The 573,692-nt window shown below is 44.2% G+C and overlaps 40 protein-coding genes, 3 non-coding genes and 15 pseudogenes across 57 annotated transcripts; 32 read left to right on the forward strand and 26 right to left on the reverse strand.

Annotated features, from left to right (window-relative positions):
* Positions 1-11,658: 11,658 nt before the first annotated feature.
* Positions 11,659-15,973, forward strand: Hpdl (4-hydroxyphenylpyruvate dioxygenase like). Its single transcript, XM_041651075.1, has one exon. It carries the CDS (start codon positions 14,573-14,575, stop codon positions 15,686-15,688), a length of 1,116 nt encoding a protein of 371 aa, XP_041507009.1. The 5' UTR covers positions 11,659-14,572; the 3' UTR covers positions 15,689-15,973.
* Positions 15,974-16,396: 423 nt separating this feature from the next.
* Positions 16,397-24,987, reverse strand: Mutyh (mutY DNA glycosylase). 9 transcript variants are annotated; one of them, XM_041653106.1, is made up of 17 exons: positions 24,719-24,737; positions 22,692-22,854; positions 21,138-21,255; positions 19,747-19,895; positions 19,627-19,666; positions 19,429-19,502; positions 19,264-19,305; positions 19,112-19,183; positions 18,923-19,036; positions 18,742-18,839; positions 18,519-18,663; positions 18,387-18,441; positions 18,039-18,230; positions 17,808-17,944; positions 17,573-17,725; positions 17,345-17,386; positions 16,397-16,567 (listed from the first exon to the last, which is right to left on the reverse strand). In XM_041653106.1, the coding sequence occupies exons 3-17, from the start codon at positions 21,247-21,249 to the stop codon at positions 16,442-16,444; spliced, it is 1,551 nt and encodes a 516-aa protein (XP_041509040.1). In that variant the 5' UTR covers positions 21,250-21,255; positions 22,692-22,854; positions 24,719-24,737; the 3' UTR covers positions 16,397-16,441. The 9 variants fall into 9 exon arrangements, with proteins under 9 accessions (XP_041509040.1, XP_041509038.1, XP_041509042.1 ...); XM_041653104.1 differs by lacking the exon at positions 24,719-24,737 and adding an exon at positions 23,648-23,681 and having other exon boundaries at positions 22,692-22,859; XM_041653108.1 differs by lacking the exon at positions 24,719-24,737 and adding an exon at positions 23,648-23,681 and having other exon boundaries at positions 22,670-22,859.
* Positions 24,879-28,853, forward strand: Toe1 (target of EGR1, exonuclease). Its single transcript, XM_041653099.1, has 8 exons — positions 24,879-25,020; positions 25,731-25,873; positions 25,960-26,000; positions 26,319-26,415; positions 26,532-26,690; positions 26,945-27,204; positions 27,401-27,563; positions 27,643-28,853. Exons 1-8 carry the CDS (start codon positions 24,969-24,971, stop codon positions 28,420-28,422), a joined length of 1,695 nt encoding a protein of 564 aa, XP_041509033.1. The 5' UTR covers positions 24,879-24,968; the 3' UTR covers positions 28,423-28,853.
* Tesk2 (testis associated actin remodelling kinase 2) lies at positions 28,752-137,843 on the reverse strand. 3 transcript variants are annotated; one of them, XM_041653096.1, is made up of 11 exons: positions 137,541-137,843; positions 103,154-103,458; positions 85,505-85,626; positions 66,209-66,257; positions 39,601-39,747; positions 32,368-32,450; positions 31,731-31,815; positions 31,437-31,520; positions 31,142-31,228; positions 30,609-30,726; positions 28,752-30,370 (listed from the first exon to the last, which is right to left on the reverse strand). In XM_041653096.1, exons 2-11 carry the CDS (start codon positions 103,373-103,375, stop codon positions 29,658-29,660), a joined length of 1,710 nt encoding a protein of 569 aa, XP_041509030.1. In that variant the 5' UTR covers positions 103,376-103,458; positions 137,541-137,843; the 3' UTR covers positions 28,752-29,657. The 3 variants fall into 3 exon arrangements, with proteins under 3 accessions (XP_041509030.1, XP_041509032.1, XP_041509031.1); XM_041653098.1 differs by lacking the exon at positions 39,601-39,747; XM_041653097.1 differs by lacking the exon at positions 31,142-31,228.
* On the forward strand, positions 71,430-71,851 carry LOC121448884 (small nuclear ribonucleoprotein G). Its single transcript, XM_041653141.1, has one exon. It carries the CDS (start codon positions 71,487-71,489, stop codon positions 71,715-71,717), a length of 231 nt encoding a protein of 76 aa, XP_041509075.1. The 5' UTR covers positions 71,430-71,486; the 3' UTR covers positions 71,718-71,851.
* LOC121447841 (BUD13 homolog) lies at positions 112,652-113,763 on the reverse strand. Its single transcript, XM_041651123.1, is given in 3 exon segments — positions 112,652-113,314; positions 113,389-113,721; positions 113,723-113,763. Coding segments are annotated over 3 exon segments (903 nt in total). The 3' UTR covers positions 112,652-112,785.
* Positions 113,762-129,904, forward strand: LOC121447842 (annotated as a pseudogene).
* Positions 137,844-144,401: 6,558 nt separating the features above from the next.
* Ccdc163 (coiled-coil domain containing 163) lies at positions 144,402-149,758 on the reverse strand. 5 transcript variants are annotated; one of them, XM_041653115.1, is made up of 10 exons: positions 149,330-149,758; positions 149,167-149,197; positions 148,814-149,001; positions 148,629-148,710; positions 147,987-148,170; positions 147,371-147,438; positions 146,543-146,610; positions 146,142-146,245; positions 145,326-145,459; positions 144,402-144,654 (listed from the first exon to the last, which is right to left on the reverse strand). In XM_041653115.1, the coding sequence occupies exons 1-10, from the start codon at positions 149,405-149,407 to the stop codon at positions 144,539-144,541; spliced, it is 1,053 nt and encodes a 350-aa protein (XP_041509049.1). In that variant the 5' UTR covers positions 149,408-149,758; the 3' UTR covers positions 144,402-144,538. The 5 variants fall into 5 exon arrangements, with proteins under 5 accessions (XP_041509049.1, XP_041509050.1, XP_041509048.1 ...); XM_041653116.1 differs by having other exon boundaries at positions 145,326-145,387; positions 149,167-149,200; XM_041653114.1 differs by having other exon boundaries at positions 149,167-149,200.
* Positions 149,759-150,049: 291 nt separating this feature from the next.
* Positions 150,050-156,974, forward strand: Mmachc (metabolism of cobalamin associated C). The gene is made up of 4 exons (XM_041653123.1): positions 150,050-150,185; positions 152,552-152,746; positions 153,510-153,662; positions 155,904-156,974. Exons 1-4 carry the CDS (start codon positions 150,105-150,107, stop codon positions 156,270-156,272), a joined length of 798 nt encoding a protein of 265 aa, XP_041509057.1. The 5' UTR covers positions 150,050-150,104; the 3' UTR covers positions 156,273-156,974.
* Positions 156,975-163,153: 6,179 nt separating this feature from the next.
* On the forward strand, positions 163,154-164,179 carry LOC121448859 (transcription initiation factor TFIID subunit 7-like). The gene has a single exon (XM_041653122.1). The coding sequence runs from the start codon at positions 163,154-163,156 to the stop codon at positions 164,177-164,179; it is 1,026 nt and encodes a 341-aa protein (XP_041509056.1).
* A 1,291-nt stretch (positions 164,180-165,470) lies between these two features.
* On the forward strand, positions 165,471-165,812 carry LOC121448881 (elongin-B-like). Its single transcript, XM_041653139.1, has one exon. The coding sequence runs from the start codon at positions 165,471-165,473 to the stop codon at positions 165,810-165,812; it is 342 nt and encodes a 113-aa protein (XP_041509073.1).
* Positions 165,813-170,357: 4,545 nt separating this feature from the next.
* Positions 170,358-178,584, reverse strand: LOC121447843 (annotated as a pseudogene).
* A 30-nt stretch (positions 178,585-178,614) lies between these two features.
* Positions 178,615-179,850, reverse strand: LOC121448865 (eukaryotic initiation factor 4A-III-like). The gene has a single exon (XM_041653127.1). The coding sequence runs from the start codon at positions 179,830-179,832 to the stop codon at positions 178,615-178,617; it is 1,218 nt and encodes a 405-aa protein (XP_041509061.1). The 5' UTR covers positions 179,833-179,850.
* Positions 179,851-184,471: 4,621 nt separating this feature from the next.
* LOC121448850 (parafibromin-like) lies at positions 184,472-186,170 on the forward strand. Its single transcript, XM_041653101.1, has one exon. The coding sequence runs from the start codon at positions 184,472-184,474 to the stop codon at positions 186,068-186,070; it is 1,599 nt and encodes a 532-aa protein (XP_041509035.1). The 3' UTR covers positions 186,071-186,170.
* A 270-nt stretch (positions 186,171-186,440) lies between these two features.
* Positions 186,441-188,316, forward strand: LOC121448845 (annotated as a pseudogene).
* On the forward strand, positions 188,246-189,743 carry LOC121447844 (speckle-type POZ protein-like). The gene is made up of 2 exons (XM_041651124.1): positions 188,246-188,281; positions 189,069-189,743. Exons 1-2 carry the CDS (start codon positions 188,246-188,248, stop codon positions 189,741-189,743), a joined length of 711 nt encoding a protein of 236 aa, XP_041507058.1.
* A 14,532-nt stretch (positions 189,744-204,275) lies between these two features.
* LOC121447846 lies at positions 204,276-228,719 on the reverse strand (annotated as a pseudogene).
* LOC121448873 (elongin-B-like) lies at positions 208,671-209,012 on the reverse strand. The gene has a single exon (XM_041653132.1). The coding sequence runs from the start codon at positions 209,010-209,012 to the stop codon at positions 208,671-208,673; it is 342 nt and encodes a 113-aa protein (XP_041509066.1).
* Positions 217,756-218,781, forward strand: LOC121448857 (transcription initiation factor TFIID subunit 7-like). Its single transcript, XM_041653120.1, has one exon. The coding sequence runs from the start codon at positions 217,756-217,758 to the stop codon at positions 218,779-218,781; it is 1,026 nt and encodes a 341-aa protein (XP_041509054.1).
* Positions 220,252-220,584, forward strand: LOC121448883 (elongin-B-like). The gene has a single exon (XM_041653140.1). It carries the CDS (start codon positions 220,252-220,254, stop codon positions 220,582-220,584), a length of 333 nt encoding a protein of 110 aa, XP_041509074.1.
* A 4,365-nt stretch (positions 228,720-233,084) lies between the features above and the next one.
* On the reverse strand, positions 233,085-234,314 carry LOC121448870 (eukaryotic initiation factor 4A-III-like). The gene has a single exon (XM_041653129.1). The coding sequence runs from the start codon at positions 234,300-234,302 to the stop codon at positions 233,085-233,087; it is 1,218 nt and encodes a 405-aa protein (XP_041509063.1). The 5' UTR covers positions 234,303-234,314.
* A 4,616-nt stretch (positions 234,315-238,930) lies between these two features.
* LOC121448852 (parafibromin-like) lies at positions 238,931-240,529 on the forward strand. The gene has a single exon (XM_041653103.1). The coding sequence runs from the start codon at positions 238,931-238,933 to the stop codon at positions 240,527-240,529; it is 1,599 nt and encodes a 532-aa protein (XP_041509037.1).
* Positions 240,530-240,899: 370 nt separating this feature from the next.
* LOC121448843 lies at positions 240,900-242,839 on the forward strand (annotated as a pseudogene).
* Positions 242,782-244,279, forward strand: LOC121447847 (annotated as a pseudogene).
* An 18,920-nt stretch (positions 244,280-263,199) lies between these two features.
* Positions 263,200-263,541, reverse strand: LOC121448875 (elongin-B-like). The gene has a single exon (XM_041653133.1). It carries the CDS (start codon positions 263,539-263,541, stop codon positions 263,200-263,202), a length of 342 nt encoding a protein of 113 aa, XP_041509067.1.
* An 8,756-nt stretch (positions 263,542-272,297) lies between these two features.
* LOC121448858 (transcription initiation factor TFIID subunit 7-like) lies at positions 272,298-273,323 on the forward strand. The gene has a single exon (XM_041653121.1). The coding sequence runs from the start codon at positions 272,298-272,300 to the stop codon at positions 273,321-273,323; it is 1,026 nt and encodes a 341-aa protein (XP_041509055.1).
* Positions 273,324-274,612: 1,289 nt separating this feature from the next.
* On the forward strand, positions 274,613-274,954 carry LOC121448876 (elongin-B-like). Its single transcript, XM_041653134.1, has one exon. It carries the CDS (start codon positions 274,613-274,615, stop codon positions 274,952-274,954), a length of 342 nt encoding a protein of 113 aa, XP_041509068.1.
* Positions 274,955-313,053: 38,099 nt separating this feature from the next.
* Positions 313,054-313,127, forward strand: Trnan-guu. The gene has a single exon. It is a non-coding gene; the product is annotated as a tRNA-Asn (tRNA).
* Positions 313,128-313,984: 857 nt separating this feature from the next.
* Positions 313,985-314,362, reverse strand: LOC121448872 (40S ribosomal protein S25-like). Its single transcript, XM_041653131.1, has one exon. It carries the CDS (start codon positions 314,360-314,362, stop codon positions 313,985-313,987), a length of 378 nt encoding a protein of 125 aa, XP_041509065.1.
* Positions 314,363-325,690: 11,328 nt separating this feature from the next.
* LOC121447849 lies at positions 325,691-332,500 on the reverse strand (annotated as a pseudogene).
* Positions 327,820-328,745, reverse strand: LOC121448864 (annotated as a pseudogene).
* Positions 332,501-335,511: 3,011 nt separating the features above from the next.
* LOC121448867 lies at positions 335,512-336,741 on the reverse strand (annotated as a pseudogene).
* A 4,616-nt stretch (positions 336,742-341,357) lies between these two features.
* On the forward strand, positions 341,358-342,956 carry LOC121448849 (parafibromin-like). Its single transcript, XM_041653100.1, has one exon. It carries the CDS (start codon positions 341,358-341,360, stop codon positions 342,954-342,956), a length of 1,599 nt encoding a protein of 532 aa, XP_041509034.1.
* Positions 342,957-343,327: 371 nt separating this feature from the next.
* Positions 343,328-345,358, forward strand: LOC121448844 (annotated as a pseudogene).
* Positions 345,288-346,785, forward strand: LOC121447850 (annotated as a pseudogene).
* Positions 346,786-365,672: 18,887 nt separating this feature from the next.
* LOC121448877 (elongin-B-like) lies at positions 365,673-366,014 on the reverse strand. The gene has a single exon (XM_041653135.1). The coding sequence runs from the start codon at positions 366,012-366,014 to the stop codon at positions 365,673-365,675; it is 342 nt and encodes a 113-aa protein (XP_041509069.1).
* Positions 366,015-374,681: 8,667 nt separating this feature from the next.
* Positions 374,682-375,707, forward strand: LOC121448856 (transcription initiation factor TFIID subunit 7-like). The gene has a single exon (XM_041653119.1). The coding sequence runs from the start codon at positions 374,682-374,684 to the stop codon at positions 375,705-375,707; it is 1,026 nt and encodes a 341-aa protein (XP_041509053.1).
* Positions 375,708-376,983: 1,276 nt separating this feature from the next.
* Positions 376,984-377,325, forward strand: LOC121448879 (elongin-B-like). The gene has a single exon (XM_041653137.1). The coding sequence runs from the start codon at positions 376,984-376,986 to the stop codon at positions 377,323-377,325; it is 342 nt and encodes a 113-aa protein (XP_041509071.1).
* Positions 377,326-415,411: 38,086 nt separating this feature from the next.
* Trnan-guu lies at positions 415,412-415,485 on the forward strand. The gene has a single exon. It is a non-coding gene; the product is annotated as a tRNA-Asn (tRNA).
* A 670-nt stretch (positions 415,486-416,155) lies between these two features.
* LOC121447851 (40S ribosomal protein S25-like) lies at positions 416,156-416,533 on the reverse strand. The gene has a single exon (XM_041651131.1). The coding sequence runs from the start codon at positions 416,531-416,533 to the stop codon at positions 416,156-416,158; it is 378 nt and encodes a 125-aa protein (XP_041507065.1).
* Positions 416,534-427,867: 11,334 nt separating this feature from the next.
* Positions 427,868-434,648, reverse strand: LOC121447852 (annotated as a pseudogene).
* LOC121448862 (26S proteasome non-ATPase regulatory subunit 10-like) lies at positions 430,102-430,914 on the reverse strand. The gene has a single exon (XM_041653125.1). The coding sequence runs from the start codon at positions 430,899-430,901 to the stop codon at positions 430,221-430,223; it is 681 nt and encodes a 226-aa protein (XP_041509059.1). The 5' UTR covers positions 430,902-430,914; the 3' UTR covers positions 430,102-430,220.
* Positions 434,649-437,851: 3,203 nt separating the features above from the next.
* On the reverse strand, positions 437,852-439,079 carry LOC121448868 (annotated as a pseudogene).
* A 4,630-nt stretch (positions 439,080-443,709) lies between these two features.
* On the forward strand, positions 443,710-445,308 carry LOC121448851 (parafibromin-like). The gene has a single exon (XM_041653102.1). The coding sequence runs from the start codon at positions 443,710-443,712 to the stop codon at positions 445,306-445,308; it is 1,599 nt and encodes a 532-aa protein (XP_041509036.1).
* A 368-nt stretch (positions 445,309-445,676) lies between these two features.
* On the forward strand, positions 445,677-447,629 carry LOC121448842 (BUD13 homolog). The gene is given in 3 exon segments (XM_041653095.1): positions 445,677-445,740; positions 445,743-446,663; positions 446,666-447,629. Coding segments are annotated over 3 exon segments (1,815 nt in total). The 3' UTR covers positions 447,496-447,629.
* On the forward strand, positions 447,559-449,997 carry LOC121447853 (annotated as a pseudogene).
* An 8,896-nt stretch (positions 449,998-458,893) lies between these two features.
* On the forward strand, positions 458,894-459,725 carry LOC121448861 (endogenous retrovirus group K member 7 Pro protein-like). Its single transcript, XM_041653124.1, has one exon. The coding sequence runs from the start codon at positions 458,894-458,896 to the stop codon at positions 459,641-459,643; it is 750 nt and encodes a 249-aa protein (XP_041509058.1). The 3' UTR covers positions 459,644-459,725.
* Positions 459,726-468,899: 9,174 nt separating this feature from the next.
* On the reverse strand, positions 468,900-469,241 carry LOC121448878 (elongin-B-like). The gene has a single exon (XM_041653136.1). It carries the CDS (start codon positions 469,239-469,241, stop codon positions 468,900-468,902), a length of 342 nt encoding a protein of 113 aa, XP_041509070.1.
* Positions 469,242-478,002: 8,761 nt separating this feature from the next.
* LOC121448871 (transcription initiation factor TFIID subunit 7-like) lies at positions 478,003-479,034 on the forward strand. Its single transcript, XM_041653130.1, has one exon. The coding sequence runs from the start codon at positions 478,009-478,011 to the stop codon at positions 479,032-479,034; it is 1,026 nt and encodes a 341-aa protein (XP_041509064.1). The 5' UTR covers positions 478,003-478,008.
* A 1,291-nt stretch (positions 479,035-480,325) lies between these two features.
* LOC121448880 (elongin-B-like) lies at positions 480,326-480,667 on the forward strand. The gene has a single exon (XM_041653138.1). It carries the CDS (start codon positions 480,326-480,328, stop codon positions 480,665-480,667), a length of 342 nt encoding a protein of 113 aa, XP_041509072.1.
* A 45,912-nt stretch (positions 480,668-526,579) lies between these two features.
* On the forward strand, positions 526,580-526,653 carry Trnan-guu. The gene has a single exon. It is a non-coding gene; the product is annotated as a tRNA-Asn (tRNA).
* Positions 526,654-527,319: 666 nt separating this feature from the next.
* On the reverse strand, positions 527,320-527,697 carry LOC121447854 (40S ribosomal protein S25-like). Its single transcript, XM_041651132.1, has one exon. The coding sequence runs from the start codon at positions 527,695-527,697 to the stop codon at positions 527,320-527,322; it is 378 nt and encodes a 125-aa protein (XP_041507066.1).
* An 11,332-nt stretch (positions 527,698-539,029) lies between these two features.
* LOC121447855 lies at positions 539,030-545,829 on the reverse strand (annotated as a pseudogene).
* On the reverse strand, positions 541,151-542,088 carry LOC121448863 (26S proteasome non-ATPase regulatory subunit 10-like). The gene has a single exon (XM_041653126.1). It carries the CDS (start codon positions 542,073-542,075, stop codon positions 541,395-541,397), a length of 681 nt encoding a protein of 226 aa, XP_041509060.1. The 5' UTR covers positions 542,076-542,088; the 3' UTR covers positions 541,151-541,394.
* Positions 545,830-548,869: 3,040 nt separating the features above from the next.
* Positions 548,870-550,099, reverse strand: LOC121448869 (eukaryotic initiation factor 4A-III-like). Its single transcript, XM_041653128.1, has one exon. It carries the CDS (start codon positions 550,085-550,087, stop codon positions 548,870-548,872), a length of 1,218 nt encoding a protein of 405 aa, XP_041509062.1. The 5' UTR covers positions 550,088-550,099.
* Positions 550,100-554,547: 4,448 nt separating this feature from the next.
* LOC121448854 (microfibrillar-associated protein 1-like) lies at positions 554,548-555,864 on the forward strand. The gene has a single exon (XM_041653113.1). The coding sequence runs from the start codon at positions 554,548-554,550 to the stop codon at positions 555,862-555,864; it is 1,317 nt and encodes a 438-aa protein (XP_041509047.1).
* A 7,049-nt stretch (positions 555,865-562,913) lies between these two features.
* Positions 562,914-563,784, reverse strand: LOC121447856 (BUD13 homolog). The gene is made up of 2 exons (XM_041651133.1): positions 563,408-563,784; positions 562,914-563,334 (listed from the first exon to the last, which is right to left on the reverse strand). Exons 1-2 carry the CDS (start codon positions 563,782-563,784, stop codon positions 562,914-562,916), a joined length of 798 nt encoding a protein of 265 aa, XP_041507067.1.
* A 4,354-nt stretch (positions 563,785-568,138) lies between these two features.
* On the reverse strand, positions 568,139-569,503 carry LOC121447858 (pleiotropic regulator 1-like). The gene has a single exon (XM_041651134.1). The coding sequence runs from the start codon at positions 569,501-569,503 to the stop codon at positions 568,139-568,141; it is 1,365 nt and encodes a 454-aa protein (XP_041507068.1).
* Between the last annotated feature and the right edge of the window lie 4,189 nt (positions 569,504-573,692).

A 573,692-nucleotide genomic window follows, 5' to 3' on the forward strand; every position in this document is an offset into this window, starting at 1 on the left:
AACGGGTGCAGTGATAAATCCTGTTGTCAATTGTATAGTAACTTCCAGATTCTTTGGTTAGGATTCAGTGGCAGAGAAAATAACTTACCGCCTTGCACAGAAAGGAGCTAACAGTGTCTAAAATGACTCCCAGTGTCCCTAGATGGGCTGAAGACCAGAGACTGGTCTTAATAACTCTCCCTGCCACACCATAGCTGGGCTTTTGAGGAAGCTGCTGCTCCTACTATAGAGATGACTACCAGCTGCATGAACCAGACAGGGACCACTAGAGCCACTGTAAGTTCTTTGGGTATGGTTTGAAAACTTAGAGCAAAAGGTTTGCAATTAAAACCTGTACACAGGAGATGCTAATTTGCTACAAACATGCTATGTATGTGACTCAACTTTGGTTTAGAATCTACCATATATGTAACTTGGATTAACTCTTGTTTAAATTAGATATTTTTTATTACAAGCGTTTTACTATAAGTTTTAAGCCAAATTTTGTTACAGATTTTTATAGATTTTCTTTTCTTTTTTTGTTTGTTTGTTTTTCGAGACAGGGTTTCTCTGTAGCTTTGGAGCCTGTCCTGGAACTAGCTCTTGTAGACCAGACTGGTCTCGAACTCCCAGAGATCCACTTGCCTCTGTCTCCTGAGTGCTAGGATTAAAGGCATGCGCCACCACCACCCAGCTTTTATAAATTTTAAACCATACTCAATGAACTTACAAATCTTGAGATAGAGTTTACAATATAGTCGTAAGAGATTTTTTGAGACTAGAATGCAGAAAAATCATGGAGATAAAATATTTTGAAGAGTGGAAAGTTTGAGACTTAGGCATTAGCTCTGGAACCATGCTCCTCTGTCACATTAGGAAGCCACCTGCCAAGTGAAGATGTTCATTTTCAGGCCCAGAGTAATTGCATTTGCTTAAAGGAAACTAAGTTTCACTCAGAACACCAGCAGCAAAGAAGCCTGGGAAGTGAAGCTTCAGACTTTTCTGCCTGCCTCTGGGAAGATGCATGATAGTGGGACCAGAAGAGATAGCTAGGGAGTCACTCCATGGAAAAAGCCCATAATTGGCCACTCAGTTGTAAACCAGCCAGGCAGTGGTGCTCACGCCTCCCAGCACCAGGGAGGCAGAGGCAGGCGGATCTCTGAGTTTGAGGCCAGCCTGCAGAGTGAGTTCCAGGACAGCCAGGGCTAAGCAGAGAAACCCTATCTAGAAAAACAACAACAAGCCGGGCGGTGGTGGCGCACGCCTTTAATCCCAGCACTCGGGAGGCAGAGGCAGGCGGATCTCTGTGAGTTCGAGACCAGCCTGGTCTACAAGAGCTAGTGCCAGGACAGGCTCCAAAGCCACAGAGAAACCCTGTCTCAAAAAAACCAAAAAAAAAAAAAAAAAAACAACAACAACAACAACAAAACCTCACACAGCTGTGAACCAAATTTCATTTTTTGTGAAGAAACTGTGAACACGAACAAACAGTAGCAGCAGATCACCGGACTCACTGAACTGATGCTACCTAGCTCAGACTGTCCCTCTGCCAAACAGCTGCTATACACTCCCAGCTACTTAAGCAACTGGAATTCCAGTTAACATCTCAAGGGGTCGATGAGTAGAGAGCGTTCACTCCCTCGTTTACCTAACAAAGCCTTGCGGGCACCTGCTCTGCGTGTGTGCCAAGCGTTCCTTCTGTGCAGGGACTCAATGAGGAGTCACAGATGTTGCTTCTTATAAGGTCAAAACGCCTCATGAAAATCCTCTCTCTTCCTCGGAGGCGGAGAAAGATAATCCTCAGGTAGCTTGTGTCACCTCAGAAGGTTCAAATATTTGGTTAAAATACGTTTAACAACTTTAAAGGCTGGTCAGAAATACATGCTTGGATCTGTAAATGGAGCCAAACTCTTTGGCCGAAGTTTCACCGTGACTAGGTGAGCCTGGGAGAGTTTTGTGTTATGGGCCAACAAATCCTGGCAATGTGCAGTAGAAAAGCAAATGTAATTAATCGTTTGTCAATGTAAAAAGCACAGCTCTGACCTCAAAGGGAATAAGAGATAGTTTACTCTAGTTAACTAGTGTCAAGTTTGAGGGACCATGGTCTGGGAACACAGATTTAGGGAACTCCAAATTCCATGCCCCAACATGGAAGCATTTTGATGACATTTTTATAATGACAGAATGTCTTAGTTAGGTTTCTATTGCTGTAAAGAGACACCATGACCACGGCAACTCTTATAAAGGAAAACATTTAATTGAGATGGCAACTTACAGTTCAGAGGTTCAGTCCATTTTCATCATGTCGGGGAATATGGCAGCATGTAGGCAGACACGGTGTTGGAGAACTAGCTGAGAGTTCTACATCTTGCAGGCAACAGGAAGTGGTCTGTGACATTGGTGGAAATATCAGAGAAGCTGTTACAGTCATGGGAGGAGCTCTCCTAGAGGCCTCAGATGCTATCCAAAGACCTTAGTTTGGGGCTGATAGAAGCTAATAGTTAAGTTAATAGATTCCAAAGTCCATTTAGTCCATCAGTCACAGGATGTTTGTTTTGACACAAAAGTGGGCCAGGAATGGCTGTTTGGGGGTGCTAAAGACAGCCCAAATAAAGTGATTAGTTAGTTTCAGGTCCTGCAACGTTCCAGCCTCTCCACGTCACTTCCATAGGAACAAACACCTTCTTCTGGGGCCTCCAGAGACACTGCAAGTACATGTGCAGACATACATGCAGGAAAAACACCCATATATACACACACACACCTATACATTTAACAACTCATACGTATTATATACCTCAAGCAGAAGAATCAGCACCGGCTTTTACCCAATGTAAAAATGGCTTGCAGTAGGCTGATGCTCCTCATTGGCCAGGAGACACTGTGGACACTTGCACAAGGAGTGGCATGCCCAACAGCAAGCACTATAGCCTGGCATGATGCTCAAGTCACTGCCACTGTTCCACGAGGCTTCACGGACTTGCTAGCACACAGAAGAATGAGAGTCCTCGTGCCTGCTTGAGAATGATGCCTCTAAATTGTCAAAGCTAAGAGTTCCCCAAACAGGAAGCAAAAGGCTGTAACGTGGGGCTGAGGATATAGCTCAGTTGGCAGAATTTGCCTTATACACTTGAAGCCATAGTTTGATCCCCAGTATTCTATCTTGGAACTATGGGGTTGGAGGGAAGGGTGCCAGTCCCACTACACCCAAAGTCTCTGGTCACAGGGAAGAAAGCACCTTACAGTTGTCTCTGATTGGTTGGCATTTTGTGATTTGCTTCTTTCAATAAGCATAGTGTTGTTTGCCTACCCCTGCTAGGCAGGTCCGCTGCCATGAATAACACACCAGTCTTGAGCTTAGTGGAGGCTGTTTGTCTTGGCTTGTTTTTTTATATGGTGGTTCACTACTTTGCCAGGTCTGGTCTTGACCTTGTAATGCTCCTGACTCTGCTGTAGGAATTCCTACCGCCAGTAGCCTTTAAATAAACCCATTGGGCGTGGCCTCTTATACTATATATGGCAATGTAAAGTGCGCGGCCGGGGTATTCGGTTGCTGTTCCCTGTTCCAGCAGAGGACTGAGATCTGTGAAGCTACCCCTAAATAAATAACCCTCTATTATACTCAATTCTGAGCCAGTGTGGGATTTCTTTTAAGTGTCCCTCTTCATGACTCAATCCCCAGGATATCTGGGATTATAGACGTGAACCACCACCGTTTTGAGGGGTTTTGTTTAGTTTTAGAAACAGGAATTAGTCTCTAAATTGCAAGTCTCAAGTGACCCTCATATCTTAGCCACTTGCACCTGGCTCTGAGGAATTTAAAGGCGTGTCTGAACTGTAGTATGTGCCGGTTCTTCTTTCTTGTGACTACATTACACTAATATTCCAAATATTGGCTTTCCTTCATCAGCTGATGTACTTTTGCACTTATCCTTGCTAACTCCAGCTGTCAACTTGACATAGCCCAGAGTCACCTGAGGGTGGGTATCTTAACTGAGGAACTGTCTAGACCAGATTGGTCCTGTGATCATGTCTAAAAGACTGTCCTGATTGATGATTGCTAGGAGATATTAACTGGCTATGACCCACACAATTGGATTAACGATTCAAGAGCTAATTAAGAGACAATTGTAATGTGCTTTCATAAGTCCTCTTTTTACATTCATGTGCACGGTGGCAGGCATACATGCAGGCCCATGTACAGGTATATATATAAACAATAAACAGTACTGTAATAACGTGTTTGTTTTTATTTTGGGAGATGACGAGCCACCTCAGTGGTACAGTGTACACCTGGCATGAGTATAATGTCCCGTGTTCGAAAGAACACCACCAAAGAAACTTTAATGTAGGAAGGGGCCCACAAAAATCACAATGCTGCCCTGGCCTAATTACCCAGGGTGCTTTCTATACAATAACAGAAAATGTGACTGCAATTGCTCCAGCAATAACCATGTTTGATTTCCTGAGCTTTCCTGAGGAAGCTCAGCATTAAACATGGCCTCCGAGGTTAGAAGGCAGGGTGCTATTAAGGCCAAGATTCCTGGTTCTCCATAATGTCATCTTTGTTGTTGATGAGAACCTCAGTAATTAGCAGAATTTTCATTTCCAGGCCTTTCCAGGTTTGACATAATTCCTGAGGAAAAGAGACTGTTACCTCCAATAGCTTCATCCTAGGAGTAAGGAAACCTATCCCAAGAGTCACCCCACTCCTACCCCCACCCCCAAACTCAGCAAAACTCTTTATGATGGACTAAATGTTCCTGTTGTGGTTTGAATGTGAAATATCCTTCATGGACTCATGTATTTGAATACTTGTCTCTAGATAGTAGTGCTGTTTTGGAAGGCTGTGGAACCCTCAGGAGGTGGAGTTTTACTGGAGGAAGGTCACTGGAAGCAAGCCTTGAGGTTTTATAGCCTGGCTCAGTTTCCTAACCTGACTACAGATACCATGTGACCAGCTGCCTCACCCTCCAGCCACCAGGCCCCTTCTCAGACTCAAAGGACTGTGTCCCCTCAAACTGTGAGCCAAAACAAACCCCTCCTCCCTTAAGTTGCTTTTTTTTTCATGTATTTGGTCACACAAGAAAAGTAACTAATACAGTATCCCTAAATCTATATGCTGAAATCCTAACCACCAAGGTAAAAAGGTCAGGAGATGAGGCCTTGCAGAGGGGGGAGCAATAAAGGTAAAACTCTCATCAACAGAATTACTGCCTTTACAAAAAGGACCAGACAGCTCTCCAGCCCTCTTTATACATACAAAATCCTATCAAGAAGATTGCCATCAGAAGCATGACATCACCAGACACTGAACCTTCAAGTGCCTCATCTCAGACTCCCCATGTCCCAGAACTGAAAGAAAAATATGTTTAAGTTATCCAGTCTATAATATTCTGCTAAAGCAATTGAATGTGCCTGAAGACAATTCTGTCAATTTCACTTGGAAAGACCACAGCATATCCTCATTCCCAAACCTGGTAATTACCAGCAAGAAGAATGAGGGAAAAAGGAAAGGCTCATACTCATCACTGAGCTAGAAAAGATAGGGAGACAGCTACATGCCTGCTCCAGGATGTGGGGCTAAAAGTGTACATGTTCATGTCCAGGACGCTAAACACGTTTAGAGGGAGAAACACAGAGGATCCTGTAGTTGCAGCAGACTAAGCCAGTCCCGGTTCCTGCTGGAGGGGACATAGTGTTACACTCAGCTCCAGAGGCAGCAGTTTAGAGTTGGGCGAGACTGCAAGGGCAGGCTAGGTCGGAGGCCTTAGATAGAAGTAACTGTGACTTTAGGCAGGCTCCTTTAGCTAGTTCTCTCTCTTTCTCTCTCTCTTTGGGATTTTTTTGAGACAAGTCTCTCTATGTAGCCCGGGCTGTTCTCGTCCTGGAACTCAGCACATAGACCAGGCTGGCCTTGAACTCACAGAGATCTACCTGCCCCTGCCTCCTGAGTGCTGGGATTAAAGTGTGACACACATCCAGTTTTCTTTTTTGGTTTTGTTTTTGGGTTTTTTTTGGGGGGGGGGGTTGTTGTTGTTGTTTTTTGTTTTGTTTTGGTTTGGTTTTAGTTTTTTGAGACAGGGTTTCTCTGTAGTTTTTTGAAACCTGACTTGAAACTAGCTGTTGTAGACCAGGCTGGCCTTGAACTCACAGAGATCCACCTGCCTCTGTCTTCTGAGTGCTGGGATTAAAGGTGTGCACCATCACCATCTGGCTATGTCCAGCTTTCCTAAACTGTCTTAAAGCACTCTATACACATTACTATCCATATTGCAATCAGACTGAAGTGGGAAGAACACATTTCAAGGGATGCAAGCAGGAGAATGTGTCTTGGTTCCACGACTTAGGCAGTCTATGTTCTGTTCTGATCTGGGGTACCTCTTCATTAAGTCGCTATGAGCAAACCTCTCCCTCTCACTGAGTTTTCCTGCTGTTTCCATGACTGAGCCGCACCAGACTCTCCAGGCCCCAACAGCATCTTCACAAAAATCTCTGCTGGTTTTAGCTGTATTCCTGTGCCTTGAAATCAGGATGAATTACTGTCTCTTGTTTCACCCTTGTCCTCTTGCATGGCTGCTGCTCAAAGAAATTAATCAAGTTTATTAAGCATGACCTCACTTGTGAGCCCTGCTTTGGTCTGCTGGTCTGTACCTGCCTCCTGCTCAAAAAACGCCTCAGTCTTGGGTAGTGCTCTGGTGGGGGCAGGGAAGCCAGCCGGGTGGCCACGTCTTTTGTTGTTTGCAGAGACCGATGCACCGGGCTGGATCGGACAAAGGCAGGGAGCTCTGCTATAGAGAGTACAGGGCCCTTTGTTGCCATGGCTGTGGAAAAAAATAGGAACAAAAAGGATAAATGTTGCATCCAAATACACTAATAATTAACACTTAGCACCATGGATATAAAAAGCACTTAAGGCTAAATTACAATGAGCATAATAGCTATTCATTATTCAGCCCTGCTCCATATGGCACCCTGGCTTAGTAGGCTGGCGCTTGGGAACTAACTGGGGCCTAACTGCCCAGGTCTAAAACCCCATCCCAAGCATTTAGCAGCGCTGAGACTGTGGACAAGTTACTAAAGCTCTCTAGTCTCAGCCTTTGCATCCTCAGAGCACAGACAATGAAAGCGGCACACCACGCACAGGGTCATGTGCACTCACACAATGCTTACAAAGCAACTTAACCGTGGTCGGCCACACAATGGCTCAGCAAACGTTTATGGCTTTACATACATTGCTCAGCCAATCTGGACCTCAGAACAAACTTCTAACATAAACATTAGCTCCATCAACTTGAAAAAAATTAATATTTTGAGGCTAAATTAATTCCTCAAGGTCACTCTCTTAGGCTTTCTATTGCTGTGATAAAGCACCATGACAAGAAGTATCCCAGGGAGGAAAGGGTTTATTCGGCTTACACTTCCACACCGTAGTCTGTCATCAAAGAAGCCAGGGCAATGTTGGGCATGGAAGCACACACCTTTAATCCCAGCACTTGGGAAGCAGAGGGAGGCAGATCTCTATGAGTTCAAAATCAGCCTGGTCTATACAATGAGTTTCAGGACAGCCAGGGCTACATAGACAGACCCTGCCTCAAAAGCCAAAACAGAAATAAGATGTTGAGGGGTGTTTGAACTTTGTTTAACATGAAGAAATCCAGAATTGGACTTATTATACCTCCTGTGGAGTGGATTCCTGGCTCTGAGCATGGTCCATTTAAGTCAGAACTCAATCTAGACACAACCAAGTCTTGTTTAGTACTCAGAGAGCTCAATTTGACACCAAAATGAACCTCAACTTAACAAGCCATCCAGATGGCTCAGTCGGTGAAAGTGTTGCCGTGTAAGGCAGAAGACCTGAGTTTAACCCACAGAGCCCATGGTGAGAGTAGAGAAGTCACCCCTAAAGGTTTTCCTCTAACCTCTACACACACACACACACACACACACACACACACACACACTAATAATCATAATAAAAGAAATAACTTTATTTATTTATTTATTTATTTTGATCTTTTCGATACAGGGTTTTTTGTGTAACAGTCCTAGCTGTCCTGGAACTCACTTTGTAGACCAGGCTGGCCTCTGTCTCCTGAGTGCTGGGATTAAAGGAGTGTACCACCACCTCCCAGCTAAATAAAAATTTGAAATGAATAAATCAATTTTACGATATCTCTGGGAAGAAGAAGAGTCTGGCCATGCTCATGCTGCAGCCATTTGATGAAATCAAACTCTGGGTAAGGTGTTGTCATGACCATTTCTTCACATTTATGTTAGATTGTCTGTTTTGAGACCGGCTTTCACTAAATAGCCCTGGCTAACTATAACTCACTATGTAGACCAGACTGCTCTCAAACTCACAGAAATCCACCTGCCTCTGCCTCCGCAGTGCTGAGATTAAAGATCATGGCCTGGCATGGTGACACATGCCTGTAATCCTAACAACTCAGGAGGGATTGGTGCTGTGAGTTCTGGGCCAGCCTCCTGGGTTTCGGGCTACCCTGAGTGAGTGCAGCCATTGTGAGACTGAGATCCTGCCTCCTTAAGACAAAAACCAACAAAAAACCAAAACCACCCGGGAGGTGGTGCAAGCACTCCACAGGCACAGGCAGGTGGATGAGTTCAAGGCCAGCCTGGTCTACAGAGTGAGTTCCAGAACAGGCTCCAGAGAAACCCTGTCTTGAAAAACCAAAAAAAAAAAAAAAAAAAGGGTTGGGATCGCCCTCTGGGTTTAGCACTCAGTGTTCCTTGAAGTGTCTAAACTTCAGTCCTGGAGAATCTAGGATGGTTGGTCACCACCCTATCAGGGCAGCTTTTCCAAGGCTAATGGAGATTTCAAACCTAGAAGAATCTGGGCTACTCATCTCCTGGCCCAGCTTGTTGGGTAGATTGGCCAGGAGGGTCCGGTTGGCCTCTCCTGAACACCAGGGCAAGAGCTGGTTAAAATGAAACCAATGGTGACACCTAGCGGTAATTTGAAGAACTGCAGCATTGGAAGACCTATTTGGTTTCCAATGCTTAGTTGGTTCATTCATAAATATTTACTGCCAAGACTTAGGCTAGACACTATGCAAAAGTCTAAAGGACCTGAGAAGGCATTCCATGCAGGAAAAAACAGCAAAAACAAGATCTTGGGGTGGAAAGAGCATAAAGTTCCCGGGAATTAATTACATTATGAAGAAAAAGGATATTAATAACAAAAACCAAGATGGAGTGGGCTGGTAAGAGCAGGCTCAGCAGGTAAGGGGGCCTGCCACCAAGTCTGAGGAGCTGAGTTTGAAGCCCAGACTCACATGGTGAAGGAGAGAACAAACTCCCCTAGATATTCCGTTGACCTCCACACATGCAACGTGAGATGAACAGACTCAAAAGTACACAGATACTTCATACACAAAGTAAATAAATCTAATTTAAAGGTTGATGAAGCTGGCTTTTTATAACGACTCAAGGGGGATCTATTTAAAAAAAAAAAAGGCAGGAGAGTTTGTCAGGCCCTAATCTGCCACAGGGAATATTTCTTTTCTTTTTTTAAAAAAGATATTTATTATGTATACAGGGTTCTTCTTGCATGTATCCTGCAGTACAGAAGAGGACACCAGATCTTATTACAGATGGTTGTGAGCCACCATGTGGTTGCTGGGAATTGAACCCAGGACCTCTGGAAGAGCAGCCAGTGCTCTTAACCTCTGAGCCACCTTTCCAGCCCCACAAGGAATATTTCTGTCTTGAGCCTAAGAACAGTCAGAAATCCCTGGAGACTTTTAATCGGGACAGTAAATTAACTAGACCTCATTCGCTTCTCAGTTCTTGCTCAGGGACAAACTCAAGTTCAGGAAGGCAATTAAAGGTTATTGTGTTGTCCAGATTATTCCAAATAGTGGAGATGGAAGAGAAAAGGAAAGATTGTAGGACTTCAGAGGAGTTACAGAAACAGAATGGGCAGGGATAAGGGACACGGAGGTGGGGACTGAGGTATTAGGAGGGGATCCGGAACCCTGCAGGTCTCTGGCTAGGACAGCTACCAAGAAGACGGAGAACAGTGTTGGGTCTGGAGGATTTGAGGGACCTGTGGGACATTCATGCCAGGGAAGCAAATAAGCAGTTGAATAATGTGAGGAAGGAGACATCATCTGGGGACACAGCTTGGATTTTTAAGAGCAGGCAAAGGGACTAAGCATGCTGTACACCCGTGATCTCAGCACGGTGCAGAGGCAGGAGGAGCAGGAGTTCAGGTTACTCAGATACACAGCTCAAGACCAACCAGAGCTGCGCGAGACCCTGTATCTGTGACTAGTGTTGGGAGGCTGAGGTCAGCCTGGGCTCTAGAGTGAGACCCTGTTTCAAAGACTCAACAGATACTGTTCAAGCATGACCAGCACTACCACCCCAGCTGAAACTTTGTACTCCTAACATCCCAACTCCCCATCACCACCTCAGTTCTGGAGGCCACCATTTCTGTGAAAGGAAAAAGAATCAGTTCAGAACCCCCAAGACCAAGTTCTCAGCACATGGATTTGTTCGCCCTAGAGGGACAGAGAGCAGGGGTTAAGATACAAGGACAGAAGATAAAGGCTGAGGAAGAAGGGGAGGGGAACAAAGGAAAGGGAACAGGGGTATTTGTGGCAGGACAAAGGATGCCTCTAGATAGAAAGGAGACAGACGTGGCACATAGGAAAATGGCTGTATATAAAGGAAAAAGGGGAAGCCGGCGATGGTGGTGCACGCCTTTAACCCCAGCACTTGGGAGGCAGATAAAGGCAGATCTCTGTGAGTTAGAGGCCAGCCTTGTCTACAGAGAGAGAATTCCAGGACAGGCTCCAAAGCTACAGAGAAACCCTGTCTCAAAAAAAAAAAAAAAAAAAAAAAAAAGGAGGAGGAGGAGAAGGACGAGAAGGAGGAGGAGGAGGAGGAGGAGAAGGAAAAGGAAAGAAAGAAAAGGGAGAAGCCCTGTGTTAGGATGAGGGGTTTAATTTTAATTGAACATGTTAATTGGGTGAGACAAAGGGGGGGGTCTTCACTACTTCACTACTACTATGCCAGGGATGCCCTTTATCTTGGAGATATCCCCACCCCCACTACCAGGTCCCTGCCTGCCTTTTTCTCTTTCCTCCCTCCCTCCTGCCCTCCCAACTAGCTCCTTTCACTTAGGGGCCTGTCCTGCAGCCTCTCCCCTGGCTTGAAGTGAATGTGCTTGCTACACAGAGCTCTGTACTTTAAAAGTTAAGCTGGGAGCTGGGGATGTAGCTCAGTTGGTGGCATGCCTGCCTAGCACGTATCAAGTCCTAGGTTCCATCCCTAGCATTTCATAACCAGGCCGGGTGCACACCTATAATCCCCGCACTCTGGAGGCAGGGGGATCTTCAGTTTAAAGTCATCTCAGTTATAAAACGTGTTAGAGGCCAGCCTGGGCTACCAGGAGACCGTACGTTTTGTTATTGTTGTTGTTTTAATTTGTTAGTAAATATGTATATTCTACAACTCGAAAAAAATTAAGGTCACCTTCTCTGTGAGGTTTTTCTGGGCCAACCCAAAGCAGTCAAGTGAGGAGAAACGGAGGCGGATCCAAACATGAGGGAGCTTTCGGAGCAGCTTCCGGCGGAAGGGAATGGTAAAAGAGCACAGAGCAGGACCAGGAAAGACTTGACTGCGGCGGATCCTTAAAGAAGTGAGCTGCTGGGTGGCCCAGGGGGCAAAGCGGGGCGGATCCGGGGAGGGGTGAGAGGCCATTCGAGGCCGTTGGTCTGTCCGGAACCAGGAACCGGGTAGGACGAGCCAGGAGAGCTAGGATTTCCTAGCCCGCCGAGTGAGCTAGCGCTGTTTGGAGTCGACACCTGCCGGAGGGGCGCTGTTCTACGACTTGGACACCTCAACTTTCCACAGCCCAAGATCACCCCTACCTCACCTGCCGACACAAGGCGGGAGTGGCAGGAAGCTACCGCTGTGCCATGACCTTGCTCTCCTGCCTGCGGGCTCCCTTTCCTGTGGGTTCCTCCGTTTCGCTTCCGTCTTGCAGACTCTAGCACACCCAGCACAGGTAGCCACGCAGGAGGGCAGTCGTCAAGCTGAGAAGCAAGCTCCGGAACCCTGAGTGGATGATGTTCTGGACACCGACATCACAGGGGACCAACACTGCAGCCACCTCTACCTTCACCCCTCTGAAAACCCAGTTCATTACAGTGTCGATGCTTTTCCCTGAAAAGGAGGGAACTGCAAGGCTTATGGAAACTAAGTGATTTTGCTGAACTGTGGTGTACTCGCGGTGTACCCTTGAAAGCAAACTTGTGGGACTGGGTCGAAGACTTGGAGGGTATGGATTGTAAAGCCCTGACTTTAAACACACTCAGGGCAGCCTGTTTTTGCTCTAGCATTCAGAGAGCCGTATTTCCAGGTCTCCTCCCTCACATTCCACCGAAACCAGGGCTTTCCTGAGTGCTCTAGGAGTGGTTCTAATCTGTGTTGCCTTGGAGGCTACAGTCTTTTTGTGACCCTCTTGTCTTGGTTGTGCAGTCTGACCTAAATCCACTACTAGCCAGGACAAAGCCACCTCAGTCCAGGCCCTACACAGTCAGGGGTTAAAGCCCAGGCCTCTTGCTAGGTTCCTCAGCTGCACAGGCCTGAGAAAGCCAGCCCAATCTAGGATCTAGTAATAAGGACATTTCCTTTCTGGTGGGAGAGCAGGTGAGGCCTCTAGTGTTCCACTGGCTAGTCTTCCATCTACTGCTGTGGTTTAGGCAGCACGAGTCAGGTAACTGGCATCCTGCTCAGTGTAAAGGATTGTGGGAAAACAAATCTAAGGTGGAAAGACTGGGCCTTAATTAAGGGCACACTTAGCCGTAACTACACACTTTTTCCAAGGCAGTCCTTACACTTTCCACAGTGCTTCAAGCTTAGAAATCTTAGGGAATGAAGCTGAGGTCCAAGGGGATATGAGAGAAGAAAGGATAGGGGCTAGGATGTAGCTCAATGATAAGAATATTTGCCTAGCATTTACAAGGCCCTGAGTTCAATCCCTAATATGGGGGTGTTGGGGGGAGTCATCATGAATTAATTCTACAAGACTCCCCGAAGGGAGTCACAGCTTGTTCTGGGTCATTATCAGAGCTCCTTGACTTACCTTTGACCCAAGCTAGTACAGTCTCTGCCCACCCCCACCTCTCCAAAGAGGTCACACAATACCGTCTTGGGAGGTACCACTTGACACTGTGTCATGAGAATAAAACAAAGCTACAGCCACAGCTACAATTGATTGAACACACACACTGTCTCCTTTAACCACAGCCATCTGAGTGAGCGTTCTTGCCTAGTATTGTGAGACCATGAGTATTGATCCTCAGCAACAGGACAGGGGAATCCCATTTTTGCAGATAAGGAAGAGACAAAGTAAGCAACATGACCAAAGTCATGACTATTAGAGCTAGATTTCTAAGCCAGGTCTCCTTAACTCTGGAATCCATGTTCTCCTGATCACTGGTCAGCAAAAGAGGTCCTGCCCTGCCCTCCTACTTGCAACCCTGAAAACCCAGCCACGCCTGCTAGTCTAAGTCAGGTCCCCTCAGAAGCCTTCTGACTCACAACGGAGTTTCCGGCCAGGCCAATGGAGCGTCTTCTCTAAGGTTTTCTTCTTGCAGTCGGCCCTTTCGTGTCCTTCTCTAACCTTAGCTCAAGGCCCTTCTGGCTGAAACCCCACAGGCTTCTTCATCCTAGTGACTTCACTCATCTTGGGGGCCCTGGCTCAGATCCTTAGGAAGGCCTGAGTTGTGGCTGGAGTTCTGTTAAGGTGGTGAGCAGTAGTTCCTCACAGGAACAACAATCAAACAAACAAAAAGGATTTCCTTTTTCCTACCTCCAAGTCTCAATTAGTTGCAGAAATAGACTTGAAGAGGCAGTAGAAATTGCCTGGATGGTTGGAAAGATATGTAAATGTTTTCTCTTTTACCTATTTCTCCGCTCCGTTTTGGAGATTGAAAAAATATATATCTTTAAGTAGTTTAATATTAAGAAAATAAGACATGAATGGAGCACTAGGACTTGAAGACAGACTCCTGAGTAAAGAAAAAGCACCAGACTAAGAAATCCCGTGCTTGTGGAGGGAGGATTCAGGCTCCTCCCCCACCCCCACTTCTGAGGTCGTGAGAAGACTGCGCCTGGCACTGAGTGAAGGTGGCTATTGTGACTTCCCGAGCCCGGGAAGGGGTGGCTCAGTGCCAAGGGTGTGACCTGGTCCAAAGCCCTGGGATGGAACTGCCCTTCGTCCGGGCAGTACCCGAGGAGACCCGTTCTGGGTGAGAGGGCGTGTCAAAGGCGGAGTCTCCAGCCCGATCTCCCGCCCCGCTCAGCGTCCGCGTGGTTCTCAAACATTTTACCCCCAGAGCCTGAGGTCCTTAGCCGGCTTCTGGTTGAGGTTGCGCTGCAGAGAGGATCAATCCCCCAAGGTCTGACTGTGACCTCTGCCCAGAAAAGACCAAGGAACGCGCTCTTCGGGCAGACCTGGGCTCCACCAGCTTCCAACAACTAGTCTGGGACCAAGAGTTTTGGGGTTCGAAACAAGTGAGCCTCCCCAGAAGGACAGAGCCGGGGTATTGGACTCGCCATGGCTGCGCACGCCCGCCGTCTGTGCCATGTCGCTTTCCATGTGCCAGCTGGACAGCCCCTAGCGAAGGATCTACACCGCCTCTTCGGCTTCCAGCCCCTGGCGGTGCGGGAAGCTGGCGGCTGGAGACAGCTGGCCCTGCGCAGCGGAGACGCAGTCTTTCTAGTGAACGAGGGCTCGGGGCCGGGGAAGCCACTGTACGGCCTGGATCCGCACCACTCGATGCCCAGCGCCACGAACCTGTGCTTCGACGTGGAAGATGTGGGCGCCGCCGCCCGGACGCTGGCGGCACGGGGCTGCGTGGTGCCGGTACCACCCACTAGCGTGAGGGATGCACAGGGCACAGCCATCTACACAGTGGTCAGCTCTCCGGCTGGTAACCTTAGCTTTACGTTGCTGCAACGTGCTGGCTATCGCGGATCCTTCCTGCCTGGATTCACACCGCTGCCTTGCACGTCTGGCCCTGGCTGGGTCAGCCACGTGGACCACTTGACCTTGGCCTGCACCTCTGGCAGCTCCCCTACTCTTAGGCGGTGGTTCCACGACTGCCTAGGGTTTCGTCACTTGCCGCTGAGCCCAGGTGAGGATCCGGAGCAGGGCCTCAAGGTGGCTGCAGGGTCTGGGCGAGGGGGACTAAGGCTTACTGCCCTGCAGATCCCGCCTGACAGCACGGTTCCCACCCTCGTGCTGGCGGAGTCCCTACCGGGACTCCCCAACAAACAGGACCAGGTAGAGCAATTTCTAGCCCGGCACGGGGGGCCAGGCCTGCAGCATGTAGGACTGTACACTCCCAACATCATGGAAGCTTCTGAGGGGATGGCGAAGGCAGGAGGCCGGTTCCTAACCCCTCCTGAAACTTACTATCAGCAGCCTGGCAAAGAGGAACAAATCATAGCTGCAGGGCACAAGCCTAGCCTTCTAGGACGGCAGGGAATTCTGCTAGATGGCGCTAAAGACACATTTTTGCTTCAGGTCTTTACCAAGTCCCTCTTCGCTGAGGACACCTTCTTTCTGGAGCTGATTCAGAGACAGGGGGCCACAGGCTTTGGCCAGAACAACATCCGGGCACTATGGCAGTCGGTGCAAGAGGAAGCTGCGAGGGCTCAGGGAGCCTAACGCCCGCTAGATCTGGGAGTCGCCACCTGTCCTAGGTGCTCTGAGGAAGGAGTCCAGCATAGGCCTGCTGGAGCTGACGCGCCTCACAGGACCACACCCCAGATAAAGCCCATCCTTCCCTTCAGGGCCAGGTGCAGGTCTTCATTCCAACCAGTACCCGCCAATTCTAGTCTCTCAACAGACTCCAAAGAGTTGGGACTTAAAATGTCTGACACCTCTAGGTAATAAAGTAATGAGGTCGTGAGACACAAGACTCTGAACTGCCTTTGTGTCGTCTCTGCATTTCTTCCCCATCCCCTGAAGGTCTTGGGATTATTAACCCATGTGCTTTCTGAAGTTTCATTACTTGTGAAATGGGCCCTGAATAAATGATTTTGAAGAAGAATTTAATACAAACCCTCCTCTGTGCCGACCTCCCCAGGGAGAGAAACAGCTGCAGGTGCAGACTAGGTCAGGATTAGCCCAACCACCTGCTCTAAGATGACGCTCCAATCAGAGCTTACCTGAGACCCAGAATGGAAGCATTAGATGTCAGCTACGGACAGGTGCTCCCTGCAGCTGCCCTGACTCTGCCAGGGAAGAATACTCAGATCAGAATGCATCCAGAGGAAGTCAGAACCAAGCTGACTTGACCATTTTCTGAGCCTCGCAAAAGTAAGTGAAGGGACTAGAGAAAGTGTAGAACGTTCTCCAAAAGGACTACGGAAATAAGCATTTTATTAGACTGGATTTGGGGTGGGCCTCCCAGAGGTATCACTGGGTCGTACTGTTGGGTGTGTCTGTGGGAATATGAGGCTGAAAGAAACTATCCAGGATTTGCTGCCCCCCGCTGGGTTTTTTCCGGCTTGATGGAGTAGACACGTGGGACCTTTTAGAACCCTGTAGAAAATCCAAGGTGGGAAGTAATAAGTACACGTCAGGGAATCTTCTGCCTGCCCTATACTAATCTAGCCTATAATGCTGTAGGATTTTCCACCTCCCCAAAAGGTGCCAAAAAAATCTTGCTAGATGCAAAGCTGGGGCTGGGGACATGGCTCAGTTGATAGAAGGATTGTCTAACGTGCACAAAGCCCTTAGGTTTGTGTCCCAGTGCTGGATAGGTGCATGCCTATAATCCCTTGCACAGTGTGGTGAAGCCAACCTACACTAAATGAAACTGTCTGGGGGCAAGGGGTGGAGGCATCGCTCAGTGGTTAAGAGTACTGCCCTTGCAGAGGACCTGAGTCAGGAACCCAGTATTTATGTTACATGGTTCACAAGCACCTATAACATCAAATCCAGGGGATCTAATGCCCTCTTCTGGCCTCTATGGGTACTACACTCAGTGTACATATACCTACACATAGATACATACACATAGTTAAAAATAATAAAAACAAATCTTTTTCGAGGACCCAAATTAGCAATTATTTTCAGTAAGCAGCTTTTTGTGATCCTTGTCTCACAGATGGCTCCCTACCTCAGATCCCACGGAACCCAGAGCAAATACTATACATCCCCATGACACCAGAGACCACATCAATTTGTTCTTGTCCTCCTACCCTGTGGTCTCACTGTACCATCAGTCCCTAGTTCACAATGGACGTCAATACATGACTTCTAAGAGCCCCAGAGGCAGGCCTGGGGAAGATAAGAGGATGAGCCTCTGAGACTCACCTTGCAGGTGCCTCGCCGATGGTCTTCATACATGCGGAATACCTAGCCAAGAAGGAGGTGGGGGGGGGGGGGAATAAAACAGGACTGGCACCTTCTCCAAAAGAACCAATAGCCTGAGTTCCACTCCGGCCTATGGAGAGCCCCAGCAATTTTATTTAAAATATACATTTCTTTTTTCATTTATACAGCAATAAGTTCATGTAAGAGACAAACAAGACACAAAAGTACCTTTTTCATGGCAGTGGAAACAGCTGCATTGTGGAATTCCTCCCAAGTCAACCATCGAGCACCAGGGGGTGCAGGGGTCGCTGGGGTCTGTCCGTCTAGGGACAGACTATATACTTGATATGTCAGTTTGATGTGAGAGAAGACGTGGATCACCTGGGGAGGGAAGAGATGGAGCCGGGTCTGTGAATGTTAACATGGATGGAAGTGCTCAATCCTGGCACCTCTGCTAACCTACCTCTCCCAGGTGCTGGGGACGAGTGGCGGGGAGGGGTCCGGACCAGCTCTGCACTTCCTGCAGAAGGGGTTTGTACTGATGCTGGCCTGAGGGCTCCAGGGTGACAGATGGAAACTCCCAGAGTCCAGCCAGCAGACCTGATGGCAGCCAGATAAGGGGTCAGCGTCTTGCACTGCCCCTTTGTTCCTCGGCTGCTTGTGACACTGACCTCCAGCCCCCACAGTCAGGCACCTGAGTGAGGCCTCTGCACCAGCAGAATGAGGGGACTCCCGCTGGTCCTGGGCTGTTCCACAACACAAGTGGCAGAGTGCTCCTCCCTGGGAGGCTTGCGGCTGGCCTTGCGAGGAAAGTTGGCCACTCCCAGAGAGGGGTCCCAGGGTTTTGTGGGAGGCAGGCAAAGCTGGCACTGGCTAGTCTTGAGAGCTGCACACAAAGATTCCAAACTCTGCTCAGGCCAAGTGGCCTTAGTGTCAAGCCCAGGGGGAGGCTTAACCCCACTGCAGAATCTTACTCAGACTTGAAAAGGCAGCTCCCTAACAGGGCCAGGAGAGGCAAGCTGGGGTTAGGGCTGGCGCTTACCACACTCCTCTACGTCAGGACTGCCTGGCAAGGCAGAGAGCTTTTCCCGCTCCACCTGAGAGACATAGAGGAGGGTGTCATAGGGCAAAGGTCATTCACTAGGTCACCCTAATTCGTCCTTACAAGGCTTACCCTCTGGTACGCCTGGCATAGGCTCTGCACAGGGCACTGGCTGCAGAGAGGGTGCTGTGGGGTACACACTGTGGCCCCCAGCTCCATGGCTGCTTGATTGAAGTCCCCAGGCCGGGCTGGATCCACGAGTTGATGGGCTAGGCTCCTAAAAGTAAGGCACACTACTGCAAGCAAAAACGCTCTGGCCAGACCCTTCCTGGTTTCCATCATCCCAGCTTCTTACCAGAGATGACCAGAGACAACGGAGCTACTGGGATCAGCACCAATGGCGCGGACTCGGCACAGCACCCGTAAGACATTCCCATCCACCACACCAGTTACCTGGCACAGAGGAGCCTGGGAGTCAGACTGGACTTGGAGGAAGGAGGGTGTACACACTGAATATGGGTGGCATATAGGTTTACCTGGCCAAAGGCAATGGAAGCAATGGCTCCAGCTGTGTAGCGCCCCACACCAGGAAGGAGCTGCTGCAGGGTCTCTGCTGTCCGTGGCACATGACCGCCTAGCTCCTCTACCACCTGGTTGGAGTAGGAAGGTTCAGTGTGAAGACACCTGAGGCTGCTGGCCTCCTAGTCAGTGCACCACCCATTTACCTTCCTAGCTCCCTCCTGCAGCCGACGGCCTCGAGAATAGTAGCCCAGGCCAGACCAGAGCTGGTTCACCTCCTGTAGGTGGAGGTCAGAGGTCAAAGATTGGTGGTTGGTCCCTCAGTTGTTTTCATTCTCCCTACCCAAGGGTGGCTCACCTCCAGGGAAGCACTGGCCAGGTCCTGAAGGGTTGGCCACTTCTGTAGACCCAAAACGGGCAAGAGGAAATAAGGTCAAGGTCGAGGGTGTGAGAAGAAGCCTTTTCCGGAGTCTAGGGGTCTAGCCGACTCTCCCCTCCCTCCCTGGCGTCTCCCTGGCGTCACCTGCATCCATCGTGTATAATAGTCGATCACCGTGGCAACCTGGGTCTGCTGCAGCATAACCTCTGACACCCATACTGGGGAAGGGGGTTAACATGAGGTACCGCTAACTCACCCTGACTCCTAGCCCCTAGTCCCCAAACCTAAACATAGTCCCTAAACTAAGGACTTGCAGGCACAGAAGCCCAGTTTTGTACTGACCAGCATAGGCCCGCCTGTCCAGGTTGGCTTCCTCCTCTACCTGTGAAGGAAACCACAGGTGAAGACTTAGAATTGAAAGGCTGAGCCAGCTGCCCGGCGCACTGTCCCTGTCTCACTTACCCATCTTCTCCAAGGCAGGTCCCGCTTCTCTTGGTCATACCAGCTGAGCAAGTTCCTTTGGAATGTCGTGACATCAGTCATGTCTCTGAACAGATGGTATGGGCAGACAGAGGTCTGCAGGAACTCTTCATCCTTCTGCTTGGCCTGGCCTGCAGGACGACCAAGACACTCCAGATTACCCTTCCCCCCCAGACCTCTCATTTTTCCTTTTTTTTAAAAAATTAATTAATTAATTAATTAAAGATTTCTGCCTCCTCCCCGCCACTGCCTCCCATTTCTCATTTTTCCTTTTAAGAATTATTTTTAAGTGCGCATATATCCGAGGTATCCGACTCCCTAGAGCTGGAGTTCTGGGCAGCTGTAAACTGCCTGGCAGCTAAGATGTCACTCCAGCAGCAGGGTCTCAACAAGATCTCACAGTCCAGGCTGGCCTCAAACTTGCTGTGTAGCCAAGGCTAGCTTTAAACTCCTAATCCTCCTGTTCCAACTCCCCAAGCACTGGGGTTACAAGGGTGATCACTACCTCTGGCTCTTCCCTATTAAACATTTTATTCTTTTTTTTTTTTTTTTTTTTTTGGTTTTTCGAGACAGGGTTTCTCTGTGGTTTTGGAGCCTGTCCTGGAACTAGCTCTTGTAGACCAGGCTGGTCTCGAACTCACAGAGATCCGCCTGCCTCTGCCTCCCAAGTGCTGGGATTAAAGGCGTGCGCCACCACCGCCCGGCTAAACATTTTATTCTTATTGTGTATGGATGACGTGAATGTGTAGGTCAGAGGGCAGCATTCAGAGTCGGTTCTCCCCTCCCACCTTTCCGTGGGTCCTGAAGATCAAGCTCAGGTAATCAGGCTTGTGTGACAAAAGCTTCTTCCCACTGAGCCATCCTGCTGTCTTTTTTTGGGATCATTTTTGCACATGCCCATCAAGGATTCAGGGCATAGCAACCTGTAGTAGCCTGTTCGCACTTGGGGCTTCTCCTACCCACATCCCTCACGCAGTTTTTAGAGCTACAATCGGAGTTCTAGTTCTGTGTAGCTTTGGCCAAATTTCTGGTCTTAGTTTTGCCAGTGTCTTTGCTCTTTCTGGGCTACAAATGAAAACTCAATAGTTTTAGTTAGGCAGAATAGGTACCCATGCAGGGTGTTTCCCTATTTTCAAAACTCATTCAGGTTTATAAACTCATTTCATGCCATGAAAGTTGCACGACAGTGATGTGTAGATGAAACTGTTCCATTCTACTGTTAAGAAAACACCCAGAGCGCTTGGTCCAAAGTTACACAGCAGCAGTCAGAATTAGCTTCTTAATCCCTCGGTACACAGCAAGCTTGAATCTGTCCTCTTGTACAGCCAGTGAAACCAGTCCCTTGACACTCTGGCAAGGGCCGAGCTCCTTACCATCAGGGGCAGAAAGCTTGGCCTGGCTGCTGCTAAGGGCACATTTTCCCCTTTTCTTGGGGTTGGCTGGTTGCTTTCTGTGACTCCTGACAGATGCTCGTAGCTTCTTCATGATGACCTGGAAGAGACAGATACAGCCAATGGGGTCAGCCACAATGAGGCTGAATCTGAAGTCCTGAAGGAATTAGAGCCACCTCTCCCCAGATCACTCAGAATGTCCAGCTTGGCTTTTTCTTTTCTTTTTGGTTTTTTGAGACAGGGTTTCTCTGTAGCTTTGGAGCCTGTCCTGGAACTTGCTCTGTAGACCAGGCTGGCCTCAAACTCATAAAGATCCATCTGCCTCTGCCTCCTGAGTGCTGGGATTAAAGGCATGTGCCACTACTGCCCAGCTTTTCTTTTCTGTCTTTTGTCTGCATGCGTGCATGTACCACGTGCTACCCTCAGAGGCTAGGTGTCAGATTCTCTGGAACTGTAGTTACAGCTGTGAGCTGTCATATGCATTCTGGGAACTGAATTCTGCTCTAAGAACAGCAAGTGCTATCCAATGCTGAGCCATTTCTCCAGGCCCCTGTGTCTTTTGAAACGGTCTCACTACGTATTCAAGGCTGACTTCACACCCTGGTCCTCTGTGATGCCTAATCTTGGTTGTCAACTTGACTATGTCTGGAATCAACTAAATCCTGAGAATTTGGGCATGTCTATGAAGAATTTCCTTTTTCTTTTTCCAAGATAGGGTCTCTCTGTGTAGCCTTGGCTGTCTTCTGTAGAGCAGGCTGGCCTCAAACTCACAGAGATCCACCTGCCTCTGCCTCACAAAAATGAGAAAACAAGAATTAAAGAGAGAAAAAGATATGCCTGAGAGCAGATGGCAAATCAATGAGAAGAGACATGGGTTAGTAAATCCTAACTGGCCGGCCGTTAGTAAATACAGCTGGCTGGCTGTTGCTAGGCTGCTTTCTGGCTATCTTTTCTCTAACTGCAAAAACATTACTAATAGGAAACAGCAAGATGGCTGAACAGATAAAGGTCCCTACTACCAAGCCTGATTATCACAGCATGTATGGGCTCACATACACACAAAACACACCATAAATAAATAAATAAAAAGAAAAGGAAGGAAAAAGGCTTTAACAAAGTATCTAACACTTCAGAGTGGGAGCTCACTGTCTGCTCAACCCCAGGCGGTGCTTTGCTCAACCCCATGGCTCCAGGAGGCAGGAACTGTTACTTCCATTTCAGCTCAGAAAGCAGAGGCGAAGTAAGCAACTTGATCCCATCTTTGGCTGTGCCGCAATCCTACCAAACCTGTTTGAATCTCTTCCTAACAGTACTTGGAATTCACCACGCCATTTTCATCAAATGACCCTGCTTTTGCTTTTTTTTTGGGGGGGGGGGGATATACAAACTATTGGCTCTGCCTTCTTTCCACTTCTTCCCACCTCTCTGTGATGGCCCCTCCTTTTTCCTAGGCCCCTACGCCTACAATACTCCAATACTCTGAACAGGACATTCTCCTCCCCTTCATCACCAACCTCCTTTGCCAAACTTGCTCACTTTCACAATTTCTCCTACGGCCTGTTCTCCGAAGAAAGCAATCGTTCCAAGACATGACCATTGCTTCCACAATGTAATCCCATGTTTGCACCTGTAATCCTAGTGTTTAGGAGGTGGAGTTCAAAGTCAAGGTCATCTTCAGCTAAATAGTTTGAGATCTCTCCTAGCCTATATGAAACCACAAAAGGAAACAGAAGTGATCATGTTTTTTTTTTTTCATTTCCATATATGAACTGTTCAACAGCTTACCATCAATCCCTTAACAAATGTTTTTAGAATTGCCTATTGTGTGCCAAACAGTTTACCTCACTGTGGGTACGACAGAGGTCCTTGTGATCACAGATGAGCAATAGGGGAACCAGGAATGGTAGACACACAAGGTTGTCTCTTCAGAGTGAGAGATGGATTACCTATTTCCCACCTAGAAGGCCGATGACCTCTGCTCTACCTGACAACTCTCCTCCCCCAGACCTTTACTGTGAGCTTGTCAATCTATAGAACCCATTGTCATAGAAGATCTCACAGGTACTTTACAAAGGGTTTTGATGTAGTCACATCTTAAGTTCTATTGTGCACACAGGGTTAAGTCATCTATCACCAGGAAATCTTTCACCGAACTGTGTTGTGCTTAAATATGTCTAAAATAAACTATTTGGGGTGAGACTCCAGAAGTTAAAGCCAGCACTGGCTACTTAGTTGTGTTGAACCTGACTGCCTTCTTGCCTCCCGAAGATGATACTCTGCTGGCTGTGGTGGCTGCAGAGACCCTCAAACCTCAGCAAACACAGGATTCTTCCAGAGGAGAGCTTATAATCTAACAGAGAACAACACACATAATGAATTACATAAGATATTTCAAAGAAGAAACCCTTGGCATAACGAGGAAAGATCACACAAGTGAAGGGTATGAAGTTAGGAAAGAGCACAAACGTTTCAGTTTTCTAAAAATGACTCACTCTGGCACGCACACCTTTAATCCCAGCACTAGGGTGGCAGGCAGGCGGGGCTGGGTGAGTTCAAGGACAGTCTGGTCAATGGAGCAGGGTGAGGAGTTCCAGAACAAGCTCCGAAGCTACAGAGAAACCCTGTCTCGAAAAACAAAAACCAAAACCAAACAAAACATTGAACAAAACAAGGGTGGTGTTAAGCACGAGTAACCCAGCACTCCAGATGTGGAGATTGAGGACTTTTGTTGTCCTTGTTTTAAAGGAGTTCAAGGCCAGTCCGTACTACTAGAGACCCTTTTCTTTCCTTCTCTCTCTCTCTCTCTCTCTCTCTCTCTTTCTTTGCTGCTGTTGTTTTTTCGAGGCTTCGCAGGTGCGCCGCCACCACCGCCAGACTCCAGTTTAAAAAAAAAACAAAAAACCCAAACCCTCCACAAACTTATGAGAGGTCTCTATTATTTTTTTAGAGCCTGTGCCAAATATATTTACCATACACAATACATACTTGTTAAATGAATTAATGGGATGGGGGAAGATTCAAAGGAGCTTCCTTTTTCAGTGAGGTGAGGTAATGCTGCAAACTGATAAAAAGACACTCCCTCCAGAGAAGGGAAATCCAGGCCGGTAGGAGGAGGATGTGAACGCGCCCTGCGGAGGCACTGGTTTCCGACAGCGTTACTACCTCTCTTATGCCAGGGGTCAAATTCGGACAAGTTGGCTTTTCCTTGATATCCTACTATCAATGCCTTAACCCAAGTGCACATTATCACTGTGTGAATTATTTTAAAAGCGTTCCTGCTGATTGGTCGCTTTACCACCTATCTACCCGCGTCAGGTAAAACGCCTCCCGCCTCTACCTTCCTCCAACTTTCTGGGGTGGCGTCCACGCTCAGACCCTTTACAAAGTGAGGCGAGCCCATCTCTCCCGAGCTCCTAGGCATGGTTTAGCTCAGCATAGGAGGTGTGCTCTCCTCCACCCCCGGGAATCCTGCGCTGCCCACGCCAGCCCTGGGCAATTAGATGAAAAGATTTGTATCTTAAAAGTTCCAAGTTCCCGCCAGAGCGTGCGGAAAAATAAATTACCTCCCGCGCTGTCTCCAGCCCAGAGCCCCGGAGAACCCGCCAAGGGGCGTGGCTTCGCCCAGTCCGGACGCACAGCCAATAGGCACTCGGCGCGCGCAAGGTCCGCGCTCCGTCCGGCCACTCTGAACGGAAGTTGACCCCACGAGACCTAGACGGCGAGACCCGCCCCATCCTGCGCCGGAGTCTCTCCGGGAGACGAAGCGGAAGTCTCGGCGTACCTCCAGAAGGCTGGCGCTGGGCGCGCGGCATCATGGCCGCCGACAGTGACGACGGTGTGCCTTCGGTTCCAGCGACCTCTGACGGTGAGCGACTTCTCAGGGGGTAGCTACAGAAGCCTCCGGGGTCCTGTGGAGGGATAAGCCTCGGGCCGGTAGTCCTAGGATCAGGCCTGTAGCTTCTGCTAGCGCCCGCTGTCCTAGGAGACTACAAGTCCCAGTGTGCAGCGCGTGCAACTTTAAAGCCCGTGAAGTTAGATTGTAGAGCAGTGAGGGCGTGTGGGAAGGTGCTGTTTGGCTCGAGCCGGTGGTTGTCAATCGGTAACACCAGGGAAGTGGGGAGTCGTCCACGGTAAGTGGAGCTTAGGTCTAACTTTGAAGCACTCTTCTATCTGTTGAGGCACCATGAGTATGGAGCCTTATGGGCTCTGTGTTTGAGACAGGATCTTGCTCTATAGCACAGACTGGCTTCAAACTCAAGGCCCTTCAGTTTTATGCTCCTTGTCCTGAGATTACAGGCTCGGAGGAGAAAGAATACTCAAAGGTTGTCTACACTTGTCTCCTGAGTATGTTGCAAAAAAGGAAATGATTTCCCAATCCCACATAAAAGCCACTGCAATACCCAGATGCTCTCTTTCCAAGTTTAGGGCACTGTCCAAAGCGTGTGTATAGAGTTGGAGGTTGCAGAATCTCTAGGGAGAAACTTGTCAATGGGCAACCCCTCTCCAACATCTAGCTTGGTGTCTGATCCACTGAGACCTTGTGGAAACATGACAATTCATTTCCCTTATCCCTAGGTGATGTCAACAAAAACACAAAATCTGCAGAGGAGTTTGTGGTACAGGTTCCTGTGGTGGATGTACAGAGTGACAACTTCAAGGAGATATGGCCGTCGCTCTTGCTGGCCCTTAATACGGCGAGCTTTGTGGCTGTGGACACGGTGAGGTCTGGGAAACAGGGAGGACAGGTGGCTGTGAAGGGTTTGACGGGTGTGGGAGATAATCACAGTCCTTTACCCATCCATAGGAGCTGAGTGGGCTTGGGGACCGGAAGAGTTTGCTGAATCAGTAAGTATGAGCCTTTTCTTGTTCATTTTTTGGTTTTTCGAGACAGGGTTTCTCTGTGTCTTTGGAGCCTATCCTGGAACTAGTTCTTGTAGACCAGGCTCACCTCGAACTCACAGAGATCCGCCTCTGCCTCCCAAGTGCTGGGATTAAAGGCGTGCGCCACCACCGCCCTGCATAAGCCTTTTCTTTAACCCCAGGTTTAACACCCTTAACAAGTGTGTAGATCTCAATCCAGGGTTAGGGCATCCCAGCTCTCAGTGGTTTGGGTCCTTTGTGAAACTAACTCAGCCACAGCCATGCCCAAACCCAACTCTTAAGGTGCATCGAGGAACGTTACAAGGCCGTGTGTCATGCTGCCAGGACCCGTTCTGTTCTGTCCCTGGGCCTCGCCTGCTTCAAGCAGCAGCCAGATAAGGTATGAGCTTCCCTCACCCCAGATGTGAGGCATGGGGCAGAAGAGCAGAGGTGCTGGAGAAGGCTGGGAGGTTTTCTTCCTAATTTTTGACAGAACAGATCCTCCTTGTTTTTCAGGGTGAAAATTCTTACTTGACCCAAGTGTTCAATCTCACCTTACTGTGCATGGAGGAGTATGTCATAGAACCAAAGTCTGTGCAGTTCCTGGTACAGCACGGCTTCAATTTCAACCGGCAGTATGCTCAGGGTATCCCCTACCATAAGGGCAACGACAAGGTAGGGGTCCAGCTTCTGTTGCCTTGAGTCTGTGTTCTCTGTGGCTTATTTCTCGCTACCATGGACTGACTGCCTAGGGGGCATCTGCTTGTAAATATGGAGAGTCACTAGTGACAAGGCTGGGAACACATGAGACGTACGAGGGAGGGTAGCATTGGGTTGGAAAATGAGGGAGTACTTCCCAGGTGTGCCGCACGAGAGCCTGACTGGGCGGGCATTCTGTTCTTCCCACTGACCCCTTCCCTTCCACCTAGGGAGACGAAAGCCAGAGCCAGTCAGTACGGACCCTGTTCCTTGAACTGATTCGGGCCCGTCGGCCCCTGGTGCTACATAATGGCCTTATAGACCTGGTGTTCCTGTACCAGAACTTCTACGCACACTTGCCTGAGAACTTGGGAACCTTCACTGCTGACCTGTGTGAGATGTTCCCAGCAGGCATTTATGACACCAAATATGCTGCAGAGTTTCATGCCCGCTTTGTAGCTTCCTACTTAGAATATGCTTTCCGGAAATGGTGAGGACACGGTTGAGGGAAAGGGGTGGGGCCTGGTATGAACCTATTTCATTCACTTAAGATTATTTATCAAGTACCTACCATATGCCAGGCACTGTTTTTAGGTGCTGAGGATTCAGCAGTGAACAAAACACAAACCCCCTTGTTCTCGTGGAGCTTATATGCTAGTGGAGCAAACCCTCTTGCGCTGTTGCAGTGAGCGGGAAAATGGGAAGCGGCGGGCAGCTGGCAGCCCACACCTTGCCCTGGAGTTCTGCAGCTATCCAACTAGCATGAGAGGCCACATTGACTACCGCTGCTGTGCGTCTCCTGTGACCTCCCGCCTTTCTCACACCACCGGCATCTGCACCAAGTTCTCGGTGAGAACATCCATCTGTTTCTTGGGGAAGGGAGGTTCTGATGTATGGAACCCCTTCTAAGCCTCTTTCCAACCCCTAGGCCTATGGCTGGTGCCCTCTAGGACCTCAGTGTCCTCAGTCACATGATATTGACCTTATCATTGACACTGATGAGGCTGTGGCAGAGGACAAACGGCGACGGCGGCGACGTAAGGACAGACGGAAAAGGGCTTTGCTGAGCCAGCTAGGGACAGAGACCTTTGAGGAAGCTGAAGATGGTCCTCCCATTAAGCAGGTCTGTGAAGATAGCCTCAAGACAGAAATTGAGCAAAAAGTGACAGAGGGTGAATCTAGGGATCAAGCTGAAGATGGTCCTCCCATAAAGACAGAAATTGAGCAAAAAGTGACAGAGGGTGAATCTAGGGATCAAACTGAAGATGGTCCTCCCACAAAGCAGGTCTGTGAAGATAGCCTCAAGACAGAAATTGAACAAAAAGTGACAGAGGGTGAATCTAGGGATCAGCTTGGCTCCAAGCAAGATCACAACAGTGACTTAGAGGTGGAGCATAAGGCAACAAGTTCTGAAATAGCTGATGTGGCTGCCTCAGAACTGCCAGTGAGTCAAGCCAGTCCTCATCCTGTGCCTGGGGATGGATTGCATCGGGCTGGTTTTGATGCCTTTATGACAGGCTATGTGATGGCCTATGTGGGACTGAGGCACGGACCTCAACTCTGCAGTTCTGGACCTTGGCTTCCTGAATGTCACAATAAGGTATATCTAAGCGGCAAAACTGTACCACTCACAGTGGCTAAGAGCCAGTTTTCTCGTTCTTCCAAAGCCCACAACCAGAAAATGAAGCTGGCTTGGGGCAGCAGCTGACTCAAACATCTGCCTGGCGCTAGACCTAGGGAGAGAAGCTAAGAGTAGGAAAGAGATGTTTGGCTCTGTGTAGTGGCTCATGTCTGCATCCCAGTACCCTGAAGGCTGAGGCAGGAAGACTGCTACAGTTCATGACCTACTCAAATCAGCCAGAGCTGTATGGAAAAACCCTGTTTCAAAAAAGAAAAAGTTATTTGAGTTGTTAGCCTGTGTATGTTGCGTTTAAGTACTACGGAGTTGTTGTGCAGGTCCTGGCAGAGACAATGAGCGCCTCACTGTTTTCTTTTGTACAGAGGCCTGACCCTGGGGTACAAAATAAGACTAACTAGCACCTGGAACATCAACTTTATTTTTTAATCTGAAAGTGTCTTGGGAAAAGTTTTACAAAAAAAAAAAATCAACAGAAATGAATTATGAAAATATTTAACCAACTTCATTCTTTGGTTATTTCTTATTGCGGCTCTGTAAGGACAGACTGTTCCCAAAGCTTCAGCTATAGCAGGGAGAAAATCAGTCCAAGTATAATACATTAACCTCTGTTTGTATCACCTGTTGACACATACATAGAGCAGGCCCTGGGGCCTACAAATCAGCCCCACTCCCAACACCAAGGTTGAAAGTCTTGAGGCAAAACATTAAGACTCCTTTATAAATATGAAAATAGATTAATCAACTGGAAAAGTCTTGAATAGGTTAGCTAAAATATCCTTGACCACCACATTGCCTTGTCCCCCCTTGCATAGAGATGTAGTGATGTGGTCTGACCATACAGTACGTGCAAACAGCAATTATTCAAGTGTCTTAGACATACTGGCAAGAAGCATCCCAGTCTTCAGTCAGGTCTGAGAAACAGCCATGCCCTTTTCAGCCTCCTAGTTAACTCCAGTGTCCATCCTGCAGCATATATGCCCCAGAATGGGCACAAGAGACCTAGGGTGGAAAAGGAACTGGATAATAGCTGCATAGCTGCCTGCCAGCTCAGCCTGGAACTAGAGTCCTTTGGTCCTATCTAGGACGTGACTGTCAGTGGGAGCCAGAGCTCCTTGCTGGATTTCAGAGGCTTAGAATTAGGTTGGCCCTAACTACATTGAGCACTAAAAGCCCATTTTTTAAGCCAGACTTTTCTCAGCCTGCCTGGGGCTCCAGAGAAGAGCCTGGCTGTGCACCAAGGGGATCCAGCAGTTTCAGGTAAAGGTCCATCCCTAAGGTGAGGTAGGGACTAGTCCTCCCCCCATTTACCCATCCTGCTCTCCCTGGGTTTGAAAGTTTATTCCAGAGATGGAGAAGAGGACAGGAGCCATTTGTGGCCTTTCTTCCACCTCCATCTCCTCAGAGGCAGTGTCAACACATGGGCTGGTCCCCTTGGGCTTGGGTCCAAAACCGTTTTCTTCTTGGGGGTTGGAGCAATCCATGGCCTCATGGACTGAAGCAGCCGGTAGGGCGGATGCCCGGAATGGTGGGATCTCTCTTACTCCATACTTGAGACTACTGAGTCGTGGTGGAGGCACATCAGATAGTGATTCCTCACAGCCCACAAATGGGCAAGCATGACGCAAGAACTCGGGTGAACCAGGCAAAGAACGCCACCGTCTGGAAGACGTGGCCAGTGGCTCCTGACAATCAGCCAGAGGCGTAGTTCCAGGCCCTGGTGCGTCCAGGTCGAATACGAGGGAAATGACAGATTTGCTGGGCAGGTCAAAGAATTTGATCTTGCCACCCTTGAGGTCCTGGCGTGCGCTGAAAGGATTAACTTTTGGGGTATGTGTAGCACCATCTCGTGGCCGATAGTAGGGGTCCAAGACGCTGACTGTACGTGGAGGCTTATGAGAGAAAATGTCTGACTGGCTTCGAGACAGCCCAGTAGTACGTCTTGGCCGTGGAGACTTATGGGGAATCTTGTCGTCCAGTGAGCTCAGTCGCTTTCCTCCATGCACTTTGTCCACCGGTCCTGATGAACAGTAAGCTGTGTTACTCTCAGTGTAAGCAGACTGTGTTACACTTTTCTTGAGGAAAGTGAGATATGTAGTTGCCCCATTTTATCAATGAGAAAAGAGGGAAGCTATGTGCCAAGTCACAGCTCTAAGATTGCGTACTACTTGACTGTCCATGCCCACTCCCCTCCCACTTCTGGACCTAGGATCTTTCCCCTGGGGGAATGTCTCACATCTCAGGGTCTGATCTCTTACCTTTAACCGGGGGCTGCAGCTTACTGTCCCTTTCCAACTCTTCTTCCCGTAGGCGGCTCATAATTTCCTCAAGGGTCTTTCCAATCTCTTCAAAGGATGGGCGCAGTTTGGGGTCCATCTGTATACATCCGTACCAGCCATGAGCCCTGCACTGTGCTTCCCACCCCAAAGATGAAATCTGAATCTATTCCTGGCATCTTTTAAGATTCAGGTTGGGTAACTAAAGTTTTCTCTTGCATTAGTGGCTGTTGCTATAGTTCAACAAATAAAACCTGACAAAGCTTGGTCAGCACTCAGGGCACAGCCAAGGGTCTACCCTGCAAGCTGAGTACTGAAAAATAAATACAAAGCAGTTTCTTCTTTCTTTGGTCCAGGGTGCTCAGGAGGCCAAGGTAGGAAAGATGGTTGGTGCTACGCATCTAGGCATGAAGCCATGCTCCTTATGAGATTAATTTGTAGCTTTTCCCTTTAAGTCCTAACCAAATGAAAAGGGCTCAGCACCTGACCAAAGCCAGGTGAAGAAGGACACTCACATTACAGCAGTTGAAGGTGAGCTGTAAAAACTCTGGGGGACAGTCTCCCACCATGTGCTGGAAAGCATCATAATCCAGCCCGAAATTCTGTGGATGAGTAAAGTGGAGAAGTGTACAAGGGACATTAATAGATAAGTCATTAATCACACCCACTAATCCTGGCCCACTCAGAAGAGGCTAGGAACTGCCTCAGAAGTAGCTACAGAGTAGTTCCAGCAACTCCACCCCAAGGATAAAACCTTCATAAGCAAACCAACCCCATCCCTGTGGTGCTGGTCACATGCCAGTAGCTCACCTCTGTGCGAGGAAGATAGTCTGGATCAGCTTGGATGCGGGCGATGATCTCGCAGAGGATGATACCGTAAGAGAACACATCTGCCTGGTAGGTGGTCAGACCTCAGTTTTTCAGTCGAGTAAGGAGTGGGATATCTTCCTACCCCACTCCCCCACCTCTTAACAGCCTAGTCTGGGCTACATTACCCGTATTCCATTAACAACAACGAGATGCTAGGCCTATATTTAGTAGGCAGGATACTGATCCTTTTCTGGGCCACAAAGGATAATCAGGCCTTGAAATCTTCAGACTTACCTTCTCATTATAAGGTTCATCTCGGAGAACCTCAGGTGCCATCCAGAAAGGTGAGCCCACCACAGCCAGCTTCTCACTCCCTAAACTGTGAAGTAAAGAAGAAAGCTTGCCAGTGACTGGCACAATGGGAAGTAACAAAACAAAACAACAACAACAACAAAAAAAAACAAGGTTTCACATAGCTTGAATTGTATGTAATGGGAGATGACTTCCAGCTATTGATCGTCCAGGATTTCAGGCATGCACCACCATGCTTGGTTTGTGTGGTGGTGGGATTTTCTCAAAGCTTTGTGCTTTTGAGGCAAACAAGCACTATACTAACTGGACTACGGTAATCCCAGCCCTTGAGTCTTTACTGTTTGTTGAAACAGAGGCTTATAAAGTCTTTACTGAACTCAAACTTGCAGTGATCCCCCTGCCTCTGCCTTGAAAGTACTGGGATTACAGGTGTGTACCACTATGCTTCACTAGACAACCAGATCTTCTGACTGGGTTTTGTTGCTCCCAAGGCTGGATATAGACCTGGATGAGTCCAGTCAAGGAATGAACTTGGGCTGTGGCTAGGTTCTGGCCTTTGGGAAAGAAGCTGGACTTACATTAGTTGTGACCACTGCCTATGCCCTGTAGGGTTACTCACCTAGCATCAGGAATCTTCTCAGCCAGGCCAAAGTCAGCTACCACTGCAGAGTAGCCATTTTCATCTCTCTTTATCAGGCAGTTCTAGGGTTCCCAAAGAAGAGAAGAGAAGGTGGCTTAGAGTAGGGAGGGATTAGCCAGCCATATAGTTACTACTGTGTCTCCTTGTCCTGTTTCCTGGTGAACCACACACTTAGCCTGATCCCAGGGCCAAAACTGGGGCTTTAATACAGCCAATGAGGTTGGTGTGATGGCACAGCTTTCAATCTCAACCCTGGAAAGGCAGTGAGTTCCAGGCTAGCCAGGGAATATAATGAGACCCTGTGTGATGACTATTCTTGATTGTCAACTTGACTACATCTGGAATTAACTAAAACCCAAGTGTCTGGGCACACCTGTGAGAGATCTTAAATCATTTCAAATGGGAAGATACACCTTTTAATCTGGGTCACACCCTCTGCTGGCAGTTATAAAGGATGTGGAAGAAGGAAGCTTGCCCTCATTCTCACTGACATGCTCACACCTTCACTGGCATTAGAACCTATTTCTTTTGAGAACTGGTACATGCTGAAGACCAGCTGAGACATAGAGCCTTGTGGACTGAACACCTACTGGATTCTTGGACCTTCTGTTGGTAGACAGCCATTACTAGTCTAGCTGGACAACAGCCTGTAAGCCATTCTAAAAAACCTATTCATTCTGTAATGAATGTTCTATTCCTCTAGAGCAGTGGTTCTCAACCTTCCTAATGCTGTGACCTTTTAATACAGTTCCTCATGCTGTGGTATAATTTTTTTTTGTTGCTACTGTTATGAATGTAAGTATTTTGGGAGACAAAGGTTTGTCAAAGGGCTCACGGCCTTTAACAATGGTTGAGAACTATTTCTCTAGAGGTCCCTAACTAATACACCCTGTCTGGAAAAAAAAAAAAGTCAGACGAGTTAATCCTGGATCTTGAAATGATTTGTTTATTTTCATTTTGTGCAATGATCTTTTTTCGATGCACTGGTTTTCATTTTGTACACTGTACATTGATGCCTGCATTTATGTCTGTGTGAGGGTCTCAGATCCCTTAGAACTGGAGTTACAGTTTTGAGCTGCCATGTGAGTGCTGGAAATTGAACCTGGGTCCTCTGAAAGAGCAGGCAGTGCTCTTAACCACTGAGTTATTTCTCCAGCCCTGTTTTTTTTTTGTTTTTTTTTTTCACCTAAATATTAATTTAAGCCACCTCCCACAAGTAAAGGGATGGAATCAGTATATAATGGACTTCATTTGATCCATGGAAATGTGTGCTTGGGGGTCCATACAGTTTTCTAAGTAATAGTAGAAAATCTCTTTACTCGCCGGGCGGTGGTGGCGCACGCCTGTAATCCCAGCACTCGGGAGGCAGAGGCAGGCGGATCTCTGTGAGTTCGAGACCAGCCTGGTCTACAGAGCTAGTTCCAGGACAGGCTCCAAAACCACAGAGAAACCTTGCCTCGAAAAAACCATCCATTTTATACTTTTAGCTCCTTTATCGAAAATCAGGTGTTCATAGGTTTGTGGGATAAAATTCGGGTCTTCTATACGATTCCATTGGTCGACTTCTCTGTTTTTATGCCAGTACCACACTGTTTTCATTACTGTAGCTCTGTAATAGAGTTTGAAGTCAGGGATGGTAATGCCTCCAGAAGATCCTTTATTGTATAGGATTGTTTTGGCTATCCTGGGTTTTTTGTTTTTCCATATAAAGTTGATTATTGTCCTCTCCAGATCTGTGAAGAATTTTGATGGGATCTTGATGGGGATTGCATTGAATCTATAAATAGCCTTTGGTAGAATTGCCATTTTTACTATGTTGATCCTCCCAATCCAAGAGCAAGGGAGGTCCATCCATTTTTTGGTATCCTCTTCAATTTCTTTCTTCAATGCCTTAAAGTTCTTGTCAAATAGATCTTTCACTTCCTTGGTTAGATGTACCCCAAGATATTTTATGCTGTTTTTGGCTATTGTGAATGGTGAAGCTTCTCTGATTTCCCTCTCTGCTTCCATATCCTTTGTGTATAAGAGGGCGACTGATTTTTTGGAGTTGATCTTGTATCCTGCCACATTACTAAAGCTGTTTATCAGCTGTAGGAGTTCTTTGGTGGAGTTTTTGGGGTCGCTTATGTACACTATCATATCATCTGCAAATAACGAAAGTTTAACTTCTTCCTTTCCAATTCGAATCCCCTTGATTCCATTATGTTGTCTTATTGCTATTGCTAGAACTTCAAGCACTATATTGAAGAGGTATGGGGAGAGTGGACAGCCTTGTCGTGTTCCTGAGTTAAGTGGGATGGCTTTGAGTTTCTCTCCGTTTAATTTGATGTTAGCTGTCGGCTTGCTGTATATAGCTTTTATTATATTTAGGTATGACCCTTGTATCCCTAATCTCTCCAAGACTTTTAACATAAATGGATGTTGAATTTTGTCAAATGCTTTTTCAGCATCTAATGAAATGATCATATGGTTTTTTTCTTTCAGTTTATTTATATGCTGGATTACCTGAAATGACCCTATCCGAGAGCAATACTGACGAATATCTTGCATATCATCATAGAACCTTCATCTGGTGATGGATGGAGACAGAGACAGAGACCCACACTGGAGCACTGGACTGAGCTCCCAAGGTCCCAATGAGGAGCAGAAGGAGGGAGAACATGAGCAAAGAAGTCGGGACCACGAGGCGTGCACCCACCCACTGAGACAGTGGAGCTGATCTACTGGGAGCTCACCAAGGCCAGCTGGACTGTGACTGAAAAAGCATGGGATAAAGCCAGACTCTCTGAACATGGCGAACAATGAGGGCTGATGAGACGCCAAGGACAATGGCACGGGGTTTTGATCCTACTTAATGTGCTGGCTTTGTGGAAGCCTAGCCAGTTTGGATGTTCACCTTCCTAGATATGGACGGAGGGGGGAGGACCTAGGACTTGCCACAGGGCAGGGAACCTGGACTGCTCTGTGGACTGGAGAGGGAGGGGGAGAGGAGTGGGGGGAGGGGTAGAAGGGTGGGAGGAGGGGGAGAAGGGTGGGAGGAGGGGGAGGGAGATGGGAGGCTGGGAGGAGGTGGAAACTTGTTTTTTGTTTATGTTTTTTTTCTTCTTTTCTTAATAAAAAAATTATTAAAAAAAAAAAAATCTCTTTACTCATTTTCGTAGCATGTCAGAAGCAAGTTCATGGGACAGTAATGGAAGACAGGATAGCATCTCCCCAGGGGAAAATCTGGTCCTGATACAGAACTGGAGGGAGGTGATGAGTTCTGACCAGTCATAGTCATGCGGGGGGAGGGTCCAAGACAGGGTTCCTTTTTTTATATATATAATTTTTAAATTTATTTTTCGAGACAGGGTTCTCTGTAGCTTTGGAGCCTGTCCTTTTTTTTTGGGGGGGGGGTTCGAGACAGGGTTTCTCTGTGGTTTTGGAGCCTGTCCTGGAACTAGCTCTTGTAGACCAGGCTGGTCTCGAACTCACAGAGATCCGCCTGCCTCTGCCTCCCAAGTGCTGGGATTAAAGGCATGCGCCACCACCGCCCGGCTGAAGCCTGTCCTAAAACTAGTTCTTGTAGACCAGGTTGGCCTCGAACTTACAAAGATCCACCTGCCTCTGCCTCCCGAGTGCTGGGATTAAAGGCGTGCTCCAGCCAAGACGGTTTCTTTAGTAGCCTGGCTGTCCTAGAACTAGCTCTGTAGACCTGACTGGCCTCGAACTCACAGAGATTCGCTGCCTCTGCTTCCTGAGTGCTGGGATCAAAGACATGTGCCACCACCCGGCTACACAAAGAATTCTTTTTTTTTTTTTTTGGATTTTCGAGACAGGGTTTCTCTGTAGCTTTTTGGTTTCTGTCCTGGAACTAACTCTTGTAGACCAGGCTGGCCTCGAACTCACAGAGATCTGCCTGTCCCTGCCTCCCGAGTGCTGGGATTAAAGGCGTGCGCCACCACCGCCCGGCCTACACAAAGAATTCTTATTCCCAGTGTGACAAAGTAGATGAGGAACTCCACATTCCTCACAGTGGGCACCAATCAAATTGGGGAGGACTACCCTAGTAGCTGAGAAACCCAGGACTCAGACATGGCCACTACTTTTTAATTGCGTGTTTTTTGAGACAGAATCTCAGTATGTAGCCTTGGCTAGCCCAGAACTTGAAGTGAAGAACAGGCTGGCCTCCAACTCACAGAGATCCGCCTGTCTCTTCCTCTGAAGCACTGGGTTAAAGATATGTGCCTCCATGCCCAATCAAAACCACTATTTTGAACCTGGGCTGTATTATTATTATTATTATTTTATATTGATTTGTTGGTTGATTTTTCAGGACAGTGTGTCTGTGTAATAGCTCTGGCTGAACAGATGCTGCCATCTCTAGAGAGAGGGTGAACCCAAGTGATCTATAAATAACCCAAAGCTGCAACTAGCTCTCCCCAAATAGCTTCAATGAAAATAGCTCAAGAAGCCCTGCACTCCACCCACTCTTCTAGAAGCAGCAGTGAGCGGGGATTCTTAGCTTAGAAAAATATTTGTGGGGCCAGCAAGGCCCAGTCTGATCCAACCCAGTCCCCCCTCCCTCTGTTGCCAGTCTGGCCAAGTCACCTCTGGCGTTCTGTGCACCAGGTACGCATTAATGCTTCTTCTGACCTTGATGTGCATACACTATTCTTCCCTGAGCTAAAGGAAACCATTATTCCATCATAATCAACCTTGGATGCTAGAGATAGGAACCAGGTGGCCTCCAAGGACTGTCCTGTGCTCGACCTGACTCGCTCCTCCCTAAGTCCTGCTGGGTCAGCACCCCAGATCTCTATGAAAAGATGGGCCCTATGACAGCTGACTAGCTAAAGCTCTAGGTGAGGTCACTAAGCCTGTGACTTACAGTTTTTAGAGACTCTGATGAATTGTGGTGGTGCACACCTTTAATCTCAGTGCTTGGAGTCAGAGGCAAGTAGATCTCTGTAAGTACAAGGCCAGCCTGGTCTACAAAGAGTTGTCTCAAAAGCAAAGCAAAACAACAACCAAAAGAATGATTTCGAACTGAAGAGATGTCTTGGTGCTTAAGATGCCTTGCAGACCGGAGAGATGGCTCAACAGTTAAAAGCGCAGGCTGTTCTTCGAAAGGACCTGGGTTTAATTCCCAGCATCCACATGGTAGCTCACAACTGTCTGTAACTCCAGTTCCAGGTGATCTGACACCCTCACACAGACATACATGTAGGCAAAACACCGACACATACACAAAAAATAAATAAATAAATAAATAAGATGAAAAACAATTAAGCAAAGGAAAGGAAAGGAAAGACGTTGCTTTGCAGAGGACAGTACCCACATGGTGGTTAACAAGCATCTAACTCCCATCTGTAACTCCAGTTCCAAGGAATCTGATTCATTCTGATTTCTCCCAGCATCAAGTGGTGTACATATATATGTGCAGGAAAAATGCTCATACACATAAATAAAATTTAAATATATCTTAAACTGGGTATGGTAGCTAATGCTTTTAGTCCCAGCACTCAGGAGGCAGGGGCTGGCAGATCTCTGAATTTGAGGCCAGTCTGTTCCAGAATAGCCTAAATAAACCCTGTCTCAAAGGATAGAAAGAAAAATATATGTGAGGTGGGTGGTGGTGGGTGCATGTCTTTATTCCAGCACTTGAAAAGCAGAGGCAGGTGGATCTCTGAGAATTTGAGGCCAGTGTGGTCTACAGAAACCCTGTCTCAAAAAGCCAAAACAAAACAAATTACTGTGTTTGTATGTCTGTGTGATCTTAACAAATTTCGTCTACTTTAGAAGAAACAATGCCTTTAATAGAAAGCCAAAGAAGATGCATGTATGTGTGTGTGCATGTATAGAGGCAGGGGATAAACTGACTCCTGTCCTTAGGTATGTATGAAGCTCCTGTACTCTGGGCTGGAGAGCAGCTCAGCAGGAGAACACTGCTGTTCTTGCAAAGGACCCAGGTTTGTTTCCCAGCACCCACATTGCCAGCTTATAACAGATAAGAACTCCAGTTCTGCCGGTCAGTGGTGGCACATGCCTTTCTTTAATTCTAGCACTTGAGAGGCAGAGGCAGGAGGATATCTCTGAGTTCGAAGCCAGCCTGATCTACAGAGTGAGTACCAGGACACCCAAGGCTACAGTGCATAAAACAAAAAAAGAGAACTCCATTTCCAGGGGATCTGATACCCTCTTCTGAACTCTGTACCCCAGGCATGCACATGGTGTATATACGTAATATTCATTCAAATAAAATGAAAATAAACCTTCAAACCCTCTGACAAACCTTAGAAGACTTTAATTTGGCTCTTGGGCAGATGTCATACTAAATACCTAGGTGGCCTTCCAGTTCCTCCATTAGTACAAATAATATTATTTAAAAGACTGTCATAGAGCAGGAGGTGGTGGCACACACCTTTAATCCCAGCATTTAGGAAGCAGAGGCAGGTGGATTTCTCAGTTTGAGGACAGCCTGATTTATAGATCAAGTTCCAGGACAGCCAGGGCTACACAGAGAAACCCTGTCTTGAAAAAAAAAAAAACAACAAAAAAAGCCTTGTCATGGAAGTATCCTGGGACATTCAGCCCTCAAATTCCTGCTCTGTAACAAGGCCAACTTTCTCTGAAAGAAACTCTTTTCTAACCTGGTCACACAGCAATCTGGACAACAAAACAATACTACAGAGACCAGCTAACATCAAAGAAGAGCTGGCAGGATGACAGAAACTCAATCACACAATGGAAACAGGTCAGCACGTGGTGGCCCACTGAGTACTCCAAATGTGCATTCACCAGACTCTGCTCTTAGTTGAGAGCTACCTCCTGGAGGAGGCAGAAGGGAAAACTGACAGGGCTCCACAGCACTCCTAACTCTCCGTGTGCTTCTGCAGCACACACTCAGAGCCTGCTCTGAGTGCACAGACACTAGTTTGTTTGTTTGTGTGTTTTTGTTTTGTTTTTTAGGATCTCTAGCCTGGCCTTGAGCTTTCTGTGTAGTTGAGAATAATCTTGAATTTCTGATCCTCCTGCTTCTATCCAGTGCTGGATATCAAATCTTTGTGCATGCAAAACAAGCATCCTGCAAACTAAGCTACATCCTTACCAAGATAGAAGCTACCTAAGGATTAACTATATCAAATACTGGATTATGTTTTGAAGAATACCCATATTTCTAGATTCTTTAACCTTGGTTTTTCAAGAGTTATGAAAGTAAAGTCATCATACCTTTGACGTGAGGTCCCGATGGAAAACACCTTTGAGGTGAAGGTAGCTGAGGCCCACTGCTATGTCATAGGCCAGTTTCACTCTCGCGGTCCAGGGCAAATACAGATTACTGGCTAGCAGCTGTTCCAGGTTCCCAGAGTTGATATACTGCAAAGCAGAAGGAAAGCCCGGCTATTCTTTATCAGAAATGTTTAGGCCGGCATGCAAAAAGCTGGCAAAAGCATGGAAGAGCGAACACCTAGAAACCACATTTTTCTTTTTTAAGGATTTACTTCATGACTTTTCTGCCTTCTTGCTAAGATCAAATGTAAAGATTTATTTTTATATGTATGAATGTTTGCAAGCATGTGAATATGTGTATCACCTGCATGCCTGATGCTCACAGAAGCCAAAAAAGGGTGTCAGATCCGGAGGTAGAGATGGCTGTAAGCCACCACTGGGTGCTTGGAACTTAGATCCTCTGCTGAGTGAGTGCTCAAACACTGAGCAAACACCAGCCATTTATTGTCTTGAGGTAGTGTGTTGGGATAATCTTTTTGTACACTATGTGAAGATGTGTCTCTGTCCTTCCTCACCTGCATAAGGTGCCTTCTGATTGGTTTAATAAAAAGCTGAGCAGCCAATAACTAGGCAGGAGAGGATAGGTGGGACTTCTGGATAGGATCTGGGAAGGAATCTGAGGGGTGGGGGATTCACCAGCAAGAAATGGAGGAAGTCAGATGCACTGTACTGAGGAAAAGTAACAAGCCACACGGCAGATAACATGTTAATGATGAAAATAATAAGAATTTGATAAGATACAAGCCTTAGAATTTAAGCTGATTTTTGGTTTTTCAAGACAGGGTTTCTCTGTATAGCAGCTCTGGTTGTCCTAGAACTTGCTCTGAAGAGCAGGCTGGCTTCAAACTCACAGAGATCCACCTACCTCTGCCTCCTAAGTGCTGGGATTAAAGGTGTACAGCATCTCCACCTGGCCCGGCCTAGAACTTAAGTTTTAAGAGCTAGTTGGGAACAAGACTAAGCTAAGGCTAAGCTCTCATAATTAATAAGTCTCGGTGTCATTATTTGGATGTTCAAAGAAAGACCTGTTATAGTAGTGTTTGATGTAATACAGGCTGATCTCAAATTCACTGTATAGCCAGGAATGACTTTAAATTCTTCCTCCTTGTCTCCACCTCCCAAGTGCTGTTATTACAGGCATTTACCAACATGCCTAGATCTTTTCTACATTTTTTTAAAAAATTTGTTTGTTTGAGACTATATAGTCCTGGAACTCAGTTTGTAGACCAGGCTGTCTCTGAACTCATAGAGATCCATCTGCCTCTGCTTCCTGGGTGCTAGGATAAAAAGTGTGTACCACCATGGGCAAGATTCATTTTTATTATACTTATGTGTATGTATGTCAGTCTGAGTCTAATGCGGGATGTGTCAGTCACTTGAGGAATCCAGAAAAAAGTGTCAGATCGCTTGGGGTTGGAGCTGCCTCACAGTGGTACCTGGAACTGAACTTGTTCAGTGCTCTTAACTGCTGAGCCATCTCTCCAGCCCCCAGTCCCATCAAACACCTTTTAAAAAAGTCATTTTATGACCGGGCATGGTGACATATACCTTCAGTCCTTGCATTTGGGAGGCAGAGGTAGGTGGATCTCTGTTCGAGGCTAGCCTGGTCTACAGATCAAGTTCCAGGGCGGCCAGGGCTACACAGAGAAACCCTGTCTCAAGAAGAAAAAAAAAGAAAGAAAGAAAGAAAGAAAGAAAGAAAAAAAAAGTCATTTTACACCAGGCATGGTCCCTCATGACTGTAACCCCAGCATCCACAAGGCAGCAGGAAGACTACCATGAGTTTAAGGTCAGCCTGGCCTACATAATGAGTTCTAAAGCTACTATAAAGTGAGACCTTGTCTTAGAAAAAAGAAAAAATAAGAGGAACTAAATCTAGCAGGAGACTAAAATTTAGGAAGTAAAAACCTTGAGCTGGAGTGATTACTGACTTCAAGTAACAGAGGAAATAGCCTGGGGATAACACACAGGTGAGAAACTGGAACCTTAGGAAAGAAAGGTAAAGTTTAAAGGAAAAAGACAGAAAGATAAATTGAAGAAGAAAGCATGTCATAATTCCACCGTCTAGGAAGGATATGGGAGGATCAAGAATTTGAGTCTAACCTCTCTAACACACACACACACACACACACACACAGAGTTGGTTTGGTGGCACATGCCTTTAATGCCACCACTCAGAGGCAGGTGGATCTTCTGGTCTACATAATGAGTTCCAGGCCAGTCAAGTCTACATAGTGAAACCCTGTCTCAGAACATACAAAACAAAACCCCCAAACAAACAAACAAACAAAAAATACGAGAATCTCACCATAGAAACTAAAAGAAGAAAATAGCCAGAAAGGACATGACCAACAGCATCAGAGTGCTGTACACACCACATAAGATGTGCTTGAAGAAAGTCCATTTCCCACTGGGACATGGGGTGTCACTGGCAGCCATGTCAGAGCAGTCAGTGAGTAAGACCAGAGTTAGACCAAAGTGAACGGAATAGGAGGACACAGGGCTAGGGAAGAACTGAAGAACGTACTCTTCCAAGAATCTGCTCTTCTTCATTATTCCCACAAATCCTTGAAGCACTGCTTTGTGAGGTTTTTGCTATTTTGTTTGTTTAGAACTGGTCTCACTGGGTAACCCAGGCTGGTCTTGAACTCAGGATCCTCTTTCCCCAACTTCCCAAACGCCACCACACCCAGCTCTGTGATTAGTATTTTTTTTTTTTTTTTGCTTTTTCGAGACAGGGTTTCTCTGTGGTTTTGGAGCCTGGCCTGGAACTAGCTCTTGTAGACCAGGCTCACAGAGATCCACCTGCCTCTGCCTCTCAAGTGCTGGGATTAAAGGCATGCGCCACCACAGCCCGGCTGTGATTAGTTTATAATGAAAAAAAAAAACGATTCACGTGGGGGGGGGGTTACACCTTTAATCCCAGCAGAAGGGAGGCAGAGGCAGGTGGATCTCTGTGAGTTCAAGGCCAGCCCGGTCTACAAAGTGAGTGCCAGGACAGCCAAAGCTAAACAGTGAAACCCTGTCTTGAAAAACAAAAACAAACAAAAAGATTCATGTGTACGGATGTTTTGCCTGTATGTAAGTGTGTGTACCACCTGTGTGCCTGGTGCCCTTTGAGATCACAAGAGGATGCTGAAGCTCCTAAAACTGGAGTTATGGGTGGCTGTGAGCCACCATAGAAGTAGTGGGGAACGAACCTGGGCTCTCTGCAAGAACAAGTGCTTTTCAGAACTAACTCTCCAGTCCCCTGTGATAAGTTTGTTGTTTATTTTTCAAGACAGGGTTTCTCTATGTAGCCCTGGCTATTCTGAAACTCAGTTTGTAGACCAGGCTGGCCTCGAACTTAACAGAGATCCACCTGACTCTGCCTCCTGCGGTGTGCACCACCTCCGCATGGCTCCCGATTTTTTTTTTTTCAAAATAAGACTGAAGAAGTGGCTGGGTGTGGTAGGTAGTGCATGCCTTTCATCCCACCACTCAGGAGGCAGATCACTGAGTTTGAGGCCAGAAAGTGCTACATAGTGAGACCCTGTCTAAAGAAAAAGAGAGAGATATAAAATATCAAAAAAAAAAAGCCGGGCGGTAGTGGCGCACGCCTGTAATCCCAGCACTCGGGGGGCAGAGGCAGGCGGATCTCTGTGAGTTCGAGACCAGCCTGGTCTACAGAGCTAGTTCCAGGACAGGCTCCAAAACCACAGAGAAACCTTGTCTCGAAAAAACCAATAAATAAATAAATAAATAAATAAATAAATAAATAAATAAAATAAAAAAGTATGTTTATATATAGATCACAATAACAGTAATTATTTTTTCAATGAATATTTATATAGTGCTTGTACTACACCAAACACTTCTAAAAATTGTGTATTCATAATCTTACTTAATCTATACAACAGCCCAACAAGGTAAGTGAGCTATAGGATGAGTATCCCTTGTCTAAAATGTTTAAGACCAAAGGTATTTCCAATTTCAGAGTTTTTCTAATTTTGGAACATGTACAATACCATCTGTATTACTTTCATATGACAAAAGACATTTAAAGGTTAAGCAAGGTTATTCAATTATTAAGGGAAAAATCAGGCAGACAATATAGTCTGGTTCCAGTACATCTTTTTACAAATATATTCATTATACAAGGAGTTAGAGGTCACAGCATTTGACTGAGATAGCTCCATGCAGAACAGGAACTAAAAAGGGAATTTACTCAACCCTTTAAAGATACATCATCTCCCTCCTCTTTCCAAGAGAGAAAAAGGAATAAATCATACAAGTAAAATGAGTATACTTTTTTAGAACATGATATTGAACTTACAAGGACTAGAGGAGCTAAATGGTATAATGAGCAAGAGATCTGGCTGAATTCTAGTCAATTATTCCTCCTATGAACCATTTAATTTTGAAAAAAAAAATCAATAAGGTTAGCTGTCCTTCAATCTTCGCATCTATCAAGTAGGCATACCTGATCCACCTAACTCACAATCTTTTGTTTGATGTTGTTTCAAATGATGTGCTCAGAAAAGAACATGGTAATAGAATAAAAGCATCAGAAGACACCAGTTGGGGGCAGCACCATGCAGCAGATCAGATCTCTGTATGAAGCAGAGCAGGTTTGGTAACACAGAATAGCTAAAAACACACCTCCTAATTCTCAAAAGGAAAGCCTGTGTGCTTTCTTAATCCCGCTTTGTAATTCATCTTGGGCATCTTACAACAGTGTATAATGGAAGCATTAGCACAACGACTTCTCACTCTAGGGGAATCTGCCCAAGTACACAACAGACATGTCCACTGCTGAAAAGAAATCAAATTTGTAAGCTCCAAACTATAGGGAGCAATGTGGCTAACATCTGACCATATAGCAAACTTCCTTAGTTTTGAGAATCAAAATATCTAAAGAAATAGAGTTTGCTTCTTTGACATGGTGGCAGCCTGACATGGAAGGCTTGTCTTCAGGAACCACTCGGCTTACAGGGCTGAACGTCAGGCAGAAGAAACGAAGACTGCATTTTTGAAGGCCTGGTGATGCTAGGACCCTTGGTTTTGGTTCAGATAAACATATATGTATTTACAAATATGTATCAAAGCCCAAGAAAGCCAGGGTGTGGTGGCTCACATCTATATTTGTAATACCTGGGATATTAAGGTAAGGTTCAAGGCCAGCCTGGACTACACAGTGAGTTCAGATCAGACCAGGCTTCCCAGAAGGATCCAGTGTAAATGGAAAGGGAGGATAAAAGGAGAACTACATCTGTAGACCAGCTAGACAGTGGGCAGCAAAGAAAAGCTGAGAGAAACCAAACAGAATTATTATTATTTACAACCCATTTTGTCTTGCTTGATGCTGGAGAATATATTGGTGGGGCTGATAAGCCTCTGGGCCCTCAAAAACCACAACTTCTCTTTGTCTCAAGACCATGCATGCATGTATGAAGAAAGAAAGTTTGAGATCTGCCAACAAGGAAGATTTCGAGGTTGCTAAACACTGTGTGCCCCATTAGTGGGAACATTCACTTCCCCATAGTCAACTCTCGGTGCAGACTCAGCTGTGCAGCTTCTGAACAAAATCCCTCTGCAGGAAAGCCTAGACGAGAACAGCTGTATTAGCATGTTCAGCTTTGCTGGGGGGGAATCATGGATGTGTGCTGTTTTGTTTTTTTTTTACAGACTATCCCCTTGGGTTGTCCTACAGAACAAGCCAACACTGCAGCATAGAACTCACAGAAGTTTTAGCATTTCAATTTTAATTTTTTTTTTTTGAGTCAGGGTCTCTCCATTCTAGGATGGCCTCAAACTCACCAAGTAGCTGAGGATGAATTTTTGTTTTGTTTTTCAAGATCTGTCTCTACCTCTGAGTGCTGGGATTAAAGGCATGCACCACTACCGCCTGGTCAATTCTGAACTCTTGATCTTCCTGCCTTACCTCTTAAGTGTGAGTTATAGGTACTTTTAGTACCAGTTATTATCAATTTTACCTATACCAAAAAATGCTTCATCTCACAGTTTAATGAAATATTATAATAGCTTCATTTTACTAAAAGAAAGTAGACACATACATGTTGGTAAATATTCACATGGAGACACAATGTAATTTGTGAGCCAATACATAGAGAAAGGAATAAAAAAAAGCTGGAATTCTATATGCAGGGGTCTAACACTCTCTAGTTAATTCCTTTTTCCTTTCTTTTCTTTTATGAGTCAGTGTCTCACGTAGCCCAGGCTAGCTGTAAAGCTACTATGTAGTAAGGCTATCCTTGAACTCCTGATTGTCCTGCTTATACCTCAGGAATGCTATGATTACAGGCATGTACCACCATGCCCAGGTTTTTCACTTAATTTGTGTTTAATATTTGATTTCACTGTAAATACCTTTCCCTAAGGGATGTGTTATATGTTATATGATACATATGAACTAAGAAATATAATGTAAATAAGCCTTTATTACTAAAGAAAACATATACTAACATTCTTAAAAATTCACTACAAATGTACACATGTACAAGGAGAGAATAGACTGCACAGTGTTCTCTGATTTACACACATTTGCAAATGCCTCCCCAAAGCACATATCATACATGTAACACAATAATAACAAAAATTAAAATTGAAAATCACAACCCACACATGTAAGTGGATAATCAGCTTGCCATTTAAGATTAATTCTCCTGGGCATGATTATATCCACTGGTAATCCCAGTATTTGGGACGCAGAGACAGGTGGATCTCTGGGAATCCAAGACCAGCCTGGTCTACATAGTGAGTTCCAGGACAGCCAGAGCTACATAGTGAGACCCTGTCTATAAAAATAAGTAAAAAAAAACAACCAAGCCGGGCGGTGGTGGCACACGCCTTTAATCCCAGCACTCGGGAGGCAGAGGCAGGTGGATCTCTGTGAGTTCGAGACCAGCCTGGTCTACAAGAGCTAGTTCCAGGACAGGCTCCAAAACCACAGAGAAACCCTGTCTCGGGAAAAAAAAACAAAACAACAAAACAAAAAAACAAAAAAAAAAAACCAACCAAACAAACAAAAAACTAATACCCAATGTGATACTATTAAGGGAATTGTCTTTAGTGGTGCTTGAGTAATAAGGGTGGACTCCAATAAGTTCAAAGCCAGCCTAGTCTACAAATTCCAGACCAGCCAAAAGCTACATAGTAAAACCCTGTCTCAAAAACAAACAAACAAACAAACAAAAACCCAACTGTGTCTGTCTGTCTGTCTGTCTTTCTAGCTATCCCTCACCACTCTGGAGACTGAGCTTGGAAAATCATTTTAGCCTATGAATTCAAAACCATCCTTAGCATTATAGCAATACCCTTTCTCAAAAGAATGAAACAAAGAAGGCAGAGGCAGGCGGTCTCTGTGAGTTCCAGGCCAGCTACATACTGAACTACATATGGAGACCCTAATAATCTGACTTTATTTTTCTTGGCTTGTTTTGTTTTTTGTTTTTAATTATTTGTATGCATATGTATCCTTTTTTGTGAAGATGCAGGTGTCCATGAAGGCCACAAGAAGGCAACACCACCACTGCTGGCCTCTTTCAGACTCTGGAACAGTTAGTTTCTACTTTTCAACAAAAATGCTCATCTAGCTGGAACCCGAAGCACTTACTTAAGGGAGGTAAATAGTGCCAACTGTGTGGCAGAGGTCACTTCTGTATTTTAAAAGGAGCAGGACTGTGCTGAGAAAGCCCATACATTCTGTCCACCCATACAAATGCTAAAACTCATTTTAGAGAAAAGACAGGTAGCCAAGTCTCTTCCCTTAGCTCACATCTAATAGCGATGGGAGCCTAGGCTACCCTTGAACAAACATTCAGTCTTCATGTTCCTGCCTGCCAAGCACTGGAGCTACAGCGCAAGCCTCACTGAGATACTCTTCCTGAAATGCCAGTCAAGGCCACTCCACATTAAATTATTCAATGATCTTCTATTACTCTTGAACTAAAACTCAAAATCCCCCAGCAGATGGGAAGTAGAGAGAAGGCTCAGCATTAGGAACACTGATTGTTCTTCCTGAGGACCCAGGCTTAAATCCCAGCAGAGTAGCCTAATCTGGCTGTAGCTCCAGGTCTAAGGGATCTGACACTCTGATCTGGCCTCTGCAGGCATCAGGAAAGCACATGGTACACATATATACGTGCACACAAAACACACATACATATTTAAAAACAGCTCTTGGGAGGCAGGGGGATCTGGAATTCAAGACCAGCCTTGGCTACATTATCAAGATCGAAGCTACATAAGACCCTGTTCTCAAAACAGATAAGCAAAAACCCACACAACTCACAAGTCTGAGAACAGTCTACAAAGCCTTTCACTCTTGTTTATTAACTAATTAACCTGCATATTTACCCACTCTTTACATGAAATACGCTTCCCTGCCCCACACCCGTCTAAACACTCACTAATTGTTGAGGGTTTAGTTCCATTTTGTGATATCCCATAAGTAGAGTTGGGAATAAGAAAGACATCCAATGCAAAAGGACCACAAAGTAACAAAGAAACTAGACGAGAATTTTTTGTTCTTTATGAGTGGGGAAGAGATGAAACTAGAGTTAAGATAAAACTAAGAGCTAAATTTAGTATAGCAAGAAAGCCCACATATACTACACAGTTGGACAGCCTAAAATTGAATTGTAGTTTATGTATGGGTGCTCTGTCTCCACATATGGATGTGCACCACATGTGAGCAATGCCTTCAGAAGCCAGAGGACAGCATCAGATCCCCTGGAACTTGGGTGACAGATAGTTCTGAGCCACCATATGGGTGCTGGGAATCAAATCTAGGTCTTCTAGAAGCACAGCCAGTGCTCTTAACCACTGAGCCATCTCTCCAGCCCCTCACTGCATTTCTATAACTGACTGTGTCATCCTCAGTGAATTAAAATTGTTTGGAAGATTCAAGGACATACATACAATGTGAAAGTTCCTAATAGATCAGTTGTTCTTGGTTTATTTGTTTAGTTTTATGGTCCAGGATATGAGTCCAGGGCTCTGCTCATGGCAAGTACTCTACGACTGAGCCACATCCCCAATCCTGTTGTTACTAATTATTCATAGAGAAGTTCTGATATCTAAGATGAAGTATTTTGGGCAAGAAATGTAGGTCAGATGGTAGAGTGCTTGCTTGATTGGCATGCTTGAATCCCTTGGGTTTGATACTTAAGACAGCATTAAAAAGACTTGGTACAGCCGGGCGATGGTGGCGCACGCCTTTAATCCCAGCACTCGGGAGGCAGAGGGAGGCGGATCTCTGTGAGTTCGAGACCAGCCTGGTCTAGAGAGCTAGTTCCAGGACAGGCTCCAAAGCCACAGAGAAACCCTGTCTCGAAAAACCAAAAAAAAAAAAAAAAAAAAAAAAAAAAAGACTTGGTACACGCATTTATTCCTAGCACTTGGGAAGCAGAGGCAGGCAGATTTCTGAGTTTGAGGCCAGTCTGGTCTACAAAGTGAGTTACAGAACAGCTAGAACTGTCACACAGGTCACACAGAGAAACTATCTCAAAAACAAACAAACAAATAAGCCTAGAATGGTGATGCATGTCTATGACCCAAGCTCTCTTGAGGTGGAAGCGGGAAGATCAGAAGTTCAAGATCATTCTCAGCTACTTAGTATGAAGTCAATCTGGGATATATACATAAGAACTGTTCTCTAGCCAGGCGGTGGTGGCGCACGCCTTTAATCCCAGTGAGGCAGGAGGATCTTTGTGAGTGCAAGGCCAGCCTGGTCTACAAGAGCTAGTTCCAGGAGGCTCCCAAAGCTACAGAGAAACCCTGTCTTGACCCCCCCCCAAAAAAAACCCAAAACAAACAAACAAACAAACAAACAAAAAACTGGTCTCTAAATAAATAAATAAATAAATAAATAAAGCTACTACAGTTACTTTACCAGACTATGGGAACCACTAAAAGTTTGTAGGTAATGGTATAATGTGATCTGATAGAAACTGAATCATGTTCCCTAACAGTTTAAAGGCTAGCAAGATGTCCCCAGTAGGTAAAAAGTACTTGTTATACAAGACCGATGACTGAGTTTTATCACTAGAACCTGTGGTGGAGGGAGATTCTAGTGCAGGCAATCCCAAAAGTTATCTTCTGATCTATATACATTAGACAAAGCTTTCTCAGACATATAATAAAATAAAAATTTAAAACGTAAGTTGAAATCCTAAACCCCAGCACTTACTCCTCATAACCTTACTTAGAAATAGAGTCTTTGCATATGTAATCAAGGTAAAATGAGGGTGAACAAAGGTGAACCCTCACATCAGTGTTGCTACACTTGAAAAGACAGAGACAATGTTACATGGTATTAAAGGCATAAGTTGGGGCAACATATCTACAAGTCAAAGAATACTGAGGACTGCCAACAACCACTAGAATGAAGAAGAAACAAAGAAGAACTTCTCAACAACCTTGAAAGGGAAAAAAATTACCCTGCCAGCAGGTTGATTTGGCCCTCTACCCCTTGCTCACATTATAGTGTTTGCTAGGGCAGTCCTAGAACACTAATACATGATCCAGATCCAGGCCTGTAACCCCAGCACTACGGGGGTTGAGACAGGAGTGTGTGAATTCAAGCCCATCAGCAGGGTTTTACTTGTCACCTAGCCTGAAGACTTAAGTTTGATCCCTGGGACCCACATACTGGAAAGAAAACTGACTTCCACGAGCTATTCCAGCACCTCTGGACTCATGCTTCGGTATTTGTGTGTGCTTACACACACACACACACACACACACACACACACACACACACACAGTAAATAAAAGAGCTGGAAAGATGACACAGAGGTTAAGAGCACTGGCTGCTCTTCCAGTGGTCCTGAATTCAATTCCCAGCAACCACATGGTGGTTCACAACCATCCACAATAAGATCTGGTGTCCTCTTCTGGTCAGGCATGCAGACAGAACAATCTTTAAAAAAATAAATGAATGAATATATTTTTTTTTTCGAGACAGGGTTTCTCTGTGGTTTTGGAGCCTGTCCTGGAACTAGCTCTTGTAGACCAGGCTGGCCTCGAACTCACAGAGATCCGCCTGCCTCTGCCTACTAAGTGCTGGGATTAAAGGCATGCACCACCACTGCCCGGCCAATGAATGAATATTTTTAAAATGCTTTTAAGAATATCTATAACTGGACAGTAGTGGCTCACACCTTTAATCCCAGCATTTAGGAGATAGAGGTAAGAGAATCTCTTTGAGTTCGAGGCCAGCCTGCTCTACAGGACCTGGTCTTCCAGGACAGCCAGGACTACACAGAGAAACCTGTCTTTAAAAAGCAAAACAAGCCCATCAAAATTACAGCAAAATTCTTCAAAGACCTTGAAAGAACGGTCCTCAACTTCATTTGAAAAAGCAAAAAACCCAGGATAGCCAAAACAATCCTGGACAATAAAAGAACTTCTGGAGGCATCACAATCCTGACTTCAAACTCTACTACAGAGCTACAGTACTGAAAACAGCCTGGTATTGGCATAAGGACAGGAGGACCAATGGAACCGAATAGAAGACCCGGATATCAATCAACACATCTTCGAACACCTGATCTTTGATAAAGAAGCAAAAAATATCAAATGGAAAAAAGAAAGCATATTTAACAAGTGGTGCTGGCATAACTGGATATTAACATGTAGAAGAATGAAAATAGACCTATATCTATCACCATGCACAAAATTCAAGTCCAAACAGATCCAAGACCTCAACATAAAGCCAGCCACACTGAACCTTACAGAAGAAAAGTGGGAAGTACACCTGAATGCATTGGCACAGGGAACCACTTCCTAAATAGAACCCCAGCAGCACAGACTGAGAGAAACAATTAATAAATGGGACCTCCTGAAACTGAAAAGCTTCTGTAAAGCAAAGGACATGGTCAACAAGACAAAATGACAGCCTACAGAATGGGAAAAGACCTTCACTAACCACACATCAGATAGAGGTCTGATCTCCAAAATATACAAAGAACTCAAGAAATTGGACACCAAAAGATCACATAATCCAATAAAAAAGAAATGGAGGACACACCTAAACAGAGAAATCTCAACAGAGGAATCTAAAATGGCTGAAAGACACTTAAGGAAGTGTTCAAACTCCTTAGTCATCAGAGAAATGCAAATCAAAACAACTCTGAGATTCCATCTAATATTTGTAAGAATGGCCAAGATCCAAAACACTGATGACAACTTATGCTGGAGAGGTTGTGGGGAAAAGGGAACACTTCTGCATTGCTGGTGGGAATGCAAGCTGGTATAACACCTTTGGATGTCAGTGTGGCGATTTCTTAGACAATTAGGAAACAACCTTCCTCAAGACCCAGTAATACCACTTTTGGGTATATATCCAAAGGATGCTCAATTGTGCCACAAGGACATGTGTTCAACTATGTTCATGGCAGCTTTGTTTGTCATAGCCAAAACCTGGAAACAACCTAAATGCCTCTCAGTTGAAGAATGGATAAAAAAATGTGGTACATTTACACAATGGAGAACTACACAGCAGAAAAAAAAACAATGACAGCTTGAGTTTGCAGGAAAATGGATGGAACTAGAAAACATTATTTTGAGTGAGGTAACCCAGACACAGAAAGACAGTTATCACATGTACTTACTCATAGGTGGTTTTTAAATGTAAAGCAAAGAAAGCTAGCCTACAAACCACAATCCCAGAGAACTTAGACAACAATGCAGACACTAAGAGAGACTTACATAGATATAATCTACATGGGAAGTAGAAAGTATAAAAAGACAAGATCTTCTGAGTAAATTGGGAGCATGGGGACCTTGAGGGAGGATTGAAGGGGGAGGGGAGAGGCAGGGAGGGGAGCAGAGAAAAATGTAGAGCTCAATAAAGATTAATAAAATAAAATAAAGCAAAACAAAACAAAATTCTATCAGAATAACAACTGCTGTGAAAATTGCCAACACAGTGATAATGTTCCTTTTATCTAGGGACAGTTTCAAATGAGACTGTTAATTGGCAATGCACCATGCTAAAGGGCCCGAGGATATATAATCCTGTGTATGTTTCCTAGGTAATTTCTAGGGATCTCACAATGAAGCCATTACCTTTGGCTTGCAATGAAAATGTTAATACCAAAGTTGGGAAGAGAAAGACCACCAACCCAAATCATCATAGCCAAATTAATTAAAGCAAGCAATTAATTAAAGCAAACTTTTTAAATTCTCATACTAAGACTACTTCTCCTTAAGGCGGAGTTCAAGAAGTCAGCATTGGATGTGAGGAATGTTATGGTTTTCCTCTCTTTAAGAGACAAGCCACGCCCACTCCCAGAGACCCCTGCCCTCCTCCTGCCATCTTAGATTCTGTCTGTCCCCTCTTGGTGTGTGCGCGGCTCTCTTCTCTCTCAGGCCCTTCTCTGTCTCTCTCTTTTCTCTTCTCCTTCTTTCCCCACACTCTCCTCTCTCTCTCTCCCCCCCTCCCCAGCCGCCTGCTCACACCAGCGGGACCATCCACACTCAGGATCCAGGATCCCGGCTGCTCTGTGGGGGATCTTTCAGCATTTTTAAAAGGAAGACAAGGTTTTTATAGCTCAGGGGTGGGTGTTTCTAAATAGGGGATTTGGTGAACAAAATAGGGATAGGGGAGCAGAACATAGCATGACAAGTTAGTCATAATGACCTGAAACAAAGGCATGATTGCAAGGTGGTTGTAACAAGGTAGTCTTAACAACAGGTGGTCATAACAACCTTGTGAAACAAAAGTTGGGTTGCAAGATAGCTATAATAACTTTTTGAAACAAAGACATGGTTTTCATTTCCTGGAACAGGCAGTACAGACCATTTGTAGTGAAGGTTACAAGTGGGCACAGTCCAGTCCTTGAAAAACAGAGGTTTAATCATAAACAGGAATGAACATTTTTTTTTTTTTTTTTTTTTTTTTGGTTTTTCGAGACAGGGTTTCTCTGTGGTTTTGGAGCCTGTCCTGGAACTAGCTCTTGTAGACCAGGCTGGTCTCGAACTCACAGAGATCTGCCTGCCTCTGCCTACCAAGTGCTGGGATTAAAGGCGTGCACCACCACCGCCTGGCTAGAATGAACCTTTTTGTGCTTATAATAAGATAGCTTTTAAGCCTAAAATGGAGGCAGCTTGATTCTTCAAAAACATCCTACATTCCTAAGCAACCACTATGATCTCTTCAACTGAAATCTTATCCAATGCACCTCAAGATTCACTCTATGATGGAATTTCAGTTCCTTGGTTACTCTTTGAGGATATAACTTAAGAGCCCACCAAAACGACATATAAAAACAATGAAGTGCGAGTCTCTAAGACTTTCTTCTCCTGATCTCTTTTATTAACCCCCATGCTTAAAGTCTATACTATAAATCTTTTAATAAACTTCAGTTTTGATTAAATTCTTCCTGTAGTGAAGTCAAGAATCCTGAGTGGACATCTCTGGAAAAGAAGCCAGGATGCTACAGTGTATGGTGTGGAGCTGCATCTCCAGTCTGCATGCATACCACTACTGCCACTACTGCTAACAGTAGACATGTAGAACCAAGAAAAAAGAGTCAAAGGCAACTCAGAAATTTCCAAATTAAGATGTTCGGAGCAGCAATGGGAAGAGATCCCAGGATCTTATCTAACTCACTGTGTCATCAGTAAGTCAGAAACCGGTATCAATGTCAAATAGCCAAATCCTGGCCTGCTAGACTCCTGCTCTTTGGATGGGCCTTCTGAGGAGAGGGGCCCGGTGCCGGCCTACTTTTCACTGTAGTCTAACAATGCTTTTATGCTAGCCACTGGATGCTTGCTGGTCTGCTCTAAGCACAAAGGCTAGCAGACATCCCATCCCGCTGGCTTGCTTCAAAGAAGAAAAGAAAGCTTTGTTGCTGGCCTGGGTAATTCCAGGACAGGCGCCCCAGGAGCGCCCTGTGGGAGGCTTATGCTCCATAAGAGCCTCCTGTTCTCAGCTAGAGGATCCACATCTGCACATCCGCTGAGGCCTGTTACCACTGTATAACCTCCCTCCAGGAAAGTCACAGAGCCTGCTCGGGAGGAATCAAGAAAGAGGGGACATTAGTTCTGGCTACAAAGAACTTTTACTAACCACAATACGTTCAGAATATTTAAATGTTTCATTTTCTCTGCTTTCTCATATGCCTGTATTCACCCTTTACTTTGGGAAGCATTTCCTGCCACTCCATCTCACACCTGGTGCCACTTCTGTATCTTGTACATATTTCCACTCCTAATTACACTGAAAATCTGATGGTAGGGACCAAGTGTTGATGAACTTTCTAAGCCTGGTATCCTAGGAAATTAACAATAATTTTTTTTAAAATTTGCTTTATAAACAGGGTTTTGCTCTTCATCCCTGGGCTCATTTGGAATGCACTGTACACCTAGGTTTGGCTATGGCGATCCTGTTATCAAAGTTGTTAGGGTCAGTGCCTAGGCCCCAATAGCTCTAACAACCTAGGATTGGCCACCAGTCCTCAATAGGCCAATAAAACAGTGAAAACCCTAGAAAAGGAGACTTCTTCAAAGTGGCCATGCTGGGGAGAGGAGCAAAGAGACTCCAGGACACCTACGCTTCTCTCCTCCCTCCACCCCACTCCAGCTCCTGAAGACCATCTTCTGGTCCTGAGCAGTCCAGGTCCAGGCATGGTTGCACCCATCACTGACAGCCCCAGTCCCGTTGCAGTGTGGTTAACAAGTTGTCAGAACTGTGTAAACTCTTAAGCACTAGCACTGGGTTTCTGCATTTCCTGCTCACAGCATGAAATTCCTAGGGGCCCATTGCCTCAATAGTCTTAAAGCCACAGGGAAGGGGCATGAGTGTCTCTCATTAGAATATCTTTGCTAACAGGACAGTGACAATCTTTTAGCCTCAGGTTCCCAAGAACTAAGATTACAGGTTTGAGCTTCCTTGCCTGTACAGATTCAACAATAAACTGTCGAATGAAAAAAAAAAAATAATGAAAGTCACTTAAATAAATGGAAGCAGGGACTGGAGAGATTACTCAGTTGCTTTTGCTTTTTTTTTTTTTTAAGATTTATTTATTTATTTATTATGTACACAGTGTTCTGCCTGTATGCATGCCTGCAGGCCAAAAAGGAACACCAGATCTCATTATAGATGGTTGTGAGGCACCATGTCATTGCTGGGAATTGAACTCAGGACCCATGCGGGAGCTCTTAACCTGTCAGTGCTCTTAACCTCTGAGTCATCTCTCCAGTCCGGCTAACTGCTCAGTTCTTAAGAACATTAATTCCATCTGGGTGATGGCGCACAACTTTAATCCCAGCACTCTGGATGCCGAGGCAGATGGATCTCTGTGAGTTCAAGGCCAGCCTGACCTACAAGAACTAGTTCCAGGACAGGCTCCAAGCTATAGAGGAAACCCTGACTCAAAACAAAACAAAACAAAAACACTAATTGCTCTCTTCCAGAGGACCCATTTGGTTCCCAGTGCCAATGTCAGGTGAGTCACAACTGCCAATAGCTCAAACTCCACAGATCCAAAGCCTTCTTCTCGGTTCTGGGCACCCTAACACACAGGGCATAGATAAATATGGGCACATGAATAACAATTTAGAAATAAACAAATGGGTTGTCACTATCTATAACACCACTACCACCCCCAAGACTCAGGGACCACCAGTGAAGGGCCAGAAATCCACAAGGACTAGAGGAAAATCGTGTCTTTTGGACATGACAGGAATGCTGTGCTCATGAATTCACAGAAACTGTGGTTACCTGCAAGACCTGTCACAGATCAAGCCAGTTAACATTTTAACATGGAGGGAGGAGGAGCTTGTGAGTCCACTCCCCTGATTGGAGGAGCTATTACTGGAGGTTAAAGGCTTCTAGGGGGAGGAACAGGCAGTTTCTTTTGAAGGGTATGGCCCCTGTGCTTAAGGAATGGCTCAACACCTAGGATTATATGGTTATTACAAATTATTGAAAATTGTACACATTACCCAAGAATTATGCAGCAAGCCTACTCTGATTAGGGTGTTTTTTCCCCCCAGAGGTGCCCTTGCGCCTTGATTAAAAACCTCTATTACCATTTGGAATCAGAGAAACCATTCCACATATGCCTTTGAATTCCTGCCATCTTTCCAGTCTTCCCACTGACAGAAAGCCCTTCCACCCAAGTAAGTGAATAGCACTTCCTCTATGGCTTCTATGGCTGCATATCTGGACCTTACTGTTAGGAATATTCTTAAAAAATGAGCTTCTCTGCCAATGCAAATAATCCCTATTAGACCAAATTAAGAGATATCCAGGTTTAATTGGATGCCTGCACTCTCGGGTGGCCCAAGGTGGGAAACGGAAAGCCAACACAAGCACCAAAGAAGAAGAGGGAAGCAGTTTAAATAGCCTGTGGGAGTGGTCCTGACCTTTTCTAGGGAGGGGCCAAGGTTTGGCGGGCTCAGGGGAGAGGTCTTCCAAAAATGGAAGCTGGAGACTGGAATTACAATTACACCCCATGCCCCCCTCCGTGGCCAGAGTATCTGCATGTGGTAATTGTTTCTTTCTCAGTTGACATTTCTTTAATAATATTCTAGAGAGGGGGCTGGAGAGATGGCTCAGCGGTTAAGAGCATTGCCTGCTCTTCCAAAGGTCCTGAGTTCAATTCCCAGCAACCACATGGTGGCTACAACCATCTGAAATGAGGTCTGGTGCCCTCTTCTGGCCTTCAGGCATACACGCAGAAAGAATATTGTATACATAGTAAATAAATAAATATTTTAAAAAATTAATATTCTAGAGACTACAGAGCTTGTCAGATTCAATATAAACTAAAAGTTTATTTGTCTTTTAATAATGCAGATTTTGTCAAAGCCAATAAAGATGAATGGATGGTCAAAAAAAAAGGACATGAGGTTGGGAGGGGTAAGGAGCTAGGTGTAGGAATGAGATGTAACTATGAACCAAATACATTGTATGAGATCTTCAAAGAATAAAAAATAAACTGAAACAGATTTAAAGTTTCTTCTCTTATTGGATTCCCCCTCCCAATTCAGTGATTAAATGCAGTTAAAGAACTGGAGAAGGGGGTTGGAGCTCAGCAGTATAGTTTTGCTTACTATGTTCTCAGTTCAGTCCTCAACGCTGCTGAATAGAATTACCAGGAATTTAAGATAAAAATGGACCAATGGATGGTTTAGGAGGTAAAAGTATTTGCTACCAAGGTGGATGACTTGAGTTTGATCCTCAGGGAAAACATGGTAGAAGAAGGGAACACTGGCCCTGACACATGTTCACACACAAATAACCTCGTGAATGAAACTCCTGAAAGGAGTCTGTGCTGCAGAGACCGTTTGGCTGGTGAGAATTTCAGTACTCTGACACTGGACAGTGAATGGTGGTGCAGGCCTTTAATCCCAGGATTTGGGAGGCAGAGGCAGGTGGAGCTTCATGTTCAAGGCCAGCCTGGGTGACAGCCAGAACTACACAGAGAAACCCTGGGGGAGGGGGGGAGCTAGAAGCAGCAGAAGCGCCCTGTCTTTACTAGAGTACAGGTCTTTACTCCTCAGCTGCTATCAGTTAACAGCACGGCACGCTCGATCTCAGGCCTGTGGCCCAATGCATTGACATTCAGACTGAACTCAAGGTACCATGCATGACTGGCAAGGCCTCTATCATTGATCTACACACCATCCTCAAGACATGAGCTACCTCTGAACAGACTAGACAGCCTTATCCAGTCTGATTTTCTATCTCCAAATCTTGAGCAACTTTATCAGAAACATAGCTTATTTTGGACCATGCTCAAGAGCATTGTTCCTTCAGCTTGATGTGGAGTACAATAGTCCTGTACACTCCTCTGGATTCATGCATGATTCTTTTAAAAATTTATTTATTTATTTACTTACTTATTTTTAATGTATGTGTGCTCTATCTACATGTATGGCCTGCTGACCAGAAGAGGACATCAGATCCCATTATAGAGGTTGCTGTGAACTCACAACCTCTGTAAGAGCAGCCAGTACTCTTAATTGCTGAGCCATCTCTCCAGCCCCCATGAACCATATTTTTTTTAAATTACATTAAGTATATATGTGTGTGCACACATGCATGATGTGGGAGGGTCTTCTGTTTTGTGTTGATTTCATTGGTTAAAAAAGAAACTGCCTTGGCCATTTGATAGGCCAGCCCTTAGGTGGGTGGAGTAGACAGAACAGAATGCGGGGAGGAAGAGGAAAGTGAGGCAATCGCCATGCCTCTCCTCTCTGGGACAGACTCAATGGAGCCAGCCACCAGGTCAGACATGCTGAATCTTTCCCGGTAAACCACCACTTTGTGGTACTACACATATTATTAGAAATGGGTTAATCAAGATGTGAGAGTTAGCCAAGAAGAGGCTGGAACTAATGGGCCAGGCAGTGTTTAAATGAATACAGTTTGTGTGTTGTTATTTTGGGGCATAAGCTAGCCAGGTGGCCGGGTGCCAGGCGGCAGGAACACAGCCCGCTGCTCCTTCTACACATGCACAAGCAACTCACCACAAACACATGTGGACAACCTGTAGGAGCTGGCTATCTCTTCCCATCATGTGAGTCCTAGGTATTACTCTCAGGTGGTTAGGCTTGGTAGCATGTGCCTTTACCTGCTGAGCCAACTAGATGGCCACAATCTTGGGTTTTGTGTTGTTTTTAGATTTATTTATTCATTTATTTGAGAAAGGGTTTCTCTGTGTAGCCCTAGCTATCCTGGAATTCAATCTATAGACCAGGCTGGTCTCAAACTCATAGATCCCCTTCTCTCTGTCTCATGAATGCTGGGATTAAAGTTGTAAACTGCCATGACTAGTCTTAGATTTACTATTTTTCCTTAAGTGTAATTGTGTGTACACATGTGAGTATATAAACTGTATTTGTGTAAGAGCCCACAGAGGACAGAGGGCATCAGATCCCCTGGCACTGGAGTTGTTAGTGACTGTGAACAGCTGAGATGGGTGCTGGAACTGAACCTGGGTCCTCTGGAAGGGCAAAATACACTCAGCCATAGAACCATCTCTTCAGCCCCATACAATCCTCCTCTTTGAGACAGGCTCTTTCATTGGGACTTGGGGCTTCTGGAGATTAGCTGAGATTGGCTGTCCAGTGAACCCCCATCCCAGTACTAGAATTACAAGCTTCCACCACCACATCTGGCCTTCAACATGTATGCAAGGATCAACTGAACTGCGCCTCAGTTCACTGGCTTTTGTCCCTTGCTTGTTTATTTGTTTCTTGAGAAAGGATCTCAAGTATTCCAGGCTAGCCTTAAACTTACTATGTATTCAAGGGTTACCTGGGACCTCTGATTCTTCTACCTCTACCTCCTAGATGCTAATTAAACATGTCTTCCACCAAGTCTGATTTATTCAGAGTTGGGCACATGAACCCAGGGCTTCAAGCATGCTTGGAAAGCATTCCACCAACTCAGTTACATCCCAAGTCCCCAAACTGACTCCTTTAATTTTCTACTTTGTACCTTCTCTTGTCTTCCCCATTGTCATTCACTACAGCTGTGTTTCATGTATCTGGAACAGAAATTTCAGAGTTACCTGTGACTTCTTTAACACCCCACACACAGGGTGTTAGGAAAACTTTTCCTTCCTTCCTTCCTTCCTTCCTTCCTTCCTTCTTTTTCTTTTTTAATGGTTTTTTGAGACAGGATTTTTCTGTAGCTTTGGAGCCTGTCCTGGAATTAGCTCTTGTAGACCAAGCTAGCCTCGAACACACAAAGATCCGCCTGTCTCTGCCTCCTGAGTGCTGGGATTAAAGGCATGCACCACTGCCTGGCGGAAAACTTGTTTTCTACTTGCAAAATGAATCTAGAATCACCAGCTGTACTACTACCATTCAGGTCCAAGTATCATCATCTCTCATCTTTTTCTCGTGGTCTTTTTATTGCATATCATTCTTTTGTGCAGTAGAGCTGATATCTGGTTCTACCACTGAGCTATATCCCCAGTTCAATTTCTTTTTCAGAGCTGGATATCAGACCTAGGCCCTTACAAACACAAGGCAAGCACTCTATCTCTGAGTTGCACCCTATGCCTCCATTGTAGATTTCACTGCACAAGCCTCTTAGCTGCTTCTCCTGCTTTTGTTCTTACCCTTTTTCAGTTACTCACCACCCAGAAGCTAGGATGAGTCTGTTAAAATACAATGCCTATAAATCAGGGTTTATAGAAGACAGCAAAAACACCCACCTAACTAAAGGAGGGATCATACTCTGAAACGATTACACATGGTCTAGAATGCTAAACAAATTTCAAACAGAAGCATTTAATGATCAGTTATGAGACATGAAGATAATTTGGGTAGCCCAAAATGAAGTCAAGAAAAAAATAGAAAGCCACCATGTGGTTGCTGGGAATTGAACTCAGGACCTTTGGAAGAGCAGGCAATGCTCTTAACTGCTGAGCCAAGATCCACCTGCCTCTGCTTTTTTAGAACTGGGATTAAAGGTGTGAGTTAGGCAACTCTGACCCTAGGGCCTCTACCCTTGAGCTATATCCCAGCCCTCTCCTTATAGGTTGTCATTTGTGCTCACCATAGCTAGTCCTTTAGGGATCTCTGAATTGAAGAGGATTTTTATTTTATTTTGTTTTTTTGTTTTTCAAAACAGGGTTTCTTTGTGTAACATTCTGGTTGTCCTGGATTAGGCTGGCCTCAAACTCACAGAGATCCACCTGCCTCTGCCTCCCAAGTGCTAGGACTAAAGGTGTGCCCCAGCACCAGGCCTCAAAGAGACCATTCTAATGGGTATTCTTAGTAGTCTCCTTTACCACGGTCACAAGAGCCTCCCCAGAACCGCCCCACACTTCAGACACTCAAGCTTCTGCTGCCAAAGTTAACCTAACACAGGACAACCTGGCAGCCTGACATCCAACTCAAGGCAAATTAGGACAGAATACTTTGTACTAGGCCATACAAAACAAGGTAAGTAAGAGACAACTGGCACACAGCACACCAAGACACTGGAATCAGGATCTAGCTGCTCGTTTTATAAATAATGCATGAGTTAGGTCACTGAAGCCATAGAGTTTCCTTTCACCTTAAGCTCAAAAATTATAGAAGGCTTCTTATAAGTTTGACAAAGCCAGCTCAGAAACTACACACACCAATCCATACAAACAAAAATTTCCCAAGTTAACTACCCTAACAGACTAACTCTTATCCCTTGTTTCCACCTCCCACATGCTAGCCACCATGCCCAGCTAACCTTTAAAGAATGTGTAGGTTCACTTCTCAGAACAGAAATATATAGAAAATCTTTCTAGATCTGGGGTGTAAATTATGAGCATATTCATTTGGAAAAATTTAGTGAGCAATACTTTTCATATATGTGTATCTTCTGTTACATTATAATTCAATGAAAAGCTCTTCAAATTTTAACATTAATGGAAACATTAAAAAAAATGACAAACCGGAATTCAAAGGAAAGACTTGTCACTGTGAGAAATATGAGTTTCAACAATTAGCATGCAGCAATTATTATACGCAAGGCACTGTGCTAAATGAGCATTTTCTATTTTTATCCTAGTTAGGTCATCCACGTTATCAGCAACATGTCACATTTAATTACTCCCTCCTCCTTGAAACTCCTTTTCCATTCTCGACCAATAGTTTTGCTTCCTCTTTCCCCATATGCTCCCGAGTCTATCCTCCCTGCTATTAAAGCTAAAATACTCCAGACCTTGGTTCCTTTACTCTCTTCTATGCTCCTTGCAGCAGAAACTCTTAGTATTTCCATTTAAGACAGGAAAACATGGAGGCTCAACAGACTCAAACCTAGGCAATCAAAATGTCAAAATTTGCATTTTTGACTTCCTCCACATTCTTTCCATCCTTCTGGCCACATAAGAGGCAAAACATTCTGGGTGGGGATGGTGCACACCCTTTATCCCAGCATTCAGGGGGCAGAGGCAGGCAGATCTTTGTGTTTGAGGCTAGCCTGATCTACAAAGTGAGTTCCAGGACAGCCAAGGCTATACAGTGAAACCCTGTCTCAAAAAAAAAAAAAAATTACAAAAAAGAAAGAAAAGAGCCGGGCAGTGGTGGCACACGCCTTTAATCCCAGCACTCGGGAGGCAGGGGCAGGCGGATCTCTCTGAGTTCGAGGCCAGCCTGGTCTACAAGAGCTAGTTCCAGGACAGGAACCAAAAAGCTACGGAGAAACCCTGTCACGAGAAATCAAAAAAAAAAAAAAAAAAGAAAGAAAGAAAGAAAGAAAGAAAGAAAAGAGGCAAAACATTCTATATTCTTTTTCTTTTGAGATAGGGTCTCACTATGTAGTCTTGGCTAGCCTAGAACTCACTATATAGATCAGGCCTGTCTCTGTCTCCTGAGCGCTGGGATTGGCCTGACCTAGTACATTCTAGCCTTCAGTAACTGAGATAAGAACATGCCTGCGGCACATGGAACTTATTTTCTTTTTTTATGATTTATTTATGGTATTTTGCCTGCATGTATACCGTGCAAGGGAGTCAGATCCTTGGAGGTAGAGTTACAGGCAATTGTAAGCTGCCATATGGGTGCTGGAAATTGAACCCAGATCCTCTGGAAGAACAGCCAGTGCTCTTAACTGCTGAGCCATCTCTCCAGCCCTGGAACTTTCTTTCTTAAGGTATTAAGAACAAATATCAGGCTGGACAGTGGTGGCACACACCTTTAATCCCAGCACTCGGGGGCAGAGGCAGGCAGATCTCTGCGAGTTCGAGACCAGCCTGGTCTACAAGAGCTAGTTCCAGGACAGGCTCCAAAGCTACAGAGAAACTCAGTCTCGAAAAACCAAACCCAAAACAAAACAAAACAAAAAAGAACAATTATCAAACACCAAGTCAACAGGAAACCATTACTCTTGCAAATTCCATTTACAAGTTTCCTTCCTAAGTTTCTTCACTTTAAGCTTTGGTAATTCTTGATGAGGAATGTGAAAATATTCTAGAATAATGACTGTCAAACCTAGATGCTTAGGAGCCTCTTTTTCTCCCTTCCTTCCTTTTTGTTTTTTTTTCTTTACTTTTTAAAAAATATTTATTTATTTATTTATTAATTATGTATACAGCATTCCTTCCATGTATGCCTGCAGGCCAGAAGAGGGCACCAGACCTCATTACAGATGGCTGTGAGCCACCATGTGGTTGCTGGGAATTGAACTCAGGACCTTTGGAAGAGCAGGCAATGCTCTTACCATTTGAACCATCTCTCCAGCCCCTACTTTTTTTTTTTTTTGAGACAGAATATCTCTAGGTAGCCCTGACTATCCTGGAACTCCATATGTAGACCAAGCTATCCCTGAACTCACAGAGATCCACCTGGGTGCCTCTGCCTTCAAGTGCTGAGATTAAAGGTATGCCTAGTGTCAGAAGCCATTTGTGAGAAGCTTTGTGGGCCCTGATGCAATTACAGCTTATAGCAAATCGATAATTCAGATGTCAACCCACCAGACAAATGGTTCTCTGTTGGAGGAGCCCTGCCAGGCGGGGCCTGAGGGCCACTGACTCTGAAAACCGTTGCTTTCATCTGTAATTTCACTTGTGCAATAACAGCTATGATATCCCCCATTACCACACATTTTCATAATGTGTACATGTAATCTCATGATTACATCCACACATATATTTGTGGATGGTTAGGAAGATGACTTCCCGCTATAATATTGCAGGGGTCTGCCCTTGTTATGTCATATAACATATCTGTCCTTGTTATATGTCTTCAAAAGGTCAATAGCACCTATGTTGCCCTAAGCTTCCTTCACCAGCACTTCCCTACTCTGACTCAAAATAGCAATTAACACTCTGTATCTGTTTGTTTTTTTGTTTTTCTTCAAGGTAGAGTTTCTCTGTAGCTTTGGAGCTTGTCCTGGAACTAGCTCTTGTAGACCAGGTTGGCCTTGAATGCACAGAAATCCCCCTGCCTCTGCCTCCCAAGTGCTGGGATTAAAGGTGTGTGCCACCATCGCCCGGCTCTGTATCAGTTTTTGATGCAAGAGTTTAGATTTAGTAGACTGCTTTTGTCTAGGTCCTGAGATTTGGGTGATAGAAAAGGCTGTTAACTGACTATGTCCAGATATTATTAATCACATCTAAGAAATATAAAACAGTACACATATTCTTTTCCTCTTCCTTAGATTTCTCATTGGTTTAGTTTCTTCCCTTTGTAACCTTTGTAGCTGTCCCTTTAAGAGATAAGCCAAACTTTGACAACCTATAGCTTTTGTCAGTCACCAAGTAAGTCGACCAAGTCTTTGCCTTGTAGTTTTTTTATTACTAATGAGCTGCTAATGAATGGAGATATACACACATACACACACTAAATAAAAATAAAAAAGATTAGGCCAGTGAGATAGCTCAGTGGTTAAGGGTACTTGTCACCTTGTCCAACAATCTGAGATGGATTACCCAAATCCACACAGTATAAGGAGGGAACCAACCCCTGAAAGTTGTTCTCTAAATTCCACCTGAAGTTGTGACCCACATGTGGCTACACATACACACAAATAATAAAATATAAAAATTAAGATACTGGAAAAGAGCCAGGTTGTGGTGGCACACACCTTTAATCCCAGTACTAGGGACGCAGGATCTAGTTCAAGGCCAGCCTGGTCTATAGTGAGAGTTCCAGGACAGCCAGAGTTGTTACACCAAGAAACCCTGTATTGGGCGGGGGAAGCTTGTTTTGGGACTAGAGATGGCTCAGTGGTTTAGGGCAGTGACTGTTCTTGCAGAAGTCCTGAGTTCAATTCCCAGTACTCACATGGCAGCTCACAACTGTCTATGATGGGATCAGATGGCCTCTTCTGGTTACATGCAGACAAAGCATCCATATACATAAACTACATAAATATATCTTTAAAAGAATACAGGAAAGAAAAATACAGATGTGGGGCCTGGTGTGGTGGTATGGGGCTGCACGTTCGGGAAACTGAGGCAAGGGAAATTTCAGTTCAAGACCTGCTGAAGCTACATAGCAAGACCTTGTCTTAACAAAACAAAGAACATAAATGGGACCAATCCAGACAGATTCAACCTAGACTCCAGAAATCTTCTGCCAAGAAGGACTCAAGCATTTTCTGCAGCTACTAACATAGCACCTGATTTCAAGAAGCCTTCATTTGAGAGAGATGCTCTGGTCTTCCAAGATGATCATATCACAATGCTCACATTCATCTGAATTGCTGACTCCAATAAGTATTGAGAAGGACCAGAAAACCAGAGCAGTTGATTCCAGAACACAACACTACTTTCCGGTGGTCTGGGAATTTGTTACCAAGAAAGGGCTTGCAGTCAAGCAATAACATCTTTTCACCTGGAAGGGAGAAATCCAGGAAACAAGAACCAAATTTTATACTGGAACACTCCTGTTCTCAGGCTGCTCACAAACTAGTACGAGGGAACATAAGAGCACAGGAGCTAAGGCTATTGTCCCAGGGCAACACACAAACACACTGCCATGTTGGTGTAAATATAATTGCATATTCATCTTACCTACATACATAAGTAGAATAGATCACAGATGCTGAAACAAAGGTAAAGAAATTACTTCAGCACACTTATGAAAGTCATACCTCTGTAAGTGCATGCAACTGTCCTTGATGTACACACACACCCATGAACCTGAAAAACAAAACAGATTTTTTTCAAACAAAATGAACAAGAATAAAAATCCATATGGAAAAACTAGTTGAGTTACCCAGACATAGGAAACATGAAGTATCTGTGAAGTCCTTGTACCACCTCAGTCTTAAATACAATGCTAAATTGAGGCCAGCAAGATGGCTCAGCCTGTAAAGGCACTTGCCACCAAGCCCAATGACCTAAATTCGACCCCTACGGTCCACATGATGTTAGGAGAGAACAAATTCCTGCAGGGTATCTGATGGAGGAAGGTCATTGGCTAATAAAGACACTGCCCTGGCCCATTTTATTGGTTAGAGGATAGGTGGGAGGAGTAGGCAGAACAGGATGCTGGGAGGAAGAGGAAGTGAGCTCAGTCTAGACAGCTTTCCTCTCAGGAGCAGACGCCTGAGAGAGACGCCATGCCCCGCTCCCGGCATGAAGCTCCGACCCAGGATGGACTAGGCTAGAATCTTCCCGGTAAGACCGGTTCTCACAGATTATTAGAGATGGGTTGATCGGGATGTGAGAATTAGCCTGTAAGTGCTAGAGCTAAAGGGCCAAGCAGTGCTTAAAAGAATACAGTATCTGTGTAATTATTTTGGGGCATAAGCTAGCCGAGCAGGCGGCCGGGGTGCTGGGAACGCAGCCCCGCCGCTGCCCTTATTACTTCAGGTATCTGTGCTGGTTTTTGTCTTATGTCAACTTGGAACAAGCTAGAGATATCTGAAAGGAGAGAACCTTAATTAAGAAAATCCCCCTATAAGATCTGGCTGTAGGGCATTTTTCTTAATTAGTGATTGATGCGGAGGGCCAGTCCACTGTTGATTGTGCCATCCATGGGCTGATGGTCCTGGGCTCTATAAGAAAGCAAGCTGAGCAAGCTCCATGGCCTCTAAATCAGCTCCTCTCGAGTTCCTGTTCTAGCTCCCATCAATGAGGGACTACAGTACAGACGTGTAAGCCAACTAAACCCCTTCCTCCCCAACCTCCTCTTTGGTCATGGTGCTTCCTAACAGCAACAGAAACCCTAACTAGAGAGTATCTTCTGATCTCCATACGCCACAGCATATGTACACTATCTGTCTCATAAATGTAATTTATGTAATAAAAGTTTTAAAGATGTCAAACTGATGAATTTCATTAACTGTCTGGTGCAGCATACCTAGAAGTAAAAGGCAATGGTACAATGGAGGAGAGGGGAGATAACAAGCCTTTAAAACAGCTTGGGAAGGCTGGGCCTGTAGCTCAGTGGTATAGCACTCAGCTAGATTCACTTTCGCAGAATTGCCAAATAAGGCAAAGTAAGGTAAACAAAATAATAATAAAATAGGAAACCTTCACTTGAGATTGTATTGACAATTCTTCTGTTTCTGTCCCCCAACTGTAATGAGTGATGTAATGAAGAATGTATTGGAGCCTGTCCTGGAACTAGCTCTTGTAGACCAGGCTGGCCTTGAACTCACAGAGATAGGCCTGCCTCTGCCTCCTGATTGCTGGGATTAAAGGTGTGTACCACCACCACCTGGCTATTTATTTTTTATGTGCATTGGTATTTTGTCTGTGTGTATACCTGTGTAAGGGCACTCGGTCCCTTGGAATTGTAGTTACAGACTGTTGTGAGTCACCATGCAGGTGCTGGGAATTGAACTTAGGTCCTCTGGAAGATCAGTCAGTGCTCTTAACCACTGAGCCATCTCTCCAGCCTCTGTAATCCAAGATTTAATAACTAGCATGAATGGCTTTTATGACCTAGTAATTTATTAATAGTTGAAGTGCCCTCCTTGAGTTGAATGTATGTACTTGTAGCAGTTTGAGTAAGAATAGCCTCAAAAGCTCGTATATTTGTTTTTGTTTTGTTTTGTTTTTTTCAAGACAGGGTTTCTCTGTAGTTTTGGAGCATGTCCTAGAACTAGTTCTTCTAGACCAGGTTGGTCTAGAACTCACAGAGATCTGCCTGCCTCTGTCTCCTGAGTGCTGGGATTAAAGACATGTGCCACCACCGCCTGGCTAGGCTTGTATATCTGAATGTTTAGTCATGGGGAGTGGTACTGTTAGTATTCAGGCGTCTGTACAGGCCTGCCCTTGGGGTCCTGACAGGATGCGTCCTTAGCTGCAGCCACCAAGAGCACCTCCTGTGCACATTCACTGCGGCCTCTTTTAAAGGGGCCCTGTCCACCTTCCATATCTCTTTCTCTCTCTCTCTCTGATCCTTTTTCTCTCTCTGCCTGTCTCTCTGTCTCCCCCATCCCTTTCTCTTCTCAGCTGCTCCTGTTCCCAGAGGGCAGTCTCCCTACTCTTCCCCTAATAAAAAAATCCCTACACGTGAGCTCTGTCGCATGGCTTCTTTCTCTTGCCTGCCACTTTTTAAATTACAACAGGTACTATTTGAGAAGAACTAAAAGGTCTGCCCTTGTTGGAGGAAGTTTGTCACTGGGAGTGGGTTTCAAAAGTTCATGCCAGGCCCAGTCTCTCTCCCTCCCTCTTTTTGCCTGCAGATCTCAACTACTTCTTCAGCACCACGTCTGTCTACACACTGCCATGTCTCACCATGATGATAATGGACTGAACCTCTGAAACTGTAATCAAGTCATCCCAATTAAATGTTTTCCTTTAAGAGTTGCCATGGTCATGGTATCTCTTCATAGCAACAGAAACCCTAACTAAGACAATGACTAACACAGTACTGAAAATCACCCTTCCAAGATCAGCTAAAATTTCATCTTCCCCATAAAGGATCCCATGACTTAGGTGATTAACATCATAGTTCTTCCTTCTCCTTTCCACAGTACTGCCAGCACTTTCCCCCCTTCTTTGAATAACTGCTGGTTAGCATTACGTGAAGTCATCTGAGTCTGAAGCCAGACTACTACTGGCTCCATCACATACTCAAGATCTCTGCTTTAAAACTTGCTTATCTATCTATCTATCTATCTATCTATCTATCTATCTATCATCATCATCATCACTGTGTGTATGTTCTATTCACACTCAAAACAGGAATATTACTATTGCCGAATTCCTACAGACACGCTGAAGCAGAAACGATCATGGTACTCACTAGAAAGTATAGTTTTGTTGTTGTTATTGTTAATAACTCTAGCTGTCTGGAACTACCTCTGTAGACCAGGTTGGCCTCAAACGCACAGAGATCCATCTGCCTCTGCCTTCCAAGTGCTGGGATTAAAGGCGTGCAGCATCACCGCCCAGTTTAGTATAGTTAATCTTTAACATCACTGATTCCCCTACTTGGAATATAAGTAAGCTTTTAAAAGACCAGAGTTTGAACTAGTGAGATTACTCAGTGGGTAAAAGCACTTGCCACTAAGCTTAACAGCCTGAGTTCTATCTCCAAGACCAATGTGGTGGAAAGAAAGAACAGACTACTGCAAAATGTCCTCTGACTTCTACATGAATATCAAGAAAGAAAGAAAGAAGAAAGGAAGGAAGGGAAAGAAAGAGAGGGAGGGAGGGAGGGAGGGAAAACCAAACAAGCGTGCAGATCTTGGGCTGGTAAGATGACTCAACAGATAGAACACTTGCTTTAAAAGCCTGATGACCTGAATTTCATCCTTGGAACCCATTAAAGGTGGAAGGAGAGAACCTATTTGTCCTCTGGCTTCCACATATGCACATAGTTACATACACAATACTCATAACAATTATCTCCTTAAGAGAATACAGATCCCAATTAATTTGTTTCCATGTACAGTCCTGAACACATAAAGTGTTCTATATAAGCATTTACTAACTGGAAAGTAATAATCACCAAATTAGTAATGTTTCATAAAAAAGAACTTTTTGTTTGCTTGTTTGTTTTCAAGACAGGGTTTCTCTGTATAACTCTAGATGTTCTGGAACTCACTTTGTAAACCAGGTTGGTCTTGAACTCAGATCCACCTGCCTCTGCCTCCTGAGTGTTGGGATTAAAACTGTGTGCCTCCACTGCCCAGCAAGAAAGAACACTTTACCAGCGTTATACAGTGAGACTTCATCTCAAAAAGGCACACAGAAAAAGACAGACTATTTTGAGGCAGGTACTAGGCCGGAAAGCCACAATGACCTTGATTTATAAAGTCAGGCACTAAAGTTCTACATTCTCAGAGGTGCACAGCATGTTCAGATGGGCGTAGGCCATGTAACAATCTCCTTTGTGCTTCCTTTCTCACCCCACTTGGGCATCACTACATCTCAGTTGTGCCACACTGTTTTGCTTTTCTGCCTGAGCTTTCCCGCCTCATTCCTTACACAGATGACTAACACTACCACAATGAAAATGGTGTCATAGGGCTGAGAACGTGGCTTGGTTGGCACACACACACACAATTTTGAGTCCAGCCTGTGCTATGAGAGCATCTCAAAACAAACAAACAAACAAACAAACAAACAAACAGTCAATACAGGTTCGTTTCCACATTGAAGCTTGAAAAGCATTGGGTACAGCAGCAGGGGTCTGCAGCTCCAGCACCTTTTGGCTGAGGCAGTAGGACTTCAGTCTGAGGGCAGTCTCACCTGGAGGCACTCAAAATTATACTCTGCCTGGTTTGTTCTTCCCCTCTTTACCCCTCTTTCTCTTTGTTTTAGGGTTCTGCTCCATTTTGTTTTTTTGTTTGTTTTGAGAAAAGGTCTTATGTAGCCCAGGGTGACCTTGAACTTGCAATGTAGCTGAGGATGAGCTCAAATTCACGCTCCTCCTGTACCACCATACCTAGCTTCCGAATGATTTCCTACTCCCACCTCAATCATTCCAGCTAGCATTACTAACTTGACTCAGAATGGAAGTGTGTTCTTTTCTTTGAGACAGAGTCTCACTATGTAGCCTGACTGTCCTTGTTCTCACTATGTAGACAGGCTGGCTCGATCTCTGTAGATCACCGAGATCTGCCAGCTTCGGCCTCCCAAGTGCGGGGATTAAAGGCCTGGGATTCCTGGCCTTGGGGGTATGTTCTTAGGTAAGTGCTTAAAATTTTACTGATGGCTCAATTTCCCTATTTTTAGTTTTATATTACATATTGACTAATATTGATAAGAGAATTAGTATCTTATTTTATATTTATTGTGTGTGTGTGTGTGTGTGTGTGTGTGTGTGTACAGAGGTCAGAGACCAACATTAGGTCTCTCTCCTATCAGTCTCTACCTTATTTCTTTTAAAAGACTTTTTACGGCCGCGCGTGCGTCTGTAAGGCCGTCCGCTCCTTTCCGTCGTGCCGAGCCCGCTGAAGAGCCGCCATGAGCAAGGCCCACCCTCCTGAACTGAAGAAATTTATGGACAAGAAATTATCATTGAAGTTAAATGGTGGCAGACATGTACAAGGCATACTTCGGGGCTTTGATCCCTTTATGAATCTTGTCATTGATGAGTGTGTGGAGATGGCAACTAGTGGGCAACAGAATAACATCGGCATGGTGGTCATACGAGGAAACAGCATCATCATGTTAGAAGCCTTGGAAAGAGTCTAAACAATGGCTGTTCAGCAGAGGAGTCCACATACTTCCCTGAAGGACTGTTTGACTTGGGTGTAGAATTGAGTCATGTACATTTTCATAAAAAAAAAAAAAAAAACCTTTTTGCTAAATAAACTTTTGTGATACTCAGAAAAAAAAAAAAAGACTTTTTACTGGGGTTGATGATCTATCTAGTGGTTAAGACCAGTGGTTGCTCCTCCAGAAGACCCAGGTTCAGTTCCCAGCATCATAATCATCTATAACCACATTAATAAGGGAATCTAACACCCTCTTCTGACCTCTGTGGACACTGCATACATGTGACACATTTACATGTAAGCAGGCAAAACACACTCATACTCATAAAAAATAAAAAATAGTAAGGGGCTAGAGTTATAAATAACTGGGCTCAGCAGTTAAGCAAGCTGGCTGTTCTTCCAAAGGACCTGGGCTCAAGTTCCAACACCCACACAGCTGCTCACAGCCATCTGTAACTTCAGTATCAGAGATCCAATGCCCTCTTCTGGAATGGACACATGGACATACACACGTGTGTGCGGTCGCACACACATACGCACAGGCAAAACACCCACACACATAAAACTAGAAATTAAAGAGCTGGAGAGTTGGCTCAATAGTTAAGAGCACCTGTTACTCTTTCAGAGGGCCTGGGTTTTGTTCCCAGCATCCACATGGTGGCTTACAACCATCTGTAACTCCAGTTCTGGGAGATCTAACACCTTATATCCTCTCTGAGAACCAGGCATACGTGTGGTACACACACATACACACTCACACATGCTGGCAAAACACATAACATATAAAATAAATAAAAACTAAATAAAATAAGAAATTAAATAAATTCAAAGATTTAGGGATGAAAAAACCCAGCCCCTTTTCTTACTGAACTTCTGGTTACTGGAAGCCTTATGACCCCTGATTACAGTCCAAATTCCTCAGCATGCTACTCAAAGGTCTGAAAGAGCTGGGCATGGTGGCACGGTCCATGGGAGTGGACTTGGAGGACAACAGCTCAAGGTTATTCTCAGAGCCGCTGGAAGCTCAAGGCCAGCCATGAGACTCTGTCTCCCAAGACCCAAAACAAAAACTAGTAAACAAAAAAGCATAGAAGGTCTGAATATTCTGGCTCGGCCTCTTATCTCCTACTGCATCCACCTGCACACTCTTTATTGTGGTTATATAATTGCCACTCCCACACATGTTCAGAGTTCTCATACTTTACACTATCACTTGAATGAGTATGTCTAAAACCTGCTTGTCAAAAATTCTACCAATCCTTAAAAACATCTATAAATAAGTCAGGAGCAGTTGCACATTCACTCAGGAGGTGGAGGCAGGGGAATCTCTTTGAGTGGTGTGCTACAGCGTGACCACATGTTCTATCATCAAATTCCTTAAATTGGTTGAACCTTCTGGCACCGACCTGAAATCCCTGGCTACTCAGAAAGCTGAGGCAGGAAGACTGTAAATTCAATGAACAGAATTATTTTAAGGACACCCTAGACAATTTACTGAGATTAGGTCTCAAATAAAAATAAGAGAGAAAGCCAGGCGGTGGTGGCGCACGCCTTTAATCCCAGCACTCGGAGGCAGAGGCAGGCAGACCTCTGCGAGTTCGAGGCCAGCCTGGTCTACAAGAGCTAGTTCCAGGACAAGCTCCAAAGCTACAGAGCTCCAAAGCTACCCTGCCTCGAAAAACCAAAAAATAAAAAAATAAAAAATAAGGGAGAAGTGTTGGGGCTACGGAGATGCTCAGCATGTAAGAGCATGAGCTGCTTCTCCAGAGGATCTAGGGTTCACATTCCAAGTTACGACCGTCCATAACTCCAGAAACACCCATACACAAAAATCTTTAAAAAGAGGGCTGGGGATGCAGGCTGCTTGCTTACTGTATTCAAGGTCCTAGTTTCAATCCTCAGTGCTCCCCGCCACGCTTGGTCATTACCATGGTATGTGGGCAGTTTGTGCCATACCTAGACCAGAACACCTCGACGTCATTCTCTAAGCTTTCTCCATCCATCAGCAGATGCAGAAGATCCAGTGGAGGAATTTGAGGTTTTGTCCTAGCAGAAAAGGAGTACTTCTACCTAACCTCACCACACCACACCAGGATAGGAATAAGAAACTAACCTTTAAGGATAGGAGATCTTCTTTAATATAATAATTAACCCCACTTAGACTGGTAGCCTTGTTTATTGTTAGTGTTCAGTAAATTATTTAAATTTAATTAAAATTTAAAATTCTTATTCCAAAACAAGACCTGACCTTGGCCCTGTAAGCCTCCAACAGGGGAAGGGACCAAGATCATCTGTTAGAGTTATAGGAGGGAAATTATAAGTTTTATGTAAAAAGAGAATTCAGATTTACTAGTATTTTGAAAATTATTTTATGGCTGGGGAGTGGTGGCACATGTCTTTAATCCCAGCACTTGGGAGGCAGAGGCAGGTGGATCTCCAGCCTGGTCTACAAGAGCTCGTTTTCTGAACAGACTCCAAAACTACAGAGAAACCCTGTCTCGAAAAATTAAAAAAAAATTTATATGTGTGTGTGCTTACATGTTATATGTGTGGACCATATGTATGCAGGAGACTATGGGGGTCAAAAGAGGGTGTCAGATCTCTAGAACTGAAGTTAGGGACAACTGTGAACTTCCAATGTGAGCTTACTAAAGCCAAGTCTTCCACAAGAGTAACAAGCACTCTTAACCACTGAGTCACCTCACCCAGTCACCAGGCCAAGCTCTACTAATATTTAATTATGAGTTAATAGTAGTACAGGGGAACTTGCTCAAAAATGTTTTCCTAATGAGATACTGTGGTAGATGACTAATAGCCCCCAAGAGATACCAAACTCTAATCCCCAGAAACTACAAATGCTGTAAAGCAAGAGGAGCGAATGAAAGTTACAGACAGAATTAAACTTTGTGCTAGGCACGGTGGTACTCGCCTATAATCTCAATATACAAAAGACAAAAGCAGCAGGATTATGATATTCAAGACCAGCCTGGACTAAACTTGAGAAAATTCTTTATTCTAGAAAAAAGTTGGAATTGGGGAATGTGGTGTGGTTAACATTACCAGTGAATTTACTTTACAACAGAAATGGACTGAGAATGTGTGCTCAATAGTAGAGCTGGCTCTAGGTTCAATACCCAGCTAAAGAAACAGGTGGAGGAGATGAGGAGGGTTACCCTAATTTATGAGGTGGATCCTTCTAAATACACAGTTCTCAAAGAAGGAAAAATATAAGCACAAGACTCATTATCAGAATGATACAATATGGGGGGATGAATATTATCAAAATATAATACACATGTATGAAATTGTCAAGTACTAAGTAAGCTATTTAAAACAGAGCAAAAAAAAAAGAATGACAACATGAAAAGTATTCAACCTGACATGCTATTTTTTAATTTTAAAAAGTTTAAATTTTTTATGCTGTGAATATGGGTGTTTTGCCTTCATCTATGTCTGTGCACCACATGAAAGCCTGATGCCCACAGAAGCCAGAAGAGGGCATCAGATACCCTGGAACTGGAGTTACAATTGCAAGCCTTCATGATGGGAATTGGACCCTGGTCTTCTGCAAGAGCAGCAAGTGCTCTTAATTGCTGAGCTATCTCTCCAGGCCCTGCTTCTAATTACAGCAGAACAGGCGGATCTCTGAGTTCAAGACCTGTCTGGTCCACAAAAAGAAGCCAAAGGCAGAGGTAGGCGGATCTCTGTGAGTTCGAGACCAGCCTGGTCTACAGAGCTAGTTCCAGGACAGGCTCCAAAACCACAGAGAAACCCTGTCTCGAAAAACCAAAAAAAAAAAAAAAAAAAAAAAAAAAAGAAGCCAGGGCTAAATGGAAACCCTGTCTCAAAAAACAAAACAGAAAAAAAGAAGAAAGCGGGGAGGAGGCAGAAATTTTTTTCAACAAAAAAAAAAAAAGTAAAAAAAAGAAGAAGAGGAGGAGGTAGAAGAGAGTAATGACACAGATTTCAAGTCTCCAAAGAAACTATGACTCTAGCCCTATAAAAAGGCAGTAATTCCCTTGGGTAAAGCTTTACTACACAGTTCAAATGTGCACTGGATATATTACATCATGGAGAACTGGTTATGCAAGGTCCCAGATATGAGTATTCATAAGGAAAACTCGGGTGAACCTCACACAGGACACAACAGAGCTGGCTCAGTCTTGCGTCTTTCCTGTTCATCACCATGGGGGTGGTGTGCACACAGACTGAACTCAAACTCACCATCTCCCTCTCTTCACATCTCAAACACTGGGATTACAGATGTCTGCCACTACCTTCAACCCTCTCTGGCCAGGATTTACCTGTACATGCATATATGGGTGGGTATACTTGTGTATATATGAGCATATGTGTGTTTGGATACCGGTGTATGCAAGTGCACATTGAGGCCAGAGGATAACCCTAGAAGTCAGCCACAGAAATGCTATCCATTCCTTTGAGACAGAGTCATTCATTAGAAGACAATGCCTCAAAAAAAATAAACAAATAAATAAAATATCACAAAAATACAGGTGCCAAAATAGGAAATTATATTAAAAAACAAAACAAAGCAAAACAAAACAACACTTCAAGCTAGCCTGCTTGTATCATGTAACTTTTTTGTCGTACTGGGGATCAAATCACTAAGCTATTGAGTAGTGCCCCCAGAGCCAGACGAAGGGAACAAAAGAGCTACAGAAATAGTAGACTTGATGACCCTTTCTTCAAGGAATTCAGACAAGAACAATGTTGATACAGAACATTTGCTGAATACAAGGATATGTCAAACACAAACAAAGCATGGGGGTCCGTGCCTGTTACCCTAGTAACCAGGAGGTGGAGGAAGAAAGGGTTTCAACTTTGTGATGATTTGAAAGAAAATGACCCAAAAAGGATTGACACTATTAGGAGGTGTGGTCTTGTGGAGTAGGTATGGTCTTGTTGGAGGAAGTGTGTCACTATGGAGATGGGCTTTGAGGTCTCATATATGCTCAAAGTCCAGTGCCTCAGACCACTTCCTGTTGCCTGCAAAGATGTAGAACTCTCAGCTCCTTCTCCAGTACCATGTCTGCCTGTACACTGCCATGTCCCACCATGATGATAATGTACTGAACCTCTGAACTGTAAGTGAGTCACCTCAATTAAATGTTCTCTTTTATAATAGTTGCTGTGGTCATGGTGTCTCCTTATAGCAATAGAAATCCTAACTAAGAAAGAAGTTGGAACCAGAGACTAGAGTATTACTGTGATAGGCCACACCGTATTTTTAATTGGAGAAATATGGACTTTGGAAGTTCAGGTTAGGAAAGCAGGGGACTGCTTTAAGCTCTGCTTAATTAGTCACACTAGTAGGAACATGGAAGACAGTGGTGTAAAGAACGATTTGAACTGTGGGGCGCTGGCTCAAGAGAGCTCAGAAAAGAGAAAATTAATATGTGACCTAGAGATCATTCTTGTGATATTTTGGTTAAGAATGTGACTGCTTTTTGCCCTTGTCTGAAAAGTCTATCTGAAGCTAAAGAGTATTGGATTAATTCTGTTAGAAGAGGAAATCTCAAAACAGCCTAGTTTAGCCACTGTCATGTGGTTATTAGTGGTAACGCTGATGAAGATTTATAATGAAAAGGAGCAAGCTGAGCAAATAAAGATACAAAATGTAGCCGGCGGTGGTGGCGTTGTCTTTCATCCCAGCAGTCAGTAGGCAGAGACAGGTGGATCTCTGTGAGTTCAAGGCGAGCCTAGTCTACAAGTTGAGTTCTGGGACAGCCAGCCAGAGCTCTTACACAGAGAAACCCTGTCTCAAAAAAAGGACAGATTGAGAAAAGAGATACCAGGAAGTGGAATAGAACTAAATCCTGTGTTCAAGGACATAAGTGGATAGCAGATTAAGAAATGGAATAAAGGGAGTGGTGACCTAATGGCAAGATCCCACCCAGCTAAATTTCCAATTTGTGAAAAGGAATCAAAGAAAAGTTTAGAGCTGGGTGTTAGTAGTGCACACCTTTAATCCCAGCAATCGGAAGGCAGAGGCTGGCAGATCTGAGTTTGAGGCCAGCCTAATCTAACCATCAAGAACAAGAAAGTTGGGCTGGAGAGATGGCTCAGGGGAAGAGACTGCTCTTCCAGAGGTCTGAGTTCAATTCCTAGCAACCACATGGTGGCTCACAATGATCTATAATGAGATCTGGTGCCCTTTTCTGAATACTAAATAAATAAATATAACAAAACAAAAAAGTTGGTGAAGATATAAATGAAGGAGAGGGCCATGTTCTAGTCTCAGCAATCAGCAGAACTTGGCAGCTTTGGCCACGTGGTTTTAGAGTTATGGACAGGAGAAAGGGGCTATGAAAATTTGCCCTCACGACTAAGGGAAGCCACTGAGGCCAGATATGTGTCAGGGTCCCTGCATAGAGGCCTACAGAGGCCATTTTGTGAAGCTGTAAAGTTGGAGATCCCAAGATATCGAAGATGCCAGAGCTAGCTGGTTTTTGGTCTTGCTTTGATTCAGTATTTCCTCACTATGCTCCTTTCACTACATTTTGGAATGGTAATGTATATCCTGTGCTATTATATGTTGGAAGTATTATGTGATCTACTTTTTGATTTTGGATTTTACAGGGAATTACAGTTAAAAGATTGCATGAATCTCAAAAGAGATTTTGAACTTTAGACTTTTTTTTTGAGTTTGAGACTGTTATAGACTATGGGAACTTTTGAAGTTGGAACAAATACAATTTTGCATTATGATATAGCTACAAGTCTTTGGGGGCCAAGGAGTGGAATCTGGTGGTTTGAAAGAAAATGGGAACCTCAAAGGGAGTGGCACTATTAGGGGGTGTGGCCTTGTTGGAAAAAGTGTGGTTTTGTTGGAGGAAGTGTGTTACTGTGGAGGTGGACTTTGAGGCCCACCTACATTGAATACTATTCCACAGATGGAATTACAACATGGTTTTTCAGCTATTTCTTCTTTTATTCATATTTGGGTGTGGGGAGGGTAAGGGTAGATCTTACTAGTACCTGGGCTGGTCTCAAACTGGAGAGCCAACTGTCTCAGCCTCCTGAGTATACAGATTACAGGCATGAGCAAACACAGCTGGCCTTTACTCATCTCTTTGTTTTGTTTTTCGAGACAGGGTTTCTCTGTAGCTTTTGGAGCCTGTTCTGGAACTAGCTCTTGTAGACCAGGCTGCTCTCAAACTTACAAAGATCCGCCTGCCACTGCCTCCCAAGTGCTGGGATTAAAGGCGTGCGCTGCACCACCCGGCTCCTTTACTCATCTCTTATTTACTTTTATGAACCTGACATATACTGCAACTGCTAATCTTTACTTTTAATATTTTAGATCTACTTATTTTATTTTATGTGTATGACATTTTGCCTGCACTTATGCATGTGCATCATGTGTGTATGGTGTCTGCAGAGGTCAGAAGAAGGCATCAGGTCCCCAGAAATCAGAGTTATGAATATCCGTGAGCTGCTATGTAGGTGCTGGGGACCAAATCATAGTTCTCTGCAAGAACAGCAACTGCTGAGCCATCTCTCCAGCCCCAGACATTGCTGATCTTATCAACAAACTTCAAAGAGGAAAAGCTGAGGCTATGGCACTCAAACTACTTCCTTTATACTAATATTGAGAGGGGGAAATATGAAACTCAGCATTTATACTACAATTGATTATAGTCATTATTAGACTAGCCACTGAAATGCAATTACATTTCATTTCTTCTATAATTTTTTGCCTTTCAAAATTTTTACTTATTTTATGTCCACCACCAGTTTTCCTCAAAGTCACCAACAGAATCATGAACTCTTTTGAATATGGTTTCTCGAACCTTGCCAAAAACATCAAGAAATGTGTATTATATTCCTCACATTCTGAAGTTCAGTACCTCTTCTGAAACTCATAACCCTTATATTCATTAGACAACTTGGTCTTTGTTGTACAGAAGTCATCTTGGGACTTCTAACTACTTTAACCCTCCTCATTTTGTTCTTTGTTTGGTTGATTTGTGACAGCATCTCACTCTGTAGTTCAGGCTGTAATGGAACTCACTATGTAGTTAAGGATGGCTTTGAATTCCTAATCTCCCCACCTCTGTTTCCCAAATGCAGTTTTTACAGGACTGTACCATGATGTATGGCTTGTCCTCTGAGACAGGGTCCTATTACGTGGTCCAATCTGGTCTTCAACTTGCAGTGAGCCTCCTTCCCAACCTCCCGAGTGCTGTGATTACAGATGTTCCTGACCATGCCCAGTCTCTTCATAACACATTCAAGAGGCTGAGAGTGGGAGAGAACCCATTCCCAAAAGTTTTCTGGGAGGCAGAGGCAGGTGAATCTCTGTGAGTTTGAAACCAGCCTGATCTATAGAGTGAGTTCCAGGACAGCAAGAGATATACAGAGAAACCCTGTCTCAACAAACAAAACAAAAAAAGTTCTCAGTTGTTTGTCTCTCTGTCTCTCTCATGACCACACACATGCATGCATGTATGCGCACACACACTGGACTAGCTGGTTTTGGTAAACTTGACACAAACCTTGACTTATCTGGAAAGAGGAAATTTTAATTGAGAAAATACCTCCTTAACATTGGCCTATAAGATATTTTCCTGATTAATGGTTGATGAGGGAGGGCTCAGTCCACTGAGGATGGTGCCACCCCAGGCAGATGGTCCTGGATGTTGTAAGAAAGCAGTCTGAGCAAACTATGAGGAACAAGACAGTAAGCAGCAACTGCCATGGCCACTGCTTCAGTTCCTGCTTCCAGGCTTCTGTCCTGGAATTCCCTCAATGATGTATTATGATATGAAAATTGTAAGATGAAATAAACTTTTTTCTTTCCATGTTGCTTTTGGTCATGATGTTTTAGTACAGCAATAGAAACTCTAGCACACATACATACAAATAATGAATAATAAAAAATATAATAAAAAATTTTAAGTCAGATATAGCAGTGCATACCTGAAATCCCAACATTTGGAAGGGTGAGGCAGGAGGACTGCTATGAGTTACAGGTCAGCCTGAGCCACCAGGCCCAGCTGCAGATGATGCTTTAAGAGCTCTCATCTCTGAAGTCTCTTTCACCCAGATACTAGGATTACAATGATAAAATCTGAGAGCTCTCCTTTAACCTACCCTGGAACACATGCACAGACATGTGCATCTATGCACACACTCTAATATAATACATTTGCAGACCTCATCATTTAAGAGTCAGCATTTAATTTGATATGACTTAATACTACTGATGTGTTCCCAATCCTTCCTTTGAGAATGAAACCAAAGCCCAGAGATCAGATAATAATATGCCCTAGATAACACTTGGGACATTTGAGCTGTGTTAAATATATTAGAGAGAAAGAATAAATATAGGAAGACATTTGTCTAAGGGATTTCTGATTCATGTCTAAAAATCAATATTGAGCCATCAAAAACTTTTTTTTTTTTTTTGGTTTTTCGAGACAGGGTTTCTCTGTGGCTTTGGAGCCTGTCCTGGAACTAGCTCTGTAGACCAGGCTGGTCTCGAACTCACAGAGATCCGCCTACCTCTGCCTCCCGAGTGCTGGGATTAAAGGCGTGCGCCACCATCGCCCGGCTCATCAAAAACTTTTGAAGGAATAAACCACAGTAACTGGAAATATAACAAGAGGCTCTACATTCCACACCCAGCACAGAAAGCTTGGGGAAGACTATTCAGTTAGGAGCTACACATCAGGAGGAATGAAAACAAGAAGACAAAGAGAGAAATAATGTTTTCTCCAGATAAGAGTAAAGAAGGCTGAAGTACAACAAAAGGAACAGATTCACAGGTCTTCAAGGTTCAGGATCAAGCCCAGGAACAAAGGAACACTGAAGATGACGAGCATTTTTCAGGCTGGCTAACTGGAAAGATGGCTGTTTTCACAAGGACCCTCAGGGCACTAGCTGATACTAATCTTTCCTGCTCTTTCCCCGACCCTTTCCTCTTCCTTCTCCTCTGTGCTAGTGATTAAACCCACAGCACATTTGATCTTCGAGCTACACTCCAGCCACATCTATTTCTTTTCCTTTTGTTGTCTTTGTTCTTTTGATTTTTTTTTTTTTTTTGAGACAGGTTTCTCTGTGTGTAGACCTAGCCATCCTGGAACTCGCTCTGTAGACCAGGCTGGCCTTGAAGTCTGATTCTCCTGCCTTTGCCCCCTGAGTGCTGGGATTAAATGTGTGCACCACTACTGCTGCTCCCATTAATTTCTTACATGCATAGTTTGCTACCTAAAGGGACTGGAAGAAAATGGGTCCCCGTTTCCTTTGTACTCAACGCTAGATAATCTGTCCCACAGCTCACCTAGATAGTAAATACTTGGTAAGCAGAAATCACATTCTCTATGATAACAAATGCAATTTTATTTTGCTGCAAAGCTGAACTTGTACTCTTGGTCATTCTGCCTCTATACTGAACACAGGCATATACCACCATGCCCAGCTTGAGCTAAAGAAACTTTGAACAAACACTAGTAGTTAGGGAGTGGGGACATAATACTTCAGTGAGACCCTACTTTCAATTAACAAACAGTACCAAAAAGCTAGTAGTAGGCCCGTCTGAGGATGGTGAGATCTGTAATTGAAGAATTTGGTGGAAGGTTGAAGCAGGATGATGCAAATTTGAGGCTTGCCTGGCTTCATATCAAGACCCTGTCTCAGACACAGAGATGGGGTGCAGCAAGACAGCTGAGCAGGGAGGGTGCTTGCAACAAAAACTGACAACACGACACCAATCACTGCAGCCTTCACAGTGAGAGGGGAGAGCCACCTCCTGCAAGTTGTCCCGTGACCTCCATACATGTGCATGTAACATGGGCACACACACATATGCATCCATACATAATTAATAAATGCAATTTTTTTAAAGGAAGAGGGATGGGATATAGATTACTTGACAGAGCACACAGCATGCATAAAACCCAGGATTCTATGCCCAGGACTGCATAAAACTGGGAATGATGGTACATGCCTATAATCTCAGCACTTGGGAGGTAGAGGCAGAAGGATCAGATGTGCAAGGATACCTTCTACTACACAGTTAGTTCCCAAACTAGGCTACATAATACCTATCTTTAAAAAAAATAAAAAATACACAGGCAAGCGAGATGGCCCAATGAGTAAAGGGACTTACTGCAAAATCCTGATGACCTGAGTTCAATCTCTGGAACCCATGTAAACATCGAAGAAGAAAACTGTTTCTACAAAGTTGTCCTCTGATCCCCAACAAGCACCCACCACATACATATATCATATAAAGACACACTAGAATCAAAATTTAATAAAAAGGAAAAGGTGAGTGGTATAGCCGGGCGGTGGTGGCGCATGATTTTGATCCCAGCCTTTGGGAGGCAGAAGCAGGTGGATCCCTGAGTTTGAAGCTGGTCTACAGAGTGAGTTCCAGGACTACCAGGCTTACACAGAGAAACTCTATCTCCAAAAAAAAAAAAAAAAAACCAAAAATAAAAATAAAAAATTAAGTGGTAAAACGTGTATGAGGATTCTAAAAGGAATATTAAATTCCTCATAGCATGAAGAATAACAAAGAGACATGAGAACAAATCCTGGCCAGGTCTTTAGGAAGGCCACTGGGAAATGGAAATTAGCAGGATGTGGAATTGGGTTACAGATCCTGAGCACAAGACTTCCTGGCATAAACAACTCTATTCACAAGAAGTCCAAACTATCAATTCCTCCAAGCTCAACAAAGTACTTCATTGTTTATGTAACGGATGACTTAGAACTGATATTAAAACCCACCAATCTTAACTATACCTATGTATGAAAATATACGTACAAACATGAGCTATCTACCCTCAACACCAGTGCCTTGCCCAGTCCACTCATTTTCATTCATCTATTTATTTACCCACCCATTGCTGGGATTATAAGTATGTGCCTCCACATCCTGCTATTCTTTTCCTTCTAAATGGAAATCTAAGTAGCGAAGATGATAGAAGAAAAAACTGTAGTAAGGAGGTTAGGGTCAAGAAAAGGAGGGAAAAAAGCTCCAACAACTCAGCTGGCCTCTCCTGCTGGGCATGCAGCAGCTCTGGCAGCAGAGGAACACGGTATGCCAGAGGATCAGATGCCTGCCCTCCAGTAGGCCTCCCACAGCCTTCTTTCTCCACACAGACTTTCAAAATCACTAACTCAGTCATTTTCTTCCTTCCTTCCCTTCTTTCATAGGAAGTTTCTCTTTGTTTGTTTAATTTTGTTTTGTTCTTGAAGTCAAGGTTTCACTATGCAGTCCTGGCTGTCCTGGAACTGCGTAGACCACCTGCCTCTGACTCTGCTGGGGTTAAAGGTGTGCACCACTATGCCCGGCTCAGGACAACGTTTCTTTAAAACCCTTATAAGCTCGGGGCTAAAGAGATGGCTTGGCTACTTCTGAAGAGAATCTGGGTTCAATTCTAAGCTTATGCTGTAACTCCAGTCCCACAAGTGCTGGCTTACACTGGCACTGCCATACCTGTAGGCAAAAGACTCAAACTCATCCAGGTGTGGTGGTCCATGCCTGCCATTCTAGCACTTGGATGGTAAAGCAGGAAGAGCAGGAGTTCAATGTCAGTTTCAGCTACGCAATGAGTTCAAGGCCAGCCAACTCTACAAAGACCAATGGGGGGAGATTTCTTACAAAAACTATTTATGGTGACACACACTTGTAACTTCAAGTCTTGAGGCCAGCTTGAGCACTTCTGATATTACAAACATCTTATACAAATATCCTACTTAAATACATATTAAATTATATTGCCTTGTGCAATTTCATTTGGAAGCATGCTTACCTCACTAATATATGAAGTTAATTAAAGTGAGAAATATTAATATATTGATTACTAAGAAAGATATTCAACCTTTTAAAAAAGATTCTATTTATTTTTATTTCAGGTATATAAGTATTTTGTCTGTGTATATGCATTTGCACAACATATATGCCTGGTTCCCACAGACAACCAGAAGAGGGTGTTAGATCCTCTGGAACTGGAGTTTACTAACAGCTGTGGCTGGGAATGGAACCCCTATCCTCTGCAAGAGCAGCCAGTACTCTTAATTGCTGAGCTACCTCCAGCCAGTAAAATATAATATTAAAAAATTTTTAATTAAATTTATTTCATGCATGCATATGTTTATGTGTGTGTGGAGAGGGAGAGGAAAGAGAGAGACAGATACTGCATCTTAAGCATAAAAAGAGGTCAATGAAAGTCTAGCTAAAAGTAGAGCCAATATTATATTTTCTTCCTCTGCCATATGGGACCCAGGGGCCAAACTTAGGTCATCAGGCTTGGGTCAGGCACATTTACCCTCTGTGTCATCTTACTGCCCAAGCCTTTTAAATGTAAAAACAATTCTCAACAGCAAACTCTATCTCCTAAATGAGTACTCATGGTTTAGGGTGGAAAGTTTTATGCCATAATTTTGCTGTTATTTTTATTTGCTGACTTAATTACAATTCTTCAAAAAGGCAATTAAGTTAAATAACCACATAGAGACCAGTCTTTTATCTCTGACAAATTACTAATCACAGTAGGAAACAATTATTATAATGAGCTAGTACTAACATTCTGGTGAGAATAAAGCAACTTGAGACGGGAAGTTGCCTTATTAAATACTTGTTAATTATAGGAAATTAAGTTGTAATAGAGAGAAAAAGACCAAGAGCCTAGCTAAACCCCGGTAAGACGGACTGCAAGATAAAGTACTCCTGTAGCAAGCCTCCAATAATGTCTCTTACCGATCCTGGGGAGACTGAAAATCCATTACCTGAGGATGTTGGGATGGGAGAGTCTATTCATGAGCTGCATCTCTTTCAGCAGGTTTGCTCGGTTACTGTTCAGCGTGTTCATCTTGAGAGCCATCACCTGACCAGAAGCTCTGTGTCGCACCTAGGAAGTAAGAGTAAGAATGTTAAGGGCGGCAGCTATATATGACATCAGAGTCTCTACATGTAGAGCATACCAGGATGTTTTAGTGCCAGCTTAGGTAAAATAAATAAATGCGAACACATGGCCAGCTTGGGCTACATAGTGAGATATTGTCTTAACAAAAAATTACATTTGTCCAACTCCACTAATCAAGATAAATTTTTTTCATTCAAAACCAAAATTGTTCTATACCTAGCTGGCTAGAAATGTAATATTAATCATATCTTGCTTGTTTTTGCTTTAATGGTTTTTTGGGGGAGAGGTATGGGACACAGGCCCAGATTGGCCCCAAACTTCCCATATATCTGAGGATGAACTGAATACCTTATCCTCCAGGTTGGATTACAAGCGCCTGACATCACATGCAGCAAGGATGTGATTAGGTTATGTATCTCTGAATGGCCGGGAACTCAACTCTGTTGCTTGCCTGACTACAGCATCATGCAACCTCCTGACTCAGCCTCCAAGTGCTAGAATTATAGGCAGGAACCACCACACCTATGAGGACTTTTTTAGGCTACTTCCTTAAGGCCAACATTGGTGACTTTAGGACACTAGAAGGAAACAGTCCCTTCTGTCGATTTTTATGTGCGGGGGAGGGAAGAAATGAGTAAGCCTTATGTAACAGTGAGCTATAAACTGTCTTTATAAGACACTTTCTAAGGCACGAGAATGACACACTTTCAACTTACACTGGGCGCCATAAAAATGTATCTCTAAGAGAACAAAAACAGGGCTGAACATGGCTTAAGGGTAGAGTATTGTACGCACCATGCACAAAGTCCTGTGTTTAACCCTAGTGCGCTAGACACATGAGCATGCACAATGCGTGCACTCACAGACAAGGTGGGGGTCAGGGAGAGAAGTTACACATAGAAGGAGGTCAGTGACTCTTTTAGAGCATATACTGTAGTAGCACAACCCAGAACACTTGATAATAATATAAATTCTATAAAGTTGGATACCATAAACATGGATCATACCACTTACAGTATTATCCATAAACACAATGGAAAGTCTATTTCTAGAAGCAGATGCCCACTACAGAATTCACTTCATTTTATTGATGGAAATTATATTCTTCATATACTTCATAGGTTTTATTTAAAAAAAAAAAAACAACTGTCATATTAGGCCAGGAGTGGTGGTGCCCGCCTTTAGTACCAGCACTAGGAAGGCAGAGGCAGAGTTCAGTCCCCAGGCTCTGGGTTGGGTGGCTCACAACCAACAGGAGGATCTGATGCCTCTGGCCTCCATGAGCGCCTTCACGCATATGTGCATACCCATACACAGACACAGATGCACATAAGTGAAAACAAAATCTTTTAAAAAAGAATAAATTCTGGGTCAGTGTGGTGACTCAGTGGGTAAAGATGCTTAATGCCAAACTTGGTGATCTGAATTCAATCTCAAGGACCCACACAGAGGAATGAAAGCACACATTCCCACAAGTTGTACACACACACACACACACACACATACACACAGTATCAATAAACCTAAGTTTTTAAATCTAATTTCAGAACTGATACAATAGGGGCTTGCAAAACAAAGCTATTGCCATTCTGTGAACTTCAGGAGTATTTCTTTACATCCACTTAGTCTTCACCCTCTAAAGGCGCAGTGGAATAACAGTAACACTAACAGTTTCATGTATCTGTTAACACAGGACATGGCACAGCTTATCTTGTACTTAAAGCATCAATGGTTTGCGGTGGCCACAGCAGAAGAGAAGAGCTGGAAAGCTACAGAAGCCACAGAAGGCCAAAGGCAAAGGCTGGCAGACTTTCCCCTCATCTAGATCCTCCTAGAGATCTGGAAGCCAACTCCCTTCTCAGCGCATCACTGATACTGTTGTCGTGTACCCCGTGATTGATGAAAGAGAAGTGGCTTTCCTTTCTAGATTCTGCGTGGATAAGTTAAAGGAGATCTTTATATACAAAGATCTCAACGGCAGTATTTTTCCAGCACTCTTCACAAAAAACATCCATGTTTTAGTGGGGTTCTCCTCTACTGTCACTTTCACCCTCCCATCTGAAGACTGTTACTCTTGAGATTCTTGCTATCATTTTTGAAACTGAGTCTTGAGTGGACTGGGACTCATCACAGAACACAGGATGGTCTCCGACTTGCAGGGAGTACTGGACTACAAGCAGGTGCCACCATATCTTGGTTAACTCTGAATTTTCTTTTCCTAGTTTCCAGGCTGCCCTCCACCGCCCAGCACACTCTGATCTAAGAATATTTACACAGCACTTGGGAGACAAAAGCAGGTGAATCTCTAAGTCTGAGCCCAGCCCGGTCTACAAAGCGAGTTTCAGGACAGTCAGGGCTCCACAGAGAAACCCTGTCTCGGAAAACAAAACAAAACAAAACAAACAAAAAAGGATATTGGATAATAAAACAAGTAACATTCAGGGATAAGCAATTTGTCTTCTCTCCCCCTCCTCCCCCCCCCCCGTGCCCTCTGCCTTTATTTGCTTTTGTTTTAAAGACAGGGTTTCACTACACAGCTCTAGACCAACATAACCTTAAATTTACAGATAAGCCAGCCCCTGCCTCCCAAGTGCTGGAGTTAAAGATGAACTGCTACTTGCTTTCTTGCTTGTTTGCTCTTTCTTTAAGGTTTATTTTGGTTAGGTAGTATATACCTTTAATCCAACTGCTCAAAAAGCAGAGGCAGGTGGATCTCTGTGGGCAGCCTGGTCTACATATCCAGGACAGCCAGAGTCACATAATAGAGTTTCTCTCAAAAAAACATTTTAGGCCGGGTGATGGTGGCACATGCCTTTAATCCCAGCACTCGAGAGGCAGAGGCAGGCGGATCTCTGTGAGTTCGAGACCAGCCTGGTCTACAGAGCTAGTTCCAGGACAACCTCCAAAAGCCGCAGAGAAACCCTGTTTCAAACAAACAAAAAAAAAAAAAAATCAAAAAAACATTTTAAAGGTATATTTATTTTCTTGTATGAGTGTTTTACTTGCATGAATATATCATGTGCATAGCTAGTGTTTGAAGAGTTCAGAAGAGATCTCAGATCTCCTGAAACTGGAGTTAGGAATTGACCCCAGTCTCTACAAGGATAACGAGCACTCTTAACCACTTATGCCAACCCCCACTTTTTAAAGACAGTTTAACTATGTAGCTCTGGCTATCCTCAAACTCAATATGTTATCACGCCTGGCTTTCACTGATTTTAAATTTCTTTATTTAGTGTATGCATGGGGGGGAGGCAACAGACGCGCACATGTGGAAGCCAGAAGCCAGCTTTCAGAGGCCAGTTCTCTCCTTTCACCATGTGGGGTGCTGTTATCTGATGAGCCATCTCCTCAGGCCTATTTACCTTTTTATTTATTCATTTTCTTACAGTGCCAGGAAGCAAAAAACTAGGACTTTTCACATGTATCCTACCATTAAACTATACTTGCAGCCTCAATGGCAACAAGTGATACTGGTCAATACTAATCCATATGATTGGCTGACTTCTTTTAGACATGGTCTATTTAGCCCTTGTTGGTCTGAAACACCCTATGAAGACTAGTCAGGCCTCAGACTCACAGAGATTCTTCTGCCTCTGTCTCCCAAGTGCTGGGATTATAGGCAAATGCCACAAGGATCTTGTGTTCTTTCTACTTTCTCTCTTTATATATATTCTCATTGATTTCAGCAGCAAGTAGGTAGTGATTGCTTGGGTCTGTGGGGAAAGAGGAAGCACAGGGCATGGAGACTATTTAAATTAATCCAATTAGGGGGCAAGGCTAGGAGGAGAGGAGGGAGGGGAAACTGTGGCCAGGACGTAAAATAATTTTTTTAATTAAAAAATAAAAATGAAATAATCTAAAGTTAAATACTGGTGGTGACTACACAAAAACTGAATATTGTCAAAATCTCTCTCTCTCTCTCTTTCTCTCTCTCTCTCGTTCTTTTGAAGCAGCATTTTTCTGTGTAACAGCTCTGGCTGTCCAGGAACTCACTTTGTAGAGCAGGTTGGCCTAGAACTCACTGAGAAGCAAATAAAGTGACAGTTAAGTCTGCTGAGATGGCTCTGCAGGTGAAGGCACTCACCACCAAACTGATATCTGAGCTTGTTCCTTTGGACCCTCAGGGTGGAAGGAGAGAAATGACTTTCTGGAATTGTCCTCTCACTTCCACATGTGTACCATGTACAGACAGAGTGCATACCCACACACAAACAAATAAATAATTGTAAAAAGCAGGGATAGTTAATAGAGGAGAAACTTTAGTTCAATTACAATATTCGTGAATATCATTCACGTATATTGACATTTTAACCATATTTAAAAACAAAGTACAAAGAAAACTACTCAAGTTTGGAGCTAGGAGTATCACTCAGTGGTACAGTTGCACACTAAGCAAGCTCAGGCCTTGAGTTTAATCCCCAGTTCATGGGCATAAGAGACAACAAAGCGGAAGGGGCAATATTCAACTGTGAACAGCATATGAAAAATTATCTTATATTTAAATTAACATTTATTAGCGGTTGATTACACACACAAAAGGTATTTTCTGGAAATGATTAATTTGAAGACAGACATAGTTGTTCACACCTTTAATCCCAGCACTTGGGTTGCAGAGGCAGGATGATCTCTGGGAGTTCAAGGTCATATTGGTCTACAGAGCAAGTTCCAGAACAGCAAGGGCTACGTATGGAGACTCTGTCTCAGAAAATCAAAATAAATAGGCTGTTTGTATTTCTAGTCAAGAAGTCACAATGAGTGTACAATAAATATACAGAAAGTTGGTATAGAAACATTAATATCAAACAAAATACAGTTCAAAGCAGTTATTTTCCAGAGATGATAAGAACTCATTTGGGAGGTTGCTCAAGGTTTTCAGGAGAGTCTTCTGGTTATAAGAATGACCAGGGCTGAGGAGTGCTGCTGGCCAGAGATGCTTGACCAAAGTCATCTTACAAGGTACAGGATGGTCCTGCATAAACACCATCCATATGCTCTCTAAAACTCAAGTAACTTGCCAGTTATTCATACAGATGAAAAAATAAGACAGAGCTGTTTGATCTGACTCTATTATGTTAAAAAAAATAAATCTACCTTGAATGGTTTTAACACATACTCATTTCTTTTCAGAGCTGGAAACTGAACTTAGGGCCTCATACTTGCCAGACACTCTACCGCTCAGCTATATTCCCAGCCCCAAATTCTGGTTATTTCAGAGCATGCTTCTAAGCTGGTGACCAATTCAGAGCATCTGGCCACAACAGGCAGTTGAGCCCAAGGTAGCACACCTGTGTCAGACTCCATGGGTAGCTTTTATATCCAGGGTAATTTATTTAGTCTTTCCTATCAGAGCATCAGATACAAGTGCAAAGTGTATTTTTGGCTTAAGGGGAGGCAGCTCGTGTACACAAAAAAGCTTGCTTTAATTAATTGCTTGTTATAATTAATTTGACCATGATGATTTTGGTTGGTGGTCTTGGGATTAACATTAACTTCAAACTTGTTATGTAGTTGAGACTGGCAATGAACTCCTGACCTCTTGCCTCCCGTTCACAAGTGCAAGTAATAGAATTACAACAGGTTTGTGTGATGTTGAGACTTAAACCCAGAGTCTTCTGCATACTAGGTAAGTACTGAACTATATCTCAAGACTGTTTGGGTTGTTGTTTGTTTTTTCTTAAATCCAAACTGTCTAGCATTCTTGAGGTTCTGGATTCAATCCCAGAATCACACTAAGAAAACAAACCAAAAATGAAGGGCCAGCAGTGGCTCAGTCAGTAAGACTTGCTGCACAAGCACTGAGGACCTGTAATCCAAGAGCAGAGGAGAATGAGACAGGAGGACTTCTGAGGCTTGTCAATCAGGCAATTACTCCAAGTTCAGTGAGAGAGAGAGAGAGATGCTGTCTCAAACAATAAGGCACAGAGTAACTGAAGACACCTAACATGACCTTTGCCCTCTATACACAAGTACACATACAGGAACACACACAGTATGGCAGTGGGCAGTGCATGCCCATAATCCTGGACTAAGGAAGAAGGAGCAGGAAGAGAAGAACTTCCAGGATTTTGAGGCTAGTCTGGGCTATATGAAACCCTATATCAAAAAGAACAACAAAATGAGTTAAAGGTCACCTTCAAACACTAAGAAAATACAGAATAATCCCAAATAAGTATAAAGACAAAGGCAGAATTATGAAGCAGGAAATAAACCACTCACAGAGTACTATAAAACTATTCAACAAGCCAAAAACTAATTTTAGGAGAGAATTATTAGATCTAAAACCAGACAAGCAAAAAAAAAATTTAAGTAGGGGCTGGAGAGATGGCTCAGAGGTTAAGAGCACTGGCGCTGCTCTTTCAGAGGTCCTGAGTTCAAGTCCCAGGAACTACATGGTGGCTCAAAATCATCTGTAATGAGATCTGGTGCCCTCTTCTGGCCTGCATTCAAACATATAGGCAGAATACTGTATACACAATAAATAAACAAGTCATTTTTAAAAATTCATCCAGACTTTAAATTTTTCAAGTAAAATATTTATTACCTCTGATTGCTGTCTACCCTTCCACAGTGGTTTGAAAGAGAATAAATACTGCCCATAGACTCAAGTATTTCAACACTTGATCTACAGACTATAGTGCTGTTTGGGCAAGATTAGGAGACACACCACAGTTGAGAGTTTAAAGCCTCCTGCCATTCGAGGTTTGCCCTCTCTGCTTCATGCTTGTGGTTGACAAAGTAAGCACTTAGCTTTCTGATCCTGCCACCATGCTTGCTGCTTGCTCCCATGTCTCCCAACCATGATAGACTCAAGAACTATTAAGCGAAAATCAATTCTTTTTTGCTGTGATAAAGACCATGTCCAAAAGCAACTTGGGGGGGTATCTTAATCAGTGCTCTGTTGCTGTGAAGAGACACCATAACCAAGGCAACTCTTATAAAACAAAGCATTGAACTGAGGCTTGCTTAGTCCATGACCATGGGGCACAAAGCAGACAGGCACAGTGCTGGGGCAGTAGCTGAGAGCTCTGCTTTACAACTGACCAGCAGGGAGGGAGGGAGGCAGAGAGACAGACAGACTGGGCCTGGCCCACACCTCAACAAGGCCACACTTCCTAACACTTCCCAGTTTTACTAACTGGTAACAATGCATTTAAATATCTGAGCCTATGAAGGCCATTGTGGCTCAACACCCCCCCCCCCCCCCCCGAATAAGGCTTATTTTAGCTACAGTTGGAGTTCAGCATGAAAGGAAGTCAGGGCAGGTGCTGAAGCAGAAACCTGGAAGCAGGAACTGACGTAGAGGTCATGGAGGAATACTGCTTGCTTATTGGCTTACTCCTCCTGGCCCACTCAGTTTGCTTTCTTACACAACTCAGGACCGCCTGCCTACGGGTGGCATCCCCTGTGGGCTGGGCCCTCCCACATCAGTCATTAATCAAAAAAAAAAAAAAATGCCCCACAGACTTCCCTAAAAACCAATCTGATGGAGCATTTTCTCAATTGAGGTTCCTTCTTTCCAGATGACTCTAGCTTGGGTCAAGTTGACAAAAACTAGCCAGTATAGAACAAGACCATTTCTAAGGTTTGAAACCCTAAAAAATGGCTGGGCAGTGGTAGCACATACCTTTAATCCTGGCACTCGGGTGGCACAGACAGGTGGATCTCTGTGAGTTCAAGTCAGTCTGGTCTACAAGAGCTAGTTCCAGGACAGGCTCCAAAGTTTCAGAGAAACCCTATCTCAGAAAACTAAAAAAAAAAAAAAGTAAAAGCAGACCCTAAAAAGCATTACATTGTTACCATCTTATTCCTCTCTGGCTTTTCAATGGTTAACTCATTTGTGTGTGATGGGGTTGTACGGTGTAGCATATGTACATTTTCATGAGTACATACATACACATGTGGAGGCAAGAGGTTTCTTCTTCGGTCTACCTTATATTTTAAGATAGGATTTGCCCTTGAGCCTGAAGCCAATGGCTAGGCTTGCTAGCCAGAAAGATTCCATGGATCAGTACACTTCCACCTTCCAAGTGCTAAAATTAGAGACATGTGCAGCTACACCAACTTTTCACACTGATGCTGGAGATCCAGACTCAGGTCCTCAGGACTGCAGGGCAGGCACTTTACTAACGAAGCCATCTTCCCATAACCATCCTTTTTACAGACGTGGACTAATGCAGTTGAGGATGGGACTTCAATTTGCTACATTGGGGAACATGGCATTGAACCTTGATCCTTCTGCTTCTGCCTACCATGTGCTGGGATTGCAGGCATAAGCGACTAAGTGATAAGGTACAAACAAGGTATGTTCTTTTTTGTTTGTTTGTTTTTTTGTTTTGTTTTGTTTTGTTTTTCGAGACAGGGTTTCTCTGTAGCTTTGGAGCCTGTCCTGGCACTAGCTCTTGTAGACCAGGCTGGCCTCGAACTCACAGAGATCCACCTGCCTCTGCCTCCCGAGTGCTGGGATTAAAGGCGTGCGCCACCGCCGCCCGGCACAAGGTAGGTTCTTTTTCCTCTTCATTTTCTCTTTTGAAAACCCCTGCAATGTATCTTCAGTCCTATATTAGTTATTCACCTTATACCTAACAAGACCAAATACCTAACAAGAAGCAATTTTGGGAGGAAGAATTTATTTTGTTCGAGAGTATAGTCCATCATGAAGGCAACATCACGTGTGAGCATGCAGCCAGTCCGTGGCATCTGCAGTCAGGAGGGAGAGATGCAGGGAGGGATGCTCTGGCTGAGCTCACTTTACTCTTTTTATTCAGCCCACGGGATGGTATTGCCCACATTTCAAAGTGAACTTTTCCTCCTCATCTAAATCACACAGGAAAAACCTCACAGACACTCAGAGGTTTGTATTTTCAAGCTGATTCTAAATCTTCTCAAGTTGACCATAAAGACTGACCATCACAGGCCAGGCACGTCTGTCAAGTCTGACCACTTGAATTTGATCCCTGAAACTCATACAGAACCAACTCTTGAAAGTTATTTTCTGACCTCTAATTGTGTGCCACGGCATGTGTGCGTGCACACGCACGCGCACACACCACACACACACACACACACACACACACACAGACACTCATTTTTAAAAAGAAATTTTTTTAAAGGTTGGTTTGTTTGTTTATTTGTTTATTTGTTTATTTATTTATTTATACAATATCCTGCCTGTAGGCCAGAAGAGGGCACCAGACTTCATTACAGATGGTTATGAGCCACCATGTGGTTGCTGGGAATTGAACTCAGGATCTTTGGAAGAGCAGTCAGTGCTCTTAACCGCTGAGCCATCTCTCCAGCCCCAAGAAAAAAAAATTTTTTTAAATACCGCAAGCTCACTGAAATTTATGGTAGACCTGGCAACTTCCCAAAGAATACAGAACTTATTTCTGATTTCTACTTGTATGTCGTGCTACTTCATTTTTCTTTTTGTTTTTAAATCTTTGTGTGGCCAAGTGTGGTGGCACACACATTTAAACCTAGTACATGAAAGGCAGAGGCAGGTGGCTCTCTATGAGTTTGAGGTCAAACTGGTCTACATAGTGAGTTCCAAGCCAGTCATGACTATATAGTGAGACCCAGTCTCACAAAACACATATATACAAAACAAAAACAAATCTTTATGTGTATGCATCAGGCTAGCTGGCCCAACAGCTGGGGGGATTTCCTCTCACCTCCTCCCATCTCATTGCAGAAGCACTGTGATTACGCACTAACATCTGGTTTTCTGTGGCTTCTGGGAATCCAAACTCAGTTTTCACACTCTCTTGGCAAGCACTTTACCCACTGGGCCATCTGCCCAGCCCTCTCTTGCAAATTTCTTTTCCTTCTTCTCCCAAATAAAGGAACTTCTGAAGGTTCAATCCTGTTGCTTCAGTTCTCTTGTCCATACTCTTAGTTCGAATATGAACTGTTTCTCCCCAGTGGTCCGTGTGTGAGGGCTTGCTCCTAAGCTGGTGTTATTGTGAGAAGGTTCTAGAAATCTCAGGAGGTGGATCTAGCTGGAGGAACTAGGTGGCTAAGGTTGGTTCCTCAGCGGCACCTTGTCCCTGGCCCCTTCCTGCCTTTCTTCTGTAGGTTACAAGATAAAGAAGCTTCCCCGACACACACCTATCCCTTGAGGTTCTGTCTTACCACAAGCCCAGATCAGTACAGCATAGACAATAGTCCTAATGTTCAGAAACTATTAGGGAAATAAGGCCTTCCTCTCTTAGGTTGCTTCCACCTGGTGTTTGGTCACAGCAAGGATAGATTGAACAACCTTAATGCTCTTCCTCAACTGTTTCTCACGCTCAAAACATTTTCACTTCCACAGGTAACTGATAAACACCACTGCTTTACTGCAGAATAACAGTACGGTTTTCTACACTTGTTCTTCCTGGATTTTGAGGGTTACTTATTCTCTGGCTACTTGAGGCAGTTCAATTCTGAGGTGCTTGGTTGGATATGAGGAGGCAGACAAGCTAAGACACATACTAGTATTGCTCAAGGAGATTCTGGGATTTGGAGATGTCTCTGGCCACGCTTCGCTTGGTTCCTCAAAGAGCCCTGGTATGCCCTCCTTGTCATGCACATCACAAAAAACTTCAGAGAGTGGTCTGTCTGAAATGTCTAATAGGTGAAACTTTCTAAACAGGACTCTGATGGAGGAAGGCCATTGGTTAATTAATAAAGAAACTGCTTGGCCTGATAGGTTAGAACATAGGTGGGTGGAGTAAACAGAACAGAATGCTGGGAGGAAGAGGAAGTGAGCTCAGACGCCATAGCTCTGCTCTCTGAGGCAGACGCGATGAAGCTCGGACCCAGGATGGACGTAGGCTAGAATCTTCCTGGTAAGCGCACCTCGTGGTGCTACACACATTAATAGAAATGGGCCAAGCAGTGTTTATATGAATACAGTTTGTGTGTTGTTATTTCAGGGCATAAGCTAGCCAGGCGGCCAGGAGCTGGGTGGCAGGTACGCAGCCCGCAGCTCCCTTCTACAGGACTCCACTCCAGAAATAAGACCAGCAATAGACAGATGGGACCATGAGAAATTTACAGATGCTCTACAGCAAAGGAAATGGCTAACTGAGTGAAAATATTCGTTAGATATACATCTGATGGATGGTTAATATCTAGAGTACACAAAGAACTCAAAAAAGTAAAGACATTTTTTTTTAAATTTTTAAAAAAGTAATCAGTTGGGCACTCAGGAGGCAGAGGCAGGAGTATCTCTGTGATTTCCAGGCCAGCCTGGTCTACACAGTGAGTTCAAGGGCAGCCAGGGCTCCTTGAAAAACCCTGTTTTAAAAAACTTAAAAAAAAAAAAAAGCCCAGTAGCCCGGACTAGCTTCAAACATATTATATAGCAAAGAATGACCTTGACTTTCTAATCCTCCTGCCTTTACCTCCCAAGTGCTAGGATTATAGGTATGCACTATACCCCTTTATGGGTGTTTGGGTTGGAACCTTATGAATGGTAGGCAAGCATGTTACCAACCTACATCTTAGGTCCAGTACCAGCGTTTTAAAACCTGGTATCTAAATTATGAGACAAAGCTACCATCGAATATAAAAACTTATCCTCCGGCTAAGGGTGTATCTCCAGTGGTATGCACAAAGCCCTCACACCTTCAAATAAAACTACCTTCCTAACCACAAAAAAAATCATAGAAGAATATTTGTGTGCTAAAATGTTTCCTTGCTTTCTTTAAACCACAACTGTTGAGAATGCTACAGAGGTTGCATGACAAGCTATAAGTGTTAAATAATAAATGCATAACCAGAAACATGAATAAATCAGTATTTCAGGACCAGATGGCAAGCACTGGGTTCTTTTAGCTTGTAAGTTTACTGCTCCTTTCAAGTTGGCATTTGTATTGCCAGTCTAGAAAAATACTAACAGAAAAAAATCAGAATTCTTTCTTAATATCAAGGTGCAGAGAGACTGTGTGTGTGTGTGTGTGTGTGTGTGTGTGTGTGTGTGTGTGTGTGTGCATGCTCGTGTTATGCAGATATATGCACATGGAGGTCAGAATTCCAATGGTTTCTCTATTTATTTTGTTTTAAGATTTATTTTATGTGTGTGAATGTTTGTCTTACACGTATATATGTGCACTGTGTGCATGCCTAGTGCCTGTGGAGGCCAAAAGATGATACTGGATCCTCTGGAACTGGAGTTACAGATGGCTGTAAACCACCATGTAGGTGCTGGGAATCAAACCCAGGTATTCTGCAAAAGGAGTAAGTGCTCTTAACCACTGAGACATCTCTCCAGCTCTTCCATCTTATTTCTTTCCTTTTTTTTGGGGGGGGGGTGTTGTTATTGTGGGATATTGTTTGTTTGTTTTTCAAGACAGAATTTCTCTGTGTAGCCCTGACTGACCTGCACTCACTTTGTAGAGCAGGTTGGCCTCAAACTCATAGAGATCTGCCTGCCTCTGCTTCCCAAGTGCTGGGATTAAAGGCATGTGCCACCACCACCAGGCTCCACCTGATTTCTTAAGACAGGGACTGCCGCTGAACCTGAAGCTTGTCTTTTGGGGTAGATTGGTTAACCAACAAGCCCCGCCCCCCCCAGGATCCTCCTGTTTCTACCCCTAAGAGTTGGAGAAACAAGTGTGGCCACCACGTCCAGCTTTTCACGTGGGTTCTGGTGATCCAAACTCAGATCGTCATGTTGGCACACCAAGTATTTTCCCACTGAGCATCTTCCCACTCCCAGGGATTCAAACTCTAGTTTCAGCAAGTACCTGACAAGATAGTAAACATCTTTGAACCTCAGTTTCTTCATTAAAAATGGAAGTGTGGGGGCTGGAGATATGGCTCAGTGGCTAAACAAGTTTGATTCCAACATCCATGTCAGGTCGTTTACAACTAACTGCCTATAACTCCAGCTCCAGGGGATCTGACACACTCTCCTGTCCTCCTTATGGTATCCACACGTGTGGTACACACTTACACTTACACACACATATACACATAAAATTTTTTTTAAAAAAATGCAAGTATAATACTTACACGATTTTTGTTAATATTAAACAAGATAATGTATAAAAGTTAACTTGGTATCTAGCACGAAGAACTGAATAGCTCTTAGGTAACAAGCGACTCTTAAATAGGCTGTTATAGACAGACATTATTATAAGTCCTTTACATATCTTACCTTAGCATATCTTCAACTCCATAAGATAAGTATTAGTTCTTTTGCTTTTTAATTTTTTTAATTACATTTATGTATTTACTGGAGGGGCAGCCACAGCCCATGTGTGCATATTAGAGGACAATTTTCAGGAGCTGATTTTCTCCTTTCATCATGGAAATCCCAGAGGTAAAACTCAGGCTGCCAGAATCGGAGGCAAGCATCTTTGCTGGCTGAGCCATCTGACGTAAGTACTATTTCAAATTTCCACTTTTACAGATAAAGAAATGGAAGCAGAGTCAAATTATTTGACCAATGTTAAAACATTTATAGTGGCAGATGAAATCCAAATCCAGACAGTGAATCTCTGGATTCTCTATTGTGTCAATGTACACACACACACACAAACAAACAAATGAATACATAAACTTCTTCTCTCATGTAACAAATACCTAATGGGTTTTCTCTAGGTGACAGAGCTGTGCTAGATACTGATGAGACAGAAACAAACACGGGGAAGCAGAGAAGGTATAAGTCCACAGTCTGAGCTATTCAGTACTTTTGGAGAGCCAGTTACTTCTGTAGAGCAGACTTCAGAGCTAAACAAAGGACAGTCTAACCTAAGCAGATGACATAACTAAGGAAGGCCTATTGTTAAGGATGTCTGCAGGATCTTAAATTCTAAAAGTGAATTGTTTTAGAAGAACACACATAAGTCTACACTCTTCAGGATCCACCTGCCTCTGCCTCCTGAGTGCTGGGTGGAGATGAAGGCACGTGACAGCAGAGCTGGCCACCGTTTGCCCTCCCTTTTTCCTGTTCCTTCTCCCTAGGGCAACTGAAGGTCATTAAGTTGCCTGTGTAGCTTCTATCTGAAGTCAAATACTTCTTTTCCTGATCACTGATGTTTCATTTACCCTGACCTTTAAGGTTCTATACTCATTAGTACTTTATAATCAAAACTAAACTCTAAGTTCCACTCAGCCACACACAACAGCTATCAGATATGCGTTGGCAAGCTTTCTGTTTGGGATCAGACAGCAATTATAACAATAGGGCTCCGAGGCCTTGTGGTCTCCAGTAGTTGCTCAGCTTGGCCACTGTAGCACAAAGCAGTCATCAAAAATAAATTAACACTGCACGCAACGTCATCACTGTGGTCTTTGGGTATTCACCACACTCCTACTTGACCAACCATGCTGTAACATCCACGCTTGCTGATCACACTGATGAATTCCCAGGGGTCAGCAACTACCTGAAAGATGTTTCAGTTTAGTGTCTATTAAGAACTGATGGTCCTCTAGCCTATCTACTGCTGACATCCCCTCAAGTTGTTAGCTCTTCAACACTCAGGCACAGAAAATGAGAAATTAGGGAACTAAAAAAAAAAAAAAAACAAAAAAACTAAGACAGACTAAAAATAACAGACTTGGGTTTTCATAACCCAACACTGGTTTGTTTCTTCGTGAAATGAGCTAAATTGTTTTGATAATAAAAACATGAGTTAAAACCATCTCTGTTATTATAGCACAGCTGCATATAAATTTAGTGTTTATTATATTTCATGTGTAACCCAGCTGTGTTTTGATTCATAAATATTTTAGATCCTCTTTTCATAATCTTGTTAACAGAGAACAGAAAACACTGTATACAATACTTCTTTCAAGTATACATAAATAATGAATAAATGCCTCATAAATGATTGCATATAAAAAAAATGAGCCAGGTTTGGCGGCTCAATTTTGTAATCCCACCCCCGGGGAAGTAAAGGCAAGAGGATCAAGAGTTCAAACTCATCCATGGCTACATAGCAAGAATGAGGCCAGCCTGAGCGACGAAAATCAGGAGCTGGAGCCTAAGTATGAAGTCCTTGGTTCCCTGGAGACATACCCTCCCAGGATTCCATCCCCCAGTAGTTACCTCCTCCAGAGTAAACAAACATATACAAGAAACCAGGACACAGAAAACTAAGAAGCAAGGTAAAAATAAACGATGAGAATTTTCATGATTTGAGCCCCTATGGGTCCTTACTCTGTGTTTCTTGCTTAAAATAATGTTTTTCACCAAACAGCTATAGGCTCAAAGCCTGGAAGAGCTCCATTTTCATCTCCAGTCCAAAGCCAGGAAAAGACATATATCTCAGCTCATCACTCAGGCAAGAACTTCTCTCTTGCCAAAGGGTTGAGGCTTGATTGGTTGAAGGCTATCCATATTAAGAGGGCTACTCTACCTAACTCGGTCCATTAATTCAATTTAAAATACACTCTAACACATCCAGAGTAATATCTGACCAACTATCTGATAGCTCATGACCCAGGTGATGGGTTGATAGGGCATAAAATTAATTACTACACCCCAGACTCTGAAAAGGCAGTTGGAAAAATTCCAATATTCATTTGATTTTTTGCTGAGTGCTGGAAATCAAAGCCAAGACCTTGTGCATACTAAACAAGCACTCTATCACTGAGATGCATCCCCAGCTCCAACATCCATCCTTGCTTTTTTACACCCTCTGTCAATGCCTACATACTCAGTGATGGGTTTCATTTTTATACTTTCAAACATTTTATTTCAATATTCTTTGTTCTTATCCACCAATCCTTTCTTAATAAAAAGCATTCTTAGGGCTAGAGAGAAGGCTCAGCAGTTAAGAGCATAGCCTACTCTTCCAAAGGTCCTGAGTTCAATTCCCAGCAACCACATGGTGGCTCACAGCTGTCTGTAATGAAGTCTGGTGCCCTCTTCTGGTCTGCAGGCATACATGCAGACAAAATATTGTACACAAAATAAAAGGCACACGCCTTTAATCCTAGCACTCGGGAGGCAGAGGCAGGCGGATCTCTGTGAGTTCGAGGCCAGCCTGGTCTACAAGAGCTAGTGCCAGGACAGGCTCCAAAGCTACAGAGAAACCCTGTCTCGAAAAACTAAAAATAATAATAATAATAATAAAAATGTTTGGGGCTGGAGAGATGGCTCAGTGGTTAAGAGCACTGGCTGCTCTTCCAGAGGTCATGAGTTCAATTCCCAGCACCCACATGGTGTCTCACAACCATCTGTAATGAGATCTGGCGCCCTCTTCTGGTATGTGGGCTTACATGGAGGCAGAATGTTGTATACATAATAAATAAATAATCTTAAAAAAAAGCATTCTTAACAAAACAGGAATTTTTGGGTTTTTTATTGTTTGTTTGTTTGTTTCTGAGACATGGTTTCTCTGTGTAACCTTGGTTGTCCTAGAACTGTTAGACCAGGGTGGCCTGGAACTCACAGAGATTCACCTGCCTCTGCCCCCTTGGATCCACATCCAGGAAGATTTCTGTGAGTTTGAGGCCACCCTGCCCTACAAATTGAGTTCCAGGACAAACAGAGCTATAACACAGAGAAATCCTGTCCTGAAAAAACAAAAAATAACAAAAAGGACCGTGTTCATGCCCCAGACTCTTCCACAAAGAAAAGAAAGAAATACCGTAAACACCACAGATGAAGTAACACTTTACAATGGATTTGATTAAACTTTATCAAACATTTTGGGAGGCACAAACCATATTCAAACCAAAGTACATATGAACCCAACTTTTAAAAACTAAGTTTATGGCTAGAAAGATGGCCCAGCAGTTAAGAGCACCTGCTATTCTTCCAGGAGTCAGATTTGATTCCCAGCAGTCACACGGCAGCTCACAGCTGTCTGTAACCCAGGCAATCTGATGCAAGCAAAATAGCCATATGCATAAAATTAAATGAAAGATAAATATATTTAATTATATTGAAATTAAATGCTCAATGAAAGACAAAAATAATATTTTAAGACATGAGACTGTCATATATGGTAGTGCAGTCCTGTAACCACAGCACTTAGTAAACAGATTTGAGTCAATGTAAGTTCAAAGCCAGCCCTGTCTATACAGTAAGTGTGAGGCTAGCCAGAACACGCATGCTTGCACACTTATGTACATATACACACATGCACCCCACAGGGAAGGGGGACTATAGGTGGTTCAGAGGCAGAATGTTTGCCCAGCATGGACAAGACCCTGGATTTCATTGCCAACATTGTAACAATAAAAAAAAAAAAACAAGTAGAAGTTACATGAATGAGGTCTCTCAAAATAACTTAAATCATACCTGATAGTTCACAGTTTATGAAATCCCAGCACACAGAAGGTTGAACAGGAGAATCAGTGAAAGTGTGGTGCTAACACCTGTAATCAACACTCAGAAGTGGGGGCAGGTGGATCTCTAGGAGTTCAAGGCCAGTCAGGGTTACATGGAGAACCCCTATCTTAAAAAAGCAGGAAGAACCAGAGAACACACCATAAACAACTATTAACTCTGCAGTGGTTCTGACCATCAGGAAAGTCCTAGGAAAGAAGATGAGACATCACCACTCACCTTGAACACTTCAGAGAAGAACCCAGATCCTATTTTTTCTCGGGTGAAGTCATCCAAACTCGTCAGTCTGGAAAAGGCACTAATAATTGCACGATATGAAGATGAAGAAACTCTTCCCACTTGGATAGTGTTCCCATCCCCTCCACCAACTCCTTCAAACTCTTCCAGACGCTCCACACGTGGGGGAAATCCTGCAATTGAGTTCCGCTTGCTCCGATCCATAATCTCAAGACTACTTCTTCTTTTAAAGAGGAACTCCACTCATAGTTTTTTTTGTTCAGTTTTACTTCTTTTCCAGTGTGACACTACAGAAAAAATACAAAACTTATTTTACTAAAATCATTGATGACTATATGAAAACTAACAAAAACTCAATGCAAAAAAATGTTTACTTCCTTTTGCATTCTACCTCTGATTTTCAAATCTAAATAATGCTTCTATGTCTTCTCTTTCAAAACATACACAAAGGCAAGCTGTACGTAAAGATCATAGACTACATCCTTTAAAAAAAATATTTTTAAGCCAGGCTGTGTTGGCACACATCTCTAAGCCCAGCACTCTGGGAAGGAGAGGCAGGTGGATTTCTGAGTTTGAGTAGGCTCCAGGACAGCTAGGGCTACACAGAGAAACCCTATCTCACCTTGCCCAGATAGGCATTTGGAGTTTTATTTGGTTTTTCTTTTTCCTTCCTTCCTTCCCCCCCCCCCCCCCCAAGACAGGGTTTCTCTGTAGCTTTGGAGCCTGTCCTGGAACTAGCTATTGTAGACCAGGCTTGCCTTGAACTCATAGAGATCCACCTGCCTTTGCCTCCCAAGTGCTGGGATTAAAGGCATGCATCACCACTGCCTGGCCAAGAAAACCTGTCTCAAAAAAAATTATTTTCAATATTTATCTATTTTATTCTATGTATATGAGTGTTTGCCTGCATGTATGTATGTGTATGATGTGCCTATCTGGTACCCACAATGGTCAGAAAAGGGCTTTAGAGCCCCTGAAACTGGAGTTATGATGGTTGTTCATGTACGTATGTGTATGATGTGCCTGTCTGGTACCCACAATGGTCAGAAAAGGGCTTTAGAGCCCCTGAAACTGGAGTTATGATGGTTGTTGTCCTAGCTAAGTTGTTGTTTTGGTTTTTTTGGGGGGAGGTTTAAATCTTGTTTTGTTTTTGTATTTTGAGACAAGGTTTCTCCTTATAGCTGCTCTGGTTGTTCTGGAACTCACAGAGATCTGCTTGCCTCTGCCTCCTGAGTGCTGGGATTAAAGGTGTGTACCACCACCAGGCTAGCTTGTCCTGGCTAGTTTTATATCAATTTGATACATGCTAGACTCACTTGAAAAGGGGTACTCTCGACTGAGAAAACGCCTCCATAAAAATGTACCGGTTGGCAAGTCTGTAGGGTATTTTCTTAATTACTGACTACGTGGGAGGGCCCAGCCTATTGTGGGTGGTCCCATCCCTGGGCAGGTGGTCCTGGGTTCTATAAAAAACATACTGAAAGTCATGGAGAACAAGCCAATAAGCAGCACCCCTCCACGGCCTCTGTATCAGCTCCTGCCTCAGGTTCCTGCCCTCATTGAGATCCTGTCCTGGCTTTCTTAAGTGATAGACTATGATGTAGGACTGTAAACTGAAACAAACCCTTTCCTGCCCAGGTCGTTTTTGGTCAGTAAAAACCTAAGACAACTAGGACCCACCATCTGAGTACCGGGAACCAAACTCAGATCATGTGCAAGCACAACACATGCTGTACCCATTGAGTCATCCCTCCAGCCCCATAGACTACAATCTAAAGAACACAACAGCAATCCATCGCTCTTCAGCCACCCATCCCTTTTGCAGAAAACCAACTGCAAAGGCATGAGCTGGGGCAGAGATTACACTAAGTCTGAGAGCTTTATCTATTGCATGCCATTTGATTCTCAAATCATTCATCATAAGGATTATTATCATTTCACAGAGATCAGGTAACCATACTGTCACTGAGTGACAGAGAAAATTAAAGTGCAAGACTGGTTCAAAAGCCTGTGATCCTGCCAGTGTCCCTCATGGCCTCACATATTGTTATTAATTAAGAAATTATCCATCGCCGGGCAGTGGTGGCGCATGCCTTTAATCCCAGCACTCGGGAGGCAGAGGCAGGCGGATCTCTGTGAGTTCGAGGCCAGCCTGGTCTACAAGAGCTAGTGCCAGGACAGGCTCCAAAGCTACAGAGAAACCCTGTCTCGAAAAACTATAAAAAAAAAAAAGAAATTATCCAAAGATAGTGCAGGGCATGAGACAGTCTTTAATTTCAAGGCCAGTACAGATTGCACAGTGAAACCCTGTCTCTAACACACACATACATACATACATACACATACACACACATGCAGTCTAAAAATTATCAAGCTGCATTGTAGCTCAGTAGTAGAGCACTTACCTAGCTTATGTGAAGCCCTGGGTTTAAATCTCAGCACCATTAAAAAAAAAAAAAGGTGCTTTATAAATGAGCTAAAAATTCACTGCTGATTAAAATTGACCACTCAAGACTCTAAAGGGGCTGGAGAAATGGCTGCATGGTTAAAAGAATTTGTTATTTTTGCAGAGGATACAAGTTTACAAGTTCAGTTCCCAGAACCCACCTGATGATTCACAACCATCTACAGAACTCCAATTCCAGGGGATCTGATGCCTTCTTCTGACTGTAAATCTTGGTCTCTGGCTTCCATCTTTGGGAGCCCCGCCTCTGTACCCCTTGCACCTTGACACCTCCCTGAGGAGGGTCAAGGGGTCAAAGTAGCCCTCCAAACCTTGACCCCTCCCCAGAAGAGGTCAGAACCACTCCTCCAGTCTATTTAAACGACTCCCCAAAAGGTCAACAGGCAATGTCCCATCCAGTCCCGTCCCTAACTTTTAATTCAGCTTGACAGAGATTTTTGCGTCGACAGGGAGCTCATGTTAGAAAATATTTCTAGCCGGGCGGTGGTGGCGCACGCCTTTAATCCCAGCACTCGGGAGGCAGAGGCAGGCGGATCTCTGTGAGTTCGAGGCCAGCCTGGTCTAGAAGAGCTAGTTCCAGGACGGGAGCCAAAAAAAAAGCTACAGAGAAACCCTGTCTCAAAAAAAAAAAAATAAATAAATAAATAAAAGAAAAGAAAATATTTCTAACACTGACCTCCAAGGGTACCCATGATCACATACATGTGGCAAATAATCCTTTTTTTTAAAAAAAAAAAGTCTTAAAAAAAAGACTGCAGGCTATTGGTTAGTATATGCATAATTAAGAATAAAAGCACGCTGGGCAGTGGTGGTACACTCACTGAGACAGGTGGAGCTCAGTGAGTTCAAGGCCAGCCTGGTATACAAAGCAAGTCCCAGGGCAGCCAGGACTGTTGCACAGAGAAACCCTGTCAAAAAGAAAAGAAAGGGAGGGAGGGAGAGAGGAAGAGAGGGAGGAAAGGAAGGAAGGAAGGAAGGAAGGAAGGAAGGAAGGAAGGAAGGAGGCAGGCAGGCAAGCAAGCAAGCAAGCACAAGATCTCTGGGCAGTGGTGGTGCACACCTTTAATCCCAACACTTGGGAAGCAGAGGTGGGCAGACGCCTTTGAGTTCGAGGCCAGCCTGGTAGACAGAGCTCTAGGACAGCCAACGCTACACAGAGAAACTCTGCCTGAGGGTGGTGTGGGGGAGGTGGCGGGATGGGATAATGATTCAGGATCACTTTTTCTGAGAACTTATTATAAGGATTCTATTCAAGATAAACCATTTTTTAATGTGTACAATTGGGTGGGATCCATTTGTCTTTTTCAGTATTGTTGCTTTTCACTTGAAACATGTAACATTTGTGAGATGCTTTCGCAAGCATGATGAACCCACCACTCACCCCGTGTCTACCTCCACCCATGGAGAATACTAGAAGCACCCACAGAAGCACCCTACACACAAAGCTGCCTCTTACCACAATCAAAAGACAGAACTTTACCCAATATGCTACTCATGGCTGCTTTCCCAGGAATGTAGAATTGGATTAATTTCACCCTACCTCCATACTAGTGCTTTCTACAATAGAATCTGTGTAAATCAGGAACAGTTGACCGAAGCCATTTTTTACATTCATATTGGAAAGCAAGAGGAAAAAAGTTACAAGCCTGGAGGAATTCGGTAGGGAGGGCGAGGAACCGACTCAGCTTCTCCATGGTGCTGTGCTCTCTAATCACTGGGGCCTAACGCATTCTGGAGGTTTTATAAAAGATCCTTTCTTCTTCAAAATGAAGTTATTGGCCTGGTGGTGGTGTTGCATTTGGGAAGCAGAGGCAGGAGGATCTCTCTGAGTTCGAGGCCAGCCTAGTCTACAGAGCAAACAAACTCCAGGACAGTCAGAGCTACACAGAGAAACCCTGTCTCAAAATTTTTTTTTTTGTTTATGCTAGTTCTACCAGAGTCTCCAGAGGAAAAAATAACCCGAATTCCCAAAAAAACAAAAACATCTATGTACCTTTATTGAACATCTCCTAAGAAGTGGCATCAGGGGGCTAAAGAGATGGTTCAGTGGGTAACAGCAATGGATGCTTTTCCAGAGGACCCAGGTTCGATTCCAAGCACCCACATGTCAATCACAAATGTCCGTAACACCTGTTCCATGGGATTGGACACCCTCACACTGACATACATGCAGGTCAAACACCAATGTACATAAATACTTTAAAAAAAAAAGTGGCATCGAAATCCTGTCTTAAAAAAAAAAGTACCATACCAAAAATTTAAGGTTACAAAAACGAAATATTAAATTTTACAACCTGAAGTGTTCGCCAAGTAATCATCCATTTTAAATCTAGAGAAACATAGACAAAAAAAGTGAAAATACAAGAAGTAAATGAATAAACCGGGCAGTGGTGGCACACTCAGAAGGCAGAGGCAGGTGGATCTCTATGAGTTTGAGTACAGCGTAGTCTACAGAGTGAGTTCCAGGACAGCCAGAGCTACATAGTAAGATCCTGTCTCAAAAAAAAAAAAAAAAAAAAAAAAAGCAAAGTAAATAAATGGGTTTTGTTTTGCTTTCTTAATTTGTGTTCTGTGATATTTATTTTTCAGTTTTCGGAGAAGCTATTTTGTTCGACACATTCTTATTTATTGGGCTGGGGGCAGACACTGGAGCCACAGTGCACATGTGGAGGTCAGAAGAATCTGGGCCTCGGTCCTCTCACTCTGCCATGTGGGTCCCAGAAATCAAACCCAGGTTTCTGGGCTTGACCACACGTGCCTTTACCTCTGAAGCAGCTCACCTGCCCAGTAAAAGCTATTTATTAACCAAGTGTGACATGGAGCCCACAAAGTGAGGGAGAGTATTTTGTCTGTTATTTTAATAAAAATCAGCTAGAGAGTCACAGAGGAAAACAAAGCCTGATATCTCAGGGTTGGAGACAGGTAGACAGTCACAAATTCCAGGTTAGCCTGGTCTATACAGTGAATTACTGCCATCCAGGTCTACACCTGTCTCAGACACAAATAAACAAAAACACAAAAACAAAGAATTACCCGAGAAGGCCAGGCATGGTGGTGTACACATGTAAACCCAGCATTTGGGATGTTAAGCAAGAAAAAGCCTTATAGCAGAAGCCAGTCTATAAGCTACACAGAGAGAGCCTGTACCTCAAAAATAAAACCAGAGATGTCTAAAACCCATAGTTCTCATCTTCTACTTGACCTGGAGCATCAGAATCTCTTTGGAGGAGGCCTGGAGATTTTAACAGGCTCCACAGTGATTCTTATTTATTCCAAAAGCAAACAGTCCTCAACAGGAGGAAAAGTAGAACTGTCTTGTTTCAGGATGTTTTCTTTACATGTTTGAGTGTTTCGCTTGGATGTATGTCTGTGCATTACTTGCACGTCTGGTGTCTGTGAAGTCTAGAAGAAGGCTTTGGATCCCCTAACTGGAGTTAATGGTGGTGTGAGGACCTGACTTTGCAGACTCCATTTTAAAGAGGGGGCATCATCTTAAGCCATATAATGAGGGGGGATCTCAGCTCAGATATGTGCTGCGATAGCACAGTTTGGATGGATACCCTGAAAATAGCCAATTAAGGAGCTAGGGAGCAGGGACATAAACCTTAACGAGGATCAGATGTTCCTAGGAGGCAGCCTGCCCTTGAAGATACCTTGTCAGTTATTAATGGCTCTTTGTTAGGGTTTTCGTGCCCAAAACCTGACCAATGGTTTCAGAGACTACCTTGCCCTATGCCCTCCTTACCCAATCCCAGGATGACAGGACATGAATGCCCCTTACTATGGCATTTCCCCTTTAAGAGTTCCCCCCTTCCCGGGTTCAGGCTGCACTTCCCTCACCCACTGCATTGGTGTGGTAGAGGTATAGTTCAAACTCAAGTTTGAATATTAAAAAACCCTCTTGTGCTTTACATCAGAATCTGTCAGAATCCAGTTTCCTTTCGGGGATAATAAACTTGGGCATAACAGTGGCTGTAAGCGGTCATATGCACGCTGGGAACTGAAGCTGGGTCCTCTGTAGAATAAGCTCACTTCACTGCTGAACCATCAGAGACAATGGAAATAACTCTTTTTAAGCACTGCACTAGAGGGAACACTGTCCACCATCACAGGAAGGCTTGGTGCCCAGTGGTTCCACGGTGGCGGGAATGCGAGGATGCTCGTTCACATGTCAGTACCGCCTATATTCAGGGCCAGTCAGTGTTCCTACCCACCAGTTAATCTGCTCTGGAAGATTTACACACACCCAAAAGTGTGCTCCTGTGGTTCTCTGGGCAATTTATAACCCATTCGAGTTTGGTAATTAAAATCAAGCATCACAGTGTCTTTCTGACTCTTGATTCTAGACATTCACTATAAACACTATAAAAAATAGGCAATTGTTGTGACAAGAATGGAATGTTTAATGTTTGTCTAATCAATAATCATATGACTTAAGTTAACTAATGGCTATATGCTATGTGTATAGTAAATATAACCACCATTTTTGTTTCTACTTTACAGAGGACTGGAGATGAAACAAGGTTAAATATATTTTGGTGCATATAACTACAAGATAGGGAGCAAGGATTTGAACTTGAATTCTTTGAAGACCATAAGACTTATTATTATGTTAAATATAGAATATACTGTGTATATTTCCTTTTTTACCCCCTTAAAACATCTTCTCCTGTACTACTGGACTGGCATCAAACATGCTCTGGCACTGGCCTTGAAATTCTGAACCTCCTGCCTCTACCTCCTAAGAGTTTAGATTACAAGCATGCATGCAAAACACACCTGGCTCTTTTTTATTTTATTAATTTTGAAGACAGATCTCACGTGGCCCATGCCTGCCCAAGTGACGGAGGCCTTCTTTTGTTTGTCTGTTTGAGACATGCTTGCTATGTAGCTCAGGCTAACCTTGAATACATGGCCCACATTTTCTTAACCTCTTTAGTGCTGGGATTATGAATAGTGCCCCTATAACTGGCTAATTGTGTGTACTGGCTAGTCGTATATCAACCTGATACACCCAACCACAGTTATCTGAAAGGAGGGAACCTTAACTGAGAAGAAACCCCCATAAGATCCAGCTGTAAGGCATTTTCTTAACTAGTTATTGATGGGGGTGGGTCCAGCCCATTGTGGGTGGCTCCATCCATGGGCTGGTGGTCCTGGGTTTTATAAGAAAGGAGGTTGGGTAAGCCATAAGGAGCAAACCAGTATGCAGCACTCCTTCATGGCCTCTTCCTCAGCTTCTACATCCAGGTTCCTGACCTGCTAGAGTTCCTTCCCGTCCTGGCTTCTTTTCATGCCGAACAAAGCAATGTGGAAACATAAGCTGAAAACCCTTTCCTCCCCAACTTGGTGTTTGCTCCTGGCATTTCGCTGAAAGCAATGGAAACCCTAAGACATTGTGTTACTGAAAACAAACCCCAAAACTTTTCTATTCCCTCTTGAAAAATGTTTGAGCTTGGTGTGGTGGAACACAGATATTATTTCAGCACTCCAGAGGCTGAGGCAGGAAAATCTGAAGTCTGAGATCAGCCTGGGTTTCTTTCATTCTCTTTCTCTCTCTCTCTCTCTCTCTCTTTTTTTTTTTGTTTTGTTTTTCGAGACAGGGTTTCTCTGTGGTTTTGGAGCCTGTCCTGGAACTAGCTCTTGTAGACCAGGCTGGTCTCGAACTCACAGAGATCCACCTGCCTCTGCCTCCCAAGTGCTGGGATTAAAGGCGTGCGCCACCACCGCCCGGCTTCATTCTCTTTCTCTATTCTCTCCTCTCTCTTTTCTTTCTCTCTCTCTCTCTCTCTCTCTCTCCTCTGTCTTCTCTCTTTCTTCTCTTTGTCTCTCTTTGTCTTCCTCCTCCCTTCCTCTCTGTGAGGATTCAGAGAGAAGGACTGTGCTGAAAATTGAGCTAGAGGCCATTCACATTCTATTTTGGCAAAGAATCTAGTTCTTGCTTTTGATCATATCCTGAAAGCTGAAGTGAGACTGAATTTAAAAATCAATGGGCTAATGGTGAGTAGTGGTGGTGCATGCCTTTAATCCCAGCCCTTGGAAGGCAGAGGCAGGAGGATCTTTGTGAGTTTGAGGCCAGTCTGGTCTATAAGTGAGTTCCAGGACATCCAGGACTACACTAAGAAACCCTGTTTCAAGGGGGAAAAAAGGCGGCGGCAGCGGGGGGGGGGGGGGCTAAGTTCAAGGAGGAAATTTCAAGACAATACAAAAAAGTAGCCATGCCATGGTTATTGCTTACAGTATTTACCCAGAGAGAGCAAGAGAGAGAGCGAGAGAGCGAGAGAGAGAGAAAGAGAGAGCGAGAGAGAGAGAGAGAGAGAGAGAGAGAAAGGGAAAAGATGAGAAAAATGTACATATTAGCAAAAGAACAAAACAAAACAAAAAAGGGTGTGAACCCTGTCAAAGTTATGGACAGACTGTGCATCTTAGTAAGGAAAGGAACCTGAACCCAGTTCACATGAGAATGGGCAGGTGGAGACAAAGTAGCTGTAAGTTAAAGGCTAGCACCATTATGGAGACACTTCAGACTTTGAACTAGCACAACAGGAAACAAGACACCACCCACTGAGAGCGCCAAGGTATAACAGAGCAAATTCCATATGAGAGTATCTGAGAACACAGCCATCGGGGTACCCTGCTGGAAAACGGCTGAATGAGAAGCTCTTTTCTCACGTTCACCCACAAAGGATACACACAGATCCTCTGCAAAGATAGTCTCTAGGGGGCCTGGGTTTCTCTGCATAGTCTTGGCTGTCCTGGAATTGAAATTATAGACCAGGCTGGCCTCGAACTCACAGAGATACACCTGCCTCTGCCTCCTCAGTGCTGGGATTAAAGGTGTGCACTACCATGCACATCTTAGACATACAAGTTTTATTTAGTTATTATTTTATTTTATTTTTACAAAAAATAAATATGTGTTTATTTTTAAAATAAGAAAGAAAGCACTGGCAAAGAACAAGCCCTGGGATAGAGAAGTCCCTGTCAGTCAGTCAACAGACAACATGGACACAGACAAGGGTAGGTGCCTAGTCCAAAGGGCAGAACTGACCGCGAGTTGCTGGTCTGTGTCTAGCAAGACAAGCATTAGAGCTGGATGTCGGGCTGTCCTGGGCCACCACCACCACAGCACCGCACAGCCTCGGAGAAGCTACATGTCCTTCACACTCCACTTGTAGGCAAGCTCCTCCACAGCCTTCTTGCTGGCGAGCCTGGCAAAGCGCTTCTGTTCGAAGCCATTGGATCTGTCCACTCCATTCCAGCGGTAGCCAGGCCAGATACTGAATCTATTGGGAGGAGGTGCAGGGCTATTACAGCGAGGCCTCGCTTTCTTGTGCTTGTTCTCCTCAGGCTTATTCTTCTTAATGAAGTCGGCCATCGGGTCCCCCTCTCTTTCTTGTTCTCTCAGCATCTGATCCAGATCTTCATCACCGATACAGCGGGCCAGAGGCTTCTGCATCTCCTTCATGGCATCCTCTACATTCTGCGGCTGTTGCCGGCTCTGAGCAAGCCCTTTGCCCCACTGGGCATAGAGCTCATCTCTGTCTGAGTCCTTCTCTGCTTTTCTCCTCTGCTCCAGGCGTTCCAGCTTCAAATTCCTCTTCCGATCAGACTTGTCTCGAAATACAGTCTTCTTTCTGGAATGGGTATTCCTTTCAGGAGGAGAGAGATGAGCCCTCCTGGGAGGAGATGGATCTGGGGTATTATGATCGGTACTCCTGGAAGGAGACGGATTTGGGGTGTCATGACGGGCCCTCCTAGGAGAAGTTGGATCTGGTTCATCATGATGGTATGTCCATCTCCACTGTGGTCTCCCAGGAGCTTCCATTTGGCACTGGAGCGGAAGGCCTCCATCTGCTTTACCTCTTCTGGACGCTCATCCACAAACTCAGCCACCACAGGCAAATCTCCATCCTCTTCCTCCTCCTTTTCCGGCTTAGCAGTAGAGATAACTGCCCAGCCCACATCATCATCAACAATCTGCAATCCCTTGCCAGCGGTGCCTCCCGGCTTCGGTCCTTTTTTGTAGCTCTTCCGAAGGGACTCAGAACCTCCTTCCTGGCCGGCATGTGCCCCAGACAAGTAACTTCAGATACTCAGCTTTGGAGAGTGGGGGAACTGCCTCCATGGCTTTGGTAAGGGCGGGTCCAACATACATATTTTTAAAAGTTCAATATAGTGCAATACAAATAATACAAGACCCTTTTATTCTCAAAAAAGAATAAATTTAATTTTAAAATAAAATCATTATTTATAATGAGACTCTCAGGGTCCCTTGGTATCTGACAAATACTTTTCCTTAGTATTGTATATTCCTACACTCTAAATTTGTTTTGTTTTTCATTATTTGAGACAGGGTGTCTCTATGTAGACCAGGATGCCCTCCAACTCACAGAGATACCCCTGTCTTTGCCTCCTAAATATCGGGATTAAAAGTATTCACCTCTCAAGCCCTGGATTAAAACTTTTTAAAAAATAAAAGTTTTCAATCTTTTTCCTTTTTCTTAAGTCTATTGCTAACATAAGAGTTATTTGGCAAAAAAAAGAAAGTTATTTGGCATGTGTGGGCCAAGAAAACACAAGGCTCTCCAGCGAATAAACAGCAAACCAATACATAAGCCAAGCCCGCAGATTCTCACACTATTCTGCTGTTCCACTCCCGATTTCGGTCCAAAGAATATTTCTCTCCCACACTAACGTCACAAAAGCACTATGGGAACTTTTAAAAGAGTTTAACTTACACAGGTCATAGGTTTAAAGTAGAAAAGAATGTATAGGAAACACATTTAGTTTTGAGACCCTCTTATATGCTAAAGTATCATTAATCACCAGGCAGCTAAGATGAATGGGAAAACATACAGTCCCCTCCAGCCCAACCTGTGGCTTCTGTCCTCATGGCCAGCCACTAAATAACTACATTTTAATTGTTATTATATAAATGTGCATGACATGTATGTACATTTGTGAGGGGTGTAGGAGTGTACATGTCCATTGTGAAGTTATATGTACACATGTGTCTGTGCTTGTGAGTGTAGGCATGAATTCCCCTGGAGCCAGAGTTACAGGCAGTTGTGTGCTGCAATCCCTGGGTGCTGTGAGTCAAGGTCGGGTCCTCTGTAAGAGCAGTAAGTGTTCTAACTACTGACCCTTCTCTTCAGTTCCTCCATCTCTTACTGTTGTTTTGGTTTGGTTTGGTTCTTGTTTTTTCAGAAAAGGGTTTCTCTATGTAGCTCTGGCTGTCCTGGAACTTGCTCCATACACCAGGCTGGCCTTGAACTCAGAAACCAGTCTCTGCCTCCCAAGTGCTGGGATTAAAGGCATGCACCACCACACCTGGCTTTCTGACAAATTTTTACTATCTATAAAAGTCAGGAACAGGGGCTGGAGAGATGGCTCAGAGGTTAAGAGCATTGCCTGCTCTTCCAAAGGTCCTGAGTTCAATTCCCAGCAACCACATGGTGGCTCACAACCATCCGTAATGCCCTCTTCTGGCCATACACACAGACAGAATATTGTATACATAATAGATAAATAAAATAAAAAAAAAAGTCAGGAACAGCATGAAGTAGCACACAATCCTACCTAACACAAAGGCCGGTGACAGGCTCAGCAGAGAGAATAATGGCACCTGCTGACAACCTGAATTCCATCTCTTGTGACTCACGAGGTGGTAGGAGAGAACCAACTCCTGCAAGCTTTTCTCTGACCTCTACCTTAGAGCAGCCTTGAGACATACGCTACCACACACATAGATGCACACAAATTAATAAATGAAATACTCAAAGTTGCCAGGCACAGTCGCATGTATCTTTAATCCATCACTCAAGAGACAGAGGCAGGAAGAGATCCACTTGCATTTGAGACCAGCCTGATCTACATTGTGAGTTCCAAGACAGCCAAGAAGACATAGTGAGATCCTGATTTTAAAAAATTAAATTAAATAAAACTACACGCTGGGTTTGGGTGGAAGGTTGTTTTGTTTTAAAATACGTATTTATTAATTAGGAGAAGCAGGTATTTGAGCCATAGTGAGCTTGTGGAGGTCAAGGGACAACTTGGAGTCCAATCCTTCCAAACACTGAGATGTTTTTGTTAGTTTTTTGCTTGTTTTTGTTTTTTTCAAGACAGGGTTTCTCCGTTTAACAGTCATGATTGTCCTGGAACTCAGTTTGTAGATGTAATGGTCTGTCCTGTCCTTTCAAGAGACAAGCCCCCCACTTCCTCCCAAATCCCCCTGCAAAGCTCTTCCTTTCCTCTCTCCCTAAGGAGTAGCTTTCCTCTTCTTCCCCATACCTCTGTTTTTCTTTCTCTCTCTCTGCCTCTCTCTCCTCATTCCCCTTCTCCTACCCTCTCCCCTTCCCCTTCCCTTCCATAACCAACCTCTCTGCATGGAGTGACTATCCATCTTTGTCTCTCACCTGCCATAGCTCCTTATGGGACCTGCTGACCTGCCAAAGTGTCTCACCCGCTGTGTGGCTCCCTGCCTGGGAGCCGCTGTCTGCTGCCACCCCTCGGGGAACTGTGCAGCGTTTTATTTTTACAATTACAGTAGACCAGGTTGATCTTGAACTCACAGAAATCTGACCGTGTCTGTGTCTAGACATGTGCCACCATGCCCAGCTGCCACTCTTGAGGTTTTAAATCTGAAAATGATTTATTTTAAAATGACAATATATACTATTTGAAATGTGTGAGACTAAAATGTTTTCTGTCTCTCGATTACTCGTCTTGGTCTCATTTATGGAATATCATCTTTTTAAAAGTGTGCATTTATTTTTAATTCATGAGTCATTTGCCTACATGAGTGCCTGGTGCCATCAGAGGCCAGAAGAAGCATCGTATCCCATGGAACTAGAAGCAGATGGTTGTGAACTGTCATGCAGGTGCTGGGAATTGAACCCAGGTCTTCTACAAGAGCAATCAGTGCTCTTAACGACTGAACCATCTACCAGCCCTGGAATATTACCTTTCGATAATTATAGTACCCCTCAAATTTTAAGTTTTTAGAGGATCAGACCACTAAAATAACTTACATTTACCAAAAGATACAATAGAAAAATAAACATTTTGGCCAGGCAGTGGTGGCACACGCCTTTAATCCCAGCACTCAGGAGGCATTCGCCAGCCTAGTCTACAAGAGCTAGTTCCAGGACAGCTAGGACTGTTGTTACACAGAGAAACCCTGTCCCGAAATACAAACAAAAACAACCATGCATTTTAGGGCCTGGTTATGGCCCAGTTAGTAGTGCTTACATAGTACGTACAAAGTCCTAGGTTCAACCTTTGACACCATCTGATGTGGTGGCACACAACCTGTAATCCCAGAACCCGGGAAGTGGAGGCAGAGGGATCACAAATTCAAAGAATCCTTGGTTACATAGTGAATTTGAGGGCATCCTGAGTTACATGAGACCTTATATAAGAATAGAAGGAGGGCCGGGTGGTGGTGGTGGTGCACGCCTTTAATTCCAGTACTCGGGAGGCAGAGGCAGGAAGATCTCTGTGAATTTGATGCCAGCCTGGCCTACAAAGTGAGTTCCAGGACAGCCAGGGCTACACAGAAAACTCTGTTTCTAAAAATCAAAAATAAATAAATAAAAAAGGAAGAAAAACATGAATTTTAGCACTATGTAGAAACCTTTTTCAATGGATAAGTATGAGTAATTTTATATTTGTAACAACTTGGATTTTATTTTTATTGCTAGGGATGGAACCTAGAGCCTTTGTGTTTTGGTTTTTTCAAGACAGGGTTCTTCTGTAGCTTTGGAGCCTGTCCTGGAACTAGCTCTTGTAGACCAGGCTGGCCTTGAGGAACTTAGAGTCTTGTACATGCTAGAAAAGCATTCTTCACTGAGCAAATGCTCACACAAAACATGAAAATTGGTAATGCTTGACCTGCTTCATACAAATACTACTACAGGTAGAGTCTCACTGTTTTCTCAGAGAGGCATGTGAAAATCTCTGCCTGTGGGAGGCTGGGCATCTTGTCAAGGAAGGGTTTTTATGACAATGTTGGGGGTGTGGGGTAGGCAATACTGGTATTTTAGTGGGCAGGAGTCAGGGAAACTAAATGTCCTGCAGTGCACAAGAAAGAATTGTCCTGTCTGAAATGCCAGCAGCACCCAGCTGAGAAACCCTGTGCTGGAAAAGCTTCATCATTTTTGTCCTTCAACAGAAAATGGTCTTCAGTGGTCTTTCAAAAATGCCAAAATTATGTGACTTCCAAGCAAACAAGCACATTTTTTGTTTGTTTTTAAGACAGGGTCTCATTATGTAGCCCTGAATGGCCTAGACACACAGACCTGGCTGGCCACAAACTGAGATCCGCCTGCCTCCGCCTCCCAAGGGCTGGGATTAAAGGCGTGCGCGTGGTCAAACACAACGTTTTAGTGCCTGTGCTACAACTTGAAGACTTTATAGACAGAAGAGAGGAAAGGAGAGGAGAGTGACGGGGAAGGAAAGGGGGGAGAAGAGGATGGAGGAAGGGGAAGAGAGGGAAAATGGAGGAACAAGAGAGGAAAGGGGAGAGGAAGGGAGAGGAGATTCCTTTTTTACAGTTAATTTTATTTATATTGAGACTGAGTTGTCATAAAGTAAGCACAGGGCTGGAGAGATGGCTCTGCAGTGCTAAGTCCCAGCGCACCACTGCAGTGCACCACCTTCTGTATGTAACACCAGTTCCAGGGACGATGACGCCCTCTTTGGATGTCCTCAGACACTACACGGCACAGACACACATATAGGCAGAACATCCATTCACAAACTTTTTAAAAATTCTAAACTTTTTAAAAGAAAGAAAATAGATACAATTAAAAGTTATCAGTGGACTGGAGAGATGGCTCAGAGGTCCTTTAGAGAGCACTGCCTGTTCTTCCAGAGGTCCTGAGTTCAATTCCCAGCAACTACAAGGTGGCTCACAGCATCTGTAGTGAGGTCTGATGCCTCTTCTGCAGACAGACCACATGTGTAAGCATACATGCAGTGCAGAACACTGTATACATACATAGTAAATAAATAAAATCTTAAGTTAAAAAAAAGTTGTGGGGCTGGAGAAATGGCTCAGAGGTTAAGAGCACTGGCTCCACTTCCAAAGGTCCAGAGTTCAATTCCCAGCAACCACATGGTGGCTCACAACCATCTGTAATGAGATACAGTATCCTCTTCTGGCCTGCAGGGACATATGCAGGCAGACTACTGTATACTTAATAAGTAATTTTTAAAAAAAAAAAAAGTTGTTAATCGGGCTGGTGAGACAGCTCAGTGGGCAAAGGTGTCTGCCACCAGGCCAAATGACCTGAGTTCCATCCCCAAGACCCACATGGTAGAAGGAGAAAACTGACTCCAGAAAAGCTGTCCAAGTCCTTCACCTGAACTAGGTATTTATGGATACATGCAGTAAATAAGTAAAGAAATAATAAGTAAAAATTTAAATGTGATCTTTTAAAATTTATGATTGGAAAAAATTTTAAAAAGACAGTGAACAGCTGGGTGGTGGTGGCGCACGCCTTTAATTCCAGCACTTGGGAGACAGAAACAGGCAGATCTCTGTGAGTTCTTGCCCTGGAACAAGAGCTAGTTCCAGGACAGGCTCCAAAGCTACAGAAAAACCCTGGAGGAGGAGGAGGAGGAGAAGAAGGAGGAGTGGACTAAATATATTATACTCAATATTATATGTTTTATTTTTCCAAAGAAACTTTAAAATTCTCAGGTTGCCCTCATATCTGAGATGCTCCTTTAGAGAGCTGCAGACACCAATTTTGTTTTGTTTCTTATTTTTATTTTACGTGTATTGGTGTTTTGCCTCACGTATGCCTGTGTGAAAGTGTCAGATCCCCTGAAAGTCATGAAGTGCTGTGTGGATACTGGGAAATAAACCTGGGTTCTCTGGAAGAGCAGCCAGTGCTCTTAACCACTAAGCCACCTCTCCAGACCCAATCAATTATTCTATGTATGTTTAATCTCATGACATCTCTACAAACTACACATTATCCCATATAAGGGGGGGGGGCACTGTGTGTGGCAGCACACACCCTAATCCAGGCAATGGGAGATAGAGGTGGGTGGAACTGATCTAAAAAGCAATTCCCCTTCTCCTTGTCCCAAATAAAAAGAGGAAGGGAGTAACACTGTCAAATTAGCCGAGCAGTGGTGGCACAACCCTTTAATACCAGCACGTGGGAGGCAGAGACAGTTGGATATCTATGTTCAAGACCAGCCTGGTCTACAGGAGTTCCAGGATAGCCAGGGCTATCTCAGAGAAACACTGACTCAAAAAACTTAAAACAACAACAAAAAAGACTGTCAGATTAAGACTTGTTGGAAGTTAATTAATGACAGACTTGGGGTTCAAAAGCTAAGTTTCCAAAGCTAAGCACTTAGCACTATAAAGTGTCTCCCTCCACAGACATAGCTACATTGCTGTTCATTACAGCAAGTCTCTACCCTCCTCGAACAAGAGACTAAAATGGAGACAGATGTTGTCTCTCCAGCAACTGAAAGCCTGGAGTCATTTAATGACCATACAGTAAAAACCACCAATGGTTCTAGCAGACTTCTTGTTGCTGTTGTACTGCTGTTTGTTTGTTCTGGGGTTTTGTTCATTTGTTTTATTGTTGTTATGCCCTCCCCACCAAACAGATTTCCTAAGGAATGGATGAAAAACTAGCAGGAAAAATATGCCAATCCCCTACCATTCCTTCTTTGCTATTCTAATAGTACAGTATTTGTTTCTTTTTCTTTCTGAAACAGGGTCTCCTGGAAGGCCAGGCTGACCTCAAAGTCCCTCAGTAGCCGAGGATGACCCTGAACCCCTGACCTTTCTGGTGCTAGGATCACAGATGTGAGTGGACACTCCCAGTTTTATGCCCTGCTGCGGATCAACCTGGAGCTTTGTGCTTACTAAGCAAGCACTCTACCAACTGTGCTATATTCCCCAAGCCACAGATTTGTTTTTATACATTAATATCACAAAGACAAGCCATACGACATTTCACAATAGTGAAGGCACAAATAAAATTCTACAATATACTAAAGCACTATCAATTAACAGATAACAGAATAGAATATCGTCAGCTGACACTGAAAATCTTCAATGTCCATCCAATTATGAATGAAGTTGGTGATAAAGACTCAGAGTGAAGGAAATAGCAAGTTTTACAACCTATATATAAGAATAGAAAAAGAATGCAAATAGAAGATGCTGATATCCTACTAATTTTTTCATATTATGATAAAAATTAAACTGACCTAAAAATAAGTTTGTTATGTGTGATATGTAAATTGGTCATTCATTTTCCAGGACAGGAGCACTGACAAGCATATTAGTTGTGTTTCAAGACCAAACACACGGCAAATCTACAAGACAAGTCAGCTCTATGGACCAACACAGCATATAGACAAATTTCAGGATGGCTGCACAATTAAAACTAAAAGCAAGCCAGGCGGTGGTGGCGCATGCCTTTAATCCCAGCACTCGGGAGGCAGAGGCAGGTGGATCTCTGTGAGTTCGAGGCCAGCCTGGTCTAGTTCCAGCTAGTTCCAGGACAGGAATCAAAAGCTACAGAGAAATCCTGTCTTGAAAATCAAAAAAAAAAAAAAAAAAAAAAGAAAAAAAAACTAAAAGCAATATTGCTGGGCTTAACACCTTGCTATGAAGTAATAAGTTGTAATGCCATTCAACCCAAAGGCATTCTAGCATAAAAACTGGCATCCCCTACTTAGTTAGCTGCAGATATAGGCAACGGCACCTACTAGCACCAGACAAATAGTTCTTAAACATGTATTAGATCTTTTGGGTATCTATGAAACTAGATCTACCAGGCTCAGGCCAGGCACTGGACCACAACATAAAATAAAAACTTAGGCTGAGAGTTATAAAGGCACTTGAAGGTAAATTACTTCAATTCTCTTAACCATTACAGGAATCCCTGTAGTTTTTGTTCGGTTTGTTAGTTTGTTGTTTTATTGAAACAGAGTTTCACGCTGTAGTCCAGGCTGGCTAGAACATACTTTGCAACCCAGCTTCACCTTGAATTCGCACCAACCCCTTCGCCTCCTGCCTCATCCTCCTGAGTCCTGGAACTATTTTGTATAAACCACCAAATCTGGCTAGGAATACCTTCTATTAACTGACCAAACTGTGAGGCCAGCAAGACAGATGGCTCAGCAGGTAAGAACACCTTTGGAGCAGATCTCACAACCTGAGTTCAATCCTTGCTTCCATGGGAAGCAAAGACTCCCTCCTGAAAGTTGTCCTGACACTCCCATGTGTGCAATAACCCCTCCACATACAGAATAAATAAAGAAGTAAAATTTTAAAAATTAAAACTACATAACCAAGGATGACAATGAACTTCTGATCCTCCTGCTCCTACCTCCCAAGTGATAGGATTACTGGCATGCACCACCATGCACACTAGGCAAGCACTCCAGCAACTGAGCTACATCTCCTGCCCAGATGTTTAGACGCTTACAAAGTCTCTCCTTCCAATTAAAGAAAAACATAGGCTTTGTAGCATATATTACTTTATTCAAATACTTAATATGAGGCTAACAGTTAAAACAACAGCCAGTAAATAAATACCAAACATATTTCTATTTAATAATATCCCCACTATTTCACAGGCATGAAAGATGTCAACATTTCAGACTAGGTAGAAGGAACCTATGACAGTTCTCATATGACACACTTGACAGTTGGAAGGGACAACTGACAAGGGAAGTTCAACCCTTTATTCCAGCACCGAGGAGACTGAGGGTGGATGGCTATCAGTTTGAGTCCGGCCTGAACTACAACATGAGATCCTGTCTCAACAAAAGAGGTCTAAAATGTTCAGTGATATCTGCTACTTATAAAGCTGTTTAGCCTGGCTTTCAAGAACTATGTTCCAAGTTGGACGGTGGTGGTACACACTTTTAATCCCAGTTCTCAGAAGGCAGAGGCAGGTGCATCTCTGTGTATTCGAGACCAGCCTGGTCTACAGAGTGAGTTCCAGGACAGGCTCCAAAGCTTCACAGAGAGACCTTGTCTCGAGAGGCAGGGATTGAGAGAGAAATAGAGTTAGCCTAATCTGGGAGTGTGGATGGAATGAAACAGTGAAACAGAAAAGTAAATAGCCCGATCCTCCTCCCGAGTTGTGCTACCTTTTTAACGTCATTTCTTCCATCCAGCTTAAGTGATAGTCCTCATCCCAGCTATCACAGCACTTTCTGATGATCAACATCATTCCAACTCTCTGTTTTCACATACATATATTGTGTTTATGTGAATGTATGCTATGTTATGTGCGGGTACCCAGAGTCCAGAAGAAGACATCAAATCAGATGGAGCTGGAATCACATGTAGTTGTGAGCTGCCTCTTGTGGATGCTGGAAACTGAACTCTGGTCCTTTGAAAGAGCAATAAGCACTCTTATCTGCTAAGCCATCTGCTGTGAGATAATGCTCTTGTACAATGTAAAGATTTGTCACTCATTTTATTTTAATGAAATGCTGATTGGCCAGTAGCCAGGAAAGAGGTATATGTGGGACAACCAGACTAGGAGAATTCTGGGAAGAGGAAAATCAGAGACACAGAGGAAGCAAAATGAGAATGCCTTACTGAGAAAAGATACATAGCTAAACATAGATAAAAATTATGGGTTAATTTAAGTTGTAAGAACTAGTCAGTAGTAGTAGTAAGCCTGAGCAATAGGTCAAACAGTTTATAATTAACATAAGCCTCTGTGTGTTTATTTGGAACTGCATAGCTGTGGGACTAGATGGGACAGAAACTTCCATCTACAAATGGTGCCCAACGTGGGGCAACTACATCCACATAAAACCTGAGAGAGCTTGGGAAGGGATTCTAGATTAAAAACAACAACAACAACAACAACAAAAAACCGAGTCAAGCATAGCTTCTTGGCAACAACATTTTCTCAGGTGGGATATGTTTACTAAAGGCAAGCAGAGACACAGCTCCTTTGAGTGGCTTTCTGACTAGGCATCAGTGGCCAAAAAAAAAAAAAAAAAAAAAAAAAAGGGTTCTTTTAAGAGGCCCTGCTACCAAACTCTTAAATAGTGTTTATGAGCAGCCAGTGGCATGTTTCTTGCTGGTGGCATGACCTAGAAACTCTGCAGAGTTGTGGCAACAAACATGGCTCTTGCCAGTACCTCTGCCATAAAGCTTGACTCTCAGTAAGCTAAGGAATGGGGCGGAGACAGCTGCCAGTGCTGCAGCTTTAATCCTAGCCATGCCACTTTGCAGATTAAAGACTTGCGTGGTCTGAAAAAGAGATATACAGTAAAGATAGATTTAAACTGAAAAAAAAAAGCTCTAAATGATTTACAGTGTATTTAAAAATATATGTAGGCTTAGAAGAGAAAAAGGATAAAGTCCTTAAAAAAGAAATAGAGTAATTAAAAAAAACACATAAAGATGAAAAATATATAGAGTCTAGATACTGCATATTGTTGTGTTGTCTTTAAATTGTTTGACTGCTGAGGAAGGAGCAACAGCTTGTAAAAGACATTTAATTATAAATGCTGCCAGATTAAACCAACCTTTATGTTTTAAAAAATATCTTGACTTCAAAATTTAAATTAAAAAAGTGTTACTTTGGGGAAAACGTTCTGCTTTTATTTCCACAGGAAATGAGAAGCTGTGTATTCATTCTGGGTTAAGAAAAATCAGATTTGATCGAGGAAGACCCCCCCCCAAAAAAAAAACCTGATAGGAGCCGATGGTCCAGATGGTCCAACATTTCAGAGCACCTCTGTTGCAGTTTCCTCTGAGTTCTACATCCAGAACAGCTTCAAGGTGACTGGTTGAGGTGATTCAGCCACACAGAATACTCCAGTCAGGATTTGACCATAATCTTAAATTTTCTCAGGGTCTCTCAAAGATTACCAGTGCCCCCAATCAGTAGGTAGTAACCTAGAAAACTACGCCCATGTTTCTAAAAAATGGATTATGGCTGTTTATCATAGTTTAGAGTGTTGGTTACAAGTTGTTATGGGTAATGATCAGAGAAAAAAAGCTAAACAAAAAAGATTAAATTCAGCATTCTTGTTTTGAGAAGAAATAAAGGAAATGCTGTGGGATAATGTTCTTGTACACTATAAAGATTTGTCACTTATATTGGTTTAATAAAACGCTGATTGGGCAGTAACCAGGCAGGAAGTATATGCGGGGCAACCAAACTAGGAGAATTCTGGGAAGAGGAAAGACAGAGACAGAAAAAAAAAAAAAAAAAAAAAAAACACCCCAGAGACACAGTCACCAGTCAGACACAGAAGAAGCAAGATGAGAAAGCCTTACAGAGAAAAGACACATGGCTTAAACATAGATATGAATTATGGGCTAATTTAAGTTGTAAGCACTAATTAGTAATAAGCCTGAGCAATAGGCTATACAGTTTATAATTAATAGAAGCCTCTGTGTATGTATGTGGGACTAAATGGCTGCAGGACCTGGTGGGACAGAAACTTCCATCTACAGCTATCTTTCCAGTCCCTCATTCTTACTCTTAGTGACTGGTATTTAGCAAATGTCTTTTGAGTATTCCATACTCCTAAGTCACATACCTTACAATCTATTATCCATGGTGGGTAAATTTTTTTTAAATGTTTTATATATAACAACACTCTTCCTTATTTAATCCCTACTGCTATCTTTTTCTTATTTCTTTAAAAAATATTTTGGCCAGGCGGTGGTGGCGCATGCCTTTAAATCCTCAGGAGGCAGAGGCAGGCAGATTTCTATGAATTTGATGCCAGCCTGGTCTACAGAGCAAGTTCCAGGGTGGCCAGGGTTTCAAAAGGATACCCTGTCTCAAAAAAAAAAACAAAAACAAAAACAAAAACGAATAAATAAAATGGAAAAACATTTTATTTATGTAAAACACAAAACATGGGTGTTTTGTTCACCTGTATGCTGTCTGTACATCACGTGCATGCAGAGGCTGCAAAGGTCAGAAGAGTATCAGATCCTCTGGAACTGGAGTTAACAGTCATTTGACACCATGTGGGTATTAAACGTGGGTCCTCTGGAAGAGCGGTCATACTCGTAACTGCTGAGCCATCATCCGGCCCTCCTATCCATAGTCCATAGATATAGTCAACGGATGATGGTTAGTGTTAACTGTCAACTTGACAAAATTGAGAATCACCTGAGTCACCTCTCCTGGGCACGCCTATGAGGATCATCATGATTGCATTAATTCAGGTGAAAAGACCCACACATTGTGAACAGCACCACTCCTGGCTTCAGTCCTGGACTACATCAATGTTATCAATGGAGAAAGGGAACTGAGCAGTTGTAGCAAGATAACTCATTCTCTCTCTGCTGTCTGATTATAAATGAGACATTACCAGCTGCTTCAAGTACCTGCCACCTTGACTTCACCACGAAGGACTGCACCCTTGAATTGTGAGCCAGAACAAATCCCTTGTTCCTTAAGCTACTCATTTGTAGATTCCTGCTCACACTGCAGTGCCCATGCATGTAGCACTCTTTCTCTCTAGTGTGTTCTTATTGGTTTCTTCCACACGGTTCTCAGGAATCCACTAACATGAAGTGTTCTCTGACCTTTCAATCTCCTGTCCTGAACAAATCCTATTACAGCTATCTTACTGTACATTGACTGTTGCTTATCTGCTTTCTTCACTGGACTATGAGCTCCATAATGTCTTAGAATTGAACTTGCTCACCTTCAAATGAACTATGGTATATAAATTTTAATATTGCATATAAGTCAATATACAGTTGAGGGGGAAAGTAAGATTTTGATATTCAGATTCAAACTCTGTTTTGGATTTGGTTTGACCTTTTGTTGAGATTCAAATTTTGTGTGTTTGAGGGTATGTTCTGGTGCATGTGCACACGTGTGCATATGGAGGACAGAGGTCAGACTATGGTGCTATTCCTCAGGAGCTGTCCACTTTGTTTTTAAGACAGTCTGCGACAGGATCTTGCTGATTATGCTAGACTGGTTGGCCAGGGAACCCCACAGGCTCGCTCGCTCTCTCTCTCTCTCTCTCTCTCTATCTCTTCTCTCTCTCTCTCTCTCTCTCTCTCTCTCACACACACACACACACACATTGAGATTATAGGTATCATTAATATCATTATATCCCAGATTTCTATCTGAATCTGGAAATTGGACTTGGGTCAAATCCTCATGTTTGTATAGCAAACACACTTTACTAACTGAGCTATCTTACTTTACCAAGATTCAAACTCTAAGTAAAAAAATATATTTATTCTTTCATTCACTTAGTCAACAAATACTTTATTTAGTACCTTCTAGAGGCCAGAAACCATGCTATTACCTTGAGAGCTTACCAATATAGACTGCACAGAGAAAGAGGATATATGCATATTCAAAATGATAAGTGTTCAAAATAGCTATTAACTAGTGAATCTTGTGCTGTGTGGTGGTTTGAATAAGAATGGCCAAATGAGCCGGGCGGTGGTGGTGCACGCCTTTAATCCCAGCACTCAGGAGGCAGAGGCAGGCGGATCTCTGTGAGTACGAGACCAGCCTGGTCTACAAGAGCTAGTACCAGGACAGGAACCAAAAGTTACGGAGAAACCCTGTCTCGAAAATTAAAAAAAAAAAAAAAGAATGGCCAAATGTCCCTTCTAGGCCCATATATTTGAAAGATTGGTCACCAGGAAGTAGCACTTTATGGAAGGATTAGAAGGATAAGGAGGTGTGGTCTTCTTGGAGGAAGTGTGTCACTGGAGGTGGGCTCTGAGGTTTCAAAAGCCTGTACCAGGCCCATCTGCTCTCTCCCTCTGCCTACTGCTCTAGCACTCGCCTGCATGCCACCATGCTCCTTGCCATGATAATGGACTAAACCCCTGAAACTCTAAGCAAGGCCCCAGTTAAATGCTTTCTTGCCTGATGGTTGGTGGCACACACTTTTAATCCCAGCACTTGGGAGGCAGAGGAAGGCAGATAGATCTCTTTGAGTTCAAGACCAATCTGGTCTATAAGTTCCAGGACAGCCAGGGATACACAGAGAAACACTATCTTGAAAGAAAAGGGGGGGGGGGGGACAAGGAGGAGAGGAAGAGAGGAAAAGAGAAAAGGGAAGAAAAAGGAAAATGCTTTCTAAGAGTTGCCTTGGTCATGGTATATTTTTGCCACAGTAGAACACTAAGATGGGTAGATGATGAGAAGCTTACATCTTGTGAAATCTTCTCTACTTGCCAACTCTTTCTTCATCCCTAGTTTTGTGAAAGAGCCTTGCTATGTAGTCTAGGCTATGTTCAAACTTCAGATCCTCCCGTCTCAGCCTTCTGAGTACCAAGATGACAGGCACATACCACTGCACTAGCTTCATGGTTTCCTTTTCTTCTGTTTTTGTTATTTTCCAATTCTTCACTAGTAATATGCTTTTTTGTTTTTTGTTTTTTCTTTGTGTAGCCTTGGCTGGCCTAGAACTCACTCTGTAGACAAGGCTGGCCTCAAACTCACAGAGATTCACCTGTCCCTGCCTCCAGAGTGCTGGGAATTAAGGTGTGAGCCACCATTGCCTGGCAATATGCATTACTTTGATAATCACAATTCTTCTGAGTTTCCCAAAGTTATAAATCCATGCCAATCAACAAGAATTATACTAAGAAAAAAACAGCATGAACATTTGTGAATTGTAGGTAATGCAAGAGTAAAAACAATTTAAAAGTTCTGGTCAGATTCTAATACAAGAAACAAACCAAAATATGCAACAACAACAAAAAAGCCAGACAGCTGGAAAGTGTGATTGGAAATGATCTCAGTGCAAGGACTACTGCTGGAAGGGACAGTCTAAAATGATGTCAGTTAGCAAGATGAATAAAGATAAGGGGCAGGAGAGATGGCTGAGTAGTTGACAGCACTGCTGCTCTTACAGAGGACCCGGGCTAAGTTTCCAGCACCCACATGGCAGCTCTGTATCTGTAGCTCCAGTTCCAGGGGATCCGGCACTGTCACACAGACACACACGTGATGTGGTGGAATTTACTTTACACTCTGTGAAGATTGCCACTGTGACTGGTTTAATACAAAGCTAAATACTTAATAGGGACTTCTGGACAGAGAGAGCTCTAGGAAGAAGAAAGGTGGAATCACCAACAGACACAGAAGAAACAGACATGCAGGAGGACAGGTAAAAGCCACAAGTCATGTGGCAACACAGATGAACAAAAATAGTTTAACTTAAGTTATAGAGCTAGTGGTACTGGTACAAGCATAAGCCATAGGACGAGCTTTATAATCAACAATAAGCCTCAGTGTCGCTTCTTGTGAGCTGGCAGCCCAAAGGAAAGTCCAACTGCACACATGTAAGCAAAACACCAATGCTCATTAAAAAAAAAAGCTGCACAGATAAGAGCATCTACTAGCCAAATATTAATAAAAACAGCAGACAGAAAACACTGTGAATAATTTCAGAAGCACTAGAGAAAGTGCAGAAATAATGAGTCCTTGATGCTCTTCCAGAGAACCCTGAGTTCAGAACTTATAACCCATGGCAGGTGGCTCACAGTCGCCGACAATTCCAACTCCAGGGGATCTAACACCTCCTTCTGGTCTCCTTGGGCACCTGAACACATGTGGCATAAACACACATACACACACTCACAGAGGGTTTTTTCATTTTTATTTTGTGTGTACTGGTGGTGTTTTGCCTGAACATTTTGTCTGCATGTGTGTGTACAGTGCTCACAAAAGCCAGAAGAAAGCATCAGATTCCCTGGGACTGGGGTTATAGATGGCTGTGAGCCTGAAGGTGAGTATCGAATCCAGGTTCTCTGCAAGAACAGCCAGTCATCTTTCTGTTGTTATTGCTTGAGACAGGGTTTCTCTGTGTACAGTTCTGGTTGTCCTTGAACTCTTTGTAGACCAGGCTGGCCTTGAACTCACAGAGATCCACTTGTGTGGGTACACGCACCACCACACCTGGCTCATAGTCAGTGATCTTAACCACAGGGTCATCTTTCCAGTCCCCCCACAATTTTCTTTTAAATGTCTTTTTTTAAAAGAGTTGCTCAGAAATAAATTAATTGGATGTGACTGGACAGACCAAGGGAAGGCACACAGTAAAGTCTTAAAGAGAAAGAACCAGAACGCTTTATTGCTAATGACCTAGTGGCTGAAATCACTCCAAAAGAAAGAGTCCCAGGACTTGACAGTTAAGAAGGAGCTCCTAAAAAGAGTAAGAACACCCTTGCTCAGCATGCCAGTCTGAGGTGGAGTCTTAAGGTGAAGTTAGAATGTGCTGTTCTGCTTACAGGTTTCTGAAAGTAGAACTTTCCTTCAGTTAGAAACTAACTCCTAAAGTCAAGTCCTTTTTGGTATGATGTTATACAGTTTTCAGTAATGATGTCTATACTGTATTGCCTTTTCTCCTTCAGTGTGTTATTTCCATAAATATCTGATGAATGAAAAAATGTATTATATTAAAAATAAAATATGCAAATTTATCAAGATTACCACAGTGAATTCATTGTGGAAACCAATTTGAAAAAAAGAGCCCATGTAAACTGTCCTAGGAAAACATTAGCAGTAGGACCAATACCATCCAAATTTCCTTTTCTTTTTTCTTTCTTCCTTTTTTTTTTTTTCTTTTTGAGACAGGTTCTCTCTGTAGAGCCCTGGCTATTTGGACTGGAACTAACTATGACACCAGGCTGGCCTTGAATTCAGAGAGAGCCACCTGCCTTTGTCTCCCAAATACTAGGATTAAAGGAGTGACCACCAGGCCCGGCTTCTAATTTTCTATATTATACAAATAAAATTATATTATTCTATTCTAATACAAAGGAAAACATGACAGCCTCTGTACAACTTGTTCAGAAGATAAATTAATAAATAACATTATATTTCATCTGTCTAATGATTTACAGTTCACAAAGCACTTTGACCCTTACAAGCAATTCTGTAACCTTGCTCCAACTGGACAGATTCGAAAAGCAAGGACTAAGATTCGGAAAGCCTTTCTTCCTATATTTCAAAATCCAAAAGCCATAAAAGAAGATTGAAAAGTTTATGAGCATAAAAATCTAGAACTTCTATAGGGGAATAAAACAAAAGACATCGGAAAAGTAAATATCAAAACAGGGCTGACTCTTGGTGTTAGATATGAGGCCCTGTGTTCAACACCTTGCATCCAAGAAGAAAAAGAGAAAAATACTTGTAAAGCATATCACATTGAATTTCTTATAAAGTCTTAGAGATCAGAAAGAAAGAGATCCTTGACTCAACAGAAAAGTTAAGCTGGGTAGTTCAGAGAACAGGAAATGAGGATGACTCAAACATAAAAGACACTTCGTCTCAGCATGATTAAAACAACTAAAACCATTCTGAGTTATCACTTCTATCTATCACACTGGCAAAAATCCAAGACTGATAACAGCAGGGCATAATATTAACAATGCTGACCCTCCAGTCAGAATGCTTACTGAATTTCTGCAGTTTGGAGGCCATGAACTTGGGCACTTCAACCATTCCTTAATGCATTTGTCTGAAAAATAGTATCAGTGCCCACTGCAGAGGGATTTTGCTAAGAATGAATGAGGTAAATGTGTATAAACCATCCAAAACAGTATTCACAGTACAAAGTAAACACTGTTTAAGCATTAGCTATGACACAGGCAATGTTAGTTGAGTAAACAGGCAATGTAGATGGGGAAAATGCCGAAGGAAGGAACATAAGCAATTAATGGTGATCAACTTTAACTTAGAAATTCTGCTTTTGTAAATTTATCCTGCAAATCCTCTTGCACATGACATGTTCAAAGTCTTCATTACAGCACTGCTTAGGATATTAAAAAGCTAAAGGAATGTACATAACAGGAAACAAGTCACCATACACATATTCAACAGCTTCTCGGTGTTTCTTTAAAACTTTTTTCTATTACGTTTCATTTATCTGTGTGTTTAGAGGCCAGAGAACAACCTGTGAGAATTGGTTCACTCCTTCCACCACATGGGCCCCAGGGATTAAGTTGTGGCAAGAGCATTTACCCATGAGCCATGTCATCAACTAATTTTTTTTGTTGTTTCGTTTTTTTTTTTTTTGAAACAAGATTTCACGTAGTCTACATTGGCCTCAAATTTGCTGTGTTCGTAGCCTCCGCCAAGTGCTGTAATTACAATCATGTTTGTTTTGTTTTGGTTGGTTGGGTGGTTGTTGTCCTGTTATTTTAGACACCTGGTCAGATTTTATTTCTACAGATAGGAAGGCCACAAAGGTAGAAAGGTGGCCTCCCATTTTCCTTAGAGCACTGAGGTTTGAACTAAGAGCCTCTCAGAGGCTCACATGCTATATACCCCACACACACACACACACACACACACACACACACACACACCAGCCTATGGAAAATCTTTTTAAATTCTGAATAGTCCTAGTGCCAAGTACAGAGCAGCCTTGTGGGACTAGTTCAGCAGGAAACAGGACTGATATTTAAAGAGACCTGTCTGTACTCCACCAAGAAACATCAATCCTTTCCTGCTCCTGAATTCAGGCTCCTCCATTCAAAGTCTGGTCTCAGCCACTAGCAAACTTAAAGAGGTGACTAGATGTCTTCAGATTTCCCTGGAGGCCCAGACGTGATCCCCTTGTTTTTCAACCTCCACTCTGTACCACTTGACCCAGCCAACCATCTATAAAATATGGTCCTAAGACAGGGTGACATAATACAAAGACAAACCCCAAAGCTCTAAGAAGGCATATCAGGACCAAAAGCACTTGGTGAGGAGGGGAGGGGCAATGGGAATGTTTGTTTTGTTTTTGAATAAGAGTCTCTTTATGTAATCCTGGCTGTCCTGGAGCTCACTATGCAGACCAGACAGGCTTTGAACTCACAGAGATCCTGCTGCTCTGCCTCCAGAGTACTGTGACTGCCAGTACGCACTGCCACACCCAGCTACATTCAAAAGAATTCCATGGAATACAACGTAGGTGTTTAAAAACAATGAGGAAGCTCTCAAAGTACTAATCTGGAAAGCTCTCAAAGATATACTGAAATGAAAGACAAGCCTACTGAGATGGAGGGCAGAACTGTGAGAAACCATCAGCTTTTTCATGAAAAATAGAAAATTAGGCCAGACAGTGGCAGTGAACGCCTTTAATCCCAGCACTTCAGAGACAGAGGCAGGCAGGTTTCTTGTGAGTCTGAGGCCATCCTGGTCTACAGATCAAGTTCCAGGACAACCAGTGCTACACAGAGAAACCTTGTCTTGAAAAAACAAACAAAACAAAACAAAACAAAAATACCCTGGGGTCCTCTTCAGCAACAAGCCCCCATAGAGTTTTAAAAACTGGTTGGGAGAAAGGAATGAACCCTGAAGCTGGGTACACAGAAGAGTAATGAGACTGAAACTGTTTATATAAAATCCTATGTTATGCAATGTAATGCAAACAATTTTGTATTTCACCACTTGAATATATTATTTTTCAGACACTATATACATATATATGTATATATATATAACTTATTTAGGACTCTTTGCATGTTTTACTTTACGTGTATTTTGCTTTGTTGTTGTTTTTCAGCAGAGCAAACATGCATTAAGGGAAAGTGATGAGAGTTCCCAAGAGGAGGACAAATTCCAAGAGAGGAGTACACGATTTGGGTATTTTTGGAACAGGATCTGACTACGTAGACCAGGATGCGCTCTCTTGCTTCAGCCTTCTAAATGCTAAGAGAGGAGGCCCACAGCACCCAGCTACACACATCAAACTGAAAACAAAACACCAAGGCTTACAGAAGGTAAATCCCTATAACCACACAGCTAATAACACAATCTCAGTTTTGATTTTCAATGAAGATTTCCAATGTTTTCCCTTTTCCACACTGCCTTTACAGAACAGCAGAGGGCCACCTGCTGCCACACTAGATGACCTGCGTTCAGTCCCCAAGACCCACATGGCGACATTCAGAATCAGCTTCTGCAAGTTGTCCTCTACTTCCACATACACACACCCACACCCACAAATAGCAAAAAATAAAATGTTAAGAATGGATGGTTGACACGTTATTACAAATATGCTCTTTAGCAGCCGACCCTCTGAACAATGAGACCACACTGAAGTCATCTTCGGTTGATGACTCGGAAGACAGCATAATGCCCATTGTTAGTCCAAAACATTCACCATCACCCACACAAACAATGTAATAATTAGGCTCTGTTAACAGGAGGAGATAAACTTCCCATACAAGCCCCATCCCAGATTTCAAACTCCAATAAAACATTTCAAAACAAAATGAAGTGTGTGATATTAACAATGTATTTATAAGCACTTTAATATAAAGGAGGAATACATTTTTAGAAGCAAATCCCCTTTCTGCTCTAAATAAGCCAGGGAACAATTTTCTTCTTGACCCATTAGTAGAAAGCATTACTGCAGAGTCTCAGATAGCAGATTATTCGCCTCCTAGCATGTACATGTCTTAAACAGAATTAAGTGCCAAATCACATAGGCTAGTGTTTGGGAGACCATCCCAAACATTTATCACAACGTGCACTGACATCACCCAGATATCTGAGACCATCACTGTTAATTCAGAACCAAACATCTGTACCATCTGTATATTATATATATTTATCTATATACATTATTTTTATAATTTACTTATCATTATTTATGTGCATTGTTGTTTTGCCTGCAGGAATGTCCATACAAGTGAGCCAGATCCCTAGGATGGAGGGACAGACAGTCTGAGCTGCCATGTAGGTCCTCTGGATGGGCAGACAGTGCTCTTAACCTCTAAGCACCTCTAAGCCATCTCTCCAGCCCCTGAATACTAGTTTCTGATAAGCCCCAAAGAATCTCCATTTTGAGTTCCTCCTTGGTGATAACAGGTCTCACCGATAGAACCTAATAATAGCTCTGTCTCCTGCTATCATACTGGATAATTATGACATCCATACAACGACACAGTCAACACAGCCACTAACACTGTTGCACTATTTTAATAACCTATAACTCCATTTCCTTTCAACAGCATTGAGGCAGTTACACCTTTTTTCTCCCTTTGCTTTGAAAGTACTCTGAACTTTCCAATCATGTATTCTTGTAAAATCTGGTCTTCAACCACATTTCTGGCTACCTCTTCATTCTCCAAGTACACTAGCCTTCTTAAAGACTTTATTATTTATGTTTATTATTTCAAGTGTATGAATGCCAACATGTATGTCTGTGTATTGTGTGCATGCATTGCCCAAAGAGGTCAGAAGAGGGTGTTGGGTTTCCCAGGACTGGGATTACACATAGTTGCTAGTTGGCATGTGGGCACTGGGAACTGAACCTGAGTCCTCTGGAAGAGCAGCCAGCTGAGCTCAGCCATCTCTTCAACTCCAGATTTTACTTCTTATAACCTACAATTTATATTGTGCAGTTGATTATAGATCCTACACTATCAGAAGCAGTGTAAAGGGGTTCACCATTTTATATTTCTGCTTTGTAAATTCCAGTTTTGGATTAGCCCATTCTCTCCCCATCCTCCTGTTCTTTAGGGTATTAGAGAAAATGTAAAATCTGGTGGTGGCATACACCTTTGATCCTAGCAAAGGCAGGTAGATCTCTGAATTCAGGATAGCCAGGGCTATGCAGAGAAACCCTATTTCAACAAACCAAAAGAAAAGAAAAAAATTCTTTATCTTTGGTGCTACAGATGACTTAGTTTAGAGCACTTGTTGCTCTTTTAGATTCAAGCCCTAGCCCCCACATACACAGCAGCTCACAATGATCCATAAGTCTAGTTCCAGGGAATCGAATGCCCTTTTCTGACTTCTGAGGGCACCATCACACATGTGGTAAACAAATATACACACAGGCAAACACTCATACACCATACATGGACATCGTGAGCTACATGATGAGTTCCAAGCCGGTCAGAGCTACACAGTGAGATGCTGTCTCAAAACAAGGCAACAAGAAACCTCTCATCACATAAAATAAATCAATAATAATAATAATAATCCTTCAATTGGGCAGTAGTGGGCACATGCCTTTAATCCCAGCACTCAGGAGGCAGAGGCAAGTGGATCTCTGTGAGTTCAAGGCTAACCTGGTCTACAGTGTGAGTTCCTGGACAGGCTCCAAAACTACAGAGAAACCCTGTCTCGAAAAACAAAACAACTGCCGGGTGGTGGTGGCGCACGCCTTTAATCCCAGCACTTGGGAGGCAGAGGCAGGCGGATCTGTGTGAGTTCAAGACCAGCCTGGTCTACAAGAGCTACAAGAGCTAGTTCCAGGACAGGCTCCAAAACCACAGAGAAACCCTGTCTCGAAAAACCAAAAAAAAAAAAAAAAAAAAAGAAAGAAAAACAAAACAACAACAACAATAATAATAACAATAACAAATCCTTCATATTTTCCACTGCTAATCCCTATGGCTATAATGCTCACATCAGAAACTCACTACAGTTCCTTCAACCTCCAGAAAAAAAACTGATTTATCCACAGATAACTGATGACAATAAAAATAAGGCCAGTATGCTAACACACACATAGTTCCAGGTTGGCCTGTGCCACACAACCCTAACTCAAGCAAACAAAGAGAAAAAGAAAAGAAAACCTTTTAGTCACTACTACCTTCTGCTTGCTCCTAAATCCATGGGTTGCCTTGGAAAGAAAACAAGTGAACTCCCAACTGCTAAGGCACTTGCTTCTAAGGCTAAGGAACCTCCTGCCCTCTGGAGCACCTGACACGGTAATATTCCCTCCCTCCTACAAACTCTCTTCCTTTGGCGACTGTGACTCTGGGCTAGCCCTTCTCCTGGCCCTTTAAACCTCTCTGTCAATGTGTTGTCCTCAGTGATGCTGCTTCCGACCCACAGCCCAATTCTCTGCTTTCAGGATTACTATCTCCTACTAAGGTTTCAAGAATCCCTATATAGTCTCTCTACACTCTCAACTTCATGTCTTTATAGCCAAACTTTCTCAGTTTTATCCCCAATTTCCCAGCTCTATCTGAAAAACTCGAGTTGAACTTGGCCACAACCAAATTTATCTTTCTTCAAAATTGCTTCTCATTCTGCTTCCATTAACACCACCAGCCCAATACCATAAACCAGTGAGAAACCCCTTACTTACAAAAGCAGCAAAAACAAAAAACCAAAAAACCTCTCAACTCTATTTTGAAAAATCTTGGAATTTCATGCCATTCTCTTCATTTTCCTACAACTATCCAAGTTCATTCATCCTTTCTTACCCACCGAAGCCCAAATCTGCCTACGGAGGCCTTCTTCTCTCCCGTCTTTACTTTCAATCTTTCCTTCACATTTTCCACACATAATCCATATCAAGCTCCTGCTCACAAACTTCAAAGGCTCCCTGTGCCTACAGAATAAAGTCCAACTTCTTTGACAAGTCTTTCTCAGACATATAAATTCAAAGTTTCTCAACCCGACTAATCTGGATTTTATTTCCAGCAAAATCCGAATTGTAGCTTAGATCAGGGTCTTCAGAAAGAAGTGTAAAAAGTAAACTAGTAAAAAGAGGGAGAAAGGAGGAAGTCTCTCGGGCTAGAAGTTAGGGTGTTTAGGAGGGATGAGCACGTTTGATGGCAAGGAAGGAATCCAGATCTCAGCGGCAGAAGAGGGTACAGAGACGCTCAGCAGGGGAGCCGGACGCAAAGCCTTCCAGAACTTCACAAGTGAGGAAGGTCAGACAACACAATGTCGATTCGAAGTATAATTTCCAACGAGTTCCCGGCCTCTGAATCGAGGAGATGAGGACTATCCCGGGACCCTGAGGGAAGTGAGACGGAAAAGGAACGGGGGTGGAAAGGGACGGACGAGAGACTGTCCCCTGCCTTTGAGAATCTCAAGGAAGGCACCAGGCTGGCCAGTGCTCGGCGACCCGAGAGCCGAGGCGCGCGCGGTAGGGATGTGAGCCTCGTTCCTCAGACTCTCCCGACGTTACCTGAGGCAGGACCGAGCCACCGAGGGGGCGTCTGCGCGGGCCGGAGGGCGAGGGAGGCGGCGGCCCAGAGCCAGCATAGCAGCTGCCGGCCGTGGCTGTTTAGCCTGCGGAGGAGGTGGGGGTCCCTCGCGCAGAAGTCGGCGATTCCGCGGGGCCAGCGACAGCGCAGGAGCCGCAGCCTACTGCCATGGCCTTGCGGTCTGGGCTGCTTTCCCCGCCTGCTCGGCGGGGCCCGGAGGCGGCTCGCCGCTAGGACTGAGAGGGCAGCTGGAAACTCTCGGCTCCCCGCGGGTGAGCGTCTGAAACGCCTGCGGCCAGGGGACTGGGGCGGGGCCTCAGGGGCTCCGCCCCTCCTCAGGCCTCCCTCAGAGCAGCCAATCGGTCGTCAATCTTTGACAAACGAGCTGGTACGGTTGTCCAATGAACGCTAGGAAGGCCACGTGGTACGAGGGTGGGCACAATGGGCGTCCAGAGAAGCCAATCAGCAACGCTGGGCGCCAACTCTTAGAAGACGAAGGGAACCAATAGGAAGGGAGTGGAGGTAAAAACAGAAGCGACAGTGTGTTGAAAAAGCGGAACCGAAGAGCAGAGAATACACCTGGGGGAAAACCTATGAGAGTCTCAAAGAGGGCGAGACGGTAAATACAAGATAAGCCAATCAATCCCCCCTCCGCCGCCCAACAGAAACGATTGATAATTAATTAATTAGGCTAGCGCGGCTTTTGAATAAGGTGTCCTACTAGATCGAAAGCCATGCCCTGCAGGAGGATCGTAGTGTAATAAGAAGCTAAAATTAATACATAATTCCTAGCGACTTGAGAAACAGCAACAAGTAGAACTAAACGAAATGCCGAGAGAAGAGATTGGGTTTGGTGAAGACTCAGAGGATAGGTATCACGAGCTGGTTTGAAAAGAATTATGAAATATCTCTGTGGGGAATAAGAATTTTCCCAACTGTTCCATCAGGTATAGATTTCCCCACACTTCCCATACCCATGAATTTCAAGGGTTTATATTCTTATACCTGAGCAGACTGCAATAGAAGAATAAGAACAGATAGACACAGTGGAATATGGGCCTTACCTTCAGGACTTAGGGGCCACAATTTAAAAAAAGAAAAAGACTTCCCTCTTCCTAGAGGTAGAGATTCTTGGCAAATATGTGGAACATAAATAATTGAAATAGGACTGGGGCAGAAGGCAAAGACAGAGAGTGTACCATGTGGACCTGGGTTCGATCCCCAGCACTGACAATAGTAATAATGGATTAAGGTGGTCCTGATGGTAACTGAGTTTAAGAAAATGTATGGTAGGAAATAAAATTGGAAGAGGCTGAATATCGATGGAGCTTGAATAATAAAATTACCTTTTTGTTTTAATGCTTGTGTGTTTCGTTCTTGAACACATGCATAACCTAGACAGGGCATTGTTTGAGGAAGAGTAGTTAATAGCTCACAGCATCTCTTAAGGGAGATCGGGATAGTCCAGTTCAGAATCATTCTGGCGTAAAGTATGTGCTGCCACCTGGTGGCAGTTCAGATGTTACTGTCCCACGTTTCTGTTGAAAGGTTTGGCCCCCTTGCAAATGTGTCTCTCATAGAGCCTAATACAAACAGTTGATAAACACTACTGGGAGCAATCAGAATTAAACAATGCCACCGTGCCAGATGAATTACCTGCCCAGTGAAAGACAAGGAAAGGCTTGGTGGGAAGGCTCTTTAAAAGCAGGTCTAAACGTCGGAGCAATGATGGCCTACTCATTTGATCCCAGTACTAAGGAGGCAGAGACTAGCAGATCTCTGAGTTCAAGGCCAGCCTAGACTAAAGAGTGAGTTCCAGGACAGTCAGGGATACATCAAGAATCCCTGTCTCGCGGGAGAGGGGAAAAGAAGAGTAAGTTTAAACAAAATTTTTTAATTTGGGGCTAGGGATGCAGTCTAGTTAGCAGAATGCTAATATGCATGAAGCTCAGGTGTGGTGGCACATTCCCATCAGCCCAACATTCAGGAGGTGGACACAGGAGACCAGGAATCCAGGTCATCCTCCGCTATATATGGAGTCTAGGCCAGCCTGGGACACTTGATACCTGGCCTCTAAATACATATTAAATACAAGGGAGAGGGAAAATAACACCGTGGATTTGCCATACAAGATGAAGAAGCATCTGCAATCCCAGCAATCCCACTGGAGATGGGAGGCAAAGACCCAACACTAAAGCTGTCCTCTGATCCTGACGCGTACACTGGAGTGAGTGTACACACTCATTCACACACACACACGCCAGGTACAGTAGTACATGCCTGTAATTCCAACACCTGGAAGGTGGAGACAAGAGGAACAAGGCCATCTTTGGCTATATAAAAGAGTTCAAAGTCAACCTAACAACACAGGATTCTGTCATATATACACCAAAAATAAATAAATAAAAAGCAATAAATAAAATAAAAATGGGTCTGAAGCCAAGTATGAAATCAGTACATCACTCGTAATCCCAGCAATCAGGACCCAGGCAGGACTGAACTACAGAGTTCTGAGCCAGCCTAAGCTACAGAGTCCCCATTTCCATAAATAAATACTAAATGTAAACAAGGCTGGAGTCCTGGCTCAGCAGCTAAGCAGACTGACTACTTTGCCAGAGGACCCTGGCTCAATTTTCAGCACCCATATGTTAACTCTAGTTAACACGTTAAGTTCCAGAGGATCCAATGCCCTCATCTAGCCTCTGCAGACACCAGGCACCAGGCAAGCACTTTGGTGGACATACATGCAGGCAAAACACCCACTCACATGAAATAAATATTGAAAAAACAATAATAAACTCTCCTTCTCCCTGTCCCTTTCTCCCTCTCCCCCTTTCTCTCTCTGACAAGATCTCATTATACAGTCTTGGCTGATCTAGAACTTGCTGTGTAGGTCAGGCTGGCCTTGAACTCTGAGACCCACCTGCCCCTGCTTCTCTTCCCCAAGAGCTGGGATAAATGATGTGCACCACCATACCCACTGAGAGACCCTACCTTTACCCAAACATATGCACACTTGGTTCTGAGCACTCTATCTATCTATCTATCTATCTATCTATCTATCTATCTCTCCAGCTCTCTGTCTCTCTCACACACAATGAGGAAAAGGATGTGGAAGACATCCCTGTAGTTATTTAATGTCTAACAATGGCTGCTGGTTAGGCCAGAGGTTTAAACATACCATTACTGCCGGGTTGTGGTGGCGCACGCCTTTAATCCCAGCACTCGGGAGGCAGAGGCAGGCGGATCTTTGTGAGTTCGAGACCAGCCGGGTCTACAGAGCTAGTTCCAGGACAGGCTCCAAAGCCACAGAGAAACCCTGTCTAAAGATATATATATCTTTAGGCGGTTAAGGGCAGGCTTATTTTCTTCTATCCTGGATTCTATATTCCAGAGGGTTCAAGATTTCCTAAGAACCAGCAGCATTTCCTTTCCCAGTGGTAACTGTAGACAAAAGATAAAAAGATAATGCTACCCATCCACCAGCAAGATCTTTGGATGCATTTGCCCTGAACTAAGATGTACAGTTGGCTTATGGACAGATTCCAACTCTTAATTCAGGCTGGCAAGAGGAGAGTTATCTGAAATAGAAACAGTGAAAGACTGAGGCAGTAAGACAGGAGCTGCTTTCAGTAATGTTATGTTTTTGTTTGTTTGTTTTCTTTTTTTTCTTTTTTTTTTTTATTTTCGAGACAGGGTTTCTCTGTAGTTTTTGGTGCCTGTCCTGGAACTAGCTCTTGTAGACCAGGCTGGCCTCGAACTCACAGAGATCCGCCTGCCTCTGCCTCCCGAGTGCTGGGATTAAAGGCGTGCGCCACCATCGCCCGGCAAGATATATTTTTCAAACTCTTAGTTTTCTTTTCTTTTTTTTAAATATTTATTTATTTATTATGGATAGAATATTCTGTTTGCAAATATGCCTGCTAGAAGAGGACACCAGACCTCATTACAGATGGTTGTGAGCCACCATGTGGTTGCTGGGAATCGAACTCGGGTCCTTTGGAAGAGCACATAGTGCTCTTAACCGCTGAGCCATCTCTCCAGCCCGAGTTTTCTTTTCTTTTCTGTTTTTTTTGGTTGTGGTTTTTCAAGACAGATATTCTCATTGTAGCTTTGGCTGTCCTGGAACTCATTCTGCTGACCAGGCTGGCTTCAAATTCACAGAGCTCTGCCTCCCTCAGCCTCCCAAGTGCTGGGATTAAAGGTGTGTGCACCACCACCCAGCAACTGTGAGTTTTCTTTCAATTTGACACAAACGAGAGTCATATGAGAACCACAGCTGAGAAAATGCCTCCATCAAATTGGTCTGTAGACAAGTAGGAGGGGTCATTTTTTTGATTAGTGATTGGTGTGGGAGGGCCCTGCCCACTGTGGGTGGTGCCACCCCAGGCAGGTAGTACTGGATTTTATATATATGTGTGTGTGTGTGTGTGTGTGTGTGTGTGTGTGTGTGTGTGTGTGTATGTGTGTGAGCTGAGGCCAGGTTGTGGTGGTGAACGCCTTTAATCCCAGCACTGCTGACGCAGGTGGGTCTCTGTGAGTTCAAAGCTAGCTTGGTTTCAGGACAGCCAGGACTACACAAAGATAACCTTATCTGGAAAAACTAAAACAGCCAAGCAAGCCAGTAAACTGTCTTCTCCACATCAGTTCCTACTTTCAGGTCCCTGGCCTCCTTGGGATGCTTTTGGGTGTAGTGTTTTATCACAGCAGTAGAAAAGTAAACTAAGGACCAAACACCAGCCATCAGACACTTTTGTTTTGTTGTCTTTATTGTTAGTTTTGAGACAGGAATGTCTTTCCTCAAATTCCAGATCCTCTGTCTCCACCTCTCTAGTACTGGGATTACAGGTATACAACACCACAACACATGGCTTTTTCTTTTTTTCTTTTTAAATAAAATCGAATAGAAATGGGCCAGGGGTATAACCTGGTAGTGTAACACTTGCCTATCATCAATGAGGTGGGGATGTTGGAAACACCAAGCAAACTAGCTAGCAAACTGGTTGGGTATGGCAGCACATACCTATAATCTTAGAATTTAGGCAGTAGAGGCAGGAGGATCAGGAAGTTAAAGGTCACTATGGTAGTTTGAATGAGAAGGGCCCCCATTGGCTCATAAATTGAATATTGATCCCCAATTATTGGTGCTCCTTGGGAAGGACTAGTATGTATGGCCTTGTTAAAAAACATGTGTCACTGTGGCCATTAAACTTTCAAAAGATCTGCCAGTTCCTGTGTACTCTCTCTGCTTCCTGTCTGTGGACGGGATGTGCTCAGTGCCATGCCTGCCAGCTGCTGCCATGCTCCCTGGCATGATGGTGAAGGACTCCAAACCTCTCTGCTCTCTGGAACTATAATCCCCAAATAAACCCTACATTCTTTTTTCTCTTCTTCTTCTTCTTCTTCTTCTTCTTCTTCTTCTTCTTCTTCTTCTTCTTTTTGTTTTCAGGACAGGGTTGTGAGGCGAGAGATATGGCTCAGAGGTTAAGAGCACTGACTGCTCTTCCAGAGATCCTGAGTTCAATTCTTAGCAACCACATGATGCTCACAACATCGATAATGAGAGAAAAATGTATAACTTGAGTTCAAGAGTATCTGATACCTTCTTCCGGCCCCTGTGGACATTACATATAGATGGTGCACAGACATACATGCAGGCAGAATAACAATATACCTAAATTAAAGTAATTTTTAAAAATGAAAATAGTAGAATTTGAATCACAAGATTTTATATTTCTTCATAAAAGTTATAATAAAACTACTTTTTGTTAGGTGTGGCAGTACATACCTTTAATCATAGCAATAGGAAAGTTGGAGGTAGAAAGATCTCTGTGAATTCAAGGCCAGTCTGGTCTACATAGCAAGTTCCCTGACAGCCAGGGCTACATACAGAAATCCTATCTCAAAAGAAATAAATAAGCCCTGCAGTGGCCACGTCACCTTTAATCTCAGCACTCCAGAGGCATAGGAAGGCAGATTTCTGTGATTTCAAGGCCAGCCTGACCTACAAAGTTCTAGAACAGCTAGGGCTGTTAAAAACCAAACAAAAAGAGAAAAGTTTTGGGGTTTGTCTGTTTGTTTTTGAAGATGACTCAATTTCACAGAAACTGAGAAGCCTGCTACAACCATACAGGCTGAGCTGCTAAGGACGAGGAGGTGTAGAGAATCTGGAGTAAATCTCAATAAGCTGTAGCACAATTAACAAAAACACAGACACAGATAATGGGGTTCAACCTGAAGACCAGAAAAGCAAAGCAGCCAGACACTGCCTCTTACCTCTACCACAGTCCGAATAGGGCGATCCTGCCTCCAGGAATCCTCAGAATGAGACTGGCTGAGAGCTGTCTCCTCCTGTCTTATATTCCTCTCTAGGTCTGGGATTAAAGGCGTGCACCACTATCGCCCAGTTTCTATGACAAACTATTGTGGCTACTTGGATTAAAGGTGTGTGATGCCACTGCCTGGTCTGTGAGGCTGACCAGGGTGTTTGTTTTACTCTCTGATCTTCAGGCAAGCTTGATTTACTAAAATACAAATGAAATACCACTACAATAAGCAGTCTGACAGTGTGACTGCCTAGATCTAGTGCCCACCAGGGTACCACACGCTCCTCTGCGATCTCATCAATACTGCCTCAGACCAACATCTGAACCCATTTACTCACCGTAACAGGGGAAATCATTGCTTTCCAAGTTCACCTGAACTTGGAGTCAAACGTGTATCTATAAATGTCAGAAATCAGAGGCAGAGGTCACAGGAAGCAGTTAGGTGAGAAGGAAATGTCCAGCAGATTCGGTCTCATGTGGGTGAAGACACGTAGAAAACACACCAGGGAGAGCCAAGCCACTTTATTTTAAATTAGCTGAGGAGCAGGAATGGCTGGACAGGGAGATGCCTCGGGAAAGAGGGCACATAGCAGAGGGGATGAGAAGACTGCCTCGGGTGGACACTTCATTTAGATCATCCTTCTTACAAGTCCTTACAGGTCACTCCGCAAGACCTTGGGGCCCTGAAGGAACAGATCCTCTCGCCCAGGGCTGTGGGCACGGGACTGAGAGCTGCTGGGTTCCAGGCTAGAAAGGGTGTTCTGAAGCTCTAAGAGGAAGTAAAATGACAAACCAAGCATTAGCGAGACTGTGATGTGCATAAAACCAGGCCCTGGACATCCTGGAAAGGACGCACAGGCCTGGTTTGTATGTGCCCATGCACAGGTGCTTCTCACTGAGTACCTGTTTCTGTCCCCAACTGCAATGAGTGATGTAATGGGGAATGTAGTGGTACCTGTCTGTAATCCTAGCATTCAGGAACTTGAGGCAGGAAGATTTTGAGTTAAAGAGCAGGCTGGGCTCTATAGCAAACCTGAGCTACAAAGGAAAACCTAGCCTTTAAATAAATATTAAATAACTACTTTGGCTTCTCTTCAAATCATATAAATACTTTGCCTTTCACTAAATAGATATTAAATAACAAAGTAGCTTTCTGGGCAGTGGTGGTGTACATCTTTAATCCCAGCACTTGGGAGGCAGAGGCAGGCCTGGTCTACAGAGTGAGTGCCAAGACAGGCTCCAAAGCTACAGAGAGAAACCCTGTTTCCACAAAAAAACAAAAAAATAAACAAAAATAATAATAGTAATAAAGTAGCTTAACTCTCTGTGATATATAAAAAGGGCAGATGGACTCACACAGAAAAGGACTATGCCCAACAACAGACAGCTGCATTCAGGCACCATGCAGATGCAGCCCCCCCTCCCCAGAACTGTCCTTACCCCTATCTAGTTTCCTTAAAAGTTCCCAGCTACGGTCACAGTCTGGAAGACTGACTTCAGAGCTAGATGAAGAAAGAGACATGGTGAAGATGGTGGCCAGAGGCAGCTTAGATTGCCGGGCATGAACAGAGGTCCTAGAAGGAACAATCAGAGGCAAAGAAAGTGATGGATCTAGGACTCTTCCAGCATAAAACTGTCTTCCTTTCTGAGGTCAGGATTCCAGACTCCCACCTTGCTTCCCCCATTATCACTCACACACTCTTAGATATATCCCAGCTCTGAATCAAATGACGAATGACTAACACTGGGAGCAGCAGGATGGCTCAGCTAATAAATGTACCCTCCGTCAAGACTAGCAACCTAAGGTTGATCCTGAAACCCACATGGTAGAAGTGATTCCTACTGGTCTTCTGACCTCCACATGTACTTCATGATACATACATGCCTATACATATGCAGACTAAATAAACAGATTGCAAAAAAATTTTAGTAATACAGGTGAGCTAAAGACATAAAAAAATTAAATAACAAAAGCTGGGTCTAGCAACATATACCTGTAACACCTGCACTTGGGAGGGAGAAGCAGAACAATCAGGAGTTCAAGGACAGCCTAAGTTAGCATGTCCACTGTTGTTCTTATGAATACAACCCCAGATACTCAGACCCACCACCCCAACCAATCCTGGCCAAAATTGCCATTGCCGCTCTTATGAATACAACCCCAGATACTCATATCCTGACCAAATTTAGGATAGTTGTACTTTGACCCCTGTGACACAAATCCCCTCTACTGCCACAGCACACACAACTTCTGACCTGAGGAGGTAGGGCTCCTCCTTCTGGGCATCAGGGGCCTCTGTCCTGGTAACTTCCAAAGTCTGAACCTTGCTCTTCGGGTCACTCTGCAGGTGTTCCAAGGACTGCCAGACCATGATGCAGAAGGAGGACTAAATCTCTCCCTTTCCAATGGAAACTCCCTCCCCAAACTCCCCTCCTCGGCATGTGAGAGCCTTCGCACAGACGAGGTCAATGACTCATGTTTACAGCAAAGACTGGGAGAATCGCTTTGGAGGGATACGGAATCAGCATGCAGAAGGATGATGGGGATCGAGATGGGGGTGGGAGAAGATATCTAGATCTTTCTGTAGAGCGGGACAGACAAGAAGGATGGGGACTCCATGAAGAAATATGTGAAGATTGGTCTAAGCCTGTCCTACCTTCCAGCTGCGGGCCTGAACCTGGCGCCCATCAGCCATCTGTTTCAGCAATAACTCCTGATGCTGGCCTGAAAATGAGACAGACTATGAGGGCCAATTCTCTAACTTCATTCCTTCTTCTTCACTGCATTGCAACTGGACTGGCAGAAGAAACAGACAAACATGTTCTGGTCCAGTGGCTGGAAAGATTCCAAGCTGAGGAGAAGAGACTAAATTCAAACCATGAGAAACTAAAACCAGAATATATTGCCAAAGGTCGGGGGTGTAACTTGGTGGTGAAGTACATGCATAGCAAATACAAGGCCCTGTGTGTGATACCCAGCATCACACTATGTATAAATCACAGAAACACAAATAATTTGCCTGGCCAGGGGTGGTGCCATATGCCTTTAATCCCAGTATTTGGGAGGCAGAGACAGTGTGTTTCTGTGAGTTCAAAGCCAGCTGGTTCACACAGTAAGTTCTAGGATAGTCAAGGCGATACAGAGACCCTGTCTCAAAAAAATTAAAAAATAATAATAATAACTTGCCAGACTTTTCAACAACTCAAAAGGTAGACTCTGGTCAGTTACTGGAAGATATTCCAGGGGCTGGAGAGATGATTCAGAGGTTAAGAGCACTGGCTGTTCTTCCAGAGGTTCTGAGTTCAATTCCCAGCAACCACATGATGGCTCACAACCATCTGTAATGAGATCTGGTGCCCTCTTCTGGCCTGCAGACATATATACAGACAGAACACTGTATACATAATAAATAAATAAATAAATCTTTAGGAGAAAAAAAAAAAAGAAGAAGAAGCTATTCCAGAAAGAGGGACAAGGAACTTACTCAGCTGGTCTCGAAGCAACTTCAGTTCCTCCCGAAGAATCTCTGACTCTTCCCACAAAAGCTGGTGCCTACATGAGTGACAGCAGTGTCATTCTAGAATCAAATAACAAACCCAAAGTAGCTGGAGATTACAGTCCAATGCTAAGGGTGTCTACCTACCATGAACAAGGCCAAGGGTCGACATTCAACATCACAGAAAAATAAATTGAGGAAGCTAAACTTCTGATATACCAAGGGTTCAGAAGCCTCAAAAGATGGCTCAGTGGTTATGAGAATTTGTTGCTCTTAAAGAAAATCCAGCATCCACATGGATGGCTCAAAACCATCTTTAACTCCAGTTCCAGAGTATTCAACAGACATGTATGTGCTGCACAAACATGCATGCAGGTAAAACATATACATAATTGTTTTCCCTTGTCCTTTCTGGTTTTCTGAGACAAGGTCTCACTATGTGGCCCTAGTTGGCCTACAACTCAATATGTACAGCAGGCTGGTCTCAAACTCACAGAGATTTGCCACTCTCTGACTCCTGAGCACTAGAATTAAAGGTGTGCAACACCAGGAAATAAACCTTAAAGGAAGAAAGGATGGAAAAGATGTCTTGCCCATCACTTACTCAGTCTGCAGCTCTTTGTGGAAGCCTCTGGTACTACTGAACTTTTCCGGTCTCGTTTTCATTTGGATTTGGACTAGCTCTTGAACCTGGTTCCGAAGGCCCTGAAGTTCCTTTCTCAGCCCTTCCACGCGTTGCTCCAGAAGGGCTCTCCCTTTTGGGCCCTCCTGAAGCAATTTCAGTGATGCTGTAGTGGGACAAGTGAAGGCAGACTGCCCTAAGAGCGTTGAAAATCAAAACATATGCACATACAAAAGCTACATAGCAAAACTGTGGGTACATATATAAAGCTGTGTGGGGCTGAAGAGACAGCTCAACCACTAAAGGCTAAGCTTCCCAACCAAAAGTTATACGTAGATCAGCAGGAGAGCATAGCTCAGCATGCACAAAATTCCAGTTTTAATTTAAAACTCTGGGGCTGGAGAGATGGCTCAGAGGTTAAGAGCACTGCCTGCTCTTCCAAAAATCCCGAGTTCAATTCCCAGCAACCAAATGGTGGCTCACAACCATCTGTAATGGAGTCTGGTGCCCTCTTCTGGCCTTTAGGCATACACACAGAATAGTGTATACATAATAAATAAATATTTTTGAAAAATTAAAAAATAAAACTCTGTATACTGTACATGAAGAGAAGTGGCCCAATACCTTCTAGAGCACTGATCTTGTTCATCTGCTGCTCCCGATCCTTCAACAAATTCTGCACAGCATGCCTTAGAGCCTCAGTCACCTACCCAAGTAGAGAAAGCCAGGAACTACTTTCTAAGTTATTTCCCCAAATCCTGATACTATTCTTTTACATTGCCACCACACACAAACACCTAATACCTCACCTGAGCCTGAGACTGAAGCTGGGATCGGAGTTTAGTGACTTCATCCCAGAGAGATGATGAGCTGTGAGATTCGGTGCAGCTTAGTCTCTCTCCACGAATGGGAGTCTTTAGAGCCCAAGGCTGAGGAGCTTGAGCCTCTGGCTGAGGAGGCAAGTGATGAGGGGAAATCCAGGTGTCAGCCAGGTCCCCTATTGAAGAAATAAGGAAAGGACAAGAACAGGGTCTGTCTGTGTAGGAAACTAGAGTTCCAGACGGGAAGTAGCTGGAATTTGTACAGAATCGTAGATGATACAGGCAGGCACTGGAAGAAGGTCTTGAAAAGAGAAAAGGCTGGGAGAGAGAACAACACTTACCTGTGGAGGAAACTCGAAGAGGATACAAACTCTGCTACAAAAGAAAACAGTTCCACAAACCAGTGAACGCTCAGTGTCCTTTAGCCTATGCCCTAGCCTAGCTTCCCAATAGAGAAGGGTGAACTCTGGGAGGGCGGGAGGGGAGGTTCCTGTGCCTCCTCACCTTAATCCGGGCCATATTTTCATCAGTTGAAGTGAGAACTGCATGAAGCTGATCAGACCAGCTAGGGCTCCTATTCATCCTGGAACACTGAGTACTACGTTCCTGCTCACTCTTCCCACACCGAGATATCCGCGGTGCAGGCCAGGAAAAGCCAGAGTGTTACATGGAAAGAGGAAAGTGGGAGGGGGATACTAAGGCTATTGATGTAGTACCACAGCAAAACCGCGAATCTGGAACTAGGGAACGCGTTCTTGGGGAAGTGGGGAAAAAAGCAGAATACTCTAAAATACAGATATCAAATGAGGGTACAATGAGCCGAATCTTGACTTCAACCTCCCCAAATCAAGGACGCTAGAACTGTGTCAAAGTCTGTCAGTCGCCACTACCGCCGGCAAGTTCAAACTCAGGTGGGCGGAGAATAACATTTAAGAGCGGGTGCCGCAGCGACACCCGGGAAACTGAGTCCGCTTCTTGCCGAGACAACAGGCAATAGAGGGCGGAAATACGTTTCCCTGGAAGCGCCCCCGTACGTTCATACACACATATACACACACCCGTGAAGCTTGTCGGGACATGGAGTCTTATAGACTCTGTTACATTTCGGCTCCGAGGACCGAAGGAACTATTTATACCAAAATGCATCGTGCAGAGTCAATTGAATCCGTTACTGGTCCTTTACCTCCTGGGAAATGTAGTCCAGCTCGGCTTGACGCGCACAAACTCAAACTAACTATGAGACTCCATTTCCCAGCAAGCTCAGCGTTCAGCGTGCGGTATGGAGCCGCATGTCGCAGAACTGAAGCAGAAGATTGAGGACACCTTATGTCCTTTTGGCTTCGAGGTTTACCCCTTCCAGGTTGGTTTGTCTTCCCTGTGTTCTTAGTACCAGCACTATGATTGGTCTTGGCGGCAAAACCGTGAGGCCCGGTGAGCCCTTCTTATACAACCCAGCCTCCTACCGCGGCCATCTAACGACCCATTCTCCGAGTCGTAGTGTGAAATGGGGCTTGGTTAAAAAGATAAACAGCCACATGTTTACCCTTTTACCTCTTTATGTTGTCAAACAAATGAATTGGATACAACCCACGATTTCTAACTTCTCATCTCCGTAATTTACGGGGAAAATGTCCCCCTATGGAACCGGAATCACCGGACGCTTCCAAAGGAGTTAGGAGAGAGAGAGGTCAAAGTTTGGAAGGTTGGCATGGCTTTTAGGTCAGATGAAGAGAGAAGAGTATTTCTGATGTCGAACAAGACACAATTGACTAGTTTGTTCCGTCAGCCAACAGAAGGCTAATCCATAGTGTTACTAGCCATCAATACAGGACTAGCTTAGAAATTCCTCACGCTTGCCTGGTACAGAAGTCTCTGTGACTCCTGTCCCTCTCCACCCGTCCCAGTCCCGCCTGATCCCACACTTTCCTCCCACAGTACTGAGCGAACAAGATATGCTTAGGACACAAACCTAAACTAAAGTCATCCTTACTCCTTAGACCTATCTTATAGACTTCCCATTTCCCACCCATTCCCTTGAGCTGTCCACAGCAAGGCTTAGAATAGGGTACTATAGAGAACTAAGCTAAGGCTAGCTTAAAAGCACTTAGAGGAAGGGGGAAAAAATGAAATCGAACCTATGGAAGATGTAGCTCGGTGAGGAAAAAGAATGAAACTGAGAGCTGAGGCTGTAACTCGGTGATAGCATATTGGGTTAGTACCGGCAGGGCTCTGGCTTTAATCTCAAGCACCAGCACAAAAAACAAGCAGAACAAAGAACTGACGAAAAGATGGATTGAAAGGAACGAGGATTGTGTACATCCTAGAGTAAGAAAAGTGTGTGTGTGTGTGTGTGTGTGTGTGTGTGTGTGTGTGTGTGAAGTCTGGGTAATGGAAACTAACGCACTGAACGGTTAGCTGTAGTTCTGTCTGTCAACAGGTCCTGCTACTCACCTTCCCAGTTCTACATCCAACAGCCACCATGACTATCCCTGAATCTTCCAGACTTGTAGTTTTCAGCCTGACAGCCTATCCTGTATGCCAGAACAGTTCTCTCAATAGGATTAGCATAGTCTCCTTGCTCCCATCTTGCCTCCAATCCATTCTCTACACTGAAACCAGGTCTTTCTAAACTATCGGCCACTTTACTCTTTTAAGTTAAGTGGTTCCTCATTGTCACCAAATTGGAGTCATTGTTTTATTTATTTATTTTTAAATTTTTATGATTTATTTATCTTTATTTTATGTACGTTGGTATGAAGGTGTCATACCTCTTGGAACTGGATTTTCAGACAGTTGTGAGCTGCCATGTGAGTGCTGGGAATTGAACCCAGGTCCTCTGGAAGACCAGTCAGTGCTCTTAACCACTGAGCCATTTCTCCAGCCCCGGAGTCATTGTTTTAAGTTGTCATTTAAGGCCAGGCACAATCTCACGCCTACGAATCTCTCAAACCTTTTCTCCCTAGTACAGACCCTTCCCTTCCACCAGACCAGATAGTCTGCTCTTCTCCAATGTGCTTAGTACATTTATCTCTTTTCTTTGTTTTTTGTTTTTGTTTTCTTCTCTCTTTTTTTTCTTTAGTGTTTAGTCCTGGCTGTCCTGGAACTCACTCTGTGGACCAGGCTGGCCTCTAACTCAGAAATCCACCTGCCTCTTTGCCACCCCCTTCCCCCACAGGGCTGGGATTAAAGGTGTGTGCCACCACAGCCCAGTGAGCCAAGTGCATGTTTTTTTTTATTGCTTTTATTGAGCTCTACATTTTTCTCTGCTCCCCTCCCTTCTTCCTTTCTCCCCTTCTACCAGGACACAGTGCATCTTTACCTGGCAAAGATACAGAGCGAGACCCTGTGTTAAATAAACAGACGACAGATTCTCTATCCCCACATCAACCTTCAGTTTCTTCACCAGCCCCCGAGACTGGAGTTCAGTTTCTTTCGAATGTCAGAAGACTAATCTGGTCTGCCATAGGACTGGTTATAAGTGTAGTGTCACTTTCTGTTCATTCTAGTTTGTTCATAAACTCCTTCCTACGCTAAGTCCCTGCCAATTGCAGACAGATTGCCCATACAAGTTTACTATGCATACATGACATAGCATCAGTGAATTCTTTGAATAAATGAAATGGACTTGGTTGCAGAATGTATGAACCCTTGAATACAAAGCCAAGATATGGGCCTGGTTAAGGCCCAAGCTGCTTGCCAACCAGACCTGAATTTTCTGTGTTCCAGGTGGGATGGTACAATGAACTCCTGCCTCCAGCCTTCCACTTGCCCTTCCCAGGACCTACCCTGGCCTTCCTGGTACTCAGCACACCTGCTATGTTTGACAAAGCCCTCAAACCCTTCTTAAAGAGCTACCAGCCCCAACCGCTGAGAGACCCTGTGGATCAGTGCGTGTCCTACCACCTGAGAAGTGTTACCGAGGTGAGGCTCAACTTCCCTTCAACTCCCAGTCCTGCCTCTGCTTCCCTGTTGATCAAGCTCAGTGCAGGATTTAGGCTTAGAGTTAGGAGCTGTAACATTCTGTAACTGCTTCCTGTTCTGCCTTCTCATACCCGGGTTTCACCCTTTCCTTTAGCAGACTCCCCATCTGAAGTCAGTTGCGTGGGTGACTACACTAACGGACACCTGTGAACCTCATACTAGTTTTAATCTCTAATTGGAATATGAGTAAATCCTACATCTTTTATGCTTTGTTCTGTGCTTACAAGTTCTGTGCTGTCTTCTGAGCCTTTTGAAGTCAGAATAGAATTTCCCAGCCTCTATTCATTTATATACACATAAATTTGTACATATAAATTCTAGGATCTGCCCACCCTAGACTTGTGCAAGACAAGGTTCAATAACTCCTGATAATAGAGGCTTCTGAGCAAGATCTTTTATATTTCCCTTCCTGCACAGGCCTTTCTGAGAGGGCAGAGAACTTCAACTTCCTTCACTTAGCTTCTTAGGTTAAAGTTATGTTTTCGCTTGAAATGTGGCTTTTAATGGAGAGTTCCAGCAGTAGGAATGTAAAGGCAAGATTATCGTCTTTGCAATGTATAGCAAGTTCAAGGCCATTCTGACCCCTTCTCAAAAAACTAAACCATGGGCTTATGAGACAAGACCATGTTAATACACATCTTAGGCCTTCGTGGAACAGTCGTGACTCCCATCATGCTAACAGGAGCCCCTTATTCTGTTCCAGAAGTTTCCAGAACTGCAAATAGAAGTCATTGCTGACTATGAGGTCCACCCCAACCGGCGCCCTAAGATTCTAGCCCAGACTGCAGCCCATGTGGCCGGGGCGGCTTACTACTACCAACGACAAGATGTGGATACTGACCCGTGGGGGACTAAGGTTAGAGAATACATGTGAATGAATGAGTGGGGACTGAGAGAAAATTAGTAAAAGCCCCTCCAAGTATCCCTGTGAGGTTCCACATTACATCACCTTCCTTTCCTGATGTTGATACATAACCCAGGACAAAGTATCTGTGGTCCTGACAAATAGGCCGCCTGCTTTCTGGTTTGCCTGAGGACATCACAGTTCAAAAACCAGGGCTCTTTTAATATTTTAAAAATCTCTCTTGCAGCCGGGTGGTGGTGGCGCACTCCTTTAATCCTAGCACTCGGGAGGCAGAGGCAGGCGGATTTCTGTGAGTTCAAGGCCAGCCTGTTGTACAAGGGCTACAGCCAGGACAGGCACCACGCTACAGAGAGAGCTTGTCTCATAACAAAACAAAACAAAACAAAAAAGTCTCTCTGGAGAAATGGTTTAGCAGTTAAGAGCACTGACTGCTGCTCTTCCAGAGGTCCTGAGTTCAATTCTCAGCAACTGTATAATGGCTCACAACAATCTGTAATGAGATCTGGTGCCCTCTTCTGGCATGCAGGCATACATGGAAGCAGAACACTGTATACATTAAAAAAAATAAAAAAAATAAGTCAGGCAATGGTGGCACACGCCTTTAATCCCAGCACTAGGGAGACAGATGCAGGAAGATCTCTGTGATTTTGAGGCCAGCCTGGTAGACAAAGTGAGTTCTAGGACAGGCTCCAAACTACAGAGAAACCCTATCTCAAAAAAAAAAAAAAAAAAAAAAAAAAAAAAAACCCAACTAACTAAATAAATAAATCTTAAAAATTTTTTTTTTTACTGTGTTCTGCATGCCCTTATGGAGACCAAAGGACAACTGCTAGAGTCAGGTCTCTCCTTCCACCATGTGGGTCTCTGGGGATGAATTGAGGTTGTCAGGCTTGGCTGCAAACACCTTCCCTCACTGAGTCACCTCACCTCTACCTGCTCTATTTTTGTTTTTGAGACAAGGTCTCTACACTTGAGGCTGTCTAGGAACTCACTGTGTAGGCTGGCCTTGAACTCCCTGAGATACTTTTGCCCTAGTAGTACTGTGATTTAAAGCACAGGCAGCCAAGCCAGACAGGATCTGTTTTGTTTGTTTGTTTTGGGGAGAGGATTTATCTGTGTGATAAATAAACTGACTATTCTGGAAGTGTGTAGACCAGTTGACCTCAAACTCACAAAAAACTCCAGCCTTTACCTCCCGAGGGTTGGGTGTATACAACCACTGCCCAGCTTGACTGGCTTTGTTCTTTTTTTGTTTTGTTTTGTTTTTCGAGACAGGGTTTCTCTGTGGCTTTGGAGCCTGTCCTGGAACTAGCTCTGTAGACCAGACTGGTCTCGAACTCACAGAGATCCGCCTGCCTCTGCCTCCCAAGTGCTGGGATCAAAGGCGTGCGCTGCACCACCATCGCCCAGTACCTGCTTTGTTCTTAAAACTTTGTGTTTCCTGCCTGTCTCTGGAAAATCCAGGGGCAGAGTAATCCAAGACAGGGCTCAAGGGAGCTCTTCCTTATTCCTTAGAATGTTTCTGAGTAGGTGGTGAAGAGAAGGATAGGACAATGAGGTGGGGGTAAAGGCACTGTGTGCCACACCAGCATACCAACCTGAGTTTGACCCCTGGGACCCATGTAAAGGTGAGAGAGCCAAATCCATGAAACTGTCCTCTGAGCCGCATAGGTACATTCATATATGCACAGTAATAATTTCTTAAAAATCAGGAAAAGAGCCGGGCAGTGGTGGCGCACGCCTTTAATCCCAGCACTCGGGAGGCAGAGGCAGGCGGATCTCTGTGAGTTCGAGGTTAGCCTGGTCTACAAGAGCTAGTTCCAGGATAGGCTCCAAAGCTACAGAGAAACCCTGTCTCCAAAAATAAAAAATAAAAAAAAAATAAAAAAAAAATTAGGAAAAGAGCCAGGCGGTGGTGGAACTCCTAACACTTGGGAGGCAGAGGCAGAGGCAGGGGGATCACTGTGAGTTTAAGGTCAACCTGGTCTGAGTGGGAAGTAAGTGAGCAAAAATAGGAACTGGCGAGATTAGCCAAAATTTAGGTACATTTGTTGCTCTTGCAGACTGGCATTCAACACCCACAAGGCTGGCTGCTCACCCTCTGCTGGCCTCTGTAGGTACTGCATGCACATAAAAATAAATTGAAGGAAAAAAAAAGCTTGCAATAATGATAGCTGGACTTAGTGTCAAAATGGCCGCTGTAACTCTGCTTTTCTTTTCCCTTCTCCCCAGCACATAGCAGGTGTGTGCATACACCCCCGATTTGGGGGCTGGTTTGCTATCCGAGGGGTAATGTTGCTGCCAGGGATTGAAGTGCCAAATTTGCCACCCAGAAAGCCCCCTGATTGTGTTCCTACAAGAGCTGGCCGCATCACTCTGCTTGAAGGCTTCAATTTCCATTGGCGTGACTGGACCTACCGGGATGCCGTGACTCCTGCAGAACGGTACTCAGAAGAACAGAAGATCTACTTTTCCACCCCACCTGCACAACGTTTGGCCCTATTAGGCTTAGCCCAGCCCTCAGAACACCCTAGCACTACATCTGAGCGTCCCAGTTCCATGCTTACCAAGCCTCAGAATTCCAGCAGAGCACGAAGCTAGCTTAGCCCCAGTGTCTCTCCACCTCTCTCCCCTGGCCCTTGATACCTTTCCCTTGTGGAATCCCACATTAGTAGATATATTTGGGGTAGAACTTGGGTTTTGAAGAGGCACTTTTTTCAGTTTTTCAAAACAAGGTTTTTCTGCGTGGCAATGGCTGTCCTGGAACTACTCTGTAGACCAGGCCACCAATTCGGAGATCTGCCTGCCTCTGCCTCCTGAGTGTTGGGATTAAAGATATGTGAAAGAAACACATTTATTTTGAATATTTCCCGAAGCTCGTCAAAGAGAGTCAAGACTCAATTTACATTGGTCAAGACAAACACATTCAAGACAGACTCAAAATCAGCAGCTGCCTTCAAATATTGGACTCAAACCGGTTGTATTTTTGAGCAATACTGCAAGATACTATTTAGGAGTGTGGTTCTCAATCTTCCTAATGTAGTTTCCATGTTGTGGTCACCCCCAACAATGAAATCACTTTCATTGTTATTCAAATAAGTGATTTTGTTGTTATGAATAATAATGTAAATGTTTTCCCAATGGTCTTAGGCTACCCTTGTGAAAGTCTCCTCCAACTCCTAATGGGGTTTTGACCCACAGGCAGAGAATTGCTGATTTAGAGTATCCTAGGGGTATACACCCTTTAAATGGTACCCACCACATAGGGCTAAGCCAAGTAATTATTTAAATAAACGACTTTGAACCTAACCTATAGAAGTGATGTTATTACTAAAGGCTTAAAGAATCTTACCATCAAGCCTGCCATCTGTCCTCATGCAAGGAGAGAACTGACTCCTGGAAGCTGTACTCTGACCCCATATACACTGATGTACCCTCTCCCCATGAACATGTGATTTAAGAGGAAGAAAAGAGAAATGGTCAAGGGCTGGAGAGTTAGCTCAATGGTAAGAGCACTGGTAAGAGCTCTTCCAGAGGTCCTGAGTCCAATTTCCAGCATCCATATGGTGGCTCACAACCATCTGTAATAATATCTGGTGCCCTCTTCTGGCCTGCATGTCTATCTGAAGGCAGAACACTGCATACATAATAAAAGTAAAAAGAAATGGTCAGGCCTTGAGCCCTGACCTTGAGTTAATCTACCCCAGATTTTCCGGAGACAGCCAGGGAAAACAAAGTTTTAAGAACAAAGCAGGCAGTGGTTTCGTATGCCCAGCCCTTGGAAGGCAAGGGCTGGAGTTTTTTGTGAGTTTGAAGTGAACCTGGTTTACATAGTTTTAGAACAGCCAAATTTATTAAGAAAAATCCTCTCCCCAAAACAAACAAATTAAATAAATCAGGCCTGGCTTGGTTGCAGGTGCCTTTAATTACCCTATTTAGTGAGCAGAAGCCTATACCTCTCAATGAGTTCAAGGCCACTCTACACAGGGAGTTCTAAGCCTGCTAGAAGTGTAGAGAGACCTTGTCTCAAAAACAAAAAGAAATAGAGCAGGAAGTTGGTGAGGTAACTCAGTGAGGGAAGGTATTTGCAGCCAAGCCTGACAGCCTCAGTACATCCCCTGGGACCCACATGGTTGAAGGAGAGACCTGACTCTAGCAATTGTCCTTTGGCCTCCATAAGGGCATACAGAACACAGTAATTTGATTTATTTTAAAATTACTATTTATTTATTCATTTTTAATTTTTATATTTGGTTTTTCGAGAGAGGGTTTCTCTTTAGGTTTGGAACCTGTCCTGGAACTAGCTCTTGCAGACCGGGCTGACCTTGAAGCGCAGAGATCCACCTGCATCTGCCTCCTGAGTGCTGGGATCAAAGGCGTGGGCCACCACCGCCTGGCCCTGCTTACTGTGTTCTTAAACTGTGTTTCTGTGTCTCCAGAAAATCCAAAGGCCAAGTATTCCAAGGTCACAGCTCAAGGAAGCCCTCCCTTATTCCTTAGAATGTTTCTGAGCAGGTGCTCAAGATGAGGACAGGACAGTGCGGTGGGGGTAAAGGCACTGTGTGCCACACCAGCATACCAACCTGAGTTTGATATTCGGACCCATGTGAGCAAAATCCATGAAACTGGCCTCTGAGTCCCATAGGTACATTCATATATGCACAATAATAATTTCTGTCAACTTAACAGTAAACTATTGTCACCTGGGATAGGAATCCCCAACTGTGGAATTGCCTTAACACAGGGGACTGGTTGGGCGGTGGAGGCACACACCTTTAATCCCAGCTCTCGGGAGGTAGAGGCGGGCGGATCTCTGTGAGTTCCAGGCTAGCCTGGTCTACAAGAGCTAGTTACAGGACAGGCTCCAAAGCTATGGAGAATCCCTGTCTTAACAAAACAAAAAACAAAAATGTTGGCCTCTGGGGATTTTGTGGGATTTTTTTTAATGTGGGGAGGCTCATTGATTTAGAGGGGCCCAGTCCACTGTACACGGTAAGTACCATTCCTAGGCAGCAGCTGGTCCTGGGCTGTTTTAAATTCACTTACCCCAAGTTGCTTTCAATCACAAGATAACACAGAAAGGAGAAGCAAAGCAGACACCAGGCAAGCACTCTACCAAGAGCTACACCTCCAGCCCTGAGGCAGCTCTTAAACCTAATATGTATGAATAGTGGGAGCTATGGAGATGGCTCAGCCACAAAGTGCTCTTGTGAGGAAATGAATTAGGTTCATGGCGCCTCTATTAAATAAGAAGTCAGGCCGGACAGACCATGCTTATAAAACCAGCCCTGGAGAAGCAGATTCTGAGAGCTGCAGCCACACCCACATGTCAAGTTCCAGATCAGTAAGGGATTCTGCCTCAAAGAGTAAGGAACTGCAGCGATGGTGGAGATAGAGAGAACGTGAAAGACTCTAAATGCATTTCTAAGCCCCCTCAACCCTAAGACATGTTTCTAAAACCTTACACTCACTCTCTCTTGGAAACGGGACAGTCGCCCCCACACACACATGCTGGACTGCTCATCACCCTGTGTCCTTGTGAATAATCTTCAAACATAACTCCATTCTGGGAATTGAGGCAAAGACAACCCACAGATGTTGCCTCAGTTCCTGATGGATTGATTTAGTCACTGGAACAAGGTCAGGAAGACCACAGAGATGCTCTTTCTCTCTCTCTCTCTCTCTCTCTCTCTCTCTCTCTCTTTCTCTCTCTTTTTGTTTTTTGAGACAGGATTTCTCTGAAGCTTTGGCGCCTGGCCTGGAACTTGTAGACCAGGCTGGCCTCGAACTCCCAGAGATCTGCCTGCCTCTGCCGCCCGAGTGCTGGGATTAAAGGCATGCGCCACCGCGGCCCGCCTAGAGATGCTCTCTTATCTCACCCGATCCCACGGCTATTCTCTGGCCCTGGAATAGATCAATCACTGCTAGTAACCCTTTGAATAAGCCAATCCAATAAGTTGGAAAACAACCTGCAGGTTCCCCACTTTTGTCTGTGGCTTTTTACTTTAAAAGATGTGCTGTAACAGCAATCAGATGTCCTTCATATCTCGAACCTTAAGGGCCCTGCCGTGACAGAAAAAATTCTCTTACTTTTGCATTAATTGAGGCTTTGTGAATGGTGTCTGGACCAAATTATCCCTGATGTTTGGACTTCTAGTCCAACAAAAGTCCCTCATTAGAGCAACAGACTGAGCTCCCAAGGTCCAGTTGAAGAGCAGAAAGAGGGAGAAGATGAGCAAGGAAATCTGGACCGCGAGGGTTTGGTCCACTAACTGAGACAGTGTGCCTGTTCTAATGGGAGCTCACCAAATTAAGTTGGACCGGGACTGAATGAGCATGCGACCAAACCAGACTCTCTGAATGTGGCTGAAATGGGGGGGGGGGTTTGAGAAGTCATTGATAAAGAAACTTCATCGGGTGATGGATGGAGATAGAGACAGAAACCCACATTGGAGCACTGGACTGAGCTCCCAAGGGCCAGATGAAGAGCAGAAGGAGGGAGAACATGAACAAGGAAGTCAGACCATAAGGCTTATTACTATGTTAAGTAATATAAGAAATAATGTGTATATTTCCTTTGCTACCCCTTTTAAAACATGTTCTCCTGTACTACTGGACTAGCATCAAACATGCTCTGGAACTGGCTTTGAAATTCTGACCCTCCTGCCTCTCCCTCCTAAGAGTTTAGAATACTAGCTTGCAGACAAAACACACCTGGCTCTTTTTTACTTTATTAATTTTGAAGACAGATCTCACGTGGCCTAAGAAATAAGGAAGGGCTCCCTTGAGCCCTGATCTTGGATTACTTGGCCTTTGGATTTTCCATCGATAGCCAGGAAACACAAAGTTTTAGGAACATTGTAAGCAGGGCCAGGCGGTGGTGGTGCATGCCTTTGAAACCAGCACTCAAGAAGGGGGCAGAGGCAGGTAGTTTGTGAGTTCAAGGAGAGCCTGGTCTACAAGAGATAGTTCCAGGACAGGTACCACTATATTCCCCATTATATCACTCATTGCAGTTGAGGACAGAAACAGGTACTCAGTGAGAAGCACCTGTGCATGGGCACATACAAACCAGACCTGTGCGTCCTTTCCAGGATGTCCAGGGCCTGGTTTTATGCACATCACAGTCTTGCTAATGGTTGGTTTTTCATTTTACTTCCTCTTAGAGCTTCAGAACACCCTTTCTAGCATGGAACACAGCAGCTCTCAGTCCCATGCCCACAGCCGTGGGTGAGAGGATCTGTTCCTTCAGGGCCTCAATGACTTGCAGAGTGACCTGTAAGGACTTGTAAGAAGGATGATCTAAATGAAGTGTCCACCCGAGGCAGTCTTCTCATCCCCTCTGCTATGTGCCCTCTTTCCCGAAGCATCTCCCTGTCCAGCCATTCCTGCTCCTCAGCTAATTTAAAATAAAGTGGCTTGGCTCTCCCTGGTGTGTTTTCTACGTGTCTTCACCCACATGAGATTGAATCTGCTGGACATTTCCTTCTCACCTAACTGCTTCCTGTGACCTCTGCCTCTGATTTCTGACATTTATAGATACACGTTTGACTCAAGTTCAGGTGAACTTGGAAAGCAATGATTTCCCCTGTTGCGGTGAGTAAATGGGTTCAGATGCTGGTATGAGGCAGTATTGATGAGATCGCAGAGGAGCGTGTGGTACCCTGGTGGGCACTAGATCTAGGCGTTCACACTGTCAGACTGCTTATTGAAGTGGTATTTCATTTGTATTTTAGTAAATCAAGCTTGCCTGAAGATCAGAGAGTAAAACAAACACCCTGGTCAGCTTCACCGACCAGACAGTGGCATCACACACCTTTAATCCAAGTAGCCACACTAGTTGGTCATAGAAACTGGGCGGGAGTGGTACACGCCCTTAATCCCTGCCCTAGAGAGGAATATAAGACAGGAGGAGACAGCTCTCAGCCAGTCTCATTCTGAGGATTCCTGGAGGCAGGATCGCCACCATACTCGGACTGAAGGAAAGGTATGTGGTAGTGTCTGGCTGGTTTGCTTTTCTGGTCTTCAGGTTGAACCCCAATATCTGTGTCTGTGTTTTTGTTAATTGTGCTACAGCTTATTGAGACTTACTCCAGATTCTCTACACCTCCTCATCCTTCGCAGCCCAGCCTGTAGGATTGCAGCAGGCTTCTCAGTTTCTCTGAAATTGAGTCATCTTCAAAAACAGAGACAACCCAAAACCTTCCTTTTTATCTTTGTTTTATTTTCATTTTTTGTTTTTTTGAGACAGTATTTCTCTGTGTGACAGCCCTAGCTATCCCAGAACTCCCATTGTAGACCTGGCTGGCATCAAATTCACAGAGATCTGCCTGCCTCTGCCTCTGGAGTACTGGAATTAAAGGCGTGAACCACCACCACCCGGCCCTTTTTTTATTCTTACATAAGGTCTCATTTTACTCAGCATGCCCTCAAGTTCACTATGTAACCAAGGATTCCTTGAATTTGTGATCCCTCTGCCTCCACTTCCCGGGATCTGGGATTACAGGTTGTGTGCCACCACATCTGATGGTGTCAAGGGTTGAACCCAGGACTTTGTGAATGCTATGTAAACACTACTAACTGGGCCATAACCAGGCCCCAAAATGCATGGTTGTTTTTGTTTGTATTTCGGGACAGGGTTTCTCTGTGTAACAGTCCTAACTGTCCTGGAACTAGCTCTTGTAGACTAGGCTGGCGTCTGCCTCCTGAGTACTGGGATTAAAGGCGTGTGCCACCACTGCCTGGCCAAAATGTTTGTTTTTCTATCATATCTTTTGGTAAATGTAAGTTATTTTTGTGGTCTGTTCCTCTAAAAACTTAAATTTTGAGGGGTACTATAATTATCGAAAGGTAATATTCCCGTGCTGGAGAGATAGTTCAGTTGTTAAGAGCACTGATTGCTCTTGTTAGAAGACCTGGGTTCAGTTCCCAGCACCTGCATGACAGTTCACAACCTTCTGCTTCCATGGGATACGATTCTCCCCTCTGGCATCTGATGGCACCAGGCCCTCATGTGGTGCCCATACATACATGTAGGCAAATGACTCATGAATTAAAAATAAGTACACACTTTTATAAAGGTGATATTCCATACATGAGACCAAGACAAGTAATCGAGGGACAGAAAACATTTTAGTCTCACACATTTCAAATAGTATATATTGTCATTTTAAAATAAATCATTTTCGCTCTTCCTTGCTTGTTTCCTGCGTAGGTGGGTGGCGGACGCAGGCGGTGAGCTCCGGTGTCCGATGCTTCGAGAGGCGGCCGGCGAGATTTCACACTGCAGGACCTGAGCCCTTTCATTGGTGGCGCGCAGGTCGGTGTGCGGAGGCGGAGAGTGTGGAGAGACCTAAAGGCAGAGGCGCAGCTCCCTGCCGCTTTGCTCCTGCAGCGGGAAGCTGTACCTCGCCTGCAGACTGAGCTGAACTCTTTTAGTGCAGCAAGCATCTGTTGGAGGAGTAACTCCCAAGGAATCAAAGATGAGTAAGAGCAAAGACGATGCGCCTCATGAACTGGAGAGCCAGTTTATCTTACGATTGCCCCCAGAATATGCCTCAACTGTGAGGACGGCGGTGCAGTCTGGACACGTCAACCTGAAGGACAGACTGACCATTGAGTTACACCCTGACGGGAGGCATGGAATCGTCAGGGTGGATCGAGTGCCCTTGGCCGCAAAATTGGTAGATTTGCCTTGTGTTATGGAAAGCTTGAAAACCATCGACAAAAAAACCTTTTACAAGACAGCAGATATCTGTCAGATGCTTGTATCCACAGTAGATGGTGACCTAAACCCTCCTGTGGAGGAGCCGATTGCCGCCGCTGATCCCAAAGCAAGCAAGGAAAAAGATAACGACAAAGAGAAGAAGTTTCTTTGGAACCATGGAATCACTCTACCTCTAAAAAATGTCAGAAAGAGAAGGTTCCGGAAGACAGCAAAGAAGAAGTATATTGAGTCTCCCGATGTGGAAAAAGAAGTGAAGCGGTTGCTGAGTACCGATGCTGAAGCTGTCAGCACTCGTTGGGAGATAATTGCTGAAGATGAAACAAGGGAGACCGAAAATCAAGGCCTCAATATCTCCTCTCCAGGAATGTCTGGCCACAGGCAGGGCCATGAGTCACTAGAACTCGATGAGCTTCGAGAGATATTCAATGACCTCAGCAGCAGCAGTGAAGATGAGGAAGATGTCAACATCATTGGCACCGAGGAAGAGCTGGAGAGGCAGCTACAAGACAAGCTCAATGAGTCAGGTGAACAGCACCAAGAAAATGAAGGAACCAACCAGTTGGTTATGGGAATTCAGAAACAGATTGATAACATGAAAGGCAAGCTCCAGGAGACCCAAGACAGGGCAAAGCGCCAGGAGGATCTCATCATGAAAGTAGAGAACTTGGCTCTCAAGAACAGGTTTCAGGCTGTTCTGGATGAACTCAAACAAAAAGAAGACAGGGAGAAGGAGCAGCTTAGTTCTTTGCAGGAAGAACTAGAATTACTCCTAGAGAAGTGAGAATGTTGATTTCCGTTTTTTGACTGGTCAGCTTGAGAAAATTTTCATTTTCATAATACGATCTCAGAATTATTCTCTATAGTGTTGGGAATTTTTTTGAATTTTGTTGGCTGTTTTTAGAAATGTTACCAAGGTTTTCATTCTTTAGGAAGTATGGTTACATGGGCAGGTGTAGGTGTAAGATTAGTGAACAGTTGAACTTTAATTGTTCACCATAGGACACTATTACATTTGTCTCTTTTCTAGAAGTTTTTATTTCTATTCTGTGATGCTAAGATCAGTAAGAAGCTAGCCTATGGGCAGTGAAGTTATTTTTATTTTTTTAATATATGTATACAGTAGCTATTTTATTAGCTACCTAGGAAGTTTCCATGTATAGAAATGTAAGTTTTTGCACAAGTTGTTTCTTGCACAATAAGAGCTTCCAGTTTTTGCATTATAAAAAAAAATAAAAAACAAAAAAATCATTTTCAGATTTAAAAACTCAAGGGTGGCAGCTGGGCAAGGTGGCACATGTCTAGACACAGAGGCAGGCAGATTTCTGTGAGATCAAGATCAACCTGGTCTATTGTAATTGTAAAAATAAAACACTGCACAGTTCCCTGAGGGTCGGCAGTGTGTCCCTGGCAGGGAGCCACACAACAGGTGAGAGTCATTGGCGGATCATCAGGTCCCAAGGAACTATGGCGGGTGAGAGACAGAGATGGATAGGCACAGCATGCAAGAGTGATGTTGGATATTTGTTTAGTGGATTATGGAAGGGAAGGAGACAGGGTAGAGGGAGGAAGAAAGGGAATGGGGAGAAAGAGGCAGAGAGAGAGAAACAGAGAGAGCATGTAGGGGGGAGAGGAGAGGAGAGGGAGGAGAAACTACGTCTTAGGGAGGGAGGAAAGGGAGAGCTTGCAGGGAGGAAGCAGAAGGTAGATCCTCCTGCCTCTGTAGACTTGGGAGGGCTGGGCTTGTCTCTTGAAGGGACAGGACAGACATTACATTTACAAAGGGAGTTCCAGGTCAACCAGGACAGTTAAACAGAGAAACCCTGTCTTGAAAAAAACCAACAACGAAAACTCAGTGTGTGGAAGGATTGAACTCCAAGTTTTCTTCTCACCTCCACATGTTCACTATGGCTCAAGTACCTGATTCCTCTAACTAATAAATGCAGGTTTTAATACAAAACAACCTTTCTTAAATCCAACCCAAGGTGAGTTTTATTTAATTTGATATTTTAAAAACAGGATCTCAGGACTGAGCGTGGCTGTGCCCGTGCATGGAGCCAGAAGCAGCCTCTGGGATGGACGTGTTCCTCATGATCTGGCGCCACAAGACCACCATCTTCACGGTTGCTAAGGAGTCGAGTACCGAATTCGAGCTGAAGCACGTCTTTGAGAGCATCCTTAAGCGGCCACCAGATGAACAGCAGCTGTACAAGGGCGACCAGCTCCTTGATGATGGGAAAACTCTGGGCGAGTGTGGCTTCACTAGCCTGACAGCAGGGCCAGAGGCCCCAGCCACAGTGGGCCTGGCCTTCCGAGAGGACCATGCCTTTCAAGCCCTGCACATTGAGCCCTTCTCCAGCCCTCCAGACCGTTCATATGCGATGAAGCCACAGGATTCTGGAGACAGTGACGATTAACAAGCTGTGTAGTGAGGGGCCCAGGCCCACTCCCTAACCCCAGAGACCAATTCCCTTAATAAAGATTTGGCTGTCAAAAAGAAAAAACAAAAAACAGGATCTCATTATGTGTACTTGGTTGTTCTTAGAACTCACAGTGTAGATCAGGCTGGTCTCAAACGCAAGTGGATCTCTTCCTGCCTCTGTCTCTTGAGTGCTGGATTAAAGATACATGCGACTGGGCCTGGCAACTTTAAGTATTTCATTTATTAATTTGTGTGCATCTATGTGTGTGGTAGCATATGTGTCAAGGCTGCTTTTAGGTAGCGGTCAGAGAACAGCTTGCAAAAGTTGGTTCTTTCCTACCATCCTGTTAAAAAGAAGAGGTGGGATTTGCCCCAGGGGTGGTGGCCTATGCCTTTAATCCCAGCACTCTGGAGGCAGAGGCCTTCGAATCTCTGAGTTCAAGGTAAGACTGGTCTGGTCTACAAAGATAGTTCCAGGACAGATAGGACTGACAAACAGAGAAACCCTGTCTGGAAAAAAAAATGGGATTCGGGTTGTCAGCAGGTGCCATTATTCCCTCTGCTGAGTCTATCACAGACCTTTTTGTTTGGTAGGGTTGTGTGCTTATTCATGCCTTCACTGCCTTTTATAGATAGTAAACATTTGTCAGAAAGCCAGGTGTTGTGGTGCATGCCTTTATCCCAGCACTTGCGAGGCAGAGACAGGTTTCTGGGTTCAAGGCAAGCCTGGTGTGTGGAGCAGGTTCCAGGACAGCCAGGGCTACACAGACAAACCCTTTTCTGAAAAAAACAAGAACCAAACCAAAACAACAGTAAAAAGAGATGGAGGAACTGAAGAAAAAAGTCAGTAGTTAAATCATTTATTGCTCTTACAGAGGACCCAACCTTGACTCACAGCATCCAGGGATTACAGCACACAACTGCCTGTAACTGTGGCTCCAGGGGAATTCATGCCTACACTCACGTGCATAGACACATGCACATACAACTTCATACATGGACATGTACACCCTACACCTTCACAAAGGTACATACATGTCATTCATACATATATAGTAATAATTAAAATGTAGTTGGTCGTGGCTGGCCATGAGAACAGGAGCCACAGTCTGGGCCTTTTCCTTTTTCAGAATTTCTTTTTTTGGATTTTTCGAGACAGGGTTTCTCTGTAGGTTTTTGTTTGCTGTCCTGGAACTAGCTCTTGTAGACCAGGCTGGTCTCGAACTCACAGAGATCCTCCTGCCTCTGCCTCCTGATTGCTGGGATTAAAGGCGTGTCCCACCACCGCCCAGAATTTTTTCAGAATTTCTGAAATTATTAATGGAGTCCTTACTCACATTCAGGGGACTGTACATTCTTTCATTCATGTTATCTGCCTGGTGACTACTGCTACTTTAGCATATAAGAGGGTCTCAAAACTAAATATGTTTCCTATACATTCTTTTCTACTTTAAGCCTATGATTTGTGTAAGTTAAACTCTTTTAAAAGTTCCCATAGTGCTTTTGTGACGTTAGTGTGGGATAGAAATACTTTTTTTTGGGGGGTGTGTTTCAAGACAGGGTTTCTCTGTAGCTGTTGGTGCCTCTCTTGGAACTAGCTCTTGTAGACCAGGCTGGCCTCAAACTCCCAGAGATCCACCTGCCTCCTCATCCTGAGTGCTGGGATTAAAGGTGTGCGGCACCACCGCCTGGCCAGAAATACTCTTTGGACTGAAACCTGGAGTGGAACAGCAGTGCTATGATTTTTTTTTTAAAATGTGGCAAGATTCCGTGCGGCAGTAGGCAGCAGAAATGTTGTACGTCCCCAAATGGTGGCAGCTGGCAATGTGGTGGCAGGCAGCAGGCCCTGGGAGCAGCCAGTACCAGGCAGGGATGGCTGACGGTCCCCTAGCAGTGGCTGGCCCAGGCAGGAAGACACATGGCCAGCAGGCAGGAGACAGAAACATGGATAGACACGACATGTAGAAGGAGGTAAATATTTATTCAGGGAGCTACAGAGGGAAAGGCAAAAGGGGAGAAGGGAGTTGAGGGGGAGAGAGAGAGAGAAAGAGGAAAAGAGAGACAGAGAGGAGAGGGAAACAGAGAAGTGGGGAGAGAGGCAGAAGCTAAGATGCCTCTCCAAGAGAAAGACAAATAAGAGAGCAAGCTCAGGCTGGAAGCTGAAAATCAGCCTGCCCCTGTGAATGGGAGAGGGAGTAGGTGTGGCTTGTATGAATAATCATAACAAGCAGAATAGTCTGAGAATCTGCAGGCTTGGCTTGTGTATTGGTTTGTTGTTTATTTGCCGGATGGCTTTGTGTTTACTTGGCCCACACATGCCAATTAACTCTTATGTTAGCAGTAGACTTAAGAAAAAGATTGAAAACTTTTGTTGTTTTAAAAAGTTTTAGGCCAGGGCTCGAGTTGTGAATACTTTCAATCCCAATATTTAGGAGGCAAAGACAGGGGTATCTCTGTGAGTTGGAGGCCATCCTGGTCTACATAGAGACACCCTGTCTGAAATATGAAAAACAAAACAAAATTTTAGAGTGTAAGAAAATACAATACTCAGAAAAAGTATTTGTCAGATACCAAAGAAACCTGGCACTGAGAATCTCATCATAAATAATGATTTTAAAATTCAATTTATTCTTTTAGAGACAGAGTCTTGTATTATTTGCATTGCACTATAGTGAACTTTTAAAAATTTGTATGTTGGCCCCTCCCCTCGGCCCTGCATTGTGGCAGCTCTGCTGTTCTCCAAGGCTGAGTGAGTACCTGAAGAGTTACTTGTCTATGAAGGACCAGCTGCTGCCCTACAGTGGACTGGATCCTTCTAAGTCAACTAGCCTCCCCCCCAAACTCCCCCCCCCCCCCAAAAAAAAATCCCACAAATTCCCCACAGCCAGTCTGATCTAGGCATTTTCTCAGTTGGGGTTTCCTCTCCCAGGTGACGATAGTTTACTGTCAAGTTGACAGAAATGAACAGTTTGCATGGTGTAGACAAAGCCCTTGTGTTCTAATCCTGCTGCCACATAAACGGTGTGGGATACACCTGTAATCCCAGCACCAGAGAAGTGAAGGCAAAAGAAAGTATCGGATGTGCGGAAAGAACTCCACAGCTGATTCGATGATCTTACTATTTGGCTCTTGTTCAGTACCCTTGGTGGCTACAGGGTTAATAAACTCATTTGTGACCAAGTGTAGAACACACTGTGAGCAGAACACCGCGCAAGCACGTGGGTCTGAGTCCAGTCCCCAACAACCACCTAAAAATGCCAGGACCACAGCTGTGTGTTTGTTATCTAAATGCAGGGGAGACAGGTAGATTGCTGGTTAGCAAACCTCAAATAAGCATCAAGTTCAGGGGCATTGTCTCAACACACAGCACATGGCTCCCAACTGCCTCAAATTCCAGCCTCAAGAAGACTAAGGCATGCTTCTGGCCTACACACAAATGCAGTCTTGCCTTGCAGCCAAGGTTGGCTTTAATCTTGGACTCATCTCAGAGTTCCAGAAGTAAAGAACTGATAGGCCTGACCATTAATTTTTAATTTTATTTTTAGGATTTTATTTATTATGTATGCAGTGTTCTGCTTGCAGATAGACATGCAGGCCAGAAGAGGGCACCAGATATCATTACAGATGGTTGTGAGCCACCATATGGATGCTGGAAATTGGAATCAGGACCTCTGGAAGGGCTCTTACCAGTGCTCTTACCAATGAGCGAACGCTCCAGGCCTTGACCATTTCTCTTTTCTTCCTCTTAAATCACATGTTCATGGGGAGAGGGATACATCAGTGTATATGGGGTTAGAGTACAGCTTCTAGGAGTCAGTTCTCTCCTTCCATGAGGATGGATGGCAGGCTTGATGGTAAGATTCTTTAAGCCTTTAGTAGTAACATCACTACTATAGGTTAGTTTCAAAGTAGTTTATATAAATAATTACTTGGCTTAGTCCTATGTGGTGGGTACCATTTAAAGGGTGTATGTATACCCTTAGGATCCCCTCATTCAGCAATTCTCTGCCTGTGGGTGAAAACCCCTTTAGGGGTTGGAGGAGACTTTCACAGGGGTAGCCTAAGACGATTGGGAAAACATTTACATTATGATTCATAACAACAAAATCAGTTATTTCAATAACAAAGTGATTTCATTGTTGGGGGTTACTACAACATGAGGAACTGCATTAGGAAGATTGAGAACCACACCTCTAAATAGTATCTTGCAGTACTGCACAAAAATATAACAGGCTTGAGTCCAGTATTTGAAGGCAGCTGCTGATTTTGAGTCTGTCTTAAATGTGTTTGTCTTGACCAATGTAAATTGAGTCTTGGCTCTCTTTGACGAGCTTTGAGAAATATTCAAAATTAATGTGTTTCTTTCACACATCTTTAATCCCAACACTCGGGAGGCAGAGGCAGGCAGATCTTTGAGTTGGAGGCCAGCCTGATCTACAGAGTGGGTTCCAAGACAGCCATAGCCACACAGAAAAACCTTGTTTTGAAAAACTAAAAAAAGTGCTTTTTCAAAACCCAAATTCTACCCCAAATATATCTACTAAAGTGGGATTCCACAAGGGAAAGGTATCAAGGACCTGGAGAGAGGTGGAGAGACACTGGGGCTAAGCCAGCTTCGTGCTCTGCTGGAATTCTGAGGCTTGGTAAGCATGGAACTGGGATGCTCACATGTAGTGCTATGGTGTTCCGAAAGCGGGGCTAAGTCAAATAGGGCCAAACGTTGTGCACGTGGCGTGTAAAAGTTGGTCTTCTGCTCTTCTGAGTACCATTCTGCGGGAGTCACGGCATCCTGATAGGTCCAGTCAAGCCAATGGAAATTGAAGCCTTCAAGCAGAGTGATGTGGCCAGCTCTTGTAGGCACACAATCAGGGGGCTTTCTGGGTGGCCATTTTGACACTTTAACCCCTGGCAGCAACATTACCTTGGATAGCAAACCAGCCCCCAAATTGGGGGCGTATGCACACACCTGCTATGTGCTGGGGAGAAGGGAAAAGAAAAGCAGAGTTACAGAGGCCATTTTGACACTAAGTCCAGCTATCATTATTGCAAGCTTTTTTTTTTCCTTCAATTTATTTTTATGTGCAAGCAGTACCTACAGAGACCAGCAGAGGGTGAGCAGCCAGCCCTGTGGGTGTTGAATGCGAGCCTGCAAGAGCAACAAAAGGCCCTAAATTTTGGCTATTCTCGCCAGTTCCTATTTTTGCTCACTTACGTCCCACTCAGACCAGGTTGACCTTAAACTCACAGTGATCCCCCTGCCTCTGCCTCCCGAGTGCGAGGAGTTCCACTACCGCCTGGCTCTTTTCCTGATTTTTTTTGTTTTTGTTTTTTTGTTTTTGGAGACAGGTTTCTCTGTAGTTTGGAGCCTGTCCTGGAACTCACTTTGTCTACCAGGCTGGCCTCAAATCACAGAGATCTCCCTGCATCTGTCTCCCTAGTGCTGGGATTAAAGGCGTGTGCCCCCAATTGCCCAACTTATTTTTTTTTATTTTTTTTTCATGTATACAGTGTTCTGCTTCCATGTATGCCTGCATGCCAGAAGAGGGCACCAGATCTCATTACAGATTGTTGTGAGTCGCCGGGTGAGCCGCCGGGTGAGCCTCAAACTCAAAGAAATCTGCCTGCTTCTGCCTTCTGAGTGCTAGGATTAAAGGAGTGCGTCACCACCACCCGGCTGCAAGAGAGAGTTTTAAAATATTAAAAGGGCCCAAGCTTTTGGACTGTTATGTCATCAGGTAAACCAGAAAGCAGGCCGTCTATTTGTCAGGACAACAGATACTTTGTCCTGGGTTATGTATCAATGTCAGGAAAGGAAGGTGATGTAATGTGGAACCTCACAGGGATACGTGGAGGGGCTTTTACTAATTTTCTCTCAGTCCCACTCATTCATTCACATGTATTCATTCTCTAACCTTGGTCCCCCATGGGTCAGCATCCACATCTTGTCGTTGGTAGTAGTAAGCAGCCCCGGCCACATGGGCTACAGTCTGGGCTAGAATCTTAGGGCGCCGGTTGGGGTGGACCTCATAGTCAGCAATGACTTCTATTTGCAGTTCTGGAAACTTCTGGAACAGAATAAGGGGCTTCTGTTAGCATGATGGGAGTCACGACTGTTCCACAAAGGCCTAAGATGTGTATTAAAATGATCCTGTCTCATAAGCCCATGGTTTGGTTTTTTGAGACGAGGTCAGAATGGCCTTGATCTTGCTCTACTTGCTAAGATGATAATCTTGCCTTTACCTCCCTACTGCTGGGACTCTCCATTAAAAGGGATATTTCAAGGGAAAACATAACTTTAACCTCTATTAAAAAAGACGTCAGGCCTGACAGACCTTGCTTATAAAACCTGCCCTGGAGAAGCAGATCCTGAGAGCTAGCTAGTCACACCCACATGTCAAGTTCCAGATCATTAAGAGATTCTGCCTCAAAGAGTAAGGGACTGAAGAAATGGCTCAATAGCACTTATTGCTCTTGTAATCGATACAGGTTCAATTCCCAGCACCCAGCGTGGCATACAGCAATCCATAACCCAAGTTCCAAGGGATCCAACATAGTGCATATGCAGGAAAAACATTCATCCACATAAATCCTTTAAAATAAACAGGCCAGGCAGTGATACCACAAGGCCTTTAATCCCAGCACTCTGGAGACAGAGGCAGATTGATCTGTGGGTTCCAGTTAGTTCCAGGACAGCTAGAGTTGTTACACAGAGAAACCCCATCTTGAAAAACAAAAACAAACAAACAAACAAACAAAAGAGAGAGAGAGAGAGAGAAAAAACTTAAGGTAAACAATACCCAAAGAACACCATTTGGCTTCCATATTCTCACAAATATGTATGTTCACTTACACATAAAGAAAAATAAATTCCTCCTTTTTATTATTTATTTTTAAATTTTTTTTATTGATATTTGTTGAGCTCTACATTTCTCTCTCTACCCCTCCCTGCCTCTCCCCTCCTGCCTTCAATCCTCCCCCAAGGTCCCCATGCTCAAAATTTACTCAGGAGATCTTTTATTTTTATACTTTCTACTTCCCATGTAGATTAGATCTATGTAACATGTAAGTCCCTCTTACTGTCTACATTGTTGTCTAAGTTCTCTCGGATTGTGGTTTGTAGGCTGGCTTTCTGTGCTTTATATTTAATAATCGCCTATGTGTGATAATTGTCTTTCTGTATCTGGGTTACCTCACTCAAAATAATGTTTTCTAGCTCCATCCATTTTACAGCAAAATTCAAGCTGTCATTATTTTATTCTGCTGTGTACATGTGCCACATTTTCTTTATCCGTTCTATGGTCGAGGGACATTTAGGTTGTTTCCAGGTTCTGGCTATGACAAACAAAGCTGCTATGCACATTGAGCACATGCCCCTGTGGCACATTTCAGCATCCTTTGGATACATACCCCAAAGTGGTATTAAAGGTTCTTGAGGAAGGTTGTTTTCTAATTTTCTAAGTAATCACCACACCGACATCCAAAGGGGTTGTACCAGCTTGCATTCCCACCAGCAATGCAGAAGTGTTCCCTTTTCCCCTCAACCTCTCCAGCATGAGTTGTCATCAGTGTTTTTGATCTTGGCCATTCTTACAAATGTAAGATGGAATCTCAGAGTTGTTTTGATTTGCATTTCTCTGATGACTAAGGATGTTGAACTAAGGTGGGGGCAGACACTGCAGTACCACAGTGCACATGTGGAGGTCAGAAGAATCTGGGCCTCGGTCCTCTCACTCTGCCATGTGTGTCCCAGAAATCAAACCCAGGTTTCTGGGCTTGACCACAAGAACCTTTACTTCTGAAGCAGCTCACCCACCCAGTAAAAGCTATTTATTAACCAAGTGTGACATGGAGCTCACAAACTGAGGGAGAGTATTTTGTCTGTTATTGAATAAAAATCAGCTAGGAAGTCACAGAAGAAAACAAAGCCTGATATGTCAGGGTTGGAGACAGGTAGACAGTCACAAATTCCAGGTCAGCCTGGTCTATACAGTGAATTATGGCCATCCAGGTCTACACCTGTCCCAGACACAAATAAACAACAACACAAAAACAAAGAATTACCCGAGAAGGCCAGGCAGTCAAGGTGGTATACAAATATACACTGAGAATTTTGGATGTTAAGCAAGAAGAAAGCCTTGTACAGGAGCCAGTCTATTAACTATACAGAGAGGAAAAAAAAAACCAAAACCCTAAAATGACCAGAGATGTCTAAAACCCATAGTTCTCATCTTCTACTTGACCTGGAGCATCAGAATCTCTTTGGAGGAGGCCTGGAGATTTTAACAGGCTCCACAGTGATTCTTATTTATTCCAAAAGCAAGCAGTCCTCAACAGGAGGAAAAATGGAATTGTCTTGTTTCAGGATGTTTTCTTTACATGTTTGAGTGTTTCACTTGGATGTATGTCTGTGCACTACTTGCACGTCTGGTGTCTGTGAAGTCTAGAACAGGGCTTTGGATCCCCTAACTGGAGTTAATGGTGGTGTGAGGACCTGACTTTGCAGACTCCATTTTAAAGAGGGGGCATCATCTTAAGCCACATAATGAGGGGGGATCTCAGCTCAGATATGTGCTGCTGTGCTAGTGCTATTTGGATGGATACCCTGAAAATAGCCAACTAAGGAGCTAGGGAACAGGGACATAAACCTCAACGGGGTTCAGATGTTCCTAGGAGGCAGCCTGCCCTTGAAGATACCTTGTCAGATATTAATGGCTCTTTGTTAGGGTTTTTGTGCCCCAAAACTGACCAATGGTTTCAGAGACTACCTTGCCCTATGCTCTCCTTACCCAATCCCAGGATGACAGGACATGAACGCCCCTTACTATGGCATTTCCCCTTTAAAATTTCCCCCCCTTCCCGGGTTCAGGCTGCACTTCCCTCACCCACTGCATTGGTGTGGTAGAGGTATAGTTCAAACTCAAGTTTGAATATTAAAAAACTCTCTTGTGCTTTACATCAGAATCTGTCAGAATCCGGTTTCCCTTTGGGGATAATAAACTTGGGCTGTATGGCTTTAAGCTGTCACGTGTGCTGGGAACTGAACCTGGGTCCTCTGTAGAATAAGTTCATTTAACTGCTGAACCGTCAGAGAGGAAATGGAAACAGTTCTTCTTTAAATATTTATTTCTTTACTATGTATACAATATTCTGTCTGTGTGTATGTCTGTAGGCCAGAAGAGGGAACCAGACCTCATTACAGATGGTTGTGACCCACTATGTGGTTGCTGGGAATTGAACTCAGGACCTTTGGAAGAGCAGGCAATGCTCTTAACCACTGAGCCATCTCTCCAGCCCCCAGAACAGTTCTTTTTAAGCACTAGGAAGTTTACTATTATTTTCTCACTTAGATGTAACTGCCTGCTGAGTTAGCTAACTTGAGCAATCTGCCATTTAAAACTTATTTCAAATACTGTAAAAAGTTGCCAACAACCTTATTTTAGAACCAAAAGTTTATTGAGTGCACAAGAGATGATGCCAGCCTGGATAGTAGCAAAGTACACATGCAGTGTGACCAAAAGTCTGTCCTCATTTTTATAGCCATATATTTATTAACTTATTTATGGGCATGTGCCACAGCATAGGGATCAGTGAGTTCCCTCCTTTCACCATGTGACACCTAAGAATGAAATCAGATCATCAGGCTTGGCAGGAAGTGACCTTACCCACTGTGCCATTAATGAACTATCCAACAGCCAGAGAGTTCCTGGGGGTGACAGATCCTAGATGTTCCACTCAAGCACAGAAAGTATCATTAATAAAAATAAAATAAAAAAGTATAATTAATTTCTTGTTTCGATTTGTTGAGACCTTAACCCTGCTGTGTGGCCAATATGACCTTGAAATCTTTATTCTCCAGCCTCTACCTCACACATGCTGGGATTACAGTGTGTGCCGCTACATCTCTCTCAAAATTCTTTGTTGTAGCTCAACAGGTCTGATTTTACACTCTCAGCTACACAGGGAGACATAAGGGATTTCAAATTCCAACTGGTTTGGTTTGAGGGAGTCTTGTTACTATCATAGCGTAATAAACTGACAATTTCTTATTTTTTTTTAATTTATTTATTATGTATACAACTTTCTGCCTCCATTTATACCCACACACAAGAGGAGGGCGCCAGATCTCTTTACAGATGGTTTGGAGCCACCATATGGTTGCTGGGAATTGAACTCAGGACCTCTGGAAGAGCAGAGAGTGCTCGTAACCACTGAGCCTCTCCAGCCCCGCAATTTCTTATTTTTATTTTCAAAAAATAACATATCTTTGCTCACAGGACTTTCCTTCCTTATTTGAAGGAAAGGTGTCTCATTAAGAAACCCAGGCTGGGGCTGGGCAATGATGGAGCATACCTAGAATCCAGCTCTTGGAAGGCAGAGGCAGGTGGAGCTCTGATATCAAGTTCAGCTTATTCTACACTGTGAGTTCCAGGAGAGTAAGGGCTGTTTCAAAAAAAAAAAAAGAAAGAAAGAAATAGGGCGAGAGAGAGGACAAGAGAGGGAAGGACAGCAAGAAGGAGAGAGAGAGCGTGGGAGAGCAAAAGAGAAAGAACAAGAGAGAAAAACAAGAAAAGGAGAGAGTGTTGGAGAGTAAAGGAGGGAAAGAGAAAGAGAAAAACAAGAGAGAGAGAAGAGATAGAACGAGAGAGACTAAGAGAGTGGAAGAGAAAAAGAGAGAAAGAAAGAAGAAGAAAGAGATCGCCAGGCTGTCGTGGCCACCCTGGTCCAGCAAGGAAGACGCGACCACTGGAGCTCTTCTCACTGCAGTTTATTCCAAGACCTTTTACAATTCTCTCTCTCCCCCTCTCTTTCCTCTCTCTCCTCTCTCTCTTTTTCCTCTCCCTTTCTTCTCTCTCCTTGGGCAAACCCTCACCCAGCCCTTAAGAAGGCATAGTCTGCCAAGCCCGATCTGCCAGGAGAACACTGCCCATAGGTTCACGCATATGCAGGCAGCTGATAATCATTGCGTGATCATAGCATAGGTCAGGCCTTAACCATCTCAGGAGTTGATTATACAACTCCATCAGGTGTGACACCATGAAGCTCGCTACACTGGGCAGTGGTGCATGCCTTTAATTCCAGCACATTGGAGGCAAAGACTGGTGGATCTCTGTGAGAGAGAGTGAGAGAGAGAGGGCTAGGGCTTCTCTCTCCCTATAGCTCCAGGCTCTTCAGCACCCCTCTCACACACCAGTCCAGAAGGCGTGTGGTCAAGTTTATTACGACAGTGCTCCTACTTTCCCATCCCTGTATTATTTCCTTTCCAGACGCTCTCATTAAGTGCCTGACTAAAGCCTCTTGAAGGAAGAAGGGTTATTTTGGCTTGAGGCTCGAGGAGACACTGTCCACCATCATAGGAAGGCTTGGTGCCCAGTGGTTCCACAGTGGCAGAAACGCGAGGATGCTCGTTCACATGTCAGTGCCACCTATATTCAGGGCCAGTCAGTGTTCCTACCCCCCAGTTAATCCACTCTGGAAGATTTACACACACCCAAAAGTGTGCTCCCCTGGTGCTCTGGGCATTTTATGACTCATTTGAGTTTGGCAATTAAAATTAAGCATCACAGTGTCTTTCTGACTCAAGATTCTAGACATTCACTATAAACACTATAGAAAATAGGCAATTGTTGTGACAAGAATGGAATGTTTAATGTAACTTAGCCACTGTTTGTGTTTCTACTTTACTATGAGGACTGGAGATGTAACAAGGTTAAATATATTTTGGTTCATATAACTACAAGGTAGGGAGCAAGGATTTGAACTTGAACTCTTTGAAGACCACAAGGCTTATTACTATGTTAAATATAGATTATAGTGTGTATATTTTCTCCTTAACCCCCTTTAAGACACGTTCTCCTGTACTACTGACTAGCATCAAACATGCTCTGGAACCGGCCTTGAAATTCTGACCCTCCTGCCTCTACCTCCTAAGAGTTTAGATTACTAGCATGCATGCAAAACACACCTGGCTCTTCTTTATGTTATTAATTTTGAAGACATACCTCACATGGCCCATGCCTGCCTAACTGAGGGAGGCCTTGCTTTGTTTGTCTGTTTGTGACACGCTTGCTACGTAGCTCAGGCTAACCTTGAATACATGGCCCACATTTTTCTTAGCCTCTTTAGTGCTGGGATTATGAACATGTGCCCCAATAACTGGCTAACTGTGTGTACTGGCTAGTCGTATATCAACCTGATAGACAAACCACAGTTATCTGAAAGGAGGGAAGATTAACGGAGAAGAAACCTCCATAAGATCCAGCTGTAAGGCATTTAATTAACTAGTTAATCATAGGTGTGGGTCCAGCCCATTGTGGGTGGCTCCATCCATGGGCTGGTGGTCCTGGGTTTTATAAGAAAGGAGGTTGGGTAAGCCATAAGGAGCAAACCAGTACACAGTACTCCTTCATGTCTGCCCAGCCCACATCATATTCAACAATCCGCAATCCATTGCCATCAGTGCCTTGTGTCTTTGTTCTTTTTTTGCCGGAATCTGCTCCAGACAAGTAACGCTACAGACATCCACCCTTGGAGAGAAGTTGAGCTGCCACCATGGAAGCAACAGGGGAGAGGCTGACCTACAATTTTATTTTCATGGGAAAATTTCCATGTTTAATGTAAAAGGCTCAAAGCATTGGATTATTTACGTGTGGGATAGAAAAGATGGCAGCGCCCAAGGGTCTTCCTGAGGGGCTGTGAGAAGACAGTTCATTTAAACCCCATTTAATAGAGGGTTCCCGTTCAGAGGACGAGTTCATGATAGGCGCCATATCCAGGCCCTTGATGCACGAGCACCAGCTTCAGATCAGGTCAGCCACATTCATGGGCATCTCGTCTATCTGGGTGGAGTAGTACTGTTCTATGTCCCTGAGGATGCAGATGTCATCATTCTTCACAAAATTGATGGCCACACCTTTGCGGCCGTATCGCCCTGATCTCCCGATTCTGTGAATGTACAGTTCTCTGTTGTTGGGCAGGTCGTAGTTAATGACGAGGGACACCTGAGGGACATCCAGGCCACGAGCCCAGACATCTGTAGAAATGAGCACACGGCTGGCACCAGAGCAGAACTCCTTCACGATGGACTCACGCTCCTTCTGGGGCATGTCCCCGTGCGTGGATGACACAGTGAAGTTGGCTTCTCTCATCTTCTCTGTCAGCCAGTCAACCTTCCTCTTGGTGTTGCAGAAGATGACAGCCTGGGTGACGGTCAGCGTGTCGTAGAGGTCACACAGGGTGTCAAATTTCCATTCCTCTCTTTCCACCGCCACAAAGAACTGCTTGATGCCTTCCAGAGTCAATTCATCACGCTTCACCAAGATGCGGATGGGGTCGGTCATAAACTTGTTGGTCATCTCCAGGATCTCGTGAGGCAATGTGGCACTGATGAGAACCACCTGTGTGGCTGGCGGCAGGTGCCTGTACACATCGTAGATCTGCTCCTTGAAACCTCTGTTCAGCATTTCATCAGCCTCATCCAAAACCAACATCTTGATAGCCCGTGTCCTTAAACTTCTACGGCGAATCATATCAAAGACACGTCCCGGGGTGCCTGCCACAACATGTTGCCCATAGTCCAGCTTCCGGATGTCCTCCCCAACATTGGTGCCCCCAATGCAGGCGTGGCACTGTACGTTCATGTAGTCCCCCAGAGCCAGCAAACCCTTCTGAATCTGTACAGCTAACTCTCTTGTTGGAGCCAAGATCAAAGCCTGGGTTTCTCGAACCTGGATATCCAAGCACTGGAGGACTGAAATGCTGAAGGTGGCCGTCTTGCCGGTGCCAGACTGAGACTGTGCTATGACATCTCTCCCCTTAATTATCTGCTTCATAGCGCGCTGCTGGATTGCTGAAGGCTTCTCAAAGCCGTAGGCGTAGAGGCCGCGCAGTAGGTCCTCCCGCAGGCCCATGGTGTCGAACGTGGGGGTCACATCCACCTCCTCGCTGCTCTCGAACTCCACTTTGGTCATGTCCTCCTCTTTGAGCAGCCGCTTCCGCGTGGAGCCCGACGTCGCCATCGTGGCCGTGGCGGCCAGGATTACAAGTCCACCGAGAGATGATGAGCGTGAGCGACAGAGGGCTGACCTACAAATTTAGAAAAGTTCAATACAGTGCCATGTAAATAATACAAGACACTGTCTCAAAAAGAATAAATTTAATTTTAAAATAAAATCATTATTTATGATGAGACTCTCAGGTTTCAGGTTTCCTTGGTATTGGACAAATACTTTTCTGAATATTGTATTTTCTTACACTCTAAATTTTGTTGTGCTTTATATTTTTTGGGACAGGGTCTCCTGGTCCACGTAGACCAGGATGCCCTCCAACTCACCGAGATATGCCTGTCTTGGCCTCCTAAATATTGGGATTAAAGATGTTTACCTCTAAAGCCCCGGCTTAAAACTTTTTTAAATGAAAAATTTCAGTCTTTTCTCAAGTCTGTTGCTAACATAAGAGTTATTTGGCATGTGTAAGCCCAGAAAACACAGAGCCGTCTGGCAAATAAACAGCAAACCAATACGCAAACCAAGCCTACAGTTTCTCAGACTATTCTGCTGTTCCACTCCAGATTTAGGTCCAAAGAATATTTCTATCCTACACTACCATCGAAAAAGCACTATGGGAACTTATATTATTTTATTTTTTTGGTTTTTTGGGACATGGTTTCTCTGTGGTTTTGGAGCCTCTCCTGGAACTAGCTCTTGTAGACCAGGCTGGTCTCAAGCTCACAGAGATCCGCCTGCCTCTGCCTCCCGAGGGCTGGGATTAAAGGCATCCGCCACCACCGTCCGGCACTATGGGAATTTTTAAAACAGTTTAAATTACACAAGTCATAGGTTGAAAGTAGAAAAGAATGTATAGGAAACATATTTACTTTATTTAAGAACAAAGAAAGGCTGGATGGAGGTGCACACCCTTAATTCCAGCACTCAGGAGGCAGAGTCAGGCGGATCTCTGTGAATTTGGTGCCTGCCTGGGCAACAAAACGAGTTCTAGGACAGCTAGGGCTGTCACACAGAGAAACACTGTCTCAAAAACAAAAAAATAAAAACAAAACAGTCTAAGAGAAAAAGAAATGCTTTGGGTTGTCTCTGTTTGTTTTTGAAGATGACTCAACTTGAGAGAAAATGAGAAGCCTGCTGCAACAATACAGTCTGGGCTGCTAAGGATGAGGAGGTGAAGAGAATCTGGAGTAAGTCTCAATAAGCTGTAGCACAATTAACAAAAACACAGACACAGATATTGGGGTTCAATATGACGACCAGAAAGGCAACGCGGCCAGCCACTAGCACTTACCTCTCTGTCAGTTCCAGTATGGAGATCCTGCCTCCAGGAATCCTCAGAATGAGACTGGCTGAGCGCTGTCTCCCTCCTTTCTTATATTCCTCTCTAGAGCGGGGATTAAGGGCGTGCACCGCTACCGATTGGTTTCTATGTCAAACTAGTCTGGCTGCTTGGATTAAAGGTGTGTGATGCCACTGTCTAGTCATTGAGGCTACCAGGGGGATTGTTTTACACTCTGAGATTTAGGCAAGCTTTATTTACTAAAATATAAATGAAATATCATTACACTAAGCAGTCTGACAGTGTGACCGCCTAGATCTAGTGCCCAGCAGGGTACCACATGCTCCTCTTTGATCTCATCAATACTGCCTAGACCAACATCTGAATCCATTTACTCACTGTAACGGGAAATCATTTCATTCCAAGTTCACCTGAATGTGGAACCAAACGTGTATCTATAAATGTCAGAAATCAGAGGCAGAGGTCACAGGAAGCAGTTCGGTGAGAAGGAAATGTCCAGCAGATTCGATCTCATGTGGGGGAAGACACGTAGAAAACACACCAGGGAGAGCCAGTGTTTAAGGCAGTGTTTAAAAGAATACAGTTTGTGTGTTGTTATTTCAGGTAAAGCTAGCCAGTGTTGGGAGGTGGGTGGCGAATTGCCGCCCTGCAGCTCCCACAACAGAGCAAGGCCCATCTGATTTAGGCAATCTCACAGTTGTGGTTTCCTATCCCAGGTGACAATAGTTTACTGTTAAGTTGACAGAAATTATTACTGTGTATATAGGAATGTACCTGTGGGACTCAGAGGCCAGTTTCATGGATTTTGCTCTCTCTCCTTTACATGGGTCCGAGATATCAAACTCAGGTTGGTATGCTGGTGTGGCACACAGTGCCTTTACCCCCACCTCACTGCCCTGTCCTCATCTTGAGCACCTACTCAGAAACATTCTAAGGAATAAGGAAAAGCTTCCTTGAGCCCTGACCTTGGATTACTTGGCCTTTGGATTTTCCATCGACAGCCAGGAAACACAAAGATTTAAGAACACAGTAAGCGGGGCCAGAAGATGGTGGTGCATGCCTTTGAAACCAGCACTCAAGAGGGGGGCAGAGGCAGGAGGATCTCTGTGAGTTCAAGGCCAGCATGGTCTAAAATAGCTAGTTCCAGGACAGGTTCCACTACATTCCCCATTACATCACTCATTGCAGTTGGGGACAGAAACAGGTGCTCAGTGAGAAGCACCTGTTCATGGGCATATACAAACTAGGCCTTCGCGTCCTTTCCAGGATGTCCAGGGCCTGGTTTTATGCACATCACAGTGTCGCTAATGCTTGGTTTGTCATTTTACTTCCTCTTAGAAATTCGGAACACCCTTTCTATCCAGGAACCAAGAGCTCTCAGTTCCATGCCCACAGCCTTGGGCGAGAGGATCTGTTCCTAAAGGGCCCCAAGGTCTTGCGGTGTGACCTATAAGGACTTGTAAGAAGGATGAGCTAAATGAACTGTCCATCCGAGGCAGTCTTCTCATTCCCTCTGCTATGTACCCTCTTTCCCGAGGCATATCCCTCTCCAGCCATTCCTGCTCCTCAGCTAATTTAAAATAAAGTGGCTTGGCTCTCCCTGGTGTGTTTTCTACGTGTCTTCACCCACATGAGATCGATTCTGCTGGACATTTCCTTCTCACCTAACTGCTTCCTGTGACCTCTGCCTCTGATTTCTGACATTTATAGATACACATTTGACTCCATGTTCAGGTGAACTTGGAAAGCAATGATTTCCCCTGTTACGGTGAGTAGAATGGGTTCAGATGTTGGTCTGAGGCAGTATTGATATCGCAGAGGAGCATGTGGTACCCTGGTGGGCACTAGATCTAGACAGTCACACTGTCAGACTGCTTAGTGTAATGATATTTCATTTATATTTTAGTAAATAAAGCTTGCCTATAGATCAGAGTGTAAAACAAACACCCTGGTCAGCCTCACCGACCAGACAGTGGCATCACACACCTTTAATCCAAGTAGCCACACTAGTTGGTCATAGAAACTGGGTGGGAGTGGTACACGCCATTTTCCCCGCCCTAGAGAGGAATATAAGACAGGAGGAGACAGCTCTCAGCCAGTCTCATTCTGAGGATTCCTGGAGGCAGGATCGCCACCATACTCGGACTGAAGGAGAGGTATGTGGTAGTGGCTAGCTGCTTTGCTTTTTTGGTCATCATGTTGAACCCCAATATCTGTGTCTGTGTTTTTGTTCATTGTGCTACAGCTTATTGAGACTTACTCCAGATTCTCTACACCTCCGGATCCTTAGCAGCCCAGCCTGTATGGTTGCAGCAGGCTTCTCAGTTTCTCTGAAATTGAGTCATCTTCAAAAACAAACAGACAACACCCAAAACCTTTTTTTCTTTTTTTTTTTCTTTTTTGGTTTGGTTTTTTGAGACAGTATTTCTTTGTGTAACATTCCTAGCTAACCTAGAACTCACTTTGTTGCCCAGGCAGGCACCAAATTCACAGAGATCCGCCTGCCTCTGCCTCCCGAGTGCTGGGATTAAAGGTGTGTGCCACCACCTCCAGCCTTTCTTTTTTCTTATATAAAGTAAATATGTTTCCTATACATTCTTTTCTGCTTTAAACCCATGACTTGTATAATTAAACTCTTTTAAAAGTTCCCATAGTGCTTTTGCGACGTTAGTGTAGGATAGAAATATTCTTTTGAGTGGAACAGCAGAAAGTCTGTGAATCTGCAGGCTTTGCTTGCATATTGGTTTGCTGTTTATTTGCCAGACGGCTTTGTGTTTTCTTGGCTTACACATGCCAAATAACTCTTATGTTAGCAACAGACTTAAGGAAAAGACTGAAATTTTTCATTTAGAAAAGTTTTAAGCCAGGGCTTGAGGGGTGAACATCTTTAATCCCAATATTTAGTAGGCCAAGACAGGCATATCTCTGTGAATTGGAGGGCATCCTGGTCTTCATGGACCAGGCCCTGACTCAAAATATAAAAAGCAAAACAATATTTAAGAGTGTAAGAAAGTAAAATACTCAGAAAAAGTATTTGTCAAATACCAAAGAAACCTGAGACATGAGAGTCTCATCGTAAATAATGATTTTATTTTAAAATTCAATTTATTCTTTTTGAGACAGGGTCTTGTATTATTTGCATTGCACTATATTGAACTTTTAAAAATTTGTAGGTCGGTGGCTTCTGCCCGTGCTGCTGTCATAGACGAGGGCGGCTGTTAGTGTGGCGGCTGTTGGTTCGCGGCAGCAGCGGCGGCTGAGGCAGAGGGCGAAGCGAAGGGGAGAAGCGGCAGTGGTGCCCGGCAGTAAAGGTGGTGCCCTGGGCCCGCAGCGGCAGCGAAGGCGGCAAAGATGGCGGACGTGCTCAGTGTCCTGCGACAGTACAACATCCAGAAGAAGCAGATCGTGGTCAAGGGAGACGAAGTCATCTTCGGGGAGTTCTTCTCCTGGCCCAAGAACGTGAAGACCAACTATGTCGTTTGGGGGACTGGAACGAAAGGCCAACCCAGAGAATACTACACATTGGAGTCTATATTATTTCTACTTAATAATGTACACCTTTCTCATCCTGCTTATGTCCGATGTGCAGCTACTGAAAATATTCCTGTGGTTAGAAGACCTGACAGAAAAGATCTACTTGGATATCTCAATGGGGAAGCATCAACATCAGCCAGCATCGATAGGAGTGCACCCTTGGAAATAGGTCTTCAGCGGTGCACTCAAGTCAAAAGAGCTGCAGATGAAGTTTTAGCAGAAGCAAAGAAACCACGAATTGAGGATGAAGAGTGTGTGCGTCTTGATAAAGAGAGATTGGCAGCTCGTTTGGAAGGCCATAAAGAAGGGATTGTACAGACTGAACAGATTAGGTCTTTGTCTGAAGCCATGTCAGTGGAAAAAATTGCTGCAATCAAAGCCAAAATTATGGCTAAGAAAAGATCTACTATCAAGACTGATCTAGATGGTGATATAACTGCCCTTAAACAGAGGAGTTTTGTGGCTGCTGAGGTAGATGTGACCAGAGATATTGTCAGCAGAGAGAGAGTGTGGAGAACAAGAGCAACTATCTTACAAAGCACAGGAAAAACTTTTTCCAAGGACATTTTTGCAATTCTTCAATCTGTAAAAGACAGAGAAGAAGGGCGTGCCCCTGAACAGCGGCCTGCTCCAAATACAGCCCCTGTGGATCCTACTTTGCGTACAAAGCAGTCTATCCCAGCGGCCTACAACAGATATGACCAGGAGAGATTCAAAGGCAAAGAAGAAATGGAAGGCTTTAAGATTGATACTACGGGCACATACCATGGCATGACACTGAAATCTGTAACGGAAGGTGCATCTGCCCGTAAGACTCAAATTCCTGCAGCCCGGCCTGTACCTAGACCAGTTTCTCAAGCAAGACCGCCCCCAAATCAGAAGAAAGGATCACGAACGCCCATTATTATTATCCCTGCAGCTACCACTTCTTTAATAACTATGCTTAATGCAAAAGACCTTCTACAGGATCTAAAGTTTGTCCCATCAGATGAAAAGAAGAAACAAGGTTGTCAACGAGAAAATGAAACACTAATACAGAGAAGAAAAGATCAGATGCAACCAGGGGGCACAGCAATTAGTGTCACAGCACCTTATAGAGTAGTAGACCAGCCCCTGAAACTTATGCCTCAAGACTGGGATCGGGTTGTAGCTGTTTTTGTTCAAGGTCCTGCTTGGCAGTTCAAAGGTTGGCCATGGCTTCTACCCAATGGATCACCAGTTGACATATTTGCTAAAATTAAAGCCTTCCACCTCAAGTATGATGAAGTTCGTCTAGATCCAAATGTTCAAAAATGGGATGTAACAGTATTAGAACTCAGCTATTATAAGCGTCATTTGGATCGACCAGTTTTCTTCCGTTTCTGGGAAACATTGGATAGATACATGGTCAAGCATAAAGCCCACTTGAGATTCTGAATCATTTGATTCCTCCTTTTCTGCAAACTTGGTTTAAGAAGCATGGATATAGCTTGATCTACAGACTGAAACCCAAGCTTTATGAATTCATCAAGAACTTGCAAATGAAGAAGACCACAGAGCAGTCTTTTATAAGACCTCGTTTGATGCTGTGTGCTTCAAAGGGGCATTTCCTCCCATCCATACAAGCCAATTTTTTGGCTTACAACTATTTTTTTATATTAGCCTTCTAGTCTGCAATGGAAATTGTATATTTTGATAGAAGCTTTTTATCTATTGGTTAAATTAGCATTACTTAAAATTTGTTTCTTTTGAAATAAATGCAGGTTATAAAAAAAAATTGTAGGTCTGCCTCTCCCTCGTTACTGTCATGGTGGCAGCTCCAACACTCTCCAAAGCTGAATATCTGAAGCGATACTTATCTGGGGCACATGGCCTGCCAGGAAGGAAGAGTCCCTTCGGAAGAGGTACAAAAAAGGACCAAAGCCGGGAGGCACCACTGGCAATGGATTGCGGATTATTGATGATGATGTGGGCTGGGCAGTTATCTCTACTGCTAAGCCGGAAAAGGAGGAAGAAGAGGATGGAGATTTGCCTGTGGTGGCTGAGTTTGTGGATGAGCATCCAGAAGAGGTAAAGCAGATGGCGGCCTTCTACTCCAGTGCCAAATGGAAGCTCCGGGGAGACTACAGTGAAGATGGATATTTCCATCATGATGAACGAGATCCAACTTCTCCTAGGAGGTCCCGTCATGACACCCCAGATCCATCTCCTCCCAGGATGGCCCATCATTATACCCCAGATCCCTTTCCCCCAAGGAGATTCCGTCATGACTCCGACACCTCTCCTCCTAAAAGGCTCTGCCATGACTCACATGCTTCTCTCCTCAGGAAGCCTTCAGGTGTATCCCCTAGGAGAGGCTATCCTGGTTCCTCGGGTGTCTCTCCCCGCAGAAGGGTCCATAACCACTCTCCTGACACAGCCACACATAGGAGGACTTTTGACACTTCAGACCCACAGCCTCTCAGGAGGGCCCGTCATGACACCCCAGATCCATCTCCTCCCAGGAGGGCCCGTCATGACTCCCCAGATCCATCTCCTCTCAGGAGGGCCCATCATTACTCCCCGGATTTGGAGCTGCCCAGAACTAAGAGTAGGAAAGCTGCGCCCTCCAGCAAGACTGTACTTCAGAGGGGGCTGGGACCCTCTCACTTGTCACTCTCCAAGGTCAGCAAGTGTGGGCAGGACTCTGATGACCTTTCTCAGCGGAAATGGCAGCTTGCTCCTCAAGGTGTCTGCCAAAAAGCCTCTGATTCAGATCTTTGTCCTCCATGGCAAACACAAACTCCAGGACACCAGGATTCTGCCTCAGATCTGTCACTGCCACGGAAGAGACAGAGGCGCCGGAGCTCTGACTCTGACCTCTCTCCACCCCGGAGAAGACAGAGGACCAAATCTTCTGATTCGGATCTCTCTCCTCCTCGAAGGAGTCCCCATCCCGGGAGGAAGACTGCACGCATGTATTCCTGAGCAAAATCTGGGCTGGTGCCCGATGTCCAGCGGGAGCAGCAGGAACGCCAAAAACAGGACCGAGACAACACAGCCCTTGGAGCTCAGTTTGAATTCACTGAAACTGTATTTCGAGACAAGTCTGGTCAGAAGAGGAATTTGAAGCTGGAATGCCTGGAGCAGAGGAGAAAAGCAGAGAAGGACTCAGACAGAGATGAGCTCTATGCCCAGTGGGGCAAAGGGCTTGCTCAGAGCCGGCAACAGCAGCAGAATGTAGAGGATGCCATGAAGGAGATGCAGAAGCCTCTGGCCCGCTGTGTCGATGATGAAGATCTGGATCAGATGCTGAGAGAACAAGAAAGAGTGGGGGACCTGATGGCCGACTTCATTAAGAAGAATAAGGCTGAGGAGAACAAGCACAAGAAAGCGAGGCCTCGCTGTAATAGTCCTGCACCTCCTCCCAATAGATTCAGTATCTGGCCTGGCTACCACTGGGGTGGAGTGGACAGATCCAATGGCTTCGAACAGAAGCGCTTTGCCTGGCTCGCCAGCAAGAAGGCTGGGGAGGAGCTTGCCTACAAGTGGAGTGTGGAGGACATGTAGCTTCTCCGAGGCTGTGCGGTGCTGTGGTGGTGGTGGTCCAGGACAGCCCGACATCCAGCTCTAATGCTTGTCTTGCTAGACACAGACCAGCAACTCGCGGTCAGTTCTGCCCTTTGGACTAGGCACCTACCCTTGGCTGTGTCCTTGTTGTCTGTTGACTGACTGACAGCGACTTCTCTATCCCAGGGCTTGTTCTTTGCCAGTTCTTTCCATTTTATTTTTAAAAATAAACACAGATTGCCTGCTTGCCCTCACCTTGCAGTAAGACCATTTCCTCACTGGCATTAGAGAATTCTTCATCCCATTTCCAGCATCGATTAAAGAGCAGTCGGCTCGTCTAACCTCCTGGACTGAGCCAAGAGAAGACAAATCCTAGTTTTTTAATTTTGGATCCAGTTTAACCTGCAAACTGCCTCCAGGAGAAATGTCACAGGACACCATAGACCAGAGCTGGGACTATGAACTGTTGAACATGCAGAATTTCTCCTGCAAGTAGACCATCCGCAACTTCCGTTTTACTCTGGAGGAAACAAGGGACAGTATTAGAAGCCCAACTTTCTCAACAGGAGACGATAACAAATGGTGTTTGAGAGTTCACCCTAAGGGGGTCAATGAAGAAAGCTCAGATTACCTGTCAGTTAACATAGAGTTGCTCAGCTCTCCAAAGAGTCCCATTATGGCACAGTTCAAGTTTTGGATCCTAAACGCCAAAGGAGAAATAAACGAACATAAGACTAGCCGGATAGAATTCAGTTTCCTACCAGGCTACCCAAGGGGTTACAAAATGTTCATCCTTCGAGATTTCCTCTTAGACCATTCTCATGGATTTCTCCCTGAAGACCAGTTCACCCTCCTCTGCATTGAGATCCTGGTCCCGTACTCCTAGAGTAATCCTGACGACAGCACGGAGCCGAGAATCCAGGTTCCCGAAGCCCCATTAGGAGATGATCTAGGAGCGCTGCGGAAGAATTCGAGCTTCACAGACTGCTGCCTGGTGGTAGCTGGCCAGGAATTCCAGGCTCACAAGGCTGTCTTAGCTGCTCACTCCCCAGTTTTCAGAGCCATGTTTGAACATGACACGGAGGAGAGCAGAAAGAATCGTGTTGAGATTCATGACCTGAAACCTGGAGTCTTCAAGGCAATGATGGACTTCATTTACACTGGGAAGGAACCAGTCCTCCACAGCATGGCAGATGCTGCGCTGGCAGCTGCTGACAAGTATGGCCTGGAGCATTTGAAGGTCATGTGCGGGAGTGCCCTCTGCAGGGACCTCTCTGTGGAGAATGCTGCCCACACTCTCTTCCTGGCTGACCTCCACAGCACAGGGCAGCTGAAAACACAGGTGCTGAATTTTATTACAGCTCATGCTTCCGAGGTCTCTCAGACCACAAGCTGGAAGTTAATGGTGGATTCATGCCCCCACTTGGTGGCTGAAGCATACGGGTCCCTGGCTTCTGCTCAATGCAATTTACTGGAGCCCCCTCTCAAACGTCTGAAGCAATCCCATGAACCTCTCACCGGTACCCTACATGTGTATCCCAGAAGCAGTGGTCAGTGTTGATACCGATGACTCCTGGGTAGACTATGGGATACATAGAGCAATTACAGCAACTCTGCGGAAAGACATCAAAGTTAGTAGTGTTTTAATACATTTATTAATGCCTTGAAAAAAATAAACACATATTTATTTTTTGTAAAAAAATAAGTAATAAATAAAATTTATGTCTAAGATGTGCGTGGTAGCGCATGCCTTTAATCCCAGCGCTGAGGAGGCAGAGGCAGGTGTATCTCTGTGAGTTCGAGGCCAGCCTGGTCTATAATTTCAATTCCATATGAGAATATCTGAGAACACAGCTATCGGGCTAACATGCTGGAAAATGGCTGATTGAGAAGCTCTTTTCTCACGTTCAGCCACAAAGGACACACAGATCCTCTGCAAAGATAGTCCCTAGGGGGCCTGGGTATCTCTGCACAGCCTTGGCTGTCCTGGAATTGAAATTATAGACCAGGCTGGCTTCAAACTCATCGATATCACCTGCCTCTGCTTCCTCACTGCTGGGATTAAAGGCGTGTGCTCCCACCGCTGACCGTTAGCCCACTGAGTTTTAAATTCACTCTCACTTCAGCTTTCAGGATATCTTCAAAAGCAAGAACCAGATTCTTTGCCAGAATAGAATGTGAATGGCCTCTCCTCAATTCTCAGCACAGTCCTCTCTGAATCCTCACAAAGAGGAAGGGAAGTGGAAGAGAAAGAGAGACAAAGAGAGAAACAGGGAAGAGAGAGAGAGGAGAGAGTGAGAGAGAGAAAAGGAGAAGAGAGAGAAAGAGAGAAAGAAAGAAAGAAAGAAAGAAAGAAACCCAGGCTGATCTCAGACTTCAGAGTTTCCTGCCTCAGCCTCTGGAGTGCTGAAATAATATCTGTGTTCCACCACACCCAGCTCAAACATTTTTCAAGAGGGAGGAGAAAAGTTTTTGGTTTGTTTTCAGTAAGGAAATGTCTTAGGGTTTCCATTGCTTTCAGCAAAATGCCAGAAGCAAAAACCAAGTTGGGGCTGTATCGGCGTAAATAAATGCAATGCAGATACTAAAGAATATTTACACTTTAATGATAAACTTACAGAACCGAAGTTCCAGCGTGGCACAGGAGGTAGGAAGGAAAGGGCCGGAGCCGCCTCCCGCGTGCCCATTTATTCGTAGGCATTCGCCCGAGGCAAACCCCGCCCCCTCAAGGGGCTGTCTTAACCCTACATCTCCCCCTTTTGTCTAAATAAGACAGAACTAAACCAAATATAACTATAAACAATAATAACAAATGATAAATATAACAAACAATATTGAGAACAAAAGTTTTGCTAGACATTCTATCTCAATGAGTCTAAATAATGTAGAGAGTAACTACTATTAAATAATCTTCAACTCCATCAAAGATCTGAGAAGGGAATAAATATTACTTAACAAATGAGAGATATCCAAAATGTGCAACAAATGGATATCAGAGACAACTGACTACCTGGGCAATCACCCAAAGTCTCGTTTGCAATGTTGAGTCAACCAACTTTGGCTAGGGCCTAACATAACTGACATATCATTATCAAATGCAAGGAACTTTCTTAGAATTATCCTACCCTGTCTTGGCAAGATAAGACAATCCTGTTTCATATCTTAGTCAGTAGTTGAGGTATGGGTTTTTCTTAACCCAAAGGCCAGTTCTGCCAAGAAGACAAGCTCCCAGTGGAGTGTCTTTGGTGCTCAACGTTCTCTCGGGAGTAGAGTGGCATTGCCAGGAGTAATTGTGTCTCGATGGCACAGAATTCTAGGTTAGATTAAAGGCCATGTTCTACAGCTCTTCAAAGAGGCTGAAGATTATACTATCTATACTAAATATCATCTCTATGTATCTAAAAGACCTGATTAACCTAAAAATAAATATGACAAACATCTAATTCTCAATACCTATCTAATTTGAAAACTAAGAGAATAAACAACTGTGCATAGTGAAGACAATGATCTTCACCTGTAAACAATGTCATTACACATCAAAATGTAAACAATGTTATTACATAAATAGTACCAGAGGTAGAAATGTACATTGTGATATGATAGATGTATCCATATAATATAAGCGTACTCTTATACAAAAATAGAGGTAGGCACACTCACATTCAATATTCAATATATCAATATACAAGAAACAGTACCAATATAATTTTCTAAAAACAGTAAGTCACAAATACCAATCATCCCATCAAACCAGTTAATCCCCCCCCTTTTTTTATATACCCCTAATTCCATACAATATCTCCCCATCCCCTCAACCCTAAACCAACCACTAAAAGATGTCCCTAACCCTGTGGGCAAACTCTGTTGGGAGAGGGGACGTCGTCCTCTTAGATTCCTTCTAGCTGACATGGGGGCGACGTTCTTCTTAGGGGCCCCTGTGAAAGCAAATGATGGTAAAATTCCCAAATTAACCTTTGACTTAAGAAAATTATAACTAGTCTCTGAGCGTTTTGAGAAGGTCCAGCCAGAGTGTTGTCAAAAATGTGCATCATTTGAAATTGTCTCTTGCAGTTGGTACCAAAAAACAGGTCTAATATTAGCGCTTAAAAAAAAATTCATGACGTCATAAAAGCCAGATTGAGTTGATGTTGTGGGGCCCCATCTTCATCCTGGAATCTTCAAAGATTACTGTAGGAAAATATGTTGCTTGTTATGGGAAATTTAAACATTAACAACAAGGATATATACTGACATATAAAGAAAGACACAGATATGAGGAAAGGCAAAGAAAGTTTATCAAATATAAAATTATTCTTATTCTGTCCCATTTCATGGCTCCTGACCTGAGACAGAAACTCTGAAATATCTCTTATCAACAGGCTGGAATTGAAGAGGGACTGAGCCATAGTCCAACTCCAAAACCAGCTCTACACATTTATAAAGAAGTGTTCAATAAAACATATAAATACATATATAAAAAAATCAATACTTACAGTATATATAGAATTTTATTGTTGATACTCAGTGGGCCGTAACTATTTTCCATCCATCAGTAATTAAATATTCAGGGTCCCTTAAATTCTTTGAAGATGAGTATTTTCCTGTAGAGATAAAAAAAGAACCCTGCCCCCAACCTATCTGTAATCCTTATCATCAGAATGCCCGTCATCCTTGTGAATGAATTGTTATTTATCTTTTCCAAGTGACTTCTCTTCTTCAAACTGAACATTTATTAATTTTGACGGTATCCATAATTTTTCCTCACCTGTGGAGATAAGAGCAAAACCCCTTCCCCAATGCAGCACATCTCCTGGCTTCCATTGTGAGGTGAGCACATCCTTGAAATAAACTGGTTGATTTAGTTCAGCAGACTTTTCCATTATCCAATGTCTTTCTGCAGCCGTCGTTCCCTTCTCATTAGCGTTGAGAAAATTCAAGGTTAACAAAGCATTATTTCTGGGGTGTTTTCCACCCCTTTCTGTTTGTTCAACATATACTTTATAGTTCGATTTGATCTTTCTATGACTGCTTGACCTGTAGGATTGCATGGTATACCTGTAACATGCTTGATATTGTAATAATCAAAAAACCGTTTCATTTTCCTAGAGACATAAGCAGGACCATTATCTGTCTTTATTTGTGTAGGTATACCCATGATAGCCATGACTTCTAATAAATGAGTGATTACTGAATCAGTTTTTTCTGAACTTAAAGCAGTTGTCCATTGAAAGCCTGAATAAGTGTCAATGGTGTGATGAACATACTTCAATTTGCCAAATTCTGCAAAATGGAACACATCCATCTGCCAGATTTCATTCCTGTGGGTGCCCTTTGGATTAGCCCCTGCTGGCAGTGGTGTTTGGTTATAGAAAGAACAGGTAGGGCATTTCTTTACAATCTACTTAGCTTGTTGCCATGTAATTGAAAACTTTTTCTTCAAACCTTTGCTATTAACATGATGTTTTTTATGAAATTCCGAGGCTTGTAGCACACTACCAATCAATAATTGATCAATTTCTGCATTACCTTGTGCTAGAGGATCTGGCAGACCCGTATGGGATCGGATGTTTGTTATGTACATAGGGCAAAGCCTGTTCCTGATCAAATCTTGAACCTGGATAAACAATGAAGTTAGTTCTGTATCATCAGGTATAAATTCAGCAGTTTCAATATGTAAAATAACTCTTTCTGTGTATTGTGAATCAGTAACTATATTAATAGGTTCTTTAAAATCTCTTAGTACCATAAGAATGGCATATAATTCTGCCTTCTGGACAGAATCATAAGGACTTTGTTCCACCTTACCCAAGTCTTCTGATTTGTAACCTGCCTTCCCTGATTTATTGGCATCAGTATAGAATGTACAGGCTCCAGTTATTGGAGCATCACGGATGATTCGAGGAAGGATCCAAGAAGTTCTCTTTATGAAGTTAAGCCGCTTGCTTTTTGGATAGTTGTTATTAATGTCCCCCCAAAAATTAGCACAAGCTCTTTGCCATGGTTCATTATCTTCCCATAATTTCTTTAGTTCATCAGCAGTGAAAGGCACTATAATTTCTGCTGGGTCTATGCCTGCCAGTTGACGAAGTCTCAGCTTGCCTTTTATAATTAACTCAGAGACTTTTTCCACATAAGTTTTCAGTTTCTTACTTGGTTTATGTGGTAAAAAGATCCATTCCAAGATAATATCATCTCTCTGCATTAAAATTCCTGTAGGAGAAATTTTTGACGGTAATATGACGAGAATACAATCAAGCTCTGGATTCACTCTGTCCACATGTGCCTGTTGTAATTTCTCCTCAATCATTGTCAGTTCCTTTTCTGCTTCAGCTGTTAATTCTCTGGGACTGTTTAAATCTTTATCACCATCCAAGGCTTTGTTCAAATGAATTATTAGATCAGGTGTTATTCCAATAGCTGGTCGTAGACTGGAAATGTCTCCTAACAGTCTTTGAAAGTCATTAAGAGTCCGTAGGCGATCCCTCCGAATTTGTGTCTTCTGTGTCTTAATTTTTTGCAAACCTATTCTATAACCTAAATAATTAACAGAATCTCCCTTCTGAATCTTTTCAGGAGCAATTTGCAATCCCCATTTAGGTAAAAGTATCTTTATTTCTTCAAACAATCTGTTCAAGGTATCCATGTTTGAATCGGATAACAAGATGTCGTCCATGTAATGGTATACTATAGATTTGGGAAATTTCTTGCGTATTATTTGCAATGGTTGGTTCACAAAATATTGGCACAGGGAGGGGCTATTTAACATACCCTGGGGGAGAACGGTCCAGTGGTACCTCCTCGAAGGTTGAGAATTGTTATAGGTAGGCAGTGTGAAGGCAAATTTTTCTCTATCTTCTTTTTGCAAAGGTATAGTGAAAAAACAATCCTTTAAATCAATACTATGAGAGGCCATCCTTTTGGTAATAAAGAGGGCAAAGGAATTCCAGATTGCAGAGGGCCCATAGGTTGAATAACCTTGTTGATGGCCCTGAGATCTGTCACCATTCTCCATTTACCTGATTTTTTCTTAACCACAAATACAGAAGAATTCCAAGGGCTGGTAGATTCTTCTATATGTCCAGCATCTAATTGTTCTTGTACCAGCTGTTCTAAAGCCTGTAACTTTTCCTCAGATAAAGGCCATTGCTTTGTCCATATTGGTTTCTCAGTCAACCATTTTAGAGGCAAGGCTGTTGGTATCTCTGAAGGGACATCAATTGCTTGTTCTTGTACAGCCCGAATGGCCGGTTTTCTCCGTTTGTAATATCTTTTAATATTATTCTCAGAAATATAGGCTCTAGATTTAGCAGGAATGTTAATTTCGGTATTCCATTGTTGTAGTAGGTCACGACCCCATAAATTCATTGCGATATTGGCTACATATGGCTTTAATTTTTCTATTTGTCCCTCTGGCGCTATACATTCAACCCATCTCGTGCTCTGCCTTACTCGAGATAGGGTTCCAATTCCCAGGAGCTGAACATTTACATTCTGAAGAGGCCAATACGGATGCCAAGATTCTGGGGTAATGATACTTACATCAGCACCTGTGTCCAGCAGGCCAGTAATAAAAATGCCATTTACACACACTCTCAGTTTAGGTCTTTGATCATTTATAGAAGTTTGCCAAAACACACGTAACTTATCTTTCTGATCATTATTGCTTTTAACAGTAGGCATGGGGCTTCCTAATTGTCCTGATGAGGCACGTTCTCTGCAGAAACTGGAAATGACTGAACCATGTTTGCCATGGGGGCCTGTGAGGCCCCCCTCTCCCGTTTCCCGGCTGTATCAGGTTGCCTTGTCTATCTCTTGTAGACCTGCATTCATTCATCCAATGTCTGCCCTTTCCACATCTTCTACATAAATCTGAAGGCTGAGTCCTCCTATTTCTGTTATTTCTAGAAGACGCAATATTATTATTATTTCTGAAAGATGCATTATTATTATTATTATTATTATTATTATTTCTGAAAATCTGTTGTCTACAATTCCTTTTCATATGACCCATTTTGCCACAATTAAAACATTTGGTATTCTGGTGTCTCCTTTTACCATTGGAAATTGCTTCTTCTACCCATGCTTCAGTGCCATAATCAAATGTATCAACATTGAGTGTATGCAAGACCCATTCTTCCAAGGGCGCTGATCTGAGCTTTAAAGGACCCAAAATCCTTTTGCATTCCACATTTGCATTTTCATAAGCCAAAGACTCAATCATTATACGTCTTGCTTCTGGGTCAGATATCCCTATTTGTACAGCCTTAGTTAATCTTGGTAAAAAGTCACTAAAGGGTTCTCTCTGACCCTGTTTAACTCTGACAAATGATTCCATTCTCTGTCCTGGGTCTTGTACCCTGTCCCAAGCCCTTAAGGCTGCTGTAGTACACATGGAGAGTGTGTTTTCATCCAAATTAGCTTGTTCCTGAGGATCGGAAAAGAGCCCTTCACCTAGAATTTGATCTAGGGAAATGTCAATTCCCTTCACTTTTTCCTGCTGTTCTAAGAGTCTAGCCTCTTGCCTGAATAAGCATTTCCATTTCAATTGCGGTCCACTCTCAAGTACCGCAGAGCTCAGCTGGAGCCAGTCCAAGGGGGTTGCTCTGCTTGTCGTGGCCCAAGATCTTAGCATCTCTTTAACAAAAGAGGCTTGCATCCCAAAAGTCATGACAGCCTGTTTTATTTCCTTGAGATCATTCATACGGACAGGCTCCCATGTATCCTCCTTGATGACCCTAGGGTTTTTGGAACCAATCACCTTCTCTGTTGTTATTACTGGGAAGGCAGGTAGAGCTGTAGGTAGAGCTTTGTGGAAATTGTCCCAGAGAGACTTACCCACAGATGTAGTTAAAATTTGCCTTTCTACCTTTTGCTCTTCTTCATCAGAATTTAGAAATTCCTCAATCTTTTCAATTCTAGTCACCATTGCCTTCTGCAATGTCTGAATCTCCTGTCCAGAATTATGTTCCAAAGCCTTCATTGAGGATTCTAAAGTATGAAGTTTGTCCGTTAGAGATAACATCTCATCTTTGGACATAATTTTTATGGCATAAACGGTGCCTTCTTGTATTGACAATCTTTCCGTCAATCTGTCATAAGCTTTAGACAAAATCCGATTGTCACATTCAGCAGTTTTGATTCTCTCAGTTAATGTTCCGTTTCCTACAGAAAGGAACTGAATCTTATGGTCCAGATCAGCTGTTCCCTCTTCCATAGTAATGAATTTCTCCTTAATATCAGCCACTAATGTTTCAGTTCCTACAGAAAGGGACTGAACCTTATGATCCAGATCAGCTGTTCCCTCTTCCATAGTAATGAATTTCTCCTTAACATCAGCCTGGAGAACTTCAAACTGATTCTTGAGAAGATTGTTATCAGCCTGGAGAACTTCAAACTGATTCTTGAGAAGATTGTTATCATTCTCAATTGTTTTTAAGCGTTCAATCTCTGCCTTAAGAATCCTGGATTCGTCTCGTAAAGACTTTATCATATTTCTATTATCAAACCATTTGGTGCCAATGAAAACTACGAATCCCAGAAGGATCCATAGATGTGGGGTGATAGACACCTCTTGTAAAATCTCCCACATGGTACAATTAAAAAAACTGTTAAATTCTTGAATACTAATGTGTTCAGACATTTTATTTATAAAAGAAAAATTTTTTGCCTGCAATGATTGGTTCGTGCCAGTGGTGGTTTCTGTGTTTTTGGAGCCTGTCCTAGAACTAGCTCTTGTAGACCAGGCTGGCCTCGAACTCACAGAGATCCGCCTGTCTCTGCCTCCCAAGTGCTGAGATTAAAGGCGTGCGCTACCACTGCCTGGCCCGCCTCAAACTCACAGAGATCTGCCTGCCCTTGCCTCCCAAGTGCTGGTATCAAAAGCGTGCGCCACCACTGCCTGGCCAAGTCAGCTTTTGTTGCAAAACCGCAGGTACTTGAGCTTCTGCTAATTCAGGCAGTGGGGTTCCGCTGCAAAACTTAGCCAAGGCAGGCAGAATGGGCCTGTGTGGCCGAGTATGTCTCGGACTCGGCACTGGGGCCAGAGTCACGAACTGAAAAACAGCACCCGGGAGGGTGCTCTGTTAGCTAGCGGGCTACCCGCTTGAGTCAGGGGCAAAATAACCCCACGTTGGGTGCCAAAATGTAGCGGCGTAAACGAATGCAGACAGATTGTAAGAATATATATAGTTTTAATGTAGAAATAGACTTACAGAACCACCGTTCCCGTGGAGACCAGGAAAGCAGAAGAGACAGCTCGGAGCACGCTCGCCAAATTTATAGGCAGACATTAGCCCGAGGCGAACACGCCCCCTAAGGGGCGGGACTTATCCCTACAACTGAGGAATCAAAAAACGGGGCAGTGGGCCCCTGGTTCCAGGGCCCACAAAAATATGGGAACAGGTTCATCAAAAGGACCAAAGAGGTCTCTTTAGGGATGGAGCATGAATGGACTTGTGTGCCTCCTCCGACTTCATACTAATGCCCCAAATGGGAGTACAGCTCATCCCTGTTCGGGTGCCTGGGTTTTTACCCCAAGGAAGTGTGGGCCTTATCCTGGGGCGAGGATCGCTTACCTTACAGGGTCTTATTGTCCACACTGGTATTATTAATAACCAACATACTTCTGAAATTCAAGCATTGTGCTCCAGTCCAAATGGAGTCTTTTCTATTAGCAAAGGAGACAGAATAGCTCAGCTACTACTCCTTCCGGGTGAAGCCCATCAAAAACCAGGAGATAGACAGATGGGATCCTCAGGTCAGGACTCGGCCTACTTGGTTGTCAGTCTTCAGGACCGACCGAAACTATCCCTCTGGGTTAATGGCAAGCACTTTGAAGGGATTCTGGACACTGGAGCGGACAAGAGAATAATTTCCTCCCACTGGTGGCCAAAATCTTGGCCAATCACTGAGGCATCACATTCACTACAAAATTTAGGATATAATGCTCACCCAACCATTAGCTCCTCGGTCCTTATCTGGAGAACCATGGAGGGACAACAAGGACGGTTTACCCCGTATGTGCTCCCCCTGCCGGTTAACCTATGGGGAAGGGACGTTATGCAAGACATTGGATTAACATTGTCTAATGAATATTCACCACAAGCTACTGATATAATGAGAAAGATGGAGTACGAAGCAGGAAAAGGGCTGGGTCGCCTAGGACAAGGATAGATAGAGCCGGTAGCACCCAACCCCAACCAAGAAAGACAGGGCCTGGGTTTTTCCTAGGCGCCACTGGGGCAGCACTACCTATACCATGGAAAACAGAGACTCCATTGTGGGTTCCCCAGTGGCCACTGACCTCTGAAAAATTGGAAGCAGTGACCAAGCTTATTACAGAACAATTAGCTTTAGGACATATAGAACCATCAACCTCCCCTTGGAATACTCCCATTTTTGTCATTAAAAAGAAGTCAGGAAAATGGTGTTTGCTACACGATTTAAGAGCTATCAATGAGCAAATGCATCCTCTCGGAGCAGTGCAACGGGGGCTCCCCGTACTTTCTGCCCTGCCCAAGAATTGGAGCCTAATAATAATAGATATTAAAGATTGTTTCTTTTCTATTCCATTGTACCCTGCTGATAGACCTCGCTTTGCATTTACTATCCCTTCAGTTAATCACATGGAGCCTGATAAACGATTTCAAAGGAAAGTTTTACCCCAGGGTATGACCAACAGTCCTACTATGTGCCAATTGCATGTACAGGAGGCTCTAAGACCACTACGAGAGCGTTTTCCACAGTTGCTTATGGTCCATTATATGGACGATGTGCTTATGTGTCATGAGGATTTAAAGGTCCTCGAAAAGGCCTATCCATTACTACTTAAAAACTTACAGCTTTGGGGCCTCCAGATAGCTGCTGAAAAGATTCATATTGCTGATACTGGCCAATTTTTAGGCTCCATTGTTCTTCCAGATAAGATCCTCCCACAAAAATTAAAAATTTATAAAAAAGATTTACGAACATTAAATGATTTTCAAAAATTATTAGGAGACATTAATTGGCTACGACCTTTTTTAAAGATTTCCTCCGCTGATTTAAAACCCCTGTTTGACATCTTGGAGGGGGATGTTCATATTACTTCCCCTCGGGCATTGACACCAGCGGCAGAGGGAGCCTTAACACTAGTGGAAAAATCCATTGAGGAGGCACAATTGTGCCGTATTGATGTGACCCAACCATTTTCTCTTTGTGTGTTTAAAACAAGGAAATTGTCCACTGCTGTGTTATGGCAAAATGGACTGTTGCTGTGGATTCATCCACATGCTTCCCCTCAAAAAATTATTGACTGGTATCCAGCAGCTATAGCTCAGATTGCCCTTAAAGGACTGAAAACATCTGTTAGTCATTTTGGTAAACATCCAATGGTTATGATTGTTCCCTATACTTCCCTTCAGATACAAACCTTAGCCACCACTTCTGATGACTGGGCCATTTTGGTCACCACCTTTTCAGGGAAAATCGATAATCACTACCCCAAACACTCTTTGCTACAGTTTGCTGCATGTCATCCCATTGTGTTTCCCCGGGTAACATCTTCCATCCCGCTAAAAGACGGAATGGTGGTATACACAGATGGCTCCAAAAATGGCATGGGAGGGCTGGAGAGATGGCTCAGAGGTTAAGAGCATTGCCTGCTCTTCCAAAGGTCCTGAGTTCAATTCCCAGCAACCACATGGTGGCTCACAGCCATCTGTAATGGGGTCTGGTGCCCTCTTCTGCCCTGCAGGCATACACACAGACAGAATATTGTATATATAAGAAATAAAATAAATATTTAAAAAAAATGGCATGGGAGCTTATGTTATGTGTTCCTAAGTGTTTTCAAAAAATTTCCCTGCCACCTCACTCCAGGTGGTGGAATGCATGGTAGTATTAGAAGTTTTTCAAAAATTTCATTGCCCCCTCAACATCGTTTCCGACTCTGCCTATGTGGTCAATGCTGTCAAATTACTTGAGACAGCTGGAATTATAAGAACTACCAGCACAGTGGCATTTCTTTTCCACAAACTGCAAGAATGTTTATTAAACAGAAGAGCTCCATTTTTTATTACACACATTAGAGCACATTCAGGCCTCCCAGGTCCTATGAGTTCGGGCAATGATTTGGCTGATTGCACTACACGACTAGCTGCGGTGGCCCTTGCCTCCCCATTACAAGCTGCAAAACTCTTTCATAATAACTTTCATGTTACAGCTGAAACCCTGTGTAGGCGCTTTTCTCTCACTAGAAAAGAAGCTCGTGACATTGTGACCCAGTGTCACAATTGCTGCCAGTTTCTCCCTATTAGACACACTGGGATAAATCCCAGAGGAATTCTGCCTTTACAGGTATGGCAAATGGATGTTACTCATATCACTGCTTTTGGAAGACTTCAATATGTGCATGTGTCAATTGACACAGGCTCTGGCATTCTTCATGCCACACCTCTCACAGGAGAAAAGGCTTCTCATGTCATTCAACATTGCCTTGAGGCATGGAGTGCATGGGGCAAGCCCACATTTTTAAAAACTGATAATGGGCCTGCCTATACCTCTCAAAAGTTTAAGCAATTTTGTTTGCAAATGCAAGTTACACACAATACAGGCCTGCCCTATAATCCTCAGGGACAAGGCATTGTTGAGCGAGCACATCGCACACTTAAGTCTTATCCAATTAAACAAAAAAGAGGAATAATGAAGGAGTTGCCCCCGACACCAAGAGTGACCATTGCCACTGCTTTGTTCACTATAAATTTTTTAAATTTGGATGACCATGATCAGACCGCAGCGGATCGACACTGTTCGCAGCCATGGCGGCCAAAGGAACTTGTAAAATGGAAAGATGTGTTGACTAATGAATGGAGAGGCCCGGATCCTATTTTAATAAGATCCAGGGGAGCTGTTTGTATTTTTCCACAGAATGAAGAAAATCCTTTCTGGGTCCCTGAACGGCTAACAAGAAAAATCTTGGAACGGAAGGATGGCGGGGATCACTCTCATGCTGATCGTGTCGACCTTTCTGTTGTCGATGCCGGTGATATCTTCGCGAGTTGAGAGCCGCCATTGTCCAGATCAACTCTACCTGCCTTGATCTGTCCTTCACAGAGGGACTGTCTGCTGTCTCATACTTCAAGGAATGGGTGGGGGTGGAATTATTTGGTGCAGTCATTTGCTGTGGATTGGTGTTACTTCTCTGACTGGTCTGTAAGCTCAAAACCCAAAACAAAAGAGATAAGGTGATGATTGCACAGGCTCTGGTCGCCCTAGAACAAGGGGCTTCCACTGATATTTATGCTCAAGCAATAGGCCACCGACTGGACAGCTCTTGCACACCTGGAACTCAGGTTCACTGCACAAGGTAGAGTGTTCAGCCTGACCTCCCAAGAGGGGTGTTGAGCTAAGGGCATCGCACAGAGAGTGGTTCTCTCTGAGAGACATGTTGTCCTGCATAAGGGTTGCCTGCCTCATTTTCCCTTTCCCAGAAAAAATGGCAGAGGGCAGGTCGAAAGCATCCCGGGGTCAATGAATCAGTGAAGGCAAAAGAAAGTATCGGCTGTGCAGAGAGGACTCCACTCTGCACTGCCCAGAACTCCAGGATGGCTAAGGTTTCCTGAACAGCTGATTTGATGATCTTATTATTTGGCTCTTGTTCAGTACCCTTGGTGGCTACAGGGTTAATAAACTCATTTGTGACCAAGGGTAGAACACACTGTGAACAGAACACAGTGCAAGCACATGGGTCTGAGCCTAGTCCCCAAAAACCACCTAAAAATGCCATGACCAAAGCTATGTGTTTGTTGTCTAAATGCAGGGGTGACAGGTAGATTGCTGGTTAGCAAACCTCAAATAAGCATCAAGTTCAGGGGCATTGTCTCAACACAGAGCACATGGCTCCCAACTGCTTCTAAATTCTAGCCTCAAGAAGACTAAGACATGCTTCTGGCCTACACACAAATGCAGTCTTGCCTTGCAGCCTAGGTTGGCTTTAATCTTGCACTCATCTCAGAGTTCTGGGAGTAAAGAACTGATAGGCCTGACCATTAATTTTTAATTTTATTTTTAGGATTTTATTTATTATTTATTATTATGTATGCAGTGTTCTGCCTGCAGAAGAGGGCACCAGATATCATTACAGATGGTTGTGAACCACCGTATGGTTTCTGGGAATTGGACTCAGGACCTCTGGAAGAGCTCTTACCAGTGCTCTTACCAATGAGCGAACTCTCCAGCCCTTGACCATTTCTCTTTTCTTCCTCTTAAATCACATATTCATGGGGAGAAGGGAACATCAGTGTATATGGGGTCAGAGTACAGCTTCCAGGAATCAGTTCTCTCCTTCCATGAGTATGGATGGCAGGCTTGATGGTAAGATTCTTTAAGCCTTTAGTAGTACCATCACTACTATAGATCCTACAGTTTCAAAGTCGTTTATGTAAATAATTACTTGGCTAAGCCCTATGTGGTGGGTACCATTTAAAGGGTGTATACACCTAGGATCCTCTAAATCAGCAATTCTCTGCCTGTGGGTCAAAACCCCATTAGGAGCGCAGGAGACTTCACAGGGATAGCCTAAGATGATTGGGAAAACAGGGGTAGCCTAAGACCATTGGGAAAACATTTACATTATGATTCAAAACAAAATCACTTATTTCAATAACAATGAAAGTGATTTTATTGTTGGGGGTTACCACAACATAAGGAACTGCATTAGGAAGATTGAGAACCACACATCCAAATAGTATCTTGCAGTACTACACAAAAATATAACAGGCATGAGTCCAATATGTGAAGGCAGCTGCTGATTTTGAGTCGGTGTTGAATGCATTTGTCTTGACCAATGTAAATTGAGTCTTGACTCTCTTTGACGAGCTTTGGGAAATAGTCAAAATAAATGTGTTTCTTTCATACATCTTTCATCCCAACACTCAGAGGGCAGAAGCAGGCAGATCACCGAATTAGAGGCTAGCCTGGTCTACAGAGTGAGTTCCAGGACAGCCATAGCCACACAGAAAAACCTTGTTTTGAAAAACTAAAAAAAGTGCTTTTTCAAAACCCAAATTCTACCCCAAATATATCTACTAAAGTGGGATTCCACAGGGGAAAGGTATCAAGGGCCAGGGGAGAGAGGTGGTGGAGAGACACTGGGGCTAAGCCAGCTTCGTGCTCTGCTGGAATTCTGAGGCTTGGTAAGCATGGAACTAAGACGTACAGATGTAGTGCTAGGGTGTTCTGAGGGCTGGGATAAGCCTAATAGGTCCAAACGTTGTGCAGGTAGGGTGGAAAAGTAGATCTTCTGTTCTTCTGAGTACCATTCTGCAGGAATCATTGCATCCCGGTAGGTCCAGTCACACCAATGGAAATTGAAGCCTTCAAGCAGAGTGATGCGGCCAGCTCTTGTAGGAACCCAATCAGGGGGCTTTCTGGGTGGCAAATTTGGCACTTCAATCCCTGGCAGCAACATTACCCCTCGGATAGCAAACCAGCCCAAATGGGGTATATGCACACACCTGCTATGTACTGAAGAGAAGGGAAAAGAAAAGCAGAGTTACAGAGGCCATTTTGATACTAAGTCCAGCTACCATTATTGAAGCTTTTTTTCCTTCAATTTATTTTTATGTGCAAGCAGTACCTACAGAGGCCAGCAGAGGGTGAGCAGCCAACCTTGTGGGTGATGAATGCTACTCTTCTGCAAGAGCAACAAAAGGCCTTAACCTTAGATCTAACTGTGGAGGCTCTACTTGAACTGATTGAGATAGTAACTGCCTACATAATAAAAAAAAATCCTAAAAATAAAATTAAAAATTAATGGTCAGGATTATCAGTTCTTTACTCCCAGAACTCTGAGATGAGTGCAAGATTAAAGCCAACCTAGGCTGCAAGGCAAGACTGCATTTGTGTGTAGGCCAGAAGCATGTCTTAGTCTTCTTGAGGCTAGAATTTAGAAGCAGTTGGGAGCCATGTGCTCTGTGTTGAGACAATGCCCCTGAACTTGATGCTTATTTGAGGATTGCTAACCAGCAATCTACCTGTCACCCCTGCATTTAGACAACAAACACATAGCTTTGGTCCTGGCATTTTTAGGTGGTTGTTGGGGACTGGACTCAGACCCACGTGCTTGCACTGTGTTCTGTTCACAGTGTGTTCTACACTTGGTCACAAATGAGTTTATTAACCCTGTAGCCACCAAGGGTACTGAACAAGAGCCAAATAGTAAGATCATCGAATCAGCAGTGGATTTCTTTCCGCACAGCCGATACTTTCTTTTGCCTTCACTTCTCTGATGCTGGGATTACAGGTGTATCCCACACCGTTTATGTGGCAGCAGGCTTAGAACACAAGGGCTTTGTCCACACCATGCAAACTGTTCGTTTCTGTCAACTTGACAGTAAACCATTGTCACCTGGGAGAGGAAACCCCAACAGAGAAATTCCCTAGATCAGACTGGCCTGTGGGGATTTTGTGGAATTGTTTATTTGGGGGAGTGGGGGGCATACTAGTTGACTTTAAAGAGTCCAGTCCAGGGTAGGGCAGCAGCTGGTCATGGGCAGACAAGTAATTCTTCAGGTACTCACTCAGCCTTGGAGAACAGGAGAGCTGCCACCATGGCAGTGGCGAGGGGAGGGGCCAACATACAAATTTTTAAACGTTCACTATAGTGCAATGCAAATAATACAAGACCTTGTCTCTAAAAGAATAAATTGAATTTTAAAATCATTATTTATGATGAGATTCTCAGGTGCCAGGTTTCTTTGGTATCTGACAAATACTTTTTCTGAGTATTGTATTTTCTTACACTCTGAAACTTTGTTTTGTTTTTCATATTTCAGACAGGGTGTCTCTATGTAGACCAGGATGGCCTCCAACTCACAGAGATACCCCTGTCTTTGCCTCCTAAATATTGGGATTAAAAGTATTCACCCCTCAAGACCTGGCCTAAAACTTTTTAAAACAATAAAAGTTTTCAATCTTTTTCTTAAGTCTACTGCTAACATAAGAGTTATTTGGCATGTGTGCCCCAAGTAAACACAAAGCCGTCTGCCAAATAAACAGCAAACCATTACGCAAGCCAAGCCTGCAGATTCTCAGACTATTCTGCTTGTTATGATTATTCATACAAGCCCCGCCCACTCCTTCTCCCATCCACTGAGGCAGGCTGATCTTCAGCTTCCAGCTTTTTCCAGTCTTTCTCTCGGAGAGGCATCTTAGCTTCTGCCTCTCTCCCCACTTCTCTGCTTCCCTCCCTTCTCTGTCTCTCTTTTCCTCTTTCTCTCTCTCTCTCCCCCTCAACTCCCTTCTCCCCTTTTGCCTTTCCCTCCGTAGCTCACTGAATAAATATTTACCTCATTCTACATATCATGTCTATCCATGTTTCTGTCTCCTGTCTGCCGGCCATGTGTCTTCCTGCCTGGGCCAGCCACTGCTAGGGAACCATCAGCCATCTCTGCCTGGCACTGGCTGCTCCCAGGGCCCACTGCCTGCCACCACATTGCCTGCTACCACCATTTGGGGACGTACAACATTTCTGCTGCCTACTGCTGCACGGGATCTTGCCACATTTAAAAAATTTATATCACTGCTGTTCCACAACAGTTTTCAGTACAAAGAGTATTTCTGTCCAGTCGGTGGTGCTGCACACCTTTAATCCCAGCACTCGGGACGCAGAGGCAGGTGGATCTCTGGGAGTTCGAGGCCAGCCTGGTCTACCAGAGCTAGTTCCAAGATAGGCACCAACAGCTACAGAGAAACCCTGTCTTAAACCCCCCCCCCCCGAAAAAAGTATTTCTATCCCACACTAACGTCACAAAAGCACTATGGGAACTTTTAAAAGAGTTTAACTTACACAAATCATAGGTTTAAAGTAGAAAAGAGAATGTATAGGAAACATATTTAGTTTTGAGACCCTCTTTTGTTTTTTTTTTAATTTATTTATTTATTAAGGATTTCTGCCTCCTCCCCGCAACCGCTTCCCATTTCCCTAACCCTCCCCTGATCAAGTCCCCCTCCCTCATCTGCTCTAAGAGCAATCAGGGTTCCCTGACCTGTGGGAAGCCCAAGGACCGCCCACCTCTATCCAGGTGAGACCCTCTTATATGCTAAAGTAGCATTAGACACCAGGCAGCTAACATGAATGGGAGAACATACATGTGTGTAAGGACTCCATTAATACATTTTAGAAATTCTGAAAAAGATCCGGGCGGTGGTGGCACATGCCTTTAATCCCAGCAATTGGGAGGCAGAGGCAGGCTAATCTCTGTGAGATCGAGGCCAGCCTGATCTACAAGAGCTAGTTCCAGGACAGCAACCAAAAAGCTACAGAGAAACCCTGTCTCGAAAAATCCAAAAAAAGAAATTCTGAAAACTGAAAAGGCCCAGACTGTGGCTTCTGTTCTCATGGCTTGCCATGACCAACTACATTTTAATTATTACTATATATGGATAAATGACATGTATGTACCTTTGTGAAGGTGTAGAGTGTACATGTCCATGTATGAAGGTGTATATGCACGTGTCCGTGCACATGAGTGTAGGCATGAATTCCCCTGGAGCCACAGTTACAGGCAGTTGTGTGCTGCAATGCCTGGGTGCTGCAAGTCAAGGTCGGTTCCTCTGTAAGAGCAGTAAGTGTTCTAACTACTGACCCTTCTTTCAGTTCCTCTGTCTCTTTTAACTGTTGTTTTGGTTTGGTTCTTGTTTTTTCAGAAAAGGGTTTCTCTGTGTAGCACTGGATGTCCTGGAACTTGCTCCATACACCAGGATGGCTTTGAACTCAGAAACCTGTCTCTGCCTCCCAAGTGCTGGGATAAAGGCATGCACCACCACACCTGGCTTTCTGACAAATGTTTACTATCTATAAAAGGCAGTGAAGGCATGAATAAGCACACAACCCTACCAAACACAAAGGCCAGTGATAGACTCAGCAGAGAGAATAACAGCACCTGCTGACAACCTGAATCCCATTTTTTTTTTTTTGTTTTGTTTTCCAGACAGGGTTTCTCTGTTTGTTAGTCCTATCTGTCCTGGAACTATCTTTGTAGACCAGACCAGTCTTACCTTGAACTCAGAGATTCGAAGGCCTCTGCCTCCAGAGTGCTGGGATTAAAGGCATAGGCCACCACCCCTGGGGCAAATCCCACCTCTTTTTTTTTAACAGGATGGTAGGAGAGAACCAACTCCTGCAAGCTGTTCTCTGACCTCTATCTTAGAGCAGCCTTAAGACATAAGCTACCACACACATAGATGCACACAAATTAATAAATGAAATACTTAAAGTTGCCAGGCCCAGTCGCATGTATCTTTAATCCAGCACTCAAGAGACAAAGGAAGGAAGAGATCCACTTGCCTTTGAGACCAGCTTGATCTACACTGTGAGTTCTAAGAACAACCAAGTACACATAATGAGATCCTGTTTTTTGTTTTTTCTTTTTGACAGCCAAATCTTTATTAAGGGATTGGGTCTCTGCGGGTGGGGGGGGTGGGTCTTGTGCCCTCACTACACAGCTTGTTAATTGTCACTGTCTCCAGAATCCTGTGGCTTCATCGCATATGGACGCCTTGGAGGCCTGGAGAAGGGCTCAATGTGCAGGGCTTCGAAGACATCATCCTCTCGGAAGGCCAGGCCCACTGTGGCTGGGGCCTCTGGCCCTGCTGTCAGGCTAGTGAAGCCACACTCGCCCAGAGTTTTCCCATCATCAAGGAGTTGGTCGCCCTTGTACAGCCGCTGCTCATCTGGTGGCCGCTTAAGGATGCTCTCAACGATGCGCTTCAGCTCGAATATGGTACTCGACTCCTTGGCATCCGTGAAGATGGTGGTCTTGTGGCGCCGGATCATAAGAAACACGTCCATCCCGGAGACTGCTTCTGGCTCCACGCTCCAGCACAGCCACGCTCAGTCCTGAGATCCTGTTTTTAAAATATCAAATTAAATAAAACTCACCTTGGGTTGGATTTAAGAAAGGTTGTTTTGTATTAAAACCTGCATTTATTAGTTAGAGGAATCAGGTACTTGAGCCATAGTGAGCATGTGGAGGTGAGAAGAAAACTTGGAGTTCAATCCTTCCACACACTGAGCTTTTGTGGTTGGTTTTTTCAAGACAGGGTTTCTCTGTATAGCTCTCCTGGTTGACCTGGAACTCCCTTTGTAAATGTAATGTCTGTCCTGTCCCTTCAGGAGACAAGCCCCGCCCTCCCAAGTCTACAGAGGCAGGAGAATCTTCCTTCTGCTTCCTGCCTGCAAGCTCTCCCTTTCCTCCCTCTCTAAGAGGTAGTTTCTCATCCCTCTCCTCTCCTCTCCCCCTACATCCTCTCTCTGTTTCTCTCTCTCAGCCTCTTTCTCCTCATTCCCCTCCTCTGCCCTCTCCCTTATCTCCTTCCCTTCCACAATCCACTAAACAAATAAACAACCTCACTCTTGATTGCCTTGCCTATCCATCTCTGTCTCTCACCTGCCAAAGCTCCTCTGGGACCTGGTGATCCGCCAAAGTCTCTCACCTGCTGTGTGGCTCCCTGCAAATTTTAAGGTTTCAGAGGAACAGACCACCAAAATGGCTTACAATTACCGAAAGATATGATAGAAAAACAAGCATTTTGGCCAGGCAGTGGTGGCACACGCCTTTAATCCCAGCACTCAGGAGGAAGACGCCAACGTAGTCTACAAGAGCTAGTTCCAGGACAGCTAGGACTGTTACACAGAGAAACCCTGTCCCGAAATACAAACAAAAACAACCATGCATTTTGGGGCCTGGTTATGGCCCAGTTAGTAGTGCTTACATAGTACGTACAAAGTCCTAGGTTCAACCTTTGACACCATCTGATGTGGTGGCACACAACCTGTAATCCCAGAACCCGGGAAGTGGAGGCAGGAGGATCACAAATTCAAGGAATCCTCGATTACATAGTGAATTTGAGGGCATCCTGAGTTAAATGAGAACTTATATAGAAAGAAAAGGATGGCCGGGTGGTGGTGGTTCACGCCTTTAATTCCAGTACTCCAGAGGCAGAGGCAGGCAGATCTCTGTGAATTTGATGCCAGCCTGGTCTTCAAAGGGAGTTCTAGGATAGCTAGGGCTGTCACACAGAGAAATACTGTCTCAAAAAAACAAAAAATGAAAATAAAACAAAGCTAAAAAGAAAGGTTTTAGGTTGTGTCTGTTTGCTTTTGAAGATGGCTCAATTTCACAGAAACTGAGAAGAAACTACAACCATACAGGCTGAGCTGCTAAGGACGAGGAGGTGTAGAGAATCTGGAGTAAGTCTCAATAAACTGTAGCACAATTAACAAAAACACAGACACAGATATTGGGGTTCAACCTGAAGACCAGAAAAGCAAACCAGCCAGACACTACCACATACCTCTCCTTCAGTCCGAGTATGGTGGCAATCCTGCCTCCAGGAATCCTCAGAATGAGACTGGCTGAGAGCTGTCTCCTCCTGTCTTATATTCCTCTCTAGGTCTGGGATTAAAGGCGTGTACCACTCCCGCCCAGTTTCTAAGAGAAACTAATGTGGCTTCTTGGATTAAAGGTGTGTGATGCCATTGCCTGGTCTGTGAGGCTGACCAGGGTGGTTCTTTTACTCTCCGATCATCAGGCAAGCTTGATATACTAAAATAAAAATGAAATACCACCACAATAAGCAGTCTGACAGTGTGACTGCCTAGATCTAGTGCCCACCAGAGTACCACACGATCCTCTGTGATCTTATCAATACTGCCTCACACCAGCATCTGAACCCATTCTACTCACCGCAACAGGGGAAATCATTGCTTTCCAAGTTCACCTGAACTTGGAGTCAAATGTGTATCTATAAATGTCAGTAATCTGGGGCGGAGATCACAGGAAGGAGTGAGGTGAGAAGGAAATGTCCAGCAGATTCGGTCTCATGTGGGTGAAGACACGTAGAAAACACACCAGGGACACCAAGCCCCTTTATTTTAAAATAGCTGAGGAGCAAGAATGGCTGAATAGGGAGATGCCTCAGGGAAGAGGGCACATACCAGAGGGGATGAGAAGACTGCCTCGGATGGACTCTTCATCTAGCTCATCCTTCTTGCAAGTCTTACAGGTCACTCCGCAAGACCTTGGGGCCCTGAAGGAACAGATTCTCTCGCCCAGGTCTGGGAGTATGGGACTGAGAGGTGTTGATTTCCAGGCTAGAAAGGGTGTTCTGAAGTTCTAAGAGGAAGTAAAATGAAAAACCAACCATTAGCGAGACTGTGATGTACATAAAACCAGGCCCTGGACATCCTGGAAAGGACGCGTAGGCCTGGTTTGTATATGCCCATGCACAGGTGCTTCTCACTGAGGACCTGTTTCTCTCGCCAACTGCAATGAGTGATGTAATGGGGAATATAGTGGTACCTGTCCTGGAACTAGCTCTTGTAGACCAGGCTGGCCTTGAACTCACAGAGATCCTCCTGCCTCTGCCCCCCTCTTGAGTGCTGGAATTAAAGGAGTGTGTTACCACTGTCCAGGCCTTTCCCTCATTTAAAAGATATTATTCCTGTGTATGTATGAATATACCCATGGGGCTCAGAGGGCAGTTTCATGGATTTGGCTCTCTCTCCTTTACATGGGTCCCAGGGGTCAAACGCAGGTTCATATGCTGGTGTGGCACACAGTGCCTTTACCCCCACCTCACTGTCCTGTCCTCGTCTTCACCACCTACTCATGGAAACTCCTAAAGAACAACCGTGGGCTCCCTTGAGCCCTGACCTTGAGTTACTCTACCCCAGATTTTCTGGAGACAGCCGGGGAACACAAAGTTTTAAGAACAAAGCAGGCAACTTGGGCAGTGGTTGCGTATGCCCAGCCCTCGGAAGGCAAGGGCTGGAGTTTTTTGTGAGTTTGAAGTGAACCTGGTCTACATAGTTTTAGAACAGCCAGATTTATTAAGAAAAATCCTCTCCCCAAAACAAACAAATTAAATAGATCAGGCCTGGCTTGGTTGCAGGTGCCTTTAATTCCCCTATTTAGTGAGCAGAGGCCTGTACCTCTCAATGAGTTCAAGGCCACCCTACACAGGGAGTTCTAAGCCTGCTAGAAGTGTAGAGAGACCTTGTCTCAAAAACAAAAAGAAATAGAGCAGGAAGTTGGTAAGGTAACTCAGTGAGGGAAGGTATTTGCAGCCAAGCCTGACAGCCTCAGTACATCCCCTGGGACCCACATGGTTGAAGGAGAGACCTGACTCTAGCAATTGTCCTTTGGCCTCCATAAGGGCATACAGAACACAGTAATTTATTTTATTTTAAAATTACTATTTATTTATCCATTTTTAATTTTTATATTTGGTTTTTCGAGAGAGGGTTTCTCTTTAGGTTTGGAACCTGTCCTGGAACTAGCTCTTGCAGACCGGGCTGACCTTGAAGCGCAGAGATCCACCTGCATCTGCCTCCTGAGTGCTGGGATCAAAGGCGTAGGCCACCACCGCCTGGCCCTGCTTACTGTGTTCTTAAACTGTGTTTCCCGGTTGTCTCCGGAAAATCCAAAGGCCAAGTATTCCAAGGTCACAGCTCAAGGAAGCCCTCCCTTATTCCTTAGAATGTTTCTGAGTAGGTGCTCAAGATGAGGACAGGGCAGTGCGGTGGGGGTAAAGGCACTGTGTGCCACACCAGCATACCAACCTGAGTTTGATATCTCGGACCCATGTAAAGGCGAGTGAGCAAAATCCATGAAACTGGCCTCTGAGTCACATAGGTACATTCATATATGCACAGTAATAATTTCTGTCAACTTAACAGTAAACTATTGTCACCTGGGATAGGAATCCCCAACTGTGGAATTGCCTTAACACAGGGGACTGGTTGGGCGGTGGAGGCACACACCTTTAATCCCAGCTCTCGGGAGGTAGAGACGGGCGGATCTCTGTGAGTTCCAGGCTAGCCTGGTCTACAAGAGCTAGTTACAGGACAGGCTCCAAAGCTATGGAGAGTCCCTGTCTTAACAAAACAAAAAACAAAAATGTTGGCCTCTGGGGATTTTGTGGGATTTTTTTTTTTTTTTTTTGGTTTTTCGAGACAGGGTTTCTCTGTGGTTTTGGAGCCTGTCCTGGAACTAGCTCTTTTTTTTTAATGTGGGGAGGCTCATTGATTTAGAGGGGCCCAGTCCACTGTACACGGTAAGTACCATTCCTAGGCAGCAGCTGGTCCTGGGCTGTTTTAAATTCACTTACCCCAAGTTGCTTTCAATCACAAGATAACACAGAAAGGAGAAGCAAAGCAGACACCAGGCAAGCACTCTACCAAGAGCTACACCTCCAGCCCTGAGGCAGCTCTTAAACCTAATATGTATGAATAGTGGGAGCTATGGAGATGGCTCAGCCACAAAGTGCTCTTGTGAGGAAATAAATTAGGTTCATGGAGCCTCTATTAAATAAGGAGTCAGGCCGGACAGACCATGCTTATAAAACCAGCCCTGGAGAAGCAGATTCGGAGAGCCGCAGCCACACCCACATGTCAAGTTCCAGATCAGTAAGGGATTCTGCCTCAAAGAGTAAGGAACTGCAGCGATGGTGGAGATAGAGAGAACGTGAAAGACTCTAAATGCATTTCTAAGCCCCCTCAACCCTAAGACATTTTTCTAAAACCTTACACTCACTCTCTCTTGGAAACGGGACAGTTGCCCCCACACACACATGCTGGACTCCTCATCACCTTGTGTCCTTGTGAATAATCTTCAAACATGATTCCATTCTGGGAATTGAGGCAAAGACAACCCACAGATGTTGCCTCAGTTCCTGATGTATTGATTTAGTCACTGGAACAAGGTCAGGAAGACCACAGAGATTCTCTCTCTCTCTCTCTCTCTCTCTCTCTCTCTCTCTTTGTTTTTTGAGACAGGATTTCTCTGTAGCTTTGGAGCCTGGCCTGGAACTAGCTCTTGTAGACCAGGCTGGCCTCGAACTCCCAGAGATCCGCCTGCCTCTGCCGCCCGAGTGCTGGGATTAAAGGCTTGCGCCACCGCGGCCCGCCTAGAGATGCTCTCTTATCTCACCCGATCCCACGGCTATTCTCTGGCCCTGGAATAGATCAATCACTGCTAGTAACCCTTTGAATAAGCCAATCCAATAAGTTGGAAAACAACCTGCAGGTTCCCCACTTTTGTCTGTGGCTTTTTACTTTAAAAGATGGACTGTAACAGCAATCAGATGTCCTTCATATCTCGAACCTTAAGGGCCTGCCATGACAGAAAAAATTCTCTTACTTTTGCATTAATTGAGGCTTTGTGAATGGTGTCTGGACCAACTCCTCCCTGATGTTTGGACTTCTAGTCCAACAAAAGTCCCTCATCAGAGCAACAGACTGAGCTCCCAAGGTCAATTGAAGAGCAGAAGGAGGGATAAGATGAGCAAGGAAATCTGGACCGCGAGGGTTTGGTCCACTCACTGAGACAGTGTGCCAGTTCTAATGGGAGCTCACCAAATCCAGCTGGACCGGGACTGAATGAGCATGCGACCAAACCAGACTCTCTCAATGTGGCTGAAATGGGGGTGGGGGGGGTGAGAAGTCATTGATAAAGAAACTTCATCGGGTGATGGATGGAGATAGAGACAGAAACCCACATTGGAGCACTGGACTGAGCTCCCAAGGGCCAGATGAAGAGCAGAAGGAGGGAGAACATGAACAAGGAAGTCAGACCATAAGGCTTATTACTATGTTAAGTAATATAAAAAATACTGTGTATATTTCCTTTGCTACCCCTTTTAAGACATGTTCTCCTGTACTTCTGGACTAGCATCAAACATGCTCTGGAACTGGCCTTGAAATTCTGACCCTCCTGCCTCTCCCTCCTAAGAGTTTAGAATACTAGCTTGCAGACAAAACACACCTGGCTCTTTTTTACTTTATTAATTTTGAAGACAGATCTCATGTGGCCTAAGGAATAAGGAACGGCTCCCTTGAGCCCTGATCTTGGATTACTTGGCCTTTGGATTTTCCATCGACAGCCAGGAAACACAAGGTTTTAGGAACATTGTAAGCAGGGCCAGGCGATGGTGGCACATGCCTTTGAAACCAGCACTCAAGAAGGGGGCAGAGGCAGGTGGATCTGTGAGTTCAAGGCCAGCCTGGTCTACAAGAGCTAGTTCCAGGACAGGTACCACTACAGTCCCCATTACATCACTCATTGCAGTTGGGGACAGAAACAGAACCTCAATGAGAAGCACCTGTGCATGGGCACATACAAACCAGGCCTGTGCGTCCTTTCCAGGATGTCCAGGGCCTGGTTTTATGCACATCACAGTCTTGCTAATGGTTGGTTTTTCATTTTACTTCCTCTTAGAGATTCAGAACACCCTTTCTAGCCTGGAACCCAGCAGCTCTCAGTCCCACGCCCACAGTCTTGGGTGAGAGGATCTGTTCCTTCAGGGCCTCAATGACTTGCGGAGTGTCCTGTAAGGACTTGTAAGAAGGAAGATCTAAATGAAGTGTCCACCCGAGGCAGTCTTCTCATCCCCTCTGCTATGTGCCCTCTTTCCCGAGGCATCGCCCTGTCCAGCCATTCCTGCTCCTCAGCTAATTTAAAATAAAGTGGCTTGGCTCTCCCTGGTGTGTTTTCTACGTGTCTTCACCCACATGAGACCGAATCTGCTGGACATTTCCTTCTCACCTAACTCCTTCCTGTGACCCCTGCCTCTGATTTCTGACATTTATAGATACACTTTTGACTCCATGTTCAGGTGAACTTGGAAAGCAATGATTTCCCCTGTTACGGTGAGTAAATGGGTTCAGATGTTGGTCTGAGGCAGTATTGATGAGATCGCAGAGGAGCGTGTGGTACCCTGGTGGGCACTAGATCTAGGCAGTCACACTGTCAGACTGCTTATTGTAGTGGTATTTCATTTGTATTTTAGTAAATCAAGCTTGCCTGAGGATCAGAGAGTAAAACAAATACCCTGGTCACCTTCACCGAACAGACAGTGGCATCACACACCTTTAATCCAAGTAGCCACACTAGTTGGTCATAGAAACTGGGCGGGAGTGGTACACGCCCTTAATCCCTGCCCTAGAGAGGAATATAAGACAGGAGGAGACAGCTCTCAGCCAGTCTCATTCTGAGGATTCCTGGAGGCAGGATCGCCACCATACTCGGACTGAAGGAAAGGTATGTGGTAGTGTCTGGCTGGTTTGCATTTCTGGTCTTCAGGTTGACCCCAATATCTGTCTGTGTTTTTGTTAATTGTGCTACAGCTTATTGAGACTTACTCCAGATTCTCTACACCTCCTCATCCTTCGCAGCGCAGCCTGTAGGATTGCAGCAGGCTTCTCAGTTTCTCTGAAATTGAGTCATCTTCAAAAACAGAGACAACCCAAAACCTTCCTTTTGATCTTTGTTTTATTTTCATTTTTTGTTTTTTTGAGACAGTATTTCTCTGTGTGACAGCCCTAGCTATCCCAGAACTCCCATTGTAGACCTGGCTGGCATCAAATTTCAGAGATCTGCCTGCTTCTGCCTTCCGAGCACTGGAATTAAAGGCGTGAATCACCACCACCCAGCCCTCCTTTTATTCTTACATAAGGTCTCATTTTACTCAGCATGCCCTCAAGTTCACTATGTAACCAAGGATTCCTTGAATTTGTGATCCCTCTGCCTCCACTTCCCGGGATCTGGGATTACAGGTTGTGTGCCACCACATCTGATGGTGTCAAGGGTTGAACCCAGGACTTTGTGAATGCTATGTAAACACTACTAACTGGGCCATAACCAGGCCCCAAAATGCATGGTTGTTTTTGTTTGTATTTCGGGACAGGGTTTCTCTGTGTAACAGTCCTAGCTGTCCTGGAACTAGCTCTTGTAGACTAGGCTGGCGTCTGCCTCCTGAGTACTGGGATTAAAGGCGTGTGCCACCACTGCCTGGCCAAAATGTTTGTTTTTCTATCATATCTTTTGGTAAATGTAAGTTATTTTTGTGGTCTGTTCCTCTAAAAACTTAAATTTTGAGGGGTACTATAATTATCGAAAGGTAATATTCCCGTGCTGGAGAGATAGTTCAGTTGTTAAGAGCACTGATTGCTCTTGTTAGAAGACCTGGGTTCAGTTCCCAGCACCTGCATGACAGTTCACAACCTTCTGCTTCCATGGGATACGATTCTCCCCTCTGGCATCTGATGGCACCAGGCCCTCATGTGGTGCCCATACATACATGTAGGCAAATGACTCATGAATTAAAAATAAATACACACTTTTATAAAGGTGATATTCCATACATGAGACCAAGACAAGTAATCGAGGGACAGAAAACATTTTAGTCTCACACATTTCAAATAGTATATATTGTCATTTTAAAATAAATCATTTTCGCTCTTCCTTGCTTGTTTCCTGCGTAGGTGGGTGGCGGACGCAGGCGGTGAGCTCCGGTGTCCGATGCTTCGAGCGGCGGCCGGCGAGATTTCACACTGCAGGACCTGAGCCCTTTCATTGGTGGCGCGCAGGTCGGTGTGCGGAGGCGGAGAGTGTGGAGAGACCTAAAGGCAGAGGCGCAGCTCCCTGCCGCTTTGCTCCTGCAGCGGGAAGCTGTACCTCGCCTGCAGACTGAGCTGAACTCTTTTAGTGCAGCAAGCATCTGTTGGAGGAGTAACTCCCAAGGAATCAAAGATGAGTAAGAGCAAAGACGATGCGCCTCATGAACTGGAGAGCCAGTTTATCTTACGATTGCCCCCAGAATATGCCTCAACTGTGAGGACGGCGGTGCAGTCTGGACACGTCAACCTGAAGGACAGACTGACCATTGAGTTACACCCTGACGGGCGGCATGGAATCGTCAGGGTGGATCGAGTGCCCTTGGCCGCAAAATTGGTAGATTTGCCTTGTGTTATGGAAAGCTTGAAAACCATCGACAAAAAAACCTTTTACAAGACAGCAGATATCTGTCAGATGCTTGTATCCACAGTAGATGGTGACCTAAACCCTCCTGTGGAGGAGCCGATTGCCACCCCTGATCCCAAAGCAAGCAAGGAAAAAGATAAGGACAAAGAGAAGAAGTTTCTTTGGAACCATGGAATCACTCTACCTCTAAAAAATGTCAGAAAGAGAAGGTTCCGGAAGACAGCAAAGAAGAAGTATATTGAGTCTCCCGATGTGGAAAAAGAAGTGAAGCGGTTGCTGAGTACCGATGCTGAAGCTGTCAGAACTCGTTGGGAGATAATTGCTGAAGATGAAACAAGGGAGACCGAAAATCAAGGCCTCGATATCTCCTCTCCAGGAATGTCTGGCCACAGGCAGGGCCATGAGTCACTAGAACTCGATGAGCTTCGAGAGATATTCAATGACCTCAGCAGCAGCAGTGAAGATGAGGAAGATGTCAACATCATTGGCACCGAGGAAGAGCTGGAGAGGCAGCTACAAGACAAGCTCAATGAGTCAGGTGAACAGCACCAAGAAAATGAAGGAACCAACCAGTTGGTTATGGGAATTCAGAAACAGATTGATAACATGAAAGGCAAGCTCCAGGAGACCCAAGACAGGGCAAAGCGCCAGGAGGATCTCATCATGAAAGTAGAAAACTTGGCTCTCAAGAACAGGTTTCAGGCTGTTCTGGATGAACTCAAACAAAAAGAAGACAGGGAGAAGGAGCAGCTTAGTTCTTTGCAGGAAGAACTAGAATTACTCCTAGAGAAGTGAGAATGTTGATTTCCATTCTTTGACTGGTTAGCTTGAGAAAATTTTCATTTTCCTAATACGATCTCAGAATTATTCTCTATAGTGTTGGGAGTTTTTTTGAATTTTGTTGGCTGTTTTTAGAAATGTTACCAAGGTTTTCATTCTTTAGGAAGTATGGTTACATGGGCAGGTGTAGGTGTAAGATTAGTGAACAGTTGAACTTTAATTGTTCACCATAGGACATTATTACATTTGTTTCTTTTCTAGAAGTTTTTATTTCTATTCTGTGATGCTAAGATCAGTAAGAAGCTAGCCTATGGGCAGTGAAGTTATTTTTATTTTTTTTAATGTATGTATACAGTAGCTATTTTATTAGCTACCCAGCAAGTTTCCATGTATAGAAATGTAAGTTTTTGCACAAGTTGTTTCTTGCAAAATAAAAGCTACCAGTTTTTGCATTATAAAAAAAAATAAAAAACAAAAAAATCATTTTCCGATTTAAAAACTCAAGGGTGGCAGCTGGGCAAGGTGGCACATATCTAGACACAGAGGCGGGCAGATTTCTGTGAGATCAAGATCAACCTGGTCTATTGTAATTGTAAAAATAAAACACTGCACAGTTCCCTGAGGGTCGGCAGTGTGTCCCAGGCAGGGAGCAACACAACAGGTGAGAGACTTTGACGGATCACCAGGTCCCAAGGAACTATGGCGGGTGAGAGACAGAGATGGATAGGCACAGCATGCAAGAGTGATGTGGGAGGGCTGGAGAGATGGCTCAGTGGTTAAGAGCATTGCCTGCTCTTCCAAAGGTCTTGAGTTCAATTCCCAGCAACCACATGGTGGCTCACAACCATCTGTAAAGAGGTCTGGCGCCCTCTTCTGGCCTTCAGGCATACAGACAGAATATTGTATACATAATAAATAAATAAATATTTAAAAAAAAGAGTGATGTGGGATATTTGTTTAGTGGATTATGGAAGGGAAGGGGACAGGGGAGAGGGAGGGAGAAGGGGAACGAGGAGAAAGAGGCAGAGAGAGAGGGGGGAGAGGAGAGGAGAGGGAGGAGAAACTACCTCTTAGGGAGGGGGGAAAGGGAGAGCTTGCAGGCAGGAAGCAGAAGGAAGATCCTCCTGCCTCTGTAGACTTGGGAGGGCTGGGCTTGTCTCTTGAAGGGACAGGACGGACATTACATTTACAAAGGGAGTTCCAGGTCAACCAGGACAGTTAAACAGAGAAACCCTGTCTTGAAAAAAACCAACAACAAAAGCTCAGTGTGTGGAAGGATTGAACTCCAAGTTTTCTTCTCACCTCCACATGCTCACTATGGCTCAAGTACCTGATTCCTCTAACTATTAAATGCAGGTTTTAATACAAAACAACCTTTCTTACATCCAACCCAGGGTGAGTTTTATTTAATTTGATATTTTAAAAACAGGATCTCAGGACTGAGCGTGGCTGTGCCGGCACATGGAGCCAGAAGCAGCCTCTGGGATGGACGTGTTTCTCATGATCTGGGACCACAAGACCAACATCTTCACGGATGCCAAGGAGTCGAGTACAGTATTCGAGCTGAAGCGCATCTTTGAGAGCATCCTTAAGTGGCCACCAGATGAGCATCGGCTGTACTATGACGACCAGCTCCTTGATAATGGGAAAACTCTGGGCTTCACTAGGCTGACAGCAGGGCCACAGTCCCCAGCCACAGTGGGCCTGGCCTTCCGAGAGGATGATGCCTTCGAAGCCCTGCACATTGAGCCATTCTCCAGTCCTCTAGGGCGTCCATATGCGATGAAGCCACAGGATTCTGGAGACAGTGACAATTAACAAGCTGTGTAGTGAAGACCCCAGGTCCACCCTCCAATCCCCAGAGACCCATTCCCTTAATAAAGATTTGGCTGTCAAAAAGAAAAAAACAAAAAACAGGATCTCATTATGTGTACTTGGTTGTTCTTAGAACTCACAGTGTAGATCAGGCTGGTCTCAAAGGCAAGTGGATCTCTTCCTTCCTTTGTCTCTTGAGTGCTGGATTAAAGATACATGAGACTGGACCTGGCAACTTTAAGTATTTCATTTATTAATTTGTGTGCATCTATGTGTGTGGTAGCTTATGTCTTAAGGCTGCTCTAAGGTAGAGGTCAGAGAACAGCTTGCAGGAGTTGGTTCTCTCCTACCATCCTGTTAAAAAAAAGAGGTGGGATTTGCCCCAGCGGTGGTGGCCTATGCCTTTAATGGTCGTGGCTGGCCATGAGAACAGAAGCCAAAGTCAGGGCCTTTTCCTTTTTCAGATTTTCTTTTCTTCTTTTTTTGAATTTTTCGAGACAGGGTTTCTCCGTAGGTTTATGGTTCCTGTCCTAGAACTAGTTCTTGTAGACCAGGCTGGCCTCGAACTAACAGAGATCCTCCTGCCTCTGCCTCCCGATTGCTGGGATTTAAGGCATGTGCCACCACCGCCCGGATCATTTTCAGAATTTCTAGAATGTATTAATGGAGTCCTTACTCACATGCATGGGACTGTACGTTCTCCCATTCATGTTAGCTGCCTGGTGACTAATGCTACTTTAGCATATAAGAGGGTCTCAAAACTAAATATGTTTCCTATACATTCTTTTCTACTTTAAACCTATGATTTGTGTAAGTTAAACTCTTTTAAAAGTTCCCATAGTGCTTTTGTGACATTAGTGTGCGATAGAAATACTTTTTTTTGGGGGGGGGTGTTTCAAGACAGGGTTTCTCTGTAGCTGTTGGTGCCTCTCTTGGAACTAGCTCTTGTAGACCAGGCTGGCCTCGAACTCCCAGAGATCCACCTGCCTCTGCCTCCCAAGTGCTGGGATTAAAGGTGTGCGGCACCACCGCCTGGCCAGAAATACTCTTTGGACTGAAAACTGGAGTGGAACAGCAGTGTTATGATGTTTTTAAAAAATGTGGCAAGATCCCGTGCGACAGTAGGCGGCAGAAATGTTGTAGGTCCCCAATTGGTGGTAGCAGGCAATGTGGCGGCAGGCAGCACACCCTGGGAACAGCCAGTGTCAGGCAGAGATGGTCCCCTAGCAGTGGCTGGCCCAGGCAGGAAGACACATGGCCGGCAGACAGGAGACAGAAACATGGATAGACACGACATGTAGAATGAGGTAAATATTTATTCAGGGAGCTACAGAGGGAAAGGCAAAAGGGGAGAAGGGAGTTGAGGGGGAGAGAGAGAGAGAGAGAGAGAGAGAGAGAGGAAAAGAGAGACAGAGAAGGGAAGGAAGCAGAGAAGTGGTGAGAGAGGCAGAAGCTAAGATGCCTCTCCGAGAGAAAGACAAATAAGAGAGCGAGCTCAGGCTAGAAGCTGAAGATCAGCCTGCCTCAGTGGATGGAAGAGGGAGTGGGCGTGGCTTGTATGAATAATCATAACAAGCAGAATAGTCTGAGAATCTGCAGGCTTGGCTTGCATATTGGTTTGCTGTTTATTTGGTGGACGGCTTTGTGTTTACTTGGGGCACACATGCCAAATAACTCTTATGTTAGCAGTAGACTTAAGAAAAAGATTGAAAACTTTTATCGTTTTAAAAAGTTTTAGGCCAGAGCTCGAGGGGTGAATACTTTTAATCCCAATATTTAGGAGGCAAAGACAGGGGTATCTCTGTGAGTTGGAGGCCATCCTGGTCTACATAGAGACACCCTGTCTCAAATAATGAAAAACAAAACATAATTTTAGAGTGTAAGAAAATACAATACTCAGAAAAAGTATTTGTCAGATACCAAAGAAACCTGGCACCTGAGAATCTCATCATAAATAATGATTTTAAAATTCAATTTATTCTTTTTGAGACAAGGTCTTGTATTATTTGCATTGCACTATAGTGAACTTTAAAAATTTGTATGTTGGCCCCTTCCCTCGCCACTGCTATGGTGGCAGCTCTGCTGTTCTCCAAGGCTGAGTGAGTACCTGAAGAGTTACTTGTCTATGAAGGACCAGCTGCTGCCCTACAGTGGACTGGACCCTTCTAAGTCAAGTAGGCTCTCCCCACCCCACCCAAAAAAACAATCCCACAAAATCCCCACAGGCCAGTCTGATCTAGGCAATTTCTCAGTTGGGGTTTCCTCTCCCAGGTGACAATGGTTTACTGTAGAGTTGACAGAAATGAAGAGTTTGCATGGTGTGGACAAAGCCCTTGTGTTCTAAGCCTGCTGCCACATAAACGGTGTGGGATACACCTGTAATCCCAGCATCAGAGAAGTGAAGGCAAAAGAAAGTATCGGCTGTGCAGAAAGAAATCCACTGCTGATTCGATGATCTTACTATTTGGCTCTTGTTCAGTACCCTTGGTGGCTACAGGGTTAGTAAGCTCATTGTGACCAAGTGTAGAACACACTGTGAGCAGAACACAGCGCAAGCACGTGGGTCTGAGTCCAGTCCCCAACAACCACCTAAAAATGCCAGGACCAAAGCTGTGTGTTTGTTATCTAAATGCAGGAGAGACAGGTAGATTGCTGGTTAGCAAACCTCAAATAAACATCAAGTTCAGGGGCATTGTCTCAACACACAGCACATGGCCCCCAACTGCCTCTAAATTCCAGCCTCAAGAAAACTAAGGCCTGCTTCTGGCCTACACACAAATGCAGTCTTGCCTACAGCCTAGGTTGGCTTTAATCTTGCACTCATCTCAGAGTTCCAGAAGTAAAGAACTGATAGGCCTGACCATTAATTTTTAATTTTATTTTTAGGATTTTATTTATTATGTATGCAGTGTTCTGCTTGCAGATAGACATGCAGGCCAGAAGAGGGCACCAGATATCATTACAGATGGTTGTGAGCCACCATATGGATGCTGGAAATTGAATTCAGGACCTCTGGAAGAGCTCTTACCAGTGCTCTTACCAATGAGCGAACTCTCCAGCCCTTGACCATTTCTCTTTTCTTCCTCTTAAATAACATGTTCATGGGGAGAGGGATACATCAGTGTATATGGGGTTAGAGTACAGCTTCTAGGAGTCAGTTCTCTCCTTCCATGAAGACGGATGGCAGGCTTGATGGTAAGATTCTTTAAGCCTTTAGTAATAACATCACTACTATAGGTTAGTTTCAAAGTAGTTTATCTAAATAATTACTTGGCTTAGTCCTATGTGGTGGGTACCATTTAAAGGGTGTATGTATACCCCTAGGATCCACTAAATCAGCAATTCTCTGCCTGTGGGTGAAAACCCCTTTAGGGGTTGGAGGCGACTTTCACAGGGGTAGCCTAAGACGATTGGGAAAACATTTACATTATGATTCATAACAACAAAATCAGTTATTTCAATAACAATAAAAGTGATTTCATTGTTGGGGATTACCACAACATGAGGAACTGCATTAGGAAGATTGAGAACCACACCTCTAAATAGTATCTTGCAGTACTGCACAAAAATACAACAGGCTTGAGTCCAGTATTTGAAGGCAGCTGCTGATTTTGAGTCTGTCTTGAACGTGTTTGTCTTGACCAATGTAAATTGAGTCTTGACTCTCTTTGACGAGCTTTGGGAAATATTCAAAATAAATGTGTTTCTTTCACACATCTTTAATCCCAACACTCGGGAGGCAGAGGCAGGCAGATTTTTGAGTTGGAGGCTAGCCTGGTCTACAGAGTGAGTTCCAAGACAGCCATAACCACACAGAAAAACCTTGTTTTGAAAAACTAAAAACAGTGTCTTTTCAAAACCCAAATTCTACCCCAAATATATCTACTAAAGTGGGATTCCACAAGGGAAAGGTATCAAGGGCCAGGGGAGAGATGTGGAGAGACACTGGGGCTAAGCCAGCTTCGTGCTCTGCTGGAATTCTGAGGCTTGGTAAGCATGGAACTGGGATGCTCAGATGAAGTGCTATGGTGTTCCGAAAGCGAGGCTAAGTCAAATAGGGCCAAACGTTGTACATGTGGGGTGTAAAAGTCGGTCTTCTGCTCTTCTGAGTACCATTCTGTGGGAGTCATGGCATCCTGGTAGGTCCAGTCAAGCCAATGGAAATTGAAGCCTTCAAGCAGAGTGATGCGGCCAGCTCTTGTAGGCACACAATCAGGGGGCTTTCAGGGTGGCCATTTTGGCACTTCAATCCCTGGCAAAAACATTACCTTGGATAGCAAACTAGCCCCCAAATTGGGGGCGTATGCACACACCTGCTATGTGCTGGGGAGAAAGGAAAAGAAAAGCAGAGTTACAGAGGCCATTTTGACACTAAGTCCAGCTATCATTATTGCAAGCTTTTTTTTTCCTTCAATTTATTTTTATGTGCAAGCAGTACCTACAGACACCAGCAGAGGGTGAGCAGCCAGCCCTGTGGATGTTGAATGAGAGTCTGCAAGAGCAACAAATGGCCCTAAATTTTGGCTATTCTCACCAGTTCCTATTTTTGCTCACTTACGTCCCACTCAGACCAGGTTGACCTTAAACTCACAGTGATCCCCCTGCCTCTGCCTCCCGAGAGCGAGAGTTCCACCACCGCCTGGCTCTTTTCCTGATTTATTTTGTTTTTGTTTTTTTTTGTTTTTGGAGACAGGGTTTCTCTGTAGTTTGGAGCCTGTCCTAGAACTCACTTTGTCTACCAGGCTGGCCTCAAATCACAGAGATCTCCCTGCATCTGTCTCCCTAGTGCTGGGATTAAAGGCGTGTGCCCCCATTGCCAGACTTATTTTTTTTTATTTTTTTTAATGTATACAGTGTTCAGCTTTCATGTATGCCTGCATGCCAGAAGAGGGCACCAGATCTCATTACAGATTGTTGTGAGCCGCCGGGTGAGCCTCAAACTCAAAGAATTCTGCCTGCCTCTGCCTTCTGAGTGCTAGGATTAAAGGAGTGCGTCACCACCACCCGGCTGCAAGAGAGAGTTTTAAAATATTAAAAGGGCCCAAGCTTTTGGACTGTTATGTCATCAGGTAAACCAGAAAGCAGGCCGCCTATTTGTCAGGACCACAGATACTTTGTCCTGGGTTATGTATCAATGTCAGGAAAGGAAGGTGATGTAATGTGGAACCTCACAGGGATACGTGGAGGGGCTTTTACTAATTTTCTCTCAGTCCCACTCATTCATTCACATGTATTCTCTAACCTTGGTCCCCCACGGGTCAGCATCCACATCTTGTCGTTGGTAGTATTAAGCAGCCCCGGCCACATGGGCTGCAGTCTGGGCTAGAATCTTAGGGCGCAGGTTGGGGTGGACCTCATAGTCAGCAATGACTTCTATTTGCAGTTCTGGAAACTTCCTGAACAGAATAAGGGGCTTCTGTTAGCATGATGGGAGTCACGACTGTTCCACAAAGGCCTAAGATGTGTATTAACATGATCCTGTCTCATAAGCCCATGGTTTGGTTTTTTGAGACGAGGTCAGAATGGCCTTGATCTTGCTCTACTTGCTAAGATGATAATCTTGCCTTTACCTCCCTACTGCTGGGATTCTCCATTAAAAGCCATATTTCAAGGGAAAACATAACTTTAACCTCTATTAAAAAAGACGTCAGGCCTGACAGACCTTGCTTATAAAACCTGCCCTGGAGAAGCAGATCCTGAGAGCTAGCTAGTCACACCCACATGTCAAGTTCCAGATCATTAAGAGATTCTGCCTCAAAGAGTAAGGGACTGAAGAAATGGCTCAATAGCACTTATTGCTCTTGTAATCGATACATATTCAATTCCCAGCACCCAGCGTGGCATACAGCAATCCATAACGCAAGTTCCAAGGGATCAAACATAGTGCATATGCAGGAAAAACATTCATCCACATAAATCCTTTAAAATAAACAGGCCAGGCAGTGATACCACAAGGCCTTTAATCCCAGCACTCTGGAGACAGAGGCAGATTGATCTGTGGGTTCCAGCTAGTTCCAGGACAGCTAGAGTTGTTACACAGAGAAACCCCATCTTGAAACACAAAAACAAACAAACAAACAAGAGAGAGAGAGAGAGAGAGAGAGAAAACTGAAGGTAAACAACACCCAAAGAACACCATTTGGCTTCCATATTCTCACAAATATGTATGTTCACTTACACATAAAGAAAAATAAATTCCTCCTTTTTATTATTTATTTTTAAAAATTTTTTTATTGATATTTGTTGAGCTCTACATTTCTCTCTCTACCCCTCCCTGCCTCTCCCCTCCTGCCTTCAATCCTCCCCCAAGGTCCCCATGCTCAAAATTTACTCAGGAGATCTTTTGGTTTTATACTTTCTACTTCCCATGTAGATTAGATCTATGTAACATGTTAGTCCCTCTTACTGTCTACATTGTTGTCTAAGTTCTTTCGGATTGTGGTTTGTAGGCTGGCTTTCTGTGCTTTATATTTAATAATCGCCTATGTGTGATAATTGTCTTTCTGTATCTGGGTTACCTCACTCAAAATAATGTTTTCTAGCTCCATCCATTTTACAGCAAAATTCAAGCTGTCATTATTTTATTCTGCTGTGTACATGTGCCACATTTTCTTTATCCATTCTTTGGTCGAGGGACATTTAGGTTGTTTCCAGGTTCTGGCTATGACAAACAAAGCTGCTATGCACATTGAGCACATGCCCGTGTGGCACATTTCAGCATCCTTTGGATATATACCCCAAAGTGGTATTAAAGGTTCTTGAGGAAGGTTGTTTTCTAATTTTCTAAGAAATCACCACACCGACATCCAAAGGGGTTGTACCAGCTTTCATTCCCACCACCAATTCAGAAGTGTTCCCTTTTCCCCTCAACCTCTCCAGCATGAGTTGTCATCAGTGTTTTTGATCTTGGCCATTCTTACAAATGTAAGATGGAATCTCAGAGTTGTTTTGATTTGCATTTCTCTGATGACTAAGGATGTTGAACTAAGGTGGGGGCAGACACTGCAGTACCACAGTGCACATGTGGAGGTCAGAAGAATCTGGGCCTCGGTCCTCTCACTCTGCCATGTGTGTCCCTGAAATCAAACCCAGGTTTCTGGGCTTGACCACAAGAACCTTTACTTCTGAAGCAGCTCACCCACCCAGTAAAAGCTATTTATTAACCAAGTGTGACATGGAGCTCACAAACTGAGGGAGAGTATTTTGTCTGTTATTGAATAAAAATCAGCTAGGAAGTCACAGAAGAAAACAAAGCCTGATATCTCAGGGTTGGAGACAGGTAGACAGTCACAAATTCCAGGTCAGCCTGGTCTATACAGTGAATTATGGCCATCCAGGTCTACACCTGTCCCAGACACAAATAAACAACAACACAAAAACAAAGAATTACCCGAGAAGGCCAGGCAGTCAAGGTGGTATACAAATATACACTGAGAATTTTGGATGTTAAGCAAGAAGAAAGCCTTGTACAGGAGCCAGTCTATTAACTATACAGAGAGGAAAAAAAAAACCAAAACCCTAAAATGACCAGAGATGTCTAAAACCCATAGTTCTCATCTTCTACTTGACCTGGAGCATCAGAATCTCTTTGGAGGAGGCCTGGAGATTTTAACAGGCTCCACAGTGATTCTTATTCATTCCAAAAGCAAGCAGTCCTCAACAGGAGGAAAAATGGAATTGTCTTGTTTCAGGATGTTTTCTTTACATGTTTGAGTGTTTCACTTGGATGTATGTCTGTGCACTACTTGCACGTCTGGTGTCTGTGAAGTCTAGAACAGGGCTTTGGATCCCCTAACTGGAGTTAATGGTGGTGTGAGGACCTGACTTTGCAGACTCCATTTTAAAGAGGGGGCATCATCTTAAGCCATATAATGAGGGGGGATCTCAGCTCAGATATTTGCTGCTGTGCTAGCGCTATTTGGATGGATACCCTGAAAATAGCCAACTAAGGAGCTAGGGAGCAGGGACATAAACCTCAACGGGGTTCAGATGTTCCTAGGAGGCAGCCTGCCCTTGAAGATACCTTGTCAGATATTAATGGCTCTTTGTTAGGGTTTTCGTGCCCCAAAACTGACCAATGGTTTCAGAGACTACCTTACCCTATGCTCTCCTTACCCAATCCCAGGATGACAGGACATGAACGCCCCTTACTATGGCATTTCCCCTTTAAAAGTTCCCCCCCTTCCCGGGTTCAGGCTGCACTTCCCTCACCCACTGCATTGGTGTGGTAGAGGTATAGTTCAAACTCAAGTTTGAATATTAAAAAACCCTCTTGTGCTTTACATCAGAATCTGTCAGAATCCGGTTTCCTCTTGGGGATAATAAACTTGGGCATAACAGTGGCTGTATGGCTGTAAGCTGTCACGTGTGCTGGGAACTGAACCTGGGCATAACAGTGGCTGTATGGCTGTAAGCTGTCACGTGTGCTGGGAACTGAACCTGGGTCCTCTGTAGAATAAGTTCATTTAACTGCTGAACCGTCAGAGAGGAAATGGAAACAGTTCTTTTTTTTTTTTTTAAAGATTTATTTATTTATTATGTATACAACATTCTGCCTCAATGTATGCTTGCACGCCAGAGGAGAGCACCAGATCTCAGTACAGATGGTTGTGAGCCACCATGTGGTTGCTGGGAATTGAACTCAGGACCTCTGGAAGAGCAGCCAGTGCTCTTAACCTCTGAGCCATCTCTCCAGCCCCGAAACTGTTCTTTTTAAGCACTAGGAAGTTTACTATTATTTTCTCACTTAGATGTAACTGCCTGCTGAGTTAGCTAACTTGAGCAATCTGCCATTTAAAACTTATTTCAAATACTGTAAGGAGTTGCCAACAACCTTATTTTAGAACCAAAAGTTTATTGAGTGCACAAGAGATGATGCCAGCCTGGATAGTAGCAAAGTACACATGCAGTGTGACCAAAAGTCCGTCCTCATTTTTATAGCCATATATTTATTAACTTATTTATGGGCATGTGCCACAGCACAGGGATCAGTGAGTTCCCTCCTTTCACCATGTGGCACCTAAGGATGAAATCAGATCATCAGGCTTGGCAGGAAGTGACCTTACACACTGTGCCATTAATGAACTATCCAACAGCCAGAGAGTTCCTGGGGGTGACAGATCCTAGATGCTCCACTCAAGCACAGAAAGTGTTATTAATAAAAATAAAATAAAAAAGTATAATTAATTTCTTTTTTCGATTTGTTGAGACCTTAACCCTGCTGTGTGGCCCATATGACCGTGAAATCTTTATTCTCCATCCCCTACCTCACAGATGCTGGGATTACAGTGTGTGCCGCTACATCTCTCTCAAAATTCCTTGTTGTAGCTCAACAGGTCTGATTTTACACTCTCAGCTACACAGGGAGACATAAGGGATTTCAAATTCCAACTGGCTTGGTTTGAGGGATTCTTGTTACTATCATAGCATAATAAACTGACAATTTTTTATTTTTTTTAAATTTATTTATTATGTATACAACTTTCTGCCTCCATTTATACCCACACACAAGAGGAGGGCGCCAGATCTCTTTACAGATGGTTTGGAGCCACCATATGGTTGCTGGGAATTGAACTCAGGACCTCTGGAAGAGCAGAGAGTGCTCGTAACCACTGACCCTCTCCAGCCCCACAATTTCTTATTTTTATTTTCAAAAAATAACATATCTTTGCTCACAGGACTTTCCTTCCTTTGCTGAAGGAAAGGTGTCTCATTAAGAAACCCAGGCTGGGGCTGGGCAATGATGGAGCATACCTAGAATCCAGCTCTTGGAAGGCAGAGGCAGGTGGAGCTCTGATTTCAAGGTCAGCTTATTCTACACTGTGAGTTCCAGGAGAGTAAGGGCTGTTTCAAAAAAAAAGAAAAGAAAGAAATAGGGCGAGAGAGAGGACAAGAGAGGGAAGGACAGCAAGAAGGAGAGAGAGAGCGTGGGAGAGCAAAAGAGAAAGAACAAGAGAGAAAAACAAGAAAAGGAGAGAGTGTTGGAGAGTAAAGGAGGGAAAGAGAAAGAGAAAAACAAGAGAGAGAGAAGAGATAGAACGAGAGAGACTAAGAGAGTGGAAGAGAAAAAGAGAGAAAGAAAGAAGAAGAAAGAGATCGCCAGGCTGTCGTGGCCACCCTTGTCCAGCAAGGAAGACGCGACCACCGGAGCTCTTCTCACTGCAGTTTATTCCAAGACCTTTTACAATTCTCTCTCTCCCCCTCTCTTTCCTCTCTCTCCTCTCTCTCTTTTTCCTCTCCCTTTCTTCTCTCTCCTTGGGCAAACCCTCTCCCAGCCCTTAAGAAGGCATGGTCTGCCAAGCCCGAACTGCCAGGAGAACACTGCCCATAGGTTCACGCATATGCAGGCAGCTGATAATCATTGCGTGATCATAGCATAGGTCAGGCCTTAACCATCTCAGGAGTTGATTATACAACTCCATCAGGTGTGACACCATGAAGCTTGCTACACTGGGCAGTGGTGCATGCCTTTAATTCCAGCACGTTGGAGGCAAAGACAGGTGGATCTCTGTGAGAGAGAGTGAGAGAGAGAGGGCTAGGGCTTCTCTCACCCTATAGCTCCAGGCTCTTCAGCACCCCTCGCACACACCAGTCCAGAAGGCGTGTGGTCAAGTTTATTACGACAGTGCTCCTACTTTCCCATCCCTGTATTATTTCCTTTCCAGACGCTCTCATTAAGTGCCTGACTAAAGCCTCTTGAAGGAAGAAGGGTTATTTTGGCTTGAGGCTCGAGGAGACACTGTCCACCATCACAGGAAGGCTTGGTGCCCAGTGGTTCCACAGTGGCAGAAACGCGAGGATGCTTGTTCACATGTCAGTGCCACCTATATTCAGGGCCAGTCAGTGTTCCTACCCCCCAGTTAATCCACTCTGGAATATTTACAGACACCCAAAAGTGTGCTCCCCTGGTGCTCTGGGCATTTTATGACCCATTTGAGTTTGGCAATTAAAATTAAGCATCACAGTGTCTTTCTGACTCAAGATTCTAGACATTCACTATAAACACTATAGAAAATAGGCAATTGTTGTGACAAGAATGGAATGTTTAATGTAACTTAGCCACTGATTGTGTTTCTACTTTACTATGAGGACTGGAGATGTAACAAGGTTAAATATATTTTGGTTCATATAACTACAAGGTAGGGAGCAAGGATTTGAACTTGAACTCTTTGAAGACCACAAGGCTTATTACTATGTTAAATATAGATTATAGTGTGTATATTTTCTCCTTAACCCCCTTTAAGACACGTTCTCCTGTACTACTGACTAGCATCAAACATGCTCTGGAACCGGCCTTGAAATTCTGAACCTCCTGCCTCTACCTCCTAAGAGTTTAGATTACTAGCATGCATGCAAAACACACCTGGCTCTTCTTTATGTTATTAATTTTGAAGACATATCTCACATGGCCCATGCCTGCCTAACTGAGGGAGGCCTTGTTTTGTTTGTCTGTTTGTGACACGCTTGCTACGTAGCTCAGGCTAACCTTGAATTGCCATCAGTGCCTTGTGTCTTTGTTCTTTTTTTGCCGGTATCTGCTCCAGACAAGTAACGCTACAGACATCCACCCTTGGAGAGAAGTTGAGCTGCCACCATGGAAGCAACAGGGGAGAGGCTGACCTACAATTTTATTTTCATGGGAAAATTTCCATGTTTAATGTAAAAGGCTCAAAGCATTGGATTATTTACATGTGGGATAGAAAAGATGGCAGCGCCCAAGCGTCTTCCTGAGGGGCTGTGAGAAGACAGTTCATTTAAACCCCATTTAATAGAGGGTTCCCGTTCAGAGGACGAGTTCATGATAGGCACCATTTTTCTTAGCCTCTTTAGTGCTGGGATTATGAACATGTGCCCCAATAACTGGCTAATTGTGTGTACTGGCTAGTCGTATATCAACCTGATAGACAAACCACAGTTATCTGAAAGGAGGGAAGATTAACGGAGAAGAAACCTCCATAAGATCCAGCTGTAAGGCATTTTCTTAACTAGTTAATCATAGGTGTGGGTCCAGCCCATTGTGGGTGGCTCCATCGATGGGCTGGTCGTCCTGGGTTTTATAAGAAAGGAGGTTGGGTAAGCCATAAGGAGCAAACCAGTACACAGTACTCCTTCATGTCTGCCCAGCCCACATCATATTCAACAATCTGCAATCCATTGCCATCAGTGCCTTGTGTCTTTGTTCTTTTTTTGCCGGTATCTGCTCCAGACAAGTAACGCTACAGACATCCACCCTTGGAGAGAAGTTGAGCTGCCACCATGGAAGCAACAGGGGAGAGGCTGACCTACAATTTTATTTTCATGGGAAAATTTCCATGTTTAATGTAAAAGGCTCAAAGCATTGGATTATTTACATGTGGGATAGAAAAGATGGCAGCGCCCAAGCGTCTTCCTGAGGGGCTGTGAGAAGACAGTTCATTTAAACCCCATTTAATAGAGGGTTCCCGTTCAGAGGACGAGTTCATGATAGGCGCCATATCCAGGCCCTTGATGCACGAGCACCAGCTTCAGATCAGGTCAGCCACATTCATGGGCATCTCGTCTATCTGGGTGGAGTAGTACTGTTCTATGTCCCTGAGGATGCGGATGTCATCATTCTTCACAAAATTGATGGCCACACCTTTGCGGCCGTATCGCCCTGATCGCCCGATTCTGTGAATGTACAGTTCTCTGTTGTTGGGCAGGTCGTAGTTAATGACGAGGGACACCTGAGGGACATCCAGGCCGCGATCCCAGACATCTGTAGAAATGAGCACACGGCTGGCACCAGAGCAGAACTCCTTCACGATGGACTCGCGCTCCTTCTGGGGCATGTCCCCGTGCGTGGATGACACAGTGAAGTTGGCTTCTCTCATCTTCTCTGTCAGCCAGTCAACCTTCTTCTTGGTGTTGCAGAAGATGACAGCCTGGGTGACGGTCAGCGTGTCGTAGAGGTCACACAGGGTGTCAAATTTCCACTCCTCTCTTTCCACCGCAACGAAGAACTGCTTGATGCCTTCCAGAGTCAATTCATCACGCTTCACCAAGATGCGGATGGGGTCGGTCATAAACTTGTTGGTCATCTCCAGGATCTCGTGAGGCAATGTGGCACTGATGAGAACCACCTGTGTGGCTGGCGGCAGGTGCCTGTACACATCGTAGATCTGCTCCTTGAAACCTCTGTTCAGCATTTCATCAGCCTCATCCAAAACCAACATCTTGATAGCCCGTGTCCTTAAACTTCTACGGCGAATCATATCAAAGACACGTCCCGGGGTGCCTGCCACAACATGTTGCCCATAGTCCAGCTTCCGGATGTCCTCCCCAACATTGGTGCCCCCAATGCAGGCGTGGCACTGTACGTTCATGTAGTCCCCCAGAGCCAGCAAACCCTTCTGAATCTGTACAGCTAACTCTCTTGTTGGAGCCAAGATCAAAGCCTGGGTTTCTCGAACCTGGATATCCAAGCACTGGAGGACTGAAATGCTGAAGGTGGCCGTCTTGCCGGTGCCAGACTGAGACTGTGCTATGACATCTCTCCCCTTAATTATCTGCTTCATAGCGCGCTGCTGGATTGCTGAAGGCTTCTCAAAGCCGTAGGCGTAGAGGCCGCGCAGTAGGTCCTCCCGCAGGCCCATGGTGTCGAACGTGGGGGTCACGTCCACCTCCTCGCTGCTCTCGAACTCCACTTTGGTCATGTCCTCCTCTTTGAGCAGCCGCTTCCGCGTGGAGCCCGACGTCGCCATCGTGGCCGTGGCCGCCAGGATTCCAAGTCCACCGAGAGATGAAGAGCGTGAGCGACAGAGGGCTGACCTACAAATTTTTAAAAGTTCAATACAGTGCCATGTAAATAATACAAGACACTGTCTCAAAAAGAATAAATTTAATTTTAAAATAAAATCATTATTTATGATGAGACTCTCAGGTTTCAGGTTTCTTTGGTATTGGACAAATACTTTTCTGAATATTGTATTTTCTTACACTCTAAATTTTGTTGTGCTTTTTATTTATTGGGACAGGGTCTCCTGGTCCACGTAGACCAGGATGCCCTCCAACTCACAGAGATATGCCTGTCTTGGCCTCCTAAATATTGGGATTAAAGATGTTTACCTCTAAAGCCCCGGCTTAAAACTTTTTTAAATGAAAAATTTCAGTCTTTTCTCAAGTCTGTTGCTAACATAAGAGTTATTTGGCATGTGTAAGCCAAGAAAACACAGAGCCGTCTGGCAAATAAACAGCAAACCAATACGCAAACCTAACCTACAGTTTCTCAGACTATTCTGCTGTTCCACTCCAGATTTAGGTCCAAAGAATATTTCTATCCTACACTACCATCGAAAAAGCACTATGGGAACTTATATTATTTTATTTTTTTGGTTTTTTGGGACAGGGTTTCTCTGGGGTTTTGGAGCCTCTCCTGGAACTAGCTCTTGTAGACCAGGCTGGTCTCAAGCTCACAGAGATCAGCCTGCCTCTGCCTCCCGAGGGCTGGGATTAAAGGCATCCGCCACCACCGTCCGGCACTATGGGAATTTTTAAAACAGTTTAAATTACACAAGTCATAGGTTGAAAGTAGAAAAGAATGTATAGGAAACATATTTACTTTATTTAAGACCAAAAAAGGCTGGATGGAGGTGCACACCCTTAATTCCAGCACTCAGGAGGCAGAGTCAGGGGGATCTCTGTGAATTTGGTGCCTGCCTGGGCAACAAAACGAGTTCTAGGACAGCTAGGGCTGTCACACAGAGAAACACTGTCTCAAAAATAAAAAAATAAAAACAAAACAGTCTAAGAGAAAAAGAAATGCTTTGGGTTGTCTCTGTTTGTTTTTGAAGATGACTCAACTTGAGAGAAAATGAGAAGCCTGCTGCAACAATACAGTCTGGGCTGCTAAGGATGAGGAGGTGAAGAGAATCTGGAGTAAGTCTCAATAAGCTGTAGCACAATTAACAAAAACACAGACACAGATATTGGGGTTCAACATGACGACCAGAAAGGCAACGCGGCCAGCCACTAGCACTTACCTCTCTGTCAGTTCCAGTATGGAGATCCTGCCTCCAGGAATCCTCAGAATGAGACTGGCTGAGCGCTGTCTCCTTCCTTTCTTATATTCCTCTCTAGAGCGGGGATTAAGGGCGTGCGCCACTACCGATTGGTTTCTATGTCAAACTAGTCTGGCTACTTGGATTAAAGGTGTGTGATGCCACTGTCTAGTCATTGAGGCTACCAGGGGGATTGTTTTACACTCCGAGATTTAGGCAAGCTTTATTTACTAAAATATAAATGAAATATCATTACACTAAGCAGTCTGACAGTGTGACCGCCTAGATCTAGTGCCCAGCAGGGTACCACATGCTCCTCTTTGATCTCATCAATACTGCCTAGACCAACATCTGAATCCATTTACTCACTGTAACAGGGGAAATCATTTCTTTCCAAGTTCACCTGAATGTGGAGCCAAACGTGTATCTATAAATGTCAGAAATCAGAGGCAGAGGTCACAGGAAGCAGTTCGGTGAGAAGGAAATGTCCAGCAGATTCGATCTCATGTGGGTGAAGACACGTAGAAAACACACCAGGGAGAGCCAGTGTTTAAGGCAGTGTTTAAAAGAATACAGTTTGTGTGTTGTTATTTCAGGTAAAGCTAGCCAGTGTTGGGAGGTGGGTGGCGAATTGCCGCCCTGCAGCTCCCACAACAGAGCAAGGCCCATCTGATTTAGGCAATCTCACAGTTGTGGTTTCCTATCCCAGGTGACAATAGTTTACTGTTAAGTTGACAGAAATTATTACTGTGTATATAGGAATGTACCTGTGGGACTCAGAGGCCAGTTTCATGGATTTTGCTCTCTCTCCTTTACATGGGTCCGAGATATCAAACTCAGGTTGGTATGCTGGTGTGGCACACAGTGCCTTTACCCCCACCGCACTGTCCTGTCCTCATCTTGAGCACCTACTCAGAAACATTCTAAGGAATAAGGAAAAGCTTCCTTGAGCCCTGACCTTGGATTACTTGGCCTTTGGATTTTCCATCGACAGCCAGGAAACACAAAGATTTAAGAACACAGTAAGCGGGGCCAGACGATGGTGGTGCATGCCTTTGAAACCAGCACTCAAGAGGGGGGCAGAGGCAGGAGGATCTCTGTGAGTTCAAGGCCAGCCTGGTCTAAAATAGCTAGTTCCAGGACAGGTTCCACTACATTCCCCATTACATCACTCATTGCAGTTGGGGACAGAAACAGGTGCTCAGTGAGAAGCACCTGTTCATGGGCATATACAAACCAGGCCTTCGCGTCCTTTCCAGGATGTCCAGGGCCTGGTTTTATGCACATCACAGTCTCGCTAATGCTTGGTTTGTCATTTTACTTCCTCTTAGAAATTCAGAACACCCTTTCTATCCAGGAACCAAGAGCTCTCAGTTCCATGCCCACAGCCTTGGGCGAGAGGATCTGTTCCTAAAGGGCCCCAAGGTCTTGCGGTGTGACCTATAAGGACTTGTAAGAAGGATGAGCTAAATGAACTGTCCATCCGAGGCAGTCTTCTCATCCCCTCTGCTATGTACCCTCTTTCCCGAGGCATCTCCCTGTCCAGCCATTCCTGCTCCTCAGGTAATTTAAAATAAAGTGGCTTGGCTCTCCCTGGTGTGTTTTCTACGTGTCTTCACCCACATGAGATCCATTCTTCTGGACATTTCCTTCTCACCTAACTGCTTCCTGTGACCTCTGCCTCTGATTTCTGACATTTATAGATACACATTTGACTCCATGTTCACGTGAACTTGGAAAGCAATGATTTCCCCTGTTACGGTGAGTAGAATGGGTTCAGATGTTGGTCTGAGGCAGTATTGATATCGCAGAGGAGCGTGTGGTGCCCTGGTCGGCACTAGATCTAGGCAGTCACACTGTCAGAATGCTTAGTGTAATGATATTTCATTTATATTTTAGGAAACAAAGCTTGCCTATAGATCAGAGTGTAAAACAAACATCCTGGTCAGCCTCATCGACCAGACAGTGGCATCACACACCTTTAATCCAAGTAGCCACACTAGTTGGTCATAGAAACTGGGCGGGAGTGGTACACGCCCTTTTCCCCGCCCTAGAGAGGAATATAAGACAGGAGGAGACAGCTCTGAGCCAGTCTCATTCTGAGGATTCCTGGAGGCAGGATCGCCACCATACTCGGACTGAAGGAGAGGTATGTGGTAGTGGGTAGCTGCTTTGCTTTTCTGGTCGTCATGTTGAACCCCAATATCTGTGTCTGTGTTTTTGTTCATTGTGCTACAGCTTATTGAGACTTACTCCAGATTCTCTACACCTCCTGATCCTTAGCAGCCCAGCCTGTATGGTTGCAGCAGGCTTCTCAGTTTCTCTGAAATTGAGTCATCTTCAAAAACAAACAGAGAACACCCAAAACCTTTATTTCTTTTTTTTGTTTGGTTTTTGAGACAGTATTTCTCTGTATAACAGTCCTAGCTATCCTAGAACTCACTTTGTTGCCCAGGCAGGCATCAAATTCACAGAGATCTGCCTGCCTCTGCCTCCTGAGTGCTGGGATTAAAGGTGTGTGCCACTACCTCCAGTCTTTCTTTTTTCTTATATAAAGTAAATATGTTTCCTATACATTCTTTTCTGCTTTAAACCCATGACTTGTATAATTAAACTCTTTTAAAAGTTCCCATAGTGCTTTTGCGACGTTAGTGTAGGATAGACATATTCTTTTGAGTGGAACAGCAGAAAGTCTGTGAATCTGCAGGCTTTGCTTGCATATTGGTTTGCTGTTTATTCGCCAGACGGCTTTGTGTTTTCTTGGCTTACACATGCCAAATAACTCTTATGTTAGCAACAGACTTAAGGAAAAGACTGAAATTTTTCATTTAGAAAAGTTTTAAGCCAGGGCTTGAGGGGTGAACATCTTTAATCCCAATATTTAGTAGGCCAAGACAGGCATATCTCTGTGAATTGGAGGGCATCCTGGTCTTCACGGACCAGGCCCTGACTCAAAATATAAAAAGCAAAACAATATTTAAGAGTGTAAGAAAGTAAAATACTCAGAAAAAGTATTTGTCAAATACCAAAGAAACCTGAGACATGAGAGTCTCATCGTAAATAATGATTTTATTTTAAAATTCAATTTATTCTTTTTGAGACAGGGTCTTGTATTATTTGCATTGCACTATATTGAACTTTTAAAAATTTGTAGGTCGGTGGCTTCTGCCCGTGCTGCTGTCATAGACGAGGGCGGCTGTTAGTGTGGCAGCTGTTGGTTCGCAGCAGCAGCGGCGGCTGAGGCAGAGGGCGAAGCGAAGGGGAGAAGCGGCAGTGGTGCCCGGCAGTAAAGGTGGTGCCCTGGGCCCGCAGCGGCAGCGAAGGCGGCAAAGATGGCGGACGTGCTCAGTGTCCTGCGACAGTACAACATCCAGAAGAAGGAGATCGTGGTCAAGGGAGACGAAGTCATCTTCGGGGAGTTCTTCTCCTGGCCCAAGAACGTGAAGACCAACTATGTCGTTTGGGGGACTGGAACGAAAGGCCAACCCAGAGAATACTACACATTGGAGTCTATCTTATTTCTACTTAATAATGTACACCTTTCTCATCCTGCTTATGTCCGATGTGCAGCTACTGAAAATATTCCTGTGGTTAGAAGACCTGACAGAAAAGATCTACTTGGATATCTCAATGGGGAAGCATCAACATCAGCCAGCATCGATAGGAGTGCACCCTTGGAAATAGGTCTTCAGCGGTGCACTCAAGTCAAAAGAGCTGCAGATGAAGTTTTAGCAGAAGCAAAGAAACCACGAATTGAGGATGAAGAGTGTGTGCGTCTTGATAAAGAGAGATTGGCAGCTCGTTTGGAAGGCCATAAAGAAGGGATTGTACAGACTGAACAGATTAGGTCTTTGTCTGAAGCCATGTCAGTGGAAAAAATTGCTGCAATCAAAGCCAAAATTATGGCTAAGAAAAGATCTACTATCAAGACTGATCTAGATGGTGATATAACTGCCCTTAAACAGAGGAGTTTTGTGGCTGCTGAGGTAGATGTGACCAGAGATATTGTCAGCAGAGAGAGAGTGTGGAGAACAAGAGCAACTATCTTACAAAGCACAGGAAAAACTTTTTCCAAGGACATTTTTGCAATTCTTCAATCTGTAAAAGACAGAGAAGAAGGGCGTGCCCCTGAACAGCGGCCTGCTCCAAATACAGCCCCTGTGGATCCTACTTTGCGTACAAAGCAGTCTATCCCAGCGGCCTACAACAGATATGACCAGGAGAGATTCAAAGGCAAAGAAGAAATGGAAGGCTTTAAGATTGATACTATGGGCACATACCATGGCATGACACTGAAATCCGTAACGGAAGGTGCATCTGCCCGTAAGACTCAAACTCCTGCAGCCCGGCCTGTACCTAGACCAGTTTCTCAAGCAAGACCGCCCCCAAATCAGAAGAAAGGATCACGAACGCCCATTATTATTATCCCTGCAGCTACCACTTCTTTAATAACTATGCTTAATGCAAAAGACCTTCTACAGGATCTAAAGTTTGTCCCATCAGACGAAAAGAAGAAACAAGGTTGTCAACGAGAAAATGAAACACTAATACAGAGAAGAAAAGATCAGATGCAACCAGGGGGCACAGCAATTAGTGTCACAGCACCTTATAGAGTAGTAGACCAGCCCCTGAAACTTATGCCTCAAGACTGGGATCGGGTTGTAGCTGTTTTTGTTCAAGGTCCTGCTTGGCAGTTCAAAGGTTGGCCATGGCTTCTACCCAATGGATCACCAGTTGACATATTTGCTAAAATTAAAGCCTTCCACCTCAAGTATGATGAAGTTCGTCTAGATCCAAATGTTCAAAAATGGGATGTAACAGTATTAGAACTCAGCTATTATAAGCGTCATTTGGATCGACCAGTTTTCTTACGTTTCTGGGAAACATTGGATAGATACATGGTCAAGCATAAAGCCCACTTGAGATTCTGAATCATTTGATTCCCCCTTTTCTGCAAACTTGGTTTAAGAAGCATGGATATAGCTTGATCTACAGACTGAAACCCAAGCTTTATGAATTCATCAAGAACTTGCAAATGAAGAAGACCACAGAGCAGTCTTTTATAAGACCTTGTTTGATGCTGTGTGCTTCAAAGGGGCATTTCCTCCCATCCATACAAGCCAATTTTTTGGCTTACAACTATTTTTTTATATTAGCCTTCTAGTCTGCAATGGAAATTGTATATTTTGATAGAAGCTTTTTCTCTATTGGTTAAATTAGCATTACTTAAAATTTGTTTCTTTTGAAATAAATGCAGGTTATAAAAAAAAATTGTAGGTCCGCCTCTCCCTCGTTACTGTCATGGTGGCAGCTCCACCACTCTCCAAAGCTGAATATCTGAAGCGTTACTTGTCTGGGGCACATGGCCTGCCAGGAAGGAAGAGTCCCTTCGGAAGAGGTACAAAAAAGGACCAAAGCCGGGAGGCACCACTGGCAATGGATTGCGGATTATTGATGATGATGTGGGCTGGGCAGTTATCTCTACTGCTAAGCCGGAAAAGGAGGAAGAAGAGGATGGAGATTTGCCTGTGGTGGCTGAGTTTGTGGATGAGCGTCCAGAAGAGGTAAAGCAGATGGAGGCCTTCTACTCCAGTGCCAAATGGAAGCTCCGGGGAGACTACAGTGAAGATGGATATTTCCATCATGATGAACGAGATCCAACTTCTCCTAGGAGGTCCCGTCATGACACCCCAGATCCATCTCCTCCCAGGAGGTCCCGTCATGACACCCCCGATCCAATTCCTTCCAGGAGGGCTTGTCGTGACACCCCAGATCCATCTCCTCCCAGGATGGCCCATCATTATACCCCAGATCCCTTTCCCCCAAGGAGATTCCGTCATGACTCCGACACCTCTCCTCCTAAAAGGCTCTGCCATGACTCACATGCTTCTCTCCTCAGGAAGCCTTCAGGTGTATCCCCTAGGAGAGGCTATCCTGGTTCCTCGGGTGTCTCTCCCCCCAGAAGGGTCCATAACCACTCTCCTGACACAGCCACACATAGGAGGACTTTTGACACTTCAGACCCACAGCCTCTCAGGAGGGCCCGTCATGACACCCCAGATCCATCTCCTCCCAGGAGGGCCCGTCATGACTCCCCAGATCCATCTCCTCTCAGGAGGGCCCGTCATTACTCCCCGGATTTGGAGCTGCCCAGAACTAAGAGTAGTAAAGCTGCACCCTCCAGCAAGACTGTACTTCAGAGGGGGCTGGGACCCTCTCACTTGTCACTCTCCAAGGTCAGCAAGTGTGGGCAGGACTCTGATGACCTTTCTCAGCGGAAATGGCAGCTTGCTCCTCAGGTGTCTGCCAAAAAGCCTCTGATTCAGATCTTTGTCCTCCATGGCAAACACAAACTCCAGGACACCAGGATTCTGCCTCAGATCTGTCACTGCCACGGAAGAGACAGAGGCGCCGGAGCTCTGACTCTGACCTCTCTCCACCCCGGAGAAGACAGAGGACCAAATCTTCTGATTCGGATCTCTCTCCTCCTCGAAGGAGTCCCCATCCCGGGAGGAAGACTGCACGCATGTATTCCTGAGCAAAATCTGGGCTGGTGCCCGATGTCCAGCGGGAGCAGCAGGAACGCCAAAAACAGGACCGAGACAACACAGCCCTTGGAGCTCAGTTTGAATTCACTGAAACTGTATTTCGAGACAAGTCTGGTCAGAAGAGGAATTTGAAGCTGGAATGCCTGGAGCAGAGGAGAAAAGCAGAGAAGGACTCAGACAGAGATGAGCTCTATGCCCAGTGAGGCAAAGGGCTTGCTCAGAGCCGGCAACAGCAGCAGAATGTAGAGGATGCCATGAAGGAGATGCAGAAGCCTCTGACCCGCTGTGTCGATGATGAAGATCTGGATCAGATGCTGAGAGAACAAGAAAGAGTGGGGGACCTGATGGCCGACTTCATTAAGAAGAATAAGGCTGAGGAGAACAAGCACAAGAAAGCAAGGCCTCGCTGTAATAGTCCTGCACCTCCTCTCAATAGATTCAGTATCTGGCCTGGCTACCACTGGGGTGGAGTGGACAGATCCAATGGCTTCGAACAGAAGCGCTTTGCCTGGCTCGCCAGCAAGAAAGCTGTGGAGGAGCTTGCCTACAAGTGGAGTGTGGAGGACATGTAGCTTCTCCGAGGCTGTGCGGTGCTGTGGTGGTGGTGGTCCAGGACAGCCCGACATCCAGCTCTAATGCTTGTCTTGCTAGACACAGACCAGCAACTCGCGGTCAGTTCTGCCCTTTGGACTAGGCACCTACCCTTGTCTGTGTCCTTGTTGTCAGTTGACTGACTGACAGCGACTTCTCTATCCCAGGGCTTGTTCTTTGCCAGTTCTTTCCATTTTATTTTTAAAAATAAACACAGATTGCCTGCTTGCCCTCACCTTGCAGTAAGACCATTTCCTCACTGGCATTAGAGAATTCTTCATCCCATTTCCAGCATCGATTAAAGAGCAGTCGGCACGTCTAACCTCCTGGACTGAGCCAAGAGAAGACAAATCCTAGTTTTTTAATTTTGGATCCAGTTTAACCTGCAAACTGCCTCCAGGAGAAATGTCACAGGACACCATAGACCAGAGCTGGGACTATGAACTGTTGAACATGCAGAATTTCTCCTGCAAGTAGACCATCCGCAACTTCCGTTTTACTCTGGAGGAAACGAGGGACAGTATTAGAAGCCCAACTTTCTCAACAGGAGACGATAACAAATGGTGTTTGAGAGTTCACCCTAAGGGGGTCAATGAAGAAAGCTCAGATTACCTGTCAGTTAACATAGAGTTGCTCAGCTCTCCAAAGAGTCCCATTATGGCACAGTTCAAGTTTTGGATCCTAAACGCCAAAGGAGAAATAAACGAACATAAGACTAGCCGGATAGAATTCAGTTTCCTACCAGGCTACCCAAGGGGTTACAAAATGTTCATCCTTCGAGATTTCCTCTTAGACCATTCTCATGGATTTCTCCCTGAAGACCAGTTCACCCTCTTCTGCATTGAGATCCTGGTCCCGTACTCCTAGAGTAATCCTGACGACAGCACGGAGCCGAGAATCCAGGTTCCCGAAGCCCCATTAGGAGATGATCTAGGAGCGCTGCGGAAGAATTCGAGCTTCACAGACTGCTGCCTGGTGGTAGCTGGCCAGGAATTCCAGGCTCACAAGGCTGTCTTAGCTGCTCACTCCCCAGTTTTCAGAGCCATGTTTGAACATGACACGGAGGAGAGCAGAAAGAATCGTGTTGAGATTCATGACCTGAAACCTGGAGTCTTCAAGGCAATGATGGACTTCATTTACACTGGGAAGGAACCAGTCCTCCACAGCATGGCAGATGCTGCGCTGGCAGCTGCTGACAAGTATGGCCTGGAGCATTTGAAGGTCATGTGCGAGAGTGCCCTCTGCAGGGACCTCTCTGTGGAGAATGCTGCCCACACTCTCTTCCTGGCTGACCTCCACAGCACAGGGCAGCTGAAAACACAGGTGCTGAATTTTATTACAGCTCATGCTTCCGAGGTCTCTCAGACCACAAGCTGGAAGTTAATGGTGGATTCATGCCCCCACTTGGTGGCTGAAGCATACGGGTCCCTGGCTTCTGCTCAATGCAATTTACTGGAGCCCCCTCTCAAACGTCTGAAGCAATCCCATGAACCTCTCACCGGTACCCTACATGTGTATCCCAGAAGCAGTGGTCAGTGTTGATACCGATGACTCCTGGGTAGACTATGGGATACATAGAGCAATTACAGCAACTCTGCGGAAAGACATCAAAGTTAGTAGTGTTTTAATACATTTATTAATGCCTTGAAAAAAATAAACACATATTTATTTTTTGTAAAAAAATAAGTAATAAATAAAATTTATGTCTAAGATGTGCGTGGTAGCGCATGCCTTTAATCCCAGTGCTGAGGAGGCAGAGGCAGGTGTATCTCTGTGAGTTCGAGGCCAGCCTGGTCTATAATTTCAATTCCATATGAGAATATCTGAGAACACAGCTATCGGGCTAACATGCTGGAAAATGGCTGATTGAGAAGCTCTTTTCTCACGTTCAGCCACAAAGGACACACAGATCCTCTGCAAAGATAGTCCCTAGGGGGCCTGGGTATCTCTGCACAGCCTTGGCTGTCCTGGAATTGAAATTATAGACCAGGCTGGCTTCAAACTCATCGATATCACCTGCCTCTGCTTCCTCACTGCTGGGATTAAAGGCGTGTGCTCCCACCGCTGACCGTTAGCCCACTGAGTTTTAAATTCACTCTCACTTCAGCTTTCAGGATATCTTCAAAAGCAAGAACCAGATTCTTTGCCAGAATAGAATGTGAATGGCCTCTCCTCAATTCTCAGCACAGTCCTCTCTGAATCCTCACAAAGAGGAAGGGAAGTGGAAGAGAAAGAGAGACAAAGACAGAAACAGGGAAGAGAGAGAGAGGAGAGAGTGAGAGAGAGAAAAGGAGAAGAGAGAGAAAGAGAGAAAGAAAGAAAGAAAGAAAGAAAGAAAGAAACCCAGGCTGATCTCAGACTTCAGAGTTTCCTGCCTCAGCCTCTGGAGTGCTGAAATAATATCTGTGTTCCACCACACCCAGCTCAAACATTTTTCAAGAGGGAGGAGAAAAGTTTTTGGTTTGTTTTCAGTAAGGAAATGTCTTAGGGTTTCCATTGCTTTCAGCGAAATGCCAGAAGCAAAAACCAAGTTGGGGCTGTATCGGCGTAAATAAATGCAATGCAGATACTAAAGAATATTTACACTTTAATGATAAACTTACAGAACCGAAGTTCCAGCGTGGCACAGGAGGTAGGAAGGAAAGGGCCGGAGCCGCCTCCCGCGTGCCCATTTATTCGTAGGCATTCGCCCGAGGCAAACCCCGGCCCCTCAAGGGGCTGTCTTAACCCTACATCTCCCCCTTTTGTCTAAATAAGACAGAACTAAACCAAATATAACTATAAACAATAATAACAAATGATAAATATAACAAACAATATTGAGAACAAAAGTTTTGCTAGACATTCTATCTCAATGAGTCTAAATAATGTAGAGAGTAACTACTATTAAATAATCTTCAACTCCATCAAAGATCTGAGAAGGGAATAAATATTACTTAACAAATGAGAGATATCCAAAATGTGCAACAAATGACAGAGACAACTGACTACCTGGGCAATCACCCAAAGTCTCGTTTGCAATGTTGAGTCAACCAACTTTGGCTAGGGCCTAACATAACTGACATATCATTATCAAATGCAAGGAACTTTCTTAGAATTATCCTACCCTGTCTTGGCAAGATAAGACAATCCTGTTTCATATCTTAGTCAGTAGTTGAGGTATGGGTTTTTCTTAACCCAAAGGCCAGTTCTGCCAAGAAGACAAGCTCCCAGTGGAGTGTCTTTGGTGCTCAACGTTCTCTCGGGAGTAGAGTGGCATTGCCAGGAGTAATTGTGTCTCGATGGCACAGAATTCTAGGTTAGATTAAAGGCCATGTTCTACAGCTCTTCAAAGAGGCTGAAGATTATACTATCTATACTAAATATCATCTCTATGTATCTAAAAGACCTGATTAACCTAAAAATAAATATGACAAACATCTAATTCTCAATACCTATCTAATTTGAAAACTAAGAGAATAAACAACTGTGCATAGTGAAGACAATGATCTTCACCTGTAAACAATGTCATTACACATCAAAATGTAAACAATGTTATTACATAAATAGTACCAGAGGTAGAAATGTACATTGTGATATGATAGATGTATCCATATAATATAAGCGTACTCTTATACAAAAATAGAGGTAGGCATACTCACATTCAATATTCAATATATCAATATACAAGAAACAGTACCAATATAATTTTCTAAAAACAGTAAGTCACAAATACCAATCATCCCATCAAACCAGTTAATCCCCCCCTTTTTTTATATACCCCTAATTCCATACAATATCTCCCCATCTTCTCAACCCTAAACCAACCACTAAAAGATGTCCCTAACCCTGTGGGCAAACTCTGTTGGGAGAGGGGACGTCGTCCTCTTAGATTCCTTCTAGCTGACATGGGGGCGACGTTCTTCTTAGGGGCCCCTGTGAAAGCAAATGATGGTAAAATTCCCAAATTAACCTTTGACTTAAGAAAATTATAACTAGTCTCTGAGCGTTTTGAGAAGGTCCAGCCAGAGTGTTGTCAAAAATGTGCATCATTTGAAATTGTCTCTTGCAGTTGGTACCAAAAAACAGGTCTAATATTAGCGCTTAAAAAAAAATTCATGACGTCATAAAAGCCAGATTGAGTTGATGTTGTGGGGCCCCATCTTCATCCTGGAATCTTCAAAGATTACTGTAGGAAAATATGTTGCTTGTTATGGGAAATTTAAACATTAACAACAAGGATATATACTGACATATAAAGAAAGACACAGATATGAGGAAAGGCAAAGAAAGTTTATCAAATATAAAATTATTCTTATTCTGTCCCATTTCATGGCTCCTGACCTGAGACAGAAACTCTGAAATATCTCTTATCAACAGGCTGGAATTGAAGAGGGACTGAGCCATAGTCCAACTCCAAAACCAGCTCTACACATTTATAAAGAAGTGTTCAATAAAACATATAAATACATATATAAAAAAATCAATACTTACAGTATATATAGAATTTTATTGTTGATACTCAGTGGGCCGTAACTATTTTCCATCCATCAGTAATTAAATATTCAGGGTCCCTTAAATTCTTTGAAGATGAGTATTTTCCTGTAGAGATAAAAAAAGAACCCTGCCCCCAACCTATCTGTAATCCTTATCATCAGAATGCCCGTCATCCTTGTGAATGAATTGTTATTTATCTTTTCCAAGTGACTTCTCTTCTTCAAACTGAACATTTATTAATTTTGACGGTATCCATAATTTTTCCTCACCTGTGGAGATAAGAGCAAAACCCCTTCCCCAATGCAGCACATCTCCTGGCTTCCATTGTGAGGTGAGCACATCCTTGAAATAAACTGGTTGATTTAGTTCAGCAGACTTTTCCATTATCCAATGTCTTTCTGCAGCCGTCGTTCCCTTCTCATTAGCGTTGAGAAAATTCAAGGTTAACAAAGCATTATTTCTGGGGTGTTTTCCACCCCTTTCTGTTTGTTCAACATATACTTTATAGTTCGATTTGATCTTTCTATGACTGCTTGACCTGTAGGATTGCATGGTATACCTGTAACATGCTTGATATTGTAATAATCAAAAAACCGTTTCATTTTCCTAGAGACATAAGCAGGACCATTATCTGTCTTTATTTGTGTAGGTATACCCATGATAGCCATGACTTCTAATAAATGAGTGATTACTGAATCAGTTTTTTCTGAACTTAAAGCAGTTGTCCATTGAAAGCCTGAATAAGTGTCAATGGTGTGATGAACATACTTCAATTTGCCAAATTCTGCAAAATGGAACACATCCATCTGCCAGATTTCATTCCTGTGGGTGCCCTTTGGATTAGCCCCTGCTGGCAGTGGTGTTTGGTTATAGAAAGAACAGGTAGGGCATTTCTTTACAATCTACTTAGCTTGTTGCCATGTAATTGAAAACTTTTTCTTCAAACCTTTGCTATTAACATGATGTTTTTTATGAAATTCCGAGGCTTGTAGCACACTACCAATCAATAATTGATCAATTTCTGCATTACCTTGTGCTAGAGGATCTGGCAGACCCGTATGGGATCGGATGTTTGTTATGTACATAGGGCAAAGCCTGTTCCTGATCAAATCTTGAACCTGGATAAACAATGAAGTTAGTTCTGTATCATCAGGTATAAATTCAGCAGTTTCAATATGTAAAATAACTCTTTCTGTGTATTGTGAATCAGTAACTATATTAATAGGTTCTTTAAAATCTCTTAGTACCATAAGAATGGCATATAATTCTGCCTTCTGGACAGAATCATAAGGACTTTGTTCCACCTTACCCAAGTCTTCTGATTTGTAACCTGCCTTCCCTGATTTATTGGCATCAGTATAGAATGTACAGGCTCCAGTTATTGGAGCATCACGGATGATTCGAGGAAGGATCCAAGAAGTTCTCTTTATGAAGTTAAGCCGCTTGCTTTTTGGATAGTTGTTATTAATGTCCCCCCAAAAATTAGCACAAGCTCTTTGCCATGGTTCATTATCTTCCCATAATTTCTTTAGTTCATCAGCAGTGAAAGGCACTATAATTTCTGCTGGGTCTATGCCTGCCAGTTGACGAAGTCTCAGCTTGCCTTTTATAATTAACTCAGAGACTTTTTCCACATAAGTTTTCAGTTTCTTACTTGGTTTATGTGGTAAAAAGATCCATTCCAAGATAATATCATCTCTCTGCATTAAAATTCCTGTAGGAGAAATTTTTGACGGTAATATGACGAGAATACAATCAAGCTCTGGATTCACTCTGTCCACATGTGCCTGTTGTAATTTCTCCTCAATCATTGTCAGTTCCTTTTCTGCTTCAGCTGTTAATTCTCTGGGACTGTTTAAATCTTTATCACCATCCAAGGCTTTGTTCAAATGAATTATTAGATCAGGTGTTATTCCAATAGCTGGTCGTAGACTGGAAATGTCTCCTAACAGTCTTTGAAAGTCATTAAGAGTCCGTAGGCGATCCCTCCGAATTTGTGTCTTCTGTGTCTTAATTTTTTGCAAACCTATTCTATAACCTAAATAATTAACAGAATCTCCCTTCTGAATCTTTTCAGGAGCAATTTGCAATCCCCATTTAGGTAAAAGTATCTTTATTTCTTCAAACAATCTGTTCAAGGTATCCATGTTTGAATCGGATAACAAGATGTCGTCCATGTAATGGTATACTATAGATTTGGGAAATTTCTTGCGTATTATTTGCAATGGTTGGTTCACAAAATATTGGCACAGGGAGGGGCTATTTAACATACCCTGGGGGAGAACGGTCCAGTGGTACCTCCTCGAAGGTTGAGAATTGTTATAGGTAGGCAGTGTGAAGGCAAATTTTTCTCTATCTTCTTTTTGCAAAGGTATAGTGAAAAAACAATCCTTTAAATCAATACTATGAGAGGCCATCCTTTTGGTAATAAAGAGGGCAAAGGAATTCCAGATTGCAGAGGGCCCATAGGTTGAATAACCTTGTTGATGGCCCTGAGATCTGTCACCATTCTCCATTTACCTGATTTTTTCTTAACCACAAATACAGAAGAATTCCAAGGGCTGGTAGATTCTTCTATATGTCCAGCATCTAATTGTTCTTGTACCAGCTGTTCTAAAGCCTGTAACTTTTCCTCAGATAAAGGCCATTGCTTTGTCCATATTGGTTTCTCAGTCAACCATTTTAGAGGCAAGGCTGTTGGTATCTCTGAAGGGACATCAATTGCTTGTTCTTGTACAGCCCGAATGGCCGGTTTTCTCCGTTTGTAATATCTTTTAATATTATTCTCAGAAATATAGGCTCTAGATTTAGCAGGAATGTTAATTTCGGTATTCCATTGTTGTAGTAGGTCACGACCCCATAAATTCATTGCGATATTGGCTACATATGGCTTTAATTTTTCTATTTGTCCCTCTGGCGCTATACATTCAACCCATCTCGTGCTCTGCCTTACTCGAGATAGGGTTCCAATTCCCAGGAGCTGAACATTTACATTCTGAAGAGGCCAATACGGATGCCAAGATTCTGGGGTAATGATACTTACATCAGCACCTGTGTCCAGCAGGCCAGTAATAAAAATGCCATTTACACACACTCTCAGTTTAGGTCTTTGATCATTTATAGAAGTTTGCCAAAACACACGTAACTTATCTTTCTGATCATTATTGCTTTTAACAGTAGGCATGGGGCTTCCTAATTGTCCTGATGAGGCACGTTCTCTGCAGAAACTGGAAATGACTGAACCATGTTTGCCATGGGGGCCTGTGAGGCCCCCCTCTCCCGTTTCCCGGCTGTATCAGGTTGCCTTGTCTATCTCTTGTAGACCTGCATTCATTCATCCAATGTCTGCCCTTTCCACATCTTCTACATAAATCTGAAGGCTGAGTCCTCCTATTTCTGTTATTTCTAGAAGACGCAATATTATTATTATTTCTGAAAGATGCATTATTATTATTATTATTATTATTATTATTTCTGAAAATCTGTTGTCTACAATTCCTTTTCATATGACCCATTTTGCCACAATTAAAACATTTGGTATTCTGGTGTCTCCTTTTACCATTGGAAATTGCTTCTTCTACCCATGCTTCAGTGCCATAATCAAATGTATCAACATTGAGTGTATGCAAGACCCATTCTTCCAAGGGCGCTGATCTGAGCTTTAAAGGACCCAAAATCCTTTTGCATTCCACATTTGCATTTTCATAAGCCAAAGACTCAATCATTATACGTCTTGCTTCTGGGTCAGATATCCCTATTTGTACAGCCTTAGTTAATCTTGGTAAAAAGTCACTAAAGGGTTCTCTCTGACCCTGTTTAACTCTGACAAATGATTCCATTCTCTGTCCTGGGTCTTGTACCCTGTCCCAAGCCCTTAAGGCTGCTGTAGTACACATGGAGAGTGTGTTTTCATCCAAATTAGCTTGTTCCTGAGGATCGGAAAAGAGCCCTTCACCTAGAATTTGATCTAGGGAAATGTCAATTCCCTTCACTTTTTCCTGCTGTTCTAAGAGTCTAGCCTCTTGCCTGAATAAGCATTTCCATTTCAATTGCGGTCCACTCTCAAGTACCGCAGAGCTCAGCTGGAGCCAGTCCAAGGGGGTTGCTCTGCTTGTCGTGGCCCAAGATCTTAGCATCTCTTTAACAAAAGAGGCTTGCATCCCAAAAGTCATGACAGCCTGTTTTATTTCCTTGAGATCATTCATACGGACAGGCTCCCATGTATCCTCCTTGATGACCCTAGGGTTTTTGGAACCAATCACCTTCTCTGTTGTTATTACTGGGAAGGCAGGTAGAGCTGTAGGTAGAGCTTTGTGGAAATTGTCCCAGAGAGACTTACCCACAGATGTAGTTAAAATTTGCCTTTCTACCTTTTGCTCTTCTTCATCAGAATTTAGAAATTCCTCAATCTTTTCAATTCTAGTCACCATTGCCTTCTGCAATGTCTGAATCTCCTGTCCAGAATTATGTTCCAAAGCCTTCATTGAGGATTCTAAAGTATGAAGTTTGTCCGTTAGAGATAACATCTCATCTTTGGACATAATTTTTATGGCATAAACGGTGCCTTCTTGTATTGACAATCTTTCCGTCAATCTGTCATAAGCTTTAGACAAAATCCGATTGTCACATTCAGCAGTTTTGATTCTCTCAGTTAATGTTCCGTTTCCTACAGAAAGGAACTGAATCTTATGGTCCAGATCAGCTGTTCCCTCTTCCATAGTAATGAATTTCTCCTTAATATCAGCCACTAATGTTTCAGTTCCTACAGAAAGGGACTGAACCTTATGATCCAGATCAGCTGTTCCCTCTTCCATAGTAATGAATTTCTCCTTAACATCAGCCTGGAGAACTTCAAACTGATTCTTGAGAAGATTGTTATCAGCCTGGAGAACTTCAAACTGATTCTTGAGAAGATTGTTATCATTCTCAATTGTTTTTAAGCGTTCAATCTCTGCCTTAAGAATCCTGGATTCGTCTCGTAAAGACTTTATCATATTTCTATTATCAAACCATTTGGTGCCAATGAAAACTACGAATCCCAGAAGGATCCATAGATGTGGGGTGATAGACACCTCTTGTAAAATCTCCCACATGGTACAATTAAAAAAACTGTTAAATTCTTGAATACTAATGTGTTCAGACATTTTATTTATAAAAGAAAAATTTTTTGCCTGCAATGATTGGTTCGTGCCAGTGGTGGTTTCTGTGTTTTTGGAGCCTGTCCTAGAACTAGCTCTTGTAGACCAGGCTGGCCTCGAACTCACAGAGATCCGCCTGTCTCTGCCTCCCAAGTGCTGAGATTAAAGGCGTGCGCTACCACTGCCTGGCCCGCCTCAAACTCACAGAGATCTGCCTGCCCTTGCCTCCCAAGTGCTGGTATCAAAAGCGTGCGCCACCACTGCCTGGCCAAGTCAGCTTTTGTTGCAAAACCGCAGGTACTTGAGCTTCTGCTAATTCAGGCAGTGGGGTTCCGCTGCAAAACTTAGCCAAGGCAGGCAGAATGGGCCTGTGTGGCCGAGTATGTCTCGGACTCGGCACTGGGGCCAGAGTCACGAACTGAAAAACAGCACCCGGGAGGGTGCTCTGTTAGCTAGCGGGCTACCCGCTTGAGTCAGGGGCAAAATAACCCCACGTTGGGTGCCAAAATGTAGCGGCGTAAACGAATGCAGACAGATTGTAAGAATATATATAGTTTTAATGTAGAAATAGACTTACAGAACCACCGTTCCCGTGGAGACCAGGAAAGCAGAAGAGACAGCTCGGAGCACGCTCGCCAAATTTATAGGCAGACATTAGCCCGAGGCGAACACGCCCCCTAAGGGGCGGGACTTATCCCTACAACTGAGGAATCAAAAAACGGGGCAGTGGGCCCCTGGTTCCAGGGCCCACAAAAATATGGGAACAGGTTCATCAAAAGGACCAAAGAGGTCTCTTTAGGGATGGAGCATGAATGGACTTGTGTGCCTCCTCCGACTTCATACTAATGCCCCAAATGGGAGTACAGCTCATCCCTGTTCGGGTGCCTGGGTTTTTACCCCAAGGAAGTGTGGGCCTTATCCTGGGGCGAGGATCGCTTACCTTACAGGGTCTTATTGTCCACACTGGTATTATTAATAACCAACATACTTCTGAAATTCAAGCATTGTGCTCCAGTCCAAACAGAGTCTTTTCTATTAGCAAAGGAGACAGAATAGCTCAGCTACTACTCCTTCTGGGTGAAGCCCATCAAAAACCAGGAGATAGACAGATGGGATCCTCAGGTCAGGACTCGGCCTACTTGGTTGTCAGTCTTCAGGACCGACCGAAACTATCCCTCTGGGTTAATGGCAAGCACTTTGAAGGGATTCTGGACACTGGAGCGGACAAGAGAATAATTTCCTCCCACTGGTGGCCAAAATCTTGGCCAATCACTGAGGCATCACATTCACTACAAGGTTTAGGATATAATGCTCACCCAACCATTAGCTCCTCGGTCCTTATCTGGAGAACCATGGAGGGACAACAAGGACGGTTTACCTTGTATGTGCTCCCCCTGCCGGTTAACCTATGGGGAAGGGACGTTATGCAAGACATTGGATTAACATTGTCTAATGAATATTCACCACAAGCTACTGATATAATGAGAAAGATGGAGTACGAAGCAGGAAAAGGGCTGGGTCGCCTAGGACAAGGATAGATAGAGCCGGTAGCACCCAACCCCAACCAAGAAAGACAGGGCCTGGGTTTTTCCTAGGCGCCACTGGGGCAGCACTACCTATACCATGGAAAACAGAGACTCCATTGTGGGTTCCCCAGTGGCCACTGACCTCTGAAAAATTGGAAGCAGTGACCAAGCTTATTACAGAACAATTAGCTTTAGGACATATAGAACCATCAACCTCCCCTTGGAATACTCCCATTTTTGTCATTAAAAAGAAGTCAGGAAAATGGTGTTTGCTACACGATTTAAGAGCTATCAATGAGCAAATGCATCCTCTCGGAGCAGTGCAACGGGGGCTCCCCGTACTTTCTGCCCTGCCCAAGAATTGGAGCCTAATAATAATAGATATTAAAGATTGTTTCTTTTCTATTCCATTGTACCCTGCTGATAGACCTCGCTTTGCATTTACTATCCCTTCAGTTAATCACATGGAGCCTGATAAACGATTTCAAAGGAAAGTTTTATCCCAGGGTATGACCAACAGTCCTACTATGTGCCAATTGTATGTACAGGAGGCTCTAAGACCACTACGAGAGCGTTTTCCACAGTTGCTTATGGTCCATTATATGGACGATGTGCTTATGTGTCATGAGGATTTAAAGGTCCTCGAAAAGGCCTATCCATTACTACTTAAAAACTTACAGCTTTGGGGCCTCCAGATAGCTGCTGAAAAGATTCATATTGCTGATACTGGCCAATTTTTAGGCTCCATTGTTCTTCCAGATAAGATCCTCCCACAAAAATTAAAAATTTATAAAAAAGATTTACGAACATTAAATGATTTTCAAAAATTATTAGGAGACATTAATTGGCTACGACCTTTTTTAAAGATTTCCTCCGCTGATTTAAAACCCCTGTTTGACATCTTGGAGGGGGATGTTCATATTACTTCCCCTCGGGCATTGACACCAGCGGCAGAGGGAGCCTTAAGACTAGTGGAAAAATCCATTGAGGAGGCACAATTGTGCCGTATTGATGTGACCCAACCATTTTCTCTTTGTGTGTTTAAAACAAGGAAATTGTCCACTGCTGTGTTATGGCAAAATGGACTGTTGCTGTGGATTCATCCACATGCTTCCCCTCAAAAAATTATTGACTGGTATCCAGCAGCTATAGCTCAGATTGCCCTTAAAGGACTGAAAACATCTGTTAGTCATTTTGGTAAACATCCAATGGTTATGATTGTTCCCTATACTTCCCTTCAGATACAAACCTTAGCCACCACTTCTGATGACTGGGCCATTTTGGTCACCACCTTTTCAGGGAAAATCGATAATCACTACCCCAAACACTCTTTGCTACAGTTTGCTGCATGTCATCCCATTGTGTTTCCCCGGGTAACATCTTCCATCCCGCTAAAAGACGGAATGGTGGTATACACAGATGGCTCCAAAAATGGCATGGGAGGGCTGGAGAGATGGCTCAGAGGTTAAGAGCATTGCCTGCTCTTCCAAAGGTCCTGAGTTCAATTCCCAGCAACCACATGGTGGCTCACAGCCATCTGTAATGGGGTCTGGTGCCCTCTTCTGCCCTGCAGGCATACACACAGAATATTGTATATATAAGAAATAAAATAAATATTTAAAAAAATGGCATGGGAGCTTATGTTATGTGTTCCTAAGTGTTTTCAAAAAATTTCCCTGCCACCTCACTCCAGGTGGTGGAATGCATGGTAGTATTAGAAGTTTTTCAAAAATTTCATTGCCCCCTCAACATCGTTTCCGACTCTGCCTATGTGGTCAATGCTGTCAAATTACTTGAGACAGCTGGAATTATAAGAACTACCAGCACAGTGGCATTTCTTTTCCACAAACTGCAAGAATGTTTATTAAACAGAAGAGCTCCATTTTTTATTACACACATTAGAGCACATTCAGGCCTCCCAGGTCCTATGAGTTCGGGCAATGATTTGGCTGATTGCACTACACGACTAGCTGCGGTGGCCCTTGCCTCCCCATTACAAGCTGCAAAACTCTTTCATAATAACTTTCATGTTACAGCTGAAACCCTGTGTAGGCGCTTTTCTCTCACTAGAAAGGAAGCTCGTGACATTGTGACCCAGTGTCACAATTGCTGCCAGTTTCTCCCTATTAGACACACTGGGATAAATCCCAGAGGAATTTTGCCTTTACAGGTATGGCAAATGGATGTTACTCATATCACTGCTTTTGGAAGACTTCAATATGTACATGTGTCAATTGACACAGGCTCTGGCATTCTTCATGCCACACCTCTCACAGGAGAAAAGGCTTCTCATGTCATTCAACATTGCCTTGAGGCATGGAGTGCTTGGGGCAGCCCACATTTTTAAAAACTGATAATGGGCCTGCCTATACCTCTCAAAAGTTTAAGCAATTTTGTTTGCAAATGCAAGTTACACACAATACAGGCCTGCCCTATAATCCTCAGGGACAAGGCATTGTTGAGCGAGCACATCGCACACTTAAGTCTTATCTAATTAAACAAAAAAGAGGAATAATGAAGGAGTTGCCCCCGACACCAAGAGTGACCAGTGCCACTGCTTTGTTCACTATAAATTTTTTAAATTTGGATGACCATGATCAGACCGCAGCGGATCGACACTGTTCGCAGCCATGGCGGCCAAAGGAACTTGTAAAATGGAAAGATGTGTTGACTAATGAATGGAGAGGCCCGGATCCTATTTTAATAAGATCCAGGGGAGCTGTTTGTATTTTTCCACAGAATGAAGAAAATCCTTTCTGGGTCCCTGAACGGCTAACAAGAAAAATCTTGGAACGGAAGGATGGCGGGGATCACTCTCATGCTGATCGTGTCGACCTTTCTGTTGTCGATGCCGGTGATATCTTCGCGCGTTGAGAGCCGCCATTGTCCAGATCAACTCTACCTGCCTTGATCTGTCCTTCACAGAGGGACTGTCTGCTGTCTCATACTTCAAGGAATGGGTGGGGGTGGAATTATTTGGTGCAGTCATTTGCTGTGGATTGGTGTTACTTCTCTGACTGGTCTGTAAGCTCAAAACCCAAAACAAAAGAGATAAGGTGATGATTGCACAGGCTCTGGTCGCCCTAGAACAAGGGGCTTCCACTGATATTTATGCTCAAGCAATAGGCCACTGACTGGACAGCTCTTGCACACCTGGAACTCAGGTTCACTGCACAAGGTAGAGTGTTCAGCCTGACCTCCCAAGAGGGGTGTTGAGCTAAGGGCATCGCACAGAGAGTGGTTCTCTCTGAGAGACATGTTGTCCTGCATAAGGGTTGCCTGCCTCATTTTCCCTTTCCCAGAAAAAATGGCAGAGGGCAGGTCGAAAGCATCCCGGGGTCAATGAATCAGTGAAGGCAAAAGAAAGTATCGGCTGTGCAGAGAGGACTCCACTCTGCACTGCCCAGAACTCCAGGATGGCTAAGGTTTCCTGAACAGCTGATTTGATGATCTTATTATTTGGCTCTTGTTCAGTACCCTTGGTGGCTACAGGGTTAGTAAACTCATTTGTGACCAAGGGTAGAACACACTGTGAACAGAACACAGTGCAAGCACATGGGTCTGAGCCTAGTCCCCCAAAACCACCTAAAAATGCCATGACCAAAGCTATGTGTTTGTTGTCTAAATGCAGGGGAGACAGGTAGATTGCTGGTTAGCAAACCTCAAATAAGCATCAAGTTCAGGGGCATTGTCTCAACACAGAGCACATGGCTCCCAACTGCTTCTAAATTCTAGCCTCAAGAAGACTAAGACATGCTTCTGGCCTACACACAAATGCAGTCTTGCCTTGCAGCCTAGGTTGGCTTTAATCTTGCACTCATCTCAGAGTTCTGGGAGTAAAGAACTGATGGGCCTGACCATTAATTTTTAATTTTATTTTTAGGATTTTATTTATTATTTATTATTATGTATGCAGTGTTCTGCCTGCAGAAGAGGGCACCAGATATCATTACAGATGGTTGTGAACCACCGTATGGTCTCTGGGAATTGGACTCAGGACCTCTGGAAGAGCTCTTACCAGTGCTATTACCAATGAGCGAACTCTCCAGCCCTTGACCATTTCTCTTTTCTTCCTCTTAAATCACATATTCATGGGGAGAGGGGAACATCAGTGTATATGGGGTCAGAGTACAGCTTCCAGGAATCAGTTCTCTCCTTCCATGAGGATGGATGGCAGGCTTGATGGTAAGATTCTTTAAGCCTTTAGTAGTAACATCACTACTATAGATCCTACAGTTTCAAAGTCGTTTATGTAAATAATTACTTGGCTAAGCCCTATGTGGTGGGTACCATTTAAAGGGTGTATACACCTAGGATCCTCTAAATCAGCAATTCTCTGCCTGTGGGTCAAAACCCCATTAGGAGCGCAGGAGACTTCACAGGGGTAGCCTAAGATGATTGGGAAAACAGGGGTAGCCTAAGACCATTGGGAAAACATTTACATTATGATTCAAAACAAAATCACTTATTTCAATAACAATGAAAGTGATTTTATTGTTGGGGGTTACCACAACATAAGGAACTGCATTAGGAAGATTGAGAACCACACCTCCAAATAGTATCTTGCAGTACTACACAAAAATATAACAGGCATGAGTCCAATATTTGAAGGCAGCTGCTGATTTTGAGTCGGTGTTGAATGCAATTGTCTTGACCAATGTAAATTGAGTCTTGACTCTCTTTGACGAGCTTTGGGAAATAGTCAAAATAAATGTGTTTCTTTCACACATCTTTCATCCCAACACTCAGAGGGCAGAAGCAGGCAGATCACCGAATTAGAGGCTAGCCTGGTCTACAGAGTGAGTTCCAGGACAGCCATAGCCACACAGAAAAACCTTGTTTTGAAAAACTAAAAAAAGTGCTTTTTCAAAACCCAAATTCTACCCCAAATATATCTACTAAAGTGGGATTCCACAGGGGAAAGGTATCAAGGGCCAGGGGAGAGAGGTGGTGGAGAGACACTGGGGCTAAGCCAGCTTCGTGCTCTGCTGGAATTCTGAGGCTTGGTAAGCATGGAACTAAGACGTACAGATGTAGTGCTAGGGTGTTCTGAGGGCTGGGATAAGCCTAATAGGTCCAAACGTTGTGCAGGTAGGGTGGAAAAGTAGATCTTCTGTTCTTCTGAGTACCATTCTGCAGGAATCACTGCAACCCGGTAGGTCCAGTCACACCAATGGAAATTGAAGCCTTCAAGCAGAGTGATGCGGCCAGCTCTTGTAGGAACCCAATCAGGGGGCTTTCTGGGTGGCAAATTTGGCACTTCAATCCCTGGCAGCAACATTACCCCTCGGATAGCAAACCAGCCCAAATGGGGTATATGCACACACCTGCTATGTACTGAAGAGAAGGGTAAAGAAAAGCAGAGTTACAGAGGCCATTTTGATACTAAGTCCAGCTACCATTATTGAAGCTTTTTTTCCTTCAATTTATTTTTATGTGCAAGCAGTACCTACAGAGGCCAGCAGAGGGTGAGCAGCCAACCTTGTGGGTGATGAATGCTACTCTTCTGCAAGAGCAACAAAAGGCCTTAACCTTAGAACTAACTGTGGAGGCTCTACTTGAACTGATTGAGATAGTAACTGCCTACATAATAAAAAAAATCCTAAAAATAAAATTAAAAATTAATTTTCAGGATTATCAGTTCTTTACTCCCAGAACTCTGAGATGAGTGCAAGATTAAAGCCAACCTAGGCTGCAAGGCAAGACTGCATTTGTGTGTAGGCCAGAAGCATGTCTTTGTCTTCTTGAGGCTAGAATTTAGAAGCAGTTGGGAGCCATGTGCTCTGTGTTGAGACAATGCCCCTGAACTTGATGCTTATTTGAGGATTGCTAACCAGCAATCTACCTGTCACCCCTGCATTTAGACAACAAACACATAGCTTTGGTCATGGCATTTTTAGGTGGTTGTTGGGGACTGGACTCAGACCCACGTGCTTGCACTGTGTTCTGTTCACAGTGTGTTCTACACTTGGTCACAAATGAGTTTATTAACCCTGTAGCCACCAAGGGTACTGAACAAGAGCCAAATAGTAAGATCATCGAATCAGCAGTGGATTTCTTTCCGCACAGCCGATACTTTCTTTTGCCTTCACTTCTCTGGTGCTGGGATTACAGGTGTATCCCACACCATTTATGTGGCAGCAGGCTTAGAACACAAGGGCTTTGTCCACACCATGCAAACTGTTCGTTTCTGTCAACTTGACAGTAAACCATTGTCACCTGGGAGAGGAAACCCCAACAGAGAAATTCCCTAGATCAGACTGGCCTGTGGGGATTTTGTGGAATTGTTTATTTGGGGGAGTGGGGGGCAGGCTAGTTGACTTTAAAGGGTCCAGTCCACGGTAGGGCAGCAGCTGGTCATGGGCAGACAAGTAATTCTTCAGGTACTCACTCAGCCTTGGAGAACAGGAGTGCTGCCACCATGGTAGTGGCGAGGGGAGGGGCCAACATACAAATTTTTAAACGTTCACTATAGTGCAATGCAAATAATACAAGACCTTGTCTCTAAAAGAATAAATTGAATTTTAAAATCATTATTTATGATAAGATTCTCAGGTGCCAGGTTTCTTTGGTATCTGACAAATACTTTTTCTGAGTATTGTATTTTCTTACACTCTGAAACTTTGTTTTGTTTTTCATATTTCAGACAGGGTGTCTCTATGTAGACCAGGATGGCCTCCAACTCACAGAGATACCCCTGTCTTTGCCTCCTAAATATTGGGATTAAAAGTATTCACCCCTCAAGACCTGGCCTAAAACTTTTTAAAACAATAAAAGTTTTCAATCTTTTTCTTAAGTCTACTGCTAACATAAGAGTTATTTGGCATGTGTGCCCCAAGTAAACACAAAGCCGTCTGCCAAATAAACAGCAAACCATTACGCAAGCCAAGCCTGCAGATTCTCAGACTATTCTGCTTGTTATGATTATTCATACAAGCCCCGCCCACTCCTTCTCCCATCCACTGAGGCAGGCTGATCTTCAGCTTCCAGCTTTTTCCAGTCTTTCTCTCGGAGAGGCATCTTAGTTTCTGCCTCTCTCCCCACTTCTCTGCTTCCCTCCCTTCTCTGTCTCTCTTTTCCTCTTTCTCTCTCTCTCTCCCCCTCAACTCCCTTCTCCCCTTTTGCCTTTCCCTCCGTAGCTCACTGAATAAATATTTACCTCATTCTACATATCATGTCTATCCATGTTTCTGTCTCCTGTCTGCCGGCCATGTGTCTTCCTGCCTGGGCCAGCCACTGCTAGGGAACCGTCAGCCATCTCTGCCTGGCACTGGCTGCTCCCAGGGCCCACTGCCTGCCACCACATTGCCTGCTACCACCATTTGGGGACGTACAACATTTCTGCTGCCTACTGCTGCACGGGATCTTGCCACATTTAAAAAATTTATATCACTGCTGTTCCACAACAGTTTTCAGTACAAAGAGTATTTCTGTCCAGTCGGTGGTGCTGCACACCTTTAATCCCAGCACTCGGGACGCAGAGGCAGGTGGATCTCTGGGAGTTCGAGGCCAGCCTGGTCTACCAGAGCTAGTTCCAAGATAGGCACCAACAGCTACAGAGAAACCCTGTCTTAAACCCCCCCCCCACGAAAAAAGTATTTCTATCCCACACTAACGTCACAAAAGCACTATGGGAACTTTTAAAAGAGTTTAACTTACACAAATCATAGGTTTAAAGTAGAAAAGAGAATGTATAGGAAACATATTTAGTTTTGAGACCCTCTTTTGTTTTTTTTTTAATTTATTTATTTATTAAGGATTTCTGCCTCCTCCCCGCAACCGCTTCCCATTTCCCTAACCCTCCCCTGATCAAGTCCCCCTCCCTCATCTGCTCAAAGAGCAATCAAGGTTCCCTGACCTGTGGGAAGCCCAAGGACCGCCCACCTCTATCCAGGTGAGACCCTCTTATATGCTAAAGTAGCATTAGACACCAGGCAGCTAACATGAATGGGAGAACATACATGTGTGTAAGGACTCCATTAATACATTTTAGAAATTCTGAAAAAGATCCGGGCGGTGGTGGCACATGCCTTTAATCCCAGCAATTGGGAGGCAGAGGCAGGCTAATCTCTGTGAGATCGAGGCCAGCCTGGTCTACAAGAGCTAGTTCCAGGACAGCAACCAAAAAGCTACAGAGAAACCCTGTCTCGAAAAATCCAAAAAAAGAAATTCTGAAAAAGGAAAAGGCCCAGACTGTGGCTTCTGTTCTCATGGCTTGCCATGACCAACTACATTTTAATTATTACTATATATGGATAAATGACATGTATGTACCTTTGTGAAGGTGTAGAGTGTACATGTCCATGTATGAAGTTGTATATGCACGTGTCCGTGCACATGAGTGTAGGCATGAATTCCCCTGGAGCCACAGTTACAGGCAGTTGTGTGCTGCAATGCCTGGGTGCTGCAAGTCAAGGTCGGTTCCTCTGTAAGAGCAGTAAGTGTTCTAACTACTGACCCTTCTTTCAGTTCCTCTGTCTCTTTTAACTGTTGTTTTGGTTTGGTTCTTGTTTTTTCAGAAAAGGGTTTCTCTGTGTAGCACTGGATGTCCTGGAACTTGCTCCATACACCAGGATGGCTTTGAACTCAGAAACCTGTCTCTGCCTCCCAAGTGCTGGGATAAAGGCATGCACCACAACACCTGGCTTTCTGACAAATGTTTACTATCTATAAAAGGCAGTGAAGGCATGAATAAGCACACAACCCTACCAAACACAAAGGCCAGTGATAGACTCAGCAGAGAGAATAACAGCACCTGCTGACAACCTGAATCCCATTTTTTTTTTGTTTTGTTTTCCAGACAGGGTTTCTCTGTTTGTTAGTCCTATCTGTCCTGGAACTATCTTTGTAGACCAGACCAGTCTTACCTTGAACTCAGAGATTCGAAGGCCTCTGCCTCCAGAGTGCTGGGATTAAAGGCATAGGCCACCACCCCTGGGGCAAATCCCACCTCTTTTTTTTTTTTAACAGGATGGTAGGAGAGAACCAACTCCTGCAAGCTGTTCTCTGACCTCTACCTTAGAGCAGCCTTAAGACATAAGCTACCACACACATAGATGCACACAAATTAATAAATGAAATACTTAAAGTTGCCAGGCCCAGTCGCATGTATCTTTAATCCAGCACTCAAGAGACAAAGGAAGGAAGAGATCCACTTGCCTTTGAGACCAGCTTGATCTACACTGTGAGTTCTAAGAACAACCAAGTACACATAATGAGATCCTGTTTTTTGTTTTTTCTTTTTGACAGCCAAATCTTTATTAAGGGATTGGGTCTCTGCGGGTGGGGGGGGGTGGGTCTTGTGCCCTCACTACACAGCTTGTTAATTGTCACTGTCTCCAGAATCCTGTGGCTTCATCGCATATGGACGCCTTGGAGGCCTGGAGAAGGGCTCAATGTGCAGGGCTTCGAAGACATCATCCTCTCGGAAGGCCAGGCCCACTGTGGCTGGGGCCTCTGGCCCTGCTGTCAGGCTAGTGAAGCCACACTCGCCCAGAGTTTTCCCATCATCAAGGAGTTGGTCGCCCTTGTACAGCCGCTGCTCATCTGGTGGCCGCTTAAGGATGCTCTCAACGATGCGCTTCAGCTCGAATATGGTACTCGACTCCTTGGCATCCGTGAAGATGGTGGTCTTGTGGCGCCGGATCATAAGAAACACGTCCATCCCGGAGACTGCTTCTGGCTCCACGCTCCAGCACAGCCACGCTCAGTCCTGAGATCCTGTTTTTAAAATATCAAATTAAATAAAACTCACCTTGGGTTGGATTTAAGAAAGGTTGTTTTGTATTAAAACCTGCATTTATTAGTTAGAGGAATCAGGTACTTGAGCCATAGTGAGCATGTGGAGGTGAGAAGAAAACTTGGAGTTCAATCCTTCCACACACTGAGCTTTTGTGGTTGGTTTTTTCAAGACAGGGTTTCTCTGTATAGCTCTCCTGGTTGACCTGGAACTCCCTTTGTAAATGTAATGTCTGTCCTGTCCCTTCAGGAGACAAGCCCCGCCCTCCCAAGTCTACAGAGGCAGGAGGATCTTCCTTCTGCTTCCTGCCTGCAAGCTCTCCCTTTCCTCCCTCTCTAAGAGGTAGTTTCTCATCCCTCTCCTCTCCTCTCCCCCTACATCCTCTCTCTGTTTCTCTCTCTCAGCCTCTTTCTCCTCATTCCCCTCCTCTGCCCTCTCCCTTATCTCCTTCCCTTCCACAATCCACTAAACAAATAAACAACCTCACTCTTGATTGCCTTGCCTATCCATCTCTGTCTCTCACCTGCCAAAGCTCCTCTGGGACCTGGTGATCCGCCAAAGTCTCTCACCTGCTGTGTGGCTCCCTGCAAATTTTAAGGTTTCAGAGGAACAGACCACCAAAATGGCTTACAATTACCGAAAGATATGATAGAAAAACAAGCATTTTGGCCAGGCAGTGGTGGCACACGCCTTTAATCCCAGCACTCAGGAGGAAGACGCCAACGTAGTCTACAAGAGCTAGTTCCAGGACAGCTAGGACTGTTACACAGAGAAACCCTGTCCCGAAATACAAACAAAAACAACCATGCATTTTGGGGCCTAGTTATAGCCCAGTTAGTAGTGCTTACATAGTACGTACAAAGTCCTAGGTTCAACCCTTGACACCATCAGATGTGGTGGCACACAACCTGTAATCCCAGATCCCGGGAAGTGGAGGCAGAGGGATCACAAATTCAAGGAATCCTTGGTTACATAGTGAACTTGAGGGCATGCTGAGTAAAATGAGACCTTATGTAAGAATAAAAAAAGGGCCGGGTGGTGGTGGTTCACGCCTTTAATTCCAGTACTCCAGAGGCAGAGGCAGGCAGATCTCTGTGAATTTGATGCCAGCCTGGTCTTCAAAGGGAGTTCTAGGATAGCTAGGGCTGTCACACAGAGAAATACTGTCTCAAAAAAACAAAAAATGAAAATAAAACAAAGCTAAAAAGAAAGGTTTTAGGTTGTGTCTGTTTGCTTTTGAAGATGGCTCAATTTCACAGAAACTGAGAAGCCTGCTACAACCATACAGGCTGAGCTGCTAAGGACGAGGAGGTGTAGAGAATCTGGAGTAAGTCTCAATAAACTGTAGCACAATTAACAAAAACACAGACACAGATATTGGGGTTCAACCTGAAGACCAGAAAAGCAAACCAGCCAGACACTACCACATACCTCTCCTTCAGTCCGAGTATGGTGGCAATCCTGCCTCCAGGAATCCTCAGAATGAGACTGGCTGAGAGCTGTCTCCTCCTGTCTTATATTCCTCTCTAGGTCTGGGTTTAAAGGCGTGTACCACTCCCGCCCAGTTTCTATGAGAAACTAATGTGGCTTCTTGGATTAAAGGTGTGTGATGCCATTGCCTGGTCTGTGAGGCTGACCAGGGTGGTTCTTTTACTCTCCGATCATCAGGCAAGCTTGATATACTAAAATAAAAATGAAATACCACCACAATAAGCAGTCTGACAGTGTGACTGCCTAGATCTAGTGCCCACCAGAGTACCACACGCTCCTCTGTGATCTTATCAATACTGCCTCACACCAGCATCTGAACCCATTCTACTCACCGCAACAGGGGAAATCATTGCTTTCCAAGTTCACCTGAACTTGGAGTCAAATGTGTATGTATAAATGTCAATAATCTGGGGCGGAGATCACAGGAAGGAGTGAGGTGAGAAGGAAATGTCCAGCAGATTCGGTCTCATGTGGGTGAAGACACGTAGAAAACACACCAGGGACACCAAGCCCCTTTATTTTAAAATAGCTGAGGAGCAAGAATGGCTGAATAGGGAGATGCCTCAGGGAAGAGGGCACATACCAGAGGGGATGAGAAGACTGCCTCGGATGGACTCTTCATCTAGCTCATCCTTCTTGCAAGTCTTACAGGTCACTCCGCAAGACCTTGGGGCCCTGAAGGAACAGATTCTCTCGCCCAGGTCTGGGAGTATGGGACTGAGAGGTGCTGATTTCCAGGCTAGAAAGGGTGTTCTGAAGTTCTAAGAGGAAGTAAAATGAAAAACCAACCATTAGCGAGACTGTGATGTACATAAAACCAGGCCCTGGACATCCTGGAAAGGACGCGTAGGCCTGGTTTGTATATGCCCATGCACAGGTGCTTCTCAATGAGGACCTGTTTCTCTCGCCAACTGCAATGAGTGATGTAATGGGGAATATAGTGGTACCTGTCCTGGAACTAGCTCTTGTAGACCAGGCTGGCCTTGAACTCACAGAGATCCTCCTGCCTCTGCCCCCCTCTTGAGTGCTGGAATTAAAGGAGTGTGTTACCACTGTCCAGGCCTTTCCCTCATTTAAAAGATATTATTCCTGTGTATGTATGAATATACCCATGGGGCTCAGAGGGCAGTTTCATGGATTTGGCTCTCTCTCCTTTACATGGGTCCCAGGGGTCAAACGCAGGTTCATATGCTGGTGTGGCACACAGTGCCTTTACCCCCACCTCACTGTCCTGTCCTCGTCTTCACCACCTACTCATGGAAACTCCTAAAGAACAACCGAGGGCTCCCTTGAGCCCTGACCTTGAGTTACTCTACCCCAGATTTTCCGCAGACAGCCGGGGAACACAAAGTTTTAAGAACAAAGCAGGCAACTTGGGCAGTGGTTGCGTATGCCCAGCCCTCGGAAGGCAAGGGCTGGAGTTTTTTGTGAGTTTGAAGTGAACCTGGTCTACATAGTTTTAGAACAGCCAGATTTATTAAGAAAAATCCTCTCCCCAAAACAAACAAATTAAATAGATCAGGCCTGGCTTGGTTGCAGGCACCTTTAATTCCCCTATTTAGTGAGCAGAGGCCTGTACCTCTCAATGAGTTCAAGGCCACCCTACACAGGGAGTTCTAAGCCTGCTAGAAGTGTAGAGAGACCTTGTCTCAAAAACAAAAAGAAATAGAGCAGGAAGTTGGTGAGGTAACTCAGTGAGGGAAGGTATTTGCAGCCAAGCCTGACAGCCTCAGTACATCCCCTGGGACCCACATGGTTGAAGGAGAGACCTGACTCTAGCAATTGTCCTTTGGCCTCCATAAGGGCATACAGAACACAGTAATTTATTTTATTTTAAAATTACTATTTATTTATTCATTTTTAATTTTTATATTTGGTTTTTCGAGAGAGGGTTTCTCTTTAGGTTTGGAACCTGTCCTGGAACTAGCTCTTGCAGACCGGGCTGACCTTGAAGCACATAGATCCACCTGCATCTGCCTCCTGCGTGCTGGGATCAAAGGCGTAGGCCACCACCGGCTGGCCCTGCTTACTGTGTTCTTAAACTGTGTTTCCGGAAAATCCAAAGGCCAAGTATTCCAAGGTCACAGCTCAAGGAAGCCCTCCCTTATTCCTTAGAATGTTTCTGAGTAGGTGCTCAAGATGAGGACAGGGCAGTGCGGTGGGGGTAAAGGCACTGTGTGCCACACCAGCATACCAACCTGAGTTTGATATTCGGACCCATGTAAAGGAGAGAGAGCAAAATCCATGAAACTGGCCTCTGAGTCCCATAGGTATATTCATATATGCACAGTAATAATTTCTGTCAACTTAACAGTAAACTATTGTCACCTGGGATAGGAATCCCCAACTGTGGAATTGCCTTAACACATGGGACTGGTTGGGCGGTGGAGGCACACACCTTTAATCCCAGCTCTCGGGAGGTAGAGGCGGGCGGATCTCTGTGAGTTCCAGGCTAGCCTGGTCTACAAGAGCTAGTTACAGGACAGGCTCCAAAGCTATGGAGAGTCCCTGTCTTAACAAAACAAAAAACAAAAATGTTGGCCTCTGGTTATTTTGTGGGATTTTTTTTTTTTTTTTTTGGTTTTTCGAGACAGGGTTTCTCTGTGGTTTTGGAGCCTGTCCTGGAACTAGCTCTTTTTTTTTTAATGTGGGGAGGCTCATTGATTTAGAGGGGCCCAGTCCACTGTACACGGTAAGTACCATTCCTAGGCAGCAGCTGGTCCTGGGCTGTTTAAATTCACTTACCCCAAGTTGCTTTCAATCACAAGATAACACAGAAAGGAGAAGCAAAGCAGACACCAGGCAAGCACTCCACGAAGAGCTACACCTCCAGTCCTGAGGCAGCTCTTAAACCTAATATGTATGAATAGTGGGAGCTATGGAGATGGCTCAGCCACAAAGTGCTCTTGTGAGGAAATGAATTTGGTTCATGGAGCCTCTATGAAAAAAGAAGTCAGGCCAGATGGACCATGCTTATAAAACCGGCCCTGGAGAAGCAGATTCTGAGAGCTGCAGCCACACCCACATGTCAAGTTCCAGATCAGTAAGGGATTCTGCCTCAAAGAGTAAGGAACTGCAGCGATGGTGGAGATAGAGAGAACGTGAAAGACTCTAAATGCATTTCTAAGCCCCCTCAACCCTAAGACATTTTTCTAAATCCTTACAATCACTCTCTCTTGGAAACGGGACAGTCGCCCACACACACACATGCTGGGCTGCTCATCACCCTGTGTCCTTGTGAATAATCTTCAAACATAACTCCATTCTGGGAATTGAGGCAAAGACAACCCACAGATGTTGCCTCAGTTCCTGATGGATTGATTTAGTCACTGGAACAAGGTCAGGAAGACCACAGAGATGCTCTCGCTCTCTCTCTCTCTCTCTCTCTCTCTCTCTTTCTCTCTCTCTTTCTCTCTCTTTTTGTTTTTTGAGACAGGATTTCTCTGTAGCTTTGGAGCCTGGCCTGGAACTTGTAGACCAGGCTGGCCTCGAACTCCCAGAGATCCGCCTGCCTCTGCCGCCCGAGTGCTGGGATTAAAGGCATGCGCCACCGCGGCCCGCCTAGAGATGCTCTCTTATCTCACCCGATCCCACGGCTATTCTCTGGCCCTGGAATAGATCAATCACTGCTAGTAACCCTTTGAATAAGACAATCCAATAAGTTGGAAAACAACCTGCAGGTTCCCCACTTTTGTCTGTGGCTTTTTACTTTAAAAGATGGGCTGTAACAGCAATCAGATGTCCTTCATATCTCGAACCTTAAGGGCCCTGCCGTGACAGAAAAAAATTCTCTTACTTTTGCATTAATTGAGGCTTTGTGAATGGTGTCTGGACCAAATTATCCCTGATGTTTGGACTTCTAGTCCAACAAAAGTCCCTCATTAGAGCAACAGACTGAGCTCCCAAGGTCCAGTTGAAGAGCAGAAAGAGGGAGAAGATGAGCAAGGAAATCTGGACCGCGAGGGTTTGGTCCACTAACTGAGACAGTGTGCCAGTTCTAATGGGAGCTCACCAAATCCAGTTGGACCGGGACTGAATGAGCATGCGACCAAACCAGACTCTCTCAATGTGGCTGAAATGGGGGTGGGGGGGTGAGAAGTCATTGATAAAGAAACTTCATCGGGTGATGGATGGAGATAGAGACAGAAACCCACATTGGAGCACTGGACTGAGCTCCCAAGGGCCAGATGAAGAGCAGAAGGAGGGAGAACATGAACAAGGAAGTCAGACCATAAGGCTTATTACTATGTTAAGTAATATAAGAAATAATGTGTATATTTCCTTTGCTACCCCTTTTAAAACATGTTCTCCTGTACTACTGGACTAGCATCAAACATGCTCTGGAACTGGCTTTGAAATTCTGACCCTCCTGCCTCTCCCTCCGAAGAGTTTAGAATACTAGCTTGCAGACAAAACACACCTGGCTCTTTTTTACTTTATTAATTTTGACGACAGATCTCACGTGGCCTAAGAAATAAGGAAGGGCTCCCTTGAGCCCTGATCTTGGATTACTTGGCCTTTGGATTTTCCATCGACAGCCAGGAAACACAAAGTTTTAGGAACATTGTAAGCAGGGCCAGGCGATGGTGGTGCATGCCTTTGAAACCAGCACTCAAGAAGGGGGCAGAGGCAGGTAGTTTGTGAGTTCAAGGAGAGCCTGGTGTACAAGAGATAGTTCCAGGACAGGTACCACTATATTCCCCATTATATCACTCATTGCAGTTGAGGACAGAAACAGGTACTCAGTGAGAAGCACCTGTGAATGGGCACATACAAACCAGACCTGTGCATCCTTTCCAGGATGTCCAGGGCCTGGTTTTATGCACATCACAGTCTTGCTAATGGTTGGTTTTTCATTTTACTTCCTCTTAGAGCTTCAGAACACCCTTTCTAGCATGGAACACAGCAGCTCTCAGTCCCATGCCCACAGCCGTGGGTGAGAGGATCTGTTCCTTCAGGGCCTCAATGACTTGCAGAGTGACCTGTAAGGACTTGTAAGAAGGATGATCTAAATGAAGTGTCCACCCGAGGCAGTCTTCTCATCCCCTCTGCTATGTGCCCTCTTTCCCGAGGCATCTCCCTGTCCAGCCATTCCTGCTCCTCAGCTAATTTAAAATAAAGTGGCTTGGCTCTCCCTGGTGTGTTTTCTACGTGTCTTCACCCACATGAGATTGAATCTGCTGGACATTTCCCTCTCACCTAACTGCTTCCTGTGACCTCTGCCTCTGATTTCTGACATTTATAGATACACGTTTGACTCAAGTTCAGGTGAACTTGGAAAGCAATGATTTCTCCTGTTGCGGTGAGTAAATGGGTTCAGATGCTGGTATGAGGCAGTATTGATGAGATCGCAGAGGAGCGTGTGGTACCCTGGTGGGCACTATATCTAGGCGTTCACACTGTCAGACTGCTTATTGTAGTGGTATTTCATTTGTATTTTAGTAAATCAAGCTTGTCTGAAGATCAGAGAGTAAAACAAACACCCTGGTCAGCTTCACCGACCAGACAGTGGCATCACACACCTTTAATCCAAGTAGCCACACTAATTGGTCATAGAAACTGGGCGGGAGTGGTACACGCCCTTAATCCCTGCCCTAGAGAGGGATATAAGACAGGAGGAGACAGCTCTCAGCCAGTCTCATTCTGAGGATTCCTGGAGGCAGGATTGCCACCATACTCGGACTGAAGGAGAGGTATGTGGTAGTGTCTGGCTGGTTTGCTTTTCTGGTCTTCAGGTTGAACTTCAATATCTGTGTCTGTGTTTTTGTTAATTGTGCTACAGCTTATTGAGACTTACTCCAGATTCTCGACACCTCCTCATCCTTCGCAGCCCAGCCTGTAGGATTGCAGCAGGCTTCTCAGTTTCTCTGAAATTGAGTCATCGTCAAAAACAGAAACAACCCAAAACCTTCCTTTTTATCTTTGTTTTATTTTCATTTTTTGTTTTTTTGAGACAGTATTTCTCTGTGTGACAGCCCTAGCTATCCCAGAACTCCCATTGTAGACCTGGCTGGCATCAAATTCACAGAGATCTGCCTGCCTCTGCCTCTGGAGTACTGGAATTAAAGGCGTGAACCACCACCACCCGGCCCTTTTTTTATTCTTACATAAGGTCTCATTTTACTCAGCATGCCCTCAAGTTCACTATGTAACCAAGGATTCCTTGAATTTGTGATCCCTCTGCCTCCACTTCCCGGGATCTGGGATTACAGGTTGTGTGCCACCACATCTGATGGTGTCAAGGGTTGAACCCAGGACTTTGTGAATGCTATGTAAACACTACTAACTGGGCCATAACCAGGCCCCAAAATGCATGGTTGTTTTTGTTTGTATTTCGGGACAGGGTTTCTCTGTGTAACAGTCCTAGCTGTCCTGGAACTAGCTCTTGTAGACTAGGCTGGCGTCTGCCTCCTGAGTGCTGGGATTAAAGGAGTGTGCCACCACTGCCTGGCCAAAATGCTTGTATTTCTATCATATCTTTTGGTAAATGTAAGTTATTTTTGCGGTCTGTTCCTCTAAAAACTTAAATTTTGAGGGGTACTATAATTATCGAAAGGTAATATTCCTGTGCTGGAGAGATAGTTCAGTTGTTAAGAGCACTGATTGCTCTTGTTAGAAGACCTGGGTTCAGTTCCCAGCACCTGCATGACATTTCACAACCATCTGCTTCCATGGGATACGATTCTCCCCTCTGGCATCTGATGGCACCAGGCCCTCATGTGGTGCCCATACATACATGTAGGCAAACGACTCATGAATTAAAAATAAATGCACACTTTTATAAAGGTGATATTCCATACATGAGACCAAGACAAGTAATCGAGGGACAGAAAACATTTTAGTCTCACACATTTCAAATAATATATATTGTCATTTTAAAATAAATCATTTTCGCTCTTCCTCGCTTGTTTCCTGCGTAGGTGGGTGGCGGACGGGGGCGGTGAGCTCCGGAGTCCGATGCTTCGAGCGGCGGCCGGCGAGATTTCACACTGCAGGATCTGAGCCCTTTCGTTGGTGGCACGCAGGTCGGTGTGCCTAGGCGGAGAGCGTGGAGAGACCTAAAGGCAGAGGCGCAGCTCCCTGCCGCTTTGCTCCTGCAGCGGGAAGCTGTACCTCGCCTGCAGACTGAGCTGAACTCTTTTTTAGTGCAGCAAGCATCTGTTGGAGGAGTAACTCCCAAGGAATCAGAGATGAGTAAGAGCAAAGACGATGCGCCTCATGAACTGGAGAGCCAGTTTATCTTACGATTGCCCCCAGAATATGCCTCAACTGTGAGGACGGCGGTGCAGTCTGGACACGTCAACCTGAAGGACAGACTGACCATTGAGTTACACCCTGACGGGAGGCATGGAATCGTCAGGGTGGATCGAGTGCCCTTGGCCGCAAAATTGGTAGATTTGCCTTGTGTTATGGAAAGCTTGAAAACCATCGACAAAAAAACCTTTTACAAGACAGCAGATATCTGTCAGATGCTTGTATCCACAGTAGATGGTGACCTATACCCTCCTGTGGAGGAGCCGGTTGCCGCCGCTGATCCCAAAGCAAGCAAGGAAAAAGATAAGGACAAAGAGAAGAAGTTTCTTTGGAACCATGGAATCACTCTACCTCTAAAAAATGTCAGAAAGAGAAGGTTCCGGAAGACAGCAAAGAAGAAGTATATTGAGTCTCCCGATGTGGAAAAAGAAGTGAAGCGGTTGCTGAGTACCGATGCTGAAGCTGTCAGCACTCGTTGGGAGATAATTGCTGAAGATGAAACAAGGGAGACCGAAAATCAAGGCCTCAATATCTCCTCTCCAGGAATGTCTGGCCACAGGCAGGGCCATGAGTCACTAGAACTCGATGAGCTTCGAGAGATATTCAATGACCTCAGCAGCAGCAGTGAAGATGAGGAAGATGTCAACATCATTGGCACCGAGGAAGAGCTGGAGAGGCAGCTACAAGACAAGCTCAATGAGTCAGGTGAACAGCACCAAGAAAATGAAGGAACCAACCAGTTGGTTATGGGAATTCAGAAACAGATTGATAACATGAAAGGCAAGCTCCAGGAGACCCAAGACAGGGCAAAGCGCCAGGAGGATCTCATCATGAAAGTAGAGAACTTGGCTCTCAAGAACAGGTTTCAGGCTGTTCTGGATGAACTCAAACAAAAAGAAGACAGGGAGAAGGAGCAGCTTAGTTCTTTGCAGGAAGAACTAGAATTACTCCTAGAGAAGTGAGAATGTTGATTTCCGTTTTTTGACTGGTCAGCTTGAGAAAATTTTCATTTTCATAATACGATCTCAGAATTATTCTCTATAGTGTTGGGAATTTTTTTGAATTTTGTTGGCTGTTTTTAGAAATGTTACCAAGGTTTTCATTCTTTAGGAAGTATGGTTACATGGGCAGGTGTAGGTGTAAGATTAGTGAACAGTTGAACTTTAATTGTTCACCATAGGACATGATTACATTTGTCTCTTTTCTAGAAGTTTTTATTTCTATTCTGTGATGCTAAGATCAGTAAGAAGCTAGCCTATGGGCAGTGAAGTTATTTTATTTTTTTAATATATGTATACAGTAGCTATTTTATTAGCTACCTAGGAAGTTTCCATGTATAGAAATGTAAGTTTTTGCACAAGTTGTTTCTTGCACAATAAGAGCTTCCAGTTTTTGCATTATAAAAAAAATAAAAAACAAAAAAATCATTTTCAGATTTAAAAACTCAAGGGTGGCAGCTGGGCAAGGTGGCACATGTCTAGACACAGAGGCAGGCAGATTTCTGTGAGATCAAGATCAACCTGGTCTATTGTAATTGTAAAAATAAAACACTGCACAGTTCCCTGAGGGTCGGCAGTGTGTCCCTGGCAGGGAGCCACACAACAGGTGACAGTCATTGGCGGATCACCAGGTCCCAAGGAACTATGGCGGGTGAGAGACAGAGATGGATAGGCACAGCATGCAAGAGTGATGTTGGATATTTGTTTAGTGGATTATGGAAGGGAAGGAGACAGGGTAGAGGGAGGAAGAAAGGGAATGGGGAGAAAGAGGCAGAGAGAGAGAAACAGAGAGAGCATGTAGGGGGGAGAGGAGAGGAGAGGGAGGAGAAACTACGTCTTAGGGAGGGAGGAAAGGGAGAGCTTGCAGGCAGGAAGGAGAAGGTAGATCCTCCTGCCTCTGTAGACTTGGGAGGGCTGGGCTTGTCTCTTGAAGGGACAGGACAGACATTACATTTACAAAGGGAGTTCCAGGTCAACCAGGACAGTTAAACAGAGAAACCCTGTCTTGAAAAAAACCAACAACAAAAGCTCAGTGTGTGGAAGGATTGAACTCCAAGTTTTCTTCTCACCTCCACATGTTCACTATGGCTCAAGTACCTGATTCCTCTAACTAATAAATGCAGGTTTTAATACAAAACAACCTTTCTTAAATCCAACCCAAGGTGAGTTTTATTTAATTTGATATTTTAAAAACAGGATCTCAGGACTGAGCGTGGCTGTGCTGGAGCGTGGAGCCAGAAGCAGTCTCCGGGATGGACGTGTTTCTTATGATCCGGCGCCACAAGACCACCATCTTCACGGATGCCAAGGAGTCGAGTACCATATTCGAGCTGAAGCGCATCGTTGAGAGCATCCTTAAGCGGCCACCAGATGAGCAGCGGCTGTACAAGGGCGACCAACTCCTTGATGATGGGAAAACTCTGGGCGAGTGTGGCTTCACTAGCCTGACAGCAGGGCCAGAGGCCCCAGCCACAGTGGGCCTGGCCTTCCGAGAGGATGATGTCTTCGAAGCCCTGCACATTGAGCCCTTCTCCAGGCCTCCAAGGCGTCCATATGCGATGAAGCCACAGGATTCTGGAGACAGTGACAATTAACAAGCTGTGTAGTGAGGGCACAAGACCCACCCCCCCCCACCCGCAGAGACCCAATCCCTTAATAAAGATTTGGCTGTCAAAAAGAAAAAACAAAAAACAGGATCTCATTATGTGTACTTGGTTGTTCTTAGAACTCACAGTGTAGATCAAGCTGGTCTCAAAGGCAAGTGGATCTCTTCCTTCCTTTGTCTCTTGAGTGCTGGATTAAAGATACATGCGACTGGGCCTGGCAACTTTAAGTATTTCATTTATTAATTTGTGTGCATCTATGTGTGTGGTAGCTTATGTCTTAAGGCTGCTCTAAGGTAGAGGTCAGAGAACAGCTTGCAGGAGTTGGTTCTCTCCTACCATCCTGTTAAAAAAAAAAAGAGGTGGGATTTGCCCCAGGGGTGGTGGCCTATGCCTTTAATCCCAGCACTCTGGAGGCAGAGGCCTTCGAATCTCTGAGTTCAAGGTAAGACTGGTCTGGTCTACAAAGATAGTTCCAGGACAGATAGGACTGACAAACAGAGAAACCCTGTCTGGAAAAAAAAATGGGATTCGGGTTGTCAGCAGGTGCCATTATTCCCTCTGCTGAGTCTATCACAGACCTTTTTGTTTGGTAGGGTTGTGTGCTTATTCATGCCTTCACTGCCTTTTATAGATAGTAAACATTTGTCAGAAAGCCAGGTGTTGTGGTGCATGCCTTTATCCCAGCACTTGCGAGGCAGAGACAGGTTTCTGGGTTCAAGGCAAGCCTGGTGTGTGGAGCAGGTTCCAGGACAGCCAGGGCTACACAGACAAACCCTTTTCTGAAAAAAACAAGAACCAAACCAAAACAACAGTAAAAAGAGATGGAGGAACTGAAGAAAAAAGCCAGTAGTTAAATCATTTATTGCTCTTACAGAGGACCCAACCTTGACTCACAGCATCCAGGGATTACAGCACACAACTGCCTGTAACTGTGGCTCCAGGGGAATTCATGCCTACACTCACGTGCATAGACACATGCACATACAACTTCATACATGGACATGTACACCCTACACCTTCACAAAGGTACATACATGTCATTCATACATATATAGTAATAATTAAAATGTAGTTGGTCGTGGCTGGCCATGAGAACAGGAGCCACAGTCTGGGCCTTTTCCTTTTTCAGAATTTCTTTTTTTGGATTTTTCGAGACAGGGTTTCTCTGTAGGTTTTTGTTTGCTGTCCTGGAACTAGCTCTTGTAGACCAGGCTGGTCTCGAACTCACAGAGATCCTCCTGCCTCTGCCTCCTGATTGCTGGGATTAAAGGCGTGTCCCACCACCGCCCAGAATTTTTTCAGAATTTCTGAAATTATTAATGGAGTCCTTACTCACATTCAGGGGACTGTACATTCTTTCATTCATGTTATCTGCCTGATGACTACTGCTACTTTAGCATATAAGAGGGTCTCAAAACTAAATATGTTTCCTATACATTCTTTTCTACTTTAAACCTATGATTTGTGTAAGTTAAACTCTTTTAAAAGTTCCCATAGTGCTTTTGTGACGTTAGTGTGGGATAGAAATACTTTTTTTTGGGGGGGGGGGTGTTTCAAGACAGGGTTTCTCTGTAGCTGTTGGTGCCTCTCTTGGAACTAGCTCTTGTAGACCAGGCTGGCCTCAAACTCCCAGAGATCCACCTGCCTCCTCATCCTGAGTGCTGGGATTAAAGGTGTGCGGCACCACCGCCTGGCCAGAAATACTCTTTGGACTGAAACCTGGAGTGGAACAGCAGTGCTATGATTTTTTTTTAAAATGTGGCAAGATTCCGTGCGGCAGTAGGCAGCAGAAATGTTGTACGTCCCCAAATGGTGGCAGCTGGCAATGTGGTGGCAGGCAGCAGGCCCTGGGAGCAGCCAGTACCAGGCAGAGATGGCTGACGGTCCCCTAGCAGTGGCTGGCCCAGGCAGGAAGACACATGGCCAGCAGGCAGGAGACAGAAACATGGATAGACACGACATGTAGAAGGAGGTAAATATTTATTCAGGGAGCTACAGAGGGAAAGGCAAAAGGGGAGAAGGGAGTTGAGGGGGAGAGAGAGAGAGAGAGAAAGAGGAAAAGAGAGACAGAGAGGAGAGGGAAACAGAGAAGTGGGGAGAGAGGCAGAAGCTAAGATGCCTCTCCAAGAGAAAGACAAATAAGAGAGCAAGCTCAGGCTGGAAGCTGAAAATCAGCCTGCCCCTGTGAATGGGAGAGGGAGTAGGTGTGGCTTGTATGAATAATCATAACAAGCAGAATAGTCTGAGAATCTGCAGGCTTGGCTTGTGTATTGGTTTGCTGTTTATTTGCCGGATGGCTTTGTGTTTACTTGGCCCACACATGCCAATTAACTCTTATGTTCGCAGTAGACTTAAGAAAAAGATTGAAAACTTTTGTTGTTTTAAAAAGTTTTAGGCCAGGGCTCGAGTTGTGAATACTTTCAATCCCAATATTTAGGAGGCAAAGACAGGGGTATCTCTGTGAGTTGGAGGCCATCCTGGTCTACATAGAGACACCCTGTCTGAAATATGAAAAACAAAACAAAATTTTAGAGTGTAAGAAAATACAATACTCAGAAAAAGTATTTGTCAGATACCAAAGAAACCTGGCACTGAGAATCTCATCATAAATAATGATTTTAAAATTCAATTTATTCTTTTAGAGACAGGGTCTTGTATTATTTGCATTGCACTATAGTGAACTTTTAAAAATTTGTATGTTGGCCCCTCCCCTCGGCCCTGCCATGGTGGCAGCTCTGCTGTTCTCCAAGGCTGAGTGAGTACCTGAAGAGTTACTTGTCTATGAAGGACCAGCTGCTGCCCTACAGTGGACTGGATCCTTCTAAGTCAACTAGCCTCCCCCCAAACTCCCCCCACCCCAAAAAAATCCCACAAATTCCCCACAGCCAGTCTGATCTAGGCATTTTCTCAGTTGGGGTTTCCTCTCCCAGGTGACGATAGTTTACTGTCAAGTTGACAGAAATGAACAGTTTGCATGGTGTAGACAAAGCCCTTGTGTTCTAATCCTGCTGCCACATAAACGGTGTGGGATACACCTGTAATCCCAGCACCAGAGAAGTGAAGGCAAAAGAAAGTATCGGATGTGCGGAAAGAACTCCACAGCTGATTCGATGATCTTACTATTTGGCTCTTGTTCAGTACCCTTGGTGGCTACAGGGTTAATAAACTCATTTGTGACCAAGTGTAGAACACACTGTGAACAGAACACAGTGCAAGCACGTGGGTCTGAGTCCAGTCCCCAACAACCACCTAAAAATGCCAGGACCAAAGCTGTGTGTTTGTTATCTAAATGCAGGGGAGACAGGTAGATTGCTGGTTAGCAAACCTCAAATAAGCATCAAGTTCAGGGGCATTGTTGTTGCGGGAGGTCCTTCCGCTCCTCCAGCCTATAGCCGCTGAGATACCAGCCCATTGGGGTGTGGTCTCTCTCCATTTAAAAAAGCGGCCACTTCCCTCTACTCTCTCTCTTCACTTCCTGCTCTGCCAGCAACTAGACTCCCTTCCTGGTTGCGCAGAGGGCTGTTGTCTGGGACGGTGATCTGTAAGTTTTTTCCCCTTTAAATAAATACCACCCTATTAATCATAATTTCAAACTGGTGTGGCATTGTTTGTGACTTATGCCTTCAGTTGGCACCCAAAGTTTGGTGTTAGGACCGCTCCTTCCCCTGCTCGGCTGTCGGCCGCAAAAGTGCCTCCCTTCCTCAGCCGCGGCATTTTCCAGTTTCTAATATCTACTAAGGCACTGAAACAGGACCCCGTTTTCATCGCAACTCGGCAACAGCGCCACCTGCTGGATAATAGGTAATACGGCAGTTTTCATTTCCAAAGCGAATTTTACTTGAGGCAAAGAAATGCCCATACCTCAACCACTGACAGAGAGATACAGAGCATGCATCAATGGATAAAACAGGACTGTCATATCCTGCCAAGACAGGGTAAGATAGTTTTGAAAAGTTGCTTGCCTTTGAAAATGGTATGTCAGTTATGTTAGGCCTTAGCCAATGTTGGTTGCTTCAATGCTGCTAAGGTGACTTTGGGTGATTGCCCAGGTAGCTAGTTGTCTCTGTGATTTGTTGCATGTTTTGGAAGTTGTTTTACTGAACTTCCTAATTACCCAGGTAACATTATTTCCCTTCTCAGATCTTCGATGGGGTTGAAGACTATATAAATGTAGTTACTTTCTCTCATGACTTGGCCAAGTTATTTATTATACAAGACCTAAGCTAGTTAGAATAGGATATTTGTACTTATTGTATATAATTTCATAGTAGGTTTAGAACTCTCTGATTTAAACAAAAGGGGGAGGTGTTACGGGAGGTCCTCCCACTCCTCCAGCCTATAGCTGCTGAGATACCAGCCCATTGGGGCATGGTGTCTCTCCCTTAAGAAAGCGGCCACTTCCCTCTCATCTCTCTCTTCACTTCCTGCTCCGCTGGGGACTAGATTCCTTCCTGGTTGCTCAGAGGGCTGACGGTGATCTGCGGACTCTGAAACAGGACTCTGTTTTCGTCGCGACTTGGCAACAGCGCCACCTGCTGGATAATAGGTAATATGGCAGTTTTCATTTCCAACGCGAATTTTACTGTTCTGGTTACCAATACAATGGGTTATATCATGCAAGGTTTATATGACTATGGGGATAACTTAATTTACTGGTTACTAGGTTTCAGTATTCTTTTGAATATTCTATCATTTAGGAAGATCATGGCACTCCTAAGAACCATACAATCTTTACTAGAAACTCATTCAGGTCAGGAGATTCAGGATTCAAAAGAGACAATATTAAAGACAATAATATAAAGACTTGAAATGATTGAAGAAATGATTGGAGCTGGTGAACAGAGTAATAAGGCACAAGGACAGGATACATTCCAACACCAGCTATTAGAACTGGCTTACCCAAGGTTTTAGCGGCATACCCTATACTTAATTCTGACAAAGCGTTAACTTCTAAAGGCTCAAAGGGAGTCAGAGAAGCTAGATGGACGCCAATAGCAATGAATGATCTAAAAGAAATTAAGCAAGGTATTGTTAATTTTGGCTTGCACTCTGCATATGTAAAGGAAATGATAAGGACTTGGGCTTCTAATGCTAGAGCTACCCCCCATGATTCCCATCAGTTAGTGTCTGCAGTTTTAGATAATGGACCTTTCTTGATGTTTGGAATTTCTTTCAGAGAAGAATCCAAACATATGGAACAGCAATGAAGAGCAAAAGGTGTTGAGGTTTCCCAAGATCCAATTCTTGGTGCAGGAGAATATGCTGATCCACAGGTCCAAGCTCTTTATGATGATGAAGTACTGTGTCTATGTCACCAGCAGCTTTAAATGCTTGGAATAGGGTACAAGATCCAGCAAAAAGGGTTGAATCCTATACTAGAATTAGGCAGGGACAGAGTGAACCCTTTATTGACTTTTTGCAAAGATTAATTAAGGCTCTGGACATAGGGGTAACAGACCCAGAAGCTAGACGAATACTTCTTGAATCTCTAGCTTTTGAGAATGCAAACATAGAATGCTAAAGATAATTGGGCCTTTAAAGTCTCGTTCAGCACCTATGGATGAATGGATTCAGCATACGATGAATGTTGACATGTTTAGCTATAATGATGAACCTTGGGTAGGAGAAGCGATTTCCACAGCAATGAGGAGACATCAAACTGCCAGGTGTTTTAATTGTGGTAAATTAGGACATCTGAAAAGGGATTGCAGGCATATTATCTCTAGGAATATTATCTCCTCTGGGAATGACAAAAATAGGAGACCTCGGCATTCAGGTATATGTAGGAGATGCGGTAAAGGCCGACATTGGTCCAATGAATGCAGGTCAACAACAGACAAACAAGGCAACCCGATACCGTCGGGAAACTCCTTGAGGGGCCTCTCGCAGGCCCCCAAGCCAACAGTGGCCCAGTCATTCCCAGTCACAGTGGAGAACGTGCCTCACCAAGAAAAATAAAAGCTCCAATTTCTGCTGTAAAAAGTAATACTGGTCTAAATGATCAAATACGTGTGGAGGATGAGTCAAAAAACCCAGTAGGACAGAGTAAACGTATATTTTGGCAGACTTCTATTAATGATCAAAGACCAAAGCTAAGAGTCTGTATAAATGGCACTTTTATTGAAGGCTTATTAGACACAGGTGCGGATGTAAGTATCATTACCCCAGAATCTTGGCATCCGAATTGGCCTCTTCAAGAGGTAGATGTTCAGTTCCTGGGAATTGGAACCCTATCTCGTGTAAAACAAAGCAGAAGATGGGTTGAATGCATAGGGCCCGAAGGGCAAATAGGAAGACTAAGGCCATATATAGCCAATATTGCCATAAATTTATGGGGCCGTGACCTGCTACAGCAATGGAATACCCAGATTAACATTCCTGTATTTCCAGGAACTCATAATTCTGGGAAGGATATGATGAGGTATTATGGAAAAAGGTCACCGGCCATTCAGGCTGTACAAGAACATACAACAAATACCAAACCTTTAGAGGTACCAACAGCCCTACCTTTAAAATGGCTAACTGAGAAGCCAATATGGATCAAACAGTGGCCTCTAGCTGAAGATAAACTACAGGCATTGGAACAGCTGGTGCAAGAGCAGCTAGATGCTCACCATATTGAAGAATCAACCAGCCCTTGGAATTCTCCTGTGTTTGTTGTAAAAAAGAAATCTGGTAAATGGAGAATGGTGACAGATCTAAGAGCTGTCAACAAAGTAATTCAACCTATGGGCCCACTACAATCTGGAATTCCTTTGCATTCTCTGTTACCAAAAGGATGGCCTCTTATAGTTATTGATTTGAAAGATTGTTTTTTCACTATACTGTTACAAGAAAAGGATAGAGAAAAATTTGCCTTCACAGTGCCTACTTATAATAATTCTCAGCCTAATAGGAGATATCAATGGACTGTCCTCCCACAGGGTATGCTCAATAGTCCTACATTGTGCCAATATTTTGTAAGTAAGCCATTGGAAATGGAAATAATTCATAAACAATTCCCCAAGTCCATAATTTATCATTACATGGATGACATCTTGTTATCTGATTCAAATAAAGATACTTTAGAAAGGATGTTTGAAGAAGTAAAGAAAGTCTTGCCTACGTGGGGATTACAAATTGCCCCTGAAAAGATTCAAAGAGGAAATTCTATTAATTACCTAGGTCACAGAATAAGGTTAGAGAAAATTAAAACACAAAAGGCACAAATCAGGAGAGACTGGTTAAAGACTCTTAATGACTTCCAAAGATTGTTAGGAGACATTTCCAGTCTACGACCAGCTGTTGGGATAACACCTGATCTAATAGTTCATTTAAACAAAACCTTAGATGGTGAAAAAGATTTGAATAGTCCAAGAAAACTGACAGCTGAAGCAGAAAAGGAACTGACAATGATTGAGGAAAAATTACAGGAGGCACATGTGGATAGGGTGAACCCAAATCTTAGCTGCATCCTAGTCATATTGCCTTCCAGAATTTCTCCTACAGGGATTCTAATGCAGAGGGAAGATATTATTTTAGAGTGGATATTTATACCTAATAAACCAAGTAAAAAATTAAAAACTTATGTGGAAAAAGTCTCTGAATTAATTATAAAGGGTAAGCTGAGACTTCGTCAACTAGCAGGTATAGACCCAGCAGAAATTATAGTGCCTTTTACTACTGAAGAAATAAAAAAGTTATGGGAAGACAATGAACTGTGGCAAAGAGCTTGTGCTAATTTTTTGGGAGAAATTAATAGCAACTATCCCAAAAGTGGTAGACTTAACCTCATAAAAAGAACTTCTTGGATTCTTCCTAGAATTGTACGTGATGCTCCAATAACTGGAGCCCATACGTTTTATACTGATGCAAATAAATCAGGGAAAGCAGGTTACAAGTCAGATGAATTGAGTAAGGTGGAACAAAGCCCTTATAATTCTGTCCAGAAGGCAGAATTATATGCCATTCTTATGGTGCTAAGGGATTTTAAAGAACCTCTTAATATAGTTGCAGATTCACAATATGCAGAAAGAGTTATCTTGCATATTGAAACTGCTGAATTTATACCAGATGACACAGAGTTGACTTCATTGTTTATCCAGGTACAAGACATAATCAGGAACAGGCTTTGTCCGATGTACATAACACACATCCGGTCCCATACAGGTCTGCCTGGTCCTCTAGCCCAAGGCAATGCTGAGATTGATCAATTATTGATTGGAAGTGTGTTGCAGGCCTCAGAATTTCATAAGAAGCATCATGTCAATAGTAAAGGCCTAAAGAAAGAATTTTCCATTACTTGGCAACAAGCTAAGGACATTATAAAGAGATGTCCTACTTGTTCTTTCTATAATCAAACACTGTTGCCTGCAGGGAGTAACCCAAAGGGCACTAAGAGAAATGAAATCTGGCAGATGGATGTGTCCCACTTTATGGAATTTGGTAAATTAAAATATGTACACCACACCATAGACACGTATTCAGGTTTTCAATGGGCTACTGCCCTGAGCTCAGAAAAGGCTGATTCAGTAATCACACATTTATTGGAAGTTATGGCCATCATGGGTATACCTGCACAAATAAAGACAGATAATGGTCCAGCATATGTATCTAAGAAAATGAAACGCTTTTTTGATTATTATAATATAAAACACATTACAGGTATACCAAATAATCCTACAGGTCAGGCAGTTATAGAAAGATCAAATCGTACTATAAAGGATATGCTGAACAAACAGAAAGGGACCGAAAATACCCCCAGAAATAGATTACATAATGCTTTATTAACCTTGAATTTTATTAACGCTAATGAGAAAGGAACAACAGCAGCAGAGAGACATTGGATAATGGAAAAGTCTGCTGAACTAAATCAACCGATTTATTTCAAAGATGTGCTGACCTCTCAATGGAAGCCAGGAGATGTGCTACATTGGGGAAGGGGTTTTGCTCTTGTTTCCACAGGAGAAGAAAAATTGTAGATACCATCAAAATTAATAAAGTTTCGATTTGAAGAGGAGAAACCTCTTGGAAAGGAGAAATGACAACTCATCCACAATGATGATATTCATACAGGTGGTAAGAAAAACATATAAAATGGGGGCAGGGTTCTGTTCTTATCTCCACAGGAAAACACTCATCTTTGAAAAATTCAAGGGACCCTGGATGTTTGGATACTGACAGATGGAAAAATACCTGCCCAATAGGAAATATCAAGAAAACTGAAAGGGTTGTGTAAGTAATATTAAACCATATTTCTAAATTTATAAAGCTGGTTTTGAAGTTGGACTCTGGCTCAGTCCCTCTCCAATTCCAAGCCTGTTAGTAAGAGAAAAACCCAGAGTTTCTGGAGTTTCTGTCTCATGTCAAGAGCCATGATATGGGACAGAAAGAAATATGAGTTTAGAAAACATCTTTGCTTTTCTTCATATCTATCATACTTTTCATTGAACATATCTATCATGCCTTTGAGTGAATATGTATATATATATATGTCTATATATGTCTATATGATTAATGTTTAAGTTTTTCACAATGAACAATGAGTTTTTCCTGAAGTGACATTTGAAGTTTCCAGGAAGAAGATGGGGCCACATAAGAACAACTCCACCTGGTTGATATGACGTTATGATACTGATAGCACTACTACAAGACCTGCTTTGGGTACCAGCTGCACAAGACAGTTCCAACTTGGTTAGCTGAAATGGTGCACATCTTATACAACATTTTGGCCAGACCTGCACAAAATACTCAGAGACTATTGGCAATTTTAAAAGACATTGATCTTGAAATTTAACCATCATTTTACTTTCACAGGATCCCCCAGAAAGAACATCGCCCCCATGACAGCTGGAAGTAATTCTAGAGGACGACGTCCCCTCTCCCAGTAAAGTTTGCCCTTGGGTTTAGGGACATCATTTAGGGGTTGATTATAATTAGTATGTGATTGAGGGTTGGGGGAGGAATTTTATACGCTCAGGGATCATTTTGAAAAAAAAAAGAGGGATGATGGGATAATAGATTTATAATTGTGAGTTACTGTCTTTAGACAAATACATTGGTATAGATTCTTGTATATTGATACAAAGTTAAATTATGTTGACTATTGTACGCATGCATGTTTCTACCTCTGTTTAAAACATTTTTTATGTATTGACATATATTGTATATATTTACCATATTGCAGTGTACATTTCTACCTCTGATTAAGATACTTATATAATATTTGTGTATTGATATATATTTACCTACTGCAATGTATATTTGTACATTGTTTATATTTGGAGGTCATTGTCCTCATTTGTTTCACAGTCATTTATTTTCTTAGTCTTTAAGTTAGATAGATATTGAGAATTATATAGATTAATAGTCATCTAAGTTTGTCATTTATAATCAGACTAATCAGGTTCTTTAGATATATAGAGATTATACTCAGTATAGATAGATAATCTTCAACTTCTTCAAGGAGCTGTAGAAAATGGCCTTTAATCTAACTCAGAGTTTTGTGGTAGTGAGACACAATTGCTCCTGGCAACACCGCTCTCTTCCCGAGAGAATGTTGAGCACCAAAGACACTCCACCTGGAGCCTTTCTTTTTGGCAGAACTGGCCTTTGGGCAAAGAAATGCCCATACCTCAACCACTGACAGAGATACAGAGCATGCATCAATGGATAAAACAGGACTGTCATATCCTGCCAAGACAGGGTAAGATAGTTTTGAAAAGTTGCTTGCCTTTGAAAATGGTATGTCAGTCATGTTAGGCCTTAGCCAAAGTTGGTTGCTTCAACGCTGCTAACGTGATTTTGGGTGATTGCCCAGGTAGCTAGTTATCTCTGTGATTTGTTGCATGTTTTGGAAGCTGTTTTACTGAACTTCCTTATTACCCAGGTAACATTATTTCCCTTCTCAGATCTTTGATGGGGTTGAAGACTATATAAATGTAGTTACTTTCTCTCATGACTTGGCCAAGTTATTTATTATACAAGACCTAAGCTAGTTAGAATAGGATATTTGTACTTATTGTATATAATTTCATAGTAGGTTTAGAACTCTCTTATTTAAACAAAAGGGGGAGGTGTTGCGGGAGGTCCTCCCGCTCCTCCAACCTATAGCTGCTGAGGTACCAGCCCATTGGGGCATGGTTTCTCTCCCTTTAAAAAAGCAGCCACTTCCCTCTCCTCGCTCTCTTCACTTTCTGCTCCGCCAGTGACTAGACTCCTTTCCTGGTTGCGTAGAGGGCTGTTGCCTGGGACAGTGATCTGTAAGTTTTTTCCCCTTTAAATAAATACCACCCTATTAATCATAATCCCAAATTGGTGTGGCATTGTTTGTGACTTACGCCTTCAAGGTAACCCAGATCCAGAAAGACAATTATCACACGTATTCACTCATAAGTGGTTTTGAAACATAAACCAAAGAAAATCAGCCTAGAAATCACAACCCCATAGAACCTAGACAACAATGAGGACTCAAAGAGACTCATACATAGATCTAATCTACATGGGAAGTAGAAATAGACAAGATCTCCAGAATAAATTGAAAGCATGGGGACCATGGGAGAGGGCTGAAGGGAGCTGACCAGAGAATAATGTATAGCTCAATAAAATAAAATAAAATAGAAAACCTGTTAAAGTGGGTTCCATTGTTTGGCTTGTAATCCCATCTTTCACCCAGTAACTTCTTATTTGTGATGTGTATGTTCATCATTGGTTGATTATTTCAGCTGAATCATTTTATACTTCTTTGCATCTGAAGCTAGAGATAAATTCTTGTTTCAAAAACATTGTGAAAAGATTTTGGGATCCAATAAACCTCTCCACTAATGCAATAATCTATAATCAGACCAAGTCAAACTGTATCAAAAAAAACCCATGTTTTTGAATGAGTGCTAACGCTCCCAGTGGCCTTCCAGATCCTCAGAGGGGAGATGAGGATAATAAGAGAGAGAAACCACAAGTTTGTTCCTGGGAGGGGGCAGTTTAAACATCCTGTGGGAGTGGTCTTGAGCATTTCTGGGGAGGGATCACCCTTTGGCAGGCTTTCTCTGAGGTGAATTCTGGATAGAGGCAACTCCCAGAGGAGGGGATTTGAGGTAGAACTTTCCACTCAAACATTCCAGACTTTTTGTGTATATGGATGCCAGGGGCGGAGGTGTGGCCTCAACCCAAACACATTATAGAAGAGAAATTGCTGCGTATGATGCAATGATAAACGGTACGATCATCTGAAAACCTTAAATTGCTGTATTATGTCTGCACGTGGGCTAAAGAGGTTTTAAGGGGGTCAGGCACGGTGGCACAAAGCTCTTCTTGCCATCACTATGTAGACAGACCCTGTCTGGGGCGGGGGTGGGATCTGGTGGGGGGAATGCAGAGAGGCAGAGAAGGACAGAGAGGGAGAGATTTTAAAGGGACATAGAGAGGGCTTGCAGGCAAGGGCTTGCTGTCAGGATTGATCATCCAAGAGCTTGATCCACAGAGCAGGCACAGCAGAAAGACATCCGACTGCTGCAAACTGTCCGCTGGCCTCCACACACGAGTCATGGGACACACACACCTGCCCATCCCACACAAACACAACACAGAAAAAAGCACTTACTTATTTTTGTATGTGTGTTTGTACCTGATTGTATGTGTGCACGACACACATGCAGGAGCCTGAGGAGGCCGAGAGAGGGCAGAGTGGATCCCCTGGACCAGGAACACAGACTGGGGTCACCCCAAATACCATGTCCCAAGGTAGTGTCAGTTTCATGGTGTTTCTGTTGAAGAGAGCAGAGAAATCCATACATCAAGAGCCTTGTAAAATGCAGTGGTGGAGACATGAGGTAGGCAGGTTCTAGGGTAGCTGGAGACCTCTGCTGTAGGGCTGGCTCTCTTGCTGCCTGGCTTCTCTGACTTCCTATTGGCAGAAGTTAGGGGTCTTCCAGTACACAAATCAGTGACAAGGCTGTTAGTACATGGCTGTGAGCAGCCATCGGCTATTTGTGGGTCACAGAAAATTCAAGATGATTTGTCTCTGGTTCTGAAACACTCCATCCAGCTCTCAGCAAGGAAAAAAGTCCACCAAGCTCTCCTCTGCTCTGCAAACATCGGGAACTGCTCTCTCAAGGCCTGGGATGGGCAACAACACTCCCCCCTCTCCACTTCCACATCTCCTTTACCTACAATAGCAGGCCAGCTGGTGGCAACCTTCACTCACAGCCTCACTGATGTTCCTAGCATCACTGAGGAAATTTTACATCAAATAGGAAGGAACGTCTTCAAATTCATCCTTACTATCTGCAGCAGGCAGTCAGCAAATAGAGTTTCCCTTTTTCATATCTGTATGCTAACAAAAGTATTAAAGCATCTTTCAATAAAACGGTTTTTAAAAGTCAACTTCTGTAACAAGTTTCTGTGAATTCTCTCATCCCAGCAAGGCCTGTGAGGGGAGGGGATAGAGAGCGAGGGGGACAGGGAGAGGGAGCCAAGGTCAGAGGACAGTATTCAGAGTTAAAGAAGCTGGCCTTCATCATGCTTGCTGGCAAGTCTTTTCATCCATCTTTAAAAAATAAGTCCCACTGCCTTTTCCATTTTGTTTTGTTCTGTTTTTGACAGGGTCCCAGGCTGATATAACTTGAATTAATGATCCTCTTGCCTAGGAGCCTGTGTAGAATTACAGACTTTAGCCGACAATCCAGCCTAAGTTTTATTCATGGATAGTAACATGAGTTACTGTGCTTTCGTGGCTCTTCTCAAACTTTAGAGTTTTCAGTTCTTGGAAATCTGTCCACTTTGGTGTGGTCGTCCCTCCCCCATTTGGTGTCCTCTCTGGTCTGAGTTTTATTCCGTGTTCTATTGCTGTAAGAGACGTCTTGACCTTAGCAACTCTTAGAAAGGAATACATTTAGCTAGGACTGGCTTACAGATACAGAGGTCCATTATTAGGGATACAAGGAACATATCATATAATAGTAAATATAATATATATAATATACAGCAAACCAACAGCTAACATCAAATTAAATGGAGAAAAACTAAAGTCAGGAACAAGACAGGCTATCCACTCTCTCTATATCTCTTCAACACAGTGCTTGAAGTTCTAGCAATAGCTATAAGACAACATAAGGAGATCAAGGGGAGTCAAATAAGAAAGAAAGAAGTCATTTGCAGATGATATGATAGTGTACATACGTGACCCCAAAAACTCTGCCAGAGAACTCCTACAGTTCATAAATGACTTCAGTGATGTGGCAGGATACAAGATCAACTCAAAAAAAATCAATAGCAATCCTATACACAAACCATAAAGAAGCAGAGAGGGAAATCAGAGAAACATCACCTTTAACGATAGCCACAAATAGCAAAAAGTATGTTGGGGTAACACTAACCAAAAGAGTGAAAGATCTACTTGACAGGGACTTTAAGTCTTTGAAGAAAGAAATTGAAGAGGATACCAGAAAATGGAATGATCTCCCATGCTCTTGGATTGGTAGGATCAGCATAGTAAAAATGGCAATTCTACCAAAGGCAATCTATAGATTCAATGTAATCTCCATCAAAATCCCAACAAAATTCTTCACAGACCTTGAGAGAACAATAATCAACTTATATGGAAAAACTAAAAACACAGGCTTGCCAAAACAATTTATACAATAAAGGATCATCTGGAGGCATTACCATCCATGACATCAAACACTATTACAGAGCTACAGTAATGAAAACAGCTTTTTATTAGCACAAAAAACAGAGACACTGACCAATGAAATCAATTCACAGACCCCGATATTATTCCAAAAACCTATGAACATCTGATTTTTGACAAAGAAGCTAAAATTATACAATGGAAGAAAGAAAGCATCTTTAACAAGTGGTGCTGGCATAACTGGATGTCAACCTGTAGAAGAATGAAAATAGATCCATACCTATCCCCATGCACAAAACTCAAGTCCAAATGGATTAGAGACCACACTGAAACCGATACAAGAGGAAATGGGAAGTAGCCTGCAATATATGGGCACAGGAGACCACTTCCAACGTATAACCCCAGTAGCACAGTCAATAAGAGCAACAATGAATAAATGAGACCTCCTGAAACTGAAAAGCTTCTGTAAAGCAAAGGACACTGTCATTAAGACAAAAAGGCAACCTACTGAATGGGAGATCTTCACCAACCCCACATCAGACAAAGGTCTGATTTCCAAAATATACAAAGAACTCAAGAAACTAGATATTAAAATTGTAATTAACCCAAATAAAAAATGGGGTACAGAGCTGAACAGAGAATTCTCAACAGAAGAATTTCAAATGGCCAAAAGATACTTAAGGAAATGTTCAACTTCCTTAGCTATCAGGGAAATGCAAATCAAGGCAACTTACACCTGTCAGAATGGCTAAAATCAAAACACCAATGGTAGCCTATGTTGTTGAGGATGTGGAGTAAGGAAAACACTCATCCATTGCTGGTAGGAATGCAAACTTGTGCAAACACTTTGGAAATCAATGTAGCAGTTTCTCAGAAAGTTGGGAGTCAACCTACCTCAGGATCCAGCAATACCACTCTTGGGAATATACCCAAGAATGCCCAATCATACTACAAAAGAATCTGTTCAACTGTGTTCATAGCATTATCTGTAATAGCCAGAACCTGGAAACAACCTAGATGCCCCTCAATGGAAGAATGGATTCAGAAAGTGTGGCACATATACACATTAGAGTACTACTCAGTGGTTAAAAAAAATGACATCTTGAATTTTTCATGCAAATGGATGGGAATAGAAAACACTCTCCTGATTGAGATAACCCAGTCCCCAAATATGAATATGGTATGTCCTCACTCATTAGTGGATTCTAGCCATAAACAAAGGACATTAAGCCTATAGTTCATGATCAGTAGATGCTTGTTATAAACAAAGGACATTGAGCCTATAGATCATGATCCTGCAGAAGCTAAATAATAAGGTGAACCCACAAAAAACACATATAGATCCTCCTGGAAATTGGAAGCAGACAAGATTGCCAGGCAAAAGTTGCGAGCATGGGGGTGTGAGTGGGGTGGGTGGAAGGAGAGACGGTTAGAGAGAAGGGAGAAGGAGAAGGTTGGGGAGAGCTTGGGAGAGTAGGATGGTTGAGATGGAGGAAGGACATATATGGGAGCAGGGAAGGGGATATCTTAATTGAGGAAGCCATTTTGGGTTTGGCAAGAGGCTTGGCTCTTGAGGGTTTCCCAGGAGTCCACATGGTTGACCCCAGCTAGGACCCTGGGCAGTGGAGGAGAGGGTGCCTCAACTGGCGTTGTCCTGTAGGCAGACTGATGACTATCTTAATATGACCATTGAACTTTTGTCCAGAGACCGATGGAGATAGAGAGAGAGACCCAGTCTCCGTGGTGCACAGCCCCCAATCCCACCCCCAGGCCACCCCCGCCCCCCCCCCCGCCCCCCGTGGGTCCCTCTCCACTCCGGGTCAAGTTCGTCCATCTCCCTCCTGTCCTGACTCCCTAGCACTGGCACCTCACTTGCCGCCTTTCCCACTGGTGTCCCGCTGAGGTACCAGCACACACCTGGGGCGACCACCCCTCGCGCGTCAGTTGCCGGGGTGTGTAAAAAACCCGACCCTAACGCTTACTTGTGCTCCTTTGCAGTGTCCTGATGGTCGCCCGGAACGTGACTCCGCCAGCGTGGAACCTAGACGGCCCCGACCCCCGTTGGCGAAGGGGTCAAAGTGTCCTGGAGGCGCCGGGTTCATAAAGTTCGCGCGAGATCTGGAAGCGGCCATGGGGCCGGCAGGGAGCCCGGCAGGTTGCCTTCGCTTGGCCTCCACAAAATGGACATCACAGGTGTGACTGCCAGGGTGATGTCTGGCTCAGCAAGGAGACCGGGTTTGATCTTTTTAAGGACTCTGTGGAGCAATCGTTAAGTGTGTTATGCTATTAATCGAGAGGTCGAGCCCTCCCAGACGCCACAATTTTTAGGCTTTTAACAAACAGCTTTCTAAATTTACAGTCCTTGTGTGGTGACTTGGCAAATGGAAATTCCCCTACTTCCCTAAATACCGCAAGCTCAGTAAATAAAAAGATAAGAAAAACCCCCTATGGACTTAAGGTACCTAAGGCCTTACCTTTCTGTCACACCCTGTCTATTTATGGCCTGTCCTGCGGCAGGGTAATCAATAAAGGCAATTTTTATTTTGGATGGTAGGGTGGGGATGAGGACACCTGTGAAAACCCCCACCTTCTGTCTTTGGCCTATTTGGGGATGAAAAGAATGGGAATACCTTTTTTTTTTTCTTTTGTTTTCGAGACAGGGTTTCTCTGTGGCTTTGGAGCATGTCCTGGAACTAGCTCTAGTAGACCTGGCTGGCCTTGAACTCACAGAAATCCGCCTGCCACTGCCTCCCTACTGCTGGGATTAAAGGCGTGAGACAGCACCATCCGGCGGGAATCCATTGTTAATACAAGAAAATTATGAAAAACAAGTCACTAAAGCACAGGAAACGGACCAGATTTTAAAAAAACGGGTAAACTTTACACGACTGGCTAAAGATATGCATATGACAAGGGAAACAACAACGTATTCGTAGTCAAAAACCCTAGAACAGATTTATTTCAAACATCATGTGCTGTGGAAACAACAAAATAAATCACAGAAAGTCGCAGGCCAAGACGTGTTTAGTAAGGAGTCCAGGGACTGGCAGTGACGGCATTGGACACTGTAGACGGGGGCGTCTAGGGAAGGCTCTGGACAGCTGGTTTGCTCCCCAGCTTTTTGGGAGGACCCCAGAGCAGCTTTTCTCCTCCCCACCTGCCACAGCCACTGGCAGTGATGGCATTGGACACTGTAGACGGGGACGTCTAGGGAAGGCTCTGGACAGCTGGTTTGCTCCCCAGCTTTTTGGGAGGACCCCTGAGCAGCTTTTCCCCTCCCCACCTGCGTCAGCCAACACAGAGAAGAGGGCAATGGAGGGCTATCAGGTGCTGGAGGAAATACTGCACCTGCAAGAGTGGCAGCGCCCCACCGACTTCACAGTTAGCGACTGCCCTCACCACCCAAACATGGCACAGACGCGAGCACTTGGCAGCATCATAAGCCCAGCAGCTTTGGAGAAATCACTTCAGCAGGACAGACCGGTTGAAGGAAGCTTCGGAAACCGGTCCGGGCCAGGATGAGTTTTACTGAGGCTTGTGTGAGCACCCGCTTTAGGGCTCATTGCTTGGCATGTCGTACTCTGTGTTGTGGTCTGAGCAACCATGGTTCGAATCCGAGTCATGGGAATTATCGTCCTTCCTGTCTGGTCTGGAATGCTGCTTTCTTGCTCCCATGCACCGAAGCCTTGCTAATGTCTTGACACAGACTCCAGCATCCCTAGTTCATCTCCCGCAGACATGGAGGAACTCAAACACTATTAGTACAGTTTGCTGCTTGGAGTCTTCACTGTCACTCACGCTGTCTCAGGTGGACTCACAAAATCACCTTCACTGTCAGTCACCCTAGGCCCAGGGCATAGTAAGCACCATCTTTGAGCAACAACACCCCTACCTCTGGTTTTGGTCATGTCAGCATGATGCAGGGTCTGAATGTTCCTATCTGGTATTTGTCTTAGTAATAACACAGTAAGTGGGAAATCTTGTTTTCTATGTCCTGCCCTCCCTTTATGTGTCCTCCCCCCATTACTAGTGATGGCTCCTAGCAATGGAGTCTCAACTGGCCATCTCCTTCACCAGGCAAGGATTCCAGTGGTAGGACTGGGCTGCATTCTATTCAGTTGTTGTTCAAGGGTGCCCCATGGAAATCTCCAAACCACCCAGGCTGCTGCTAAGACACAGGGCTGCTCTCCAGAAACTGCCAGCAGGTCCCATTGCTGAGGTAACATCCACACATGGAACGTGGGGGAAGTCAAGCTGAGTCATACAGGAAGCCTGTATCCCTACCTTCTAGTTTCTATAGAAAAAGAAAAACAGACACCAACCAACCCATTCACAAAACCATTGACCTACAAAATGTCCTGCCTACAAAATTAGAAGGATAATCGGGGCACAGAACTTGTGGGAATAGCCAACCTGTGTCTGATTTGACTTAAGGCCCTCTCCACAAGAAGGAACCCACATCCAGCACTTGCTTGTGTAGCCAAGAACCAGAGTAGATATTATATATATGTATATATATAGGATAGAGAGATAAAAAGATATGAAAGACCTGGATAAATTCAGACCCCTCTAGCAGAAAAAATAGAGCCAAAAATCTAAGCAGGGAGAGAAGAATCAAAAAATCTAGATTAATCGTTTCAGTGAAGATAAAGTTAGATTGTATTCTTGAGAAACAGGGAGTTACCCCCTTGTGATTATCGCTGGTATTTTCAGAATTTTTCAATGACCACTGGCATTTTTGGAATTTTCCAATGACGCCCTCCCTATACCTTTTGGATAGTTTCTTCTCTTAAATACTCCTTCTCCCAGTTACTCGGGGTCAAACTCTCTACCCATGTGTGGGAAATGAGTTTTGGCCCCAGTGCACTGGTTCCTGTCCTGTGAATAAACCTCGTGTGATTGCAGCAAGGACGGTCTCTCGTGAGTTCCTGGGGGGTCGTGTTATCCTGAGACTTGAGAGTCTCCCTGCTCTAGAGGTCTTTCAGATAGATAGATAGTTAGAGAGATAGTAGATAGCCCAGTAGTAGGCAGTCCAGAGACCTAGGATAAAATCAAACACTACTAGTTTATAAAAAAAATATTTTACCCTATGTCTCTGGGTACCTACTACTGGGCTATCATCTATCTATCTATCTATCTATCTACCTACCTACCTATCAACCATCTCTCTCCCTTTTTTATATTCTTGCACAGAAACACTCTCCACAGGAGGTATGTGGCCACTGATACAGGCTCCTTTTACTCCAGCTAGTCATAAGGCTCCTCATAATATTGCTTACTTAGACTATCAAGAGGGGTTCCTTACCCCACCTCTCTATTCACAATAGGGTCTTCTCAAATTCTGCATAGGATTACACAGTCCTAACCTGTATTGTCAACCTAGATGAGAGGTGAAGAAATCCATTCCAATCAGACAGTCAGCAATGCTGGGTCTGGGTCCGGAACCTCTGTGAGCCCTGCATGGATATGTGGCAGCCTAAGACAATTAGCATGCCTACTTCATGTGCCTGTCCCTACAGGTCTGAAGAAACATCTGTCTTTGGTTGGAGGTGATCCAATCTACTGATAGAGCACATATGACTGGGAGGACAAAGTCAAGGGCAGGGACTGGAGAGATGGCTCATGCATTAAGAGCACTTTTGGCTGTCTCAGGAGACCTACCTAAATAACGCATATACTTTATAAGCAGTCGGGACCGGGCAGAACACACAAAAGCTTCCGACTACAGTTAGTTGTGTTTCCCTTCAGTTTGCTCTGCATGATGATGTCATGAACATGTTGTACAGTGTGTGTACCACAATCTACTAAAGCTAAATATATGATCTCAGGGATGCAATATGTCTAGATTTTCTGTAGACTAGTGGGTATACACGGAGTAGGCCATGCCATCCGTATCCATATCCGAGGTGCCATCTGCCTGTGCAGACCATGACTGGAAAATCATTGTGCAGCCCAAGCTACCTGGAACTTGCAGTTACATATCCACGCCTGCGAGTTGTGGGTTTACAGGAGTGTGACAGCTCATCTGAATAAAGAAGACTTAAGAGTGAAAAGTTGGAAATAGCTTTTTATTCATAAAACATTCATTTTATTCAATGGGGGCTTTAAGACAGCGATCATTAAAGACAGTGTGTAACCTTAGCAAACTATTAAAACAATGGTAATAATAAAAGAAATAACAAAAACTTACACTAAAATGAAGATAACCAAAAAAACTAATGCACAGACATACTAAGATATAAACCAAACCAAACCAAAACAATCTAAAACATAACAAAAACAACCAACCAAATAAAATTAAACAAAATTCCCACTTTCCCTTGAAATATTCTTTAAGAAAAAGCAAATCAATAACAGGAAACGCGAGGAAGTGGATTAGTCTCTAGTGAATTATCATCACCAACACTTGTGTGTGATATGGGGTCAGCGTCAGCTCTGCACTAGAGAGAATCCTGGGCTTTAGGGTGTGGTCTGTCTGGATAGCAGTGTGACAGAGTCTTCCTTGTCAGACTCTAGATCACATATGCAGTCAGCTTACCAACGCCTTGACAGTAGCTGACAGAATGACTCTTGCTCACTCACATATCTCCCTCCATGATGTTTTGCCCACACTAGGACCACTTGGTGATGGATGTTTGGCTTCTGACTAATTTGCAGGGTGTCGTCTGAATTTCAAGCTTATTTCTGATGCAGTCTTTTCTCTGAAAATTGTGAGCCAACAGAGGTGAATCAGATTGTGGCTGGATCCTCTGTTGATTGGTTGATATTTGCCTCAATGTTGTGCTCACAGCAGAAAGGGACATGGCTTTTTCAGAGGAGGCCTGGATCCTGGAGTGTAGAATGTCATGCCTTCAAGGTGTCTCTGGTTATCTTCAGGCTTCTCAGTTCTCTTACGAGGTGCTGTCAGAAAAGAAATGGAAATCAGACATAGAAAGAGTCTCTCTGGGGCAATGGCAAGAACAAAATCAGGGCTATTCACCCCTAGTAATGGAAAAGTCAAGGGAGAAAACCCACACCATGAACCCCTGGTTGGTGGGAATGGGCTCAATGGTGGCTCGCTTGCCTGGCACATAGCGCTCCTGCTGCAGCAGCTCCATCTGCAGGAGGCTCTCCTCCTGGGCTGTGGCCTGTTCCAGTTCATGCTGGAGATGTTCAAACCTAGAGGAGGAAGGCAGCTGGGACACAGGCCTGGTGGGGCCTTGCCATGTCAGCTTTTGAATCCCCACCAGCCAGACAATCCAGCATCACCTTTTAGCTGAGCTCATTGACTACTTCCCCAAGGGAAAAGTATCAGAATAACCCTGGGCTGGATTTGTTCTCCACGTTTAAAAACTGCTATGAGTTGAACTGAAAAAATACACTGTGCTGGGCTTGAAAAAACAGCATGTTTTCAAGAGTCCAAAAATATTATTTTGGAGAAATATCAATATCTGAGTCACAGTTCAGTTAAGATACTCCTGGCTTTAATTAGATATCAGGTGAATGTGAGTAACCTGTAAAACTCTATGTCTGCCCTCTAGTGGAACCCACACAACACTGCAGCGAAGGCTCTGACTGTCCCTACAGCCCAGAAGGTGCATGGGGCTAATTTGTCAACTCCTAATCTGTTTATGGCCAGAGTAAATCTTCTCACAGGAAACTGATGAACCCTGCAGAGAGCCTGCAATCAGCAGGAGTGTGCTGCATCCAAGTTAGCAAGAAGACTAGAAACTTCTCTGTAAATGTGATGTTCCTGAAGGAAAATAAACTGGCAGAGGACACACTGTCCCTCATAGTTGACCTCCTGTTTCCCAAAAGAGAAGAGGGGACACAATCCTCAGAAGAATAATAACCAAGCATATGGTTTCCTACACAAAAGTTTCTGGTGATTAGCCAAATCATATTCTGAGGTATTTTGTACCAGGATGTGGGTGTGAGCCTTGCCAAATAGACTAAAACCCAAACAGGTCAGAGACCCCGAAACAGAGAATCCACTAGACTACAACTGCTTCTGTCAGTCTGTGCTCCTACCTCGTCTGGGACTCAGTGAAGCGATGCTGCTGCTTTCCTGCCAAGTCCATTAGATGGGTAACCAGTTCCTTCTGCTTCCTTAGGAATCGAAGGTGTTTCTCCAGTCTTTGATGTTTCTATTCATCAGAAGATTGTGTTCTTAGGTCAGGGTTGTCTGCACCCACGTATACATGTGTGCACGCATGTACACAAACTCAAACAAACACACTCACACAATCCTGATCATCACAAGTACATGGATGCTCACATACAAGCACACTGCATTTCATCCACATGTGTAGATCCTAGCTAACAATATGGAAGAAGAGATCACCTCGGATCCTATAAAGAAGAGAGTTAACTTTCATTAGCCCACACCCTCTCCCCCCGTATTCTAAACCAGGCACAGGGGTGTGGTGATGTGGTGAGGATTGTGTACCTTTGCTCTGTTTTGATGAGTTTTCATTCTATTTCCACTTTATATGTGTGGGGGTTTTGCCTGCCTGTGTGTCTATGCACCACATGCACGCCAGGTCCCTGGGAGAAGAACACAGTGGGCAGAGCAGTCAATGTAGTGCTTGCCTTGTGCACCCAGGCCACCAATGGTGGGTGCCAGGGTTCCTTGATCAGTTATCTGAGCTTGCATACAAGTTTTCGAGTCTGTACATTATAGGCTTAGTTCCGTGGTCCAGAACCACTGCCTGATGGTGGACCAGCTCCTTCCTCTCACTCAGTTCTTCCCCGTGGCTCCAAAGAGGGCAGCTTCCTCCAATAGAAGCTCTCTAAACCACAGGTTACCTCATTTTTGGCAAAATGAGTTCAAGAAAACCAGAAAATCTCTACAACCAGAGTTCAACTAAACCCTTGCATCCAGTAAGATGATTATGTCAGGAATTTGTCTAAGTAAGAGAAGAAGGCTGACTCATGGCCTAATGGGTGCATGTATTGCTTCATGCTTAACAGTATTCCATGGAAGGGCTTGACTTCATTGAATGTTTACTCATCAATGAAGGGTATTTGAATATTTTCTGGTTTGTTGGTGCTCTGAGGAATGCTTCTATAACCCAGGTGTCCCCTAGATTCTCTGTGAACCCTTACTTCTCATTCTGGGATGACCGGGCCATCTGGGGACTGCAATCCATGTTTCTGAAAAATTATACATAGCTTCTCACAGGGCTACACCATTTTACACCACTAGCAATAACTGAGGGTCCTCATTGCTGCCAACCCCCATCAGGCCAACTTTAACTCAGTGTAAAGAAGCTTGGAATGAAAGCAGCTTCTGAGCGCTGCAGACACAACATGCAGTGAGTGCTTTAGACGATGATGAGCCTGAGTGGGCTGCACTAAGACAGCCTGTTCTCACAGCTCAGCATGGCTATGGGACTTCTGCTGGGGGAGACACCTCTGCAGTTCAGCATCTCTTTAATGACAAAATCTAGGCCAAGATCCAGTGACAAAGTTAACTGAGTCAAGATTAGACAAAGGTGAAAGGAAAATGGTAGCAGGCAATGATGAGGAAAACAAAACAGGATGCAGAAGTCGTTAGTGGGCAGTCACCTTTCACCCAGAGCACAGAAGGACACACATCCTCAACCAGGCTTTCCTGCTCTCAGGCACCTTGATTTACCTCAGCAGCCTCTTTCTCACCTTCATGTCCTGCATTACCTTGGTTTTCTGCAAAGGATTTCTTTGCAGATGAATATTTATGCCTCTACAAACACCTGAAAATCTTTTAGTTTGTTCAGTATTATGGTCCTTTGTTCTAGGTAGCAGCGTGGACATGCCAAAAGATTGGCAGCTCCATGAGATTTATTGCTAATGCAAACTAATGCTAACCAGAGCAGGAACAGTACTTTCTATTAACACTGGTCTCCATCATCCTTAAAGATGTCCATCATTCCATAAGTGAACACATATATATTGTCTCAAACACATATTCTGAAACCCACAAAGATACATAAAAGCACAACACGAACACACACACACACACACACACACACACACACACACACACCCTTCTTGAACCCAGAAAAGCAAAGAAGACTAGAGTGTTGCAGCACCTTTCCTGCTGCAGGGGGAGGCAGCGGTCCTCAGTGCTGTCTCTCATTGCTCTTAGACTCAGTCAGGCCTCTGCGCTAGTCTGAACTTCTTTCCCCTTCCAGGAAAGTTCTTCATCTCAAGACTCACTGATCATACAGGTGTGAAAACCTCTGCACACCTGAGCTTGACCACAATAGACCAAGTCCCAACAGAAGACACTGCACATGAAGCCTTCTGATTGCTCTAAGCTGACCCATTCTAGTCTCCTAAGGAACCTTACCCAGGCTACTCCAGAGAAGACCTTGATAGTACCAGAGAATGAGACTGACCCATGGTCATGACCCAACAACTTTGGACCATAACACAGAACATATAATATGAAAATAGCCCCAGATCAGTCAGTAGGAGCCCAGTGAGGTCAGCACAGTGTTGTTCTGAAATGCAGCTCTCTGTACAACTATGAGGGGATCTGTACTAAGACATAAGCATGCACATGATAGAGTGAGCATCACAATGTCAGCAAAGAGACTGACTGTTGTGAAGCCAATGAGACAATCAGGACATTTCCTGGGAGGTTACCTCAGTTCGGTGAAAGGAAAATGTCTACTTTTATTTTCAAAAAAGCTCTGGGGATTGATTTTTTTTATTACAAAACTCATTAATTCCAAAGTAGTAAAAATTAAGAGAAAACACTAAGTCCTTTCTCTTCCTTACCAAGCAACCTAGTTAGCATAAGATGAGAAAGAAAAAGATAGGAAGCTCTACCTGTGAGGAGACAGAAGATCCAAAGGGCTCTGGCCTGGTAGCTTAAGCAGAACAAAATTATTTCGTTCAAGCAAACAAAGGATCCACAGGCCCTTGTCCTCACACACTCAAAGCTCTGGGATTCTCCCTATGTGGCTCCCAGCATAGAACCTTTCCTACTGTATTGACATGTAGGTGTGTGATATGTGATTTACCAATCTCCCTCAAAGAACTGCAGCTTCTACCAGAGCGGGATGGTTTGTTTGCCAGTCAGGTTGTGTCTTCCCAGAGGTGAACTCCCTAGGAAGACTTGTGAAGGATCCCAGATGTGAACTCTTAGATGGAATGGAGGTGGTCAGCTGGGTATCTGAGCGGACGGTTACATGATGATGTACGTGTGTGTGTGTGTGGTTAGATAGGGGGGCAGCTTGCTCCTGCTGCCTCAGCTTACCTGCAGGTATGTTGTAAAGAGGTCACAGATCTTCTCAAGGGCATCCTCACAGAGCCACTTTGTCTCCTCACAGGACTCTTGCAGGAAGATCTGCTCCTGCTGCAGCTTTCTGTTGTCCTCTCTCAACATGCCCACTTTTTCCTTCATCTGTGTCTTTTCCCTCAGAAGCCGGCTGTGGAGGGTGCTTAACCATCACAGAAAATGATGAGCTCCAGTCACCTCCATCTGCCACTCCTACCTTCTAATACCACCTTCCCTGCAAGGTCCCATGTCCTCACCTAGCCCCAGACTGCAGCCCACATTAGCTATGTCAGTATCACCAAGGTGATGTACCTCTGAGAGCAGGATTCTGCAACCCCAACACACACCGGTCCAACACTGATCATGGTATTGGGAAAACATCATCAGGTATAGAGCAAACATGTTCTGAGAGAGGAAAGAGTACCCAAGAGGAATACATTCCACATCTGTTTCCCATAGCAACAGGCTCTGTAAACCCCTCTCAGAGTCCTAGAGACCATTCATGGTGCAAACCATGTTTTTTATCTAGGAGCTCTGGAAGCTGACAAGACAATGTTGGGAGGGACTCTCCGACTCCTTGCACTTGGGAGAAATCAGTCTGGGAGGACAAGTACAAGGTAAACAAGCTAGAGCCACAGCCCTCACTTTGGTTCAAAGAGAAACAAGTGCAGCAGCTGTCCTTCCCAAGTACGGGGTCCCATCCAATCAGACGACACTCACCTGTAGGAGTTGGTCTTCTCAGTGAGCTCCTTGCACTTGAAAGAGGCCTCACTAATTTCCTTGGGGAAATTCTCCAGTTCTGACGTCTCCTTCTGATGATCAATATTCAGCTCCTCAAGCTCAGCATTCAACCTGTGGTAGAGCATGGGACCAGGAAGAAAGAACCCATGAACACAGTCATCAGAACCCCATCGACATATGAATTAAGGCTGTGTCTTGGACATAACTTGTGCACCGGATGTCATATCCTGAGTCCTTGGTACTAGGACCTGTTGATGTTATTAGACTTGCTAAACTGCCCCAGGGCCAGAGAGGCAGAGTGTCAAGAGGAAGACAGACAGGGATACATGAGCTTCCTCAGTCAGCCTGGAGGAACAAACTAGCTCTTTATAAGATGTCCAAGGAGTCTGCGCGATGGGTCTTGGCCTACCTGAAACCTGTGATGTCATGTCTCCTGTCTTCAGGAAAAAAAAATGTATATTTTGTGTTCCTTTTATCAAAAGGATACTCAGAACTCATAATCAGGATTTCCATGGAGGAGACCGTATAGTACAATGACTTTATAAACTCCCCAGGGAATTTCATTCAGTCACCAAGGTGAGCACAAAGAATGAGGGCAGGGATGCTCAAAGTGGGACTCCAGGGCCTGAGCACCTATATCACCTGAGACTCTGAGTCAGAGAGATCCTCAGCCCTGCCACCAATCTCTGACTCACAGGATCTGGACAGATACACACATGAACACACACACACTGTCAGGGAACCCCTCAGAGACAGTACAGAACACACCAGACACCACAGCACAAAGGAGATTTATTGACTCAGAAGAGCATTCATAGAATTGGGGGGGGTCTTCCTCTGTATCAGGCAATAGCTGAGAACAAGCAATGGGTGTTTTATTTCAACTGTGGGTTTTTAAGGAGATAAGGGGAAATCTTTGCTAGGATGAGTTGGTGAGAGCTGTTTGGACAGCTAAGCCATAATAGCCTAATAATGAATTTTAATTGCTGGATATTGGTGTTTGGTTTCAGGGATGAGTCAGTGGCTAAACAAGAGTATAAACCGTGGGGACAAATTTTAATAATTCAATTTAATGTTTACCAAGGGAGAGGGAAGTGAAAAGGGTAAAATCTGCCACTGCCATATTGGCAATGTTTGGGCCCGTTAGCTCTTCACACACATAAACCCACAAACAATTGAGATGCCAGAGACATGCAGGTCAGTGGAATTATCTCAGAGTACAAGGAACAAGGGCAGAGAGATGCCAGGATGAGATCCAGGCCTTCCAGTCACACAGTGAGATGAAACAATAAAACCGGGCCCAACTTCCAGAGCAACCAGCTAGAAATCCCCCAGTCAAATACAAAGACTCCCAGTGAACTCAGCACCCAGCATATCCCACAAGCCAACACCTGACAAGGCCTCTTTGAAATGCGTGTTGTGAGCTCACACACTGGTGCTCCATCCATAGAATGAGACTCAGGACGCAGGCTCTGCTTTTCATTGGGAGGAGGCAGAACAGCCTGGGTCCCCGTCTCACTCCTGCCCCGGCTTCAGTTCTGCCTCTCAGATGCACTCGGGAGAAGCACACTGGGTAGGAGGACACCTTGGAGGTGCAGCCTCAAGTGCCATGAGGCATGCTGGGGTGGACACAGGAAGGTCAAGACAGTCACCAGAGAACTGGACATAATGACTACCTGTTGTTCACATCATTGTTGGTATAATTGGCCAGGACTGCACGAAGTTCATTCCTCTCATTGGTCATCATCTGGAGCTGAAGGGTCAGTTCATCGACCTTGTTCATCTGCTGCTCCTGCTCAGTGAGGGAGGCTGAGGTCCGTGCCTTTCCAGTACTCCCTATAGGTAGACAAACATCAGTGAATTTGTACAGTTAGATGGTACGGGGCCATGAGAGACCATGTTAAGTCCCTAAAAGAGGCCTGAGGAAGAGGGAATGCATGGAACCCACTGAAGATCTCACAGAGTAGACAGCTATCCTCTAGTTGAGACCCATAAGCCATGTCTCCATACCCAATCACTGTTGCTCGATATGTCCATCAATGTTGGGAAATACTATTTTCAGGTGTGGGACTTTGTTTATGCTGCATTTGTTTAACTCTGTGAAGCTGGGTTACTGTGCCTGTCTAAAACACCTGATGGTCCTAATAAAGAGATGGACAGCCAATAGGGAGACTGAAGCAAGGATAGGTGGCACTAGCAGGCAGAGAGTATAAATAGAAGGTGAACTCTGAGAGGAGAATAACGAGGAGCCCTAGAACAAGAATGAAGGACTCAGGTGGCCATTCACCAACTCACTCAGCAGCCATGGAGTAAGAGTGGAAGTAAGATTTACAGAAGGGAAAGATAAAAAGCCAGAGGCATAAGGTAGTCAGGATAATTTAAGTCAAGAAGAGCTGACAAGAAACATGCCAAGCTAAGGGCAGGCATTCAGAAGAAAGAAGAAGCCTCTGTGTGTGATTTATTTGGGAGCTTGTCTGGGGGACGTTACTCTCCCTCTTTTTAGCGACACACAAGCAAAAGAAATCCAGTGACGGTGAAGGGCAGGGCTGGAACTGGAACCACTGTGGTCCCTCTGTGCTTCCCACGCAGAGGCCGAGGGAAAGCAGAGGGCCCTCAGCACAGCAATTGAAGCCTTGTCCATCCCTGGCTCTCTGCCACACACACCATCAGAAATCCTCGACTCTGGGTCTGCTCTTTAGTAACTCAGAAAAGCAGAAGAGGACATCGCTTCCCAGGAACTCCCACCTCCTGAGTCCCACTCCTGAAAGGATCAACTTAAGCCTTCATCCTTCAGGAATCTCTGTCCCCTGCCCAGGACTCACTGCGCTTTCTCCAGAACCATTTATTTCTTGATGTGTGGCTCGGAGACTGAAGGCCATCTTCCCTGTGCCTCTCTCTGGCCTCCCTGCGCTCTCCATCCTGTCTCCCAAGCAGCCTGTCCAGTCGTGTCAGCATGGCTGTGGGTGAACCACACAGGCACTGAACGAATGCCTCAAGGGCAGTTGGCGTTGCCACAACACAGGTGACATCACAGAATTCCAGGCTCTCCAGGATACAGTAGAATGTCCAGGTGGGGGACTGCTGATGTCATATGATACAGCTCTTAACCCCTGCTAACTACTTCACCCAAAAGTGACCTGAAACTAAGGTGCCATTTCCAAGAGCCTCTCTGGGGACACCGGGGAAGTCTTTAGACACATTGTCTTCCTAAAGCCAGAAATCTAGCTCTCTGCTTCTCAGGTGTTGTGTGAGAAACTGAACGATCACTTCCCAACCGCTGCCCAGGGATGGCTTTTCCCTCCTTAAGATCCACACTCAAGTAACGTGAGAAACAAAGGATGCTTAGAAATGAGGTCCGGATAAAGGGAGTAGAACAGATGAGATCTCTGAAGTGAACGAGCACTGGTGCAGATCCTCAGACTTTTAGAGACTGGAGTGTTCAAAACAAAGAGAAGACACATAGGAAGTGATGAAAATTTCACTCAGAATGTCCCTAGGGCTCACTCAAGCTATGAGGTTGATAGAGAGGGTGTGACTAGCTCTTGGCAGGTCTACCTGGAACCACTGAGCCCAGGTGAGGTTCAGATACAGAAAGCAAACAGTCGTAGAAAGAGTATGATGGCCCCAACCTTGAAGCAATAGACTGATGAAAGAGTAGTGGCACCCAGAGGTCAGTGTGCAGTATCTAGAGGAATCATTAGTGATGGAGACACAAGCACACACACCCACACCCACACACACGTAAACAGGAAAACCTGCACACAATCACACGCTGCCTAATAACTGTGTGCCTGTGGGAATGCACCTTTGCCTGACACCCCAGGTGGTTAGTGTCCTTCACCTCCCTCGTGTCCACATTCTCATGATAGTGACCCAACACCAGACCCTGGGATGCTGGAGAGGTGTTCATTGATCAGAAGGAAGATGTGTGAGACACAAGCCTGTCATGCCAGTGTTGGGGGTAACAGCACAGGAAGATCAGGAGTTCCAGACCATCCTGGACTAAGAAACTCTGGTTCAAAGAAGACAGGCAGACCAGGATGGGAGCTCAGGTGGTGGAGGGCTTCTCTAGGAGACATTAAACCCCAAGTTCCATTACAGCACCATGTAAACATGCCTTGACATCTAGGAAGACAGGGAGAGCAGAGCTTGCAGGTTATTCTTAGCTGCAGGGTGAGATGGAGGCCAGCCTGGGCTACATGGGAGCTGTTTGGTGAGAGACAGAAAGAGGGAGACAACTCTCTTATCAGGATACTGGCAGGGAGACCCTAGGCGGGAGATCTGCCTTGAGAGATGGAGAGATGGGTGGCAGAGTTGGTGGCAGATGATAATTAGGGTGGCCCAGCACAGTCTTGGAGGGCTACTGTCTCCAGGATACCTTATCCCCCAGATGGCGAGAGTGGTCTCAGGAAGGAAGAACCAAGTGATCTGAGCCCTTTTGTGCGGTTAGAGGAGGCTCCACAGGGACCTTCTCTGCATGTTCCAGGTGGGAGAGACAGAAGACCAGAGAGAACTTCAGGACTTGTTGGTAGTATCTCAGAACCACTGCATGGAGAACTCACCGTGTGTCTTCTTGGGCACCAGATATGGATGCTGGTTTGTCATAAGTGGCTACAATCCAGATGGATTGAAGGAGCAAGGATGGAATTTTCTGGTTCTGGAGCTCCAAAGTTTCAAATCCTCAACACCACCTTCTTCAGAGTCTTTAGAAGAAGGCTCCTTCCTCTCTCTTTGAAAACCTCGGCCTTCGATGATATGGCTCAGGACCCTTAGGCACAGAGAGCACACATAAAGGGGAGGGCAGGACATAGAAAACAAGCTTTCCCACTAATGTGTTATTACTAAGACAAATACCAGATAGGAACATTCAGACCCTGCATCATGCTGACACGACCAAAACCAGGTGTAGGGGTGTTGTTCAAAGATGGTGCTTACTATGCCCTGGGTCTAGGGTGACTGACAGTGAAGGTGATTTTGTGAGTTCACCTGAGACAGCGTGATTGACAGTGAAGACTCCAAGCTGCAAACTGTACCAATAGTGTTTGAGTTCCTCCATGTCAGCGGGACTCTAACTAAGGATACTTGAGTCTGTGTCAAGACATTAGCTAGGTGTAGGTTTATGGTGGCAAGAAACAGCACACCAGACAGGAAGGACAACGATTGCTTTGACTGGAATTTGAACCGAGGTTGCTGCGGCCACAATGCAGAGTACTAACCACTATACAATCACAGCGAGCCATGTGCCTGATGTTGGGTGCTCACCAGAGTCTCTGTCAAGTTCTGCCCTTTTCAGACTGGGAGGCTTCCTTCTGACTGGCCTGTCCTGCAGAAGTGATTTCTCCAACGCCTATGTATTGTGAGCTGCACCGAGTAAATGCATCTGTGCCTTGGTTAGGTGGTGAGGGCAGTCACTGAGACGTCTGTGGATCGATGCTACTCTTGCAGGTGCAGTATTTTTCCCAAGCACATGATAGCCCTCAATGGCACTTCTCCATGGTGGCTGGGTACCTGTGGAGGAAGCGAACTGCTCTGGGTTCCTTCTGGAGAGCTCGGGAGTAAACCAGCCTCCCTGCACCTTTCACAGATGCTACTCACTTGCAGAGGCAAAAACAGTCACTACCTGGACTCCTAACTAAATATGACAGAGGCTGGGGGTTTATTGGATTTATTTTGGTCTTTCCACACCAAGTGGTTTTTGAAATAACTTGGTTCTAGGGTTTTGTGATTATAAATTACATTTTGGTCATTCTGCTGTATGGATATCTTTAGCCAGTGGTGTAAAGTTTACCTGTTTTGTTAAATTCTGGTTCATTTCTTGTGCTTTGGTGACTTGTCCATAATTTTCTTTTATTAAGAAAAGATTCCCACTTTCCCCTTCTCCTAATAAACCAGATATCAGGTTGAGGTTGTCACAGGGGTCCCCTCTCTTCCCACACTGATTAAAACTTGGCTTTGTTATTTGCCCTGCTGTCTGTGCTATCTGGAAAGAGCAAGAGTTTCTTATCCCAAAAGGAGGATCCATAACTAACTAGACCACATTATGGCCATGTTAAAGGCCTCCCATCTCCCCAGAGCTATAGGAATTATTCACTGCTGGTCTCATCAGAATCTAGTCATCTCTAAGGGATCAGACTCCATCATCTCTAAGGGAAACAACCAAGCTGACCAAGCAGCCAGGGCAGCAGCCTTCCAGGCCCAGACTTACCTCAATCACCTCAGGGGGTTCATACAGTACGGCCCACATTCTCACAGGCACCAACTGACACTTGGCCAATTCTGTCCTACCTACATCAACTCTTCATCCAAATAGTCAGGCTCTGTCTCACGTTGTCAAGGCTCACTTCTAACACAGCCCGGAGGACTTAGAGTTCTTAAAAACTATCACTGCCTCTTATAAAATCTGTCAAAAGTCAGATTCCAAGTCCAAGTATCGTAGCTTCCCTTTTCCCACCCACCAGGCTATGGGTTCCCTTCTGGGGACTGAGTGACAGCTTGATTTTACTCATATGCCTACAGTCACATGGGTTAAATATTTCCTGGTTTTTGGTAGATACCATGTCTGGGTGGATTGAAGTATTTCCCAGCAGTAACAAGAGGGTCCAGACAGTTTCTGTTGCCCTTCTCTGGGAATTTAGTCCCCATTTTAGAATCCCAACCTCTCTCCAGTCATTGTTTCAAAAACATTGCGAAAAGGTTTTGAGACACAACAAACCTCTCCACGGACACAATAATCCAAATCAGACCAAATCAAACTGATACAGAAAAAGCCCATGTTTTGAATGAATACTAATGCTTCTGGTGGCCTTCCAGGCCTCAGAGAGGAGATGAGGAAATAAGAGAGAGAAACCACAAGTTTGTCCCTGGGGGGCAGTTTAAGCACCCTGTGGGAATGGTCTTGAGCATCTCTAGGGAGGGGTCACCCTTTGGCAGGCTTTCTCTGAGGTGAAGTCTCGACTGAGGCAACTCCCAGAGGAGGGGATTTGAGGTGGAACTTTCCACTCAAACATTCCAGACTTTTTGTGTATATGGATGCCAGGGGCTGAGGTGTCTTAACCAAAACACACTATAGAAGAGAAATTGTTGTGTATGATGCAATGATAAACGGTACGATCATCTGAAAACCTTAAATTGCTGTGTTATGTCTGCATGTGGGCTAAAGAGGTTTTAAGGGGGTCAGGCACGGTGGCACAAAGCTCTTCTTGCCATCACTATGTAGACAGACCCTTTCTGGGGCGGGGATGAGGTCTGGTGGGGGGAATGCAGAGAGGCAGAGAAGGACAGAGAGGGAGAGATTTTAAAGGGACATAGAGAGGGCTTGCAGGCAAGGGTTTGCTGTCAGGATTGATCATCCAAGAGCTTGATCCACGGAGCAGGCATAGCAGAAAGAGATCCGACTGCTGCAAACTGTCCGCTGGCCTCCACACGCCAGTCATGGCACACATACACCTGCCCATCCCCCACATACACAACACAGAAAAAAAGCACTTACTTATTTTTGTATGTGTGTTTGTACCTGATTGTATGTGTGCACGACACACATGCAGGAGACCCTGAGAGGGCAGAGTGGATCCCCTGGACCAGGAACACAGACTGGGGTCACCCCAAATACCATGTCCCAAGGTAGTGTCAGTCTCATGGTGTTTCTGTTGAAGAGAACAGAGAAATCCATACATCAAGAGCCTTGTAAAATGCAGTGGTGGAGACATGAGGTGGGCAGGTTCCAGCGAAGCTGGAGACCTCTGCTGTAGTGCTGGCTCTCTTGCTGCCTGGCTTCTCTGACTTCCTATTGGCAGAAGTTAGGGGTCTGCGGGTACACGAACCAGCGACAAGGCTGTTAGTGCACGGCTGTGAGCAGCCATTGGCTATTTGTGAGTTAGAGAAAATTCAAGATGATTTGTCTCTGGTCCTGCAACACTCCATCCATCTCTCAGCAAGGAAGAAAATCCATCAGGCCAAAAGGACAATTGGGATGGGTGTGCTGGCACCCTTGGGCGCCGGTTGGGGGCGCGGTATATGCAAATGAGGGTCGCGCAGGGATGCTGCATCCACAGGCTTTGCGGAAAGGCTAGGGATTTCCAGTGCAGCATGGAATGGAGCGGTGATTCGCGGGTGGCAGCGGGGCGCAGGAATCAGGTGCGCATCCAGGGACGTACCGAAGTCTGCGCGGTCAAGTGATCATGTATTCAAACACAGTGCCGGTGGGGCTGAGTCATGGCTACGGGAAGTAAAGCACACACCCAGCTAAGTGAGCACTGTCAACAGGGCTTTGGTTTATTCAGGCGAGGGTGACCGAATTGCACTAGTGTTGTACTGGCCCCTGTGATTTCCCCAAATTAGGGAAATTTGACTGCATAATTTTTATTAATTTGCGACCTCGTTTGTGGTCTCGGCTTCTGCCATTTTCTCATATTTGGTTCCCTTCGTTCCTTTCTTTTTTTTTCTGTTTTAATTTCTTTTTTTTTCCATTTATTTTATTGAGAAAAGGAGAGAAAAATAAAACAAGTTTCCACCTCCTCCCAGCCTCCCATTTCCCTCCCCCTCCTCCCACCCTTCTCCCCCTCCTCCCACCCTTCTCACCCTCCCCCCACTCCTCTCCCCCTCCCTCTCCAGTCCAAAGAGCAGTCAGGGTTCCCTGCCCTGTGGTAAGTCCTAGGTCCTCCGTCCATTTCTAGGAAGGTGAACATCCAAACTGGCTAGGCTCCCACAAAGCCAGCACATTTCGTAGGTTCAAAACCCCGTGCCATTGTCCTTGGCTTCTCATCAGCCCTCATTGTTCGCCATGCTCAGAGAGTCCAGTTTTATCCCATGCTTTTTCAGTCACAGTCCAGCTGGCCTTGGTGAGCTCCCAATAGATCAGCTCCACTTTCTCAGTGGGTGGGTGACCCCCTCGTGGTCCCGACTTCTTTGCTCATGTTCTCCCTCCTTCTGCTCCTCATTGGGACCTTGGGAGCTCAGTCCAGTGCTCCAGTGTGGGTCTCTGTCTCTATCTCCATCCATCACCAGATGAAGGTTCTATGATGATATGCAAGATATTTGTCAGTATTGCTATAGGATAGGGTAATTTCAGGTTCCCTATCCTCAGCTGCCCAAGGAACTAACTGGGGACCTCGGCTTGGGCATCTGGGAGCCACTCTAGGTTCAAGTCTCTTGCCAACTCTAAGGTGGTTCCCTTAACTAAGAATTGTGCTTCCGTGCTCCCCTATCCAACCTTCCTTTATCCAAATCCTTCCTATCGCTTCCTATGTGTAACCCCAACAGCACAGACATTAAGGGCAACATTGAATAAATGGGACCTACTAAAACTGAGAAGCTTCTGTAAAGCAAAGGACACTGTCACCAAGACAAAAAGGCAACCTACTGACTGGGAGAAGATCTTCACCAACCCCACAACAGACAAAGGTCTGATCTCCAAAATATATAAAGAACTCAGGAAACTAGACTTTAAAATGCTAATTAACCCAATTAAAAAATGGGGCACTGAACTGAACAGAGAATTCTCAGCAGAGGAAGTTCAAATGGCCAAAAGACACTTAAGGTCATGCTCAACCTCCTTAGCGATCAGGGAAATGCAAATCAAAACAACTTTGAGATATCATCTTACACCTGTCAGAATGGCTAAAATAAAAAACTCCAATGATAGCCTTTGCTGGAGAGGCTGTGGAGGAAGGGGTACCCTCATCCATTGCTGGTGGGAATGCAATCTTGTGCAACCACTTTGGAAATCGGTGTTTCGGTTTCTCAGGAAATTCGGGATCAACCTACCCCTGGACCCAGCAATACCACTCCTGGGAATATACCCAAGAGATGCCCTATTATATGACAAGAGCATTTGTTCAACTATGTTCATAGCAGTATTATTTGTAATAGCCAGAACCTGGAAACAACCTAGATGCCCTTCAATGGAAGAATGGATGAAGAAAGTGTGGAATATCTACACATTAGAGTACTACGCTGCGGTAAAAAAACAATGACTTCTCAAATTTTGCATGCAAATGGATGGAAATAGAAAACACTATCCTGAGTGAGGTAACCCAGACCCAAAAAGATGAATATGGGATGTACTCACTCATAATTGGTTTCTAGCCATAAACAAGGGTCACGGAGTCTACAATTGGTGATCCCAAAGAAGCTAAGTAAGAAGGTGAACCAAAGGAAAAACATATAGTTGTCCTCTTGGCTATGGGAAGTAGACAAAATTGCCGGGGAGAAAGTTGAGATCTTGGGGGTGGGGTGGGATGGGGTTAAGGGGAGATGGGGAGAGAAAAGGGAGAAGGGGAGAATGGGGGGAACTTGGGGAAAAAGGAGGATTGGGATAAAGGAAGGTCTTTTTTTTTTCTTATATGTTTCTTTTTCTGTATTTCTTTTTGCTGCACGCCTTTAATCCCAGCACTCGGGAGGCAGAGGCAGGCGGATCTCTGTGAGTTCGAGAACAGCCAAGTCTACAGAGCTAGTTCCAGGAAAGGCTCCAAAGCCACAGAGAAACCCTGTCTCGAACCCCCCCCCCCCAAAAAAAAGTCTGTATTTTTGCCCATCCTTGTCAGGAAAACAAAAACATCGGCCTTAGAATTGGCATCTTTAGGAAATTATGGCCTGGGTTAATGAGAACATCCCTTCAGGTCTGGAGTTTTTGTCTTAATGTTCAGGAGCACTTGTCGGAAACTATGTCCTAAATTTTGGCTTGAGACTCCAGACTTTCCTTAATTCATTCCTGCACTTAACATACACCAGACGCAGGCTCGGGACCAGCACACCCCTAGCTGAAAGACAGAAGCCTCTGGTAGAAAGCCATTGTTCTGATTCATTCAAAACAAAACAAAAAGCCATTGTTCTGATTCATTCAAAACAAAACAAAACACCCCTTGTCATTTTATTATCTTCCTAACTTAAATTGGCTTCCAACTGCATTAGCTCAGTTCAAAGAAATCTCTAGGATATACACTGGGGCTCCCCCAGGCTCCACCTCCTCTGGTCTCCGCGGTTCATAGCTCCCAATCCCACTGCCAGGCCACCCTCGCCCCCGTCGGTCCCTCTCCACTCCGGGTCAAGTTCGTCCATCTCCATCCCGTCCGGACTCCCTGAGCACTGGCACCGCACTCGCCGCCTTTCCCACACGGGTCCCACTGAGGTTCCAGCACACACCTGGGGTGACCAATCTTCGCGCGTCCGTGCTCGGGGTCTCAAAGGACCGGACCCTAAAGCGGACTTGGGCTCCTTCCCGGAGTCCGGCTGGGCCCCGGGAACGCGCGTCTGCCAGCATGGAGTCCATGGAGTCCACGAACTCCGGGTGATGGCCAGGTCTCAGCGTCCTCGAGTATCCAGGTTAAAAACTTTCGCGGGAGCTGGGAAAGCTTTGGCGGGACACTCGGGAGGCAGGGCCTTTGGCTTTGAGGCCTCCTGCTCCGGATGCTCCGCCATGGACCTGTGGGTATCCCAGGTGTGGCCGCTGCCGTGACGCCTGGATCACCAAGGCGACCTGTCAGACATCTGTGCACTGTCTCTGTGGAGCAATCGGTTAGTGCGTTCAGCTGTTAACTGAAAGGTTGGTGGTTCAATCCCACCCAGGGACGATGGCCTTTAGGCTTTTAACAAACAACTTTCCATATTGACAGCCACTTGTGTGCTGACTTGACAACTGGAGAGAGCACACTCATACATTCTTAAAATTTACAAAGTTCATGCAAAACCTTAGCTCCTGTATTTAAGGGATTTATTAACTTGCCTGTCACATGCTGTCTGGTAGGGAAATCAGCAAAGTCAATTTGTATAATTTTTTGATGGAATGAGGTGCGGTGGGGAGGGGGATACCTGTGTACAAAACCTCCTATTGTCGTTGGTTTACTTGGGGGTTGGATACTGTGAGAATCCTTTCTTATTAAAGGAAAATTATGAATAGCAAGTCACCAAAGCGCAGGAAACAGACCAGGTTTTAATAAAACGGGTAAACTTTACACCACTAAGTTGAACTGGAAAATACACTGTGCTGACTAGAATAAAACAGCATATTTTGCCAATAGTCCAAAAGTATTTTTTTTTGGAAGAATATCAATGTCTGAGTCAGATATTCCTGGCCTTAATTAGACACCAGGTGAATGTGAGCAACCTGTAAAACTCTATGCCTGCCCTCTCGTGGAGCCCACACAACACTGCAGGGAAGGCTCTGATTATCCCTACAGCCCAGAACGTGCATTTTTATTTTAAAAAAAAATTTATTTTTCGGGCTGGAGAGATGGCTCAGCGGTTAAGAGCATTGCCTGCTCTTCCAAAGGTCCTGAGTTCAATTCCCAGCAACCACATGGTGGCTGACAACCATCTGTAATGAGGTCTGGTGCCCTCTTCTGGCCTGCACACAGACAGAATATTGTATGCATAATAAATAAATAAATAAATATAAAAAAATTTATTTTTCTAAATAAATTGAACCTATTTATGTATCTTCACCAGCAACTGGGGCGTCCTCACCCTTTGTGTTTCTCGTGGAAATTACTTGGGCTCTGAGCTCTGAAACCAGCTTGATGAGCCCTTTACTAAGCAGCTCCTGAAGGGCTGCCCTGGCCAAGGAACCCTGAACCTTGAGTCTCTCAGGGACCACAGCTGGAGTAATAAGCTTACAGTTAGGAACTTCCTTACAGAGTTTGTCATATGGAGCCTTGTCAAACAGGACTAGATTGTTGAGCCTGCCCTGAACTTTGCCTTTGGACCACTTCTTCCCTTTGGCCTTGCCACCAGACTTATTTACTGGGCCTGTGTCCTTTTGGGCCGACTTTCCGTCATCTTTCTTCTTGTTGTCACCCTTGGGCGGCATGATGGAGCTCGGAGAGTGGAAAGGACACTGCAGCCTCCCTAAGATGTCGGGAAAAAGTCAGAGGTAGACAAGAGAAATATATAGCTCACCAGACTTATTTTGTCATCCCACAAAGAAACAAAGAACACTTTTTATTTTGCTCTTCAAACACACCCTGCTTTTTACCTGATATTTGTTAAGAAAATTGGTATTGGAAGAATTTCAGCTCAAAGGCTCAAAAATATATTCAACAAAATTATAGAAGAAAACTTTCCCAACCTAAAGAAGGATATTCTTATGAAGGTACAAGAAGCTTAGAGAACACCAAATATACTGGATCAAAAAACAAGAATCAAAAAATATCCCCTCACCATAAAATAATCAAAACACAAAACATACAGAATAAAGAAAGAATATTAAGAGCTGCAAAGGTAAAAGGTCAAGTAACATATAAAGGTAAACCTAGCAAAATTACATGTGACTTCTCTATGGAGAACTTGAAAGCCAGAGTGTCCTGGATAGATGTGCTGCAGACACTAAGAGACCATGGATGCAAGCCCAGACTACTATACCCAGGTCAGCTTTCTTTAACCATCAATGGAGAAATCAATTTATTTCAAGACAAAAACAGATTTAAGCAATACGTATCCACAAACCCAGCCTTACAGAAAGTATTAGAAGGTAAACCTCAACACAAGGAAGCCAACAATACCCACTATATCACAGACATCTGATAACCCTCCACCAAAACAACTCAAAGAAAGGAAACACACAAACACTACCACCAAAATAAATAAATAAATAACCGGGGTTAACAACCACTGGTCATTAATATCACCTAATATCAATGGACTCAATTCACCTATAAAAAGGCACAGGTTAACAGAATGGATACAAAAACAGGATCCAACATTCTGCTGTTTACAAGAAACACTCCTCAACCTCAAAGACAGACACTACCTCAGAGTAAAGGGCTGGGAAAAGGTTTTCCAATCAAACAGAACTAAGAAACAAGCAGTTGTGGCTATCCTAATATCTAACAAAATTGATTTCAAACTAAAATCAATCAGAAGAGATGAAGAAGGACACTTTAAACTCATAACAGGAACAATTCATCAAGATGCAGTCTCAATCCTGAATATCTATGTCCCTAATATAAAAGCACCCACATATGCAAAAGAACTAGAACTTAAACCCACAAACTAATAGTAGGAGATGGACAGGTCAACCAGACAGAAACTTAACAGAGAAATAAGAGAACTAATAGATGTATTGAGTCAAATGAACTTAACAGACATCTATAGAACATTCTACCCAAACAGGAAATAAACCATCTTCTCAGCACCTCGTGGAACCTTCTCAAAAACTGATCTCAGACTTAGTAACAAAGCAAACATCCACAAATACAAAGAAATTGGAGTAAACCACCTGTGTCTTATCGGCTCACCATGGAGTAAAGTTAGAAATTAACAACAATACAACCCCCAGAAAGCCTACAAACTTGTGAAAAGTGAACAGTCAACTACTGAACCACTCCTGGGTCAAGGAAAAATTAAGAAAGAAATTAAAGTTTTCCTTTAATTCAACGAAAATGAAGACACAACATACCCAAACCTATGGGACACCATGAAAGCAGTGCTAAGAAGGAAGTTCATAGCACTAGGTGCCCATATAAAGAAAATGGAGAAGGCTCACACCAGAGACTTAACAGCACACCTGAAAGCTCTAGAAAAAAAAAAGGCAGACTTACCCAGGAGGAGTAGAAGACTGTAAATAATCAAACTGATGGCTGAAATCAACTAAATAGAAACACAGAAAACAATACAAAGAATCAATGAAACAAAGAGCTAGTTTTTGGGGTTTTTTTGTTTTGTTTTGTTTTGTTTTGTTTTTTGTTTTTTTGTTTTTTCAGAAAATCAACAAAAGGGCTGGAGGGATGGCTCAGAGGTTAAGAGCACTGACTGCTCTTCCAGAGGTCCTGAATTCAATTCACAGAATCCACATAGTGGCTCACAGTCATCTTTAATGAGATCTGGCGCCCTCTTTTGGTATATGGGAAGCAGAATGTTGTACACATGATAAATAAAATTTCAAAAAAAAAATCAACAAAATAGACAAACCCTTATCCAAACTAGTCAAAAGGCAGAGAGAACATGCAAATTAACAAGATCAGAAACGCAAAGGGGGACATAACAACAGACACTGAGGAAATTCAGAGAATTATTAGGTCTTACTACAAAAGCCTATAAGCCACAAAATTGGAAAATACAAAAGAAATGGATTTTTTAGATAAATACAATATACCAAAATTAAATCAAGACCCAGGTGAACAATTTAAATAGCCCTATAAGTCACGAGGAAATAGAAGCTGTCATCAAAACCCCCACCCCCAAAAAAGAGCAGGGCCAGATGGTTTTAATGCAGAATTCTACCAGAACTTCCAAGAAGAGCTAATACCTATATTTCTTAATGTGTTCCACATAATAGAAACAGAAGAGCCATTGTCAAACTCTTCTTATGAAGCTACAGTTACCTTGATACCAAAACCACACACTCAAACAAGAAAGAGAATTACAGACCAATCAACTCATGAACATCAATAAAAAAATGGCAAACCGAATCCAAGAACACATCAAAAAATTATCCATTATGATCAAGTAGGCTTCATGCCAGAGATGCAGGGCTGGCTCAACATACGAACATCTATCAATGTAATTCATCATATAAATAAACTATAAGAAAAAAGCCATATGATCATTACATTACATGCCAAAAAAGCATTTGATACAATTCAACACCTTTTATGATAAAGGTCTTGGAGAGATTAGGGATACAAGGATCATATAAAATAATAATAAATATAATAAAACAATATACAGCAAGCCAACAGCTAACATCAAATTAATGGAGAGAAACTCAAAGCGATTTCACTAAAATCAGGAACAAGACAATGTTGTCCACTCTCTCCATATCTCTTCAACATAGTGCTTGAAGTTCTAGCAATAGCTATAAGACAACATATTGAGATCAAGGGGATTCGAATTGGAAAGGAAAAAGTCAAACTTTCATTATTTGCAGATGATATGATAGTGTACATAAGTGACCCCAAAAACTCTACCAGAAAACTGCTACAGCTCATAAATGCCTTCAGTGATGTGACAGGATACAAGATCAACTCAAAAAAAAAAAAACCCCAGTAGCCCTCCTATACACAAAGGATAAAGAAGCAGAGATGGAAATCAGAGAAACATCACCTTTCACGATAGCCACAAATAGCATGAAGTATCTTTGGGTAACACTAACGAAAGAAATGAAAGATCTATTTGACAGGAACTTGAAGTCTTTGAAGAAAGAAATTGAAGAGGACACAAGAAAATGGAAAGATCTCCTATGCTCCTGGATAGGTTGGATCAAATAGTAAAAAAATGGCAATTCTACTAAAGGCAATCTATAGATTCAATGCAATCCCCATCACAATGCCAACAAAATTTTTCACAGACCTTGAGGTAACAATAATCAACTTTCTGTGGAAAAACAAAAAACCCAGGATAGCCAAAACAATCTTATACAATAAAGGATTGTCTGGAGGCATTACTATCCCTGACTTCAAACTCTATTACAGAGCTTGGTATTGGCATAAAAACAGAGAAGTCGACCAATGGAATCTAATAGAAGACCCTGACTTTAACCCACAAACCTATGAACACCTGATTTTCGATAAAGGAGCTAAAAGTATACAATGGAAAAAAGAGAGCATCTTCAACAAATTGTGCTGGCAAAACTGGATGTCAATCTGTAGAAGAATGAAAATAGATCCATATCTATCACGATGCACAAAACTCAAGTCCAAATGGATTAAAGACCTCAATATCAGTCCGAACACACTGAACCTGATAGAAGAGAAAGTGGGAATTACTCTACAGCACATTAGCACAGGAGACCACTTCCTACGTATAACCACAGCAGCACAGACACTAAGGGCATCATTGAGTAAATGGGACCTCCTGAGGCTGAGAAGCTTCTGTAAAGCAAAGGACACTGTAACTAAGACAAAAAGGCAACCCACTGACTGGGAGAAGATCTTCACCAACCCCGCAAGTGACAAAGGTCTGATCTCCAAAATATATAAAGAACTCAAGAAACTAGACCGCAAAAGGCTAATCAACCCAATTATAAAATGGGGCACTGAGCTGAACAGAGAATTCTCAACAGAAGAACTTCAAATGGCCAAAAGACACTTAAGGTCATGCTCAACTTCCTTAGCGATCAGGGAAATGCAAATCAAGACAACTTTAAGATACCATCTTACACCTGTCAGAATGGCTAAAATAAAAAACACCAATGATAGCCTTTGCTGGAGAGGTTGTGGAGAAAGGGGTACACTCACCCATTGCTGGTGGAAATGCAAACTTGTGCAACCACTTTGGAAAGCAGTGTTTCAGTTTCTCAGGAAATTCGGGATCAACCTACCCCTGGATCCAGCAATACCACTCTTGGGAATATACCCAAGAGAGGCCCTATCATACAACAAAACTATATGCTCAACTATGTTCATGGCAGCATTGTTTGTAATAGCCAACCTGGAAACAACCTAGATGCCCTTCAAAGGAAGAATGGATGAAGGAAGTATGGAATATATACATATTAGAGTATTACTCAGCAGTAAAAAACAAGGACTTCTTGAATTTTGCATACAAATGGATGGAAATAGAAAACACTATCCTGAGTGTGGTAAGCCAGACCCAAAAAGAGGAACATGGGATGTACTCACTCATATTTGGTTTCTAGACATAAATAAAGGACATTGAGCTTATAATTCATGTTCCTAGAGAAGCTAAATAAGAAGGTGAATCCAAAGACAAACACATAGGCATCCTCATGAATATTAACCTTCATCAGGCGATGAAAGGAGACAGAGACAGAGACCCACATTGGAGCACCGGACAGAAATCTCAAGGTCCAAATTAGGAGCAGAAGGAGACGGAGCAGGAGCAAGGAACTCAGGACCGCGAGGGGTGCAGCCACACACTGAGACAATGGGGATGTTCTATCGGGAACTCACCAAGGCCAGCTGGCCTAGGTCTGAAAAAGCATGGGATAAATCCGGACTAGCTGAACATAGCGGACAATGAGGAATACTGAGAACTCAAGAACAATCGCAGTGGGTTTTTGATCCTACTGCACGTAGTGGCTTTGGGGGAGCCTAGGCAGTTTGGATGCTCACCTTACGAGACCTGGAAAGAGGTGGGCAGTCCTTGGGCTTCCCACAGGTCAGGGAACACTGATTGCTCTTCGAGCAGATGAGGGAGGGGGACTTGATCGGGGGAGGGGGAGGGAAATGGGAAGCGGTTGCGGGGAGGAGGCAGAAATCCTTAATAAATAAATAAATTATTAAAAAAAATATGCAAGGTCACATAATCATCAAAAACTTGCCTATATTCAGTTGTAATTCACGCTTTTTTGATGTTAAAGATATTCTAACTAAAACAAAAATAAAATTATTGATCTAGCATATCAAGAAACTTTTGAGGATATAAAAAAAATAAAATATGTTTAGGAGTTTAGTTCCTGGAGTAATGAGAACATTTCTTAAAGTCTGGAGTTTTTCTCTTAAAGTCCAGGAGCAGGTCCACGGTGCATAGTCTCCAATCTCACCCCAGGCCATCCTCGCCCCTGTCCGTCCCTCTACATAGACTCCAATCCCACCCCCAGACCACCCTCGCCCCTGTAGGTCCCTCTCCACCCCATGTCAAGTTCTTCCATCTCCCTCCTGTCTGGACTCCCTGAGCACCGGCACCGCCCTTGCCGCCTTTCTCACAATCTTGCAGACAAGGCTCCAGCACACACCTGGGGTGACCACCCCTTTGTGCGTCCTTGCTCGGGTCTGCAAAAAACCTGACCCTAAAGTTTTTAAAAATTAAAAACTTATGTTGAAAAAGTCTCTGAATGAATTATAAAAGGTAAGCTGAGACTTCGTCAACTAGCAGGTATAGACCCAGCAGAAATTATAGTGCCTTTTACTACTGAAGAAATAAAAAAGTTATGGGAAGACAATAAACCGTGGCAAAGAGCTTCTGCTAATTTTTTGTGAGAAATTAATAGCAACTATCCCAAAACTGGTAGACTTAACCTCATAAAGAGAACGTCTTGGATTCTTCCTAGGATTGTACGTGATGCTCCAATAACAAGAGCCTGTACGTTCTATACTGATGCAACTAAATCAGGGAAAGCAGGTTACAAGTCAGCTGAATTGAGTAAGGTGGAACAAAGCCCTTATAATTCTGTCCAGAAGGCAGAATTATATGCCATTCTTATGGTGCTAAGGGATTTTAAAGACCCTCTTAATATAGTTACGGATTCACAATATGCAGAAAGAGTTATCTTGCATATTGAAACTGCTGAATTTATACCAGATGACACAGAGTTGACTTCATTGTTTATCCAGGTACAAGACATAATCAGGAACAGGCTTTGTCCGATGTACATAACACACATCCGGTCCCATACAGGTCTGCCTGGTCCTCTAGCCCAAGGCAACGCTGAGATTGATCAATTATTGATTGGAAGTGTGTTGCAGGCCTCAGAATTTCATAAGAAGCATCATGTCAATAGTAAAGGCCTAAAGAAAGAATTTTCCTTTACTTGGCAACAAGCTAAGGACATTATAAAGAGATGTCCTACTTGTTCTTTCTATAATCAAACACCGTTGCCTGCAGGGAGTAACCCAAAGGGTACTAAGAGAAATGAAATCTGGCAGATGGATGTGTTCCACTTTATGGAATTTGGTAAATTAAAATATGTACACCACACCATAGACACGTATTCAGATTTTCAATGGGCTACTGCCCTGAGCTCAGAAAAGGCTGATTCAGTAATCACACATTTATTGGAAGTTATGGCCATCATGGGCATTCCTGCACAAATAAAGACAGATAATGGTCCAGCATATGTATCTAAGAAAATGAAACGCTTTTTTGATTATTATAATATAAAACACATTACAGGTATACCAAATAATCCTACAGGTCAGGCAGTTATAGGAAGATCAAATCGTACTATAAAGGATATGTTGAACAAACAGAAAGGGACCGAAAATACCCCCAGAAATAGATTACATAATGCTTTATTAACCTTGAATTTTCTTAACGCTAATGAGAAAGGAATGACAGCAGCAGAAAGACATTGGATAATGGAAAAGTCTGCTGAACTAAATCAACCGATATATTTCAAAGATGTGCTGTCCTCTCAATGGAAGCCAGGAGATGTGCTACGTTGGGGAAGGGGTTTTGCTCTTGTTTCCACAGGAGAAGAAAAATTGTGGATACCATCAAAATTAATAAAGTTTCGATTTGAAGAGGAGAAACCTCTTGGAAAGGAGAAATGACAACTCATCCACAATGATGATATTCATACAGGTGGTAAGAAAAAGATATAGAATGGGGGCAGGGTTCTATTCCTATCTCCACAGGAAAACACTCATCTTTGAAAAATTCAAGGGACCCTGGATGTTTGGATATTGACAGATGGAAAAATACCTGCCTGTAGTAATAAGACTAGCGGCGGGTCTGCCTCCCTGGCACCCCGGCCGCCTGTTCGGCTAGCTTATGCCCCGAAATAATTACACGGACACTGTATTCTTTTAAACACCGCTTGGCCCATTTCTATCTAGCCTCTTCTAGGCTAATTCTCGCACCTGGACTAGCCCATTTCTGATCATCTGTGTAGCACCCCTAGGTGCGCTTACCAGGAAGATTCTAGCCTATGTCCATCCTGGGTCGGAGCTTCATCGCATGCGTCTGTCCTGGCGAGGGGAGCATGGCATCTCTCTGAGGCGTCTGCTCCCAAGAGGAGAGCTGTCGAGTCTGAGCTCACTTCCTCTTCCTCCCAGTGTTCTGTTCTGTTTACTCCTCCCACCTATCTTCTAACCAATGAGGGCCAAGCAGTTTCTTTTTATTTAACCAATGACATTCCTCCATCACCTGCCCTTTAGGAAATATCAAGAGAACTGAATGAGTTGTGTAAGTAAAATATATTAAACCATATTTCTAAATTTATAAAGCTGGTTTTGAAGTTGGACTCTGGCTCAGTCCCTCTCCAATTCCAAGCCTGTTAATAAGAGAAAAACCCAGAGTTTCTGGAGTTTCTGTCTCATGTCAAGAGCCATGATATGGGACAGAAAGAAATATGAGTTTAGAAAACATCTTTGCTTTGCTTCATATCTATCATACTTTTCATTGAATATATCTATCATACTTTTCATTGAATATATCTATCATACCTTTCAGTTAATATATATATATATATGATTAATGTTTAAATTTTTCACAATGAACAATGAGTTTTTCCTGAAGTGATATTTGAAGTTTCCAGGAAGAAGATGGGGCCCCATAACAACAACTCCACCTGGTTGATATGACGTTATGATACTAATAACGCTACTACAAGACCTGCTTTGGGTACCAGCTGCACAAGACAGTTCCAACTTGGTTAACTGAAATGGTGCACATCTTATACAACATTTTGGCCAGACCTGCACAAAATACTCAGAGACTATTGGCAATTTTAAAAGACATTGATCTTGAAATTTAACCATCATTTTACTTTCACAGGATCCACCAGAAAGAATATCGCCCCCATGACAGCTGGAAGTAATTCTAGAGGACGACGTCCCCTCTCCCAGTAAAGTTTGCCCTTGGGTTTAGGGACATCATTTAGGGGTTGATTATAATTAGTATACGATTGAGGGTTGTGGGAGGAATTTTATAAGCTCAGGGATCATTTTGAAAAAAAAGAGGGATGATGGGATAATAGATTTGTAATTGTGAGTTACTGTTTTTAGACAAATATATTGGTGTAGATTCTTGTATATTGATAGAAAGTTAAATTATATTGACTATCATATGCATGCATGTTTCTACCTCTGTTTAAAACATTTTTTATGTATTGACATATATTGTATATATTTACCATATTGCAGTGTACATTTCTACCTCTGATTAAGATACTTATATAATATTTGTGTATTGATATATATTTACCTACTGCAATGTATATTTGTACATTGTTTATATTTGGAGGTCATTGTCCTCATTTGTTTTACAGTCGTTTATGTTCTTAGTCTTTAAGTTAGATAGATATTGAGAATTATATAGATTAATGGTCATCTAAGTTTGTCATTTATAATTAGACTAATCAGGTTCTTTAGATATATAGAGATTATACTCAGTATAGATAGATAATCTTCAACTTCTTCAAAGAGCTGTAGAAAATGGCCTTTAATCTAACTCAGAGTTTTGTGGTAGTGAGACACAATTGCTCCTGGCAACACTGCTCTCTTCCCGAGAGAATGTTGAGCACCAAAGACACTCCACTTGGAGCCTTTCTATTTGGCAGAACTGGCCTTTGGGCAAAGAAATGCCCATACCTCAACCACTGACAGAGATACAGAGCATGCATCAATGGATAAAACAGGACTGTCATATCCTGCCAAGACAGGGTAAGATAGTTTTGAAAAGTTGCTTGCCTTTGAAAATGGTATGTCAGTTATGTTAGGCCTTAGCCAATGTTGGTTGCTTCAATGCTGCTAACGTGACTTTGGGTGATTGCCCAGGTAGCTAGTTGTCTCTGTGATTTGTTGCATGTTTTGGAAGTTGTTTTACTGAACTTCCTAATTACCCAGGTAACATTATTTCCCTTCTCAGATCTTCGATGGGGTTGAAGACTATATAAATGTAGTTACTTTCTCTCATGACTTGGCCAAGTTATTTATTACATAAGACCTAAGCTAGTTAGAATAGGATATTTGTACTTATTGTATATAATTTCATAGTAGGTTTAGAACTCTCTTATTTAAACAAAAGGGGGAGGTGTTGCGGGAGGTCCTCCCGCTCCTCCAGCCTACAGCCGCTGAGATATCAGCCCATTGGGGCGTGGTCTCACTCCATTTAAAAATGCAGCCACTTCCCTCTCCTCTCTCTCTTCACTTCCTGTTCTGCCTGCGACTAGACTCCCTTCCTGGTTGTGCAGAGGGCTGTTGTCTGGGACGGTGATCTGTAAGTTTTTTCCCCTTTAAATAAATACCACCCTATTAATCATAATTCCAACCTGGTGTGGCATTGTTTGTGACTTACGCCTTCACATTGTCTCAACACACAGCACATGGCTCCCAAATGCCTCTAAATTCCAGCCTCAAGAAGAATAAGACATGCTTCTGGCCTACACACAAATGCAGTCTTGCCTTGCAGCCTAGGTTAGCTTTAATCTTGCACTTATCTCAGAGTTCTGGGAGTAAAGATCTGATAGGCCTGACCATTAATTTTTAATTTTATTTTTAGGATTTTATTTATTCTATATGCAGTGTTCTGCCTACAGATAGACATGCAGGCCAGAAGAGGGCACCAGATATCATTACAGAGGGTTGTGAGCCACAATATGGTGGCTGGGAATTGAACTCAGGACCTCTGGAAGAGATTCTTACCATTGAGCGAACTCTCCACACCTTGACCATTTCTCTTTTCTTTCTCTTAAATCACATGTTCATGGGGAGAGGGGTACATCAGTGTATATGGTGTCAGAGTACAGCTTCCAGGAGTCAGTTCTCTCCTTCCATGAGGACGGATGGCAGGCTTGATGGTAAGATTCTTTAAGCCTTTAGTAGTAACATCACTACTATAGGTCCTACAGTTTCAAAGTCATTTATTTACATAATTTCTTGGCTTAGCCCTATGTGGTGGTACCATTTAAAGGGTGTATGTATACCCCTAGGATCCTCTAAATCGCAATTCTCTACTTATGGGTCAAAACCCCTTTAGGAGTTGGAGGAGTCTTCACAGGGAATAGCCTAAGACCATTGGGAAAACATTTACATTATGATTCAAAACAAAATCACTTATTTCAATAACAATGAACGTGATTTTATTGTTGGGGGTTACCACAACATAAGGAACTGCATTAGGAAGATTGAGAACCACACCTCCAAATAGTATCTTGCAGTACTACACAAAAATATAAATGGCATGAGTCCAATATTTGAAGGCAACTGTTGATTTTGAGTCTGTGTTGAATGCGTTTGTCTTGACCAATGTAAATTGAGTCTTGACTCTCTTTGACAAGCTTCGGGAAATATCAAAATAAATGTGTTTCTTTCACACATCTTTCATCCCAACACTCAGAGGGCAGAAGCAGGCAGATCACCGAATTAGAGGCTAGCCTGGTCTACAGAGTGAGTTCCAGGACAGCCATAGCCACACAGAAAAATCTTGTTTTGAAAAACTAAAAAAAGTGCTTTTTCAAAACCCAAATTATACCCCAAATAAATCTAGCAAAGTGGGATTCCACAAGGGAAAGGTATCAATGGCCCAGGGAGAGAGATGATGAGACACTGGGGCTAAGCCAGCTTCGTGCTCTGCTGGAATTCTGAGGCTTGGTAAGCATGGAACTGGATCGTACAGATGTAGTGCTAGGGTGTTCCAAGGGCTGGGCTAAGCCTAATAGGGCCAAATGTTGTGCATGTGGGGTGGAAAAGTAGATCTTCTGTTCTTCTGAGTACCGTTCTGCAGGAGTCACGGCATCACTGTAGGTCCAGTCACACCAATGGAAATTGAAGCCTTCAAGCAGAGTGATGTGGCCAGCTCTTGTAGGAACACAATCAGGGGGCTTTCTAGATGGCAATTTAGGCACTTCAATCCCTGGCAGCAACATTACCCCTCTGATAGCAAACCAGCCCAAATGGGGGTATATGCACACACCTGCTATGTACTGAAGAGAAGGGAAAAGAAAAGCAGAGTTACAGAGGCCATTTTGATACTAAGTCCAGCTACCATTATTGAAGCTTTTTTTCCTTTATTTTTATGTGCAAGCAGTACCTACAGAGGCCAGCAGAGGGTGAGCAGCAACCTTGTGGGTGATGAATGCTACTCTTCTGCAAGAGCAACAAAAGGCCTTAACCTTAGAACTAACTGTGGAGGCTCTACTTGAACTGATTGAGACAGTACCTGCCTCTGCCCCCTGAATAGGGGAATTAAAGGCGCCTGCAACTAATCCTGGCCTGATCTGTTTAATTTGGGGGGGGGGGGGGTCTTAAAAAAATCTGCCTGTTCTGGAACTGTGTCAACCAAGTGGACTTCAAACTCACAAAAAACTCCAGCCTTTGCCTTTCAAGTGCTGGTCTTATGCAACCACAGCCCAGTTTGCCTGCCTTGTTCTTAAAATTTTGTGTTTCTTCACGGCCTCTGGAAAATCCAGGTCCCAGGGGTCATACTCAGGTTGGTATGCTGCTGTGGCCCACAGTGCCTTTACCCCCACCTCACTGTCCTGTCTTCTCTTCACCACCTACTCAGAAACATTCTAAGGAATCAGGAAGGGCTCTCTTGAGACCTGACTTGCATTACCCCCGCCCTGGATTTTCCAGAGACAGCCAGGGAACACAAAGTTTTAATAACAAAGCAGGCAAGCTGGGCAGTGGTTGCATATGCCCCAGCTCTCGGGAGGCAAAGGCTGGAGTTTTTTGTGAGTTTGAGGTCAACCTGGTCTACACACTTCCAGAATAGTCAGGTTATTTATCACACAGATAAATCCTCTCCCCAAAACAAACAAACAAAAACAGATCCTGTCTGGCTTGGCTGCCTGTGCTTTAAATCACAGTACTACTAGGGCAAATATCTCAGGGAGTTCAAGGCCAGCCCTACACAGTGAGTTCTAAGACAGCCTCAAGTGTAGAGACCTTGTCTCAAAAACAAAAAAAAGAGCAGGTAGAGGTGAGGTGACTCAGTGAGGGAAGGTGTTTGCAAGCCAAGCCTGACAACCTCAGTTCATCCCCACAGCCCACATGGTGGAAGGGGAGACCTGACTCTAGCAGTTGTCCCTTTGGTCTCCATAAGGGCATGCAGAACACAGTAAAAAAAAAAAAAAAAATTAAGATTTATGTATTTAGTTATTTTTTTTTTTTGAGATAGGGTTTTCTCTGTAGTTTGGAGCCTGTCCTGGAACTCACTTTGTCTACCAGGCTGGCCCTCAAAATCACAGAGATCTCCCTGCATCTGTCTCCCTAGTGCTGGGATTAAAGGCGTGTGCCACCAATTGCCGGATTTATTTTTTTTTTTAAATGTATACAGTGTTCCGCTTCCATGTATTCCTGCATGCCAGAAGAGGGCACCAGATCTCATTAAGGATGGTTGTGAGCCACCATACAGTTGCTGGGAATTGAACTCAGAACCTCTGGAAGAGCAGCAGTCAGTGCTCTTAACTGCTAAACCATTTCTCCAGAGAGATTTTTTTGTTTTGCTTTGTTTTGTTAGGAGACAAGCTCTCTCTGTAGCTTTGGTGCCTGTCCTGTAAGTAGCCCTTGTATAACAGGCTGGCCTCAAACTCAAAGAAATCTGCCTGCCTCTGCCTTCTGAGTGCTAGGATTAAAGGAGTGTGTCACCACCACCCCGGCTGCAAGAGAGAGTTTTATTTATTTATTTATTTATTTATTTTTTCCAAATTCATCAAGATTTAATGGAGAACAATAAATGACATCAATAGAACAATCCCAACAGTTTTCCGATGCCTTAAAAGTGGGTGGTAAGCTTGGAACAGGTTCTTCAGCAGGAGCAATACAACATGTTCTAAGATTATGGAGGTGAGAAAACATGTTTGTTAGTTCAAGATGCCTTGTGCACAATACAACAGTTTCCAGGACAGAGAGGACAACAAAACATATAAAGAATAAATCCAAGCTGCTTAACTTTCTACAATTCTCTTGAGTAGTAAGCCCAGGCCACCCTTGGCCATTTGCACGGGTGTCTTTTTTTCTTTATTCTCAATGTAAATACTTGCTCCTTGGGTCACCAGTAATTTTGCTTCTTCCAGTCTCTCCTCATCACAGGCTAAGTGTAGAGGAGTGTTACCCTCAGTGTCTTGGATGTTTTGTGGCTGCTTTGTAGAACAGAAGAATATGAACCGTCTTCAAGTTACCCTTGGCTGCTGCCCGGTGCATTGCTGTAGCCTCATAATGGTCCTTAGCATCTGGATCAGCTCCACCTTCCAGTAACATGGCAGCAATCTCATGCCTATTTTTTGAGGCTGCATAATGGAGAGGAGTGCAGCCATGTTGGTTGACCGCATTCACTTGAGCACCTTTCACCAGCAGGGCCTTTACAATCTCATCCCGGCCAGCAGAAGCAGCAATATGCAGAGGAGACCAGCCTGCGTCATCTTTATCATTCACCGGCACACCAAGTTCCAGCAAGAATTCAACAATTTCTGTATGACCGGCTGAGCATGCCCAGTGCAATGCTGTTCTGCTGTCCTGATCGGTTCTAGTAGCTAGAGATTGATCGGCCAAAATGCTCTCCTTCAACTCATCCAGTTTCCCGGTGTAGGCCAGGTTGCAGACCATTACGTTAGACACACTCCCCTCCATTTCACCTTCCCCAGAATCTCCGTGAAGCTCAAGCCCCGCCCACTCACCAAGAGAGAGTTTTAAAATATTAAAAGTGCCCAAGCTTTTGGACTGTGATGTCCTCAGGTAAACCAGAAAGCAGGAGGCCTATTTGTCAGGACCCCAGATTCTTTGTTCTGGGTTATGTATCAATGTCAGGAAAGGAAGGTGATGTAATGTGGAACCTCACAGGGATACGTGAAGGGGCTTTTACTAATTTTCTCTCAGTCCCCACTCATTCATTCACATGTATTCATTCTCTAACCTTGGTCCCCCACAGGTCAGCATCCACATCTTGTCATTGGTAGTAGTAAGCAGCCCCGGCCACATGGGCTGCATTCTGGGCTAGAATCTTAGGGCACCGGTTGGGGTGGACCTCATAGTCATCATGACTTCTGTTTGCAGTTCTGAAAACTTCTGGAACAGAATAAGGGGATCCTGTTTGCATGATGGGAGTCAGGACTGTTACATGAAGGCCTAAGATGTGTATTAACATGGTTTGGTTTTGTGAGACAGGGTCAGAATGGCCTTGAACTTGCTATACATTGCAAAGACGGTAATCTTGCCTTTACCTCCCTACTGCTGGGATTCTCCATTAAAAGCCATATTTCAAGGGAAAACATAACTTTAACCTATATTAAAAAAGAAGTCAGGCCTGAGAGACCTTGTTTATAAAACCTGCCCTGGAGAAGCAGATCCTGAGAGCTAGCTAGTCACACCCACATGTCAAGTTCCAGATCATTAAGAGATTCTGCCTCAAAGAGTAAGGGACTGAAGAAATGGCTCAATAGCACTTATTGCTCTTGTAATCTATACAGGTTCAATTCCCAGCACCCAGCGTGGCTCACAGCAGTCCATAACCCAAGTTCCAAGGGATCAAACATAGTGCATATGCAGGAAAAACATTCATCCACATAAATGCTTTTTTTAAATTTATTTTAATATAAATTCTTTACAACAAACAAACAGGCCAGGCAGTGATACCACAAGGTCATTAATCCCAGCACTCTGGAGACAGAGACAGGTTGATCTGTGGGTTCCAGCTAGTTCCAGGACAGCTAGGGTTGTTACAAGAGAAACCCCTTCTTGAAAAATGAAAACAAACAAACAAAACAAAGAGAGAGAGAAAAAAAACTGAAGGTAAACAACACTCAAAGAACACTGTTTGGCTTCCATATTCTCACAAACATGTATGTTCACTTACACATAAAGAAAAATAAATTCCTCCTTTTTATTATTTATTTTTAATAATTTTTTATTGATATTTGTTGAGCTCTACATTTCTCTCTCTACCCCTCCCTGTCTCTCCCCTCCTGCCTTCAATCCTCCCCCAAGGTCCCCATGCTCAAAATTTACTCAGGAGATTTTTGTTTATTTGTGTCTGAGACAGGTGTAGTCCTGGATGGCAGTAATTCACTGTATAGACCATGGTGACCTGGAATTTGTGACTGTCTACCCTTTTCTAACCCTGAGATATCAGGCTTTGTTTTCCTCTGTGACTCCATAGCTGATTTTTATTCAATAACAGACAAAATACTCTCCCTCAGTTTGTGGGCTCCATGTCACACTTGGTTAATAAATAGCTTTTACTGGGCAGGTGAGCTGCTTCAGAGGTAAAGGCACTTGTGGTCAAGCCCAGAAACAGGGTTTGATTTCAGGGACACACGTGGCAAAGTGAGAGGACTGAGGCCCAGATTCTTCTGACCTCCACATGTGCACTGTGGTACTGCAGTGTCTGCCCCCACCTTAGTTCAACATCCTTAGTCATCAGAGAAATGCAAATCAAAACAACTCTGAGATTCCATCTTACATTTGTAAGAATGGCCAAGATCAAAAACACTGATGACAACTTATGCTGGAGAGATTGTGGGGAAAAGGGAACACTTCTGAATGCTGGTGGGAATGCCAGCTGGTACAACCGTTTTGGATGTCAGTGTGGCGATTTCTTAGAAAATTAGGCAACAACCTTCCTCAAGAACCAGTAATACCACTTTTGGGTATATATCCAAAGGATGCCCAATCGTGCCACAAGGATATTTATAGCAGCTTTGTTTGTCATAGCCAAAACCTGGAAAAAACCTAAATGCCCCTCAACCAAAGAATGGATTAAAAAAAAAAGTGATACATTTACGCAATGGAGTACTACACAACAGAAAAAAATAATAATGACAGCTTGAGTTTGCAGGAAAATGGATGGAACTAGAAAACATTATTTTGAGTGAGGTAACCCAGATACAGAAAGACAATTATCACATGTACTACTCATGGGTGGTTATTAAATATAAAGCAAAGAAAGCCAGTCTACAAACCACAATCCCAGAGAACTTAGACAACAACGTAGACAGTAAGAGGGACGTACATGTTACATAGATCCACTCTACATGGGAAGTAGAAAGATCCATAGTTCTCATCTTCTACTTGACCTGGAGCATCAGAATCTCTTTGGAGGAGGCCTGGAGATTTTAACAGGCTCCACAGTGATTCTTATTTATTCCAAAAGCAAGCAGTCCTCAACAGGAGGAAAAATGGAACTGTCTTGCTTCAGGATGTTTTCTTTACGTGTTTGAGTGTTTCACTTGGATGTATGTCTGTGCGCTACTTGCACATCTGTTGTCTGTGAAGTCTAGAACAGGGCTTTGGATCCCCTGAACTGGAGTTAATGGTGGTGTGAGGACCTGACTTTGCAGACTCCATTTTAAAGAGGGGGCATCATCTTAAGCCACATAATGAGGGGGGATCTCAGCTCAGATATGTGCTGCGATAGCGCAATTTGGATGGATACCCTGAAAATAGCCAATTAAGGAGCTAGGGAGCAGGGCCATAAACTTTAACGGGGTTCAGATGTTCCTAAGAGGCAGCCTACCCTTGAAGATACCTTGTCAGTTATTTATGGGGCTTTTTTAGGGTTTTCGTGCCCCAAAACTGACCAATGGTTTCAGAGACTACCTTGCCCTATGCCCTCCTTACCCAATCCCAGGATGACAGGACATGAATGCCCCTTACTATGGCATTTCCCCTTTAAAAGTTCCCCCCTTCCCGGGTTCAGGCTACACTTCCCTCACCCACTGCATTGGTGTGGTAGAGGTATAGTTCAAACTCAAGTTTGAATATTAAAAAACCCTCTTTTGCTTTACATCAGAATCTGTCAGAATCCGGTTTCCTCTTGGGGATAATAAACTTGGGCATAACAGTGGCTGTATGGCTGTAAGCTGTCACGTGTGCTGGGAACTGAACCTGGGTCCTCTGTAAAATAAGTTCATTTAACTGCTGAACCGTCAGAGAGGAAATGGAAACAGTTCTTTTTAAGCACGAGGAACTTTACTATTATTTTCTCACTTAGATGTAACTGCCTGCTGAGTTAGCTAACTTGAGCAATCTGCCATTTAAAACTTATTTCAAATACTGTAAGGGGTTGCCAACAACCTTATTTTAGGACTAAAAGTTTATTGAGTGCACAAGAGATGATGCCAGCCTGGATAGTAACAAAGTACACATGCAGTGTGACCAAAAGTCCGTCCTCATTTTTATAGCCATATATTTATTAACTTATTTACGGGCATGTGCCACAGCACCCGGATCAGTCAGTTCCGTCCTTTCACCATGTGGCACCTAAGGGTGAATTCAGATCATCAGGCTTGGCAGGAAGTGACCTTACCCACTATGTTAACACCAGAGAGTTCCTGGGTTGACAGACCCTAGATGTTCCACTCAAGCACAGAAAGTATAATTACTTTCATGTTTCGATTTGTTGAGTCCTTAACTCTGCTGTGTGGCCCATATGACCGTGAAATCTTTATTCTCCAGCCCCTACCTCACAGATGCAGGGATTACAGTGTGTGCCACTACATCTCTCTCAAATTTCCTTGTTGTAGCTCAACAGGTCTGATTTTACACTCTCAGCTACACAGGGAGAGATAAGGGATTTCAAATTCCAACTTGCTTGGTTTGAGGGAGTCTTGTTACTATCATAGCATAATAAACTGACAATTTCTTATTTTTTTTTAAATTTATTTATTATGTATACAACTTTCTGCCTCCATTTATACCCACACACCAGAAGAGGGCGCCAGATCTCGTTACAGATGGTTTGGAGCCACCATATGGTTGCTGGGAATTGAACTCAGGACCTCTGGAAGAGCAGAGAGTGCTCGTAACCACTGAGCCTCTCCAGCCCCGCAATTTCTTATTTTTATTTTCAAAAAATAACATATCTTTGCTCACAGGACTTTCCTTCCTTTTTTGAAGGAAAGGTGTCTCATTAAGAAACCCAGGCTGGGGCTGGGCAATGATGGAGCATACCTAGAATCCAGCTCTTGGAAGGCAGAGGCAGGTGGAGCTCTGATTTCAAGGTCAGCTTATTCTACACTGTGAGTTCCAGGAGAGTAAGGGCTGTTTCAAAAAAAAAAAAAAAGAAAGAAAGAAATAGGGCGAGAGAGAGGACAGGAGAGGGAAGGACAGCAAGAAGGAGAGAGAGAGCGTGGGAGAGCAAAAGAGAAAGAACAAGAGAGAAAAACAAGAAAAGGAGAGAGTGTTGGAGAGTAAAGGAGGGAAAGAGAAAGAGAAAAACAAGAGAGAGAGAAGAGATAGAACGAGAGAGACTAAGAGAGTGGAAGAGAAAAAGAGAGGAAGAAAGAAGAAGAAAGAGATCGCCAGGCTGTCGTGGCCACCCTGGTCCAGCAAGGAAGACGCGACCACTGGAGCTCTTCTCACTGCAGTTTATTCCAAGACCTTTTACAATTCTCTCTCTCCCCCTCTCTTTCCTCTCTCTCCTCTCTCTCTTTTTCCTCTCCCTTTCTTCTCTCTCCTTGGGCAAACCCTCTCCCAGCCCTTAAGAAGGCATGGTCTGCCAAGCCCGAACTGCCAGGAGAACACTGCCCATAGGTTCACGCATATGCAGGCAGCTGATAATCATTGTGTGATCATAGCATAGGTCAGGCCTTAACCATCTCAGGAGTTGATTATACAACTCCATCAGGTGTGACACCATGAAGCTCGCTACACTGGGCAGTGGTGCATGCCTTTAATTCCAGCACGTTGGAGGCAAAGACAGGTGGATCTCTGTGAGAGAGAGTGAGAGAGAGAGGGCTAGGGCTTCTCTCACCCTATAGCTCCAGGCTCTTCAGCACCCCTCGCACACACCAGTCCAGAAGGCGTGTGGTCAAGTTTATTACGACAGTGCTCCTACTTTCCCATCCCTGTATTATTTCCTTTCCAGACGCTCTCATTAAGTGCCTGACTAAAGCCTCTTGAAGGAAGAAGGGTTATTTTGGCTTGAGGCTCGAGGAGACACTGTCCACCATCACAGGAAGGCTTGGTGCCCAGTGGTTCCACAGTGGCAGAAACGCGTGGATGCTCGTTCACATGTCAGTGCCACCTATATTCAGGGCCAGTCAGTGTTCCTACCCCCCAGTTAATCCACTCTGGAATATTTACACACACCCAAAAGTGTGCTCCCCTGGTGCTCTGGGCATTTTATTACCCATTTGAGTTTGGCAATTAAAATTAAGCATCACAGTGTCTTTCTGACTCAAGATTCTAGACATTCACTATAAACACTATAGAAAATAGGCAATTGTTGTGACAAGAATGGAATGTTTAATGGAACTTAGCCACTGATTGTGTTTCTACTTTACTATGAGGACTGGAGATGTAACAAGGTTAAATATATTTTGGTTCATATAACTACAAGGTAGGGAGCAAGGATTTGAACTTGAACTCTTTGAAGACCACAAGGCTTATTACTATGTTAAATATAGATTATAGTGTGTATATTTTCTCCTTAACCCCCTTTAAGACACGTTCTCCTGTACTACTGACTAGCATCAAACATGCTCTGGAACCGGCCTTGAAATTCTGACCCTCCTGCCTCTACCTCCTAAGAGTTTAGATTACTAGCATGCATGCAAAACACACCTGGCTCTTCTTTATGTTATTAATTTTGAAGACATATCTCACATGGCCCATGCCTGCCTAACTGAGGGAGGCCTTGTTTTGTTTGTCTGTTTGTGACACGCTTGCTACGTAGCTCAGGCTAACCTTGAATACATGGCCCACATTTTTCTTAGCCTCTTTAGTGCTGGGATTATGAACATGTGCCCCAATAACTGGCTAATTGTGTGTACTGGCTAGTCGTATATCAACCTGATAGACAAACCACAGTTATCTGAAAGGAGGGAAGATTAACGGAGAAGAAACCTCCATAAGATCCAGCTGTAAGGCATTTTCTTAACTAGTTAATCATAGGTGTGGGTCCAGCCCATTGTGGGTGGCTCCATCGATGGGCTGGTCGTCCTGGGTTTTATAAGAAAGGAGGTTGGGTAAGCCATAAGGAGCAAACCAGTACACAGTACTCCTTCATGTCTGCCCAGCCCACATCATATTCAACAATCTGCAATCCATTGCCATCAGTGCCTTGTGTCTTTGGTCTTTTTTTGCCGGTATCTGCTCCAGACAAGTAACGCTACAGACATCCACCCTTGGAGAGAAGTTGAGCTGCCACCATGGAAGCAACAGGGGAGAGGCTGACCTACAATTTTATTTTCATGGGAAAATTTCCATGTTTAATGTAAAAGGCTCAAAGCATTGGATTATTTACATGTGGGATAGAAAAGATGGCAGCGCCCAAGCGTCTTCCTGAGGGGCTGTGAGAAGACAGTTCATTTAAACCCCATTTAATAGAGGGTTCCCGTTCAGAGGACGAGTTCATGATAGGCGCCATATCCAGGCCCTTGATGCACGAGCACCAGCTTCAGATCAGGTCAGCCACATTCATGGGCATCTCGTCTATCTGGGTGGAGTAGTACTGTTCTATGTCCCTGAGGATGCGGATGTCATCATTCTTCACAAAATTGATGGCCACACCTTTGCGGCCGTATCGCCCTGATCTCCCGATTCTGTGAATGTACAGTTCTCTGTTGTTGGGCAGGTCGTAGTTAATGACGAGGGACACCTGAGGGACATCCAGGCCGCGAGCCCAGACATCTGTAGAAATGAGCACACGGCTGGCACCAGAGCAGAACTCCTTCACAATGGACTCGCGCTCCTTCTGGGGCATGTCCCCGTGCATGGATGACACAGTGAAGTTGGCTTCTCTCATCTTCTCTGTCAGCCAGTCAACCTTCTTCTTGGTGTTGCAGAAGATGACAGCCTGGGTGACGGTCAGCGTGTCGTAGAGGTCACACAGGGTGTCAAATTTCCACTCCTCTCTTTCCACCGCCACGAAGAACTGCTTGATGCCTTCCAGAGTCAATTCATCACGCTTCACCAAGATGCGGATGGGGTCGGTCATAAACTTGTTGGTCATCTCCAGGATCTCGTGAGGCAATGTGGCACTGATGAGAACCACCTGTGTGGCTGGCGGCAGGTGCCTGTACACATCGTAGATCTGCTCCTTGAAACCTCTGTTCAGCATTTCATCAGCCTCATCCAAAACCAACATCTTGATAGCCCGTGTCCTTAAACTTCTACGGCGAATCATATCAAAGACACGTCCCGGGGTGCCTGCCACAACATGTTGCCCATAGTCCAGCTTCCGGATGTCCTCCCCAACATTGGTGCCCCCAATGCAGGCGTGGCACTGTACGTTCATGTAGTCCCCCAGAGCCAGCAAACCCTTCTGAATCTGTACAGCTAACTCTCTTGTTGGAGCCAAGATCAAAGCCTGGGTTTCTCGAACCTGGATATCCAAGCACTGGAGGACTGAAATGCTGAAGGTGGCCGTCTTGCCGGTGCCAGACTGAGACTGTGCTATGACATCTCTCCCCTTAATTATCTGCTTCATAGCGCGCTGCTAGATTGCTGAAGGCTTCTCAAAGCCGTAGGCGTAGAGGCCGCGCAGTAGGTCCTCCCGCAGGCCCATGGTGTCGAACGTGGGGGTCACGTCCACCTCCTCGCTGCTCTCGAACTCCACTTTGGTCATGTCCTCCTCTTTGAGCAGCCGCTTCCGCGTGGAGCCCGACGTCGCCATCGTGGCCGTGGCGGCCAGGATTCCAAGTCCACCGAGAGATGATGAGCGTGAGCGACAGAGGGCTGACCTACAAATTTTTAAAAGTTCAATACAGTGCCATGTAAATAATACAAGACACTGTCTCAAAAAGAATAAATTTAATTTTAAAATAAAATCATTATTTATGATGAGACTCTCAGGTTTCAGGTTTCTTTGGTATTGGACAAATACTTTTCTGAATATTGTATTTTCTTACACTCTAAATTTTGTTGTGCTTTTTATTTTTTGGGACAGGGTCTCCTGGTCCACGTAGACCAGGATGCCCTCCAACTCACAGAGATATGCCTGTCTTGGCCTCCTAAATATTGGGATTAAAGATGTTTACCTCTAAAGCCCCGGCTTAAAACTTTTTTAAATGAAAAATTTCAGTCTTTTCTCAAGTCTGTTGCTAACATAAGAGTTATTTGGCATGTGTAAGCCAAGAAAACACAGAGCCGTCTGGCAAATAAACAGCAAACCAATACGCAAACCTAACCTACAGTTTCTCAGACTATTCTGCTGTTCCACTCCAGATTTAGGTCCAAAGAATATTTCTATCCTACACTACCATCGAAAAAGCACTATGGGAACTTATATTATTTTATTTTTTTGGTTTTTTGGGACAGGGTTTCTCTGGGGTTTTGGAGCCTCTCCTGGAACTAGCTCTTGTAGACCAGGCTGGTCTCAAGCTCACAGAGATCAGCCTGCCTCTGCCTCCCGAGGGCTGGGATTAAAGGCATCCGCCACCACCGTCCGGCACTATGGGAATTTTTAAAACAGTTTAAATTACACAAGTCATAGGTTGAAAGTAGAAAAGAATGTATAGGAAACATATTTACTTTATTTAAGACCAAAAAAGACTGGATGGAGGTGCACACCCTTAATTCCAGCACTCAGGAGGCAGAGTCAGGGGGATCTCTGTGAATTTGGTGCCTGCCTGGGCAACAAAACGAGTTCTAGGACAGCTAGGGCTGTCACACAGAGAAACACTGTCTCAAAAATAAAAAAATAAAAACAAAACAGTCTAAGAGAAAAAGAAATGCTTTGGGTTGTCTCTGTTTGTTTTTGAAGATGACTCAACTTGAGAGAAAATGAGAAGCCTGCTGCAACAATACAGTCTGGGCTGCTAAGGATGAGGAGGTGAAGAGAATCTGGAGTAAGTCTCAATAAGCTGTAGCACAATTAACAAAAACACAGACACAGATATTGGGGTTCAACATGACGACCAGAAAGGCAACGCGGCCAGCCACTAGCACTTACCTCTCTGTCAGTTCCAGTATGGAGATCCTGCCTCCAGGAATCCTCAGAATGAGACTGGCTGAGCGCTGTCTCCCTCCTTTCTTATATTCCTCTCTAGAGCGGGGATTAAGGGCGTGCGCCACTACCGATTGGTTTCTATGTCAAACTAGTCTGGCTACTTGGATTAAAGGTGTGTGATGCCACTGTCTAGTCATTGAGGCTACCAGGGGGATTGTTTTACACTCTGAGATTTAGGCAAGCTTTATTTACTAAAATATAAATGAAATATCATTACACTAAGCAGTCTGACAGTGTGACCGCCTAGATCTACTGCCCAGCAGGGTACCACATGCTCCTCTTTGATCTCATCAATACTGCCTAGACCAACATCTGAATCCATTTACTCACTGTAACAGGGGAAATCATTTCTTTCCAAGTTCACCTGAATGTGGAGCCAAACGTGTATCTATAAATGTCAGAAATCAGAGGCAGAGGTCACAGGAAGCAGTTCGGTGAGAAGGAAATGTCCAGCAGATTCGATCTCATGTGGGTGAAGACACGTAGAAAACACACCAGGGAGAGCCAGTGTTTAAGGCAGTGTTTAAAAGAATACAGTTTGTGTGTTGTTATTTCAGGTAAAGCTAGCCAGTGGTGGGAGGTGGGTGGCGAATTGCCGCCCTGCAGCTCCCACAACAGAGCAAGGCCCATCTGATTTAGGCAATCTCACAGTTGTGGTTTCCTATCCCAGGTGACAATAGTTTACTGTTAAGTTGACAGAAATTATTACTGTGTATATAGGAATGTACCTGTGGGACTCAGAGGCCAGTTTCATGGATTTTGCTCTCTCTCCTTTACATGGGTCCGAGATATCAAACTCAGGTTGGTATGCTGGTGTGGCACACAGTGCCTTTACCCCCACCGCACTGTCCTGTCCTCATCTTGAGCACCTACTCAGAAACATTCTAAGGAATAAGGAAAAGCTTCCTTGAGCCCTGACCTTGGATTACTTGGCCTTTGGATTTTCCATCGACAGCCAGGAAACACAAAGATTTAAGAACACAGTAAGCGGGGCCAGACGATGGTGGTGCATGCCTTTGAAACCAGCACTCAAGAGGGGGGCAGAGGCAGGAGGATCTCTGTGAGTTCAAGGCCAGCCTGGTCTAAAATAGCTAGTTCCAGGACAGGTTCCACTACATTCCCCATTACATCACTCATTGCAGTTGGGGACAGAAACAGGTGCTCAGTGAGAAGCACCTGTTCATGGGCATATACAAACCAGGCCTTCGCGTCCTTTCCAGGATGTCCAGGGCCTGGTTTTATGCACATCACAGTCTCGCTAATGCTTGGTTTGTCATTTTACTTCCTCTTAGAAATTCAGAACACCCTTTCTATCCAGGAACCAAGAGCTCTCAGTTCCATGCCCACAGCCTTGGGCGAGAGGATCTGTTCCTAAAGGGCCCCAAGGTCTTGCGGTGTGACCTATAAGGACTTGTAAGAAGGATGAGCTAAATGAACTGTCCATCCGAGGCAGTCTTCTCATCCCCTCTGCTATGTACCCTCTTTCCCGAGGCATCTCCCTGTCCAGCCATTCCTGCTCCTCAGGTAATTTAAAATAAAGTGGCTTGGCTCTCCCTGGTGTGTTTTCTACGTGTCTTCACCCACATGAGATCCATTCTTCTGGACATTTCCTTCTCACCTAACTGCTTCCTGTGACCTCTGCCTCTGATTTCTGACATTTATAGATACACATTTGACTCCATGTTCACGTGAACTTGGAAAGCAATGATTTCCCCTGTTACGGTGAGTAGAATGGGTTCAGATGTTGGTCTGAGGCAGTATTGATATCGCAGAGGAGCGTGTGGTGCCCTGGTCGGCACTAGATCTAGGCAGTCACACTGTCAGAATGCTTAGTGTAATGATATTTCATTTATATTTTAGGAAACAAAGCTTGCCTATAGATCAGAGTGTAAAACAAACATCCTGGTCAGCCTCACCGACCAGACAGTGGCATCACACACCTTTAATCCAAGTAGCCACACTAGTTGGTCATAGAAACTGGGCGGGAGTGGTACACGCCCTTTTCCCCGCCCTAGAGAGGAATATAAGACAGGAGGAGACAGCTCTGAGCCAGTCTCATTCTGAGGATTCCTGGAGGCAGGATCGCCACCATACTCGGACTGAAGGAGAGGTATGTGGTAGTGGGTAGCTGCTTTGCTTTTCTGGTCGTCATGTTGAACCCCAATATCTGTGTCTGTGTTTTTGTTCATTGTGCTACAGCTTATTGAGACTTACTCCAGATTCTCTACACCTCCTGATCCTTAGCAGCCCAGCCTGTATGGTTGCAGCAGGCTTCTCAGTTTCTCTGAAATTGAGTCATCTTCAAAAACAAACAGAGAACACCCAAAACCTTTATTTCTTTTTTTTGTTTGGTTTTTGAGACAGTATTTCTTTGTGTAACAGTCCTAGCTATCCTAGAACTCACTTTGTTGCCCAGGCAGGCATCAAATTCACAGAGATCTGCCTGCCTCTGCCTCCTGAGTGCTGGGATTAAAGGTGTGTGCCACCACCTCCAGCCTTTCTTTTTTCTTATATAAAGTAAATATGTTTCCTATACATTCTTTTCTGCTTTAAACCCATGACTTGTATAATAAAACTCTTTTAAAAGTTCCCATAGTGCTTTTGCGACGTTAGTGTAGGATAGACATATTCTTTTGAGTGGAACAGCAGAAAGTCTGTGAATCTGCAGGCTTTGCTTGCATATTGGTTTGCTGTTTATTCGCCAGACGGCTTTGTGTTTTCTTGGCTTACACATGCCAAATAACTCTTATGTTAGCAACAGACTTAAGGAAAAGACTGAAATTTTTCATTTAGAAAAGTTTTAAGCCAGGGCTTGAGGGGTGAACATCTTTAATCCCAATATTTAGTAGGCCAAGACAGGCATATCTCTGTGAATTGGAGGGCATCCTGGTCTTCACGGACCAGGCCCTGACTCAAAATATAAAAAGCAAAACAATATTTAAGAGTGTAAGAAAGTAAAATACTCAGAAAAAGTATTTGTCAAATACCAAAGAAACCTGAGACATGAGAGTCTCATCGTAAATAATGATTTTATTTTAAAATTCAATTTATTCTTTTTGAGACAAGGTTTTGTATTATTTGCATTGCACTATATTGAACTTTTAAAAATTTGTAGGTCGGTGGCTTCTGCCCGTGCTGCTGTCATAGACGAGGGCGGCTGTTAGTGTGGCGGCTGTTGGTTCGCGGCAGCAGCGGCGGCTGAGGCAGAGGGCGAAGCAAAGGGGAGAAGCGGCAGTGGTGCCCGGCAGTAAAGGTGGTGCCCTGGGCCCGCAGCGGCAGCGAAGGCGGCAAAGATGGCGGACGTGCTCAGTGTCCTGCGACAGTACAACATCCAGAAGAAGGAGATCGTGGTCAAGGGAGACGAAGTCATCTTCGGGGAGTTCTTCTCCTGGCCCAAGAACGTGAAGACCAACTATGTCGTTTGGGGGACTGGAACGAAAGGCCAACCCAGAGAATACTACACATTGGAGTCTATCTTATTTCTACTTAATAATGTACACCTTTCTCATCCTGCTTATGTCCGATGTGCAGCTACTGAAAATATTCCTGTGGTTAGAAGACCTGACAGAAAAGATCTACTTGGATATCTCAATGGGGAAGCATCAACATCAGCCAGCATCGATAGGAGTGCACCCTTGGAAATAGGTCTTCAGCGGTGCACTCAAGTCAAAAGAGCTGCAGATGAAGTTTTAGCAGAAGCAAAGAAACCACGAATTGAGGATGAAGAGTGTGTGCGTCTTGATAAAGAGAGATTGGCAGCTCGTTTGGAAGGCCATAAAGAAGGGATTGTACAGACTGAACAAATTAGGTCTTTGTCTGAAGCCATGTCAGTGGAAAAAATTGCTTCAATCAAAGCCAAAATTATGGCTAAGAAAAGATCTACTATCAAGACTGATCTAGATGGTGATATAACTGCCCTTAAACAGAGGAGTTTTGTGGCTGCTGAGGTAGATGTGACCAGAGATATTGTCAGCAGAGAGAGAGTGTGGAGAACAAGAGCAACTATCTTACAAAGCACAGGAAAAACTTTTTCCAAGGACATTTTTGCAATTCTTCAATCTGTAAAAGACAGAGAAGAAGGGCGTGCCCCTGAACAGCGGCCTGCTCCAAATACAGCCCCTGTGGATCCTACTTTGCGTACAAAGCAGTCTATCCCAGTGGCCTACAACAGATATGACCAGGAGAGATTCAAAGGCAAAGAAGAAATGGAAGGCTTTAAGATTGATACTATGGGCACATACCATGGCATGACACTGAAATCTGTAACGGAAGGTGCATCTGCCCGTAAGACTCAAACTCCTGCAGCCCGGCCTGTACCTAGACCAGTTTCTCAAGCAAGACCGCCCCCAAATCAGAAGAAAGGATCACGAACGCCCATTATTATTATCCCTGCAGCTACCACTTCTTTAATAACTATGCTTAATGCAAAAGACCTTCTACAGGATCTAAAGTTTGTCCCATCAGATGAAAAGAAGAAACAAGGTTGTCAACGAGAAAATGAAACACTAATACAGAGAAGAAAAGATCAGATGCAACCAGGGGGCACAGCAATTAGTGTCACAGCACCTTATAGAGTAGTAGACCAGCCCCTGAAACTTATGCCTCAAGACTGGGATCGGGTTGTAGCTGTTTTTGTTCAAGGTCCTGCTTGGCAGTTCAAAGGTTGGCCATGGCTTCTACCCAATGGATCACCAGTTGACATATTTGCTAAAATTAAAGCCTTCCACCTCAAGTATGATGAAGTTCGTCTAGATCCAAATGTTCAAAAATGGGATGTAACAGTATTAGAACTCAGCTATTATAAGCGTCATTTGGATCGACCAGTTTTCTTACGTTTCTGGGAAACATTGGATAGATACATGGTCAAGCATAAAGCCCACCTGAGATTCTGAATCATTTGATTCCTCCTTTTCTGCAAACTTGGTTTAAGAAGCATGGATATAGCTTGATCTACAGACTGAAACCCAAGCTTTATGAATTCATCAAGAACTTGCAAATGAAGAAGACCACAGAGCAGTCTTTTATAAGACCTCGTTTGATGCTGTGTGCTTCAAAGGGGCATTTCCTCCCATCCATACAAGCCAATTTTTTGGCTTACAACTATTTTTTTATATTAGCCTTCTAGTCTGCAATGGAAATTGTATATTTTGATAGAAGCTTTTTCTCTATTGGTTAAATTAGCATTACTTAAAATTTGTTTCTTTTGAAATAAATGCAGGTTATAAAAAAAAAATTGTAGGTCAGCCTCTCCCTCATTACTGTCATGGTGGCAGCTCCACCACTCTCCAAAGCTGAATATCTGAAGCGTTACTTGTCTGGGGCACATGGCCTGCCAGGAAGGAAGAGTCCCTTCGGAAGAGGTACAAAAAAGGACCAAAGCCCGGAGGCACCACTGGCAATGGATTGCGGATTATTGATGATGATGTGGGCTGGGCAGTTATCTCTACTGCTAAGCCGGAAAAGGAGGAAGAAGAGGATGGAGATTTGCCTGTGGTGGCTGAGTTTGTGGATGAGCGTCCAGAAGAGGTAAAGCAGATGGCGGCCTTCTATTCCAGTGGCAAATGGAAGCTCCTGGGAGACCACAGTGGAGATGGATATTTCCATCATGATGAACGAGATCCAGCTTCTCCTAGGAGGTCCCGTCATGACACCCCAGATCCATCTCCTCCCAGGAGGTCCCGTCATGACACCCCCGATCCAATTCCTTCCAGGAGGGCTTGTCGTGACACCCCAGATCCATCTCCTCCCAGGATGGCCCATCATTATACCCCAGATCCCTTTCCCCCAAGGAGATTCCGTCATGACTCCGACACCTCTCCTCCTAAAAGGCTCTGCCATGACTCACATGCTTCTCTCCTCAGGAAGCCTTCAGGTGTATCCCCTAGGAGAGGCTATCCTGGTTCCTCGGGTGTCTCTCCCCCCAGAAGGGTCCATAACCACTCTCCTGACACAGCCACACATAGGAGGACTTTTGACACTTCAGACCCACAGCCTCTCAGGAGGGCCCGTCATGACACCCCAGATCGATCTCCTCTCAGGAGGGCCCGTCATGACTCCCCAGATCCATCTCCTCTCAGGAGGGCCCGTCATGACTCCCCAGATCCATCTCCTCCCAGGAGGGCCCGTCATGACTCCCCAGATCCATCTCCTTTCAGGAGGGCCCGTCATTACTCCCCGGATTTGGAGCTGCCCAGAACTAAGAGTAGTAAAGCTGCACCCTCCAGCAAGACTGTACTTCAGAGGGGGCTGGGACCCTCTCACTTGTCACTCTCCAAGGTCAGCAAGTGTGGGCAGGACTCTGATGACCTTTCTCAGCGGAAATGGCAGCTTGCTCCTCAGGTGTCTGTCAAAAAGCCTCTGATTCAGATCTTTGTCCTCCATGGCAAACACAAACTCCAGGACACCAGGATTCTGCCTCAGATCTGTCACTGCCACGGAAGAGACAGAGGCGCCGGAGCTCTGACTCTGACCTCTCTCCACCCCGGAGAAGACAGAGGACCAAATCTTCTGATTCGGATCTCTCTCCTCCTCGAAGGAGTCCCCATCCCGGGAGGAAGACTGCACGCATGTATTCCTGAGCAAAATCTGGGCTGGTGCCCGATGTCCAGCGGGAGCAGCAGGAACGCCAAAAACAGGACCGAGACAACACAGCCCTTGGAGCTCAGTTTGAATTCACTGAAACTGTATTTCGAGACAAGTCTGGTCAGAAGAGGAATTTGAAGCTGGAACGCCTGGAGCAGAGGAGAAAAGCAGAGAAGGACTCAGACAGAGATGAGCTCTATGCCCAGTGGGGCAAAGGGCTTGCTCAGAGCCGGTAACAGCAGCAGAATGTAGAGGATGCCATGAAGGAGATGCAGAAGCCTCTGGCCCGCTGTGTCGATGATGAAGATCTGGATCAGATGCTGAGAGAACAAGAAAGAGTGGGGGACCCGATGGCCGACTTCATTAAGAAGAATAAGGCTGAGGAGAACAAGCACAAGAAAGCGAGGCCTCGCTGTAATAGTCCTGCACCTCCTCCCAATAGATTCAGTATCTGGCCTGGCTACCACTGGGATGGAGTGGACAGATCCAATGGCTTCGAACAGAAGCGCTTTGCCTGGCTCGCCAGCAAGAAGGCTGGGGAGGAGCTTGCCTACAAGTGGAGTGTGGAGGACATGTAGCTTCTCCGAGGCTGTGCGGTGCTGTGGTGGTGGTGGTCCAGGACAGCCCGACATCCAGCTCTAATGCTTGTCTTGCTAGACACAGACCAGCAACTCGCGGTCAGTTCTGCCCTTTGGACTAGGCACCTACCCTTGGCTGTGTCCTTGTTGTCTGTTGACTGACTGACAGCGACTTCTCTATCCCAGGGCTTGTTCTTTGCCAGTTCTTTCCATTTTATTTTTAAAAATAAACACAGATTGCCTGCTTGCCCTCACCTTGCAGTAAGACCATTTCCTCACTGGCATTAGAGAATTCTTCATCCCATTTCCAGCATCGATTAAAGAGCAATCGGCTCGTCTAACCTCCTGGACTGAGCCAAGAGAAGACAAATCCTAGTTTTTTAATTTTGGATCCAGTTTAACCTGCAAACTGCCTCCAGGAGAAATGTCACAGGACACCATAGACCAGAGCTGGGACTATGAACTGTTGAACATGCAGAATTTCTCCTGCAAGTAGACCATCCGCAACTTCCGTTTTACTCTGGAGGAAACGAGGGACAGTATTAGAAGCCCAACTTTCTCAACAGGAGACGATAACAAATGGTGTTTGAGAGTTCACCCTAAGGGGGTCAATGAAGAAAGCTCAGATTACCTGTCAGTTAACATAGAGTTGCTCAGCTCTCCAAAGAGTCCCATTATGGCACAGTTCAAGTTTTGGATCCTAAACGCCAAGGGAGAAATAAACGAACATAAGACTAGCCGGATAGAATTCAGTTTCCTACCAGGCTACCCAAGGGGTTACAAAATGTTCATCCTTCGAGATTTCCTCTTAGACCATTCTCATGGATTTCTCCCTGAAGACCAGTTCACCCTCCTCTGCATTGAGATCCTGGTCCCGTACTCCTAGAGTAATCCTGACGACAGCACGGAGCCGAGAATCCAGGTTCCCGAAGCCCCATTAGGAGATGATCTAGGAGCGCTGCGGAAGAATTCGAGCTTCACAGACTGCTGCCTGGTGGTAGCTGGCCAGGAATTCCAGGCTCACAAGGCTGTCTTAGCTGCTCACTCTCCAGTTTTCAGAGCCATGTTTGAACATGACACGGAGGAGAGCAGAAAGAATCGTGTTGAGATTCATGACCTGAAACCTGGAGTCTTCAAGGCAATGATGGACTTCATTTACACTGGGAAGGAACCAGTCCTCCACAGCATGGCAGATGCTGCGCTGGCAGCTGCTGACAAGTATGGCCTGGAGCATTTGAAGGTCATGTGCGGGAGTGCCCTCTGCAGGGACCTCTCTGTGGAGAATGCTGCCCACACTCTCTTCCTGGCTGACCTCCACAGCACAGGGCAGCTGAAAACACAGGTGCTGAATTTTATTACAGCTCATGCTTCCGAGGTCTCTCAGACCACAAGCTGGAAGTTAATGGTGGATTCATGCCCCCACTTGGTGGCTGAAGCATACGGGTCCCTGGCTTCTGCTCAATGCAATTTACTGGAGCCCCCTCTCAAACGTCTGAAGCAATCCCATGAACCTCTCACCGGTACCCTACATGTGTATCCCAGAAGCAGTGGTCAGTGTTGATACCGATGACTCCTGGGTAGACTATGGGATACATAGAGCAATTACAGCAACTCTGCGGAAAGACATCAAAGTTAGTAGTGTTTTAATACATTTATTAATGCCTTGAAAAAAATAAACACATATTTATTTTTTGTAAAAAAATAAGTAATAAATAAAATTTATGTCTAAGATGTGCGTGGTAGCGCATGCCTTTAATCCCAGCGCTGAGGAGGCAGAGGCAGGTGTATCTCTGTGAGTTTGAGGCCAGCCTGGTCTATAATTTCAATTCCATATGAGAATATCTGAGAACACAGCTATCGGGGTAACATGCTGGAAAATGGCTGATTGAGAAGCTCTTTTCTCACGTTCAGCCACAAAGGATACACACAGATCCTCTGCAAAGATAGTCCCTAGGGGGCCTGGGTATCTCTGCACAGCCTTGGCTGTCCTGGAATTGAAATTATAGACCAGGCTGGCTTCAAACTCATCGATATCACCAGCCTCTGCTTCCTCACTGCTGGGATTAAAGGCGTGTGCTCCCACCGCTGACCGTTAGCCCACTGAGTTTTAAATTCACTCTCACTTCAGCTTTCAGGATATCTTCAAAAGCAAGAACCAGATTCTTTGCCAGAATAGAATGTGAATGGCCTCTCCTCAATTCTCAGCACAGTCCTCTCTGAATCCTCACAAAGAGGAAGGGAAGTGGAAGAGAAAGAGAGACAAAGAGAGAAACAGGGAAGAGAGAGAGAGGAGAGGGTGAGAGAGAGAAAAAGAGAAGAGAGAAAGAAAGAAACCCAGGCTGATCTCAGACTTCAGAGTTTCCTGCCTCAGCCTCTGGAGTGCTGAAATAATATCTGTGTTCCACCACACCCAGCTCAAACATTTTTCAAGAGGGAGGAGAAAAGTTTTTGGTTTGTTTTCAGTAAGGAAATGTCTTAGGGTTTCCATTGCTTTCAGCGAAATGCCAGAAGCAAAAACCAAGTTGGGGCTGTATCGGCGTAAATAAATGCAATGCAGATACTAAAGAATATTTACACTTTAATGATAAACTTACAGAACCGAAGTTCCAGCGTGGCACAGGAGGTAGGAAGGAAAGGGCCGGAGCCGCCTCCCGCGCGCCCATTTATTCGTAGGCATTCGCCCGAGGCAAACCCCGGCCCCTCAAGGGGCTGTCTTAACCCTACATCTCCCCCTTTTGTCTAAATAAGACAGAACTAAACCAAATATAACTATAACAATAATATCAAATGATAAATATAACAAACAATATTGAGAACAAAAGTTTTGCTAGACATTCTATCTCAAGGAGTCTAAATAATGTAGAGAGTAACTACTATTAAATAATCTTCAACTCCATCAAAGATCTGAGAAGGGAATAAATATTACTTAACAAATGAGAGATATCCAAAATGTGCAACAAATGACAGAGACAACTGACTACCTGGACAATCACCCAAAGTCTCGTTTGCAATGTTGAGTCAACCAACTTTGGCTAAGGCCTAACATAACTGACATATCATTATCAAATGCAAGGAACTTTCTTAGAATTATCCTACCCTGTCTTGGCAAGATAAGACAATCCTGTTTCATATCTTAGTCAGTAGTTGAGGTATGGGTTTTTCTTAACCCAAAGGCCAGTTCTGCCAAGAAGACAAGCTCCCAGTGGAGTGTCTTTGGTGCTCAACGTTCTCTCGGGAGTAGAGTGGCATTGCCAGGAGTAATTGTGTCTCGATGGCACAGAATTCTAGGTTAGATTAAAGGCCATTTTCTACAGCTCTTCAAAGAGGCTCAAGATTATACTATCTATACTAAATATCATCTCTATGTATCTAAAAGACCTGATTAACCTAAAAATAAATATGACAAACATCTAATTCTCAATACCTATCTAATTTGAAAACTAAGAGAATAAACAACTGTGCAATATATGAAGACAATGATCTTCACCTGTAAACAATGTCATTACACATCAAAATGTAAACAATGTTATTACATAAATAGTACCAGAGGTAGAAATGTACATTGTGATATGATAGATGTATCCATATAATATAAGCGTACTCTTATACAAAAATAGAGGTAGGCACACTCACATTCAATATTCAATATATCAATATACAAGAAACAGTACCAATATAATTTTCTAAAAACAGTAAGTCACAAATACCAATTATCCCATCAAACCAGTTAATCCCCCCCCTTTTTTTTATATACCCCTAATTCCATACAATATCTCCCCATCCCCTCAACCCTAAACCAACCACTAAAAGATGTCCCTAACCCTGTGGGCAAACTCTGTTGGGAGAGGGGACGTCGTCCTCTTAGATTCCTTCTAGCTGACATGGGGGCGACATTCTTCTTAGGGGCCCCTGTGAAAGCAAATGATGGTAAAATTCCCAAATTAACCTTTGACTTAAGAAAATTATAACTAGTCTCTGAGCATTTTGAGAAGGTCCAGCCAGAGTGTTGTCAAAAATGTGCATCATTTGAAATTGTCTCTTGCAGTTGGTACCAAAAAACAGGTCTAATATTAGCGCTTAAAAAAAATTCATGACGTCATAAAAGCCAGATTGAGTTGATGTTGTGGGGCCCCATCTTCATCCTGGAATCTTCAAAGATTACTGTAGGAAAATATGTTGCTTGTTATGGGAAATTTAAACATTAACAACAAGGATATATACTGACATATAAAGAAAGACACAGATATGAGGAAAGGCAAAGAAAGTTTATCAAATATAAAATTATTCTTATTCTGTCCCATTTCATGGCTCCTGACCTGAGACAGAAACTCTGAAATATCTCTTATCAACAGGCTGGAATTGAAGAGGGACTGAGCCATAGTCCAACTCCAAAACCAGCTCTACACATTTATAAAGAAGTGTTCAATAAAACATATAAATACATATATAAAAAAATCAATACTTACAGTATATATAGAATTTTATTGTTGATAATCAGTGGGCCGTAACTATTTTCCATCCATCAGTAATTAAATATTCAGGGTCCCTTAAATTCTTTGAAGATGAGTATTTTCCTGTAGAGATAAAAAAAGAACCCTGCCCCCAACCTATCTGTAATCCTTATCATCAGAATGCCTGTCCTCCTTGTGAATGAATTGTTATTTATCTTTTCCAAGTGACTTCTCTTCTTCAAACTGAACCTTTATTAATTTTGACGGTATCCATAATTTTTCCTCACCTGTGGAGATAAGAGCAAAACCCCTTCCCCAATGCAGCACATCTCCTGGCTTCCATTGTGAGGTGAGCACATCCTTGAAATAAACTGGTTGATTTAGTTCAGCAGACTTTTCCATTATCCAATGTCTTTCTGCAGCCGCCGTTCCCTTCTCATTAGCGTTGAGAAAATTCAAGGTTAACAAAGCATTATGTAACCTATTTCTGGGGGTGTTTTCCACCCCTTTCTGTTTGTTCAACATATACTTTATAGTTCGATTTGATCTTTCTATGACTGCTTGACCTGTAGGATTGCATGGTATACCTGTAACATGCTTGATATTGTAATAATCAAAAAACCGTTTCATTTTCCTAGAGACATAAGCAGGACCATTATCTGTCTTTATTTGTGTAGGTATACCCATGATAGCCATGACTTCTAATAAATGAGTGATTACTGAATCAGTTTTTTCTGAACTTAAAGCAGTTGTCCATTGAAAGCCTGAATAAGTGTCAATGGTGTGATGAACATACTTCAATTTGCCAAATTCTGCAAAATGGAACACATCCATCTGCCAGATTTCATTCCTGTGGGTGCCCTTTGGATTAGCCCCTGCTGACAGTGGTGTTTGGTTATAGAAAGAACAGGTAGGGCATTTCTTTACAATCTCCTTAGCTTGTTGCCATGTAATTGAAAACTTTTTCTTCAAACCTTTGCTATTAACATGATGTTTTTTATGAAATTCAGAGGCTTGTAGCACACTACCAATCAATAATTGATCAATTTCTGCATTACCTTGTGCTAGAGGATCTGGCAGACCCGTATGGGATCGGATGTTTGTTATGTACATAGGGCAAAGCCTGTTCCTGATCAAATCTTGAACCTGGATAAACAATGAAGTTAGTTCTGTATCATCAGGTATAAATTCAGCAGTTTCAATATGTAAAATAACTCTTTCTGTGTATTGTGAATCAGTAACTATATTAATAGGTTCTTTAAAATCTCTTAGTACCATAAGAATGGCATATAATTCTGCCTTCTGGACAGAATCATAAGGACTTTGTTCCACCTTACCCAAGTCTTCTGATTTGTAACCTGCCTTCCCTGATTTATTGGCATCAGTATAGAATGTACGGGCTCCAGTTATTGGAGCATCACGGATGATTCGAGGAAGGATCCAAGAAGTTCTCTTTATGAAGTTAAGCCGCTTGCTTTTTGGATAGTTGTTATTAATGTCCCCCAAAAAATTAGCACAAGCTCTTTGCCATGGTTCATTATCTTCCCATAATTTCTTTAGTTCATCAGCAGTGAAAGGCACTATAATTTCTGCTGGGTCTATGCCTGCCAGTTGACGAAGTCTCAGCTTGCCTTTTATAATTAACTCAGAGACTTTTTCCACATAAATTTTCAGTTTCTTACTTGGTTTATGTGGTAAAAAGATCCATTCCAAGATAATATCATCTCTCTGCATTAAAATTCCTGTAGGAGAAATTTTTGACGGTAATATGACGAGAATACAATCAAGCTCTGGATTCACTCTGTCCACATGTGCCTGTTGTAATTTCTCCTCAATCATTGTCAGTTCCTTTTCTGCTTCAGCTGTTAATTCTCTGGGACTGTTTAAATCTTTATCACCATCCAAGGTTTTGTTCAAATGAATTATTAGATCAGGTGTTATTCCAATAGCTGGTCGTAGACTGGAAATGTCTCCTAACAGTCTTTGAAAGTCATTAAGAGTCCGTAGGCGATCCCTCCGAATTTGTGTCTTCTGTGTCTTAATTTTTTGCAAACCTATTCTATAACCTAAATAATTAACAGAATCTCCCTTCTGAATCTTTTCAGGAGCAATTTGCAATCCCCATTTAGGTAAAAGTATCTTTATTTCTTCAAACAATCTGTTCAAGGTATCCATGTTTGAATCGGATAACAAGATGTCGTCCATGTAATGGTATACTATAGATTTGGGAAATTTCTTGCGTATTATTTGCAATGGTTGGTTCACAAAATATTGGCACAGGGAGGGGCTATTTAACATACCCTGGGGGAGAACGGTCCAGTGGTACCTCCTCGAAGGTTGAGAATTGTTATAAGTAGGCACTGTGAAGGCAAATTTTTCTCGATCTTCTTTTTGCAAAGGTATAGTGAAAAAACAATCCTTTAAATCAATAACTATGAGAGGCCATCCTTTTGGTAATAAAGAGGGCAAAGGAATTCCAGATTGCAGAGGGCCCATAGGTTGAATAACCTTGTTGATGGCCCTGAGATCTGTCACCATTCTCCATTTACCTGATTTTTTCTTAACCACAAATACAGGAGAATTCCAAGGGCTGGTAGATTCTTCTATATGTCCAGCATCTAATTGTTCTTGTACCAGCTGTTCTAAAGCCTGTAACTTTTCCTCAGCTAAAGGCCATTGCTTTGTCCATATTGGTTTCTCAGTCAACCATTTTAGAGGCAAGGCTGTTGGTATGTCTGAAGGGACATCAATTGCTTGTTCTTGTACAGCCCGAATGGCCGGTTTTCTCCGTTTGTAATATCTTTTAATATTATTCTCAGAAATATAGGCTCTAGATTTAGCAGGAATGTTAATTTCAGTATTCCATTGTTGTAGTAGGTCACGACCCCATAAATTCATTGCGATATTGGCTACATATGGCTTTAATTTTCCTATTTGTCCCTCTGGCCCTATACATTCAACCCATCTCGTGCTCTGCCTTACTCAAGATAGGGTTCCAATTCCCAGGAGCTGAACATTTACATTCTGAAGAGGCCAATAGGATGCCAAGATTCTGGGGTAATGATACTTACATCAGCACCTGTGTCCAGCAGGCCAGTAATAAAAATGCCATTTACACACACTCTCAGTTTAGGTCTTTGATCATTTATAGAAGTTTGCCAAAACACATGTAACTTATCTTTCTGATCATTATTGCTTGTAACAGTAGGCATGGGGCTTCCTAATTGTCCTGATGAGGCACGTTCTCTGCAGAAACTGGAAATGACTGAACCATGTTTGCCATGGGGGCCTGTGAGGCCCCCCCTCACGTTTCCCGGCTGTATCAGGTTGCCTTGTCTATCTCTTGTAGACCTGCATTCATTCGTCCAATGTCTGCCCTTTCCACATCTTCTACATAAACCTGAAGGCTGAGTCCTCCTATTTCTGTTATTTCTAGAAGACGCAATATTATTATTATTTCTGAAAGATGCATTATTATTATTATTATTATTATTATTATTATTATTATTATTATTATTTCTGAAAATCTGTTGTCTACAATTCCTTTTCATATGACCCATTTTGCCACAATTAAAACATTTGGTATTCTGGTGTCTCCTTTTACCATTGGAAATTGCTTCTTCTACCCATGCTTCAGTGCCATAATCAAATGTATCAACATTGAGTGTATGCAAGACCCATTCTTCCAAGGGGCGCTGATCTGAGCTTTAAAGGACCCAAAATCCTTTTGCATTCCACATTTGCATTTTCATAAGCCAAAGACTCAATCATTATACGTCTTGCTTCTGGGTCAGATATCCCTATTTGTACAGCCTTAGTTAATCTTTGTAAAAAGTCACTAAAGGGTTCTCTCTGACCCTGTTTAACTCTGACAAATGATTCCATTCTCTGTCCTGGGTCTTGTACCCTGTCCCAAGCCCTTAAGGCTGCTGTAGTACACATGGAGAGTGTGTTTTCATCCAAATTAGCTTGTTCCTGAGGATCGGAAAAGAGCCCTTTACCTAGAATTTGATCTAGGGAAATGTCAATTCCCTTCACTTTTTCCTGCTGTTCTAAGAGTCTAGCCTCTTGCCTGAATAAGCATTTCCATTTCAATTGCGGTCCACTCTCAAGTACCGCAGAGCTCAGCTGGAGCCAGTCCAAGGGGGTTGCTCTGCTTGTCGTGGCCCAAGATCTTAGCATCTCTTTAACAAAAGAGGCTTGCATCCCAAAAGTCATGACAGCCTGTTTTATTTCCTTGAGATCATTCATATGGACAGGCTCCCATGTATCCTCCTTGATGACCCTAGGGTTTTTGGAACCAATCACCTTCTCTGTTGTTATTACTGGGAAGGCAGGTAGAGCTGTAGGTAGAGCTTTGTGGAAATTGTCCCAGAGAGACTTACCCACAGATGTAGTTAAAATTTGCCTTTCTACCTTTTGCTCTTCTTCATCAGAATTTAGAAATTCCTCAATCTTTTCAATTCTAGTCACCATTGCCTTCTGCAATGTCTGAATCTCCTGTCCAGAATTATGTTCCAAAGCCTTCATTGAGGATTCTAAAGTATGAAGTTTGTCCGTTAGAGATAACATCTCATCTTTGGACATAATTTTTATGGCATAAACGGTGCCTTCTTGTATTGACAATCTTTCCGTCAATCTGTCATAAGCTTTAGACAAAATCCGATTGTCACATTCAGCAGTTTTGATTCTCTCAGTTAATGTTCCGTTTCCTACAGAAAGGAACTGAATCTTATGGTCCAGATCAGCTGTTCCCTCTTCCATAGTAATGAATTTCTCCTTAATATCAGCCACTAATGTTTCAGTTCCTACAGAAAGGGACTGAACCTTATGATCCAGATCAGCTGTTCCCTCTTCCATAGTAATGAATTTCTCCTTAACATCAGCCTGGAGAACTTCAAACTGATTCTTGAGAAGATTGTTATCAGCCTGGAGAACTTCAAACTGATTCTTGAGAAGATTGTTATCATTCTCAATTGTTTTTAAGCGTTCAATCTCTGCCTTAAGAATCCTGGATTCGTCTCGTAAAGACTTTATCATATTTCTATTATCAAACCATTTGGTGCCAATGAAAACTACGAATCCCAGAAGGATCCATAGATGTGGGGTGATAGACACCTCTTGTAAAATCTCCCACATGGTACAATTAAAAAAACTGTTAAATTCTTGAATACTAATGTGTTCAGACATTTTATTTATAAAAGAAAAATTTTTTGCCTGCAATGATTGGTTCGTGCCAGTGGTGGTTTCTGTGTTTTTGGAGCCTGTCCTAGAACTAGCTCTTGTAGACCAGGCTGGCCTCGAACTCACAGAGATCCGCCTGTCTCTGCCTCCCAAGTGCTGGGATTAAAGGCGTACGCTACCACTGCGGCCCGCCTCAAACTCACAGAGATCTGCCTGCCCTTGCCTCCCAAGTGCTGGTATCAAAAGCGTGCGCCACCACTGCCTGGCCAAGTCAGCTTTTGTTGCAAAACCGCAGGTACTTGAGCTTCTGCTAATTCAGGCAGTGGGGTTCCGCTGCAAAACTTAGCCAAGGCAGGCAGAATGGGCCTGTGTGGCCGAGTATGTCTCGGACTCGGCACTGGGGCCGGAGTCACGAACTGAAAAACAGCACCCGGGAGGGTGCTCTGTTAGCTAGCGGGCTACCCGCTTGAGTCGGGGGCAAAATAGCCCCACGTTGGGTGCCAAAATGTAGCGGCGTAAACGAATGCAGACAGATTGTAAGAATATATATAGTTTTAATGTAGAAATAGACTTACAGAACCACCGTTCCCGTGGAGACCAGGAAAGCAGAAGAGACAGCTCGGAGCACGCTCACCAAATTTATAGGCAAACATTAGCCCGAGGCGAACACGCCCCCTAAGGGGCGGGACTTATCCCTACAACTGAGGAATCAAAAAACGGGGCAGTGGGCCCCTGGTTCCAGGGCCCACAAAAATATGGGAACAGGTTCATCAAAATGACCAAAGAGGTCTCTTTAGGGATGGAGCATGAATGGACTTGTGTGCCTCCTCCGACTTCATACTAATGCCCCAAATGGGAGTACAGCTCATCCCTGTTCGGGTGCCTGGGTTTTTACCCCAAGGAAGTGTGGGCCTTATCCTGGGGCGAGGATCGCTTACCTTACAGGGTCTTATTGTCCACACTGGTATTATTAATAACCAACATACTTCTGAAATTCAAGCATTGTGCTCCAGTCCAAACGGAGTCTTTTCTATTAGCAAAGGAGACAGAATAGCTCAGCTACTACTCCTTCCGGGTGAAGCCCATCAAAAACCAGGAGATAGACAGATGGGATCCTCAGGTCAGGACTCGGCCTACTTGGTTGTCAGTCTTCAGGACCGACCGAAACTATCCCTCTGGGTTAATGGCAAGCACTTTGAAGGGATTCTGGACACTGGAGCGGACAAGAGCATAATTTCCTCCCACTGGTGGCCAAAATCTTGGCCAATCACTGAGGCATCACATTCACTACAAGGTTTAGGATATAATGCTCACCCAACCATTAGCTCCTCGGTCCTTATCTGGAGAACCATGGAGGGACAACAAGGACGGTTTACCCCGTATGTGCTCCCCCTGCTGGTTAACCTATGGGGAAGGGACGTTATGCAAGACATTGGATTAACATTGTCTAATGAATATTCACCACAAGCTACTGATATAATGAGAAAGATGGAGTACGAAGCAGGAAAAGGGCTGGGTCGCCTAGGACAAGGATAGATAGAGCCGGTAGCACCCAACCCCAACCAAGAAAGACAGGGCCTGGATTTTTCCTAGGCGCCACTGGGGCAGCACTACCTATACCATGGAAAACAGAGATTCCAGTGTGGGTTCCCCAGTGGCCACTGACCTCTGAAAAATTGGAAGCGGTGACCAAGCTTATTACAGAACAATTAGCTTTAGGACATATAGAACCATCAACCTCCCCTTGGAATACTCCCATTTTTGTCATTAAAAAGAAGTCAGGAAAATGGCGTTTGCTACACGATTTAAGAGCTATCAATGAGCAAATGCATCCTCTCGGAGCAGTGCAACGGGGGCTCCCCGTACTTTCTGCCCTGCCCAAGAATTGGAGCCTAATAATAATAGATATTAAAGATTGTTTCTTTTCTATTCCATTGTACCCTGCTGATAGACCTCGCTTTGCATTTACTATCCCTTCAGTTAATCACATGGAGCCTGATAAACGATTTCAAAGGAAAGTTTTACCCCAGGGTATGACCAACAGTCCTACTATGTGCCAATTGTATGTACAGGAGGCTCTAAGACCACTACGAGAGCGTTTTCCACAGTTGCTTATGGTCCATTATATGGACGATGTGCTTATGTGTCATGAGGATTTAAAGGTCCTCGAAAAGGCCTATCCATTACTACTTAAAAACTTACAGCTTTGGGGCCTCCAGATAGCTGCTGAAAAGATTCATATTGCTGATACTGGCCAATTTTTAGGCTCCATTGTTCTTCCAGATAAGATCCTCCCACAAAAATTAAAAATTTATAAAAAAGATTTACGAACATTAAATGATTTTCAAAAATTATTAGGAGACATTAATTGGCTACGACCTTTTTTAAAGATTTCCTCCGCTGATTTAAAACCCCTGTTTGACATCTTGGAGGGGGATGTTCATATTACTTCCCCTCGGGCATTGACACCAGCGGCAGAGGGAGCCTCAACACTAGTGGAAAAATCCATTGAGGAGGCACAATTGTGCCGTATTGATGTGACCCAACCATTTTCTCTTTGTGTGTTTAAAACAAGGAAATTGTCCACTGCTGTGTTATGGCAAAATGGACTGTTGCTGTGGATTCATCCACATGCTTCCCCTCAAAAAATTATTGACTGGTATCCAGCAGCTATAGCTCAGATTGCCCTTAAAGGACTGAAAACATCTGTTAGTCATTTTGGTAAACATCCAATGGTTATGATTGTTCCCTATACTTCCCTTCAGATACAAACCTTAGCCACCACTTCTGATGACTGGGCCATTTTGGTCACCACCTTTTCAGGGAAAATCGATAATCACTACCCCAAACACCCTTTGCTACAGTTTGCTGCATCTCATCCCATTGTGTTTCCCCGGGTAACATCTTCCATCCCGCTAAAAGACGGAATGGTGGTATACACAGATGGCTCCAAAAATGGCATGGGAGGGCTGGAGAGATGGCTCAGAGGTTAAGAGCATTGCCTGCTCTTCCAAAGGTCCTGAGTTCAATTCCCAGCAACCACATGGTGGCTCACAGCCATCTGTAATGGGGTCTGGTGCCCTCTTCTGCCCTGCAGGCATACACACAGACAGAATATTGTATATATAAGAAATAAAATAAATATTTAAAAAAAATGGCATGGGAGCTTATGTTATGGGTTCCTAAGTGTTTTCAAAAAATTTCCCTGCCACCTCACTCCAGGTGGTGGAATGCATGGTAGTATTAGAAGTTTTTCAAAAATTTCATTGCCCCCTCAACATCGTTTCCGACTCTGCCTATGTGGTCAATGCTGTCAAATTACTTGAGACAGCTGGAATTATAAGAACTACCAGCACAGTGGCATTTCCTTTCCACAAACTGCAAGAATGTTTATTAAACAGAAGAGCTCCATTTTTTATTACACACATTAGAGCACATTCAGGCCTCCCAGGTCCTATGAGTTCGGGCAATGATTTGGCTGATTGCACTACACGACTAGCTGCGGTGGCCCTTGCCTCCCCATTACAAGCTGCAAAACTCTTTCATAATAACTTTCATGTTACAGCTGAAACCCTGCGTAGGCGCTTTTCTCTCACTAGAAAGGAAGCTCGTGACATTGTGACCCAGTGTCACAATTGCTGCCAGTTTCTCCCTATTAGACACACTGGGATAAATCCCAGAGGAATTTTGCCTTTACAGGTATGGCAAATGGATGTTACTCATATCACTGCTTTTGGAAGACTTCAATATGTGCATGTGTCAATTGACACAGGCTCTGGCATTCTTCATGCCTCACCTCTCACAGGAGAAAAGGCTTCTCATGTCATTCAACATTGCCTTGAGGCATGGAGTGCTTGGGGCAAGCCCACATTTTTAAAAACTGATAATGGGCCTGCCTATACCTCTCAAAAGTTTAAGCAATTTTGTTTGCAAATGCAAGTTACACACAATACAGGCCTGCCCTATAATCCTCAGGGACAAGGCATTGTTGAGCGAGCACATCGCACACTTAAGTCTTATCTAATTAAACAAAAAAGAGGAATAATGAAGGAGTTGCCCCCGACGCCAAGAGTGACCATTGCCACTGCTTTGTTCACTATAAATTTTTTAAATTTGGATGACCATGATCAGACCGCGGTGTACCGACACTGTTCGCAGCCATGGCGGCCAAAGGAACTTGTAAAATGGAAAGATGTGTTGACTAATGAATGGAGAGGCCCGGATCCTATTTTAATAAGATCCAGGGGAGCTGTTTGTATTTTTTCCACAGAATGAAGAAAATCCTTTCTGGGTCCCTGAACGGCTAACAAGAAAAATCTTGGAACGGAAGGATGGCGGGGATCACTCTCATGCTGATCGTGTAGACCTTTCTGTTGTCGATGCCGGTGATATCTTCGCGAGTTGAGAGCCGCCATTGTCCAGATCAACTCTACCTGCCTTGATCTGTCCTTCACAGAGGGACTGTCTGCTGTCTCATACTTCAAGGAATGGGTGGGGGTGGAATTATTTGGTGCAGTCATTTGCTGTGGATTGGTGTTACTTCTCTGACTGGTCTGTAAGCTCAAAACCCAAAACAAAAGAGATAAGGTGATGATTGCACAGGCTCTGGTTGCCCTAGAACAAGGGGCTTCCACTGATATTTATGCTCAAGCAATAGGCCACCGACTGAACAGCTCTTGCACACCTGGAACTCAGGTTCACTGCACAAGGTAGAGTGTTCAGCCTGACCTCCCAAGAGGGGTGTTGAGCTAAGGGCATCGCACAGAGAGTGGTTCTCTCTGAGAGACATGTTGTCCTGCATAAGGGTTGCCTGCATCATTTTCCCTTTCCCAGAAAAAATGGCAGAGGGCAGGTCGAAAGCATCCCGGGTTCAATGAATCAGTGAAGGCCAAAGAAAGTATCGGCTGTGTGGAGAGGACTCCACTCTGCACTGCCCAGAACTCCAGGATGGCTAAGGTTTCCTGAACAACTGATTTGATGATCTTATTATTTGGCTCTTGTTCAGTACCCTTGGTGGCTACAGGGTTAGTAAACTCATTTGTGACCAAGGGTAGAACACACTGTGAACAGAACACAGTGCAAGCACGTGGGTCTGAGCCTAGTCCCCAAAAACCACCTAAAAATGCCAGGACCAAAGTTGTGTGTTTGTTGTCTAAATGCAGGGGAGACAGGTAGATTGCTGGTTAGCAAACCTCAAATAAGCATCAAGTTCAGGGGCATTGTCTCAACACAGAGCACATGGCTCCCAACTGCTTCTAAATTCTAGCCTCAAGAAGACTAAGACATGCTTCTGGCCTACACACAAATGCAGTCTTGCCTTGCAGCCTAGGTTGGCTTTAATCTTGCACTCATCTCAGAGTTCTGGGAGTAAAGAACTGATAGGCCTGACCATTAATTTTTCATTTTATTTTTAGGATTTTATTTATTATGTATGCAGTGTTCTGCCTGCAGATAGACATGCAGGCCAGAAGAGGGCACCAGATATCATTACAGATGATTGTGAGCCACCGTATGGTTTCTGGGAATTGGACTCAGGACCTCTGGAAGAGCTCTTACCAGTGCTCTTACCAATGAGCCAACTCTCCAGCCCTTGACCATTTCTCTTTTCTTCCTCTTAAATCACATGTTCATGTGGAGAGGGATACATCAGTGTATATGGGGTTAGAGTACAGCTTCTAGGAGTCAGTTCTCTCCTTCCATGAGGACGGAATGCAGGCTTGATGGTAAGATTCTTTAAGCCTTTAGTAGTAACATCACTACTATAGGTCCTACAGTTTCAAAGTCATTTATTTACATAATTTCTTGGCTTAGCCCTATGTGGTGGTACCATTTAAAGGGTGTATGTATACCCCTAGGATCCTCTAAATCGCAATTCTCTACTTATGGGTCAAAACCCCTTTAGGAGTTGGAGGAGTCTTCACAGGGAATAGCCTAAGACCATTGGGAAAACATTTACATTATGATTCAAAACAAAATCACTTATTTCAATAACAATGAACGTGATTTTATTGTTGGGGATTACCACAAGATAAGGAACTGCATTAGGAAGATTGAGAACCACACCTCCAAATAGTATCTTGCAGTACTACACAAAAATATAACAGGCATGAGTCCAATATTTGAAGGCAGCTGCTGATTTTGAGTCTGTCTTGAATGTGTTTGTCTTGACCAATGTAAATTGGGTCTTGACTCTCTTTGACGAGCTTTGGGAAATAGTCAAAATAAATGTGTTTCTTTCACACATCTTTAATCCCAACACTCAGAGGGCAGAAGCAGGCAGATCACCGAATTAGAGGCTAGCCTGGTCTACAGAGTGAGTTCCAGGACAGCCATAGCCACACAGAAAAACCTTGTTTTGAAAAACTAAAAAAAGTGCTTTTTCAAAACCCAAATTCTACCCCAAATATATCTACTAAAGTGGGATTCCACAAGGGAAAGGTATCAAGGGCCAGGGGAGAGAGGTGGAGAGACACTGGGGCTAAGCCAGCTTCGTGCTCTGCTGGAATTCTGAGGCTTGGTAAGCATGGAACTAAGACGTACAGATGTAGTGTTGGGTGTTCTGAGGGCTGGGATAAGCCTAATAGGGCCAAACGTTGTGCAGGTAGGGTGGAAAGGTAGATCTTCTGTTCTTCTGAGTACCATTCTGCAGGAATCACTGATTCCCGGTAGGTCCAGTCACACCAATGGAAATTGAAGCCTTCAAGCAGAGTGATGTGGCAAGCTCTTGTAGGAACACAATCAGGGGGCTTTCTGGGTGGCAAATTTGGCACTTCAATCCCTGGCAGCAACATTACCCCTCGGATAGCAAAAATGGGGGCGTATGCACACACCTGCTATGTACTGAAGAGAAGGGTAAAGAAAAGCAGAGTTACAGAGGCCATTTTGATACTAAGTCCAGCTATCATTATTGAAGCTCTTTTTCCCTTCAATTTATTTTTATGTGCAAGCAGTACCTACAGAGGCCAGCAGAGGGTGAGCAGCCAGCCTTGTGGATGATGATTGCTACTCTTCTGCAAGAGCAACAAAAGGCCTTAAACTTAGAACTCACTGTGGAGGCTCTACTTGAACTGACTGAGATAGTAACTGCCTACATAATAAAAAAAAATCCTAAAAATAAAATGAAAAATTAATGGTCAGGCCTATCAGTTCTTTACTCCCAGAACTCTGAGATGAGTGCAAGATTAAAGCCAATCTAGGCTGCAAGGCAAGACTGCATTTGTGTGTAGGCCAGAAGCATGTCTTAGTCTTCTTGAGGCTAGAATTTAGAAGCAGTTGGGAGCCATGTGCTGTGTGTTGAGACAATGCCCCTGAACTTGATGCTTATTTGAGGTTTCCTAACCAGCAATCTACCTGTCACCCCTGCATTTAGACAACAAACACACAACTTTGGTCCTGGCATTTTTAGGTGGTTTTTGGGGACCGGACTCAGACCACGTGCTTGCACTGTGTTCTGTTCACAGTGTGTTCTACACTTGGTCACAATGAGTTTACTAACCCTGTAGCCACCAAGGGTACTGAACAAGAGCCAAATAGTAAGATCATTGAATCAGCAGTGGATTTCTTTCCGCACAGCCGATACTTTCTTTTGACTTCACTTCTCTGCTGCTGGGATTACAGGTATATCCCACTCCGTTTATGTGGCAGCAGGCTTAGAACACAACGGCTTTGTCCACACCATGCAAACTGTTCGTTTCTGTCAACTTGACAGTAAACCATTGTCACCTGGGAGAGGAGACCCCAACAAAGAAATTCCCTAGACCAGACCGGCCTGTGGGGATTTTGTGGGATTGTTTATTTGGGGGAGTAGGGCGCAGGCTAGTTGACTTTAAAGGGTCCAGTCCACTGTAGGGCAGCAGCTGGTCCTGGGCAGACAAGTAACTCTTCAGGTACTCACTCAGCCTTGGAGAACAGCAGAGCTGCCACCATAGCAGTGGCGAGGGGAGGGGCCAACATACAAATTTTTAAACGTTCACTATAGTGCAATGCAAATAATACAAGACCTTGTCTCAAAAAGAATAAATTGAATTTTAAAATCATTATTTATGATGAGATTCTCAGTTCCCAGGTTTCTTTGGTATCTGACAAATACTTTTTCTGAGTATTGTATTTTCTTACACTCTGAAACTTTGTTTTGTTTTTCATATTTGAGACAGGGTGTCTCTATGTAGACCAGGATGGCCTCCAACTCACAGAGATACCCCTGTCTTTACCTCCTAAATATTAGGATTAAAAGTATCCACCCCTCAAGACCTGGCCTAAAACTTTTTAAAACAATAAAAGTTTTCAATCTTTTTCTTCAGTCTACTGCTAACACAAGAGTTATTTGGCATGTGTGCCCCAAGTAAACGCAAAGCTGTCTGGCTAATAAACAGCAAACCATTATGCAAGCCAAGCCTGCAGATTCTCAGACTATTCTGCTTGTTATGATTATTCATACAAGCCACGCCCACACCTTCTCCCATCCACTGAGGCAGGCTGATCTTCAGCTTCCAGCTTTTTCCAGTCTTTCTCTCGGAGAGGCATCTTAGCTTCTGCCTCTCTCCCCTCTTCTCTGCTTCCTTCCCTTCTCTGTCTCTCTTTTCCTCTTTCTCTCTCTCTCCCCCCCTCAACTCCCTTCTCCCCTTTTGCCTTTCCCTCTGTAGCTCACTGAATAAATATTTACCTCATTCTACATGTCGTGTCTATCCATGTTTCTGTCTCCTGTCTGCCGGCCATGTGTCTTCCTGCCTGGGCCAGCCACTGCTAGGGAACCGTCAGCCATCTCTGCCTGGCACTGGCTGCTCCCAGGGCCCACTGCCTGCCACCGCATTGCCTGCTACCACCTTTTGGGGACGTACAACATTTCTGCTGCCTACTGCTGCACGGATCTTGCCACATTTAAAAAAATTATAACACTGCTGTTCCACTCCAGTTTTCAGTACAAAGAGTATTTCTGTCAGGCGGTGGTGCCGCACACCTTTAATCCCAGCACTCGGGACGCAGAGGCAGGTGGATCTCTGGGAGTTCGAGGCCAGCCTGGTCTACCAGAGCTAGTTCCAAGATAGGCACCAACAGCTACAGAGAAACCCTGTCTTAAACCCCCCCCCCGAAAAAAGTATTTCTATCCCACACTAACGTCACAAAAGCACTACGGGAACTTTTAAAAGAGTTCAACTTACACAAATCTTAGTTTTAAAGTAGAAAAGAATGTATAGGAAACATATTTAGTTTTGAGACCCTCTTTTGTTTTTTTTTAAATTTATTTATTTATTAAGGATTTCTGCCTCCTCCCTGCAACTGCTTCCCATTTCCCTCCCCCTCCCCCGATCAAGTCCCCCTCCCTCATCTGCTCAAAGAGCAATCAGGGTTCCCTGACCTGTGGGAAGCCCAAGGACCGCCCACCTCTATCCAGGTGAGACCCTCTTATATGCTAAAGTAGCATTAGACACCAGGCAGCTAACATGAATGGGAGAACGTACATGTGTGTAAGGACTCCATTAATACATTTTAGAAATTCTGAAAAAGATCCGGGCGGTGGTGGCACATGCCTTTAATCCCAGCAATTGGAAGGCAGAGGCAGGCTAATCTCTGTGAGATCGAGGTCAGCCTGGTCCACAAGAGCTAGTTCCAGGACAGCAACCAAAAAGCTACAGAGAAACCCAGTCTCGAAAAATCCAAAAAAAGAAATTCTGAAAAAGGAAAAGGCCCAGACTGTGGCTTCTGTTCTCGTGGCTTGCCATGACCAACTACATTTTAATTATTACTATATATGTAAAAATGACATGTATGTACCTTTGTGAAGGTGTAGAGTGTACATGTCCATGTATGAAGTTGTATATGCACGTGTCTGTGCACATGAGTGTAGGCATGAGTTCCCCTGGAGCCACAGTTACTGGCAGTTGTGTACTGCAATGCCTGGGTGCTGCAAGTCAAGGTCGGTTCCTCTGTAAGAGCAGTAAGTGTTCTAACTACTGACCCTTCTTTCAGTTCCTCTGTCTCTTTTAACTGTTGTTTTGGTTTGGTTCTTGTTTTTTCAGAGAAGGGTTTTTCTGTGTAGCCCTGGCTGTCCTGGGACTTGCTTCATACACCAGGATGGCCTTGAACTCAGAAACCTGTCTCTGCCTCCCAAGTGCTGGGATAAAGGCATGCACCAACACACCTGGCTTTCTGACAAATGTTTACTATCTATAAAAGGCAGTGAAGGCATGAATAAGCACACAACCCTACCAAACACAAAGGCCAGTGATAGACTCAGCAGAGAGAATAACAGCACCTGCTGACAACCTGAATCCCATTTTTTTTTTTTGTTTTCCAGACAGGGTTTCTCTGTTTGTTAGTCCTATCTGTCCTGGAACTATCTTTGTAGACCAGACCAGTCTTACCTTGAACTCAGAGATTCGAAGGCCTCTGCCTCCAGAGTGCTGGGATTAAAGGCATAGGCCACCACCCCTGGGGCAAATCCCACCTCTTTTTTTTTTAACAGGATGGTAGGAGAGAACCAACTCCTGCAAGCTGTTCTCTGACCTCTACCTTAGAGCAGCCTTAAGACATAAGCTACCACACACATAGATGCACACAAATTAATAAATGAAATACTTAAAGTTGCCAGGCCCAGTCGCATGTATCGTTAATCCAGCACTCAAGAGACAAAGGAAGGAAGAGATCCACTTGCCTTTGAGACCAGCTTGATCTACACTGTGAGTTCTAAGAACAACCAAGTACACATAATGAGATCCTGTTTTTTGTTTTTTGTTTTTTTGACAGCCAAATCTTTATTAAAGGATTGGGTCTCTGCGGGTGGGGGGTGGGTCTTGTGCCCTCACTACACAGCTTGTTAATTGTCACTGTCTCCAGAATCCTGTGGCTTCATCGCATATGGACGCCTTGGAGGCCTGGAGAAGGGCTCAATGTGCAGGGCTTCGAAGACATCATCCTCTCGGAAGGCCAGGCCCACTGTGGCTGGGGCCTCTGGCCCTGCTGTCAGGCTAGTGAAGCCACACTCGCCCAGAGTTTTCCCATCATCAAGGAGCTGGTCGCCCTTGTACAGCCGCTGCTCATCTGGTGGCCGCTTAACGATGCTCTCAACGATGCGCTTCAGCTCGAATATGGTACTCGACTCCTTGGCATCCGTGAAGATGGTGGTCTTGTGGCGCCGGATCATAAGAAACACGTCCATCCCGGAGACTGCTTCTGGCTCCACGCTCCAGCACAGCCACGCTCAGTCCCGAGATCCTGTTTTTAAAATATCAAATTAAATAAAACTCACCCTGGGTTGGATGTAAGAAAGGTTGTTTTGTATTAAAACCTGCATTTATTAGTTAGAGGAATCAGGTACTTGAGCCATAGTGAGCATGTGGAGGTGAGAAGAAAACTTGGAGTTCAATCCTTCCACACACTGAGCTTTTGTTGTTGGTTTTTTCAAGACAGGGTTTCTCTGTATAGCTGTCCTGGTTGACCTGGAACTCCCTTTGTAAATGTAATGTCTGTCCTGTCCCTTCAGGAGACAAGCCCCGCCCTCCCAAGTCTACAGAGGCAGGAGAATCTTCCTTCTGCTTCCTGCCTGCAAGCTCTCCCTTTCCTCCCTCTCTAAGAGGTAGTTTCTCATCCCTCTCCTCTCCTCTCCCCCCTACATCCTCTCTCTGTTTCTCTCTCTCAGCCTGTTTCTCCGCATTCCCCTCCTCTGCCCTCTCCCTTATCTCCTTCCCTTCCACAATCCACTAAACAAATAAAAAACCTCACTCTTGATTGCCTTGCCTATCCATCTCTGTCTCTCACCTGCCAAAGCTCCTCTGGGACCTGGTCATCCGCCAAAGTCTCTCACCTGCTGTGTGGCTCCCTGCAAATTTTAAGGTTTCAGAGGAACAGACCACAAAAATGGCTTACAATTACCGAAAGATATGATAGAAAAACAAGCATTTTGGCCAGGCAGTGGTGGCACACGCCTTTAATCCCAGCACTCAGGAGGCATTCGCCAGCCTAGTCTACAAGAGCTAGTTCCAGGACAGCTAGGACTGTTACACAGAGAAACCCTGTCCCGAAATACAAACAAAAACAACCATGCATTTTGGGGCCTGGTTATGGTCCAGTTAGTAGTGCTTACATAGGACTTACAAAGACCTAGGTTCAACTCTTGACACAATCAGATGTAATCCCAGAACCCGGGAAGTGGAGGCAGAGGGATCACAAATTCAAGGAATCCTCGATTACATAGTGAATTTGAGGGCATCCTGAGTTAAATGAGACCTTATATAGGAAGAAAAGGATGGCCGGGTGGTGGTGGTGCATGCCTTTAATTCCAGTACTCCAGAGGCAGAGGCAGGCAGATCTCTGTGAATTTGATGCCAGCCTGGTCTTCAAAGGGAGTTCTAGGATACCTAGGGCTGTCACACAGAGAAATACTGTCTCAAAAAACAAAAAATGAAAATAAAACAAAGCTAAAAAGAAAAGTTTTGGGTGTTGTCTGTTTGTTTTGAAGATGGCTCAATTTCACAGAAACTAAGAAGCCTGCTACAACCATACAGGCTGAGCTGCTAAGGACGAGGAGGTGTAGAGAATCTGGAGTAAGTCTCAATAAGCTGTAGCACAATTAACAAAAACACAGACACGGATATTGGGGTTCAACCTGAAGACCAGAAAAGCAAACCAGCCAGACACTACCACATACCTCTCCTTCAGTCCGAGTATGGTGGTGATCCTGCCTCCAGCAATCCTCAGAATGAGACTGGCTCAGAGCTGTCTCCTCCTGTCTTATATTCCTCTCTAGGGCAGGGATTAAAGGCGTGCACCACTCCCGCCCAGTTTCTATGAGAAACTAATGTGGCTTCTTGGATTAAAGGTGTGTGATGCCACTGCCTGCTCTGTGAGGCTGACCAGGGTGTTTCTTTTACTCTCCGATCATCAGGCAAGCTTGATATACTAAAATAAAAATGAAATACCACCACAATAAGCAGTCTGACAATGTGACTGCCTAGATCTAGTGCCCACAGGGTACCACACGCTCCTCTGTGATCTCATCAATACTGCCTGCCTCAGACCAGCATCTGAACCCATTCTACTCACCGTAACAGGGGAAATCATTGCTTTGCCAGTTCACCTGAACTTGGAGTCAAATGTGTATCTATAAATGTCAATAATCAGAGGGGGAGATCACAGGAAGGAGTGAGGTGAGAAGGAAATGTCCAGCAGATTCAATCTCATGTGGGTGAAGACACGTAGAAAACACACCAGGGACACCAAGCCCCTTTATTTTAAAATAGCTGAGGAGCAAGAATGGCTGAATAGGGAGATGCCTCAGGGAAGAGGGCACATACCAGAGGGGATGAGAAGACTGCCTCGGATGGACTCTTCATCTAGCTCATCCTTCTTGCAAGTCTTACAGGTCACTCCGCAAGACCTTGGGGCCCTGAAGGAACAGATCCTCTCGCCCAGGCTGGGGGTATGGGACTGAGAGGTGCTGGGTTCCAGACTAGAAAGGGTGTTCTGAAGCTCTAAGAGGAAGTAAAATGAAAAACCAACCATTAGCGAGACTGTGATGTGCATAAAACCAGGCCCTGGACATCCTGGAAAGGACGCGAAGGCCTGGTTTGTATGTGCCCATGCACAGGTGCTTCTCACTGAGGACCTGTTTCTGTCCCCAACTGCAATGAGTGATGTAATGGGGAATGTAGTGGAACCTGTCCTGGAACTAGCTCTTGTAGACCAGGCTGGCCTTGAACTCACAGAGATCCTCCTGCCTCTGCCCCCCTCTTGAGTGCTGGAATTAAAGGAGTGTGTTACTACTCTCCAGGCCTTTCCCTCATTTCTAAGATATTATTCCTGTGTATGTATGAATATACCCATGGGGCTCAAAGGGCAGTTTCATGGATTTGGCTCTCTCTCCTTTACATGGGCCCAGGGATCAAACTCAGGTTCATATGCTCGTGTGGCACACAGTGCCTTTACCCCCACCTCACTGTCCTGTCCTCGTCTTCACCACCTACTCATGGAAACTCCTAAAGAACAACCGAGGGCTCCCTTGAGCCCTGACCTTGAGTTACTCTACCCCAGATTTTCCGGAGACAGCCGGGGAACACAAAGTTTTAAGAATAAAGCAGGCAACTTGGGCAGTGGTTTCGTATGCCCAGCCCTCGGAAGGCAAGGGCTGGAGTTTTTTGTGAGTTTGAAGTGAACCTGGTCTACATAGTTTTAGAACAGCCAGATTTATTAAGAAAAATCCTCTCCCCAAAACAAACAAATTAAATAGATCAGGCCTGGCTTGGTTGCAGGCGCCTTTAATTACCCTATTTAGTGAGCAGAGACCTATACCTCTCAATGAGTTCAAGGCCACCCTACACAGGGAGTTCTAAGCCTGCTAAAAGTGTAGAGAGACCTTGTCTCAAAAACAAAAAGAAATAGAGCAGGAAGTTGGTGAGGTAACTCAGTGAGGGAAGGTATTTGCAGCCAAGCCTGACAGCCTCAGTACATCCCCTGGGACCCACATGGTTGAAGGAGAGACCTGACTCTAGCAATTGTCCTTTGGCCTCCATAAGGGCATACAGAACACAGTAATTTATTTTATTTTAAAATTACTATTTATTTATTCATTTTTAATTTTTATATTTGGTTTTTCGAGAGAGGGTTTCTCTTTAGGTTTGGAACCTGTCCTGGAACTAGCTCTTGCAGACCGGGCTGACCTTGAAGCGCAGAGATCCACCTGCATCTGCCTCCTGAGTGCTGGGATCAAAGGCGTGGGCCACCACCGCCTGGCCCTGCTTACTGTGTTCTTAAACTGTGTTTCCGGGTTGTCTCCGGAAAATCCAAAGGCCAAGTAATCCAAGGTCACAGCTCAAGGAAGCCCTCCCTTATTCCTTAGAATGTTTCTGAGCAGGTGCTCAAGATGAGGACAGGGCAGTGAGGTGGGGGTAAAGGCACTGTGTGCCACACCAGCATACCAACCTGAGTTTGATATCTCAGACCCATTTAAAGGAGAGAGAGCAAAATCCATGAAACTGGCCTCTGAGTCCCATAGGTACATTCATATATGCACAGTAATAATTTCTGTCAACTTAACAGTAAACTATTGTCACCTGGGATAGGAATCCCCAACTGTGGAATTGCCTTAACACATGGGACTGGTTGGGCGGTGGAGGCACACACCTTTAATCCCAGCTCTCAGGAGGTAGAGGCAGGTGGATCTCTGTGAGTTCCAGGCTAGCCTGGTCTACAAGAGCTAGTTACAGGACAGGCTCCAAAGCTATGGAGAGTCCCTGTCTTAACAAAACAAAAAACAAAAATGTTGGCCTCTGGGGATTTTGTGGGATTTTTTTTTAATGTGGGGAGGCTCATTGATTTAGAGGGGCCCAGTCCACTGTACACGGTAAGTACCATTCTTAGGCAGCAGCTGGTCCTGGGCTGTTTTAAATTCACTTACCCCAAGTTGCTTTCAATCACAAGATAACACAGAAAGGAGAAGCAAAGCAGACACCAGGCAAGCACTCCACGAAGAGCTACACCTCCAGCCCTGAGGCAGCTCTTAAACCTAATATGTATGAATAGTGGGAGCTATGGAGATGGCTCAGCCACAAAGTGCTCTTGTGAGGAAATGAATTTGGTTCATGGAGCCTCTATTAAATAAGGAGTCAGGCCGGACAGACCATGCTTATAAAACCAGCCCTGGAGAAGCAGATTCTGAGAGCTGCAGCCACACCCACATGTCAAGTTCCAGATCAGTAAGGGATTCTGCCTCAAAGAGTAAGAAACTGCAGCGATGGTGGAGATAGAGAGAACGTGAAAGACTCTAAATGCATTTCTAAGCCCCCTCAACCCTAAGACATTTTTCTAAATCCTTACAATCACTCTCTCTTGGAAACGGGACAGTCGCCCCCACACACACATGCTGGACTCCTCATCACCCTGTGTCCTTGTGAATAATCTTTAAACATAATTCCATTCTGAGAATTGAGGCAAAGACAACCCACAGATGTTGCCTCAGTTCCTGATGGATTGATTTAGTCACTGGAACAAGGTCAGGAAGACCACAGAGATGCGCGCGCTCTCTCTCTCTCTCTCTCTCTCTCTCTCTCTCTCTCTCTCTCTGTTTTTTGAGACAGGATTTCTCTGTAGCTTTGTAGCCTGGCCTGGAACTAGCTCTTGTAGACCAGGCTGGCCTCGAACTCCCAGAGATTCGCCTGCCTCTGCCTCCCGAGTGCTGGGACTAAAGGCATGCGCCACCGCGGCCCGCCTAGAGATGCTCTCTTATCTCACCCGATCCCACGGCTATTCTCTGGCCCTAGAATAGATCAATCACTGCTAGTAACCCTTTGAATAAGCCAATCCAATAAGTTGGAAAACAACCTGCAGGTTCCCCACTTTTGTCTGTGGCTTTTTACTTTAAAAGATGGACTGTAACAGCAATCAGATGTCCTTCATATCTCGAACCTTAAGGGCCCTGCCGTGACAGAAAAAATTCTCTTTCTTTTGCATTAATTGAGGCTTTGTGAATGGTGTCTGGACCAACTCATCCCTGATGTTTGGACTTCTAGTCCAACAAAAGTCCCTCATCAGAGCAACAGACTGAGCTCCCAAGGTCCAATTGAAGAGCAGAAGGAGGGAGAAGATGAGCAAGGAAATCTGGACCGCGAGGGTTTGGTCCACTAACTGAGACAGTGTGCCTGTTCTAATGGGAGCTCACCAAATCCAGTTGGACCGGGACTGAATGAGCATGCAACCAAACCAGACTCTCTGAATGTGGCTGAAATGGGGGGGGGGGGGTGAGAAGTCATTGATAAAGAAACTTCATTGGGTGATGGATGGAGATAGAGACAGAAACCCACATTGGAGCACTGGACTGAGCTCCCAAGGGCCAGATGAAGAGCAGAAGGAGGGAGAACATGAACAAGGAAGTCAGACCATAAGGCTTATTACTATGTTAAGTAATATAAGAAATATTGTGTATATTTCCTTTGCTACCCCTTTTAAGACATGTTCTCCTGTACTACTGGACTAGCATCAAACATGCTCTGGAACTGGCCTTGAAATTCTGACCCTCCTGCCTCTCCCTCCTAAGAGTTTAGAATACAAGTTGGCAGGCAAACACACCTGGCTCCTTTTTACTTTATTAATTTTGAAGACAGATCTCACGTGGCCTAAGAAATAAGGAGGGGCTCCCTTGAGCCCTGATCTTGGATTACTTGGCCTTTGGATTTTCCATCGATAGCCAGGAAACACAAAGTTTTAGGAACATTGTAGGCAGGGCCAGGCGGTGGTGGCGCATGCCTTTGAAACCAGCACTCAAGAGAGGGGCAGAGGCAGGTAGTTTGGGAGTTCAAGGAGAGCCTGGTCTACAAGAGCTAGTTCCAGGACAGGTACCACTACATTCCCCATTACATCACTCATTGCAGTAGAGGAAAGAAACAGGTACTCAGTGAGAAGCACCTGTGCATGGGCACATACAAACCAGGCCTGTGCGTCCTTTCCAGGATGTCCAGGGCCTGGTTTTATGCACATCACAGTCTTGCTAATGGTTGGTTTTTCATTTTACTTCCTCTTAGAGCTTCAGAACACCCTTTCTAGCATGGAACACAGCAGCTCTCAGTCGCATGCCCACAGCCGTGGGTGAGAGGATCTGTACCTTCAGGGCCTCAATGACTTGCAGAGTGACCTGTAAGGACTTATAAGAAGGATGATCTAAATGAAGTGTCCACCCGAGGCAGTCTTCTCATCCCCTCTGGTATGTGCCCTCTTTCCCGAAGCATCTCCCTGTCCAGCCATTCCTGCTCCTCAGCTAATTTAAAATAAAGGGGCTTGGTGTCTCTGGTGTGATTTCTACGTGTCTTCACCCACATGAGATTGAATCTACTGGACATTTCCATCTCACCTAACTGCTTCCTGTGACCTCTGCCTCTGATTTCTGACATTTATAGATACACATTTGACTCCAAGATCAGGTGAACTTGGAAAGCAATGATTTCCCCTGTTACGGTGAGTAAATGGGTTCAGATGTTGGTCTGAGGCAGTATTGATGAGATCACAGAGGAGCATGTGGTACCCTGCTGGGCACTAGATCTAGGCGTTCACACTGTCAGACTGCTTATTGTAGTGGTATTTCATTTGTATTTTAGTAAATCAAGCTTGCCTGAAGATCAGAGAGTAAAACAAACACCCTGGTCAGCTTCACCGACCAGACAGTGGCATCACACACCTTTAATCCAAGTAGCCACACTAATTGGTCATAGAAACTGGGCGGGAGTGGTACACGCCCTTAATCCCTGCCCTAGAGAGGGATATAAGACAGGAGGAGACAGCTCTCAGCCAGTCTCATTCTGAGGATTCCTGGAGGCAGGATCGCCACCATACTCGGACTGAAGGAAAGGTATGTGGTAGTGTCTGGCTGCTTTGCTTTTCTGGTCGTCATGTTGAACCCCAATATCTGTGTCTGTGTTTTTGTTAATTGTGCTACAGCTTATTGAGCCTTACTCCAGATTCTCTACACCTCCTCATCCTTAGCAGCCCAGCCTGTAGGATTGCAGCAGGCTTCTCAGTTTCTCTGAAATTGAGTCATCTTCAAAAACAGAAACAACCCAAAACCTTCCTTTTTATCTTTGTTTGATTTTCATTTTTTGTTTTTTTGAGACATTATTTCTCGGTGTGACAGCCCTAGCTATCCCAGAACTCCCATTGTAGACCTGCTGGCATCAAATTCACAGAGATCTGCCTGCCTCTGCCTCTGGAGTACTGGAATTAAAGGCGTGAACCACCACCACCCGGCCCTCCTTTTATTCTTACATAAGGTCTCATTTTACTCAGCATGCCCTCAAGTTCACTATGTAACCAAGGATTCCTTGAATTTGTGATCCCTCTGCCTCTACTTCCCGGGATCTGGGATTACATGTTGTGTGTCACCATATCTGATGGTGTCAAGGGTTGAACCTAGGACTTTGTGAATGCTATGTAAACACTACTAACTGGGCCATAACCAGGCCCCAAAATGCATGGTGGTTTTTGTTTGTATTTCGGGACAGGGTTTCTCTGTGTAACAGTCCTAGCTGTCCTGGAACTAGCTCTTGTAGACTAGGCTGGCGTCTGCCTCCTGAGTGCTGGGATTAAAGGTGTGTGCCACCACTGCCTGGCCAACATGCTTGTTTTTCTATCATATCTTTTGGTAAATGTAAGTTATTTTTGTGGTCTGTTCCTCTAAAAACTTAAATTTTGAGGGGTACTATAATTATCGAAAGGTAATATTCCTGTGCTGGAGAGATAGTTCAGTTGTTAAGAGCCCTGATTGCTCTTGTTAGAAGACCTGGGTTCAGTTCCCAGCACCTGCATGACATTTCACAACCATCTGCTTCCATGGGATACGATTCTCCCCTCTGGCATCTGATGGCACCAGGCCCTCATGTGGTGCCCATACATACATGTAGGCAAATGACTCATGAATTAAAAATAAATGCACACTTTTATAAAGGTGATATTCCATACATGAGACCAAGACAAGTAATCGAGGGACAGAAAACATTTTAGTCTCACACATTTCAAATAATATATATTGTCATTTTAAAATAAATCATTTTCGCTCTTCCTCGCTTGTTTCCTGCGTAGGTGGGTGGCGGACGGAGGCGGTGAGCTCCGGAGTCCGATGCTTCGAGCGGCGGCCGGCGAGATTTCACACTGCAGGACCTGAGCCCTTTCGTTGGTGGCACGCAGGTCGGTGTGCCTAGGCGGAGAGCGTGGAGAGACCTAAAGGCAGAGGCGCAGCTCCCTGCCGCTTTGCTCCTGCAGCGGGAAGCTGTACCTCGCCTGCAGACTGAGCTGAACTCTTTTAGTGCAGCAAGCATCTGTTGGAGGAGTAACTCCCAAGGAATCAAAGATGAGTAAGAGCAAAGACGATGCGCCTCATGAACTGGAGAGCCAGTTTATCTTACGATTGCCCCCAGAATATGCCTCAACTGTGAGGAGGGCGATGCAGTCTGGACACGTCAACCTGAAGGACAGACTGACCATTGAGTTACACCCTGACGGGCGGCATGGAATCGTCAGGGTGGATCGAGTGCCCTTGGCCGCAAAATTGGTAGATTTGCCTTGTGTTATGGAAAGCTTGAAAACCATCGACAAAAAAACCTTTTACAAGACAGCAGATATCTGTCAGATGCTTGTATCCACAGTAGATGGTGACCTATACCCTCCTGTGGAGGAGCCGGTTGCCGCCGCTGATCCCAAAGCAAGCAAGGAAAAAGATAACGACAAAGAGAAGAAGTTTCTTTGGAACCATGGAATCACTCTACCTCTAAAAAATGTCAGAAAGAGAAGGTTCCGGAAGACAGCAAAGAAGAAGTATATTGAGTCTCCCGATGTGGAAAAAGAAGTGAAGCGGTTGCTGAGTACCGATGCTGAAGCTGTCAGCACTCGTTGGGAGATAATTGCTGAAGATGAAACAAGGGAGACCGAAAATCAAGGCCTCGATATCTCCTCTCCAGGAATGTCTGGCCACAGGCAGGGCCATGACTCACTAGAACTTGATGAGCTTCGAGAGATATTCAATGACCTCAGCAGCAGCAGTGAAGATGAGGAAGATGTCAACATCATTGGCACCGAGGAAGATCTGGAGAGGCAGCTACAAGACAAGCTCAATGAGTCAGGTGAACAGCACCAAGAAAATGAAGGAACCAACCAGTTGGTTATGGGAATTCAGAAACAGATTGATAACATGAAAGGCAAGCTCCAGGAGACCCAAGACAGGGCAAAGCGCCAGGAGGATCTCATCATGAAAGTAGAAAACTTGGCTCTCAAGAACAGGTTTCAGGCTGTTCTGGATGAACTCAAACAAAAAGAAGACAGGGAGAAGGAGCAGCTTAGTTCTTTGCAGGAAGAACTAGAATTACTCCTAGAGAAGTGAGAATGTTGATTTCCGTTCTTTGACTGGTCAGCTTGAGAAAATTTTCATTTTCATAATACGATCTCAGAATTATTCTCTATAGTGTTGGGAGTTTTGTTGAATTTTGTTGGCTGTTTTTAGAAATGTTACCAAGGTTTTCATTCTTTAGGAAGTATGGTTACATGGGCAGGTGTAGGTGTAAGATTAGTGAACAGTTGAACTTTAATTGTTCACCATAGGACATGATTACATTTGTCTCTTTTCAAGAAGTTTTTATTTCTATTCTGTGTTGCTAAGATCAGTAAGAAGCTAGCCTATGGGCAGTGAAGTTATTTTTATTTTTTTAATATATGTATACAGTAGCTATTTTATTAGCTACCTAGGAAGTTCCATGTATAGAAATGTAAGTTTTTGCACAAGTTGTTTCTTGCAAAATAAAAGCTACCAGTTTTTGCATTATAAAAAAATAAAAAACAAAAAAATCATTTTCAGATTTAAAAACTCAAGGGTGGCAGCTGGGCAAGGTGGCACATATCTAGACACAGAGGCGGGCAGATTTCTGTGAGATCAAGATCAACCTGGTCTATTGTAATTGTAAAAATAAAACACTGCACAGTTCCCTGTGCGTCGGCAGTGTGCCCCAGGCAGGGAGCCACACAACAGGTGAGAGACTTTGGCGGATCACCAGGTCCCAAGGAACTATGGCGGGTGAGAGACAGAGATGGATAGGCACAGCATGCAAGAGTGATGTGGGATATTTGTTTAGTGGATTATGGTAGGGAAGGGGACAGGGGAGAGGGAGGGAGAAGGGGAACGAGGAGAAAGAGGCAGAGAGAGAGGATGTAGGGGGGAGAGGAGAGGAGAGGGAGGAGAAACTACCTCTTAGGGAGGGAGGAAAGGGAGAGCTTGCAGGCAGGAAGCAGAAGGAAGATTCTCCTGCCTCTGTAGACTTGGGAGGGCTGGGCTTGTCTCTTGAAGGGACAGGACAGACATTACATTTACAAAGGGAGTTCCAGGTCAACCAGGACAGTTAAACAGAGAAACCCTGTCTTGAAAAAAACCAACAACAAAAGCTCAGTGTGTGGAAGGATTGAACTCCAAGTTTTCTTCTCACCTCCACATGTTCACTATGGCTCAAGTACCTGATTCCTCTAACTAATAAATGCAGGTTTTAATACAAAACAACCTTTCTTAAATCCAACCCAAGGTGAGTTTTATTTAATTTGATATTTTAAAAACAGGATCTCGGGCGTGAGCGTGGCTGTGCCGGTGCATGGAGCCAGAAGCAGCCTCTGGGATGGACGTGTTTCTCATGATCCGGCGCCACAAGACCACCATCTTCACGGTTGCCAAGGAGTCGAGTACCGAATTCGAGCTGAAGCACGTCGTTGAGAGCATCCTTAAGCGGCCACCAGATGAACAGCAGCTGTACAAGGGCGACCAGCTCCTTGATGATGGGAAAACTCTGGGCGAGTGTGGCTTCACTAGCCTGACAGCAGGGCCAGAGGCCCCAGCCACAGTGGGCCTGGCCTTCCGAGAGGACCATGCCTTTGAAGCCCTGCACATTGAGCCCTTCTCCAGCCCTCCAGACCGTTCATATGCGATGAAGCCACAGGATTCTGGAGACAGTGACGATTAACAAGCTGTGTAGTGAGGGCCCCAGGCCCACTCCCTAACCCCAGAGACCAATTCCCTTAATAAAGATTTGGCTGTCAAAAAGAAAAAACCAAAAACAGGATCTCATTATGTGTACTTGGTTGTTCTTGGAACTCACAGTGTAGATCAGGCTGGTCTCAAACGCAAGTGGATCTCTTCCTGCCTCTGTCTCTTGAGTGCTGGATTAAAGATACATGCAACTGGGCCTGGCAAATTTAAGTATTTCATTTATTAATTTGTGTGCATCTATGTGTGTGGTAGAATATGTGTCAAGGCTGCTTTTAGGTAGAGGTCAGAGAACAGCTTGCAAAAGTTGGTTCTTTCCTACCATCCTGTTAAAAAGAAGAGGTGGGATTTGCCCCAGGTGTGGTGGCCTATGCCTTTAATCCCAGCACTCTGGAGGCAGAGGCCTTCGAATCTCTGAGTTCAAGGTAAGACTGGTCTGGTCTACAAAGATAGTTCCAGGACAGATAGGACTGACAAACAGAGAAACCCTGTCTGGAAAAAAAAATGGGATTCGGGTTGTCAGCAGGTGCCATTATTCCCTCTGCTGAGTCTATCACAGACCTTTTTGTTTGGTAGGGTTGTGTGCTTATTTATGCCTTCACTGCCTTTTATAGATAGTAAACATTTGTCAGAAAGCCAGGTGTGGTGGTGCATGTCTTTATCCCAGCACTTGCGAGGCAGAGACAGGTTTCTGGGTTCAAGGCAAGCCTGGTGTGTGGAGCAGGTTCCAGGACAGCCAGGGCTACACAGACAAACCCTTTTCTGAAAAAACAAGAACCAAACCAAAACAACATTAAAAAGAGATGGAGGAACTGAAGAAAAAAGTCAGTAGTTAAATCATTTATTGCTCTTACAGAGGACCCAACCTTGACTCACAGCATCCAGGGATTACAGCACACAACTGCCTGTAACTGTGGCTCCAGGGGAATTCATGCCTACACTCACGTGCATAGACACATGCACATACAACTTCATACATGGACATGTACACCCTACACCTTCACAAAGGTACATACATGTCATTCATACATATATAGTAATAATTAAAATGTAGTTGGTCGTGGTTGGCCATGAGAACAGGAGCCACAGTCTGGGCCTTTTCCTTTTTCAGAATTTCTTTCTTTGGATTTTTCGAGATAGGGTTTCTCTGTAGGTTTTTGTTTGCTGTCCTGGAACTAGCTCTTGTAGACCAGGCTGGTCTCGAACTCACAGAGATCCTCCTGCCTCTGCCTCCTGATTGCTGGGATTAAAGGCTTGTCCCACAACCGCCCGGAATTTTTTCAGAATTTCTGAAATTATTAATGGAGTCCTTACTCACATTCAGGGGACTGTACGTTCTTTCATTCATGTTATCTGCCTGGTGACTACTGCTACTTTAGCATATAAGAGGGTCTCAAAACTAAATATGTTTCCTATACATTCTTTTCTACTTTAAACCTATGATTTGTGTAAGTTAAACTCTTTTAAAAGTTCCCATAGTGCTTTTGTGACGTTAGTGTGGGATAGAAATACTTTTTTTTGGGGGGGGGGTGTTTCAAGACAGGGTTTCTCTGTAGCTGTTGGTGCCTCTCTTGGAACTAGCTCTTGTAGACCAGGCTGGCCTCAAACTCCCAGAGATCCACCTGCCTCCTCATCCTGAGTGCTGGGATTAAAGGTGTGCGGCACCACCGCCTGGACAGAAATACTCTTTGGAGTGAAACCTGGAGTGGAACAGCAGTGCTATGATTTTTTTTTAAAATGTGGCAAGATTCCGTGCGGCAGTAGGCAGCAGAAATGTTGTACGTCCCCAAATGGTGGCAGCTGGCAATGTGGTGGCAGGCAGCAGGCCCTGGGAGCAGCCAGTACCAGGCAGAGATGGCTGACGGTCCCCTAGCAGTGGCTGGCCCAGGCAGGAAGACACATGGCCAGCAGGCAGGAGACAGAAACATGGATAGACACGACATGTAGAAGGAGGTAAATATTTATTCAGGGAGCTACAGAGGGAAAGGCAAAAGGGGAGAAGGGAGTTGAGGGGGAGAGAGAGAGAGAAAGAGGAAAAGAGAGACAGAGAGGAGAGGGAAACAGAGAAGTGGGGAGAGAGGCAGAAGCTAAGATGCCTCTCCAAGAGAAAGACAAATAAGAGAGCAAGCTCAGGCTGGAAGCTGAAAATCAGCCTGCCTCTGTGAATGGGAGAGGGAGTGGGTGTGGCTTGTATGAATAATCATAACAAGCAGAATAGTCTGAGAATCTGCAGGCTTGGCTTGTGTATTGGTTTGCTGTTTATTTGCCGGATGGCTTTGTGTTTACTTGGCCCACACATGCCAATTAACTCTTATGTTAGCAGTAGACTTAAGAAAAAGATTGAAAACTTTTATTGTTTTAAAAAGTTTTAGGCCAGGGCTCGAGTTGTGAATACTTTCAATCCCAATATTTAGGAGGCAAAGACAGGGGTATCTCTGTGAGTTGGAGGCCATCCTGGTCTACACAGAGACACCCTGTCTGAAATATGAAAAACAAAACAAAATTTTAGAGTGTAAGAAAATACAATACTCAGAAAAAGTATTTGTCAGATACCAAAGAAACCTGGCACTGAGAATCTCATCATAAATAATGATTTTAAAATTCAATTTATTCTTTTAGAGACAGGGTCTTGTATTATTTGCATTGCACTCTAGTGAACTTTTAAAAATTTGAATGTTGGCCCCTCCCCTCGGCCCTGCCATGGTGGCAGCTCTGTTGTTCTCCAAGGCTGAGTGAGTACCTGAAGAGTTACTTGTCTATGAAGGACCAGCTGCTGCCCTACAGTGGACTGGATCCTTCTAAGTCAACTAGCCTCCCCCCCAAAATACCCCCCCCCAAAAAAAATCCCACAAATTCCCCACAGCCAGTCTGATCTAGGCATTTTCTCAGTTGGGGTTTCCTCTCCCAGGTGACGATAGTTTACTGTCAAGTTGACAGAAATGAACAGTTTGCATGGTGTAGACAAAGCCCTTGTGTTCTAATCCTGTTTCCACATAAACGGTGTGTGATACACCTGTAATCCCAGCACCAGAGAAGTGAAGGCAAAAGAAAGTATCGGATGTGCGGAAAGAACTCCACAGCTGATTCGATGATCTTACTATTTGGCTCTTGTTCAGTACCCTTGGTGGCTACAGGGTTAATAAACTCATTTGTGACCAAGTGTAGAACACACTGTGAACAGAACACAGTGCAAGCACGTGGGTCTGAGTCCAGTCCCCAACAACCACCTAAAAATGCCAGGACTAAAGCTGTGTGTTTGTTATCTAAATGCAGGGGAGACAGGTAGATTGCTGTTTAGCAAACCTCAAATAAGCATCAAGTTCAGGGGCATTGTTGTTGTGGGAGGTCCTTCCGCTCCTCCAGCCTATAGCCGCTGAGATACCAGCCCATTGGGGCGTGGTCTCTCTCCATTTAAAAAAGCGGCCACTTCCCTCTCCTCTCTCTCTTCACTTCCTGCTCTGCCAGCGACTAGACTCCCTTCCTGGTTGCGCAGAGGGCTGTTGTCTGGGACGGTGATCTGTAAGTTTTTTCCCCTTTAAATAAATACCACCCTATTAATCATAATTTCAAACTGGTGTGGCATTGTTTGTGACTTATGCCTTCAGTTGGCACCCAAAGTTTGGTGTTAGGACCGCTCCTTCCCCTGCTCGGCTGCCGGCCGCAAAAGTGCCTCCGTTCCTCAGCCGCGGCATTTTCCAGTTTCTAATATCTACTAAGGCACTGAAACAGGACCCCGTTTTCATCGCAACTCGGCAACAGCGCCACCTGCGGGATAATAGGTAATACGGCAGTTTTCGTTTCCAAAGCGAATTTTACTTGAGGCAAAGCAATGCCCATACCTCAACCACTGACAAAGATACAGAGCGAGCATCAATGGATAAAACAGGGCTGTCATATCCTGCCAAGACAGGGTAAGATAGTTTTGAAAAGTTGCTTGCCTTTGAAAATGGTATGTCAGTTATGTTAGGCCTTAGCCAATGTTGGTTGCTTCAATGCTGCTAACGTGACTTTGGGTGATTGCCCAGGTAGCCAGTTGTCTCTGTGATTTGTTGCATGTTTTGGAAGTTGTTTTACTGAACTTCCTAATTACCCAGGTAACATTATTTCCCTTCTCAGATCTTCGATGGGGTTGAAGACTATATAAATGTAGTTACTTTCTCTCATGACTTGGCCAAGTTATTTATTATACAAGACCTAAGCTAGTTAGAATAGGATATTTGTACTTATTGTATATAATTTCATAGTAGGTTTAGAACTCTCTGATTTAAACAAAAGGGGGAGGTGTTACGGGAGGTCCTCCCACTCCTCCAGCCTATAGCCACTGAGATACCAGCCCATTGGGGCATGGTGTCTCTCCCTTAAAAAAGCGGCCACTTCCCTCTCCTCTCTCTCTTCACTTCCTGCTCCGCCGGCGACTAGATTCCTTCCTGGTTGCTCCGAGGGCTGACAGTGATCTGCGGACTCTGAAACAGTACTCTGTTTTCGTCGCAACTTGGCAACAGCGCCACCTGCTGGATAATAGGTAATATGGCAGTTTTCGTTTCCAACGCGAATTTTACTGTTCTGGTTACCAATACAATGGGTTATATCATGCAAGGTTTATATGACTATGGGGATAACTTAATTTACTGGTTACTAGGTTTCAGTATTCTTTTGAATATTCTATCATTTAGGAAGATCATGGCACTCCTAAGAACCATACAATCTTTACTAGAAACTCATTCAGGTCAGGAGATTCAGGATTCAAAAGAGACAATATTAAAGACAATAATATAAAGACTTGAAATGATTGAAGAAATGATTGGAGCTGGTGAACAGAGTAATAAGGCACAAGGACAGGATACAATTCCAACACCAGCTATTAGAACTGGCTTACCCAAGGTTTTAGCGGCATACCCTATACTTAATTCTGACAAAGCATTAACTTCTAAAGGCTCAAAGGGAGTCAGAGAAGCTAGATGGACGCCAATAGCAATGAATGATCTAAAAGAAATTAAGCAAGGTATTGTTAATTTTGGCTTGCACTCTGCATATGTAAAGGAAATGATAAGGACTTGGGCTTCTAATGCTAGAGCTACCCCCCATGATTCCCATCAGTTAGTGTCTGCAGTTTTAGATAATGGACCTTCCTTGATGTTTGGAATTTCTTTCAGAGAAGAATCCAAACATATGGAACAGCAATGAAGAGCAAAAGGTGTTGAGGTTTCCCAAGATCCAATTCTTGGTGCAGGAGAATATGCTGATCCACAGGTCCATGCTCTTTATGATGATGAAGTACTGTGTCTATGTCACCAGCAGCTTTAAATGCTTGGAATAGGGTACAAGATCCAGCAAAAAGGGTTGAATCCTATACTAGAATTAGGCAGGGACAGAGAGAACACTTTATTGACTTTTTGCAAAGATTAAGGCTCTGGACATAGGGGTAACAGACCCAGAAGCTAGACGAATACTTCTTGAATCTCTAGCTTTTGAGAATGCAAACATAGAATGCAAAAAGATAATTGGGCCTTTAAAGTCTCGATCAGCACCTATGGATGAATGGATTCAGCATACGATGAATGTTGACATGTTTAGCTATAAAGATGAACCTTGGGTAGGAGAAGCAATTTCCACAGCAATGAGGAGACATCAAACTGCCAGGTGTTTTAATTGTGGTAAATTAGGACATCTGAAAAGGGATTGCAGGCATATTATCTCTAGGAATATTATCTCCTCTGGGAATGACAAAAATAGGAGACCTCGGCATTCAGGTATATGTAGGAGATGCGGTAAAGGCTGACATTGGTCCAATGAATACAGGTCAACAACAGACAAACAAGGCAACCCGATATCGTTGGGAAACTCCTTGAGGGGCCTCTCGCAGGCCCCCAAGCCAACAGTGGCCCAGTCATTTCCAGTCACAGTGGAGAACGTGCCTCACCAAGAAAAATAAAAGCTCCAATTTCTGCTGTAAAAAGTAATACTGGTCTAAATGATCAAATACGTGTGGAGGATGAGTCAAAAAACCCAGTAGGACAGAGTAAACGTATATTTTGGCAGACTTCTATTAATGATCAAAGACCAAAGCTAAGAGTCTGTATAAATGGCACTTTTATTGAAGGCTTATTAGACACAGGTGCGGATGTAAGTATCATTACCCCAGAATCTTGGCATCCGAATTGGCCTCTTCAAGAGGTAGATGTTCAGTTCCTGGGAATTGGAACCCTATCTCGTGTAAAACAAAGCAGAAGATGGGTTGAATGCATAGGGCCCGAAGGGCAAATAGGAAGACTAAGGCCATATATAGCCAATATTGCCATAAATTTATGGGGCCGTGACCTGCTACAGCAATGGAATACCCAGATTAACATTCCTGTATTTCCAGGAACTCATAATTCTGGGAAGGATATGATGAGGTATTATGGAAAAAGGTCACCAGCCATTCAGGCTGTACAAGAACATACAACAAATACCAAACCTTTAGAGGTACCAACAGCCCTACCTTTAAAATGGCTAACTGAGAAGCCAAGATGGATCAAACAGTGGCCTCTAGCTGAAGATAAACTACAGGCATTGGAACAGCTGGTGCAAGAGCAGCTAGATGCTCACCATATTGAAGAATCAACCAGCCCTTGGAATTCTCCTGTGTTTGTTGTAAAAAAGAAATCTGGTAAATGGAGAATGGTGACAGATCTAAGAGCTGTCAACAAAGTAATTCAACCTATGGGCCCACTACAATCTGGAATTCCTTTGCATTCTCTGTTACCAAAAGGATGGCCTCTTATAGTTATTGATTTGAAAGATTGTTTTTTCACTATACTGTTACAAGAAAAGGATAGAGAAAAATTTGCCTTCACAGTGCCTACTTATAATAATTCTCAGCCTAATAGGAGATATCAATGGACTGTCCTCCCACAGGGTATGCTCAATAGTCCTACATTGTGCCAATATTTTGTAAGTAAGCCATTGGAAATGGAAATAATTCATAAACAATTCCCCAAGTCCATAATTTATCATTACATGGATGACATCTTGTTATCTGATTCAAATAAAGATACTTTAGAAAGGATGTTTGAAGAAGTAAAGAAAGTCTTGCCTACGTGGGGATTACAAATTGCCCCTGAAAAGATTCAAAGAGGAAATTCTATTAATTACCTAGGTCACAGAATAAGGTTAGAGAAAATTAAAACACAAAAGGCACAAATCAGGAGAGACCGGTTAAAGACTCTTAATGACTTCCAAAGATTGTTAGGAGACATTTCCAGTCTACGACCAGCTGTTGGGATAACACCTGATCTAATAGTTCATTTAAACAAAACCTTAGATGGTGATAAAGATTTGAATAGTCCAAGAAAACTGACAGCTGAAGCAGAAAAGGAACTGACAATGATTGAGGAAAAATTACAGGAGGCACATGTGGATAGGGTGAACCCAAATCTTAGCTGCATCCTAGTCATATTGCCTTCCAGAATTTCTCCTACAGGGATTTTAATGCAGAGGGAAGATATTATTTTAGAGTGGATATTTATACCTAATAAACCAAGTAAAAAATTAAAAACTTATGTGGAAAAAGTCTCTGAATTAATTATAAAGGGTAAGCTGAGACTTCGTCAACTAGCAGGTATAGACCCAGCAGAAATTATAGTGCCTTTTACTACTGAAGAAATAAAAAAGTTATGGGAAGACAATGAACCGTGGCAAAGAGCTTGTGCTAACTTTTTGGGAGAAATTAATAGCAACTGTCCCAAAAGTGGTAGACTTATCCTCATAAAAAGAACTTCTTGGATTCTTCCTAGAATTGTACGTGTTGCTCCAATAACTGGAGCCCGTACGTTTTATACTGATGCAAATAAATCAGGGAAAGCAGGTTACAAGTCAGCTGAATTGAGTAAGGTGGAACAAAGCCCTTATAATTCTGTCCAGAAGGCAGAATTATATGCCATTCTTATGGTGCTAAGGGATTTTAAAGACCCTCTTAATATAGTTACAGATTCACAATATGCAGAAAGAGTTATCTTGCATATTGAAACCGCTGAATTTATACCAGATGACACAGAGTTGACTTCATTGTTTATCCAGGTACAAGACATAATCAGGAACAGGCTTTGTCCGATGTACATAACACACATCCGGTCCCATACAGGTCTGCCTGGTCCTCTAGCCCAAGGCAACGCTGAGATTGATCAATTATTGATTGGAAGTGTGTTGCAGGCCTCAGAATTTCATAAGAAGCATCATGTCAATAGTAAAGGCCTAAAGAAAGAATTTTCCTTTACTTGGCAACAAGCTAAGGACATTATAAAGAGATGTCCTACTTGTTCTTTCTATAATCAAACACCGTTGCCTGCAGGGAGTAACCCAAAGGGCACTAAGAGAAATGAAATCTGGCAGATGGATGTGTTCCACTTTATGGAATTTGGTAAATTAAAATATGTACACCACACCATAGACACGTATTCAGGTTTTCAATGGGCTACTGCCCTGAGCTCAGAAAAGGCTGATTCAGTAATCACACATTTATTGGAAGTTATGGCCATCATGGGTATACCTGCACAAATAAAGACAGATAATGGTCCAGCATATGTATCAAAGAAAATGAAACACTTTTTTGATTATTATAATATAAAACACATTACAGGTATACCAAATAATCCTACAGGTCAGGCAGTTATAGAAAGATCAAATCGTACTATAAAGGATATGCTGAACAAACAGAAAGGGACCGAAAATACACCCAGAAATAGATTACATAATGCTTTATTAACCTTGAATTTTCTTAACGCTAATGAGAAAGGAACAACAGCAGCAGAGAGACATTGGATAATGGAAAAGTCTGCTGAACTAAATCAACCGATTTATTTCAAAGATTTGCTGACCTCTCAATGGAAGCCAGGAGATGTGCTACATTGGGGAAGGGGTTTTGCTCTTGTTTCCACAGGAGAAGAAAAATTGTAGATACCATCAAAATTAATAAAGTTTCGATTTGAAGAGGAGAAACCTCTTGGAAAGGAGAAATGACAACTCATCCACAATGATGATATTCATACAGGTGGTAAGAAAAACATATAAAATGGGGGCAGGGTTCTGTTCTTATCTCCACAGGAAAACACTCATCTTTGAAAAATTCAAGGGACCCTGGATGTTTGGATACTGACAGATGGAAAAATACCTGCCCAATAGGAAATATCAAGAAAACTGAAAGGGTTGTGTAAGTAATATTAAACCATATTTCTAAATTTATAAAGCTGGTTTTGAAGTTGGACTCTGGCTCAGTCCCTCTCCAATTCCAAGCCTGTTAGTAAGAGAAAAACCCAGAGTTTCTGGAGTTTCTGTCTCATGTCAAGAGCCATGATATGGGACAGAAAGAAATATGAGTTTAGAAAACATCTTTGCTTTTCTTCATATCTATCATACTTTTCATTGAACATATCTATCATGCCTTTGAGTGAATATGTATATATATATATGTCTATATATGTCTATATGATTAATGTTTAAGTTTTTCACAATGAACAATGAGTTTTTCCTGAAGTGACATTTGAAGTTTCCAGGAAGAAGATGGGGCCACATAAGAACAACTCCACCTGGTTGATATGACGTTATGATACTGATAGCACTACTACAAGACCTGCTTTGGGTACCAGCTGCACAAGACAGTTCCAACTTGGTTAGCTGAAATGGTGCACATCTTATACAACATTTTGGCCAGACCTGCACAAAATACTCAGAGACTATTGGCAATTTTAAAAGACATTGATCTTGAAATTTAACCATCATTTTACTTTCACAGGATCCCCCAGAAAGAACGTCGCCCCCATGACAGCTGGAAGTAATTCTAGAGAACGACGTCCCCTCTCCCAGTAAAGTTTGCCCTTGGGTTTAGGGACATCATTTAGGGGTTGATTATAATTAGTATGTGATTGAGGGTTGGGGGAGGAATTTTATACGCTCAGGGATCATTTTGAGAAAAAAAAAGAGGGATGATGGGATAATAGATTTGTAATTGTGAGTTACTGTCTTTAGACAAATACATTGGTATAGATTCTTGTATATTGATACAAAGTTAAATTATATTGACTATTGTACGCATGCATGTTTCTACCTCTGTTTAAAACATTTTTTATGTATTGACATATATTGTATATATTTACCATATTGCAGTGTACATTTCTACCTCTGATTAAGATACTTATATAATGATTGTGTATTGATATATATTTACCAACTGCAATGTATATTTGTACATTGTTTATTTTTGGAGGTCATTGTCCTCATTTGTTTCACAGTCATTTATTTTCTTAGTCTTTAAGTTAGATAGATATTGAGAATTATATAGATTAATAGTCATCTAAGTTTGTCATTTATAATTAGACTAATCAGGTTCTTTAGATATATAGAGATTATACTCAGTATAGATAGATAATCTTCAACTTCTTCAAGGAGCTGTAGAAAATGGCTTTTAATCTAACTCAGAGTTTTGTGGTAGTGAGACACAATTGCTCCTGGCAACACCGCTCTATTCCCGAGAGAATGTTGAGCACCAAAGACACTCCACCTGGAGCTTTTCTTTTTGGCAGAACTGGCCTTTGGGCAAAGAAATGCCCATACCTCAACCACTGACAGAGATACAGAGCATGCATCAATGGATAAAACAGGGCTGTCATATCCTGCCAAGACAGGGTAAGATAGTTTTGAAAAGTTGCTTGCCTTTGAAAATGGTATGTCAGTCATGTTAGGCCTTAGCCAAAGTTGGTTGCTTCAACGCTGCTAACGTGATTTTGGGTGATTGCCCAGGTAGCTAGTTATCTCTGTGATTTGTTGCATGTTTTGGAAGCTGTTTTACTGAACTTCCTAATTACCCAGGTAACATTATTTCCCTTCTCAGATCTTTGATGGGGTTGAAGACTATATAAATGTAGTTACTTTCTCTCATGACTTGGCCAAGTTATTTATTATACAAGACCTAAGCTAGTTAGAATAGGATATTTGTACTTATTGTATATAATTTCATAGTAGGTTTAGAACTCTCTGATTTAAACAAAAGGGGGAGGTGTTGCGGGAGGTCCTCCCGCTCCTCCAACCTATAGCTGCTGAGATACCAGCCCATTGGGGCGTGGTCTCTCTCCCTTTAAAAAAGCAGCCACTTCCCTCTTCTCGCTCTCTTCACTTCCTGCTCCACTGGCGACTAGACTCCTTTCCTGGTTGCGTAGAGGGCTGTTGCCTGGGACAGTGATCTGTAAGTTTTTTCCCCTTTAAATAAATACCACCCTATTAATCATAATCCCAAATTGGTGTGGCATTGTTTGTGACTTACGCCTTCAAGGTAACCCAGATCCAGAAAGACAATTATCACACGTATTCACTCATAAGTGGTTTTGAAACATAAACCAAAGAAAATCAGCCTAGAAATCACAACCCCATAGAACCTAGACAACAATGAGGACTCAAAGAGACTCATACATAGATCTAATCTACATGGGAAGTAGAAATAGACAAGATCTCCAGAATAAATTGGAAGCATGGGGACCATGGGAGAGGGCTGAAGGGAGCTGACCAGAGAATAATGTATAGCTCAATAAAATAAAATAAAATAAAATAGAAAACCTGTTAAAGTGGGTTCCATTGTTTGGCTTGTAATCCTATCTTTCACCCAGTAACTTCTTATTTGTGATGTGTATGTTCATCATTGGTTGATTATTTCAGCTGAATCATTTTATACTTCTTTGCATCTGAAGCTAGAGATAAATTCTTGTTTCAAAAACATTGTGAAAAGATTTTGGGATCCAATAAACCTCTCCACTAATGCAATAATCTATAATCAGACCAAGTCAAACTGTATCAAAAAAAAACCCATGTTTTTGAATGAGTGCTAACGCTCCCAGTGGCCTTCCAGATCCTCAGAGGGGAGATGAGGATAATAAGAGAGAGAAACCACAAGTTTGTCCCTGGGAGGGGGCAGTTTAAACATCCTGTGGGAGTGGTCTTGAGCATTTCTGGGGAGGGGTCACCCTTTGGCAGGCTTTCTCTGAGGTGAATTCTGGATAGAGGCAACTCCCAGAGGAGGGGATTTGAGGTAGAACTTTCCACTCAAACATTCCAGACTTTTTGTGTATATGGATGCCAGGGGCGGAGGTGTGGCCTCAACCCAAACACACTATAGAAGAGAAATTGCTGCGTATGATGCAATGATAAACGGTACGATCATCTGAAAACCTTAAATTGCTGTATTATGTCTGCACGTGGGCTAAAGAGGTTTTAAGGGGGTCAGGCACGGTGGCACAAAGCTCTTCTTGCCATCACTATGTAGACAGACCCTGTCTGGGGCGGGGGTGGAATCTGGTGGGGGGAATGCAGAGAGGCAGAGAAGGACAGAGAGGGAGAGATTTTAAAGGGACATAGAGAGGGCTTGCAGGCAAGGGCTTGCTGTCAGGATTGATCATCCAAGAGCTTGATCCACGGAGCAGGCACAGCAGAAAGACATCCGACTGCTGCAAACTGTCCGCTGGCCTCCACACACGAGTCATGGCACACACACACCTGCCCATCCCACACAAACACAACACAGAAAAAAGCACTTACTTATTTTTGTATGTGTGTTTGTACCTGATTGTATGTGTGCACGACACACATGCAGGAGCCTGAGGAGGCCGAGAGAGGGCAGAGTGGATCCCCTGGACTAGGAACACAGACTGGGGTCACCCCAAATACCATGTCCCAAGGTAGTGTCAGTTTCATGGTGTTTCTGTAGAAGAGAGCAGAGAAATCCATACATCAAGAGCCTTGTAAAATGCAGTGGTGGAGACATGAGGTAGGCAGGTTCTAGGGTAGCTGGAGACCTCTGCTGTAGGGCTGGCTCTCTTGCTGCCTGGCTTCTCTGACTTCCTATAGGCAGAAGATAGGGGTCTGCCAGTACACAAATCAGCGACAAGGCTGTTAGTACATGGCTGTGAGCAGCCATCGGCTATTTGTGGGTCACAGAAAATTCAAGATGATTTGTCTCTGGTCGTGAAACACTCCATCCAGCTCTCAGCAAGGAAAAATGTCCACCAAGCTCTCCTCTGCTCTGCAAACATCGGGAACTGCTCTCTCAAGCCCTGGGATGGGCAACAACACTCCCCCCTCTCCACTTCCACATCTCCTTTACCTACAATAGCAGGCCAGCTGGTGGCAACCTTACACTAGAGCCAGCCTTCACTCACAGCCTCACTGATGTTCCTAGCATCACTGAGGAAATTTTACATCAAATAGGAAGGAACGTCTTCAAATTCATCCTTACTATCTGCAGCAGGCAGTCAGCAAATAGAGTTTCCCTTTTTCATATCTGTATGCTAACAAAAGTATTAAAGCATCTTTCAATAAAACGGTTTTTAAAAGTCAACTTCTGTAACAAGTTTCTGTGAATTCTCTCATCCCAGCAAGGCCTGTGAGGGGAGGGGATAGAGAGCGAGGGGGACAGGGAGAGGGAGCCAAGGTCAGAGGACAGTATTCAGAGTTAAAGAAGCTGGCCTTCATCATGCTTGCTGGCAAGTCTTTTCATCCATCTTTAAAAAATAAGTCCCACTGCCTTTTCCATTTTGTTTTGTTCTGTTTTTGACAGGGTCCCAGGCTGATATAACTTGAATTAATGATCCTCTTGCCTAGGAGCCTGTGTAGAATTACAGACTTTAGCCGACAATCCAGCCTAAGTTTTATTCATGGATAGTAACATGAGTTACTGTGCTTTCGTGGCTCTTCTCAAACTTTAGAGTTTTCAGTTCTTGGAAATCTGTCCACTTTGGTGTGGTCGTCCCTCCCCCATTTGGTGTCCTCTCTGGTCTGAGTTTTATTCCGTGTTCTATTGCTGTAAGAGACGTCTTGACCTTAGCAACTCTTAGAAAGGAATACATTTAGCTAGGACTGGCTTACAGATACAGAGGTCCATTATTAGGGATACAAGGAACATATCATATAATAGTAAATATAATATATATAATATACAGCAAACCAACAGCTAACATCAAATTAAATGGAGAAAAACTAAAGTCAGGAACAAGACAGGCTATTCACTCTCTCTATATCTCTTCAACACAGTGCTTGAAGTTCTAGCAATAGCTATAAGACAACATAAGGAGATCAAGGGGAGTCAAATAAGAAAGAAAGAAGTCATTTGCAGATGATATGATAGTGTACATAAGTGACCCCAAAAACTCTGCCAGAGAACTCCTACAGTTCATAAATGACTTCAGTGATGTGGCAGGATACAAGATCAACTCAAAAAAAAATCAATAGCAATCCTATACACAAACCATAAAGAAGCAGAGAGGAAAATCAGAGAAACATCACCTTTAACGATAGCCACAAATAGCAAAAAGTATGTTGGGGTAACACTAACCAAAAGAGTGAAAGATCTACTTGACAGGGACTTTAAGTCTTTGAAGAAAGAAATTGAAGAGGATACCAGAAAATGGAATGATCTCCCATGCTCTTGGATTGGTAGGATCAGCATAGTAAAAATGGCAATTCTACCAAAGGCAATCTATAGATTCAATGTAATCTCCATCAAAATCCCAACAAAATTCTTCACAGACCTTGAGAGAACAATAATCAACTTATATGGAAAAACTAAAAACACAGGCTTGCCAAAACAATTCTATACAATAAAGGATCATCTGGAGGCATTACCATCCATGACATCAAACACTATTACAGAGCTACAGTAATGAAAACAGCTTTTTAATAGCACAAAAAACAGAGACACTGACCAATGAAATCAATTCACAGACCCCGATATTATTCCAAAAACCTATGAACATCTGATTTTTGACAAAGAAGCTAAAATTATACAATGGAAGAAAGAAAGCATCTTTAACAAGTGGTGCTGGCATAACTGGATGTCAACCTGTAGAAGAGTGAAAATAGATCCATACCTATCCCCATGCACAAAACTCAAGTCCAAATGGATTAGAGACCACACTGAAACCGATACAAGAGGAAATGGGAAGTAGCCTGCAATATATGGGCACAGGAGACCACTTCCAACGTATAACCCCAGTAGCACAGTCAATAAGAGCAACAATGAATAAATGAGACCTCCTGAAACTGAAAAGCTTCCGTAAAGCAAAGGACACTGTCATTAAGACAAAAAGGCAACCTACTGAATGGGAGATCTTCACCAACCCCACATCAGACAAAGGTCTGATTTCCAAAATATACAAAGAACTCAAGAAACTAGATATTAAAATTGTAATTAACCCAAATAAAAAATGGGGTACAGAGCTGAACAGAGAATTCTCAACAGAAGAATTTCAAATGGCCAAAAGATACTTAAGGAAATGTTCAACTTCCTTAGCTATCAGGGAAATGCAAATCAAGGCAACTTACACCTGTCAGAATGGCTAAAATCAAAACACCAATGGTAGCCTATGTTGTTGAGGATGTGGAGTAAGGAAAACACTCATCCATTGCTGGTAGGAATGCAAACTTGTGCAAACACTTTGGAAATCAATGTAGCAGTTTCTCAGAAAGTTGGGAGTCAACCTACCTCAGGATCCAGCAATACCACTCTTGGGAATATACCCAAGAATGCCCAATCATACTACAAAAGAATCTGTTCAACTGTGTTCATAGCATTATCTGTAATAGCCAGAACCTGGAAACAACCTAGATGCCCCTCAATGGAAGAATGGATTCAGAAAGTGTGGCACATATACACATTAGAGTACTACTCAGTGGTTAAAAAAAATGACATCTTGAATTTTTCATGCAAATGGATGGGAATAGAAAACACTCTCCTGATTGAGATAACCCAGTCCCCAAATATGAATATGGTATGTCCTCACTCATTAGTGGATTCTAGCCATAAACAAAGGACATTAAGCCTATAGTTCATGATCAGTAGGTGCTAGTTATAAACAAAGGGCATTGAGCCTATAGATCATGATCCTGCAGAAGCTAAATAATAAGGTGAACCCACAAAAAACACATATAGATCCTCCTGGAAATTGGAAGCAGACAAGATTGCCAGGCAAAAGTTGCGAGCATGGGGGTGTGAGTGGGGTGGGTGGAAGGAGAGACGGTTAGAGAGAAGGGAGAAGGAGAAGGTTGGGGAGAGCTTGGGAGAGTAGGATGGTTGAGATGGAGGAAGGACATATATGGGAGCAGGGAAGGGGATATCTTAATTGAGGAAGCCATTTTGGGTTTGGCAAGAGGCTTGGCTCTTGAGGGTTTCCCAGGAGTCCACATGGTTGACCCCAGCTAGGACCCTGGGCAGTGGAGGAGAGGGTGCCTCAACTGGCGTTGTCCTGTAGGCAGACTGATGACTATCTTAATATGACCATTGAACTTTTGTCCAGAGACCGATGGAGATAGAGAGAGAGACCCAGTCTCCGTGGTGCACAGCCCCCAATCCCACCCCCAGGCCACCCCCGCCCCCCTCCCGCCCCCCGTGGGTCCCTCTCCACTCCGGGTCAAGTTCGTCCATCTCCCTCCTGTCCTGACTCCCTAGCACTGGCACCTCACTTGCCGCCTTTCCCACTGGTGTCCCGCTGAGGTTCCAGCACACACCTGGGGTGACCACCCCTCGCGCGTCAGTTGCCGGGGTGTGTAAAAAACCCGACCCTAACGCTTACTTGTGCTCCTTTGCAGTGTCCTGATGGTCGCCCGGAATGTGACTCCGCCAGCGTGGAATCCTAGACGGCCCCGACCCCCGTTGGCGAAGGGGTCAAAGTGTCCTGGAGGCGCCGGGTTCATAAAGTTCGCGCGAGATCTGGAAGCGGCCATGGGGCCGGCAGGGAGCCCGGCAGGTTGCCTTCGCTTGGCCTCGACAAAATGGACATCACAGGTGTGACTGCCATGGTGATGTCTGGCTCACCAAGGAGACCGGGTTTGATCTTTTTAAGGACTCTGTGGAGCAATCGTTAAGTGTGTTATGCTATTAATCGAGAGGTCGAGCCCTCCCAGACGCCACAATTTTTAGGCTTTTAACAAACAGCTTTCTAAATTTACAGTCCTTGTGTGGTGACTTGGCAAATGGAAATTCCCCTACTTCCCTAAATACCGCAAGCTCAGTAAATAAAAAGATAAGAAAAACCCCCTATGGACTTAAGGTACATAAGGCCTTACCTTTCTGTCACACCCTGTCTATTTATGGCCTGTCCTGCGGCAGGGTAATCAATAAAGGCAATTTTTATTTTGGATGGTAGGGTGGGGATGAGGACACCTGTGAAAACCCCCACCTTCTGTCTTTGGCCTATTTGGGGATGAAAAGAATGGGAATACCTTTTTTTTTTTTCTTTTGTTTTCGAGACAGGGTTTCTCTGTGGCTTTGGAGCATGTCCTGGAACTAGCTCTAGTAGACCTGGCTGGCCTTGAACTCACAGAAATCCGCCTGCCACTGCCTCCCTACTGCTGGGATTAAAGGCGTGAGACAGCACCATCCGGCGGGAATCCATTGTTAATACAAGAAAATTATGAAAAACAAGTCACTAAAGCACAGGAAACGGACCAGATTTTAAAAAAACGGGTAAACTTTACACGACTGGCTAAAGATATGCATATGACAAGGGAAACAACAACGTATTCGTAGTCAAAAACCCTAGAACAGATTTATTTCAAACATCATGTGCTGTGGAAACAACAAAATAAATCACAGAAAGTCGCAGGCCAAGACGTGTTTAGTAAGGAGTCCAGGGACTGGCAGTGACAGCATTGGACACTGTAGACGGGGGCGTCTAGGGAAGGCTCTGGACAGCTGGTTTGCTCCCCAGCTTTTTGGGAGGACCCCAGAGCAGCTTTTCTCCTCCCCACCTGCCACAGCCACTGGCAGTGATGGCATTGGACACTGTAGACGGGGGCGTCTAGGGAAGGCTCTGCACAGCTGGTTTGCTCCCCAGCTTTTTGGGAGGACCCCTGAGCAGCTTTTCCCCTCCCCACCTGCGTCAGCCAACACAGAGAAGAGGGCAATGGAGGGCTATCAGGTGCTGGAGGAAATACTGCACCTGCAAGAGTGGCAGCGCCCCACCGACTTCACAGTTAGCGACTGCCCTCACCACCCAAACATGGCACAGACGCGAGCACTTGGCAGCATCATAAGCCCAGCAGCTTTGGAGAAATCACTTCAGCAGGACAGACCGGTTGAAGGAAGCTTCGGAAACCGGTCCGGGCCAGGATGAGTTTTACTGAGGCTTGTGTGAGCACCCACTTTAGGGCTCATTGCTTGGCATGTCGTACTCTGTGTTGTGGTCTGAGCAACCATGGTTCGAATCCGAGTCATGGGAATTATCGTCCTTCCTGTCTGGTCTGGAATGCTGCTTTCTTGCTCCCATGCACCGAAGCCTTGCTAATGTCTTGACACAGACTCCAGCATCCCTAGTTCATCTCCCGCAGACATGGAGGAACTCAAACACTATTAGTACAGTTTGCTGCTTGGAGTCTTCACTGTCACTCACGCTGTCTCAGGTGGACTCACAAAATCACCTTCACTGTCAGTCACCCTAGGCCCAGGGCATAGTAAGCACCATCTTTGAGCAACAACACCCCTACCTCTGGTTTTGGTCATGTCAGCATGATGCAGGGTCTGAATGTTCCTATCTGGTATTTGTCTTAGTAATAACACAGTAAGTGGGAAATCTTGTTTTCTATGTCCTGCCCTCCCTTTATGTGTCCTCCCCCCATTACTAGTGATGGCTCCTAGCAATGGAGTCTCAACTGGCCATCTCCTTCACCAGGCAAGGATTCCAGTGGTAGGACTGGGCTGCATTCTATTCAGTTGTTGTTCAAGGGTGCCCCATGGAAATCTCCAAACCACCCAGGCTGCTGCTAAGACACAGGGCTGCTCTCCAGAAACTGCCAGCAGGTCCCATTGCTGAGGTAACATCCACACATGGAACGTGGGGGAAGTCAAGCTGAGTCATACAGGAAGCCTGTATCCCTACCTTCTAGTTTCTATAGAAAAAGAAAAACAGACACCAACCAACCCATTCACAAAACCATTGACCTACAAAATGTCCTGCCTACAAAATTAGAAGGATAATCGGGGCACAGAACTTGTGGGAATAGCCAACCTGTGTCTGATTTGACTTAAGGCCCTCTCCACAAGAAGGAACCCACATTCAGCACTTGCTTGTGTAGCCAAGAACCAGAGTAGATATTATATATATGTATATATATAGGATAGAGAGATAAAAAGATATGAAAGACCTGGATAAATTCAGACCCCTCTAGCAGAAAAAATAGAGCCAAAAATCTAAGCAGGGAGAGAAGAATCAAAAAATCTAGATTAATCATTTCAGTGAAGATAAAGTTAGATTGTATTCTTGAGAAACAGGGAGTTACCCCCTTGTGATTATCGCTGGTATTTTCAGAATTTTTCAATGACCACTGGTATTTTTGGAATTTTCCAATGACGCCCTCCCTATACCTTTTGGATAGTTTCTTCTCTTAAATACTCCTTCTCCCAGTTACTCGGGGTCAAACTCTCTACCCATGTGTGGGAAATGAGTTTTGGCCCCAGTGCACTGGTTCCTGTCCTGTGAATAAACCTCGTGTGATTGCAGCAAGGACGGTCTCTCGTGAGTTCCTGGGGGGTCGTGTTATCCTGAGACTTGAGAGTCTCCCTGCTCTAGAGGTCTTTCAGATAGATAGATAGTTAGAGAGATAGTAGATAGCCCAGTAGTAGGCAGTCCAGAGACCTAGGATAAAATCAAACACTACTAGTTTATAAAAAAAATATTTTACCCTATGTCTCTGGGTACCTACTACTGGGCTATCATCTATCTATCTATCTATCTATCTACCTACCTACCTATCAACCATCTCTCTCCCTTTTTTATATTCTTGCACAGAAACACTCTCCACAGGAGGTATGTGGCCACTGATACAGGCTCCTTTTACTCCAGCTAGTCATAAGGCTCCTCATAATATTGCTTACTTAGACTATCAAGAGGGGTTCCTTACCCCACCTCTCTATTCACAATAGGGTCTTCTCAAATTCTGCATAGGATTACACAGTCCTAACCTGTATTGTCAACCTAGATGAGAGGTGAAGAAATCCATTCCAATCAGACAGTCAGCAATGCTGGGTCTGGGTCCGGAACCTCTGTGAGCCCTGCATGGATATGTGGCAGCCTAAGACAATTAGCATGCCTACTTCATGTGCCTGTCCCTACAGGTCTGAAGAAACGTCTGTCTTTGGTTGGAGGTGATCCAATCTACTGATAGAGCACATATGACTGGGAGGACAAAGTCAAGGGCAGGGACTGGAGAGATGGCTCATGCATTAAGAGCACTTTTGGCTGTCTCAGGAGACCTACCTAAATAACGCATATACTTTATAAGCAGTCGGGACCGGGCAGAACACACAAAAGCTTCCGACTACAGTTAGTTGTGTTTCCCTTCAGTTTGCTCTGCATGATGATGTCATGAACATGTTGTACAGTGTGTGTACCACAATCTACTAAAGCTAAATATATGATCTCAGGGATGCAATATGTCTAGATTTTCTGTAGACTAGTGGGTATACACGGAGTAGGCCATGCCATCCGTATCCATATCCGAGGTGCCATCTGCCTGTGCAGACCATGACTGGAAAATCATTGTGCAGCCCAAGCTACCTGGAACTTGCAGTTACAGATCCACGCCTGCGAGTTGTGGGTTTACAGGAGTGTGACAGCTCATCTGAATAAAGAAGACTTAAGAGTGAAAAGTTGGAAATAGCTTTTTATTCATAAAACATTCATTTTATTCAATGGGGGCTTTAAGACAGCGATCATTAAAGACAGTGTGTAACCTTAGCAAACTATTAAAACAATGGTAATAATAAAAGAAATAACAAAAACTTACACTAAAATGAAGATAACCAAAAAAACTAATGCACAGACATACTAAGATATAAACCAAACCAAACCAAAACAATCTAAAACATAACAAAAACAACCAACCAAATAAAATTAAACAAAATTCCCACTTTCCCTTGAAATATTCTTTAAGAAAAAGCAAATCAATAACAGGAAACGCAAGGAAGTGGATTAGTCTCTAGTGAATTATCATCACCAACACTTGTGTGTGATATGGGGTCAGCGTCAGCTCTGCACTAGAGAGAATCCTGGGCTTTAGGGTGTGGTCTGTCTGGATAGCAGTGTGACAGAGTCTTCCTTGTCAGACTCTAGATCACATATGCAGTCAGCTTACCAACGCCTTGACAGTAGCTGACAGAATGACTCTTGCTCACTCACATATCTCCCTCCATGATGTTTTGCCCACACTAGGACCACTTGGTGATGGATGTTTGGCTTCTGACTAATTTGCAGGGTGTCGTCTGAATTTCAAGCTTATTTCTGATGCAGTCTTTTCTCTGAAAATTGTGAGCCAACAGAGGTGAATCAGATTGTGGCTGGATCCTCTGTTGATTGGTTGATATTTGCCTCAATGTTGTGCTCACAGCAGAAAGGGACATGGCTTTTTCAGAGGAGGCCTGGATCCTGGAGTGTAGAATGTCATGCCTTCAAGGTGTCTCTGGTTATCTTCAGGCTTCTCAGTTCTCTTACGAGGTGCTGTCAGAAAAGAAATGGAAATCAGACATAGAAAGAGTCTCTCTGGGGCAATGGCAAGAACAAAATCAGGGCTATTCACCCCTAGTAATGGAAAAGTCAAGGGAGAAAACCCACACCGTGAACCCCTGGTTGGTGGGAATGGGCTCAATGGTGGCTCACTTGCCTGGCACATAGCGCTCCTGCTGCTGCAGCTCCATCTGCAGGAGGCTCTCCTCCTGGGCTGTGGCCTGTTCCAGTTCATGCTGGAGATGTTCAAACCTAGAGGAGGAAGGCAGCTGGGACACAGGCCTGGTGGGGCCTTGCCATGTCAGCTTTTGAATCCCCACCAGCCAGACAATCCAGCATCACCTTTTGGCTGAGCTCATTGACTACTTCCCCAAGGGAAAAGTATCAGAATAACCCTGGGCTGGATTTGTTCTCCACGTTTAAAAACTGCTATGAGTTGAACTGAAAAAATACACTGTGCTGGGCTTGAAAAAACAGCATGTTTTCAAGAGTCCAAAAATATTATTTTGGAGAAATATCAATATCTGAGTCACAGTTCAGTTAAGATACTCCTGGCTTTAATTAGATATCAGGTGAATGTGAGTAACCTGTAAAACTCTATGTCTGCCCTCTAGTGGAGCCCACACAACACTGCAGCGAAGGCTCTGACTGTCCCTACAGCCCAGAAGGTGCATGGGGCTAATTTGTCAACTCCTAATCTGTTTATGGCCAGAGTAAATCTTCTCACAGGAAACTGATGAACCCTGCAGAGAGCCTGCAATCAGCAGGAGTGTGCTGCATCCAAGTTAGCAAGAAGACTAGAAACTTCTCTGTAAATGTGATGTTCCTGAAGGAAAATAAACTGGCAGAGGACACACTGTCCCTCATAGTTGACCTCCTGTTTCCCAAAAGAGAAGAGGGGACACAATCCTCAGAAGAATAATGACCAAGCATATGGTTTCCTACACAAAAGTTTCTGGTGATTAGCCAAATCATATTCTGAGGTATTTTGTACCAGGATGTGGGTGTGAGCCTTGCCAAATAGACTAAAACCCAAACAGGTCAGAGACCCCGAAACAGAGAATCCACTAGACTACAACTGCTTCTGTCAGTCTGTGCTCCTACCTCGTCTGGGACTCAGTGAAGCGATGCTGCTGCTTTCCTGCCAAGTCCATTAGATGGGTAACCAGTTCCTTCTGCTTCCTTAGGAATCGAAGGTGTTTCTCCAGTCTTTGATGTTTCTATTCATCAGAAGATTGTGTTCTTAGGTCAGGGTTGTCTGCACCCACGTATACATGTGTGCACGCATGTACACAAACTCAAACAAACACACTCACACAATCCTGATCATCACAAGTACATGGATGCTCACATACAAGCACACTGCATTTCATCCACATGTGTAGATCCTAGCTAACAATATGGAAGAAGAGATCACCTCGGATCCTATAAAGAAGAGAGTTAACTTTCATTAGCCCACACCCTCTCCCCCCGTATTCTAAACCAGGCACAGGGGTGTGGTGATGTGGTGAGGATTGTGTACCTTTGCTCTGTTTTGATGAGTTTTCATTCTATTTCCACTTTATATGTGTGGGGGTTTTGCCTGCCTGTGTGTCTATGCACCACATGCACGCCAGGTCCCTGGGAGAAGAACACAGTAGGCAGAGCAGTCAATGTAGTGCTTGCCTTGTGCACCCAGGCCACCAATGGTGGGTGCCAGGGTTCCTTGATCAGTTATCTGAGCTTGCATACAAGTTTTCGAGTCTGTACATTATAGGCTTAGTTCTGTGGTCCAGAACCACTGCCTGATGGTGGACCAGCTCCTTCCTCTCACTCAGTTCTTCCCCGTGGCTCCAAAGAGGGCAGCTTCCTCCAATAGAAGCTCTCTAAACCACAGGTTACCTCATTTTTGGCAAAATGAGTTCAAGAAAACCAGAAAATCTCTACAACCAGAGTTCAACTAAACCCTTGCATCCAGTAAGATGATTATGTCAGGAATTTGTCTAAGTAAGAGAAGAAGGCTGACTCATGGCCTAATGGGTGCATGTATTGCTTCATGCTTAACAGTATTCCATGGAAGGGCTTGACTTCATTGAATGTTTACTCATCAATGAAGGGTATTTGAATATTTTCTGGTTTGTTGGTGCTCTGAGGAATGCTTCTATAACCCAGGTGTCCCCTAGATTCTCTGTGAACCCTTACTTCTCATTCTGGGATGACCGGGCCATCTGGGGACTGCAATCCATGTTTCTGAAAAATTATACATAGCTTCTCACAGGGCTACACCATTTTACACCACTAGCAATAACTGAGGGTCCTCATTGCTGCCAACCCCCATCAGGCCAACTTTAACTCAGTGTAAAGAAGCTTGGAATGAAAGCAGCTTCTGAGCGCTGCAGACACAACATGCAGTGAGTGCTTTAGACGATGATGAGCCTGAGTGGGCTGCACTAAGATAGCCTGTTCTCACAGCTCAGCATGGCTATGGGACTTCTGCTGGGGGAGACACCTCTGCAGTTCAGCATCTCTTTAATGACAAAATCTAAGCCAAGATCCAGTGACAAAGTTAACTGAGTCAAGATTAGACAAAGGTGAAAGGAAAATGGTAGCAGGCAATGATGAGGAAAACAAAACAGGATGCAGAAGTCGTTAGTGGGCAGTCACCTTTCACCCAGAGCACAGAAGGACACACATCCTCAACCAGGCTTTCCTGCTCTCAGGCACCTTGATTTACCTCAGCAGCCTCTTTCTCACCTTCATGTCCTGCATTACCTTGGTTTTCTGCAAAGGATTTCTTTGCAGATGAATATTTATGCCTCTACAAACACCTGAAAATCTTTTAGTTTGTTCAGTATTATGGTCCTTTGTTCTAGGTAGCAGCGTGGACATGCCAAAAGATTGGCAGCTCCATGAGATTTATTGCTAATGCAAACTAATGCTAACCAGAGCAGGAACAGTACTTTCTATTAACACTGGTCTCCATCATCCTTAAAGATGTCCATCATTCCATAAGTGAACACATATATATTGTCTCAAACACATATTCTGAAACCCACAAAGATACATAAAAGCACAACACGAACACACACACACACACACACACACACACACACACACACACACCCTTCTTGAACCCAGAAAAGCAAAGAAGACTAGAGTGTTGCAGCACCTTTCCTGCTGCAGGGGGAGGCAGCGGTCCTCAGTGCTGTCTCTCATTGCTCTTAGACTCAGTCAGGCCTCTGCGCTAGTCTGAACTTCTTTCCCCTTCCAGGAAAGTTCTTCATCTCAAGACTCACTGATCATACAGGTGTGAAAACCTCTGCACACCTGAGCTTGACCACAATAGACCAAGTCCCAACGGAAGACACTGCACATGAAGCCTTCTGATTGCTCTAAGCTGACCCATTCTAGTCTCCTAAGGAACCTTACCCAGGCTACTCCAGAGAAGACCTTGATAGTACCAGAGAATGAGACTGACCCATGGTCATGACCCAACAACTTTGGACCATAACACAGAACATATAATATGAAAATAGCCCCAGATCAGTCAGTAGGAGCCCAGTGAGGTCAGCACAGTGTTGTTCTGAAATGCAGCTCTCTGTACAACTATGAGGGGATCTGTACTAAGACATAAGCATGCACATGATAGAGTGAGCATCACATGTCAGCAAAGAGACTGACTGTTGTGAAGCCAATGAGACAATCAGGACATTTCCTGGGAGGTTACCTCAGTTCGGTGAAAGGAAAATGTCTACTTTTATTTTCAAAAAAGCTCTGGGGATTGATTTTTTTTATTACAAAACTCATTAATTCCAAAGTAGTAAAAATTAAGAGAAAACACTAAGTCCTTTCTCTTCCTTACCAAGCAACCTAGTTAGCATAAGATGAGAAAGAAAAAGATAGAAGCTCTACCTGTGAGGAGACAGAAGATCCAAAGGGCTCTGGCCTGGTAGCTTAAGCAGAACAAAATTATTTCGTTCAAGCAAACAAATGATCCACAGGCCCTTGTCCTCACACACTCAAAGCTCTGGGATTCTCCCTATGTGGCTCCCAGCATAGAACCTTTCCTACTGTATTGACATGTAGGTGTGTGATATGTGATTTACCAATCTCCCTCAAAGAACTGCAGCTTCTACCAGAGTGGGATGGTTTGTTTGCCAGTCAGGTTGTGTCTTCCCAGAGGTGAACTCCCTAGGAAGACTTGTGAAGGATCCCAGATGTGAACTCTTAGATGGAATGGAGGTGGTCAGCTGGGTATCTGAGCGGACGGTTACATGATGATGTACGTGTGTGTGTGTGTGGTTAGATAGGGGGGCAGCTTGCTCCTGCTGCCTCAGCTTACCTGCAGGTATGTTGTAAAGAGGTCACAGATCTTCTCAAGGGCATCCTCACAGAGCCACTTTGTCTCCTCACAGGACTCTTGCAGGAAGATCTGCTCCTGCTGCAGCTTTCTGTTGTCCTCTCTCAACATGCCCACTTTTTCCTTCATCTGTGTCTTTTCCCTCAGAAGCCGGCTGTGGAGGGTGCTTAACCATCACAGAAAATGATGAGCTCCAGTCACCCCCATCTGCCACTCCTACCTTCTAATACCACCTTCCCTGCAAGGTCCCATGTCCTCACCTAGCCCCAGACTGCAGCCCACATTAGCTATGTCAGTATCACCAAGGTGATGTACCTCTGAGAGCAGGATTCTGCAACCCCAACACACACCGGTCCAACACTGATCATGGTATTGGGAAAACATCATCAGGTATAGAGCAAACATGTTCTGAGAGAGGAAAGAGTACCCAAGAGGAATACATTCCACATCTGTTTCCCATAGCAACAGGCTCTGTAAACCCCTCTCAGAGTCCTAGAGACCATTCATGGTGCAAACCATGTTTTTTATCTAGGAGCTCTGGAAGCTGACAAGACAATGTTGGGAGGGACTCTCCGACTCCTTGCACTTGGGAGAAATCAGTCTGGGAGGACAAGTACAAGGTAAACAAGCTAGAGCCACAGCCCTCACTTTGGTTCAAAGAGAAACAAGTGCAGCAGCTGTCCTTCCCAAGTACGGGGTCCCATCCAATCAGACGACACTCACCTGTAGGAGTTGGTCTTCTCAGTGAGCTCCTTGCACTTGAAAGAGGCCTCACTAATTTCCTTGGGGAAATTCTCCAGTTCTGACGTCTCCTTCTGATGATCAATATTCAGCTCCTCAAGCTCAGCATTCAACCTGTGGTAGAGCATGGGACCAGGAAGAAAGAACCCATGAACACAGTCATCAGAACCCCATCGACATATGAATTAAGGCTGTGTCTTGGACATAACTTGTGCACCGGATGTCATATCCTGAGTCCTTGGTACTAGGACCTGTTGATGTTATTAGACTTGCTAAACTGCCCCAGGGCCAGAGAGGCAGAGTGTCAAGAGGAAGACAGACAGGGATACATGAGCTTCCTCAGTCAGCCTGGAGGAACAAACTAGCTCTTTATAAGATGTCCAAGGAGTCTGCGCGATGGGTCTTGGCCTACCTGAAACCTGTGATGTCATGTCTCCTGTCTTCAGGAAAAAAAATGTATATTTTGTGTTCCTTTTATCAAAAGGATACTCAGAACTCATAATCAGGATTTCCATGGAGGAGACCGTATAGTACAATGACTTTATAAACTCCCCAGGGAATTTCATTCAGTCACCAAGGTGAGCACAAAAAATGAGGGCAGGGATGCTCAAAGTGGGACTCCAGGGCCTGGGCACCTATATCACCTGAGACTCTGAGTCAGAGAGATCCTCAGCCCTGCCACCAATCTCTGACTCACAGGATCTGGACAGATACACACATGAACACACACACACTGTCAGGGAACCCCTCAGAGACAGTACAGAACACACCAGACACCACAGCACAAAGGAGATTTATTGACTCAGAAGAGCATTCATAGAATTGGGGGGGGGGGGGTCTTCCTCTGTATCAGGCAATAGCTGAGAACAAGCAATGGGTGTTTTATTTCAACTGTGGGTTTTTAAGGAGATAAGGGGAAATCTTTGCTAGGATGAGTTGGTGAGAGCTGTTTGGACAGCTAAGCCATAATAGCCTAATAATGAATTTTAATTGCTGGATATTGGTGTTTGGTTTCAGGGATGAGTCAGTGGCTAAACAAGAGTGTAAACCGTGGGGACAAATTTTAATAATTCAATTTAATGTTTACCAAGGGAGAGGGAAGTGAAAAGGGTAAAATCTGCCACTGCCATATTGGCAATGTTTGGGCCCGTTAGCTCTTCACACACATAAACCCACAAACAATTGGGATGCCAGAGACATGCAGGTCAGTGGAATTATCTCAGAGTACAAGGAACAAGGGCAGAGAGATGCCAGGATGAGATCCAGGCCTTCCAGTCACACAGTGAGATGAAACAATAAAACCGGGCCCAACTTCCAGAGCAACCAGCTAGAAATCCCCCAGTCAAATACAAAGACTCCCAGTGAACTCAGCACCCAGCATATCCCACAAGCCAACACCTGACAAGGCCTCTTTGAAATGCGTGTTGTGAGCTCACACACTGGTGCTCCATCCATAGAATGAGACTCAGGACGCAGGCTCTGCTTTTCATTTGGAGGAAGCAGAACAGCCTGTGTCCCCATCTCACTCCTACCCCGGCTTCAGTTCTGCCTCTCAGATGCACTCGGGAAAAGCACACTGGGCAGGAGGACACCTTGGAGGTGCAGCCTCAAGTGCCATGAGGCATGCTGGGGTGGACACAGGAAGGTCAAGACAGTCACCAGAGAACTGGACATAATGACTACCTGTTGTTCACATCATTGTTGGTATAATTGGCCAGGACTGCACGAAGTTCATTCCTCTCATTGGTCATCATCTGGAGCTGAAGGGTCAGTTCATCGACCTTGTTCATCTGCTGCTCCTGCTCAGTGAGGGAGGCTGAGGTCCGTGCCTTTCCAGTACTCCCTATAGGTAGACAAACATCAGTGAATTTGTACAGTTAGATGGTACGGGGCCATGAGAGACCATGTTAAGTCCCTAAAAGAGGCCTGAGGAAGAGGGAATGCATGGAACCCACTGAAGATCTCACAGAGTAGACAGCTATCCTCTAGTTGAGACCCATAAGCCATGTCTCCATACCCAATCACTGTTGCTCGATATGTCCATCAATGTTGGGAAATACTATTTTCAGGTGTGGGACTTTGTTTATGCTGCATTTGTTTAACTCTGTGAAGCTGGGTTACTGTGCCTGTCTAAAACACCTGATGGTCCTAATAAAGAGATGGACAGCCAATAGGGAGACTGAAGCAAGGATAGGTGGCACTAGCAGGCAGAGAGTATAAATAGAAGGTGAACTCTGAGAGGAGAATAACGAGGAGCCCTAGAACAAGAATGAAGGACTCAGGTGGCCATTCACCAACTCACTCAGCAGCCATGGAGTAAGAATGGAAGTAAGATTTACAGAAGGGAAAGATAAAAAGCCAGAGGCATAAGGTAGTCAGGATAATTTAAGTCAAGAAGAGCTGACAAGAAACATGCCAAGCTAAGGGCAGGCATTCAGAAGAAAGAAGAAGCCTCTGTGTGTGATTTATTTGGGAGCTTGTCTGGGGGACGTTACTCTCCCTCTTTTTAGCGACACACAAGCAAAAGAAATCCAGTGACGGTGAAGGGCAGGGCTGGAACTGGAACCACTGTGGTCCCTCTGTGCTTCCCACGCAGAGGCCGAGGGAAAGCAGAGGGCCCTCAGCACAGCAATTGAAGCCTTGTCCATCCCTGGCTCTCTGCCACACACACCATCAGAAATCCTCGACTCTGGGTCTGCTCTTTAGTAACTCAGAAAAGCAGAAGAGGACATCGCTTCCCAGGAACTCCCACCTCCTGAGTCCCACTCCTGAAAGGATCAACTTAAGCCTTCATCCTTCAGGAATCTCTGTCCCCTGCCCAGGACTCACTGCGCTTTCTCCAGAACCATTTATTTCTTGATGTGTGGCTCGGAGACCGAAGGCCATCTTCCCTGTGCCTCTCTCTGGCCTCCCTGCGCTCTCCATCCTGTCTCCCAAGCAGCCTGTCCAGTCGTGTCAGCATGGCTGTGGGTGAACCACACAGGCACTGAACGAATGCCTCAAGGGCAGTTGGCGTTGCCACAACACAGGTGACATCACAGAATTCCAGGCTCTCCAGGATACAGTAGAATGTCCAGGTGGGGGACTGCTGATGTCATATGATACAGCTCTTAACCCCTGCTAACTACTTCACCCAAAAGTGACCTGAAACTAAGGTGCCATTTCCAAGAGCCTCTCTGGGGACACCGGGGAAGTCTTTAGACACATTGTCTTCCTAAAGCCAGAAATCTAGCTCTCTGCTTCTCAGGTGTTGTGTGAGAAACTGAACGATCACTTCCCAACCGCTGCCCAGGGATGGCTTTTCCCTCCTTAAGATCCACACTCAAGTAACGTGAGAAACAAAGGATGCTTAGAAATGAGGTCCGGATAAAGGGAGTAGAACAGATGAGATCTCTGAAGTGAACGAGCACTGGTGCAGATCCTCAGACTTTTAGAGACTGGAGTGTTCAAAACAAAGAGAAGACACATAGGAAGTGATGAAAATTTCACTCAGAATGTCCCTAGGGCTCACTCAAGCTATGAGGTTGATAGAGAGGGTGTGACTAGCTCTTGGCAGGTCTACCTGGAACCACTGAGCCCAGGTGAGGTTCAGATACAGAAAGCAAACAGTCGTAGAAAGAGTATGATGGCCCCAACCTTGAAGCAATAGACTGATGAAAGAGTAGTGGCACCCAGAGGTCAGTGTGCAGTATCTAGAGGAATCATTAGTGATGGAGACACAAGCACACACACCCACACCCACACACACGTAAACAGGAAAACCTGCACACAATCACACGCTGCCTAATAACTGTGTGCCTGTGGGAATGCACCTTTGCCTGACACCCCAGGTGGTTAGTGTCCTTCACCTCCCTCGTGTCCACATTCTCATGATAGTGACCCAACACCAGACCCTGGGATGCTGGAGAGGTGTTCATTGATCAGAAGGAAGATGTGTGAGACACAAGCCTGTCATGCCAGTGTTGGGGGTAACAGCACAGGAAGATCAGGAGTTCCAGACCATCCTGGACTAAGAAACTCTGGTTCAAAGAAGACAGGCAGACCAGGATGGGAGCTCAGGTGGTGGAGGGCTTCTCTAGGAGACATTAAACCCCAAGTTCCATTACAGCACCATGTAAACATGCCTTGACATCTAGGAAGACAGGGAGAGCAGAGCTTGCAGGTTATTCTTAGCTGCAGGGTGAGATGGAGGCCAGCCTGGGCTACATGGGAGCTGTTTGGTGAGAGACAGAAAGAGGGAGACAACTCTCTTATCAGGATACTGGCAGGGAGACCCTAGGCGGGAGATCTGCCTTGAGAGATGGAGAGATGGGTGGCAGAGTTGGTGGCAGATGATAATTAGGGTGGCCCAGCACAGTCTTGGAGGGCTACTGTCTCCAGGATACCTTATCCCCCAGATGGCGAGAGTGGTCTCAGGAAGGAAGAACCAAGTGATCTGAGCCCTTTTGTGCGGTTAGAGGAGGCTCCACAGGGACCTTCTCTGCATGTTCCAGGTGGGAGAGACAGAAGACCAGAGAGAACTTCAGGACTTGTTGGTAGTATCTCAGAACCACTGCATGGAGAACTCACCGTGTGTCTTCTTGGGCACCAGATATGGATGCTGGTTTGTCATAAGTGGCTACAATCCAGATGGATTGAAGGAGCAAGGATGGAATTTTCTGGTTCTGGAGCTCCAAAGTTTCAAATCCTCAACACCACCTTCTTCAGAGTCTTTAGAAGAAGGCTCCTTCCTCTCTCTTTGAAAACCTCGGCCTTCGATGATATGGCTCAGGACCCTTAGGCACAGAGAGCACACATAAAGGGGAGGGCAGGACATAGAAAACAAGCTTTCCCACTAATGTGTTATTACTAAGACAAATACCAGATAGGAACATTCAGACCCTGCATCATGCTGACACGACCAAAACCAGGTGTAGGGGTGTTGTTCAAAGATGGTGCTTACTATGCCCTGGGTCTAGGGTGACTGACAGTGAAGGTGATTTTGTGAGTCCACCTGAGACAGCGTGATTGACAGTGAAGACTCCAAGCTGCAAACTGTACCAATAGTGTTTGAGTTCCTCCATGTCAGCGGGACTCTAACTAAGGATACTTGAGTCTGTGTCAAGACATTAGCTAGGTGTAGGTTTATGGTGGCAAGAAACAGCACACCAGACAGGAAGGACAACGATTGCTTTGACTGGAATTTGAACCGAGGTTGCTGCGGCCACAATGCAGAGTACTAACCACTATACAATCACAGCGAGCCATGTGCCTGATGTTGGGTGCTCACCAGAGTCTCTGTCAAGTTCTGCCCTTTTCAGACTGGGAGGCTTCCTTCTGACTGGCCTGTCCTGCAGAAGTGATTTCTCCAACGCCTATGTATTGTGAGCTGCACCGAGTAAATGCATCTGTGCCTTGGTTAGGTGGTGAGGGCAGTCACTGAGACGTCTGTGGATCGATGCTACTCTTGCAGGTGCAGTATTTTTCCCAAGCACATGATAGCCCTCAATGGCACTTCTCCATGGTGGCTGGGTACCTGTGGAGGAAGCGAACTGCTCTGGGTTCCTTCTGGAGAGCTCGGGAGTAAACCAGCCTCCCTGCACCTTTCACAGATGCTACTCGCTTGCAGAGGCAAAAACAGTCACTACCTGGACTCCTAACTAAATATGACAGAGGCTGGGGGTTTATTGGATTTATTTTGGTCTTTCCACACCAAGTGGTTTTTGAAATAACTTGGTTCTAGGGTTTTGTGATTATAAATTACATTTTGGTCATTCTGCTGTATGGATATCTTTAGCCAGTGGTGTAAAGTTTACCTGTTTTGTTAAATTCTGGTTCATTTCTTGTGCTTTGGTGACTTGTCCATAATTTTCTTTTATTAAGAAAAGATTCCCACTTTCCCCTTCTCCTAATAAACCAGATATCAGGTTGAGGTTGTCACAGGGGTCCCCTCTCTTCCCATACTGATTAAAACTTGGCTTTGTTATTTGCCCTGCTGTCTGTGCTATCTGGAAAGAGCAAGAGTTTCTTATCCCAAAAGGAGGATCCATAACTAACTAGACCACATTATGGCCATGTTAAAGGCCTCCCATCTCCCCAGAGCTATAGGAATTATTCACTGCTGGTCTCATCAGAATCTAGTCATCTCTAAGGGATCAGACTCCATCATCTCTAAGGGAAACAACCAAGCTGACCAAGCAGCCAGGGCAGCAGCCTTCCAGGCCCAGACTTACCTCAATCACCTCAGGGGGTTCATACAGTACGGCCCACATTCTCACAGGCACCAACTGACACTTGGCCAATTCTGTCCTACCTACATCAACTCTTCATCCAAATAGTCAGGCTCTGTCTCACGTTGTCAAGGCTCACTTCTAACACAGCCCGGAGGACTTAGAGTTCTTAAAAACTATCACTGCCTCTTATAAAATATGTCAAAAGTCAGATTCCAAGTCCAAGTATCGTAGCTTCCCTTTTCCCACCCACCAGGCTATGGGTTCCCTTCTGGGGACTGAGTGACAGCTTGATTTTACTCATATGCCTACAGTCACATGGGTTAAATATTTCCTGGTTTTTGGTAGATACCATGTCTGGGTGGATTGAAGTATTTCCCAGCAGTAACAAGAGGGTCCAGACAGTTTCTGTTGCCCTTCTCTGGGAATTTAGTCCCCATTTTAGAATCCCAACCTCTCTCCAGTCATTGTTTCAAAAACACTGCGAAAAGGTTTTGAGACACAACAAACCTCTCCACGGACACAATAATCCAAATCAGACCAAATCAAACTGATACAGAAAAAGCCCATGTTTTGAATGAATACTAATGCTTCTGGTGGCCTTCCAGGCCTCAGAGAGGAGATGAGGAAATAAGAGAGAGAAACCACAAGTTTGTCCCTGGGGGGCAGTTTAAGCACCCTGTGGGAATGGTCTTGAGCATCTCTAGGGAGGGGTCACCCTTTGGCAGGCTTTCTCTGAGGTGAAGTCTCGACTGAGGCAACTCCCAGAGGAGGGGATTTGAGGTGGAACTTTCCACTCAAACATTCCAGACTTTTTGTGTATATGGATGCCAGGGGCTGAGGTGTCTTAACCAAAACACACTATAGAAGAGAAATTGTTGTGTATGATGCAATGATAAACGGTACGATCATCTGAAAACCTTAAATTGCTGTGTTATGTCTGCATGTGGGCTAAAGAGGTTTTAAGGGGGTCAGGCACGGTGGCACAAAGCTCTTCTTGCCATCACTATGTAGACAGACCCTTTCTGGGGCGGGGATGAGGTCTGGTGGGGGGAATGCAGAGAGGCAGAGAAGGACAGAGAGGGAGAGATTTTAAAGGGACATAGAGAGGGCTTGCAGGCAAGGGTTTGCTGTCAGGATTGATCATCCAAGAGCTTGATCCACGGAGCAGGCATAGCAGAAAGAGATCCGACTGCTGCAAACTGTCCGCTGGCCTCCACACGCCAGTCATGGCACACACACACCTGCCCATCCCCCACATACACAACACAGAAAAAAAGCACTTACTTATTTTTGTATGTGTGTTTGTACCTGATTGTATGTGTGCACGACACACATGCAGGAGCCTGAGGAGGCCGAGAGAGGGCAGAGTGGATCCCCTGGACCAGGAACACAGACTGGGGTCACCCCAAATACCATGTCCCAAGGTAGTGTCAGTCTCATGGTGTTTCTGTTGAAGAGAACAGAGAAATCCATACATCAAGAGCCTTGTAAAATGCAGTGGTGGAGACATGAGGTGGGCAGGTTCCAGCGAAGCTGGAGACCTCTGCTGTAGTGCTGGCTCTCTTGCTGCCTGGCTTCTCTGACTTCCTATTGGCAGAAGTTAGGGGTCTGCGGGTACACGAACCAGCGACAAGGCTGTTAGTGCACGGCTGTGAGCAGCCATTGGCTATTTGTGAGTTAGAGAAAATTCAAGATGATTTGTCTCTGGTCCTGCAACACTCCATCCATCTCTCAGCAAGGAAGAAAATCCATCAGGCCAAAAGGACAATTGGGATGGGTGTGCTGGCACCCTTGGGCGCCGGTTGGGGGCGCGGTATATGCAAATGAGGGTCGCGCAGGGATGCTGCATCCACAGGCTTTGCGGAAAGGCTAGGGATTTCCAGTGCAGCATGGAATGGAGCGGTGATTCGCGGGTGGCAGCGGGGCGCAGGAATCAGGTGCGCATCCAGGGACGTACCGAAGTCTGCGCGGTCAAGTGATCATGTATTCAAACACAGTGCCGGTGGGGCTGAGTCATGGCTACGGGAAGTAAAGCACACACCCAGCTAAGTGAGCACTGTCAACAGGGCTTTGGTTTATTCAGGCGAGGGTGACCGAATTGCACTAGTGTTGTACTGGCCCCTGTGATTTCCCCAAATTAGGGAAATTTGACTGCATAATTTTTATTAATTTGCGACCTCGTTTGTGGTCTCGGCTTCTGCCATTTTCTCATATTTGGTTCCCTTCGTTCCTTTCTTTTTTTTTCTGTTTTAATTTCTTTTTTTTCCATTTATTTTATTGAGAAAAGGAGAGAAAAATAAAACAAGTTTCCACCTCCTCCCAGCCTCCCATTTCCCTCCCCCTCCTCCCACCCTTCTCCCCCTCCTCTCACCCTTCTCCCCCTCCCCCCACTCCTCTCCCCCTCCCTCTCCAGTCCAAAGAGCAGTCAGGGTTCCCTGCCCTGTGGTAAGTCCTAGGTCCTCCGTCCATTTCTAGGAAGGTGAACATCCAAACTGGCTAGGCTCCCACAAAGCCAGCACATTTCGTAGGTTCAAAACCCCGTGCCATTGTCCTTGGCTTCTCATCAGCCCTCATTGTTCGCCATGCTCAGAGAGTCCAGTTTTATCCCATGCTTTTTCAGTCACAGTCCAGCTGGCCTTGGTGAGCTCCCAATAGATCAGCTCCACTTTCTCAGTGGGTGGGTGACCCCCTCGTGGTCCCGACTTCTTTGCTCATGTTCTCCCTCCTTCTGCTCCTCATTGGGACCTTGGGAGCTCAGTCCAGTGCTCCAGTGTGGGTCTCTGTCTCTATCTCCATCCATCACCAGATGAAGGTTCTATGATGATATGCAAGATATTTGTCAGTATTGCTATAGGATAGGGTAATTTCAGGTTCCCTATCCTCAGCTGCCCAAGGAACTAACTGGGGACCTCGGCTTGGGCATCTGGGAGCCACTCTAGGTTCAAGTCTCTTGCCAACTCTAAGGTGGTTCCCTTAACTAAGAATTGTGCTTCCGTGCTCCCCTATCCAACCTTCCTTTATCCAAATCCTTCCTATCGCTTCCTATGTGTAACCCCAACAGCACAGACATTAAGGGCAACATTGAATAAATGGGACCTACTAAAACTGAGAAGCTTCTGTAAAGCAAAGGACACTGTCACCAAGACAAAAAGGCAACCTACTGACTGGGAGAAGATCTTCACCAACCCCACAACAGACAAAGGTCTGATCTCCAAAATATATAAAGAACTCAGGAAACTAGACTTTAAAATGCTAATTAACCCAATTAAAAAATGGGGCACTGAACTGAACAGAGAATTCTCAGCAGAGGAAGTTCAAATGGCCAAAAGACACTTAAGGTCATGCTCAACCTCCTTAGCGATCAGGGAAATGCAAATCAAAACAACTTTGAGATATCATCTTACACCTGTCAGAATGGCTAAAATAAAAAACTCCAATGATAGCCTTTGCTGGAGAGGCTGTGGAGGAAGGGGTACCCTCATCCATTGCTGGTGGGAATGCAATCTTGTGCAACCACTTTGGAAATCGGTGTTTCGGTTTCTCAGGAAATTCGGGATCAACCTACCCCTGGACCCAGCAATACCACTCCTGGGAATATACCCAAGAGATGCCCTATTATATGACAAGAGCATTTGTTCAACTATGTTCATAGCAGTATTATTTGTAATAGCCAGAACCTGGAAACAACCTAGATGCCCTTCAATGGAAGAATGGATGAAGAAAGTGTGGAATATCTACACATTAGAGTACTACGCTGCGGTAAAAAAACAATGACTTCTCAAATTTTGCATGCAAATGGATGGAAATAGAAAACACTATCCTGAGTGAGGTAACCCAGACCCAAAAAGATGAATATGGGATGTACTCACTCATAATTGGTTTCTAGCCATAAACAAGGGTCACGGAGTCTACAATTGGTGATCCCAAAGAAGCTAAGTAAGAAGGTGAACCAAAGGAAAAACATATAGTTGTCCTCTTGGCTATGGGAAGTAGACAAAATTGCCGGGGAGAAAGTTGAGATCTTGGGGGTGGGGTGGGATGGGGTTAAGGGGAGATGGGGAGAGAAAAGGGAGAAGGGGAGAATGGGGGGAACTTGGGGAAAAAGGAGGATTGGGATAAAGGAAGGTCTTTTTTTTTTCTTATATGTTTCTTTTTCTGTATTTCTTTTTGCTGCACGCCTTTAATCCCAGCACTCGGGAGGCAGAGACAGGCGGATCTCTGTGAGTTCGAGAACAGCCAAGTCTACAGAGCTAGTTCCAGGAAAGGCTCCAAAGCCACAGAGAAACCCTGTCTCGAAACCCCCCCCCAAAAAAAAGTCTGTATTTTTGCCCATCCTTGTCAGGAAAACAAAAACATCGGCCTTAGAATTGGCATCTTTAGGAAATTATGGCCTGGGTTAATGAGAACATCCCTTCAGGTCTGGAGTTTTTGTCTTAATGTTCAGGAGCACTTGTCGGAAACTATGTCCTAAATTTTGGCTTGAGACTCCAGACTTTCCTTAATTCATTCCTGCGCTTAACATACACCAGACGCAGGCTCGGGACCAGCACACCCCTAGCTGAAAGACAGAAGCCTCTGGTAGAAAGCCATTGTTCTGATTCATTCAAAACAAAACAAAACACCCCTTGTCATTTTATTATCTTCCTAACTTAAATTGGCTTCCAACTGCATTAGCTCAGTTCAAAGAAATCTCTAGGATATACACTGGGGCTCCCCCGGGCTCCACCTCCTCTGGTCTCCGCGGTTCATAGCTCCCAGTCCCACTGCCAGGCCACCCTCGCCCCCGTCGGTCCCTCTCCACTCCGGGTCAAGTTCGTCCATCTCCATCCCGTCCGGACTCCCTGAGCACTGGCACCGCACTCGCCGCCTTTCCCACACGGGTCCCACTGAGGTTCCAGCACACACCTGGGGTGACCAATCTTCGCGCGTCCGTGCTCGGGGTCTCAAAGGACCGGACCCTAAAGCGGACTTGGGCTCCTTCCCGGAGTCCGGCTGGGCCCCGGGAACGCGCGTCTGCCAGCATGGAGTCCATGGAGTCCACGAACTCCGGGTGATGGCCAGGTCTCAGCGTCCTCGAGTATCCAGGTTAAAAACTTTCGCGGGAGCTGGGAAAGCTTTGGCGGGACACTCGGGAGGCAGGGCCTTTGGCTTTGAGGCCTCCTGCTCCGGATGCTCCGCCATGGACCTGTGGGTATCCCAGGTGTGGCCGCTGCCGTGACGCCTGGATCACCAAGGCGACCTGTCAGACATCTGTGCACTGTCTCTGTGGAGCAATCGGTTAGTGCGTTCAGCTGTTAACTGAAAGGTTGGTGGTTCAATCCCACCCAGGGACGATGGCCTTTAGGCTTTTAACAAACAACTTTCCATATTGACAGCCACTTGTGTGCTGACTTGACAACTGGAGAGAGCACACTCATACATTCTTAAAATTTACAAAGTTCATGCAAAACCTTAGCTCCTGTATTTAAGGGATTTATTAACTTGCCTGTCACATGCTGTCTGGTAGGGAAATCAGCAAAGTCAATTTGTATAATTTTTTGATGGAATGAGGTGCGGTGGGGAGGGGGATACCTGTGTACAAAACCTCCTATTGTCGTTGGTTTACTTGGGGGTTGGATACTGTGAGAATCCTTTCTTATTAAAGGAAAATTATGAATAGCAAGTCACCAAAGTGCAGGAAACAGACCAGGTTTTAATAAAACGGGTAAACTTTACACCACTAAGTTGAACTGGAAAATACACTGTGCTGACTAGAATAAAACAGCATATTTTGCCAATAGTCCAAAAGTATTTTTTTTTTGGAAGAATATCAATGTCTGAGTCAGATATTCCTGGCCTTAATTAGACACCAGGTGAATGTGAGCAACCTGTAAAACTCTATGCCTGCCCTCTCGTGGAACCCACACAACACTGCAGGGAAGGCTCTGATTATCCCTACAGCCCAGAACGTGCATTTTTATTTTTAAAAAAAAAAAATTATTTTTCTAAATAAATTGAACCTATTTATGTATCTTCACCAGCAACTGGAGCGTCCTCACCCTTTGTGTTTCTCGTGGAAATTACTTGGGCTCTGAGCTCTGAAACCAGCTTGATGAGCCCTTTACTAAGCAGCTCCTGAAGGGCTGCCCTGGCCAAGGAACCCTGAACCTTGAGTCTCTCAGGGACCACAGCTGGAGTAATAAGCTTACAGTTAGGAACTTCCTTACAGAGTTTGTCATATGGAGCCTTGTCAAACAGGACTAGATTGTTGAGCCTGCCCTGAACTTTGCCTTTGGACCACTTCTTCCCTTTGGCCTTGCCACCAGACTTATTTACTGGGCCTGTGTCCTTTTGGGCCGACTTTCCGTCATCTTTCTTCTTGTTGTCACCCTTGGGCGGCATGATGGAGCTCGGAGAGTGGAAAGGACACTGCAGCCTCCCTAAGATGTCGGGAAAAAGTCAGAGGTAGACAAGAGAAATATATAGCTCACCAGACTTATTTTGTCATCCCACAAAGAAACAAAGAACACTTTTTATTTTGCTCTTCAAACACACCCTGCTTTTTACCTGATATTTGTTAAGAAAATTGGTATTGGAAGAATTTCAGCTCAAAGGCTCAAAAATATATTCAACAAAATTATAGAAGAAAACTTTCCCAACCTAAAGAAGGATATTCTTATGAAGGTACAAGAAGCTTAGAGAACACCAAATATACTGGATCAAAAAACAAGAATCAAAAAATATCCCCTCACCATAAAATAATCAAAACACAAAACATACAGAATAAAGAAAGAATATTAAGAGCTGCAAAGGTAAAAGGTCAAGTAACATATAAAGGTAAACCTAGCAAAATTACATGTGACTTCTCTATGGAGAACTTGAAAGCCAGAGTGTCCTGGATAGATGTGCTGCAGATACTAAGAGACCATGGATGCAAGCCCAGACTACTATACCCAGGTCAGCTTTCTTTAACCATCAATGGAGAAATCAATTTATTTCAAGACAAAAACAGATTTAAGCAATACGTATCCACAAACCCAGCCTTACAGAAAGTATTAGAAGGTAAACCTCAACACAAGGAAGCCAACAATACCCACTATATCACAGACATCTGATAACCCTCCACCAAAACAACTCAAAGAAAGGAAACACACAAACACTACCACCAAAATAAATAAATAAATAACCGGGGTTAACAACCACTGGTCATTAATATCACCTAATATCAATGGACTCAATTCACCTATAAAAAGGCACAGGTTAACAGAATGGATACAAAAACAGGATCCAACATTCTGCTGTTTACAAGAAACACTCCTCAACCTCAAAGACAGACACTACCTCAGAGTAAAGGGCTGGGAAAAGGTTTTCCAATCAAACAGAACTAAGAAACAAGCAGTTGTGGCTATCCTAATATCTAACAAAATTGATTTCAAACTAAAATCAATCAGAAGAGATGAAGAAGGACACTTTAAACTCATAACAGGAACAATTCATCAAGATGCAGTCTCAATCCTGAATATCTATGTCCCTAATATAAAAGCACCCACATATGCAAAAGAACTAGAACTTAAACCCACAAACTAATAGTAGGAGATGGACAGGTCAACCAGACAGAAACTTAACAGAGAAATAAGAGAACTAATAGATGTATTGAGTCAAATGAACTTAACAGACATCTATAGAACATTCTACCCAAACAGGAAATAAACCATCTTCTCAGCACCTCGTGGAACCTTCTCAAAAACTGATCTCAGACTTAGTAACAAAGCAAACATCCACAAATACAAAGAAATTGGAGTAAACCACCTGTGTCTTATCGGCTCACCATGGAGTAAAGTTAGAAATTAACAACAATACAACCCCCAGAAAGCCTACAAACTTGTGAAAAGTGAACAGTCAACTACTGAACCACTCCTGGATCAAGGAAAAATTAAGAAAGAAATTAAAGTTTTCCTTTAATTCAACGAAAATGAAGACACAACATACCCAAACCTATGGGACACCATGAAAGCAGTGCTAAGAAGGAAGTTCATAGCACTAGGTGCCCATATAAAGAAAATGGAGAAGGCTCACACCAGAGACTTAACAGCACACCTGAAAGCTCTAGAAAAAAAAAAAGGCAGACTTACCCAGGAGGAGTAGAAGACTGTAAATAATCAAACTGATGGCTGAAATCAACTAAATAGAAACACAGAAAACAATACAAAGAATCAATGAAACAAAGAGCTAGATTTTGGGGGGTTTTTTTGTTTTGTTTTGTTTTGTTTTTTGTTTTTTTTGTTTTTTCAGAAAATCAACAAAAGGGCTGGAGGGATGGCTCAGAGGTTAAGAGCACTGACTGCTCTTCCAGAGGTCCTGAATTCAATTCACAGAATCCACATAGTGGCTCACAGTCATCTTTAATGAGATCTGGCGCCCTCTTTTGGTATGTGGGAAGCAGAATGTTGTACACATGATAAATAAAATTTCAAAAAAAAAATCAACAAAATAGACAAACCCTTATCCAAACTAGTCAAAAGGCAGAGAGAACATGCAAATTAACAAGATCAGAAACGCAAAGGGGGACATAACAACAGACACTGAGGAAATTCAGAGAATTATTAGGTCTTACTACAAAAGCCTATAAGCCACAAAATTGGAAAATACAAAAGAAATGGATTTTTTAGATAAATACAATATACCAAAATTAAATCAAGACCCAGGTGAACAATTTAAATAGCCCTATAAGTCACGAGGAAATAGAAGCTGTCATCAAAACCCCCACCCCCAAAAAAGAGCAGGGCCAGATGGTTTTAATGCAGAATTCTACCAGAACTTCCAAGAAGAGCTAATACCTATATTTCTTAATGTGTTCCACATAATAGAAACAGAAGAGCCATTGTCAAACTCTTCTTATGAAGCTACAGTTACCTTGATACCAAAACCACACACTCAAACAAGAAAGAGAATTACAGACCAATCAACTCATGAACATCAATAAAAAAATGGCAAACCGAATCCAAGAACACATCAAAAAATTATCCATTATGATCAAGTAGGCTTCATGCCAGAGATGCAGGGCTGGCTCAACATACGAACATCTATCAATGTAATTCATCATATAAATAAACTATAAGAAAAAAGCCATATGATCATTACATTACATGCCAAAAAAGCATTTGATACAATTCAACACCTTTTATGATAAAGGTCTTGGAGAGATTAGGGATACAAGGATCATATAAAATAATAATAAATATAATAAAACAATATACAGCAAGCCAACAGCTAACATCAAATTAATGGAGAGAAACTCAAAGCGATTTCACTAAAATCAGGAACAAGACAATGTTGTCCACTCTCTCCATATCTCTTCAACATAGTGCTTGAAGTTCTAGCAATAGCTATAAGACAACATAAGGAGATCAAGGGGATTCGAATTGGAAAGGAAAAAGTCAAACTTTCATTATTTGCAGATGATATGATAGTGTACATAAGTGACCCCAAAAACTCTACCAGAAAACTGCTACAGCTCATAAATGCCTTCAGTGATGTGACAGGATACAAGATCAACTCAAAAAAAAAAAAACCCAGTAGCCCTCCTATACACAAAGGATAAAGAAGCAGAGATGGAAATCAGAGAAACATCACCTTTCACGATAGCCACAAATAGCATGAAGTATCTTTGGGTAACACTAACGAAAGAAATGAAAGATCTATTTGACAGGAACTTGAAGTCTTTGAAGAAAGAAATTGAAGAGGACACAAGAAAATGGAAAGATCTCCTATGCTCCTGGATAGGTTGGATCAAATAGTAAAAAAATGGCAATTCTACTAAAGGCAATCTATAGATTCAATGCAATCCCCATCACAATGCCAACAAAATTCTTCACAGACCTTGAGGTAACAATAATCAACTTTCTGTGGAAAAACAAAAAACCCAGGATAGCCAAAACAATCTTATACAATAAAGGATTGTCTGGAGGCATTACCATCCCTGACTTCAAACTCTATTACAGAGCTTGGTATTGGCATAAAAACAGAGAAGTCGACCAATGGAATCTAATAGAAGACCCTGACTTTAACCCACAAACCTATGAACACCTGATTTTCGATAAAGGAGCTAAAAGTATACAATGGAAAAAAGAGAGCATCTTCAACAAATGGTGCTGGCAAAACTGGATGTCAATCTGTAGAAGAATGAAAATAGATCCATATCTATCACGATGCACAAAACTCAAGTCCAAATGGATTAAAGACCTCAATATCAGTCCGAACACACTGAACCTGATAGAAGAGAAAGTGGGAATTACTCTACAGCACATTAGCACAGGAGACCACTTCCTACGTATAACCACAGCAGCACAGACACTAAGGGCATCATTGAGTAAATGGGACCTCCTGAGGCTGAGAAGCTTCTGTAAAGCAAAGGACACTGTAACTAAGACAAAAAGGCAACCCACTGACTGGGAGAAGATCTTCACCAACCCCGCAAGTGACAAAGGTCTGATCTCCAAAATATATAAAGAACTCAAGAAACTAGACCGCAAAAGGCTAATCAACCCAATTATAAAATGGGGCACTGAGCTGAACAGAGAATTCTCAACAGAAGAACTTCAAATGGCCAAAAGACACTTAAGGTCATGCTCAACTTCCTTAGCGATCAGGGAAATGCAAATCAAGACAACTTTAAGATACCATCTTACACCTGTCAGAATGGCTAAAATAAAAAACACCAATGATAGCCTTTGCTGGAGAGGTTGTGGAGAAAGGGGTACACTCACCCATTGCTGGTGGAAATGCAAACTTGTGCAACCACTTTGGAAAGCAGTGTTTCAGTTTCTCAGGAAATTCGGGATCAACCTACCCCTGGATCCAGCAATACCACTCTTGGGAATATACCCAAGAGAGGCCCTATCATACAACAAAACTATATGCTCAACTATGTTCATGGCAGCATTGTTTGTAATAGCCAACCTGGAAACAACCTAGATGCCCTTCAAAGGAAGAATGGATGAAGGAAGTATGGAATATATACATATTAGAGTATTACTCAGCAGTAAAAAACAAGGACTTCTTGAATTTTGCATACAAATGGATGGAAATAGAAAACACTATCCTGAGTGTGGTAAGCCAGACCCAAAAAGAGGAACATGGGATGTACTCACTCATATTTGGTTTCTAGACATAAATAAAGGACATTGAGCTTATAATTCATGTTCCTAGAGAAGCTAAATAAGAAGGTGAATCCAAAGACAAACACATAGGCATCCTCATGAATATTAACCTTCATAAGGCGATGAAAGGAGACAGAGACAGAGACCCACATTGGAGCACCGGACAGAAATCTCAAGGTCCAAATTAGGAGCAGAAGGAGACGGAGCAGGAGCAAGGAACTCAGGACCACGAGGGGTGCACCCACACACTGAGACAATGGGGATGTTCTATCGGGAACTCACCAAGGCCAGCTGGCCTAGGTCTGAAAAAGCATGGGATAAATCCGGACTAGCTGAACATAGCGGACAATGAGGAATACTGAGAACTCAAGAACAATCGCAGTGGGTTTTTGATCCTACTGCACGTAGTGGCTTTGGGGGAGCCTAGGCAGTTTGGATGCTCACCTTACGAGACCTGGAAAGAGGTGGGCAGTCCTTGGGCTTCCCACAGGTCAGGGAACCCTGATTGCTCTTCGAGCAGCTGAGGGAGGGGGACTTGATCGGGGGAGGGGGAGGGAAATGGGAAGCGGTTGCGGGGAGGAGGCAGAAATCCTTAATAAATAAATAAATTATTAAAAAAAAATATGCAAGGTCACATGATCATCAAAAACTTGCCTATATTCAGTTGTAATTCACGCTTTTTTGATGTTAAAGATATTCTAACTAAAACAAAAATAAAATTATTGATCTAGCATATCAAGAAACTTTTGAGGATATAAAAAAAATAAAATATGTTTAGGAGTTTAGTTCCTGGAGTAATGAGAACATTTCTTAAAGTCTGGAGTTTTTCTCTTAAAGTCCAGGAGCAGGTCCACGGTGCATAGTCTCCAATCTCACCCCAGGCCATCCTCGCCCCTGTCCGTCCCTCTACATAGACTCCAATCCCACCCCCAGACCACCCTCGCCCCTGTAGGTCCCTCTCCACCCCATGTCAAGTTCTTCCATCTCCCTCCTGTCTGGACTCCCTGAGCACCGGCACCGCCCTCGCCGCCTTTCTCACAATCTTGCAGACAAGGCTCCAGCACACACCTGGGGTGACCACCCCTTTGTGCGTCCTTGCTCGGGTCTGCAACAAACCTGACCCTAAAGTTTTTAAAAATTAAAAACTTATGTTGAAAAAGTCTCTGAATGAATTATAAAAGGTAAGCTGAGACTTCGTCAACTAGCAGGTATAGACCCAGCAGAAATTATAGTGCCTTTTACTACTGAAGAAATAAAAAAGTTATGGGAAGACAATAAACCGTGGCAAAGAGCTTCTGCTAATTTTTTGTGAGAAATTAATAGCAACTATCCCAAAACTGGTAGACTTAACCTCATAAAGAGAACGTCTTGGATTCTTCCTAGGATTGTACGTGATGCTCCAATAACAAGAGCCTGTACGTTCTATACTGATGCAACTAAATCAGGGAAAGCAGGTTACAAGTCAGCTGAATTGAGTAAGGTGGAACAAAGCCCTTATAATTCTGTCCAGAAGGCAGAATTATATGCCATTCTTATGGTGCTAAGGGATTTTAAAGACCCTCTTAATATAGTTACGGATTCACAATATGCAGAAAGAGTTATCTTGCATATTGAAACCGCTGAATTTATACCAGATGACACAGAGTTGACTTCATTGTTTATCCAGGTACAAGACATAATCAGGAACAGGCTTTGTCCGATGTACATAACACACATCCGGTCCCATACAGGTCTGCCTGGTCCTCTAGCCCAAGGCAACGCTGAGATTGATCAATTATTGATTGGAAGTGTGTTGCAGGCCTCAGAATTTCATAAGAAGCATCATGTCAATAGTAAAGGCCTAAAGAAAGAATTTTCCTTTACTTGGCAACAAGCTAAGGACATTATAAAGAGATGTCCTACTTGTTCTTTCTATAATCAAACACCGTTGCCTGCAGGGAGTAACCCAAAGGGTACTAAGAGAAATGAAATCTGGCAGATGGATGTGTTCCACTTTATGGAATTTGGTAAATTAAAATATGTACACCACACCATAGACACGTATTCAGATTTTCAATGGGCTACTGCCCTGAGCTCAGAAAAGGCTGATTCAGTAATCACACATTTATTGGAAGTTATGGCCATCATGGGCATTCCTGCACAAATAAAGACAGATAATGGTCCAGCATATGTATCTAAGAAAATGAAACGCTTTTTTGATTATTATAATATAAAACACATTACAGGTATACCAAATAATCCTACAGGTCAGGCAGTTATAGGAAGATCAAATCGTACTATAAAGGATATGTTGAACAAACAGAAAGGGACCGAAAATACCCCCAGAAATAGATTACATAATGCTTTATTAACCTTGAATTTTCTTAACGCTAATGAGAAAGGAATGACAGCAGCAGAAAGACATTGGATAATGGAAAAGTCTGCTGAACTAAATCAACCGATATATTTCAAAGATGTGCTGTCCTCTCAATGGAAGCCAGGAGATGTGCTACGTTGGGGAAGGGGTTTTGCTCTTGTTTCCACAGGAGAAGAAAAATTGTGGATACCATCAAAATTAATAAAGTTTCGATTTGAAGAGGAGAAACCTCTTGGAAAGGAAAAATGACAACTCATCCACAATGATGATATTCATACAGGTGGTAAGAAAAAGATATAGAATGGGGGCAGGGTTCTATTCCTATCTCCACAGGAAAACACTCATCTTTGAAAAATTCAAGGGACCCTGGATGTTTGGATATTGACAGATGGAAAAATACCTGCCTGTAGTAATAAGACTAGCGGCGGGTCTGCCTCCCTGGCACCCCGGCCGCCTGTTCGGCTAGCTTATGCCCCGAAATAATTACACGGACACTGTATTCTTTTAAACACCGCTTGGCCCATTTCTAGCTAGCCTCTTCTAGGCTAATTCTCGCACCTGGACTAGCCCATTTCTGATCATCTGTGTAGCGCCCCTAGGTGCGCTTACCAGGAAGATTCTAGCCTATGTCCATCCTGGGTCGGAGCTTCATCGCATGCGTCTGTCCTGGCGAGGGGAGCATGGCATCTCTCTGAGGCGTCTGCTCCCAAGAGGAGAGCTGTCGAGTCTGAGCTCACTTCCTCTTCCTCCCAGTGTTCTGTTCTGTTTACTCCTCCCACCTATCTTCTAACCAATGAGGGCCAAGCAGTTTCTTTTTATTTAACCAATGACATTCCTCCATCACCTGCCCTTTAGGAAATATCAAGAGAACTGAATGAGTTGTGTAAGTAAAATATATTAAACCATATTTCTAAATTTATAAAGCTGGTTTTGAAGTTGGACTCTGGCTCAGTCCCTCTCCAATTCCAAGCCTGTTAATAAGAGAAAAACCCAGAGTTTCTGGAGTTTCTGTCTCATGTCAAGAGCCATGATATGGGACAGAAAGAAATATGAGTTTAGAAAACATCTTTGCTTTGCTTCATATCTATCATACTTTTCATTGAATATATCTATCATACTTTTCATTGAATATATCTATCATACCTTTCAGTTAATATATATATATATATATATATGATTAATGTTTAAATTTTTCACAATGAACAATGAGTTTTTCCTGAAGTGATATTTGAAGTTTCCAGGAAGAAGATGGGGCCCCATAACAACAACTCCACCTGGTTGATATGACGTTATGATACTAATAACGCTACTACAAGACCTGCTTTGGGTACCAGCTGCACAAGACAGTTCCAACTTGGTTAACTGAAATGGTGCACATCTTATACAACATTTTGGCCAGACCTGCACAAAATACTCAGAGACTATTGGCAATTTTAAAAGACATTGATCTTGAAATTTAACCATCATTTTACTTTCACAGGATCCACCAGAAAGAATATCGCCCCCATGACAGCTGGAAGTAATTCTAGAGGACGACGTCCCCTCTCCCAGTAAAGTTTGCCCTTGGGTTTAGGGACATCATTTAGGGGTTGATTATAATTAGTATACGATTGAGGGTTGTGGGAGGAGTTTTATAAGCTCAGGGATCATTTTGAAAAAAAAGAGGGATGATGGGATAATAGATTTGTAATTGTGAGTTACTGTTTTTAGACAAATATATTGGTATAGATTCTTGTATATTGATAGAAAGTTAAATTATATTGACTATCATATGCATGCATGTTTCTACCTCTGTTTAAAACATTTTTTATGTATTGACATATATTGTATATATTTACCATATTGCAGTGTACATTTCTACCTCTGATTAAGATACTTATATAATATTTGTGTATTGATATATATTTACCTACTGCAATGTATATTTGTACATTGTTTATATTTGGAGGTCATTGTCCTCATTTGTTTCACAGTCGTTTATGTTCTTAGTCTTTAAGTTAGATAGATATTGAGAATTATATAGATTAATGGTCATCTAAGTTTGTCATTTATAATTAGACTAATCAGGTTCTTTAGATATATAGAGATTATACTCAGTATAGATAGATAATCTTCAACTTCTTCAAAGAGCTGTAGAAAATGGCCTTTAATCTAACTCAGAGTTTTGTGGTAGTGAGACACAATTGCTCCTGGCAACACTGCTCTCTTCCCGAGAGAATGTTGAGCACCAAAGACACTCCACCTGGAGCCTTTCTATTTGGCAGAACTGGCCTTTGGGCAAAGAAATGCCCATACCTCAACCACTGACAGAGATACAGAGCATGCATCAATGGATAAAACAGGACTGTCATATCCTGCCAAGACAGGGTAAGATAGTTTTGAAAAGTTGCTTGCCTTTGAAAATGGTATGTCAGTTATGTTAGGCCTTAGCCAATGTTGGTTGCTTCAATGCTGCTAACGTGACTTTGGGTGATTGCCCAGGTAGCTAGTTGTCTCTGTGATTTGTTGCATGTTTTGGAAGTTGTTTTACTGAACTTCCTAATTACCCAGGTAACATTATTTCCCTTCTCAGATCTTCGATGGGGTTGAAGACTATATAAATGTAGTTACTTTCTCTCATGACTTGGCCAAGTTATTTATTACATAAGACCTAAGCTACTTAGAATAGGATATTTGTACTTATTGTATATAATTTCATAGTAGGTTTAGAACTCTCTTATTTAAACAAAAGGGGGAGGTGTTGCGGGAGGTCCTCCCGCTCCTCCAGCCTACAGCCGCTGAGATATCAGCCCATTGGGGCGTGGTCTCACTCCATTTAAAAATGCAGCCACTTCCCTCTCCTCTCTCTCTTCACTTCCTGTTCTGCCGGCGACTAGACTCCCTTCCTGGTTGTGCAGAGGGCTGTTGTCTGGGACGGTGATCTGTAAGTTTTTTCCCCTTTAAATAAATACCACCCTATTAATCATAATTCCAACCTGGTGTGGCATTGTTTGTGACTTACGCCTTCACATTGTCTCAACACACAGCACATGGCTCCCAAATGCCTCTAAATTCCAGCCTCAAGAAGAATAAGACATGCTTCTGGCCTACACACAAATGCAGTCTTGCCTTGCAGCCTAGGTTAGCTTTAATCTTGCACTTATCTCAGAGTTCTGGAAGTAAAGATCTGATAGGCCTGACCATTAATTTTTAATTTTATTTTTAGGATTTTATTTATTCTATATGCAGTGTTCTGCCTGCAGATAGACATGCAGGCCAGAAGAGGGCACCAGATATCATTACAGAGGGTTGTGAGCCACAATATGGTGGCTGGGAATTGAACTCAGGACCTCTGGAAGAGATTCTTACCATTGAGCGAACTCTCCACACCTTGACCATTTCTCTTTTCTTTCTCTTAAATCACATGTTCATGGGGAGAGGGGTACATCAGTGTATATGGTGTCAGAGTACAGCTTCCAGGAGTCAGTTCTCTCCTTCCATGAAGACGGATGGCAGGCTTGATGGTAAGATTCTTTAAGCCTTTAGTAATAACATCACTACTATAGGTCCTACAGTTTCAAAGTCATTTATTTACATAATTTCTTGGCTTAGCCCTATGTGGTGGTACCATTTAAAGGGTGTATGTATACCCCTAGGATCCTCTAAATCGCAATTCTCTACTTATGGGTCAAAACCCCTTTAGGAGTTGGAGGAGTCTTCACAGGGAATAGCCTAAGACCATTGGGAAAACATTTACATTATGATTCAAAACAAAATCACTTATTTCAATAACAATGAACGTGATTTTATTGTTGGGGGTTACCACAACATAAGGAACTGCATTAGGAAGATTGAGAACCACACCTCCAAATAGTATCTTGCAGTACTACACAAAAATATAAATGGCATGAGTCCAATATTTGAAGGCAACTGTTGATTTTGAGTCTGTGTTGAATGCGTTTGTCTTGACCAATGTAAATTGAGTCTTGACTCTCTTTGACAAGCTTCGGGAAATAGTCAAAATAAATGTGTTTCTTTCACACATCTTTCATCCCAACACTCAGAGGGCAGAAGCAGGCAGATCACCGAATTAGAGGCTAGCCTGGTCTACAGAGTGAGTTCCAGGACAGCCATAGCCACACAGAAAAATCTTGTTTTGAAAAACTAAAAAAAGTGCTTTTTCAAAACCCAAATTATACCCCAAATAAATCTAGCAAAGTGGGATTCCACAAGGGAAAGGTATCAATGGCCCAGGGAGAGAGATGATGAGACACTGGGGCTAAGCCAGCTTCGTGCTCTGCTGGAATTCTGAGGCTTGGTAAGCATGGAACTGGATCGTACAGATGTAGTGCTAGGGTGTTCCAAGGGCTGGGCTAAGCCTAATAGGGCCAAATGTTGTGCATGTGGGGTGGAAAAGTAGATCTTCTGTTCTTCTGAGTACCGTTCTGCAGGAGTCACGGCATCACTGTAGGTCCAGTCACACCAATGGAAATTGAAGCCTTCAAGCAGAGTGATGTGGCCAGCTCTTGTAGGAACACAATCAGGGGGCTTTCTAGATGGCAATTTAGGCACTTCAATCCCTGGCAGCAACATTACCCCTCTGATAGCAAACCAGCCCAAATGGGGTATATGCACACACCTGCTATGTACTGAAGAGAAGGGAAAAGAAAAGCAGAGTTACAGAGGCCATTTTGATACTAAGTCCAGCTACCATTATTGAAGCTTTTTTCCTTTAATTTATTTTTATGTGCAAGCAGTACCTACAGAGGCCAGCAGAGGGTGAGCAGCAACCTTGTGGGTGATGAATGCTACTCTTCTGCAAGAGCAACAAAAGGCCTTAACCTTAGAACTAACTGTGGAGGCTCTACTTGAACTGATTGAGACAGTACCTGCCTCTGCCCCCTGAATAGGGGAATTAAAGGCGCCTGCAACTAATCCTGGCCTGATCTGTTTAATTTGGGGGGGGGGGGTTCTTAAAAAATCTGCCTGTTCTGGAACTGTGTCAACCAAGTTGACTTCAAACTCACAAAAAACTCCAGCCTTTGCCTTTCAAGTGCTGGTCTTATGCAACCACAGCCCAGTTTGCCTGCCTTGTTCTTAAAATTTTGTGTTTCTTCACGGCCTCTGGAAAATCCAGGTCCCAGGGGTCATACTCAGGTTGGTATGCTGCTGTGGCACAGAGTGCCTTGACCCCGACCTCACTGTCCTGTCTTCTCTTCACCACCTACTCAGAAACATTCTAAGGAATCAGGAAGGGCTCTCTTGAGACCTGACTTGCATTACCCCGCCCTGGATTTTCCAGAGACAGCCAGGGAACACAAAGTTTTAATAACAAAGCAGGCAAGCTGGGCAGTGGTTGCATATGCCCAGCTCTCGGGAGGCAAAGGCTGGAGTTTTTTGTGAGTTTGAGGTCAACCTGGTCTACACACTTCCAGAATAGTCAGGTTATTTATCACACAGATAAATCCTCTCCCCAAAACAAACAAACAAAACAGATCCTGTCTGGCTTGGCTGCCTGTGCTTTAAATCACAGTACTACTAGGGCAAATATCTCAGGGAGTTCAAGGCCAGCCTACACAGTGAGTTCTAAGACAGCCTCAAGTGTAGAGACCTTGTCTCAAAAACAAAAAAAAAGAGCAGGTAGAGGTGAGGTGACTCAGTGAGGGAAGGTGTTTGCAGCCAAGCCTGACAACCTCAGTTCATCCCCACAGCCCACATGGTGGAAGGAGAGACCTGACTCTAGCAGTTGTCCTTTGGTCTCCATAAGGGCATGCAGAACACAGTAAAAAAAAAAAAAATTAAGATTTATTTATTTAGTTATTTTTTTTTTTGAGATAGGGTTTCTCTGTAGTTTGGAGCCTGTCCTGGAACTCACTTTGTCTACCAGGCTGGCCTCAAAATCACAGAGATCTCCCTGCATCTGTCTCCCTAGTGCTGGGATTAAAGGCGTGTGCCACCAATTGCCGGACTTATTTTTTTTTTTAATGTATACAGTGTTCTGCTTCCATGTATTCCTGCATGCCAGAAGAGGGCACCAGATCTCATTAAGGATGGTTGTGAGCCACCATACAGTTGCTGGGAATTGAACTCAGAACCTCTGGAAGAGCAGCAGTCAGTGCTCTTAACTGCTAAACCATTTCTCCAGAGAGATTTTTTTGTTTTGCTTTGTTTTGTTAGGAGACAAGCTCTCTCTGTAGCTTTGGTGCCTGTCCTGTAAGTAGCCCTTGTATAACAGGCTGGCCTCGAACTCAAAGAAATCTGCCTGCCTCTGCCTTCTGAGTGCTAGGATTAAAGGAGTGTGTCACCACCACCCGGCTGCAAGAGAGAGTTTTATTTATTTATTTATTTTTTCCAAATTCATCAAGATTTAATGGAGAACAATAAATGACATCAATAGAACAATCCCAACAGTTTTCCGATGCCTTAAAAGTGGGTGGTAAGCTTGGAACAGGTTCTTCAGCAGGAGCAATACAACATATTCTAAGATTATGGAGGTGAGAAAACATGTTTGTTAGTTCAAGATGCCTTGTGCACAATACAACAGTTTCCAGGACAGAGAGGACAACAAAACATATAAAGAATAAATCCAAGCTGCTTAACTTTCTACAATTCTCTTGAGTAGTAAGCCCAGGCCACCCTTGGCCATTTGCACGGGTGTCTTTTTTTCTTTATTCTCAATGTAAATACTTGCTCCTTGGGTCACCAGTAATTTTGCTTCTTCCAGTCTCTCCTCATCACAGGCTAAGTGTAGAGGAGTGTTACCCTCAGTGTCTTGGATGTTTGTGGCTGCTTTGTAGAACAGAAGAATATGAACCGTCTTCAAGTTACCCTTGGCTGCTGCCCGGTGCATTGCTGTAGCCTCATAATGGTCCTTAGCATCTGGATCAGCTCCACCTTCCAGTAACATGGCAGCAATCTCATGCCTATTTTTTGAGGCTGCATAATGGAGAGGAGTGCAGCCATGTTGGTTGACCGCATTCACTTGAGCACCTTTCACCAGCAGGGCCTTTACAATCTCATCCCGGCCAGCAGAAGCAGCAATATGCAGAGGAGACCAGCCTGCGTCATCTTTATCATTCACCGGCACACCAAGTTCCAGCAAGAATTCAACAATTTCTGTATGACCGGCTGAGCATGCCCAGTGCAATGCTGTTCTGCTGTCCTGATCGGTTCTAGTAGCTAGAGATTGATCGGCCAAAATGCTCTCCTTCAACTCATCCAGTTTCCCGGTGTAGGCCAGGTTGCAGACCATTACGTTAGACACACTCCCCTCCATTTCACCTTCCCAGAATCTCCGTGAAGCTCAAGCCCCGCCCACTCACCAAGAGAGAGTTTTAAAATATTAAAAGTGCCCAAGCTTTTGGACTGTGATGTCCTCAGGTAAACCAGAAAGCAGGAGGCCTATTTGTCAGGACCCCAGATTCTTTGTTCTGGGTTATGTATCAATGTCAGGAAAGGAAGGTGATGTAATGTGGAACCTCACAGGGATACGTGAAGGGGCTTTTACTAATTTTCTCTCAGTCCCCACTCATTCATTCACATGTATTCATTCTCTAACCTTGGTCCCCCACAGGTCAGCATCCACATCTTGTCATTGGTAGTAGTAAGCAGCCCCGGCCACATGGGCTGCATTCTGGGCTAGAATCTTAGGGCACCGGTTGGGGTGGACCTCATAGTCATCATGACTTCTGTTTGCAGTTCTGAAAACTTCTGGAACAGAATAAGGGGATCCTGTTTGCATGATGGGAGTCAGGACTGTTACATGAAGGCCTAAGATGTGTATTAACATGGTTTGGTTTTGTGAGACAGGGTCAGAATGGCCTTGAACTTGCTATACATTGCAAAGACGGTAATCTTGCCTTTACCTCCCTACTGCTGGGATTCTCCATTAAAAGCCATATTTCAAGGGAAAACATAACTTTAACCTATATTAAAAAAGAAGTCAGGCCTGAGAGACCTTGTTTATAAAACCTGCCCTGGAGAAGCAGATCCTGAGAGCTAGCTAGTCACACCCACATGTCAAGTTCCAGATCATTAAGAGATTCTGCCTCAAAGAGTAAGGGACTGAAGAAATGGCTCAATAGCACTTATTGCTCTTGTAATCTATACAGGTTCAATTCCCAGCACCCAGCGTGGCTCACAGCAGTCCATAACCCAAGTTCCAAGGGATCAAACATAGTACATATGCAGGAAAAACATTCATCCACATAAATGCTTTTTTAAATTTATTTTAATATAAATTCTTTACAACAAACAAACAGGCCAGGCAGTGATACCACAAGGTCATTAATCCCAGCACTCTGGAGACAGAGACAGGTTGATCTGTGGGTTCCAGCTAGTTCCAGGACAGCTAGGGTTGTTGCAAGAGAAACCCCTTCTTGAAAAATGAAAACAAACAAAACAAAGAGAGAGAGAAAAAAAACTGAAGGTAAACAACACTCAAAGAACACTGTTTGGCTTCCATATTCTCACAAACATGTATGTTCACTTACACATAAAGAAAAATAAATTCCTCCTTTTTATTATTTATTTTTAATAATTTTTTATTGATATTTGTTGAGCTCTACATTTCTCTCTCTACCCCTCCCTGTCTCTCCCCTCCTGCCTTCAATCCTCCCCCAAGGTCCCCATGCTCAAAATTTACTCAGGAGATTTTTGTTTATTTGTGTCTGAGACAGGTGTAGTCCTGGATGGCAGTAATTCACTGTATAGACCATGGTGACCTGGAATTTGTGACTGTCTACCCTTTTCTAACCCTGAGATATCAGGCTTTGTTTTCCTCTGTGACTCCATAGCTGATTTTTATTCAATAACAGACAAAATACTCTCCCTCAGTTTGTGGGCTCCATGTCACACTTGGTTAATAAATAGCTTTTACTGGGCAGGTGAGCTGCTTCAGAGGTAAAGGCACTTGTGGTCAAGCCCAGAAACCTGGGTTTGATTTCAGGGACACACATGGCAAAGTGAGAGGACTGAGGCCCAGATTCTTCTGACCTCCACATGTGCACTGTGGTACTGCAGTGTCTGCCCCCACCTTAGTTCAACATCCTTAGTCATCAGAGAAATGCAAATCAAAACAACTCTGAGATTCCATCTTACATTTGTAAGAATGGCCAAGATCAAAAACACTGATGACAACTTATGCTGGAGAGATTGTGGGGAAAAGGGAACACTTCTGAATGCTGGTGGGAATGCCAGCTGGTACAACCGTTTTGGATGTCAGTGTGGCGATTTCTTAGAAAATTAGGCAACAACCTTCCTCAAGAACCAGTAATACCACTTTTGGGTATATATCCAAAGGATGCCAATCGTGCCACAAGGATATTTATAGCAGCTTTGTTTGTCATAGCCAAAACCTGGAAAAAACCTAAATGCCCCTCAACCAAAGAATGGATTAAAAAAAAAGTGATACATTTACGCAATGGAGTACTACACAACAGAAAAAAATAATAATGACAGCTTGAGTTTGCAGGAAAATGGATGGAGCTAGAAAACATTATTTTGAGTGAGGTAACCCAGATACAGAAAGACAATTATCACATGTACTACTCATGGGTGGTTATTAAATATAAAGCAAAGAAAGCCAGTCTACAAACCACAATCCCAGAGAACTTAGACAACAACGTAGACAGTAAGAGGGACTTACATGTTACATAGATCCACTCTACATGGGAAGTAGAAGATCCATAGTTCTCATCTTCTACTTGACCTGGAGCATCAGAATCTCTTTGGAGGAGGCCTGGAGATTTTAACAGGCTCCACAGTGATTCTTATTTATTCCAAAAGCAAGCAGTCCTCAACAGGAGGAAAAATGGAACTGTCTTGCTTCAGGATGTTTTCTTTACGTGTTTGAGTGTTTCACTTGGATGTATGTCTGTGCGCTACTTGCACATCTGTTGTCTGTGAAGTCTAGAACAGGGCTTTGGATCCCCTGAACTGGAGTTAATGGTGGTGTGAGGACCTGACTTTGCAGACTCCATTTTAAAGAGGGGGCATCATCTTAAGCCACATAATGAGGGGGGATCTCAGCTCAGATATGTGCTGCGATAGCGCAATTTGGATGGATACCCTGAAAATAGCCAATTAAGGAGCTAGGGAGCAGGGCCATAAACTTTAACGGGGTTCAGATGTTCCTAGGAGGCAGCCTACCCTTGAAGATACCTTGTCAGTTATTTATGGGGCTTTTTTAGGGTTTTCGTGCCCCAAAACTGACCAATGGTTTCAGAGACTACCTTGCCCTATGCCCTCCTTACCCAATCCCAGGATGACAGGACATGAATGCCCCTTACTATGGCATTTCCCCTTTAAAAGTTCCCCCCTTCCCGGGTTCAGGCTACACTTCCCTCACCCACTGCATTGGTGTGGTAGAGGTATAGTTCAAACTCAAGTTTGAATATTAAAAAACCCTCTTTTGCTTTACATCAGAATCTGTCAGAATCCGGTTTCCTCTTGGGGATAATAAACTTGGGCATAACAGTGGCTGTATGGCTGTAAGCTGTCACGTGTGCTGGGAACTGAACCTGGGTCCTCTGTAAAATAAGTTCATTTAACTGCTGAACCGTCAGAGAGGAAATGGAAACAGTTCTTTTTAAGCACGAGGAACTTTACTATTATTTTCTCACTTAGATGTAACTGCCTGCTGAGTTAGCTAACTTGAGCAATCTGCCATTTAAAACTTATTTCAAATACTGTAAGGGGTTGCCAACAACCTTATTTTAGAACTAAAAGTTTATTGAGTGCACAAGAGATGATGCCAGCCTGGATAGTAACAAAGTACACATGCAGTGTGACCAAAAGTCCGTCCTCATTTTTATAGCCATATATTTATTAACTTATTTACGGGCATGTGCCACAGCACCCGGATCAGTCAGTTCCGTCCTTTCACCATGTGGCACCTAAGGGTGAATTCAGATCATCAGGCTTGGCAGGAAGTGACCTTACCCACTATGTTAACACCAGAGAGTTCCTGGGTTGACAGACCCGAGATGTTCCACTCAAGCACAGAAAGTATAATTACTTTCATGTTTCGATTTGTTGAGTCCTTAACTCTGCTGTGTGGCCCATATGACCGTGAAATCTTTATTCTCCAGCCCCTACCTCACAGATGCTGGGATTACAGTGTGTGCCACTACATCTCTCTCAAATTTCCTTGTTGTAGCTCAACAGGTCTGATTTTACACTCTCAGCTACACAGGGAGAGATAAGGGATTTCAAATTCCAACTTGCTTGGTTTGAGGGAGTCTTGTTACTATCATAGCATAATAAACTGACAATTTCTTATTTTTTTTAAATTTATTTATTATGTATACAACTTTCTGCCTCCATTTATACCCACACACCAGAGGAGGGTGCCAGATCTCTTTACAGATGGTTTGGAGCCACCATATGGTTGCTGGGAATTGAACTCAGGACCTCTGGAAGAGCAGAGAGTGCTCGTAACCACTGACCCTCTCCAGCCCCGCAATTTCTTATTTTTATTTTCCAAAAATAACATATCTTTGCTCACAGGACTTTCCTTCCTTTTTTGAAGGAAAGGTGTCTCATTAAGAAACCCAGGCTGGGGCTGGGCAATGATGGAGCATACCTAGAATCCAGCTCTTGGAAGGCAGAGGCAGGTGGAGCTCTGATTTCAAGGTCAGCTTATTCTACACTGTGAGTTCCAGGAGAGTAAGGGCTGTCTCAAAAAAAAAAAAGAAAGAAATAAAGAGTGCGAGAGAGAAGAAAAGAGAGGGAAGGACAGCAAGAAGGAGAGAGAGAGCGTGGGAGAGCAAAAGAGAAAGAACAAGAGAGAAAAACAAGAAAAGGAGAGAGTGTTGGAGAGTAAAGGAGGGAAAGAGAAAGAGAGAAAAACAAGAGAGAGAGAAGAGATAGAACGAGAGAGACTAAGAGAGTGGAAGAGAAAAAGAGAGAAAGAAAGAAGAAGAAAGAGATCGCCAGGCTGTCATGGCCACCCTTGTCCAGCAAGGAAGACGCGACCACTGGAGCTCTTCTCACTGCAGTTTATTCCAAGGCCTTTTACAATTCTCTCTCTCCCCCTCTCTCTCCTCTCTCTCCTCTTTCTCTTTTTCCTCTCTCTTTCTTCTCTCTCCTTGGGCAAACCCTCTCCCAGCCCTTAAGAAGGCATGGGCTGCCAACCCCGAACTACCAGGTGGGCTCTGCCCATAGGTTCACATATATGCAGGCAGCTGATAATCATTGCGTGATCATAGCATAGGTCAGGCCTTAGCCATATCAGGAGTTGATTATACAGCTCCATCAGGTATGACACCATGAAGCTCGCTACACTGGGCAGTGGTGCATGCCTTTAATTCCAGCACATTGGAGGCAAAGACAGGTGGATCTCTGTGAGAGAGAGTGAGAGAGAGGGCTAGGGCTTCTCTCACCCTATAGCATCCCTCTCACACAGCAATCCAGAAGGCGTGTGATCAAGTTTATTACGGCAGTGCTCCTTCTTTCCCATCCCTGTATTATTTCCTTTCCAGATACTCTCATTAAGTGCCTGACTAAAGCCTCTTGAAGGAAGAAGGGCTATGTTGGCTTGTGCTCGAGGAGACACCTTCCACCATCACAGGAAGGCTTTGTGCCCAGTGGTTCCACAGTGGCAGAAACGCGAGGATGCTTGTTCATATGTCAGTGCCACCTATATTCAGGGCCAGTCAGTGTTCCTACCCCCCAGTTAATCCACTCTGGAATATTTACAGACACCCAAAAGTGTGCTCCCCTGGTGCTCTGGGCATTTTATGACCCATTCGAGTTTGGCAATTAAAATTAAGCATCACCGTGTCTTTCTGACTCAAGATTCTAGACATTCACTATAAACACTATAGAAAATAGGCAATTGTTGTAACAAGAATGGAATGTTTAATGTAACTTAGCCACTGCTTTTGTTTCTACTTTACTATGAGGACTGGAGATGTAACAAGGTTAAATATATTTTGGTTCATGTAACTACAAGGTAGGGAGCAAGGATTTGAACTTGAACTCTTTGAAGACCACAAGGCTTATTACTATGTTAAATATAGATTATAGTGTGTATATTTTCTCCTTAACCCCCTTTAAGACATGTTCTCCTGTACTACTGACTAGCATCAAACATGCTCTGGAACTGGCCTTGAAATTCTGACCCTCCTGCCTCTACCTCCTAAGAGTTTAGATTACTAGCATGCATGCAAAACACACCTGGCTCTTTTTTACGTTATTAATTTTGAAGACAGATCTCACATGGCCCATGCCTGCCTAACTGAGGGAGGCCTTGTTTTGTTTGTCTGTTTGTGACATGCTTGCTACGTAGCTCAGGCTAACCTTGAATACATGGCCCACATTTTATTAATTTCTTTAGTGCTGGGATTATGAATATGTGCCCATATAACTGGCTAATTGTGTGTACTGGCTAGTCGTATATCAACCTGATACACCAACCACAGTTATCTGAAAGGAGGGAAGCTTAACGGAGAAGACACCTCTATAAGATCCAGCTGTGCCGGGCGGTGGTGGTGCACGCCTTTAATCCCAGCACTCGGGAGGCAGAGGCAGGCGGATGTCTGTGAGTTCGAGACCAGCCTGGTCTACAGAGCTAGTTCCAGGACAGGTTCCAAAGCCACAGAGAAACCCTGTCTCGAAAAACCCAAAAAAAAAAAAAAAAAAAGATCCAGCTGTAAGGCATTTTCTTAACTAGTTATTGATGGGGGTGGGTCCAGCCCATTGTGGGTGGCTCCATCCATGGGCTGGTGGTCCTGGGTTTTATAAGAAAGGAGGTTGGGTAAGTCCTAAGGAGCAAACCAGTATGCAGCACTCCTTCATGTCTGCCCAGCCCACATCATAATCAACAATCCGCAATCCATTGCCATCAGTGCCTTGTGCCTTTGGTCTTTTTTTGCGCCTCTTCCGAAGGGATTCTGAACCTCCTTCCGGGCCGGAATCTGCTCCAGACAAGTAACGCTACAGACATCCACCCTTGGAGAGAAGTTGAGCTGCCACCAAGGAAGCAACAAGGGAGAGGCTGACCTACAATTTTATTTTCATGGGAAAATTTCCATGTTTAATGTAAAAGGTTCAAAGCATTGGATTATTTACATGTGGGTTAGGAAAGATGGCAGTGCCAAAGGGTCTTCCTGAGGGGCTGTGAGAAGACAGTTCATTTAAACCCCATTTAATAGAGGGTTCCCGTTCCGAGGAGGAGCTCACGATAGGCTCCATATCCAGGCCCTTGATGCACGAGCACCAGCTTCAGATCAGGTCAGCCACATTCATGGGCATCTCGTCTATCTGGGTGGAGTAGTACTGTTCTATGTCCCTGAGGATGCGGATGTCATCATTCTTCACAAAATTGATGGCCACACCTTTGCGGCCGTATCGCCCTGATCTCCCGATTCTGTGAATGTACAGTTCTCTGTTGTTGGGCAGGTCGTAGTTAATGACGAGGGACACCTGAGGGACATCCAGGCCGCGAGCCCAGACATCTGTAGAAATGAGCACACGGCTGGCACCAGAGCAGAACTCCTTCACGATGGACTCGCGCTCCTTCTGGGGCATGTCCCCGTGCGTGGATGACACAGTGAAGTTGGCTTCTCTCATCTTCTCTGTCAGCCAGTCAACCTTCCTCTTAGTGTTGCAGAAGATGACAGCCTGGGTGACGTCAGCGTGTCGTAGAGGTCACAAAGAGTGTCAAATTTCCACTCCTCTCTTTCCACCGCCACGAAGAACTGCTTGATGCCTTCCAGAGTCAATTCATCACGCTTCACCAAGATGCGGATGGGGTCAGTCATAAACTTGTTGGTCATCTCCAGGATCTCGTGAGGCAATGTGGCACTGATGAGAACCACCTGTGTGGCTGGCGGCAGGTGCCTGTACACATCGTAGATCTGCTCCTTGAAACCTCTGTTCAGCATTTCATCAGCCTCATCCAAAACCAACATCTTGATAGCCCGTGTCCTTAAACTTCTACGGCGAATCATATCAAAGACACGTCCCGGGGTGCCTGCCACAACATGTTGCCCATAGTCCAGCTTCCGGATGTCCTCCCCAACATTGGTGCCCCCAATGCAGGCGTGGCACTGTACGTTCATGTAGTCCCCCAGAGCCAGCAAACCCTTCTGAATCTGTACAGCTAACTCTCTTGTTGGAGCCAAGATCAAAGCCTGGGTTTCTCGAACCTGGATATCCAAGCACTGGAGGACTGAAATGCTGAAGGTGGCCGTCTTGCCGGTGCCAGACTGAGACTGTGCTATGACATCTCTCCCCTTAATTATCTGCTTCATAGCGCGCTGCTGGATTGCTGAAGGCTTCTCAAAGCCGTAGGCGTAGAGGCCGCGCAGTAGGTCCTCCCGCAGGCCCATGGTGTCGAACGTGGGGGTCACGTCCACCTCCTCGCTGCTCTCGAACTCCACTTTGGTCATGTCCTCCTCTTTGAGCAGCCGCTTCCGCGTGGAGCCCGACGTCGCCAGCGTGGCCGTGGCCGCCAGGATTCCAAGTCCACCGAGAGGTGATGAGCGTGAGCGACAGAGGGCTGACCTACAAATTTTTAAAAGTTTAATACAGTGCCATGTAAATAATACAAGACACTGTCTCAAAAAGAATAAATTTAATTTTAAAATAAAATCATTATTAATGATGAGACTCTCAGGTCTCAGGTTTCTTTGGTATTGGACAAATACATTTTCTGAATATTGTATTTTCTTACACTCTAAATTTTGTTGTGCTTTTTATTTTTTGGGACAGGGTCTCCTGGTCCATGTAGACCAGGATGCCCTCCAACTCACAGAGATATGCCTGTCTTGGCCTCCTAAATATTGGGATTAAAGATGTTTACCTCTAAAGCCCCGGCTTAAAACTTTTTTAAATGAAAAATTTCAGTCTTTTCTCAAGTCTGTTGCTAACATAAGATTTATTTGGCATGTGTAAGCCAAGAAAACACAGAGCCGTCTGGCAAATAAACAGCAAACCAATACGCAAACCAAGCCTACAGTTTCTCAGACTATTCTGCTGTTCCACTCCAGATTTAGGTCCAAAGAATATTTCTATCCTACACTACCATCGAAAAAGCACTATGGGAACTTATATTATTTTATTTTTTTGGTTTTTTGGGACAGGGTTTCTCTGTGGTTTTGGAGCCTCTCCTGGAACTAGATCTTGTAGACCAGGCTGGTCTCAAGCTCACAGAGATCAGCCTGCCTCTGCCTCCCGAGGGCTGGGATTAAAGGCATCCGCCACCACCGTCCGGCACTATGGGAACTTTTAAAACAGTTTAAATTACACAAGTCATAGGTTGAAAGTAGAAAAGAATGTATAGGAAATATATTTACTTTATTTAAGAACAAAGAAAGGCTGGATGGAGGTGCACACCCTTAATTCCAGCACTCAGGAGGCAGAGTCAGGCGGATCTCTGTGAATTTGGTGCCTGCCTGGGCAACAAAACGAGTTCTAGAACAGCTAGGGCTGTCACACAGAGAAACACTGTCTCAAAAACAAAAAAATAAAAACAAAACAGTTTAAGAGAAAAAGAAATGCTTTGGGTTGTCTCTGTTTGTTTTTGAAGATGACTCAACTTGAGAGAAAATGAGAAGCCTGCTGCAACAATACAGTCTGGGCTGCTAAGGATGAGGAGGTGAAGAGAATCTGGAGTAAGTCTCAATAAGCTGTAGCACAATTAACAAAAACACAGACACAGATATTGGGGTTCAACATGACGACCAGAAAGGCAACGCGGCCAGCCACTAGCACTTACCTCTCTGTCAGTTCCAGTATGGAGATCCTGCCTCCAGGAATCCTCAGAATGAGACTGGCTGAGCGCTGTCTCCCTCCTTTCTTATATTCCTCTCTAGAGCGGGGATTAAGGGCGTGCACCACTACCGATTGGTTTCTATGTCACACTAGTCTGGCTACTTGGATTAAAGGTGTGTGATGCCACTGTCTAGTCATTGAGGCTACCAGGGGGATTGTTTTACACTCTGAGATTTAGGCAAGCTTTATTTACTAAAATATAAATGAAATATCATTACACTAAGCAGTCTGACAGTGTGACCGCCTAGATCTAGTGCCCAGCAGGGTACCACATGCTCCTCTTTGATCTCATCAATACTGCCTAGACCAACATCTGAATCCATTTACTCACTGTAACAGGGGAAATCATTTCTTTCCAAGTTCACCTGAATGTGGAGCCAAACGTGTATCTATAAATGTCAGAAATCAGAGGCAGAGGTCACAGGAAGCAGTTCGGTGAGAAGGAAATGTCCAGCAGATTCGATCTCATGTGGGGGAAGACACGTAGAAAACACACCAGGGAGAGCCAGTGTTTAAGGCAGTGTTTAAAAGAATACAGTTTGTGTGTTGTTATTTCAGGTAAAGCTAGCCAGTGGTGGGAGGTGGGTGGCGAATTGCCGCCCTGCAGCTCCCACAACAGAGCAAGGCCCATCTGATTTAGGCAATCTCACAGTTGTGGTTTCCTATCCCAGGTGACAATAGTTTACTGTTAAGTTGACAGAAATTATTACTGTGTATATATGAACGTACCTGTGGGACTCAGAGGCCAGTTTCATGGATTTTGCTCTCTCTCCTTTACATGGGTCCGAATATCAAACTCAGGTTGGTATGCTGGTGTGGCACACAGTGCCTTTCCCCCACCTCACTGTCCTGTCCTCATCTTGAGCACCTACTCAGAAACATTCTAAGGAATAAGGAAAAGCTTCCTTGAGCCCTGACCTTGGATTACTTGGCCTTTGGATTTTCCATCGACAGCCAGGAAACACAAAGATTTAAGAACACAGTAAGCGGGGCCAGACGATGGTGGTGCATGCCTTTGAAACCAGCACTCAAGAGGGGGGCAGAGGCAGGAGGATCTCTGTGAGTTCAAGGCCAGCCTGGTCTAAAATAGCTAGTTCCAGGACAGGTTCCACTACATTCCCCATTACATCACTCATTGCAGTTGGGGACAGAAACAGGTGCTCAGTGAGAAGCACCTGTTCATGGGCATATACAAACCAGGCCTTCGCGTCCTTTCCAGGATGTCCAGGGCCTGGTTTTATACACATCACAGTGTCGCTAATGCTTGGTTTGTCATTTTACTTCCTCTTAGAAATTCGGAACACCCTTTCTATCCAGGAACCAAGAGCTCTCAGTTCCATGCCCACAGCCTTGGGCGAGAGGATCTGTTCCTAAAGGGCCCCAAGGTCTTGCGGTGTGACCTATAAGGACTTGTAAGAAGGATGAGCTAAATGAACTGTCCATCCGAGGCAGTCTTCTCATCCCCTCTGCTATGTACCCTCTTTCCCGAGGCATCTCCCTGTCCAGCCATTCCTGCTCCTCAGCTAATTTAAAATAAAGTGGCTTGGCTCTCCCTGGTGTGTTTTCTACGTGTCTTCACCCACATGAGATCGATTCTGCTGGACATTTCCTTCTCACCTAACTGCTTCCTGTGACCTCTGCCTCTGATTTCTGACATTTATAGATACACATTTGACTCCATGTTCAGGTGAACTTGGAAAGCAATGATTTCCCCTGTAACGGTGAGTAGAATGGGTTCAGATGTTGGTCTGAGGCAGTATTGATATCGCAGAGGAGCATGTGGTACCCTGGTGGGCACTAGATCTAGACAGTCACACTGTCAGACTGCTTAGTGTAATGATATTTCATTTATATTTTAGTAAATAAAGCTTGCCTATAGATCAGAGTGTAAAACAAACACCCTGGTCAGCCTCACCGACCAGACAGTGGCATCACACACCTTTAATCCAAGTAGCCACACTAGTTGGTCATAGAAACTGGGCGGGAGTGGTACACGCCCTTTTCCCCGCCCTAGAGAGGAATATAAGACAGGAGGAGACAGCTCTCAGCCAGTCTCATTCTGAGGATTCCTGGAGGCAGGATCGCCACCATACTCGGACTGAAGGAGAGGTATGTGGTAGTGGCTAGCTGCTTTGCTTTTCTGGTCGTCATGTTGAACCCCAATATCTGTGTCTGTGTTTTTGTTCATTGTGCTACAGCTTATTGAGACTTACTCCAGATTCTCTACACCTCCTGATCCTTAGCAGCCCAGCCTGTATGGTTGCAGCAGGCTTCTCAGTTTCTCTGAAATTGAGTCATCTTCAAACACAAACAGACAACACCCAAAACCTTTTTTTCTTTTCTTTTTTTTTTTTTTTGGTTTGGTTTTTGAGACAGTATTTCTTTGTGTAACATTCCTAGCTAACCTAGAACTCACTTTGTTGCCCAGGCAGGCATCAAATTCACAGAGATCCGCCTGCCTCTGCCTCCCGAGTGCTGGGATTAAAGGTGTGTGCCACCACCTCCAGCCTTCCTTTTTTCTTATATAAAGTAAATATGTTTCCTATACATTCTTTTCTGCTTTAAACCCATGACTTGTAGAATTAAACTCTTTTAAAAGTTCCCATAGTGCTTTTGCGACGTTAGTGTAGGATAGAAATATTCTTTTGAGTGGAACAGCAGAAAGTCTGTGAATCTGCAGGCTTTGCTTGCATATTGGTTTGCTGTTTATTCGCCAGACGGCTTTGTGTTTTCTTGGCTTACAGATGCCAAATAACTCTTATGTTAGCAACAGACTTAAGGAAAAGACTGAAATTTTTCATCTAGAAAAGTTTTAAGCCAGGGCTTGAGGGGTGAACATCTTTAATCCCAATATTTAGTAGGCCAAGACAGGCATATCTCTGTGAATTGGAGGGCATCCTGGTCTTCATGGACCAGGCCCTGACTCAAAATATAAAAAGCAAAACAATATTTAAGAGTGTAAGAAAATAAAATACTCAGAAAAAGTATTTGTCAAATACCAAAGAAACCTGAGACATGAGAGTCTCATCGTAAATAATGATTTTATTTTAAAATTCAATTTATTCTTTTTGAGACAGGGTCTTGTATTATTTGCATTGCACTATATTGAACTTTTAAAAATTTGTAGGTCGGTGGCTTCTGCCCGTGCTGCTGTCATAGACGAGGGCGGCTGTTAGTGTGGCGGCTGTTGGTTCGCGGCAGCAGCGGCGGCTGAGGCAGAGGGCGAAGCGAAGGGGAGAAGCGGCAGTGGTGCCCGGCAGTAAAGGTGGTGCCCTGGGCCCGCAGCGGCAGCGAAGGCGGCAAAGATGGCGGACGTGCTCAGTGTCCTGCGACAGTACAACATCCAGAAGAAGGAGATCGTGGTCAAGGGAGACGAAGTCATCTTCGGGGAGTTCTTCTCCTGGCCCAAGAACGTGAAGACCAACTATGTCGTTTGGGGGACTGGAACGAAAGGCCAACCCAGAGAATACTACACATTGGAGTCTATATTATTTCTACTTAATAATGTACACCTTTCTCATCCTGCTTATGTCCGATGTGCAGCTACTGAAAATATTCCTGTGGTTAGAAGACCTGACAGAAAAGATCTACTTGGATATCTCAATGGGGAAGCATCAACATCAGCCAGCATCGATAGGAGTGCACCCTTGGAAATAGGTCTTCAGCGGTGCACTCAAGTCAAAAGAGCTGCAGATGAAGTTTTAGCAGAAGCAAAGAAACCACGAATTGAGGATGAAGAGTGTGTGCGTCTTGATAAAGAGAGATTGGCAGCTCGTTTGGAAGGCCATAAAGAAGGGATTGTACAGACTGAACAGATTAGGTCTTTGTCTGAAGCCATGTCAGTGGAAAAAATTGCTGCAATCAAAGCCAAAATTATGGCTAAGAAAAGATCTACTATCAAGACTGATCTAGATGGTGATATAACTGCCCTTAAACAGAGGAGTTTTGTGGCTGCTGAGGTAGATGTGACCAGAGATATTGTCAGCAGAGAGAGAGTGTGGAGAACAAGAGCAACTATCTTACAAAGCACAGGAAAAACTTTTTCCAAGGACATTTTTGCAATTCTTCAATCTGTAAAAGACAGAGAAGAAGGGCGTGCCCCTGAACAGCGGCCTGCTCCAAATACAGCCCCTGTGGATCCTACTTTGCGTACAAAGCAGTCTATCCCAGCGGCCTACAACAGATATGACCAGGAGAGATTCAAAGGCAAAGAAGAAATGGAAGGCTTTAAGATTGATACTACGGGCACATACCATGGCATGACACTGAAATCTGTAACGGAAGGTGCATCTGCCCGTAAGACTCAAATTCCTGCAGCCCGGCCTGTACCTAGACCAGTTTCTCAAGCAAGACCGCCCCCAAATCAGAAGAAAGGATCACGAACGCCCATTATTATTATCCCTGCAGCTACCACTTCTTTAATAACTATGCTTAATGCAAAAGACCTTCTACAGGATCTAAAGTTTGTCCCATCAGATGAAAAGAAGAAACAAGGTTGTCAACGAGAAAATGAAACACTAATACAGAGAAGAAAAGATCAGATGCAACCAGGGGGCACAGCAATTAGTGTCACAGCACCTTATAGAGTAGTAGACCAGCCCCTGAAACTTATGCCTCAAGACTGGGATCGGGTTGTAGCTGTTTTTGTTCAAGGTCCTGCTTGGCAGTTCAAAGGTTGGCCATGGCTTCTACCCAATGGATCACCAGTTGACATATTTGCTAAAATTAAAGCCTTCCACCTCAAGTATGATGAAGTTCGTCTAGATCCAAATGTTCAAAAATGGGATGTAACAGTATTAGAACTCAGCTATTATAAGCGTCATTTGGATCGACCAGTTTTCTTCCGTTTCTGGGAAACATTGGATAGATACATGGTCAAGCATAAAGCCCACTTGAGATTCTGAATCATTTGATTCCTCCTTTTCTGCAAACTTGGTTTAAGAAGCATGGATATAGCTGGATCTACAGACTGAAACCCAAGCTTTATGAATTCATCAAGAACTTGCAAATGAAGAAGACCACAGAGCAGTCTTTTATAAGACCTCGTTTGATGCTGTGTGCTTCAAAGGGGCATTTCCTCCCATCCATACAAGCCAATTTTTTGGCTTACAACTATTTTTTTATATTAGCCTTCTAGTCTGCAATGGAAATTGTATATTTTGATAGAAGCTTTTTCTCTATTGGTTAAATTAGCATTACTTAAAATTTGTTTCTTTTGAAATAAATGCAGGTTATAAAAAAATTGTAGGTCCGCCTCTCCCTCGTTACTGTCATGGTGGCAGCTCCACCACTCTCCAAAGCTGAATATCTGAAGCGTTACTTGTCTGGGGCACATGGCCTGCCAGGAAGGAAGAGTCCCTTCGGAAGAGGTACAAAAAAGGACAAAAGCCGGGAGGCACCACTGGCAATGGATTGCGGATTATTGATGATGATGTGGGCTGGGCAGTTATCTCTACTGCTAAGCCGGAAAAGGAGGAAGAAGAGGATGGAGATTTGCCTGTGGTGGCTGAGTTTGTGGATGAGCATCCAGAAGAGGTAAAGCAGATGGAGGCCTTCTACTCCAGTGCCAAATGGAAGCTCCGGGGAGACCACAGTGGAGATGGATATTTCCATCATGATGAACGAGATCCAACTTCTCCTAGGAGGTCCCGTCATGACACCCCAGATCCATCTCCTCCCAGGAGGTCCCGTCATGACACCCCCGATCCAATTCCTTCCAGGAGGGCTTGTCGTGACACCCCAGATCCATCTCCTCCCAGGATGGCCCATCATTATACCCCAGATCCCTTTCCCCCAAGGAGATTCCGTCATGACTCCGACACCTCTCCTCCTAAAAGGCTCTGCCATGACTCACATGCTTCTCTCCTCAGGAAGCCTTCAGGTGTATCCCCTAGGAGAGGCTATCCTGGTTCCTCGGGTGTCTCTCCCCCCAGAAGGGTCCATAACCACTCTCCTGACACAGCCACACATAGGAGGACTTTTGACACTTCAGACCCACAGCCTCTCAGGAGGGCCCGTCATGACACCCCAGATCCATCTCCTCCCAGGAGGGCCCGTCATGACTCCCCAGATCCATCTCCTCTCAGGAGGGCCCGTCATTACTCCCCGGATTTGGAGCTGCCCAGAACTAAGAGTAGTAAAGCTGCACCCTCCAGCAAGACTGTACTTCAGAGGGGGCTGGGACCCTCTCACTTGTCACTCTCCAAGGTCAGCAAGTGTGGGCAGGACTCTGATGACCTTTCTCAGCGGAAATGGCAGCTTGCTCCTCAGGTGTCTGCCAAAAAGCCTCTGATTCAGATCTTTGTCCTCCATGGCAAACACAAACTCCAGGACACCAGGATTCTGCCTCAGATCTGTCACTGCCACGGAAGAGACAGAGGCGCCGGAGCTCTGACTCTGACCTCTCTCCACCCCGGAGAAGACAGAGGACCAAATCTTCTGATTCGGATCTCTCTCCTCCTCGAAGGAGTCCCCATCCCGGGAGGAAGACTGCACGCATGTATTCTGGAGCAAAATCTGGGCTGGTGCCCGATGTCCAGCGGGAGCAGCAGGAACGCCAAAAACAGGACCGAGACAACACAGCCCTTGGAGCTCAGTTTGAATTCACTGAAACTGTATTTCGAGACAAGTCTGGTCAGAAGAGGAATTTGAAGCTGGAACGCCTGGAGCAGAGGAGAAAAGCAGAGAAGGACTCAGACAGAGATGAGCTCTATGCCCAGTGGGGCAAAGGGCTTGCTCAGAGCCGGCAACAGCAGCAGAATGTAGAGGATGCCATGAAGGAGATGCAGAAGCCTCTGGCCCGCTGTGTCGATGATGAAGATCTGGATCAGATGCTGAGAGAACAAGAAAGAGTGGGGGACCTGATGGCCGACTTCATTAAGAAGAATAAGGCTGAGGAGAACAAGCACAAGAAAGCGAGGCCTCGCTGTAATAGTCCTGCACCTCCTCCCAATAGATTCAGTATCTGGCCTGGCTACCACTGGGGTGGAGTGGACAGATCCAATGGCTTCGAACAGAAGCGCTTTGCCTGGCTCGCCAGCAAGAAGGCTGGGGAGGAGCTTGCCTACAAGTGGAGTGTGGAGGACATGTAGCTTCTCCGAGGCTGTGCGGTGCTGTGGTGGTGGTGGTCCAGGACAGCCCGACATCCAGCTCTAATGCTTGTCTTGCTAGACACAGACCAGCAACTCGCGGTCAGTTCTGCCCTTTGGACTAGGCACCTACCCTTGGCTGTGTCCTTGTTGTCTGTTGACTGACTGACAGCGACTTCTCTATCCCAGGGCTTGTTCTTTGCCAGTTCTTTCCATTTTATTTTTTTTTTTTTTAATTTATTTATTTATTAAGAATTTCTGCCTCGTCCCCACAACCGCTTCCCATTTCCCTCCCCCTCCCCCGATCAAGTCCCCCCCCCTCTCATCTGCTCGAAGAGCAATCAGGGTTCCCTGACCTGTGGGAAGCCCAAGGACTGCCCACCTCTATCCAGGTCTCCTAAGGTGAGCATTCAAACTGCCTAGGCTCCCACAAAGCCAGTACATGCAGTAGGATCAAAAACCCACTGCAATTGTTCTTGAGTTCTCAGTATTCCTCATTGTCCGCTATGTTCAGCTAGTCTGGATTTATCCCATGCTTTTTCAGACCTAGGCCAGCTGGCCTTGGTGAGATCCCAATAGAACATCCCCATTGTCTTAGTGTGTGGGTGCACCCCTCGTGGTCCTGAGTTCCTTGCTCGTGCTCCGTCTCCTTCTGCTCCTGATTTGGACCTTGAGATTTCTGTCCGGTGCTCCCGTGTGGGTCTCTGTCTCTGTCTCCTTTCATCGCCTGATGAAGGTTAATATTCCTGAGGATGCCTATGTGTTTGTCTTTGGATTCACCTTATTTAGCTTCTCTAGGAACATGAATTATAGGCTCAATGTCCTTTATTTATGGCTAGAAACCAAATATGAGTGAGTACATCCCATGTTCCTCTTTTTGGGTCTGGCTTACCTCACTCAGGATAGTGTTTTCTATTTCCATCCATTTGTATGCAAAATTCAAGAAGTCCTTGTTTTTTACTGCTGAGTAATACTCTAATATGTATATATTCCATACTTTCTTCATCCATTCTTCCGTTGAAGGGCATCTAGGTTGTTTCCAGGTTCTGGCTATTACAAACAATGCTGCCATGAACATAGTTGAGCATATACTTTTGTTGTATGATAGGGCCTCTCTTGGGTATATTCCCAAGAGTGGTATTGCTGGATCCAGGGGTAGGTTGATTAAAAATAAACACAGATTGCCTGCTTGCCCTCACCTTGCAGTAAGACCATTTCCTCACTGGCATTAGAGAATTCTTCATCCCATTTCCAGCATCGATTAAAGAGCAGTCGGCTCGTCTAACCTCCTGGACTGAGCCAAGAGAAGACAAATCCTAGTTTTTTAATTTTGGATCCAGTTTAACCTGCAAACTGCCTCCAGGAGAAATGTCACAGGACACCATAGACCAGAGCTGGGACTATGAACTGTTGAACATGCAGAATTTCTCCTGCAAGTAGACCATCCGCAACTTCCGTTTTACTCTGGAGGAAACGAGGGACAGTATTAGAAGCCCAACTTTCTCAACAGGAGACGATAACAAATGGTGTTTGAGAGTTCACCCTAAGGGGGTCAATGAAGAAAGCTCAGATTACCTGTCAGTTAACATAGAGTTGCTCAGCTCTCCAAAGAGTCCCATTATGGCACAGTTCAAGTTTTGGATCCTAAACGCCAAGGGAGAAATAAACGAACATAAGACTAGCCGGATAGAATTCAGTTTCCTACCAGGCTACCCAAGGGGTTACAAAATGTTCATCCTTCGAGATTTCCTCTTAGACCATTCTCATGGATTTCTCCCTGAAGACCAGTTCACCCTCCTCTGCATTGAGATCCTGGTCCCGTACTCCTAGAGTAATCCTGACGACAGCACGGAGCCGAGAATCCAGGTTCCCGAAGCCCCATTAGGAGATGATCTAGGAGCGCTGCGGAAGAATTCGAGCTTCACAGACTGCTGCCTGGTGGTAGCTGGCCAGGAATTCCAGGCTCACAAGGCTGTCTTAGCTGCTCACTCTCCAGTTTTCAGAGCCATGTTTGAACATGACACGGAGGAGAGCAGAAAGAATCGTGTTGAGATTCATGACCTGAAACCTGGAGTCTTCAAGGCAATGATGGACTTCATTTACACTGGGAAGGAACCAGTCCTCCACAGCATGGCAGATGCTGCGCTGGCAGCTGCTGACAAGTATGGCCTGGAGCATTTGAAGGTCATGTGCGAGAGTGCCCTCTGCAGGGACCTCTCTGTGGAGAATGCTGCCCACACTCTCTTCCTGGCTGACCTCCACAGCACAGGGCAGCTGAAAACACAGGTGCTGAATTTTATTACAGCTCATGCTTCCGAGGTCTCTCAGACCACAAGCTGGAAGTTAATGGTGGATTCATGCCCCCACTTGGTGGCTGAAGCATACGGGTCCCTGGCTTCTGCTCAATGCAATTTACTGGAGCCCCCTCTCAAACGTCTGAAGCAATCCCATGAACCTCTCACCGGTACCCTACATGTGTATCCCAGAAGCAGTGGTCAGTGTTGATACCGATGACTCCTGGGTAGACTATGGGATACATAGAGCAATTACAGCAACTCTGCGGAAAGACATCAAAGTTAGTAGTGTTTTAATACATTTATTAATGCCTTGAAAAAAATAAACACATATTTATTTTTTGTAAAAAAAATAAGTAATAAATAAAATTTATGTCTAAGATGTGCGTGGTAGCGCATGCCTTTAATCCCAGGGCTGAGGAGGCAGAGGCAGGTGTATCTCTGTGAGTTTGAGGCCAGCCTGGTCTATAATTTCAATTCCATATGAGAATATCTGAGAACACAGCTATCGGGGTAACATGCTGGAAAATGGCTGATTGAGAAGCTCTTTTCTCACGTTCAGCCACAAAGGATACACACAGATCCTCTGCAAAGATAGTCCCTAGGGGGCCTGGGTATCTCTGCACAGCCTTGGCTGTCCTGGAATTGAAATTATAGACCAGGCTGGCTTCAAACTCATCGATATCACCAGCCTCTGCTTCCTCACTGCTGGGATTAAAGGCGTGTGCTCCCACCGCTGACCGTTAGCCCACTGAGTTTTAAATTCACTCTCACTTCAGCTTTCAGGATATCTTCAAAAGCAAGAACCAGATTCTTTGCCAGAATAGAATGTGAATGGCCTCTCCTCAATTCTCAGCACAGTCCTCTCTGAATCCTCACAAAGAGGAAGGGAAGTGGAAGAGAAAGAGAGACAAAGAGAGAAACAGGGAAGAGAGAGAGAGGAGAGGGTGAGAGAGAGAAAAAGAGAAGAGAGAAAGAAAGAAACCCAGGCTGATCTCAGACTTCAGAGTTTCCTGCCTCAGCCTCTGGAGTGCTGAAATAATATCTGTGTTCCACCACACCCAGCTCAAACATTTTTCAAGAGGGAGGAGAAAAGTTTTTGGTTTGTTTTCAGTAAGGAAATGTCTTAGGGTTTCCATTGCTTTCAGCGAAATGCCAGAAGCAAAAACCAAGTTGGGGCTGTATCGGCGTAAATAAATGCAATGCAGATACTAAAGAATATTTACACTTTAATGATAAACTTACAGAACCGAAGTTCCAGCGTGGCACAGGAGGTAGGAAGGAAAGGGCCGGAGCCGCCTCCCGCGCGCCCATTTATTCGTAGGCATTCGCCCGAGGCAAACCCCGCCCCCTCAAGGGGCTGTCTTAACCCTACATCTCCCCCTTTTGTCTAAATAAGACAGAACTAAACCAAATATAACTATAACAATAATATCAAATGATAAATATAACAAACAATATTGAGAACAAAAGTTTTGCTAGACATTCTATCTCAAGGAGTCTAAATAATGTAGAGAGTAACTACTATTAAATAATCTTCAACTCCATCAAAGATCTGAGAAGGGAATAAATATTACTTAACAAATGAGAGATATCCAAAATGTGCAACAAATGACAGAGACAACTGACTACCTGGACAATCACCCAAAGTCTCGTTTGCAATGTTGAGTCAACCAACTTTGGCTAAGGCCTAACATAACTGACATATCATTATCAAATGCAAGGAACTTTCTTAGAATTATCCTACCCTGTCTTGGCAAGATAAGACAATCCTGTTTCATATCTTAGTCAGTAGTTGAGGTATGGGTTTTTCTTAACCCAAAGGCCAGTTCTGCCAAGAAGACAAGCTCCCAGTGGAGTGTCTTTGGTGCTCAACGTTCTCTCGGGAGTAGAGTGGCATTGCCAGGAGTAATTGTGTCTCGATGGCACAGAATTCTAGGTTAGATTAAAGGCCATTTTCTACAGCTCTTCAAAGAGGCTCAAGATTATACTATCTATACTAAATATCATCTCTATGTATCTAAAAGACCTGATTAACCTAAAAATAAATATGACAAACATCTAATTCTCAATACCTATCTAATTTGAAAACTAAGAGAATAAACAACTGTGCAATATATGAAGACAATGATCTTCACCTGTAAACAATGTCATTACACATCAAAATGTAAACAATGTTATTACATAAATAGTACCAGAGGTAGAAATGTACATTGTGATATGATAGATGTATCCATATAATATAAGCGTACTCTTATACAAAAATAGAGGTAGGCACACTCACATTCAATATTCAATATATCAATATACAAGAAACAGTACCAATATAATTTTCTAAAAACAGTAAGTCACAAATACCAATTATCCCATCAAACCAGTTAATCCCCCCCCCTTTTTTTATATACCCCTAATTCCATACAATATCTCCCCATCCCCTCAACCCTAAACCAACCACTAAAAGATGTCCCTAACCCTGTGGGCAAACTCTGTTGGGAGAGGGGACGTCGTCCTCTTAGATTCCTTCTAGCTGACATGGGGGCGACATTCTTCTTAGGGGCCCCTGTGAAAGCAAATGATGGTAAAATTCCCAAATTAACCTTTGACTTAAGAAAATTATAACTAGTCTCTGAGCATTTTGAGAAGGTCCAGCCAGAGTGTTGTCAAAAATGTGCATCATTTGAAATTGTCTCTTGCAGTTGGTACCAAAAAACAGGTCTAATATTAGCGCTTAAAAAAAATTCATGACGTCATAAAAGCCAGATTGAGTTGATGTTGTGGGGCCCCATCTTCATCCTGGAATCTTCAAAGATTACTGTAGGAAAATATGTTGCTTGTTATGGGAAATTTAAACATTAACAACAAGGATATATACTGACATATAAAGAAAGACACAGATATGAGGAAAGGCAAAGAAAGTTTATCAAATATAAAATTATTCTTATTCTGTCCCATTTCATGGCTCCTGACCTGAGACAGAAACTCTGAAATATCTCTTATCAACAGGCTGGAATTGAAGAGGGACTGAGCCATAGTCCAACTCCAAAACCAGCTCTACACATTTATAAAGAAGTGTTCAATAAAACATATAAATACATATATAAAAAAATCAATACTTACAGTATATATAGAATTTTATTGTTGATACTCAGTGGGCCGTAACTATTTTCCATCCATCAGTAATTAAATATTCAGGGTCCCTTAAATTCTTTGAAGATGAGTATTTTCCTGTAGAGATAAAAAAAGAACCCTGCCCCCAACCTATCTGTAATCCTTATCATCAGAATGCCCGTCCTCCTTGTGAATGAATTGTTATTTATCTTTTCCAAGTGACTTCTCTTCTTCAAACTGAACCTTTATTAATTTTGACAGTATCCATAATTTTTCCTCACCTGTGGAGATAAGAGCAAAACCCCTTCCCCAATGCAGCACATCTCCTGGCTTCCATTGTGAGGTGAGCACATCCTTGAAATAAACTGGTTGATTTAGTTCAGCAGACTTTTCCATTATCCAATGTCTTTCTGCAGCCGTCGTTCCCTTCTCATTAGCGTTGAGAAAATTCAAGGTTAACAAAGCATTATGTAACCTATTTCTGGGGGTGTTTTCCACCCCTTTCTGTTTGTTCAACATATACTTTATAGTTCAATTTGATCTTTCTATGACTGCTTGACCTGTAGGATTGCATGGTATACCTGTAACATGCTTGATATTGTAATAATCAAAAAACCGTTTCATTTTCCTAGAGACATAAGCAGGACCATTATCTGTCTTTATTTGTGTAGGTATACCCATGATAGCCATGACTTCTAATAAATGAGTGATTACTGAATCAGTTTTTTCTGAACTTAAAGCAGTTGTCCATTGAAAGCCTGAATAAGTGTCAATGGTGTGATGAACATACTTCAATTTGCCAAATTCTGCAAAATGGAACACATCCATCTGCCAGATTTCATTCCTGTGGGTGCCCTTTGGATTAGCCCCTGCTGGCAGTGGTGTTTGGTTATAGAAAGAACAGGTAGGGCATTTCTTTACAATCTCCTTAGCTTGTTGCCATGTAATTGAAAACTTTTTCTTCAAACCTTTGCTATTAACATGATGTTTTTTATGAAATTCAGAGGCTTGTAGCACACTACCAATCAATAATTGATCAATTTCTGCATTACCTTGTGCTAGAGGATCTGGCAGACCCGTATGGGATCGGATGTTTGTTATGTACATAGGGCAAAGCCTGTTCCTGATCAAATCTTGAACCTGGATAAACAATGAAGTTAGTTCTGTATCATCAGGTATAAATTCAGCAGTTTCAATATGTAAAATAACTCTTTCTGTGTATTGTGAATCAGTAACTATATTAATAGGTTCTTTAAAATCTCTTAGTACCATAAGAATGGCATATAATTCTGCCTTCTGGACAGAATCATAAGGACTTTGTTCCACCTTACCCAAGTCTTCTGATTTGTAACCTGCCTTCCCTGATTTATTGGCATCAGTATAGAATGTACGGGCTCCAGTTATTGGAGCATCACGGATGATTCGAGGAAGGATCCAAGAAGTTCTCTTTATGAAGTTAAGCCGCTTGCTTTTTGGATAGTTGTTATTAATGTCCCCCCAAAAATTAGCACAAGCTCTTTGCCATGGTTCATTATCTTCCCATAATTTCTTTAGTTCATCAGCAGTGAAAGGCACTATAATTTCTGCTGGGTCTATGCCTGCCAGTTGACGAAGTCTCAGCTTGCCTTTTATAATTAACTCAGAGACTTTTTCCACATAAGTTTTCAGTTTCTTACTTGGTTTATGTGGTAAAAAGATCCATTCCAAGATAATATCATCTCTCTGCATTAAAATTCCTGTAGGAGAAATTTTTGACGGTAATATGACGAGAATACAATCAAGCTCTGGATTCACTCTGTCCACATGTGCCTGTTGTAATTTCTCCTCAATCATTGTCAGTTCCTTTTCTGCTTCAGCTGTTAATTCTCTGGGACTGTTTAAATCTTTATCACCATCCAAGGCTTTGTTCAAATGAATTATTAGATCAGGTGTTATTCCAATAGCTGGTCGTAGACTGGAAATGTCTCCTAACAGTCTTTGAAAGTCATTAAGAGTCCGTAGGCGATCCCTCCGAATTTGTGTCTTCTGTGTCTTAATTTTTTGCAAACCTATTCTATAACCTAAATAATTAACAGAATCTCCCTTCTGAATCTTTTCAGGAGCAATTTGCAATCCCCATTTAGGTAAAAGTATCTTTATTTCTTCAAACAATCTGTTCAAGGTATCCATGTTTGAATCGGATAACAAGATGTCGTCCATGTAATGGTATACTATAGATTTGGGAAATTTCTTGCGTATTATTTGCAATGGTTGGTTCACAAAATATTGGCACAGGGAGGGGCTATTTAACATACCCTGGGGGAGAACGGTCCAGTGGTACCTCCTCGAAGGTTGAGAATTGTTATAGGTAGGCAGTGTGAAGGCAAATTTTTCTCTATCTTCTTTTTGCAAAGGTATAGTGAAAAAACAATCCTTTAAATCAATACTATGAGAGGCCATCCTTTTGGTAATAAAGAGGGCAAAGGAATTCCAGATTGCAGAGGGCCCATAGGTTGAATAACCTTGTTGATGGCCCTGAGATCTGTCACCATTCTCCATTTACCTGATTTTTTCTTAACCACAAATACAGAAGAATTCCAAGGGCTGGTAGATTCTTCTATATGTCCAGCATCTAATTGTTCTTGTACCAGCTGTTCTAAAGCCTGTAACTTTTCCTCAGATAAAGGCCATTGCTTTGTCCATATTGGTTTCTCAGTCAACCATTTTAGAGGCAAGGCTGTTGGTATCTCTGAAGGGACATCAATTGCTTGTTCTTGTACAGCCCGAATGGCCTGTTTTCTCCGTTTGTAATATCTTTTAATATTATTCTCAGAAATATAGGCTCTAGATTTAGCAGGAATGTTAATTTCGGTATTCCATTGTTGTAGTAGGTCACGACCCCATAAATTCATTGCGATATTGGCTACATATGGCTTTAATTTTTCTATTTGTCCCTCTGGCGCTATACATTCAACCCATCTCGTGCTCTGCCTTACTCGAGATAGGGTTCCAATTCCCAGGAGCTGAACATTTACATTCTGAAGAGGCCAATACGGATGCCAAGATTCTGGGGTAATGATACTTACATCAGCACCTGTGTCCAGCAGGCCAGTAATAAAAATGCCATTTACACACACTCTCAGTTTAGGTCTTTGATCATTTATAGAAGTTTGCCAAAACACACGTAACTTATCTTTCTGATCATTATTGCTTGTAACAGTAGGCATGGGGCTTCCTAATTGTCCTGATGAGGCACGTTCTCTGCAGAAACTGGAAATGACTGAACCATGTTTGCCATGGGGGCCTGTGAGGCCCCCCTCTCACGTTTCCCGGCTGTATCAGGTTGCCTTGTCTATCTCTTGTAGACCTGCATTCATTCATCCAATGTCTGCCCTTTCCACATCTTCTACATAAATCTGAAGGCTGAGTCCTCCTATTTCTGTTATTTCTAGAAGACGCAATATTATTATTATTTCTGAAAGATGCATTATTATTATTATTATTATTATTTCTGAAAATCTGTTGTCTACAATTCCTTTTCATATGACCCATTTTGCCACAATTAAAACATTTGGTATTCTGGTGTCTCCTTTTACCGTTGGAAATTGCTTCTTCTACCCATGCTTCAGTGCCATAATCAAATGTATCAACATTGAGTGTATGCAAGACCCATTCTTCCAAGGGCGCTGATCTGAGCTTTAAAGGACCCAAAATCCTTTTGCATTCCACATTTGCATTTTCATAAGCCAAAGACTCAATCATTATACGTCTTGCTTCTGGGTCAGATATCCCTATTTGTACAGCCTTAGTTAATCTTTGTAAAAAGTCACTAAAGGGTTCTCTCTGACCCTGTTTAACTCTGACAAATGATTCCATTCTCTGTCCTGGGTCTTGTACCCTGTCCCAAGCCCTTAAGGCTGCTGTAGTACACATGGAGAGTGTGTTTTCATCCAAATTAGCTTGTTCCTGAGGATCGGAAAAGAGCCCTTCACCTAGAATTTGATCTAGGGAAATGTCAATTCCCTTCACTTTTTCCTGCTGTTCTAAGAGTCTAGCCTCTTGCCTGAATAAGCATTTCCATTTCAATTGCGGTCCACTCTCAAGTACCGCAGAGCTCAGCTGGAGCCAGTCCAAGGGGGTTGCTCTGCTTGTCGTGGCCCAAGATCTTAGCATCTCTTTAACAAAAGAGGCTTGCATCCCAAAAGTCATGACAGCCTGTTTTATTTCCTTGAGATCATTCATACGGACAGGCTCCCATGTATCCTCCTTGATGACCCTAGGGTTTTTGGAACCAATCACCTTCTCTGTTGTTATTACTGGGAAGGCAGGTAGAGCTGTAGGTAGAGCTTTGTGGAAATTGTCCCAGAGAGACTTACCCACAGATGTAGTTAAAATTTGCCTTTCTACCTTTTGCTCTTCTTCATCAGAATTTAGAAATTCCTCAATCTTTTCAATTCTAGTCACCATTGCCTTCTGCAATGTCTGAATCTCCTGTCCAGAATTATGTTCCAAAGCCTTCATTGAGGATTCTAAAGTATGAAGTTTGTCCGTTAGAGATAACATCTCATCTTTGGACATAATTTTTATGGCATAAACGGTGCCTTCTTGTATTGACAATCTTTCCGTCAATCTGTCATAAGCTTTAGACAAAATCCGATTGTCACATTCAGCAGTTTTGATTCTCTCAGTTAATGTTCCGTTTCCTACAGAAAGGAACTGAATCTTATGGTCCAGATCAGCTGTTCCCTCTTCCATAGTAATGAATTTCTCCTTAATATCAGCCACTAATGTTTCAGTTCCTACAGAAAGGGACTGAACCTTATGATCCAGATCAGCTGTTCCCTCTTCCATAGTAATGAATTTCTCCTTAACATCAGCCTGGAGAACTTCAAACTGATTCTTGAGAAGATTGTTATCAGCCTGGAGAACTTCAAACTGATTCTTGAGAAGATTGTTATCATTCTCAATTGTTTTTAAGCGTTCAATCTCTGCCTTAAGAATCCTGGATTCGTCTCGTAAAGACTTTATCATATTTCTATTATCAAACCATTTGGTGCCAATGAAAACTACGAATCCCAGAAGGATCCATAGATGTGGGGTGATAGACACCTCTTGTAAAATCTCCCACATGGTACAATTAAAAAAACTGTTAAATTCTTGAATACTAATGTGTTCAGACATTTTATTTATAAAAGAAAAATTTTTTGCCTGCAATGATTGGTTCGTGCCAGTGGTGGTTTCTGTGTTTTTGGAGCCTGTCCTAGAACTAGCTCTTGTAGACCAGGCTGGCCTCGAACTCACAGAGATCCGCCTGTCTCTGCCTCCCAAGTGCTGGGATTAAAGGCGTGCGCTACCACTGCCTGGCCCGCCTCAAACTCACAGAGATCTGCCTGCCCTTGCCTCCCAAGTGCTGGTATCAAAAGCGTGCGCCACCACTGCCTGGCCAAGTCAGCTTTTGTTGCAAAACCGCAGGTACTTGAGCTTCTGCTAATTCAGGCAGTGGGGTTCCGCTGCAAAACTTAGCCAAGGCAGGCAGAATGGGCCTGTGTGGCCGAGTATGTCTCGGACTCGGCACTGGGGCCGGAGTCACGAACTGAAAAACAGCACCCGGGAGGGTGCTCTGTTAGCTAGCGGGCTACCCGCTTGAGTCGGGGGCAAAATAGCCCCACGTTGGGTGCCAAAATGTAGCGGCGTAAACGAATGCAGACAGATTGTAAGAATATATATAGTTTTAATGTAGAAATAGACTTACAGAACCACCGTTCCCGTGGAGACCAGGAAAGCAGAAGAGACAGCTCGGAGCACGCTCGCCAAATTTATAGGCAGACATTAGCCCGAGGCGAACACGCCCCCTAAGGGGCGGGACTTATGCCTACAACTGAGGAATCAAAAAACGGGGCAGTGGGCCCCTGGTTCCAGGGCCCACAAAAATATGGGAACAGGTTCATCAAAAGGACCAAAGAGGTCTCTTTAGGGATGGAGCATGAATGGACTTGTGTGCCTCCTCCGACTTCATACTAATGCCCCAAATGGGAGTACAGCTCATCCCTGTTCGGGTGCCTGGGTTTTTACCCCAAGGAAGTGTGGGCCTTATCCTGGGGCGAGGATCGCTTACCTTACAGGGTCTTATTGTCCACACTGGTATTATTAATAACCAACATACTTCTGAAATTCAAGCATTGTGCTCCAGTCCAAACGGAGTCTTTTCTATTAGCAAAGGAGACAGAATAGCTCAGCTACTACTCCTTCCGGGTGAAGCCCATCAAAAACCAGGAGATAGACAGATGGGATCCTCAGGTCAGGACTCGGCCTATTTGGTTGTCAGTCTTCAGGACCGACCGAAACTATCCCTCTGGGTTAATGGCAAGCACTTTGAAGGGATTCTGGACACTGGAGCGGACAAGAGCATAATTTCCTCCCACTGGTGGCCAAAATCTTGGCCAATCACTGAGGCATCACATTCACTACAAGGTTTAGGATATAATGCTCACCCAACCATTAGCTCCTCGGTCCTTATCTGGAGAACCATGGAGGGACAACAAGGACGGTTTACCCCGTATGTGCTCCCCCTGCCGGTTAACCTATGGGGAAGGGACGTTATGCAAGACATTGGATTAACATTGTCTAATGAATATTCACCACAAGCTACTGATATAATGAGAAAGATGGAGTACGAAGCAGGAAAAGGGCTGGGTCGCCTAGGACAAGGACAGATAGAGCCGGTAGCGCCCAACCCTAACCAAGAAAGACCCGGCCTGGATTTTTCCTAGGCGCCACTGGGGCAGCACGACCTATACCATGGAAAACAGAGACTCCAGTGTGGGTTCCCCAGTGGCCACTGACCTCTGAAAAATTGGAAGCGGTGACCAAGCTTATTACAGAACAATTAGCTTTAGGATATATAGAACCATCAACCTCCCCTTGGAATACTCCCATTTTTGTCATTAAAAAGAAGTCAGGAAAATGGCGTTTGCTACACGATTTAAGAGCTATCAATGAGCAAATGCATCCTCTCGGAGCAGTGCAACGGGGGCTCCCCGTACTTTCTGCCCTGCCCAAGAATTGGAGCCTAATAATAATAGATATTAAAGATTGTTTCTTTTCTATTCCATTGTACCCTGCTGATAGACCTCGCTTTGCATTTACTATCCCTTCAGTTAATCACATGGAGCCTGATAAACGATTTCAAAGGAAAGTTTTACCCCAGGGTATGACCAACAGTCCTACTATGTGCCAATTGTATGTACAGGAGGCTCTAAGACCACTACGAGAGCGTTTTCCACAGTTGCTTATGGTCCATTATATGGACGATGTGCTTATGTGTCATGAGGATTTAAAGGTCCTCGAAAAGGCCTATCCATTACTACTTAAAAACTTACAGCTTTGGGGCCTCCAGATAGCTGCTGAAAAGATTCATATTGCTGATACTGGCCAATTTTTAGGCTCCATTGTTCTTCCAGATAAGATCCTCCCACAAAAATTAAAAATTTATAAAAAAGATTTACGAACATTAAATGATTTTCAAAAATTATTAGGAGACATTAATTGGCTACGACCTTTTTTAAAGATTTCCTCCGCTGATTTAAAACCCCTGTTTGACATCTTGGAGGGGGATGTTCATATTACTTCCCCTCGGGCATTGACACCAGCGGCAGAGGGAGCCTTAACACTAGTGGAAAAATCCATTGAGGAGGCACAATTGTGCCGTATTGATGTGACCCAACCATTTTCTCTTTGTGTGTTTAAAACAAGGAAATTGTCCACTGCTGTGTTATGGCAAAATGGACTGTTGCTGTGGATTCATCCACATGCTTCCCCTCAAAAAATTATTGACTGGTATCCAGCAGCTATAGCTCAGATTGCCCTTAAAGGACTGAAAACATCTGTTAGTCATTTTGGTAAACATCCAATGGTTATGATTGTTCCCTATACTTCCCTTCAGATACAAACCTTAGCCACCACTTCTGATGACTGGGCCATTTTGGTCACCACCTTTTCAGGGAAAATCGATAATCACTACCCCAAACACTCTTTGCTACAGTTTGCTGCATGTCATCCCATTGTGTTTCCCCGGGTAACATCTTCCATCCCGCTAAAAGACGGAATGGTGGTATACACAGATGGCTCCAAAAATGGCATGGGAGGGCTGGAGAGATGGCTCAGAGGTTAAGAGCATTGCCTGCTCTTCCAAAGGTCCTGAGTTCAATTCCCAGCAACCACATGGTGGCTCACAGCCATCTGTAATGGGGTCTGGTGCCCTCTTCTGCCCTGCAGGCATACACACAGACAGAATATTGTATATATAAGAAATAAAATAAATATTTAAAAAAAATGGCATGGGAGCTTATGTTATGTGTTCCTAAGTGTTTTCAAAAAATTTCCCTGCCACCTCACTCCAGGTGGTGGAATGCATGGTAGTATTAGAAGTTTTTCAAAAATTTCATTGCCCCCTCAACATCGTTTCCGACTCTGCCTATGTGGTCAATGCTGTCAAATTACTTGAGACAGCTGGAATTATAAGAACTACCAGCACAGTGGCATTTCTTTTCCACAAACTGCAAGAATGTTTATTAAACAGAAGAGCTCCATTTTTTATTACACACATTAGAGCACATTCAGGCATCCCAGGTCCTATGAGTTCGGGCAATGATTTGGCTGATTGCACTACACGACTAGCTGTGGTGGCCCTTGCCTCCCCATTACAAGCTGCAAAACTCTTTCATAATAACTTTCATGTTACAGCTGAAACCCTGTGTAGGCGCTTTTCTCTCACTAGAAAGGAAGCTCGTGACATTGTGACCCAGTGTCACAATTGCTGCCAGTTTCTCCCTATTAGACACACTGGGATAAATCCCAGAGGAATTTTGCCTTTACAGGTATGGCAAATGGATGTTACTCATATCACTGCTTTTGGAAGACTTCAATATGTGCATGTGTCAATTGACACAGGCTCTGGCATTCTTCATGCCACACCTCTCACAGGAGAAAAGGCTTCTCATGTCATTCAACATTGCCTTGAGGCATGGAGTGCATGGGGCAAGCCCACATTTTTAAAAACTGATAATGGGCCTGCCTATTCCTCTCAAAAGTTTAAGCAATTTTGTTTGCAAATGCAAGTTACACACAATACAGGCCTGCCCTATAATCCTCAGGGACAAGGCATTGTTGAGCGAGCACATCGCACACTTAAGTCTTATCCAATTAAACAAAAAAGAGGAATAATGAAGGAGTTGCCCCCGACACCAAGAGTGACCATTGCCACTGCTTTGTTCACTATAAATTTTTTAAATTTGGATGACCATGATCAGACCGCAGCGGATCGACACTGTTCGCAGCCATGGCGGCCAAAGGAACTTGTAAAATGGAAAGATGTGTTGACTAATGAATGGAGAGGCCCGGATCCTATTTTAATAAGATCCAGGGGAACTGTTTGTATTTTTCCACAGAATGAAGAATATCCTTTCTGGGTCCCTGAACGGCTAACAAGAAAAATCTTGGAACGGAAGGATGGCGGGGATCACTCTCATGCTGATCGTGTCGACCTTTCTGTTGTCGATGCCGGTGATATCTTCGCGAGTTGAGAGCCGCCATTGTCCAGATCAACTCTACCTGCCTTGATCTGTCCTTCACAGAGGGACTGTCTGCTGTCTCATACTTCAAGGAATGGGTGGGGGTGGAATTATTTGGTGCAGTCATTTGCTGTGGATTGGTGTTACTTCTCTGACTGGTCTGTAAGCTCAAAACCCAAAACAAAAGAGATAAGGTGATGATTGCACAGGCTCTGGTCGCCCTAGAACAAGGGGCTTCCACTGATATTTATGCTCAAGCAATAGGCCACCGACTGGACGGCTCTTGCACACCTGGAACTCAGGTTCACTGCACAAGGTAGAGTGTTCAGCCTGACCTCCCAAGAGGGGTGTTGAGCTAAGGGCATCGCACAGAGAGTGGTTCTCTCTGAGAGACATGCTGTCCTGCATAAGGGTTGCCTGCCTCATTTTCCCTTTCCCAGAAAAAATGGCAGAGGGCAGGTCGAAAGCATCCCGGGGTCAATGAATCAGTGAAGGCAAAAGAAAGTATCGGCTGTGCAGAGAGGACTCCACTCTGCACTGCCCAGAACTCCAGGATGGCTAAGGTTTCCTGAACAGCTGATTTGATGATCTTATTATTTGGCTCTTGTTCAGTACCCTTGGTGGCTACAGGGTTAATAAACTCATTTGTGACCAAGGGTAGAACACACTGTGAACAGAACACAGTGCAAGCACATGGGTCTGAGCCTAGTCCCCAAAAACCACCTAAAAATGCCATGACCAAAGCTATGTGTTTGTTGTCTAAATGCAGGGGAGACAGGTAGATTGCTGGTTAGCAAACCTCAAATAAGCATCAAGTTCAGGGGCATTGTCTCAACACAGAGCACATGGCTCCCAACTGCTTCTAAATTCTAGCCTCAAGAAGACTAAGACATGCTTCTGGCCTACACACAAATGCAGTCTTGCCTTGCAGCCTAGGTTGGCTTTAATCTTGCACTCATCTCAGAGTTCTGGGAGTAAAGAACTGATAGGCCTGACCATTAATTTTTAATTTTATTTTTAGGATTTTATTTATTATTTATTATTATGTATGCAGTGTTCTGCCTGCAGAAGAGGGCACCAGATATCATTACAGATGGTTGTGAACCACCGTATGGTTTCTGGGAATTGGACTCAGGACCTCTGGAAGAGCTCTTACCAGTGCTCTTACCAATGAGCGAACTCTCCAGCCCTTGACCATTTCTCTTTTCTTCCTCTTAAATCACATATTCATGCGGAGAGGGGAACATCAGTGTATATGGGGTCAGAGTACAGCTTCCAGGAATCAGTTCTCTCCTTCCATGAGTATGGATGGCAGGCTTGATGGTAAGATTCTTTAAGCCTTTAGTAGTAACATCACTACTATAGATCCTACAGTTTCAAAGTCGTTTATGTAAATAATTACTTGGCTAAGCCCTATGTGGTGGGTACCATTTAAAGGGTGTATACACCTAGGATCCTCTAAATCAGCAATTCTCTGCCTGTGGGTCAAAACCCCATTAGGAGCGGAGGAGACTTCACAGGGGTAGCCTAAGATGATTGGGAAAACAGGGGTAGCCTAAGACCATTGGGAAAACATTTACATTATGATTCAAAACAAAATCACTTATTTCAATAACAATGAAAGTGATTTTATTGTTGGGGGTTACCACAACATAAGGAACTGCATTAGGAAGATTGAGAACCACACCTCCAAATAGTATCTTGCAGTACTACACAAAAATATAACAGGCATGAGTCCAATATGTGAAGGCAGCTGCTGATTTTGAGTCTGTGTTGAATGCATTTGTCTTGACCAATGTAAATTGAGTCTTGACTCTCTTTGACGAGCTTTGGGAAATAGTCAAAATAAATGTGTTTCTTTCACACATCTTTCATCCCAACACTCAGAGGGCAGAAGCAGGCAGATCACCGAATTAGAGGCTAGCCTGGTCTACAGAGTGAGTTCCAGGACAGCCATAGCCACACAGAAAAACCTTGTTTTGAAAAACTAAAAAAAGTGCTTTTTCAAAACCCAAATTCTACCCCAAATATATCTACTAAAGTGGGATTCCACAGGGGAAAGGTATCAAGGGCCAGGGGAGAGAGGTGGTGGAGAGACACTGGGGCTAAGCCAGCTTCGTGCTCTGCTGGAATTCTGAGGCTTGGTAAGCATGGAACTAAGACGTACAGATGTAGTGCTAGGGTGTTCTGAGGGCTGGGATAAGCCTAATAGGTCCAAACGTTGTGCAGGTAGGGTGGAAAAGTAGATCTTCTGTTCTTCTGAGTACCATTCTGCAGGAATCACTGCATCCCGGTAGGTCCAGTCACACCAATGGAAATTGAAGCCTTCAAGCAGAGTGATGCGGCCAGCTCTTGTAGGAACCCAATCAGGGGGCTTTCTGGGTGGCAAATTTGGCACTTCAATCCCTGGCAGCAACATTACCCCTCGGATAGCAAACCAGCCCAAATAGGGTATATGCACACACCTGCTATGTACTGAAGAGAAGGGTAAAGAAAAGCAGAGTTACAGAGGCCATTTTGATACTAAGTCCAGCTACCATTATTGAAGCTTTTTTTCCTTCAATTTATTTTTATGTGCAAGCAGTACCTACAGAGGCCAGCAGAGGGTGAGCAGCCAACCTTGTGGGTGATGAATGCTACTCTTCTGCAAGAGCAACAAAAGGCCTTAACCTTAGATCTAACTGTGGAGGCTCTACTTGAACTGATTGAGATAGTAACTGCCTAAATAATAAAAAAAATCCTAAAAATAAAATTAAAAATTAATGGTCAGGATTATCAGTTCTTTACTCCCAGAACTCTGAGATGAGTGCAAGATTAAAGCCAACCTAGGCTGCAAGGCAAGACTGCATTTGTGTGTAGGCCAGAAGCATGTCTTAGTCTTCTTGAGGCTAGAATTTAGAAGCAGTTGGGAGCCATGTGCTCTGTGTTGAGACAATGCCCCTGAACTTGATGCTTATTTGAGGATTGCTAACCAGCAATCTACCTGTCACCCCTGCATTTAGACAACAAACACATAGCTTTGGTCCTGGCATTTTTAGGTGGTTGTTGGGGACTGGACTCAGACCCACGTGCTTGCACTGTGTTCTGTTCACAGTGTGTTCTACACTTGGTCACAAATGAGTTTATTAACCCTGTAGCCACCAAGGGTACTGAACAAGAGCCAAATAGTAAGATCATCGAATCAGCAGTGGATTTCTTTCCGCACAGCCGATACTTTCTTTTGCCTTCACTTCTCTGGTGCTTGGATTACAGGTGTATCCCACACCGTTTATGTGGCAGCAGGCTTAGAACACAAGGGCTTTGTCCACACCATGCAAACTGTTCGTTTCTGTCAACTTGACAGTAAACCATTGTCACCTGGGAGAGGAAACCCCAACAGAGAAATTCCCTAGATCAGACTGGCCTGTGGGGATTTTGTGGAATTGTTTATTTGGGGGAGTGGGGGGCATACTAGTTGACTTTAAAGGGTCCAGTCCACGGTAGGGCAGCAGCTGGTCATGGGCAGACAAGTAATTCTTCAGGTACTCACTCAGCCTTGGAGAACAGGAGAGCTGCCACCATGGTAGTGGCGAGGGGAGGGGCCAACATACAAATTTTTAAACGTTCACTATAGTGCAATGCAAATAATACAAGACCTTGTCTCTAAAAGAATAAATTGAATTTTAAAATCATTATTTATGATGAGATTCTCAGGTGCCAGGTTTCTTTGGTATCTGACAAATACTTTTTCTGAGTATTGTATTTTCTTACACTCTGAAACTTTGTTTTGTTTTTCATATTTCAGACAGGGTGTCTCTATGTAGACCAGGATGGCCTCCAACTAACAGAGATACCCCTGTCTTTGCCTCCTAAATATTGGGATTAAAAGTATTCACCCCTCAAGACCTGGCCTAAAACTTTTTAAAACAATAAAAGTTTTCAATCTTTTTCTTAAGTCTACTGCTAACATAAGAGTTATTTGGCATGTGTGCCCCAAGTAAACACAAAGCCGTCTGCCAAATAAACAGCAAACCATTACGCAAGCCAAGCCTGCAGATTCTCAGACTATTCTGCTTGTTATGATTATTCATACAAGCCCCGCCCACTCCTTCTCCCATCCACTGAGGCAGGCTGATCTTCAGCTTCCAGCTTTTTCCAGTCTTTCTCTCGGAGAGGCATCTTAGCTTCTGCCTCTCTCCCCACTTCTCTGCTTCCCTCCCTTCTCTGTCTCTCTTTTCCTCTTTCTCTCTCTCTCTCCCCCTCAACTCCCTTCTCCCCTTTTGCCTTTCCCTCCGTAGCTCACTGAATAAATATTTACCTCATTCTACATATCATGTCTATCCATGTTTCTGTCTCCTGTCTGCCGGCCATGTGTCTTCCTGCCTGGGCCAGCCACTGCTAGGGAACCATCAGCCATCTCTGCCTGGCACTGGCTGCTCCCAGGGCCCACTGCCTGCCACCACATTGCCTGCTACCACCATTTGGGGACGTACAACATTTCTGCTGCCTACTGCTGCACGGGATCTTGCCACATTTAAAAAATTTATATCACTGCTGTTCCACAACAGTTTTCAGTACAAAGAGTATTTCTGTCCAGTCGGTGGTGCTGCACACCTTTAATCCCAGCACTCGGGACGCAGAGGCAGGTGGATCTCTGGGAGTTCGAGGCCAGCCTGGTCTACCAGAGCTAGTTCCAAGATAGGCACCAACAGCTACAGAGAAACCCTGTCTTAAACCCCCCCCCCCGAAAAAAGTATTTCTATCCCACACTAACGTCACAAAAGCACTATGGGAACTTTTAAAAGAGTTTAACTTACACAAATCATAGGTTTAAAGTAGAAAAGAGAATGTATAGGAAACATATTTAGTTTTGAGACCCTCTTTTGTTTTTTTTTTAATTTATTTATTTATTAAGGATTTCTGCCTCCTCCCCGCAACCGCTTCCCATTTCCCTAACCCTCCCCTGATCAAGTCCCCCTCCCTCATCTGCTCAAAGAGCAATCAGGGTTCCCTGACCTGTGGGAAGCCCAAGGACCGCCCACCTCTATCCAGGTGAGACCCTCTTATATGCTAAAGTAGCATTAGACACCAGGCAGCTAACATGAATGGGAGAACATACATGTGTGTAAGGACTCCATTAATACATTTTAGAAATTCTGAAAAAGATCCGGGCGGTGGTGGCACATGCCTTTAATCCCAGCAATTGGGAGGCAGAGGCAGGCTAATCTCTGTGAGATCGAGGCCAGCCTGATCTACAAGAGCTAGTTCCAGGACAGCAACCAAAAAGCTACAGAGAAACCCTGTCTCGAAAAATCCAAAAAAAGAAATTCTGAAAAAGGAAAAGGCCCAGACTGTGGCTTCTGTTCTCATGGCTTGCCATGACCAACTACATTTTAATTATTACTATATATGTAAAAATGACATGTATGTACCTTTGTGAAGGTGTAGAGTGTACATGTCCATGTATGAAGTTGTATATGCACGTGTCCGTGCACATGAGTGTAGGCATGAATTCCCCTGGAGCCACAGTTACAGGCAGTTGTGTGCTGCAATGCCTGGGTGCTGCAAGTCAAGGTCGGTTCCTCTGTAAGAGCAGTAAGTGTTCTAACTACTGACCCTTCTTTCAGTTCCTCTGTCTCTTTTAACTGTTGTTTTGGTTTGGTTCTTGTTTTTTCAGAAAAGGGTTTCTCTGTGTAGCACTGGATGTCCTGGAACTTGCTCCATACACCAGGATGGCTTTGAACTCAGAAACCTGTCTCTGCCTCCCAAGTGCTGGGATAAAGGCATGCACCACCACACCTGGCTTTCTGACAAATGTTTACTATCTATAAAAGGCAGTGAAGGCATGAATAAGCACACAACCCTACCAAACACAAAGGCCAGTGATAGACTCAGCAGAGAGAATAACAGCACCTGCTGACAACCTGAATCCCATTTTTTTTTTGTTTTGTTTTCCAGACAGGGTTTCTCTGTTTGTTAGTCCTATCTGTCCTGGAACTATCTTTGTAGACCAGACCAGTCTTACCTTGAACTCAGAGATTCGAAGGCCTCTGCCTCCAGAGTGCTGGGATTAAAGGCATAGGCCACCACCCCTGGGGCAAATCCCACCTCTTTTTTTTTTAACAGGATGGTAGGAGAGAACCAACTCCTGCAAGCTGTTCTCTGACCTCTACCTTAGAGCAGCCTTAAGACATAAGCTACCACACACATAGATGCACACAAATTAATAAATGAAATACTTAAAGTTGCCAGGCCCAGTCGCATGTATCTTTAATCCAGCACTCAAGAGACAAAGGAAGGAAGAGATCCACTTGCCTTTGAGACCAGCTTGATCTACACTGTGAGTTCTAAGAACAACCAAGTACACATAAAGAGATCCTGTTTTTTGTTTTTTCTTTTTGACAGCCAAATCTTTATTAAGGGATTGGGTCTCTGCGGGTGGGGGGGGGTGGGTCTTGTGCCCTCACTACACAGCTTGTTAATTGTCACTGTCTCCAGAATCCTGTGGCTTCATCGCATATGGACGCCTTGGAGGCCTGGAGAAGGGCTCAATGTGCAGGGCTTCGAAGACATCATCCTCTCGGAAGGCCAGGCCCACTGTGGCTGGGGCCTCTGGCCCTGCTGTCAGGCTAGTGAAGCCACACTCGCCCAGAGTTTTCCCATCATCAAGGAGTTGGTCGCCCTTGTACAGCCGCTGCTCATCTGGTGGCCGCTTAACGATGCTCTCAACGATGCGCTTCAGCTCGAATATGGTACTCAACTCCTTGGCATCCGTGAAGATGGTGGTCTTGTGGCGCCGGATCATAAGAAACACGTCCATCCCGGAGACTGCTTCTGGCTCCACGCTCCAGCACAACCACGCTCAGTCCTGAGATCCTGTTTTTAAAATATCAAATTAAATAAAACTCACCTTGGGTTGGATTTAAGAAAGGTTGTTTTGTATTAAAACCTGCATTTATTAGTTAGAGGAATCAGGTACTTGAGCCATAGTGAGCATGTGGAGGTGAGAAGAAAACTTGGAGTTCAATCCTTCCACACACTGAGCTTTTGTGGTTGGTTTTTTCAAGACAGGGTTTCTCTGTATAGCTCTCCTGGTTGACCTGGAACTCCCTTTGTAAATGTAATGTCTGTCCTGTCCCTTCAGGAGACAAGCCCCGCCCTCCCAAGTCTACAGAGGCAGGAGGATCTTCCTTCTGCTTCCTGCCTGCAAGCTCTCCCTTTCCTCCCTCTCTAAGAGGTAGTTTCTCATCCCTCTCCTCTCCTCTCCCCCTACATCCTCTCTCTGTTTCTCTCTCTCAGCCTCTTTCTCCTCATTCCCCTCCTCTGCCCTCTCCCTTATCTCCTTCCCTTCCACAATCCACTAAACAAATAAACAACCTCACTCTTGATTGCCTTGCCTATCCATCTCTGTCTCTCACCTGCCAAAGCTCCTCTGGGACCTGGTGATCCGCCAAAGTCTCTCACCTGCTGTGTGGCTCCCTGCAAATTTTAAGGTTTCAGAGGAACAGACCACAAAAATGGCTTACAATTACCGAAAGATATGATAGAAAAACAAGCATTTTGGCCAGGCAGTGGTGGCACACGCCTTTAATCCCAGCACTCAGGAGGAAGACGCCAACGTAGTCTACAAGAGCTAGTTCCAGGACAGCTAGGACTGTTACACAGAGAAACCCTGTCCCGAAATACAAACAAAAACAACCATGCATTTTGGGGCCTGGTTATGGCCCAGTTAGTAGTGCTTACATAGTACGTACAAAGTCCTAGGTTCAACCTTTGACACCATCAGATGTGGTGGCACACAACCTGTAATCCCAGATCCCGGGAAGTGGAGGCAGGAGGATCACAAATTCAAGGAATCCTCGATTACATAGTGAATTTGAGGGCATCCTGAGTTAAATGAGAACTTATATAGAAAGAAAAGGATGGCCGGGTGGTGGTGGTTCACGCCTTTAATTCCAGTACTCCAGAGGCAGAGGCAGGCAGATCTCTGTGAATTTGATGCCAGCCTGGTCTTCAAAGGGAGTTCTAGGATAGCTAGGGCTGTCACACAGAGAAATATTGTCTCAAAAAAACAAAAAATGAAAATAAAACAAAGCTAAAAAGAAAGGTTTTAGGTTGTGTCTGTTTGCTTTTGAAGATGGCTCAATTTCACAGAAACTGAGAAGAAACTACAACCATACAGGCTGAGCTGCTAAGGACGAGGAGGTGTAGAGAATCTGGAGTAAGTCTCAATAAACTGTAGCACAATGAACAAAAACACAGACACAGATATTGGGGTTCAACCTGAAGACCAGAAAAGCAAACCAGCCAGACACTACCACATACCTCTCCTTCAGTCCGAGTATGGTGGCAATCCTGCCTCCAGGAATCCTCAGAATGAGACTGGCTGAGAGCTGTCTCCTCCTGTCTTATATTCCTCTCTAGGGCGGGGATTAAAGGCGTGTACCACTCCCGCCCAGTTTCTATGAGAAACTAATGTGGCTTCTTGGATTAAAGGTGTGTGATGCCATTGCCTGGTCTGTGAGGCTGACCAGGGTGGTTCTTTTACTCTCCGATCATCAGGCAAGCTTGATATACTAAAATAAAAATGAAATACCACCACAATAAGCAGTCTGACAGTGTGACTGCCTAGATCTAGTGCCCACCAGAGTACCACACGATCCTCTGTGATCTTATCAATACTGCCTCACACCAGCATCTGAACCCATTCTACTCACCGCAACAGGGGAAATCATTGCTTTCCAAGTTCACCTGAACTTGGAGTCAAATGTGTATCTATAAATGTCAATAATCTGGGGCGGAGATCACAGGAAGGAGTGAGGTGAGAAGGAAATGTCCAGCAGATTCGGTCTCATGTGGGTGAAGACACGTAGAAAACACACCAGGGACACCAGGCCCCTTTATTTTAAAATAGCTGAGGAGCAAGAATGGCTGAATAGGGAGATGCCTCAGGGAAGAGGGCACATACCAGAGGGGATGAGAAGACTGCCTCGGATGGACTCTTCATCTAGCTCATCCTTCTTGCAAGTCTTACAGGTCACTCCGCAAGACCTTGGGGCCCTGAAGGAACAGATTCTCTCGCCCAGGTCTGGGAGTATGGGACTGAGAGGTGCTGATTTCCAGGCTAGAAAGGGTGTTCTGAAGTTCTAAGAGGAAGTAAAATGAAAAACCAACCATTAGCGAGACTGTGATGTACATAAAACCAGGCCCTGGACATCCTGGAAAGGACGCGTAGGCCTGGTTTGTATATGCCCATGCACAGGTGCTTCTCACTGAGGACCTGTTTCTCTCGCCAACTGCAATGAGTGATGTAATGGGGAATATAGTGGTACCTGTCCTGGAACTAGCTCTTGTAGACCAGGCTGGCCTTGAACTCACAGAGATCCTCCTGCCTCTGCCCCCCTCTTGAGTGCTGGAATTAAAGGAGTGTGTTACCACTGTCCAGGCCTTTCCCTCATTTAAAAGATATTATTCCTGTGTATGTATGAATATACCCATGGGGCTCAGAGGGCAGTTTCATGGATTTGGCTCTCTCTCCTTTACATGGGTCCCAGGGGTCAAACTCAGGTTCATATGCTCGTGTGGCACACAGTGCCTTTACCCCCACCTCACTGTCCTGTCCTCGTCTTCACCACCTACTCATGGAAACTCCTAAAGAACAACCGAGGGCTTTTTTTTTTGAGCCCTGACCTTGAGTTACTCTACCCCAGATTTTCGGGAGACAGCCGGGGAACACAAAGTTTTAAGAACAAAGCAGGCAACTTGGGCAGTGGTTGCGTATGCCCAGCCCTCGGAAGGCAAGGGCTGGAGTTTTTTGTGAGTTTGAAGTGAACCTGGTCTACATAGTTTTAGAACAGCCAGATTTATTAAGAAAAATCCTCTCCCCAAAACAAACAAATTAAATAGATCAGGCCTGGCTTGGTTGCAGGTGCCTTTAATTCCCCTATTTAGTGAGCAGAGGCCTGTACCTCTCAATGAGTTCAAGGCCACCCTACACAGGGAGTTCTAAGCCTGCTAGAAGTGTAGAGAGACCTTGTCTCAAAAACAAAAAGAAATAGAGCAGGAAGTTGGTAAGGTAACTCAGTGAGGGAAGGTATTTGCAGCCAAGCCTGACAGCCTCAGTACATCCCCTGGGACCCACATGGTTGAAGGAGAGACCTGACTCTAGCAATTGTCCTTTGGCCTCCATAAGGGCATACAGAACACAGTAATTTATTTTATTTTAAAATTACTATTTATTTATTCATTTTTAATTTTTATATTTGGTTTTTCGAGAGAGGGTTTCTCTTTAGGTTTGGAACCTGTCCTGGAACTAGCTCTTGCAGACCGGGCTGACCTTGAAGCGCAGAGATCCACCTGCATCTGCCTCCTGAGTGCTGGGATCAAAGGCGTAGGCCACCACCGCCTGGCCCTGCTTACTGTGTTCTTAAACTGTGTTTCCCGGTTGTCTCCGGAAAATCCAAAGGCCAAGTATTCCAAGGTCACAGCTCAAGGAAGCCCTCCCTTATTCCTTAGAATGTTTCTGAGTAGGTGCTCAAGATGAGGACAGGGCAGTGCGGTGGGGGTAAAGGCACTGTGTGCCACACCAGCATACCAACCTGAGTTTGATATCTCGGACCCATGTAAAGGCGAGTGAGCAAAATCCATGAAACTGGCCTCTGAGTCACATAGGTACATTCATATATGCACAGTAATAATTTCTGTCAACTTAACAGTAAACTATTGTCACCTGGGATAGGAATCCCCAACTGTGGAATTGCCTTAACACAGGGGACTGGTTGGGCGGTGGAGGCACACACCTTTAATCCCAGCTCTCAGGAGGTAGAGACGGGCGGATCTCTGTGAGTTCCAGGCTAGCCTGGTCTACAAGAGCTAGTTACAGGACAGGCTCCAAAGCTATGGAGAGTCCCTGTCTTAACAAAACAAAAAACAAAAATGTTGGCCTCTGGGGATTTTGTGGGATTTTTTTTTTTTTTTTTTTTGGTTTTTCGAGACAGGGTTTCTCTGTGGTTTTGGAGCCTGTCCTGGAACTAGCTCTTTTTTTTTAATGTGGGGAGGCTCATTGATTTAGAGGGGCCCAGTCCACTGTACACGGTAAGTACCATTCCTAGGCAGCAGCTGGTCCTGGGCTGTTTTAAATTCACTTACCCCAAGTTGCTTTCAATCACAAGATAACACAGAAAGGAGAAGCAAAGCAGACACCAGGCAAGCACTCCATGAAGAGCTACACCTCCAGCCCTGAGGCAGCTCTTAAACCTAATATGTATGAATAGTGGGAGCTATGGAGATGGCTCAGCCACAAAGTGCTCTGGTGAGGAAATGAATTAGGTTCATGGAGCCTCTATGAAAAAAGAAGTCAGGCCGGACAGACCATGCTTATAAAACCAGCCCTGGAGAAGCAGATTCTGAGAGCCGCAGCCACACCCACATGTCAAGTTCCAGATCTATGAGGGATTCTGCCTCAAAGAGTAAGGAACTGCAGCGATGGTGGAGATAGAGAGAACGTGAAAGACTCTAAATGCATTTCTAAGCCCCCTCAACCCTAAGACATTTTTCTAAAACCTTACACTCACTCTCTCTTGGAAACGGGACAGTCGCCCACACACACACATGCTGGGCTGCTCATCACCCTGTGTCCTTGTGAATAATCTTCAAACATAACTCCATTCTGGGAATTGAGGCAAAGACAACCCACAGATGTTGCCTCAGTTCCTGATGGATTGATTTAGTCACTGGAACAAGGTCAGGAAGACCACAGAGATGCTCTTTCTCTCTCTCTCTCTCTCTCTCTCTCTCTCTCTCTCTCTTTCTCTCTCTTTTTGTTTTTTGAGACAGGATTTCTCTGTAGCTTTGGAGCCTGGCCTGGAACTTGTAGACCAGGCTGGCCTCGAACTCCCAGAGATCCGCCTGCCTCTGCCGCCCGAGTGCTGGGATTAAAGGCATGCGCCACCGCGGCCCGCCTAGAGATGCTCTCTTATCTCACCCGATCCCACGGCTATTCTCTGGCCCTGGAATAGATCAATCACTGCTAGTAACCCTTTGAATAAGCCAATCCAATAAGTTGGAAAACAACCTGTAGGTTCCCCACTTTTGTCTGTGGCTTTTTACTTTAAAAGATGGACTGTAACAGCAATCAGATGTCCTTCATATCTCGAACCTTAAGGGCCCTGCTGTGACAGAAAAAAATTCTCTTACTTTTGCATTAATTGAGGCTTTGTGAATGGTGTCTGGACCAAATTATCCCTGATGTTTGGACTTCTAGTCCAACAAAAGTCCCTCATTAGAGCAACAGACTGAGCTCCCAAGGTCCAGTTGAAGAGCAGAAAGAGGGAGAAGATGAGCAAGGAAATCTGGACCACGAGGGTTTGGTCCACTAACTGAGACAGTGTGCCAGTTCTAATGGGAGCTCACCAAATCCAGTTGGACCGGGACTGAATGAGCATGCGACCAAACCAGACTCTCTCAATGTGGCTGAAATGGGGGGGGGGGGGTGAGAAGTCATTGATAAAGAAACTTCATCGGGTGATGGATGGAGATAGAGACAGAAACCCACATTGGAGCACTGGACTGAGCTCCCAAGGGCCAGATGAAGAGCAGAAGGAGGGAGAACATGAACAAGGAAGTCAGACCATAAGGCTTATTACTATGTTAAGTAATATAAGAAATAATGTGTATATTTCCTTTGCTACCCCTTTTAAAACATGTTCTCCTGTACTACTGGACTAGCATCAAACATGCTCTGGAACTGGCTTTGAAATTCTGACCCTCCTGCCTCTCCCTCCGAAGAGTTTAGAATACTAGCTTGCAGACAAAACACACCTGGCTCTTTTTTACTTTATTAATTTTGACGACAGATCTCACGTGGCCTAAGAAATAAGGAAGGGCTCCCTTGAGCCCTGATCTTGGATTACTTGGCCTTTGGATTTTCCATCGACAGCCAGGAAACACAAAGTTTTAGGAACATTGTAAGCAGGGCCAGGCGATGGTGGTGCATGCCTTTGAAACCAGCACTCAAGAAGGGGGCAGAGGCAGGTAGTTTGTGAGTTCAAGGAGAGCCTGGTGTACAAGAGATAGTTCCAGGACAGGTACCACTATATTCCCCATTATATCACTCATTGCAGTTGAGGACAGAAACAGGTACTCAGTGAGAAGCACCTGTGCATGGGCACATACAAACCAGACCTGTGCTTCCTTTCCAGGATGTCCAGGGCCTGGTTTTATGCACATCACAGTCTTGCTAATGGTTGGTTTTTCATTTTACTTCCTCTTAGAGCTTCAGAACACCCTTTCTAGCATGGAACACAGCAGCTCTCAGTCCCATGCCCACAGCCGTGGGTGAGAGGATCTGTTCCTTCAGGGCCTCAATGACTTGCAGAGTGACCTGTAAGGACTTGTAAGAAGGATGATCTAAATGAAGTGTCCACCCGAGGCAGACTTCTCATCCCCTCTGCTATGTGCCCTCTTTCCCGAGGCATCTCCCTGTCCAGCCATTCCTGCTCCTCAGGTAATTTAAAATAAAGTGGCTTGGCTCTCCCTGGTGTGTTTTCTACGTGTCTTCACCCACATGAGATTGAATCTGCTGGACATTTCCTTCTCACCTAACTGCTTCCTGTGACCTCTGCCTCTGATTTCTGACATTTATAGATACACGTTTGACTCAAGTTCAGGTGAACTTGGAAAGCAATGATTTCTCCTGTTGCGGTGAGTAAATGGGTACAGATGCTGGTATGAGGCAGTATTGATGAGATCGCAGAGGAGCGTGTGGTACCCTGGTGGGCACTAGATCTAGGCGTTCACACTGTCAGACTGCTTATTGTAGTGGTATTTCATTTGTATTTTAGTAAATCAAGCTTGTCTGAAGATCAGAGAGTAAAACAAACACCCTGGTCAGCTTCACCGACCAGACAGTGGCATCACACACCTTTAATCCAAGTAGCCACACTAGTTGGTCATAGAAACTGGGCGGGAGTGGTACACGCCCTTAATCCCTGCCCTAGAGAGAGATATAAGACAGGAGGAGACAGCTCTCAGCCAGTCTCATTCTGAGGATTCCTGGAGGCAGGATTGCCACCATACTCGGACTGAAGGAGAGGTATGTGGTAGTGTCTGGCTGGTTTGCTTTTCTGGTCTTCAGGTTGAACCCCAATATCTGTGTCTGTGTTTTTGTTAATTGTGCTACAGCTTATTGAGACTTACTCCAGATTCTCTACACCTCCTCATCCTTCGCAGCCCAGCCTGTAGGATTGCAGCAGGCTTCTCAGTTTCTCTGAAATTGAGCCATCTTCAAAAACAGAGACAACCCAAAACCTTCCTTTTTATCTTTGTTTTATTTTCATTTTTTGTTTTTTGAGACAGTATTTCTCTGTGTGACAGCCCTAGCTATCCCAGAACTCCCATTGTAGACCTGGCTGGCATCAAATTCACAGAGATCTGCCTGCCTCTGCCTCTGGAGTACTGGAATTAAAGGCGTGAACCACCACCACCCGGCCCTTTTTTTATTCTTACATAAGGTCTCATTTTACTCAGCATGCCCTCAAGTTCACTATGTAACCAAGGATTCCTTGAATTTGTGATCCCTCTGCCTCTACTTCCCGGGATCTGGGATTACAGGTTGTGTGCCACCACATCTGATGTTGTCAAGGGTTGAACCCAGGACTTTGTGAATGCTATGTAAACACTATTAACTGGCCTATAACTAGGCCCCAAAATGCATGGTTGTTTTTGTTTGTATTTCGGGACAGGGTTTCTCTGTGTAACAGTCCTAGCTGTCCTGGAACTAGCTCTTGTAGACTAGGCTGGCGTCTCCTCCTGAGTACTGGGATTAAAGGCATGTGCCACCACTGCCTGGCCAAAATGCTTGTTTTTCTATCATATCTTTTGGTAAATGTAAGTTATTTTTGTGGTCTGTTCCTCTAAAAACTTAAATTTTGAGGGGTACTATAATTATCGAAAGGTAATATTCCTGTGCTGGAGAGATAGTTCAGTTGTTAAGAGCCCTGATTGCTCTTGTTAGAAAACCTGGGTTCAGTTCCCAGCACCTGCATGACATTTCACAACCATCTGCTTCCATGGGATACGATTCTCCCCTCTGGCATCTGATGGCACCAGGCCCTCATGTGGTGCCCATACATACATGTAGGCAAATGACTCATGAATTAAAAATAAATACACACTTTTATAAAGGTGATATTCCATACATGAGACCAAGACAAATAATCGAGGGACAGAAAACATTTTAGTCTCACACATTTCAAATAGTATATATTGTCATTTTAAAATAAATCATTTTCACTCTTCCTCGCTTGTTTCCTGCGTAGGTGGGTGGCGGACGGAGGCGGTGAGCTCCGGAGTCCGATGCTTCGAGCGGCGGCCGGCGAGATTTCACACTGCAGGACCTGAGCCCTTTCGTTGGTGGCACGCAGGTCGGTGTGCCTAGGCGGAGAGCGTGGAGAGACCTAAAGGTAGAGGCGCAGCTCCCTGCCGCTTTGCTCCTGCAGCGGGAAGCTGTACCTCGCCTGCAGACTGAGCTGAACTCTTTTTTAGTGCAGCAAGCATCTGTTGGAGGAGTAACTCCCAAGGAATCAAAGATGAGTAAGAGCAAAGACGATGCGCCTCATGAACTGGAGAGCCAGTTTATCTTACGATTGCCCCCAGAATATGCCTCAACTGTGAGGACGGCGGTGCAGTCTGGACACGTCAACCTGAAGGACAGACTGACCATTGAGTTACACCCTGACGGGAGGCATGGAATCGTCAGGGTGGATCGAGTGCCCTTGGCCGCAAAATTGGTAGATTTGCCTTGTGTTATGGAAAGCTTGAAAACCATCGACAAAAAAACCTTTTACAAGACAGCAGATATCTGTCAGATGCTTGTATCCACAGTAGATGGTGACCTATACCCTCCTGTGGAGGAGCCGGTTGCCTCTGCTGATCCCAAAGCAAGCAAGGAAAAAGATAAGGACAAAGAGAAGAAGTTTCTTTGGAACCATGGAATCACTCTACCTCTAAAAAATGTCAGAAAGAGAAGGTTCCGGAAGACAGCAAAGAAGAAGTATATTGAGTCTCCCGATGTGGAAAAAGAAGTGAAGCGGTTGCTGAGTACCGATGCTGAAGCTGTCAGCACTCGTTGGGAGATAATTGCTGAAGATGAAACAAGGGAGACCGAAAATCAAGGCCTCGATATCTCCTCTCCAGGAATGTCTGGCCACAGGCAGGGCCATGACTCACTAGAACTTGATGAGCTTCGAGAGATATTCAATGACCTCAGCAGCAGCAGTGAAGATGAGGAAGATGTCAACATCATTGGCACCGAGGAAGATCTGGAGAGGCAGCTACAAGACAAGCTCAATGAGTCAGGTGAACAGCACCAAGAAAATGAAGGAACCAACCAGTTGGTTATGGGAATTCAGAAACAGATTGATAACATGAAAGGCAAGCTCCAGGAGACCCAAGACAGGGCAAAGCGCCAGGAGGATCTCATCATGAAAGTAGAGAACTTGGCTCTCAAGAACAGGTTTCAGGCTGTTCTGGATGAACTCAAACAAAAAGAAGACAGGGAGAAGGAGCAGCTTAGTTCTTTGCAGGAAGAACTAGAATTACTCCTAGAGAAGTGAGAATGTTGATTTCCGTTTTTTGACTGGTCAGCTTGAGAAAATTTTCATTTTCATAATACGATCTCAGAATTATTCTCTATAGTGTTGGGAGTTTTTTTGAATTTTGTTGGCTGTTTTTAGAAATGTTACCAAGGTTTTCATTCTTTAGGAAGTATGGTTACATGGGCAGGTGTAGGTGTAAGATTAGTGAACAGTTGAACTTTAATTGTTCACCATAGGACATGATTACATTTGTCTCTTTTCTAGAAGTTTTTATTTCTATTCTGTGATGCTAAGATCAGTAAGAAGCTAGCCTATGGGCAGTGAAGTTATTTTTATTTTTTTTAATATATGTATACAGTAGCTATTTTATTAGCTACCTAGGAAGTTTCCATGTATAGAAATGTAAGTTTTTGCACAAGTTGTTTCTTGCACAATAAGAGCTTCCAGTTTTTGCATTATAAAAAAAATAAAAAACAAAAAAATCATTTTCAGATTTAAAAACTCAAGGGTGGCAGCTGGGCAAGGTGGCACATGTCTAGACACAGAGGCAGGCAGATTTCTGTGAGATCAAGATCAACCTGGTCTATTGTAATTGTAAAAATAAAACACTGCACAGTTCCCTGAGGGTCGGCAGTGTGTCCCAGGCAGGGAGCCACACAACAGGTGAGAGTCTTTGGTGGATCACCACGTCCCAAGGAACTATGGCGGGTGAGAGACAGAGATGGATAGGCACAGCATGCAAGAGTGATGTTGGATATTTGTTTAGTGGATTATGGAAGGGAAGGAGACAGGGTAGAGGGAGGAAGAAAGGGAATGGGGAGAAAGAGGCAGAGAGAGAGAAACAGAGAGAGCATCTAGGGGGGAGAGGAGAGGAGAGGGAGGAGAAACTACGTCTTAGGGAGGGAGGAAAGGGAGAGCTTGCAGGGAGGAAGCAGAAGGAAGATCCTCCTGCCTCTGTAGACTTGGGAGGGCTGGGCTTGTCTCTTGAAGGGACAGGACAGACATTACATTTACAAAGGGAGTTCCAGGTCAACCAGGACAGTTAAACAGAGAAACCCTGTCTTGAAAAAAACCAACAACAAAAGCTCAGTGTGTGGAAGGATTGAACTCCAAGTTTTCTTCTCACCTCCACATGTTCACTATGGCTCAAGTACCTGATTCCTCTAACTAATAAATGCAGGTTTTAATACAAAATAACCTTTCTTAAATCCAACCCAAGGTGAGTTTTATTTAATTTGATATTTTAAAAACAGGATCTGGGGCGTGAGCGTGGCTGTGCCCGTGCATGGAGCCAGAAGCAGCCTCTGGGATGGACGTGTTCCTCATGATCTGGCGCCACAAGACCACCATCTTCACGGTTGCCAAGGAGTCGAGTACCGAATTCGAGCTGAAGCACATCGTTGAGAGCATCCTTAAGCGGCCATCAGATGAACAGCAGCTGTACAAGGGCGACCAGCTCCTTGATGATGGGAAAACTCTGGGCGAGTGTGGCTTCACTAGCCTGACAGCAGGGCCAGAGGCCCCAGCCACAGTGGGCCTGGCCTTCCGAGAGGACCATGCCTTTGAAGCCCTGCACATTGAGCCCTTCTCCAGCCCTCCAGACCGTTCATATGCGACGAAGCCACAGGATTCTGGAGACAGTGACGATTAACAAGCTGTGTAGTGAGGGGCCCAGGCCCACTCCCTAACCCCAGAGACCAATTCCCTTAATAAAGATTTGGCTGTCAAAAAGAAAAAACAAAAAACAGGATCTCATTATGTGTACTTGGTTGTTCTTAGAACTCACAGTGTAGATCAGGCTGGTCTCAAATGCAAGTGGATCTCTTCCTGCCTCTGTCTCTTGAGTGCTGGATTAAAGATACATGCGACTGGGCCTGGCAAATTTAAGTATTTCATTTATTAATTTGTGTGCATCTATGTGTGTGGTAGCGTATGTGTCAAGGCTGCTTTTAGGTAGAGGTCAGAGAACAGCTTGCAAAAGTTGGTTCTTTCCTACCATCCTGTTAAAAAGAAGAGGTGGGATTTGCCCCAGGGGTGGTGGCCTATGCCTTTAATCCCAGCACTCTGGAGGCAGAGGCCTTCGAATCTCTGAGTTCAAGGTAAGACTGGTCTGGTCTACAAAGATAGTTCCAGGACAGATAGGACTGACAAACAGAGAAACCCTGTCTGGAAAAAAAAATGGGATTCGGGTTGTCAGCAGGTGCCATTATTCCCTCTGCTGAGTCTATCACAGACCTTTTTGTTTGGTAGGGTTGTGTGCTTATTTATGCCTTCACTGCCTTTTATAGATAGTAAACATTTGTCAGAAAGCCAGGTGTGGTGGTGCATGTCTTTATCCCAGCACTTGCGAGGCAGAGACAGGTTTCTGGGTTCAAGGCAAGCCTGGTGTGTGGAGCAGGTTCCAGGACAGCCAGGGCTACACAGACAAACCCTTTTCTGAAAAAAACAAGAACCAAACCAAAACAACAGTAAAAAGAGATGGAGGAACTGAAGAAAAAAGTCAGTAGTTAAATCATTTATTGCTCTTACAGAGGACCCAACCTTGACTCACAGCATCCAGGGATTACAGCACACAACTGCCTGTAACTGTGGCTCCAGGGGAATTCATGCCTACACTCACGTGCATAGACACATGCACATACAACTTCATACATGGACATGTACACCCTACACCTTCACAAAGGTACATACATGTCATTCATACATATATAGTAATAATTAAAATGTAGTTGGTCGTGGCTGGCCATGAGAACAGGAGCCACAGTCTGGGCCTTTTCCTTTTTCAGAATTTCTTTTTTTGGATTTTTCGAGACAGGGTTTCTCTGTAGGTTTTTGTTTGCTGTCCTGGAACTAGCTCTTGTAGACCAGGCTGGTCTCGAACTCACAGAGATCCTCCTGCCTCTGCCTCCTGATTGCTGGGATTAAAGGCGTGTCCCACCACCGCCCGGAATTTTTTCAGAATTTCTGAAATTATTAATGGAGTCCTTACTCACATTCAGGGGACTGTACGTTCTTTCATTCATGTTATCTGCCTGGTGACTACTGCTACTTTAGCATATAAGAGGGTCTCAAAACTAAATATGTTTCCTATACATTCTTTTCTACTTTAAACCTATGATTTGTGTAAGTTAAACTCTTTTAAAAGTTCCCATAGTGCTTTTGTGACGTTAGTGTGGGATAGAAATACTTTTTTTTCGGGGGAGGGGTGTTTCAAGACAGGGTTTCTCTGTAGCTGTTGGTGCCTCTCTTGGAACTAGCTCTTGTAGACCAGGCTGGCCTCAAACTCCCAGAGATCCACCTGCCTCCTCATCCTGAGTGCTGGGATTAAAGGTGTGCGGCACCACCGCCTGGCCAGAAATACTCTTTGGACTGAAACCTGGAGTGGAACAGCAGTGCTATGATTTTTTTTAAAATGTGGCAAGATTCCGTGCGGCAGTAGGCAGCAGAAATGTTGTACGTCCCCAAATGGTGGCAGCTGGCAATGTGGTGGCAGGCAGCAGGCCCTGGGAGCAGCCAGTACCAGGCAGAGATGGCTGACGGTCCCCTAGCAGTGGCTGGCCCAGGCAGGAAGACACATGGCCAGCAGGCAGGAGACAGAAACATGGATAGACAACATGTAGAAGGAGGTAAATATTTATTCAGGGAGCTACAGAGGGAAAGGCAAAAGGGGAGAAGGGAGTTGAGGGGGAGAGAGAGAGAGAAAGAGGAAAAGAGAGACAGAGAGGAGAGGGAAACAGAGAAGTGGGGAGAGAGGCAGAAGCTAAGATGCCTCTCCAAGAGAAAGACAAATAAGAGAGCAAGCTCAGGCTGGAAGCTGAAAATCAGCCTGCCTCTGTGAATGGGAGAGGGAGTGGGTGTGGCTTGTATGAATAATCATAACAAGCAGAATAGTCTGAGAATCTGCAGGCTTGGCTTGTGTATTGGTTTGCTGTTTATTTGCCGGATGGCTTTGTGTTTACTTGGCCCACACATGCCAATTAACTCTTATGTTAGCAGTAGACTTAAGAAAAAGATTGAAAACTTTTGTTGTTTTAAAAAGTTTTAGGCCAGGGCTCGAGTTGTGAATACTTTCAATCCCAATATTTAGGAGGCAAAGACAGGGGTATCTCTGTGAGTTGGAGGCCATCCTGGTCTACATAGAGACACCCTGTCTGAAATATGAAAAACAAAACAAAATTTTAGAGTGTAAGAAAATACAATACTCAGAAAAAGTATTTGTCAGATACCAAAGAAACCTGGCACTGAGAATCTCATCATAAATAATGATTTTAAAATTCAATTTATTCTTTTAGAGACAGGGTCTTGTATTATTTGCATTGCACTATAGTGAACTTTTAAAAATTTGAATGTTGGCCCCTCCCCTCGGCCCTGCCATGGTGGCAGCTCTGCTGTTCTCCAAGGCTGAGTGAGTACCTGAAGAGTTACTTGTCTATGAAGGACCAGCTGCTGCCCTACAGTGGACTGGACCCTTCTAAGTCAACTAGCCTCCCCCCCAAACTCCCCCCCCCCAAAAAAATCCCACAAATTCCCCACAGCCAGTCTGATCTAGGCATTTTCTCAGTTGGGGTTTCCTCTCCCAGGTGACGATAGTTTACTGTCAAGTTGACAGAAATGAACAGTTTGCATGGTGTAGACAAAGCCCTTGTGTTCTAATCCTGCTGCCACATAAACGGTGTGGGATACACCTGTAATCCCAGCACCAGAGAAGTGAAGGCAAAAGAAAGTATCGGATGTGCGGAAAGAACTCCACAGCTGATTCGATGATCTTACTATTTGGCTCTTGTTCAGTACCCTTGGTGGCTACAGGGTTAATAAACTCATTTGTGACCAAGTGTAGAACACACTGTGAACAGAACACAGTGCAAGCACGTGGGTCTGAGTCCAGTCCCCAACAACCACCTAAAAATGCCAGGACCAAAGCTGTGTGTTTGTTATCTAAATGCAGGGGAGACAGGTAGATTGCTGTTTAGCAAACCTCAAATAAGCATCAAGTTCAGGGGCATTGTTGTTGCGGGAGGTCCTTCCGCTCCTCCAGCCTTGACTCCCTTCCTGGTTGCCCAGAGGGCTGTTGTCTGGGACGGTGATCTGTAAGTTTTTTCCCCTTTAAATAAATACCACCCTATTAATCATAATTTCAAACTGGTGTGGCATTGTTTGTGACTTATGCCTTCAGTTGGCACCCAAAGTTTGGTGTTAGGACCGCTCCTTCCCCTGCTCGGCTGTCGGCCGCAAAAGTGCCTTCCTTCCTCAGCCGCGGCATTTTCCAGTTTCTAATATCTACTAAGGCACTGAAACAGGACCCCGTTTTCATCGCAACTCGGCAACAGCGCCACCTGCTGGATAATAGGTAATACGGCAGTTTTCATTTCCAAAGCGAATTTTACTTGAGGCAAAGAAATGCCCATACCTCAACCACTGACAAAGATACAGAGCGAGCATCAATGGATAAAACAGGGCTGTCATATCCTGCCAAGACAGGGTAAGATAGTTTTGAAAAGTTGCTTGCCTTTGAAAATGGTATGTCAGTTATGCCAATGTTGGTTGCTTCAATGCTGCTAACGTGACTTTGGGTGATTGCCCAGGTAGCTAGTTGTCTCTGTGATTTGTTGCATGTTTTGGAAGTTGTTTTACTGAACTTCCTAATTACCCAGGTAACATTATTTCCCTTCTCAGATCTTCGATGGGGTTGAAGACTATATAAATGTAGTTACTTTCTCTCATGACTTGGCCAAGTTATTTATTATACAAGACCTAAGCTAGTTAGAATAGGATATTTGTACTTATTGTATATAATTTCATAGTAGGTTTAGAACTCTCTGATTTAAACAAAAGGGGGAGGTGTTACGGGAGGTCCTCCCACTCCTCCAGCCTATAGCCGCTGAGATACCAGCCCATTGGGGCATGGTGTCTCTCCCTTAAAAAAGCGGCCACTTCCCTCTCCTCTCTCTCTTCACTTCCTGCTCCGCCGGCGACTAGATTCCTTCCTGGTTGCACAGAGGGCTGACGGTGATCTGCGGACTCTGAAACAGGACTCTGTTTTCGTCGCGACTTGGCAACAGCGCCACCTGCTGGATAATAGGTAATATGGCAGTTTTCGTTTCCAACGCGAATTTTACTGTTCTGGTTACCAATACAATGGGTTATATCATGCAAAGTTTATATGACTATGGGGATAACTTAATTTACTGGTTACTAGGTTTCAGTATTCTTTTGAATATTCTATCATTTAGGAAGATCATGGCACTCCTAAGAACCATACAATCTTTACTAGAAACTCATTCAGGTCAGGAGATTCAGGATTCAAAAGAGACAATATTAAAGACAATAATATAAAGACTTGAAATGATTGAAGAAATGATTGGAGCTGGTGAACAGAGTAATAAGGCACAAGGACAGGATACATTCCAACACCAGCTATTAGAACTGGCTTACCCAAGGTTTTAGTGGCATACCCTATACTTAATTCTGACAAAGCGTTAACTTCTAAAGGCTCAAAGGGAGTCAGAGAAGCTAGATGGACGCCAATAGCAATAAATGATCTAAAAGAAATTAAGCAAGGTATTGTTAATTTTGACTTGCACTCTGCATATGTAAAGGAAATGATAAGGACTTGGGCTTCTAATGCTAGAGCTACCCCCCATGATTCCCATCAGTTAGTGTCTGCAGTTTTAGATAATGGACCTTCCTTGATGTTTGGAATTTCTTTCAGAGAAGAATCCAAACACATGGAACAGCAATGAAGAGCAAAAGGTGTTGAGGTTTCCCAAGATCCAATTCTTGGTGCAGGAGAATATGCTGATCCACAGGTCCAAGCTCTTTATGATGATGAAGTACTGTGTCTATGTCACCAGCAGCTTTAAATGCTTGGAATAGGGTACAAGATCCAGCAAAAAGGGTTGAATCCTATACTAGAATTAGGCAGGGAAAGAGTGAACCCTTTATTGACTTTTTGCAAAGATTAATTAAGGCTCTGGACATAGGGGTAACAGACCCAGAAGCTAGACGAATACTTCTTGAATCTCTAGCTTTTGAGAATGCAAACATAGAATGCTAAAGATAATTGGGCCTTTAAAGTCTCGATCAGCACCTATGGATGAATGGATTCAGCATACGATGAATGTTGACATGTTTAGCTATAATGATGAACCTTGGGTAGGAGAAGCGATTTCCACAGCAATGAGGAGACATCAAACTGCCAGGTGTTTTAATTGTGGTAAATTAGGACATCTGAAAAGGGATTGCAGGCATATTATCTCTAGGAATATTATCTCCTCTGGGAATGACAAAAATAGGAGACCTCGGCATTCAGGTATATGTAGGAGATGCGGTAAAGGCCGACATTGGTCCAATGAATGCAGGTCAATAACAGACAAACAAGGCAACCCGATACCGTCAGGAAACTCCTTGAGGGGCCTCTCGCAGGCCCCCAAGCCAACAGTGGCCCAGTCATTCCCAGTCACAGTGGAGAACGTGCCTCACCAAGAAAAATAAAAGCTCCAATTTCTGCTGTAAAAAGTAATACTGGTCTAAATGATCAAATACGTGTGGAGGATGAGTCAAAAAACCCAGTAGGACAGAGTAAACGTATATTGTTGCGGGAGGTCCTCCCACTCCTCCAGCCTATCACCGCTGAGGTACCAGCCCACTGGGGCGTGGTTTCTCTCCCTTTAAAAAAGCGGCCACTTCCCTCTTCTCTCTCTCTTCACTTCCTGCTCCGCCTGCGACTAGACTCCTTTCCTGGTTGCGAAGAGGGCTGTTGCCTGGGACAGTGATCTGTAAGTTTTTTCCCCTTTAAATAAATACCACCCTAATAATCATAACCCCGAATTGGTGTGGCATTGTTTGTGACTTACGCCTTCATTTTGGCGCCCAACGTTTGGTTTTAGAACCTCTCCTTTCCCCACTCGCAGCCGCGAGTTCGGCTTGGCAGCCCCAAGTTCGGCTTGGCGGCTGCGGGCTTGGCGGGCGCAAGTTCAGCTTGGCGGCCGCGGGCTTGGCGGGCTCTAGTTCGGCTTGGCGGGAGCCCTCCCCTTCCTCAGCCGCCAGCGGCCTTGGACTCCCCACGTGGATTTAAACTCCACAGGCCCGCGTAGTCTCTGGCCGCGTGGTTTGCTCTTTTCTGAGTCATTTTTAAATCTCCCTTGCAAGTACAGCTCTTAAGTGGCACGAACCAGAGCACGTGGTTGCTGAAAGCTGCAACCCCTCAGGGTGACTTGTTCCGTCTCAGGAATTGATTTAATTAGATTTATTTTGTTGAGAAACTTGAATTTTCCACTTTTTAACATCTACTAAGGCACTGAAACAGGACCATGTTTTCACCGCGACTCTGCAACAGCGCCACCTGCTGGATAATAGGTAATATTGCAGTTTTTGTTTCTAACACAAATTTTACTGCTTTGTTTTCACTAATACAATGGATTAGTAAATTTATATTTACTAATACAATGAATTACATCATACAAGGTTTATATGATTATGGGGATACCTTAATTTGCTTGTTACTAGCCTTCAGTTTTCTTTTCCATATTCTATCATTAAGGAAGAATATGGCACTCCTAAGAACGATTGAATCTTTACGTACTAATAATGAACAGAAGAATATGGCACTCCTAAGAATGATACAATCTTTACGAACTAATAATGAACAACTAATTGACAGGATTAAAATTATTGAAAATCAGAGGTTATCTGAACAAGTGGATACTATGACAGACAAAATTGATTCCATATCCAAGGGTATTAGAAAGTTACCTGAAAGGGTTCAGGCTGTTGAATTTGACGTTCAGACTTTATCACAAAGTTTTGATAAGGTAACAGACAGAATGTACCTCCAAGATGGGAATCTACATGATATACAAGAAAAGTTTAAGGAGGACATGTTATCTTTGAAGGAAAAAATTAAAGCTTTGGAATCACAGGTACAGAATGGGGACCAAAAAATTGATACCTCACTGAAATCACTGGAAATATATACAGGTCAGGAGATTCAGGATTTAAGAGAGACAATGATAAAAAGATTTGAAAAGATTGGGGAAATTATTGCAGCTGGTGAACAGAGTAAGGAGGCACAAGGACAGGATACAAGGCCTCCACCAGCTATTAGAACTGGCTTACCCAGGGTTCTAGCGACATACCCTATACTTAATTCTGAAAAATCATCAACTTCTAAAGGCTCAAAGGGAGTCAGAGAAGCTAGATGGACGCCAATAGCAATGAATGATCTGAAAGAAATTAAGCAAGCTGTTGTTAATTTTGGCTTGCACAATGCATATGTAAAGGAAATGATAAGGACTTGGGCTTCTAATGCTAGAGCTACTCCCCATGATTTCCATCAGTTAGTGTCTGCAGTTTTAGATAATGGACCTTCCTTGATGTTTGGAATTTATTTCAGAGAAGAATCCAAACATATGGAACAGCAAGGAAGAGCAAAAGGTATTGAGGTTTCCCAAGATCAAATTCTTGGTGCAGGAGAATATGCTGATCCACAGGTCCAAGCTCTTTATGACGATGAAGTACTGTGTCTATGTCACCAAGCAGCTTTAAATGCTTGGAATAGGATACAAGATCCAGCAAAAAGGGTTGAATCATATACCAGAATTAGGCAGGGACAGAGAGAACCCTTTATTGACTTTTTGCAAAGATTAATTAAGGCTCTGGACATAGGGGTAACAGACCCAGAAGCTAGACGAATACTTCTTGAATCTCTAGCTTTTGAGAATGCAAACATAGAATACAAAAAGATAATTGGGCCTTTAAAGTCTAGATCAGCACCTATGGATGAATGGATTCAGCATACGATGAATGTTGAGACGTTTAGCTATAATGATGAATCTTGGGTAGGAGAAGCGATTTCCAAAGCAATGAGGAGACATAAAACTGCCAGGTGTTTTAATTGTGGTAAATTAGGACATTTGCAAAGGAATTGCAGGCAAAGAATTTCTAGGAATAATATCTCTTCTGGGAATGACAAAAATAGGAGACCTCGGCCTTCAGGTATATGTAGGAGATGCGGTAAAGGCAGGCATTGGTCCAACGAATGTAGGTCAACAACAGACAGACGGGGCAATCCGATATCATCGGGAAACTCCTTGGGGGGCCTCTCGCAGGCCCCCAAGCCAACAGTGGCCCAGTCATTCCCAGTCACAGTGGAAAACGTGCCTCACCAAGAAAATTAAAAGCTCCAATTTCTGCTGTAAAAAGTAATACTGGTCTAAATGAAAAATTACGTGTGGAGGATGAGTCAAAAAACCCAATAGGACAGAGTAAACGTATATTTTGGCAGACTTCTATTAATGATCAAAGACCAAAGCTAAGAGTCTGTATAAATGGCACTTTTATTGAAGGCTTATTAGACACAGGTGCGGATGTAAGTATCATTACCCCAGAATCTTGGCATCCGAATTGGCCTCTTCAAGAGGTAGATGTTCAATTCCTGGGAATTGGAACCCTATCTCGTGTAAAACAAAGCACAAGATGGGTTGAATGCATAGGGCCCGAAGGGCAAATAGGAAGACTAAGGCCATATATAGCCAATATTGCCATAAATTTATGGGGCCGTGACCTGCTACAGCAATGGAATACCCAGATTAACATTCCTGTATTTCCAGGAACTCATAATTCTGGGAAGGATATGATGAGGTATTATGGGAAAAGGTCACCAGCCATTCAGGCTGTACAAGAACATACAGCAAATACCAAACCTTTAGAGGTACCAACGGCCCTACCTTTAAAATGGCTAACTGAGAAGCCAATATGGACCAAACAATGGCCTCTAGCTGAAGATAAACTACAGGCATTGGAACAGCTGGTGCAAGAGCAACTAGATGCTCACCATATTGAAGAATCAACCAGCCCTTGGAATTCTCCTGTGTTTGTTGTAAAAAAGAAATCTGGTAAATGGAGAATGGTGACAGATCTAAGAGCTGTCAACAAAGTAATTCAACCTATGGGCCCACTACAATCTGGAATTCCTTTGCCTTCTCTGTTACCAAAAGGATGGCCTCTTATAGTTATTGATTTGAAAGATTGTTTTTTCACTATACCGTTACAAGAAAAGGATAGAGAAAAATTTGCCTTCACAGTGCCTACTTATAATAATTCTCAGCCTAATAGGAGATATCAATGGACTGTCCTCCCACAGGGTATGCTCAATAGTCCTACACTGTGCCAATATTTTGTAAGTAAGCCATTGGAAATAATTCGTAAACAATTCCCCAAGTCCATCATTTATCATTACATGGATGACATCTTATTATCTGATTCAAATAAAGATACTTTAGAAAGGATGTTTGAAGAAGTAAAGAAAGTCTTGCCTAGGTGGGGATTACAAATTGCCCCTGAAAAGATTCAAAGAGGAAATTCTATTAATTACCTAGGTTACAGAATAGGGTTAGAGAAAATTAAAACGCAAAAGGCACAAATTAGGAGAGACCGCTTAAAGACTCTTAATGACTTCCAAAGATTGTTAGGAGACATTTCCAGTCTACGACCAGCTGTTGGGATAACACCTGATCTAATAGTTCATTTAAACAAAACCTTAGATGGTGATAAAGATTTGAATAGTCCAAGAGAACTGACAGCTGAAGCAGAAAAGGAACTGACAATGATTGAGGAAAAATTACAGGAGGCACATGTGGATAGGGTGAACCCAAATCTTAGCTGCATCCTAGTCATATTGCCTTCCAGAATTTCTCCTACAGGGATTCTAATGCAGAGGGAAGATATTATTTTAGAGTGGATATTTATACCTAATAAACCAAGTAAAAAATTAAAAACTTATGTGGAAAAGGTCTCTGAATTAATTATAAAAGGTAAGCTGAGACTTCGTCAACTAGCAGGTATAGACCCAGCAGAAATTATAGTGCCTTTTACTACTGAAGAAATAAAAAAGTTATGGGAAGACAATGAACCGTGGCAAAGAGCTTGTGCTAACTTTTTGGGAGAAATTAATAGCAACTATCCCAAAAGTGATAGACTTAATCTCATAAAAAGAACTTCTTGGATTCTTCCTAGAATTGTACGTGATGCTCCAATAACTGGAGCCCATACGTTCTATACTGATGCAAATAAATCAGGGAAAGCAGGTTACAAGTCAGATGAATTGAGTAAGGTGGAACAAAGCCCTTATAATTCTGTCCAGAAGGCAGAATTATATGCCATTCTAATGGTGCTAAGGGATTTTAAAGAACCTCTTAATATAGTTACAGATTCACAATATACAGAAAGAGTTATCTTGCATATTGAAACCGCTGAATTTATACCAGATGACACAGAGTTGACTTCATTGTTTATCCAGGTACAAGACATAATCAGGAACAGGCTTTGTCCGATGTACATAACACACATCCGGTCCCATACAGGTCTGCCTGGTCCTCTAGCCCAAGGCAATGCTGAGATTGATCAATTATTGATTGGAACTGTGTTGCAGGCCTCGGAATTTCATAAGAAGCATCATGTCAATAGTAAAGGCCTAAAGAAAGAATTTTCCATTACTTGGCAACAAGCTAAGGACATTATAAAGAGATGCCCTACTTGTTCTTTCTATAATCAAACACCGTTGCCTGCAGGGAGTAACCCAAAGGGTACTAAGAGAAATGAAATCTGGCAGATGGATGTGTTCCACTTTATGGAATTTGGTAAATTAAAATATGTACACCACACCATAGACACGTATTCAGGTTTTCAATGGGCTACTGCCCTGAGCTCAGAAAAGGCTGATTCAGTAATCACACATTTATTGGAAGTTATGGCCATCATGGGTATACCTGCGCAAATAAAGACAGATAATGGTCCAGCATATGTATCTAAGAAAATGAAACGCTTTTTTGATTATTATAATATAAAACACATTACAGGTATACCAAATAATCCTACAGGTCAGGCAGTTATAGAAAGATCAAATCGTACTATAAAGGATATGCTGAACAAACAGAAAGGGACTGAAAATACCCCCAGAAATAGATTACATAATGCTTTATTAACCTTGAATTTTCTTAACGCTAATGAGAAAGGAACGACACCAGCAGAAAGACATTGGATAATGGAAAAGTCTGCTGAACTAAATCAACCGATTTATTTCAAAGATGTGCTGACCTCTCAGTGGAAGCCAGGAGATGTGCTACGTTGGGGAAGGGGTTTTGCTCTTGTTTCCACAGGAGAAGAAAAATTGTGGATACCATCAAAATTAATAAAGTTTCGATTTGAAGAGGAGAAACCTCTTGGAAAGGAGAAATGACAACTCATCCACAACGATGATATTCATACAGGTGGTAAGAAAAACATATAAAATGGGGCAGGGTTCTGTTCTTATCTCCACAGGAAAACACTCATCTTTGAGAAATTCAAGGGACCCTGGATGTTTGGATACTGACAAATGGAAAAATACCTGCCCAATAGGAAATATGAAGACAACTGAATGGATTGTGTAAGTAATATTAAACCATATTTCTAAATTTTTATAAAGCTGGTTTTGAAGTTGGACTTTGGCTCAGTCCCTCTCCAATTCCAAGCCTGTTAGTAAGAGAAAAACCCAGAGTTTCTGGAGTTTCTGTCTCATGTCAAGAGCCATGATATGGGACAGAAAGAAATATGAGTTTAGAAAACATCTTTGCTTTTCTTCATATCTATCATACTTTTCATTGAATATATCTATCATGTCTTTCATTGAATATATATATATATGTTTATATATGTCTATATGATTAATGTTTAAGTTTTTCATAATGAACAATGAGTTTTTCCTGAAGTGACATTTGAAGTTTCCAGGAAGAAGATGGGGCCCCATAACAACAACTCCACCTGGTTGATATGACGTCATGATACTGATAGCGCTACTACAAGACCTGCTTTTGGTACCAGCTGCACAAGACAGTTCCAACTTGGTTAGCTGAAATGGTGCACATCTTATACAACATTTTGGCCAGACCTGCACAAAATACTCAGAGACTATTGGCAATTTTAAAAGACATTGATTTTAAAATTTAACCATCATTTCACTTTCACAGGATCCCCCAGAAAGAACGTCGCCCCCATGACAGCTGGAAGTAATTCTAGAGGACGACGTCCCCTTTCCCAGTAAAACTTGCCCTTGGGTTTAGGGACATCATTTAGGGGTTGATTATAATTAGTATACGATTGAGGGTTGGGGGAGGAATTTTATACGCTCAGGGATCATTTTGAAAAAAAAAAAAAGAGGGATGATGGGATAATAGATTTGTAATTGTGAGTTACTGTTTTTAGACAAATACATTGGTATAGATTCTTGTATATTGATACAAAGTTAAATTATATTGACTATTGTACGCATGCATGTTTCTACCTCTGTTTAAAACATTTTTTTATGTATTGACATATATTGTATTGATATATATATATATATATATATTGTATATATTTACCATATTGCAGTGTACATTTCTACCTCTGATTAAGATACTTATATAATGATTGTGTATTGATATATATTTGCCTACTGCAATGTATATTTGTACATTGTTTATATTTGGAGGTCATTGTCCTCATTTGTTTCACAGTCGTTTATTGTCTTAGTCTTTAAGTTAGATAGATATTGAGAATTATATAGACTAATAGTCATCTAAGTTTGTCATTTATAATAGACTAATCAGGTTCTTTAGATATATAGAGATTATACTCAATATAGATAGATAATCTTCAACTTCTTCAAAGAGCTGTAGAAAATGGCCTTTAATCTAACTCAGAGTTTTGTGGTAGTGAGACACAATTGCTCCTGGCAACACCACTCTATTCCCGAGAGAATGTTGAGCACCAAAGACACTCCACCTGGAGCCTTTCTTTTTGGCAGAACTGGCGTTTGGGCAAAGAAATGCCCATACCTCAACAACTGACAAAGATACAGAGCATGCATCAATGGATAAAACAGGACTGTCATATCCTGCCAAGACAGGGTAAGATAGTTTTGAAAAGTTGCTTGCCTTAGAAAATGGTATGTCAGTTATGTTAGGCCTTAGCCAAAGTTGGTTGCTTCAACGCTGCTAATGTGACTTTGGGTGATTGCCCAGGTAGCTAGTTGTCTCTGTAATTTGTTGCATGTTTTGGAAGTTGTTCTACTGAACTTCCTAATTACCCAGGTAACATTATTTCCCTTCTCAGATCTTCGATGGGGTTGAAGACTATATAAATGTAGTTACTTTCTCTCATGACTTGGCCAAGTTATTTATTATACAAGACCTAAGCTAGTTAGAATAGGATATTTGTACTTATTGTATATAATTTCATAGTAGGTTTAGAACTCTCTTATTTAAACAAAAGGGGGAGGTGTTGCGGGAGGTCCTCCCACTCCTCCAGCCTATCACCGCTGAGGTACCAGCCCACTGGGGCGTGGTTTCTCTCCCTTTAAAAAAGCGGCCACTTCCCTCTTCTCTCTCTCTTCACTTCCTGCTCCGCCTGCGACTAGACTCCTTTCCTGGTTGCGAAGAGGGCTGTTGCCTGGGACAGTGATCTGTAAGTTTTTTCCCCTTTAAATAAATACCACCCTAATAATCATAACCCCGAATTGGTGTGGCATTGTTTGTGACTTACGCCTTCAGTATATTTTGGCAGACATCTATTAATGATCAAAGACCAAAGCTAAGAGTCTGTATAAATGGCACTTTTATTGAAGGCTTATTAGACACAGGTGCGGATGTAAGTATCATTACCCCAGAATCTTGGCATCCGAATTGGCCTCTTCAAGAGGTAGATGTTCAGTTCCTGGGAATTGGAACCCTATCTCGTGTAAAACAAAGCAGAAGATGGGTTGAATGCATAGGGTCCGAAGGGCAAATAGGAAGACTAAAGCCATATATAGCCAATATTGCCATAAATTTATGGGGCCGTGACCTGCTACAGCAATGGAATACCCAGATTAACATTCCTGTATTTCCAGGAACTCATAATTCTGGGAAGGATATGATGAGGTATTATGGAAAAAGGTCACCAGCCATTCAGGCTGTACAAGAACATACAACAAATACCAAACCTTTAGAGGTACCAACAGCCCTACCTTTAAAATGGCTAACTGAGAAGCCAATATGGATCAAACAGTGGCCTCTAGCTGAAGATAAACTACAGGCATTGGAACAGCTGGTGCAGGAGCAACTAGATGCTCACCACATTGAAGAATCAACCAGCCCTTGGAATTCTCCTGTGTTTGTTGTAAAAAAGAAATCTGGTAAATGGAGAATGGTGACAGATCTAAGAGCTGTCAACAAAGTAATTCAACCTATGGGCCCACTACAATCTGGAATTCCTTTGCATTCTCTGTTACCAAAAGGATGGCCTCTTATAGTTATTGATTTGAAAGATTGTTTTTTCACTATACTGTTACAAGAAAAGGATAGAGAAAAATTTGCCTTCACAGTGCCTACTTATAATAATTCTCAGCCTAATAGGAGATATCAATGGACTGTCCTCCCACAGGGTATGCTCAATAGTCCTACATTGTGCCAATATTTTGTAAGTAAGCCATTGGAAATGGAAATAATTCATAAACAATTCCCCAAGTCCATAATTTATCATTACATGGATGACATCTTGTTATCTGATTCAAATAAAGATACTTTAGAAAGGATGTTTGAAGAAGTAAAGAAAGTCTTGCCTACGTGGGGATTACAAATTGCCCCTGAAAAGATTCAAAGAGGAAATTCTATTAATTACCTAGGTCACAGAATAAGGTTAGAGAAAATTAAAACACAAAAGGCACAAATCAGGAGAGACCGGTTAAAGACTCTTAATGACTTCCAAAGATTGTTAGGAGACATTTCCAGTCTACGACCAGCTGTTGGGATAACACCTGATCTAATAGTTCATTTAAACAAAACCTTAGATGGTGATAAAGATTTGAATAGTCCAAGAAAACTGACAGCTGAAGCAGAAAAGGAACTGACAATGATTGAGGAAAAATTACAGGAGGCACATGTGGATAGGGTGAACCCAAATCTTAGCTGCATCCTAGTCATATTGCCTTCCAGAATTTCTCCTACAGGGATTCTAATGCAGAGGGAAGATATTATTTTAGAGTGGATATTTATACCTAATAAACCAAGTAAAAAATTAAAAACTTATGTGGAAAAAGTCTCTGAATTAATTATAAAGGGTAAGCTGAGACTTCGTCAACTAGCGGGTATAGACCCAGCAGAAATTATAGTGCCTTTTACTACTGAAGAAATAAAAAAGTTATGGGAAGACAATGAACTGTGGCAAAGAGCTTGTGCTAATTTTTTGGGAGAAATTAATAGCAACTATCCCAAAAGTGGTAGACTTAACCTCATAAAAAGAACTTCTTGGATTCTTCCTAGAATTGTACGTGATGCTCCAATAACTGGAGCCCGTATGTTTTATACTGATGCAAATAAATCAGGGAAAGCAGGTTACAAGTCAGATGAATTGAGTAAGGTGGAACAAAGCCCTTATAATTCTGTCCAGAAGGCAGAATTATATGCCATTCTTATGGTGCTAAGGGATTTTAAAGAACCTCTTAATATAGTTGCAGATTCACAATATGCAGAAAGAGTTATCTTGCATATTGAAACCGCTGAATTTATACCAGATGACACAGAGTTGACTTCATTGTTTATCCAGGTACAAGACATAATCAGGAACAGGCTTTGTCCGATGTACATAACACACATCCGATCCCATACAGGTCTGCCTGGTCCTCTAGCCCAAGGCAACGCTGAGATTGATCAATTATTGATTGGAAGTGTGTTGCAGGCCTCAGAATTTCATAAGAAGCATCATGTCAATAGTAAAGGCCTAAAGAAAGAATTTTCCATTACTTGGCAACAAGCTAAGGACATTATAAAGAGATGTCCTACTTGTTCTTTCTATAATCAAACACCGTTGCCTGCAGGGAGTAACCCAAAGGGTACTAAGAGAAATGAAATCTGGCAGATGGATGTGTTCCACTTTATGGAATTTGGTAAATTAAAATATGTACACCACACCATAGACACGTATTCAGGTTTTCAATGGGCTACTGCCCTGAGCTCAGAAAAGGCTGATTCAGTAATCACATATTTATTGGAAGTTGTGGCCATCATGGGTATACCTGCACAAATAAAGACAGATAATGGTCCAGCATATGTATCTAAGAAAATGAAACGCTTTTTTGATTATTATAATATAAAACACATTACAGGTATACCAAATAATCCTACAGGTCAGGCAGTTATAGAAAGATCAAATCGTACTATAAAGGATATGCTGAACAAACAGAAAGGGACCGAAAATACCCCCAGAAATAGATTACATAATGCTTTATTAACCTTGAATTTTCTTAACGCTAATGAGAAAGGAACAACAGCAGCAGAGAGACATTGGATAATGGAAAAGTCTGCTGAACTAAATCAACCGATTTATTTCAAAGATGTGCTGACCTCTCAATGGAAGCCAGGAGATGTGCTACATTGGGGAAGGGGTTTTGCTCTTGTTTCCACAGGAGAAGAAAAATTGTAGATACCATCAAAATTAATAAAGTTTCGATTTGAAGAGGAGAAACCTCTTGGAAAGGAGAAATGACAACTCATCCACAATGATGATATTCATACAGGTGGTAAGAAAAACATATAAAATGGGGGCAGGGTTCTGTTCTTATCTCCACAGGAAAACACTCATCTTTGAAAAATTCAAGGGACCCTGGATGTTTGGATACTGACAGATGGAAAAATACCTGCCCAATAGGAAATATCAAGAAAACTGAAAGGGTTGTGTAAGTAATATTACACCATATTTCTAAATTTATAAAGCTGGTTTTGAAGTTGGACTCTGGCTCAGTCCCTCTCCAATTCCAAGCCTGTTAATAAGAAAAAAACCCAGAGTTTCTGGAGTTTCTGTCTCATGTCAAGAGCCATGATATGGGACAGAAAGAAATATGAGTTTAGAAAACATCTTTGCTTTTCTTCATATCTATCATACTTTTCATTGAACATATCTATCATGCCTTTGAGTGAATATGTATATATATATATATGTCTATATGATTAATGTTTAAGTTTTTCACAATGAACAATGAGTTTTTCCTGAAGTGACATTTGAAGTTTCCAGGAAGAAGATGGGGCCACATAAGAACAACTCCACCTGGTTGATATGACGTTATGATACTGATAGCACTACTACAAGACCTGCTTTGGGTACCAGCTGCACAAGACAGTTCCAACTTGGTTAGCTGAAATGGTGCACATCTTATACAACATTTTGGCCAGACCTGCACAAAATACTCAGAGACTATTGGCAATTTTAAAAGACATTGATCTTGAAATTTAACCATCATTTTACTTTCACAGGATCCCCCAGAAAGAACGTCGCCCCCATGACAGCTGGAAGTAATTCTAGAGGATGACGTCCCCTCTCCGAGTAAAGTTTGCCCTTGGGTTTAGGGAAATCATTTAGGGGTTGATTATAATTAGTATGTGATTGAGGGTTGGGGGAGGAATTTTATACGCTCAGGGATCATTTTGAAAAAAAAAAAGAGGGATGATGGGATAATAGATTTGTAATTGTGAGTTACTGTCTTTAGACAAATACATTGGTATAGATTCTTGTATATTGATACAAAGTTAAATTATATTGACTATTGTACGCATGCATGTTTCTACCTCTGTTTAAAACATTTTTTATGTATTGACATATATTGTATATATTTACCATATTGCAGTGTACATTTCTACCTCTGATTAAGATACTTATATAATGATTGTGTATTGATATATATTTACCAACTGCAATGTATATTTGTACATTGTTTATTTTTGGAGGTCATTGTCCTCATTTATTTCAGTCATTTATTTTCTTAGTCTTTAAGTTAGATAGATATTGAGAATTATATAAATTAATAGTCATCTAAGTTTGTCATTTATAATTAGACTAATCAGGTTCTTTATATATAGAGAGATTATACTCAGTATAGATAGATAATCTTCAACTTCTTCAAGGAGCTGTAGAAAATGGCCTTTAATCTAACTCAGAGTTTTGTGGTAGTGAGACACAATTGCTCCTGGCAACACCGCTCTCTTCCCGAGAGAATGTTGAGCACCAAAGACACTCCACCTGGAGCCTTTCTTTTTGGCAGAACTGGCCTTTGGGCAAAGAAATGCCCATACCTCAACCACTGACAGAGATACAGAGCATGCATCAATGGATAAAACAGGACTGTCATATCCTGCCAAGACAGGGTAAGATAGTTTTGAAAAGTTGCTTGCCTTTGAAAATGGTATGTCAGTCATGTTAGGCCTTAGCCAAAGTTGGTTGCTTCAACGCTGCTAACGTGATTTTGGGTGATTGCCCAGGTAGCTAGTTGTCTCTGTGATTTGTTGCATGTTTTGGAAGCTGTTTTACTGAACTTCCTTATTACCCAGGTAACATTATTTCCCTTCTCAGATCTTTGATGGGGTTGAAGACTATATAAATGTAGTTACTTTCTCTCATGACTTGGCCAAGTTATTTATTATACAAGACCTAAGCTAGTTAGAATAGGATATTTGTACTTATTGTATATAATTTCATAGTAGGTTTAGAACTCTCTTATTTAAACCAAAGGGGGAGGTGTTGCGGGAGGTCCTCCCGCTCCTCCAACCTATAGCTGCTGAGATACCAGCCCATTGGGGCGTGGTCTCTCTCCCTTTAAAAAAGCAGCCACTTCCCTCTTCTCGCTCTCTTCACTTCCTGCTCCACCAGCGACTAGACTCCTTTCCTGGTTGCGTAGAGGGCTGTTGCCTGGGACAGTGATCTGTAAGTTTTTTCCCCTTTAAATAAATACCACCCTATTAATCATAATCCCAAATTGGTGTGGCATTGTTTGTGACTTACGCCTTCAAGGTAACCCAGATCCAGAAAGACAATTATCACACGTATTCACTCATAAGTGGTTTTGAAACATAAACCAAAGAAAATCAGCCTAGAAATCACAACCCCATAGAACCTAGACAACAATGAGGACTCAAAGAGACTCATACATAGATCTAATCTACATGGGAAGTAGAAATAGACAAGATCTCCAGAATAAATTGAAAGCATGGGGACCATGGGAGAGGGCTGAAGGGAGCTGACCAGAGAATAATGTATAGCTCAATAAAATAAAATAAAATAAAATAGAAAACCTGTTAAAGTGGGTTCCATTGTTTGGCTTGTAATCCTATCTTTCACCCAGTAACTTCTTATTTGTGATGTGTATGTTCATCATTGGTTGATTATTTCAGCTGAATCATTTTATACTTCTTTGCATCTGAAGCTAGAGATAAATTCTTGTTTCAAAAACATTGTGAAAAGATTTTGGGATCCAATAAACCTCTCCACTAATGCAATAATCTATAATCAGACCAAGTCAAACTGTATCAAAAAAAAACCATGTTTTTGAATGAGTGCTAACGCTCCCAGTGGCCTTCCAGATCCTCAGAGGGGAGATGAGGATAATAAGAGAGAGAAACCACAAGTTTGTCCCTGGGAGGGGGCAGTTTAAACATCCTGTGGGAGTGGTCTTGAGCATTTCTGGGGAGGGATCACCCTTTGGCAGGCTTTCTCTGAGGTGAATTCTGGATAGAGGCAACTCCCAGAGGAGGGGATTTGAGGTAGAACTTTCCACTCAAACATTCCAGACTTTTTGTGTATATGGATGCCAGGGGCGGAGGTGTGGCCTCAACCCAAACACACTATAGAAGAGAAATTGCTGCGTATGATGCAATGATAAATGGTACGATCATCTGAAAACCTTAAATTGCTGTATTATGTCTGCACGTGGGCTAAAGAGGTTTTAAGGGGGTCAGGCACGGTGGCACAAAGCTCTTCTTGCCATCACTATGTAGACAGACCCTGTCTGGGGCGGGGGTGGGATCTGGTGGGGGGAATGCAGAGAGGCAGAGAAGGACAGAGAGGGAGAGATTTTAAAGGGACATAGAGAGGGCTTGCAGGCAAGGGCTTGCTGTCAGGATTGATCATCCAAGAGCTTGATCCACGGAGCAGGCACAGCAGAAAGACATCCGACTGCTGCAAACTGTCCGCTGGCCTCCACACACGAGTCATGGCACACACACACCTGCCCATCCCACACAAACACAACACAGAAAAAAGCACTTACTTATTTTTGTATGTGTGTTTGTACCTGATTGTATGTGTGCACGACACACATGCAGGAGACCCTGAGAGGGCAGAGTGGATCCCCTGGACCAGGAACACAGACTGGGGTCACCCCAAATACCATGTCCCAAGGTAGTGTCAGTTTCATGGTGTTTCTGTAGAAGAGAGCAGAGAAATCCATACATCAAGAGCCTTGTAAAATGCAGTGGTGGAGACATGAGGTAGGCAGGTTCTAGGGTAGCTGGAGACCTCTGCTGTAGGGCTGGCTCTCTTGCTGCCTGGCTTCTCTGACTTCCTATTGGCAGAAGATAGGGGTCTGCCAGTACACAAATCAGCGACAAGGCTGTTAGTACATGGCTGTGAGCAGCCATCGGCTATTTGTGGGTCACAGAAAATTCAAGATGATTTGTCTCTGGTCCTGAAACACTCCATCCAGCTCTCAGCAAGGAAAAAAGTCCACCAAGCTCTCCTCTGCTCTGCAAACATCGGGAACTGCTCTCTCAAGCCCTGGGATGGGCAACAACACTCCCCCCTCTCCACTTCCACATCTCCTTTACCTACAATAGCAGGCCAGCTGGTGGCAACCTTACACTAGAGCCAGCCTTCACTCACAGCCTCACTGATGTTCCTAGCATCACTGAGGAAATTTTACATCAAATAGGAAGGAACGTCTTCAAATTCATCCTTACTATCTGCAGCAGGCAGTCAGCAAATAGAGTTTCCCTTTTTCATATCTGTATGCTAACAAAAGTATTAAAGCATCTTTCAATAAAACGGTTTTTAAAAGTCAACTTCTGTAACAAGTTTCTGTGAATTCTCTCATCCCAGCAAGGCCTGTGAGGGGAGGGGATAGAGAGCGAGGGGGACAGGGAGAGGGAGCCAAGGTCAGAGGACAGTATTCAGAGTTAAAGAAGCTGGCCTTCATCATGCTTGCTGGCAAGTCTTTTCATCCATCTTTAAAAAATAAGTCCCACTGCCTTTTCCATTTTGTTTTGTTCTGTTTTTGACAGGGTCCCAGGCTGATATAACTTGAATTAATGATCCTCTTGCCTAGGAGCCTGTGTAGAATTACAGACTTTAGCCGACAATCCAGCCTAAGTTTTATTCATGGATAGTAACATGAGTTACTGTGCTTTCGTGGCTCTTCTCAAACTTTAGAGTTTTCAGTTCTTGGAAATCTGTCCACTTTGGTGTGGTCGTCCCTCCCCCATTTGGTGTCCTCTCTGGTCTGAGTTTTATTCCGTGTTCTATTGCTGTAAGAGACGTCTTGACCTTAGCAACTCTTAGAAAGGAATACATTTAGCTAGGACTGGCTTACAGATACAGAGGTCCATTATTAGGGATACAAGGAACATATCATATAATAGTAAATATAATATATATAATATACAGCAAACCAACAGCTAACATCAAATTAAATGGAGAAAAACTAAAGTCAGGAACAAGACAGGCTATCCACTCTCTCTATATCTCTTCAACACAGTGCTTGAAGTTCTAGCAATAGCTATAAGACAACATAAGGAGATCAAGGGGAGTCAAATAAGAAAGAAAGAAGTCATTTGCAGATGATATGATAGTGTACATAAGTGACCCCAAAAACTCTGCCAGAGAACTCCTACAGTTCATAAATGACTTCAGTGATGTGGCAGGATACAAGATCAACTCAAAAAAAAATCAATAGCAATCCTATACACAAACCATAAAGAAGCAGAGAGGAAAATCAGAGAAACATCACCTTTAACGATAGCCACAAATAGCAAAAAGTATGTTGGGGTAACACTAACCAAAAGAGTGAAAGATCTACTTGACAGGGACTTTAAGTCTTTGAAGAAAGAAATTGAAGAGGATACCAGAAAATGGAATGATCTCCCATGCTCTTGGATTGGTAGGATCAGCATAGTAAAAATGGCAATTCTACCAAAGGCAATCTATAGATTCAATGTAATCTCCATCAAAATCCCAACAAAATTCTTCACAGACCTTGAGAGAACAATAATCAACTTATATGGAAAAACTAAAAACACAGGCTTGCCAAAACAATTCTATACAATAAAGGATCATCTGGAGGCATTACCATCCATGACATCAAACACTATTACAGAGCTACAGTAATGAAAACAGCTTTTTATTAGCACAAAAAACAGAGACACTGACCAATGAAATCAATTCACAGACCCCGATATTATTCCAAAAACCTATGAACATCTGATTTTTGACAAAGAAGCTAAAATTATACAATGGAAGAAAGAAAGCATCTTTAACAAGTGGTGCTGGCATAACTGGATGTCAACCTGTAGAAGAATGAAAATAGATCCATACCTATCCCCATGCACAAAACTCAAGTCCAAATGGATTAGAGACCACACTGAAACCGATACAAGAGGAAATGGGAAGTAGCCTGCAATATATGGGCACAGGAGACCACTTCCAACGTATAACCCCAGTAGCACAGTCAATAAGAGCAACAATGAATAAATGAGACCTCCTGAAACTGAAAAGCTTCCGTAAAGCAAAGGACACTGTCATTAAGACAAAAAGGCAACCTACTGAATGGGAGATCTTCACCAACCCCACATCAGACAAAGGTCTGATTTCCAAAATATACAAAGAACTCAAGAAACTAGATATTAAAATTGTAATTAACCCAAATAAAAAATGGGGTACAGAGCTGAACAGAGAATTCTCAACAGAAGAATTTCAAATGGCCAAAAGATACTTAAGGAAATGTTCAACTTCCTTAGCTATCAGGGAAATGCAAATCAAGGCAACTTACACCTGTCAGAATGGCTAAAATCAAAACACCAATGGTAGCCTATGTTGTTGAGGATGTGGAGTAAGGAAAACACTCATCCATTGCTGGTAGGAATGCAAACTTGTGCAAACACTTTGGAAATCAATGTAGCAGTTTCTCAGAAAGTTGGGAGTCAACCTACCTCAGGATCCAGCAATACCACTCTTGGGAATATACCCAAGAATGCCCAATCATACTACAAAAGAATCTGTTCAACTGTGTTCATAGCATTATCTGTAATAGCCAGAACCTGGAAACAACCTAGATGCCCCTCAATGGAAGAATGGATTCAGAAAGTGTGGCACATATACACATTAGAGTACTACTCAGTGGTTAAAAAAAATGATATCTTGAATTTTTCATGCAAATGGATGGGAATAGAAAACACTCTCCTGATTGAGATAACCCAGTCCCCAAATATGAATATGGTATGTCCTCACTCATTAGTGGATTCTAGCCATAAACAAAGGACATTAAGCCTATAGTTCATGATCAGTAGGTGCTAGTTATAAACAAAGGGCATTGAGCCTATAGATCATGATCCTGCAGAAGCTAAATAATAAGGTGAACCCACAAAAAACACATATAGATCCTCCTGGAAATTGGAAGCAGACAAGATTGCCAGGCAAAAGTTGCGAGCATGGGGGTGTGAGTGGGGTGGGTGGAAGGAGAGACGGTTAGAGAGAAGGGAGAAGGAGAAGGTTGGGGAGAGCTTGGGAGAGTAGGATGGTTGAGATGGAGGAAGGACATATATGGGAGCAGGGAAGGGGATATCTTAATTGAGGAAGCCATTTTGGGTTTGGCAAGAGGCTTGGCTCTTGAGGGTTTCCCAGGAGTCCACATGGTTGACCCCAGCTAGGACCCTGGGCAGTGGAGGAGAGGGTGCCTCAACTGGCGTTGTCCTGTAGGCAGACTGATGACTATCTTAATATGACCATTGAACTTTTGTCCAGAGACCGATGGAGATAGAGAGAGAGACCCAGTCTCCGTGGTGCACAGCCCCCAATCCCACCCCCAGGCCACCCCCGCCCCCCTCCCGCCCCCCGTGGGTCCCTCTCCACTCCGGGTCAAGTTCGTCCATCTCCCTCCTGTCCTGACTCCCTAGCACTGGCACCTCACTTGCCGCCTTTCCCACTGGTGTCCCGCTGAGGTTCCAGCACACACCTGGGGCGACTACCCCTCGCGCATCAGTTGCCGGGGTGTGTAAAAAACCCGACCCTAACGCTTACTTGTGCTCCTTTGCAGTGTCCTGATGGTCGCCCGGAACGTGACTCCGCCAGTGTGGAATCCTAGACGGCCCCGACCCCCGTTGGCGAAGGGGTCAAAGTGTCCTGGAGGCGCCGGGTTCATAAAGTTCGCGCGAGATCTGGAAGCGGCCATGGGGCCGGCAGGGAGCCCGGCAGGTTGCCTTCGCTTGGCCTCGACAAAATGGACATCACAGGTGTGACTGCCATGGTGATGTCTGGCTCACCAAGGAGACCGGGTTTGATCTTTTTAAGGACTCTGTGGAGCAATCGTTAAGTGTGTTATGCTATTAATCGAGAGGTCGAGCCCTCCCAGACGCCACAATTTTTAGGCTTTTAACAAACAGCTTTCTAAATTTACAGTCCTTGTGTGGTGACTTGGCAAATGGAAATTCCCCTACTTCCCTAAATACCGCAAGCTCAGTAAATAAAAGGATAAGAAAAACCCCCTATGGACTTAAGGTACCTAAGGCCTTACCTTTCTGTCACACCCTGTCTATTTATGGCCTGTCCTGCGGCAGGGTAATCAATAAAGGCAATTTTTATTTTGGATGGTAGGGTGGGGATGAGGACACCTGTGAAAACCCCCACCTTCTGTCTTTGGCCTATTTGGGGATGAAAAGAATGGGAATACCTTTTTTTTTTTCTTTTGTTTTCGAGACAGGGTTTCTCTGTGGCTTTGGAGCATGTCCTGGAACTAGCTCTAGTAGATCTGGCTGGCCTTGAACTCACAGAAATCCGCCTGCCACTGCCTCCCTACTGCTGGGATTAAAGGCGTGAGACAGCACCATCCGGCGGGAATCCATTGTTAATACAAGAAAATTATGAAAAACAAGTCACTAAAGCACAGGAAACGGACCAGATTTTAAAAAAACGGGTAAACTTTACACGACTGGCTAAAGATATGCATATGACAAGGGAAACAACAACGTATTCGTAGTCAAAAACCCTAGAGCAGATTTATTTCAAACATCATGTGCTGTGGAAACAACAAAATAAATCACAGAAAGTCGCAGGCCAAGACGTGTTTTAGTAAGGAGTCCAGGGACTGGCAGTGACGGCATTGGACACTGTAGACGGGGGCGTCTAGGGAAGGCTGGTTTGATCCCCAGCTTTTTGGGAGGACCCCAGAGCAGCTTTTCTCCTCCCCACCTGCCACAGCCACTGGCAGTGATGGCATTGGACACTGTAGACGGGGGCGTCTAGGGAAGGCTCTGGACAGCTGGTTTGCTCCCCAGCTTTTTGGGAGGACCCCTGAGCAGCTTTTCCCCTCCCCACCTGCGTCAGCCAACACAGAGAAGAGGGCAATGGAGGGCTATCAGGTGCTGGAGGAAATACTGCACCTGCAAGAGTGGCAGCGCCCCACCGACTTCACAGTTAGCGACTGCCCTCACCACCCAAACATGGCACAGACGCGAGCACTTGGCAGCATCATAAGCCCAGCAGCTTTGGAGAAATCACTTCAGCAGGACAGACCGGTTGAAGGAAGCTTCGGAAACCGGTCCGGGCCAGGATGAGTTTTACTGAGGCTTGTGTGAGCACCCACTTTAGGGCTCATTGCTTGGCATGTCGTACTCTGTGTTGTGGTCTGAGCAACCATGGTTCGAATCCGAGTCATGGGAATTATCGTCCTTCCTGTCTGGTCTGGAATGCTGCTTTCTTGCTCCCATGCACCGAAGCCTTGCTAATGTCTTGACACAGACTCCAGCATCCCTAGTTCATCTCCCACAGACATGGAGGAACTCAAACACTATTAGTACAGTTTGCTGCTTGGAGTCTTCACTGTCACTCACGCTGTCTCAGGTGGACTCACAAAATCACCTTCACTGTCAGTCACCCTAGGCCCAGGGCATAGTAAGCACCATCTTTGAGCAACAACACCCCTACCTCTGGTTTTGGTCGTGTCAGCATGATGCAGGGTCTGAATGTTCCTATCTGGTATTTGTCTTAGTAATAACACATTAGTGGGAAATCTTGTTTTCTATGTCCTGCCCTCCCTTTATGTGTCCTCCCCCCATTACTAGTGATGGCTCCTAGCAATGGAGTCTCAACTGGCCATCTCCTTCACCAGGCAAGGATTCCAGTGGTAGGACTGGGCTGCATTCTATTCAGTTGTTGTTCAAGGGTGCCCCATGGAAATCTCCAAACCACCCAGGCTGCTGCTAAGACACAGGGCTGCTCTCCAGAAACTGCCAGCGGGTCCCATTGCTGAGGTAACATCCACACATGGAACGTGGGGGAAGTCAAGCTGAGTCATACAGGAAGCCTGTATCCCTACCTTCTAGTTTCTATAGAAAAAGAAAAACAGACACCAACCAACCCATTCACAAAACCATTGACCTACAAAATGTCCTGCCTACAAAATTAGAAGGATAATCGGGGCACAGAACTTGTGGGAATAGCCAACCTGTGTCTGATTTGACTTAAGGCCCTCTCCACAAGAAGGAACCCACATTCAGCACTTGCTTGTGTAGCCAAGAACCAGAGTAGATATTATATATATGTATATATATAGGATAGAGAGATAAAAAGATATGAAAGACCTGGATAAATTCAGACCCCTCTAGCAGAAAAAATAGAGCCAAAAATCTAAGCAGGGAGAGAAGAATCAAAAAATCTAGATTAATCATTTCAGTGAAGATAAAGTTAGATTGTATTCTTGAGAAACAGGGAGTTACCCCCTTGTGATTATCGCTGGTATTTTCAGAATTTTTCAATGACCACTGGTATTTTTGGAATTTTCCAATGACGCCCTCCCTATACCTTTTGGATAGTTTCTTCTCTTAAATACTCCTTCTCCCAGTTACTCGGGGTCAAACTCTCTACCCATGTGTGGGAAATGAGTTTTGGCCCCAGTGCACTGGTTCCTGTCCTGTGAATAAACCTCGTGTGATTGCAGCAAGGACGGTCTCTCGTGAGTTCCTGGGGGGTCGTGTTATCCTGAGACTTGAGAGTCTCCCTGCTCTAGAGGTCTTTCAGATAGATAGATAGTTAGAGAGATAGTAGATAGCCCAGTAGTAGGCAGTCCAGAGACCTAGGATAAAATCAAACACTACTAGTTTATAAAAAAAATATTTTACCCTATGTCTCTGGGTACCTACTACTGGGCTATCATCTATCTATCTATCTATCTATCTACCTACCTACCTATCAACCATCTCTCTCCCTTTTTTATATTCTTGCACAGAAACACTCTCCACAGGAGGTATGTGGCCACTGATACAGGCTCCTTTTACTCCAGCTAGTCATAAGGCTCCTCATAATATTGCTTACTTAGACTATCAAGAGGGGTTCCTTACCCCACCTCTCTATTCACAATAGGGTCTTCTCAAATTCTGCATAGGATTACACAGTCCTAACCTGTATTGTCAACCTAGATGAGAGGTGAAGAAATCCATTCCAATCAGACAGTCAGCAATGCTGGGTCTGGGTCCGGAACCTCTGTGAGCCCTGCATGGATATGTGGCAGCCTAAGACAATTAGCATGCCTACTTCATGTGCCTGTCCCTACAGGTCTGAAGAAACGTCTGTCTTTGGTTGGAGGTGATCCAATCTACTGATAGAGCACATATGACTGGGAGGACAAAGTCAAGGGCAGGGACTGGAGAGATGGCTCATGCATTAAGAGCACTTTTGGCTGTCTCAGGAGACCTACCTAAATAACGCATATACTTTATAAGCAGTCGGGACCGGGCAGAACACACAAAAGCTTCCGACTACAGTTAGTTGTGTTTCCCTTCAGTTTGCTCTGCATGATGATGTCATGAACATGTTGTACAGTGTGTGTACCACAATCTACTAAAGCTAAATATATGATCTCAGGGATGCAATATGTCTAGATTTTCTGTAGACTAGTGGGTATACACGGAGTAGGCCATGCCATCCGTATCCATATCCGAGGTGCCATCTGCCTGTGCAGACCATGACTGGAAAATCATTGTGCAGCCCAAGCTACCTGGAACTTGCAGTTACAGATCCACGCCTGCGAGTTGTGGGTTTACAGGAGTGTGACAGCTCATCTGAATAAAGAAGACTTAAGAGTGAAAAGTTGGAAATAGCTTTTTATTCATAAAACATTCATTTTATTCAATGGGGGCTTTAAGACAGCGATCATTAAAGACAGTGTGTAACCTTAGCAAACTATTAAAACAATGGTAATAATAAAAGAAATAACAAAAACTTACACTAAAATGAAGATAACCAAAAAAACTAATGCACAGACATACTAAGATATAAACCAAACCAAACCAAAACAATCTAAAACATAACAAAAACAACCAACCAAATAAAATTAAACAAAATTCCCACTTTCCCTTGAAATATTCTTTAAGAAAAAGCAAATCAATAACAGGAAACGCAAGGAAGTGGATTAGTCTCTAGTGAATTATCATCACCAACACTTGTGTGTGATATGGGGTCAGCGTCAGCTCTGCACTAGAGAGAATCCTGGGCTTTAGGGTGTGGTCTGTCTGGATAGCAGTGTGACAGAGTCTTCCTTGTCAGACTCTAGATCACATATGCAGTCAGCTTACCAACGCCTTGACAGTAGCTGACAGAATGACTCTTGCTCACTCACATATCTCCCTCCATGATGTTTTGCCCACACTAGGACCACTTGGTGATGGATGTTTGGCTTCTGACTAATTTGCAGGGTGTCGTCTGAATTTCAAGCTTATTTCTGATGCAGTCTTTTCTCTGAAAATTGTGAGCCAACAGAGGTGAATCAGATTGTGGCTGGATCCTCTGTTGATTGGTTGATATTTGCCTCAATGTTGTGCTCACAGCAGAAAGGGACATGGCTTTTTCAGAGGAGGCCTGGATCCTGGAGTGTAGAATGTCATGCCTTCAAGGTGTCTCTGGTTATCTTCAGGCTTCTCAGTTCTCTTACGAGGTGCTGTCAGAAAAGAAATGGAAATCAGACATAGAAAGAGTCTCTCTGGGGCAATGGCAAGAACAAAATCAGGGCTATTCACCCCTAGTAATGGAAAAGTCAAGGGAGAAAACCCACACCGTGAACCCCTGGTTGGTGGGAATGGGCTCAATGGTGGCTCACTTGCCTGGCACATAGTGCTCCTGCTGCAGCAGCTCCATCTGCAGGAGGCTCTCCTCCTGGGCTGTGGCCTGTTCCAGTTCATGCTGGAGATGTTCAAACCTAGAGGAGGAAGGCAGCTGGGACACAGGCCTGGTGGGGCCTTGCCATGTCAGCTTTTGAATCCCCACCAGCCAGACAATCCAGCATCACCTTTTGGCTGAGCTCATTGACTACTTCCCCAAGGGAAAAGTATCAGAATAACCCTGGGCTGGATTTGTTCTCCACGTTTAAAAACTGCTATGAGTTGAACTGAAAAAATACACTGTGCTGGGCTTGAAAAAACAGCATGTTTTCAAGAGTCCAAAAATATTATTTTGGAGAAATATCAATATCTGAGTCACAGTTCAGTTAAGATATTCCTGGCTTTAATTAGATATCAGGTGAATGTGAGTAACCTGTAAAACTCTATGTCTGCCCTCTAGTGGAGCCCACACAACACTGCAGCGAAGGCTCTGACTGTCCCTACAGCCCAGAAGGTGCATGGGGCTAATTTGTCAACTCCTAATCTGTTTATGGCCAGAGTAAATCTTCTCACAGGAAACTGATGAACCCTGCAGAGAGCCTGCAATCAGCAGGAGTGTGCTGCATCCAAGTTAGCAAGAAGACTAGAAACTTCTCTGTAAATGTGATGTTCCTGAAGGAAAATAAACTGGCAGAGGACACACTGTCCCTCCCTCATAGTTGACCTCCTGTTTCCCAAAAGAGAAGAGGGGACACAATCCTCAGAAGAATAATAACCAAGCATATGGTTTCCTACACAAAAGTTTCTGGTGATTAGCCAAATCATATTCTGAGGTATTTTGTACCAGGATGTGGGTGTGAGCCTTGCCAAATAGACTAAAACCCAAACAGGTCAGAGACCCCGAAACAGAGAATCCACTAGACTACAACTGCTTCTGTCAGTCTGTGCTCCTACCTCGTCTGGGACTCAGTGAAGCGATGCTGCTGCTTTCCTGCCAAGTCCATTAGATGGGTAACCAGTTCCTTCTGCTTCCTTAGGAATCGAAGGTGTTTCTCCAGTCTTTGATGTTTCTATTCATCAGAAGATTGTGTTCTTAGGTCAGGGTTGTCTGCACCCACGTATACATGTGTGCACGCATGTACACAAACTCAAACAAACACACTCACACAATCCTGATCATCACAAGTACATGGATGCTCACATACAAGCACACTGCATTTCATCCACATGTGTAGATCCTAGCTAACAATATGGAAGAAGAGATCACCTCGGATCCTATAAAGAAGAGAGTTAACTTTCATTAGCCCACACCCTCTCCCCCCGTATTCTAAACCAGGCACAGGGGTGTGGTGATGTGGTGAGGATTGTGTACCTTTGCTCTGTTTTGATGAGTTTTCATTCTATTTCCACTTTATATGTGTGGGGGTTTTGCCTGCCTGTGTGTCTATGCACCACATGCACGCCAGGTCCCTGGGAGAAGAACACAGTGGGCAGAGCAGTCAATGTAGTGCTTGCCTTGTGCACCCAGGCCACCAATGGTGGGTGCCAGGGTTCCTTGATCAGTTATCTGAGCTTGCATACAAGTTTTCGAGTCTGTACATTATAGGCTTAGTTCCGTGGTCCAGAACCACTGCCTGATGGTGGACCAGCTCCTTCCTCTCACTCAGTTCTTCCCCGTGGCTCCAAAGAGGGCAGCTTCCTCCAATAGAAGCTCTCTAAACCACAGGTTACCTCATTTTTGGCAAAATGAGTTCAAGAAAACCAGAAAATCTCTACAACCAGAGTTCAACTAAACCCTTGCATCCAGTAAGATGATTATGTCAGGAATTTGTCTAAGTAAGAGAAGAAGGCTGACTCATGGCCTAATGGGTGCATGTATTGCTTCATGCTTAACAGTATTCCATGGAAGGGCTTGACTTCATTGAATGTTTACTCATCAATGAAGGGTATTTGAATATTTTCTGGTTTGTTGGTGCTCTGAGGAATGCTTCTATAACCCAGGTGTCCCCTAGATTCTCTGTGAACCCTTACTTCTCATTCTGGGATGACCGGGCCATCTGGGGACTGCAATCCATGTTTCTGAAAAATTATACATAGCTTCTCACAGGGCTACACCATTTTACACCACTAGCAATAACTGAGGGTCCTCATTGCTGCCAACCCCCATCAGGCCAACTTTAACTCAATGTAAAGAAGCTTGGAATGAAAGCAGCTTCTGAGCGCTGCAGACACAACATGCAGTGAGTGCTTTAGACGATGATGAGCCTGAGTGGGCTGCACTAAGATAGCCTGTTCTCACAGCTCAGCATGGCTATGGGACTTCTGCTGGGGGAGACACCTCTGCAGTTCAGCATCTCTTTAATGACAAAATCTAGGCCAAGATCCAGTGACAAAGTTAACTGAGTCAAGATTAGACAAAGGTGAAAGGAAAATGGTAGCAGGCAATGATGAGGAAAACAAAACAGGATGCAGAAGTCGTTAGTGGGCAGTCACCTTTCACCCAGAGCACAGAAGGACACACATCCTCAACCAGGCTTTCCTGCTCTCAGGCACCTTGATTTACCTCAGCAGCCTCTTTCTCACCTTCATGTCCTGCATTACCTTGGTTTTCTGCAAAGGATTTCTTTGCAGATGAATATTTATGCCTCTACAAACACCTGAAAATCTTTTAGTTTGTTCAGTATTATGGTCCTTTGTTCTAGGTAGCAGCGTGGACATGCCAAAAGATTGGCAGCTCCATGAGATTTATTGCTAATGCAAACTAATGCTAACCAGAGCAGGAACAGTACTTTCTATTAACACTGGTCTCCATCATCCTTAAAGATGTCCATCATTCCATAAGTGAACACATATATATTGTCTCAAACACATATTCTGAAACCCACAAAGATACATAAAAGCACAACACGAACACACACACACACACACACACACACACACACACACACCCTTCTTGAACCCAGAAAAGCAAAGAAGACTAGAGTGTTGCAGCACCTTTCCTGCTGCAGGGGGAGGCAGCGGTCCTCAGTGCTGTCTCTCATTGCTCTTAGACTCAGTCAGGCCTCTGCGCTAGTCTGAACTTCTTTCCCCTTCCAGGAAAGTTCTTCATCTCAAGACTCACTGATCATACAGGTGTGAAAACCTCTGCACACCTGAGCTTGACCACAATAGACCAAGTCCCAACGGAAGACACTGCACATGAAGCCTTCTGATTGCTCTAAGCTGACCCATTCTAGTCTCCTAAGGAACCTTACCCAGGCTACTCCAGAGAAGACCTTGATAGTACCAGAGAATGAGACTGACCCATGGTCATGACCCAACAACTTTGGACCATAACACAGAACATATAATATGAAAATAGCCCCAGATCAGTCAGTAGGAGCCCAGTGAGGTCAGCACAGTGTTGTTCTGAAATGCAGCTCTCTGTACAACTATGAGGGGATCTGTACTAAGACATAAGCATGCACATGATAGAGTGAGCATCACAATGTCAGCAAAGAGACTGACTGTTGTGAAGCCAATGAGACAATCAGGACATTTCCTGGGAGGTTACCTCAGTTCGGTGAAAGGAAAATGTCTACTTTTATTTTCAAAAAAGCTCTGGGGATTGATTTTTTTTATTACAAAACTCATTAATTCCAAAGTAGTAAAAATTAAGAGAAAACACTAAGTCCTTTCTCTTCCTTACCAAGCAACCTAGTTAGCATAAGATGAGAAAGAAAAAGATAGGAAGCTCTACCTGTGAGGAGACAGAAGATCCAAAGGGCTCTGGCCTGGTAGCTTAAGCAGAACAAAATTATTTCGTTCAAGCAAACAAATGATCCACAGGCCCTTGTCCTCACACACTCAAAGCTCTGGGATTCTCCCTATGTGGCTCCCAGCATAGAACCTTTCCTACTGTATTGACATGTAGGTGTGTGATATGTGATTTACCAATCTCCCTCAAAGAACTGCAGCTTCTACCAGAGCGGGATGGTTTGTTTGCCAGTCAGGTTGTGTCTTCCCAGAGGTGAACTCCCTAGGAAGACTTGTGAAGGATCCCAGATGTGAACTCTTAGATGGAATGGAGGTGGTCAGCTGGGTATCTGAGCGGACGGTTACATGATGATGTACGTGTGTGTGTGTGTGGTTAGATAGGGGGGCAGCTTGCTCCTGCTGCCTCAGCTTACCTGCAGGTATGTTGTAAAGAGGTCACAGATCTTCTCAAGGGCATCCTCACAGAGCCACTTTGTCTCCTCACAGGACTCTTGCAGGAAGATCTGCTCCTGCTGCAGCTTTCTGTTGTCCTCTCTCAACATGCCCACTTTTTCCTTCATCTGTGTCTTTTCCCTCAGAAGCCGGCTGTGGAGGGTGCTTAACCATCACAGAAAATGATGAGCTCCAGTCACCTCCATCTGCCACTCCTACCTTCTAATACCACCTTCCCTGCAAGGTCCCATGTCCTCACCTAGCCCCAGACTGCAGCCCACATTAGCTATGTCAGTATCACCAAGGTGATGTACCTCTGAGAGCAGGATTCTGCAACCCCAACACACACCGGTCCAACACTGATCATGGTATTGGGAAAACATCATCAGGTATAGAGCAAACATGTTCTGAGAGAGGAAAGAGTACCCAAGAGGAATACATTCCACATCTGTTTCCCATAGCAACAGGCTCTGTAAACCCCTCTCAGAGTCCTAGAGACCATTCATGGTGCAAACCATGTTTTTTATCTAGGAGCTCTGGAAGCTGACAAGACAATGTTGGGAGGGACTCTCCGACTCCTTGCACTTGGGAGAAATCAGTCTGGGAGGACAAGTACAAGGTAAACAAGCTAGAGCCACAGCCCTCACTTTGGTTCAAAGAGAAACAAGTGCAGCAGCTGTCCTTCCCAAGTACGGGGTCCCATCCAATCAGACGACACTCACCTGTAGGAGTTGGTCTTCTCAGTGAGCTCCTTGCACTTGAAAGAGGCCTCACTAATTTCCTTGGGGAAATTCTCCAGTTCTGACGTCTCCTTCTGATGATCAATATTCAGCTCCTCAAGCTCAGCATTCAACCTGTGGTAGAGCATGGGACCAGGAAGAAAGAACCCATGAACACAGTCATCAGAACCCCATCGACATATGAATTAAGGCTGTGTCTTGGACATAACTTGTGCACCGGATGTCATATCCTGAGTCCTTGGTACTAGGACCTGTTGATGTTATTAGACTTGCTAAACTGCCCCAGGGCCAGAGAGGCAGAGTGTCAAGAGGAAGACAGACAGGGATACATGAGCTTCCTCAGTCAGCCTGGAGGAACAAACTAGCTCTTTATAAGATGTCCAAGGAGTCTGCGCGATGGGTCTTGGCCTACCTGAAACCTGTGATGTCATGTCTCCTGTCTTCAGGAAAAAAAAATGTATATTTTGTGTTCCTTTTATCAAAAGGATACTCAGAACTCATAATCAGGATTTCCATGGAGGAGACCGTATAGTACAATGACTTTATAAACTCCCCAGGGAATTTCATTCAGTCACCAAGGTGAGCACAAAGAATGAGGGCAGGGATGCTCAAAGTGGGACTCCAGGGCCTGAGCACCTATATCACCTGAGACTCTGAGTCAGAGAGATCCTCAGCCCTGCCACCAATCTCTGACTCACAGGATCTGGACAGATACACACATGAACACACACACACTGTCAGGGAACCCCTCAGAGACAGTACAGAACACACCAGACACCACAGCACAAAGGAGATTTATTGACTCAGAAGAGCATTCATAGAATTGGGGGGGGTCTTCCTCTGTATCAGGCAATAGCTGAGAACAAGCAATGGGTGTTTTATTTCAACTGTGGGTTTTTAAGGAGATAAGGGGAAATCTTTGCTAGGATGAGTTGGTGAGAGCTGTTTGGACAGCTAAGCCATAATAGCCTAATAATGAATTTTAATTGCTGGATATTGGTGTTTGGTTTCAGGGATGAGTCAGTGGCTAAACAAGAGTATAAACCGTGGGGACAAATTTTAATAATTCAATTTAATGTTTACCAAGGGAGAGGGAAGTGAAAAGGGTAAAATCTGCCACTGCCATATTGGCAATGTTTGGGCCCGTTAGCTCTTCACACACATAAACCCACAAACAATTGGGATGCCAGAGACATGCAGGTCAGTGGAATTATCTCAGAGTACAAGGAACAAGGGCAGAGAGATGCCAGGATGAGATCCAGGCCTTCCAGTCACACAGTGAGATGAAACAATAAAACCGGGCCCAACTTCCAGAGCAACCAGCTAGAAATCCCCCAGTCAAATACAAAGACTCCCAGTGAACTCAGCACCCAGCATATCCCACAAGCCAACACCTGACAAGGCCTCTTTGAAATGCGTGTTGTGAGCTCACACACTGGTGCTCCATCCATAGAATGAGACTCAGGACGCAGGCTCTGCTTTTCATTGGGAGGAAGCAGAACAGCCTGTGTCCCCATCTCACTCCTGCCCCGGCTTCAGTTCTGCCTCTCAGATGCACTCGGGAAAAGCACACTGGGTAGGAGGACACCTTGGAGGTGCAGCCTCAAGTGCCATGAGGCATGCTGGGGTGGACACAGGAAGGTCAAGACAGTCACCAGAGAACTGGACATAATGACTACCTGTTGTTCACATCATTGTTGGTATAATTGGCCAGGACTGCACGAAGTTCATTCCTCTCATTGGTCATCATCTGGAGCTGAAGGGTCAGTTCATCGACCTTGTTCATCTGCTGCTCCTGCTCAGTGAGGGAGGCTGAGGTCCGTGCCTTTCCAGTACTCCCTGTAGGTAGACAAACATCAGTGAATTTGTACAGTTAGATGGTACGGGGCCATGAGAGACCATGTTAAGTCCCTAAAAGAGGCCTGAGGAAGAGGGAATGCATGGAACCCACTGAAGATCTCACAGAGTAGACAGCTATCCTCTAGTTGAGACCCATAAGCCATGTCTCCATACCCAATCACTGTTGCTCGATATGTCCATCAATGTTGGGAAATACTATTTTCAGGTGTGGGACTTTGTTTATGCTGCATTTGTTTAACTCTGTGAAGCTGGGTTACTGTGCCTGTCTAAAACACCTGATGGTCCTAATAAAGAGATGGACAGCCAATAGGGAGACTGAAGCAAGGATAGGTGGCACTAGCAGGCAGAGAGTATAAATAGAAGGTGAACTCTGAGAGGAGAATAACGAGGAGCCCTAGAACAAGAATGAAGGACTCAGGTGGCCATTCACCAACTCACTCAGCAGCCATGGAGTAAGAGTGGAAGTAAGATTTACAGAAGGGAAAGATAAAAAGCCAGAGGCATAAGGTAGTCAGGATAATTTAAGTCAAGAAGAGCTGACAAGAAACATGCCAAGCTAAGGGCAGGCATTCAGAAGAAAGAAGAAGCCTCTGTGTGTGATTTATTTGGGAGCTTGTCTGGGGGACGTTACTCTCCCTCTTTTTAGCGACACACAAGCAAAAGAAATCCAGTGACGGTGAAGGGCAGGGCTGGAACTGGAACCACTGTGGTCCCTCTGTGCTTCCCACGCAGAGGCCGAGGGAAAGCAGAGGGCCCTCAGCACAGCAATTGAAGCCTTGTCCATCCCTGGCTCTCTGCCACACACACCATCAGAAATCCTCGACTCTGGGTCTGCTCTTTAGTAACTCAGAAAAGCAGAAGAGGACATCGCTTCCCAGGAACTCCCACCTCCTGAGTCCCACTCCTGAAAGGATCAACTTAAGCCTTCATCCTTCAGGAATCTCTGTCCCCTGCCCAGGACTCACTGCGCTTTCTCCAGAACCATTTATTTCTTGATGTGTGGCTCGGAGACTGAAGGCCATCTTCCCTGTGCCTCTCTCTGGCCTCCCTGCGCTCTCCATCCTGTCTCCCAAGCAGCCTGTCCAGTCGTGTCAGCATGGCTGTGGGTGAACCACACAGGCACTGAACGAATGCCTCAAGGGCAGTTGGCGTTGCCACAACACAGGTGACATCACAGAATTCCAGGCTCTCCAGGATACAGTAGAATGTCCAGGTGGGGGACTGCTGATGTCATATGATACAGCTCTTAACCCCTGCTAACTACTTCACCCAAAAGTGACCTGAAACTAAGGTGCCATTTCCAAGAGCCTCTCTGGGGACACCGGGGAAGTCTTTAGACACATTGTCTTCCTAAAGCCAGAAATCTAGCTCTCTGCTTCTCAGGTGTTGTGTGAGAAACTGAACGATCACTTCCCAACCGCTGCCCAGGGATGGCTTTTCCCTCCTTAAGATCCACACTCAAGTAACGTGAGAAACAAAGGATGCTTAGAAATGAGGTCCGGATAAAGGGAGTAGAACAGATGAGATCTCTGAAGTGAACGAGCACTGGTGCAGATCCTCAGACTTTTAGAGACTGGAGTGTTCAAAACAAAGAGAAGACACATAGGAAGTGATGAAAATTTCACTCAGAATGTCCCTAGGGCTCACTCAAGCTATGAGGTTGATAGAGAGGGTGTGACTAGCTCTTGGCAGGTCTACCTGGAACCACTGAGCCCAGGTGAGGTTCAGATACAGAAAGCAAACAGTCGTAGAAAGAGTATGATGGCCCCAACCTTGAAGCAATAGACTGATGAAAGAGTAGTGGCACCCAGAGGTCAGTGTGCAGTATCTAGAGGAATCATTAGTGATGGAGACACAAGCACACACACCCACACCCACACACACGTAAACAGGAAAACCTGCACACAATCACACGCTGCCTAATAACTGTGTGCCTGTGGGAATGCACCTTTGCCTGACACCCCAGGTGGTTAGTGTCCTTCACCTCCCTCGTGTCCACATTCTCATGATAGTGACCCAACACCAGACCCTGGGATGCTGGAGAGGTGTTCATTGATCAGAAGGAAGATGTGTGAGACACAAGCCTGTCATGCCAGTGTTGGGGGTAACAGCACAGGAAGATCAGGAGTTCCAGACCATCCTGGACTAAGAAACTCTGGTTCAAAGAAGACAGGCAGACCAGGATGGGAGCTCAGGTGGTGGAGGGCTTCTCTAGGAGACATTAAACCCCAAGTTCCATTACAGCACCATGTAAACATGCCTTGACATCTAGGAAGACAGGGAGAGCAGAGCTTGCAGGTTATTCTTAGCTGCAGGGTGAGATGGAGGCCAGCCTGGGCTACATGGGAGCTGTTTGGTGAGAGACAGAAAGAGGGAGACAACTCTCTTATCAGGATACTGGCAGGGAGACCCTAGGCGGGAGATCTGCCTTGAGAGATGGAGAGATGGGTGGCAGAGTTGGTGGCAGATGATAATTAGGGTGGCCCAGCACAGTCTTGGAGGGCTACTGTCTCCAGGATACCTTATCCCCCAGATGGCGAGAGTGGTCTCAGGAAGGAAGAACCAAGTGATCTGAGCCCTTTTGTGCGGTTAGAGGAGGCTCCACAGGGACCTTCTCTGCATGTTCCAGGTGGGAGAGACAGAAGACCAGAGAGAACTTCAGGACTTGTTGGTAGTATCTCAGAACCACTGCATGGAGAACTCACCGTGTGTCTTCTTGGGCACCAGATATGGATGCTGGTTTGTCATAAGTGGCTACAATCCAGATGGATTGAAGGAGCAAGGATGGAATTTTCTGGTTCTGGAGCTCCAAAGTTTCAAATCCTCAACACCACCTTCTTCAGAGTCTTTAGAAGAAGGCTCCTTCCTCTCTCTTTGAAAACCTCGGCCTTCGATGATATGGCTCAGGACCCTTAGGCACAGAGAGCACACATAAAGGGGAGGGCAGGACATAGAAAACAAGCTTTCCCACTAATGTGTTATTACTAAGACAAATACCAGATAGGAACATTCAGACCCTGCATTATGCTGACATGACCAAAACCAGGTGTAGGGGTGTTGTTCAAAGATGGTGCTTACTATGCCCTGGGTCTAGGGTGACTGACAGTGAAGGTGATTTTGTGAGTCCACCTGAGACAGCGTGATTGACAGTGAAGACTCCAAGCTGCAAACTGTACCAATAGTGTTTGAGTTCCTCCATGTCAGCGGGACTCTAACTAAGGATACTTGAGTCTGTGTCAAGACATTAGCTAGGTGTAGGTTTATGGTGGCAAGAAACAGCACACCAGACAGGAAGGACAACGATTGCTTTGACTGGAATTTGAACCGAGGTTGCTGCGGCCACAATGCAGAGTACTAACCACTATACAATCACAGCGAGCCATGTGCCTGATGTTGGGTGCTCACCAGAGTCTCTGTCAAGTTCTGCCCTTTTCAGACTGGGAGGCTTCCTTCTGACTGGCCTGTCCTGCAGAAGTGATTTCTCCAACGCCTATGTATTGTGAGCTGCACCGAGTAAATGCATCTGTGCCTTGGTTAGGTGGTGAGGGCAGTCACTGAGACGTCTGTGGATCGATGCTACTCTTGCAGGTGCAGTATTTTTCCCAAGCACATGATAGCCCTCAATGGCACTTCTCCATGGTGGCTGGGTACCTGTGGAGGAAGCGAACTGCTCTGGGTTCCTTCTGGAGAGCTCGGGAGTAAACCAGCCTCCCTGCACCTTTCACAGATGCTACTCACTTGCAGAGGCAAAAACAGTCACTACCTGGACTCCTAACTAAATATGACAGAGGCTGGGGGTTTATTGGATTTATTTTGGTCTTTCCACACCAAGTGGTTTTTGAAATAACTTGGTTCTAGGGTTTTGTGATTATAAATTACATTTTGGTCATTCTGCTGTATGGATATCTTTAGCCAGTGGTGTAAAGTTTACCTGTTTTGTTAAATTCTGGTTCATTTCTTGTGCTTTGGTGACTTGTCCATAATTTTCTTTTATTAAGAAAAGATTCCCACTTTCCCCTTCTCCTAATAAACCAGATATCAGGTTGAGGTTGTCACAGGGGTCCCCTCTCTTCCCACACTGATTAAAACTTGGCTTTGTTATTTGCCCTGCTGTCTGTGCTATCTGGAAAGAGCAAGAGTTTCTTATCCCAAAAGGAGGATCCATAACTAACTAGACCACATTATGGCCATGTTAAAGGCCTCCCATCTCCCCAGAGCTATAGGAATTATTCACTGCTGGTCTCATCAGAATCTAGTCATCTCTAAGGGATCAGACTCCATCATCTCTAAGGGAAACAACCAAGCTGACCAAGCAGCCAGGGCAGCAGCCTTCCAGGCCCAGACTTACCTCAATCACCTCAGGGGGTTCATACAGTACGGCCCACATTCTCACAGGCACCAACTGACACTTGGCCAATTCTGTCCTACCTACATCAACTCTTCATCCAAATAGTCAGGCTCTGTCTCACGTTGTCAAGGCTCACTTCTAACACAGCCCGGAGGACTTAGAGTTCTTAAAAACTATCACTGCCTCTTATAAAATCTGTCAAAAGTCAGATTCCAAGTCCAAGTATCGTAGCTTCCCTTTTCCCACCCACCAGGCTATGGGTTCCCTTCTGGGGACTGAGTGACAGCTTGATTTTACTCATATGCCTACAGTCACATGGGTTAAATATTTCCTGGTTTTTGGTAGATACCATGTCTGGGTGGATTGAAGTATTTCCCAGCAGTAACAAGAGGGTCCAAGACAGTTTCTGTTGCCCTTCTCTGGGAATTTAGTCCCCATTTTAGAATCCCAACCTCTCTCCAGTCATTGTTTCAAAAACATTGCGAAAAGGTTTTGAGACACAACAAACCTCTCCACGGACACAATAATCCAAATCAGACCAAATCAAACTGATACAGAAAAAGCCCATGTTTTGAATGAATACTAATGCTTCTGGTGGCCTTCCAGGCCTCAGAGAGGAGATGAGGAAATAAGAGAGAGAAACCACAAGTTTGTCCCTGGGGGGCAGTTTAAGCACCCTGTGGGAATGGTCTTGAGCATCTCTAGGGAGGGGTCACCCTTTGGCAGGCTTTCTCTGAGGTGAAGTCTCGACTGAGGCAACTCCCAGAGGAGGGGATTTGAGGTGGAACTTTCCACTCAAACATTCCAGACTTTTTGTGTATATGGATGCCAGGGGCTGAGGTGTCTTAACCAAAACACACTATAGAAGAGAAATTGTTGTGTATGATGCAATGATAAACGGTACGATCATCTGAAAACCTTAAATTGCTGTGTTATGTCTGCATGTGGGCTAAAGAGGTTTTAAGGGGGTCAGGCACGGTGGCACAAAGCTCTTCTTGCCATCACTATGTAGACAGACCCTTTCTGGGGCGGGGATGAGGTCTGGTGGGGGGAATGCAGAGAGGCAGAGAAGGACAGAGAGGGAAAGATTTTAAAGGGACATAGAGAGGGCTTGCAGGCAAGGGTTTGCTGTCAGGATTGATCATCCAAGAGCTTGATCCACAGAGCAGGCATAGCAGAAAGAGATCCGACTGCTGCAAACTGTCCGCTGGCCTCCACACGCCAGTCATGGCACACATACACCTGCCCATCCCCCACATACACAACACAGAAAAAAAGCACTTACTTATTTTTGTATGTGTGTTTGTACCTGATTGTATGTGTGCACGACACACATGCAGGAGACCCTGAGAGGGCAGAGTGGATCCCCTGGACCAGGAACACAGACTGGGGTCACCCCAAATACCATGTCCCAAGGTAGTGTCAGTCTCATGGTGTTTCTGTTGAAGAGAACAGAGAAATCCATACATCAAGAGCCTTGTAAAATGCAGTGGTGGAGACATGAGGTGGGCAGGTTCCAGCGAAGCTGGAGACCTCTGCTGTAGTGCTGGCTCTCTTGCTGCCTGGCTTCTCTGACTTCCTATTGGCAGAAGTTAGGGGTCTGCGGGTACACGAACCAGCGACAAGGCTGTTAGTGCACGGCTGTGAGCAGCCATTGGCTATTTGTGAGTTAGAGAAAATTCAAGATGATTTGTCTCTGGTCCTGCAACACTCCATCCATCTCTCAGCAAGGAAGAAAATCCATCAGGCCAAAAGGACAATTGGGATGGGTGTGCTGGCACCCTTGGGCGCCGGTTGGGGGCGCGGTATATGCAAATGAGGGTCGCGCAGGGATGCTGCATCCACAGGCTTTGCGGAAAGGCTAGGGATTTCCAGTGCAGCATGGAATGGAGCGGTGATTCGCGGGTGGCAGCGGGGCGCAGGAATCAGGTGCGCATCCAGGGACGTACCGAAGTCTGCGCGGTCAAGTGATCATGTATTCAAACACAGTGCCGGTGGGGCTGAGTCATGGCTACGGGAAGTAAAGCACACACCCAGCTAAGTGAGCACTGTCAACAGGGCTTTGGTTTATTCAGGCGAGGGTGACCGAATTGCACTAGTGTTGTACTGGCCCCTGTGATTTCCCCAAATTAGGGAAATTTGACTGCATAATTTTTATTAATTTGCGACCTCGTTTGTGGTCTCGGCTTCTGCCATTTTCTCATATTTGGTTCCCTTCGTTCCTTTCTTTTTTTTTTCTGTTTTAATTTCTTTTTTTTCCATTTATTTTATTGAGAAAAGGAGAGAAAAATAAAACAAGTTTCCACCTCCTCCCAGCCTCCCATTTCCCTCCCCCTCCTCCCACCCTTCTCCCCCTCCTCCCACCCTTCTCCCCCTCCCCCCACTCCTCTCCCCCTCCCTCTCCAGTCCAAAGAGCAGTCAGGGTTCCCTGCCCTGTGGTAAGTCCTAGGTCCTCCGTCCATTTCTAGGAAGGTGAACATCCAAACTGGCTAGGCTCCCACAAAGCCAGCACATTTCGTAGGTTCAAAACCCCGTGCCATTGTCCTTGGCTTCTCATCAGCCCTCATTGTTCGCCATGCTCAGAGAGTCCAGTTTTATCCCATGCTTTTTCAGTCACAGTCCAGCTGGCCTTGGTGAGCTCCCAATAGATCAGCTCCACTTTCTCAGTGGGTGGGAGACCCCCTCGTGGTCCCGACTTCTTTGCTCATGTTCTCCCTCCTTCTGCTCCTCATTGGGACCTTGGGAGCTCAGTCCAGTGCTCCAGTGTGGGTCTCTGTCTCTATCTCCATCCATCACCAGATGAAGGTTCTATGATGATATGCAAGATATTTGTCAGTATTGCTATAGGATAGGGTAATTTCAGGTTCCCTATCCTCAGCTGCCCAAGGAACTAACTGGGGACCTCGGCTTGGGCATCTGGGAGCCACTCTAGGTTCAAGTCTCTTGCCAACTCTAAGGTGGTTCCCTTAACTAAGAATTGTGCTTCCGTGCTCCCCTATCCAACCTTCCTTTATCCAAATCCTTCCTATCACTTCCTATGTGTAACCCCAACAGCACAGACATTAAGGGCAACATTGAATAAATGGGACCTACTAAAACTGAGAAGCTTCTGTAAAGCAAAGGACACTGTCACCAAGACAAAAAGGCAACCTACTGACTGGGAGAAGATCTTCACCAACCCCACAACAGACAAAGGTCTGATCTCCAAAATATATAAAGAACTCAGGAAACTAGACTTTAAAATGCTAATTAACCCAATTAAAAAATGGGGCACTGAACTGAACAGAGAATTCTCAGCAGAGGAAGTTCAAATGGCCAAAAGACACTTAAGGTCATGCTCAACCTCCTTAGCGATCAGGGAAATGCAAATCAAAACAACTTTGAGATATCATCTTACACCTGTCAGAATGGCTAAAATAAAAAACTCCAATGATAGCCTTTGCTGGAGAGGCTGTGGAGGAAGGGGTACCCTCATCCATTGCTGGTGGGAATGCAATCTTGTGCAACCACTTTGGAAATCGGTGTTTCGGTTTCTCAGGAAATTCGGGATCAACCTACCCCTGGACCCAGCAATACCACTCCTGGGAATATACCCAAGAGATGCCCTATTATATGACAAGAGCATTTGTTCAACTATGTTCATAGCAGTATTATTTGTAATAGCCAGAACCTGGAAACAACCTAGATGCCCTTCAATGGAAGAATGGATGAAGAAAGTGTGGAATATCTACACATTAGAGTACTACGCTGCGGTAAAAAAACAATGACTTCTCAAATTTTGCATGCAAATGGATGGAAATAGAAAACACTATCCTGAGTGAGGTAACCCAGACCCAAAAAGATGAATATGGGATGTACTCACTCATAATTGGTTTCTAGCCATAAACAAGGGTCACGGAGTCTACAATTGGTGATCCCAAAGAAGCTAAGTAAGAAGGTGAACCAAAGGAAAAACATATAGTTGTCCTCTTGGCTATGGGAAGTAGACAAAATTGCCGGGGAGAAAGTTGAGATCTTGGGGGTGGGGTGGGATGGGGTTAAGGGGAGATGGGGAGAGAAAAGGGAGAAGGGGAGAATGGGGGGAACTTGGGGAAAAAGGAGGATTGGGATAAAGGAAGGTCTTTTTTTTTTCTTATATGTTTCTTTTTCTGTATTTCTTTTTGCTGCACGCCTTTAATCCCAGCACTCGGGAGGCAGAGACAGGCGGATCTCTGTGAGTTCGAGAACAGCCAAGTCTACAGAGCTAGTTCCAGGAAAGGCTCCAAAGCCACAGAGAAACCCTGTCTCGAAACCCCCCCCCAAAAAAAAGTCTGTATTTTTGCCCATCCTTGTCAGGAAAACAAAAACATCGGCCTTAGAATTGGCATCTTTAGGAAATTATGGCCTGGGTTAATGAGAACATCCCTTCAGGTCTGGAGTTTTTGTCTTAATGTTCAGGAGCACTTGTCGGAAACTATGTCCTAAATTTTGGCTTGAGACTCCAGACTTTCCTTAATTCATTCCTGCACTTAACATACACCAGACGCAGGCTCGGGACCAGCACACCCCTAGCTGAAAGACAGAAGCCTCTGGTAGAAAGCCATTGTTCTGATTCATTCAAAACAAAACAAAACACCCCTTGTCATTTTATTATCTTCCTAACTTAAATTGGCTTCCAACTGCATTAGCTCAGTTCAAAGAAATCTCTAGGATATACACTGGGGCTCCCCCAGGCTCCACCTCCTCTGGTCTCCGCGGTTCATAGCTCCCAATCCCACTGCCAGGCCACCCTCGCCCCCGTCGGTCCCTCTCCACTCCGGGTCAAGTTCGTCCATCTCCATCCCGTCCGGACTCCCTGAGCACTGGCACCGCACTCGCCGCCTTTCCCACACGGGTCCCACTGAGGTTCCAGCACACACCTGGGGTGACCAATCTTCGCGCGTCCGTGCTCGGGGTCTCAAAGGACCGGACCCTAAAGCGGACTTGGGCTCCTTCCCGGAGTCCGGCTGGGCCCCGGGAACGCGCGTCTGCCAGCATGGAGTCCATGGAGTCCACGAACTCCGGGTGATGGCCAGGTCTCAGCGTCCTCGAGTATCCAGGTTAAAAACTTTCGCGGGAGCTGGGAAAGCTTTGGCGGGACACTCGGGAGGCAGGGCCTTTGGCTTTGAGGCCTCCTGCTCCGGATGTTCCGCCATGGACCTGTGGGTATCCCAGGTGTGGCCGCTGCCGTGACGCCTGGATCACCAAGGCGACCTGTCAGACATCTGTGCACTGTCTCTGTGGAGCAATCGGTTAGTGCGTTCAGCTGTTAACTGAAAGGTTGGTGGTTCAATCCCACCCAGGGACGATGGCCTTTAGGCTTTTAACAAACAACTTTCCATATTGACAGCCACTTGTGTGCTGACTTGACAACTGGAGAGAGCACACTCATACATTCTTAAAATTTACAAAGTTCATGCAAAACCTTAGCTCCTGTATTTAAGGGATTTATTAACTTGCCTGTCACATGCTGTCTGGTAGGGAAATCAGCAAAGTCAATTTGTATAATTTTTTGATGGAATGAGGTGCGGTGGGGAGGGGGATACCTGTGTACAAAACCTCCTATTGTCGTTGGTTTACTTGGGGTTGGATACTGTGAGAATCCTTTCTTATTAAAGGAAAATTATGAATAGCAAGTCACCAAAGCGCAGGAAACAGACCAGGTTTTAATAAAACGGGTAAACTTTACACCACTAAGTTGAACTGGAAAATACACTGTGCTGACTAGAATAAAACAGCATATTTTGCCAATAGTCCAAAAGTATTTTTTTTTGGAAGAATATCAATGTCTGAGTCAGATATTCCTGGCCTTAATTAGACACCAGGTGAATGTGAGCAACCTGTAAAACTCTATGCCTGCCCTCTCGTGGAGCCCACACAACACTGCAGGGAAGGCTCTGATTATCCCTACAGCCCAGAACGTGCATTTTTATTTTAAAAAAAAAATTTATTTTTCTAAATAAATTGAACCTATTTATGTATCTTCACCAGCAACTGGAGCGTCCTCACCCTTTGTGTTTCTCATGGAAATTACTTGGGCTCTGAGCTCTGAAACCAGCTTGATGAGCCCTTTACTAAGCAGCTCCTGAAGGGCTGCCCTGGCCAAGGAACCCTGAACCTTGAGTCTCTCAGGGACCACAGCTAGAGTAATAAGCTTACAGTTAGGAACTTCCTTACAGAGTTTGTCATATGGAGCCTTGTCAAACAGGACTAGATTGTTGAGCCTGCCCTGAACTTTGCCTTTGGACCACTTCTTCCCTTTGGCCTTGCCACCAGACTTATTTACTGGGCCTGTGTCCTTTTGGGCCGACTTTCCGTCATCTTTCTTCTTGTTGTCACCCTTGGGCGGCATGATGGAGCTCGGAGAGTGGAAAGGACACTGCAGCCTCCCTAAGATGTCGGGAAAAAGTCAGAGGTAGACAAGAGAAATATATAGCTCACCAGACTTATTTTGTCATCCCACAAAGAAACAAAGAACACTTTTTATTTTGCTCTTCAAACACACCCTGCTTTTTACCTGATATTTGTTAAGAAAATTGGTATTGGAAGAATTTCAGCTCAAAGGCTCAAAAATATATTCAACAAAATTATAGAAGAAAACTTTCCCAACCTAAAGAAGGATATTCTTATGAAGGTACAAGAAGCTTAGAGAACACCAAATATACTGGATCAAAAAACAAGAATCAAAAAATATCCCCTCACCATAAAATAATCAAAACACAAAACATACAGAATAAAGAAAGAATATTAAGAGCTGCAAAGGTAAAAGGTCAAGTAACATATAAAGGTAAACCTAGCAAAATTACATGTGACTTCTCTATGGAGAACTTGAAAGCCAGAGTGTCCTGGATAGATGTGCTGCAGACACTAAGAGACCATGGATGCAAGCCCAGACTACTATACCCAGGTCAGCTTTCTTTAACCATCAATGGAGAAATCAATTTATTTCAAGACAAAAACAGATTTAAGCAATACGTATCCACAAACCCAGCCTTACAGAAAGTATTAGAAGGTAAACCTCAACACAAGGAAGCCAACAATACCCACTATATCACAGACATCTGATAACCCTCCACCAAAACAACTCAAAGAAAGGAAACACACAAACACTACCACCAAAATAAATAAATAAATAACCGGGGTTAACAACCACTGGTCATTAATATCACCTAATATCAATGGACTCAATTCACCTATAAAAAGGCACAGGTTAACAGAATAGATACAAAAACAGGATCCAACATTCTGCTGTTTACAAGAAACACTCCTCAACCTCAAAGACAGACACTACCTCAGAGTAAAGGGCTGGGAAAAGGTTTTCCAATCAAACAGAACTAAGAAACAAGCAGTTGTGGCTATCCTAATATCTAACAAAATTGATTTCAAACTAAAATCAATCAGAAGAGATGAAGAAGGACACTTTAAACTCATAACAGGAACAATTCATCAAGATGCAGTCTCAATCCTGAATATCTATGTCCCTAATATAAAAGCACCCACATATGCAAAAGAACTAGAACTTAAACCCACAAACTAATAGTAGGAGATGGACAGGTCAACCAGACAGAAACTTAACAGAGAAATAAGAGAACTAATAGATGTATTGAGTCAAATGAACTTAACAGACATCTATAGAACATTCTACCCAAACAGGAAATAAACCATCTTCTCAGCACCTCGTGGAACCTTCTCAAAAACTGATCTCAGACTTAGTAACAAAGCAAACATCCACAAATACAAAGAAATTGGAGTAAACCACCTGTGTCTTATCGGCTCACCATGGAGTAAAGTTAGAAATTAACAACAATACAACCCCCAGAAAGCCTACAAACTTGTGAAAAGTGAACAGTCAACTACTGAACCACTCCTGGGTCAAGGAAAAATTAAGAAAGAAATTAAAGTTTTCCTTTAATTCAACGAAAATGAAGACACAACATACCCAAACCTATGGGACACCATGAAAGCAGTGCTAAGAAGGAAGTTCATAGCACTAGGTGCCCATATAAAGAAAATGGAGAAGGCTCACACCAGAGACTTAACAGCACACCTGAAAGCTCTAGAAAAAAAAAAAGGCAGACTTACCCAGGAGGAGTAGAAGACTGTAAATAATCAAACTGATGGCTGAAATCAACTAAATAGAAACACAGAAAACAATACAAAGAATCAATGAAACAAAGAGCTAGTTTTGGGGGGGTTTTTTTGTTTTGTTTTGTTTTGTTTTTTGTTTTTTTGTTTTTTCAGAAAATCAACAAAAGGGCTGGAGGGATGGCTCAGAGGTTAAGAGCACTGACTGCTCTTCCAGAGGTCCTGAATTCAATTCACAGAATCCACATAGTGGCTCACAGTCATCTTTAATGAGATCTGGCGCCCTCTTTTGGTATGTGGGAAGCAGAATGTTGTACACATGATAAATAAAATTTCAAAAAAAAAATCAACAAAATAGACAAACCCTTATCCAAACTAGTCAAAAGGCAGAGAGAACATGCAAATTAACAAGATCAGAAACGCAAAGGGGGACATAACAACAGACACTGAGGAAATTCAGGGAATTATTAGGTCTTACTACAAAAGCCTATAAGCCACAAAATTGGAAAATACAAAAGAAATGGATTTTTTTAGATAAATACAATATACCAAAATTAAATCAAGACCCAGGTGAACAATTTAAATAGCCCTATAAGTCACGAGGAAATAGAAGCTGTCATCAAAACCCCCACCCCCAAAAAAGAGCAGGGCCAGATGGTTTTAATGCAGAATTCTACCAGAACTTCCAAGAAGAGCTAATACCTATATTTCTTAATGTGTTCCACATAATAGAAACAGAAGAGCCATTGTCAAACTCTTCTTATGAAGCTACAGTTACCTTGATACCAAAACCACACACTCAAACAAGAAAGAGAATTACAGACCAATCAACTCATGAACATCAATAAAAAAATGGCAAACCGAATCCAAGAACACATCAAAAAATTATCCATTATGATCAAGTAGGCTTCATGCCAGAGATGCAGGGCTGGCTCAACATACGAACATCTATCAATGTAATTCATCATATAAATAAACTATAAGAAAAAAGCCATATGATCATTACATTACATGCCAAAAAAGCATTTGATACAATTCAACACCTTTTATGATAAAGGTCTTGGAGAGATTAGGGATACAAGGATCATATAAAATAATAATAAATATAATAAAACAATATACAGCAAGCCAACAGCTAACATCAAATTAATGGAGAGAAACTCAAAGCGATTTCACTAAAATCAGGAACAAGACAATGTTGTCCACTCTCTCCATATCTCTTCAACATAGTGCTTGAAGTTCTAGCAATAGCTATAAGACAACATAAGGAGATCAAGGGGATTCGAATTGGAAAGGAAAAAGTCAAACTTTCATTATTTGCAGATGATATGATAGTGTACATAAGTGACCCCAAAAACTCTACCAGAAAACTGCTACAGCTCATAAATGCCTTCAGTGATGTGACAGGATACAAGATCAACTCAAAAAAAAAAAAAACCCAGTAGCCCTCCTATACACAAAGGATAAAGAAGCAGAGATGGAAATCAGAGAAACATCACCTTTCACGATAGCCACAAATAGCATGAAGTATCTTTGGGTAACACTAACGAAAGAAATGAAAGATCTATTTGACAGGAACTTGAAGTCTTTGAAGAAAGAAATTGAAGAGGACACAAGAAAATGGAAAGATCTCCTATGCTCCTGGATAGGTTGGATCAAATAGTAAAAAAATGGCAATTCTACTAAAGGCAATCTATAGATTCAATGCAATCCCCATCACAATGCCAACAAAATTTTTCACAGACCTTGAGGTAACAATAATCAACTTTCTGTGGAAAAACAAAAAACCCAGGATAGCCAAAACAATCTTATACAATAAAGGATTGTCTGGAGGCATTACCATCCCTGACTTCAAACTCTATTACAGAGCTTGGTATTGGCATAAAAACAGAGAAGTCGACCAATGGAATCTAATAGAAGACCCTGACTTTAACCCACAAACCTATGAACACCTGATTTTCGATAAAGGAGCTAAAAGTATACAATGGAAAAAAGAGAGCATCTTCAACAAATTGTGCTGGCAAAACTGGATGTCAATCTGTAGAAGAATGAAAATAGATCCATATCTATCACGATGCACAAAACTCAAGTCCAAATGGATTAAAGACCTCAATATCAGTCCGAACACACTGAACCTGATAGAAGAGAAAGTGGGAATTACTCTACAGCACATTAGCACAGGAGACCACTTCCTACGTATAACCACAGCAGCACAGACACTAAGGGCATCATTGAGTAAATGGGACCTCCTGAGGCTGAGAAGCTTCTGTAAAGCAAAGGACACTGTAACTAAGACAAAAAGGCAACCCACTGACTGGGAGAAGATCTTCACCAACCCCGCAAGTGACAAAGGTCTGATCTCCAAAATATATAAAGAACTCAAGAAACTAGACCGCAAAAGGCTAATCAACCCAATTATAAAATGGGGCACTGAGCTGAACAGAGAATTCTCAACAGAAGAACTTCAAATGGCCAAAAGACACTTAAGGTCATGCTCAACTTCCTTAGCGATCAGGGAAATGCAAATCAAGACAACTTTAAGATACCATCTTACACCTGTCAGAATGGCTAAAATAAAAAACACCAATGATAGCCTTTGCTGGAGAGGTTGTGGAGAAAGGGGTACACTCACCCATTGCTGGTGGAAATGCAAACTTGTGCAACCACTTTGGAAAGCAGTGTTTCAGTTTCTCAGGAAATTCGGGATCAACCTACCCCTGGATCCAGCAATACCACTCTTGGGAATATACCCAAGAGAGGCCCTATCATACAACAAAACTATATGCTCAACTATGTTCATGGCAGCATTGTTTGTAATAGCCAACCTGGAAACAACCTAGATGCCCTTCAAAGGAAGAATGGATGAAGGAAGTATGGAATATATACATATTAGAGTATTACTCAGCAGTAAAAAACAAGGACTTCTTGAATTTTGCATACAAATGGATGGAAATAGAAAACACTATCCTGAGTGTGGTAAGCCAGACCCAAAAAGAGGAACATGGGATGTACTCACTCATATTTGGTTTCTAGACATAAATAAAGGACATTGAGCTTATAATTCATGTTCCTAGAGAAGCTAAATAAGAAGGTGAATCCAAAGACAAACACATAGGCATCCTCATGAATATTAACCTTCATCAGGCGATGAAAGGAGACAGAGACAGAGACCCACATTGGAGCACCGGACAGAAATCTCAAGGTCCAAATTAGGAGCAGAAGGAGACGGAGCAGGAGCAAGGAACTCAGGACCACGAGGGGTGCAGCCACACACTGAGACAATGGGGATGTTCTATCGGGAACTCACCAAGGCCAGCTGGCCTAGGTCTGAAAAAGCATGGGATAAATCCGGACTAGCTGAACATAGCGGACAATGAGGAATACTGAGAACTCAAGAACAATCGCAGTGGGTTTTTGATCCTACTGCACTTAGTGGCTTTGGGGGAGCCTAGGCAGTTTGGATGCTCACCTTAGGAGACCTGGAAAGAGGTGGGCATTCCTCGGGCTTCCCACAGGTCAGGGAACCCTGATTGCTCTTCGAGCAGATGAGGGAGGGAGACTTGATCGGGGGAGGGGGAGGGAAATGGGAAGCGGTTGCGGGGAGGAGGCAGAAATCCTTAATAAATAAATAAATTATTTAAAAAAAATATGCAAGGTCACATGATCATCAAAAACTTGCCTATATTCAGTTGTAATTCACGCTTTTTTGATGTTAAAGATATTCTAACTAAAACAAAAATAAAATTATTGATCTAGCATATCAAGAAACTTTTGAGGATATAAAAAAAAATAAAATATGTTTAGGAGTTTAGTTCCTGGAGTAATGAGAACATTTCTTAAAGTCTGGAGTTTTTCTCTTAAAGTCCAGGAGCAGGTCCACGGTGCATAGTCTCCAATCTCACCCCAGGCCATCCTCGCCCCTGTCCGTCCCTCTACATAGACTCCAATCCCACCCCCAGACCACCCTCGCCCCTGTAGGTCCCTCTCCACCCCATGTCAAGTTCTTCCATCTCCCTCCTGTCTGGACTCCCTGAGCACCGGCACCGCCCTCGCCGCCTTTCTCACAATCTTGCAGACAAGGCTCCAGCACACACCTGGGGTGACCACCCCTTTGTGCGTCCTTGCTCGGGTCTGCAAAAAACCTGACCCTAAAGTTTTTAAAAATTAAAAACTTATGTTGAAAAAGTCTCTGAATGAATTATAAAAGGTAAGCTGAGACTTCGTCAACTAGCAGGTATAGACCCAGCAGAAATTATAGTGCCTTTTACTACTGAAGAAATAAAAAAGTTATGGGAAGACAATAAACCATGGCAAAGAGCTTCTGCTAATTTTTTGTGAGAAATTAATAGCAACTATCCCAAAACTGGTAGACTTAACCTCATAAAGAGAACGTCTTGGATTCTTCCTAGGATTGTACGTGATGCTCCAATAACAAGAGCCTGTACGTTCTATACTGATGCAACTAAATCAGGGAAAGCAGGTTACAAGTCAGCTGAATTGAGTAAGGTGGAACAAAGCCCTTATAATTCTGTCCAGAAGGCAGAATTATATGCCATTCTTATGGTGCTAAGGGATTTTAAAGACCCTCTTAATATAGTTACAGATTCACAATATGCAGAAAGAGTTATCTTGCATATTGAAACCGCTGAATTTATACCAGATGACACAGAGTTGACTTCATTGTTTATCCAGGTACAAGACATAATCAGGAACAGGCTTTGTCCGATGTACATAACACACATCCGGTCCCATACAGGTCTGCCTGGTCCTCTAGCCCAAGGCAACGCTGAGATTGATCAATTATTGATTGGAAGTGTGTTGCAGGCCTCAGAATTTCATAAGAAGCATCATGTCAATAGTAAAGGCCTAAAGAAAGAATTTTCCTTTACTTGGCAACAAGCTAAGGACATTATAAAGAGATGTCCTACTTGTTCTTTCTATAATCAAACACCGTTGCCTGCAGGGAGTAACCCAAAGGGTACTAAGAGAAATGAAATCTGGCAGATGGATGTGTTCCACTTTATGGAATTTGGTAAATTAAAATATGTACACCACACCATAGACACGTATTCAGATTTGCAATGGGCTACTGCCCTGAGCTCAGAAAAGGCTGATTCAGTAATCACACATTTATTGGAAGTTATGGCCATCATGGGCATTCCTGCACAAATAAAGACAGATAATGGTCCAGCATATGTATCTAAGAAAATGAAACGCTTTTTTGATTATTATAATATAAAACACATTACAGGTATACCAAATAATCCTACAGGTCAGGCAGTTATAGGAAGATCAAATCGTACTATAAAGGATATGTTGAACAAACAGAAAGGGACCGAAAATACACCCAGAAATAGATTACATAATGCTTTATTAACCTTGAATTTTCTTAACGCTAATGAGAAAGGAATGACAGCAGCAGAAAGACATTGGATAATGGAAAAGTCTGCTGAACTAAATCAACCGATATATTTCAAAGATGTGCTGTCCTCTCAATGGAAGCCAGGAGATGTGCTACGTTGGGGAAGGGGTTTTGCTCTTGTTTCCACAGGAGAAGAAAAATTGTGGATACCATCAAAATTAATAAAGTTTCGATTTGAAGAGGAGAAACCTCTTGGAAAGGAGAAATGACAACTCATCCACAATGATGATATTCATACAGGTGGTAAGAAAAAGATATAGAATGGGGGCAGGGTTCTATTCCTATCTCCACAGGAAAACACTCATCTTTGAAAAATTCAAGGGACCCTGGATGTTTGGATATTGACAGATGGAAAAATACCTGCCTGTAGTAATAAGACTAGCGGCGGGTCTGCCTCCCTGGCACCCCGGCCGCCTGTTCGGGTAGCTTATGCCCCGAAATAATTACACGGACACTGTATTCTTTTAAACACCGCTTGGCCCATTTCTATCTAGCCTCTTCTAGGCTAATTCTCGCACCTGGACTAGCCCATTTCTGATCATCTGTGTAGCGCCCCTAGGTCCGCTTACCAGGAAGATTCTAGCCTATGTCCATCCTGGGTCGGAGCTTCATCGCATGCGTCTGTCCTGGCGAGGGGAGCATGGCATCTCTCTGAGGCGTCTGCTCCCAAGAGGAGAGCTGTCGAGTCTGAGCTCACTTCCTCTTCCTCCCAGTGTTCTGTTCTGTTTACTCCTCCCACCTATCTTCTAACCAATGAGGGCCAAGCAGTTTCTTTTTATTTAACCAATGACATTCCTCCATCACCTGCCCTTTAGGAAATATCAAGAGAACTGAATGAGTTGTGTAAGTAAAATATATTAAACCATATTTCTAAATTTATAAAGCTGGTTTTGAAGTTGGACTCTGGCTCAGTCCCTCTCCAATTCCAAGCCTGTTAATAAGAGAAAAACCCAGAGTTTCTGGAGTTTCTGTCTCATGTCAAGAGCCATGATATGGGACAGAAAGAAATATGAGTTTAGAAAACATCTTTGCTTTGCTTCATATCTATCATACTTTTCATTGAATATATCAATCATACTTTTCATTGAATATATCTATCATACCTTTCAGTTAATATATATATATATATATGATTAATGTTTAAATTTTTCACAATGAACAATGAGTTTTTCCTGAAGTGATATTTGAAGTTTCCAGGAAGAAGATGGGGCCCCATAACAACAACTCCACCTGGTTGATATGACGTTATGATACTAATAACGCTACTACAAGACCTGCTTTGGGTACCAGCTGCACAAGACAGTTCCAACTTGGTTAACTGAAATGGTGCACATCTTATACAACATTTTGGCCAGACCTGCACAAAATACTCAGAGACTATTGGCAATTTTAAAAGACATTGATCTTGAAATTTAACCATCATTTTACTTTCACAGGATCCACCAGAAAGAATATCGCCCCCATGACAGCTGGAAGTAATTCTAGAGGACGACGTCCCCTCTCCCAGTAAAGTTTGCCCTTGGGTTTAGGGACATCATTTAGGGGTTGATTATAATTAGTATACGATTGAGGGTTGTGGGAGGAATTTTATAAGCTCAGGGATCATTTTGAAAAAAAAGAGGGATGATGGGATAATAGATTTGTAATTGTGAGTTACTGTTTTTAGACAAATATATTGCTGTAGATTCTTGTATATTGATAGAAAGTTAAATTATATTGACTATCATATGCATGCATGTTTCTACCTCTGTTTAAAACATTTTTTATGTATTGACATATATTGTATATATTTACCATATTGCAGTGTACATTTCTACCTCTGATTAAGATACTTATATAATATTTGTGTATTGATATATATTTACCTACTGCAATGTATATTTGTACATTGTTTATATTTGGAGGTCATTGTCCTCATTTGTTTCACAGTCGTTTATGTTCTTAGTCTTTAAGTTAGATAGATATTGAGAATTATATAGATTAATGGTCATCTAAGTTTGTCATTTATAATTAGACTAATCAGGTTCTTTAGATATATAGAGATTATACTCAGTATAGATAGATAATCTTCAACTTCTTCAAAGAGCTGTAGAAAATGGCCTTTAATCTAACTCAGAGTTTTGTGGTAGTGAGACACAATTGCTCCTGGCAACACTGCTCTCTTCCCGAGAGAATGTTGAGCACCAAAGACACTCCACCTGGAGCCTTTCTATTTGGCAGAACTGGCCTTTGGGCAAAGAAATGCCCATACCTCAACCACTGACAGAGATACAGAGCATGCATCAATGGATAAAACAGGACTGTCATATCCTGCCAAGACAGGGTAAGATAGTTTTGAAAAGTTGCTTGCCTTTGAAAATGGTATGTCAGTTATGTTAGGCCTTAGCCAATGTTGGTTGCTTCAATGCTGCTAACGTGACTTTGGGTGATTGCCCAGGTAGCTAGTTGTCTCTGTGATTTGTTGCATGTTTTGGAAGTTGTTTTACTGAACTTCCTAATTACCCAGGTAACATTATTTCCCTTCTCAGATCTTCGATGGGGTTGAAGACTATATAAATGTAGTTACTTTCTCTCATGACTTGGCCAAGTTATTTATTACATAAGACCTAAGCTACTTAGAATAGGATATTTGTACTTATTGTATATAATTTCATAGTAGGTTTAGAACTCTCTTATTTAAACAAAAGGGGGAGGTGTTGCGGGAGGTCCTCCCGCTCCTCCAGCCTACAGCCGCTGAGATATCAGCCCATTGGGGCGTGGTCTCACTCCATTTAAAAATGCAGCCACTTCCCTCTCCTCTCTCTCTTCACTTCCTGTTCTGCCGGCGACTAGACTCCCTTCCTGGTTGTGCAGAGGGCTGTTGTCTGGGACGGTGATCTGTAAGTTTTTTCCCCTTTAAATAAATACCACCCTATTAATCATAATTCCAACCTGGTGTGGCATTGTTTGTGACTTACGCCTTCACATTGTCTCAACACACAGCACATGGCTCCCAAATGCCTCTAAATTCCAGCCTCAAGAAGAATAAGACATGCTTCTGGCCTACACACAAATGCAGTCTTGCCTTGCAGCCTAGGTTAGCTTTAATCTTGCACTTATCTCAGAGTTCTGGGAGTAAAGATCTGATAGGCCTGACCATTAATTTTTAATTTTATTTTTAGGATTTTATTTATTCTATATGCAGTGTTCTGCCTGCAGATAGACATGCAGGCCAGAAGAGGGCACCAGATATCATTACAGAGGGTTGTGAGCCACAATATGGTGGCTGGGAATTGAACTCAGGACCTCTGGAAGAGATTCTTACCATTGAGCGAACTCTCCACACCTTGACCATTTCTCTTTTCTTTCTCTTAAATCACATGTTCATGGGGAGAGGGGTACATCAGTGTATATGGTGTCAGAGTACAGCTTCCAGGAGTCAGTTCTCTCCTTCCATGAGGACGGATGGCAGGCTTGATGGTAAGATTCTTTAAGCCTTTAGTAGTAACATCACTACTATAGGTCCTACAGTTTCAAAGTCATTTATTTACATAATTTCTTGGCTTAGCCCTATGTGGTGGTACCATTTAAAGGGTGTACGTATACCCCTAGGATCCTCTAAATCGCAATTCTCTACTTATGGGTCAAAACCCCTTTAGGAGTTGGAGGAGTCTTCACAGGGAATAGCCTAAGACCATTGGGAAAACATTTACATTATGATTCAAAACAAAATCACTTATTTCAATAACAATGAACGTGATTTTATTGTTGGGGGTTACCACAACATAAGGAACTGCATTAGGAAGATTGAGAACCACACCTCCAAATAGTATCTTGCAGTACTACACAAAAATATAAATGGCATGAGTCCAATATTTGAAGGCAACTGTTGATTTTGAGTCTGTGTTGAATGCGTTTGTCTTGACCAATGTAAATTGAGTCTTGACTCTCTTTGACAAGCTTCGGGAAATAGTCAAAATAAATGTGTTTCTTTCACACATCTTTCATCCCAACACTCAGAGGGCAGAAGCAGGCAGATCACCGAATTAGAGGCTAGCCTGGTCTACAGAGTGAGTTCCAGGACAGCCATAGCCACACAGAAAAATCTTGTTTTGAAAAACTAAAAAAAGTGCTTTTTCAAAACCCAAATTATACCCCAAATAAATCTAGCAAAGTGGGATTCCACAAGGGAAAGGTATCAATGGCCCAGGGAGAGAGATGATGAGACACTGGGGCTAAGCCAGCTTCGTGCTCTGCTGGAATTCTGAGGCTTGGTAAGCATGGAACTGGATCGTACAGATGTAGTGCTAGGGTGTTCCAAGGGCTGGGCTAAGCCTAATAGGGCCAAATGTTGTGCATGTGGGGTGGAAAAGTAGATCTTCTGTTCTTCTGAGTACCGTTCTGCAGGAGTCACGGCATCACTGTAGGTCCAGTCACACCAATGGAAATTGAAGCCTTCAAGCAGAGTGATGTGGCCAGCTCTTGTAGGAACACAATCAGGGGGCTTTCTAGATGGCAATTTAGGCACTTCAATCCCTGGCAGCAACATTACCCCTCTGATAGCAAACCAGCCCAAATGGGGGTATATGCACACACCTGCTATGTACTGAAGAGAAGGGAAAAGAAAAGCAGAGTTACAGAGGCCATTTTGATACTAAGTCCAGCTACCATTATTGAAGCTTTTTTTCCTTTAATTTATTTTTATGTGCAAGCAGTACCTACAGAGGCCAGCAGAGGGTGAGCAGCAACCTTGTGGGTGATGAATGCTACTCTTCTGCAAGAGCAACAAAAGGCCTTAACCTTAGAACTAACTGTGGAGGCTCTACTTGAACTGATTGAGACAGTACCTGCCTCTGCCCCCTGAATAGGGGAATTAAAGGCGCCTGCAACTAATCCTGGCCTGATCTGTTTAATTTGGGGGGGGGGGGGGGGGTTCTTAAAAAATCTGCCTGTTCTGGAACTGTGTCAACCAAGTGGACTTCAAACTCACAAAAAACTTCCAGCCTTTGCCTTTCAAGTGCTGGTCTTATGCAACCACAGCCCAGTTTGCCTGCCTTGTTCTTAAAATTTTGTGTTTCTTCACGGCCTCTGGAAAATCCAGGTCCCAGGGGTCATACTCAGGTTGGTATGCTGCTGTGGCCCACAGTGCCTTTACCCCCACCTCACTGTCCTGTCTTCTCTTCACCACCTACTCAGAAACATTCTAAGGAATCAGGAAGGGCTCTCTTGAGACCTGACTTGCATTACCCCGCCCTGGATTTTCCAGAGACAGCCAGGGAACACAAAGTTTTAATAACAAAGCAGGCAAGCTGGGCAGTGGTTGCATATGCCCAGCTCTCGGGAGGCAAAGGCTGGAGTTTTTTGTGAGTTTGAGGTCAACCTGGTCTACACACTTCCAGAATAGTCAGGTTATTTATCACACAGATAAATCCTCTCCCCAAAACAAACAAACAAAACAGATCCTGTCTGGCTTGGCTGCCTGTGCTTTAAATCACAGTACTACTAGGGCAAATATCTCAGGGAGTTCAAGGCCAGCCTACACAGTGAGTTCTAAGACAGCCTCAAGTGTAGAGACCTTGTCTCAAAAACAAAAAAAAGAGCAGGTAGAGGTGAGGTGACTCAGTGAGGGAAGGTGTTTGCAGCCAAGCCTGACAACCTCAGTTCATCCCCACAGCCCACATGGTGGAAGGAGAGACCTGACTCTAGCAGTTGTCCTTTGGTCTCCATAAGGGCATGCAGAACACAGTAAAAAAAAAAAAAAAAAATTAAGATTTATTTATTTAGTTATTTTTTTTTTTGAGATAGGGTTTCTCTGTAGTTTGGAGCCTGTCCTGGAACTCACTTTGTCTACCAGGCTGGCCTCAAAATCACAGAGATCTCCCTGCATCTGTCTCCCTAGTGCTGGGATTAAAGGCGTGTGCCACCAATTGCCGGACTTATTTTTTTTTTTTAATGTATACAGTGTTCCGCTTCCATGTATTCCTGCATGCCAGAAGAGGGCACCAGATCTCATTAAGGATGGTTGTGAGCCACCATACAGTTGCTGGGAATTGAACTCAGAACCTCTGGAAGAGCAGCAGTCAGTGCTCTTAACTGCTAAACCATTTCTCCAGAGAGATTTTTTTGTTTTGCTTTGTTTTGTTAGGAGACAAGCTCTCTCTGTAGCTTTGGTGCCTGTCCTGTAAGTAGCCCTTGTATAACAGGCTGGCCTCGAACTCAAAGAAATCTGCCTGCCTCTGCCTTCTGAGTGCTAGGATTAAAGGAGTGTGTCACCACCACCCGGCTGCAAGAGAGAGTTTTATTTATTTATTTATTTTTTCCAAATTCATCAAGATTTAATGGAGAACAATAAATGACATCAATAGAACAATCCCAACAGTTTTCCGATGCCTTAAAAGTGGGTGGTAAGCTTGGAACAGGTTCTTCAGCAGGAGCAATACAACATGTTCTAAGATTATGGAGGTGAGAAAACATGTTTGTTAGTTCAAGATGCCTTGTGCACAATACAACAGTTTCCAGGACAGAGAGGACAACAAAACATATAAAGAATAAATCCAAGCTGCTTAACTTTCTACAATTCTCTTGAGTAGTAAGCCCAGGCCACCCTTGGCCATTTGCACGGGTGTCTTTTTTTCTTTATTCTCAATGTAAATACTTGCTCCTTGGGTCACCAGTAATTTTGCTTCTTCCAGTCTCTCCTCATCACAGGCTAAGTGTAGAGGAGTGTTACCCTCAGTGTCTTGGATGTTTGTGGCTGCTTTGTAGAACAGAAGAATATGAACCGTCTTCAAGTTACCCTTGGCTGCTGCCCGGTGCATTGCTGTAGCCTCATAATGGTCCTTAGCATCTGGATCAGCTCCAACTTCCAGTAACATGGCAGCAATCTCATGCCTATTTTTTGAGGCTGCATAATGGAGAGGAGTGCAGCCATGTTGGTTGACCGCATTCACTTGAGCACCTTTCACCAGCAGGGCCTTTACAATCTCATCCCGGCCAGCAGAAGCAGCAATATGCAGAGGAGACCAGCCTGCGTCATCTTTATCATTCACCGGCACACCAAGTTCCAGCAAGAATTCAACAATTTCTGTATGACCGGCTGAGCATGCCCAGTGCAATGCTGTTCTGCTGTCCTGATCGGTTCTAGTAGCTAGAGATTGATCGGCCAAAATGCTCTCCTTCAACTCATCCAGTTTCCCGGTGTAGGCCAGGTTGCAGACCATTACGTTAGACACACTCCCCTCCATTTCACCTTCCCAGAATCTCCGTGAAGCTCAAGCCCCGCCCACTCACCAAGAGAGAGTTTTAAAATATTAAAAGTGCCCAAGCTTTTGGACTGTGATGTCCTCAGGTAAACCAGAAAGCAGGAGGCCTATTTGTCAGGACCCCAGATTCTTTGTTCTGGGTTATGTATCAATGTCAGGAAAGGAAGGTGATGTAATGTGGAACCTCACAGGGATACGTGAAGGGGCTTTTACTAATTTTCTCTCAGTCCCCACTCATTCATTCACATGTATTCATTCTCTAACCTTGGTCCCCCACAGGTCAGCATCCACATCTTGTCATTGGTAGTAGTAAGCAGCCCCGGCCACATGGGCTGCATTCTGGGCTAGAATCTTAGGGCACCGGTTGGGGTGGACCTCATAGTCATCATGACTTCTGTTTGCAGTTCTGAAAACTTCTGGAACAGAATAAGGGGATCCTGTTTGCATGATGGGAGTCAGGACTGTTACATGAAGGCCTAAGATGTGTATTAACATGGTTTGGTTTTGTGAGACAGGGTCAGAATGGCCTTGAACTTGCTATACATTGCAAAGACGGTAATCTTGCCTTTACCTCCCTACTGCTGGGATTCTCCATTAAAAGCCATATTTCAAGGGAAAACATAACTTTAACCTATATTAAAAAAGAAGTCAGGCCTGAGAGACCTTGTTTATAAAACCTGCCCTGGAGAAGCAGATCCTGAGAGCTAGCTAGTCACACCCACATGTCAAGTTCCAGATCATTAAGAGATTCTGCCTCAAAGAGTAAGGGACTAAAGAAATGGCTCAATAGCACTTATTGCTCTTGTAATCTATACAGGTTCAATTCCCAGCACCCAGCGTGGCTCACAGCAGTCCATAACCCAAGTTCCAAGGGATCAAACATAGTGCATATGCAGGAAAAACATTCATCCACATAAATGCTTTTTTAAAATTTATTTTAATATAAATTCTTTACAACAAACAAACAGGCCAGGCAGTGATACCACAAGGTCATTAATCCCAGCACTCTGGAGACAGAGACAGGTTGATCTGTGGGTTCCAGCTAGTTCCAGGACAGCTAGGGTTGTTACAAGAGAAACCCCTTCTTGAAAAATGAAAACAAACAAAACAAAGAGAGAGAGAAAAAAAACTGAAGGTAAACAACACTCAAAGAACACTGTTTGGCTTCCATATTCTCACAAACATGTATGTTCACTTACACATAAAGAAAAATAAATTCCTCCTTTTTATTATTTATTTTTAATAATTTTTTATTGATATTTGTTGAGCTCTACATTTCTCTCTCTACCCCTCCCTGTCTCTCCCCTCCTGCCTTCAATCCTCCCCCAAGGTCCCCATGCTCAAAATTTACTCAGGAGATTTTTGTTTATTTGTGTCTGAGACAGGTGTAGTCCTGGATGGCAGTAATTCACTGTATAGACCATGGTGACCTGGAATTTGTGACTGTCTACCCTTTTCTAACCCTGAGATATCAGGCTTTGTTTTCCTCTGTGACTCCATAGCTGATTTTTATTCAATAACAGACAAAATACTCTCCCTCAGTTTGTGGGCTCCATGTCACACTTGGTTAATAAATAGCTTTTACTGGGCAGGTGAGCTGCTTCAGAGGTAAAGGCACTTGTGGTCAAGCCCAGAAACCTGGGTTTGATTTCAGGGACACACATGGCAAAGTGAGAGGACTGAGGCCCAGATTCTTCTGACCTCCACATGTGCACTGTGGTACTGCAGTGTCTGCCCCCACCTTAGTTCAACATCCTTAGTCATCAGAGAAATGCAAATCAAAACAACTCTGAGATTCCATCTTACATTTGTAAGAATGGCCAAGATCAAAAACACTGATGACAACTTATGCTGGAGAGATTGTGGGGAAAAGGGAACACTTCTGAATGCTGGTGGGAATGCCAGCTGGTACAACCGTTTTGGATGTCAGTGTGGCGATTTCTTAGAAAATTAGGCAACAACCTTCCTCAAGAACCAGTAATACCACTTTTGGGTATATATCCAAAGGATGCCCAATCGTGCCACAAGGATATTTATAGCAGCTTTGTTTGTCATAGCCAAAACCTGGAAAAAACCTAAATGCCCCTCAACCAAAGAATGGATTAAAAAAAAAAAAAGTGATACATTTACGCAATGGAGTACTACACAACAGAAAAAAATAATAATGACAGCTTGAGTTTGCAGGAAAATGGATGGAGCTAGAAAACATTATTTTGAGTGAGGTAACCCAGATACAGAAAGACAATTATCACATGTACTACTCATGGGTGGTTATTAAATATAAAGCAAAGAAAGCCAGTCTACAAACCACAATCCCAGAGAACTTAGACAACAACGTAGACAGTAAGAGGGACTTACATGTTACATAGATCCACTCTACATGGGAAGTAGAAAGATCCATAGTTCTCATCTTCTACTTGACCTGGAGCATCAGAATCTCTTTGGAGGAGGCCTGGAGATTTTAACAGGCTCCACAGTGATTCTTATTTATTCCAAAAGCAAGCAGTCCTCAACAGGAGGAAAAATGGAACTGTCTTGCTTCAGGATGTTTTCTTTACGTGTTTGAGTGTTTCACTTGGATGTATGTCTGTGCGCTACTTGCACATCTGTTGTCTGTGAAGTCTAGAACAGGGCTTTGGATCCCCTGAACTGGAGTTAATGGTGGTGTGAGGACCTGACTTTGCAGACTCCATTTTAAAGAGGGGGCATCATCTTAAGCCACATAATGAGGGGGGATCTCAGCTCAGATATGTGCTGCGATAGCGCAATTTGGATGGATACCCTGAAAATAGCCAATTAAGGAGCTAGGGAGCAGGGCCATAAACTTTAACGGGGTTCAGATGTTCCTAGGAGGCAGCCTACCCTTGAAGATACCTTGTCAGTTATTTATGGGGCTTTTTTAGGGTTTTCGTGCCCCAAAACTGACCAATGGTTTCAGAGACTACCTTGCCCTATGCCCTCCTTACCCAATCCCAGGATGACAGGACATGAATGCCCCTTACTATGGCATTTCCCCTTTAAAAGTTCCCCCCTTCCCGGGTTCAGGCTACACTTCCCTCACCCACTGCATTGGTGTGGTAGAGGTATAGTTCAAACTCAAGTTTGAATATTAAAAAACCCTCTTTTGCTTTACATCAGAATCTGTCAGAATCCGGTTTCCTCTTGGGGATAATAAACTTGGGCATAACAGTGGCTGTATGGCTGTAAGCTGTCACGTGTGCTGGGAACTGAACCTGGGTCCTCTGTAAAATAAGTTCATTTAACTGCTGAACCGTCAGAGAGGAAATGGAAACAGTTCTTTTTAAGCACGAGGAACTTTACTATTATTTTCTCACTTAGATGTAACTGCCTGCTGAGTTAGCTAACTTGAGCAATCTGCCATTTAAAACTTATTTCAAATACTGTAAGGGGTTGCCAACAACCTTATTTTAGAACTAAAAGTTTATTGAGTGCACAAGAGATGATGCCAGCCTGGATAGTAACAAAGTACACATGCAGTGTGACCAAAAGTCCGTCCTCATTTTTATAGCCATATATTTATTAACTTATTTATGGGCATGTGCCACAGCACCCGGATCAGTCAGTTCCGTCCTTTCACCATGTGGCACCTAAGGGTGAATTCAGATCATCAGGCTTGGCAGGAAGTGACCTTACCCACTATGTTAACACCAGAGAGTTCCTGGGTTGACAGACCCTAGATGTTCCACTCAAGCACAGAAAGTATAATTACTTTCATGTTTCGATTTGTTGAGTCCTTAACTCTGCTGTGTGGCCCATATGACCGTGAAATCTTTATTCTCCAGCCCCTACCTCACAGATGCTGGGATTACAGTGTGTGCCACTACATCTCTCTCAAATTTCCTTGTTGTAGCTCAACAGGTCTGATTTTACACTCTCAGCTACACAGGGAGAGATAAGGGATTTCAAATTCCAACTTGCTTGGTTTGAGGGAGTCTTGTTACTATCATAGCATAATAAACTGACAATTTCTTATTTTTTTTAAATTTATTTATTATGTATACAACTTTCTGCCTCCATTTATACCCACACACCAGAGGAGGGTGCCAGATCTCTTTACAGATGGTTTGGAGCCACCATATGGTTGCTGGGAATTGAACTCAGGACCTCTGGAAGAGCAGAGAGTGCTCGTAACCACTGAGCCTCTCCAGCCCCGCAATTTCTTATTTTTATTTTCAAAAAATAACATATCTTTGCTCACAGGACTTTCCTTCCTTTGCTGAAGGAAAGGTGTCTCATTAAGAAACCCAGGCTGGGGCTGGGCAATGATGGAGCATACCTAGAATCCAGCTCTTGGAAGGCAGAGGCAGGTGGAGCTCTGATTTCAAGGTCAGCTTATTCTACACTGTGAGTTCCAGGAGAGTAAGGGCTGTTTCAAAAAAAAAAAGAAAAGAAATAAATAGGGCGAGAGAGAGGACAAGAGAGGGAAGGACAGCAAGAAGGAGAGAGAGAGCGTGGGAGAGCAAAAGAGAAAGAACAAGAGAGAAAAACAAGAAAAGGAGAGAGTGTTGGAGAATAAAGGAGGGAAAGAGAAAGAGAAAAACAAGAGAGAGAGAAGAGATAGAACGAGAGAGACTAAGAGAGTGGAAGAGAAAAAGAGAGAAAGAAAGAAGAAGAAAGAGATCGCCAGGCTGTCGTGGCCACCCTTGTCCAGCAAGGAAGACGCGACCACCGGAGCTCTTCTCACTGCAGTTTATTCCAAGACCTTTTACAATTCTCTCTCTCCCCCTCTCTTTCCTCTCTCTCCTCTCTCTCTTTTTCCTCTCCCTTTCTTCTCTCTCCTTGGGCAAACCCTCTCCCAGCCCTTAAGAAGGCATGGTCTGCCAAGCCCGAACTGCCAGGAGAACACTGCCCATAGGTTCACGCATATGCAGGCAGCTGATAATCATTGCGTGATCATAGCATAGGTCAGGCCTTAACCATCTCAGGAGTTGATTATACAACTCCATCAGGTGTGACACCATGAAGCTCGCTACACTGGGCAGTGGTGCATGCCTTTAATTACAGCACGTTGGAGGTAAAGAAGGTGGATCTCTGTGAGAGAGAGTGAGAGAGAGAGGGCTAGGGCTTCTCTCACCCTATAGCTCCAGGCTCTTCAGCACCCCTCGCACACACCAGTCCAGAAGGCGTGTGGTCAAGTTTATTACGGCAGTGCTCCTTCTTTCCCATCCCTGTATTATTTCCTTTCCAGACGCTCTCATTCAGTGCCTGACTAAAGCCTCTTGAAGGAAGAAGGGCTATTTTGGCTTGTGCTCGAGGGGACACTGTCCACCATCACAGGAAGGCTTGGTGCCCAGTAGTTCCACAGTGGCAGAAACGCGAGGATGCTTGTTCACATGTCAGTGCCACCTATATTCAGGGCCAGTCAGTGTTCCTACCCCCCAGTTAATCCACTCTGGAATATTTACAGACACCCAAAAGTGTGCTCCCCTGGTGCTCTGGGCATTTTATGACCCATTCGAGTTTGGCAATTAAAATTAAGCATCACAGTGTCTTTCTGACTCAAGATTCTAGACATTCACTATAAACACTATAGAAAATAGGCAATTGTTGTAACAAGAATGGAATGTTTAATGGAACTTAGCCACTGCTTTTGTTTCTACTTTACTATGAGGACTGGAGATGTAACAAGGTTAAATATATTTTGGTTCATATAACTACAAGGTAGGGAGCAAGGATTTGAACTTGAACTCTTTGAAGACCACAAGGCTTATTACTATGTTAAATATAGATTATAGTGTGTATATTTTCTCCTTAACCCCCTATTAGACATGTTCTCCTGTACTACTGACTAGCATCAAACATGCTCTGGAACTGGCCTTGAAATTCTGAACCTCCTGCCTCTACCTCCTAAGAGTTTAGATTACTAGCATGCATGCAAAACACACCTGGCTCTTTTTTACGTTATTAATTTTGAAGACAGATCTCACATGGCCCATGCCTGCCTAACTGAGGGAGGCCTTGTTTTGTTTGTCTGTTTGTGACATGCTTGCTATGTAGCTCAGGCTAACCTTGAATACATGGCCCACATTTTCTTAATTTCTTTAGTGCTGGGATTATGAATATGTGCCCCTATAACTGGCTAATTGTGTGTACTGGCTAGTCGTATATCAACCTGATACACCAACCACAGTTATCTGAAAGGAGGGAAGCTTAACGGAGAAGACACCTCTATAAGATCCAGCTGTAAGGCATTTTCTTAACTAGTTATTGATGGGGGTGGGTCCAGCCCATTGTGGGTGGCTCCATCCATGGGCTGGTGGTCCTGGGTTTTATAAGAAAGGAGGTTGGGTAAGCCATAAGGAGCAAACCAGTACACAGTACTCCTTCATGTCTGCCCAGCCCACATCATAATCAACAATCCGCAATCCATTGCCATCAGTGCCTTGTGCCTTTGGTCTTTTTTTGCGCCTCTTCCGAAGGGATTCTGAACCTCCTTCCGGGCCGGAATCTGCTCCAGACAAGTAACGCTACAGACATCCACCCTTGGAGAGAAGTTGAGCTGCCACCAAGGAAGCAACAAGGGAGAGGCTGACCTACAATTTTATTTTCATGGGAAAATTTCCATGTTTAATGTAAAAGGTTCAAAGCATAGGATTATTTACATGTGGGTTAGAAAAGATGGCAGTGCCCAAGGGTCTTCCTGAGGGGCTGTGAGAAGACAGTTCATTTAAACCCCATTTAATAGAGGGTTCCCGTTCAGAGGACGAGTTCATGATAGGCTCCATATCCAGGTCCTTGATGCACGAGCAGCAGCTTCAGATCAGGTCAGCCACATTCATGGGCATCTCGTCTATCTGGGTGGAGTAGTACTGTTCTATGTCCCTGAGGATGCGGATGTCATCATTCTTCACAAAATTGATGGCCACACCTTTGCGGCCGTATCGCCCTGATCTCCCGATTCTGTGGATGTACAGTTCTCTGTTGTTGGGCAGGTCGTAGTTAATGACGAGGGACACCTGAGGGACATCCAGGCCGCGAGCCCAGACATCTGTAGAAATGAGCACTCGGCTGGCACCAGAGCAGAACTCCTTCACGATGGACTCGCGCTCCTTCTGGGGCATGTCCCCGTGCGTGGATGACACAGTGAAGTTGGCTTCTCTCATCTTCTCTGTCAGCCAGTCAACCTTCCTCTTGGTGTTGCAGAAGATGACAGCCTGGGTGACGGTCAGCGTGTCGTAAAGGTCACACAGGGTGTCAAATTTCCACTCCTCTCTTTCCACCGCCACGAAGAACTGCTTGATGCCTTCCAGAGTCAATTCATCACGCTTCACCAAGATGCGGATGGGGTCGGTCATAAACTTGTTGGTCATCTCCAGGATCTCGTGAGGCAATGTGGCACTGATGAGAACCACCTGTGTGGCTGGCGGCAGGTGCCTGTACACATCGTAGATCTGCTCCTTGAAACCTCTGTTCAGCATTTCATCAGCCTCATCCAAAACCAACATCTTGATAGCCCGTGTCCTTAAACTTCTACGGCGAATCATATCAAAGACACGTCCCGGGGTGCCTGCCACAACATGTTGCCCATAGTCCAGCTTCCGGATGTCCTCCCCAACATTGGTGCCCCCAATGCAGGCGTGGCACTGTACGTTCATGTAGTCCCCCAGAGCCAGCAAACCCTTCTGAATCTGTACAGCTAACTCTCTTGTTGGAGCCAAGATCAAAGCCTGGGTTTCTCGAACCTGGATATCCAAGCACTGGAGGATTGAAATGCTGAAGGTGGCCGTCTTGCCGGTGCCAGACTGAGACTGTGCTATGACATCTCTCCCCTTAATTATCTGCTTCATAGCGCGCTGCTGGATTGCTGAAGGCTTCTCAAAGCCGTAGGCGTACAGGCCGCGCAGTAGGTCCTCCCGCAGGCCCATGGTGTCGAACGTGGGGGTCACGTCCACCTCCTCGCTGCTCTCGAACTCCACTTTGGTCATGTCCTCCTCTTTGAGCAGCCGCTTCCGCGTGGAGCCCGACATCGCCATCGTGGCCGTGGCCGCCAGGATTCCAAGTCCACCGAGAGGTGATGAGCGTGAGCGACAGAGGGCTGACCTACAAATTTTTAAAAGTTTAATACAGTGCCATGTAAATAATACAAGACACTGTCTCAAAAAGAATAAATTTAATTTTAAAGTAAAATCATTATTAATGATGAGACTCTCAGGTCTCAGGTTTCTTTGGTATTGGACAAATACATTTTCTGAATATTGTATTTTCTTACACTCTAAATTTTGTTTTGCTTTTTATTTTTTGGAAAAGGGTCTCCTGGTCCACGTAGACCAGGATGCCCTCCAACTCACAAAGATATGCCTGTCTTGGCCTCCTAAATATTAGGATTAAAGATGTTTACCCCTAATGCCCTGGCTTAAAACTTTTTTAAATGAAAATTTTCAGTCTTTTCTTAAGTCTGTTGCTAACATAAGAGTTATTTGGCATGTGTTAGCCAAGAAAACACAGAGCGGTCTGGCAAATAAACAGCAAACCAATAAGCAAGCCAAGCCTGCAGTTTCTCAGACTATTCTGCTGTTCCACTCCAGATTTCGGGTCAAAGAATATTTCTATCCTACACTACCATCGAAAAAGCACTACGGGAACTTTTATTGTATGTTTTTGGTTTTTTGAGACAGGGTTTCTCTGTGATTTTGGAGCCTATTCTGAAACTAGCTCTTGTAGACCAGGCTGGTCTCAAGCTCACAGAGATCCGCCTGCCTCTGCCTCTCGAGGGCTGGGATTAAAGGCATCGCCACCACCGTCCGGCACTATGGGAACTTTTAAAAGGGTTTAAATTACACAAGTCATAGGTTTAAAGTAGAAAAGAATGTATAGGAAGCATATTTACTTTATTTAAGAAAAAAGAAAGGCTGGAGGTGGTGGTGCACGCCCTTAATTCCAGCACTCGGGAGGCAGAGGCAGGCGGATCTCTGTGAATTTGGTGCCTGCCTGGGCAACAAAGCGAGTTCTAGGACAGCTAGGGCTGTCACACAGAGAAACACTGTCTCAAAAACAAAAAAATAAAAACAAAACAGTTTAAGAGAAAAAGAAATGTTTTGGGTTGTCTCTGTTTGTTTTTGAAGATGACTCAATTTCAGAGAAATTGAGAAGCCTGCTGCAACAATACAGGCTGGTCTGCTAAGTTTTAGGAGGTGTAGAGAATCTGGAGTAAGTCTCAATAAACTGTAGCACAATTAATAAAAACACAGACACAGATATTGGGGTTCAACATGATGACCAGAAAGGCAAAGCTGCCAGCCACTACCACTTACCTCTCTGTCAGTTCGAGTATGGAGATCCGGCCTCCAGGAATCCTCAGAATGAGACTGGCTGAGAGCTGTCTCCTCCTGTCTTATATTCCCCTCCAGTGATGGAATTAAAGGCATGAGACACTACTGCCCAGTTCAATAGCAAACTAGTCTGGCTACTTGGATTAAAGGTGTGTGATGCCACTGTGTGGTCTGCGAGGCTGACCAGGCTTGGCTGCAGGCGCCTTTAAATTCCCTATTCAGGGAGCAGAGGCAGGTACTACCACAATGAGTTCAAGGCCAGTCTCTATAGGGAGTTCTAAGCCAGCTAGAAGTGTAGAGAGACCTTGTCTCCAAAACAAAAGGAAATAGAGCAGGAAGTTGGTGAGGTAACTCAGTGACCGACGGTGTTTGCAGCCAAGCCTGACAACCTCAGTACATCCCCTGGGACCCACATGGCAGAAGGAGAGACCTGACTTTAGCAATTGTTCTTTGGCCTCCATAAGGGCGTACAGAACACATTAATTTAATTTATTTTTTATTCATTTATTTACTTATATACTTACTGGTTTTTTTGAGTTAGGGTTTCTCTGTAGCTTTCGAACATGTCCTAGAACCAGCTCTTGTAGAACAGGCTGACCTCAAACTCACAGAGATCCACCTGCCTTTGCCTCCTGAGTGCTTGGATCAAAGGCATGCACCACCACCACCCGGCCTTGCCTCCTATGTTCTTAAAACTTTGTGTTTCCTGGCTGTCTCTGGAAAATCCAGAGGCAGAGTAATGCAAGTCAGGGTTCAAAGGAGCCCTTCCTTATTCCTTAGAATCTTTCTGAGTAGGTGGTGAAGAGAAGGATAGGACAGTGAGGTGGGGGTAAAGGCACTGTGTGCCACACCAACATACCAACCTGAGTATGACCCCTGGGACCCATGTAAAGGAGAGAGAGCCAAACTCATGAAACTGCCCTCTGAGCCCCATGGGTACATTCATATATGCACAGGAATAATTTCTTAAAAATGAGGGAAAGGCCTGTGCAGTGGTAATACACTTCTTTAATTCCAGCACTCAGGACAGAGGCAGAGACAGGTGGATCTCTGTGAGTTCAAGGCCAGCCTGGTCTACAAGAGCTAGTTCCAGGACAGGTTCCACTATATTCCCCATTACATCACTCATTGCAGTTGGGGACAGAAACAGGTCCTCAATGAGAAGCACCTGTGCATGGGCATATACAAACCAGGCCTTCGCGTCCTTTCCAGGATGGTTCAGGGCCTGGTTTTATGCACATCACAGTCTCGCTAATGCTTGGTTTGTCATTTTACTTCCTCTTAAAACTTCAGAACACCCATTCTAGCCTGGAACCCAGCAGCTCTCAGTTCCATGCCCACAGCCTTGGGCGAGAGGATCTCTTCCTTCAGGGCCCCAATGTCTTGCACAGTGACCTGTAAGGACTTGTAAGAAGGATGAGCTAAATGAACTGTCCACCCGAGGCAGTCTTCTCATCCCCTCTGCTATGTGCCCTCTTTCCCGAGGCATCTCCCTGTCCAGCCATTCCTGCTCCTCAGCTAATTTAAAATAAAGTGGCTTGGCTCTCCCTGGTGTGTTTTCTACGTATCTTCACCCACATGAGATCGATTCTGCTGGACATTTCCTTCTCACCGAACTGCTTCATGTGATCTCTGCCTCTGATTTCTGACATTTATAGATACACGTTTGACTCCATGTTCAGGTGAACTTGGAAAGCAATGATTTCCCCTGTTGCGGTGAGTAGAATGGGTTCAGATGCTGGTCTGAGGCAGGCAGTATTGATGAGATCGCAGAGGAGCGTGTGGTACCCTGGTGGGCACTAGATCTAGGTGGTCACACTGTCAGACTGCTTATTGTAGTGGTATTTCATTTGTGTTTTAGTAAATCAAGCTTGCCTGATGATCAGAGAGTAAAACAAACACCCTGGTCAGCCTCACAGACCAGGCAATGGCATCACACACCTTTAATCCAAGCAGCCACACTAGTTTCTCATAGAAACTGGGCGGGAGTGGTACACGCCCATAATCCCCGCCCTAGAGAGGAATATAAGACAGGAGGAGACAGCTCTCAGCCAGTCTCATTCTGAGGATTCCTGGAGGCAGGATCGCCACCATACTCGGACTGAAGGAGAGGTAAGTGGTAGTGTCTGGCTGGTTTGCTTTTCTGGTCTTCAGGTTGAACCCCAATATCTGTGTCTGTGTTTTTGTTAATTGTGCTACAGCTTATTGAGACTTACTCCAGATTCTCTTCACCTCCTCATCCTTAGCAGCCCAGCCTGTATGGTTGCAGCAGGCTTCTCAGTTTCTCTAAAATTGAGTCATCTTCAAAAACAAACAGACAACACCCAAAACCTTTTTTCTTTTTTTTTTTATTCTTTGGTTTTTGAGACAGTATTTCTCTGTATAACAGTCCTAGCTATCCTAGAACTCACTTTGTTGCCCAGGCAGGCATCAAATTCACAGAGATCCGCCTGCCTCTGCCTCCCGAGTTCTGGGATTAAAGGTGTGTGCCACCACCTCCAGCCTTTTTCTTTTCTTAAATAAAATAAATATGTTTCCTATACATTCTTTTCTACTTTAAACACATGACTTGTGTAATTAAACTCTTTTAAAAGTTTCCATAGTGCTTTTGCCTCGTTAGTGTAGAATAGAAATATTCTTTGGAGTGGAACAGCAGAAAGTCTGCGAATCTGCAGGCTTGGCTTGCATATTGGTTTGCTTTTTATTTGCTGGACGGCTTTGTGTTTTCTTGGCTTACACATGCCAAATAACTCTTACGTTAGCAACAGACTTAAGAAAAAGACTGAAAATTTTTCATTTAGAAAAGTTTTAAGCCAGGGCTTGAGGGGTGAACATCTTTAATCCCGATATTTAGGAGGCCAAGACAGGCATATCTCTGTGAGTTGGAGGGCATCCTGGTCTTCATGGACCAAGCCCTGACTCAAAAAATAAAAAGCATAACAAAATTGTAGAGTGTAGGGAAATACAATACTCAGAAAAAGTATTTGTCAGATACCAAAGAAACCTGAGACATGAGAATCTCATCATAAATAATAATTTTATTTTAAAATTAAATTTATTTTTAGCAGTATCTGGCAGAGCTAGGTGGGAAGCTGTGCTGTGTTCCTTGGGCTTTGCTGTTGGGATTTCATCAAGCTTTGGGAGTCTCCACCACAGCAGTCACCATGTCAGTCCCAAGCACACTCATGAGGCAACCGCCTATTCAGTCTACGGCTGGGGCCATCCCAGTTCGCAATGAGAAAGGTGAGATTTCAATGGAAAAAGTAAAGGTAAAACGTTATATGTCCGGAAAGAGGCCAGATTATGCCCCTATGGAGTCCTCAGATGAAGAGGATGAAGAATTTCAATTCATTAAGAAAGCTAAGGAACAAGAGGCAGAGCCTGAGGAACAGAAAGAGGATTTGTCCAGTGACCCCCGACTTCGGCGTTTACAGAACCGTATCAGTGAAGACGTAGAAGAAAGATTGGCTCGACACCGGAAAATAGCGGAACCTGAAGTGGTAGGAGAAAGTGACTCAGAAGTAGAAGGAGATGCCTGGCGCATGGAACGAGAAGATAGCAGTGAAGAAGAGGAGGAAGAAATTGATGATGAGGAAATAGAGCTGCGCCGTGGCATGATGCGTCAGCGAGCACAGGAGAGGAAAAACGAAGAGATGGAAGTCATGGAATTGGAAGATGAAGGACGCTCTGGGGAGGAGTCGGAGTCTGAGGAGTATGAGGAGTACACGGACAGTGAAGATGAACTTGAGCCTCGACTTAAGCCTGTCTTCATAAGAAAGAAAGACCGAGTGACAATTCAAGAACGAGAAGCTGAAGCATTGAAACAGAAGGAACTAGAACAGGAGGTAAAACGCATGGCTGAGGAGCAGCGCAAGTACACACTAAAGATTGTAGAAGAAGAGACCAAGAAAGAGCTGGAGGAGAACAAGCGGTCTCTCGCTGCCCTGGACGCACTCAATACCGATGACGAAAATGATGAGGAGGAATACGAGGCATGGAAAGTCCGGGAGCTCAAAAGAATCAAGAGGGACAGAGAAGACCGAGAAGCACTTGAAAAGGAGAAAGCAGAAATTGAACGCATGCGAAACCTGACTGAGGAAGAAAGGCGGGCTGAACTTCGGGCAAATGGCAAAGTCATTACCAACAAAGCTGTTAAGGGCAAATACAAGTTTTTGCAAAAGTATTATCACCGGGGTGCCTTCTTCATGGATGAGGATGAAGAAGTCTACAAGAGGGATTTTAGTGCACCTACTCTGGAGGACCATTTCAACAAAACCATTCTTCCAAAAGTCATGCAGGTCAAGAATTTTGGACGGTCTGGTCGTACCAAGTACACCCACCTTGTGGATCAAGATACCACTTCCTTTGACTCTGCATGGGGCCAAGAGAGTGCCCAGAACACAAAGTTCTTTAAACAGAAGGCAACTGGGGTATGTGATGTGTTTGAGCGCCCATCTGCCAAGAAGAGGAAAACCACCTAAGCTTCAACTGCTTATTCCAGCAGCGGGACAGGGGATCTGTCCTCAGTTTTCTTTAACCATTACTCACATAGTTCTTGTACAGAGCCTTCTGGACTTCCTGCCGTGACTTGTGTCTGAAGATGCTTTGTAAGGGGTTGGACTCAAACAGAGAAATCCACAGAGAAGCACCAACCAGGGAGGATTGGGGGCTTCCCACTTAAAACTGTTTCTACCATGACTTCCCATATTGACTTGGGACTGTTCTGAGTTTATTTTTCCAGCACCTTAGCCCGGATCAGATATGTGGACCTATGAGTGGATGCTACAGTACTTCTTCCCTAGGGTCAGCAATAGGATATCAGGAACTCTAAGCTCAGTCCAACCTGTTTTTGCATTTGGGGTGTTGAATCTACTGTTCTAAGTAAACATACTTTTTGATCTGTGAAAAAAAATAAAAATAAGTAAATTTATTCTTTTTGAGACAGTGTATTGAACTTTTAAAAATTTGTAGGTCAGCCTCTCCCTCATTGCTGTCATGGTGGCAACTCCACCGCTCTCCAAAGTTGAATATCTGAAGCGTTACTTGTCTGGGGCAGATGTCTGCCAGGAAGGAGGTTCAGAGTCCCTTTGGAAGAGGTACAAAAAAGGACCAAAGCTGGGAGGCACCACTGGCAATGAATTGCGGATTGTTGATGATGATGTGGGCTGGGCAGTTATCTCTACTGCCAAGCCGGAAAAGGAGGAGGACGAGGATGGAGATTTGCCTGTGGTGGCTGAGTTTGTGGATGAGCGTCCAGACGAGGTAAAGCAGATGGAGGCCTTCCGCTCCAGTGGCAAATGGAAGCTCCTGGGAGACCACAGTGGAGATTGACATTTCCATCATGATGAACGAGATCCAACTTCTCCTAGGAGGTCCCGTCATGACACCCCAGATCCATCTCCTCCCAGGAGGTCCCGTCATGACACCCCCGATCCAATTCCTTCCAGGAGGGCTTGTCGTGACACCCCAGATCCATCTCCTCCCAGGAGGGCCCATCATTATACCCCAGATCCCTTTCCCCCAAGGAGATTCCGTCATGACTCCGACACCTCTCCTCCTAAAAGGCTCTGCCATGACTCACATGCTTCTCTCCTCAGGAAGCCTTCAGGTGTATCCCCTAGGAGAGGCTATCCTGGTTCCTCGGGTGTCTCTCCCCCCAGAAGGGTCCATAACCACTCCCCTGACACAGCCACACATAGGAGGACTTTTGACACTTCAGAACCACAGCCTCTCAGGGGGGCCTGTCATGACACCCCAAATCCGTCTCCTCTCAGGAAGGCCCGTCATAACACCCCAGATCCATCTCCTCTCAGGAGGGCCCGTCATGACTCCCCAGATTTGGAGCTGCCCAGAACTAAGAGTAGTAAAGCTGCATCCTGATACCAGCACAGTCAGCATGGTGGAGATGAGCCGCTCCTGCCTAAGAGCCATTTGGTGCCCCTGAGCCACACACAGTTCCAGGGAAACAGCAGTCCACATTGCAATCAAGCAAGCCGTAGCATTTTACTCCAAATGCTCCATTCAGAAGCTCTGTCTCCAGCAGGAGCCAGACAGAGATCAGAATGGTGGCATAGCCCAGAAAGCCGGCATTTTAAAACAGCCAGTTTTTTTCCTGCTCCTGAGTCAGGACAATTTCTTTGTGGCATGCAAACCAAACAGCAAAAAGCTGTCTTAAATTCTCTCTCTCTCCTTTTCAAGACCTCCCATGTTTTATGTGGCATTAGTTAATCACGTTGTGCGCCACTCTGTTGAGAGGAGCTGCAGGGCTGCCTTCTGGCCAGCCTGGCTCCCACACGGCTAGCTTATGCCCCAAAGTAATTACACAGAAACTGTATTCTTTTAAACACTGTTTGGCCCATTAGTTTTAACCTCTTATTGGCTAGCTCTTACATATTGATCTAACCCATTTCTAATATTGTGTGTAGCACCACAATCTGGCTTACCAGGAAAGATCTTAACCTGTGTCTGTCTGGAGTGAGAGAATCATGGCGACTGCCTGACTGGGCTTCTTTCTCCCAGCATTCTGTTCTGTCTACTCCGCCTACCTAATTTTCTGTCCTATTAAAGGGCCAAGGCAGTTTCTTTATTTAACCAATGAAATCAACACAAACAGAAGACTCCCATATCATTATTAATTTATTTATTTGGTTTTTCAAGACAGGGTTTCTCTGTAGGTTTAGAACCTGTCCTGGAACTAGCTCTTGTAGACCAGGCTGACCTCGAACTCACAGAGATCCACCAGCCTCTGCCTCCTGAGAGCTGGGATCAAAGGTGTGGGCCACCACTGCTTGGCCCTGCCTGTATGTTCTTAAAACTGTGTTTCCTGGCTGTCCATGGAAAATCCAAAGGCCAAGTAATCCAAGGTCAGGGCTCAAGGGAGCCCTGCCTTATTCCTTAGAATTTTTCTGAGTAGGTGCTCAAGATAAGGACAAAACAGTAAGATGGGGGTAAAGGCACTGTGTGCCACACCAGCATACCAACCTGAGTTTGATTTTTTGGACCCATGTAAAGGAGAAAGAGCAAAATCCATGAAACCGGCCTCTGAGTCCCATAGGTGCATTCATATGTACACAGTAATAATTTCTGTCAACTTGACAGTAAACTATTGTCACCTGGGATAGGAAACCCTAACTGTGGAATTGCCTAAATCAGATGGGACTTGTTGGGCGGTGGTGGCACACACGTTTAATCCCAGCTCCTGGGAGGCAGAGGCAGGCGGATCTCTGTGAGTTCCAGGCCAGCCTGGTCTACAAGAGCTAGCTCCAAGACAGGCTCCAAAGCTATAGAGAATCCCTGTCTCAACAAAACTAAAAACAAAAAAACGTTGGCCTCTGGAGATTTTGTGGGATTTTTTTTAATGTGGGGAGGCTCATTGATTTAGAGGGGCCCAGTCCACTGTACACAGTAAGTACCATTCCTAGGCAGCAGCTGGTCCTGGGCTGTTTTAAATTCACTTACCCCAAGTTGCTTTCAATGACAAGATAACACAGAAAGGAGAAGCAAAGCAGACACCAGGCAAGCACTCCACGAAGAGCTACACCTCCAGTCCTGAGGCAGCTCTTAAACCTAATATGTATGAATAGTGGGAGCTATGGAGATGGCTCAGCCACAAAGTGCTCTTGTGAGGAAATAAATTAGGTTCATGGAGCCTCTATGAAAAAAGAAGTCAGGCCGGACAGACCATGCTTATAAAACCAGCCCTGGAGAAGCAGATTCGGAGAGCCGCAGCAACACCCACATGTCAAGTTCCAGATCTATGAGGGATTCTGCCTCAAAGAGTAAGGAACTGCAGCGATGGTGGAGATAGAGAGAACGTGAAAGACTCTAAATGCATTTCTAAGCACCCTCAACCCTAAGACATTTTTCTAAAACCTTACCCTCACTCTCTCTTGGAAACGGGACAGTCGCCCCCACACACACATGCTGGACTGCTCATCCTCCTGTGTCCTTGTGAATAATCTTCAAACATAACTCCATTCTGGGAATTGAGGCAAAGACAACCCGCAGATGTTGCCTCAGTTCCTGATATATTTAGTCACTAGAACAAGGTCAAGAAGACCACAGAGATGCTCTCTTATCTCACTCGATCACACAGCCATTCTCCGGCCCTGGAATAGATCAATCACTGCTAGTAACCCTTTGAATAAGCCAATCCAATAAGTTGGAAAACAACCTGCAGGTTCCCCACTTTTGTCTGTGGCTTTTTACTTTAAAAGATGGGCTGTAACAGCAATCAGATGTCCTTCATATCTCGAACCTTAAGGGCCCTGCCATAACAGAATAAAAATCCTCTTGCTTTTGCATCAATTCAGGCTTTGTGAGTGGTGTCTGGAGCAACTCCTCCCTGATGTTTGGACTTCTAGTCCAACAAAAGTCCATCATCAGAGCAACAGACTGAGCTCTCAAGGTCCAATTGAAGAGCAGAAGGAGGGAGAAGGTGAGCAAGAAAATCTGGACCGCGAGGGTTTGGTCCACTCACTGAGACAGTGCGCCTGTTCTAATGGGAGCTCACCAAATCCAGCTAGACCGGGACTGAATGAGCATGTGACCAAACCAGACTCTCTGAATGTGGCTGAAATGGGGGGGGAGGGCTGGTTGAGAAGTCATTGATAAAGAACCTTCATATGGCAATGTACGGAGATAGAGACAGAGACCCACATGTGAGCTCCCAGGGGCCAGATGAAGAGTAGAAGAGGAGAGAACATGAGCAAGGAAGTCAGACCATAAGGCGTATTACTATGTCAAGTAATATAAGGAATACTGTGTATATTTCCTTTGCTACACCTTTTAAGACATGTTCTCCTGTACTACTGGACTGGCATCAAACGTGCTCTGGAACTGGCCTTGAAATTCTGACCCTCCTGCCTCTACCTCCTAAGAGTTTAGATTACTAGCTTGCATGCAAAACACACCTGGCTCTTTTTTACGTTATTAATTTTGAAGACAGATCTCACATGGCCCATGCCTGCCTAACTGAGGGAGGCCTTGTTTTGTTTGTCTGTTTGTGACACGCTTGCTACGTAGCTCAGGCTAACCTTGAATACATGGCCCACATTTTCTTAGCCTCTTTAGTGCTGGGATTATGAATATGTGCCCCTATAACTGGCTAATTGTGTGTACTGGCTAGTCGTATATCAACCTGATACACCAACCACAGTTATCTGAATGGAGGGAAGCTTAACTGAGAAGAAACCTCCGTAAGATCCAGCTGTAAGGCATTTTCATAACTAGTTATTGATGGGGGTGGGTCCAGCCCATTGTGGGTGGCTCCATCGATGGGCTGGTGGTCCTGGGTTTTATAAGAAAGGAGGTTGGGTAAGCCATAAGGTGCAAACCAGTACACAACACTCCTTCATGGCCTCTTCCTCAGCTTCTACCTCCAGGTTCCTGTCCTGCTTGATTCCCTTCCAGTCCTGGCTTCTTTTCATGCTGAACAAAGCAATGTGGAAACATAAGATTAAAAACCCATTCTGGGGGCTGGAGATATGGCTCAGTGGTTAAGAGCATGGGCTGCTCTTCCAAAGGTCCTGAGTTCAATTCCCAGAAACCACATGGTGGCTCACAACCATCTGTAATGAGTTCTGGTGCCCTCTTCTGGCCTGCAGACATACACACAGACATAATATTGTATACATAATAAATAAATAAATATTAAAAAAAAAAGAAAAAGAAAAACCCATTCTGCCCCAACTTGGTTTTTGCTCCTGGCATTTGGCTGAAAGCAATAGAAACCCTAAGACATTGTGTTACTAAAAACAAACCCCAAAACTTTTCTCTTCTCTCTTGAAAAATGTTTGAGCTGGGTGTAGTGATAGACAGATATTTTTTCAGTACTCTAGAGGCTGAGGCAGGAAAATCTGAAGTTTAAGATCAGCCTGGGGTTCTTTCTTTCATTATTTCTATCTCTTTCTCTCTTCTCTTCTCTTCTCTCTCTTTCATTCTTTCTCTTCTCTCTTCTCTCTTTACTATCTCTTTTTCTCTTCCTCTCCCCAGCTCTCTGTGAGGATTCAGAGAGACAGACTCTATTGAGAATTGACCTGGAGGCCATTTGCATTCTATTCTGGCAAAAAAACTGTTTTTTTTGGTTTTGACCATATCCTGAAAGCTGAAGTGAGAGTGAATTTAAAATTCAGTGGGCTAACGGTCAGCAGTGGGAGCACACGCCTTTAATCCCAGCACTCGGAGGCAGAGCTCAGCCTGGTCTATAGGAGCTAGAGAGTGCCACAACAGGCTCCAAAAGCTACACAGAGATACCCTGTCTCGAGAAACCAAAAAATGAAAAAGAAAAGAAGAAAATCAATGGGCTAATGGTCAGCGGAGATGGCGCACACTTTTAATCCCAGAACTTGGACGGCAGTATCAGGAGGATCTCTGAGTTTGAGGCCAGCCTGGTCTATAAGTGAGTTCCAGGACATACAAGGCTACACTGAGAAACCCTGTTTCGAGGAGGAAAGTGGGGGCGGCTAAGTTGAAGGAGGAAATTTCAAGACAATACAAAAAGGAGCTATGCCTTGGTTATTGCTTACAGTATTTACCCATAAGTACAAAGAGAGAGAGAGAAAACAGAAAGACATAAAAAATGAGCACAATAGCAAAAATAAATAAATAAATAAATAAATAAATAAATAAATGAAAGGATATGAACCCTGTCAAAGTTATAGACAGCCTGTGCATCTTAGTAAGGAAAGGAACCTGAACCCAGTTCACATGAGAATGGGCAGGTGGAGACAAAGCAGCTGTAAGTTAAAGGCTAGCACCATTATGGAGACACTTCAGACTTTGCACTAGCACAACAGAAAGAAGACAACACCCACTGAGAGCGCCAAGGTATAACAGAGCAAATTTCAAATGAGAGTATCTGAGAAGACAGCCTTCAGGGTACGGGTACCGTGCTGGGAAATGATTGACTGAGAAGTTCTTTTCTCACGATCAGCCACAAAGGATACTCACAGATCCTCTGCAAAGATAGTCCCTAAGGGGCCTGGGTTTCTCTGCATAGCCTTGGCTGTCCTGGAATTGAAATTATAGACCAGGCTGGCCTCGAACTCACAGAGATACACCTGCCTCTGCCTCCTCAGTGCTGGGATTAAAGGCTTGTGCTACCAAGCACATCTTAGACATACAAATTTTCTTTATTTACTTATTTATTTTTTAAAAAAAAATATGTGTTTATTTTTAAAATAAGAAGGTAAGCACTGGCTAAGAACAAGCCCTGGGATAGAGAAGTCGCTGTAAGTAGGTAAACAGACAACATGGACACAACCAAGGGTAGGTGCCTAGTCCAAAGGTCACAACCGACCGCGAGTTGCTGGTCTGTGTCTAGCAAGACAAGCATTAGAGCTGGATGTCGGGCTGTCCTGGACCACCACCACCACAGCACCGCACAGCCTCAGAGAAACAGCACCACACAGCCTCGGAGAAGCTACATGTCCTCCACACTCCACTTGTAGGCAAGCTCCTCCACAGCCTTCTTGCTGGCGAGCCAGGCAAAGCGCTTCTGTTCAAAGCCATTGGATCTGTCCACTCCATCCTAGCGGTAGCCAGGCAAGATACTGAATCTATTGGGAGGAGGTGCAGGACCATTATAGCGAGGCCTTGCTTTCTTGTGCTTGTTCTCCTCAGCCTTATTCTTCTTAATGAAGTCGGCCATCGGGTCCCCCTCTCTTTCTTGTTCTCTCAACATCCGATCCAGATCTTCATCATCGACACAGCGGGCCAGAGGCTTCTGCATCTCCTTCATGGCATCCTCTACATTCTGCTGCTGTTGCCGGCTCTGAGCAAGCCCTTTGCCCCACTGGGCATAGAGCTCATCTCTGTCTGAGTCCTTCTCTGCTTTTCTCCTCTGCTCCAGGCGTTCCAGCTTCAAATTCCTCTTCTGACCAGACTTGTCTCGAAATACAGTCTTCTTTCTGGAATGGGTATTCCTTTCAGGAGGAGAGAGATGGGCCCTCCTGCGAGGAGATGGATCTGGGGTGTCATGGCGGCCCTGCTAAGAAGAGATGGATCTGGGGTGTCGTGACGAACCCTCCTAGGAGAAGTTGGATCTGGTTCATCATGATGGTATGTCCATCTCCACTGTGGTTTCCCAGGAGCTTCCATTTGGCACTGGAGCGGAAGGCCTCTATATGCTTTACCTCTTCTGGACGCTCATCAGCGAACTCAGCCACCTCAGGCAAATCTCCATCCTCGTCCTCCTCCTTTTCCGGCTTAGCAGTAGAGATAGCTGCCCAGCCCACATCATCATCAACAATCCGCAATCCATTGCCAGTGGTGCCTCCCAGCTTTGGTCCTTTTTTGTACCTCTTCCGAAGGGACTCTGAACCTCCTTCCTGGCAGGCATCTGCCCCAGACAAGTAACGCTTCAGATATTCAACTTTGGAGAGCGGTGGAGTTGCCACCATGACAGCAATGAGGGAGAGGCTGACCTACAAATTTTTAAAAGTTCAATATAGTGCATGCAAATAATACAAGACACTGTCTCAAAAAGAATAAATTTAATTTTAAAATAAATTTATTATTTGTGATGAGACTCTTAGGTCTCAGGTTTTTTGGCATTTGACAAATACTTTTTCTGGGTATTGTATTTTCTTACACTCTTAAATTTTGTTTTGCTTTTTATATTTTGAGTCAGGGTCTCCTGGTCCATGTAGACCTGGATGCCCTCCAACTCACAGAGACATGCCTGTCTTGGCCTCCTAAATGTTGGGATTAAAGATGTTCACCCCTCAAGCCCTGGCTTAAAACTTTGTTAAAATGAAAATTTTCAGTCTTTTTCTTAAGTCTGTTACTAACATAAGAGTTATTTGACATTTGTAAGCAAAGAAAACACAAAGCCGTCCGGTGAATAAACAGCAAACTAATACACAAGCCAAGCTTGCAGATTCGCAGACTTTCTGCTGTTTCACTCCAAAGAATATTTCTATTCTACACTAACGAGGCAAAAGCACTATGGGAACTTTTAAAAGAGTTTAATTACACAAGTCATGGGTTTAAAGTAGAAAAGAATGTATAGGAAACATATTTACATTATTTAAGAAAAAAGAAAGGCTGGAGGTGGTGGCACACACCTTTAATCCCAGAACTCGGGAGGCAGAGGCAGGCGGATCTCTGTGAATTTGATGCCTGCCTGGGCAACAAAGTGAGTTCTAGGATAGCTAGGACTGTTACACAGAGAAATACTGTCTCAAAAACCAAACAATAAAAAAAAAAAGGTTTTGGGTGTTGTCTGTTTGTTTTTGAAGATGACTCAATTTCAGAGAAACTGAGAAGCCTGCTGCAACAATACAGGCTGGGCTGCTAAGGATGAGGAGGTGTAGAGAATCTGGAGTAAGTCTCAATAAGCTGTAGCACAATTAACAAAAACACAGACACAGATATTGGGGTTCAACCTGAAGACCAGAAAGCAAAGCAGCTAGCCACTACCACTTACCTCTCTGTCAGTCCTAGTATAGCAATCCTGCCTCCAGACTCCTCAGAATGGGACTGGCTGAGAGCTGTCTCCTCCTGTTTTATATTCCTCTGTAGGGCGGGGATTAAGGGCATGCACCACTACCGATTGGTTTCTATGGTAAACTAGTCTGGCTACTTGGATTAAAGGTGTGTGATGCCACTGTCTGGTCAGGGAGGCTACCAGGGTGTTTGTTTTACACTCTGATCTTTAGGCAAGCTTTATTTACTAATATGTAAATGAAATCATTACACTAAGCAGTCTGACAGTGTGACTGCCTAGATCTAGTGCCCACCAGGGTACCACACGCTCCTCTGCGATCTCATCAAGACTGCCTCAGACCAACATCTGAACCCATTCTACTCACCGTAACAGGGGAAATCATTGCTTTCCAAGTTCACCTGAACGTGGAGTCAAACGTGTATCTATAAATGTCAGAAATCAGAGGCAGAGGTCACAGGAAGCAGGTAGGTGAGAAGGAAATGTCCAGCAGAATCAATCTCATGTGGGTGAAGACACATAGAAAACACACCAGGGAGAGCCAAGCCACTTTATTTTAAATTAGCTGAGGAGCAGGAATGGATGGACAGGGAGATGCCTCGGGAAAGAGGGCACATAGCAGAGGGGATGAGAAGACTGCCTCAGGTAGACACTTCATTTAGCTCATCCTTCTTACAATGTTGAAATAACGGCAGTGGGCTGCATCCCCGGCACCCGGCCACCCGCACAGCTAGCTTTACCCGAAATAATGACACGGAAACGGTATTCTTTTAAACACTGCCTGACCCATTAGTTTCAGATTCTTATTGGCTAGCTCTTACATATCGATCTAACCCATTTCTATTAATCTGTGTAGCCCACGAGCTGGCTTACCAGGAATGATCTTAACCTGCGTCTGCCTGGAGTGGTAGAATCATGGCGACTCCCTGAATCAGCTTCTTTCTCCCAGCATTCTGTTCTGTTTACTCCTCCCGCCTAAGTTTTAACCTATGAGGGCCAAGCAGTTTCTTTATTGCTTAACCAATGAAATCAACAGATTGATACGACACTCCCACATCCTTACAGGTCATTCCACAAGACCTTGGGGCCCTGAAGGAACAGATCCTCTCACCCAAGGCTGTGGGCATGGAACTGAGAGCTGCTGGGTTCCAGGCTAGAAAGGGTGTTCCGAAATTCTAAGAGGAAGTAAAATAACAAACCAAGCATTAGCGAGACTGTGATGTGCATAAAACCAGGCCCTGGACATCCTGGAAAGGACACACAGGCCTGGTTTGTATGTGCCCATGAACAGGTGCTTCTCACTGAGTACCTGTTTCTGTCCCCAACTGCAATGAGTGATGTAATGGGGAATGTAGTGGTACCTGTCCTGGAACTAGCTCTTGTAGACCAGGCTGGCCTTGAACTAACAGAGATCCACCTGCATCTGCCCCCCTCTTGAGTGCTGGTTTCAAAGGCATGTGCCACCACTGCCTGGCCCCGCTTACTATGTCCTTAAAACTTTGTGTTTCCTGGCTGTTGATGGAAAATCAAAAGGCCAAGTAATCCAAGGTCAGGGCTCAAGGGAGCCCTCCCTTATTCCTTAGAATGTTTCTGAGTAGGTGCTCAAGACGAGGACAGGACAGTGCGGTGGGGGTAAAGGCACTGTGTGCCACACCAGCATACCAACCTGAGTTTGATATTTGGACCCATGTAAAGGAGAGAGAGCAAAATCCATGAAACCGGCCTCAGAGTCCCATAGGTACATTCATATATACACAGTAATAATTTCTGTCAACTTGACAGTAAACTATTGTCACCTGGGATAGGAAACCACAACTATGGAATTGGCTAAATCAGATGGTCCTTGCTGGGCGGTGGTGGCGCACGCCTTTTTTCCCACCTCTCAGGAGGCAGAGGCGATCGGATCCCTGTGAGCTCAAGGCCAGCCTGGTCTACAAAAGCTAGCTCCAGGACAGGCTCCAAAAATATGGAGAAACTCTGTCTCTACAAAACAAAAAACAAAAAAAGTTGGTCTGTGGGGATTTTGTGGTAATTTTTTTGTAAGGTGGGCTGTCTCATTGACTTAGAGGGATCCAGTCCACTGCACACAGTAAGTACCATTCCTAGGCAGCAGCTGGTCCTGGGTTGTTTTAACTTCACTTACCCCAAGTTGCTTTCAGTTACAAGATAACACAGAAAGGAGAAGCAAAGCACACACCAGGCAAGCACTCTACCAAGAGCTACACCTCCAGTCCTGAGGCAGCTCTTAAACCTAATATGTATGAATAGTGGGAGCTATGGAGATGGCTCAGCCACAAAGTGCTCTGGTGAGGAAATAAATTAGGTTCATGGAGCCTCTATGAAAAAAGAAGTCAGGTCGGAGAGACCATGCTTATAAAACCAGCCCTGGAGATGCAGATTCTGAGAGCTTGCAGCCACACCCACATGTCAAGTTCCGGATCAATAAGAGATCCTGCCTCAAAGAATAAGTAAGGGACTGAAGAAATGGCTCAATAGCACTTACTGCTGTTGTAATCGATACAGGTTCAATTCCCAGCACCCAGCGTGGCTCACAGCAATTCATAACCCAAGTTCCAAGGGATCCAACATAGTGCATATGCAGGGAAAACATTCATCCACATAAATCCTTTAAAACAAACAGGCCAGCCAGTGATACCACAAGGCCTTTAATCCCAGCACTCTGGAGACAGAGGCAGATGGATCTCTGTGGGTTCTAGCTAGTTCCAGGACAGCTAGGGTTGTTACACAGAGAACCCCCATCTTGAGAAACAAAAACAAAAAGAGAGAGAGAAAAACTGAAGGTAAACAGCACCCAAAGAACACCCTTTGGGCCGGGCGGTGGTGGCACACGCCTTTAATCCCAGCACTCAGGAGGCAGAGGCAGGCGGATCTCTGTGAGTTCGAGGCCAGCCTGGTCTACAAGAGCTAGTTCCAGGACAGGCTCCAAAGCTACAGAGAAACCCTGTCTCGAAAAACCAAAAAAAAAAAAAAAAAAAAAAAAAAAAAAAAAAAAAAAACCAAAAAAAAAAATGAAATACACCCTTTGGATTCCATATTCTCACAGACATTTCTCTGTTTATTTTTTATTTTTTTAAATTTTTTATTGATATTTGTTGAGCTCTGCATTTTTCTCTGCTCCCCTCCTTGCCTCTCCCCTCCTCCCTTCAACCGTCCCCCAAGGTCCTCATGCTCCCAATTTACTCAGATTATCCTCTTGATAATCTCTGGTTTCCAGCTAACTGGGTGTGTTTCTTCCATGGCGGTCTCGTCCTCTCTGTAAACTTTGATGGTTTTATCAGCTTCTGCTGTTAGCAACCAGCTTTCCGACTGATCAAAAGCACAAGCAAATATTCCCGAGTCACTGTCCAAAGACCCAGGCTGGACAGCAGCATGGACCCGCTGAAAATTGCAGCCAGTTCTCCAGTCCAAAGGTGCATGGTGCCATTGTCAGCTCCAGACACAAGCACTCCGTCGGCACTGACTGCCAGCGTGTTGATGATGGCGTTATGACCAGAGAGATTCTGAATGAAGCCTCCATCAGGGAACTTCCACTGCTTTATGTTATCTGGAGACCCAGATGCAAATGTGTAATGTCGTAGATGTAAGACCACAGCCCTGACAGATTTCTTATGATTCGTCAATGTCACTCTTGTCTTTCCAGCCACCAGATCCCATAATTGTATTGTGGTATCGTGACTCCCAGTGATAATCTGTGGTTCTGCAGCCTGGCATCTCACGGTAGCAACTGCATTTGTGTGTCCGGACAATGTGTGCACACTGGCTTTAGTCCTCACGTCCCAGATCCGTGCAGTTGAATCTCGACTACAAGTCGCCAGGACGTCGACTGTTGGATGCAAATCCAGACCGTACACTGCCCTTAGATGGCCATGATAGTGCCGTATAACCTTGTTATACTCACGATCCCAGCACTTCACTTGCTTGTCTTCTCCACAAGAGAACAAGTAGGGGCTCCTCGTGCTCACAATCACACCACGCACCGTGCTGATGTGCCCAGTCAAGGACAGCTTTAATTTGCCACTAGCCAAGTCCCAAATCTTGATAGTTCTGTCAGCAGAGCCAGTAACGAACCACTGATTGCCAGGCTCCACAGCAATGCACCGAACCCAGCCAAGATGCCCACTGATAACCCTATAGAGTTTCCACGGTGGGTGCCACTGGGGTTTGGGCATTGTAGGGGCTTTTTTAGCCATTAATGCAGAGTTCTTGGTATTGCCGGCCTCCAATATCATAGAGTTCACCGCTGTGGGCTGGGAATGGTCAGAAGCTCCTGGGTGTCGGTACTCACTCCCAGCAGGTCCAGTACGATTGGCATCAGCTCTGGCCTGATTCGGCAGCGCCACAGCTAAGGACTGTGGGGCTGACTCACTGGGCATTCTCTGGACCTTGGTGTCGGTGGTCAGGGCAACACCAGGTCCTGGCGGGTATGGATGTGTATCTGTCACCAGGTATTTAACATCTTGTCCATGATTGGCAGGATACTGTTTATGGGGATATGACTCGGCCGCGTTCTGAGGTCCCTTCTCCTTAAGGTTTTCTTTAGAAGTGGGCATATGCAAGACAGGACCATACTCATTACGAAGCTTGATTGCCATCTTCTGCTTGTGACTCTCTTCATCCAAAGGCACAGGTTTTCCATTATCAGTTACAGACATGTCATGGGTCTTCTTCAGTGACCTGAACACCAGTGTGTGTACAGAATGCTTCTAGACCTCCCCCACCATTGTCGCCGCAGCTCAGCCAGCTCCTCCAGGGGTTCAACCTGAAGACCAGAAAAGCAAAGCAGCCAGGCACCACCACTTACCTCTCCTTCAGTCCGAGTATGGTGGCGATCCTGCCTCCAGGAATCCTCAGATGAGACTGGTTGAGAGCTTTCTCTTCCTGTCTTATATTCCTCTCTAGGGCAGGGATTAAGGGCGTGCACCACGCCCGCCCAGTTTCTATGACCAACTAGTGTGGCTACTTGGATTAAAGGTGTGTGATGCCACTGCCTGGTCTGTGAGGCTGACCAGGGTGTTTGTTCTGCACTCTGATCTTCAGGCAAGCTTGATTTACTAAAACACAAATGAAATACCACTACAATAAGCAGTCTGACAGTGTGCCAGCCTAGATCTAGTGCCCACCAGGGTACCACACGCTCCTCTGCAATCTCATCAATACTGCCTCAGACCAGCATCTGAACCAATTTTACTCACCATAACGGGGAAATCATTGCTTTCCAAGTTCACCTGAACTGGGAGTCAAACGTATATCTATAAATGTCAGAAATCAGAGGCAGAGTTGGCTGCCTTGGATGGACGGTTCATCTAGCTCATCCTTATTACACTTCTTACAGGTCACTCCACAAGACCTTGGGGCCCTGAAGGAACAGATCCTCTCACCCAAGGCTGTGGGCATGGAACTGAGAGCTGCTGGGTTCCAGGCTAGAAAGGGTGTTCCGAAGTTCTAAGGGGAAGTAAAATAACAAACCAAGCATTAGCGAGACTGTGATGTGCATAAAACCAGGCCCTGGACATCCTGGAAAGGACGCAAAGGCCTGGTTTGTATGTGCCCATGCACAGGTGCTTCTCACTGAGTACCTGTTTCTGTCCCCCAACTGCAATGAGTGATGTAATGGGGAATGTAGTGGAACCTGTCCTGGACCTAGCTCTTGTAGACCAGGCTCTCCTTGAACTCACAGAGATCCACCTGCCTCTGTCTCTGTCTTGAGTGCTGGAATGAAAGGAGTATGTTACTACTGCACAGGCCTTTCCCTCATTTTTAAGAAATTATTACTGTGTTTATGTCAATGTACCTATGGGGAGCCGGGCGGTGGTGGCAGTGGCAGGCGGATCTCTGGAAGTTCGAGGCCAGCCTGGTCTACAAGAGCTAGTTCCAGGACAGGCACCAAAGCTACAGAGGAACCCTGTCTGGAAAAACCAAAAAAAAAAAAGGTACCTATGGGGCTCAGAGGGTAATTTCATGGATTTGGCTCTCTCATCTTTACATGGGTCCCAGGGGTCAAACTCAGGTTGGTATGCTGGTGTGGCACACAGTGCCTTTACCCCCACCTCACTGCCCTGTCCCTCTCTTCATCACCTCCTCAGAAACATTCTAAGGAATAAGGAAGGGCTCCCTTGAGCCCTGACTTGTATTACTCTGCCCCTGTATTTTCCATCGACAGCCAGGAAACACAAAGTTTTAAGTACAAAGCAGTCAAGCTAGGCATTGGTTGTATAAGGCCACCACTCGGGAGGCAAAGGCTGGCGTTTTTTTTGTGAGTTTGAGGTCAACCTGGTCTACACATTTCCAGAATAGGCAGATTTATTTTTTAAAAAAATCCTCTTCAGAAAATAAACAAATTAAATAGATCAGGCCAAGCTCGGTTGCAGGCGCCTTTAATTCCCCTATTCAGGGAGCAGAGGCAGGTACTATCTCAATCAGTTCAAGGCCAGCCTACACAGTGAGTTCTAAGATTAAGACCATTTGTTGCTCTTGCAGAAGAGTAGCATTCATCACCCACAAGGTTGCTGCTCACCCTCTGCTGGCCTCTGTAGGTACTGCTTGCACATAAAAATAAATTGAAGGGAAAAAAAAAAGCTTGCAATAATGATAGCTGGACTTAGTGTCAAAATGGCCTCTGTAACTCTGCCTTGCTTTTCCCTTCTCCGCAACACATAGCAGGTGTGTGCACACACCCTCGATTTCAGCTGGGTTGTTATCCGAGGAGTAATGTTGCTGCCAGGGATTGAAGTGCCAAATTTGCCACCCAGAAAGTCCCGATTGTGTGCCTACAAGAGCTGGCCGCATCACTCTTCTTGAAGGCTTCAATTTCCATTGGCGTGACTGGACCTACCAGGATGCCGTGACTCCTGCAAAACGGGACTCAGAAGAGCAGATCTACTTTTCCACCCCACCTGCACAACGTTTGGCCCTATTAGGCTTAGTCCAGCCCTCAGAACACCCTAGCACTACATCTGAGAATTCCAGCAGAGCACGAAGCTGCCTTAGCCCCAGTGTCTCTCCACCTCTCTCTCCAGGCCCTTGATACCTTTCCCCTGTGGGCTCCCACTTTGGTAGATTTATTTGGGGTAGAACTTGGGTTTTGAAAAAGCACTTTTTTTAGTTTTTCAAAACAAGGTTTTTCTGTGTGACTATGGCTGTCCTAGAACTCACTCTGTAGACCAGGCTAGCCTCCAACTCAGAGATCTGCCTGCCTTCCGAGTGTTGGGATTAAAGATGTGTGAAAGAAACACATTTATTTTCACTATTTCCCGAAGCTCGTCAAAGAGTCAAGACTCAATTTACATTGGTCAAGACAAACACATTCAACACAGACTCTAAATCAGCAGCTGCCTTCAAATATTGGACTCATGCCTGTTATATTTTTGTGTAATACTGCAAGATACTATTTAGAGGTGTGGTTTCAATCTTCCTAATGTAATTCCTCATGTTGTTTTAACCCCCAACAGTAAAATCACTTTCATTGTTATTGAAATAACTGATTTTGTTGTTTTGAATCATAATGTAAATGTCTTCCCAATAGTCTTAGGCTACCCCTTTGAAGTCTCCTCCAACCACCTAAATGGGTCTTCACCCACAGGCAGAGAATTGCTTATTTAGTGTATCCTAGCGGTATGCAGCCTTTAAATGGTACCCACCACATAGGGCTAAGCTAAATAATTATTTAAATAAACTAATTTGAAACTAACCTATAGTAGTGATGTTATTACTAAAGGTTTAAAGAATCTTACCATCAAGCCTACCACCCGTCCTCATGCAAGGAGAGAACTGACTCCTGGAAGCTGTACTCTGACCCCATATACACTGATGTACCCCTCTCCCCATGAACATGTGATTTAAGAGGAAGAAAAATGAAATGGTCAAGGGCTGGAGAGTCGGCTCAATAGTAAGACCTCTTTCAGAGGTCCTGAGTCCAATTCCCAGCAACCATATGGTGGCTCACAACCATCTGTAATGATATCTGGTGCCCTCTTCTGGCCTGCATGTCTATCTGCAAGCAGAACACTACATACATAATAAAATCCTAAAAATAAAATTAAAAATTAATGGTCAGGCCTATCTGTTCTTTACTCCCAGAACTCTGAGATGAGTGCAAGATTAAAGCCAACCTAGGCGGCAAGGCAAGACTGCATTTGTGTGTAGGCCAGAAGCATGTCTTAGTCTTCTTGAGGCTGGAATTTTGAGGCAGTTGTGAGCCGTGTGCTGTGTTGAGACAATGCCCCTGAACCTGATGCTTATTTGAGGTTTGCTAACCAGCAATCTACCTGTCTCCCCTTCATTTAGGTAATAAACACACAGCTTTGGTAGTGGCATTTTTATGTGGTTGTTGGGGACTGGACTCAGACCCACGTGCTTGCACTGTGTTCTGCTCACAGTGAGTTCTACACTTGGTCACAAAGGAGTTTACTAACCCTGTAGCCACCAAGGTTACTGAACAAGAGCCAAATAGTAAGATCATCAAATCAGTTGTTCAGGAAATCTTAGCCATCCTGGAGAGTTCTGGGCAGTGCAGAGTGTTCTCTCCGCACAGCCGATACTTTCTTTTGCCTTCACTTCTCTGGTGCTGGGATTACAGGTATATCCCACACCGTTTATGTGGCAGCAGGCTTAGAACAGAGGGGGCTTTTTGCACACCATGCAAACTGTTCAGTTCTGTCAACTCTACAGTAAACCATAGTCACCTGGGAGAGGAAACCCAAACTGAGGATTTTGTGGGATTTAAGGTGGGGAGGCTCATTGACTTAGAGGGGCCCAGTCCACTGCACACAGTAAGTACCATTCCTAGGCAGCAGCTGGTCCTGGGCTGTTTTAAATTCACTTACCCCAAGTTGCTTTCAATCA

Source organism: Microtus oregoni, unplaced genomic scaffold (assembly GCF_018167655.1).
Source record: "Microtus oregoni isolate MIOR12 unplaced genomic scaffold, Mior012 000005F_ref0000423, whole genome shotgun sequence".
Classification (NCBI taxonomy): Eukaryota; Metazoa; Chordata; class Mammalia; order Rodentia; family Cricetidae; genus Microtus; species Microtus oregoni.

Coding starts and splice junctions, on each gene's coding strand:
- Hpdl (XM_041651075.1), top strand. CDS start 14,573: ATGGCTGCGCACGCCCGCCGTCTGTGCCATGTCGCTTTCCATGTGCCA.
- Mutyh (XM_041653110.1), bottom strand. CDS start 21,249: ATGAAGAAGCTACGAGCATCTGTCAGGAGTCACAGAAAGCAACCAGCC. Junction 19,667..19,746: donor ACCTGCCTTGGAGAAGATGG/GTAAGTGAGACA, acceptor TTTCCTTCACAG/GTAGAGGAGGAAGCCAACCT. Junction 19,503..19,626: donor GGACAGGCGGGCCTATGCTG/GTCAGTACAAAA, acceptor CCCCTTCCCCAG/TATGGGTGTCAGAGGTTATG.
- Toe1 (XM_041653099.1), top strand. CDS start 24,969: ATGGCCGCCGACAGTGACGACGGTGTGCCTTCGGTTCCAGCGACCTCT. Junction 25,021..25,730: donor GGTTCCAGCGACCTCTGACG/GTGAGCGACTTC, acceptor CCTTATCCCTAG/GTGATGTCAACAAAAACACA. Junction 26,001..26,318: donor CGGAAGAGTTTGCTGAATCA/GTAAGTATGAGC, acceptor CCAACTCTTAAG/GTGCATCGAGGAACGTTACA.
- LOC121448884 (XM_041653141.1), top strand. CDS start 71,487: ATGAGCAAGGCCCACCCTCCTGAACTGAAGAAATTTATGGACAAGAAA.
- Tesk2 (XM_041653096.1), bottom strand. CDS start 103,375: ATGGATCGGAGCAAGCGGAACTCAATTGCAGGATTTCCCCCACGTGTG. Junction 39,748..66,208: donor AGTTGCATGCACTTACAGAG/GTATGACTTTCA, acceptor TCTGCTTTGCAG/TATATCAACTCTGGGAACCT. Junction 30,727..31,141: donor TCACCTTCAACTGCTGTAAT/GTGAGTGTCCTT, acceptor GGATGTATACAG/ATGGACCCCAAACTGCGCCC.
- Ccdc163 (XM_041653114.1), bottom strand. CDS start 149,407: ATGAATAGGAGCCCTAGCTGGTCTGATCAGCTTCATGCAGTTCTCACT. Junction 148,711..148,813: donor AGCTTCAGTCTCAGGCTCAG/GTGAGGTATTAG, acceptor CTACTTGGGTAG/GTGACTGAGGCTCTAAGGCA. Junction 144,655..145,325: donor TTTAAGGAAACTAGATAGGG/GTAAGGACAGTT, acceptor ACTTCCTCTTAG/AGCTTCAGAACACCCTTTCT.
- Mmachc (XM_041653123.1), top strand. CDS start 150,105: ATGGAGCCGCATGTCGCAGAACTGAAGCAGAAGATTGAGGACACCTTA. Junction 150,186..152,551: donor TCGAGGTTTACCCCTTCCAG/GTTGGTTTGTCT, acceptor TCTGTGTTCCAG/GTGGGATGGTACAATGAACT. Junction 153,663..155,903: donor CTGACCCGTGGGGGACTAAG/GTTAGAGAATAC, acceptor CCTTCTCCCCAG/CACATAGCAGGTGTGTGCAT.
- LOC121448859 (XM_041653122.1), top strand. CDS start 163,154: ATGAGTAAGAGCAAAGACGATGCGCCTCATGAACTGGAGAGCCAGTTT.
- LOC121448881 (XM_041653139.1), top strand. CDS start 165,471: ATGGACGTGTTCCTCATGATCTGGCGCCACAAGACCACCATCTTCACG.
- LOC121448865 (XM_041653127.1), bottom strand. CDS start 179,832: ATGGCGACGTCGGGCTCCACGCGGAAGCGGCTGCTCAAAGAGGAGGAC.
- LOC121448850 (XM_041653101.1), top strand. CDS start 184,472: ATGGCGGACGTGCTCAGTGTCCTGCGACAGTACAACATCCAGAAGAAG.
- LOC121447844 (XM_041651124.1), top strand. CDS start 188,246: ATGCTTGTCTTGCTAGACACAGACCAGCAACTCGCG. Junction 188,282..189,068: donor ACACAGACCAGCAACTCGCG/GTCAGTTCTGCC, acceptor CCGTACTCCTAG/AGTAATCCTGACGACAGCAC.
- LOC121448873 (XM_041653132.1), bottom strand. CDS start 209,012: ATGGACGTGTTTCTTATGATCCGGCGCCACAAGACCACCATCTTCACG.
- LOC121448857 (XM_041653120.1), top strand. CDS start 217,756: ATGAGTAAGAGCAAAGACGATGCGCCTCATGAACTGGAGAGCCAGTTT.
- LOC121448883 (XM_041653140.1), top strand. CDS start 220,252: ATGGACGTGTTTCTCATGATCTGGGACCACAAGACCAACATCTTCACG.
- LOC121448870 (XM_041653129.1), bottom strand. CDS start 234,302: ATGGCGACGTCGGGCTCCACGCGGAAGCGGCTGCTCAAAGAGGAGGAC.
- LOC121448852 (XM_041653103.1), top strand. CDS start 238,931: ATGGCGGACGTGCTCAGTGTCCTGCGACAGTACAACATCCAGAAGAAG.
- LOC121448875 (XM_041653133.1), bottom strand. CDS start 263,541: ATGGACGTGTTTCTTATGATCCGGCGCCACAAGACCACCATCTTCACG.
- LOC121448858 (XM_041653121.1), top strand. CDS start 272,298: ATGAGTAAGAGCAAAGACGATGCGCCTCATGAACTGGAGAGCCAGTTT.
- LOC121448876 (XM_041653134.1), top strand. CDS start 274,613: ATGGACGTGTTTCTTATGATCCGGCGCCACAAGACCACCATCTTCACG.
- LOC121448872 (XM_041653131.1), bottom strand. CDS start 314,362: ATGCCGCCCAAGGGTGACAACAAGAAGAAAGATGACGGAAAGTCGGCC.
- LOC121448849 (XM_041653100.1), top strand. CDS start 341,358: ATGGCGGACGTGCTCAGTGTCCTGCGACAGTACAACATCCAGAAGAAG.
- LOC121448877 (XM_041653135.1), bottom strand. CDS start 366,014: ATGGACGTGTTTCTTATGATCCGGCGCCACAAGACCACCATCTTCACG.
- LOC121448856 (XM_041653119.1), top strand. CDS start 374,682: ATGAGTAAGAGCAAAGACGATGCGCCTCATGAACTGGAGAGCCAGTTT.
- LOC121448879 (XM_041653137.1), top strand. CDS start 376,984: ATGGACGTGTTTCTCATGATCCGGCGCCACAAGACCACCATCTTCACG.
- LOC121447851 (XM_041651131.1), bottom strand. CDS start 416,533: ATGCCGCCCAAGGGTGACAACAAGAAGAAAGATGACGGAAAGTCGGCC.
- LOC121448862 (XM_041653125.1), bottom strand. CDS start 430,901: ATGGAGGGGAGTGTGTCTAACGTAATGGTCTGCAACCTGGCCTACACC.
- LOC121448851 (XM_041653102.1), top strand. CDS start 443,710: ATGGCGGACGTGCTCAGTGTCCTGCGACAGTACAACATCCAGAAGAAG.
- LOC121448861 (XM_041653124.1), top strand. CDS start 458,894: ATGCCCCAAATGGGAGTACAGCTCATCCCTGTTCGGGTGCCTGGGTTT.
- LOC121448878 (XM_041653136.1), bottom strand. CDS start 469,241: ATGGACGTGTTTCTTATGATCCGGCGCCACAAGACCACCATCTTCACG.
- LOC121448871 (XM_041653130.1), top strand. CDS start 478,009: ATGAGTAAGAGCAAAGACGATGCGCCTCATGAACTGGAGAGCCAGTTT.
- LOC121448880 (XM_041653138.1), top strand. CDS start 480,326: ATGGACGTGTTCCTCATGATCTGGCGCCACAAGACCACCATCTTCACG.
- LOC121447854 (XM_041651132.1), bottom strand. CDS start 527,697: ATGCCGCCCAAGGGTGACAACAAGAAGAAAGATGACGGAAAGTCGGCC.
- LOC121448863 (XM_041653126.1), bottom strand. CDS start 542,075: ATGGAGGGGAGTGTGTCTAACGTAATGGTCTGCAACCTGGCCTACACC.
- LOC121448869 (XM_041653128.1), bottom strand. CDS start 550,087: ATGGCGATGTCGGGCTCCACGCGGAAGCGGCTGCTCAAAGAGGAGGAC.
- LOC121448854 (XM_041653113.1), top strand. CDS start 554,548: ATGTCAGTCCCAAGCACACTCATGAGGCAACCGCCTATTCAGTCTACG.
- LOC121447856 (XM_041651133.1), bottom strand. CDS start 563,784: ATGGTGGCAACTCCACCGCTCTCCAAAGTTGAATATCTGAAGCGTTAC. Junction 563,335..563,407: donor ATCCAACTTCTCCTAGGAGG/GTTCGTCACGAC, acceptor ATCTCCTCGCAG/GAGGGCCCATCTCTCTCCTC.
- LOC121447858 (XM_041651134.1), bottom strand. CDS start 569,503: ATGTCTGTAACTGATAATGGAAAACCTGTGCCTTTGGATGAAGAGAGT.